Source organism: Dromaius novaehollandiae, chromosome 5, assembly GCF_036370855.1.
Source record: "Dromaius novaehollandiae isolate bDroNov1 chromosome 5, bDroNov1.hap1, whole genome shotgun sequence".
Lineage (NCBI taxonomy): Eukaryota > Metazoa > Chordata > Aves > Casuariiformes > Dromaiidae > Dromaius > Dromaius novaehollandiae.
Genome location: NC_088102.1, coordinates 64,864,296 through 65,309,807, shown reverse-complemented (window position 1 = coordinate 65,309,807; position 445,512 = coordinate 64,864,296). Strand labels below are relative to the sequence as shown.

The 445,512-nt window shown below is 42.5% G+C and overlaps 9 protein-coding genes and 5 long non-coding RNA genes across 32 annotated transcripts; 8 read left to right on the top strand and 6 right to left on the bottom strand.

The window, feature by feature from the left end:
- Nucleotides 1-11,162: 11,162 nt before the first annotated feature.
- LOC135328527 (uncharacterized) lies at nt 11,163-18,669 on the bottom strand. Its single transcript, XR_010389526.1, has 2 exons — nt 18,170-18,669; nt 11,163-12,897 (listed from the first exon to the last, which is right to left on the bottom strand). It is a non-coding gene; the product is annotated as an uncharacterized LOC135328527 (long non-coding RNA).
- A 7,031-nt stretch (nt 18,670-25,700) lies between these two features.
- Nucleotides 25,701-49,323, bottom strand: GTF2H1 (general transcription factor IIH subunit 1). Of its 2 annotated transcripts, none has more exons than XM_064513115.1 (15): nt 49,171-49,323; nt 45,685-45,853; nt 43,668-43,860; nt 41,016-41,178; nt 39,214-39,307; nt 38,370-38,519; nt 37,317-37,396; nt 35,871-36,001; nt 34,621-34,708; nt 33,377-33,465; nt 32,414-32,531; nt 31,414-31,504; nt 30,085-30,200; nt 29,094-29,186; nt 25,701-28,450 (listed from the first exon to the last, which is right to left on the bottom strand). In XM_064513115.1, the coding sequence occupies exons 2-15, from the start codon at nt 45,836-45,838 to the stop codon at nt 28,364-28,366; spliced, it is 1,647 nt and encodes a 548-aa protein (XP_064369185.1). In that variant the 5' UTR covers nt 45,839-45,853; nt 49,171-49,323; the 3' UTR covers nt 25,701-28,363. The 2 variants fall into 2 exon arrangements, with proteins under 2 accessions (XP_064369185.1, XP_064369184.1); XM_064513114.1 differs by lacking the exon at nt 49,171-49,323 and adding an exon at nt 48,639-48,731.
- Nucleotides 49,324-49,377: 54 nt separating this feature from the next.
- HPS5 (HPS5 biogenesis of lysosomal organelles complex 2 subunit 2) lies at nt 49,378-72,826 on the top strand. 5 transcript variants are annotated; one of them, XM_064513113.1, is made up of 24 exons: nt 49,605-49,754; nt 51,244-51,414; nt 51,826-51,936; nt 52,787-52,851; nt 52,980-53,172; nt 54,994-55,127; nt 55,913-56,128; nt 56,483-56,554; nt 56,819-56,907; nt 57,914-58,092; nt 58,326-58,484; nt 59,555-59,714; nt 61,426-61,549; nt 63,335-63,481; nt 64,254-64,328; nt 64,819-65,426; nt 66,813-66,936; nt 67,228-67,383; nt 67,885-68,004; nt 68,321-68,434; nt 68,797-68,903; nt 69,610-69,895; nt 70,701-70,799; nt 72,201-72,826. In XM_064513113.1, exons 2-23 carry the CDS (start codon nt 51,307-51,309, stop codon nt 70,759-70,761), a joined length of 3,408 nt encoding a protein of 1,135 aa, XP_064369183.1. In that variant the 5' UTR covers nt 49,605-49,754; nt 51,244-51,306; the 3' UTR covers nt 70,762-70,799; nt 72,201-72,826. The 5 variants fall into 5 exon arrangements, with proteins under 5 accessions (XP_064369182.1, XP_064369183.1, XP_025948516.2 ...); XM_064513112.1 differs by lacking the exon at nt 49,605-49,754 and adding an exon at nt 49,378-49,433 and having other exon boundaries at nt 70,701-72,826; XM_026092731.2 differs by having other exon boundaries at nt 70,701-72,826.
- Nucleotides 72,827-74,982: 2,156 nt separating this feature from the next.
- On the top strand, nt 74,983-77,705 carry LOC112978930 (serum amyloid A protein). 2 transcript variants are annotated; one of them, XM_026092720.2, is made up of 4 exons: nt 74,983-75,746; nt 76,078-76,219; nt 76,933-77,071; nt 77,507-77,705. In XM_026092720.2, exons 2-4 carry the CDS (start codon nt 76,117-76,119, stop codon nt 77,646-77,648), a joined length of 384 nt encoding a protein of 127 aa, XP_025948505.1. In that variant the 5' UTR covers nt 74,983-75,746; nt 76,078-76,116; the 3' UTR covers nt 77,649-77,705. The 2 variants fall into 2 exon arrangements, with proteins under 2 accessions (XP_025948505.1, XP_025948506.1); XM_026092721.2 differs by having other exon boundaries at nt 74,984-75,746; nt 76,090-76,219.
- A 175-nt stretch (nt 77,706-77,880) lies between these two features.
- Nucleotides 77,881-87,858, top strand: SAAL1 (serum amyloid A like 1). Its single transcript, XM_026092795.2, has 12 exons — nt 77,881-78,073; nt 78,198-78,311; nt 79,656-79,739; nt 81,168-81,247; nt 81,782-81,841; nt 82,085-82,200; nt 83,327-83,510; nt 83,794-83,876; nt 84,028-84,216; nt 84,968-85,164; nt 85,716-85,808; nt 86,345-87,858. Exons 1-12 carry the CDS (start codon nt 77,957-77,959, stop codon nt 86,435-86,437), a joined length of 1,410 nt encoding a protein of 469 aa, XP_025948580.1. The 5' UTR covers nt 77,881-77,956; the 3' UTR covers nt 86,438-87,858.
- A 2,168-nt stretch (nt 87,859-90,026) lies between these two features.
- On the top strand, nt 90,027-119,175 carry TPH1 (tryptophan hydroxylase 1). Of its 2 annotated transcripts, XM_026092714.2 has the most exons (12): nt 90,027-90,267; nt 91,192-91,242; nt 108,416-108,553; nt 109,952-110,135; nt 111,633-111,733; nt 112,401-112,468; nt 113,932-114,128; nt 114,605-114,740; nt 115,248-115,374; nt 116,526-116,621; nt 117,214-117,347; nt 117,661-119,175. In XM_026092714.2, exons 2-12 carry the CDS (start codon nt 91,198-91,200, stop codon nt 117,833-117,835), a joined length of 1,401 nt encoding a protein of 466 aa, XP_025948499.1. In that variant the 5' UTR covers nt 90,027-90,267; nt 91,192-91,197; the 3' UTR covers nt 117,836-119,175. The 2 variants fall into 2 exon arrangements, with proteins under 2 accessions (XP_025948499.1, XP_025948500.2); XM_026092715.2 differs by lacking the exons at nt 90,027-90,267; nt 91,192-91,242 and adding an exon at nt 106,121-106,201.
- A 481-nt stretch (nt 119,176-119,656) lies between these two features.
- SERGEF (secretion regulating guanine nucleotide exchange factor) lies at nt 119,657-273,391 on the top strand. Of its 3 annotated transcripts, none has more exons than XM_026092770.2 (11): nt 119,657-119,744; nt 120,681-120,819; nt 121,543-121,698; nt 122,065-122,159; nt 124,492-124,552; nt 125,973-126,086; nt 126,428-126,490; nt 128,863-129,021; nt 159,577-159,737; nt 211,845-211,881; nt 271,229-273,391. In XM_026092770.2, the coding sequence occupies exons 1-11, from the start codon at nt 119,721-119,723 to the stop codon at nt 271,393-271,395; spliced, it is 1,176 nt and encodes a 391-aa protein (XP_025948555.2). In that variant the 5' UTR covers nt 119,657-119,720; the 3' UTR covers nt 271,396-273,391. The 3 variants fall into 3 exon arrangements, with proteins under 3 accessions (XP_025948555.2, XP_064369181.1, XP_064369180.1); XM_064513111.1 differs by lacking the exon at nt 271,229-273,391 and adding an exon at nt 225,028-225,086; XM_064513110.1 differs by lacking the exon at nt 211,845-211,881.
- LOC135328663 (uncharacterized) lies at nt 218,040-222,909 on the bottom strand. Its single transcript, XR_010389623.1, has 3 exons — nt 222,633-222,909; nt 218,368-218,517; nt 218,040-218,282 (listed from the first exon to the last, which is right to left on the bottom strand). It is a non-coding gene; the product is annotated as an uncharacterized LOC135328663 (long non-coding RNA).
- Nucleotides 273,392-281,286: 7,895 nt separating the features above from the next.
- KCNC1 (potassium voltage-gated channel subfamily C member 1) lies at nt 281,287-389,196 on the bottom strand. 7 transcript variants are annotated; one of them, XR_003258062.2, is made up of 4 exons: nt 388,216-389,196; nt 300,211-301,144; nt 289,405-289,500; nt 281,287-282,283 (listed from the first exon to the last, which is right to left on the bottom strand). XR_003258062.2 is itself a non-coding variant. In XM_026092793.2 (4 exons), exons 1-4 carry the CDS (start codon nt 388,783-388,785, stop codon nt 282,965-282,967), a joined length of 1,830 nt encoding a protein of 609 aa, XP_025948578.1. In that variant the 5' UTR covers nt 388,786-389,196; the 3' UTR covers nt 281,287-282,964. The 7 variants fall into 7 exon arrangements, 4 of the variants coding, with proteins under 4 accessions (XP_025948578.1, XP_025948575.1, XP_064369179.1 ...); XM_026092793.2 differs by lacking the exon at nt 289,405-289,500 and adding an exon at nt 285,095-285,283 and having other exon boundaries at nt 281,287-283,101; XM_026092790.2 differs by lacking the exon at nt 289,405-289,500 and adding an exon at nt 285,095-285,283.
- On the top strand, nt 304,543-360,458 carry LOC112978971 (uncharacterized). The gene is made up of 5 exons (XR_003258064.2): nt 304,543-304,624; nt 306,312-306,449; nt 313,452-313,701; nt 359,539-359,634; nt 360,262-360,458. It is a non-coding gene; the product is annotated as an uncharacterized LOC112978971 (long non-coding RNA).
- On the top strand, nt 388,375-404,993 carry LOC112978970 (uncharacterized). The gene is made up of 7 exons (XR_010389525.1): nt 388,375-388,458; nt 389,393-389,587; nt 390,129-395,565; nt 395,689-395,818; nt 397,280-397,610; nt 402,193-402,333; nt 403,157-404,993. It is a non-coding gene; the product is annotated as an uncharacterized LOC112978970 (long non-coding RNA).
- MYOD1 (myogenic differentiation 1) lies at nt 404,598-408,090 on the bottom strand. Its single transcript, XM_026092794.2, has 3 exons — nt 407,383-408,090; nt 406,006-406,084; nt 404,598-405,408 (listed from the first exon to the last, which is right to left on the bottom strand). The coding sequence occupies exons 1-3, from the start codon at nt 407,941-407,943 to the stop codon at nt 405,149-405,151; spliced, it is 900 nt and encodes a 299-aa protein (XP_025948579.2). The 5' UTR covers nt 407,944-408,090; the 3' UTR covers nt 404,598-405,148.
- On the top strand, nt 407,803-434,425 carry LOC135328526 (uncharacterized). 4 transcript variants are annotated; one of them, XR_010389524.1, is made up of 11 exons: nt 407,803-407,933; nt 408,424-408,566; nt 410,530-410,632; nt 411,439-411,572; nt 414,259-416,323; nt 421,633-421,778; nt 423,124-423,272; nt 424,827-424,961; nt 431,156-431,330; nt 432,301-432,472; nt 433,009-434,425. It is a non-coding gene; the product is annotated as an uncharacterized LOC135328526 (long non-coding RNA). The 4 variants fall into 4 exon arrangements; XR_010389523.1 differs by having other exon boundaries at nt 432,301-434,425; XR_010389521.1 differs by lacking the exons at nt 432,301-432,472; nt 433,009-434,425 and having other exon boundaries at nt 431,156-431,361.
- LOC112978933 (ferritin light chain-like) lies at nt 411,821-417,387 on the bottom strand. The gene is made up of 3 exons (XM_026092725.2): nt 417,009-417,387; nt 414,613-414,759; nt 411,821-413,629 (listed from the first exon to the last, which is right to left on the bottom strand). The coding sequence occupies exons 1-3, from the start codon at nt 417,222-417,224 to the stop codon at nt 413,126-413,128; spliced, it is 867 nt and encodes a 288-aa protein (XP_025948510.2). The 5' UTR covers nt 417,225-417,387; the 3' UTR covers nt 411,821-413,125.
- Nucleotides 434,426-445,512: the final 11,087 nt, after the last annotated feature.

The window sequence follows — 445,512 nt, the reverse complement described above, 5'->3', positions numbered from 1 at the left end:
AATATAAATGGAGACCTGCGTAAATAATCAACAATTTCTGAAGATCCCATACTTCCCCAATTCCCTTTCGTTAGATGTATTTTTCGATTGCAAACCATTTTCTAGCTGACATGTTTCAGTACTCGAGTCAGTTTTCCTTTTTCCCTTAAAAGATTTTGCATGTTTCCAAGTATGACAGCAATGGATTATGCATTCAGTATAAAGCTAAAGCTTCTGTATGAAGCTAAAGAAAACTGTATTTCTTGTAATAGCTTTCTAAATGACCACTGTGGATGGCTGCAGTTTAACATGCTACGAGCTGGGCTGAGCAGAGTGCGTGACATGGTCTGGCTTCACTGAGGGAAGGAGTTTACTCATGGAAGCATGAGTCATCGTGCAGGACTCTTCAAGCCAAACCCATTCCTTTTATGCTGCTCTGAATATTTACTCGTTTACTTAGGAACTGCAGGAAATAGGATTCTCTGATAAAAAACACGGCCAGAGAAAGATGGAGAGGCAGCCTGGCAGACGAGAGCCGCTGTTCAGTCTTTGCCTAACAAAGTGGCAGACAGAGCTCACCCGTTCAGCACCTGTCTCCCATCGACTGTCGGGGAGTGTGATCATCACTGTATCCTCTCTGCCGAGTTCTACGCTGGCAGCGGCAGAACCAACTGTTACTCTTATCTGACTTGTTCTTGAGTGCCTGGCAGGTTGCAGTAAGTGGAGACTTTCTATAAATTACAGTAAGGAGGCTGAAGGGATATGAGAGGAGGGCTGCGGACCGCTGCCACTTGCCAATTCAAGAGGGCAGGCAGGTTCAGCAGCGAAAGGTCAGAGGCATGTCCCTGGAGTCCAACTGGAGCAGAGACCCCCTTGCTCTTATTTTAATATTCATATTTGTTCTGCAGCTGTCAGTTTTGATTTTTCCAGGATCCCTTCTGGGACTTCCAAGTTGGTTAGCTCAGGGTAAAGTGCTACACAGAGTCCTGCAAAGACAGGTTGTGACTGATTCAGTCCATTTGAGACACAGTGCATTTAATAGCACAGTATTGTCTCCCCTGCAAAGAAAAACGTAAGTCATCTGGAAACCCCCCTGTAAGAGAGGAGACAGCAAAGAAGATGGACCTATCAAGGAATGTGGAAGCACGCTTGTATGTTGGGCAGACCTAGCATGTTCCAAAAAATAAGAGGGAGATGTGTTCCTAGGACACTAGAACAATTGTACCAAACATACTATCTGACCAAAGCAGTCTCTTTCTCAAAGATGCTTTTCTAGCATCTCAGACCTTGCATATCTGGTTGAACCTCAGCATATTCAAAATGACAGCAGGTTACAAATTCTCCCCCATCAGAAAATAGCCATGGCTAAACTGTCTCATTTCTGTCAACCAGAATTCCAGGATAGATTGATTGAACCCCAGGGATACCTGTTGGAAAGTCAGCATCCCATGGCTGAGAAGTTACCTGGCCATGCATCTCCTGTAGAAAGCTGAAAGCGTATCTCAGCATTACAGACAGGCTTGGCGGAGGAATCCCCTACCCTGCCCACTCTACGGGAAGTGGTGCACAAGCAAGATGTGAACTCATCCCTTTGTCTCTTTAATAGGTTTAGGAGACAGTTCAGGGCTCTGCAAGAGGAAGCTCTTAGTTTGGCAATAGAAAGTTGCGGGGTCAAGGAAGTCCTAGGCAGTGAAAATAGTGTGGTCTGGGTTTTCATCAAGGGTGCTTCAGCATGCAGGTTACCTCTCCTCAAAGCTTTCACTGCAGGCATCGGTGCTATAAAGAACAACTTCTACCGCTTCTGACACATTCTGGAGCTTGATATAACATTTGGCTGGTTCCTCTAGGTCTGCATGGGTCTTGGAGAATGGAACCCAATTCTGTATCCGGAGTGGAGCGGGAAGACCAGAGATCACGAAATGATCACTGTCTGTGTTTGTGGTCTCCTTTCTAGGGCCTGGATTCTCCATCAGCCTCACAGTCTTTCCCACATGTTGGCGTTCCCACATTTTCATCCCAGTAAAACTCCTAATGTATATAGATAGTGTCTATGTTTATAGAAGGCTTTGAATAATAAATGCTTATCTTTTCCTTAGGGAAGGCAGCGGGGGAAGGAAGATGAAGCTGAACATGTAGCTTGACAAGTTCAGCAACAGACTGGAAGTAGGTACCAGAGTCACTTTCACTTCCATCCACGCACTTGGGCCACACCTGAGGCTCTTTAAAAGCGCTGCAGCTGGGCTGGCTCAGCCCTAAGACAGCAGTCCTGCCGGTGACTTTGGCTTGCGTTACAGAGTGGAACTCCTCTGCTGTCCTCGGACGGGAGAAATAACTTGATGGTCTCTGCACAAGGTACTCTCTTAGATCTTTGTTTCTGTGGTGGTTTGCTCTGTGTGTGAATGCAGAGCCCAGTGGTGGGGACTGTGAAAGGCCGGTGGTGTCCTGAGGTGTGACCAGGTGTAGTTCTTGTATGCCAACTATATTGTTTGTACTGCCAGGAGAATGAACTCCTGGAGTGGAAACCAGGCTGTCCCGCAGGGAAAAGTTGTTGCCTTGTCTTTTCAAAAGTTCTGCTCCCTGGGCTTTTAAATTTTATTTTGTTTAATTTTATTTTTAAAAGCAAAAAGTGGCTAAGGGAAAGAAAGCACAAACAATTTCCTTAGTGACTAAGTTCTCCTGGCTTGTGCTATTCGTTAGGGATGCATTTTACACCATCATCTAGATGTGCTGTAGCATTATGTTAGTTGGCTACTCGGGGCATGCAGAGGCCTGCCCTTTTTCCAGGGATGTCACGTCGGTGCCGGAGGCCTCGTTCTACTCACAGCAAAGCTAGATGTGAGCCCTGAGTTCAGCTGCAGGCTCACAGCAGGAGGAAGGGGTTGATTTCTGGTCTGCCTCAAGAAAGTGTTTTTGCTGGCATGAATTTTCTTTGATTCCTTTTTTGTTTTAAGACCATGTGTTCTTTAATTGAAATAAGATACAGAAGTCTCTATGCCATGACTCAATACTGAAGGTCTAAGGCTGGGCAGAGCAAGGTGCAGCCCTCATTGCTAACATACATAATAGTCTTTTGTCTCTGCTTCGTTATGCAACCATAGTGAAATCATTAATGTACTACAGGTAGGTACCAAGCCGAACATTTCTGCTGGGGGCACAGCTTCACTGTATGGGCATTGTACAGGCACACGGTAGTTGCCCTCCGTGAAGGGCTCGCTGACTAAAAAGAGAAAACAGGAAGTAGAAACACAGAAATGCAAAGTTATTGCCAAATACCATGCTTGCATTACTATACCGTGTTCTTCAAGAACATCGCACAAATACCAGCAGGCTCTTATCTCTCCCAAGTAATCCAGTCTTTTTATTTACCCTCAAATTTTAAATAACAGAAAATGAAAGTTTGCTGCTTGCCTATGGACTGCCAATGAGTCCTTTTCACAGTACTATGTTAAGTCTGGAGTTGCTGGTTTGTGGGTGCTTGTTCCTGCATTTAGATGAAACTGCCCAAATGTGTAGCAAACACTAGTGAGGCATAGCCTTGTTGTTTCGCAAGCTATGGCGAATCTTGCTTAAGGAGGTGGCTGTTACCAAAGGGAACAAGCACCTGACTTTGGGATCCCACAGGGGGAATCCTGATACTTGCAGAACTTGTTGTTTCTTTAGCTTGGGCCTAATCGTAAAAGGAATAACATGCCTGTGTCCTGGGTTGTAAATGCAGGGCACACCAATTCCCACCAGTTCTGTTCAACCTCACATTGTTGTTCTTGTAATTTTATACAGGTTCTGTTGTATCCTTAGGCCCAATACAGCTGGCCTCAAGAGGCAATATCTCAGTGCAGGTGCCCTTTTAAAAGATGCCAATATGATGAAAAAGAAAGTGTAAAGCTCTATGGGGAGATGCAGTCTAACTGATTTTTGCAAAAGGGCTGGGTTTCTGGAGGTTGGGTCTGTTGAACATTTCTGCTAGCTGTATGTCACTTCTGTTTTGTAAATTCTGTGGTTCACTGTGCATTTGTGGGAGGTCTTTGATATTTAATGCTAATGTCAGAAGATACCAGCACGTTTTACCTTCTGCTTGCTATGTGAGGGTGGACAATTTTTTGAATGGCAGCAGGGATGTGCGGTCCCCTGGGTCTGTGTTAGTTCCCTGCCATGTGACAAGCCCCCAGGCTGGTAGCTGGGGCAATGGGGCTCATCCATCTCCTAGCGCTCAGGCCGGGACAGGGCAGTGCCAGGCCGGTAGGGGAATATCGACGCTGCAATTTGTCAGGCATGAGACAGATCAGAGCCCAGGTCTGTAGGATGTGGCATAGTGTATTTACATCCTCAGAGAGAAGGGACTACGTCTGTTGCTTTTTCTTATGGAATATCATTCTTTGTGTGTTCGGCTGCTCCTAGCCCAGTGTTTCTTTTTTAATCTCATCAAATGTTTGTGCCCTCAGAGTGACAATGAGGAAAATAAATCTATTTCACTTTGAAGCTTGCAGAGCTAAACGGTGTTTGCATCTCCAGGTTTGGTCTCGGAAGTGAAGGCTGTTGAAAGCTGAGCGTACTCAATAGCTTTTGGAAAGTCCTAGATAAAGGATATGTCCTTTATTCTTGTTCCTTCTCTGTCTTTTCAGCTGTAATTGTACTTTGTGAAAGATATGCTGTGTTTGTGTGTGTATATCTAGCCATAATGTTCAATGTACATGCCTTAGCTAAAAATCTCAGTTTCGCATCCCCTTTTTAAAATATATTTCCTTGCAACGGTGGCATCTGGGGTTTTGGAGTCAGAAAGATGTTGTGTTAACCAGAGAATGAAAATCATTAAAAGGAATTTTTTTTGTAGCATTTCAGGTCTCTTAAGCAAAGGTTACTGAGGGTCAGTTAATTCAGTGCTTGACTCCTGTAAGAGATCTTAGGCATATAAGAGCAGCCAAAAATAGCCCCTGGGAAGGTCAGAGAAGGCACCTTTTCTGCATGTGGATAGCTTTGCATTTCTGACCCGAGACATCTATATGTTTTATGTTAAGCAAGCATGGCTACAAAGAAAAGAGGCTACTAAAATGGACTTGGAGTGCAGCTAGAGCCTGTGTAACATGTTCCTTATTCATATGAACCTTTTGAAACTGCTGTTTGCCTTGGAGATTTTTCCATACATGAAATGGAGAGAACCTGTGTTAACTTCTAAAGAACACTTTAAACTGAGCCTAGCCAAATAAAGGCTGGATTCAAACCGTAAATAGATGAAGAGCAGCAAAAGGGGCCCTTATGTTCTAAAATGGAGTCGCAGGCTCACATCCAAGTGATTTTAAGCTTCTGAATGACCCTGGAGTCAGGAAGGAATTTCAGCTTGTCAGACTGAATGTTCTCTCTCTCTTGATATCCACATGCTGAGACAGAGTTTGCAAGAAGCTTTTATAGCAAATACCAAAGTCAGAGCCACCGCAGAACACTTTAAATATTGAATAGGCAAGAGCTCATGCAAGAGGGAAAGGCTTTGCATTTTCCTGCATATTAATCTCCCCCCCCCCCCCCCGCCTCCTCCTGCCCAAATCCCCTCAGTTAATCAGGTTATGTTTGCCCTATTTCACCCAGGGAGTAAGCAGAATGCAGTGTTGGTAGAAATGGAGGAAAGGAAGGAGGAGAAGGGCATGCCGAAAGCAAAAGTGGGTCGAGGATGCTCCAGAGATGAAAGGTGCCCTTTGGCAGGGTTCCTGTAATCGCTCTGGGATGCTTCAGGCTGCGTGATGTCTCTGCAGCCCGTCACACTTGCTGACACGCATGATCTTGCCTCGCAAGCTATGTGCAAAACGACAGAGAAGGGATCTTGTCTGTCTGGGCTCAGACTGGAGGCACTGGCGGTCTCCGTGACCAACAGCTTCGTCCACAAACGCTCACTCGACCAGTGCATTTCAGCTAGGAGTCCATAGCAGGAGGTATCTGATGCCCGTGGGGGAGTCCTGCCTAATGTTTGCCTGAAGCGCTGTGATTAATTTGAGGCGGGGGGGAACAGAGAAGCCATTTGTGCCGCATGTATCAGCGCAGTGATGCAGCCTTTAATTCTTGCTGTGCTCGTCCTCTTGGATGCATGGCTGCAAGCTACAGAAATACAGCACAGATGGACCCGCCAGAGTGAAGCGTAGCTATGAGGAGCACGCTGCCGGCATTGCTGACCTGCTGTGCTTTTGCGCCAGGTTGTGTTGGTGAATCTAAGTTTCCTTTAGGTCTGGTGATCCTAGACTTCAGCTCTGAGAGTGCTGAGATTTGGGGGTTCTTTATGTGGATGCATGCTTTGGAAATGCTTTTGTCTCCCATTATAATGGACAATACCAAGTGGGGAGACTGAAGTGCAAAGCTCTTCTGTGGCCTGTGTGTAGACCCAAAATTTGCACCTGAAACCCTTCCTGAAACGTGAAGAACTGTGTGCTCTCAGGTCTGACTTTGGGGGACCTTAATAGGAGAGGGTAAACGTTGATGGGAGAATTGGGTGCAGTGACTTGGGTTTTGGGAGAGTGGCGAGTACTTTAGAAGGGTGTAGATCTGCAGGTCTGCATCTGCATTCTGTATTTTGAGGTTAAATTTATCCACAAGCTCAAAACCAAACCTTGCTAGATCACATCATGGAGCTTGTGGAGTTTACACTTAACTTTGCTTCTCTAAGACTGATCCTGGCTGAGGATCAGTTGAATGTCGGCCTACGCTTGCATTTCAGTTTCGCCAGGAAGTGCCAAGCCACACAAGCCTTGCCTGACTCAGTCCTGGGTGGCAGCAGCTTTGCTCAGACCTCGTCGTGTGTTTTTCCATTGAGACCCATGTATTAATTAGAAGGGATTTTTAGTGCCCCTCCTTGCTAACAGTGGGGATCAGAGATGTTTTTGTAGCTCAAAGCCAGGCAAATGCTAAGGCGTTATTCTTCCAGAAGCGTAAGCATTGGCAGATGCAGACCTGAGCTAGTAAATCCTGGAGCCGCGGCATGATTTTACACGTTCCTTGGCGCACAGCAGTGCTAACTGGATGGCCACAAGCTCCTGTTCCTACACGAATGAAGGCAGGCAGGAAACGAATACCCGGCAGCTGGCGCAGCAGTTCTTGTGCATGCGAGGCTGCGGAGAAAGCGAGGTGGAGCAAGCCCCAGCTGCGGGAGAGCCAGGCCTAAGCTGTGTGGGGATCTCGGGCACCCCGTTCCTGCTGGGCAGAGCTTGCTGGTGAGGCTGTGTTCATGGCCCGTGTCCAGGACTTGCTGATGCTGCGAGATAGTGCGCTGCCAGGGCCTGGCTGCTTGTCGCTGAGAGATGCTGGATGTTGCAGAGGGCTTGCTGTGCTTGGGCCTCCTGCCTGCGCTCCCGTTTTGCGATAGCGAAAGCAGGAAGGCTGAGTTGCTCTGCAGGGCTGCCGTTTGGTTTAACTGCAGTAGGTGGGAGGCGGCGATCGCGGCATCCCCAGGCAAGAGCGACAGTTGGCTGCACGTACGTGAGGAAGCGAGGGGCTGGAGGCGAGCTGTGCAGGAGAGGCTTTGCGCCGGCGCTAGGCGCGCTCTGTGCGTGGGAGCAGCCTCGGGAGCAGATGGTTAGCGGCCCCCTCGCTGCAGGCTTAGCCTGCTCCCGCCGCAAGTTTTGTGCAGGGAGAAGGGCACTGTGCCCTTTGCGGGAGGACAGCAGGGCGCGATGTGACAGCCTGGAGGCTCACCCGAACGCGGGGGAGGCTGCGGCTGGCTCGCAGGATGAGCGACTGTGCGAGCCAGACACACCTCCCGCTTTCCTCTGCGGTTTGACCTGAAGAGCAGATCTCATGAACTGTTTACAGGTTAACAGGAGGCCTTTTCTGCACCTCTCCAATACTGCGAGGTGCAAAGCCCTGTCAGTTGCATAAATAAATGTGTCGTTTCCTCCCCCTCCCTCCCCCAAGTAGGGCCCAAAATTACATGAATGGCTTAAAAGTGTGAAGTTGCCACCTAGTGCACTACTTTTTACAAGATCCCAGGGCTCCAGGAGGTGGAGCTTGAAAGAAAGCCACAGCAGTTGCTCAGCTCTGGTAGCCCTGGCAGGAAGCCGAGAGGCGATAACCTTAGCTGAGAAGCTGGGGAGGAGGAAAGGCTGTCGCAGCGGCTCTGCTGTCTGCCTCGGTGCCCTAGCCCGTGGGCACGGCTGCTGGCGTGTCCCAGGGAGCTGCGTGTTGCAAACACACAGCTCCTGCTGTGCACAGCACTCAAATCGCGTGGGGTGATTACCGGACCGCTGAGAGAAGCATGCAAGCACTATATGTGTTAAATCATACACACTACCACCCCCCAAAAAGCCCACCATTCACATGAAAAATCAATACTCAAAGTAGGTTCAGAATCTGGCTCCCCTGTTTTGCTTTTAGATGAGAAAGAAATGGGAAGTTTAGATGTGAGGAATCTTGAGAATATCTGACTCTTGGAAAAAATGAAAGTGGAATGTGATAGACATATCAAGCAAGCACTGACTAACACTTTTTATGAGTATTAATTGCAGTAATAACTGTATGAAGGGGGTGGTTTGCACCTCCAGTAGGGTTATGTGGAAGAAGTGGGTTCTTGCTTGTTCAGAAACAGGTTTAATTTGATAGGGTCAGTGGCTGGACTGACCTCTGAATAAAGGACAGTTATGTTTTTAACCATTTAAGACATTAGGCATCTAATACATTGAAGGTGTGATTCTGCAGAAAGTACTGGTACAAAACACTGATTAAAGTCAGGGCTTTAAGTAAATTTTTAGGATAGGTGATGACTAAGTGGGATGAATCTGGCCCACGTAGAGTTCAGTGCAAATCTGTTGGGCTGGAGCATCTTGACTAATATGAATAGGATAACTCTAATGTAAAATCTCTCATCCTTTCCTGTACTGTTCTGCTGAACGTATCATGTGCAATTTGGGGAGTGAGGGACAAAATAGTGGGATTTAAAATGTAACTCATGATATTAACATCTCAGTTCTTGATGTCCAGTTTGAGGTACCTTACAGTGATCAGGTTCTTGGAAGTTGGACGTTTCATGTCTCAACAGCCCATACTTCCTCTAAATATAGCCTTTTTAAGGTGATTTGTGTTGTTTCCTTGAAAATTAATATCCCCCGTTAGACTTACCCTTTTTGGGAACTTGCACAGAGCAGGAAGCTCCCCCTTCCATATGGAATTGCGAATGTAGGTGTGTGGTACCATCGGTAGATGCTTAGTGGTGGCTCATACGTGAAATGGTTTGGTGCATTTTTAGCACTTAGGATTCAAGTGACTTGCCTTTGAGAAAGTAGCTTTGAGAAATTCTGAGTTGTGTGCCAAATGAAGAGAAATTGCCTTTGGGTATGATTTTTATCCTTTCGAGGCTATAACACTTTCAAGTTCCTGTGAGATGAGATTAATCACTGATATCTCCATTGGTAAAGAAGTAGCAGGAAGAAATTTTTTCCCCCCAAAGTATCAGTGTTCTGTCAAAGCTACCTGCAAATGCCTGTAACCACAGCCCTGTAGCTGGACTAAAGATGCCATTAAAGGCCTGCTATATGGACTATTGCTCAAGACCTTTAATAAGGAAACTAGTCTGATAGGGAAATTAGTTTGAACTTTGTGCTGATGCCATTTCCTGGCTGTGTGTAACTTGTTATTATCACAGGCAAATAAATATAGGGGGGAAAAAAAACATACTCTACAGTAAGATCAGTCATTGGACTCTGTGCTGCTTGACAGAGTGGTTGCAAGTGTGCAACCAATATTTCAAGGTTAAAAAAGATTTCCCTTAGGAATTCTTCTATAAACTGTATAAATCTAATGAGCATTAGGGCTGCTTTGGGAGGTACTCACACAGGTTACCTTCCATCTAGTGAAGGCAGTTGCGCTAGGGCTCCTTCTTTGGCTAACCAAGAGAGGCTGTTACGCTGAATCACACTGAAGAGCTGAGACTAATCTCTTGTCGCCTTGGCTGGGTTTTCAACCATTTTGGTTTGGGAGGCCCTTGGAGAGTCCCCTGTGTGTGTGTGAATGCTTACATTGCAAATAGAAGATGGGCTTGATTTTTCTTGAGACTTCTCATGAATCTCTTGGAAGTAGCCTGTGGACCTTCAGGGGTCACAAATATAAAACTATAGCTTCAAAGGAGCCATCTTCCATGAGCCTGAAAAGGAGCCCAGCCTCAACGAGCTAAAGTTAGCCTTTGTGAACATTTCTCTGGCCTTTCTTCTCTTTCACTCCATCCCCTACTAGGGAGCCTTAAGTAGCCTTAAGTAGAGGTCTGAAGTCAGGAACTGCTTTTAAAAAAATTAGTCAATCCTTCTGGGGCGTCTTGCAGAAAAACTAACCTCTGTCACTAGCCTTGATCCAGGAAGCTTTGAATTATTTAGATCACATCTTGCAGATAATGCAGAAAGTTTGTGTTTGGGAGAGTGCCCTCAATTTTGGGTTGCATTAGGTAATCCTTTTCTTTAAAAAGTTGAATGCTGATTAAGGGCAGCTGAAGGGCTCTCTTTGACCACTGATACCATCTTTTGATTGCATAAATATTCTTAACAATTGATGGTGGTCAGTTGATGGGAAATGGCATATCTAAAATGTTGACCCTGTTTGTTTTTTTATTCTTCATGCCATTATTTTTGTATTCCAAAGCAGCTGTACAAGTTGGGTGTTCAGCTAACAAGGTTTGGACCTGTGCTGCCCAGTTAGGCCTCAGCTCTTGGCAAGTGAAGTCAGTAGCAGGATGGCCCTGGGGTCGAATTTTTAAAGAACTAATAAGTATTTAATCCTTCTAAGTGTCGTGGGAGTTAGATGCCCAAATACTTGGTTATGAACCTGGCTGGATAGCGGGGAACTGCGTACACAGCCTGTGACTCCAGCTCGCGCACCAGCACAGCCATCTGGACGTGTCGCAGGGCTTTCGTAGCTGCCTATGTCTGCGGGCCTCATGCAGAGCACGTGTTGCTTTAGCGTGGCACTTCCTAACGCGTGGCCTTTTCTAAAGGAAGGAGGAGTTGTTACACTAATGAGCTGGAAGATCTGAAAATGAGAGTAATATGAAATATTTGCCCAGTCTATTCATGTGAAAGAATGAGTTACTGCAGCTACCCCGATACCGCCTGGTGCTGCTGGAGGAACAAATTCAGGCAGGAACTTGCCCCATTGCTGCTGGGAAGAGAAAGCAGAAGTGGGCATTGCTGCGGCCCGAAGAGTGAAGGGAGAGAAACATCACACCAATATGATGTGGAATCAAGCTCCGTTTATTCAATTTTCCGGCTAAGCTTTATGCATACATTTTTTCCTTAGTCATGCTGCATGCGCAAAAGCAGTGTTCTTCATTGGCCGATAGCAAACTTCATGCCTTGTCCACTCGCCTTTCTGCTGGCTCTGATTCGTTGGAGTGCTTCTTTCTCAACATCCTCTTGACATTTCATACTTCCTGCTAACTTCTTTATTTCCGAACACTTCCTCTTTCCTTATGGTCGGCAAGGACGTTTCGTCCTTGTTAGCAATCCTTAAATTCTCTCATATACATTCAGCATACCTAAAGCCCCAGCATCTCCCCCTCTTTTTTCAAAAACAGCATGGCTCATGGCTTGCAAGCGGCTAACAATACAGCGCAAGATACAAGGTCCTATCAATAAAGTAATCAAGATCAGAACACAGGGTCCCATAAACATCATCACCAGACTGCGAAGCTATCCTCCGATTCCCAGGCCCCTCAGCCACCCCTTTATTCCTGTGTCTTCTGTTAATGCGTGCAAACCCTTTCGCATCTGTTCAATTCTTGAGTGAATCGATTCAGAATGATCAGAAAGATTCATACAACACATACCTTCAAACTCATCACACCCATGTCCCTGGGCTAATAACAGGAAGTCTATAGCTGCTCGATTCTGTAGTACCGCGTGATTCACACTCTGTACATCCTGCGATAACATATCCAGAATAGCTGAAGTTATATTTAATTCATTTCTCGTCCAGCATGCTATTTGTTTGGCAAGCGCTAGTGACTTCGCTGCTGCCAGCCCGGGGATAAAAAGGGATGACAAAAAATTTTTAGTTTTAGACCAAAATTGAGGGTCACCAACTTCTTCACACTTTAACTCATGCACAGATCTTTCTTGTCTAGTCTTCTCGATTTTATTTGCCCAACGCATGAGGAGGGAAATATTAGGATGAAAAAGTGACAATTTACCTAAATAACAAGGTCCACCTTGAGGAGAAGCTGGAATGCCATTCCAGGCACGATCCCCACAAATCAGAAAGATTCCTGGTGGGAGGGCTTTAGGCGTCGTTATATTGCTCCCATCACAGCTACTATATAAATCTTCAAATATTTCTGAGGGGTTTAAAACTGAATTCAAATTGGCCCACTTACTACTAGGTGTATTTATTAAACTGCTGTTGCCCGGGAGGAAGGACAACCAGCCACCGCCAATAGTAGCATTACTAGCGTTCACACTTCCAAACAGGTCTAGCTCTTCTGGGGGAGATGTTAAACTTTCGTTTAAGGCTGATATAAGGCAACATTGTACACTGCCATCAGACAGTTTTTGGTTTGTATTTACTCCAGTACCCTGTTGCCCACATGTCTGATTGACGTGGGTATAATTGTCATATACTATTTTCAGGTATCCTTTAAATTCGTTTATATTCCATACCGGCACTCCGATCAAACAGGTGCGAAAGGGGCTTCTTACACTACTTAAGCTTAGGCAAAAGGCTGGTTGTTTGGTTACATTTGCGATGGTTACCCAAATATTACCAGGATCATTACTGAGCTTTGGCAAAAGTGTTGGGTTCCCCTGGACCCCTAGGATAAAAGTGCTGATTAATAATACAAAGTTCATTCTGCTTAGTCTTGGTTATTTTCCGTTGCTTGATGTTCTGCCTCCCCTTCCTCCGTCCGTTCTTTGGTTTTCTGCAGTTTCGGCTTCACCCACTTGGCTGGAACCCACCGTGGCTCTGCATCTGAAACGACACAAGCATATCCTCGACCCCAAGTAAGCAACTTATACGAGTCATCCCAATTCCTTTTTACAGGGTCCCAGACACTCACTGGGATAAAAAATTTCGAAAAGTCAGCTACGTTATCTCCTAAGTGATGTCTCATGGGCACCTCTTCGGCCCCATGTTCCCCTACTACATTTTTCCAATTTAGGACATGACATACTTTCATAAGAACATTCTGGGGGGAAAATTCCCCCTCTTTTTTCAAAATGGCAACTAAGCGTTTTACATCTTGATGTCGGCGTTCAATTATGGCTTGTCCTGTACTATTATAGGGGATGCCTGTTTTATGTTCAATTCTCCATTCAGTCAGGAATTGCTTGCATGCCTTACTTGTATAGGAAGGGCCGTTGTCTGTCTTAATGACTTGAGGTCGACCTAACACAGCGAAGGCTGCTAACCAATGTTGTTTTACATATTTAAATGATGTAGAGGGGGCCGCCGTGGCCCAAACTGCTTTACTACAGGTATCTACGGAAACGTGCACTTGCTTCAGGCGACCAAAGGATGATAATTCCGTTATATCTGTTTGCCAGACTTGCCGTGGCTGCAGTCCACGCGGATTCGCTCCTCCTGCCTGCAGGGGGGCTGCCCGAGCACAATCTGGACATGATGCTACTATGGTTCGTGCTTGATCTTTTGAGATGTCAAATTTCCTTTTTAATGCACGGGCTGACTGGTGGAAGAAGGCATGCGACTTTTCAGCCTGACTGAGGGGTTATTTTCTCTATAGGGGATGAAACCAGCTTATCAATTTGATAATTGCCCTCTGTCAGCACTCCTGGAACATTCGTATGACTTCTAAGGTGAGTGCTCCAGAGAGGGTGTTGCCTTTCCGCTAACAGGCCTTGTAGCTGAATCAACAGGACCATTATATTCTCGTTACTTATTCGCCCTTAATACGGCATGTTCTAACCTGGGTAGAATTCCTGCAACATACATAGAATTGGTAACCAAGTTTAGGGGTTCATTATGAAACAGGCTAACAGCCATAACCACAGCATTGAGTTCTAAAACCTGAACAGAAACTCCCTTTCTGACTGCTGTCTTAGATTTCCATTGCCTTTTGTTCAACCAGGCACACCTGAATTTACCCGTTTTTCCGCTAGCATCAGTAAACACAGTTCTGGCCTGAGTTAATGGCGTTGAAACTACTATCGGACGTTCTTGTAACGTTAACAATGTTTTAAACAATGGGTGTGCTGGATAGTGTACACTAAGCTGGATTCCTATAGTAGCTATTGCGAATGTTATGTCTTGTAATGTCCACATTTCCAAGATTTCCTGAGTCTTCCAAGGGACATAAATTAGAGACGGCTCTTTGCCAAAAACCAGCCGCGTTCGTTTCCTGGCCTTTAATAATAATGATGCTACCGCTTCCACAGGGGATTGCACTGATTGAGGTGGCTTGGATGCCGGAAAAACCCACTCTAGTATGCACATTTCCTTCTGATCCTTTTGTAAAATTATGGCCGATAGATCTTTTGGTTGCTGATAGATGGCAATGTGGAGCGGTAAGCAAGGTTGATATCTATAAGTCTGACTCTGTGCGATTTTCTTTTCTATTTGTTCCAGAGATTTAAGCGCTTTTGCGTTTAATGTCCTAGGGTCTGTAGGGCTAGATGAGTTCTGTAAGAGTTCCACCAAGGGGGCCAATTCCTGATTTGAAATACCACACCACGGTCGTATCCATTGAATGTCCCCTACAAGTTTCTGCACGTTATTAACATTCTGCACCTCTGGATGAAGCTGTAATTTGTTTGGCCGAATCCGCGTTTCGGTGACTGTCATCCTAAGGTAGAGCCAAGGTGAAGTGCGCTGGACCTTCTCTTCTGCTATCTTAAGTCCATATTTCTCTAATTCCCGCTGAAGTTTCTCCTCGGCTTGCTTAGGGAGCGGCTCCTTTGTGGCTATTAAAATATCGTCCATGTAATGGTACACAATCGCCCTTGGGAAACCTTTTCGCCATTGTCTTAAAGCTAGATCCACATACCATTGACAGATTGTGGGGCTATTCTTCATGCCTTGTGGTAAGACAGTCCACTCATATCGCTGTGTTGGGCCACTGTTATTTACCTTTGGAACACTAAACGCGAATCTTTCCGCATCGTCTGGGTGTAGTGGGATGGAAAAGAAACAATCTTTCAAATCTATGACCAACAGGTGCCAATCTTGTGGCAACGCTGCTGGAGATGGTAAACTAGGTTGCAATGCTCCCATGTCTTTCATTACTGCGTTCACCGCGCGAAGATCGTGTAGTAGTCTCCATTTCCCTGACTTCTTTTTTATAACAAATACTGGGGTATTCCAATTGCTGGTAGAGGGACGAAGATGACCCAGCCTTAGCTGTTCTTCCACCAGTTCTTGCAAGGGCTCAAGTTTGTCGTTGGTGGGCGGCCACTGGGCTACCCAAACAGGCTCATCAGTAAGCCATTGTATTTTCAATGTGGGTAGGCCCTTTTCCCCAGTGGCCGCCCCACAAAAGGATCACTAGTTAGCTGGACGCCCCATTGAGAAAGTACGTCACGTCCAAGGATCCAGAGGGGCATATCCATAACATAAGGCTTCACCCAGGCTACATTTCCTTCCTCATCTAGTATTTGACACCAGTCTTCGCTTTGTTTAGTAGCCTGGTTTCCGCCTATACCTGATACGGTATCCACGGTATTAGTGAGCCGCCATGAAGGTGGCCAAAATTTCAAGGGGCAAATAGTAATGTCCGAGCCCGTGTCCATCATCATTGTAATTTGTGACAGGCTCATCTCCTCCTGTAGAGAAGCCTGCCGCTGTCGTATAACCACTTTCCTTTCGGGTCGAGTCGGTCCGATCCTTTCGGTAAATAATACTAAATTGTTTCCAGTGCTGCCAAACTCCTTTTCCCCACGGTCAGTAGAAGCCCTTACTGGCGCTTGTCCCTTAAATGGAATAAGCTGAGCAATCTTGCTCCCTTGAGGAATGGTCACAGGGGGAGTAAATACCTTGATCATAACCTTTATGATCCCGTGATAATCTGCATCAATCAGTCCTGGCAACACAAATATTCCCTGATGACTAATTGAAGATCTTCCTATAAGCAATGTTGATAATTCGTGGCCCAAAGGGTCCTTTGCGGTGGTCTCAACCACCTGCACTTCGCCGTTCGTTATGCTTATTGTTCTTGCCAGGGCCACATCGACCCCGGCGCTTCCTGAGGTGGCGGTTGCCAATTGATTGAGGCACCCTGATGTTTACTGAGGCAGGGTGCGCTGAGTACTTGTTCGCCGCGCTCGGTCCGTGGCCCCGGCCGTTTCCCGGTTCCATCAATGGAGTTCCGTCCTTTTTGTATCGTGATCGGCAGTCCCTAGCCTTGTGTCCAAATTTATCACATCTCATACAACTCCCCGCGAAACCCGAGGCAGGGCCTGGACGCTGCGGCTGGGTATTTCGCCGGGGGCAATCCTTTTTCCAATGCCCCGGCTGCCCACAATTGTAACAGTTGGGTGTGGAACCACGGTGCCCTCTTCCCTGATTCCCCTGCTTTAAAGCCACCGCTAGCGCTTCGGCGTGGATTTTTGCCCTTTGCTTTTCATCCTCCCATGGTGTCCGCGAACAGGCTTCCACAATTTGCACGATCGTGGATGCCGGAGGTAGAGTGGCTATTATTCTCTTACAACTGTCATTTGCATTCTGCACTATTATTTCCTTGACCATAATGGTCTTCATATCTGCTGGTACATTTGGTGCTGCTTCTACTGCTTCTCGCACTCTATCAACAAAGTTCAAAAACGGCTCGCCTGGTTTTTGTAAGATTTTTAAATAAGGGAGCGTTGGCTTTCCCACTTGGGGTAGAGCTGCAAAAGCCTCCAAGGCGGCAGCTTTCGCTTGTCCTAACACTCGTGAGTGTAAAGCAGCCTGTCTCTGTGGGTCCCGGTATTCCCCGGAGCCCATCAATTGCTGTAGAGTTGCCAGACGTAAAGGATCACCTTGGGGGAGATCAATGTTATCTAATTGATAATTCTCTAAAATTTCTTGCCATTTAGTCAAAAAGAAATTATAAGAGGTTGGACCGAGCAACGTTTCCATCAAGGCCCGAATATCCGTGGGGACTAACTCCTGATACTTGAACAGAGCTTGTATTTGGCGCTGAACTAAAGGGTTGTCTATGCCATAACTCATAACCGCATTTTGCAGTTTCTGTACCAAATTCCAGTTCAACGCCCGCCACTCACGTCTGTTCTCTGTCACAGTCACTGGGGCAGATAACAACAGTGTAAGCATAAATTCTCCTTCTAAATTAGCATTAGTTACTATTCCCCTCCATCGGGAACCATGATCGAAATTCGGGTCCTTTGGGGGGCTAGAAAAACTCGACGGCTTGGGAGGTGCTGCACCACCGGGATTTTTATCAATCCACCCTTCCAGGGCTTGCAGGCTGTCCTTGATAGCTTTAGAAGCGCATTCATATAGCTCCGTCCGCCTGGACTTAGACGCCCCCCCACCTATTCGTTTCATCTCCTCCAGGACTTCTAGCATCAACTGTTCATGCTTCCTGAGGTCCTCCGCTCGTCTATCATTTTCCGGGGGCAGTGGTATCTGTGAGGGGTCAATGTCCATTACCTCTGCAGTAGGTGGAGCACTGGGCTGGCCAGGCACATAAGGGGGTATTAAATCATCAAACATTCTCCCATGCCAGACAGGTGCAGCCACGGGAGGCCGAGAAGATTTAGGGGGAAGGGGTGGTCCGTCACTCAACACCTCCCAGCTAGTTGAACCCCCCGATTTTGTAGATTTGACGTCTAATTCCTCTTCAGGCTCCGAGTCGCCTGCTACGAGATCATAGGGATTTTTGTCCGAGTCTCCTTTCGCTGGTGAATCCGCTTGTTCTATTACTTGAACGGCTAAAATGGCATTTCGCATAGCACCTGCTACTGCGGCATCAGCCTTAAGAGTTTGTAACATTAATCGCACGGTCCGGTATGTTTGAGCTAGCTGTTTTGACCCGCTTGTACCTGACTGGACGCTTTCCCAAAGTTCTTCCCCTACTCCTCTCCAGTGAGTATTATCAAAGAGCTGTGAGGTATCTGTAATCAAGCCTCTTCGTCTACACCAGAATAATAAATCAGTAAGTTCTGGTCGTGGTAGCTTATGCTGCGTTTTTTCTGCTAATTTCATCAGCCCATCTATGGCTGCCTTTTCAGTCGCTGATACAGCGTTCCCCATCCCGCACTCCGGATCACTTATCCGCCTGACTCACCGGTCAGCTGAGGCCTCCCAGCGCCGTGCGCTGCCCGTCTCTCTCGGACGGCCGGGATCATCCACTCTTCGTCTCTCGTCCGCTTTTCGTCCTCACAGAGGCGGTATCACGTCGGGGTCACCAGATGCTGCGGCCCGAAGAGTGAAGGGAGAGAAACATCACACCAATATGATGTGGAATCAAACTCCGTTTATTCAATTTTCCGGCTAAGCTTTATGCATACATTTTTTCCTTAGTCATGCTGCATGCGCAAAAGCAGTGTTCTTCATTGGCCGATAGCAAACTTCATGCCTTGTCCACGCGCCTTTCTGCTGGCTCTGATTCGTTGGAGTGCTTCTTTCTCAACATCCTCTTGACATTTCATACTTCCTGCTAACTTCTTTATTTCCGAACACTTCCTTTTTCCTTATGGTCGGCAAGGACGTTCCTTAAATTCTCTCATATACATTCAGCATACCTAAAGCCCCAGCAGGGCATGAGCAGTGAAGCTTGCAGTTTAGATCCTGGCTTTGTTTTGAGCTGATCTTTTTAAGGAGTCAAAGATGTGTCCTGTTTTGGCAGTGTCGCCTGGCATTCGGAGTTGTACAAGGCAGTGGCCGGCTGTGTCCATGTTATCAGACCTTGTGTAGTAAATAGGGGGCAGATCCATAGATGAAAACAGTTGATGCTGAGGACCTGACATGTGTGCTGCAGGTTTAACTTCTGTCTAGCTCTAGTCCAGTCCTGTGGACGGACACCCACCAGGGGCTGGAGTTCATTGCTGGTTTAGTTTCAGATGAGGGAAATCTGTTTGCATGCTCCGAGACTGCCTCATGATGTGAACCAAAGCTCGGTAACCATGAACAGCGGGGAGATTTGCTTCGAAAGTGTGTTCCTGGTGGGAATAAAATCCTAGCGTAGGTTCACCCCGTACCCAGGAGCTCAGAGCTGTGTTGTGTAACGCAGCAATGAGCGCTTTTGAGATATCTAATTACAGTATCAGATTCTGCTCTCAAATAGATTGATATTTAGTGTTTCAAAGGGAGGTGTGTTTGGGGGAGAGAAATAGCGAAATAACTTAACTGCAGGTTAGGCGGTAGTGTGGCTGCTATAGAAGCCAAGCTGCCTTTCTCGCGAGCTGTGCAGCCTGTGCCCTGACGTGGTGGAGCAGCCGCTGGCCTGCAGAAGTGGAGCAGTGTTACATAACGGGAGGAGACGGCTCAGCCAGGGCTGGAGGGGAGAGATGTTCTTGCCGGGGCAGAGCGCGCACAGCCAGCGCTTTAATGTAGCATCTCCGGGCACGGCAGTGCTGCGTCCTTTGGAATTAAATAGCAGCCTGACTAGGACAGAAACAAGGCTGAGTGGTGGGGTTTTGGCTCATTTCTGTGAGCCTTCCTTGCTTGTTTCCGTGAGCTTTCTTGTGGCCAGGAAAGCATTGGGTAGTCCTACTTAGAGGTCTGAAGCATGATGCTCTGTCCCGTGAACCTCAGTTTAACTGTGGAGTGAAACAAATTGTTAGGAAATTAGCCACTGTATTGTAACGAGGAGCTTTTCTATCAAATGCTTGTTCCAGTGCAGGCTTCCCTGTCTCAGCCAGCTTTCCTGCTACTGCGGCTGTCACTTTGAATGCTCGTGTGGGCAAAGGTTTCTTTGAGCAATGGGGCAAGTCGGAGCCCTCCTGCCTGCTGGCAGGACCTGGTTCTGCCTGCCTGGCGCCAGCTGCAGCCTGTGTCCTCAGGAGAGCACCAGGCCTCCGAAGCCACCTTTGCCAGAGCCAAATTCGGACTGGTGAGAGGCAGTGAGAGGTGCTGTTACGTGCTGTGGTGTCTCGTGTGCTGCAGATCCAGAAGCGGGGGCTGCGTAGGTGAGTGCCCATGTCGCAGAGCTGCCGCGGCACCTGCGGAGATGCCGGCAGGGGACTACGTGTCAGGGCAGCGTCGCTCACCCTTCCTGCTTGCGTGCCTGCCTGCCTCCCTAGGAATATGCTATTCCTGAAATGTAGGCCAGTGCTTCATAAGCATGTCTCATCCTTTGCTTGAGTACAGCAAACAGCTGCAGGGTGGCAGGGCCAGGTTTTGCTCCCAGATGGCGTGATGTGGTAAATTTGCTGAGAAATAGTGCTGTGCAGCAAGAGAGGTTTTTCTGGCTGGCCTCCAGGCACAGTCCAATACAATCACTGAGCCCCATTGTGGCTGGACCATGCCTTTAGGCCACCTTCGCTTCCATCCCAGGTGGCAGGGGAATTAGCTGCTTCCTCTGTGTCTTTCCCCCAGGTTTTGCACGTTGAAAGAGTCCTAGATGTGGGGCTTGGGGGTCAGCAGCACTGCGTTGTGGCTCCCGCCCAGCCTGGGCACCGCAGGGAGCTCCCAGGGAGTGGGTGCACCTTGCAAGGCTGTGGGGAGAAGCGGCCTTGGGAATCAGGCTGTCTGCGCTTAGCAGGGTGCAGGGATCAAGGATGGGCTCTGCTGGCCATGCTGCCGAGGCACGCATCTCGTCTCACGCTTCCTCCAGAGCCAGCAGCCCTGAGGCTGCGTTCCCATCTCAGTCCCACAAAAGGCAATCGCTTCCCCAGGAAAACTGGGGGAGCAGAGAGGTGACGGAGCGGCTCTTTCCCTTCATCTTCTGGTGGAGCAAAGCAAGAGATGTGCTACTGAGATCACTGTCACGGTACTCCTCTAAGATGGGGCTGGGGATTGCCAGCCCCACAGGTAGGGGAATGGGCACTCTTTCCATGTGCCATAGTATGAAGGGTGCTTGGCAGTGAGCCAGGCTGCCTGTGGTGCGGCTGGGGCGGGAGGTTTGAACCTGCGGTTGGAGGTGTCCCTTCCCTCGAGGGAGAGGTCAGCACCACGGAAGCTGCCAGCAGTCTCTGCTGGCTCTCCAGCCTGGAAGCAGTCCAGCTGGCCATGATCTGGGATCATCCTCCTTTGTAGGGCTAAGTGGGAGCTGTCTATCTTCTGTGACGAAATCTAGAAATTGCAACCAGTAAGTTTGAATGACATTAGGTGCTTGGTAGGGGGGAAACAGGGAAAAGTGGGCCTTAAGACATCAGATAAAGATCTCTATGGCTTTAGCTGAATAGGACCTTACCTAAGGACCCCAGCTCTCTGACAGCTTGTTCTTACTCTGTTTTATCACGTTAGCCTCTTGGAGCTTACTCAGTCTAAAGTACTGGTTATCACCTGAGCACAGTCATCCCAAAATCCAGCAGTAACTTCTTTGTTCATCTTTGGACTGTTGTATATACATTTGCTTGTGTTGTGGTGTTGAGGGCCTGTGCTCAAGGGAGTGGCAAGCCAGAAAGAGACTGCCGATCCATTTCTGCAGCCTCCAAGATCCCCGTCCGAGGTTGAGGCCCCTGGACAAACACTGCACTGTCTGCTCGAAACAGCACAGACCAGTTCGAGACCTGGTGGTAGAATTTGGCATAGGGAAAGTGGCATTTCGGTGAATTAACGTTGACCAAAGAGTTGGAGAGGAGAATACTGATCTCTCCTGAGTTTTCAATAGTTCCCAGTGTGATTTTTGATGAAGATCAATTCTGGATTAAGGCAGGACCCCTAGTGAAATTGCATTTTCAGTCCAGCTGAGCTCTTTCCTGCCCATCCTCTTCTTGAGGGATGGCTCTTGTCTCCATAACTGCCCCCTTACTCTCCACATCCCTCCCACGTTCAGCAGTGGCAGAGTTGCAGCCATGCCCAGCCACTTGGCGCACACAAGCTAGCAATCTCCTCTTTCACTTTAGGTGGAAGAAGTGCCAGACAGATAAGCCTTGGAAGACTGAGAGAAATCATTTCCTGTGAATGGTCTTTATCAGGCACTCTTTTAGTTTGGCAGTTGGCCTTTGCCACTATTCTTCAAGTTATTTAATGAGATCTCTATAGTCTTAATTGCACCATCTTTAACCAGTCATCCAGCTCCTTGTTATCCCAGCTTATGATACTAATGCTTGGTGTGTTTGGTACTGTGCTCATCTTAACAGCATGAACAGCCACATTCCCGAAATTCTTGGTTTTGGCATTGTGCCAGGGCGTGCATAAGTACGAGCCTGGTTTAACAGAGTGATTTGTTCCCTTGAAGGGCTAGGAAGGCAGAAGGGCTTTAAGGATGTGATTTCCTGAGCTCGTCGGGGCTGCAGGGCAGAAGGAAGCAGTCTGTGTTGGGTGACATAACACCACCGTACAGAGCACGTTGAGAGCACCCAGCCACCGGTGCCACACTGCTGCGAAGCATTTTCACAGTGACGTGGTTTGTGTGGCTTATTCTTGCAAAACAGGATGCTGGGTGCCTGCGAGCTGGGATATCTGCACGCGTGGAGAAAACAAGCAGCCTGGTCTCCCTGCTGGTCCCTCGTTGCTGCTGTTTCTCTGATGATCAGCTCGTGGCTGGGAGGGGAGCTGGTGCATGCTGCCTGCGCAGCCAGCAGGCAGGGATCCACGGCTCAGCCATGCTCAGGCTTGGGGTTATCAGTTAGGAAGCGCGTGACTTTACAACTGATCACTCACTTCCTTGACATACTGTATCTGCAGAAGTAGGGAAAAGGTAGAAACGGGGGGAGTACTCACAGGGAAGTGGGTGCTGTGGGGCTGTTGCCTTGGAGCTGTCAATTCTGATCACGGGACACACCATAAGTCAGATAAAGTTATTATCAACACTCTTATTGGATCCGCCAGTCAGCTGGAGGCAGAGAGGCTGCAGGTTAAGTGGGGAGGTTGTGAACACGCTGCTGTGATTCATGCTACTGTACGGCCAGGAGTCCTGCCTGAGGTCAGCACCTGCTGTGCTGTGTGCAAGAGGCAGCGCCTGCCCCTGGAAGTCTGGTGATCTCTGGCCAGTTCCCAAAGTAAAAAAAAGTGTGTTTGGGTCCTCTCTTCTTAGCAGAAGCTTATGCTTGGGTATGCTCAAGTTCTTCTTTCTTTTTCTGAAACTTGCAGTCAGGGTGCTGCTGAGCTGACGCAGGCTGGCAGTTACAGGGCAGAAGAGGCAGGATCCGGGCATTGCCAAGAGCAGACAACACTCCCGCCTCTGCGGGTTAGGGCCTGCCACGCATGGTTGTGGGGGCCCGCAGGTTGTGCTGGCAGCTGAGTCGTACACAAGGGAGCTGGGCTTCCCGGGCTACGAGGCACTTGGGCGTGGGTGAAGACTTGGGCACCCAGTCAATGTCTGGTGAAGACAGTGCTGCGGTGAAGTGGTGATGGGCAGCCATGTGGGCGAGCGCGAGGGGAAGGACAGGAGCGTGTTCAAGGAGGGCAGTGCATGGAAGTGGGGTAATGCAGCGGTGCACTGAGGGCGCTTCCGCTGCGCGGGGTAATTGTAATGAGGTGCTGTTTGGTCATGTTGTGCCTGTAAATGAACTTGAAAGGGAACGAATAGATGTGTGCAGACATGGACACTCTAGAAAATGAAACCATATGTGGGTTTGGCTGGGGTTTGGGAGATTGCCTTTGAGAGCTTCAGATCTAATTTGTGGGTACTTGAGGGCCGTGGGTGAGACAGTTACAGAGTGCCTTCTCTAGAGGGGATGTTAGCAGGCCAGGAGGACAGGGCCTGCCTATCTCCAGGGTAGTGTTTTCCTTAGGGAAATGCAGATGCCTGAGCTCGTGGAGTAGTTTGGCCTTACCAGGATGAAGGAACACCAGGGTGGGTAGTCCCTGGTGGTGAGAGGACAACCAGTGGGCTGCCAGGGTTTTGATGAGGACGGGAACGTCCATTGTGTGGGAAATACAGCAGCTGAGGGCATACAGACAGGGAAAACGCTAGCAAAGAGCCCCAGCCTTGCCTATGCTTTCTGAGTCATCTTTCATGTTGCTCTTGAAGCCACTGTGGTGCTCTGCAGCCTGGCAATGATCCTAAACCTGGCTCGAGGGCTGGATGGAGGTGAGCTGGCACCAGGTCACCGGTGGGGAGCAGGGGTGCAAACGTAGCAGCCTGCCTGAGCGCGCTCTGACTGCACGCGGCCGCTCGCTGCCTGCAGGGCCTGCTCGCTCTGCTTGCTCCCTGTGCTCCCTCCAGACTGCACAGCTCGCACGGAGGCTGTCCGGCTCCGATCCGGGCCCTCTAGCGGGCACGGCTGGATTTCTGTGGCCCTATTGCTCCTTCGGTCTAACCAGCCTCTCTGGCTGCATCTTCCTGCCTTTGGCTCTTCTCTTCTGCAGCAGACAAAGGAGCCCATCGGGACTTCATACATGATTCTCTATTTATGGTGTTACTAAGGAAAGGGGTGAATTGGCCAGCTCTCAGTATTTCAGACAAGGACTGGATACCTTTTGGGGAGATAATGTGTTCAGAGGTAGCTGAGGTAAATGCAGTGCCCTGAAAAAGAGAGGGGAAGTTGGTAATCCAGTGGCCACAGCCCTTAAACTCTACTGCAGGAGTACATTTGCCAGTAGTTGTCGGAGTTGATTGTGGAGCAATGTTAAATCACCGGTGAGGTCTGATTGCTCTTCAATTTGAAGTTACTGTGTTCTGTTTGGACTGAGCTCCAGCTCTTCCTGTGTGGTAAGAGAGAGCTTGGAAACAGGTTCAGAATATGGTGGCGCACACTGAAATCGTGTTGCAGTATGTAGGCTCCAAAGCCCTGGGTGCAGGCAGCAGGGATGCTCGAGGATATTCCTCTCTTAAGGGAGGGAAGCAGGTTCGATAATGGAAAACCATCTTAAGCTTTATTGCCATCACACCGCCTGCTTACACCAGTGACTTTCTTGATAAAGTGCCTCTTTCATAGGACTGCTGGTAAAGGATAAGGTGAGCTTTCTAGCTCATGGGAAGGCTTCATGATAGAAGTCTGGTATACATATGGGAAAATACTTGCAGCTGTTTAAAAAACAAAACAAAACAAAAAAACCTTAAATGATTGTGTGTGGGGAAAGCCATACACCTGGGGAAGCACAGGGCCTGTGCAGTGCTGCTTTGTCACATTGAGAAGCTGGAGATCACAGTCTAGAGAGCTATCCTGGCTGTGAGCGTGCAGGCAACTACTTCTAGGGATGGCTGCAGTGGCAAAATGTAGTTTCCTTTCCTTGACTGTGGTAGAGCTCCTTTGAGACTGGAACAGCCCCTTTTCTGGGGTACATCTAAGTGTACTTTAATCTACTGAAATTCACAGGCTATAAATAAATCGAGCCAGGCTGGTTTTAATATGTGCTTTACATTAGCCTTTCTTCATTACTAGATAGCGTGGCTTTGAATGGCTGACAAAGCAGCCTGTACAGTTCTCCTGGAGCAACAGCTGCTGTATGGATATACGTAACGAGCAGAGCGCTAATCCTTGGAGATTTAAACCAGCTTTTGTATGATCGGGAGAGAGGTACAGCACTACTCAAAATGGTGTAGACTCTATGTAGCAGAAAAAAATAACTTCTTAATCCCTAAGAAAGAAATAGTTTAGTTTAATAGTAACTGTTATGCTCCTGCTATGTGCTCCAGGAGCATAAGGGGACAGCTAAGGTAGTGCTATACACAGCTCTCTTTCAATTTAGATGTGAATGGAGCCTGTTTTGGATTTAATTGAACATCAGAAAATACACAGCCTAAGCACTAGAGAAGACTTCACTTCAGGATTCAGTAGGGTTTATTCTACAAATCTTAGATCGATGCCAATGATACAAGTTGTATGAATTCTCATTAAAAATACAAGTCAGTATAAAGATTCCAATAGTAATATAATGCATGATGATTCAGTTTCAAAACTTAAGGAATGAATCTGTGTTTTGGACCATGCTACAGAAAAGGGGAATACAATGTAGAAGGAAGAATATTTAGTTTACCTCCATTATTTTAGGAGGGGCCTGTGCCTTATTGCAACGATACCTGAAAAAGCAACATGAAGTGCATAGCAGCCTTGCCTGTACAGTCTCTAGGCAAAACTATTGAATTTAGTATCCACCTCCTCTCCCCCCAGTTCTGTAAATTAAGATACATTTTGATAGCCTGATATCACTACAATAACTTAAAGCTATAGCAACATCATCCCCCACAATGATTGCAACATAAGTCCTTTGGACAGTAAAACGTTCATATAATGCACTGAAATTTTTCCACTATACTAAGTGTTTTGCCAGACATTTCCAGGAATGCTAAATACTGATTCAAATCAAATGTGAATTAGTTCCATGCTCAAAATTCCTGTCCATGATTTTAAAATGAAACAATTATTGCTAAGTCTCAGTGCAGTCTAATACTCAAGTGGGTTGTCATAGCTTCAGGAACAATTAGAATATAATGAAATATCTCCTTGAACCAAGCCCTCTGCTATAATGAAAGCTGTAAGAGCTTTCACAGAATAGCTGGAATTTGGCCACACAATTGCTAGATCCAATGCTTTGGAATGGGGGAGACAAAACTACCTTTCCTTGGAGCTGCCTGCACTTAGAGAGGATTGGGCTTTATAAAGCCATACCCTAAGCCTAAATTTCAAAGAAACAGTTTATCACAAGAGGTAACTTTTGACAAGACGTGCGCCTCTTTCCCCACATGCTGTACATACATCTGTTTATTCCTAGTGACACTTTCACCCTGTCAAAAGTAAGCAGTGTCCCTCTTGTTGAGCCCAGTCATTTCTTCTAGCAGAACTACATTAACATTACAGAGCAGGTATCATGCATCTATCTGCAAAAGCAGACAGGGAAACTAGGCTTAACAACAATGCATACATTTCCAAACAGAATTTTGGTGCAGACAGTTACATTTAACTGAAACTCAGCTTTTACCAAAATATTAGCATAATACAAAAATCCAAAAACACTGGCTATAAAGAAGCTGCTGACTTCCACGCAGCAGTTAAAGAAAAACACCTCTTGCATAAATGGAACAGCAGCCCAGAACAAGCACAGACTTGGCTGTACAAATACATCTTTTCTTCTGCAGGAATTTGCAAGAATTCTCCAACCACCATCCTATTGTAAGGTTCTAACATCATACCAATGGTGGCAAAATCTAGCATAAAGCCATCATGCAGGCTAATGGGAATTTCTTCTTCCCTACTGAACACTGCTGTGCTTGCTTTGAATACATATTGTCACTGATTCGTCTTTGTAGTAAATGCATCTTATACTCTAACAGTCACGTTTAGTCAGAAGTAAAAAAGTTCAGTAACCCACATGGGGCTTTAGTACTGGTCAAGATGACGACAAAATACAAGGATGTCATTAAACTGCATATATAATAGAAAACAGGTTTACTTTGCATTTAAGTCACATTTAATACAAGACAAGTTGATCAGAAACAGTGAACTGATTCTGTTTGGAACAAAGTATGGCACAGACTCCCAATATCTATGGACGTTGTGTAAATAACACCTTTTTCACTCTTTGCAATGATTATCAATTCGCCAAAAATAGTATAACAGTCAAAAGGGAAGAGTGAAGGAAAACAGATTTAGGAGAAGAAAAAAAAATGTCTAAGAAGTGAAAATAAGTGACTTTTTACTTCTTTTGTAAGAAACTTTATTTTTAAACTTCATTTTTAAAAATGCATTCTCTCCTCAGAACAAATGCCACCTTAAAAAAAAAACTGCAGTAGCACACACTTGCACTCAAAGGAAAACATGCAAAACTGATGGCTGAAAAAAATTCTGCATAAAAATCCAAGACTTCAGGCAAAGTTTGCCCCCATGTGCCTCTAGGGACCCCAGACCATAACAGCTCTCAGTGCAATGTCTCTTGCTTCCAATTGGTGGGGAAACATGGCAGAAGCTTGTCTTCTGACAGCTAGACTCTCCAGATGTTTGAAGCAAAAACAGTCTCAGCTATATTTTAAAATATCCTTGTTAAACTGTTGCAGGAAGTACAAACAGAATTCAATAAAATGTCAGAATCCAGTGAAGAAAAACTTTAGAATTCTACCCTGTGCCATACACTTCTTAAAAAAAATTAGACAGAAAAACAGATTTTATTAATACACCCTCTTTAAAGTTTTTATTTCTGAAAGCAGCTCTTTATGCAAATCAAAAGCAGTTCCTGAGTAACTGCAGTAAACAGTGTCTTTTAAATATTTTTGCGCCTCAGCTCTTCTGTTTTGGTTCTCCTTGTTTTTCTCCCTAGTTTTCAAGTTTAAACTCTGTTCTTTTTCAAAAAATGTGCAAGTTCAGTTAGCATCATTTCCAGAAGTCCACAGCTTGCAGGTCTTCCTGCAACAACTATAAGATCTGCAGATGTGCTAGGTTGTATTCCTATACCTACTGCAGATTTTGTTCTCAAACCTGTACAGCATGCATTTTCACGTCTTCTTCAGCATACGCCGGGACTGCCATGTATGGAACTTGTTGTAGGCTGTCTGCAGCATCTCTTCTATATGACTTATCAACTGAAAGATTAAAGGGAAAAAAATTGTGTGAACTACTGGAAAATAGATCTCCTCTCCTCCCTTTGATCAAAGAGATACTTAATTGGACTCTTCCTTTTACTCACTAAAAGAGTAATCTCACTAAAATCAAGGAGGTATGCCAAATTGAGAGGGAAAACTTCATGGCTCTATTATAAAATAGCTGTAGAGGTAGCAGTTAAGAGAGCTACCAAGGTGACAAGGTCACAGGGAAGTGATACTTCATTATGCAAACCCTCTGTTCTAGTATTTAGTCTGGGACAGCCTCAAAACTATTTCCCACCAAATCAGATTTGAAGTAGCAAAAGTTCTAGTTCATGGTAGAAGTGAAAAATGAAACAGGACTTCCCATTTCTGTTGTGTAGATTTCTGTTGTGTAGTTTGGGTAATTTAAAGTCATAGTTCTGGACAGGTTTTTGTTATTGTTTAGCAAGGTTTATGGGGAGAAACAAGGGCAGAAAAGGTATACATAATTGTGTACTTAATTCCCCTCTCACAATTTCCTATTTAAGAAAAAACTTAGTCCCCTAGGTAAGAGGAAACAAACCTACCATCTTGTGATAAACGTGATTCAAATTTTAATTACATGGGTGCATATTAATACTTAAAGGGTATTTCCCCTTACGTTTGTGCTTAAATACTGTCTCCGAATCTTTTCTTGGAATGGGCAGAGCTTTGTAACCTGAAATCTTTCCAAGTTACTCCTCATTTTCACAACCTGAAAGAGACACAGGAACCAATATACTGATCATTTGCACAAAAGGTTTATTTCCTTCAACAAATAGTTCCCCAACAAAACACTTTGTAACTAATTTGGGGGGCTATTTTAAAAACATATAGCTCAAGGAAGAAGAGTTACTAAACTATCAGTCTCTAGCTTAATTCTTGAGTGGCTGTGTATTGTCATGGTGAGTGTAACATGCCTGAAAATGTAGGGTGGCAATGCAATTAGTAAGTGTTAGCAACACTCTAGATTAAGTATTTATAAAATAAGTCTTCCTTGCTTCAAGCAAAGACTGTACTATAGATTTTTCAGGCCACATTTTGCAGCAGAAAACCAACGTGTCTGAAAGTAAATTTTAATCCTCAGGGTCCATTTAAAGTAAAAGAGGAGAACAGCAACATAAAAATGGTGAAAATCATATTCCTGGTATCAGACAGCATCTCTCCTTAAGGCAGATTTGTTCTTTGTTCTAAAAAGCAGTATGTGTTTTGAAGCTATGACTGAGTGATTTTACAATGGATGAAGGGATGATATGGAAAAGTTTCTTGTAACTATCACTGCACAGGTTGCCTTGGAGTTGGGGAAGGGGGGCTTTGGTTTGCTTGTAAACTGGGAATGAGAAATGTGCAGTTGGAATATACCTGATTGTTTCGTCTGAAATTAGCTTACAGCAACTGCTACTGAAGGGTGCTAACACGCATGCAGGGATAAGGGTGTTTTTAGCCAATAGCACCTGTAGAACTGCTAGAAAATTAATGTTTTGTGACTTTCAATCCTAAGTGCTGCATTTAAAACATGCGTCTTAGTTCTGTACTTCAAGTTAATGACAGTTGTTTTAAAACATAATCTAGCCCCATCACAACCAGGGCTACCCTAGGAAGTTCCACCTTACCTTTTCTTCTAGGAATGGCGTGTTAACGGGAAAGCAGGACCAGAAGTGTCGTAGCAGTTCCCCTACTGCCACATACAAGTGTTTGAGTTCAGACTGAACATCATTTGGCACCATCTCTGCAACAGGAAAAAGGCTCTGTCACATCACTCAAAACCACCATATGTAAAATGAGAAAGAGTTTAGCAATATACAGCTCTCTAACAGAATCAGAGAAAGGCTGGCTGAAAGGGAACTCTGGAGGTCATCTACTTCAGCCTTGCTCTTAAGGTAGGACTATCAGCAGCATTAGATCAGGTCAGCCACTGATTTATAGCTATATACTTGGAAGCTTGTGTATTATAAAGGCAGATGTATGCTAAGCAAAGAATGGACACCATGCTTACTCTGTGATTAGAAGCAGCATATTTGTATTCTGTACCAAAGCTAACAGTGTGGCAGTACTGCTTTGGGACCACTGTTTTGTTGTCTTGCTTAGCTAAGAGGTTAAAGGGAAAAGGAACTCTGCTAGCAAAATGGGGCATTAGGGAAAGGAGTGATTGGATGGAGATGTAAGAAGGATGAGTTGTCTGTTTTGCCTTTCCAGTCCACAAGAAAGTGGGTTTTTCTCCCCCTCCCTCCCCCCAACTGTGGACCCTAAATGCAAACTGCAAAAAAAACGAGTTCTAAACAATTACCTAGAGCTCTCCCAAAGCAGAGATTTATTTTCTAAAAATCAGAAAGAAATCAGGAAGTAAAAATTCTGGATTGGAAACATTGGCAAAGTTCATAGGGCTCAGTTTCGGCATGTTTAGCGCAGGGTTCTAAGTTTTTATCTGTCTTTGGTGTAAGGATACACTCTTACTGTCTCTTCCTTACTGTTTGCACAGTCAGGCTAGGAAGAGGTAAAGTCTCAGAGAACACAGCAAGCACATAGAGATATGAAAAGCACAACCAATACTATTACAGAAGTGGTAGGGAACAGAGCAGGCTACCAAGGAACAAAAATCAGAAAGCACACAAGTTGCATGAAAAGCAGCTTTTTCTTTAGCTGAACAAGCAAAACCCATCATCTGTAAGAGAATTTAGTACTGAATGCCCCCTTCGGCACTTGCTCTGTAAAGTTCTCTTTCACTTGCCTCAGCACAGGTAGCCACTGCTACCACCCTCATGGCAAGGCTGGATTGTTGCTTTGCTTTTGTTGTCAAAACCCACTTTTATTCCAGATACGTGTTTCCATATTTTCCTTTATCATTATAAACATGTTCTAAGAGGGAGATAAAACAGCTAGACAGGTACTGCTGTATAATGTAGGAATATATTATTCAAGTTTTATAAATGCTAAATCCTTACGGTTTATGGCTTGCTGTGTTCCACCCTGCATAAGTGCTCCTCCAGGTGACAGGACTGCAATAGTGCTAGTAGCATCACCACTTGAAAGAACCTGAAGGGAGAGAGGGAAGAACTTTTCTAACGACTCCTTTTAAAACAGGTCATATCTGAACTCTGGTAAAGATACAGCTTTTGTTGTATCCACCCAGCTCTGATTATGAGTTTGCAGAAGACACTTTCCTGCTGTACAGCAGAATTGGGCACAGTTCCTCTAAGTGCTAGCTCATGGTTTTGGTAAAAGCTCTCCAGTTAATTATGGACAAACAACCCTTTCTATAATATGTGAACTGGCTATGCAGCTATTTTGAAATGAGACAGAGATCATCATTACATTAGAGATGTGGCATGCTCAGAGTTGTGACTGCTTTATTCAGGGCTAAACCTAGATTTACTAAGAGGGGAAATTCAGAAACCAGCTGGGGAAATTCAGAAACCAGCTGGGGAAATTGACTACATGGTTTACTGACATCAAGTTGCCAGGGCAGAGCTGCTCTGCAGCACAGAGTGTAAGAAGATCTACATCCTCCCATATCACGCTTCTGGGCAAGAGACCCATTCAGTTACAGACCTGCTCATTATAACCTCTTAACACCATTACATCCTAAGTTTCATAGGGTGGGGCCCAATATTGGCCTCCACTTCCCGTTGGATGACTTTCCTGCTTAACAACTTTGTTAACTTTAAATACTTCCATTTCCTCGTAAGAACATGGTAACAGTAGAGTTTAATTCTGAGTATCAGCAGCGTACCAAGTATTTTTCAGTGCTTTAGATTTCTTAAACACCATAGCTGAAAACGTATCTGTAAAGTTGTAAAATGGATTTAATAACACAAAACTATTGGAGATAATTGCTAAGTTTTATCAGAAAAATTAAAGTTCCAGTAGCCAAGAGACAGACAATTATACAGAAAGCAAGATGCTAACATCAAGAGAAAGACTTTTTCCAATATTTTTCCATACCTGAGTTAGTTTGGGTACATATGCTTCCATTTCTTGCCTAATACTATGAAAAGAATTAATTATATCCTGACTGGTTGCATATTGCTGTGACTGAATTGGAGTTGGACCATGATAATACCTGTGAGATGAGACAAGGAGAGAAAAAAAATACAGCAATAAGAGTGTTGGTAAAATGGAAACCAAACTAAGTGGACAGCTGTTAAAATTTTTCTCATTTTAGATGCTTTGCAACTTTTGATACTATCATTTAAACCTTAGTTACTGACCAAAAAAAAAAACCAGCCTGCCAAATGGGATGAGGATGGGTTACAGATGGTACGGCAGCAAAATAAGAAAGTCCTTGTTTCTATGGTGGAATCTGCAAGTCTCATCTTGCTATGAAAAGCTATCTGTGCTGCCTATTTTGCTCAGCTCTGGGAATACCATTAGAATAGCAACATTCAAGCTATTTTTGTTTGAACCTCAGCTAAATGTAGTTACATGCACGTTTGGAAGTGTCCTCTTTCCTGTATTATCACTCCTTTCCTAAAGTCACCTCTGTGGCTCTCAAATTCAAAAGTCTATAAAACAAGATTACAACTACCAGAAAAATACTAGATAATATACAGTCTCAGATGTCCCAGTTGTACTTTTTTGCCCAGGAGTGGATTTTGCTTGGGATTGTATATTTCCATATGCAGCATGTATATTTTACACTATGAGTGGCAACAAAGTGATGCCACTCATTGGTTTATCAAAACTTCTAATTAGCTGAAAAGCAAGATAAAAATCAAAATACAAATTTAAATAGCAATTACTTGCAAGCTGGTTTATGCAGGAGTTCATACTATGTTTCTAAACTTAACCTAAACACACTTGAATGCGGCACAATGCAAACTGAATCAGCTGATTCTGTGCTGGTTGTGAAGAGAGATCTGCTAGACTGAACGTGCTGAAACATCCATGCATATTTTAGTAACTTACCGATCAGATTTCTTTAAGTTTAGTGCAATAGTTTTAATGCTATTATTCTTTGCTAAATCTTCATATTCAATGGACTCCTGCAGTTTCACCTGAAATAAGTCAAAGAATTAAACACATTACTACTGAGGATACAATTTGATACATCTAGTGCTGTTTGTCCAGATTCACTGAGTTTGAATAAAAGGGTTACTAAAACCTCAGAGAAAATGAAGATAGCTGGAATGGCTTGCTTCTACACTCCTGAGGGAGCAGTGCCCGTTACTGCTTAAAGAGTGCAATTTGGAAGCCTTCACACTACCACTTTTCCTGTAGATTCTGGCCAAAATTTACAGTCCGTGCCACTTCCAGGAAGCATTCTGATATATATGCATAGATCATTCTGTGAGCTCCCTATTTACGTACATCTGCTGCCAGATTAACAGAAGCAGTAATGAATTAATGGCTGGAGTACAAGAGCATAAGACTAAAACTACAATAGTGACCAACGCTATTAGGTGGCAGTACAGCTGGAGCATTAGTGGTGAGCGATGACAGCACAGTGATGACAGACTTTATACAATGAGAAAACTACCTCTGAAGTCGCCCCTCTCATGCTACTTTCTTGTTCCTCCTTTTATCAGGCAGATTCTAGTCCTGCTATATTGTTTGGTACCCAATAAAAGTTGCAGCTTTCAGGAAAGTCAAAGCTGCTGACTATCTCAACGTTCAACAACACACACGTTCTAGAGCCTTTTTTCACAATATACAGAGCTTTTCCGTCACCTTGATGTTTTCTCTTTTAGCTATCAACCACAGCAAGGACTATTCAATTCAGTTTTGTAGCAATAACAGTATCTCCTTCCCCACTCTGAGCTGTTATGGTTGGTTAGTCTAAAACAGGCTTGCCCTATTTCAGTGCACCAGCAATCATTACTTAACCTTACTTCAGCTTCTGATCTTAAGATGAGGGCTGATATGTGCCAGTTTAATCATCCCCTCTACAAACAATTCACTCCATAGATTAATACTGGTTGTACTGAAGAGATCAACAGGACCTTCAAAGTATAATTTATTTGTATTTAGTAACAGATGTATTCTAGACACAAGGCTTCTTTACTGGCTTTCAGGTGATTCTTCTTTATACTCCTAAAAAAAGGTAACTGCCACTTTAGATGCTTCATAAATCAAGTAATGAATCTTCAGCAATCTCGTAAGACAGAGCTTCTGATTCTTTTCAAGTAGAATTGCATCAGCTAACTTCGTACCTTTTTCATTGGTGGTTGAAAGAAATCTGAATCCCTGGAGTTTCCATCCGTACTGCTGGTCTCGCTGTAATGGTCATTTTGTGCTTCTCTTAAAATAGAGAAACAGCATTAAGAAGAATTCACCTCACAGGAAACTTAAGATACAAACTAGAGACAAAGTAAATACATCTGTTTCAAATTTTATATTCATGTTGACATATATATCAATTTTTTTCCCCCTTACATCTTCATTTGCAGAAACTGACCTAGACAGAAGGAACCAATACCTGTTTGTCAAGGGGGAAATTCAGCAGCAGGGAAGGGTGCTTCTTCCTCTCACCAGAAATACCAGCAGGCCCACAATGCAAGTGGAATGCAGCAAAGTCAAGCCTAAATTACAAACACTTTGCATACACACTTACTCCAATCAGGTATTAATAGAGGTACTCAGAGCACTGAGGAGACTCTTAGAATGACAGCTACTGTTTTCTCTCACTCTGAACTGGGGAATAGAACATCCTATCCAGAGATTATTTAAGGTTCATGCAAGACAGAAGTACAACATGAGGGAGCACAGCTACACAAAGAAAAGTATTTAAACCAGATTTCTCATGGGTAAGGCCTGTAGGATTTGGGTACAGAAATAATCCTTTGGTGGATGTCAATAAGCTAGTTGTACAACAGACCTCAAGAGAAGCCTCTTTTGTTCCTCTTTTTGGAAATTTCACTTGTGGAGTTACTGTAAATATATGTAACCAGCTGATGTGTTTTTGGCAGGGGCAGGATACTGCATTAGATGAACCTTTCTTCTGATCCACATGTGTCACACTGGTGTTCTTTTCCTTCCCCATTTACCTGTTTCCATGCATCCAGCCACAGGGAGCCTCAGCCCACCTCTTCCAGGAAGGCAGGCAAACTCCCTGCACCGGACCCCTGCCTCTGCACAGCAACAGCACCACTTCCTCTGCACAAAGGCCCTTGCGCAGCCTTCACCTGGGCTACAGAACTGAGGCAGAAACAGCCTTTCCTTTTTTACATACAATTTGTAGGATTAAAAACTCAACTAAAAATAGTATTTGTCATCTCATACAGCTCTAAAGAGATTGTATAGAAGTAAAATAGAACCTACAGATATTTTCACTTCTAGATCATAACACACATTAATATACGTTAAAAGAAAAAATTGGACGAGTAATTGCAGATGCATTTTCCTTTTGGAAATTCCTTAGAATTAGTTACAAAAAAAGCTTTTAAAATACACTGAAACTTACTGTTTTCTGAGGCCAGCTGCAAGGACCATGGCACTATGATGATTAAAGCGTTTTATAATGGCAGCATTGCTACTTTCTCTAGCAGATTTTGAGGCATTTGATGTAGAGGCCACAGAAGCAACACCATAGCCCTATAAGGAAAAGAACATTAGTTACTACCTGCCCCAAAAATCAAAAGGACCATTTTCTGTTTTCCATTGAGGCAGGAAACCTGCTTGCCTTAGTCTCCGAACATCACTGAGTGATGTTGTAACATCATCTAAAGTAGTATCTTCCTAATCCTTCACCCCATCATCTATGTGATTTGAGGAAAAAAAAAACTCCAGTTTTTTTCTGCTATCACTTGACAGTTTAGAGGTGTTTGGGAGAGGGAGAGAAAAATTTCTTGAAGACTGAGTTTTAGAAGATCATGATCTGTTAAGTAGTAGTTTTTAAGCTAATCTTGTTTCTTTTTCAAGGATCTCTGACACTGTTGAACAGGCAGGCAGTGATGGCAAGTAAGAGCTATCAATTGTTTTACTGACCACTCTTTAACATCTTGTGGAACACCAGCAGCCCACAGGCAAAACACCACCTGTCAGGAGGACGTGCTAGCACTGAGAACCAAAAAAACCTCAAGCCTTAATGCTGGCAGTGTTTCCCAGTTACCAGGTGGCTGAAGCAACTCACACTATCTCTCTGCTCAGTTTTATACTTGCAATTGACCAGGCTCAAAAGCAAACTAGGGCTGTTTGCATAGCACTTCAGACATACCAATCCTTAACTTCTAGTTCAGCTTCAGACTGTTAGCTTTACATAGTGCTTATAAAAAAAATTAAAAATGCAGCATCATTATTATTAACAACTCCTGAAGTTTCAGTTAAGTCAGCTATGAAAAAGTGCATGTGAGTTATTTCTCATTTTGGTACACCACTTAGGACCATTGTTTTATTTTATACTTGGAAGCAAATAATAATTCGTTATGCGTATTTTTGACACAAACACTGATATTTAAAGGTAAGTAAGAAAACTATAGAGTGTCCCTAATTAAGCTCAATCAAACACTAGCAATGTCCAAGGTGAGAATAAATGCAAAAACTTTTCCTGTCTTGTGCAACTCTTCTGTACATTGCCACAGTTTCTGAAAGGTAGAAAGAAACCAGAGAATCTACTTGAGATTAAAAACAAACAAAAAACATAAAAATGAAATAATTCCTTTTAAAAACTGGGAGGTCATGCTTTATACCTGGCATGCTAAGGCAGGCATCTAAGGCAATACAAGTCCATTGGGCACAGGCTCCAATTCTTTACACATGTACAACTATGTAAATTATGAGTACTCTATAAAATTGCAGCAGCATAGTAAGTGATGTGTTTTAGAAGTAGTATCTGTGGTACTTAACCTGAAGAAGGACCCACATCCTCCTTAAATGAAACTAAAGCTTTTTTTTTGTGCTAAGTACTTACTTCATCTAATGTTTTATCTTCCAAAGCTGTTAAATCTATCAGAGGGTTTTTTACTCCTTGAGACACCATTGTTTTTAACCCTGTATGAAAGGAGTAGAAAGAAAAGACCATGAAAAGCTGTATCTAAAGAAATATAAATAATTGTGAGATTATTAGGTTACATCTAACCTTTAAAAGGAGAAGCCAGTGGTTCTGCAGATCTCAATTTATCACTATGACTAGTAACTTTCAACCCTTTTCAAAGTCTCCTTTAAAATAAGAAGCTTGAAAAGCTATTGTAAAAGATCTTACTAATTACAGAAACTCCATCAGTTTCTACAAATAGATGAATACTGTTCTGGGAAAAAAAACCTGAAGATGTGTATGGCATACTCAAGTACAATATTAGTTACAGTGGAAACTGGAGACCTTAACTTTGTGTTTCTTCTATTTTTGCCACTGTTTTGATAGATTACATAACCATTCTACACAAGATACTATCTTCCTCTTCACCTCTGATGATAGTTTTTGCTTGAAGTGTTGTGGGATTCCTAATATAATACTTTTGTTAGGCAGAACACATGCTGTGATGTTACCTCTCCACATTTCTGTATGATCACAAACCTACCTCAAAAAAAGTTTCATGTGAAATCTTAAAAAATATCATCTGACTTAAGTCTTTCTAATAAAGGCTAACAGAGAACAGGGATGGTGACTCCTTCTACGAATAGAATTCACATTTAAATAGGATTCACATTTGTCTATCGCTAAAAACTGATCAAGTACAAAAGCTGTACCTGTGGTAAGTCTTAGACGTACCACAAAAGGAAGGCCTGCGTTAACGAAATTACTCCCTAGTAACAGATTGTGGAGCATAATCAAGGCAGCATGATAAGATATTAGGGGAACTTGTCACCGAGTTGTTATTGCATGAGTTATGAAAAGAATATTTCTAGTGCTAGCACTTTCCAAGGGCTAATTTGTTTCAAGGAATGTATCAGATGTAATAATTCTTCTCTATCAGACACACTAAGAATAGAAAAGCCATGGTCAACTTTTAGTCAAAATTCTTACCTTTTTCATCCAGTTTGGCACACTCTGAAAAGAGGTCTTTTGAGCCCGTATTGAGCCTGTCCCGATGGAAGTAATGAGATTGAAAAAATCGTGTCCAGAATTCCCTCTCTGTCATGTTATGTGGAACGTTTTCTGCATATTTCATTTTTACTGCAAGCAAAGAACTGATTATTACAAAGTGTTCTGCAAATCTTAATACTATGTTTTACGTTAACCATTCCTTGCTTTCTGTCTAATGCTATCTTCATTTGTGCCAGTTAAGAGAATGAGAATGCAGTAGTTTAGCACCAGCAAACAGGTGCTGTTTTATCCCCTGCAATCTCCTAAAGCTTTGAGAGAGAGAGAGGAAAAGAAAGCACATTACAGAAGTCTGAATACTCTATTTTATTTGCACAACAAAATGTTATTTGCCAGAGTTCTAGTTTTTTAGGAAGCCTTGCACACTCTTCTCAAGGTAGACCTAATCCCTTTAACATGGGGCCAAAATGAATCAGCATCAGCAATATAGTACAGGGGAGGGATGGAAATGAACTTTTCCTCCTAAACATGATTTCTTGAAAAAGTAACAAATAATTAAAACCTTTAAAATTTTAAGTAGATATTTGGCTCCCATGATCCTCCTGTATTAAACAGTTAAAGTTTAAAACAAGTTTTTATTTCAAAAGTGTGTCTTAACACATACTTCTTCCCATCTCTCCTCAAGTTACAGAAAGGGAGGGAAAGTCATCTGAAAGACAGGGAAGAAACAGTCCTTTATACTTCTAGGCTCAAACTAACACTCTAGCCTTCCTGCAATAACCCATTCTTAAACGAATGTCTTTGTTATGCAAAGCACTATTCTTACCTGCAGGATATGTTCGAAATATGGATTCAATGATATCTGAAGTTAAATTGTACCTCAGACCATTGCAGCCATCTGTTTGAGGCCGTACATCAGCCTAGAAAAAAACATACAGGGAGAGAAAAGTCTGAATTCCTTCTGTAAATAAAGAAGGAAAGGCCAGGCATCTTGCAATCAAATGCTGTTACAAATAAAGTAATCATCTTCCTCCAATAATCCATAGCATATTTGATCATAAACCAAGTATTTTTAGAAGGAGAAATAAAAGAGCATGTATTAATTACACTATTATATTTGTCACTTAGGGGACGACTCAGAAAGTAGACCGTGTCAGCGAAATAGCTTTTAAAGCTAAGATGGAAAGTAAAGACCCATCAAAAGAAGATATACTGAGTTTAAAACGAGGATGTATTAAAGTAAATATAGGCATGTTTACTGTATATGCCTCATCTTCTGTTGTTCATTCAACAATTCAGTTACTGAATAATCAATGATGATAATGTGACAAAAGCGACCTATGGCTCTTATACCTCATTTTTTTTTTTTTACATATTAAGACCATCTCAGTATAACTGATAAGTAACATTGAATTTAAAAATTGAGGGTAAGCCTTAGTCAGAACTTGCAAGTTAGAATTCAGTGATCTCTTTGGGAAGTTCTGGAGCAAGTACTCAGTTCAATTCTCAATAACAGGGGGAAGTAGGTGATTGCATGTGCTGCCTTCTTTTCATCTCTTTTTTCCTGTACATCTACATTCTTGTTTTTGTGCCACATTATTTCTAGAGAAGCACTCATTCCCAGCGTAGCCATATAGATGTTTTAACTTGAACTGGGTCACAAGTATCTCAAGTTTGTTTGTTTTTTGTTTGTTTGGGTTTTTTTTTTTTTTACAAATGCAGAGTACACAAACACAACTGGTTATTTTAACAAAATTTCAGTTTTGTTGGCTTTTTTTTGTTAATGTCTAAGAACTAGTATATACTTGTACATTTGCAAGAATAGTGGGAGAAGGGAAATGAGAGGAATTAAGTTCCTTTGGTAACCGATTCAGGTATTTCTAGGCAGAAAAACAAATGCTTCTGCAGCAGTTAAGTTAGAAAACAAAAACTGCCCACTTCCTCTTCCCTTCCCAAGCCCCTGATGTAGTCATGCAGTCATTACAGAGGTGGAAATGGATTCCAGCTAGACTGTCTAAGCTCTACAAATTCTGTTGAAGGAGTAAAAACATGCCTCTATGGGAGGAATCTGAAGATTGTACTTAGATTACATCTAGATTGCATTTAGACTACTGAGGCATGGTTTCTACAAATGGGTAACATAACAGACCTGGGGAAAGAGGGAGATAAAACAAGCTTTCAGATACACAGTTGTTTCTCAAGTAGCTGAAAGCATGTACTGCTTAAAAAAAATTGGGAGGGAGTAAAATCTTTTGCATGGGAAGACTTTGCAGCTTCGTTTGTGCATATGGATGCTGCAACAGATACCCTTTTAATTTACTGCATTAATACTGGGTTGCCTAGTCTTAAGTTCACCGTTATTCTTGTTCTATGGAAGGCAGAGCAGCAGTATCTGCCCACTGCCACTTTAAAGTAAGTTCAAATTAAGCATCTTAAATTATCAGAATTTTGAGGTTGGAGTGTCAGATTAAAACCTTTACTTTTTTTCCTCCCCTACCTTTGCAACAGTTTAACACATGAAGAAGTGTTAGTTAAACCAGGAAGAACCTCGAAGTATACAGGAATAAAGTCTCTCACTTTCCCCAAGTTGTTTGCTCCAAAATCCTTTAAATTAGAGGCTCAACATACCAGAAATGCTGCAGAGATGCCCACATCCTGCTTACTAGGTGCTGCAGAATTATCCGCTGCATTCAGGCTCAAACGGTTGGCCCAGAATTCTTCAGCAGTGATTACTTGGCTCACAACAAGGTCTTTATAAAGCTGAAACAAAACAGGATCTTCTTGCAGCATTCTGGTAAAAGAATGTATTGAATATAATTGATATGCTGCAGAATAAATTACTAGGATTTCCAAAACTAACATGAGTTCACAAAAGGAACAGAAACTAGTTTTCTTTCAAAATGCTGTGCATTTCTTAAAACTGTGCAAATGACCAGCCTCAATAGCCGTATTTGTCTCAAAAGAACAAAGCACTAAAAATCTTTGAGGAAACAGCATTGAATGCTAGAAGATAGTAACTCTTAGGATGGAGTTAGTGGGATTAATGTCTTGCCTTTAAATATTCTGTGATGCTCATGTGTCTTTGCATGCTGAAGACTGTCTTTTGAATTGCAGAAGTACAACAAATTTTCTTGCACTTCTGTAACAAAGGTCTAATGGGGGGGGGATTTCAGTGCTATCCAGTTCTTCTTCAGATCTCAAAATTCAGTGGTTACAGGACTCCGTCCTAGCACAAGAGGATAGACTGGGATGTGCAGGGATTAAGACACCCTGAAACACACATTACCTTGAGCTGTTTGTTCATTTACATTCCTGTTAGTGACAGCCCACTGTAGGGCTGTCCAGGGAGGATCACTTAGCTATCACATGCAGCACAACCGCTGCAGATGCACTCAGTTTCAATGCTTTCACCAGGGAATAACGTCCATGAAAGTTATCATCCAATTAACAATTACCACCTTTACAGGTATCCAAAATGCAAAAAATGTATGCGCTTGAAACTTTACTTAGTTCGTGTTTAAGCTGCTTTTCGTACTGCTATATGCACAATTAGACACCTACTAGTTATTTTCTGGGAAAGTTGCGCATGTGTGGAGAATCAGCCAACAACCTCAACAATTTTAAGCATGTGACTCAGACTTGATTGTTTACAAATCAAAAAACAGGAGTCTTATGAACATACAGAACATAGTAAGTGGTCTACGGAAGAACACAACACTGATACATTGCAATTTGGTCTGAGTGAAAGTCTAACTGCTGAGGACTATGTTGGATGAGGTGGAAGTGGTAACTTTCTGTGGCAGGACACCTCCAGTGTGTTTTCCCAACAAGGTTTTTTTTCTTATCTGGTTTTTCTTGCTGATACAAATACATGTTAGTGGCAATTTCAACAAATTAGTGCAGCAGGAAGCAGTCTGTTAACTTGAAATATATCACTAAAACTTGGATTTTGGTATGTGCCTCACCTCCATGTATCAATAAATGGAGGAAGAGCCACAGAGACTCTGGATGTAGTATCCTTCCACAACAGATTTTAAAAGAGGCTTTTTGGCCTCATCTGTTGCAAATTAAGCCAATGAAACTACATCACTGGACTCTGACTTCTAATAGTCAGAAGAACAGGCTGTGACTCTGTGTGGAGATGCTGGCTTTTCTAAAACGGGAAGTGTCTTAATGTCACATGGCATAATACCTTAAAACTCCATTTAAGGGTACAAAGATTCAGAGCTAAGACTGCCCATATATTCAGTATTGATACCGTTAGAAATAAGGCAGGTAGCATAAAGAAACTAGTACAATAACAGTACCAAAGCACTACACTGCTGTAGACTCCAGTGGTCACTGTAGTACTGGAACCAGTTAGTTTTGGATGTGTTTTGGAAGAGCTCTTGCAGAGACACAGTTCCATTCTCCTGGGAAATCCTCTTGTTAAAAAAACCACACTGCTCATCTGCCCAACGAAGCAATGCTCCAATATTTTGAAAAAGCTAACATTTCTAAGTTCAAAGCTAGAATAGTCTTTGAAAATACTGCCTGAGAGCTAACAGATGCAGGATTCACAAGGGATACTAAGAGTGAAGTGAAACCCATCTGGGGAGACACAGAAGTACTCTCTGTGGCCATAAGGACTGGTTTAACAAACTTTTTAAGGCGAGAGAGGCATACCTTCAAAGCCCTTTAGGGAAAAGCGCTTAGGCCCTGAACATCTCCAAAAGCGCCTCAAAATCAGTATCCCTGCATGCCAAATAGCTACAACTACTGCATCTCAAGTGAGATGAATGCAAAAGCCTAGCAATTTAGTAGAGGATACCAAATATCAGGAAAGAAGATTCCAGTAAGGGGGGAATAATGAGGGAGGGGAAAACGGAAACTTTTTCCCCCCATGGAGGGGAAAGTCACAAATCAAGGAAAGTGAGAATTTCTGGAAAAATTATCTTTCAGGCAGCTTTTCTAACAGCATACATATGTACTCATGAAAACTAGAGACAAACTGCCAGTTGGGTGCTTTTATCTCACAGTAATGGGTAACAAAGAGCGAGTGGAAGCTGGGCTGGCTGCCTTTACACCTGGAGAACGTGTTACTAGGAACACAAGTACAGTCTCAACACGTACCACAGTTACATAAGGGCCTCAGGAACTCCACTGAAAGTGGAGATCTTTAGTATGGAAACAAATGCAACATCACTAACAATGTTGCAATACAACACAAGAACTGTTAGCAAATTCACTACAGCTAGATAAGAAATGAAAAATATCTATTTTTGAAGGCTTCCCCTTTACCTGTTCTTCTCCTCAAGTTCTTTATTAGCTTTCCTTTTGAATTTGGGCAACAGCTGTTGAAGAAGATCCTTTACTGCATCTCGCTCCTTCACTGCTGTGCTTTCATTGGAGAAGTGAAAGTTGGTTGTGTCCCCTGCATGCAATACTAGCTGAAGCTGAATTTTAGCTTTACCTTCAGGACTGATTTTCTGGCCTAGATTACACAGAGAGTATTAATTAGCAACAGACAGTAAGCTTATGTAACAAACTGTCTCCCCTAGAGCATTTGCTTATAAGCAGTTATCCACATCATCCAATTAAATATCATTACCCCGTGTGTGAATTCCAGCCACGAAAGTGGAACATACAGTCTTCTTAAATTAATTTGGAAGCTCCACCTTGTTCTCCAAAACACGGGTCACCGGCCTCAGCTGCGTATTACTCAGTATCCTTCAGCCGCAGCTCAGAAGCCTGGGTCCATCTTTGCATTCCCCACATGCTTTATTAGAAAGCCATGGCAAATTAGACTGTCATCACCTAGATACTCTAACGTAGTACAAGTTTAGGCTGCTGCTGAAAGGCAACAACCTCATTCTCCCTTTCTGCTTCTTCCTGATGCCTTTCTTGTACTGGTGTTAGCATCTGTGTAGCAAGCCAAAGCAAGGAACTGATCTACTCAAAAGTACCCACCCCCCTTTTTTTTTCCAAGCTGGATCAGTTCCTGCAAAAGAGAAGTGGTAAGAAAGCAGATGCAGGTGGAGTAACAGCAAGTCTGTTGACAGCAAAAGGCATGTTGGTTTCAAGTGGCACAGTAAGCCCACACACCCACTGGCCCTCCTGAAGGGGATCACCAGTGCCTCCAAGGTGCTATTACACCCTAATGACTCATGAAAAAAACATGAAAATTTTAACTCCTGCTTCCTTTCTCATAACCAGAGGGAAGAGAGGCCAAAACAACTATGTTGGTGGACTGTTCTACTGTATTGACTCCAGCAAAGTACTGCAAATGGCAGCAACATAACTTAAGACTCTTGGCCCCCTTCTCCAATGCAACTAGGAGACAGGAACCAAATGTCACCAGTAAATCATGGTGTCCATTACAAATTTACAACTACCCCATTTTTTTCAATTCTGTATGAGAAAAAAAAGGACATCTAAGTTAGACTTCTGTCTTTAAACATTTAACATATAAACTGCTCAAGTCTCAGGCTAAACAGCTAGACGAAACCTCTACAAAATTGGACAAAACTCATCACATTTATGTTCCAGAAAATAGCATTTTAGTTTTGAATGTTCACACACCCTTTTGGTCATGCTGCAGTACTTGTAGGTGACTTTAGACAGCAATATGCACTGAACCTTCTCCAAGAGAGCAACGCATACAACTTTTTTTCCCTTTTCCTTCCTTTTTTGGCATTAGAACGCATGGAACATTAACACTAATTGAAGCCAGACAGGCAGCATACTATAGACATTTACTGTTCACTTTTGACTTGCAAGTATCCTGCTATTGCAGCAGCAGATATTTTATTCAGTAAATTACCATTCAGGCCCAACTACAGAAGCTAGTGCTTCTGAAGCTGTGGTCTGTTGGCTGAAAATAAAACAGTGAGGTTCATTTTATATGAAAATTGAAGCAGCTTTAGATGCATAGTTTAACAGATGACGTGCCAGATAGTTTCTATCTTAGGCCCTGAAAATCCTGTACTATTCCTCAACCCTCCTCCCACCCTTTCCTCCACAAGCATATGGCATAGATTATTTCTCTGTTCAGTTTACTGCAGAAGTTGACCAAAAGTTAATGGCAAATGCAGTATAACTTAAATATTTGAAGACTACAGAAGTTCTGCAGCAACACCCTTACGCTCGTAATCATTCACCTTGGTCTTGATCACTGCCACTACATAAAATAGCCAGTATAACCTCTAGACCCTTGCAAATTGCCCAAATATTTCATGGCAAATAAGCTTTGAGCTGTATTTAAACATCTACTGAAATACTGCACACTGAAGGTGGAATAGAAAAAGTCTTCACTTACATTTGATGTCTGCATACATATGGCTGACTGTGAATCGGTCCTTGCCTTCAGGTGCCCATGCTATCCTTTCAGCCATAAGGTAGAGAGCCCCATCCTGCTTCTTTTGACGTACCTTCTTTACGATCAGTAACACTTCTTCAGATGACGTTGCCATGGTAGCTCTAAGGAGCTATTAAAAACATAGGTAGAGCTGATTACTATCATTATTTTTTCTGTAACTTTCTCACTATTTCTACCTATTTTAAGGAATTACAACCTGCATTTCCATGTTAATGCTGTCATCATTTTTGGACCATCCCAGATAGATGCGCTTCCCTCTGTCAACGCAATCAGCAAATTTATTTAAACAAAACACTGCCACCAACCTAAATAATTTATCTAATTATATTGCTGATATTGCTTGTGCTCCAATGAAAAGACCCACAAATCTTACATTTAAACTAATAACCAAATTTTCCTTTTTTGATGCTCTTCTACTGGTTTCTCCACTTCAGAAGAAAACCAAACCTAACCAAGAACCTATATTCCAAGTGTCTTCCGGCATTTGGCAGTGATTTCCTTCTTCAGTATGAATGGTAGATGTTAAAACATTTCAGAAAAGGGAGGGATACAAGGCACAGGAAAAAAAAAGTCAGCTTTCAGTTTTCCTCTGTGTGTAACGTAACCTAGCCCAGTTACAGTTCTTTTCTTATTGTAGTGACTTCTGCCCAGGGCTTGAACAGTATTTCACACACTTGATTCTAGCTAGCCAGTTTCTTACCTCCCTCCCCCAAATACTGAGGGATTAATGTTATATATGCTTCAAAACAATGGGAATTTTGTTACCAGTTTCACATCAACAAGCCTTTTGATATTTGCTGTGCCTTCTTCCCAGCAGCCACTATCCTTCCTCCTTACACATTCACTCAACAGCCTTAAGTTTCTCAAGAAAATAAGAACAGTATGTGTGTGTGTATATATATCTTAAAAAAATCAAAACATCATACACCTATCATAAAATTACATATTCAGCGCTTTCTGCTCTAAATAGTCCCATCTGTCCAACTGCTGTATTATATGTACATCATATACTTTTCTATACATAAAATGGTTTTAGAAACATTTTGAAAATCTGCTACACACGTTTCATGTGCTTTAGAGTATCTGTAGTATTTGCTGTTGCCTGCATCAAAATTCAAAAAGAAATTTGCATCAGTTATCACTGCACACTCCTAATAGGTATCAGAAAATGATATTCCTAAGTATTTAAATTCACATCTGTATTCCACAGAATGGACTATTTTACTCTGACAATCTGAAAAGTAACATAGCATTCTCTTCTCATTCTCAGAGCAGAAGTCTTACGAGCCAGGAACCAAAATGCATTAAGTAATATACTAAATGGAAAGATATTTAATGGCAAAAGGGCTCTGCACTTAAGCTTTGCTCCTTCATCACTTCAGTCAGCCAAAGCTTTGCCAAAGACTTCAGCGACACTGAGCTGAGCGCAGGGTTTCCCATCAGCACCACTGCAGCAATCGCTGGAACGCGACGGGCAACATTCGGAGCAGCCCTGCTGATACTTTGCTCTCAAGGAAAACCGTGGGGCGTAGTTTCAGGCCAGGTACCTAGCATAATCTTCTACAGCCTCCCCAACAGCATTATTCTCTTTTAGCGGCACTTGGACTACCACTTTATTTAGAATTTCCTGTTTTAGGTCTGTGGTCTCTCATCAGCACCTTATCCTGGCTAGAAAAAGGCAGCTGGCCATAGACTCCAACAGACCAGAAACCTCGCTCTTCTAGGTGAGACTGAGGATTTTGACTTTGCTCCCCCTTTGTTAATTTAAAATCCTTTAGTCCTAGGTCACTATAATCAAATGCAGTAGCGCTGAAGGCACAGAATACACTGGAGAGAAGCCTGCGCTGAAGAGGAAGAAAGGAAAGCGTTTCCACAGCCAGGCTCATTCTGATGCAAGCTGCTTTGCTTTTCTGCCGTGCTGTTTCACCCACCTACAACCAGCCTTTCAACTAAGGGAGAAAACGACCAGCGGCTCGCAGCTTCTCTCTTTACAGATGCGGTGCTTCTAGCACAGTGCCCTGCAGCGTGCAACCGGTGACTGCACAATTATTCCACAAGCGGCTCACGCTACCTTCTGGGAAAGCAAATGCACTAGCTCGCTGTTGCCCTTATTTATGTCATTGCCGTTTCCTTTTTCATGCAGCAATTTACAGTGGCCATAGGATGATATAAATCACAAGCAGCATAAGCATTATCCAAAATAGGGAATATGGAGTTGTCTTCAAAACAGTACAGCTGGGAAGGGATGGGAGCGGGGGGAAGATTACTAATCAGGGTTTACAAAAGTTGGCATCTTTTACTAATGAAAACAAGATGGCTTCTTCAGTTAAGGACAAGGAACAAAAAAAAACCCCCTAAAACAGAAATGCAGCCTATTTGCTAGAGAAGTATGAGGGTGGTCTCCTGACCGCAGAGGGGAAGGCTGCGCTCCGTCAGCCTGCTGCTCACTCGGCGCACAGAGGTCTTCCCCTCCTCTCTTGACACTTAAGGCACACTATGGAAGAGGGCGAGTCGTTAATAGTCTATTCACTCCCACTGCAATATCATAACCTCTGTATTTAATGACTTTCCTGAAGTTTCAGGAACTGTTACTGTGGATGATGACAGGCCTCCTGACAGTCATGGCTGCTCAGGAGGGCAAGAGCCGCAACGTTCATATGGAAAAATGCTATTATTTTATAGCTCTGGCTGATGATTTTAACCTGCTGCTAACAGAAGTAGTGCTGGAGTTGTCCAGCTGCAAGTTTAGGAAGACAAGAGCTTTCTGTGGTTCAAGTGTCTCCATGAATAGGGAAGGCAAAACAGTTTATTTTTAAATACCCAAGCAATAACGCTTCTAAAGTGACAGAAAAAGGTACAGTTAACAACTAATGGTTAACAGTTCTGAAAAGCACCTGGATAAACCAGCAGCCCTGACCTAGGGGACGTGCCCCGTCATCAAATCGGTCTCGGGGACGGCAATTTCGGCCCATTTTATGATTGACGTGATGTATCGGGAAGCTTCAGCGTGGGGATAAAATGGAACAAAAGGTCCTCGCGGCGTTTCGGGGTCATCCTGCCTCTCCCGGGCGGGGGGAACAACCGCAGCACCTGGAGCCGCCACCAGGCTCTAACCGATGACCCCAGAGGAAGGGGGGGTTCGATACCCGCTTCTAACGCGGCCGTTTCTCCCCTCCCCCAACCGCGTTAAACCCGCGTACGTGCCGCCCCGCTGCCCCCCGCAGTCACCGACCGACCCCGCGGCGGCCTCGGGGCACAAGCGGAGGCGCCTTCGCGCTCCCAACACCCGGCCGCGGGGGTGGCAGCGAGCGCGGCCGCAGCCGAGGGGACACGCCGCGCCCGTTAAGCGCCGCCACGGAGCCCCGGGGCCGCCCCCCCGCACCCCTCCCCCCCCCCCCTTTGCCCGGCGGCGCGAGCAGATCCTACCGTGCGGGCGGGCTGGGGCCGGTGCTAGGGAGGCCCGGCCGCCTCCGGGGCCATGGGGCGGCGGGGGCACGTGACCGGAACAAGCCGCGGCGGGCGGGCGGGCGCGGGAGCCGTGTCACGTGACGGCGACGCCGCCATGTCGCGCTCCCCCCCCCCCCCCCGGGTCGTCGCCGCCATCGCGGCCGCCTCCCCGGTCACGTGGCGGCCTCGCCTCGCCTCACCTCCCCCCCCCCAACCCCCTCCGCCCCTGCCGCCGCGCCGAGGTAACAGCCGCTGCCGCCGCGCCGCGCCGCGCCGCGCCGCGCCCGCTGTCACCCAGGCCCGCGCCGCGCCGCGCCCCGCCGGCGGCTCCGCTGCGAGGAGAGCGCCGCCGCGGGGGAGGGGCCGCCCCTCGCCAACGGCCTGAGGGGGGAGGGGGCGCGCGCGCGTCGGTGTCACGCGGCCGGGGCGCGTGACGCAGCTTCCTGCGGCGCCCGGCGCGACGCCACATGGAGGGGAGGGTTTCCCGTCCCCCCCTTTCCTCTCGTCAGCTGCGTCTGCGGAGCGGGGTGGGGCGCGCGCGGCGGCCGTTGGCGACGGTTGGGGTGAGCGGGCGCCGCGAGCGCGGGCTGAGGGGGCTGCGGCGGCGAGCGCGTCCCCCGCGTGGAGCACGGCAGCGGCGGCGGCTCGCCCCGGTCGTGGCGGGGGAGGGCCGTGGTGGAGGGGGGTTTCTGGCGCAGAAACTGGAAGTTCCGGCTGCGCCTCCTGTGTTTTATATCCCGGTTTAAATCCGCCGTTTAAATACGGCTTTTACTCTTGCGGCTGACGTCCTCCGGCTGCCCATAGACCAAAACCTGCCGTGCATGAGCGGTGTTGTTCTATAATCCGTTGTTAAAGCCGGGGAACGGCCAGCAGAGAACGCGTGTTTAAAGCTGAGGCAGCTGCTGGTTGCTGATCGCAGAGTTTCCGGGGAGGGTTTCAGACCTCTACTGGCTTTGCTTTATTAGAGTTATCTGTGACCTTCCTTCTGCCAGAGCGTGTAAAGGAGACGTTAGGATATTTTTCTGGACCGAATATTCTGTAATCAGCGACAAAATCATCAGTCTTTAATCATCAAAGATGTTCTAGTCTTAATCTCTTAAACAGAACATCTCTTGTAAGTAAGCGTAGTCAAGAAATAATTTCAAGTTTCTCTGGCTAAACACATCCTTCCTTTTCTCCTGCCTGATGAGAATCAGCTTTCACATTTCTAGCAATGTGTGTTTTTACAGGGTGGAGTTTCTGGGGGACTTCTCATTTAATTTACAGCATTACATGTTAGATGCTTGTAAGTTCAAAGACTTGAGTAAGATGTATAATATCTTTTTCTTTCAAGCATCTTTTTCTTTCTATAAAAGTCTAAATAAAAAAAAATTCTCTGCAGTGTGTTGTATTTTGTTTTGGTTTTTTACAGTGTGTGCTGTTTAAAGGTGTAACCCCATATGCATTTCCTAACTACTTAACTCTTGTATTTCATTCAGCGCTGTCTGTACACTGAACAGGAGGTACTACTGTGTAGCTTATACAGAAATATGTATAGCTATACTAAAAATGCGCAAAGACAGGGAACTCTAAATTTGCTATCAGTTAAAGTTACAACCCTAATACTTTGTAATTGTAGTTTTGAGGAGGAAGAAGACGCAGGTGTAAAATGCCAATGATAAATGTTTCTCTACAGAACTTTGGCCAGGTAGTTTAAAATCAGGGGTGCATCTGAGTTTGGGGGAGGGGGAATGCATTTTAACATCAAACAGTGCATTTTCTATAGGAAGACAGAGTCTTGTTTCACAGGTAGATGTAAATACTTCTAATACCTACAACTTAAATATTTCCAAATTTGGCTCTGATAGGTCATCTTCTCAAGTGAACTTAAATGAAAGCTTATTGTAAACAAAGCAGGGCTCTAATTTTGCAGCCCTCCGGGAAAGAGGACCCTCTTAGCATAGTGAAATCTGATCCTGTTTGAGTGTCTTCCTTGTAATAGTTTCCTTAAATACAGGAGAATGGGTAGTATGAGAAAGTAAACTAATAAAGAACTTACCATATTTTTGACAGGTAGAGCTAAAGGCATAAGCAGTAATGTGCCAATGACTGAGTACTCCTAGTCTTTACACATCAATGGCCTCTGCACAAGTGATTCCAGACTCTTACAACCATGTGTTGGCAGAGTTTGAATGTTTGGATCCATTGCTTTCTGCACTCAGGCTCAATTCTAGTCGTCTGAAGGTGAGGTGGTGATGTTTGTTAAAAAAAAAATCATTTAATTATGTTACTTGGTTTATTATTCTGATTAACCCAGAAAATTAATCTAGTTCTCTTTGGGTGTGTGCATGCTAGCTTATGGGGGAAGGAGAAGTAAAGACAGAAAACCTTATTACTCTGTATGTGTTTTCCTAATGAAACTATGGGGTTAAAAAAATTTTTAGAGGATTCCTAGCTTCTCCTGCTTGCTCCAGTCTTGGAGAATTTTATTCTAATATCTTCGACAACAACTGTGCTGCCACTGTTTCAGGAGTGGTGCAAAGCTTGCAAACACTGAACTCATTTTAACAACAACAAAGTGTTATTGTGAGAAAAGATACCATTATTAGTACTTGTGAGCTGCTGTGTTCCCTGTCACAATCGTTCTTCCTTCAGTGCACGTGCATAGCTGTGTCCAGGAGATGGCTAGCTCTAGGCACCTCAGGAGGAGGACTGAACCTTATACAGAAAGAAGGTTGGAAGCAGAGACTCTTCCTGACCCATAAGGTAAGGGTTAAAGAACTGTGCGCAAAAGCATTTGGGGAAGTGGGAGTGGAATTGTTCCAACTGAATGTTTATTAAGAGAGTTGACAGGTGTTTTCTGCTTGCTGAACTCTCCAAAGAAGGTGAAATTTTAGACTTCACTTAAAAGTGATAGTAGTGGAGTATATCCCCAGAGTATTCGGTACAATAGATTTCATGAGGTGTGGAATAAATTATTTGAGAGGGACAGGCCTCACTGTTTTTCAAATCCTTACTTTTAGCAAGGGCAAAAAAATCACCTGGATACTTAAGAGTCAGAAGAAAACCTTGAATATGAAACCAGAGCAACTAGCTTGCAGATAACTATCAATGGTTGGGTGTCCAAACTATGAACTACTTGGATAAACAAAGAAAAGATAAGCTTGCTTGCTTTTACTGAGAGGAGACAAGAAACATTTATTGAGACAGTGAATGCTGTTTCTGTGAATACTGTTTCTACAAGCAGATGCTGCTTTGTGGGAGCCATTGCTACTCACACCATAACGTGAATGCAACCACCTTTTAAGGTTGGGAACATCTAGCTTAATTCTTGGAAAACAACTTCTATAAACACAAGGGCAAGAGACTGATCTGTTTCCAAAGCAGAGAATGAACTGCTGTTGTTTCTCTTGATGCTTTCATGTTGTTGTCAGGTGAATCTTTTTAGAGTAAATTCACTGTTGCAAATAAAACCCAAATAAAAACACCACAACAACCTGGTAGCAGCTGCTGACTTTACTATGTTTTATTTCATACATAGGGATAAAAATTGCATGTTGGTAAAGGTAGTACAGGAACTGCTTTTACCTGCACTTAAACCCTTCCTTGCTTTCAGGAAGGTGCCATTTCCCGCGTTGCCTGTTGTTTACATGATGAAGACTATGTTGCTGTAGCCACCAGGTGAGTGGTGTACTTAAAATATTTATCTAGCTTTCAGGTTTGTAAAGTATGCATCTTTATCACTGATAAAGCACTGAACAACTTTAAAAGGTGTATTCTTAAGTTTCATTTCCTTTTAACTGTTGCAGCCAAGGTCTTGTAGTAGTCTGGGAGTTGAATCAGGAACGTCGTGGGAAGCCAGAAAGGATTTATGTTTCCTCTGAGCATAAGGGCAGAAAAGTCACAGCTCTGTGTTGGGATACAGCTGCCCTTCGGGTTTTTGTAGGAGATCATGTGGGAAAAGTATCAGCCATCAAGATTAACACATCAAAACAAGGCAAGGTAAAATGTTTTGTGCTTTCTCTGGGATGAATAAGTTCCCAAGGGATGAGATAGGGAATCTTTCTGTTTATTTTAGTGAAGTAGAACAGAAGAAAACTTGCTGGTTGATGAAGATCTGGCAGCTTTGGTGACTGCTGGGATGAAGAACTAGTCTTTTAAGGAGAAATCTTTACTTTTGATTTTTCACCCTCCTTTTAGTTAATTTAGTAATGCAACATAAAAATACTTTGAAATGTACAGAATTAAGAATTAAATATTTTGAGGCATGATTTGGCACTACAAAGAGAAATTGAAATCAGATTAACTGGGTGTTCAAGTACTGATGGAAATTTGCCCAGACTTCAAAAACGTGAGCAAATCCACAAGTTGTCTTAAAAATGTTTGCCATAATCAAGATAGAGCCTGGTCTTTTAGAATTCCCTTTAGTTTAGGATAGGTAATATTAAAAATGTTTGTTAGTCCTGGCTCAGCTTCTACCTCCTGGAATTTACAAGTTCCAAGCACAGGGTCTTAGTGTTTCTGAGCCTGTTGGACTCCTTAGACTCCAGCTACAGGTTCAGTTGTGTTTTTTAGTCCTCAATTCAGATGTCAGCTGGAAAAGGGCAACCCCAGGCTCTGTTTTTCTTGGCTCCCTGGATCAGCAGGGAAACTCCACATGTTTATTGGGCTTCTGAAATGTCTTTCCCGGGTTCTGTCTGGATACATCTGTTCTTAGTGATGTGAGTTAGTTGAAGGTGGCCCTCAAGCTTAAATGTATTCTGTTCTGTGCAGAAGGAACACAAGTTAATGAATGGCAGTCTGATTTCTTGCCCTTCTTGAGTGTTCTTTAGGTTTTACTGTTACTAGATCCTTTCCTCCTCCTCTTAATCTGTAAAATGCAGCACAACCTGGAACTGGTTGTGCTCTTTCAGGTCCTCTTTAGCCTTCCTGAAATACTTTGGAGGAAAGTTGACTTAGCAATAGCAAGAATATTGCATTTAAAGTAAGAGGGAGGAAAAAAGAAACTGGGGGAGGGAAAAGGAGAGGAGAGTAGGGCAATGTTCATGGAATGTGTACCTGCTTGTTCCTGTTAAAGGGATTGGCCTGTTGATTCTCTAATGTAATACAGTTGTTCAAAATAAGGACTTGACAGATTCCTAACAAAGAAAATGGCTTTAAGTTGTCAAAGACAGTGACTGCTAGAAAATTTGAGCTTAGCTCCCTGTAGCTTTATTTTTCTTGTAAGTAAGAAATCTCTCTGTGGCTTGCTTTGTTTTGTCACCCATGCAAATTGAGAGAATTCTATAATAAATAGTATTTGGGTAACTTACTGCAGAGTGATAGAGCAAGTGTGTAAATTTTATGTAAGCCACCTAAATCTGAGGGAAGTTTTTTATATTAAGTAATCCCTCAGATCTGTCTCCATGAGACTGTTTGGTTGAAAGTACCAATATTGGGGGAGGAGGGTTGAGAGAATCAGCAGAACAAAGTTTGCAGAAACAACAATAAAAAAACTCTTATGTTACAGAAAGTATATTCTTCATTAAAAACTGAGGCTGCTATGTGAATAAGATTTTTTTTCTTCAAAAATGGTTTTGGGAAGAGGAGGATTTAGTTTTACGTCTCTAAGCATAAGAGCCTTGTTTTGTAAGGGAGCGAGAAGAAAAGAATTGCACTGTCTTGCTTTCTCTTATTCCATATAATCGTGGTAGACACTTTAAATTTTCCAGTTTTAACTTTATTAAATATTCTTTACATTGAACTGAGGCCCAATATGTTATTCCCACTCTCTCTTGTTTTCTCTCTTTTTTCTTTTTTTCTTCCCCTCCTCTTTAACCTTAGGCTGCTGCCACTTTTGTGATGTTTCCTGTTCAGATTATAACCACCGTAGACTCTCGGGTAGTTCAGCTTGATTATTTGGATGGAAGACTGCTCATATCTTCGCTTACACGTACTTACTTGTGTGATACTGAGAGGCAAGTAATATTTTACTTCTAAAATACTGGACTCTACAGAATCGCCAAGAGTAGCCGCAGTTGGAAGGCACCTCTGAAGATCACCCAGTCCAATTTTCCTGCTCAAAGCAAGGTCATCTAGAACAAATTGCTCAAAACTGTGTCCAGTCAGGTTTTGAATATCTCCAAGTGTGGAGACTCCACAACCTCTCTTGGCATCCTGTTCCGGCCACACTCATAATAAAAATGTTTTCTTATGTTTAAGTGGAATTTGCCGCATCTCAGTTTGTGCCCATTTCCCCTTGTGCTTTCATGGGGCAGCACTAAGAAGAGTTTGGTTCTGTGACCTTGTTGTTCCCTCCCTCACCCCCCCCCCCCCAATCAACTATTTTTATGTGGTGATAAGATCCCCTCAATGCTGAACAATCCCAGCTCTCGGCCTCTCCTGGTATGTGTCAGATGTACCAGTCCCATAATCCTCTTTTGGGCCCTTTGCTGGCCTCACTCCAGTGTCTCCGTGCCCATTTCCTTACATTTTCCAAAGTCTTCCTTTTGCTGCTGATACTCTTGTAGAAGCCCTTCTCGTTGCCCTTCGTGTTCCTTGCCAGATTCAACTCCTGCTGACACTTGTAAATATTGTTTCATCCTGTCTTTTATAATAATCATTACAGACTTGTAAACAAAACCAAAAAAACCCTCAAAAGCAGTTTTGCATTAGGATTTATCATTTTGACTCATTGAGGAGAATATAAAACTAAATAGATACTTTATTAATGCTGTCTAAATAAATACATTTTGCCCACCAGAGAGAAGTTCTGGAAAATTGGTAACAAAGAAAGAGATGGAGAATTTGGAGCCTGTTTCTTCCCAGCTGGAAAGAACAGTGGGAATCAGCAGCCATTAATATATTGTGCCCGGCCTGGCTCAAGGATGTGGGAGGTGAACTTTGAAGGGGAAGTGCAAAGCACGCATCAGTTCAAGCAGCTGCTGTCATTACCGCCTCTCCCTGTTGTTACTTTCAGGTACTAGTGTGAATTTTATCAGTGATAAATTAGCTTGTGACTTCTATCTAACTGAGACAAACAGCATTAATACTGAGAAGTTGAAATGAGCTCTTAGTGCACTCAGACATAATCCTAGTTGTAATCTTAATACATTCTACTCTAGTAGTTGAAGCTAGTAGTTGAGTTATCAAAAATAATAAGGCCTTGGTTCTGCATGTATATCTACTGCAATGAATGTGTCTGTTGTAAGACTATACACATTTCAGCCAGCCTTGTGTTTATAGATTTAAGAATATTACACTATTTTTAACACTACATTAATATTGTAGTTATGCCTAGTAACAGATAATAATTTTACTTGTTGCTTCCTAGCCTGGAGCCTCGTTATACTGGTTCCAGCTGTTCTCCACAGTCTTTGTCTTTCCCCAAGCTCCTATATTTGACGTAAGTATTTGTCAGCATGGTGTCCTATTGATAAAGCAGATCTAAAAAAAAAAAAAAACAAGTTGTGTAGCCTTCTTTGTTTTTTGTCTTAATCTAATTTGTCTTATCAACTTAGTCTTTTTGCATAAGACTTTTCTAAGTATTGTGCTAAAGGACAGTCTCATTTCTCACTTGCTGTTCTGAACATATGCAGGGATGACATTGGCTTACAGTGACCGCCTGTGGCTGTATGAATTTTTGAATACTTATCTGTTTTGTTTACAGTGAGCACTGTGTAATGACCTGGACAGAAAGAGGTATTTATATCTTTGTTCCCCAAAGTGTTCAAGTCTTACTCTGGAGTGAAGTAAAAGGTAAACTTCAAGATTCTTATTTTGTGATATTATCTGTCACTTCTGAAGTCCTTGACTAACACAGAGCTTTTTCAAGCTCGGTTTCCACAGTTGGATTGCAGAACGTTTATCAGAAGACTCATTTTCCTTATTGGTCAGGTACATCTCTGAGTAGTAAGAAACCAACTGCTGTCCCCCCACCAACCCCTCCCTCCATACTTCTAAAAGCCTCTGTACAGATGCTTGAGAAACCAAACATAGCATATAGTGAATCTTAAAGTTATCAAGTACAGTAGGGGAATGACCACGTCTGCAGTATCCTTTTCTCGCTTCTATTTATTCAGGTTTACTCTCAGGTATCCTCTGAAGGATGGTCTGGTTGCTGAAAGCTTAACACCTTTTAAAGACCAGTCTAAATCAAAACCAGGGAAGGTACTTCAGAGAACTGGCACATAAGTGAAGCCTCATAAATAGTTACACCTGTATGGTTATTACCATAGTCCTAGAACTGCTAGGGTCATTCTCTCTCAAACCCTCCTTCCTCCTTTTTTTGGTGTTAAATTTCCAGAGCCTGTGTCATGGAGCGTTTGCATATAACGTGACTATCTCATTTGAACACTGCTGAAAGGTCAAAGTGTTTTTCTGCTAGCAAATGTTTTCCTTCTGTTTCGAAGCTGACAATTGCATGTTTCTCTCTTGTCTTTATCAGTCTTAATTTAGTTTCTCATTCCTCTTCAAAGGAAAAAGAAATTTTCAGTAACTTACGTGTGTGTTTGTTTTCTTTCCAATGCTTTCTAGAAATGCAAGTCTAGAAGTTCTGGTATTTTAATTGCACCTTATAGTTTAGATGCTAGCTTAGTGCTGTTTGGTGCTTGTTCGTCATACTACAGTTGTACTACAAAGTATTAGGCTTTTGCACTCATTGGAAGTCAGATGTGAAATATGTTTTCACCTATCTTAAGGAGAAGAGAGGAATGCTGATTAGTGATTTCCATTCTTAAATGTTTTTATGCATCTGATTTTGCAGATATTCAGGATATTGCAGTTTACAAAAATGAACTGTTCTGTCTGCATACAAATGGAAAAGTCATACACCTTTCCCTTCTGCTGGTAGACCGTTGCATAGAGCGTCTGATGAGAAGAGGGTTCTGGACCCTTGCTGCCAGGGTCTGTTGTCTCTTCCAGAACTCCATTATTTCTTGCAGAGTAAGTAAATATCTCTTCGTAAGTGTGCAATGCAGCTGTAGTTTCCTGTTCCCCTCTTACAGTAAGTTCCATGGATTTCTCAAGTTTGTGTTTTTGTACTTTTTAAAAAAATGTTACGCGTTACGCATGTCGTATGAAACTTAGCCTGCATATATGGTATCTTTAAAAACAGCCTTTTGCTTTTCACCTCTGCGTTAGAATAATAACGCTTCTGTTTCACTGTCTACTTTTAGGCAAGGAAAAATTTGCCTCTGGACAAGCTGGAGCACTTGAAGTCCCAGCTGGATATCTCAGCACAACAGGATCTTGTTGCCCGACTGGAAGAACTGATTTCAAAGTTGGAACCTCCAGATTCTGCATGCAGCAGTAGGAGGAGCAGTATTTCATCTCATGTAGGTGTATTGATAGTGCCAATAATTTTACCCTCTGTTTTTTATCTTTAAGGCTTAAGATCTTGTTCCTTGCTCTGCAGGTGAGGCTTTCATATTCATTGTGTCTATTATAGCTGATAATGCTACTTTCTAATGTTAATAGAGGTAGAGGTATAAATGCTAGTACTTACATTCTTTAGACTCTTATACCTCTGCCTTCATTCCGTCTTATTTTGTGGCTAATGGTTGAGGTGTGGACCAAGATAGATCCAAAGAGGGCTTTCTCTGCAACTGAATTTCGTTTCTTAGTGTGCTTCCCTAAAGGTCATCTTGATTGTAACCATAGTATTATCTGGTGAAAGCCAGATGTCCACATGTTCAGAACTACCCTAGCTCTATTTAAAATATTGTCTCACTTAATGAAGCTTAAGCAGAAGACTGAAAAAAAACAGTTAAAGCATATTTCTGGCATTCTTTTGGTTGGTGTTGATTTGGCTTCCTACTAGCTTTTCAAGGAAGGGGAACTCTCTCATAATTAATATCAGGTCAGTTGCTGCTTTCATTCTTAACAGTGTTTAAAAAGTGAAGTTAAAAAAAGTGAAGTAAATTCCATCTTAATGGGGTAGACAAGTTTTTTCCGTTAACAGGTGAGAAAGTAAACTATATAGACTGACCATGAGCAAAAGGATGTACGTATTGTGCTGGCTGGGTATTGTTAACTGGCAAAAAGCATACAAGTACAATGGACTCTTGAGTACACAGGTGAAAAGGGGTGAAGTGACTGACTCCAGGTATATAGTCTGATGCACGACTAAAGCAGAGATGTTTCTGTCTCATGGTCTTGTACCAAGTCCAACGGTTGTTCCATAGGTACCTTCCTGAAAGCAGTTGCAGCGTATGCATCTTTATAAAGTCATTGGGCTACAAACTTACCAGCATGTGTGTACTCTTGCATTCTGGGCACTCTTCCAGGTGGTAAATTATAAACTACTCGGAGGTTATTTGTGCAGGAACAGTTGTTTCATTTCCTTCTGGGAAGTTTAACAAAGTGCAGCTTTCAAAATATCCAACTTTTTTCCCTTGTTTGACAGGAAAGCTTCAGTGTCTTAGACTCTGGAATATATCGTGTTATTAGTCGAAGAGGCAGTCAGTCAGATGAAGATTCATGTTCTCTCCACAGTCAAACATTTTCAGAAGATGAGAGACTTAAAGAATTTCCTGCACACCATGAAGATGAGCAGGTGGAACCTGGTAATGGTTCTTAATGAAAATACATTTTTCAGATGCAGTTGTTCTTTTACTCTACAAAAATTTGATTGGGTTGCTCCTTGCTCTCATTTTCCACTCTCACGTTATCCATGATTAAATCTTCTAATTGGGTCAGTGGGGCACAGGCACCTGACCTTCCAGCAGCTTCCTGTGATCTGTAACAGTCACATTCTTTTTTGAACCATTAGGGTGAAATGCTGGCTTCATAGAAATTCAGGTGTTAAAAACAAATAACTTCTATCCTCTCCCCAGGGGAAAAAAAAATAAAAAAGTGGTCCAGAAGGTTTTTTCTGAGGCAAGATTTGACGCAATTGTTTTTTCCCCTTTGTGTAATTCAGCATTGATGCTGAGAGTATCCTGAGAGTATCTACACCAGTGTTAATGTGTCTCAAATGAGATTTGCTTGTGGTCAGTACCCTACCAGTAATTTCAGTCCCAGGAAAGAATTTGTTAATCTTGGCTCTGGTTTTATATTACTTCAGGGAAAATAGTAGATTTAGGATAAGAGTTTTTAACTTTCTTGCAGGATTTTGTTTGTAGAGGGGAGCATCTCTTAGACATGTATACATTAGTATAGGGATTGTGTAGTTGTGGTTAACTAACACTTAGACCATCCAGTGAACTGCTTTTTTCCCCTCTTCCCCCTGGAATATCTGTCTCTGGACAAAAGCTAGAGTAGAATGTAATAGGTCTTGTTCTTTGCTCTGCTTGGGTTTGTGGGGGATGCAGAAACTTGGGGCAATGAGGAACATGCTTAATTCTAGGTATTAGAAAGTCTGCTCTTGGGCTTTTGCAGAGAGTATATGCCATTTGAGGAGGGAGATAATTTGATTGCTTTGCCAGGGAAACTGTAGTGGGAGAGTATAGGAATTCATATTTACTCCTTTGTCAGTAGTGGTGTCCTACTGACTAAAGCAAGTGGTGTTTGTAGCCCATTCTCTTGCACTTGCCTCTTCCTGCTCACTTGCTATTTTTATGCTAATGCATATATTGCATCATGCACATATTGCATCATTCCAAACATTAAAATCTGTTAAATGAAAAATCATAATTTTTGAATGTTAGGAGTTAAATTTTTCTATTTCACTCGACAAGTGATAAATTGGCTGATTGTTTCAAAGTAGAGCAGTTCTAGATGCTTTTTTGTGCATGTGTATTTCCTGTGGTATTTAAGATAAATATACTTAGTGAATGACTTTTTATTCACTGAACTGGAACTGGTTTCCCTGTTTGTATTTACGTAAGTTGTCATAAGTTCTTAGGTTGCTAAGATCTATATGATGAACAAAAGCAGCCTTATTTACAAGAATTTTAGAATCAATTGTGACTTTTAAGCACTATCTACACAGAGAGATTGTGGTTTCTGATAGTAGAATTTTTGTAATAGCATAGCATCTTTTTCTCTCAAAAATGCAGATGGTTCTGACTGTGGCAAAATGCAGTGTCATCATTAGTTAAAAGTATCCTTTTTCCATAGTCACATCACTTAAAGATACAGTGTCTGTATGTGTGTTTGTACTAGAAAATGATTAATCAAAACATGCTGTAGATATTTGTACCCTCTTCAAGATAAAGCACGAAAATATCTCGTGCAAGTTATCCAGTAATGAATTGATGACTTGTGTTTTGTTTCAGTGTTTCATTTTTGACAAGCCACTGTTTCATGAATCTTTATTTCACTTCCATTTGTTAGACAACGTATCTCATGCATCTGTGACGGTCGAGGCTGATCGGAATGAGACATTTCTCCCATTCAGTATTCCTTTGTCATTTCGTTCCCCATCTCCTCTCGTCTCTCTCCAAGCTGTTAAGGAAAGGTAAAACTTGCAGGAGATTCATTCATCCCTTACATCCTGCCACTTTCCCATTCTCTGAATTTGTAGCATTGTCTGGTTTAGTTCACGTTCTGCTCTGCAAGAACATGTATGTAACATGTTCATATGTAATATGTGAAATAAGATGCAGTCAAGTTTCTGTTCAGCAATTTAAAGCTTTCATCTTGACTCTAAAGAAGATACGAAGAGTTGATGTTAACTTCAGTGGAGCCAAGATTTCAGCCTCAATTTTTGAACGTCTACTAAGAATGTTTGACTTTATCCCGTAAACTGGGGTTGTACTTTGTACTTGGAACAAACTTACTGAATGTTGTTTTGGAATTAAGCTCTTTTGCTACTTAAATTACAGAAGGAATGTGAGAAGAATTCCTGTATTGCTTGGGGACAAACATTAAAACTTTTAAAAGATGCTAGAAACTGCCAAAACATGCTCCCAAAGTATACCGCGTTGTCTGCCTTCTTCCTCCCTTTCAGTGAATCTAATCAGTTCCCTAAATGTTTATGGAATAATGGTAGTTTATACTTAGTGCAAGTAAATATGATGATGTCTGTTTCATGCAAAAGTGAAATTGTCTTTAAAAAAATCACTTAAAAAAGGGGGACAAATATAAAGCAGATGCTATTAAGTATGTAACTTGCATAATTTTTTTCAAATTTGTATGTTTGTTATTTAAAACTTTGTTGGTTTGTAGAGATGGCCTGAAAAATTGCTTAGCTCTCCTCTTGATTACTTAGGTATATGGATGACTCTCATATCCTGAAACAAAAAAGTTGTAGCTGATGTCAGTAGTGTGAGGGCCTCAGAATAAGCTTCAGAAGTACTTGCCCGATTTTGAATTCTTTCTACTCTCTAAGCAATATTTAGGAGTTTATTAGTAGCAAATCCTTATTACTAGTAATCAATACTAAATTTTCAAGTGCCTGCTATATTCTGTTTTTCTATTTGTGATTAAAGTACTATCATATGTTGCAGCTAGCTTTTTCTAGTTTCCCTTTAAACCTGCCTGTACATAAGGTCCAATTACTGTATTACGTTTGAATCCTTTCCCTCTTCTCCAGCAACCTTTAACTTTTACTATACGTCAGTATATTAACAATGCCACATTCTCTGGTGAGAGAATCAAAGGATTGGCGTTCTGGTTTTTGATGCTCTTAAGCTAGTTCTTAGCTAGAAAGCAGAATTTTGAGTTTTTCTTTAATTCTTGATGTCCTGGTTCTCTTCATGGTGGCTGAAATAATTGACTTTTGGTATGTACACTGGCCTTTCTCTTGGTATAGTATATTAAGGAGTAGATACTGATGACATAAGCTTTCTTTTCTGTTTCTGTAAGCTTTGTAATCTGAAGCATCCATGTGGAGTACTGTAAAAATTTCTTGCCATCTAGAAGGCTGTAATTTCCTAATGATGCTTACTGCTTATAAGCTATAAAATGCAGGTAGCCAATCTGCATTTATTGTTATATAAGTGCAGATATCAAAATCTGAGCACTAATGTTGATACGTGATCCTGTTTCTGAAGTAGCAAAAAATCACGTCGTAAATACTTGGTGATCCTCTGTGCTGAAAGAATAGACTATGTCTGAAATATGGGTTTTGAGCTTTTTCTTACTGATTTTTGTTCTTGTCTGTCATCACCAATGTGATCCTTTTTCAAGAGTCCTTAAGCTTATAAAGATTTTTGGAGTGATAGTTCGGATAGAAAGAAAGCACTTGATTCTTTCACTTGTTAACTTAGTACAATTTAAAATGTTTTAACTTGACTCCTAGTGTTTCCAGCTTTGTACGCAAAACTACTGAAAAGATTGGCACCCTTCATGTGAGCCCTGACATTAGAGGGAGGCAAGAAGCAAAGGATGACGAGCAGCTGCAGGAGGTGACTGTTAATGTAGTAGCATTTCCTCAGGAAGAGAAAGAGTGAGTGCAAAATCATGTCGTCTTAACAGCTGCATTTGCTGGATGTTCTGAGGAGAGCAATCTAAAGGAAATCTGCCTTTTCGAGTAGAATGGAGAGTTGAATGAGGCTTTTGTAAAGCTTTCCAGACATCTTTGTTACTTCGGTGGTTTCATGGGTGTTCTCCTTGACTCCTTGCCTAGAAGTTGTTTCAGGCAATGAACCCTTCTGGATGTTGGAAAAGCAATCTCTAGTGCCATAATAACTGGGAAGCAAGAATGTAGAGTATTCGGAAACTTCAATGTAACGTCGCCGTGATGCCTGTTGCAGTTACGGACATGAGTCTGGACAGGCCATTTCCTGCCCTTACTGAATGCAGAGTAAACACTGCCTCCCTCAAAACATCCTTTTTTTTTTTTTTTAATGATAATTATAAAACACTGAACACTCTTAATGATTTTTCTAGTGAATACAGAGCTAAACTGTTAAATTAGCAAATCATAAGAATATGAAACATTTTAGACTAACTTTTGTATAGTGGCACGACACTGATTTTTATTTAGTATTTTCTGAAATCTGCTGTAATTGGAATAGAAGCCATTACAGAAAGCCCCTAATATATTAATAGTTGTTCTTCATCCATAATTACTGCTGCTGCTTTAGAAATAAGAGCTTTATTTTTTTAATAATGGTATTAATGTTGCTTCCTCACAATTTGGAGGAAAAGTCTCACTTAAATTATTAGATTAAATACAGTATCTAAGATGAGACTGAAATCAGTATGTTATGTTCCAGATCAGAACCACAGAGCTGCCCGCTTCCAGAAGAGGACGATCTAAGAGATCTCAAGGCTGCCACAGCAGAAGCTATGTAAGCAGGGAAACTTACTTGTGCATGGACATATTAGGCTTTGGTAGAGAAATGATAGATTTTATTCATCACATAAGAGTAATGCTGTAAATATCTATTAACATAATGTATAATGTAAACTGTACAATGCTCATTTGGATAATATTTTTTCCCCACATTAAAACGAAGCAGAACTTACTATAAGCTTATAGAGGACTAAGGAATAACATTAGAGCAGCTCTCTGCTAACTATAAACATACTTTAAAACAATACAAACCAAAAACCTTAACAAACAAAATAAACTCAGTTCTGAAATAATGTTTGAGGAAATCAGAATGTAGTAAACATAGTAACATCAAATGTAAAGAGTATATGTGGTCTAAATTCTCTTTGAAGCACTCGGAGTAATTCAAGTTTAACAGTATACTTTCAGTTATGCAGTACATACGTATCACTTGTGGCATCTTAAAACCGTCAAACAACTGAGTAGGCTTCTCTTCTATGCTGCAGAGCCAAACTCCAGGATCCACTGGTTTTGTTAGAACCGCAGCGTATGAGAAGAGTTTTACAGGAATGGCTTTTCTATCTGGAAGAAAAGTTTGGCAGCAAAGAGTGTTCTGCTTCATCTGTTAAGAAAAGCAAGATCGTGCATGCTGAAGAACAGCAGGAAGTCCTGGAGGAAAACCTGCAACTGAATCCGAATGGTGAAGACTGTGTAGACAAAGAACAGAGTGGTGTCTTGGAAGCCTGCACTGTAAAAGAAAATACTGCTGAAACCGGTGTAGGCAAAACTGTGTGTGAAAATAACACTAACTCAGTGGGAGCTCAGGACTGCTGCTTTCGAGTGTCTCCTCCATGTGTCATAGACCAGGATGTTCAGAAAGATCTCACCGAGTTGACAACACTGTGCTTTGAGCTACGTGTATTTTCTTGTGGAAATGGTAATGCCGAGGAAAGTTCTGATCAAACTCAGATGCTAGCAGCTTCATGCACCTTGGCTTGTAGGTTTATACGAAGCTACTTCTTTCTTCTGGATTTGAAAAGACTAAAGCAGTGTGTTATAACCAGTTACACAAACAGTCCTAACGTGTGGGAAACATACATTGCAGGATTGAAAGGTAACTAATGAGATTTTAGTGTGAGTAAAACTAGTAAATTAGTAAAAACAAAATTTTATTTTGGGAGGGGGAAAAAAAGAAGAAAGCTTGAAAATGCATACCGGTTCATGTTTGCAAATTTTCCTTCAGATGGAAGGAAATAATGTGATAGTTCGGGTGCAAGGGGGAAGTTGATTGGTGTGGTTTTTTTGGTGGGTTGTTTCTGAGTTTTTGCTTAGTTTTGTTTTTAACCAAAAAGCTTCTTTATAAAGGACTGCTGGTTTCTATGAGACAAAGCCTCCCCCTGCACCTTGTTCAGCGATTCTGCAGAAACTACTTCTGAACCTTTTGCTTTATGTGCAGTTTGTTGCTTGAGCACTGTAGCAATTACAAACCAGATGTGTGTGCTTCAAAGAACAGTTTTGGAGCATCTTAATTAAAATCAAATGTATATAGTAACAAGTATAGTATCAAGGCTAATGGGAAAGGCTTCAGCATTTGCACTGGAAAGGGAAGGTTCAGCTTGGAGAAACACGATTAATGCAAAATGAAACTGAACAGGGAAGTAATTCTGAAAAACAGATGGCTTGTGATCACTTCAGTTTTTTTTCCGTAGCAATCCTTTCTGCTCTTTTTGCTGTTCCTTTAGCCTTATTGAAACAAAGCTTCCTGATTATATTGGCAAACAGAACTTGGTCTGTTCTGTGCATTCAGCTTCTGCTTTATGCATTTTCTTTTAAGACCGAAATAAAGTCTTGATGTCAATTCTCTACTGGCAGAGAGTAGCTAAACAACAGAATCTTGTTTTGATGGCTGGTGTCTGATATTTGGGTATTGGGAATCTGTTGGCTATCTAGATTCTTAGGAGAGCTTTAGAAATGAAAATAATGTATGCAATTCCCAGTTTGTCCTCAGTGGGCTATACCTCTTCCTGTAGATAAAAACCCGTTTTTTGCAGGATTGGGGGTTGTGGTGAATTCTGCTTCCTGTGAGGTCAGTGACCAAATTGAAGTGTTTATTTATGAACAGAAGTAAACTGTATTTTGTTGAAAACTAATGCACAGTTGCATTATATTCAGCAAGTCATGTGTTCTGCAGTGGGCTATCTTAGTTTGTATGAGAAATTGCTTCCTCTGAAGTCTAAAGAAAAGGAAAATATGTTGAGAATATTATTCCATGTCCTAACTGTATCATTCTAACTATGACTTGTAAGCACAGCTTAGTAATGTCGACTCTATTAAATGAACAAGTAGAATCTGTTCATCATTATCACTGTTGGCCAAAAAGAACATTCCATGAAAGTAATGGAAATTTGTGTTCCTTGTGCTTAACAACAGCTGTGTGTGTGTTAGGAAAAAAAAAAAAATCTTGGCTTTATCTTGTAATGTGTACACCAATTTATTTCAGAATTAACTTGCCACAGTCCAGTGGTTTTGGCAATGGAAAATGAAGATATGTTGAAAATACTGAAACAGTTGCATGATTTGGGGCCTTGGGATGATAGCCCTCTGTTACTAGTACATGCTCAAAGGTTTGTAGCTAACCTTTTTTTGTTTTTCTTGCTTAGTTGTTTGGCTCTTTTTTCTTTTTTTTGCTGTGTATTATTAACTTGCTATCAGGAATGGGTTTTTGAGAGCTTTTCACTTAACATTTCATGAAGCTTTCTGTATATGTAGGTAGGGAATCTTTTTAAGAGGTCATCTTTCAATAGTATCTTGAACTTGCAAGAGAGCTTTGAAGTTGAAATAGTTATTCTGTCTTGGTAAAATGGTAATTTTGCTGCTGTTTGGCACTGAAAATAGTTTTTATCCTTTCTCTTCAGGCTTTATGAAAAGTTTGGGGAAACAGCTCTTCGGCCCTTGATCAAGTTCCACCCGTCTATTTTGCCTTCGGATATCAGGCAACTTTGCAGGAATGACCCAGCTCACTTTTTAGCTTATTTAGATAGTCTTGTGAAATCAAAGCCAGAGGATAAAAGGTAAAGGGAATGTATAATCTTTTTCTTCTGTATGTGGAATATGCATAATGTAGCTGTTCACATGTTTACTGTTCCTGTATCTATTTGGTGCTCTTTAGCATTGGGTTCTAATTCATTCTGCCAGTTTCAGCTGGTCTCAGCCTGGGTTATCCATTAGTTCCTATTTTTAAGGGGGGTTTTCTATATGATACTTTAAAAGGAATTGACTATTTGTGTTCCTGTGCCTGCAGTTCAGTATGCCAGGGTTAGACAACATTAAAAAAACCTGTCAACCTGATCGTTTTCTGTTGTTCCCATCAGTCCCTAGAAACATAAATCATTCTAGGCTTTTCTACATGCTCAGAATTGCTTTTATTTTTCCAGGCATTGCAACGTGATAGTTAATCTACATCCATGCTTTGACTTTGTGTGTGCGCGTACGCGCACGCGCCTACAATTTTTACTGTTCCATATTTGGTATACTTAAAACTAATAGTTTTTTCCATGTACTTTGTTTTCTAGGTCATATCTCCTTAGATCTCTTCTGCAGCCTGAATCATTACGACTAGATTGGCTGTGCTTGGCGGTTTCTTATGATGCACCACAAAGAGCAAATACTGTGGATGCAGAAGGAAATCCCAGGTAAAGTAGGGCTCACCTGAGTTCCTGAGTGAAGCAAAAATCTTCAACTAGTTTATACACTTTTGTTTGGGTCTTATGTAACAGTTTGAATGTCACCGAATTACTGGAGCATTTCTTGTATTCCAGCAGAAGCAGCCAAAGGATTAAATAACTTCCTTATCTGAAATCTTTTTTCAGAAAGACTGCTCTACTGAGACTGCATACACAGTTTCATTCATTTTTTTTTCCTCATTTCATATAGCTGACTTTCTTGTAGAGAGAATGTTAAATTTCTGAAGAAAACTATTAATGCTTTAAAAGTGAATTTCTCTTCCAGACCACGATCACATCTGTTTACTTGGGGCTACGGTCAGCTAATTCTGCTTTTGATTAAACTTCCATCTGACTTTGTAACAAAAGAGAAGATGGCTGACATCTGTAAAACATACGGGTAAGATGAAAGCTTGATTATTTTTGATACTTGGTTGGTTTTCTGACACATACAAACATGGATGAAAGACCCAAATGAAAACCACCCATCTGCACCTTACTTGAATTGATTTCTTTTAATCTTCAAAAGAGGAGATGGTGTTTAGTTCTAAGAGTCTGTTTTAATGCATGCAGTACCCTGCTGTTCCTTTTGGCTTGGGGGTATTCCCTGTGTCCCCGTTCTGCAATGAGCAGTATTGTTCCTGGTATTCAAGAAATTCAGTTGCTTCTGTCTTCACTGTATATAAAAAAGCACTTAATTATTGTTGGCTTTAGTTTAGACTGAATATTTGATTCCTGGAAATCTTTACTCTCTTATTTAAGATTCTGGCCTGGATATCTTTTTCTCTGTCTGGAGCTGGATAGAAGAATAGAAGCCTTTACTAATATTGCTCATTTGGATGATTTGAGCCTGTTGAATGGAGAAGATGGTTAGTGAATCTTAAGCTGTGTAAACATACCTCTGTAATACAGGAACTTCCCTTATTATGTACCGATTAGGTTTGTCCAAAGTTGAATGAGATTCAACGAACAAACAAAAAAAGTCCTGCTTTGGTAGAGGTTCAGCTAAGTATGTAGCGCAGCCTATTTGAAACCTGTAAATGGGTGTTGTACTTTGCTACTGTGCTTCTTCAAATCAGCCTTGATAGAAAATGTGTAAAACCTCAAGAATTTTGAGTTGTTTATCAGGTAGAAGTGAAAGTCAAACCCGGTGGTGTACATGGAGGAATAGCTAGCCCAATGGCCTGATTCAAGGCTCTTCCCAGCCCCCCACACACATACAAGATATGGGCAAAGCATTGTATGTTACGTGGCAGAACTTTAGAAGAAAATTCCCAGTAGCCTGTAGATGAAGAAAACAATTCTTTGGCTTTTGACTTAATCCGGAGTCTTAAGCACTGAATTATTATAAAAGTTCGTGAGTGTTTCAGTGCTGGATCTTTATACTGAGTCAGTCAAGGCAGCACGCCTTTCTGGTATGCAGTTTGCTTGTTGCTGGCACTTGAGGGTTTCTTAAATCTTCAAAGAGGAAAACAGAATGCTAGGTTCCTTTCTAAGTGCAGATGTATTTAAAATAATAGGCTTGGAAAAATCTCTTTTGCAAATGAAGTGGTAACGATCTCATTTTGAATCTAGGTTTGATTCCAGAGACCACAGAAGAATGGAAGTTTCTTCTGCATCTTGCAGAAAATCACAGCGCTGCTCTCCACCATCACAGCACACATAATGGGAATGCTGCCAGCAGTGGTAGCCCTAGCTGGGCAAACTGCATCACCGTGGAGAATGTCTCTCTCTTACTGGCAAAGGCAATTGGCCCAAATCGTGCCTTGCCCCTATTGCAGGAGTGTGGCTTCTCCCTAGAGTTGTCTGAGAGATTTACTAATGTCTGTGAGATACTGAGAATTGCTGAGAAAAGGCAAAGGTAAGATGGCACATCAATGTAAGAGCTGTCTGTGCACACTGTTCATTCTGGGTCTTGCTGTTGCTTCAAGTTTTCTTGTCAGTTAACAAAAAAAATAATACTTCACGTTTTGTCTCTGGAACTTTAAACTCAGTTGCAAGCTTTTCTCTTACTTAGCAGCTATGTTTATGCAATATAGGCACCCTAAAAATGCAAAATGAGCAAACAGGAAATAATACGTTAAAGGTGGCTTCCTTTGAAAAAAATGTGTTCATCATTGACTGGAATCTGTTCAAAACTAAAGAACTGATGAAGAAGGGGAGACCGCTTTGCTCTCCTGCAACAGTTATCTGTACAGCTTCTTCCTTGGCTAAAGAATAGATTTTTAAACATCTGCCATAAACCACTATGAATAAGTTGAAAAAGCAAAACCTGCTCTGCTACTGTAACAGTTGAGGAACAGTTACTTCAGAGACCCTATTCTAATTCTGAAAAAGATCATGGAAACAGATGGTACTGTATTCTGAAAAGACTGGTGGCAATTTAAAGGCTTTTTGAAGCCTCTGTCACATCAAGCCCAGGCCCTCTGGGACTGAGAGGGTCTGAGTGTGGGTCCCGTGAAGGAGATGTCCGATTGGCTTAGTCCTCCAAGTACTTTCAGATCTGACCTATTCCCTTCCGAAGAGGGAATGTGTGGCGATGTCATGCTACCTCTGAAATAGAATCGTGCTTTTGATGAACTTAGCTTTAGCAAACAAAATCAAACCCAGTTGTTTCTGTTGCATTTTTTTAGTGTTTATTTTTTTTTCCTTTGCTTTTATTGCAGAGCCCTGATTCAGTCCATGTTGGAAAGGTGTGACCGGTTCTTGTGGTCTCAGCAAGCGTAGAAAACAATTCTGAAAACTTCGGGAAGATATTTTTTACTGTAACTATTGTAAATTAAAGTTCCTCTTAAACTTCATAGGCTTTTAGAGAAATGAATTCCTGTCTAATAATTCCACTGTCTTCAGTCTCCATCTGGGAGATATCTGACCAGGAATTCCTGACAGTTTCTAATTCCTTTGGAAATGAATTTTGAACTTCAGAGCTTAAAATGAAACAATCCAGTATTTATCTTGAAATAATGCTCAGACTTGAGATGAAAAATCCTGATTTTTTTTTTCTCTGAGCCTGCATGATTGAAGTGTTAAAATAGGAGCCCCTAAATATTAAATTACTCAGTATAAAATTGTTTTTGTTTGTTGCAAACATGAGCAGCCATTCTTGGGAAACGGCAAAGCACATATTTGTTTCATTTTTTTGTAGATGATATTCACTTTATCAAGTAGCTGTAGGAATGCTTGTGACAGTATCTGTTTTTTTCCTCTCAAATTATATGGACTGTTCATGTCAATTCAAAAATGCATTAGATGAGCTAAGTCTTAACATAGGGGGGGAGTATTTTTTCAGGAGTGCAGTAATGGATAAAAACAATGATTAATAGAAGATTTTAAGTGAACTAAATGTTAAACTTTATAAGCACAGTATTCCTAAATTGCTGGTATCTGTTGATGAAATATGACTGCAGATGTCATCTGCTATATTTCAACCAGGACGCTAGGAGAGGGGTATTCCCCGGTGAGTTTTGACCATTTTGGAAACCGAGAGGACCACATGCCTTATTTTAATGACCTTTTTAAAAAGCTGGAAGTTTAGAGAAGTATTTTTAGATGGATGCTGTCAAGCAAAAACTCTTTTAAAATATCTGTTAAAATATAAATATTTATTAAAGCATTTAGATTTATTTTTTCATTTACAGAACTATGCTTTATACCAGCACTGTTTATGCATTTAGTACATATTTGAGCAGGTTTCTTCATAGGCTTCTGATTTTGACCCTTCTCACTGTCAGACTCTCACTTTTTTAGCACAAGGCTGTGGTGCCCAGTCAGTAGTTGATCTCCGCAGAGGTCCTTTAAAAAAAAAAAAAAAAAAAGAAGTTAACACATGCTTTACTCATAAATTGTATTCCCCCCAAAACTTGTGAATTTTCTCATGAAACGACTTGAAAGTATTTCTTTTTAAAGATCTAGAAAGCATCTTACTATGTAGTTTTGTAACATCTATGCTGCTGCAAAGCAATGTTTTCATTTTCATCAAAAATATGGCATAGTAATGCAGCTTTCGAACTTAGTGAGGTGCAGTGTGACTTTTTCATCTCAGTTGCTGGAAAGACTTTATGGTGTATGATTGATTACTTTACTAGAGGAAATTATGTCAACATAATGTTGTTGCTTGTGGAAAAGCAGTAAGTATTTAAACATTTTAAGTTTTTTTATGGTTTTAGAGTTTTGGAATTTGGAAACAGCACAAATCCTACTATCAGAAACACACCCCACGCTCTTACAGTAAGACTGCTGGAATAGGAGCCAGGCACCCTCAGTTGTTACTCTGCATCGTGTGTGATGAGATCCAAACAAATCAGGTGACAGTGATGCCTGTTTTCTGAACTGCCAAATGAGCATGTTGCTACCTCAGTTGGTCTTACTCTTTACTAACTGTGTTTAATACAGTACTTTGAAGTAGTACAGCTTTGTCTGAGTACCAAGCCTTCCCATCTTAGAGGGAGTAAAGCTTCGTACATTCTCAGAAAGCTGGTTTTCTCTTTACTTAACTGTTCCACGTTATTTCCTTCCTTAGGAAGCTTGTATACATAGCAGTCTTTCTCACTTGCGTGGGTTTTTTTGTATGCTGCTTTAACTTATGGTGAGGGTTGGGCTTTTTTTTTTTTTTTACAGTTAAACCATTAATTTTCAGCTCAAAGCTTTTTCATTTTGTATAGGAATGGGCATACACCTAACAATAGCAAGTGTAAAATCTAACAGTATCTAAAGTAAGCTTGTGTTGATAATTTCAGCTAACTCAGGTATCAATAAAGAGGAGGAGTTTACTCTTTGAAGAAGAGTAAGAAAATCGTTGTTTCCTATTCTTTTGATGCATGTATTTTCATATATTGGTAAGATGAAGGATATGTGAAATGAAATGGGCTCATCTTTAGAGCATCACAGTTGTTACAGGGCAGTACCATCATCTTAAAGCTTCCTCAGGGGTCACACTGGAGACGTGACACAGCACCTCTGAGCTGCCGTCAGCCCCCCAGGTGTGCGCCAGTGATGGTTCAGAGAGACCTGCGCTGAAGCAGAGGAGTGCGCTCATCTTTGGTTTTGCTGGCTGACCCTGGGTGGTAGGGGCCCTGAAGAAGCAGAGACTAATCAAGTCTGGAGAGACTCTAAACAGAGGCTGCTCTTAAAAATGCCCCACATGTGCCTCAAAACCTTATTTTACTGTTAAAATCATTACCAGAACATACTGGGATATCAATTTTATTTAAGATAAACATCTATAAATGCAAGAGAGACCAAGTTTACAGTCATTCTGCAAGCCAAGTTAGTAAGGCTGAGGCTGAGGGCTATGGGGTTTGGGAAATATTCCATACAGCAGTATGACAAAATTCCCTGAAGTCAGTTGTTGCTTGCATAAACTTAGCTAAGGTAGTGTTACTTCCCAGAATCCATAATAATTGCATGGATAATTGTGCTTGAGCTGGTAATTCAGCTCATCCTATTTCTCAATCAGGTTTATCGATTTGGATTGCAAAATAACTAGATTGCAGAATGTACGTTGCGTTTATAGATGTTTAGAATTAAGGAACAAACAGTTTGAGGGGTAGGTTTTCCAAATGGCTTTTATCTTAAACATGAATGTATACACTTAAGTGTGTAAGAATGTACACACTTGGAAGAAAGTCCTGGGGAAGAAAGTCCTGGGGGGCCCCTAGTTGTGCTGTGTTGGCCGAGTGTGTAAACACTGCGGTATGCTCACAGCGTGTGCTTTGGTGCTAGGCCAGAAAGGACTCTTCCATTCACACCCTTCTGCATGTTCACGGTTATGCTACTTACAGGAAAATTTTGGTTTGGAGCACATGTGGAACAAATGAGCTCAGAGCAGAAGACTTGGAAATATCCACTGTGGTCCAAAAACATCTGAGCTCTTGCAAGGAAATGTTCCTTAAGCTGGTTTTGTTCTAGGTCCCTGGTCACAATGGCATGTGCGTTATTGAGCCTCTACTCCAACCTAAAGGAAACATTTTCCAGTCTTGTGTTGTGGTTTTGTTTTGTTTTTTTGTTTGTTTGTTTTTGGGGTTTTTTTTGTTGTTTTGTGGTTTTTTGTGTTTTTTTTGTGTTTTTTGTGGTGTTTGTGTTTTTTTTGTGTGGTGTGTGTGGTGTGTTTTTTTGTTTTTTAATTAGGACTAAAGAGAGACAGGCAGGGCCACTTGCAGCCACAGAGAAGGAATGTGAAGTGATGTGTACCTTAAAGGCATGAGTTGTCACCAAGATGTGAACAGTGCAGCAAAATAAAGCAGTCCAGGCCTTAGAATAACTGAGTTGTTACCCCATTAGGCATGAGGTTAGTGGGGGACAAAACTATGTCTGGCCTGCTGCTTTTTGCAAATTTTCCTTTTCCAGTGGGTTACAATTCAAATTTTCCTTGTCTCAAGTTATTCCTCTGAGATGTGGTGTACTAGAGAATATACCTTTCCACTTCAGGCCTGTTTCGAGAAAGTGTCTCCTCCTCCCTTAAGCTCTTGTTTCAAGTCCAAGGGTGCCCCAGGGAAGTTGGTTGCTGTTCTCTGTTGTTATCATGCCTCTTTTACCTCACGTGGTGCGCTTCAGCTCCAGTTGCTAATTGTTTAAGTGACAGTGATGAATGGGACAACCACACATATGTCTTCTGCAGAGAATTCAAAGAAACATGTTAAATCATGTATGAGACCACACAATGGGGAGACATTATATGCATTGAACCTAAAGTGAAACTACAAAACCCAGGCCAAACCCAGAGCCTTCAGCAGGGAAAGCAGTTGTTACACAAGAGAAGCAAGCACCAAGCAGACTTTCTGAGACACCTCTCAAAGACCTGGCTCCTAATACAAGAGAGCAGTGAGTACTCAAACTATGAACCATACCAGAAGGGCCTGGTGGTTAATACACTTGGTTTAAAATCCATCAGAGATGTGGCTGTATGGATTTCCTTTTGCTAAAATGCTTTTTCTATACCATTGCATCAAAAACATCCCTTTTTTAGACCATCTGAGCCCCACTGAGCTGATGTCGCAGCAGAATGGCTTAAAGTCCATTGAGAGGGATCCATGAGAGCAAACAGTAGAAGGACAAACCGTACAAGCCTTCCTCCCGACGGCTTGAGGACATGCTACCTTAAAGCATTACCAGCAGGGACGTAGGTGTACGCAGTTTGTTTTGCAATGGAGCCCAAGAGCAACGCTTCATGTTTGCCTGTCCGTGACCTCCGTCACCTCGGCACGCGTGGAACTTTGGTTTAGCGGTTCCTGCACCAGGCCTGGTAAGGTGCTTGATCTTTTCTTCTGCATAGAAAGAGACCTGACCTGGTGTTTCATGGTAAATGCAGATGATCAGGCAACTTCTCTGAATTCTCTCCAGGACAAGATCTGAACAGAAATGTTACACTTAAGCCAACTATAATGCTTCAAGCCTACTTTGGTCTTCAAGGCAGCTTCCCAATCTGCTTGTTATGGGGAGTAAATAGGGCTGAGGACATTTGAAGAAGTGCCATATACGTTTTTTGTTGTTTTAATTGTGCAACAGGAGCTATGGACTTTCAGTAAGGACAAGGACAGGCTTCCTGTAATGTTTTCTGTGTTGAAATTGGAGTGCTGGTGGGAAATTCCCAGCCTTGAGAATCCATTCCAATTTCCTTTTTTTTTTCCTTGTTTGAATCGCTTATAAATACCCTTTCCGACTCTGAGGACACAAGACAACACTTCGTCTCCTCGTGGCTTTGCCTTTCTGCAGTGGTGAGTGATTCTGTGCATCTGAGATAGCAGCAGTGTTTTTAGTCTGGTATTCAGGAACAGGACTAATGCTTTAGCATACGGGACTGCTTTGTGCTGAGGCAAAAGGAGCAGCAGGGAATGCTAAATTTGCAAGTTTCTCATGCCTGTCTGAGAGGAGTCCCGAGTTTAGCTCTGCTCCCGCAGTCCTTGCAGGGGAAGAAGGGGGTTCTGGGGCTAGCCATCAGTGCTGGGGGTGGTATCAGCTGCCGGTGCAGCTGCCCTGGAACAGTTGTGTGACAACTGTTATGTCAGAAATTTCTAGAAAATGCTTCAAACGCTGCTAATCTCTCAGGTTTTCTCACAGCTCCGTGACAGCCTTGGGAAGGGAACCATGAAGCTCTGCGTCTGCCTCGTGCTGCTCTCCATTATTGTATGTGCAAGCGCTGACAACCCATTATACAGGGGTGGAAAATTCGTCTGGGATGCCGTGGGAGGTAAGCTGGTCTGTTACCACAAGCCTTTCTCTCAGGAAACCCCTCCCCAAGCAAAGGCTATGTGCAGTCCGTGGGTGCAGACCCCTGGGCAGGAAGGTCCACACCTCCCCCTCAGGGCCCTGTTGGTCTCTGTCACTGGAGAGGGCAGTGATCAGCCCCTGCAGGCCCCTTCTGTGAGCACAGCCCCGGGAAAGGCCCCTGTGGAGAAGTGCTTCCCTGTGTTAGCATTCCTCAGGTTTTTTCAAGCAGAGCATAGAGGGTTTGATGGGATGGGCCACAGCTCAGGCTTGGAGGTGCCCTGCAGCCAAGACAAGGAACAGGAACAAAAGCGCGCTCATGGGGAAGGAACTTTTTGTGAATAAACTGGCTGCACAAACCCTCTGCAGCCAACATCCCAAAGTGAAGCTGGTGGCTTCCCTAGTGCATAGTGTGGAACCATAGGGCCGTTGCCCTCTGTAGAGAGAGCTTCATCTGCCCCTACAGCGCCACATCCAAGCTGTGCCAAGCCTCCGTTGGCTTCCCTTCAAGGAGCCCCCTTTCTTCTTCTTTGCAGATCGTCCCCTAGTAGAAGCAAAGGCTGGTAAAGGAGCTTTCTCGGGGGAGCCTTGGGGACACTTTTTGGCCCAGCAGTAATGCATAAGCCCCTGGCTGAAATGGTGCTTCTTGCTGGGGAAGAGTCTTTAAAATTAACATAATCTCTCTGCTTTCTTCAGGGGCATGGGATATGCTCAGAGCATACAGAGACATGCGTGAGGCGAATTATATAGGAGCGGACAAATATTTCCATGCTCGTGGGAATTATGATGCTGCCCAAAGAGGGCCTGGTGGTGCCTGGGCTGCCAAAGTGATCAGGTAAACGGTGCATACGTGGCTTGTGAAAAGCGAGTTACCGGGGAGCCAGGCATTTCAGTTAGCGTGTACTCTGCTTTTGACCTAGCAGAGTGGAGGCGGGGAAGCACTTGATGTCTGGACAGCCTGTCTGCTTATGGAAAGGTGCCTCTCCTCTTGCATGGGAATGACGTTTTTCTCCTTGTCCTCCGAAGCAGGCAGATTTCTTAGCTCTGTGTTTCTGGTGATACGGGACTTTTTCCTTGCTGATTCATTTCCTAACATGGCAGTTAGGTTGGGCCCCAGATAAAGACTTAGTATGTGTTTGCATCTCACGGTGAGAAGTCCTGCGGAAAAGCTAACCTGAGCTGAGTGAGGCAACCACCACAAAGCAACACGGTTACACGGAGTTGAAATGCTGGTTTGCTTCAAGTGGCCCTTTTTCCCCCCTCTTGCTAGCGACGCCCGGGAGAACTGGCAGACCGACACGAGCGGCCGCGGCGCTGAAGACACGCGGGCCGACCAAGAGGCCAACGAGTGGGGCAGGAGCGGCGGTGACCCCAACCGCTACCGGCCCCCTGGCCTCCCCTCGAAATACTAGCGCAGCCCCCTTTCGCGCCCCCTCTGTGCAGCCCCAATAAAGACACCTTGCCGTTTCGCCCCGGCTCCCGTCCGTCGCACTTGCGCCTGCGCTTTAACGGGCGGCGCGGACCGGTTCAGACCGGCTGAGGGTGGGGGCGGCGCGGACCGGTTCAGACCGGCCTGGGCGGGAGGGGGGGGAGGAATGGTGCGCGGCGGCCGCCCCGCGCCGCCAGGGGCCGCTGCGGTGCGCGGTGCCGCCGCCGCCGCTCTCGCCGCTCTGGGCGCCTCGTTGGCGGCGGCGTGGCCTGGGCCTGGTGGCGGGGCGGCATGGACCGCAACCCCTCGCCGCCCTCCAGCGAGGCGGAGGGGGAGGAGGGCGACGCGGTGGGCGGCACGGTCTACAGCAAGCACTGGCTCTTTAGCATCCTCACCCGCCTCATCGAGGTGCGGCGGGGGTGGGGGGGCGCCCCCGGGGCGGGGCCGGCGCGCGCTCGCTGTAACGGTCGCAACGGTCGTAACGGTCGCGGGGGTCTCGCGGCGCAGCTGACAGCCGCCCCTTTCCGCGCAGGTCATTAGCCCCGAGCAGGGCGAGCCCGGCGTGAGCCGCGAGGGCGAGCAGACGGAGCTGGACGAGGAGATGGAGAACGACATCTGCAAAGTGTGGGACATGTCCATGGACGAGGTAGGGGGCAGCGCTGGGGGCGAGCGCTGCCGTGGCCGGGCGCCTCCGTTCAGCCCGCTGCTGGAGGAAGGCCGGCGGCCGCGCTGGGGAGCGGGCGCGGCGGTAGGTGCTCGCCGGCAGCCCTCTGGTTTGGCCGGCATCGCTTCTCTGCTCTGCTGACGGCGTCCTCTGAGTCGTTAAGCGGAGCAGGTCTGGGGAGCAGAGCGGCTTTTCCAGATGGAGCAAGTGCCTCGTGAGCACTCTTCAGCCAGGCACTCCTTTGCAAAAAGTCTTCTCCTGTATCCTGGCTGCTGGGCACTGTACTGATGTTTGAGCATGCAAAGCAGAATTGTATGTGTAAATGTAAAACTGTAAAAAAAACAACAAAAAAAGGTCTGCCAGACACTCCCCCTAGCTGTCTCAGGGATTGTGCAGTGCTAGTGCTTAGGATCATCTGGCCTAAGTGGGACCTTAGTCTGAACTCTTGGTTTCTTCTGTCATGCCCAGGAGCTGAAAAGGAGCCTTCAGTCATTAGGACACAGTACCACAGCTGTGGCTGAAGTTACCTCAGGTGCATAGCTTTTATCTTCAGGAGTTGGACTATAGAGATAATCTTGGTTCTGTGTCTAAAATGGCATATTTCTCCCTAGCCATGATAATGCATCATGTTAGTAAATGTAGTTGTCTCTGATGGATGAACAACTTTTAAACTTTAGCTTTTTAAACTTTAGATTCATAATGGCAATTTAATACAATCTTTTGGATTTTTTCTGAACATTCTCAAATACTAAAACAAAGTAATAGAAAGATCTTTTTTCTCAAGATTCTCTTCTCAAGTAAGAGAAATTATTTTCTTGTTCTTTGTTTAGATATTTTAAACGTGGAAGATATGTTCTTCATTCTTAAATAGAGAACTAATCTTGTGGTTTACTGAGGTGAAATGAGGAGGAGATTTCTAAGACGTTCCTCCTTTGTGTGCTCTGAGCAAGTGCTAATGGTAATCCCTTCCCTGTTTCTTTTTATGTGCCTGGATTATGTCATGGTCCAAGAAGATGGCATTTCCTGAATTCTGTGTCTGACCCTCTGTGAGACAGAAAGCAAGAGAAACTGAATATGACTGTTTGGTTTGGCTCAGTGCACAGCATACCACCAGCATCTTTAATCATAGGGGCATGCTGAACTTCTCTCATTGAACAGTGAGGATGGTGGTATAACATATTATTGCTATTAATAGTGGGTGAATACTTGACGTTTTGTAATGAGTTTGACTTCTATTTGATCCAGTCCTTGTTCTGTGAGAAGAGGTTTGACCTGTGTTCAGAAGTTATCGAAGGCAATTTACTTTTCCATTTGCTTTTTCCACAGGATGTTGCTTTATTTCTTCAAGAGTTCAATGCCCCCGATATATTCATGGGAGTTTTTGCCAAGTCAAAATGTCCTCGCCTTACTGTAAGTAGGGGCTGTCATAAAGCTGTCCCATGTTAATAGCAACAGTAGGTAGCTCTGTAGATGCTTTGACAAAATATCTCCCTCCGCCTCCCATTCCATATTTGAATGAGTAAGGAGAGGAAACCAAACACACAAAATCCAAACTTAAATTGCTTTTTTTGCACAGTGTCTCTAACATGATCTGATGAATAATTGTTTCAGTAAAGCTGAAGTTGATATATGTTGCTATTGATAAAGGATTAAGTGTTCCAAACCTCATAACAAGGCTTGCTATAAAAATCAGTAATGATTGGACTTCCTTTTTATCTCATTATTTGTTTCATGATTACTGAATAGAAGAGATCATGAATTTGTTAAATCAGATCTGTGAAAATAATCTTAGGTATTGGGAACTGTTAGACATGAGTACTTAAAGCTTTTTTTCTTCCCGCTTTGTTTTGATATAATTGTTTTGCAGATTATATGTCACAGTTCACTAGTGTTTAGAAATTTAAGGTAGAGTTCTCAAAGGTACTCAGTATAGGTATAACTCCCGCTTCCTTTGAAGTTACCAGAAGCTTTGCTTCAGGAGGAGATGAGTTAGAGATGCATACATTTTGAAAGTTCAGGACTTTGTCATATGAAAGTACAACAGAGAATTGGAAACCAATGCAATTTGGCTGTGCTGCTAATAGTAGTAATAGTGGCAGCTAGAAAGTATGGTGAAATTTAGTGGAGATAGCAAAACTTTCATAAAGATGATGTCTTTGACTGGTCAGGGTTGATTGCCAACTTTACTTTTCTGAAAACAAGAGATTCGCAGGATATTCTATGTTAGCACCAATTGCTTGCAGGTTTTTCAGGTTAGTACCAATTGCTTGCAGGTTTTTCTCTCACTTCTGTTTGTAGAAATGTGCACTTTTTTTGATGATTGTCTGGGGTTGAACATCCTAATGGGATGCACCACATTTGTTTTAAAAAATCTCTACACTCAGAAGATGGGTTTTGCTGGAAGTTTATATTGAGACCCCTTTCTTTTAGGAGGAAGTGAGTATCTGTGAGTGTTGCATTTATATGTTGATGTTTTTGTTCTTAGGACTCTGTATGGCTTTAGGAGTAGGGGTGCCAAATTAGCTTCAAAACAGTGTGTGTGTGTATATACATATAGAGAAAGAAAGAATGCGAGCAAAGTTGGTTTTAAGGTATGTTCTCTTTTATGGAACACCTTAACTATGATAAATATCTGAATAGTATCTCTCATGTTTTCAGCCAGTCTGGCAACATCCTTTAGAAGATCTGCATCTCTGCCTTGAAATTGATGGATTGTATGAGCTCAGAAATCAAACTGGAAAACGTCTTTAAACTTTTCTTACTTTGTATGATGGCCACAGAAACAAAATTGTGAACTATGTTGCAGCAGTTTAATAACAGTGCGTTTTAACTTTTCAGGAAATCTGTGTGGGAATACTGGGAAATATGGCTTGTTTTCAAGACATATGCATGTCCATTAGCAAAGATGAGAATCTTGGGTAAGTGTGTATGTGCTTTATACATGCATGTGTGATAGTTGGTCTTAGTAATGGATTTTGGACGGAATAGGTGAATTTTAATTATTAGTTTTTTTTAACTAATAATTTGACTTGAGAAAAATGAATGCGATGATTTCTTCTGTCCTGTTAAATGCAAGGAAGATGATTTAAATTAAATTTACTTATTTGCTGGACTCTCACAGTCATGCAAAATATATTATAAAAGGAACTAAGTTTGCTTTCCTTGCCTCATCTTCATTCAAGCCTTTTTGGCTCGCCATAACTGATTGAGAAGTGTTCAGTGAAGATGAAAGAAGGGATACAGACCATCATTTTTTTTGCCATCATGAATCAAGCTGTTGAATCATTAACTTCTAAGTGTGGCAATGTTGAAAAACTGGAGGTGCGTGCACGAGCTGGAAAGGCTGGCTGTAATCTTAGAATATGGCTGCAGCTATAAAATTAATCTTTTTACTGTCTTTTTTCACAAAGATGTTATTTATTAAAACTCTGTCTTGAATTTTTTGCTTACAGCCAAGTGTTATTGCAACGTTTGTGTGATTCAGACTCTCCAACTCTTCTGGAAACAAGCAGGTGGGACTTCTTAGTAATTAATATATCACTAATTAATACAGTTCTATGAAGAAAATTGACAGATGGACTGATTATTTTTTTCCCATCCTATCCCTTTGTCATTTCCACATTGTTCTTGAAATGATTTGCTGTGGGCTGTATTTCTCTTTCTGTCACATCACTGTAATTATTCTGGATTTACAGTGGTACAGTTAAAACCAATCTTTTGGTTTCTAATCTGTTAAATGGGCAATTCTTGTCTAGGTTGCTGTTAACTTGCCTCTCCCAACCTGAGGTGGCCAATGTCTGGGTTGAGAGGATTCGAGAAAGCCCTTCTGTCTATGACTGTCTTTGCTTTATCATGTCAAGCTCTACAAATGGTAAGTTGCCATAGCAAGCTGTAAATCAGTGGATGTTTGCAGAAAAAGTAGTCACTGAAGTATTCACTAAAGACAGGTATTTCCAATTGGGAGTGCAGAATTTCTTTATAATAAAGTGGACCTCATGAATTTAAAGGACACCAAAATAAACTTGGGCTGCTTTTGCAGGGTTTATAGATGTATATAAACGCAACAAAAAAACCCCCACCCACATATGAGTAAAAGAGCTTTGTGGGAGATTAAAACAAAGTCTAATGGAGAAATTTTAATTTGGCGCAGTAAGGGAAAAAACATAGTCCTTATTAAGAGACATACACTTATCACTCTTGATCCTTGAAATAAGACCTAATTTAAAATTTGTTTGAATCAGAGATGTAGTTTCCATTTTTAAAACTACTGGATTTGAGGAATGCTAAGTGTTAGAATGGTTCAGTTACTTTGGCAGCAGAATACTACATAAGCTTTGTTACACAGTCAGTGGTACTTAAGTGTCATCTTTTTCTTGATAGCACTAATCTAGCAAAATCCTAATTAGACAACAAATAATGGAAACATTTTGAACAGCAATTATTTTGCAAGTTCAATTGAATTGTAACAGCAATAATCACTTGCCTAGAAATCCTGATAATTAAGCTTTTAGAATTTGAAGAATGCCAACTCTGCTGTTCTTTTTAAAAGATGCAATGCACAGAAATCACACTCAGTCCAATTGAAATCACAGATCTATTTAAGTAATATGTTGATTGACAGGTGAAAGGTTAGCAGAAAACTGTGTATATTTAGGGACAAATCGTGGGGGTTATGATTTCAGAAGCTGAAGTTACGACTTTTCAGGAGCCTCAAGCTCAAAGTCTCTTTGCAGAATGAAGTTCTTACTTTGTAAATGGCATGATAAACTAGAAGCTGTCAGTGGGCTTTCCAACAATCCCTGTTTATCAAACTCTTCACCTCATTTTTGCCACAGAAAGGAATTAGGCATAGTAATTGTCAGTAGATCATGAGTGAAACTATAATATGTTTCAGCACTATATTTACTCTGATTACTTTCTTATGTTAGCATTTTGTGAACTCATTTTTGCTCTTAATTTTTTCTGTTCTTGAATTTGATGTATTCTTTCTTGTGCAGTTGAATTGCTGGTAAAAGTGGGTGAAGTGGTGGACAAACTCTTTGATCTAGATGAAGAGCTAATGTTAAACTGGATTAAAAATGGCACTTGTCAGTCCATGGGACCATCTATAGATGATTCCCCTGAAGAACTTCCAGATTTTAAGATTGTGCCTTGTATACTTGAAGCAGCCAAACAAGTCCGGTATGTGAGTTTTCCTTTCAGTTTTGTGGCTGGGGAGACTCCTCATAACCTTGTTAAGACCCATATCTTGAAAATCTCTTTTCAGTGGGAGCTACATTGTTTGCCGTATTGGTGGAATACATATGCCTCTACTTACCATTTAAAATTAGCCAACTAGCTTATAATCAAAGAACACTGCAGTGATTGCTCATGGTCTGTTGAGGATCTGAAACGGATTGAAAGTATGAACTTCTTGGTAATCAGGTCTTTAATTTGGCTTTGGTTTTTGTTGTGTTCTGTGCAGCTCTGATAATCCAGAAGGACTTGATGTCTATATGCATATCTTGCAGCTCCTAACCACGGTGGATGAGGGCATTCAGGCTATTGGTAAGACACTTGAATTGCTACACGTGATGGGACCAAGAATGGCAGTAACTTTTAGGTCATCGGATATTTAATGGGAAAAAAATGTTCCTAGATTAAATTTGTTGGGTTTGTGTGTTTTGGTTTTTTTTTTTTTTTTTCTTCCCTTCTCAAGTGCAGGCTCCTGATGGAGGAAAAGAGACTTGGAGTTTGCTTTATGACCTAGTTTGTCATGAACTCTGCCAACCAGACGATCCAGCGATCATTGTTCAGGAGCAGAAAACTGTATTGGCCTCTATTTTGTCTGTATTGTCTGCTATGTTTGCTTCACAGACGGAACAAGAATACATCAAGATGAGGAAAAGCAAGTGATGCTTTTTTCTTGATTTTCTTTTTTTCCTTTTGTTAACTATTTTTACAATTGACTTTATGTATATGGGGTGAAAGATGGTTAATTTATTACTATTTACTAGCTGCCAGTTCAGAACCCAAAAATCAGATGCATGTTTGAACACTGTAAGGTTCTTTACTCATGACCCTAAAAATCACAGCTGGTTCAAAGTCCAGGCATGAAGAGTTTTGATGATAGAATCTGCAGATTGTGTTCAGTCCGCTCTGCACTGAGCAAAGTTTGATGCACGAAAATTGCATAATTCGTCTTTGCTAAGATATGAGGTCTTGATAGTGGTTATTCTAAGAGAAGGAGATAAGGCACTTACTTAAATGCATCTTTATCATTTGTTTGATCCATTGAGCAGTCTTTAGAATTAAAAGGCTATCTTGGGAATCTGAGTCTGTTATTGCCCACAGGCCTCTGGAAAGAATTGTGCTTGCTCTAAGCCACTGCTGGAGACATTCTCCTCTTATTTCTTACCACTGGCATGTAGTTTTTATAGATACAGGTTAGCTTGCATTAAAGAATATATATATATATATAGTTATGTTTCCACTTGCCTTTTTAAAACAGTCTTTGATATAAACACAACAGTGTCAGTATATACATTCCTATATCTTTTGTATAAAACCTTCCTATAAGTTTCAAAATTCTTATCTGTTCAGAAAGGGTGGGGAAAAAATTTCGGTGTTAAACTTAGTTTCTTATTACTGTATATTAGATATGCCTCTGATTGGGAGCTTGATTCGTATCTTACAATACATGGAAGGCTGTGGGAAGAGATCTGTGGATGACTCAAAGAAATCCAAACAAGATGAAACTGGAAAGGCAGAACTGCATGAGGAAGATTTCCATTTGAAAATTTTGAAGGATATCTGTTGTGAACTACTTTCTAATATGCTTCAAGAGCTGACCAAGGTAAAAATAAAATTTTAAGAACACTTTTAAAGGATAAGTGAGAAAAAAAGATGTTAATATTAAGGGGGCATTTTTCTGTGATCTTTTCCCATTATGCAATCAAAAATTCCATACAGGAAATCGACCAGAGAATTGAGGAGCAGGTCCCTGTGTTAAATGAGAGGGACACAGGTGTTCTGAGGTGTGTGCCTTCAGGGCTGAGTTTCTAGATGGTAAATTCTTGAGGTGTATGTCACCAATTTCTCCTGAATGGAAATCAATTTACTTAAGGAAAGGAAAGAATGTCAGCCCCTCTATTATATTATCACCTTCTTAGCTGGACTTTATTGTGGGTGTATTAAGACTAAGACACTGTTTTCATACCTTTTTGACATTTTTGTATTAGTTAGGTTTGGTATTGTCATAGAACTGTTGAGTTCTGTTCCATGGTTGTTTTACCTGTTGTGAGAGCAAAGCGCATACTGTACACACTGCCTGCACAGCTGAGAGTTTGTTCCTTTGACAGCTGTTCATGACATGATAGTTGTATTTCTCATCTTTTAATTTTCCAGGAAAATATATTAGAAGGACTAAACCAGGGACATTTAAATGAACAGACATGTTCCTGTGCATTTCAGAACCTCTTGCCTCTGTATTTCACATCGGTGAGTATGTCTTTAACATAGCTGAAAAAAATACTACTCTGTTGGCATGGCAGATACGGACATACGACAAAATTGCTTATAAACAGGTAACATGTGAAATTAGGCAGTCTTGCCCTCTCCCTCTTCTGGCTTACTTCAGCCATAACTTTGCCTAGATCATTGGCTTATACAAGGGCCAAACTGTGCTGAAATGAATGAAGGTGGGCAAACTTACACTAGCTGAAAATCTGTCCCTTACAGTCTTATAGAATGATTATAGTCATATTTCATAGGGAGCTTTTCTTTATGTATTTTTAAACAATAAGAGTTTTGGGAAGGCAATAAATCCTTATATGTTTTGGACTTAGGGCTGACTGAAATTACAGGGTTTAGGAGGGAAGTATCTACCATGGAGCATTTTCCACTATCTGTGCAATGGCTATTCCTGGCTGCTGTTTGGTGGGAAGATACAGAAGTGGAAAAGCCCTTAGTCTAAGTTCAGTATAAGAATTGTGTTCCATGGAAGTGTGTTTTCTATATTTGCAATTTTTTTCCAGGTGGAGAGCTTCCTTGAAGTATTGCGTGAAGCTGATCAGACACTTGCTGACAATCTAGAAAAGCGTTTCCCAAGCCTGAAGGTCCACACCTAAGAGTGTACATGGAATATTTTTCCGTCTTTGGAATGAAGATTTTTGACTGTTTCTTTACAGTGTTTTAGAAGTCAAATTTTCAGTAAGTGCAGAAGAATAAGGCAATGTCCTTACCAGCAGATGGCTTTTAAGATATATTCCAGGTAGCCCAGATTAATCTAGGGTTAATCTGGACTGCGTGGGGAAGGAAGTTATTGTAAGTTTAGTTCTGCCTCTTCCATCTTGTTTGCTGTGGTGATGAGAGACTGTTGATTGGTAGTTGCTCTTCTGCAGAGTAGCATTCTTTGAATAACTCTTGATCCTGTGCTTTCCAGCTTAGGTTGGAACAGTGAAATGAATGAAATGCACTGAGTATAGTGTTTTAACATGATACTGGCCTTTTCCAAGTTGTTGGCAGAAGGAGGGTTGATCAGTGGGAAGTCTCAGATGTCCTCTGGTTAACAGGACATTGTCTTCAAGCGCCTGATTAAAAACAGAGTTAAATTACACAGGGAAGAGACTTAAAGTTGTAGGGCAGGTTTAGATTTAATCCCTGGCATACTTGCAAACTCTCTGCTTTATCTAAGCAGTCTGTGCTTTGGTTTGGGAATAAAACATGTATCTGACAGTTGTTTCCTCATTCATGTGTTCTAAGAATTATCTGTGAATGACATTAGGAATGTCATTTTAGCCTGCGATTTTCAGGGGAGTTTAAGGTATTGGCTCGCTTGTGGTCAGTGAATTCGATGTACAGTCTTCTCAAAATCCCACTATTAACTGTGTTACATTTGAACTACATTTTAGCTACATTACATTTTTACATCACTTCCCTGCATGCAATGGAGCTAACATTCTTTTCTATGTCTAAAAAGATGCTTTAACCATACAGCAGCTCCAGCTGCTTCTATAAATTAGTGTGGAAAACAGTTGGTCTTTATTATGTTTGAGAAGTGAAGGAAAATGGGAGCCAGAGCACAGAGAATAACTTAATAACATACAGACACATTCCCCTGCTATCCAGGATTTTATAGGCTTTAAATATTGTGCTGGGCCATGTTTTGTTTGCCCTGAGTTACATGTACATGTGGTAAGATACAGTATCTGTATATGTATATAGCCTTTTCATCCAAACTTCTGGTTTTCAAGTTAATCTTCCCCTTGGTCTGCCAATGACCTCTTAGTTGTTGGCAGGGGATTTAGAATTAGAAATATCTGACTTGTGTCATCAAAAAGAATTGCAATGGTTTCTATCAATTTTTGTATGCTATGTTTATTGGAGAAAACTGGTAACTGTGAATAGGATGACAGCATTTTCATACTACTTTGACAGTTTTTGGATATTTTCTTAAACCTACAGATTTGTAATAAAGTTTCTTTAAAAAAAACTGTATGTTTTTCTTCATTTTAAGTGTCAATTAAATTTATGTTTTGAGCCACTGGAATTGTCTGTTAGTCTCTTGACTATGTCCTTTGTAAGAGCAAAGAGCAAAATTGAATCTCTTCCTAATGTAAATGTCCTGTAGAATGTGTTGTCCTTTATTGGATATGCATTTTAACTATCTTTTGCTTTCTTTGCTTAGTCATTTTTTATGGCTTGGAAGTTAATGTCTCTGTCATCCAGTTGTTAAATTTTTCTGAACGTAGCTTGTCCCAGGGTGAACCATAAATATCTTTATAGTAGTCCACCGAAGTTAAGAATTATTTCTGGTTTGCACCTCTTCAAATTTGGTGGCTTCCAGTGCTTGTTTAATGTAACATACAAAAAAGCTGAGACAAGATCTGTTTTATTTGCTTCCTTCTCCTTGTCAATACACAGTTATCTGGTATTGGCTGATTAATTGTTAAATGTGGTCTTACTAATTACAAGGAATGGGCGAGATGCAGCATTTCTCCGAAGTGATTATTGCCTTAAGTTGGATGGTACCTAACACCTGCCATGCGGCAGAAAAAAAGACAGATTTCAATCAATGGGAAAACAACTCAGTCCCATCTTCCCACTTTTCTGCAACAGAAGCAGTAAAAATGGGTCTGTCAGCCTTGTTTCAGCAGACTAATAGTTCAGGTATGTCAGGATCTTTTATCCTTCACAAACATAGTGGAATGGAGGCTGAATTCCCCTTTCGCCCCAGCGAACAGCTGTTGGTGTGTGGTCTCTGCTGCATGAGTGGGACAGCACTGGCTTTAGCAGTGAGAGCCTGGGGCTGAATTGAACATAAGGGAAATGTGGAGCATTTGGGGCATTCAGAAGTGGAAGAAACTTTCTTCAAGGTAGCCCATGATTGATGTATTCGGCAGTGGTGCCCGTGTATTACATAGTCTTGCCAGCAGGGATCTCCCTTAGCTTGTGTTTGATGAACGTTGTGTGTCTGTTTAGACTATAAAGGCTATTTCCACCCCCCCACTTTTTTTTTTTGTTCCGTCTCCTAGCCGCACTTTATCCCGCTGCCTGCTAAACCAGATTTGTCTGAGCTAGTTGTTTCAGACTGCCTCTTTCTCTCTATAAGCAGGTGAGCAGCTTAATTACTCCCATAACATCCTCCTTTGGGGAGAAAAGAAAAGTATTTCTTACTGCCTTGTGCAAAGTTCTGAACAAAAAGCAAGCGTCCAAAGCACTGGACTAAACTAGCAAATGAACTTAGTCTTACTTGGACAGAGCTGGATGTGAATTGTGACGTAGCACCTAGATAATAGGAATTGAATAGGAATAATTGAACAGCAATTGAATAGAATAGAAATTGGATTCTAATTGAATAGGAACAGCAATTCTACCTAGAGGTAGAAATTGGCCCAAAAGGGCTTGTTTTAATTTAGGCTTAATAGCTCTGCATAATAATTTAATTCAAAGATATGATTACAACATTATTTTGGTTCATGTTTATGCAAGATTGGCATTTTCATCACACATAGTAGCTTTTTCCTGATGAGGCAAAGCACTAGAAAACCAAATAAATTTGTGATGTAGGGGAAAAACAATGATATTAGAATGCTTAATCTGTTCTCTGACAATGTGAGGAGATGCTTGTTGTTAGTATCGTAACGCTTTGCTCAGTATTTATGCCACAGACTTGTCATTTCAGGTAAACTAAACCTTGAAACTTAGTGTGCATATTCAGGTCATTTCTGCTTTCTTCATTTTCTGCATTACATTTTTCATTCATATTTTCTTACAACTGCTATAGTGATTCCTTTTTCTCTGAGATTGCATGTCGTATGTATTGACCTATTACAACCACATTCACACTAACCACAACACACAAGATATTTTAAATCTTTATGTGCAAGTCAACCATCTTCATAGTTTGTGACATTGGGATGAAAAGATACAGATGCCTTTCTAGTGTTTTTTTGGGTTTTTTTTTTGTTTTTTTTTGGGGGGGGGAAATCCATGCCCTTTTCCTCTAGCCTTGGACTACTAGGGCTATTACTGAGTTAGAGTTATGAAAGCAGCAGCATCTCTATTAGATTTTTACTTAAAAGTTTATGTCTAGAGCAAAATGTCTTAGTCATAGTATTTCCTCAGCATATCCTTTACCGTCCCCAAAAATGTAAATATTGTTGCTTTTTTTCTTTTTAATGCTCTCTGTTTACTTATTTTTTGTTCTAGATATGATAAAATCAACATGCTCTGCCAAACTCAATGAGAGAGGAGGAACCTGCAAAACCTTGGGCATGGACCAGTCTGCTGTAATATTATACAATCTCTCAAAAATCCTTCAGGTGAAGGCAAACAAGAGCAGCGAGCAGCTGTGTGCTGCCTGCCATGCCAGGGCCGTATGCGTCAGTCGTACTGGTTGGTGTGCCCTCGGTTCGCAGCTGACAAGGCGTGTGCTAAGTGAACCTGACATCACAAGGTTGGTAAAATAAACCAGGCTATTTCAAACAGCTATCGACGGAGGTTTTGCAATGGGAAATACGGTTGTTATTCCTCATTTTTTTTCCCCTCCCTAATTATATGATTTACCTCTACTCTTTACAAGAATACATTTCAGTGCCGTGCATTATAAAAAGCTAAAAGTGGTAAAACAAAAGATTTCCTTTAGAGTTATTATGAAGTGAAGTAAGCTGAAGTAACTCAAGAAACCCTGGGGAAAACCCATTGACCTTCTTTCTCTGTCATGCTCTCTTTCTTGCTCTTGTTTGCTCTTTTGTTCTCTTTTGCTCTCTTTCTGTCCTGCACTCTTGCTCTCTTGCTTTCTCACTCTTGCTCTTTCTCGTGCTCTCTCGTTCTGGCTCGCTCTTGCTCTCTTGCTTGCTTTGTTGTGCTCTTTCTCGCTCACTTTTTCTCACTCTGAGTTAGCTGGAGGTCTTAATGATGGGCAACAGAAAAGTCTGAGAGCTTAATTTTATACATGGATTAATGCGAATAAAATTGCTTGAAAAGGTGATGGAAGTAAGATGTGGTGAAGAGCTTATCGAATTAAGGCAGTGATACCAGAGAAAGAAAAGAGATGCAGAAGGGATACCTGAGAAAGAAATAGAAAAGGAAAAAAACTAGAAGAATTATGGCAAAGGAGAAAAATACTGAGTAGTTGTAATGTTGAAGGAAAAAAAACATTAAATATCAGTGAGAATGTCAGAGTATTAATTTTGTCCATATAGAATATCTAATGTGCAGTCACATACTGATTAGGTCCAAAGTTGATTATAATTTATATTTTCAAAGCTGAATGTTCTTTGTAGTTTTTCCTGATCACACGGAAATGAGACAAGTTCGTTTAAAGTGAAGTCTAAACACCATGGCGAGTAACTGAACTAGTGCTGCTTAATTTCCTCAGGTTTGGATGGCTGGCAGAGGCATGAAGGAGCAGAGCTGTTTTGTGACGGAGGTAAGGCAGTTTCAGGTTTTTGCATGCTCCTGCCTTGCACCTGGCCAGAGGTGAGATCTGAAAGCAGAGCCCTGAAGGGCTGATGCTCGTGTTGTGCACTGCTCTGAGAGGAGCCCAGCAGAATGCAGCGTACTCCCCGTTTTGCTAACTAGTCAGGTATCCAGGGGAAGGGGCCCACATGATGCCCCTCTCTTTTTACTTGACGAGGACAAAGTCTTGCTCAGTCTGCAATACCAGTCACTACAACTACAAATCTGCAATTCTGCATCACTTCAGCAATTTTATATGAAAGCATATCTACCCAAGATTAAAAATTCTGTATGGTTAATACATTCTGTTAGGATTAAAATCCAAGCCTGGGTATAACACCCTCTTACATCCATGTCACAGAGTGTGCAGTGGGCATGGTGACTGACTGACTGCAGGTTTATGCATGTAATAACTGAAGTCCCATGTTGTTGGCACTCCAAAAATTGATGTCCCTCCATCCAATTTCCAGGGAAACCTCAGAAAAGCAAATGCACCTAGACACTCTTCTGTGTAGCAGTGATGGTAGCATTGTGCTTTAGATTATATAAGCTCTGTTTTAATTTTGCAGTGAGCTTGTATCAATATTTTTTTTGCTGTCATGGACATCACTTTTGGTGACAGCCCTATTTAAAGAAGTTGTAACATTAACAAGCCATCTGTTAACCTTCCATAGAAAGGAAACGCTTTTGTCAATTACTCTAATGAAATCACAAAAATCATTTCCTGGTCTCCAGTCGTAGCCCAGTCATCCTATCTTCTGTCAATAGGAGGATATTGAAGCACACAGGAAGATACGTGCACACTTTTATCCTGCTCTATAATATAGCCACAGTGTTGTATTTTAGTGCAGCAAATTACAATTAGCCAGTGATGTCAAAGGTTTCTTTTTTTCTCCCATTAAAAATCCTCTGTATTGCACAAACTCTCATATTCAACATCTGAGTGTTTCCTCATCAGTCAACAGGAAGGCTGGGCACAAGGGCTGTGAGAAGATATTTTGAGTTCGTCCCAGCCTGATTAGTCGAGATTTTGATTTCATGATGTAAAAGCATAGAGAGGAAGGAGCAACACTTCTGCTTAGGTGGGAATAAACAAAATTGCTGAATGACTCCATTTTGTCATTTGGGATGAGGCTGCTAGAATGGCGGAATGGGAGGAAGAAAAGCAGTGGGTAGAAGAGGCTGAAGTAGTGGGAAAGGGAAAAATGAGTGGTGAAAACATGCAAGAAGAAGGAAGGACTCAAGCTTTGTGGGCTCTGTAGATGGGACACTTAGGAAGGGCAAAAAAAGAAACGTGGGAAATTGCCTATGAAGTATAAAATGATGTAGGTCCAACAAAAATCTTTCAGGGACCATGGACATATCAGCTCTGAGCAACATGAGCTGTTTGTGTGGGAAAGTTCCAAGTACAAATGAAGGGACGATTTATCTTTTTCCTCCTGTTGGTGAGGATTTGACAACTCCTGACGGGAGGGAAGAGATGGATGTGGGAGATGTTGGCATGGAGTTGCCACCTGAGTGGGGCTGGAGTTGCACGAGTCAATTCCTGCGTACTGCTTATGTTTACGAGAACGAGGGACAAACAACGAGAGCAGCCAGGTGTAGCCCGGAGAGGCAAATTTCTTGCAGCCTTTCAGCTTCTGCAGCCTCCACCGACTCTGGAGCAGGTCGGTAAGGACAGCGTCCGGCACAGCGTTTGTAAAGCGTTGGTACGGGGTGACTTTTGGGGCCCACACAGCTTGCTTCTCTGTGAACAGTGCTCTCCAGGGAGGAACTTAGGGATCAGAATCAGGTCTTTTATTGGAACATTATTCCCTAACTTTCACCAGTGGATCTGGAGCTGACCCTCAAATATATGTGCAATTTGTGGGAGGAGAGTGAGAAGAGATTCCTTGTTTGTTTTACCTGGAGGGAGGACTGGGTCTGGCTGCTTTCTGATACATCCCTGTCAGGTTCAATGGGCTTTGGTTAGACCTCAGTGTGAACCAATTGCTCTTTTGTATGTCACCGCCGTCCCCCAGGGCCATGTACATGTTTACTGCAAGATAAGATGGTTGCAGTTAATGAAACACAAGTCTCCATGGAAATGTTGACATTCCCACCAAAAGCAATGGACTGGGTGACTGTGTTGAAAATAATCATGGGGCTGCTCTACAGCTGTCGGCTTCTGTATTAGGAGATCGCCTCCGAGTACAGTGGCATCCTCGGTGTGGTGGACTTCTTTCGTATTTACGGCGTTAAAATTTGAGAGAATTTCAATGGAAGAACACGTCGCATATGGCACAGTGTGATGTAGTTGCCCTTACAGGGAAAGGAACTGCTTTTGTGATTTAATTAACCAGTAGTTCTGCCGAATCCAGAGTTTATTTAGACTTGAAAGAAGTAAACTTAATTAAATTAAACAAAGCTTTTTCCTTCCCAGACATGCCCTGGTCCCTTTTTCTTCTTCTGAGAGATAACCAAAAGCCTATAAATAACAGGAATAGTCTTTTTTGTTGACCTGTCACAGAAGGCTAGTGGAGAAACATTATGCACAGGTGCAGCATGTTCATAGGATCAGAGGAAGAGGACACATGGGTGTTTGAAATTAGTTTTTTGAATTTAAATCCCTGTGATAGGTTGGCAAAAGGATAAAACTGTTATGGTTTCAGTGTTGCCTGTTACAGGTCAAGATCATTTTGACGAAAAGTGGTAGTGATTGAGTGGAAGCCTTATCAAAGCACAAGAAAGCTAAAAAGAGATTTGAATTCAGTTCTCGGCTACTCCAGAGGCTTCGTATTTAACCACCGTAAGTCAGTTAACCTCTCTGTGCCTTGCGGTGTGGTTCTGCCATCCTGTGTGCCCAGCAGCAGACCTGACTTAAGTCTTTCCCCACCCAGAAGTTACTGCCCATTCGGTTGTACTGTCCAACTATTTGTCCGGCTGAATTCAAGTGTGTGTTTTTGAGAGTAATGCAATTCAAGTACTTTCTGTGATACTGATGAAAGCTGTTCTCAGGCCACAAACTCTCACCGGCTGACCTCTCCCTTCAGCTGGCAGTCGAGCAGGACGATCGCTGGCCCTCAGCTCAGGATTTTGTGGCTAGAAAATTTCCCGAAGTCTGAGTATGGCCACAAAAGAAGTGTTGCGTAAAAGCATGTTTTTGCCCAAACTTGGACTTTCTCCCTTCTCTCAAATGAAGTGTTCCAATCAGCAAATTAGGCCTTCACTCTGCTAACAAGGTGTCCTCACTTCTAGTCTTGTATATGTGCTGAGGAGACTTATAGAGGAAAATTTAATCACAGGAAAGATATCTCCCTTATTCTGCTACCTGCACTTACATTATATGTTTTTCATTTGCAGGAAGTATGGGCGAATGATATTGAAAATGTCTATACAGATGTCATTTATGATGTGCTTTGCCCAAGTGATCAGAAAATCTCTGATAATTACTTTTAGCATGTGATTTTTCAGGCAGATTGGCACCTTCCTACCAGCAAATTCATTCTAAACTATATTTTTTTATTTGCTTACATTCATAGAGTGAGAGAAAGGGGACAGTGTGAAAAAGCTTAGTAAAGTCAAGAAATACCAAATCTATTTAATGCCCATTGTTCCCTGCAGCCATTCTTCTATCAAATTAAAACCAAAATTGATTATGGTTCTCAACCATAAAAATCAAATTTAAAAATAAACTAATAATTTGTCCCAGGTCGTTTGCCAAGTATTAAAAATTAGTTTGACTGACCTAAAATGAACCTTTATTCCATCTTTCATTTCTAAAAATTAGTACTCTGTCCTTCCTCAACCCTCTTCCATTTAATTCCAAAAGATGATGTGGGTAGATGCGAGGTTTAGTGATGGGCAGCTCTCTGAATATACTGCTGTGCGTTGCACCGAGCTCTGTTGGCGCACACGCATCTTTGTTGCATCTTTGTTCACCTGTTTTGGTCTGCACTTGCAGCCTCTTGTCAGTATTCACAGCTATGCATCTGCTCACAGTTTACCAGCCTAATCTTTTGTCCATTATCCTGGTTATTGTTCAGCTAATGCTTTTAGCCTTGAATATTCTTATAATATTATATAATATTTCTCGGAAACAAAATTTTGCTCCAAGTGTTACTAAAAGCAAAGCTCTCTAATCAGGCAGATGAAGCTCATTAGTGTTACGTTTCAAGGAGCCTTTCTTTGATGCAAACCAATTAATTTTGCCCCATTGCAAAATTGTCCCAACTGTAATGGGAGCTAAAATCTAATCAGATAACAGAGACTCAGACAGAAAAAAACGGCTGTCATGAGAATACAGCAAGATGAACGGTCTTTGCTAATGTTGGCAATGATGATGTGTTTTACAGCTCTAAGGTTGAACATTTTGCAATTGCCAGTGTTTAAAGTCTCTGCTGTGAATTAATCATTTTACACTGCATGCCGTTTTTCTTTTCTTATAGCAGAAGATAACTGTGATTTCATTTGCTTTGTTCATGCTGACCAGGGGTTGGTGTTAGTGTTTAGATCAGTATTTGACCTTCGTAGTGTGAATACCAGGATTTTTTGGGGAGTGAGGGACAGGCAGTGAGAAGTTCCCACACTGAGAACAGTTCTCCAAGCTCATTTCACTCTGAAACACCAATGCAACATAAAAGACTGGTTAAAAAAGAAAAATCCTGCCATATCTTCTGTTTCAGAAAGGCTGATTATTTATAGCAAGGAGAGGAAGGGAATGCAAAAACTGTTTTAATAGGCAGACCCAAAGTCTTCTGTGATTGTTTGGACCTTAAAGAGTCAGTTCTTGATTTCTCTTGACCTTGCTGTTTTTAAGATGTGCAAAATATATCGATTGCAGTCTTTCTGTTTTTTACATTAAACAATTTTAATGTCAGATAAGCTTCCTAAATGAATATGAACATGGTAGAGGCTGAATACTGGCATATGTTCATGGTAAGCCTGTTTTGTCAGAAGTGCCTAAAGAGCTCTCTTTCGCGCTTCTGAGTGGATCAAAGTCTGCGGAATTGCTTTCTGAGCTGTGCTTACTCATATCATTAACAAGTACAAAGCTTTCCCCTTTGTAAGCTTTTTCTACCTCACCGTGGATGCAAAACATGCTGCTGTTATACTAATTAGGCCAACAGGCTGAGGTTAGCAAACACTCAGTAGCTTCTCTTATCAGCAGGCTTATTTACGCATTTCACTATTTTGCTTTGTGTTTGCCTGTGATGTGAAAGAACTGGATAATTCCTGAGGTTATTAAGTAGAAATGATAATATAGTAGAAATAGTGGTAATGGGGTGGTTCTTCAATGAATGGGGTGTACTTCTACTACACTTTGTGTTTAAAGGATGGAAAAGTATTGGGAAATAGAAGTAATCCCTGGCTGTGGGTGCCACGTTACTCTGACTGCTAAGAGTAGGTGTTTTCCGTGCTGGTAACTAGGTTTGCCTATGACACTCAGACACTGTTCTCTTCTTTTTGGGTGCTTTACCTTTCATATTCATGTTAGCATTTTGCATTTATGTGGATCAATTTGTCAAGTTTTCCACGTGCTTTCTCCAGTCCTGGATTCACAGTTGCTGCCAGACTGAATTCTGTTTGCTGTAGTAACAAGGGGAATTTTTGCTGACTTCCATGGGACCACAACTCTGTCACTCCCTGCAGCTCTGCTGTCCCTTTACCTGGTCTTGTGTTTTCCATTTGTGTTTTGAGAGTGAAATGTTGCTTTCTGGGGCTGTGAGTATGAGCATCCTTCCTCAGATCAGGGGTGGGATTTTGAAGTGACTCTGCCAGTCATTCCCTCTCGCTGTGCTCTGGTTCGCGTTGTAAGGTCATCTTTGAGCACCTGAACCGGATGGCTTTTGGGTGACAGTAAACCAAGAGCTGCCTTCCCGAAATGCACCATAACTGTTCAAGGGCGTTGAGTCCAGAGCACCTCGCTGCTGATGAGCTTGACGAAAGCCCCCGGCACGGGTCTCGCGCAGAGGTCTGCTCGTCAGCACGGCTCCTGCGCTCTCAATCTGCTCGTAGCGCACTGCACTCCTTGTTAAGAAAGACGTAGCCAGGGTCACTTTCCTCAGGCATTGCCTATTTTATTTGCCACCTTTACCCAGATTGGAAAGACATCAGTTTAATCTAATTTCATGAGCATTTTCATGAGCCATTTCTGGAGCTTTCTGCGGCCTAAGGCTAATTCGATTTAACTTGAGGCGACTAGGTCAACACTGAGCAGATTAAAAAAAATATATATGGAGGCTTGTTACTAGCACTTCTATACCCACTAATTCCAGAGCAGTTAGAGCAAAGAGCTGTAGCACAGACAGCCCTTTGGGGATTTTGGTTCCCAATCTGACAGCAGTTTTAATTGGAGTGTAGCTATTATTAAGTTTGTGATAACATATTCAGTGGTGAAAACAAATCAGAACAAGGTTTCTCTTGCCCCAACAGCATCTTAACAAACCTTTCATAAAAAGCTTGCAAAGGTGTTGTTAGGAAAAACTACGCCCTGTTTGCTCAGAGCAGCACCTAACTCATATCACTTGTGATTTTATTTAGCTTTGATCAAAAGAAAAAATATTACCTGTCTGAAATGAAAGGGCTAATACTATTTCCTTAAACAGTCCAAAGCAAATACACAAACAGTGAATGGTCTGTCGGCCACATGTGCTCCAGTGGATTTACACAGCATCTCTGGCTTTTCAAAATAAGCGTGCTTAAAGGTTATTGATACTGCAGCTGGCTGACTCATTCAGAGTAGGTAATTTGCCTGACTGATTCTTGCACTTTTAATTGGAAAAAACTATTTGTGAACATTTTCAATGAATCTGTGACTTACATTGTTTGCTGGATATTTTTCCCCTTTTTCTCTTGTTGTTTATTCAATGTTTATGAATGAAATGTTTTCATTGTTCAGCAACTTCTCAGTAATACTAAGAAGATCAAAACCCAGTGACGCAGTAGAGTTAACTGAATGCTAAATCCTCATGGAGACAGGGTCCCCTGTCCAGTAACTAAATTATTGCACCAAGACTTCTAGATGCATCTTGGAGATCATTCTGAGCATAGCACAGGATGGTGTCCAGCCTTAATCTGACGAAAGGTGGATAAACGGCCCTGGTTCATAGAAGTTGGCAAATGAAAGGATTCATTCACTGAAAGCTGCGGTTTTCAGATGCATACATTTTCAGAAGTTTTGGGGATTCTGAGCTGTTTACCTTCCAGCACTTAGGCAAATGACCTAAAACATAGTGATAGGTTATCTCCTTCTTTAAGTGAGAAAAGGCATAGGATGGGAAAATGAGGAGCAGAAAGTGAATGGAAGAGAGTGCTGCTGTTTAGATTCCCTCATGATTAATGTTCTATAAATATTAAAAATAAAGAGAAGAAAATCAGTCAGAAGCATTTTCAGACCAGTAGTTTTTTAGGCATTAATATATGAGGGGGATCCATAATGTGTAAGCAGAATATGGGAAGATCTGTAAAACCTATCTGGGAAAACAAATCGTTATGCTGTCTGATTTGACATATGGTAAAGAAGATGACTGTGCATCGAGTAAAATGAGGTTAGCACGGCAAGCAGATGTGGGTTAAATGACAGTCACATCAGAAAATCTTTTGGGGTGCTATATCATAAATTGTAATAATCTGAGTGCTAAATGTGGGCACCACTTTAGTTGCTAGTAGAAGGGGAGAAAAGGGAGATGGTGATCAATTCCTTATCCATAAAAGATGGCAGAGTCTCACTCTAGTTGTATCCTCTTTGCATATAGTGCCCATGGGAAGTGCATTAAGTGGTTCTAAAAGCATGGTTGTGGCGAGAGGAGAACTTCTCCAGTCCAGGAACAGGAAAAGACAGCCGTGAACCTGCTGTCTAAGGACCGCTTCAAAGTCCAGGCACACCAAACTGGGAATGATCTGCTCTTACTGCTCCCTGGAGAGCGCTAAGGAGACTCTTGTTGGTGTTGGGGCTTGTAGGGCTGAAGAGGGTAAGAAGATTAAGACTGGCTCAATGTCTTACAAACATTGTGCATGGCTTTTGGGTCACAGCTAGCTCAAGTCCTGCTAGCTCACATGTGAGCCTGAGCTCAATGCGTCTGTCTGTGGTAGACAATATGGATATATACAGGGTTATACCTAGGAAAAGTGATGCAGAAGGAAACGTGGTTTTTGACCTTTAGTAGGTCCCACTCTCTCTGTATGTTAGTTCTTCACTTCACCAAGGCAGAGGATGCAACTTCACTAGAAAAAAGGACAAGCAGACCTTGAGGTCATCTCCAGGATGTGACCTGGAGATGTCCACCATAACTGTCTCTGTTCAGTACTACTTCTGGCAAAAATTAGACCTTTTCAGTAGTTTTAAAGAACTGCACGATGTTCATCTTCGCTCTTCCCTGCAACTTCTGTAGTGTCTGGCTAAATGCCATACAATTCTTAAAGATGTAACTTGTCTGCAGCAGTTAATTAACAGAAAGGCAGAGGGTTGCGATTAGGATTTGCAGCAGTCAATTCTGAAGAAAGTAATTATGATTAAGGCAGGCTTAGTATTAAATCGTATTAAACCTGTTTTGTTCAGAGATTTAACACTTTATGCCTTTTTTGAAAAAGCTTTGAGTGGCTGTATTCTGGCCTTGGGCAAACGCTTCTGGTTGGAAAGGGGGATGGCTGCGCCTAGCGAAGCCCAGAGGATGGCCAAGGAGGTTTATATCCCAGTAGTGATGTTGGGAAATGACTTTCTCAGAGATTAGAGCATTTTCTCCTACCACACTGGGAGAAGGGGTCATTGACACTGAGGACCTTGATGGGATTGAGAAGACTTTAGGGCTGACTGATTCTCTCTCCTTCACTCCTGCAGTGTTCAGGTAGTTAATCTTATCTTTCAATAGACGATTAATAACTCTGCAGATCGTTCTTGTCCTGCCTTTCTTTGGCTCTTACTTTATCCATTGTGGCCAGCTGAACAAAATCACCCTCTGATGCTGTCTCTCCCCAAGCTTTGGAGCACTTAGCCCTTGTACTGCATTATTTTTTTTTTTTTTTTCAAACTGGCCTCCTCACAGGAATGGTGGACAGGACTTCTGCTGTCTCTGAAAAGATGTGATAGGTTAATTGAATCCTTACATATTTTACCTGTCTCCCATGGAGACCCAGTTTTCTGGAGGCGGGGGAAAGAGGAGACATAAGGCAGAAAGTTTATGTTGATTCTGTTTCACAGATAGCAAAAAAGAGAGTCTCTTTTCTGTGGATCTCCAGGGAAGGGAAGATCTGGAGGTGTGACAGTTTGTTTTTAATGCTTGTCAGCCTAAAAATTTCCAGTGCATTTATCTACAAACATGTATGCACAGCATCAGCACCCCCTGTCTGATTCAAACTCTGCTGCCAAGCTATTGCTTTTAAAAAACAATTTTTTTAAAAAAAAAAAAACTACCCCACCACCCAGACAGAAGAAGAAGAGTTACCCCTGAACTAGCAGCCTGGCAGCAGGAACAGACTTGTGGCGTCTTCTGGAGGCACTTGATGTTCCCGGGGCTTCTCCGGTGAAGGGACCTACTCCAGAAGACACGTGACTTCTCATTCTGACACCACCCTTTCCCTTGGAGCATGAGACGGCTGAGAAGAGAAGGATTCATTTAGCAAGAGTAATTATGAGGGGATAATGTAATTGAAAAACAGTTCTTGTAGCCTTCATGGTGAGTGTTACCACAGTTGCTCTGTGTCAATGCAACAGGTTTCTCAGCAGCTGCACATGGCAGAGCGCTGCCTTGCAAAACGCGTGATCAGCTTGACCCAGTTTTGAGCAGGGTCAGTCGTGTGCTCGATCCTCAGGTGCTGATTATCTGTCTAGAAGGTTTTGTCTGTAAGAGAGGGGACATACGAGAAAAATCCTGTGGAGTTTTAAAAATTCGCTGTATTTGTAGAATATTTTCCTAAATGTGTATTCTGGGTAAGTATCACTAATGCTCTGTGTCTCTTTTCCATTTGATAACTTTCTATATGGCTTATTTGAGGGAACAAACTTGTCTCTGCTCAGAAAGTATATTGACTCCTGGTCTTGTCTCAGATTATGCTGATGTTTAACACATCACTTTGGGATAAGTCCCTTTGATTTCAGAGGAGAAGAAAAACATTTATCATAGCTGCAGGTTTTTGCAACACTGACGATAGTCTCTGAGTGCAAAATGTGTTTATACCTCACTGACCTGTTCATACCAGCTTTTTCTAGGAGGGCCTCTCTGAGACAGGCCCAGCACGGGAGAGACTGCCCACAAAAAGTACACGCTCATGTCTTACTTTGTTCATTCGCAAGGCCTTCCTACCACAGTGTCCTTCTAGGCCTCTGAAGTCCCCCTGAAATCTTTTGGCTTGCCTCTGCCTCAGTGTTCCTGCAGACCAATTCTGTGCCAATCCAAGTGTTTTCTGGGCAGCCCTCTGTGTGCTGCCCCGTCCAAGAGAGAGGAGTAGGACCTGGACCAGTCGTAATCCTGTCTGCGTTGTGCTCCATACCTGACTGCTGGTAGCCTTGCTGTGCCGTGTTCCCCTTCTCTGCGGTGAGGGGCCAAAGCTACTGCTCTGAAATGATGTGCTACTCTGCCAGCTTTTCAAAGAAGGTAGAAGTGGCCTGCAGCTTGCGAAAGCCCAAAAGAGTAGTTCTGATCAGGACAGGGTCCCGGTGCTGTTTTTCTTTTTAAAAAAACCACTGTCATAAAGCAAAGGATGTTGTTGCTTAGTAGTACATGAATCCAGAATGGTTAAGCAATAACAGTGCCTGGAGTTGAAAGCAAACTTCTGCCTTGTTAAGATGATGCTACCAACTTCTTTTAGTCACGACTTTCCCTTTGGTGTCTGAACAAAACTTGAAAGGTCATTTGATGCTAGATCTAGATACCTTTGGCTGCAGAGACAGGCAAGGCTGCTGACCTACTAAGTGCCCTCTTTGCCCAGACACCGTAAAGATCCAGCTTTCAGGTGAAACCTTGTGAACAGTTCTCTTTTAACCATCGGTAGATTCACGGGAGCTAGGAACCTTGGGTGGGGGACAGCAGAGCAGGCTTCAGTAGTCATCTAGTAAAAACAGACCCTGACTGAGTCAGTTCATGCTTTGTGGTTCTGCTCTTTCAGACTACGGGGCATTGGCTGTGGTGAACAGCACATCTTATTAAACCAGTGAACTAGGTTTAATCAGTTCCAAAAAATCTTGGGCATCCAGGTTATCCCTTTATGTAATTCATTAATTATTTTCATATTAGCTTAAATATCTGTTGCTGCTGCTGTACTGCTTGCATTGTATTAGCCCTTAGAGGCCAAGCTGACAGCAGGGTCCCCAGTGTTAGGTGTGAGATAAGGGAGGGCTGGTGTCCCAGAAAGTTTTCACTCAAATCAGAAATGACAGGGCAAGGATGGGAGGCAGCAACTATTCTGTCTGTTTATCAGATTGGGGCCTAAGAGGTAGGAAGTGCCCTTAAAGCCTGGCAGAGCTGGAAGCTAAGGTTATATCCCCTCCGTTTCTCTTGCGTGCCCTGAGGTTTGTGTGCTTCTGCGGAGTTCAGTTTCACCGTCTCATTTCTCAGTGTGTCCCCTTGCACTGTTCTTTGCCTTTCTCAGTGCTAATATCTTCAGATACTCATAGCCATTAACCATCCCTCTACTTCTACTGTCTCTTTAGGAGAAATATTCAGAAGTGTTTGGGCAGCTGCAGATGGAGAGAGGCGTCAGAGCAGGTTTTCAAAAGTGCTTGGGTAACTGACTTTTCACTGAGCATCTCTACAAGTCTGGGCTGCAGTGAAGGGCTGCCGTGTCCCTTAATATCAGAATAATCCATATGTATAGACCAAGGATAAACTGGCTTTTCCACCATATCTTGTGATAGCCTTGCAGTCAGTTTGAAGGGGAGGGAAAAGCAGATCGGAGTAAAAGAGTACGCAAACTAAATCTTCATTCACAGTGTAAAATGATTGGAACTCAAATGTCTTCTGAAGCCTGAGAAAATCTGGCAGAGAATTGCTTTTTGTGTTTTCTTTCAATTTTTGTCAAGGATCAGAGCAGAAGATTTTGATCAAAAAGAAAGCTTGGGAGGTCCAACCTGGCTGCCGTCAGGAAGTGCTAGAAACCTAGCATGCCAACCTGATCCCAGGAGTTTTCCAAATAAAAGATATTTATTTGCATTTGAAGAAGCTTTGTTTTTATCATATAATCTATCCAGTTCCTCTCAAAGCTTTTAGAGAGCTACCTATTGTGTAATTCCAAAAATCATACGCAGAGTGACGTATTAGTTATTGTTACTGCATATGATGAACTAGGGAAAACTGACAGTCATACTCTATCACAAATATCTTACTGTGCCAATGTTTACAGATTCATTATTAATATCAGGATCTTGTATGCTAAAGAGTCTTTGTAAAGATAATATGAATTGTTTGCTTTTTGAGTCAGCTTATTTGTTGAAGAGAGCTGTTCTGGAAGAAGGAAGTGATATGTCTGCTGTAGAGCTAAGGCGTATAGTGAATAAATATTGCATTTTCTTTATTAAGAGAAAATTGAAACACCTGATAATGAAATATATCCCATTAGCAGACTGGAATAAAGTGGCTTTTCTAGCTATATCATGACTTGTACACATGCTCTTTCAGTGCTGTGCTGTGTTTAAAGGGCAGAGCTAGTCACCTTTGCCCCACAGAGGTCCTCTTGGAAACAGGATTGTTTGAAGTGCAGTGTCTTCTAGGACAAAGGATGAGCTAAAATCACGCTGTCTTTCCCCAATAACTGGGAGTTCCTCAGGCTCAGATATGGACCTGGGAGATGAAAGTGCAACTGTGACTCCTATCATATGGTTTGGATCGTGTAATCTGCCCAAGTAATGCTAAAACCACCTTAGCTGATTAGAAAATTCATGCCTGGATTTTCTGATGAGTCCTTTTTCTACCAAAAGCTAGAAAATAGCCTTTTCAATCACGTTTTTCCTTACATGTAATCTCAACTTGGCTTCCTGACCCTTTTGTTAGCCTAACAAAATTGATGCCTCATCTTGCAGCTCCACCCCTTCCCTGTGAAACCCCCCCAAAGAAGAGAGGGTGCCCGACATTTTTTGGATGGTGTCTGAGACACAGGCCGCAGAGTGAGCAAAGGAAAATTTGCCCTGAGGAGCTTGTAAAGCTCTGCTTGTCCAGCCTTTCCTCCTCCCTTAGCTCTCTGCAGCCTTTTTCTTCAGAGTAGTCTCATCTCGCAGGTCTTGGTGAACCTACTTTGGGTGGACACGAGTGGGAATTTTGCCTCCCAGTTTGGATCTGTATCAGTATGGCAATGTGAGTTTATTATCCTTTGCTTGTTTCAGATCAGAACTATTAGAACAACATATGGTCTAGGAACGGTGGGACCATGTCTATCAGTCCCTATCAGTTAGACAAAAATCTTTTCTTACTCAGTTAGACATTGGCCTGATTATTAGCTATGTCATTATCATTTACCAGTTGCATTATACCACTGTCTTAAAGAACCAGCTAGAATCAAGGTTTCAGTGTTTTAGGCACTGAAGAGAAAAAAAAATTGAAGAGATTTTTCAGACACGTGTAAATTAGGATAAAACTGGCTTTCAATGTTAATTAAAAACCTACCTTTCAAAGAAAACCTAGCAAAATACCAGAATCCCTTTGTTTTTGGACAGCCCCATGCCCAACGCAAAAACAACCACCCCCCAACCCCTGAAACCTCCAGGAGATTATGTTCCTGGGTGATGTTTCTGCTCCTCTTTTTCTGTCACAGCAAATCCTCTCATCTTAAAGTTGTTGCCAAGTCCAACCTCAGAGAAGAATATGAGGACTGGGCTTATTGGAGTCTAAAACCAGTGACAGTTTCTAAAATATAAATAAATATATATGTATATATTTGTAATATAAGCGATTCAAGATATGCATATATAAAATATATAGAATGAGTGATTCATGTCAGTTGAAAGGTACAGCTGTTCTTGCTGTATGCACAAGAATGCTTTCCAAAAGAGAGTAAGTAAGGTGCTGCTGTTTATTTTCATAGCTACAAATGCACTGTTATTTTTAGCCAAGTGCTTCATGCATCTAGCCCCTGTGTGCTTTTTTCTCTTTGAGACTGAAACCTGCAATATTCGCTTTTACAGCAGCTTTGCAGGACACCGAGGGCAGCTCTTTCTCTGGGCTACTGATTTTGCGTAGCTCAGCCGCAGTCTTTCGAGCAACTTTGCTGATCTACCTCAGTTGCGGATCCAGCCCTCACAGCCTCTTCTTTATTAGGCAGTGTGCGCTTGCCATTTCTGAGGGGCTACTTACGTATTCGTTTCTGACGGAGAGATGCAGGTTGTTGGGAAGCTGTGTGAGGTCGCAGCGGCGGGCAGGTGGCCCCGCTGCCCCCGGCCCCTCGCAGCGCCGCGGCTCGTGAGGCACCAATTCCTGTTCCTCGCAACACCCACGGGGAAAATAAGTCTCCTCTGCTCCCCGCACCCAAATCGTCTCAGCCTTAATCTCCTTTATTTAGATGGGCAGGGAGAACTAGTTCAAAAGGGAAAACACCTCCTTTTGTCTTTTTTTTTCTTCTTTTCCTGTGGGTAAGAAACTATAGGTGGCTGGTAGGTGCTGCTGGGTGTTTTTCTTCTGCTGGGAAACAAGCTTTCAGTGGGAATTATTAAGAAGAAAGCAAACCTTGGTTCCCCTAAAAATCAGTTTCCTGCTGGGCTCCCCGATCCGCAGTGCCCCAGCTCGCCCCGTCCGGGCCGGGGGTGCCACGGCCCCGCCGGCAGCCGCCCCCGCGGGCTCTCCCCGCCCCCCTTCCTCCCCCTCCTCCTCCTCCTCCTCCTCCCTGCATAGGAGATTAGGGGCGGCTCCTGCCCCCTGCATAAAGCCCCGGCGCGGCGGCCGCCGGCCGCGCTCCCCGCCGCGATGCAGCCCGCGAGGGCTGAGGGGCCCCGGCGCGGCGGCTCCTTCGACTCGGCGCCCGGCGCCCAGGTGAGACGGGGCGGGGCGGCGTTAGCCCGGGCAGCAGGTGTAGGAGGCCCCCTGGGTCGCGCCGGGAAGGGGGAGCCGCTCCGGCGAGGCGGGTTTCGCGGGGCTCCTCGGTCCCTCCCTGGGCGCAGAGCCCCGGTAGGGAGTTCTTGAGCCTGGCTGTCGGTTGTTTGCACAAGCTTCCCGCTGATGTCTTGCGCCTAGCGGGGTTAGAGCGGGTGCCCCGGGGGGACTTGGTAGCTCCTCGCTTAATCTTAGCCGCTGCTGTCTGCGCGCTCGGGGGAGCTACCGCGGCTGCTCCCCGAGGAGCCCCTGGGGCACAAACCGGGGCGAGAAACCGGTGGGAGCAAGTGCTGTCTCGCAGGAAAAGCTGCTTTTCTGAAGTTAAAACCGTTGGCTGCGTTGGGCCCGTGGCGACGGCTGGCCTCTCCGCCGCGGTTCCCGGAGCATCCCTTCTGGGGAGAGAAGGGCGCTTTTCTGGCGCCGGTCACGGGGAGAACGGTACGAAGCCCGGGACGCTTCCCCAGCGCCGGTGGAAATGCCCGGTGCGGTTGGGATTTGGGTGCGAGCAATGTTGAGCGGTGCTGGCGTTTCTGGAAAGCAGGGGAAAACTAGATAACTTGGTAAAATCCACTTGCAAGCAGAGGAAAACTAAGGTATCACAAAAATAACTTCTGTTGCGTTGTTGCTTAGCAGGTAGAGGTGTGACATCCCAGAGAAACCCCAAACTGCGTTATTTTGTGTTACAATGTGACTATACCCAGCAGGTCAGACAAGACTAGAGAAAATCAACACTTGTCTGTTGGCCGCTGTTACGGATGCTGCCCTGTCCAGCTCTGTGAAAACGGGAGAACTGATTATAATAAATGAAGTTCAGCATGCGATAGTTTTTCCATATCTTCCAGGTCTTTGCAAGCCAAATAAAATTTTGTTCACAGCACAGCTTTAGGTTTGGTATCTTGCAATGAAATGCCAGGAAGAATTTTTAGTGTGGTTGGAAAATTTCACTTGTAATGTGACATCTAGTAGCAGTCACCCGTAAGATCATATCTTCATAGATAGCTAGAACTATTTAACTTTCTTCTTATTATTATTAGCTTTAAAATTTGGAGAGACTATAGAAGGAAATCAACAGAACTGTTGCATTTTGATTGTACTTTTATGGTTGTTGCTCTTGTTCTTTCCATTCCCAGATAAGTTGTCAACCAGATAACTGTCTTAACTGCTAACTATATCAAATCAGTTCCAAATAGCAACCGTGTCCTCACGCAATCTCTGCCCTTCCTCACTGGCTCTTTCAGAAACCTCACCTTTTTTGGTTTATTTTCACAAGATTTGAACAAAGGAGAGTTAGAAGCAGAGGCTCTGTCTCAAGTACTTTTTCTTTTACTTTGCATTTTCCAGACTCTTAATAGTTTCTGTATTACTTTTATTTATGGCCTGATTAGATTTAGCTAAGAACATGATCTCTGTATCCGCTGATTTCAACGCAGTCAGGAACATAGTAACGTATAAAACCATGTGGTCCTGCACTGTTGCCTGTCTGAGAATTTTCAGAGTGAGATTTGGGATTTATTGTAAGGATTTGGCATGTGAATTAGGAGAACCGACAGAATCTCTCTGTTGTGGTTGAATAGAGTAGGGCTGTGGTGACGGTCAGCAAGAGTCTGGTCAGTACAGCGCTTTAGCTCTTTTAAGTTTTGTCTGCTTTCTCTGTAAAAAGCAATGGTTTAAAATTAAGTAGTAAGAGAATAGCAATGATTTTTCATTTCATATCTATTAAAGCCTGATTTGTCTTTTTGTAGCTTTGTCCAATGGGTTTTGGATTAATCTCTTTGTCACAGTTAATCAAATTTGGTAACAAGTAACTTACTCAACTCATTATTTCTGCTGACTTTTAAAGCCTTGTAGAAGTACCAACATGAATTATATGCTACACTTAGAAAACAGGTTCTGCATCTTAGAGAACTACCAAAGGTTTTTTCAAAATGGTCTAAATAGAAGAAAAAAATAAAATTGTATTTCATTCCCAGCCCACACAGATCCTCTGTGCACCTGAGTTTATGCCTGTTAATGTGTACAGTGATTTGACTGGTACCTTTTCTCTTGTGATTGATCAATCAAAGCTCTGTGTTATACCAAGATAAACTGAAATATAAGCTTTACACTTTTTGCACTACTACTCATTCAAAAAAATGTTTTTTTACTTGTGTTTAGTTAAATAAGTCTAATTACATGATGATTGAAGATAATAAAGAGAACAAAGACCATTCATCTGAAAGAGGTAGAACGGCCATAATTTTTTCCTTGAAGAATGAAGTTGGAGGACTTGTAAAAGCCCTAAAACTCTTTCAGGTATGTAACAATTGCATTTCTACAGCAGCTCTCTGTTTTTGAATCATAAAAGTAATTTCAGAACATGCTACAATTAATTACATGCACTTATTAAGGATATGATTCTTAAACATAGCTCCCGTAATTACCTGTGAAGGCAAATTTATGCCTCAAATTAGATGCTGGCTAAAATTCTTCAAAAGCATCTTATCTGTCTGCACCTATTAAGGACTGGGAGAGTTTTGCTTGTGGCCTTAACGGCAGAGAAGTGGCACTCACTGTTTTTATTGCTTAAAGATTGATTCTATTGATTAAATGGCTCTGAAACAGAGTCACGTACTCAAATACTTCCAACCAGAGCTTTTGCCCAAGTGCTGGGTGGGGTGAATCTGGCTGCCCCAAGTGCCAGTGAGCTCAGGTGTGACCCTGGCACCTCTGTGTGTCCCCGTTAGTCTGCTTTCCCCTCGCAGGAGCCTTCCTCGCTGTGATGAGTGCCTGGCATACGAACTCTTTTTCCATGTTTTCAGATTAGCTCTTTTTTAGGTCTACTAATGTTAATGCTTTTCTGCAAAATAGATGGGGTGACTGCCAAGTGCCTGGAAGGAGCCGAATCCTTTCTTGGGCCTGGGCGCATGGGGAATAACGGTGGCCCTGGCTCACGGGCAGGCACAGCTTTTCTACCTTGAGCCTGACTGTTTTCGCTAACTGTAGAGAAGACACAGATTTTTGGTACTGGTACCGAGCCGCACTGCACACCCTTGGTGCCTTGTTACCCTGCCTAGCCGGACTGAGGGTGACAGAGGTGCCTGTGCTGCAATTGCATGGCTGCCCTCCCGCAACGGCTGGGCAGAAATTGTGCGGGGTATATGAGCAGTGCTACTGTGCTCTGTCGTCTGGCCCTGCATGACCTAACCTAGTGGTCCTGTGTTTTCCTGATGTAAGGCATGTGATTAAAGAATTTTTCAAATAAAAGAAAGGAGTTTATGCCTGGAAAACTACTGCTTTTAAATCTCTTGCTTGGCTGTGAGATAATTACATGGTGAGTTGATTGGCAGGTTGGTGACTTTTCCTACACCCAGTTGCTAATCAACTTCCTATGGGAGGGCATAAAAGAAAAAGGCCTATGAATTTAATCCTCTTTACTGTGTCTTTTTGTGTTTCTTGAATGTAAACAAAATTGAAAGAACAGAGCTCCTCTTTCATGTTCTACTGATTGGTTGGCTTTCTAAAAGCCAAACTATTCTTTTTTTTCTTTTCTTTCTTTTTTCTTTTCTGATAAGCAAAGTGCTATTGGGAGATCCAGTTAATTAAAAATAAACTTCACAAAGATGGTGAATATTCTATGGCAGCAAAATATTTGTTCAGAAAACAGCTCATATTTAGTCAGTCTGTTTGAAAACACTGCTTCTTACAAAACAGGAGAAGCATGTGAATCTGGTGCATATTGAATCGCGGAAGTCCAAGAGAAGAAATTCGGAGTTTGAGATCTTTGTGGACTGTGACAGTAACAGGGAACAACTGAATGAGATCTTCCAGCTCCTGAAGTCCCACGTAAATGTTGTCTCTATGAACTCAACAGAGCACTTCATTGTGCAGGAAAATGGTAAGTATGAATGGCGGTTTTGGCAAAAATCATGCAGAGAGGAAAAAATATTATGCCTCTGTGTTGGTTTGAAATCTTTTTATAGATCCACTTTATACATCTCCTTTTGTATAGTGCTTTCCATTGGTAGCTACCAGGTTAGATGCTTTTGTGTCGTGAGTGTAGTTTAATTGACGCGAGTGGGGCTGCGTTGGCTGGCAATCCTCTTTGTCTAGGAAGACGGGCTGTTTCAGACTGGTGCAAATTACCCCTTCCTGGTCCGTGCTCCTGTCCCATCCTCTTGGCAGAGACCCTTTGCGCAGAGCGGAACGGATACAACTGTGCCAGCAGCTGGCACAGCAGAGACCAGCGCAGACCAGCCTTGGGAAAGGATTCAGGGAAGAGTCTGAACGCGTGGCTCGGCTAGTGCCAGCAGACCATGATGAGAAAGGTGTAATAATGGCAAATACCAATTCAGGCTGAGAACTAGAAAGAGACGGAAACAAGTTTTGCAATTTCTTCATGCAGCTCTTGATTTATTTAACACTTTTCATCATAGGAGGCTACTTACATCAGTGTGGAAGAGGGACATTTTAACTTTAGGTTGTTTCACACTCTGCCTCTTCTCCTAGTTCAAGGGATGCTCAAAGTTCAGGGCAGCAGCAAGTCAGTGCCATGGTATTTCTCAGCCGCTGTGCTTGGCACAGGATGGTAGGCAGCGGCAGGTAACTTCTGGTTCTCCTGGATAAAAATTGCTTATTCTAGCTTTGTGTAAAGAAAATTTCAATCTAAACATTCCCTCTGTCCTTTTTTTAAGAAAATTGAACAGCGTCAGGGCAGAAAACAATCCTTTGGTTGTCACAGTTTATTAACAGCACTGCCAAGACCTTGGTGAAACCTCTCTTGGGCTAAGAAAACAAAGTCAGCGATAAAACTGTAATGATGAATCTCTTTAAGGTGGCAATGCCGAACTTGTCTCCTTTTCTTCTTGCCCCAAACCCCTCAGCAAAGCCTGATGGCTTTTGTGGGGTACATAACCACAGAGCACTTTCCTTGTTTCTCGGGGTCAGTAAAGCAGTATAGGTGAGTGAAACCTACTCCCATGCTGCCCAGGGCTACAGGCAAATCCCTTCCCCTGCCTGTTGCCTTGTCTCTTTGTACCCTAGAAGATTTGTCCAGCACTGAGTACAAGGAGGTCTTGTCTTGGTGGGAGCCTCTAGATGCTACTCTAACATCAATAATAATGATAGTAGGGGCCACAGAAAATGCATATTAACTGCTTCCTCCCCTGGGCCTTTTGAAGCAGGCTGTACTCTGTGGGCAGAAATGTGGCAGTGACAGAGGAAGTGTGAGCTGTAGGCTGGTGCCAGATAGGCAGTGGACTCCCTTGTCCTATTCATGACCCCTTTAATTTATAGATTTCGCTTGTAACTGCCATAACCATACTTGAAAGTAGCATTTCCTCCCTCAGCAAGCCTCACACTATTAATAACTTTGTGGATTCCATGCGTTCCCTAGACATGGAGAATGTTCCCTGGTTTCCGAAGAAGATCTCAGATTTGGATAAGTGTGCAAACCGAGTGCTGATGTACGGGTCTGATTTGGATGCTGACCATCCAGTAAGTATCTTTCCCCTTATGGCCAATCATTAGCCAAAATGTACTTTGGGAAGCTTACTTTAAAACTGCGACTTTTCCTCCTCTCTCTCCACAATGCTGCGTCTGTGGTTCTGAGCGCTTTCTCTTGGGGGTTTCATCTATCTTCCTAGTTCAGGCAAGGTCCTCACTGAATTCAGCTCCCTTGCCTTTGTGTGAGGCTTGTTCACGTAAGGACTCTAGGACTGGGCCTTGAGTGGTCGCATACAAGAAGAAAGCTGTTGCGAGGCAGGCTTGGTTTCTCCTCTTTCTTTCTTCCCTACCATAAATGGAGCAAACGGACAGTGCAAATAGACAGTTTGTTCTGTAATTTAGAACAGTCAAGCAGGTAACAAAATTTGTGTAAATAGTGGTTATAATAAAAAGAAATCCTTGCCTTCTGAATATGTAATTGCATGCATAAAACTGCTGATATTTGCTTTAAGCTGGGGTATATGCTTAGCTCAGTTAACAAACATTTCAGATTACAGCTACCAGGTTCCTGTCCTTTCATTCTTACACAGCACACTTTTATATTTCTCACTGAAGAAATTTCAAGTGTGTCTTGCATTACAGGTTGCAAATACATATAACTCTTCTTTTTTTTCTTTTTTTCTTTTTCTTTTTTTTTTTTTTCTCTCCTTCCCCTCAGGGTTTCAAAGACAATGTCTATCGCAAGAGACGAAAGTATTTTGCAGACCTGGCTATGAACTACAAACAGTAAGCTTGACTTCTTCAAGAATAAGTCCTCCTTGTGCTTTGAAATAATAGGCAGGGTAAACTGGCAGGAGCTCATGTTCCCTGGGCTCAGGTATAGCTGAGATGTGTTTGGTTTGGGAATCTGGAGGGGTAAATCTAAGGTAGCCAGCTGTAAGGCAAGATTAAAAGATCAGTCTAAGCCATCTTATGGCTCCCTGGGCCTCTGATGAGTCTGAGGATCAGATCACAGCTGCTTGGTAACTGCAGTACCCACAGCAGCACTCTGTGTTAGAGGGGCAGTGGAGACTTGGGCACTGTGGTTGCTCCCTGCTGCTCTGGAAAGGTGGGTGACAAGCGAGGGGGTGGGCAGCACATACTGGTGTAACTCCACCAGAGCGGGTTGGCCCCCTTTGCGAGGGAAAGGGAGGAGAGGCAGGTGCAGGTATATAGCCTGTAGAGTGCTGACTATAAATTCTCTGGGCAAACTTAAATACTCGAGTTCTATCTGCTGGTTCAAAACAGTGCATGTGATGCTCAGATAAGAAGTTTTGTGTGAAATGAAACTCAGAGGGCCTTTGTGTTTAGAGATGCTGCTGGGGGGCATGGGGGGTTGGCTCTTAAAACAGTTAGTTGCATAACCCAGTGTTTTAATTTCATTTTGAACATGATTTTCATGCTGGTGTTGCCTGGATTTAGATGCCAAGTTTCTCCCCTAGGAGTGACCTAGAAATGTTGGGTATCTAGAGCCCCTTTGCACTGTGCATTAATGCAATTGGACCTGACAGCACACTGCCAGTTACTGTTGAAGTGTAATTAACACAGTTTCCCCTGGGAAGTTAACATACTGGTTATCTGGGCAGCAGTGAAAGCATGATATAACACTTCCATTGCTTTCAGTGGGCTTTAGATCGCACCCTTGCAATAATCCACTTTCTTCAAGATCTGAAGGGCTAATTAGGAAAGATAGACTAGAATGAGTATGCTCAGACAGATGCTTGTCTCTTCTGCGCAGAAGTGTGATTTTTTTTTTTTGAACCTAACATGTACATTTAGCTACTTCCATTTATTGTGTTGTTAATTTAGGAAGTTACCTTTTCCTTAAAGAAATCAAAAAGACAATGCAAAGTAATCATATAAGGACAGGGAAGTCCTACAGGGAAAAGAACATGTTTTCAGCTCCTGAAGCTGTAAAGGTTTTGCAAGTATTTTGAACTTTATTCTCAGTTTTAAACACCTAAGAAACTCTCTGCAGGACTGGAGCCTTCACACTCCTTAGGTGGAAGACAGAGCAAACCCTTAGACTTCAAGCTCTCCAGGACATAGACCGTATCTTGCTGTGTATTTGACAGTGCCTAATGCAATGGGGTCTTACATGGCTGTGACACCCAGTCAGGTTTAAGTGTTAAATAATAATAGTAGGTAAATGAGTCATTCATAGTAAGCCATTTACCAAGGAATATCCTTTCTTCCTCTCCTACTTGCAGTGGTGACCCAATTCCCAAGATTGAATTTACTGAGGAGGAGATCAAGACTTGGGGGACTGTATATCGAGAGCTTAACAAGCTTTACCCTACTCATGCCTGCAGAGAGTACCTAAAAAACTTACCCTTGCTCACCAAATACTGTGGGTACCGGGAAGACAACATCCCCCAGCTGGAAGATGTGTCCCGCTTCCTGAAAGGTAATGTACTAATTTCCTTACACCAAAGGAAATTAAGGTCTATTGGATAGCATGCTGCCTGTATGTAGGCACAAACAGCCTTAGTCGCTTGGCCTGTATTCATTCTGGTCCTTTAACAGGCCTTTTAGTTATCCCTGCTTTAAGATGTTGTGTCTCGGGTATATCCAAACAGTGATGTTTGAGGGGCAGTGCTAACTATAAAGAGTGCTAGGACTGGCCAAAGAGGAATCTAGTGGTATTGTGTTGGTTGTAGGCCCAAAAGGGTAGAAAATCCACTTACACAGAGGCCAAGACAGTTTTACTAAGCGCTGGCCAACTATCAAGCTTAGACTTAATTTTTCAAATCATGCCTACTCTTCCCATGTCCTCTTGAGCCCAAGCAGTGCTGTGTCATTAACCCCAGTTATAGCAGAAAAGAGGAGAAGCTTATACAATTAGACATCAAACTAATGCATGATTTCTCCGTTGCTTTTCAGAGCGCACAGGTTTCACCATTCGCCCAGTTGCTGGATACCTGTCTCCGAGAGACTTCCTGGCAGGCTTAGCATTCAGAGTTTTTCACTGCACTCAATATGTTAGACATAGCTCGGACCCTCTCTATACACCAGAGCCGTAAGTCATTTAATTTTGGGGTAGAAGTTGACACAAACATTTTTGAATCTTGCTGCTCAAAGCCAAGCTACTAAAGAGCTATTCAAGAACACCATCAAGACACCTTATTTTTAAAGATGCTGAACCACCTGCCCTTCACACTGAATGTAATGATGTTTTAGCATGCTTATGTACCACCTTCATAGGTGCAGGATTTTTGAAAGTGTAGCATGCTAATGGAAAGCTCTGACTTCACTGAGAGCGGAGTTAGTTTAGCATACATTTGCCTCTTAAATGTGGAGGTCAGATCTTAATTTTAGACATCCTAACTTGGAAATTGGAGTTTATGTATTTTTGTAGAGCTAGTATGACCTACTCAGTTACTTTCAGCTAAACATGATTTATGCTCTTCTGTCTCTTGAATGTTAAATAATTTCACACAAGGCTTTTTATCTGTTCAGTGGTGTTGCTTTTTCTCTCCACCAAAAATAAGGATCATCAGATTTCTTGTTTTGTCTCTCTTTCCAGTGATACCTGCCATGAACTTCTAGGCCATGTCCCTCTTTTGGCTGAACCCAGTTTTGCTCAGTTCTCCCAGGAAATTGGTCTTGCATCACTTGGGGCATCAGATGAGGCTGTCCAAAAACTGGCAACAGTGAGTGTTTCAGTTCCTGATGATCCCACTGAGTTACAGCTTAGCACTTCTCTAGGCTGATACCACTCTTCTCAATTAATCTGGAGCTTCACATCAACTGCTAGACCTGCCTATCTCACTGGTTCTCACTTGCACCAATATAGAGCACATAGCAATATTCTATGCTAGAAAAAAATACTTTTTTTAAGGACTGTATGATGACTGGTGTTTTTCTTCCCTTGGCTGTCAAGTAAGGGTGCAATCCCTGGGTGCAGATAACGTCCTCCAGAATGAAGTTCTATGGCTTGTTTCTTCCAAACAACACGATTTTTCTTTTTACTTCTGGGAATGTAGATCAGTGATTCTAGAAGTCATTTATTTCTTTACTGTGTCAAATGAATTGAAAGGCTTAATGAGTGGAATTGAAATGACTTGAATGTCACTGAATGTGGCTAGCATTAGATGCTTTTCAGTCAAAGCAGTTCAAGTAATTTACTTTTTGGATAACAGCTTCTGGATGCTTTGGCAAAAATATTGTAAGAAGAAAATGAAATTCACATGAGAAGTAATTGATTGCAATTATGTAAGAACTGGTTTGCTTTTTTTTGGGGGGGGGGGGCAGAGGGGTTTCCTCCCTTTCCCATCGTAGCTAATGGTAAAATTTCTGCTAGAGCAGAATTAAGGTATCTGTGACAATACCTTCCTTCCTCTTACACCTGCCCAAATCCTCCAATCCAGCAAACTAAACGTCTTTATAATTTTTTAGCCCACTAAGCAAAGGAGGAACAAACTGAGGCCATCTGATGTTTTCACTCACTCATAGAGCCCCTATCTATCAAATGTTTCTGTTAAGTTGAGGCTGTCCTATCATGACAGGATGTTTCATAGAACTAAGGCAGATTGACATCTCCATGGTCCTACTGTGATTAACAGTTCTGGCCTAGCTAGATGTGGAATAATAATATCAGACTTGCTTATTAGAAACATCTAATCCTGTGGTTCTTCACCCTTCCATTCTGGACTCTCTGCTCTTTAAATATATGATTATGACAGGCAAGTGATGACTCTGACATTAACTGTTTGACACTACCTACAAATAGAAATGCCCCCATCTAATCTGCTGCAGCATCTTTGTCAAAGGCTGAATTATGTTACTCCCTTCTCTGTTTCAGTGTTACTTCTTCACTGTGGAGTTTGGTTTGTGCAAGCAAGAGGGACAGCTAAGAGTTTATGGTGCTGGCTTGCTCTCCTCAATTAGTGAGCTCAAGGTAAGCATATCTACTGCATATTTCCCTCTTTTCTTTGTTCTTGTTTGATTATTATCACTGTTCTGCCTCATTTTTATGAACTATAATTCTGAAAATACTTGTTTTGAAAACTCCTAGATACTTACTGTAGAGATAACTTTGTTTATGTGAATTCACTGTGGCACTAATCAGCAGGTAGCCTGCTTCTGGATATATGCTGAGCAGCTTCCCTGTCTTTCAGATGGAGTATTAGATGACCAGTATTTCTTAGCATTAGATTCCGAGTAACTCTATTTTCAGAATGAAGCTCTAGTGTTTTAACCAGATTTTTGGAAATACTGCTCTTATTCACAGAATATCCTCTGTCTGAGGAATCTCTTTTTGAACCCATGTTGGTAGAATATGACCCTTTCCTGTTACCTAGTTCTTTAAGCTTTAGCCACTGTTCAGTTGCGGATACAACTCTTAAGAGATGATACACTGAATGTGGTCTCACTTCATCTTTTTTTTTTTTTTTTTTTTTTAATTCACTCTTTACCTCATGTCATCATCTTCATGGATTCTTTTGATGGTGGTGATGTTCCTCAACACATGGTAATACTACATTACCCAGCACGCCCTCTCTGGCAGTGCCAAAGTCAAGTCCTTTGATCCAAAGGTCACCTGCAAGCAAGAATGCCTCATTACAACTTTCCAGGAGGTTTACTTTGTTTCTGAAAGTTTTGAAGAAGCAAAGGAAAAGATGAGGTACTGTTTGTTTTTTTCGTGTTTCATAAAAGCAGATTCAATTGCATGCATCTCCCAGCAGCAACCAAACACGTTCATTCTTATGAAGTTTTATAGTTACCTTATGTGGGGTTGGAAAGATGAATTTAATATTTACTTGGTCTCCCATCTGCTGGGTGGGAGAGATGACAAACTATATAATTATTATTGTCATTAAGAAAGTAAGTGCTTTAGATAAGTGGATATTTATACTGACTGCACACAGAGGATGCATTTGTTTTTTGTTTATAACTCTCCTTCCTTCCCCCCCTTTTTTTTTCCCTCACTTGAACAGAGAGTTTGCAAAAACCATCAAGCGCCCATTCGGTGTGAAGTACAATCCATATACGCAAAGTGTGCAGATCCTAAAAGACACCAAGAGCATTGCCAGCGTGGTGAATGAGCTCCGTCACGAGCTGGACATTGTCAGCGATGCCCTCAGCAAGATGGGCAAGCAGCTGGAAGTTTAACACCCCAAGTGGCAGTGTGGTGCAATTGGTCAACTTTTTTCTTTTGCTCATTGGTTTCATTCTAGGCATGAAATGTGTTTGTATACACAACTCTTACCTTTACAAATGGACAAATTAATGGCTCATAAGGTTAATCATTTTATCCTGTTTTTCTGTTTTAAAGTCCCTTACAAAATGTATTTCTCCCCCCTCCCTGCCCCTGTAATCATTCTTGGATTAAAAAAAGGCCTGGAGTTGCCCACGAGAAGCTACTAAGAGAATATAGAAATTACTAGTCTGGAGCAAAACTGTGGTCTGTGTATCAGGAATGGGATCAGATGCTTCAGAGGGTGGCTTATGAAGCAGTAAGCAGTGCTGTCTCTGCCAGCCACATATATGAAATGAATATATGGAAAGGATATAATACATCTGAGTGGGAGATCTCTGATGGGTAGGGTATATTTAATAGCATGCTAGGAACTGTATCTTTGTATGTAGAACTTATCAAAAAATCCATGGTTTGCAGCTATGAAGGTCACTGGTAAAATGGGCTGAAAACTTAAAGGTAGCACAAGGTACCCTCATCCAACACTTTGAGAAGCTGGAAGGACTTTGAAGAAGGTGCTTGAAGTTCAGTTTGTGTTTCATATGCCTTTGCGTAGGCGATACCTGCTCCATGTGCAAGCACTGGTCCGGTGTCTCCGAAATGCATTCACTGTTTAAATCAAAGCTTCGTCTCTTTTCTGTGACTTTATCAACCCAGCATTGCTCTTTCTATGGATGTACTTTTACCTTTAGGACATACAGAAATAGTCTACAATGTTTATGGCTTGCATCTCACTTTTAAATAGATTTTACAAGTTTTCCCCTTTTTAAAGAAGGAACCTACTTCTAAGCAGGTGATAAGGGAGGATCTATTTTGCTTGCTTCTGTGAAAATAGTGTTAAACTGCATTTTTAACAGAGATTGGATTATGTTGTTGAAAGATGCATAATATCTGTTACCACACATCTTTAAATTATGTGTGTTTTAAGTAGGAAACCTTATATCTGCTAAATTAGCACCGATTTCAAATATATTGGAAAAACAGCAATTGTATCTTTATTCGCACTAGTTGAACAAAAAATTTAAGAAGGAAACTACTGAAACAGATGAATGTATTTTCTTGGTATTAACAATGTGTGTTTAGCTTCATTGCATCCAAACCTCTGGCTATGTAGAGCAGTAATAATTTAAATATTTCAAAACTATTGTGGAGGCTTAAAGTGTCAATGAAATAAACACTGATGACTTGCTGGTTATTGTTGTAGAAGCACCAGAGCTTTTAATTCAACACTGTAGCAATAAACACGAACCGTTCACTTCTGCCTGACAGTTTATGTGTTTCGGGCTGTGCTTCAGCTACTCTGCACACGACTGCAATCCGTTGGGAATTGTGTACCTGTCTCTGAGAAGGGACTTGTTTTGCCTCGTTTTTAACGGCTCAATCAGTCGTGAAAAGAGGCCGGGGGCGGGGGGGGGGAAGCGGGGACGGCAGTGGTGCCCCTGAGAGAATTCGTTAGGCGAAACCCGCGCGCCCAACGGCCGCCGCGCGCCCAACGGCCGCCGCGCGCCCAACGGCCGCCGCGCGCCCAACGGCCGCCGCGCGCCCAACGGCCGCCGCGCGCCCAACGGCCGCCGCGCGCCCAACGGCCGCCGCGCGCCCAACGGCCGCCGCGCGCCCAACGGCCGCCGCGCGCCCAACGGCCGCCGCGCGCCCAACGGCCGCCGCGCGCCCAACGGCCGCCGCGCGCCCAACGGCCGCCGCGCGCCCAACGGCCGGGGAGGGGCGCCACCGGAGCCCGCCCCCGTCCCGCCTCTTCCTGCGGGGCGGCGGGAAGGGCGCGGGGCCGCCGCCGCTGGCCCTATGGAGCGGGCGCTTTTCGCCTGGGTAGGTGGTGGCCCGCCGCGGCGGGGTCTCGCCTGTCGCCGCGAGATGGCGGCGGCGGCGGCGGCAGCGCCGGGTCGGGGTGGGGGTGGGGGTTGCCCCTCCAGGGGGAAGCGGGGGCCGGCGGGAGCCGCGGGCCGCGCTGCAGTTTGTCCTGGGGCGCAAGCCTGAGCTGCTCTGAGGGAGCAAGGCTCCTCGCGGTTCCTCGGAGCCGGGGCTTTACCTGAGGGCAAAGGGGGGCTGAGAGCCGGTGTGTGCATATCTGCCCCCCCCCCCCCTTTGCTCTGCAATAGCCATGCTCGGTAATAGCCCCTACTCTTGGAAGAGTAAATAAAGATAGGCACTTTAGTGTTAAGGTAGAGATGTGTGTCTCTCAGTTCCTCAGATGCTAGTTGTCTTTGTACATCTTATCTCAGTTTTCCTGTTTTTGAGGTCTTGAGAATTTATTGTATTTTACAAATGAAAGTGAGGTCTTGTGACTAGCTTTCTAAAAAACATGGTGTGCCTGTTAAATACTAGCACACCTGAAAGCTGCCTGCCTTTAATAGGGTCTATCAGGCACCCACCTGGTCTGCCTGTTGAGCTCGAGTCCTGCAATCACATCCACCTGTTAACAGCAGCGGTGAGCAGCCCAGTGCTCTTGCTGTTTTTGTAGGTATGGAGCGTTTATTGCTAAATGTGCCCTTTTAAGATGCACCAGGTGCTGTATCTCAGGGTTGGTGGGGGAAAAAAGAGAGCAGGTGGACAGGAAGAGCACAGGTGAAATGGAGGGCCCATGTGATGACTGTAGGAATGAAGATTTTCCCCTTTGGGATTTTGAGGAGCAAATGTTGGCAGGTTAACCTGTGACATGCCCCAGATAAGCTTGTTCCTTTTTAGGAGCAGACTTGTGTCTCTTCTTTCATTTTTTTTTCAACATTTTTTTGTATGTATTTGAAGGGTGCGAACAGCTATGGACAACTTGGTCTTGGTCATAAAGAGGATGTGCTGGTACCTCAGTCACTGAAAGATGTTTCCTGCAAATATCAAGGTTTTAAAAGCATTACTGGAGGAGGAGGACACTCTGCGGTTATCACTGGTAAAAGCATTGCACTTGCAAGGGTGTATGACTTCTAGATGCTTTTTTTTTTTTTTTTTTCCCCTGGCTGTGTCTTTCTATTGATTTTGTGCTGCCATCTATCTGTGGCTTCTGTTTCTGAGTAAGTACTAATTCTTTGTTGCAGAACAGGTCCTTTCTACCTGTTAACTGAATATTTTGGGGAAATTCATCTGTTTTGTTTATCTTCTGTGGTTACTTTATGGCTGTGAGGACTATTTCTTAACCTGATTCAGACCACAGCTTTTCATACAAAGTCGCTATTTTTCTGTACTTGGGGGGGTGGGGGGTAGGGGAGTCAAGTGGGAGGTTATTCAATTCTGTGAAATTTTAAGTTAAGGAGCAGAAAATAACATCTGGTCTCTGAATGGTTCTGCAGTATATCATAGTTCACTAGGGAAAAGAAGGGTTATGGAGAGGGCTGTGAATGGGATGAAAAACTTTATCACAGGTCTTGCTGAGAGATGCCTGTCTTACAGTACAGATTGTCTCCCTTGACAATCCAGCTCTCTCTAGCTGTGTTCACTCAGGAGGGAGATATATTTCTGATGCATCAGAAATAAGTGTTTTATTTCTCTTTGTTTGACTGCAGTACCTACAATGATATATAATCACAGTCCTTATTTGTCATAGGATCTCATGGCATATGCTTTTTTCTTTTTAGTTTGTTGTGAACTGGAACTTGATTTTTCTTTTTTTTTCCAGATGCTGGAGAGCTCTTTGTATGTGGCCATAACAGAGAAGGACAGTTGGGATTGAATCACTCAGAGGATGCACTGCATTTCACTTTGTGCACTGCCCTGTCTGGCTTTTGCGTGACACAAATTGCTTGTGGTTGGGACTTTACAATCATATTAATAGGTAAATATGTCTCCCTAATACCTGAAGAAGTACTACAATGTAGAGAAGCAGCTGAAGGCTCTGCATTGCTAGTGCTTGTGCAGCGCATAAATGCTCATAGGTTTGAAGATACACACACTGCAGATTAAATTGTTCAGTTCCTTATATCCCAGTGAGCTTCAGGCCTTTACTGAATATGGCTTGTAAGACCAGAAGCCTATGACCTCAGGAGCTTTGGAAGGGGAGATGTTAGGGTATTTTTTTCCTGAGCTATTTGGCAGTGCTGTTTTGCCTGTTCTTTTGCTGGAATGTTATAGTGCTTTGCTCGTGCTCACAAATACACTGTCGTGCTCCAAGCTGAACAGGCTCTAACGTTTCATTTTGCAGGAACTGGCCTAGTTCTCTCCTGTGGGTCTAACTCTTTTGGACAATTAGGAGTTCCTCAAATTTCATGTCCATGCTTGATTCCACAAAAGATTGAGGTAAAGATTCAAAAGAAATTGTGCTTTATAGCTCTGTACTTTTATATTGCTTCCAGCAACTTAAAAAAGTCTGGTGATCTTAGCAGGCTTTAAGTCATACTCTTCAACTACTGTTAATGGAGTCTATCTGATGAAGCAGACTTACAAAATAAAGTACCAAAGATAGTTATTGCCCCAGAAATGAGAAGCTAGGGCTGTTCCCCCCGCCATGTAAAGGAGTTGCCTTCTTTTTTTTTTTTTTTTTTTTTTTTTTTTTTTTTTTTTTTAATAGTTGTGTGTTTCTCTAGGGCTTGTAAGCATAATGGATTTTGATAGCATCTGCAGAATAGGTCTGATGCTCAGGTGATGTAAAGTGATACTAAAGCTATGAAAACTGTGCAGGTTTACTCGAACCGAAACTTTGCATCAGGTGTGTAAGATACTGGATATGCTTTGCTATTTGAAGGTTTTCCATGACTTTGCTGTAGCTTGTTGGAGATTCATGTTTAAGGGTACCTTGTAAAACAAAACAAACAAACAATAGTTTCCCCCCCCGCCGCCACCTCCCCGGAAGGGAGAAAAACAGATTTCCTGCTGGAGTCCAACAAAATGAGCTATGCCCCTTCTTTTGATCTATTGCTCTTGCGCTTTGTGTGCAGCAGTTCTGTTTTTTGATAGGTGCTGTTCTTCAGGTATATTTATAACTGTAGGAGTTTCTTCCCTACAATGAGGACTGTAGTCTTATTTCCTGATTTTTAAGAACAGTCAGAAAAAGCAAGCTTGATCATCCCCAAAATAACAGTAGTGTAAGAAATCATGTAGCTGTAGGAAAACTAGACCTGCAAAAATAAACTTTAGTTATATCACCTTTGAGGTTAAAATGATTTTTCCTGTTGTGTGTAAAGGAACTGAGAAGTTCATTCATTCACTCTTTACCTAAGCTTCAGTATTTACCAAACAATATCAGTTTCCAAGGAAATAGGCTGGAAAATTAGATACTGCTTTCTCTATTGTCCAGTACTCTCATATATTGTAAATACTAAAGGCTGGACTCCAATAGAGTGTCTAATATTGCTCCCCTAAGTCACATGGAGATATTTGTAGGTGAGGCACTGCTGAGTGTGAGTACGGAGCTCAGAATATAGCCCCAAATTAATTGCTTTAAAATGTTATGAGAAGTAGGTACCGAGACTTCGGTAACATCAGAAAATTTTTCCTGTTGTTGGCTATAAGCGTAGCAATGTAAATAAACTTCTCACAGGAATGATGTTCTCTCCCTCTAATTAATCTCTAATTTACGCTGTAGTTTCCTTTTTGAAGAACCCTAGTAAAACTCTCTCCCATCCAGATCAACTCTGATGTTTGTTCTGTGCAAAGACGGGAACAGCAATAACTGCAGAACTGGAAGGGTTCTCTGACAAATTTAGCCCCATAGCTCGTGCCAGGCACCACTCTTGCTTTTTTGAATTTTGTGATGATCTGGTGATGTAGGGAAGAAGGACAGGTAAGTAGTCTGTTACTGAATGGCTGTTATAGCACCTGATGTTTGTGCAGCCTTGAGGTTTCCTGGGAACATCCTTCCAAAATGGTCCTTGGAAATGGTGGTATTGGCAGTGCTAATTTGAATCTGTCTCCTCCCTGACTACATGACCTGTTTGTTCATCTGAATATTTTCTCTTTTGGTTTGTGTCTGTTAAATGCTTGGGCTTGATGCCATTTATTTTACATAGTGTTACATCTGTGAGAAGAGTAGTAAATTCTCAGTACTCAGAAGTGGGGAAAAAGCCAGAACTGAGGTACTCTGTGCAAACTTAATTTACTCATTTTATGCATGTGCGCCTACGTATAGTCTTCTGCTGTGTGATGGTATTGAGAACCCTTCAGTATAGGTGGTACTGTCAGCTGTACTGTCTGTGATCACAGGATCTGGTAAACTGAACAGCCTGATGGAACTTGTTGCTGCTTGTCACTGGTATTTGCTGTGGAGTTTCTGCTGTAATTCTTGAGGAATACTGAGCTGAAATTGGGAAATAAACGTTTGTGTTGTCAGGATTCCTTTATTCATGTGATGATTTTGACCATAGCTTTTCATTTATTGCTGTAGTGTTGTACAACCAGTTTTTTTGCTTGATTTTTTTTTTTTTTTCTGAAGGCTTTCTCACTAATTTTTATGTTGGCCAGATTTATTTCCTTTATAACACAAAATGTTGATATGTGCTGTGACGTGCAGCCTTGAATTGTCAGAACAATTTTCATAATGTTCCGCTTTTGTGTTTGAGTTGATGTGTCTTGTTTTGAGAGGCGAAAAAAAAAAAAAAGCAAAGAGTAGCTAAAGTATTTTCTTTGTGCTTAGTCCCTGAAAGAGAAGGTGGTGGATATTGCTGCAGGACTGAGGCATGCCCTTGCTGCTACAGGTGAATATGTCATCTTGCTTTATCATTTCAGTGATAAATGGGTAGTACTTTAATGTTTGGAGTTTTTAATGGCTTAGAAAACAAAGTGGGTGAGTTTTACTTTAGTTTTTAATTGATTTTAAACATTGGAAAACACCACTGAAAAACACCAGGGAAAACACTGCTGAAAACCTTGTAAGATTTTGATACAAATTGATGTGATGATAAACAGCCTAGAAATGTCTTTCCAGAAATCTCTGGTGAAGAAGCGTTCCCAAGATTTCAGAGTGACAGCTGGTTAACAAGTTAATTTTCTGATGGATGGAAAACATACTGATTTCTTTTTTTCCTTTTCTGAAACAAAAAAAAAAAAGATTCTTTTCCCAGAAAATTTTTCGTCAATCAGTATCTTTTTACTATTTTGAATTCATTAGTTTTTTTAATAGAAGAGTGAATTTTGTTTTGTAGAAGATGTTTCAAAATGGAGCTGTGCATAAAATGTTTTTAACAATGTATTTGAAGTTGACATCTGGAAAAATCACAAGAATGACTTTTTCCTTTTATTGGGAGGGGAAGGACATACTTGGAGTAAAATTTTAGAAGATATTTGTTTAGTTGCATACCTTTGAAAATCTGGTCCTCTGTGACTTTATCCCACTGTCTGCTGTATGTATGTGGGAGGCTCATAACTTCTAAATATTTCTCCTACTGTTTTTATAGACTTCCAGTTTGTTTGTGGAATAACTGTAGAAATCAAAACCTTCCAGGCATAGTTGATTTGCAATTGAGAAACCACAACTTTTTTTTTTTTTTTTTTTTTTTTCCAAATGAACTTCAGTATAGGTTTCAGGTGCTAGACTCTTCCTGAATAGGAGAATGGGATTTCTGATGTTTGAATATTGGCAATTAAGCTTCCCTGACCTCTGGTCTGATGGAGATCTTGATTCAGGGCTAGGTCAAGTCTGTCTGTTCCTGAGCGGAAGACAAGTGACTTCACTCCGTAACTGTGGTAGACTGCACAACCAAATTAGCTTAAAAAGAGGGAGAGAAAGGTCATTTCTTTGCTGGCAGCTCAACTGGGGAACATGCTTTTAGTAATAAATAAAAGTTATATCTGTTCCTGAAGGACTACAACTATGAAACTTCTGTTACTGAGTCCTTAATAACTCTAGTATAAGAATTAGAAAGCTGACAGAGGTTGCTTAGTATTTTCTTCATTTTCTTACCTGTGCAATGAGGCTACAACTGTTTGTTGCCTGAGGACTTCACCAGGATTCTCCATGTGTGTCTGATGTACGCTTCTGGCATAAAGGGCTGCTGAAGTATATCTCCAACTGGTGAAAGTGAAGTGAATGTGCTTTTAAAACTAATTACTGAGTTAAGTGTTTTTGTTAGTAGTTGATGGGTTTTAATCTCTTCTGTCTGTGTTTTCTCTGGAAAGAGAGTGGTTCAGTGTTTCAGTGGGGAACTGGCATGGCATCTCGGGCAAAGCGTGCAAGCCAAGGAAAAACTCTCCCCCTGTTCTTGACAGCCAAGGAACCCTGTGGAGTAACAGGTAATCCAAGAATCTGATTCTTTGTAAGGGCAGTAGTGTAGAGGTATAATTTGGAGTGATGTACAGCATCCTTTTATTAAAAAGTCACTTGGTATTAAAAACATGTAAGCTTATTCTGTGCTTCAGCTACTCCAATACAAGTTCATAATCAAAAGGAAAAATAGTATTGAGTCTTGCAGTGTCTGTGATCCAAAAGCAAAGCTTTTGTTAAAAAAACTCTATATCATAATGATATACTTGATTTAATATAGGTTGGGTGGTTCATTTGGTACAACTCAGTGTTTTATGTCTACGCATAAAATATCTGCTATACAAATTTTATAAGACTAATTTTTCTCTAGGCCTGGAAGATGTAAAGGTGAAGAGAGTTGCTGCAAGCTCCTACCATTCGGTGTCACTCACAGGTAGGCCTCAGGTATAGAAGTAAAATTCCTTATCTCTGCCTATAGAGACTTTTGTACTTCAAAAACTCTTGTGAGTTTTGGTAAAACTTGGTCTGGCTTAGTGCAGTTAGTTGTTGAAGTTTGAGAATTAATTCAAAAGTGAAACTTATTAAAAATATGAACCATTTTGCATTCCTGCATCTTGTAGACATTTTGTGCTGTATTTTGAAAAATTTTCCTTTTTTAACAGTTGGATTCATGGTTATTCATGGGGCAGGTATGAGTAAGTAATGGTCTGGGCTCTCTGGCTTGATGGTTCGAGACTCTGAAAGGATTTGGACAAGCGTGGTTGCAGATGTCTCTGCTGTTGCAGCATGACGCTGTATTGGGTAACTCTTGACTGGACTAGCATTTTTAACCAGTGCAATTCTGTGTCCACGGAGAAAGGCTACTTTAGGTGGTTGCCCCAAGAAAGGCCACTGTGGTTATCCTGCTTCTGCTGCCTAAGCTAATGCCTCTGCCTGGGGCTGTGCTGGGCATAGACATGATGAGATAGTCTGGGGCTACGTTAGGTGGCTCTAATACAATGCTGTGTTGCACAGTGTGCAGATCTACATGAGATGATGTAAGAGCACACAGATCGTTTAAAACAGTAAGAAATTGCTTAAATCGTTTCCATAACTTCTACCATTTGTCTTTTGATCCCTAGGCAGTGCTCCTGTGTTGCTTATTTAGTTTCCAGTAATTGATAATGAAAGGCTGATAAAGTATTTTTTTTTTTTGGCAGACTGGGAGAAGGAAAAACAACTGCTTTTCATGCTGTAATCTTAAGTTTTTGAAGTGTGGAAAATGTATTGAACCTTATGAATACAAGTCCTTACCTAACTGTATAGAAACAACTTCTTAACAAATATGTAGCCATCTGGTACCTCTGTCATCATTAAATGGAGCACTGGAGTATTTGCTTATGCAGATCCACAAAGAGGTTTAGTTGTATGGGGAGATGCTACAAGATGCAAGTTATTGAATTCTGAGATGCAAAGTCTGTATGCCATTAGTAAAGAAGAACTGTGAGGACAAACAGAATCTGTCTTAGCTAATTAACACATTCTGTCTGTTTAGATAGTGAACAGATTATTCTTTCATGCTTTTGCTTTTTACTTAAGAGAACAGTCTATTTGGCAATAGGGAGATCAAACTTACTAAAGCAGGTGCCAAAGCTTTTAATAATGTAATGCCATTGTTGCCCTTCATCCTGCATTAGCCTTTAAAGGTACTTGTTTGTTTCGGTTTACCCTGTGTAGTATTTAATAAGTGAGCTCTGCTCTGTGGGGATTTTTTCAGCAATCTTGCACACTCTGTGATGCAGTTTTCTTTGGCTCTGTCTCATGAGCCACCTGCTGGTAGAATATGAAATACATGTAATGAGGCAGGTTTTTGACACAACTGCTAAAGTGGGTTGTGGCAAACATGAATGGCAGTTCATTGAGGAGAAAAGAGGGGAAAAAAAAAAAAGCAAAAAAAAAAAGCAGCAGCTGAGTTGCTGCTTTGTCTGTATCCAAACTGGCCTGAACTCTCCACTTACGTGAATATGCTACTAAGCATTAGGATCTAGGTTTTAACAAAAACCTGCTCAAGAAATGAGATGAGGGTTTAGCATGTGACATTTCTGAGGATAAAGTAAAAACCTATTCTGGAGAGGAAAAGGAAATGGCAGAAACAATGCATTGTTAGTTGTGGAAATGTTGTGTTCTATATGGCTGTAGGAGAGTATAACTTTTTTCATTGTTTGAAACAAGCTTTGTCACCTCCTTTTTCTCTCCAGAATATGTTTTTACTTTTTCCTGGGAAAATATGTATCAATTTTAGTTGAGAGTTCTGACGAAATAGTTGCTTGGTTTGTTTTTCCTTTTCATTTCTCTTATCTGAGAAATTTGTGAAGTTCTGCAGATTCCTGTCAAAGATGTATAACTTGGCACTTAGTGTTTTTTTTCCCCTTTCCTCTCCTTGTCTCTAGTCCTTTCCTGTGTGTGCCCTGTGTGTAGTTAGTTTTCTAACAAAACTTGCCTTTTGCTCTGAAAGCCTTTCAGTCATCTTTGAGAAGCTTGCAGTAGAACTGAGGTCTAGGCAGTTGAACCTCAAAGCTCAGGGAACCAATGCAGCCCTCAGAAAACAAGTATGTTGTTAAGGCCCTTGCAGATGCTTCTGATGATCTAGGTACAATGTGTGTGCATATGTTAAAGAGATGCTGGAAGAAAAACATACAGCAAAAAAACAGGCTGAATTAAACATTGTTCGTTCTTCAGCATGTTGTGCTGTGTTGAGACAGAGCATGCATCTGGTGGTATTCTATATATGTCACTTTCCGCTAATTTTATTTCTGTCTTTTGTAGATGAAGGATGCCTCTATGTCTGGGGTAGCAACAAACATGGGCAGCTAGTGAGCAAAGAGATCTTTCTCGTTGAGCCCAAGAAGATAGAGGCTCATTTTTTCTCATATGAAAAAATTGGAGCCGTTTGGAGTGGATGGACACACTTGGTGGCACAAACAGGTAGGTTACCTAAGCAGCCGCCAGATCTCGCACCTGTGCAGTAAATTATCTTTATTACAGGCAAAATGACTTTTAAATCGATTTTTTTTTTTTTCTCACTGCTGTTGGTTAGATACAGAGAGTTTTGCAGTTTCACCTGAGCTGTGGTAGTTTTTTGAAAATAATGAGGACAGACATCCTTTGGTTTCTGTCCCTCAAGTATTATTGTGCTTACGTATCATGAATGTTTGCAAATACAGTAGCACATGCATGCACACACCGGACAGACACATCCTCTCTGTGCCATCAGGTTACTAGTTTTCTGGAATATATGAGAACTTCTAAAGATCGTACTGTTTGAGTTATGCCTCTTTGGAAAGAAGAGAGAGGTAGGAAAACGTGACTGCAGCTTCCAAGATACATGACTATATTCCACAGGAAGATCCAGGCGGAACTTTAATCTAGGGCATGGGTATTACGGAGGGGGAAAATAATCATGATGCAAGTCTGTGTACTAAAGGCATGGAGGCATAGGTATAAACCATTCCCAGATTACCTGAGTCTTAGCTGAGATCTTAAAAACAGGCATAGCCTATCTCCCTCTGCTGCTACTACCTACCTTGTGAAGATGTGAGTAGGTGAAACAAATTGTATGGCTTTGCACAGACGCATTAGCCTTTCTGTACTTCAAGAGTGAGCCTAGGTTTCAGTGCTGTTCTTTGGCTCTTCTTTATTAAAGTGTTTAAGGACAAATAAAATTGTGCATTCAGAAGAAAGTCAGATAAACTGAAATAACCTGTCATGTGTGTGTTTGTGTGTTTGACCATGGAATAAAATGTTGAGAAAAGGTAGGCAAAAAGAGGCATCCTTAGACTTGAAGTGCATCCTCTGAAGATGAACTGAAATGGAATTGGTGTGGAAGCTGTGCAACCTTACCTTCCTGGGAACCTTTCTACTGAGGACAGTGTGAGAGCTTGTCACCTGTAGAGGGTTGTAGGTTTAGATTCTTTTCTGGGAAGAGAGAAAAGGAAGGTTGTATGATAATGGTGTTCACGTGTAAAGGGATGGTTGATCTAGCGAAGGTAATTTGAATGCATTTGTGCTGTTGCTCTGTTTGGTAGCGCAAAGGCAGGAGGAAAATATAGATGGAGAAAAAGGTAAGATATTTAAAACTACTTTGTTGTGTTCACGTGCGAATGGTCTGTGCAACTTGCTGCTACTGTTGCATGCTGCGTGTGAGCCAGTTAAGTAAGAGCAACAAGAGGATGAAATTATTCCATTACAGACAGACAGAGCAGCCAGAGTTATTAGCTGGAGCAGCGTTACATGTACCATCACTCTTCCCTTGTGCATGGTGCCAGGTGAGGGAAGGAAGAGCAGATGGAAACATTTTTCCTAGAATCGTGTTGTGATTGGAAGAGCCTATTGATCTCTCCTGATATAACCTGTTTGTAAAGATAAAACTACAAAAGGAGCCACAGATCTGTTACCGTTATTGTTTATTGAAATCTGTAATTATGACACTGGTTCCAGGGGTGCTTAGCCCTTAGCATGCAGGTATTTTGATTTAAGTGAGAGTCCTTGCATGCTCAAAGGTCAGCACGTGCTTCAGTATTTTATTAAACTGGTGCTACAAATCCTGCAACAGTCACACAGTAATGCCCTTGCTCTGTGAGAAAAGTGTTCGTTTTAATTACGGTGTATTTTGAAAACTTGGTGCTAGAATTCAGAGGGATATGATGCATAATTGGAAAAACAAATTGATTAAGCGTTCTGTTTCATAGCATTCATTGTTTGGCATCAAAGTATGAGAGAGATGTCATGTAAAAAAAAACAAACAAAACCTGCCTCACTCTGGCTGTTCTCTTAGCTATTTAAAAACTGTGTTTGAATCCTGTGATTTTTAGAGGATGCTGTCTTGAGAATTTGAGCAGGAATTAATGCTATGTACTGCTTGGAAACTTTTCAGGTAGAATAAAAGAGTTGGTCTCAGAATGTATGATTCTTGAGAAAAGTGCTTCTGTCGTTCTTACTCAAACAGGAATTGTAGAGAAAAGGTGTTAGGATAACCTAATTTTTAAAGAGAGGGTATCATCAATATGATTCGCCTTACTTCACTCTGTCTTAATGAATATTCTTTAAGTCAAACTTCTCCACAGTGTTAGAAATTTTAATGTGTAGTTGATACTTATCCATGGCCATCACAGGAATAAAGCAAACATTTTAGTATCTGATTTTAAGAGAAAAAAGTATGTTGAATGACTAACAGGAAAGCTTTTTTTCATGAATGCTTGAAATGAATTTAAATAAAGATAGGCTGACTTTTGTGTCTGCATGAGAAGACTGGCCAAGTGGCGTAAGTTATTGCTGAAACTGAATTTTATGCATTTAGAATTTTAAATCTCATTGAAAGTCGGTGGACCTGAACCTAAATCATTCGGAGTAAGATTGTGAATGGCCTTTGGCAGCCTGCAGATACCAATCAGAATCTCATGGGATTTTCAAGGGTTGCTTAATTGCTAGACAGTTTGTGAGCTGAGCACTTAGCTGTTTCTGAAATACCACTCCATGCCTGTGCTTGAATTTTCAGTTGTCTAGGTAACTGAAAATGCAGCCCTCCTGAAAAGTTTTCCCTGGGTGTAGTAGATCTTCCATTATTTTACCGACTTGTAGCAAGTGAGGAAATGCAGCTTCATTTTCTCATGCTTAGGTCGCGCAAACGCTTCCTGCTCTCTTTACTCTAGAGTTCTACAATTAGTGGAAAGGAAGCAAATTGGGGTTTGTTTTTTTTTTGGGGGGGGGCAGCAGAAGATGGAAGGAAGGTTGTAGTATGATGTTTCTATCTGTTTGCTGTGAAAGGTAGGAACATACTTTGGAAGAACATTGTGGAGTATATGGATTTTCTTGTATGAAAGAACAGAAGTTTTACCTAATTAATGGTCTGTCACGATACAAAAATTTAATAGTGAAAATATAGGTTACTATGTTTGAAGTCTAGTGTTCTGTTACTCACTGAAGGTAGAGGAATTCTGATAGGCCATTACAAATATTTAAGTTCTGTTTAATTTTTTTCTGAATATTCATCCTGGTCAAAGTAGTAATAATAAAACATTCATAATTGCGGCTAGCTTGACAGTAAATTAAAACTTGTTGGAAAGAGATAGGAAGAAATTGAATGGATAAAAGCTGAATACTCTGTTCATGCATAAATTTACAAATTCTACTGTTTCAAAGTGACATTTTGATCTTTATCTGCCAGATGAGTAGTACTTGATTAGAGACCAAATGGAACACTAAAAAGTAAATGGGACAGTGATGTTGATAAAAGCAAACTATCTGGAGGAATAGTGGATAGTTTCATGGATGCTGTGATTTGACACTGTTAAGTAAATCCAAGGATGTTACAAACGTAAAGTGTTAAACCTGATACCTTTGTTATCAGGGGAAGGAACATAGATCTCTGGCATAGATCTCTTCCTCTGTTTTCTTAAGTTTTCCTGTGTATGAAAACTGGCCTATTTTAAGACTTGTTTTTGTTTTTCCTTTACACTGTGGGCAAAATTTTGCTTTGTGATCTAAAGCAAAATAGATGACTCTTCTCATTTCTTCCCCACTCTGTCCTTACAAGTGATTTTAATTGCTTCTGCAGTCAGTGTGATACCCATACCTCTTTTCATATATTATATTCTGCCCTGTTCAGGGACTGCTGAAAGTCACGTTTCCTGTCACTTTTGTTCAGAGTTTGATCACCTGTTTTTTCATTTGCTATGATTTCTATCATAAACAGTTCAGATGCAAGAATTTCATTCTTGAGGAGTATGAATTGCTTGACTTAAGGAAGTTAACGTTTTCACAGGATGTTGTGGTGTTCATCCTTGCTCACCCTTAACTGATTCTCTTCGGCACTGATTCTCTTCGGCTCCGATTCCTTATTCTTCTTAAGGGTAGAACTCTCTCTTTTGGACTATTCCTGTTTCTGGATTTTTAGATTATCAACTGTATGCAATCTTACTTAAAAAAACAAAAAAACACACAAAAAAACCCCCAAAAACCTCACAAAAACCTTCAAGACAGCTGCTACTTTTTCTGCCTTGATTCCCAGTTCCTACAGAAGTTGGAGGATTAGGCTGTTGGAACCCCTTCAAAATAAGTTGTATTATTCTGCTACCAGTGGTGGTGCTAGTCAAAGATAGTTGGCCAAAAGGGCTAAAGTCAAGACTTGTTGTGTGTGGCTGCTTTTTTTTATATGAATTGGTTAGTGTCTTTGGTTTGTTCATTGTTTTCTGTATTGGCATTTATGTCAAGTGACTTTCTAGGCATGCATTTCAATTAGGACAAAACAGTACTGATATTGCTCTTTATATGAAGGACAGATCAGATGTGTCCTTTTGGCCACAGACTCCGTGTGAAAGCATTATTCTCGTCAGGCAACTGCTCTGTGAAGTGCCTTGCTCCCATTCCAGCGCACTGTGCAATGGCACAAGGAGCACCACTGCAGTGTAGATGATATTATTTTGAATAATAATGAACAGCTCTCTTTCATTGTTCTGCTTAACAATGTCAGCTTTAATTTGTGGACCTTTTCCAATTGATAAAAACTCTGAGTGGAACTGCTCAAAGATGAACATCAATCCAGGGGTTATTACTTGAATCATATAAGTGCACTGAGTTGTGGCCTATAATGCTAAAGATGTAAATTAGACTACTTTGGGAAAGGATAGAACTGATACGACTTGAAGGCAAACCTAAATATAGCAAGAGAGAAGTCTTTTAAAGACTTAGAGGTGAATCATCAACTTCAATTCAAAACAAGTTGTTTCCTTATTAACTGGGATGCCTAATAAATAAGCTTTCTTAATCTGACCTGTTCTATTAAGTATTCTCCTGAATACATTTGCTAATTTATTTTTCATGTGAGTTTCATGTGAAATTATGCTTTGGTTGAGCTCAGATAAAGAATTTTGAGCTCCTTCACCCAGAAGAAGTTACCTTAACAATGCAGTTACGATGCTATTTCTGCTTACGCGACTCTGCATTACAGCTAAAAAGTTTCAGAGGAACAAAACAAGATCAGATCCCATGAAATGGTCTTAATATTGAGTCTTCATTCCAAACGTGTCTGAGTCAGAGCTGCTTTGGACCTCCCTTGGCATCACATCAGCATTAATCCACATAAAGACTTGGAGGTGGTCCAGCATGTTAGTAACCTGTATGATAAAACTGAACGCATCTCTTGCTTTTCTGAAGCAAATCAGAATGTGTCCCTACAAAGACTGGGTGTGGACTGAAGGAATACTTCCAATCAGCTGGAATGAAAAGGAAGCTTCCTTCTGTAATTGCATTTGTATCTTCTTTTTCCAATGCCAGTCACTAAGTAAATCTGTCAGGCTTTGCTGGAAAGTGCTGTAAGCGGGCCGGTGAAGTGAAAGGACATTGCTCTGACACCTGAGCAGTGCAGTTTCAGCCCACTAGAGGTCCTTTCCAGTTTTGTGTTGAATTAGGTCAGCAGCCTTGCTGATGCTGGAAGCAATACCTCCTTCGTCTTGAAATTCTCAGCAGCTCCCTAGAAGTGCAAATCCTGCTGCTGCTTTTTTTGGTGCCTTGTGTATGGTACCAGTGAGGCACGTACTTGATGAGGACTCTTTATCATCTCCTTAGCGGTTACAGTGTCATCTAGTAAAAGGAACTCTATTTGGGAAATGGCATTTTGAATAGTGAATAGCTTAAAGAGATCTTGGTGAAGGTGATCTGGGTTTACTGAGTGCTGTTGTTCTAGAGCCTGCCTTTATTTAAAACAAAGGCCAAAAACTTAATGTTGCCATTATCGCTGTTAAAAATTCCCTTTTATTTTCCCTCTACTTTTTTTTTTTTTTTTAAGGAGATGTCTTAGAAAATGATCATATCCAAGGGACAGTATTAATTCTATATTACTCTGGTTTCAGTAGCTAATGTTAATGAAGCAAAAGCTACCATTAACGAGCATCTTGTTCCTGGAGCAATTGCTTTTACTTCTGCCTATTCTTGCTGTGTATGTTGTTGAGCTTACTATTGGGCTTGAAGAAATTGAATGCCAAAATGTGTTTCATGTGCTGCATGTAAGTGTGTGCTGAATTTTGCCTTGCTAATATGGGCAAGCAGAATATGTGGCTGTTTCCTGCTATACAAATTTTTGCCAACTCAGTAGGATGCCATAGGACACAATCTGCTAGGGGAAACTGCTGGTTTTCTGAGCAGGGCAAGTATGTTGTGTGTGTAAACTTTTATGCATATATGTATGTACATATATGTGTATTTATATATTGCATATCTTAAAAACAAAACAAAAAAACAACTAGTCGAGGACAAGTGCTGGTCCACACATTTGAGGGTTGGTGCATTTCCAATTCTGAGAAATATATGTACCCATTTGTGATTCACAAAGGTCTTGAGGGTTAATGTCAGCTGTCTTTTTCCTGTAGGATGATGGAAGAATACCTTGACAGTCTGGTTTGGTTTTTGTAGGGTGGGTGGGGTAAGGGCACAGAGAATGCTGTGCAATCTTTTCATTGCTTTATGATCTGTTTTGGTGCTGTGACTGAGCTGTTTTTCCCATTTGCATGAGATAGGAAGGTATTTGATAATTTGCTGTATGAAAGAAGGTAGAAAGGATTCTGCATTCATCTTCAGTGTGAGGAGATTTTGTCTTTTCTATTTACATGCTTTGTCTTATATCAAAACTCATTCATTCTAGCTAAGAGACAACAACTTTGTCTTTCTGGTGAGGCACTGCAGCAGTTTACAGATGCTTTTGGGGATATGCTTATTCTTAGCTCAAAGATGCTTCTAAAGAGTAAAATTCTGTCTTTGCAATGTACCAGTGCTACTGCAATTCTTGCACGTTGCTTGCATGTTCTACCTCGCAGAAAGACCTCAGAGCAATTCACAGCTCCACTGTGAAGTTAATAAGGGCTGTTAAATTCATTTTTCAATTGTGCAGAAGAGCCTTGTAGAGATCAGATGACTTCCACAAGGCATAAAAAAAGGGTCCTCTCAACTTTGTCTTTGGCTTTAGTAGAAAGCTTCTCTGTGCTGATGTAAAAGATACTGAATAAACTCCAGTGCCAAAGAGATTAACCCATCTCCTTATATCAATGTCCCTCGTACAGAAAAATGTGGGAGGATGATCTGCCCTGGTTCCATGATCATCCTTCCCACAGTCATCTTCCACTACTGTGCTAAAGGACGTGGCTGACAGTTTTCATGTATGCTTTGTTGGTTTCTGTCATTATTCCTGTGGAGAGGAAACTGCATGCTCAGTGACCTCTTTCTTATTGATAGCGTGGGGGTGTCCGTCTTTTAAATAACATTTTTTTTCCTTTTTGAGATCCACAGCTATGACTATGTCCCTTGTGCCTTTATGAATCAATAAAATCTGTAAAGAAAGGTATCGAAATCAGGTGGAGTGTTCATAATTCACCCTTTCCAAAAGGTGGTTCATCCCATGTACCTGCATTGTCCTCTTACGCGCCTGTCTTGCATGGTTGACTGAAAAAGCTTGTTCCCACTCCCTTCCTTTCTCTACCAAGACGATGCATTTTGCTGGTGCTTCCCTTGAGCCAGGCAGGATTTAACATTGAGCTCTTCAAAAATGTCCTTCAGACAGCTACACATCTGGCCTTGCAGTGAAGTGCTATTCTCTTTTGTGTTAATTGTGGTGATGTTATCCTGTAAAACAATGAAAAAGGGTTAGTGGAGTCTGAGTTAAATGATTCTGTTGCAGTAGCAAGCTGTTTCCACTTGATGCTTTCTCAGCTGTGTGTTCAGTGCACAGTGTGGCGGTTGGTTGGAAGGATGTCTCAGTTGCTTAGGGCAATAGGTGACAGTCAAACACTTTGAAACTGGAGCCCCCAACGTTCTTTTTAATGTGAAATACAGGTATTTCACGTGTTTGGGTTTTGGGAAAATATGTAAAATGTTAGAAATTAGCTAATTCAAAAACTTCAAGTTGATAGGAACCCCACCTTTGCAGAACCTGCAAAGCAAGTGTTTAAGGAAGAAAAGTCTTTGATCTGTCTTGGGCTAAGTGAATTCTAAGTAAAATGTGGTAAATTCACTTGCTTTTCTGTTGTCTTCTAGTAAGTGCTTGTTCTTACCACTTCTTTGTGATACAACACTCAACTCTGCGAAGCAATGGAAGCGTATGCTCCATAGTCTGTTACGTTCCTTGCTGTCATAATAAATATTGTTATGCGCTGTAAGGCAACGCAACAAAGCATGTCAGTTGAAGGTATGTGGACTTTAAAGCCAGAAATCACTGCTGCAGAGGAGGTCCTACTAGTTGATCCAAAATATGCTGTTTAATTTTGCTGAGATGCCCCAGTGATTTGTGCTTTGCAGAAATGTAGCTTCCAGAAAGACATTCACCTGCAGGTAGGATGTGGTATTTTTTGTGTTTGACGGTGTGTTTCAGGTCCAGTGACTGAATTAGAGTGCCGCTGGAACCACTAGTTGCCTGGGTGCTGTTTCACTGGGAGGGATGGGCTGCTATTCTCTTGATGTGGGTCCAGGCTGGTCTGGCAGCTCTGCTGGGATGCTTTGAGAAAGTGGAAGATCCACCTCTGCTCTTGATAGCTTGTTGCAGTGCTGAGACACCAGCTGTAAGACAAATCAGAAAAAGGACAGAGTGAAAAAGAGCCAAGGCGAAGGTGAGAGTGTGGATGGAATTTAACAGGAAAATGGTTGTTAGCAGCAAACCCTTGTGGTGTTTTGTGTTTGCTCTAGGGCTTTTTAGGAGTCCTTATGGGACCTAAGTAGGAAGGTCTGTTGCAAGTACAGTCACTCATGTTAGAATGCATAGAATAAACTTTGGCTACTGAAGAGTATTCAGAAAAGCATGAAATCAGCAGGCAGGACTGTTGCAATTTATAGAAAACTTTGTTGCCCCCAAAAGCACATACATTTCCTCTTTGCTAGTGTCTTCCACCTTCTGTACATGTTACGGAGAGGATAATGAATGCGTGATAGAGATGTCTCTATGATGTATGTTATAGATTTTCATTGGCTAGGTCTCATGATCTGAAATTATTCACAATCATCACTCTGAAATGATTTCTAATAAAAATTAAAACAATTGCACATTGTTTTGCATTGATCTGTTTGCTAAGTCTGCGATATTTTGGAGAGTTATGACTGCAATTGATGCTGTTTTTCATTGACTTGTAAATTCCATAAAATACGTTTCAATATTATTGAAACTCTTGAACTGAAAAAGTGTATCTGTTCAATGTGTACTCAAAAATGAGTATGATACTGAGAACTGTGAAGCTTGAGAAAGAATAACTAGATGGTGAAATAAGCTTTTAGTGTTTTGCATATTTTTGGCTGTCATCATTTTCTGTCTGAGTTGACATGGGTGATATGGTTAATTTACAACATACAGATCTTATGATGCAACTGATGATGGAATTTTTGGTTACATTATGAAAAATAATGATTTTAGGTGCATCTGTTTGTGGCTGAGAAATTTGAGAACTCATACAAGCTTATCTTGAGGGTCTCCTATTATGAGTATATAGGAGAGAGCATGGAAGGAGGGAGAGAAAAAGAAGCCCATGAGCATGAGTTTGGGGACTAAAACAATAAGATTAGATAATCTGCTCAGGATTACATAAGGAGTTCGTGTGACGCAGCTAGAAATGAACCTTAGTTTTAACCAAATACTATTTCATCTATCTGCGGAAAAAATTCCCATTCTGGTCTTTTGGCTTTATCTGTGTAGTTTGCTTTGTTGTTGGCTGCATATAGTTAAACTGCTTTGTCAAATGTGGCCCTCTGGACTAGTGATTTTGTGTTTTAAACTTTTAAGTGGGAGGACCTTGGTATTGTAAGTTATTATCCTGAAAATTCAGAGATTAAAGGTTTGCAGAAGTTCCTATGGGATCCATGGGTAACTTATAATATGTAGCCACAGGAGTGACGGTTTTAGGTGCATATGGTAATTGGCTTATATTTTATGCATTAAGTCTTCATATCTAGCTTCTCGTTTGATCACATAATCACATCAATCTTACTGGTTTTTCAGCTTTCATGATAATTATCTTAAAGTTTATGAAAGTTGCTGAAGCAGGGGTTGATGGGAACTGTGTAGTATGTTACTCAGGAATTCTCTTCCTGGCTGGCGGCCACCTGAGGGACAGGGAACATGCTTGCTCTTCAAGGATTTGGAGGCAAATTTATGGCAAGTTTGCACCTAGGGAATGCTCTGAAAATTAAAGGATGTCTGGGAGGATAAATACATAGATTAAAAATGCACATTTTTCACTTGACTCTGTATGGATACATGTAAGACTTATAGATGTGGAGAAACTGTTTAAGTCAGTACAAGCTGTTTAATGCACCTTTATGTGCATTGAGTTCACCACTTGAGTTGGATTCATTTTCTCTTTTTCTATAGAGACAGGAAGGCAAGTTTTTTAGACTCTGCAAAATACATATGTAAAATATATTTTACAATATTCTGGAAATTTGTGACAACTTACGATTTATTTCTGTGAATAAATCAATACCAAGTTCATTTTTGAAAGTAATTTATGTGAGAAGAATCCTTTCTTTTGGCAAGAAGTCCTTTTTCAGTCATGGATCATCCCATTAATGCAAAAACTTTGAAGAAGATGCAAAGTTTGATGAATTGGTGTGCACACACTTTCTTTCCTCAAGCACGAAAGTCTGTGCAGCCCTGTGATACCTTTCTCCTGTTTGAGGAGAAATATCCTCACCAGCAGGAGCTGCCCTTTAGGTTAATCCTGTCCTTTTGACAGTTTTGAAGGCAGATCTCCAGGCTCGTTGTATCAGAAGTCTTCTACCTCTTCCAGAAATCCAGAATTCTGCTAAAACTGTTGGGTTTCTGTTGTTGCTATTTGATCATCAAGCCTGCTTTGCACATAGGAACAACTGTTTTGAGTCCTTTTTTTCCCTTTGGGAACAGGCTTTGATTTCCACCCCCTGACCCTTCCTGAGTTGAGGAAATTCCTTAGTGTCAGTCTTTTCTAGGTGCTTAGGAAAAGTGACCAAGAGTGAAAAGCGTAGGTGACTTACGGAAGCTCTGTTCTCCTTTTCCTGGAATCACTTTTCCTGTTTCTTCTTCAAGCATGGCACAGTCTTTTCTCTATAGCCCTGACTTCATGAGTCTTGTGAGGGCTGGAGTGTACAGATTCAGCCACTCCTCAAGAAGGGCGCGGGAAGGGAAGAGTATTGCCAAGATCAGCTTTGGATATTTGCAGCTGTGGCGTTGGGTATTACCCACGCACAATATTTATCAAAGTACAAGCTTCTTGCCTACAGTGAAGTACAGTAAAATACTTTGTCTCCTCTGTGATTTTTGTGGTATTGGGCTGCCTTCCTTAAACACCTTTATTTTATTGGAACGACCTTGTAGAAAATGTTGTGCTTCACTTTGCTTTAGCAGTTGAGGCAGAGGTTAACCATGTGTCCATGCTTAGAAAAAACATCAGCACTACCTTTGTGCTCTGGAAGGAGAAGTTCCTGAGTGTTTTCATGTCCAGAGGTCTGCCTGCTTTGTTAGTTTTGGACCTTACTTTGTTCGTGGGATCAAGCAGTTGGTCAATCTGGTAGCCTAGATCGAGGATTGAATGAAGTAGAATATGTTGGAGAGGGGAAACCTCCTCCCTCTGCCCCCCCCCCCCAACCCTTCAGTTAGTGACCTGAAGAGACCATATCCTTCAGTAATTTCTGAAGTTTATCATGCTGTTATCTCTTCCCAGGGTTTTGGGAATTTTTTCAGCAGTGAGGAATTCACATTTACAGACAGCTTATGGAGATTTCTGCAGATGAGTTTTGTCAGCCAAATCCTACAAGAACTTGTCTTTGGGGGGTGGGGGGAGTGGGGAATCTTGCCAGGGCTGCTATACTGCCGTGTTGTCAGTGAATCTCTGGGCAGTTTTGCTGCCAGAAGATCTCGATAATCACGGGATCTGCTGTGTTTGCACTCTGAGGCACAGTGGATTTTGTTTCCAGCAATTACCGCTCACCAGCACAATGAGAGCCTTCTGTAGCATCCCACTTGGTGTTTCAGCCCCTCCTCTGGACTTCTGTTTTATGGCAGGGACGTGTTTCTTATTTTTGCTCTTCCTTGAGTAAGAACTGAATAAACAAAACCTGTGGGTTGACTCTAATGTGTGTGGTATGTTGTTCTTTTTTGCTTTTCAGTATCAGCTGTTGTTACCAAATGAATGAATTTTTAGTTTACTGAATGTTAAAGCATCCTGGATTTTATTTTCAAAATTGTATGGATTTGAGTTCCAGATAACTGTAACATCTGTAAATAGCTAGAATGGTTGTCCATTTTCTTTGGCTTCATAGGTTGGCATCATTCCTTGGCTTTATTTTTATGTTTACAAGGTTAGTGTGTGTGTGTGTGTGGTGGTGGTGGTGGTGGTGGGGTGGGTGTATTATGTGTGTATGTATGTGTATACACACACATTTATAAAAAAAAAAAAAAAAAAAAGAAACAAAAAAACCAAAAAAAGCCTTAGTGCCCAGGCCCTTGAGAAATCTTGTTTTCTTACTGCATTTGTTTTTTCTATTTCTTGCTGTGCTACAGCTGTGGCTAGTTCTTCCGTACATAGTTTTATCATTACAGACTCCTATTTCTGCTGTTGCTCTCTGGGAGTTACTTTTACGTGATTCTGGTAAAAGTCTTGAAGAAATTCTTTCTATGGTTTAGGTGCCAGTGAGCAGATATGGTTCAACATGAACTGAAGGTATGTTCTAAAAGGTTAGTAGCATGTATTCAGAGTTGTTCATATGGGTTTTCTTTGTGCTTTTTTTTTTTTTACTAATTTTTTTAGCAGAAGCTTACTAACAACATCTTTTGTATATTTTGTGTTAATTCTGGAATTACTGTCCCTCGTCTGTCCTTTCTTGTTCTTAACTTTTCAGTTGATGCAGTAAATAATATTTGTTGTGAATGCCATGTAATATCTTTTGGTATGTAAGTAGGAAAGGGTCAGGAAGATGCTAATGCCACACAAATTTTGATTGAGGTTATTTGTCGTAAAATAGAGATGTTTGGCATTAAGGACAAGGAAATTTATTGCTATATATTTGAATTTTCCACTGTAAGCTCAAGTGTGAATATATTGGCAAGTTGAAATTGAGATGGTCTGTGGAGGGTAGGATTTAAATGGATTTTTGTTGAATTTAGCTCATGCTAAATTCTGAGTGCTTTTTTATCGAGAAGTATAAAACAGAAGAAAATAACTGTGAATTTTGCAGATCTGTTCTGCTTGTCTTACATGTGCGTGGCAGCCTGTAGAATGTGTCTACTGCAGCAGATGGGGAAGACATAGTGCATAATGCTGGTCTCTCCAGTTTTTCTTGGCCGTGACCTCCATTGTGTGCTCAGTTGTGTTCAGACGTATTTTGGTGAGTACTCCGCGACTGGGAGAATTTGGAGGATGGCTCAATCATCATTCAACATTGCGCTCCAGGGCTTTTCTAATGTAGACCTCAGGTGTGGGAAGGGGACTGTGCTATACTGAATTTCTCTCTCTTTCCAACAGCAGAAGAGAGGATATTGTAAGGAGGGAGAGAGAGGAAAAAAAAAAGGCTGCTTTGAACCTAACTGATGTCTGTCCTAGCCTGAAGGACCTGTGATCTTTAAAAAGCTTTCAGAAAAATGAACCTGTAAAATGTGGATGTGCTATACGTTTTGTTAGGCCATTAGTGTACGAAATAAAGGATTCATTTTTTTTTCCTTTCTGTTTTGTTTGGTTTCTGTGGCTGATTTGCTGCAGTTCATGGGTAGCCATATATTTAGCAAATGTGATGAGCAAGGTCAGATGTGTTAGCAAGTACGCAGAAGATTACCTGTAACAATGTTGTAATGGGGTCTCAGTGGCAGCATGTGTACTGTACTAAGCAGTGAAGAACATAAAGAATGGCCGGGAACTGTAGATTAGGCTGAACTGCTGAAAGAGTTCAAAAGCAAGAAGGCAATCGTGTGATCCTCAGCCACTTGAAGGCAGGCTCAGCTGTTCGCACGAAGGTAATTACTTGGGCGGCAGTGACTTTGCTTGTCTGCATACCCTACCTGTTCTATTTAAAAACAAAGCAAAATCTCTTTGTGATCGTGACATACTGGCTATGGTCTGTGTTCCCTTTCTGTTGAGGGTTTTTTATACCTGGACTCCCAGTAGTGGCAGCTTCCTTTGTGTTAGGAAATAATACCTTACTATGGCGCTTATGTACAGGAAACTATAGATGTGGTGTTTATGCTGTTTCCAATATTCTATGCCACTAAAGCCAATTTGGGAGAACAGTTGTAGTTTTGGGGGGCTGAGAAGGGCAGCCTGTTGGCTGTGACCCATTTTGGGGGGGGATTTTGTTTTCTTTTATTCTCTTTTTCTTAGTGCAAATTCAGTTGTTGAAATTGTAGATGTTAATGCTTCTCTTAAACAGCTTCCCTCTTGCAGTTATTGTGTAATCATGGTACAAGGCCAGTAGAAAGTTTCCTTTCAAGAGGAGGAATTTGACCATAAATGTGTGTCTTTCTAATTCTTCTATGTGCTTGTAACTGGGACAGTTGTCACTGGTACAAAAAATATTTTAACTGCCATCCAAGCCATTTGCGTTTTGTTAAAACCATTTTTGTTTTTTTGTGTTAAACCATTTATTTTGGATCACATTGAAGTGGATTTGTTCATGTTATACTAACCTCTTTGTCACTTCACCTGTTTGAAGCTGAAAAGGAAGGGTAAGGGAAAATCTGCTGCTCTATTAATTTCCCTTATAGCTTGCCTTTAAGTTCCATATTCATAGGTAATACTAGAGAAAGATCCAAATTTGGAAAACATAACTGGAGAGACTGCTATTGTCTGGTTGTTGTTCCAACAGGCTGGGCCAGAGACAGTATAACTGAGTTGCTTTCTTCTCGACTCCCAGCTCATAATTCAACTTCTGGACCCCTCCGTGTTGTGGGTCCCCAGCTGAGCCTTAGCCATTGCCTGAGGTGGCAGCCATCCACAGTGACACTTCATTATCGGGCTCTGCCGTTCGGGAGCGAGCATGGGCAGGAAGGCTGGCTTCGGGGTTCCCTCCCTGCACCCCTTCCTGCGGGGAGACCTGGGACACCGCTGTCTCGTCCGTATTCCTAGCTGTAACACGGAGATGGCTTCGTCTTTCCTTGTACCTTGAGACTTGCTTGCTACTTCTCACTGCTGCTCAAGCCTGGTCTGCGTTTGGGAAAACATGGAATGGTATAATAGCGATCCAGTAGTAGATGCTTGGTATAAGCACACTCTGTGGAAATCAAACTGGGGCAGCTTGGTTTGACTGAATACTGTTTTAGTGTTAACGCCGTGTAGGTACACACCTGTTTTCTTTCGTGGGTTGTCCTGCTCTGGCTATATCCTGGATAGTCCTGTTGTGCAAACTGCTTCTGGGAAGGTATGGGGAAGGAAACTGTACAAGTTTTGTTTAAAATTTGCCTTTACCTTGCTGCATAGGTGTTTAGTTCAGATTAAGCCTGACTTCTTTTTTTTCCTTCCTGAGTTACTTTCATTTTGTTTAAACCAATTCATAGCTAGGCAGCTATAAAATGAATGTAAAGATTCATACAGAGGTGGGGATAAAATTTCATATGGACATTTCCATTGGTTAGTATGATTTAGTTAAGGAACAATCTAGAGTACGTGAGCTGCTGTGAGAGAGAAGGGCCTGAGCATACTGATACCACAGGAATCATAGGCATGGCCGGTAGCGAGGTGAGAATTTTTGTTGCTAGAGGCTGTAACATTGCAGTTCAGTACAGGCTCCAGAGCAACTTCAAAAAAAAAAAAAAAAAAAAAGAAAAAAAAAAAAAAAAGAAAAAGAAGAAACTGGACAATGTATGAGCTCGTGTGGTAAGATGGTTTTAACAGTCTCAGGGCTGTGGTAAATATAGACCAAAGAAACCTCACTAATATATGGAAAATTTTGATAGATAAATTACGTAATGCAAACAAATGGATCTTGTCAACCCTCATCACGTTTAACTAGAAATACACAATGATTTATTTACCCTGACTGCTGCTGTGATCTTTTTCAGCAAAAAAAAAAGAAGACAGTTTCTCTGAGCGTTAAACGTTGTCATGTCACATGCTGTAGTGGCATGGAGCTGAATGATGATGAGACTGATTGAAATGATGGCCATTCAAAGCCTTTAGTCATGTGAGGGATTGATGTGAAACAGGCAAATGATGAAAACGTGCACTTCATAAATTTTGCAGCTGTGCAAAGGGGATATAACATGGTCCCAGACAAACTGTTTGACCGCTTAACTAAGGTGGTAGTGCTTTGCACCTGCTTTGCATAGAATAAAAAAGCTGGAAGTGAAACCAACCATTACATAATAGTTGAACTAATCCATTTGGCGAGCGACTGCCAAACACAAAGTATATTTACTCAGCACTCTTTTACTTTTTGTGGTCTTTGGGCATGCCTACAAGAATGACTATTGCATTTTCAAATGACAACTTCATTTAAACCTGAATCACATCCTTTATTAAAGCATTTCATAATGGTCTTGTTACTAAACTCACCTTTTGAGAGGACCTGCCTATGTGTACGTGATCTGTGTATGTATGCGCATTGATCTAAAGATCTAGTTTAATCTTAGCAGCATTTTAAGACTATTAAATACCTTTCCATAACTTTTAAATGACACTTCCTGATTTTTATTTTAGTAATTATTCAGGCTTAATGCTCCCTAATGAATCTTATTATTTGAACAGAGATAATGTGTTTTTTTAGGAGCATGTTGGGTGAGCCGCCATAATGCAGCTTAATGGGAGCTTCGTGCTTCTGAAAAACAGTACTGTTCAGGACTTCTGTCTGTCTTTCTACAACAGAAGAAACAACCAACCCCCTAACCAGCTTGTTCTTATGTTCAGGTACTTGCGAATTGTGAATTTGAGGTAAGATGCTGTTGGGTACAGGAGATGTCAACAGCTGTGAATACTGAGTACCAGATTTGTAGGCTTACAGAAGGGCTTTGTCGTCTTTTTAATGAGATCTGCCAGGAGGATGTAGGTACTTGTTTTATTTGGTTGTTAGACTGGTGGCTTTTCTTGCTCAAAAGATTTGAGGTGTGAGGAGCCATATAACAGTCTAACAAAGTCCAGGAGGAAAGCTTTCAGTCAGGCTTGTTACATTGCCCGTGTCTGTTCAGGTGCTAGGAAGGACTCCACGCCACTATAACCTGAAGTTGTATCTTTGTGTCTTGATGTAAGTATGAACAGTGAGCTTCCAGCACATGGGGTTTTAATTTATGTATCCATATGTGTTCAGCTGACTTAGCTGGATTTTTTGAGTGCTCTGAAAATACCACGACTGACCTCTAAATAAGCACTTGAGTCCAATATATACAAGTGTGGTTAGCAGCTGGTGTCTTTTAACATTGCCTGTGTTTGTTAAGAAAAATTGTAAGTTGAATCAGTTTTCTGTTTCTTTCTGTGCTGCTCTGTGGCTCAATTTCCTTAAATAAAAGATTAATCATTTTTTTAATATAGCCTATAAAAATATTTCTTTGCTTAAAAAGATTGCTGAAATCCAAACCTGGTGATGAATTTCTACTATATAGTAGGGATGTATATTAGTTTTGCATTTAACTTTGAATTATGTTGGTGTGGATCTCCAGATCAGTTTTCATTTCAGCAATTTATTTTTTGAATAGTGAATAGTGTAGCTGCTAAGAGAGAAATGACCCAGGGCTGGCCTCCAGCAACTCTGCGGCACAGCAGCAAGCTCTCGTTGGTAAGCGAGGCTCAGTCTCAATGCAGAATGGCACTGGAGAACAAATAGATCATTTCTACCCTAAAAAAAAAAAAAAAACTTTGAAGGTGACTTTGCAGTCTCTGTTGCGTGCTTGTGTTGTTTTTGAAGACCTCATTTGTACAGGAGGAGAAGGAACTATTCCAAGCCCCAATAGAGACTGGGCAAGATTCGCAAGGGCTGCTGTAGGACAGGGCATGGGAGCTGCAACTCAAGTGTAACTCCTTCCCTTTCCTGTAGTTCTTATTTAAACTTTGGTGCAAAGACTCTTAGTAAGTGCATACATGGTGCGTGGCCCCCAAACAGTTGAGAGTCAGGTCTGCAGATCGAGAGGAACTGCATTTACCTGTCTCTTAGGATGCGCTTCAAGTTTTGGGGGATGTTTTGCTGCTTTTAAGGGCTCAGTTGCTTCAGGTTTGCTTTCTTTGTTTCAAGTCTAGACTTTGGCTTCTCAGTGTCAGCTGCTGGAAATGGTTTTATTTTTGCAAAGCTCTTTTACAATCCTTTCCATGGTTGTTGAGCACTTCTGCCACAAGTTGTCTCTTCTTGTGGCATTCAGGGAGGATCCCTAGGATGCTATAGGAAGATGCATGTTTTCAATAATGAAGTTGTGCTTTAATCTTTGTAGCTGAGGAGATACCTGGAATAGGAGGTTAAAACAAAATTGGGTGCCATGGACAACTCTATGGTGGAAAAAATGGCCTGACTGCACAACAGCAATATAAAGGAACTCCCAAACGAACTAAAATGCTTTAGATAGAGTGGAATAGAAAGTAGGAATAGAAAGTAGTACTGAAAGTGCTATATTGCTCGTCTGTAAGTCAGTGGTTCCTGTGACCTGCTATGTGAAAAAAGTTACTCTTTGGGGAACGTTTCCATGCATAATGTTTATCGGCATTGCTGTGGTGTATAGCAGTATCACTTACATCTCAATTCCTCCAAGTAGACTAGCTCATAATTATATGACAGGCTTTTGAAATTCTCATTTTATTCATCTATTTCTCTATTGTAAAGTAATTTTAAGATATTGACAGCTGTATTCCTATCACCATGATATTCCTGAAACAGCCTTATAAAGGCTACTCTGTCTCATTAAATTCATTATTTTCCTTTTATTGTTAATGACAGGATGCTTTCTAGTACCAGAACTCATGTGCTACAATTTGAGGTGCTTACGAAGTGTGGGAGCACTTTGCTTCACAGTGAGTTTAGGTTTTTGTTTTCAAAATTGAGCATGTAAATCCACGTTCCAAAATTCAAGATTTAAGTATATTGTTTTAAAAATTGTTGTCAACTTGTCTTCTAAATCAGCTGCTAATACAGTCTCCATGGTGTGGAGGGTGAAGGCAACCCTTTTAAGAAGAAAAAACACTTTATTGCTGGATGCCCTTTTCAGACCTTGTTCCTCTGTCTGATATTATAAGGAACACAGTATGTAATAAGAATAAAGTAATTAATAAATTTTTCCTTTTGTGGGACAAAGACCGTTGTATTAAGAAAGTCTCAGCATCTGATTCATGCAGAATAAAACCTGGGAGGAGTTTCTTCAAGTAACTCATTTTCACTTGTGCGCTGTCATTTTATTAAAAAGACAAATTGGGCAAAACTTTTGAAGAAGACGGTGATCTATTCAGGGACATTGCTTTATCAGTTTTGTTAAGATCTTTTGATTATGAATCTAGGAAATCTTATTGTTCTAGAATTTTTTTTAATTTACCTTTTTCAAAGCTACGCTGTTGTTCTCTCTCTATACATGTGTGCATGTACACGCGTTCCTGAAGTAGCGTGTTTTTATATATTTTCACATATATATACACACACATATATTCATTCCTTTAGCATTATATTTTCCTACTTGTCTCTTCCACCCCAAATAATTAGCAAACTAAAAATCAGTTTGGCAGTTGTCATTTTATTTTTCCATTTTGATTTTTGGACCTGATGATAGCCATCCTGCGTTTTGTATGAATTTGCCTGTAGATAATTTTTTTTCATTCAGGCTTGTGCCTGCTAGAGTTATAGCTGATCAAACTGAAGCAGTCCGTTTGCCAGAAGAGAAGGTCAGGCTATGGTGACGATGTAGGGGTGCCTGTGTGAATTGCCAGAAGTCCATCTGTCTTGACGAATCACTTTGACAAGTCACTCAGGACAAAGTATCCTTTTGTGATCATCTGTTCTTGCTTGTTCACTTAACTGGAGATTAAAAAAGCAAAAACAAAAAAATGCACAAAGAAAAACCCCAGAACACTGTAGGCATGCACAGGCAGAAAATAATTGTTGAAATGTATGGTGGCTGTGCCCGATTTCAGAATCTAGAGTAGTTATTTAAAAGTTTCTCTGATTCTAGAGCTGGATTGTAGAGCAGTGTTCATCATGTGGCCTTGGGATTTGAGTCCCCGAAATGAACTGATCCTCGGTAGATGCAGACTTGATATATAAAATTGTTTTTTTCAGTGTCTGATTCTTAAGCTTTTCACTTCAGAACAAGCGGATGGCTCTTCCCCACCTGGCCACCTGCTTTAGGGCAAGAGAAAACTTGTGATGCCTGTCCGAGCTGTCCTATCCCATTGTATTCTGTGAAGCATGAATTTGATGGCACTGCTTCATTCAATTAGCATCCTTTTTAATGCCAGAGCAAAGAAGGCCACGAAGCACCAGGAGCTTTTTGTTCTTGTTCTTTTCATTTTTGTTGTTCTCTCTCTCTCTCTCTCTCTCTCTCTCTTTTTTTTTTTTTTTTAAACTCCTAAGGGAAAAAGTTCTCTTATTTCTTTCCTCTCTTACTTTTGAACTTAAAACTGTCTTACGAACAGGCAGCATGGCGCACGTACATACACAATGACCCTGTTTACACATATGCGTGGGTAACCTGTAACCATAGACATCCTGGCACTTCAACCAAATATGGATGCTGTAGCTATGCAGAGGAGGCTGTGGAGAGCTGTAGCTTTGTTTGGGAAACATCAGAAGTAAGCTACACTAATACAATGTCCTCTGTGCAGGGTGGTGCAAATTTCTCTACAGGAGAGATTTGCATTGCATTCATACAAGAGTATTTACATAAGCAGAAACATTTCCATCGCTAAACTTCCACACTAAATTGTGGCTCTGAAGTGCTGGCGCTACCTCACAGTCTCTTAAGATGTGAATTCCTGCGAGTTGGAGGGGTGAGCTGGAACAAGAAGCAAGGAAACTGGTAGCTGGGTAACAAGTTCTACTAGGTGATGGAAATTTTTAGGGGCATAAATGGCATTTAGATACTTCGACTATTATGCAGCTGGTTACATGTGTTCCTTCTCTCCTGGCAGTCTCCTTGGTATTAACTATCTTTCCCATACACAGTTTGAGGTGGAATCACATGTTTTTTTCCATACTCTTAAACTCTTAGCTTCTCTCAGGGGCAGGGAAAAAAGTGGGGATATTCCAGAGGGAATCCATCACATTATTGCTTATTATTCATCTCTTGGCTTCAAAGGATGCGAGTTCGCCTTCCCACCCTCTTAACTGTTTTGTTCCTCGGGTCAGTGAGAATGCCACAGTTGTGGCTGCTCCTTCTCTGAGGTGAACAGCTCACTCTTGGTGGCAGGTAGTTGCTGTCCTTATGGTTCTGGCCCCATCTGAACAAGCAGGGCAATCTCCTGGGAGGCCCTGAAGGTGCTATTTCTGTTTTTGTGACATTGTCCTTTTCCTGGTACTTTACTTTTTAAGAATGAACTGTAGTTAGGGTTCAATTCCATGGGATGTAGAACTCCCTTAGCTGCTTCTGGGAACTGCTGAGAAAATTAAAGCTGCTCAGCAAGTCCCAGGACTGGACATCTAATGTACTCTTTCTTTATGCTATTTGTTGCTCTTTAGATATCATGTCTGAGGCTTATTCTTCAGAATTATGCATGTCTGAGGCTTGTTACCTAGTGAAATCTCTGTCCAAAAGGTCTCTGAATATGTTTGCTCTTAAGGGTGCATCTTGTGGACAAGAGGAAATAAGCTCAGTTCTTCTGTAGATTCTCATTTCACAGAGTATTCCTCCTGCTATTTCTCTCTGTCTATCCCCAGCATGCCCTCAAGTCCTTTGACAAGGTAAATATTAGCTCTGGGAGCTTAATTACTTTCACTTTGTTTCTCTCTTGTAGACAGGTGCCTGTTCCTTCTCAGATAGTCTCAGAAGGCAGTGGGATATTGAGACAAACAGGATCACTTGCTTTCTCTGTGGTTAGAGAATGCAAGTGCACGTTTGGAGACTCACAGATGCTTGCAGGGTTGGAGTCATAGGTAATGCTTCTTATAAGTTGATGTAGAAAACATGGATATACTTAACACCACTTTCTGTAATATACAATCTCTGAATAAGATTATTTCTGTAGCGCTATACTGTGGTAAGCCAAATAAAATAAGACCTGGACCTTGCCTCTGAGGAAATGGTCTGAGCAGTCCATTTACTGACAAGAAGTAGGAAATAAGATGCAATAAAATCACTGTAAACAAATAAAAGCATTTACTTTATGTCACAATAGTTCAAGGGTGTGGCTTTTGCAAAATGGTGTTTAATAGTCATTCCGTAAGTCTTTAGAAAGAAATTTCAATTAATATTAATTTTCTGGGGAAGGTTAGAGGGAGAGATGCTGGACTGCAGCAGGAAGGGAGGCATGTATTGAAGCAAGCATGTAACAGAGCAGAAGAAGGGCATGGAGGTATAAATATAGAATGTCAGTGAAAGTGCATGACTCATACTGCTGTAGTAGCGTAGTGCTGAATTTATTTGCAGAAGTATAGAACAAAAACCCTATAGTATACTATGATGCATTTGCAGATAGTTTTCCATAGCTGGTTAATGTTTTATGCATCCTTGCTTTTCTAGAGGCATTGCCGAATTGTGCTTTGATTTTTTTTTTTCTTTTTCTTCTATACTTTTTTGTTAGGACTTTGTTTTTAGATGAAGAGTTAAGCCCTCTTTTGAAACTTGAATGCAGCAGTTCTGTTTGCTGGGTAGAGATGAGTTGGATTTGTTTTTAATCATGTAACTAAATTTAGGCAGTGATCTGCATTTTAAGACATTGCTATTAAAAGTCTAAAAGTGAGATATGTACTGTAGTTTGAAATTAAAATGAGCCAGAGGCACAGCTGGTGAGGCAGTCATGACTCTGTAATCATGAGTGGAGAGAAATGAGAAGGGAATTTTCTCATCTTGCAGGATGAATACAAAGTGTGATAGGTGGTTTAGCTGCCCCCCCTCCCCCTGCTTTGTTTCATGATTGCATGGACTTGATGTGGTAAGAGCTGGTAGAAATCCTATTTTTCTGAGCCAAGATCATACTGCTGACAACAAACAGATACATGAACACAATTGTACAAACATTTAATTTCTCAGACTTTAATTTTCTTCCAGTTTATTCAGAGCTTCATGTGACACTGCAGATTTCCAGTTGTCCTCTCAGATAAATCAGCCTTCATCCCCTCTAAAAACCAAACACATAGACAGGACTTCCAGAGTATCTGGAGAGGCTTTGAATTTGTCTTCCTCCCAAGATATTTTTGCCCAGTCTTTCAAAGTAGTGAAGCATACAACTAAGTGTTTGAATAACCTCATTAACTAAACATTGCCCATCTTGAGGCATAACTTGATGTAACTACGGAAGCGAAAAAAGAAGCTTCACTGATCTATATTTTAATGAATGAAAGTCAAAGCTGTTTAAATGTTAAATGATGTCGACAGTCCTGATGGATATATTGGTAAAGTGTGTGATAAACTTAGCATGTCATGTGAAGCTGCAAGTTATCTCTATCCTATCATATAGAATATTAAACTGACTTAATACAGCGCTGCCTTCTGCACTTCTTGCTGCTGCCATAACCCATTCCTGGGTTATTTTTCAGCCAGATTAGTTCCCTAACGTGGTTTACCTTCCTCCTCATAAATAGGTGTTTGTGCACAGTGCAGCGGGGTGGCCTAGGGGTGAGAACAGCCAACTTTGTGCCCAAAGTTTCTCAGGTGGTCTTGGTGTGAACTGTTGCCTATGGAGTTCTCAGTCTGTGCCCAGAAAAATTTTATCTGTGGTAAAAGCTGTTACAGCCCAAAAGTCTTTTCTTAGAGAGGGTCCTTCATCCTAATTGCTTTACCAGTCTTACTAAGTATTTTCCATTACACTGCGTTGTCATCTGAGTCCTTGGATATATCTGGTATTTTTTATCTTTGGGAATCTCTGAAAGGAGACTGGATAATATTCCCTTATAGCATATCTGTTTACATTAATGGTGTGCAACAAAGTTCCTCCTGGCTGGCTGAAATTTTCTTTCACAATGTGTAATTGGCTCCCGGGCTGATTTTTTTTTTTTCTTCCTTTTTTCCTTTTCTCACTCTGTTTTTGTTGTCTTTTGAAACAACAGAGATGGGTCATGGTGGGAAGCCAGTTGCTTGCAGCATGAGGCGCCGATACTAGTGGTGTGAAATCCTTTAGGTGCCTGATTGGCGTGTCCTGTCCATAAACTTCTTGTCACCAGATTTGTGGGCTTCCAGTGTAGCTCAGAATAGCAGAAATTTTTGGCCTGCTTGAAGCATGTAGGAGTCCCAGCTGACAAATCCATAGCTACTGCGGGAGTGTTGGTGACACTCATAAGGCTCCTGTAACACTTGGGACTTTTGGCCTTTTGTTGCAGATTTGAACCTGTTTATGGGGTGTTTGGGGCCTTTAGTGAGCTGCCGCATGTTGAGTGGGTGCTGTGTGGACTCTCCTGAACTAGGTGTGTAATGTGTGACTGCAGAAGGCTGGAAATGACAATTGAAACGATCTCTAGGGTTACTGTTGCCTTTCCTGAGGTACTTTTGCTGTTTTGTCTGAATTTTCATGAAGAGGCATGACTACAAGGTTGTGCATAGGTTTATGTTCTAGTGATGCACTTCTAGTGGGCAATACAGATGAACAGGGTAAAAATTTGAGCGATGTATCATATATGAAGATGCAGAAGTCTGTAACAAAGTCGTAGAAAGAGCACAGATTACGAGCCGTGAGCAGCTCTGCTACACTGGATTCTTGTGTGAAAGGGTGAAGGGCCATTTAAAGCTCTGTCAGAGCAGCTGGTCCCACTTTGTGAGGAAGCCATGCACAGGTAGCAGTGTTGTGCTGTAGGTGTTAAAGTGATGTGTGGTTTCCAGCAGCTGATTAAAACTGTCTTCTGCTGACAAGGGCTAGGGAGGGTTGGGTGGATGTTTTTCTATAAGGGTGTCCTGATGCTGCTGTTCTAGTGGGAAAGGGGCTGGTTTGCCCTATGCTGGGCAGGTAGAAGGCAAAAGCGGCCCATACATACCAATTTTTAATGTGTGCACCTGTGAATTTTCATGTGAAAGGAGGCATTAGGAATTTTATATAGAACTTCCTATTTCAGGTTTGAATAAGATTAAGCATTCAGCGTGAATATCCAGAGTTCATTTGCAAAGTAATTGTTAATGCAGCCATGAATTGAGATAACCTGGATGAACTCTTTCATCTAGTATTTATGAAAGGGTAGTTCAAAGCATGTCTGGATACTGAATAGATGCTTCAAGAAGATAAAACTAGTGCATTTATGATATTATCTTAGAACAGGAAAATTCATATAAAGATGAAGCTGAATCTATGTGAAAATAGGTAAATTCCAGTGTCCCTATTTCACCGTTGTTTAACAGTGGAACAGACCAATTTTTAAGAGCAAAATGGATATTTTATTGATATTTGTCTCCAAATATTTATATGGCTGAGCAGATGGATTGGGAAAGTGCTAAAAGGGAAAAATAACATACTCTCATCCTCAGCAGCGGCATAAAGAAGCACAGTAAGAGCTGCAGTGTCAGGCAGGAAGCAAACTGGAAGTGCTTTATGCAGTGTTGCTAGATTTACAAAATCTGAAGGTTCACAGCTCTGAAGGTTGTGAAACTTGTAATTTTCAGGCCATTCTCAACTGACTATGCTTTGTGGTAGCATAAGGACAGGAGGAAGGTTTGAAGAAAATGCAGAGGAGCCTTTCTAATGGTGGATTGCTAGTGTAGTGCCACAAGCACTTGAATATGCGCATACCTTCATCCACATTCTGTGAAGACTGATGCTGTGGGTTAGATGATTTGCTGCTGTCTGTATGCTGACGTAGACTGCTCTCCTTGCAGTTCAAAGAGCAGGAGAAAACTGTAACCAGGTCTGTGTGACCTTGTAGAATCTGGAGTGATGTAGAGTATTGTTATGTACTTATTTATTTAGGGGGCAGTTGGACAGTTTTTCTATTTTAATCTTGTGACCTCTGTCCTGTTCTCCTAGCTCTCTGAGCTGCTGTATGTTTGTTCCATTCAAGATGTACGCTGCAGGGGCAGAGCACGTGTGAGTTGTACCTGTTGCGCCTTGATTCCAAATGGTAGCGAGCGCCATGGCCCTTATCTGAGGTAGCGTTTGCCTGGCGGAGAAGTGAACAACTGCAGTGAAGTCGGCTCGGACGATGTGGATGCTCAGCTGAAGTGCCTTTCCGAATTGGGGCATTCCTGCTCAGAACATGGCAAGACCAAAGTCTTACTAAGCATCATTAGTATCTTCAGAGACCTGGAAAAGCTTTCCAGCATTTTATGCTTCTTTCTTTCCTACAAGCTGTAGAAATAGCTCCTGCCTTTTATGCCCTTTTGCTATATAGTGTCTGGTATAAAATACCTCATTTTCTGGTCCCTCTGCCACTTCAGTGGTTGATGTATTCTCTGTCCAGTTGACTCATCACTGTATATGTTTTCTTGACTTCTAATTAAAAACTGTTCTCTTCTAATATTAGACCGACACTCCTTGTTATATCACCCTTCATTCTTAAGTAATTCATCCTGCAACCTCCTTACTCCATATGACTAACGTCTTTTTCTCAAATATTTTTAGAACATTTTAAAATACCATCTATATTATAAGCAGCACAGTAGCAATACATTTCATTACAATTGCTTAGCACTTTCTGTCATAATTCAGTGCTTTCTTTTGCTTAGGTTTTTGACAAGACTTTAACCTTTTTGGTTGGAATTTTCCATGCATTGGTGTTGCCTCAGCCTGAAATTTCCACTTCAGACTGAGATTTTGTTTGATTGATTGCTGAAAATATAATCAGTGTTTCATAAAGAAGACTCTTCTAAATCATCTCCTGTTAGGATTTCTCACAGAAAAGAAAACTTTCTTTAATTTTTTTCCAGGATCCCATGGCAGATGTATTTTGCTGAAAAGAAGGAATGGGGGCCCACTAGCAGGAGGCTGAGTGTGGGAGGGGGGATGCTCACCGAACAGGAGTGGCTCTGGGGAACGAATTCTCATTGATTAGAGTAGCTGTTCTGAGAACTGAGAAAGTTGGCTGCTTACCTAATCTTTGTGCTTTAACAAATTTCTTCTTGAAAGCAAAAAATTAGCTTATCTGATTTTTATTTTCTTAGTGGTTGTTCTCGATGTTTGTCTACCAATTGCTACCCTAAACTTGTTTCCCCTTGTAGTGGCAACAAAAAAGTGAATTTGTCACAATTCATTTCTGTTTGTAAGCAGTCCTGTGGGTTACGCTCTCCTGAAGGCTCTGTGTTTGTGTGCATGTAGGTAGTTGTGTGTTTGTCCAGTTAGAGAACAGAATGTGGATGGAACGCGTTTTGTTGTAGCTAAACATCATTGCTGTCTATTTTAATGTCAACACTACTGCAAGGTATTTAATCCTGGAAATATGCTTACATTATTTCCGCTGTATTTATTGGAATAACTTACAGTAGTGGATATGAGTACTTCAAAGTGTTTAGGACTTGGGGAGGAATAAAACCACTGAATTATCTGGTTTCCAGTTCTATTGCTTATGTTTCAACTTGGTGCTACCGCTGAAAGTTCAATGTGGAGCTACAAAAATCAAAAAACTGGTAACAGAGTTGCTCAGGGTGCCTTAAGGAGTCCAGTACATCCCATGCAATGGAAAAAAGAGAAACAGCACGTGGAAAAGGTTGCAGGTAGTGGGGAAGAGGGACTTTTTTCATCATTGCTCATCAAGACTAAGTAGGCGGTTGATGGCAACTGTAATTAGATAAGTAAGACCTGACAAGAGAGAGAGAGGTGTGTGGATGGTGGTGGGTTTTTTTAATGTACGGAGCAGTTAAATATGGAGGCAACATCTTGGGGTGAATGATGGACTTGCTAGCCCTAAATTCATAAGGGAGTTTAGTTTGACTTCAGAGTAGGTGGTGGTGGTGTTTTGCTCTGATCTTGCAACCTGGGGAGCTACAGACCCCTGTGCTTCTCTCTGCTCAGGCTCCAGTCTTGCTTGCTTTGCCCTGAGCTCCCTCTAGCAGCTTGTGGTCATGGCACTGACCGTGATCAGGTCTGCTTTCTGGTTGCTGCTGGTCACCTGCAGCGCAGGAAGACCATTTTCCCAGCTGATACCTGGTTAGGCATATCCTGGGATTTTAGGTTGCCTTCATTTGAATCCACGGACACCAGCAGCAGGAAAGACAGGAGATGAGATGGAGCAGTGCTCTGATGTGACGGTGCAAAGGATCATCTTTGTTAGATGCATGGCTGGTGTTTTTGTGTCTGGGCCCAAATGGAGCACTTGAGTGGGGTTTGGGAAAGAGCTTTTCCTTTAAGTTGGACTGACGTGAACCTCTTATAGATAGTGAACAAGGATTTGGGTGTGTAGCATCAAACACACTACCTACTTGTCCAGAGGCCTTCTGGGTTGCTGATGTTTTTGCGTGTTGCAGTCAATGCCTTTGGCTTCTGAAAGTTGAAATGCTTTATTTAAACTACAGTCCTTGGGATTAATACAGCAATGCCTGGGTAGAATTTGAGAGCCTATGATATATTAATGATGTAACTAGATGATGCAGATGTTCTTTCTGACTTTAAATTCCGTAAAATTCAGTGTCTATTCCTGTAGTTGATGCAAAATAGAGTCGTCTGCCTCTCCTTTTTTAGTCCACTGATAAGCTACTGAATAGGTGCAGTAAGTTGGTCTGATAAATCCTGAGGCCAAGCCTTCATTTAAATTTGTTACTGCGTACTGATGCAGGAGCTTTTTTTGCAACACCTATGCAATGGTGGATGTTTTTTAGCAGAGGTCTATATATAGAGTAAGCTAAATATGCTACTTTTTTTTTTAAATGCAAACTTTTCTTAACCTCTAAAAGATATACTCGCAATCTGCTTAATAAAACTTGTTTTAATGATTTTAACCTAACAAAGTGAAGCTACTGCACTGAAAGGCATCTTTTGTATCAAAAGTGGTTTGTGACTGGTCTCTTCTTTTCCCTGAAGTGTTAGGAAGCTCCAAAGGAGGAAAATCTCTGTGTCCTTGAAAGGAAAGGGCAACTAATTTTATCACTTAATTATTTCAGGGAAGCATTATCAGTGAACTGAGAGAATGAAACTGAAGAAATGTTGTAAAGATCTGAATAAAAGCCACTGTTAGCAGATTTCCGAGGAAGATGCGTATGCTTTTTGTGTATATAAATATATTTAAGTTGGAGATTTCCAGTTTATTTGTAAGATATGTGATCATCTTAAAGTCCACAGACCAGCAATGCCCACCTCTGCCCCTTGCAGGACAGCTAAACAGCACCAAAGGAAAAGGGAAGCGTTCAGGTTTCCAAAGGTCTGTGTTAGGGCGTATGTTAATAAAACCACCAGCTGCCTTCCCGGGGCAGGCAGTGGGGTATGTCTGTGCTGACTGACGAGGGGAGAAGTGTGCGTGTGCGTTTAAGCTAGTTGCTTGACTTGAAATAGAATTGAGAAAAAATGATCATTTGGCTTATGGTTGACTTGATGACTTGCTTGAGCTCAAGTCTAGAGAGGAGTTTGAGGCTAAGCTTAAGTACGTACATAATTCAAGGTCACTTCACGTTTTCTGGGCTGGAATGCGAGTTGCTGCTTCCAGTTAAAACCAAATTGAGAACATACTGTTTATGCTGTGTCTAGGTAACCTTTTGAATCGGAAGTTCAGTAGGGACACTTTTTCATGACTTTATCTGCAGAGGTCTAGTGGCTCCATTAACAACATAAAGCTGGCACTTAGTGTTTTATTTGCTTGTTTTCTTTCTTAAGAACAGAAAGTAAAAAAACATTGCTCTGTGGATTTTATCCAGACCTGAGGATGGACTTTTGCATGTCAGTCCTGCAGCACTGACCCCAGTGTGTTCTGTGGAGCAAGGGATGATTTAAATACAGCTGACTTCACTTGAAGTAACCTTTTCTTGGCCAATGTGTGATTCCTGTGAAAACAAATCAGTGCATTTCCAATGCTTGATGACAGCTGTGGTGATGTTCCTAATGAACCAGTTGCTGTCCTGAGAGCTGTTTCTCTGCTAACAGAAGTTGTGACAGAAGGTATCTTCTATGAGGAAAACACAAACCTTATGTTAACTACAGGACACAGGATGGATGTCTCTATGGCAAATATTTGGAAGCAAGAAGAATTTTTTAGGGTTCAGAGTAAAATGTTTTGTGTCTGCTTTTGTTAGGCTAAAAATGTCTTTTGTATAACTGAAGTGTATGTATTGTGTGCAAAACATGGCTTATGCAGCTTTACTGAGGTGGTTTCACTTATAGCCCAAGCCACTGCAAAGATGGCATTCTGTTGGAAAGCGAGTTACTGAAGTTTGATTAAGTGAGTAGAAGTATATCATAATGTTTCTAGTTGGTTTTAATAGTTTTTTATTATGGCCCTGGAAGTAAATACATTAAGGTTTGTTCTAGTTTTGAATTGGTGTCCAGATGTTCCATGGCCCTGGTGAATAAATAACTTTGAAATATGTTTTGTGTTTAGAAACTGGCAAGGTATTCACCTGGGGCAGAGCAGACTATGGGCAACTTGGAAGGCGTGCAGTGGTTCCCAATGGACAGGAGGCGTGCGGAGGATCGGAACAATGCTTGGAGCAGTTATGTAACATCCCTATTTCAGTGCCTTGTCTAGATGGAGCGTCTCAGGTAAGGAGGAAAATTACCATTTTTTTTCCCCCAGCTTTTTTTTTTTTTTTTTTTTTTTTTTTTTCCCTCGAGTGCATTAAGATAATCAGAACAGTTTCCTAATAGTACTCTTCCAAATGCTGTAGTAAAAGCCCTCCATGCCTTTCCTGTAAGCTCTGGAGTTGATAAGATTCAATTATTTCAAATTTGTAGAAGGCTTTTGCATTCAGAAACTTGATAGAAACAGAGTTACCATCGGCTAAAGATGCTGAATTCTCTTGGATAATGCTGTGTTTGGGAGATAGGTGCAGGTGTCATGAACTGTAGCAAATGAGGCGGGACCCTGCCTGGCTGCTGTGCTACTTTTGTCTGCAGCCCTCTAACTGTTTAACCAGTGGCCTCTCTCTAGCAGGCAAATAATAAATATGTAGCAACTTCTATCTCCGGCTGTCTAAGCATATCATGAATATTTATTTACCTTGTAGCATTCTTGAGCAGTATTGTGGGTTTTCTTTTCATATGGCTATTTTGAGACAAAGCGACCTATGTGAAACCACAAAGATGATCAGAGAGAAAACATTACTCAAAGGCTCAGGGTGTTGACTGTAGTCTGGCACAACATACAGCTTGTACTACTTGCAGACTTCTTTTGGGTGGCTGAGATGCAGCCTGTTGGGACGTGGAGGTCCTATATAGGCAGATGTCCAGCCAAAATGCATGCACCTCCCTGCAGGGAAGCTGATGGTCAAAAGGCAAGGGGGTGCAGGTTGACCACTTCAGCTGTGAGGTATGTATTGCATCTAGCCCCTGGTAGTGTTTCATGACAGGTCTTTAGTTAGACGAGCCAGCCTCTGCCCTTTCTGATTGTGAGCCTTGTTCTGTGCATGCGTGCTCTCTCAGACGTGCACTGGAGCCTCAGAGTCCAGGCTACTGCAGGAGTGAATAATTCCTCCAGTCCAGTGTTGACTCCAATGAGTCTCAAACTGCTCTTGCCCATTTTTAGTTTGGTGTCCCGATTTTTGTGATTAGATATCTACAAAGAACACCACTGTTGCATCCATTTCATGCTGTTACTCATTTGTGCTTTGCGTAATGCCTTGAGTATGAAGTTCTCTCGTTTCTGGTACAACACAAAGCCAAGGCAGCCATAGCGTTTGCCTGGAGGAACTTGCACTTGGCAGGACAAGTGATTCATGAAGGCGAATGGAAGGGATGCAAGCAGATATATTCCTTGAAAAGGAAGAGTAAAAACAATGTCATCTTCTTTCTGCTGCCCTCGGTGCTGTTCCTCCTTACAGACCTATGAGAGACATGATTTCTGTGATTAGCAATGGCAATGTTCTGGAGCAAGCATCATTCTTTGCAGAGCTAGCAGTGTGAAAATGATTTAAGAAGAGCATGATCAAGAGTAAGCATCGTTTGTACCCTGAGAGGTGCTGTATTGATGAGAAAAGGAAAAAACAGATAAGAGCCTGAATTACTTCAAGGTTATGAAATAATGTTTGAGTTAAATTTTTTTACTTAAAATTGCTTTTAAATTGCAGTATGTAGGCCTTGTGGAATAGGTGCAAGTCTTAGCTGCTTTTTCTCTACCACAAACTATTCCTTTTCGTTTTGTTTTCATTTGGAGAAAAGTCCAATTTGAGAGCCAGGTTAAAATGAATGCAGAGAGGACGAATTCTTTTCCATATTTACCATGGATTAACAACTTTGGTTTGTATTTTAATACAGAGAGCTGACTTAACAAATAAGGCTTAAAATTCATATAATCCTTATCCACAGCCTATCTTTATATGTCATTTTAAATGATCGAACTGAACTTTTGGCCAAGTTGTGGTCTGCTGATTTCCTCTGCACTTGAGTTAGTATTGTCAAAAACTAAAATGGAGAAACTGATCTCAAGAATTAGAGGACAGAGTACAAAAGGCTCAAAGCACTGAATTGAAGTTAAAATCTAGTTCAATTCTATTGTGCTGTCCCTACAATAATCTGTGCTGCCTGTTGTCTCTGTGCCTATGGCTTATCTGCTTTCTCCCCCAAAGAGTGGGGATTCTCCCTTCTGTGTGTTGAAATTGATATGACATCCTGTGTAATTACCACTCAAAAGCTATTTTGGAAGTGTTGGGTTACCTATTCCATTCGGAGTTTCACTTCATCTCATGCATTCGTTTGGAGACACTGACCTTGAGAAATGTGAGCATATCCTTTTTTTTTTTTTTTTCATGTTTGTTTTTGTTTGTTGAAGAAATAGTAAAACAAAAGCATAAGATTATTTTATAATAGTGTGAGTTTGCTTCCATGGCAGCTTTAAAAGACTTCCTGCATTAGCTCTACCTCTTCAAGAGTGTGTGGACATAAGGCTCCTGGAGTCTCATGTGTTTAAACTTTGTGAATTTATGAGACTGCAGGTCTATTTATTATTTTCCTTTCGGTGCTTTGGTGCATGACTGCCATGGGATAGGATGAGGCAGGGAAAAGAAACTTCAGGCTGTAGCAGAAGTGAGTTGTGCAGGACATTATGCATGCAGGGCTTTGGTATTGTGGGGCGTCCTTGATTGCAGCTCTTGAGAACATCTGACTCATCTGCTGCCTGATGTGCATTCATATCCACTGCTCTTCAGATGAAAGGACAATTAAATACAAATGGTCTGAAATGTGATGAGCCTCTGTATTTAGCAAATGTTACGAAGACTTGGTTTAATGTTTCCTCCTTGTCAAAACGCGTTCCCGGTCTGTTTGATATTTTTGGTTTTAATAGCTATCACTTTACTGTTGCTGGTATGTTCAGCATGTCATTCATATTGCAGCACGCATTTGCTGCAGCGATAAACAAGTGAGAAGAAGTCATTGTGCAGGGCTGAACCCTTCTCTCTGAGTTGGATGGAAGGAAGGGCAATGTTCATTTTGGTATGTGGCACTGTTCATATGAAGCCATGTTTATTCATATCCCTAATTAGAGAAAGCTTTACTAGATTATACTTTATGAGGAGGGAGATGGGGAATTTCAGCTGAGAAATGAAAAAATGATTTTCTTTGTTACACTGTCATTTTTGGGTACATGGTTTCTCAGGCTTAATTCCCTCCTCTGTTCCTCTGTCGTCCCACTTGAATCTTTATGGTGTGTAGGGGTCAGTTCTGCAAGGGAATGAAAATAGCCACCAGGCTAGTGTGGGAGCCTGGACCACCTGCTGTGGTCCACAGTTCCAGTGTGTTCTTTCATCCTGCCTGTGGCTTCCCCCCACCCTGGGGAATATCATCATGAGCACATGCATTCCCATGGCCCTTCACAGTTGATGTTTATCACTACTCTTTTTTTCTTTTTTTTTTTTTTCCCCACTCCTTGTTGCAATAATGTGCTTTTGTTTAGTTGCAAGTCTTTGAAACATACCAGTGTGTTTTTACTATATTTTCCATTTTTTCTTTTCCCCTCATTTGTGTTGCAAACTATTAAGCATCTACGTACAAGGTAAGCAAATTTAAGGGATCTGCTCTAATAACAATAATTGGTTGTTTGTTATGACTGTTTAAGCATCATTTTACATGATTTAAAATACCGAACATGAAGATGATACAATATTGAGAAATGGAAGTTTGGTTTAGAAAAAAATGACAACTATTTTTGTGCTTTGACTTCTCAGGGGCGATTGTTAGGAGGCTCTTTGTAAGTAAAGATTGAAGTTGAACATTTTAAGGAACGTATTGAGAAATAACCTGACAGTATTAAATTTCATCTCTGTGGTGTAAGTGTGTGTGGCTCTTTTATGCTCACTGGTTTGGTTTGGTATTGTAAATATCTGTGGCTATGTTATTTATTTTGAATGGTCAGACCAGAAGAGGTTTGTGTTTCTGTTGGAGAGGAGAAAAAAGCAGATAGAACTTTCCTAAACTGGATCTTTACTGCTTGGTGTTTGAGAACATATGCATGTTAACTGAGTCTCTAAGCTGATTGAAAATCTTTGGGTGTTTGGGAAGGAGATAAAGTGCGAAAAAAGGCTCTTTAATTTTCCTTTCCTTCCAAGCTCAATAACTCTTAGATAAGTCAAAAATACAGTTCAGTAAAAGTATTCTTTGAAAAATAACATTTCAGTTAAGCCATTCCTGGTGCCTATGATTTCTCAGCTTGCCTTAAAACTTCTATCTGAATGACAAATACAGGCCCTGGAAAAGTTAGTGGTTAAAGGTGGTTCTTAATCTGCAATGCTTGTAGCCAATCAGGAAGATGAGTAGCGGATGGGAGCAGAAATAGAGAAGTGAAGTGGTTCCAGGTGAGACAGCAAGTCAGCTGCAAAGCAAAGACCCCAGGTCCCATGTTCCGCTCCAGCCCTCGGTTCATTAAACTTTCTCATTTGTGATATGCCTGAAGGGAGAGCTGGCTGATGTCCGCACGCTCCAGGTGGGTGACGTTAATCTGCTCTGCGTTGTGTTTCAGTTACTATGTGTGACTTTCACTGAATGCATACGTAAGCTATCTGATCTCTCCAGCTGGGGATCCTGCAGTAGGAGAGGTCCCTATGGAATGAGAGGCAACAGCCTGCTCTTGTGCAAAGGCTGGTGTTTGGGGGCTTGTGAGGTCCTTCTGGCAAGGACAAGTAGAGGTCACCTTCAGCAACTTTAGAGAATTAATAGGCTCTTGACACTGTAGGCCAGTGTGCAATGGTTTGTAGTAGTGTTGCAGCTTCTTGGCTGCTGATCGTGCTTGATGCTCTGGAGCAGCAAGTTGCTTCTCTTGTTACAGACAGTGAATGTGATTCTTGGACTTACTGGTCAATGGCAGGCTGTCAGGAGACCCATCAATGATCCTGTAGCTCTGTCTTACGTACCTCAGAGAAGGTCAGGAAAACTGGACTTGGACTGTGTGCATTTAGGGGGAAAGCAAAACCAGGGCTTGTAGTCACAGTTCTGCTACTGATGTATTTAGCAGCTTTGGCCAATTTTACATTTCATCTAATATTTTAGATGTGTCTCATAGTAACATGCAAGGCAGATGCGCTATGACCCTTTTTGTCTCCGTACTGCATTTGGACTGTAAGTGGTATTTAAAAGAAGGTCTTATACTTTTCTTAAAGATGTCTTTCTGAATTTGGACTTCATTTCTTGGTTGACACTTCAGAATGCTTATGGGGGGAGGGGGGAGCAGAATTTGAAACCCTCTGGGGTCTTTTCAACTACTTGTTTCCCCCAGGGCTCTGAGAACTTTCCTTGGGCTGTGAATTGTTTGTAGGATATTTTTCCGAGGTCTCTTGCAAGGAACTAGTCAATAGAGCAGCCTGGAACCTGCGTTCTCTAGTCAGGGCCTCTGAACTTCCTAGGCTCCATGAGAGCTCCCCAAACAACCAAAACCTGTTGCATAAAAGCTGTGTTAGAAAGAAACATTGGAATCCTGCTGGCTTGTTAGTTTAGTTCAGAGTTGTTGCAGAAAGGAAAAGATTTGTTAAAAAACCTTGGTCTAAAGAAAACAAAAGGGAAAAATCCTCCATATGCTGAGAAGCCTTACTCTGAGACTTCATTTCAAATGAGAGCAATATACAGCATTTATTTTTGTGCTTATTTGGACAAGAGGAGGTGCTACAGTGGTTTGAAAGGCAAGATCGTGTTTTTGTTGCCGTGCTTTAGAATTAATTTATCCTTGTTCTTCAGTGGAAATGATGCATCAACAGTTAGTGCAGTGTTTTTTTGTATTTTGTTTGGTTGTTTTGCCATGAACCAGTATTTTCTACAGGTGGTTCTTGGTCCATTTCCTGTGGGAAATGCTGTTGTTGAATCTCCTGGTTGGTGTGGGGTCAGGGGTGTGCGTGTTCCCTGAGGAGTACTTTTTTTTTAATGTGTGTGTGAGTGATACGCAATAATGAAATGGCAACATAAGGATTCTTGCAAGAGTGGAAATGAGTGTCTTGGTTTGTCAGTTGATCCTAAGTGACAGTAAAGGAAAAAAGATCATGGAGAAGTGGGTTCTGAGAAGGATTCACTGTTTGTACGAAGGAGAAGTTGCAATTAAAGACTAAGGCAAAGAGCAAACTGTTGAAATTAACACGGGGGCTGGGGAGCAGCAGGATTTATCAAGAGAAGGAGACTGCTGCTTGTGCAGGAACCGAAGAAAGGGCCTGTGTTGGGTTAGGGGTGTGTGTGTGCGTGTGAGCTGAGCGCCCTGTAGGAGAATAGCACTAATCCTGGCAGCACAATAGCAGCAGAATTGAGAGAGGGGTTTACAGTTGTATCGCAGGAACTGAGGAAAATGAGGTACTTTGTAGGTTGGTTGGTTCTCCTTTCTCCTTTCAGGGAAATGAGAGTGGTAACAAACTGCTGCAGCTCAAACGCAACCTTTTGGCTAGGTAGCAATCTCGTTTATTCTGTACTTTTCTTATCCCATTAAGACATGACCCCATTTAACAAAGAATACCTTATGGCCTGAAAGAGAGACATTTAAAGCAACACAGGAAACTGTCATTTCTGAAAGTCAGGAGTACAAATGTGTTAAGCAACAGCAGTTACTCTGGAACTGTTAAGGTCTGCTCCATGAAAACTGCTTGTAACCTGGTCACGATTGCATTGTGAATAATAAATTGGTGAAATCAAGCTCAGCTGTCTAGCACTAGCTGAGAGGATGGAGTGCTTTGCTTTATTCTTCTCGCTGTGTCTATAAGGAGAACCTGGGTCACCAACTTGGCCTAGATGTGTAATTTTTGGTTAGCTAAGAGGAGATGATGGTGGTTCCCAGCACAGTGCTTCCCCTTATGTCACCATACCAATTTCTCTGCAGCTGGCATTGCAGAAAGGGAGAAGGGAAACAAAATTCACAGCACTAGTGGATGGCAAAGGAGAATTTCCTGCACTGCCACTGCAGGCCAGTTTTCCTATGCTGTGCCTGTAGGGGCTGGAGTTGTTGGCTGCTTCTCCAGTTGCTGCTTTTGCAGACTAGAGTGGGTTTAAAAAGATTGAAACTGCTCTGCTGGGGTGATACTGTACCAGGGAGGTGGCAGCCAAGGACCAGGCTGGGTGTAGCGTGTATGGGAGACCACGAAGGGTTGATTTGCCTAGGATGTGCATGAAACAGAGGAGTGAAATGGGATGAGGCCAGGAGTTGGAGACCCAGCATGGGTTGACTGAGGTGTTAGAAATGTGAGTGTGGGAGAAGGTTCAGCCTTCATAATTGGTAAACGTTTTTCCATTTGATTGTTTGTTGCAGTTGGCCCAAATTAATAACCCACATGCAGGTCTCTTAAAGTATCGGGGAAACGGAAAGAGACCACAACTGCTTCCTGCTGTGGCTTGTGCAGACACGTGTGAGCTGCTGGTAGCGTAGCCGTAACAGTGAGGTGTATTTAAGGAGCTTTTTTCATCCTGTGCTAAGGCCACTCTGAGCTCACGGACAAGTTGTGACCTAGCTCATTGCTCCTTTAAAGTATTTCTTTGCGCCAACAAATGCCGTGAATGTTCACTAGCATCATTCACATGGATGATGCAGTTAATACCTATTAATGTGTAGTGCTGTAAAATTGCTTGAAAGATCTGCTCAGTATTATGACAAAGCCTGTTTGAGCATCAACTTTGGAAGGTGGCTTCTCTAAGGCCAGAAATCCTGTCCTACTTCACTAAGGCTCTCCCAGCTGCCTTGTTGATCCATGAAGAGCCTAAACAAAGATTTCCCTGTGAAGTGTGTCCTAGTGAGTCAGGGTTAACCCAGGGTATATGTATGGACGGGTTCCAAATCTAAGTGGAATTACGGTTTGAAGCAAGAGTTTGGAGGAAAGGCCTTAACGCGTGTAGTTTTTCATTCTCAGTTTGCCATTAGAACTGTTATGGAGAAGGGATTTAGCAAATCAATGCAGGCTAAAATGAGAGAAAATCAATAAGAAACTGTAGTGCACTGGAACAAAGCTATCAATTTACAGCATTCTCGGCAAAGGACTCTTGTCCATACCTCCTTTCATGGATGGAAAAATAATGCACAAATGATGATTTGGGGTCAGATTAATCATCTGTTTTACTTGGCTGACCAGCCTGACCCTGGAACCTTAGGTCAAGAAATTTACTGCTATGAAAATGCTGTTGGTGTTTCCTTCTACTTCTGCCGCACTGATGATTTCGTTGGCAGGTTTTATAACAGGAATGGTTTAAAAAAAAAAAAAAAACCCTAGTCAAGGCAAAATACTGTGCAAGTTACTCTCCTAGGAATTTGATGGAACATTGTCTTTAATTGCTTACTATTTTGCATTAATAGAAGTGGTTTCATTAGTTTTTTGTTGTCCCCCCCTGCCCTTTTAAAAACAGGTGAGAAAATGTTACTTTTGAAGAGTTACTCCTTAATCGATAATGTGTGCTGCAGCTGGGAATAGCCGGGTTATCCTGGGGTGCTGGGTGGTACGCGAGGGATGGCTGAGGTGGGACAGACCTGAGTGGTTCCAGCACTGCTCCAGTGTTTGAGCAGGCACATTGGTCTTCTCAAAATCGTTTGTCACTATGGGGCTGTAACCTTACCGAGGCAGTGCTGTTTTGGCCAGCACTGGCTGTTTCTCCTCACTTTTAACTTAAGGCTTTTGGATTTGATTTGAACTTGGATTGTGCTCGTTTTGTTACGCTGGCAGTGGCTTTGGTGTTCCTGGCTCGCGCTTACCATTAAGTCATTTAAACTGTGAGCCCTGCCAGACTTTCTGGCCTTTGCGCTTATGTTGTAAATGACTGTGAAGCTTCTGTTTAAAGAAAGATTCAGAAGAGAGTCAAACTTCTGTTTCTGTTGTGATGCTTAAGCTTATTGCTACTCCCTGTCCCCATCTTGGCACGCAGCAAGTTTCAAGGGCTGGTGTGCTCGGTAGCCTGCTAAAATGGCAGGGTCCTGTCGGTCTTCCCCTCTGGTCCCTGAGCTCCTTTACCTGTTGGCTGTCTTGCCTCTAATCTAGGCTGTGAGATTGAAGGCAGAGGCTACCTCTGAACTCTGCGCGTGGTTTATACGTCGTCTACCATAGCCTGTGGATGCTGTCTCCAAACGTTTGCCCAGCAAACAGTCAATAAAAATGTTTGTGGAAGGAGAAGGAGGGAGAAAAGACAGTAAAAATGATGCCCCTAATCCTGTAAGGATAAAAGTGCTAAACTGTCTCCTATTTTAAAACCTGCCTAAGGGTTTATTCTTAGTCGCCTGGCAGCTGATTGCAGAGGGCTCACTAAATTCAGTGTATATGGCATGTAATCAGATATCTGCAAAGATAGCCAAGCCTTGTGATTCTGTTGCTGATGCTTTGCAGGATTATTTATCGTAGAAAAGGCAAATAAAAATGTTCTAAGGAAAAAAATGTATTTCATTATCAAGGAGAAAAGAATTGTTAGTTTACTTGGAGATAGGGTTCTGAAAATGCCAACTCTGAAGTCTTGCCATTTTCTCTCTAGCTCCCTGTAGTTTTTCCCATTCCTCTTCTCAGGTATATAGCTAGTATAGATGATCCTATTCTTGGTAACAAGTGTTTAGGGAGAGTGGGAGGAATCCCTGTGATGTGCTTTTTTTTTTTTTTTTCCCAGAACATTATTTAACATAATGTTTGTGCACTTATGTATTAATAAGTATTAAATAGCCACTCTTCTTACTGGTAGTTTTTTAGTGGAAATCCCTTCTGTCCAGCTTCTTTAAGTTGCAAAGGTTTACCAGCAGCCTCCACTGTTAGTTTCATGCTTTATGACTCAAAGCCCTGAAGATCTGAGACCTTGGCTTATTTCTATTAAAATTGTCAGGCTCTGCTGGACCTGACAAGAAAACATGAGGAGAAGGGAATGACCGTGTATGTCTGTCTAGCAGGTTTCAGTCACTTTGTCAGGGACAGATGCTAAGGTGTCCAATGTTCACTTAAGTGTTGTGACAAGATACATTGTGAATGTACCTAAGCGTGTAATTCCGCCATTGCTTTTATGCATGCCAAGGTGTGGTATTTTGTCTTTGTGTTTATGAAGTCTTTATTCTTTGCACAGATGCATGCATATGATATATTTGTAATTCTTGAAACCTGTCATCCCTTTCTCATGTCTTCTCCATTCCCCTGTTTTGATTTCTCATGGTTTTCTTTGTTTTGTTTTTCTCTCTGGGTAGAAGAAAGACCTTTTCCTTTGGTAATTTCAGGGAAAGTTTTTGATGTAAACACACAAAGGTAGAATTGTTCTGTTGTACTCTTGTGAGGTTTTGAGCATAGATTCCAGAAGCAGCAAATAGTGAATTGATCTTTCCTTGCTTTTTTACTACCCTCACTCCCTTTTTAAGATTTAACCACTACAAATAGAAGATGAAGGCATCCTGATTTTCCTTAAAGATGCATTACTCACACTTATAAAGCAGTTAAAATCAAAAAGGAGCAACTACTTTTGGAGAAAATATCTATGTATTTAGAAACAATTACACAATTTGCTTATTATCTAAAAAGCTTCATGACTTTGGGGAATGCAGTTTCAAGTATTTTTCAAAATGTGAGCAAGTAAGAACAGGAAGTGAAATGGAAACCACTGCATTGTTTTTAATTATCATGTAGCTATTCCTGCCATGAAAACCCTCTAGGTACATGGCTCTCCGCCTCCCCCCCCCAAACGTAAAATCACTGAATAATCTTTTCGTTTTGCTCAGTGGATTGGACCATTGAGGCTAATCGCTACTACAATACAGGAGTACCTCATCTGGCTGCATATGAGCCAAGCTGAGAATATGTTTGTGGCACTATGTGAGCCTATAAGCCTTGACAATAGCCCTTTCCTAGGAGGAAGATAATAGCTTGGGCTCAACAGAAGCAGCTCTAGTGCTGTTGGACCTGCAGTGGTGAGTTCAGCAGTTTAGACTTGGAGGACAATGTCCTCCAGCTGGTTTCAGACTATCAGAGCTCCTTAAAAATTCAATGCATGAGAAGTGCAATTGAAATAAATGTTTCCTGGAGAACAGTCATGATATCTGGATCCTTTTGTTCTGGTTTTGTCAAAAATATTAGCTCTGCAAAATGACTTCCTTAAAAATCTGGCCCAGATGTGGTTTAGCGTGCAGCTGAAGCTAGTGATGTTTTGGGGCTTGAGCTGACTTATGAAGTCAGTGGCATGGCTTTCATTGGTGTTAGACTTCAACACCCTATATTTGAGCAACAGAAGTATTTCTGAATTGAATGTTAACTTTGCGTGTTGGTTGCTGACAGCTTGGTCACCAATTCACCGATTTCGTGCACTGTGTCATCAGTAGCCACTGAAGAAGGTTGTTCTGATACTGTATTGCTTTATATAATACACCATGTACAGGGGATTCTGCCGTGGATTCATGGGACAAATCCGTTTCTGCAGTTCTTTATATTTAGAGAAATTGGCACAAGGCGATCTTTTCAACTTAAATAATCTGTCTTGAATACTGATATGAAGAGCTGATTCAGGTCAGAAGTCTTTAATTGATTATACCCTTTGTTTCATGCTCTTGAATGCATCATTGGACAAGGAGAAAGTTTTTTAAAACAATTCCTACTTCCCACAGTGATGTGGGTATCTAGGAGCATAAATCTTATTATTAGTGATTTGATCTTGAGCTGGAAAGTACCAACCTGTCTTCTGAAAATTCAGTTTTTATGGTGTTTGGAAAGTTTACTTAGAAACTACATGCCAGTTTCTTAAGAACAAATTGTCTTCTGCTTCTCAGTGGATCTTGTGTTTTCATTGGGAATGCAAGTCATGTGGGTTATGGTGGGAGCAGATGTCCTTAGTCTTTTCATAAAGTGGAAAAAAAAATATTTTCTTCTATTGTTTTTATCGCACCTGTTATGATTTGATTCTTCTGTTTTGAAATAATATAAAATTGATGCTTATCGTTGTATCATGTGGAAATAGAAATTATGTTAAGCAAAGAGAAAATGGAAATCTGATAAAACAGTTTAAGTTTCATCGCATCTGTAAGACTTTTGCTTCTGTACTGCTGATGCTAACACAGCATTTGTATCTGGGACCTCCATTTTACAGAATGGAGGTTAATAAAAATTTAGGGACTTGGAGAAATGCATTTACAGTACATACAGCGCTGTAAAACTTTGCTTGTAGTTTTGTATGTGCAATTTAGATGTTGGACTGGAATCTTCCTAAGCAGAACATAATATTGAGACTTGCAGCCTTGGAAAACGAGGGAGTACTTGAAATGGTGAAATAGAAGGTGCTGTATTGGTTCAGCAGTTTGCATTAAGTCTTGCAGGATTAATTTGCTGTCTTCAGTTTTCCTTGCTGCAGCAATCCTGAAATGCAGACTGCTCAGAGGGGAGTGAAAACAGCAGCAAAATGCACTTCTGTTAACCAGAAAAAGATTAAGATGGTATTTATGAATTATGGTGATGCTATTTAATCATCTTCAGATAGGATTATTTTAGTTTAGCTGAAAAGCTGTCCAGAAATTGGAAACAAGATATGATGTAGATTTAATGTGCATCTTTGAGATCTGCATCCCACTCCCATCTCCTCCCCAACAAACAAGGGCAGCATAGCATCCTCCTTCACTCTTCTGTGTGGTTCGTGGAGATATTTATAATATCTTGTGGTCATATGGGTTAGGAGTGCACTAAGACTGACAGTATTCAGGTTCTTCAGGGATGACTATGAGTTAGGCTGGATTTTGCAGCCAGGCTGGCAGAAAGCCAATGAGGAAAGAGCTTTTATTCACTTATGTTGAGTTCATGCTTAGCTTGCCATGCAAGAGATAATCATAATAAAATGATTTTATCTGAAGACTTCAAATTTAGTAATGCTAAATACTTGAGGGACCTCTGATGTACCACTGCTGAATTCAGACATAGAGTTCAGGTTGCTCTTCCACCTTTTTTGCCTGCACTCCCTTCCCCCCCCCCCCCCCCCCCTTTACTTACTGACAACTTCTTGTAGATATCCTTATTACTAAAGGGATTTCAAATTATATTGCTGCTTATTACACTTTTGGCAACAGGAAACATAGCTTAGAAACACCTCTTCCCATGCAGCGAGCCTGCATGTGCTTTCCCTTTCAGTCTGAAGACAGAAAGAGAAACACTTTGTTTTTCTTTTGAAGTTACTGCGCTGAACATTCAGTAATTTTGATGCTCTTGGAGAAATTGGGACCAAACTCTAAAAATCCATTTATTCATATCTGATAAATGTGATTCACTGTGATGCACTTGTATTGTGTGCTTATACGTAAAATATGTAATTCACCAAATAACTCATGCTTGGATTCCATCTACCTTTCTTGGCTTATTTTCTTTTTTTGTGTTCAATACTATATGTTGGCTGATATTCAGGGGGGAAAAAAAGATGAATCGGAAACATTGAGACAATTGGAACCGTGCTGCTAGATTAATTTTGTTTGAGCTAGCAAAAATAAATCTTATGAACTCTACATTTGTTCTTTAATGAGACTATTTTAATGTCCTTCACTGAGGAATTCTTAATTCATGGCAAAGGAAAGATGTCAAAAGTCGTGTTTTTGGTTTTTTTGTTTTTAATGGTGCTATACATTTGTTACATGCAATTTGTGTATAGCTAGGTATAACTGAAGGGGATTTTAGAGAACCTGTATTAGAATCCCCATCACTGTCCTATATTAGCCTGAGTTGCACCTCTGGACAGCTCAGGCCACTTGCTCTCACTTGTAATTTACATAATGAAGATCTCTGCAGGACCGTAATCATTACACAAGCCTTAGCTGAAGCTTGCTCGGGAGGTGCTTTGCTTCTGTGGTTTTCCCCTGTTTCTTTCTCTTGCTCTCTCTTGCCCAAGAGACTTGTTCTTCTTTGGACCTACTGAGAGCCATCTGGAGCGGCTGCTGGGAAGCCAGCGCTGCGTGCCGAAACCAGCCTGCCGTGCTGTCCGCGTTTGGCAGAGTGCCCACGAGAGGTGGACAATGGACATAGCTTTGTTACCTGTTTAAAAGAGGGGAAAAAAATGTGTTTGGTCATAAACATTTGGTATCTAAGTATTTTACAGAGAAAAGACTTTGAACAAACTTTAGGGAAAAGAGAGTTGAAGTGGCTGTAAGCAGGTATCTTTAGCACTTGAAACCTTTAAGGTCTACAGTTAGTGTGGACCTTTGGGGGGGATAGAGTTCAGGCCCATCAGTCACTGTCTCAAGGATATGTTTTCCATACGCTATACATCCTCTGGCTTTTGCACTGCATTTGGGATGAAAAGAAGAATCTTCCATGCTGCAGAAACTTGAAGGGCCTTTTTGTTCATTTTTTTTTTCTTTGTATTCACCCTTTTTCTCAGCTAAGGATAACACCTCAAGGTGAGATGTGATAGGGCTTTATTTCCCCTGGATCTATGTCAAACTTTTCAGCTGAGTTTTGCAGCAGAGCTGCCTGATCTTTAAATAAGCTTTTCCCTCCTCTGGCAATGCAGCATGTTCCCCTCCTCCCCGCAGGCAGATCCTGCTGTGAGAGGCACTGAAGTGATTAGAAGGCTTAAAGTGGTCAGTAAGTGCATTCGGCACCTCTTCCTCCTAGCATAAGCTCTGCTGAAGGTAGGAAAATCTCCAGATGTTCTCCTTTCGTTCTCTCTTTGTAAATCGCTTCAAGCCCGGCATTACCGGATGGGGATGTGTGAAGAACTGAAGACCAACACACTGAGCGTATTGCCAATCATTGCAAGGTAAACCGCGTGAACCCAGGAGAGCAGAAGGGATGCACCAGCAGTTTTGGATGACTATACAAAAGCAATTTATTAGCCAAGTCTGCAGTAAGCACAAATGCATCTTACCATCTAGAAGCTGCAAAGAACGTGTTGTCCATACTGGCCTTTGTGTTTCATTGCCACACTAAAATCTGAAAGCGTTTTGCAGCTGCCTCCTGCCCTGAGTCATGTCCCAGTGGGTAGTGCGTTCAAGGGATCTTTGTGGTTGAGCTGTCTTGGAGCAACGGTCTGGTTCCAAGTGTGCCTTAAAAAACACACACACTGGCAAAAAAAAAAAAAAAAAAAAAAGGTAAAAACACAAGCGGCAAGACTTAGGTCCCTGATGGACAGAGCAGAACGAAAGAGATGCAAAAAAAAACCTTAGCGAGCATCCCTGTCTGTAGTAAAACTTTGTAGTGAACCTCTCGTATATGGAATTCTTTAATATCTGTTTGAAGGCAATGCAAATGTATAGAGGTCTTAACTGGAGACTTGAGATGCAGCAGGAGCAGCTGGGTCAGCTTTAATGTTGATGTGAAGAGGCACATTCAGGTCACAGGAGTGCCATCGTATCCAGTCAGCGGAGTAGTGCACCATGTTGTAAAGCCAGGCAATCATTTAGTTTCTGGTGGCTGTCACAGGCTGGTGATACCAAAGTTATCTAACTGAAATTCATTTAAGGTAATAATCGTAGTGATCGCTTGTGAGAGGTTGGGTGCATGTGCCAAGACAAGCTTTTCTTGAAAGTCTTATTTTTTTAAATATTCAGACCCATGATTCTTATGGATATTTGAGATCTCTGCCTTCTACTGATAATAAAATAAAAGAAACCAACCTCAAAAGTATGTCTCTAACAAAGAAGAAGAAAACCCTTGAAAAACTGAAACTTCAGGTTTCAATACCCAAGTCAAAGAGCAAGGTTGCAGTCTTATGTTGGCTCTTAAAAATCTCATGGCTTTTTAAGCCAACTTCTGTTGTAGCTTCAGATGATTTTTTTTAAAAATGCTTTTGGATAACAGTGTTCTAGTTGTCATTTGACCAAACCTCCAGTTTTACATTCAGCTATGCAGAGTATGCTTGATTAGTATTGATTTGAGAAGAAAGGTAAAGCTCAAGATGATTAAATGTAATAGATTTTGGCTCAGCGCAAATGTTTTAATGGAACTAAATATTTACTTATGAGCAAGAATAAGCATGCTAGTTTTGTTTGTTAAGGACAAGTGAATGAATTGGCTAATAACTTGTTCAGTGGAATAGTTGGTGAGAGGAGTTGAGATTTGTTGCCAGTTCTCTTAGTTTTTTTTTTGATGTAATTGAAGAACACAAGAAGAATGGGGACAGTTTTAAAATGTGCTGCTGCATTGCTCTGTCTTATTGCAGCTTGTAATTCATGGGGTATGGTGTAGGATATTATTAGTCACTGCTCAGGCTGATGTGAAATTTTCTGTATTGGACTTGAGAAATTTTCTGGAATTGTGCCAGAGGATTATGCATTCCAGTAAATGACTAAAAGTGAAATTGTGTCTAAATGACTTTCAGTGATATCTAAGCCACTACAATATATGTTATCATAGTGCCTGAAAAATTATTTAATCATTTCAGAGACCTTTATTTTAGTCAATGTAACCTTCTTCCAATACTGATTTGGTCTCTGTTATCTATTGGATTCAGTAAGTACTTGAAGTTTGAATTTCTCATGGCCTATGTCTTGTTAATGTATCTTTAATGCTTGGAAAGTGTAATATATTCTTGTGAAGGTTTGGGGCGTAATAGCACATAGCCTATTAGAGAAAAGCGAACTTTAACTGCAGTATTATGAACCTTAACTAGTATATCTTAATGTTGCTGTAGCTGCTGCTGTGCGTGTGCAGGCAGCATAACATTTTCCATTCTAGCTTTCTGTTTTTGGCTGCTGAAATTTAGTAAAGCAATTTGCCACTCAGGTGGGAAACTTTCATGCTAGTCCTGCGTTCTGAATTGGCTTCATTTCGAAATGGTGATCAGACCCAACCCACTCATCCTCAAATTGTAGGAGACGTTTTCTATCACTGAGTAGTGTTGATGATGTTGGAATGGAAACATACGGTGTGGGCTGTTCTGAGTAAATACTTGCAGAAAAGGGAACTTGCCTTGTAAAAGTCAGAGTTAAAAAGTCCTTTCTTGTGAGATCATTACAGCAGGACTCAAAAAGGAAAAATAAAAACTTGCTATGTTTATGTTTAAGGCTGCCTAAAAATCCTATAAGTTGCTTGATCCTCTGGACAAAGTATAATAATTAAGGTCTCGCTATTGTAGGTACTGGGCAAGTTTAAAAGTTAATATTAAGGTGTTTGGATATTGGTATTGGATATGCAAACATATTTAAAAAAAAAAAAAAGAAAAAAGCTGGTGGGTTAATCCACTTTCACATATGCCCCTTTTTTATGACGTAAAAAGGCCACAGCATGGATAGAAACATAATTTTTTAAGAGGAGTGTGTGAGGGCTGACTATAAATGAGAATCCACTATCTTAATGTGTATGATAAAATTACATAAACAGCTTTAACTGTTCACTCTTTATGCAGGATACATGTGTACTCGGTGCACTTGATGTATGTGGATAATAGTTCTGTATAGTGTTTTCTTTGAATATCGTGTATTTGTTTTAATAGCTGAAAGCTTTTTTCTTTTTTTGACAGAGTTACTGTCTCAGTAACTTGTTTAACTAATAAATGAAAAATGTCATGATTAATATCTTATTGGGCTTATTCAGTCTGGGGGAGAAAAGGCTTCAGGGGGGTGTAATATCTCTGGAGATATTCAAAACCTGCCTGGACACAGTCCTGTGCAATGTGCTCTAGGTGACCCTCCTTGAGCAGAGTGTTGGGCTAGATGATCTCCAAAGGTCCCTTCCAACCTCAACCGTTCTGTGGTTCTGTGGTAACTGCAGCCTGCCTGCACCTCCCCTACAGGGAGGTTCATGAAGAAGATGGAGGTAGACTCTTTACGGTGGCAGGAGGATGAGAGACAAAGGGCATAAATTGAAATAAGAGTTCAGAATTGATATAAGGAAAACCCTTTTTCATGATGAGGACAATCAAGCTGTGGACCAGGCTGCCCAGAGAGGTCGTGCGGTCTCTGTCCTTGGAGGTTTTCAAGACCTGCGTGGAGAAAGCCCTGAGCAACCTGGCCTGATCTCATAGCTGACCCTGCTGTGAGCATGAGGTTGGACTAGAGACCTCCCGAGGTCCCACCCAATTTGAATTATCCTGTGATTGTAAGATCTTGTTTCTATCCTCAGTGCTCTTTCCACACATGGTCAAAATTCAAATTTATGAAGCTTCAATCCAGTGCAGTAATACAGCAAACTGACAGGGGAGCAAGTTTTCAGGTTTATTGAAATGTGAGGGACTAAGCTCAAGTCAAGTTCAGTTTGTAGATGAGATGCTTCTTACTAGGAAGGCAACCAATGAGAGAAAAGGAAATTAAAGAAACCATGCTCTTTTTTCCTGTCAGCTGTAATATGCATTTTCTGTGCAGCAAAATGCATGGCAAAATTGCGTAAGCAGCCAGAGCCTCAAAGTACCTATCTGGATAAAATAAAATAATTGTATTAGTCAGTGACAGGTAGAAGCTTTGCAGTACTGGCTTGTGGATGGGATGACTATAACTGAAATAACTTGCAAAAAAACTCTGCTTCATGGTTCAGTGGTTCTGTGTGTTATTCTTTTGCTTTAACAAAAAAAGCACTAACATTAGTTGTCCTCTTTTCTTTGTTCTTACTCTCGTCATACTTCAAAGTTTGCAAAGGAGAAAATCTATTGAGATGCTACACTGAGGTTAAGGTATCAGTACACTGAAAATTGGAGCCCTTGGTCTCAGTGCTTAAAATGATCATTTGCTTTTGAAAGTTCGTTCTGCTCTTTCTCTAGTTATACGCTGTTCTTGAGCATAAATTGCTCTTTGGTTGTATAAAATTGTCATGCTGGTGTATGCTGCAATTTACTCAATTTGTAAGAACTTATAAGAATTGTTGCAGGCTCTTCTCCCTGTCCTCTGTTTATCTTTGAGTAGTAATAGATGCACAGTCTGCATGACAGAGCTGTTGCTGAAATTAGTTTACTAAAAATGCAGTGTCTGCTCTTTGAAGAACTGCAAAACTGAAAAACCCAATGTCTGCAATGCTGAATTAAAAAAAATTATTTTCCTGCAAGGGTAATCAGAAAGCCAAAAGGAGATGAGGTTGTTTAGAGGTGATACCGATATGACTTTATCATCATTAAAGTGTTTCTTGGAAAAGACTGTCCTGATTTATGAGAATCATTTTTATTTGAGTGTTTTTTCAGAGTTACAGCATTAGTCATCTAGAATCATGTATGCTGTCTGCAGTTCTTTTTAAGGATCTTTGCTTGTCTGAAGAAGTTCCCTTCACTTTTATTCTTTCTGAGACTTATGTATATGAACCTTTAAACTCAAAGCTAGGGTTTTTTTTACCTGAATTACTTTTGACACATTCAGTCGGCTTGATCCAGAAATAACTGTGCTAAAAGTACTGCTTTTGTTTCTCATGTATTTCTTTCTATTCTCTTAATGCCTGTACTTTTTACTTTGGGTTTGAATTAAAGGCCTTACAATGAATTTTGTGGGAAAACAGCATTATACATGCCCAAGATTCTGATTTTTCTTTGAAGTCTGCAAGACGGCTGCAAGGGATCTTTTGCAGTGTCTGTAAAACCAGTGCTGTTGCCATGTTGTGTGTGGTTCCGTTTTTGGCATGAAATCACTTGGCATCTGAAGAGTTGTTTCTCAAACCACCCAACGCATCAGTCTTCTGCTGCTCATTACCTTTGCTTTTGCAGCCCTATTGCACGGTGCACACGCGATGTCTGCTTCCGTTGCAGTTTCCACCTGGAGAAGAGGATAAGGAACAGAACTACACTAGATGAAGGTTCTTTGTGGCAGGTAAAGCATTGCAGTGGGGCTCTAGGGTATCTCCTGCAGAGGGTTGTATGAAAATCTGACTGGAATAGAATTAGTGCTGTGGAAGGTTATAAAATAAAGTGTAAGGAGTCCAAATCTGATAAACAATACAGATTGGGGTTGAACATAAGAATTCCATTTTCCCTGAGTTTTCTGTTCATAACAATTCAAAATAACTCTTCCTACATTTATTAGTGTTCTCACAGTGGCTTGCATGATCTATGCAGGACCCTCTCATGCTAGGTACTGCACAAATGCAAACAAAAATACTGTTTTTTCAGGGGTGTATACGGCCTAAGTATAATACAAGAGATGCTTGCCAGCAGGACACAGGAGAATAGAAAGAAACCAATAGCAGTGTCATTTAGTGTGGTTTGTAGTTGATTTGAAGTGTCAGTTATTGCCATTCCCCTTCCCCCCCATTTGTAGGTATCATAATAGTGGCAAAACTTCAGGAAAGACTTTTGATGTTTAAGTGCATCTAGGATGTTTATAAGGAGGAAGATCAAGCGTTTTAGTTCAAACATGGATGAGTAGAAGAAGGGACTAACTACTGTGTGTCTGGAACAAGTGGCAAAGTGTTGAGGTGGCTGGCTCGCTGCCAGTTGAAGACACCATCCTGTGGTCTTGACTAGGAGTCTGCTTTATTGAAGACTTCTGGGGAGTGATGGAGCAGCGTCAGCACAACTTCCAGATACAGAAAGCCCCAGTTGCTGATTGTTTCAGTGCTGACAGCACAGATGGTGACTGTGTGTTGGATGCTCTGAAGCCAATTAGAAATCTGAGCAGCTCTAAGCACACAGGCAATGCAACACATGCGGCTGTAGAGGAATCTCATCAATTTAGTGGCAGGCAGCGTAAGGGTGCCACAGTGGAGTAAGATTGTTTGAAATACTTGAAAACATTTTAGGTTTATGTTTAAGGCTGCCCAAAACAGAAAAACAGGTTCTTAAAAGACAAAGGTGATGTAAAAGGACCTTTCTGAATGCGCTTGCTGTGGGACCTGTAATTTCCCATGATACATATTAATTTGAATTGCTGCACCAGAAACCAGCGGAGTGAGAAAGCACAAAATTGCCAGCTTTTCATCCGTGAGGAAGTCTAGCACTAGGAAGGAAGCTGTTTGCAGGCTTTCCAACCTTCTCTGGAGCCTCTGGGGAACTTTGTTACCAGAGAGTTAGTGCACTTTGTAACATCAGTGAAAAGTATCCATAACAAATTAAGGTGTGTGTAAGAACTGTGGAGATGGGCAAACGAGAAACGAGTACCTGAGAAATTACACTAGTTATTGAAAAGATTTTAAATGGATGGCTACTCATCTAGAAATGATGAATCTTGGTGGCTGCAGTTGTGACTTTATTTCACATTGAGTCAAAGTTGACACAAGTGCTGTGATGCTAGATGAGTTTTGCAGAGAGCTCTGGATATCTCTGCAGTCTGTGTAAGGTAGCCTGTGAAAGGCTTAACACTGATATGTTTGGCAGGATTTATAAACTTTTCTTGTGCTGACAAAACAGGCATTCATTCCTGTTCCAAGGTGAAGTCCAAAAATAAGCACCTAAATTTATGATAAATAGCCTATGCATTAGATGTTGTCAAGGACTCGAGTTAAACATGCTTGAAGTTGCTAGGCCACTCTGCTTTTTGAGACGTGATATGCCGAAACAGAGTTGGAAGATATTGAAAACAGAGTTGCACGTATTTGTTCTTTCAGTCACAAAGCTGAGCAGATCTACACAACTGTCTCCTTTCACCCCCAGCCCCTCTTTGAATCTACTCCCTGATAAGTGTTAGATACAGAAGGGGAAAAAATGGTTGGAGAACTGTTTCATTTCATGTCCCCCAAATGCTTGCATGTCTGGGTTAATTTTCCTTGTGGCATGGTGGTAATACTGTAGCTGTGCAGAAGCAGCTGTGGTTGGGAGCTTCTGTGGCAGCTTGCTTTCGTGTCTGTAGCTCAGCTTGCTTAATGCATGTAAAATTCTGCGGAGAATGGTCTGGGCACAAGGCCGTGGGCATCTGTGTTCCAGAAAGGGAATCACAACTTGGGGAAGGAGCAAGTTTTCCAGTGGTAGCATTATTAGAAGCTATGGTTATAAAAAGCCTTCTCTAGAGGATTTTTTTTTTTTTTTTTTTTTTTTTTTGAAACCTGCCAGACTTTTCTGCTGAGTTGCATGTTAAGTATGTGTTTTTATCAGTGAGTATCAGATGGCAGACTTTGGCTCATATGGTTGGATTACCAGTAGGTCCTGCTCACCTTTGTATGGGGCTGACAAGATAATAAAATTAGATGCTGTTTCACTACACTGTCCTCAGCCAGAAATTGGGAAATGGCAATAAAGTTTTAAGATTAAGGCACCTTGAATTCTCTCTAAGTGATTTCATATCCAAAGTCAGTGTTCAGAAATCGGATGCCCCTGACCAGGGGTAGGTCCGTGTGTTGCGTGAATATGCTATGAGGTGCTGCTGGGTGGCAGGAAACTTGCTCCCTGGTGGGAAGGCTGATCTATAGCTCTGCTCCTTGAGGAAGCAATTTTGAAATCAAAGCATAACTTGCCTCTCGGAGAACTTGGAGTCATAGCCTTTCAAAGACAAATGCTCCTTATTCAAACAGGGCTTTTTTACATCAGCCGCTGGATGGTCTCAAGTTTGTCACTTTTTGGGCAGACATTAATGCTAACCTGGATATTGAGTAACCGTTGTGGTTTGTATTGTGTGGCTTGCTAGATGCTACATTATACAAGGAACGCTTCCAGTGCCTTCCCTGGATGAAAGAAAGGTGAAGTTTCTGAATAGGTGAGCTTCCCTGTCTCACTACCAGCTTCCCTTGTTTCCTAAAAGCGAGGATGACTTAGCAAGCTACAAAGTCCCTTGTTAGGGACTTGGGTTTTTGCGCTGTGTTCTTCTAAAGATACTGTCACCTGTCCTCTGGAGTTTGAGGCTAGCGTGTGCTGCTCAAAATGGTAGTTAAACCAGGCGATATCCCCAGCTGTGCTGCAGTCCCCTTCGGCTGCCTCGGGAGCCGGAGGGCAGTGCTGCTGCCATGGGGGAGGCCTCTGCTGTGCGAAGCTGCGGGGCTCGGAGCCTGCCCTGGGGCATGCCCGCCTGCCTTGCCCTCCCGGGAGAGGAGGGTGTGAGAAGCAGCGTAAACCAGCTTGTGCCGAGCTCTGGGCTGCCTGAGCTGGGGTGTGCTGAGGTGAGCTAGCTGGAGGCGAGCCAGGTCCAGCGTGGAAACCGTGGGGCTCTGAGGGCTCCCACGCACCGGCCCGGAGCTGTGCTAACGCAGTGCGGGTTTCCAGGCTGGGTCTGCCCTGTGTCCGTTCCCCCGGCGCACGGCTCAGCCTGCATCTCTCTGCGCAAGCCTGCTGCGTGACTGCTGCTAGCACCCAAACTAGCTAGTTTAAAGATAGCTTGGATATTCTGCTCTATGCAGTCACCGCGGTGTCTGCATTGCAGATATTCCCAGGGTTATGCTGGGGCGTTTGGCCTTTGCATCCCGGGATTTGGAGGGTGCAGAAGTGGCATAAAGTTGTGCTGAAGTGGCAGTTTTTGCTCTGCACCTCTGAGAGAGCCAAGATAGAAGCTCTTCTTATCCCCCCAAAGCTGTGGAGAACCAAAACCGGATGAGAAACATAACAACTGAGTGCATCCTGAGCATGAGATATTAGGACAAATGTTAGAACTAGTGTTTTATGTTGCTAAACTATTTATAGCATAGTCAAGATGTCTCCAAAGAGAGCAATACTGTATCCCCAACGTTTGATAGTGGTGCTCTGAGTAGGGAACAGCATGCAAGACAGTACAGATGGCTGACAGACTGCAGCAAATTCCAGCTAATGAAGAAATGCAGTATGTTTGTTTACATGCAAGTTGAAACAGTTGGCTGTTAAAATTGGTTTTAAATTCAGCTCTGAGCTGTGTAAACATAGATCACCCATATGCAACTAATAATACTGAAATACGTTTTACATTTTAAAAAAAAAAAAAAGAAAGCTTCCCCTTCAACTGTATTGCTGCAGTTTGATAACTTGGCTGTTATGTATTCAGTGAGCTTCAGTGCCCATACAAATTAGTGCTGCAAGAAACAAGGATAGTTTACCAAGTAAATTTATGAATGGCCTCAAACCATGAATGTGTATCCATGAGATATAGATTTTATGACTAGTTTTAGGAAAAGAGATAATGTTTTGGTAAATTTGCAATACCCTGGATGTATTTCAAAAAGGAAAAACAGGGAAAAGTCAGGCATTCTGCTGAACTGCATCCCATAGATCAGGTTATCCTTTTGGATCAGCAAATCTCTGTTGTTACTTTAATATTAGCACAGTGGTGCTGTATAGTAAGAATACTGCAATCTCTTGTGTATCAGAGAGAGAGAGAGATGGACACAATAAAATGAGGAATTATTAGTATATGCTTTCCTGTAATGTATTTCCAAAGTGCATGACTTGCTTGCCAGAGTATTTCTGAGAATAAGTCCATTTTACTAGGGCAGCATTCACCTGGTTTGCTACTGTGTTTAGAAATGTTATGCATATTATAGAGAACTGTTAAAATTCTGCAGCATGTTTCAAGAAGATGTTGTGCATGTAACTTGTTCTGCCGCCCCCCGTTCGCTGGTGGGGGTTTAAAATGCATTTGCTGCTGAGCCTTATCAGCAAATGCAAATACTGCTTGCTTTGTAGCAGTGGGCAGCCCTTCAGTTATTCTGCAGTTGACCTCAGTGGGTTCGGTACCTGGAGTTGTCCATTGGTGTCCGGGAGGGGGGGAGTGCTAAACAAATGGATTGATGTTTTTGTTCTTTACCATAACTTTTAAAAATCTTACAGTGCAAATAATGCACTGTGTTATCAGTGTTGTATGAGTGCAGAAAATGAGGAGTCACTTAATTGTGTGGTGTTCACTTTAAGGAGTACGTACATGCCTGCCTGTGCGAACAGCAATACTTGCATGTGGGCTGTATATGTAGACTAAGAAGTCCTCTGTCTGATGTATATATCTGATGTATATACACACCCTTACATGCATGCACTTTATGCTGATGAGGTGGGTTTTTCTCTTCACAGACTGTAGTATGATGGACAGTTGCTGATTCATGGAGGAAAACAACCCTCCTGCCAAGAACTGGAAATTTGCCATGATGCTAAATGATCTGAGATCCCACTCCCAGGGGCATGTGTGGATTTGCAAATGAACCAATAGAGTCAGCCTGCTAAACACAGTAATATTGAAAGTAACCATTGAAACCAATGTTTCTTTTTGTGGTTTTTCTCTCACTCTGACTTCATACTCTAGGACTAAGAAGCAATTTAATGAATGCATCTTACATTACATCCCCTAAAGTGCTTTCTTGATTTGCCAGGTATCTATTAGTTATGTAGTTTTCTGTGTAAATCGGAATCCATTCTACTTTTACTGCCAGATGTTCAGGCAGGAATAATTCAGATTAGTGTGCTGGATTCCTAGAGAGCTTTTTATTTCTTTTTTTATTTTGAAGAGCAGCAAAAAATGCTTTTAAGAGGAAAACAGAACATAGCAAGACTCGGTGAGTGTTTGGATGCTATTATTGAGAATATTCAAGTTCATATAGAAAAAGCAAATAAAAGTCTCTCTCATCTCCTGAAAAGATGTAAACTTTTATGGTCCAGGACATAAAATAGTGGGTCATAAAAGCAGACTTTATAGGTTATTCTGTAATTGTGTAGTGAAGGCTTTTGTTATGTGCTTGTGAAACACTTGTCATTGGAATGGACTGGTCCCATATGGTAAGTTCCTCCTCCTTCGTATGCTCCCAGGCTTCACTGTGTGTTCTGTTACTTGAATTAAGTAGAGATGAAGTTAGAGAAGTTACCTACTGAGACCTAGATCTAGTTTTGTGCTCCATGGCTTCTCATGATAAGCTGAAGTCAAAGATGATGTTAAATTTAATCCCAAGGAAAAAACTGTCTAGTGGATTTTTGCCTTGCCAAGCTCAACCTATCTGTGTGCTGGGATTGTCCCAAACATGTTCCTGCCATGTCCTTTTTCAACAACAAGGCAGCACTATAATCTCTTAGTTTTGTCGTTGAGGCTCGTGCATAGGTAGCAATGAAGAGGCTTTGTAGCCTGGGATTTCACTTCTAAATACCTTCTTTGTTTGTCAGGTATCTGAGTTACGATAGATCTTTCACAAACAGCTGTCCTAGCTGCGTTCTCCCTGAAGAGTCCCGTTCACATCTTGTCTGCTTGTGTCGGGCTTAACTGTGAAATACTCAGTGTGAGCAAAGAGTGCGTTATCTAGCCTGCGGTTGAGGACTGTAGTGTAAGAGGTAGGTTGGTTATTCTTGGTGTCATCATTGGCCTCTGAAGGATAAAAGGTAAAGTCTATAGTAGGTTTAAAGTGTTGATTTTCTTGTGTGTCTACACAGCTGCTAGTTTAAGGACTCTGCTTTATGTAAGCTATGCTCCTTGCAGAGATTCTCAGCCCTAAAGATGTAAGTCTGGATTGCGTCTTCCATCTGATGATGAGGTCGTCCTCGGGTCAAGGTAATGAGTGATGAAATGTAATTACCTTGTACGTTATTATAATGACTCATACATTTATAGGTGCCTATGGTATGAAATTTGGCTGAATTGCACATTCTGATGGATGTTTAATTTTGTTTTCTCTTGCTGTTGGCTGGCGTTGCCTCACTTAATGGATAATCAGTCTAGTTGTTGCAGAGACTTTACATAAGCACTTTGGGGTCCATTTTTGGGAATCTTTAGTTGATTCAGTAAATTAGAGTGATTATGATGGTACAAATAAAAACCACTGTCAGTTTGCATGACATGTGCCAAGCTCCAGGAAATTTTTGGTGATATTTCTTGCTCCCTCGCCAGACTGGCCATATTGCATGTGAATAAAAAAACTTCTGCAAAAGATCTAGTTTCTGCTTGGTTGTCCATAGTGTACACCATGATTGCTGTGCGAATAACTGCTCCTCAGGCTTGCTCCCTCTCATAAAATCCTCTATAAAAGAACCATGCCTCTAATTTGTTCCTTGCCCCAAGGTGTCTGTCTCTTATGAACCATTTGATGTTGCCATACTTCTGCTTTTTTTTGTCTTTTAATTATTGTCAATGCTAAACATAAGTTTGTGTTGGATTTAGGGTTGTCTTTTTTTTTTTTTTTTTTTTTTTTTTTTTTAAATCAGTGTTTCTGATCATGACATGAGCAATTTGGAGTGTTTTGGTGTACCTACTGTGTTTAGCTCCTGAATCTTCCTTTTCTTAAGGACCTCAGCTTTGCAAGCAAAGGAAAATTCCACTAACTAGGAACAGTGATTTGCCAAAGAGAGAGTAAGACCCTTACATGTGTCATATTTGAGTTTCTTCAATAATAAACATGCTAGCAGCCCACTTGATGTGCATGTGACGTGCCTGTGTTGGCCATCTTCACTGCAGAAGCCTGCAGTGAACTAGGGTGTCCAGGAAGGAAGTGCGCATACGTGGTATGCTACATTACAATCATAAAAAGTATGGGCTTGGAAACTGTTTTTTTTTTAACTGAGGTCCAGATTATGGCCATTTGTTAAATTATTCCTCTGTGAAGGGAGGGAGATGGCTGGCTGATTTTTGTTTGTTTACAGATAAATGGGCTCTGATCAACCTCTGATTACTTGGTCACAGCATAATCCAAAAAATTAGATCTTAACCTTGGAGCCAGAACAGTCTTTGCTGTCTGGCATAAAGGTGAATGTCCTGGAGCAAATTTTGTCCTCCTGCTTGTATGTGCAAGGAAAAGCTGAAGTTAATGGCAGGTGGTGGTTGTCTGAGGGAGGAATTTTGTTCCAGTGCATGTAGGAAAATAATTTTAACAGCTGTAGTGAGATTAAGTTCACAGTTTTACTGGCCATTAAGATGTGGAGCCCTTCTCTAGTGAGAAATAAATGAAAGTGGGAGGAATTGTGACAGATTTTAAGTGGCACAGGTTATAAGATTCATTAGGTAATCTGGGGAAAAGGTACTAGCTCTGATAGCTTTTTCCTTTCACAGACCTTGAGCAGAAAAGATTGTTTGGATTACTTTATGCCTAGCAGATTTACTAGATTAAAAAAAAAGGCATCTTTAGTCTCCTGGGAACACTTTTTTGTTGTTGTTGCGTTTGACTTAAGTTTATGAAAATGACTTCAGTTTAATTAGGCTTGGTGGATACAGTACTTTTCCACTGAATTTACTAGGAGCTTGTGAATGTGTTGTAACGAGCTGCACTGCAGGCTGCAGTATCTGATTGTCATGCCAGGAGCATCACTAGCGTAGAGCTAAATAGAGATTGGTGAGGAAAGTGGGTCAGGAGCAGGCCTACTGTACCTGCAGAGACTGCAGCGCGCGGCGGCAGGGACCAGAGCGCCCACGGCATGGCACTGTCTTACAAAACATGGAGCCGGAGACCTGAGGAGGATGTGGTTAGGCACTAGGCATGCCTGGGAGCTGACGACGCTGCTGCTGCTGTTCTCTTTGTCTCCCCCTCAAGCCCACTCCCATGACACGCGTTTGTGTTGCCAGGTGATTTTAGCAGTGCCAGTTTTACTCTGTTGCTTTCCCTGCGCTTCCGGGTGTCCACAAAATGTTCGTTCACTGCCTGAAGTCAAAACCTTGCTGCCCTTTAAAGCAGGGTGCTAGAGACGTGCTAGCTGTTTTGTGTGAGACGGTGTTGGTACTGAATGTTGCTGAGGAGTCTGAGGCCTTTCACACAGTTTTTGCATTTCAGATGTAGGAGAGAAGGTGGCATTTAAACTGCTACATGCACCTTGGTGCAGTTGTTTAGAAAGGCCTTTTTGAGCATATCTTGCTTCGCTTGCAAACACTGTCTTGCTGGAGGTGACATTGAGAATAAAATTACAGTACAAACAAAAAAAAGGGGGAGCAATAAAAAACAAAGCATCTCCCAGCAACCAGTGGCACCTGCCAAAACTGCTTGAAAAATGAAAACTACACAGATTTAGTGATGAATACCAAAGAAATAAAGAATCCCAAAAGAGCAGTTATAAGAAGTTTTCCCTGATTGTAAGAGGAAATGTTGAAATGAACCATAAAAGATCATTTTAAAGTTCCGTTTCTTCTACCTTCTGTCTTCGTCTCTGTGCAACTCAATTACTGTGGGTCTATATAGTCCATTTTGTGTCTTTTGGTGTACTATGTGGTTATCTGTGTCCTGACCCTAGGTGGAGATCTAAAGCAGGGGACATTAGTAGAAGAACCAAATGCGTATTTCATCCTTAAGCATGGTTGTTTTCATTATCACCGGTTTATGTGAAAAGGTGGCAAAAAAACCCAAGTTGTATTTGGTTTATGTGGAACTTGTGTTTTGTTTTACTCTTGAGATTTGCTTTGGTCCCAAACCAAAGAGTGAAAAGGAAAGCAGAAAAGGAGTCATTTGTCTTTTTGTTTGTTTGTTTGTTGTTTTTGTTTGGGAAGAGTCTGCTCTGACAGGGAAAATGTTTCAGGAAGCTTTCTGAGTATGGCTCCATTACTAATATGGAACAAGGAAGCTGGGTTGGTTTGAGGCCTTCAGAGTTTAGGTGCCAAAGCCTGCAAGGTTCTTCCATCCTCACGTCCCACTGGTGTCAGAAGCGGCGTAGATGGAGGGTTCCAAATCCAAAACCTTGTTGACTTAAGTGCAAGGATTGCCGTTGATGAGGCTGTTAGCTGGTGACCTGCCTACCATTGGTTGATTAGCTGGTGACCTGCCACCTGCCCGGGCTTTGAGTCTATGAGGTGTGATGAAAGAGGGCGATGGGACACCCGCAGCAATTCTGTGCTAAGGAAAGCACGCCGGTGTTAAGAGGGAAAAGTATGGGATGTCAGAGTGCTGAGAAGAGGATGCGTCTCCCACCTGAGCCTCATGCCACAACAGAAGATAGTGTTGATATTTGAGTTGCCTTGTTGAAGTAAAATACAGCACTGAAATGTTGCTGATTCATTGATCAGTTCTGTTTCTTTTGCTGGGTGGTGGCAAAAGCAAAATGTGCTAAACGAGGGATAGGTTTTTCACTGCAACACTGGACTGGACCGCATGTATGGCAACTGGCAGTCATTTGACAAGGCAGTGATCGTGACTGTATCTTGAATCTACTTCGGTAAATCTTGAATTGCTATGCAGGAGTAATATATCCACTTCAGAACAGCATGAGGACAGGACAGTGATTATGATGCTAGTGTGGAACTCGTACAACTGTTTCCCTTGTCTGCCACTAACTCTGTCTCATTGTGATTGTAGGCAAATCAGGTAGTTAAGTGGAGCATGTGGACCACTGAAGAGTCTGTATCTTATTTTGAGATGCGTGGAGAAGACTTATTTCCCACTGAAAAACGCCTTTGAAAAAGACTAAAAAAAAGCCTCAATTTCCAATTTGTATAATATGCAAATGAGGATACTAATGGCATTTCAAGGGCAGGTTAAGAGAATAAATAAATGCCTCAGACTGAGACACCTTCAGTTACTGCCATGTCATAGACAAGTTTAGGGAGCTGAATATATCAAAAAGTCAGGGACTCTAGCAGCATTAGTTTTATGTCTAAACCTCAGAGCAGTTCTACTGTGATAATTCATCACAGTAATCCAAATAAAAAAAGAACTTCCTTCCCAACCATGGTCATTGCAAATAAATCCTGTGAACTTCCCAGTGCCGATTTCTGAAACGCACAATGTTGTATATCATTGCTGCTTTTCAGAATCAGATGCTCAGAGAACTGGTGAAATGTCTCATGGTTAACATTCTGCCCTGTTCTTACATATTGCATTAAACAGATTTTTCTAACCTGTCCAATTCTGCATTTATACAGTGCTGGAAACTTTTCCAGCTCACAGGCTTTGAAACAGGGTGAGCATAAACACTCAGCAGAGAGGTAAGGAAGCGCTTGCTGACTGGGGCGATGACAGCATTCCCTGGCTTCCACTCCAAAATGAAATGACTTCACCTTCAGAAGACAATTTACAACCTGTTCCACAGGCCTTGGACAAGATCATGCAGTGCCTTACATGCTATTTATGTTTAAATGATAAGTGAAGATGTTGCTAAGTCGTCCACTCTTGTTCTCTTAGTTCTGGTTTTGTTTTACTTCTAATCATAGATATAGAGCTAATGTGGTAACTGAAGGAGCAGGTGAGACTGCGTGCTGTCTTTTGCCTACTTTCTGAAGTTTGGCTGTTTGTCCTACCTTGTTCCTGAGGCCTGCAGTCATGTTACGCATTAGGTAGAGTCCCTCCAGAGAAGCATTTTGCTATACCAGTTATCAAATTCTGGCTTAGTCAAGCTCTTTTGAACAGATCTTTTGTTTAAAATAGCAATGCTATAATGAAAGGCTCCCAAACCCAATTGCCTTTGTGCAGTGCATTGCAGTGCATTGACAGTCTGGATGGGAATGAAACAGGTAGTAGTCCAGACTTCTAAAACTCTGGCTTTAATCATCCTCCTTTGCATGTTTTAGACACCTAGGGAAGCTGATTTTTAACGACGCTGCTTATCTTGCGATTTCCACTTACCGTTGTTCTTAGAAATAGGCTATATAAGCTCCTAAATATGTTGTTTAACTGTGTTGTTTTGATTGGACCTCAAAAAAAAAAAAAGTCTTACGTTTTGGCCCTTCCTCACTCTGGAGAAATGTCCCTTGCCAATACTGCAGACCTGTAGAGAGGTTCTTCATGAACCTGCTTTTTGGCCTCTCAAGAAGGTGTGTTCACGGAGGTCAATGGCATGCTCGTCCTGTGCGGTCCGGACAGCTGGTGAATGTTGCAGGCTAGATCTGCTCCCCGACGAAGAAAGACTTTTGTAGAAATCTCCTTTCCTTCCTATGTCAGACAGGAGCTCTTCCTGTTCAACACTGCTCTCTTAGGCTGTACTGGCAGTACTTGATCTTCATTTGGGTTTGGATGCTGTTTTCATACATAGATTGTTTTCACAGGTAGTGAGTAGCTGCAAGGTGATTTGTTCTGTATTGTCAGACTATGTTTTCCCTTGTGCCCACTATGCCACCACTTCTGAAGACTTGACTTCCAATTCCTTAATATCCTTATCATTATTCTCTCTTTTAAACTCTACTACATTTATGCTCAGCCCTGGTGCTATAAATATATGAGTAGGAGTGGCAGACTTCTGTTATAAACTGTAATTTCTCTTCCTTATATTTTGCTTTTAGGCTATGTATTTGAATAATGAGTAACACTGTCTTACATAGACTGGAGGCGAAAGACTTCTAAATGTCCCAAAACTTTGGTCAGAATTTCAGTGAGGAGGAGGAGGAGATCAGGAGCTACCTGTTTTTTTCACTCAGAAAACTTCTAATATACCCAGATTAAAATGCTGTTGTTAGCTTAACATGTGAATCCTTGGTTTTGAAGTTTTGCATTTACTGTTAATATTCTACAGTATTTGAAATAAGGTAGAGTTATTCCTGTTCTTCTAATTGGAAAACACAACAGGCATCCTTTCAGATTGAGTTTCTTCTACAGAGGTGTTGATTATAAAGTGAGATTTTTTTTGTGTGTTTTTCCACATACTGTATTTAGATTTTTCTCAAACTTGCTGTGGCAAGACATAAATGTGTATACTAAAAGCAGTAAAAGGCTACTTTATTCCCCTTCTCCCACCCCTGCCAAAAACTAGCTTCTGCCTCTATTTGATTTTTACCTTGTCTCCTTCCAGTCTTAATAAAGATGTTTTCCATTATAAGAGATATTTTATTGTCTCTATACTAAACCATAACTCAAAATCTAGGTCAGTATCAGTGATCTTTTAAAAAAACCAAAAACAATAGCAATAACAAATGGAAGTTAATACTTAGCTGTATTTTGCTTCTTTAACATAATTTTCTTCTGGGGCCCTTTGCTATCCTTAGATTTGCTGAATTTTGTTTTATACTCAGCTCACTTTTGAGGATGCACAAAAACTTTCAGTGGGACAAAACTAGAAACATAAAAAAGGTCTTTTAAAGAAGACTTGTTGATGACTATTTTTCAATTTTTGATTTTTGCAAATAACTCATTAAAATGCACTAAACAACTTATGTTTTTCTCAGAGGTGGAACATCAGTTGGGAGTAGCTTAGGAGTAGGTGGAGGTGGGGGATCATGGGAAGGCACTTGGGACAGAGGGGCCCAGGAGGTTGCTGCCCTTGATGCAGACTGGAGCTGCGAGTCATTTGCAAGGCCATGATCAAAACAGTTGGCGAGCTTTGAAAAGGGGCATTTGTTTTGGTTATGTTTATTTTGTAGATGGCTGATGAAAGAGCCTTACGCTTAATCACTTCCATCTCTCTTGTAAATGAGTTGTTGAAAAGGTTTAAAATATTTCATTCTTCAAATAAAGAAAAATATTAAGCAATTAATTATGTCCTTCTGAATGGACATTGAGTGAATTGCTCCTGACCTGTTGAGGTTTTCCTTTGGTGAGAGACCCACGCTGCCCAAGTGCCTCAAACTGAGTTGTCTGAGGAGCAGTACTGCTGGCGTCTTACAGCTGCGGAGCGGAGGTGCCAGCCCTGATGGTTTGCCTGAGCTGCCCTGGGCTCTGGCTGATCTGGGACAAAAACCAGGTTCTCCGACTGCCAGTCCCAGGCGCTTTTTGTTGGATCATCCTTCCCTGCTTCATGAAGCTCAGCTTCTTCAATGCTGGAGGGAATTTGGTCTCACTAGAGCAATCCAAGAAAGAAGCTCTTTTGAAGTGAAGTTATCTTTGTAGCGTGTGAACACCAGTCCAATTTACCCCAGGAGAGGGGAGGTATAGTCTTGTTATGCAGCTCTGAGGGCTGAAAATCCCTTGCAAAGCCTAGTTGGAAAGGCAGACAGAGAAGCACAAACTTGCATCTCTTGATTTGGTTATGCTACTGTGTATGTAAAGTGTTTTCATGAGCACAGGAAAAATGTGATTAGTCATGTTCTCTTAATTCAAACTGGAGACCTCTACCCAAATTAATCATGTAACAGGAGCAGTTGTTTAGGTGGTAGCATCTCCCTTAGAGAGTGAATGGTGACTTTGCATGGCAGAGGATCCGGCACAGCCTCAATTAAATTGTTGCAGGAGTTGCTTGTTCTGTGCTTGACTGCTACGCCGGATGGGATGGCGAGATCCATTTTGCAATATCCTTTATCAACAGAGGTCAAGAAATATGAAGGTTTTCTACAAGTCATCAGAGCTAACTATTTCCCCCCCCCCCCCCGCCCCAAACCGTCAAGGAGATTGGGATGCCTAATTGAGTCTCTGCAACCCTCTGCAGCAGGAAATTTCCGAGCTGTCTGTCTTCTAGTGAGGACTGAAGTATTGTCTTTCCTAATGCAACTACCTGGTGTGGTGTGACAACCATTCGCTTAGGAACTTGTATTTACATAATTGATGTTGAAATTATCTATAGTTTGTCATAACTAAACTTTCCTGAAAAATATTTTTATCTCTAATATGGCAAGGCATAAATTTAGAAACATGCCTGTTTATTTCTCCCTTTTGGATGCTGTAGCATGAAAATAGTTTTCATGACATGGAAGAAATTAAAACTTCTGACATTTTTCTGTTAGTCTTTTCTGTGTCCTGTTAGCAATTTGCAAAGCAGTTCTGTCTTGCATATGACCATGCAGGGAGTTACTTCTGCAGTTCTCCAGTCAGAAGAGATTACATACCAAAAACTTGAAAAGGCCAAAGTTTAATACTTCTTCCTTATTTAAGTAGAAAGAAGTGATGAAGAAATTTTTTTCTTTGTGGCTGGTGTTTGTGTTACGGTTTTAATAGAAGTCTTTATTTTACATATTTTTTTTAAATTCTTCATGGAGGGACAATTGATCACAACTTTAACATTTGTGAGAAAAAAAAATTCTTGCATCTCGGGGGGGGGGGGGGAAGTGAGTGTTTCTTTACCTGAAAAATTCAGGAACCCAAAGGCTCTGCAAATTCTTTAGATGATTTTATAACCAAGATCTTTAAGGCATGTGATGCACTACATACTTTCCTATCTTTCAGTTATGTTCATCAAAGAGTAAGTGTCTGTTTAAAAATCTTTTTTTTTTTCCTCTTTGGTATATTCTTCTGAAGTGATGGGTAGTATTAGAAGCTTAAGTCTCTTGTTGCAGAGGAAGAGACTAGCAGAAACCTGCTGTATGTCTTTATTTAAAGCTAGCAATTTTCACAAAAAGAACCCAAAGATTAAAGAACGTTTGACTACAAATATCACTTTTTTTTTTTGTATTGTGAGATGGCCGTACGCTTGCTTGCAAGCTGTTCCTGTCAGATGGTGTGCTGGATGCTTTAGGAGCCAATTTCCCTGGTAAACTCGTGGAGTGTCTGTTGTCTTCCCTGCGTCGTGGTCATTGCATCATTTCATGCAGGCGTGTTCGAGACGGACACAAGATGATGCCTGAGCCGTGCAGTTCTCTGTGCTAGGTGTAATCTGAAAGTAACCTTGGCAGAAAGTGAGACGCTTTCCTGAGAAATGTTGCTGTGATGCTGTTGCTAGGGAGATGGTGTCTGGTGCGTGCGCGCTGTGCGCGCCTAGCCCGCTCTGCCTGGCGGTACTGCAGTGGCAATCGGCATCGCCTTCGAAAGGCCCTTCCGCCTTTCTGGCAGGTTGGCGGACACGCAGGCTAATGAGGCCTGCCTCGTCAAACCCATCTCCCCTCTTTTGTTTAGTTTGCTACCGGTTTAGGCCTCCCTCCTGCTTAGTGAGACGGAGCCATGCTGCAGATGGGAGGGAAGCTCGAGGTCCCGGGGCAGGGAGGCGCCTCTGCAGTGGTGATGCAGGACGGGCGGCAGGTGGCAAATGTCAGGGCAGATCCTGCTGCCCGCTCTGTGGAGGGAGAGCTGCCTGTTAGCTTGTGGCACCGGGGGAGCGGTGATGAGCAGTGGAGGAAGGCTACACAGCCCCAAATCCTCTCCTGCAACTCGACCTGGAAAAGGTCGTCTTGTCTTTGCTCACCTCTGATCTGTGAAGCAGGCCGTGATGTGCGCTCTCGTGCCCTGGGCTGGCTGGGCTGCAGGAGCAGATGGCTGAGGGGGTACCACTAGTGTGGCATTGAATGGGCCTGAGGGGCAAAAAATGTAATTGGTGTGAAAGTGGGAAAGCGTTTTCTGTAGCTAATTATAACGTATTAGGCTGATGAAATGAATTTCAGGTTTGGCATACCCTTTCTGCCTTTGCACCGTCTTACAGTGGAGACCTGCAGACGTGGTAGCTTGCAGGCCCCTCTCGCCAACTAATGGATACGTCCTTCTTTGTAAGCAAGCTGGAAAGAGCCGTGCGCCTCGATCAGAGGTGAGCGTTCACCCTCCCTGCTCTCTGGAGTTCACCGGGGCTTTAAAAATTCTCTGTGAATCAAGAAAGCCCCGGCCTTTGCTGCTGGCTAGTGGGTTAATACTGCTGAGTCCTCGAATAAGGCTGGGTGTATTTTTATCTATAGGTTAGCCGAGTGAGGCACGAAGGTGACGTGAGGCGATGCAAGTGACGTGCCAAACAATGAAGCTGTGCTTGGACAGCAGCTGAAGGGGAGCCAGGGAAATAATTTTAATGCACTGCCTAGCTCCTCTGTTTTTCCCCTCCGAAAGAATCTTTTGTTATCCAAGTATATTTTTAGTCTCTCTTTTTTTTTTTTTTTTTTTTAATCTGGTCGACATTTCATTCATGTTTCTGTTGAATGCATTGTTCCTTTGGTTTTCAAGAGACTGGCTGTAGAGATGGAAACAATTTGCTTAATTGCTGAGGCTGAGGTGAATGTTATTACCCTTCACGCTGACCTGAAAAAACCTCTTCTCTTCAGACAGCCTCGTGAACACTTTAGCCTCTGATGTTTCTTATCCTCCTTTTTAGTCAAGAAGGAGCCTGTGTTGAAAAGCATGTGGAAAATTTCCTTTAAAAATGATTTTAAGAAGCATAGTTTGTACACTCTATAGATGACAGTTGTATACTGAATTTATGCTTTTTAAAGGTGCAGTGTAATTCAGTGCTTGTTTTTATTTCTATTTGCTTTAAAATCAGCAGTGCCTTCTCTATTCAGGAAGCTCCAGAATAGATTCTGAACTTCTAAGTATGGGCTTATGTATGCTCCTAATGATAAATTTAGGGATATGCTAACTGATCCCCTCTGTATGGGTAAGTTAGCAGTTGTAATCTGCTTTCTCCTGCATACGAGATTGTTGGCCTTTAGTAAGGGATTGACAAAGAGAAAAATGGAGGGAAAAAATAGAGCTTTAAAAAGGCATCATAGTTTTCCAAAGTAGGAGGGGAAGAGAGATGCTTAGCACTCCCCTTTACTTTCAGTCCCAGACCCTTTTCAGTTACAGAGGATCTCCTCCCCCTTACAGACTATAAAGTAATATTGGCCAGGAAAACTTGCAGGATATTTTACTGCCTTGCTTTCACTTACAAGTGATCTCAGATACATGCACACGTTCCTTGTCCCTATCTTTTTTCCCCCCATTACAGCTTAGCTTAATGCTGCTTCTGCTTGTAGCCTGCAGCCCTCACCAAGGTATGCTGCGTTTGTCCTTCATGTCCAAATGCCTGGGGCACACACTGAAAGAAAAGGAAGTAGGAAACGAGATGAAAGAATGAATGGAAAAATCGAAAGTAGTTCAGAAAAAGAAGAAAATATATGAATGTGCATTAAGTAAGTTAAAGATTATTTTGTCTTTGTGGCATTTGCAGTTGCTTTGGGCACAAGTAATGTGAAGAATTCAGTAATGAATGTACATCCAGAGCCTGCCTGCATATATGCTGAGTGGTAGTTAGAAGTTACAGAATGTCTTAGTCCTCTGAGCTAGAAAAGGCATTATTTCTATCTCAGGCAGTAAGCTTAAAAAAAAAAGGGGGGGGGGGAGGGGGGTTTCAGGCTTTTCTATAATTACAGTATATGCATGCTATATGCAAAGATGACAAAGGTGCAGTGTTAGAAATCAGATTTGATGCAAATAAAAATGGATGTATTAAAATGTAATAGGAATTTATTCACAGGTAAAATGCCTTTTCTTGGATAATGCAGCATTCAGGAATAAGGTTTCATCCAAATATTTTTTCAGGGTGTGTGGTTCTAAAGATACAGTGACTAACCCAGATCTTTCTTATCTAGTAAGTACTACAGTATTTTAGTACTAGGTTGAAAAGGCAGGTTGTTCACAGCTGCCATTCCAAGGTTCATTTGGGCAAGTAGTTGGGAGTGAAGTGATGCTGTGCGTTTTGAAAGACTTCAGATATTTTTATGATGAAATCCACCGTAGAGGATATCATTCCAATATATCGAAATAGCTGCTGGAAAATTAGATTTTATTCTTTTTTCACTCCCAAAGTGCAGTGGTCACATGCTTTTGCAGTCATCGGGAGGGACATGCTTTGGTTCCCAGTGTCATTTGAAAGTGTAACAGCAGGGCAGCGGCACCACACAGATGTCACCTCTGAAGGAGAAATGGCTTGTGTGTAGAGCGGACAGCAGAGAGGCCGGACAATGCAGTAGAGTTTGAGCCCGTGTGGGTGGTGGAGGTTGAGGAGAAGATGCCCTCGAGCTAGTGCTCTGCATCCAGGAAGGGGATGTTGACCAGAGAGAGTGCTCTTGCAAGTCGGGCTGGCAAAACGGCTTCTTTTGACTGCTGGCAAAACCCTGGCACGCATGGTGTCTGCCAGCATTTAAACAGCATGTGGGTAGGTGTGAGTAGGGACACTGCACCTTGTTCACAGGTTACTTGAGTGGTACTTTTCAGTCTTTCCCATGTGATGGCCCATCTAACGAGAGTAAAGCACTCTTGGCGTCCCTGGTCTGAGAATTCAAGGCAGATGAGGCAGTTTTAGCTGTCATGCAGAGACACCTCAGTTTTACTGTGTCTGAGAATACCTGGAAAGAGGTTTCCTTATTGTTATTTTTGCTCTGAGCTATGCTGTTTGTGTAGTATTAAACTTAAATGAGTTCAACGGATTTCTAAAAGGTACTGAAATGGGGAGAAACACTGCCTCTCCACTTGCATCTAAAGAGCGGCACCATTTTGAATTCCAAATGCATGAGAGGTGTGTGTGTTTAGTAACTAGCGGTGAAGTCTGGGGGGCTGCTGACTTTATCCTGCAATATTGTTCATCTGTTGCAGAAATGCAGCTACTTTAATAATAGATGTTAAATCTCCATACTTCAGAGTTCCTATGATTTCATATTTCATCGAGTGGCATAGACTATGGGATCAAGTTATGCTGGAATTTTAAAACCACATATTATTTAAGGAACACTTCATAAATTAAAAAGGAAAACAGGTTTTGTAAAGGGATTTCCGATCAGTGCATTTTGCAGTGGCTTTCTGGATGTATTAAGTAAAGAATGTGCTCTTGTCTTTAGGGGTCACTTTCAAGTGCTGACTTTTTTTTTAGTGAGCGTATAGCACTGCTCATAAAATGTTGTTTGAGAGATTGTTTTGTTTGTCTTGATTCCTCCATGCTGCTATATCGCAGGGAGACCCTGTGAGAATTAAAGCAAAGATGTGATTCAGCAGGGGTAGGATGGGAGTTAATGCAGGAAGTCACCAGTAGTGCGTCTGCCCTCCCTGCCTCCGGCTGAGTTTAGCTGCCTTGCTTGCAGGCTGAGGTGTGCATCAAGAGTAAAGTCCTCTCCTTTAGGCCACAATGCAAGAAGACATTTCAGCATGAAACCTTAGGGGGAAAAGTTGCATGACTGGAGCATCAACATCTCTGGCTACAGTTTCTGTAGGAAGAATGAAGTGGACACACAGGAGTGGAAAGGGCATTTTATATTAAAAACTGCATTGCCTGTTTCTTGGCCATTAACAGGGTGGAAATAAGTCTTTTATCCTTAAGGGGTGTCCACTGGGAGGAGGGGGAAAACCTAAACCAAAATATAAAGTAAGGCACTGACTGCAGCCTGTCATGAACCACCATACTGTAGGATGACCAGCTCCATCTAATAAGGGTAGGAAGAGACCCACAGTATTGTGGATGAGTTTGCTCTGATGACAGATACAGGAGACTGTGCGCTGTCAGTACTAAAACATCTTGCATATATGCACTGGCAAAACACCAAACCCTGGCAAGGCAAGTTTTACAGTAGTAATAATTTCTATTCTGTATTTGGGGAAAAGGTGGAAATACCATACAATGGTATGATTTACTCCTCTGCACCAGCATTTACTCACCCTCTAAAGGGAGGATTTGACAATTCTCAAGGCTGGAACGTGTCCATCTGAGAGTTTTAGCAGAGTTGGCCAAAGCGCTCTCTAGGTCGTTCATGTTTCAGAACATCAGGGCGGTTTCAGAAGACTGGATGAAAGACAGTGCCCTGCCAGTATTTTAAAAGGTTGAATAAGATGGCTCAAGTAATTATAGGCCTGTCAGCCTGATATTTGCCTTGGCCAAAATAATGGCATAGCTGACATGGGTTTTGTTCAGTGAAGATTTAAAGGATGATAATGTAGTTGCTTGCAGTCAGTACGTATGGAAAATAGATCTTGTCAAACTAATGTGATACCTATTGTTTTTTGAGACGAAAGTTTGATTGATAAATGTGTCAATGTCAAATGCTGATTTAACATACTTAGATTTGTCAGACATTTGACTAGACTGTGTATGACATTTTGATTAGGAAATATTGTAAGGATACGAAATAAAGATGGCGTATGGAAAAAGAATTAAAGCTATTACTGCATGGCTTTGAAAGGTTCCTGAAATATCACTGTAAGTAGAAGTCTCGATAAAGCATGCGTTTCTAGTGGAGTCACTGGTATAAATTAATCTGGACTGGTTACTTCAGGAGGGCAGACATTAGCCAGGTTGATGTTGGCACGTGTCAGGTCATACGTGGAAGAGCAAGAATGCAGGTCACCGTAACCGGAGGAGGGAGTCTCCTCCGCGCAGGAGCAGCACTGAAGTGGGGGGTCTGGGGTGGGCGTCAGCTGAGTGTGAGCTTGTGGTGGTGAGCTGTGGCCCAAAGGGGTTAATTATTTCCTTTCCTGGGTGTCTCAAGGGAAGTGTGCTTGGAAGAGAGGTGTGCTGGGCACTAGCCTTCGCCGTTGTTGTATTGTGCCCAGTACAGGATTGATTTGAACAATTCAAGAATAGCATGAAGAAATAGCTTGAAACCTGTGAAAAATATGAAAATGTTGGAAAAAAAACTTGCACTGGAATATGAAAGTGATGTCATCTAGACTCAGAGACAAGGACTACCTTAATTTCTATTCATAAGTGGCAAAAGGAGGAACAGATATGAAGGGCTGTTCTTTTAAGGTAGAACAACAGGACTAAATGAGAAGTAGAAGACTAATAAAGGGAGCTTATGCTTATAATGAGGATAATTAGCCCCTGCAGCAAGTCGTTTAAAGTCTTTTTTTTTAATAGCTGGAAATAGCTAAATCAAAATATCCAATATAAAAACCGTCTGTTTTCTAGGTGAACAGGTTTTCTTCATATTAGAAAACCAAAAGATCTGCAACTCTCCTCTCTACTGGCTGATGTTATGGTAGATTTTCAGTTCATCAGCGTTCCCTGTGCATTACAGTAAGACCCTTAATAATGTCTAGTGTGCACGGCAGACCAGCTGTTGCCCTTGCTTTGGCAATGGAGATTGCCTTAGCATGTATTTAGCTCTGCTAAAAAATGTAAAACAGCCATGTAGGGCATGACCGGTAACAACGTATTGGTTGCTTCTTCCAGTCCAAGCTGTTCCCCTCTCAGGAGCAGCGCCAGCGTAGCCTGTCCTAGTGCTGCAGCACCCGCTGAGCGCAATCTCTTCAGGCCTCGCGGGGTGGAACCAGCATAAGCACAGCAGCACAGGGTGCTGGGTAGAGCTGTGGTGAGTTGAACCGAGGTCTTGTTCCTGGAACGATGAAGAGTTCTTTTGCTTATATTAGATAACTAGGACTTTCTGTAAGGCATGATTTTTTTTTTTTTTTTTTTTTTTTTTTTTTTTTTTTTTTTTTTGAGATATCAGTGTGCTGTTACTAATGTCTCCACTGTTTCTAGGGATAAATAATCTGGTCGTCATCAGGATGAAGGCTCTTTGTAACACTTTTCTTTTTTTCTTGTTAGACCAAGACATTTAGTCTCTCTTTTTATGGATGCTCCTCCTTTTTTCTCTTTTACCGCTGACAGGATGCATCAGGATGGCACTGTATCAGGATGGAGCTGTAAAACATAATTGGCCTGCATGAAAAGATGACAATATCACCTTTATCTCTAAACCATCCTATTGTCTTTTTGAGTTGCTCTTGTACGTTGAACAGATATCTCTAGTCAGCGGTCCACAGTGATATGAAATACTTCTCCTGAGAGGTTCCAGCTAATTTAGAGTCTATCTGTGTATGTGAACAGTTTAAATGATCTTTTTGGTATCCAGAAAGATCTATTATGCTGTACCTGCCCACACTAAATTTTATCTGTCTTGGTCTTGCCCATTTGTTGAGTTTTATTAGCTCCTTCTGGAGTTCTGATTCACTCTTGGCACTCCTTAATTTCAAGCTCTCTAAATGAGTTCATGTTGCAGAACCTCCACTATCCATCCTGCTTTCTTCATAGGCTGTTTTTTAATATCTGTAATGTCCTTTACACAGATAGTACAAGGGGCTCCACTAGACTGAAAGTATGACCCCTCCTCAAAAAGAAACAAATGAGGATTTTAAATTACGCATATTTGCAGACAATGTGCAAGTGGTTGTATTAAATGAAAACTAAAAAAAATTAATCCTGTAGAAGCTATTTTTTATTCTAGAATATGTAGGGCTGTGTGGCAGTATTTGGAAATTAAAGGGAGAGATAATTATTAGGCATAATTTTTTTGCCATGCAATGCAGCCCATCCACAACTGTAATGGAGAGACCAGAATAAGATTGTGGCAAGCAGGAGTTCACAGATGATAGGGTTCATGCATATCTGGTATTGTCATACGGTTGTGCTCTAATAGGATTAATTGCTTAGTTCTGAAAAAACGTGAAGATGTTGGATTTTATGTGGACTTAGACTCTGCTCAAATTTTAAGAACTTGTTGCCTTGTGAATTTTGTTAGCATTCTATGAAGAAGAAAAATATTTTCTGTACTTTGACTTTGCCAAAATGCTACTTTTGGCTTTGAATTCTGCTGTCATTACACAGTGCTTGGGAAACTTGGGGTTTGTGTTTCTCAGACTGCTGGTGTGCTGTTCAATTTAGTTTTGGAACAGGTTACCTCCCAGTTTCTTATGCTGTAGTTGAAATCCCCTGCTTGCAGGAGTGGGCTCCCTGCAGCAAGTGCGTTCTCAGTTTCTTATGGGTCCCAGGCTGAAGTCTGTTAAGGCTCTGACCAGTTACAGTATTTATACTCATAGCTGTTGAATTGTTGACTGTATCTCATCTGCTGCCGCCTTAATCAAACAAGCATTTACTCCCGAGGAATAAAGACCTGTTTTTTGGCATATGTGAGCATCAAAAGATTGAGCTGTGAGTGCTTGATCCTTCTTTGGCAACAGCTGCAGATGATGGCTGTTGGATGGTATCTGCTCTCAGCAATGGAGGTTACTGAATTATTGCATGAGGTTTGGAGGAGAAAATGTTTTATTTTTTTTTTCCCCCTGTAGGCATTGATCACAGCATGTATAAGCAAATTCTGTGGATAAATTATGAATGTAGTTGGTCTTGTTAAATCCCTCTTTCCACAATTAGCCTTGAATGGTATCATAAAGATTATACTGTTTATCCTGTTCTTTCAAACTGCCAAAATCTTATTGTTATGTTTAGAAACAGGTCATAAGAAAAATCGTCCACTAACATCAATTAAAAGACCAGCCACTGCCTCCTTTGGTCTGTGAGGTGGGACATACCTCTGGACTTACTCTGCCCCAGCAGCGTTTTGGTTGCCGGGCAGGACTGGGAAGGGTTGAAGCTGGGGGGGCTGCCACGTTCCTAGAGAAAGCGAGAGAAGAAATGGCCATTTGAAACTGGCGCACGAGTACAGGCGTGAAACGATCGTGCCTCAAAGACGGCAAAGACTGAAAGAGTAAGGGGTGAATATTGAGCGAGAGAGTTGGTTAGTGCATATGGAAATGTCTTGTAATTAGGCAGCTGCAAGATCAGACTGAACAGTGGCATGGATGGGTGTGTGTTACAGAGCAGCCCAGCAGATGCAATGAACGTGAGCAGCTGGGGGGCTGCTGGTGGGCTGCCTGGGCGGACTGGGGTCGGCCAGGTGCCCTCCTTTTTCCGGGGCTGGAAAACGTGCGTGTGTCCTGACCTGCCTCCAGTGGAGCAACAGCAAGGGTTTGCGACTTTTTTGCTTAAGGCTACAGTCAGAATATACTCTATCAGAAAGTTGTCCATTAGCTTGAAAAAACAGCTTTAGGAGAAAAGCAGACAGAGAAAGAAAACATGTTCAAGTTGAAACTTTGCAGACTTTATGATAATTCAGCTTTTCAATAAATATGCCTATCAGCTGTGTAGTCACTTCAGATATGTTTTTTCCTAATTCTCCCTTTGTGACTTGCATTAGGGTTCAGTCTTTATTATCTGAATCGTTACAAACAATATCCTTATTTACCCAGAAGACTTTCTCTATTTGTCTTTGCGCTGGAGTCTTAGCAAGGTTACATTTTATTTATTTCCAGTAAGTTTGCTGCAGGGAGCTAGTCTGTTAAGTGCTGCAGAAACACAGAATCCAACATTCAAGAGTAGACAGTTACATGACACCCTGAAGGCATAAGCACCATTTATTTGGAGAGGTAAAGGACTGGACAGTCAGGAGGATTCATGGCTTGATGGACTTATACAAGGCTAACCCTGGAGGAAGCTGCATGCCTGCAGCTTTGCTGGAACATAGATGAACCAAGAAAACTGCCTCCTCCAGTTGAGTCAGCCGGTGTATGAAACTTTTCATGCTTTCCCCTAGATGTTTATTTGGACATATTTTAGGAGGAGTTCCTAATTTGCTTTTTTTGACTTACAAATTAAGCCAGTGATAACATTTTCCAATTGTTTTGAAGTGTGTCTGTGTTTGGGGTTCTGGGGGAGAGAAGGAGACAGGAGAGACGGTGAGGGTTGTAATGCAAATGAGGCAAAGACTTGAGTTCTTGAACATCTTAGGGTTGTCTTAAATGTGTTTCTGAAAAGGGCTGGGTCCAGTGAAGTGCATCAGTGGTTCTGTACTTGCAGCGACCTGCTCATTTCTTTCCAAGGACGTTAGATGTTTTGGAGATTTTGTTCTTTTTGTTCTCTTCAGTGACTGTGCATTTGTGTATGGCCAGTTTATGCAAACAGCAAGGCTCACTGAGGTCAGCAGGGCTAGTAGTACAGGAAAGGTCAGTCCAGTTGTGCAGGAAAGCTTTCTTGAGCGTTTAGCAACTTCCCTGGGTATTAGTCCCCCCACATCCTAGTGTTGGGTGCTGGAAAAACTGAGGCATTCCACATTCTCAAAGAAGCTGCGATTTACTGCTGGAAGAAGCAAAAAACCTCAACACTTTAAGAGCAGGATTCCTTAATGACACTATAATAATATCATCTTGAAAATACTGCTTGGCATTTTGGATGCAATTTCTAATGAAGGACACTGTAGGTGAAAAGCTTATAAGGAAGAAAATAATGTAAGGAGGTTCCAAAAACCATATGCTAGGCAACAGAGTTACAAAGCCAGACCTCACCCTGGTGGGGATAGTTCTCTCTGGGGGGTGTGGTTAGGCAGGGCTAATCAAGGGACAGCTGCTGTCATGACTTGTATTCTGAGCATTTAATATTTTGGATAATGATGTGTACTTTGACAGAAAGCTTGCCTGCAATCATTGTTTAACTGAACCGTTCATTTCATTAAACTCACAGTATTAGAAATTAGATAGGTAGTGATGACGTTTATATAGTATAATGAAGGGTTTTTTTACGTTTTACATGTAATAGCATAGGAAGAAAAGGCAGACTTGCTACTCTGGGGAGTGGGGCATACCATAAGCTACAATTCTTGACCCTGAAAATATCAGAATAATCTGATGGTAAAGACATGTTTATAAATGGTACAGTCAGGCCAGAAGAGTACAAAGTAGTTCTGAAATTTTTTCTTTCTGTGTTCTTGGCTTCTTTCTTCCATTTGTTCTGTTAAAGTAGCATTTGCAGGCTTTAAATAAGAAGTGAAGTAGTTTTAGGTCTCAAAGCAGGCTCAAATAGATTGTAAAGAATGTGTCAGTCTCCCTCATCTGAATTGAGAGAGAGGAGTGCAGAGACTGTAAAGAGCTGGGAAGCAATTGCCTGGATTGAGTCCATCTGAATGAAAATCATTTTGAAAAAAATGGTGAAGAAGTTCCCTTATGTAGTGCTGTGTGTCTGCTGGAGGCCCTATTCCCCTAGTTTGTATTTGGATGTGGATAGAGATGTCTGTAGTGTTAGTGAGGATTGTGCCCTTGTGGGGATATGTGCTGCCCAGAGATAAGTCTGGGAGTATGGATGTGTTAGCAGTCAAGGCTGATATGATTGACGATTTCTTTACCAATCAGAAGTGATGTTTTAGACTTGGTTTACGCAAGGAGATGAAGACTGTGTGGAGAACTTGTTATAGGAAGTAAATTGGGATTGAGTGACCTTGACTTAATTTTGGTTTATCCTTTCATCAATTTGAAAATATATCAATTTGTCACTCAGATCTTGATTGCAAAATGGGAAAATTTTGGCAAACTAGAGGAAGCTTATTGAGGCTGAAGGATATGAAAGCTTGAGATTTTCCCTGAATGAAAGATGCGAACACTTTCCGGACCCCATAAAGGGACTGGGACCCCATAAAGGGATTGGAGACTCTTCAGGGAAGGGAGAAGAGCCAGCTGACCCTGCTGACTTGGGAAGAGTTTTATCACACTTGTCTTGGCTACGTTCTTGGCATTCCATTTGACCCTTATTCTGCTGGTGTGCATCCCAGGAACTCAACGTCTGTATGATCCTACAGCCTGCAAATGATCGCATTTTTCTGTTGGTGGATATGGATCTTACTTTTTCTTGACATCTCAATTCATCCCTCCTCAGTTTGAAACAAACAACGCATCTCTTTTTTCAAGTTTTTCAGGAAGATCATGCTTGCCTTGAAAGCAGACTTTGCAGGTACACTTGGGTTGGTGTGATGTGAACCTCCTGTGGGAATGCTGACTGCTTTATCAATAACTAGAAGTTTTTTCCTCCTTTTCTTTTCATCCACCGTGTCTGATCTCTTTACTGATAACTATACTGTGCTTCCTACCTGATATTAAAAGCAAGCGTTATTTTGCTTTAGAATTACAACTGTTTGCATCTCTGGCCAGCACTTGAGACCCAAACTGCGTCCAGACTAAATCGGAGAAGTGCAGCCACAACCTACTATCCACCAAGGGTATGTTCCCTCAAGTGTGATGCTTAGCGAGCCAGTGGATAGCATAGCAGTTTTTCCCATATGATTTAGCGTCATAGAGAGGGGATGTGTGCAGGGACTTAAACTTATGTAACTTACAGGGTGGAAGATGTAGAGGCAGGACCTTGGGGAAGGTCACTTGGAAGAAATGCTGGTCTTCTGGTGGCTCTGAGACGTTTGGGAGAGCAGGTATGGAACGGTTGGAAGTGGGACTTGAGCAGCGGATAGAGAAGGAATGGAAATGCTGCGCTAGGGAATGTGTTTTGTGTTTTCAGCACATGTGAGCCAGTGTTGTGATTAGTTTTGGGCAGGGAGGGTGCAGGTCTGAAAGCTATAAAGAGCTATGGATCAAAACCTCTGTTGGGAAAGCTTATTGCATCCTGCTGCTGTCAAAGCTGGGGGAGAGGAATTGATGCTTCCCCTCTTCCTTCCCACTTGAAGAGGTCTAGCAGTTAGCTTTTCCTCAGGTTTGCCAGGGAGAGGAATGTTTTCTTGCAGACCTCAGTTTAAATTCTGTTGCAAATTCTTTCCTTGCAGTGGAAAATATAAGGGGGGAACCAAAAATAGAAAATTAGATTGGCAGAAAATGAAAAATGTCTTGCGAACTATAAGATATTGGGCCTCTCGCTTTTCCACTGATAGAGCTAACAGCTAGGAACAGATTTAATGTGCTGCTCTTGGTGAGGTTGTACTGGTTTGCTGCTAAAGTGTTGCATTAAACTGCACTTAGTCTTGTGCAATCCAAGGAATGTGACTAGGTTAGCAAGCTGCTTCCTTATCAATCAGGAGTCAAATGATCCAGAAGAGGAACACAGAGTTCCTAGTGAAGGATCATTGGAAGCAAGACAGCTTTGCTAATTAGATTCCTTTTTATTTTATTTTATTTTTTTCCAGATCAGTAGAATTCTGCATACAAATGTAGCTGGGCAATGTATGTCAAGCAGTACAAATCATTGTTACAACACATTCATCAAGGGCATGAAAGAACAGCGCGGGGAGAGAAAGATGCCAGTGTATTACGTAAGCTTTGATCTGCAGCCTCTCGGTCACCTCATCTCCTTCCCTTATGACTTCCGATCCCAGAAGTGTTTGCCAGCTTCTGGCCTTGACAGTTTTCTGTGGAAATTATCAAAAGGCATGGAATGCCGTGGCCAAAGGCAAATATAAAACCCTGGATAAAAGGGCTTGTGTGTGGACCCTTTTAATGTTTTTCTTCTCTTGTGTCCCCCCTGTTCCCTCAAAGAGCTATGCTTTTATGCAATTACAAGCTAGAAACGGTAGGTTGGCAAAAGGTATTTTGACTGTTAATTACCTGTTGAAATCAATGGGAGATTGTATGTCTAAACATACATGTAAATATTATCCCTTAAATGTTTCGGTTTCCTATCTATGCGGAGAAGGGAACAATTCCTGCTCACTTTGTAGGGCTGTTGTGAAGAGAAATGCACTTACAGGCTGTGGGGTATTCTGATTCTGGGGTGGCTGGGGGAGCAAAAGGAGGGCTGTATTTTTAGGGAAGATCTCTCTGTCCCAGACATAAGAAGAAAGAGCTCTCTATTTATCCTAACTTTGCCCTGAGCCTTCTTCCCTGATAGCATCTCCTTGAATTGATAGCGCTCTCTTCCTAATAAACATACATATTTTTATATATGTACATGTTGTCGTATATATGTATAACGAAGATGCATAAGATGCCTATATATTTATATTTGCAAGCATATTCTAATCTTAAAAATGAAATACCTACTCTATATTTTGTATTACCCACTGCTTTTACGTTCCATCATTTAATTTTGGTTAGGGGTAGGTCATAAGTATATCTACATGCTGCAGAAAGTGATGTTGGTATTTTGCCCGGTGTTGGTTTTCACTGTATTAAGGTCTCCTTACCGGCCATGTAACTTATGCTCTGACTGTTTATGATCGATAAAATGCTGGGCATTTGGTTGACTCAAAGCATTTGTTAATCTAGATGGATAGATTTGAACCGCAACCGTTGCTACGTAGAAAACAGCCTGCTAACCCTCCATTTCAGGCAAGAAACAAACAATTCGTTTATGGTTGAAAGGATGTGGGTAATGAGGTAAGCTGTGAGTAAAGTGGTCCTGAAGCTTTCGTTTACAGGCATTTGTAAAGTGCTTTGAGATCCTTGATAGGCACAGCACAATATCCTCGCACAACTTTTTTTTCTCAAATAGCCCTCTAAACAGCAGAGAAATGTTGGTATAAATCATGTGTGTTAGGGGGTTGTTGCTTAGGGGGTTGTTGCTTCACTTCGTGGAATGCCTCACTCGCTAGCAGTGCTTCTGATTTGCCGTAAGATTAGGGATTTTTTTCAATTAAAATAGAATATAAAAATACTGCCCAATTAGAAAGCATTATTTTATGTTTGTAACTGTAAGTATCCTTGAATGTTTTTCTCTCTCCACTCGGAGCATGCAGATGTCTGCTGGAATTTAATTCCTCTGCAGCACAGTGGGGGTGGGGACAGAAGCAAAGTAGCCAGAAAATTATGGTTGCTGCAGTAAATACCGGGCTTCTATTAGTGACCTGTGCTGACTGCAGAGCTTATTACATCTAATGTAAGTATAAAACATCTGTTCAGCAATGCCTTTCTCTGGCTGGCCCCTATTTGTACTGACAAACTATGCATTTTGGGGTGATTGTTTCCTATTGCAGGTAGTCACGAAACATTTTAAAGGGGGGGGGGGGGGGAAGAGAGAGGAGTGCACTCATTAAGCAGCAGTGACCCTGACCGAACTCTGTGTTGTGGTATCTTCTGAGCTCTGCAGGAAGCCTGCAGGTGGACAGATAGCCTGCACTGAGGGGCATGGATGGAGACTAAGACCAATGTTTTGACAGCTAACCTCGGAGCCCTTTGGGGTTTTTTGGGGGGAGAATGGGGGGATGTTCCTAGGAAGTCCAGTCTATGTTGTCCGGAGGGGACATCCTGCGATAAGGCAGAAGCTGTGAACACCATTTTCTCTCCATGCGAATCCTGGCAAAGTCCTCTTTGGGCACAGCACTGCTGCTGGCGCATGGCTTGTGTTGTCCCTGTGCTGGGCTGTCAAAGGTGAATCCAGGGCGCTGCCTTCAGCTGCTTGGGATTTAGCTTGATTTCAGTTACTGCTGGCTAAGCTGGCATTTCCACTGAGGTGGCTTTCGCCAGCTGAAAGGGATGCAAGTAGCACTCATCAATTAGGGTTGGCTGTGGGTTACCCCATCAGGCTATGGAGTTGCAGCCAGCTCATCTGCCCAACATGTTGGCCACGAGTGGCTGTTCAGGTGCAAGTCCCCAGAGCCAGTGAGTATGTGTGACGCAGCTGACTGGGGTCTGCCTCTGCCCGGTGCTCTTTGGGGCAGACTCGCTCCCAATCTGGAAAGACGGCTTGTGGGAAGCTGGGCATGGTAAGCAGAAGCAGCTGTAGGAGCTGAGTGCAAAGCCCTTGGTGGTCACCAGCTCTCTTTATCTGGCTTTCAGGCTCTGTAGCTGCTGCTGTTAGGTATAGGAAGAAAACAGTTCTTTTTCAAGAAATTTTACATTCTGAACAGTGCTTTTTTTTTTTTTTTTTTTTTTTTTTTGTTTTTTTGTTTTAAAGCAGTGTTTCTGAAGGGGATCCTGGCTGTAAGTACGAGCCAGCTTGAGCAGTTCTTTTGTACTGATGCTTTTGAAGCTTTGCCTGTGTTTGGCATGTTTCCTAGGGGAGCAGCCGAGATAGGATTATTCACATCTCAGATAAAACTTATTATTTATTTTATTAGCAGCAGCTTCCATATTGCCAATTTTCAGCACATGGTGAAGATGCAGAATTTGCTTTTTGCTGAAAGACCTTCCCTCACGTGTGTTTCCATGTGTGGATCTTGTTTCCATGGCATCAACCTTTAAGCTCGAGAAGCATTGGTGGGGAGCATTAGCCAGTGAAAAGGCACTGGGAGGCAGCCCCGCTCCTGCATAGGGCTCTGACGTGTGATGAGGATAATGATATGAGATGTGGTGATGACTTATGCGTTTTTATCAGTCAGGACTTAGAGCTTTGCCTGGCTGCAGTACTGCAGAACAGATGACTTGCTGCTGCCCCACTAGTGCTCTTGGAAAGGCACTGCTTTCTCTGCTGCTTTGTCTTGATTTTTCTGAGGATGAGGCCACTCCAGCACGTGCTGTGGCTTGAATTGTTGTTCTTACCCCATTTTCCCAAATGCTTTAATTTCTTGCCTAAGCACCTCCACTCCAAAGAGAGTCTGTTTCATCTTCCTTGTTGTTGTATTAGGATGGCATTGACCAAATGTGCAGTTACATGTTGAGTAGTGTTGATCGTAGCATTTACTCACAACTAAATGCTAGTCTTGCGTTTCAGTCTTGGGTATCTTTCTCCAGTAGATGCTCCAGCACAACGAGCTGAGTGCAGGGACTGATTTTCTAACTTCTAGGTTATCCAGACACTGAGGCGATCGTAATAGCTTTTTTGGCCTTAAAAGGTATGAAGTTATGCACACACAAAAGTATATATAATTTTGAAGGTATAGTCTTCTATTTTATATCTTATCACTGAACATATACTCCTAAGAAGTATGAAGAACATGTCACTAATGAGGCTGCAGGAAAATACTCACTTTTTTCTTTCTTTCCAGCTTTTATGAACTAAAACAACCTGCTGCTAGTAAAAGAGTTCAGGGCTGTGGTATTCTTCCTGCCTGCTAGACAAGTAGTCTGAATAGGGGTAGTATCGCTTCACATTTGTCACACTGTTGAGCCTGTATACATCAGTGCAGCTCTAGAAGGATGACCTGGAGGAACAGGATAGATGAAAGAAATGGAGATCTTTACAGCCCGTTTGACTCCCAGGTGTGTCTGTGTGGCCCTGGTCTGGTAAAGGCTTGGCCTGGGTTTCCTCTCTGCACGTGGACAGTCTTGCTGGTTCCAGTGAGTGTTGCCAAGGGTGCGAAATTTCTGCAGAGCTGTTGCCTGCTTTGCTACTAAGGATTGCAATGTCAGTGGTGACTGGGTTTTGAAAATAAAATGCCTGTTTGTTGGTAAAACAAACAGTTATTCCTCCGCCCCCACCCCCAAGTGCCTAAGTGAGACTGCTAATAACTTCCTTTAAAAGCGAGAGGACATCAAGCTTGATTTTCTACATCCTACAAACTGTAGTTGTTTGTTTCAGGTTAAATTTTTAATTTCCTGTCATAACTGTGGTTACCTTCCCACTGGTAAGAAGATTCTCTCTTATTCATTCATACTTCTTTTTCAGATTGCATGTGGCTCAGAGCATAATCTGGCAGTAATTGGTAAGTAGCTTAATTTTTACGTCAGAACTTGTCATGACTTTTGTCTTGTTTGTTTCCCCCCCCCTATTCGTAAGTAGCTCAAGATGAAAGGGAAACGTGCACCATAAACGTACCATGTGATTAAGGGTGTTGTGTACGGCAGCTGCAAGGAAGAATATAATATATAGGTGTTCAGGAAGGAACCACCAAAATCTATAATATAAGTGATGATGATGATGATGAAAACAAATGCCCTTGCTGACCAGCACCTGCAGAGGGAGGGGGGCTGATGGATGTGAGAGCCAAACTTGTTTAGGAAGTGCTACAGCATGTTTTACAACAGAGCCATCACAACAATTCAGGTTGCAGATTCAGAGTAACATCTGAGTTTGAAGCTGGTCAAAAGTGTCTTTGTTTTACATGGAAACGTTCAGTGAAAAAATCCTGGGTTTCTTGGTTGAAGTTTGGAAAAATCTTCAAAATATCAATCAATGCTAGTTAGGTTCTTTAGGATAATGCAGCTGTTGCAATGACCAAAACTGGTGGGAAGCTGATGCCAGGGCACTGAAGTTGGTGTGCCTGCTCCAGGAGCAGTCAGGGGCTTGCTCTCTGTTAGCACTGTGACACGTGCTGGTAGCTGAAGTTGCTGATACATGATTGCTATTGCTTATAATTACATGCTTAAGAATATTTTTAACTGTAGATTTTCAGGTGCTTTATAAAGGTCATCATAATTATCCCCATTAACAGGGTAAGAGACAGAGAAAGATCTGTCTGTTAGCAGTTAGTCGATGAGTTGGTAGCAGAGCTGGAAATGAAACCAAGCTATTCTACGTTCAGTCCAGCACTCCATCCACACTGGCATTGTGGATTTGCCTTGACTGATGTTTTGAGATGTTAAGTGATTTCCTTCATTTTTCTTGAGTGCAGTACGACAGGTCTGGGGAAACCAGATGCTTGGTATGCAAGCTGCATTTCATGTCCTAACTTTTGAAGACATTTATTTTACCTTAGTGTCTAATTAGTTGCATTACCTGTCCTCAGAGGTGCTTTTCATATATATTGTATGTGATTTTCTAATTATCCTTGTAGAATTAAACCTTGTAGTGAACTTGTCAAACTTCAGCTTAATTTATATGACTGGCTCCAAGAAGAGATTTTTCCTCTTTCTCCCGGCTTGTTCAGTGTCACATGCCTGTATTATTGGCAGGCTGGTGCTTCTGAATGTCGGCTGAAGAGCAATTTGGAGAATTACATTGCGTTTCTTGCTGAATTGATAAAGTAAAAGTGTACTGCTTGCAGATTCCTCCAGTGTGATGGAAGCAAAGCATTGAGTTAAACCTTCCCTCTTTCTCCTCATGTCCCTCTAAGGCTTCTGCCTTCTAGACTGAAATCGCAGGGAAAAGTAGGAGAGAGAGATTCTCTAACTTGTAGTAAACCGAGAACCTGGAATATGTAAAGAACTGCATACACCTGTCTAAGCCTTGTGCTACTCATTGAGTTCAATGGGAAGATTATCAGTGCTGAAAGCTAGTTGTTTTTATTTTGAAGTGCAAGGGAGATGTGATGTTACTATTTTTTTTGACTCTAAGGACCTATGATATGTTTTATTGCTGAACTGAATTTTTACCTGTACTTTTTAAAAGTTTGCCTTCTCAGAACATTTTCTGGAAAGACTTCTCCGATTACTTGTCACTCTTAGTTCAAGGCTGCCAACTGCTATTTTCATTAAAGATATCACACTGCTTTCAGTAAATATGTCGACTTGATTGTACAATTTTCTAATAACTTATCATTCAAGCAGTGTTTATTTAGGGCAACTATATAATCAGTTTCTTACTTAATTGGTAAATGCTTGAGTGGTTGATTTTTAGATGGAAATAACTGAAGTTTGATGTGAAAGGTAAACGGAAAAGCAAGCCTTTGCCATTAGAATATTCAAGTAACTATTTCTGGTTGTGTATACAGATGTGTGCTTTTTTGCATCATCTCTTAAATAGAAGCTATATTTATAATTCATTTCACAAATGAAGAAGTTTGTTCCGATCATCTTGCTGATGAGGTGAAGTGTCTGATTTATAGGACTTGCTAGCAGCTAATTTTTTTCATGGTATACTTTATATAGTCTGCATCCATTTGTATGGTTCAGTTTTTTGGTTCCGTTTTCTAATGTTTTATGCGCTATTCTGGTGTTTTCCGCTTCCCTGCACATATAAGGTGTGTTCTTTTCTAGGCTGTCATCCTATAATGGTTCATATACATGTAGATTGTGCTTTCAGTAGAAAATTTTGCTGAATTAGTCTTCGTTTCTACTGAAGTCAGTGCAAAAATTTGTTTTTGTCTTCAGTGTGGATGAACTGGAAGAAATTCAGTTTTCATTTGATCACAGGGTTACTGTTATAAAGGAAAAGGTATGGGGTGTCTCCAAATATACATGCATTTCTAAACTTAATGAGTTAAAAGAAATAGTATATGAAAAAGTATAAGTATCTTCATTTCTTACCTGTAATGTGTGTGTTTGCTGTACTGTAATGGCTGATACCAAGTCTAATCAGTGATTTTCAGCTAACATGTGGTAGTAGAGAGGGCACCATGTAATAATACATGTTAATTTTAAAAAAAGGAAGCCCCAAACCTGGCCACCTCACCAAAAGCACATTTTGCACACAGAAGTGGCATACGCAGAAACGGTTCCCTGTCGGATCCCATCCGGCCCCATTTCAGTGTGTTCAATGCAACTGCGTTTTCATACAACGCTTTTAAAATCAGTTTCCGACTTTCCAATAGGTGGTAGGGCCCTTTGGGGAAGGAGTGGGTTTGTCTCCCCGATCCTTTTTGTTTGCTGTATTTTAGGATGAGCCTGTGATTTGTTTCAAGATTGGGTACTTATCTGCGGATTAGAGTCAAATGCTGCTGTAAATACCGTGACACAGGCGTTCCCGTCCCTCTGATGCTGCAAATCATCCAGCTGTAGAGGAAACTGTAATACTAAATTTAATGCAAGAACAGTCTTTCAAGGAAACTAGGAAAAACATCTCTCTGCTCGAAGGGCAAGTGGTGCTTCAAATTCTCTGGAGTTACCTGTGCAGTGACTTTACAGGGATGATACAGAAGTAATTAAGGCATGATCTGGTAGACTTGCTCATTAGGTTTTTACACTAGAAGAACTTAGCAATTATGTGCTGGAACATAAAGGTGATCAAAATGGTAAGTGCAGACGTAAGCAGCTGGTGACAGGCACCCTGAAGCGGCGGCGTTGATAGCGGTGGGCAGAGCCCCGCGGCTCCGCTGCCTGGGCAGGCAGCTGAGGGGTCGCTGCCCCGCGGGTCAGTGAGGTGGGCGCCTGCTGGGGCAGGGCCGTGCTTCCCACCCAATTGCTGCAAAACGCATCGGTGGCCGATTTCTGTGGCACCAATCGGGGAAGAGACGGTGCTGCCTGACGGGCAGATCTCCGCGTTGTGCTGACAGCGTTACTTAGGCGCTCGCGGCCGCCCTGCGAAGCGGCAGATGTAGTCGTGTCTGACATCCAGCCCTGGGGGACTCGGCAGTCTGTCGGCAAGAGAAAATCAGAAATTCTCTCTTGCTTTCCATGTGGCGGCAGCGCTGGGAGGGCTCTCCCGCGTGCGGCGGAGGGCACTGCTGTTCAGCACGCAGCCCCAGCCTGCTGGCCCGCTGCTTTATTTCTTATGCATGAGAAATCCTGGTGCAGCCAGGGTCCCTATTGTAGAGGCTTCCTGGCAGCGCAGCAAGGAGCTGTGTTACAGCACACTGTCTCTTTGCCTCGGGCGCTAATCACATTTGCTGCTTATTAAAGGGCACCTGGCAGGACTTCGAGCAACCATCGCTGCTGTTGTTTCCGCAGGGGTTATACGTCGGCCTTCTGAACCTGCTCTCTGGCAAAGCCATTTGTATGTTGTTTAGCTCTTATTGTAGCTTTGACTGTTAAAATAGCTCTTCAAAATATAAACTGCTTTGGTTATGTTCATTGCAAAAAGCAACCTTTCTCACATCATTACCTGAGCACCTGCCTGTGTCCTTAGGAGCGCTTTCTGCGTATCTAGATACAAACTTGACGTCACAGTTTTGCTCAAAACGAATTTGAAATATTTGATTTCTGTGTTCAGCAAGTTATGCTCACAAAGCCTGATCCTCCGATCTCCTTGAGCCTCTTTTCCAAGGGTTTATGGAAAGCTGAGCTGCCAACTCTTTGGTCAGTTTGTGGGTGTGTGGAGATGAGGAGAGAAAAGCGGAAATACTGACCTCAGCATTTGGAAAAGGCCTCTGATGGAGCTAAAAAAATTTCTGTATCAACTAAATTGTCTGAAGTCAGTAGATACAGCCACTGCATATAGGGAAGGGAGGATATTTCCCTGTGAAAAGTGAAATAGATATTCAGGATAAAAATGGGATCATACTGAGCGCACTGGAAAGAAACTCCCGGAGTTGAGGGTAAGATCAGACTGCTGCATCCTCTGACAGAAATGAAGTCTGGATTTTACAGCCCCCTTGTATTCCAGGCTTTGTCACGGTATTTTGCTGTATGATCCTGGATGAGCTGATTCTGCAGGATGCTTTGTTCATCTCCCTCTTTTCTGAGTATGGCTTGTCAGTTTAGATTGTGAAATCTTTGGAATAAAAGCTGCCTCTTACTGTGTTTTAGCATTGCCTAGCATAATGAGACCTGAATTTTTTTAATACTGCAATGTAACTGATAATAGTTGCAGTTATTTTCCTTCCCCTCATAGAGGCAATTTTAAAGTATAATTGAACTTGGTGTGCGTGTGTCTCTGTCTTAATTTATATAATTTAGCATATAAACAGGTAATGTTTGTAATGAGATGTGGTGCTCATCATACTGTTTATAGTGTAGCATCCTGTAGTAAGATATAGAACTGCTTGGGCTCTGAAACCAGTATATTTTTCTGTATGAGAAGGTGTATATTTTTCTGTATAAACATTTTATTTGTACTTGATGTATCACCATGTTGCTAGCCTTGTAGTTTGTCTTGAGTTGAGCTCTTGTGTACTATTGTCGCTATGATTCCTGTGAGACATCCACATCACATCCACAGGGATAATTCTGCGGTGCCACAAACCCTACAAAAGATTGGTAAGAGGCAAGCGTGCGATATTAACCTCTGGTGGCAGTTAAAGCCATCAACTACGAATAGCAATTAGAGGAGATAATTATCATGGGAGGCTAGGAGACAACTGGGAAATGCTGCCAGGCAAGAGCTTGATGGAAGCAGAGTGAGTAGAGAGATCTTTCTTGCAGGTGTTGGTGAAAAGGAAGAGATGTTCCACCTGGTTTGTGGAAAACTATGGAGGATCTAAAGACTCTTGAGAGTAGGAGCTGCAGTACAGATGTGTGCAATGCTTTGTCAGTCAGAGGGATCAGAGGATGGATACTGAGTATTTAGAGAGCAATTTAGATTTTATTATGTTTGTTTACTCATAGGCTTTAAGTGGAACAATTACTTTAAAGTAGAAGAAAAATACATCCAATATATCTAAGGTATATTTGTCTTAATTTTCAAGAAAGCAAACAAGAGTAACAAAAATACCCTTGCTCACCAAAGAAAGATTAAAAGTTTTTTTTAGCTATAAAATGGAATAAAGGAAGGAGAAACGACTAGCTTCAGGGAGTTATCCGGAGCATGTGGGAGAGGCTCAGTGAAGTAAAAGCACAAGGACAGCTGAAAGCACTGGAAAGTGCCACCAGTTAAGGCTTCAGTACTGTGCTACTGGGCAACACAGAAGTAAGCTCAACTGATATTTCTGCATTCTGTACACGTGACAACATCAACACTTAAACCTAGGAGTGTATCCTTAAGTAGAAATGTCATACCTTAAGTCATGGGTTGACAGGAGGCAGGGAGTATATTCAGAAAGCTAGAGTGAGGAGAGTCCTTACTGTGCTGTGGGATTTGTGACCCCTCAGGAGTGAGTATGTTGCTGTGCAATACATTGGGTTGTGTATACCCGCTACGCGGCTTCTGTATGGAGCAATAAGAATTTTATCCCTCGGTGCACAAATGAGCATACCTGCCCTGGCTCAGTTAGTCGTCTGCTACAGGTGAATAATATCTGAAGCTTTTTTCCTTCGGACTGTTTTTGTGGCTTGTTAACCGCACTCATCTCAAATACTTTAGGTAGATTTTGGTTTATTTAATAAAAACAGCAGAAATAATGATTTATTATTTTACTTTTTAGATTGGCTTGCCTGTGACTTGAGGTTTTCCACAAATGCACATTTTGAATTCATATTTGCTGCCCAGTTTTAGGATTTTACAGTGTTCTTTGGTCATGTTCTCAAGTTGTTCTTTTTCATCATTAAGGTCAGAAAGATCCTTTAAAAACTAAAGCTGAAGTCTGGGATGCTAACACTGACATAGGTCTGAGAGATGATGCTGTAAGGATGCCTGTGAAATAATGTGAAGCTGGTGGTGAAATAGGGAACGGTAATGGTACTACTGGGACAATACACATAACCCTTGCATGGCTTACCAGGCAGACTGTAGTTGCACAGCCAGAGCAGACTTTTCGAAGCTTTTGTAAGCTGAGGTGGATGGGGAATTGTTCTTCTAACCTTCCAAGGCAAGGACAGATCCTTCTTCTTTCCACACTTCAGGAGTTAGGACTTTAAACTTGAAAGTACTGGAAATTACAGTAGAGAAAATCCATCGGAATTAGCTGGCAAGCAGGATTGTTTTAGTTAAAGCAGCTATTCAAGCTTGCAAGCCTAGAGCAAGCTTTCAGGGAAAAACAAAGCATTTCTGTTAAAACTCATTGGCTTTAGAGAGGCAAGTATCTCAAAAATGATTAAGATGGGAAAGGTCAAACCAGAGATGAGAAGTTGGCCTATTTGTTTAAAAAACAAACAAACAAAAAACCGCCAACCAACTAAACCCTTTATCTGTCTTTGTTTTTTGAGCTTGTTTCACTGAAACACTTTTTTACTTTGTTACCTCCCTTCCATAATTAAAACTAAAAATGCTTTCGAGACTAGTTTCACTATTCTGCTCTTTTTCCTATGCTTTTTGCAGAGTCTCTGAGGAGCAACCAGGCTGAAGAGGGACTTCTTATATTTCTGAAAAGTGTTTGCCCTATTTTATTTATAGGTTGTTGGGCTGTATGAGCAGCGATAAAGTCAGAAGGATTGAAAGCTGTGCTGAATGGGGCTTTCAGGGACATTTACCACAACATGTTTAACATTTCTTGTGGAGCAATGAGAAGGGTTGATATATTCATGCTAATCAAGTAAATCAAACAGGAATCAGGTCAAGTGTGTTAGAGTTGTTTATAGCACAGCTTCAAACATAACTGCGGTTAGCAGGAAGCTGAATGAAGTGAGAGACTACTGCTACACATGAAGTTCTTGGTGCCCATCACTCTTTGAGGAGCAAAATGCATGTATTGCATACGGATTTGATTGTGGTAGATCTAAAGTTGTTAAAGCTGGTAGCAGATGATCTAAAACCGGTTGGTGTTCTTACTTTTTTTTTTTCTTTTTTTTTTTAATAATGACTTAATAGTACGTTGAGTCCTTTTTGACAGATTTCCAGAAGAGAGAGTGACTTTTTCCCTAGCTTAGTGACTTTTTCCCTAGCTTAGTGACTTTTTCCCTAGCTTAGTGACTTTTTCCCTAGCTTAGTGACTTTTTCCCTAGCTTAGTGACTTTTTCCCTAGCTTAGTGACTTTTTCCCTAGCTTAGTGACTTTTTCCCTAGCTTAGTGACTTTTTCCCTAGCTTAGTGACTTTTTCCCTAGCTTAGTGACTTTTTCCCTAGCTTAGGGAGTGTTTTGGCCTGGATGCTGCTCCTCTCTACAAATCTAATGGAATAATTACATTGAGAAGATAATCTATAAGGTATTGATTCTGGCTTAGATATTGCTTGTATATGTTATAGCACTGATATGCTAAATTAAATGTTTTCTAGGAGAACCTTCATTTGATGCCAGGAATTCATGCTATACTATTAGTTTGCTTCTCTTTCCCCTTAGCACAGATTTAACATTTTACTTATCTCTGCTCTGTAGCCCTGTTTTGGAAAAAATTACTACATTACTGTAAGGTGATTATGATGAGAAACACTAGCCCAAGGCAGTACGTGGAAGAGGTAAAGCTGCCAAATCAGCTGATAAAGACGACGTAAAAGCAGACATTAAATTGTGCTGTTATACATGGGTAACACATGCTGTTTGGTTTTTATTTGTGCTGCTCCTTGAGTGTGAGGTTGTGCCGGGGGAGCCTGGGAATCATATTTGCTCCTTTGTACATCATTTTTTGAACTTTTTTGAAATTTCAGCTGGCTCATGTGATGCTGTTCCACAGTGAAATTTCCAGTGCTTACATCAGCTGAGGGTGACCTCCGATGTGCTTTATGGCCCTCCCTTTGGGCCTTCCAGGCTGGGTTCCTCTGGGGAACTTTGCAAAATATAGCAGGTTCTCAAGCTTTTGGTGTTATGTGACCTGCAGTGCTAGTGACTTAAAAATCTATAAGCTGTCCTCAAATCTCCTATTCACCTTGTAAAAGAGAATCAGGCTGTTCTATATCCCCCAGAGAGCACCAATGCCAGTGAGACTGTCTGTAATGCAAGACGCAGTCCTTTGGTGAAGGAAGGACGTGCATGGATAGAAGGTTTCAGTTTCTAAGATAGTGGTTTTTGTTGGTGAGGGGGAATTTCTGTCATTCAAGAATTTTGAATCAGAAAGATTTTCTGAATCTGATGGGCTTCCCACTTTGGATTTGTTCTTTTTTCATTGAGGCCGGTGCTCTGAACTGTAACTTAACTAACCATGGGGGGAAAGCTTCTAGTAACATGTACCACTTGTCATTTTCCTTTCCCTTTCTTTAGGCATTTTGCTATTAATTTTTAAAATATTTGCGCCATCATGACCTTGGTGACAAATCTGGTTGCCAAGAAATTGAACAACTAGGCAGATGCTTTGCTGTAGACGAGGTTGTCTTTGCTATGCCTTTGATTTTCTTTGAGACCATCTGCCCTCTTGCTGAGCAGAGGCATCTCGGACAATGACAAGGTGACAACACAAATCCCTGTTGTAGCTTAATTCTGAGGTAGAGAGTTCAACTGATTTGAAAGGTAGGTTCGGGTTGGTCTGGCTTACAGAATCCCTTCTTGCTCATTGGGGTTTTTTTTGCCCTGAATGAACGGTTTCCCCCTGCCTGCTTTCTCTTGTACTGTTTTTCTCAGTTCTGAACATTTCAAGGTCTTTTTAAATTGAATGAGATCAAAGGCATATCTCTTAAAGCCCTCCATATGTTGTACTGTTAAATGAATGCACAGGACTCTGGGTATGCGATGCATCAATGGTAAAAGCTGTATGTATACTCAAGAGGTAAGGACTGTTTTGCCATGTAGCCTGTTGAATTTTGTTGTATTAAAAGAATGTTGGTAGCTGTTACCTTTGCCAAAATGTATTTTTTTTTTCAATGTTAATAAATGCTTACTTGCAACTCCTGGGAAATTTTTTCCCTTTTTCTGGTAGCAATAATTCATAGTTTGTTACTGGCCTGTTCTGTTTCCTGCTGATATGCGTAGTAGATCAAATACTTTAAAACCACCAACCCTCCTAGATGGAACTCTTTCAAAATTGCGGTTGTATATAAATTCATCATGTTAATGGCTGCTTTACAGTGACCTAGCAGGGTGATGTATTACGGACGGCAAATATACAGTATTTGCTCGTTCTGTATGATGCAGATGGAGGCAATGAGTATTTCTGGCCATTTCCTAGATGTGGATGTATACATTTAGGATAAAAAATGAGCACTTTGGTTATATTATTTTTGTCCGTTATATTTGTGGCAGGTACGGGAAGAAATCGCTTGGACCTCGCTGGTCTCTATGCCTACCATGAGTAAAACCAGGTGGGAGGAGGGCAGCTGCAAGCCTGTCTGTATCCCTGTGCTACAGTGGAGATATCAGGGTTGCCAGTTTATCTTTTTTGGATGAATCTGGCCAGTTATAACCTTACTGTTGATGTGAACTTTTGGTGCAAATGAGAAGAAAAAAAAAGTTAAAGAAATAGGGATTTCCTATCTTTACTGTCCTGTGGTCACTCCCACCCCATTTGCAAGCTTTTTTGGCCCTGCCGCTCGTTTTACCACATACTAATAAAGGGAGGCAGCAATCTGGTGCATTCTGCTTTCATCCAAGCCTTGTGATGCCTGCCACTTATAGCAGGAGTGGCATGATGGTTTGCTGTCACTCAGATGTCACTCAGATCCCTTCAGTCCAGACAGTACACTGCTGATGGAGTTGACTGCAAAGCAAGACTTCTCCTAGCTAAAATCTGGATAGCTTGAACTAAAGAGTTAAATGTTATTGCGTGTCCCTGCTACATTCTTTGAATAAAGAAGAAACCACTTATTTTTTTTTCTAAGCACTATAGTAAAGAAATCTTGTTCTGTTGACAAGTTCGGCACGAGTTGTATATAGTGCTTCTCTGTCTGCACTGGGTCCTCCTCCTTCTCCCATCTGCTGCCTTCTCACTCTAAGGAAAGGAAACTCCATTCTGGCAGAGCAAAATGCCAGTGGAAAATGGGGAAGACTGACTTCCAAGAGCAGCTTTCGGATGAGACCATTCACTGAGATCAAAACAAATTTGTGTAATCATAGCTCACTATCATAGTGCCCTGAATAACCAGCAAAAGTTTAAGGCTAACATGTAGTAGGATTTAGTCCCTCCAGTGAAGGACATACAGTTGAAAACAAGAAAAGGGGAAGCAGAAAGGCAAAATCACTTACCAAGGCCACGCTGGCTCTTGATTCCCGTGATCAGGACTCTGTGATGGCATGTTCCTTGCAAGGAAAATAGCATAAACACCAATTAAGCAAAAGGATTCCCCAGCAATATTGAATGCCAGAAATTGAACAAGAGCTTTTTCTCTAGACATGCAGGAAATCTATCATTAAAGTTTGTGATGCAGATGTGTTACAACTCCTCTGGAAAGGGAGGTGGACCTCATTTTAAAGTATCCTGCTTCAGATGTGTTTCTTTATGCTTATGAACTTTCTTACGCTTTGTGAAGCTGTTGCCTTCTAACTTGGAGGATTGGTGGGGCTGTTTTTGTAAAAATCTTTTGTTTATCATTAATGCTGGCTTGCAAATTTAATATGAGCAGTTAAAGCCTAAGAGAGGTGAAGTGGTAATTATTATAGAGACTTTGTGCATTTGTTTAAGCTTCCAGGGCTGGAGCTCAGATTTGGCAATTGGCTCAAGTAGAAATGAATGTGATGAGTTTCATCCTAATCCCAGGAAGCACATGTCCACAATTGGTAATCTGTGCGTGTAAAAGTTTGATTAGAGAGCTTCAGGACTGTTTTTGGTAGTTCAGTTTGAGATAGCAAAGCATGTCAGCAGAGTCACCTGCAAAATAATCATAGTATCTGCTCTTGCTTTGTGCCTGGAGTCCAGCTGAGATGTGCTCAGGAGGATACGTGGGGCAAGAGCAGCAGAAATCAACAGGACTGTGTCATCTACGGCTGCTGAGCCCACGGGCTCTACGAGTGAGAGGGCTGAAGGGGCTGGATGACGGGGCCAGGGCAGCTGAACCTCGAGGCCCTTCCTGAGTCTCTGAGCCTTGCTCCCATCTGCTGTGGGCACTGTATCATGTTACTCTGATCATGTTTGTCAAGGTTCATGTGGAAACAAATTAGATTGCTTTTGCATTCGCCCTGTTGGCACAATGTTCAAGATCCTCACTCCTTGCCTGGCTGAAGGCTTGCTTTGCTATCCAGCCTAAATTCATGAAACTTGCTCCCCTGAAAAAGACTTTCAAATTCTAGTTTTGTAAACTCCTTACAAAATTTATTCTAATTCCCGGACTGGTATAGGAAGAGTGATGTAGGCGAGATCTCTGTACATGCAACTTGTGTGAAGTCCAGCGGCTGTGTTTTGTCCAATGAGATTTGTCGTCTTTTGCACTGACACCTAAGAAGAAAAGCCAGACAGAAACCAAGTATTTTATCCTGTGACAAAGAGGTGGTTTCAGTCTGTTAAATATCAGTGTAAAATAGTCTACTGAGCTGCGAGAAGTGAGAAGGATCAAACCTGAGGTCAACTTTGAGTAACTTTTTAAGATGCTAAATACTGGACCAAGACAGTAAAATGTTAACAGTGCCGTAGCACTGTAAAACTGTAACTTGATGAAGTAAATATCTTCTGTAGTATAATATGCCCCCATTTGCTATTCGGTGCCTGATGTGCAAAAATGAAAAGCATTTCTAGATACAGAAGTTCAATCAAATGTTTTGTACTCTTAACTTAAGCAAATGTTAACCAGAAATTGCTTCCATCAGATCACTTTTTTCCCTCAGCCTGGGGGAGATCTTAATGGGTACATTCTGTATCCCTAAATAGAAGAAATCATATTGAGGGAAATTGCTGACAAAACAGTGCAAAAAGCATGTGCTATATTAGGATACAGTGGGAAAGCTAAACCTGTTTTGAATGGTGAAATAATCTGTCTGTCTCTGTATTTTCTTTTTAAGCAGTCCCACGGCTCAGAAGAGTTGGAGTCAAGCTATTAGGCAGTCCCCAGCAAGTACAATAGCTGAAAAGCCCTGTGGGACTGCACCAGATTAAAGTGTCTCTTGAAATGAAGTTCACTCGTTCCTAATCTAGTCAGCAGCCATCAACAATTCATAACTCTTAAATATAATTTAAAGGGCTGACTCCATTCAGAGTTGGTGAATCTCTCGTCGCTGACAACTTTAAAACAGGAATAGTTGTGTTACTTTTCTGGAACGTTTTTGGTATAAACTTTGCTGGGAAATTACATGCATGACACTTGCATGGAATCCTAGGGATTTCAGCCAAGATTTTTAGAGATATCTTTAGATTATTGTTTATTTTTTGGATGCACTTGTCTTTAGAGGCCCAGCTTCTTGAATGTTGTAAAGCAGCCTGAATTTCATCACAGGAAATGATAGTAAGGGTTTTTTTTTTTTTTTTTTTTTTTTTTTTATGATGCATCAGATTGACTGCAGGGTTTGGGTATTTCTCTTTAAACTTCTACTGTGCTCATGTTCTGAGGGTAATTATGTGGTAATATTTTTTCAATTGCTGCTTTGCTTTAAGACCAGTTTGTGGCCCATTCACTTCATAATTATGCACAATTTATGTTAATTTTAATGACAGAACAAAGTGCTCTGAAGAAAATAACCCTTGAAGGAAGCACTTGAGTTGTTCTGTGGATTGGCATTGTGTGGTGACCCAGCTCTGCGGACCACATACACGTGTACTGGTATGTTACAGAAATGTGGAACAAATGCACAGGGGATGACTTTTGGATGTTATTTGAGCTCTTTTTTTCATATCTCTGAATTGCAGTCGAATATTATTTTTCTCTTTTCATATTACAATAGTTTAAAATATTAATACTTAAAATAATGTTCATTCTCCTTTTAATAGGAGGAGGCCAAGCACTGGCTGATAGTCTAGAATATAATAGAATACATTTTAAAGTATTTCTGGTTCTAAGCTTCCACTTTTTTGTAGCTGTTTCAAGGAGGAGGTAAAACAGCTTTTCACGGACTTGCTCCCTATTGTGTTTTGTCAGAGGGCCTGAGGGGTCATCAAAGTAAGAGAGGTTCCCAAAGCCTCTCTTAATGTTGTGTTCCAAGGAAACTGCCAGAATTACACTTTCCACCTCCCTGCGCGGCGTTGTTATCCCTGCACCCTTGTCAAGTAAGTCTTGTGTGTAACTATAGTTGATGATCTTCCAAGTTGTGTCAGTTGTGATTCACTATGGGAAAGCTGAGGTGTATTATTCTGTATTTTGGACAGTCAAAATGACAAAGAAGTGACAGTGAAGTCCATACCGGTGTTTTAAGGAGCTACTCAGTGACAAGTGAGTTGCAGTAAGAGGGGTTGCCTCTTGCCAAGTGGACCAGGTTTGTGTGCGGGGCCCTATGGCACCGTGTGAGGTACTGGTTGAAGCCGATGATTGCATTTTAATGAAGGGCATGAGATGGCCTATTTCAATGGTTCAGTAAAAGCACTGCTGAGCTTTTGCACTGGATGTTAAGCAATTAAAGCTTCTGTGATATTTTTATGATGGCAGTAGTAATTGGACAGTCCTTTAAAACTCATCTGGTCTGGCCTTTGTGAATTTGCTGGCTGTCTTTTGGTGTCCTTTTTTGTGTTTTCCCAAAACTGTTTTAGGTTTAAATTAGTATTGCCTGGTTTCCTTGTCAATACTGTGCATCTCTTGCTTTTCAGCATCTTTTGTGGTTTCTCTTCCAGACTTAGATTGGCATTTTACGTGGAATGTTTAGCTGTGTTATCATTTTGATAGAATAAAGCCATCTTAAGGATTGCCTCAGCTTCACTGTCAAGTGTTGGTGCTGCTGTCCTTCACAGTAATCGAACTGGAATGACCAGCTGTCTTGTGCTAGTCAGGCCAAACAGCAAGAGGGACAGGGTCAGTAATCGTTTGGGGTAGTGGATGTTTCTTCAGAATAGTGCAAGCTGCGTTGCACAAAAGGAGCAGTGGTCTGTAGATAAATAAGAGACATCATCCTCCAGCGTGTTCAAATCCTCAGTCTCATCAGCGGGTTGGGCTGGAACAGCAGCAACACAGGAAAAGGGGGAAAAGGGATTTATGAAAAGCACAAAACGTTCTTTCCTGATAAACCAGGAGGGCAGTTCTCCTCTGATAATCATTCTACCGTATTTGCTCTGCCTTCTCTCTCCTAATCACGTGAGGTTGAAGTAGCCTTCGTGAAGATGACCGGGGGAGGTATACCTGCTTCATGTTTGAAACACGTACGGACTTTGTGTGTGTGTGATGGTTGAAAATGCATAGTTTTCTATTGGGTAGAGAGACGGACTATGTAATTTCCAAGAGGCAGACACTTTGCACATCTTTACCAGGCTCGAGATGAATAGCTGAAGAGACGTAGTGAGGCTTCCAGCATGCATCTTATAATCCTGAGGACACTAAACAGTTGCATGAGGACTTAAACAGTATATGCAAGTCTTAGTTCTTCATAAAGCTCTTAAAAATCATCCTTACAACTCTTGGTTATGTGGCAGTCATACACAAATGTTACTAATAAGCCAGTGACACAAAGAGAGTTGTATCTTAAAGGACTTCTCATCTTAAATCAAGCTTTTTCTTTTTACTCTCTGAATGCAAAGCCAGTGAATCTCAGTGATTGATCCTGTTTATTTCTGACCTTGCTGTTTGGAAGTGTTTCTGCTCTTCAAATAAAATATTTAGAAGTGTAATGAGGTGAAATATGCTATAATGATGGAAATGTCCTCTCATAAGTGCCTGTGAAAAACAGCTTCCCTTGCAGTTTTTTATTTAATTATCTGTATTATCCTGTGGTCCAAATCCCAGCTCCTGTGTTAGCTTGGGTTGTACCAGTGTGAGAAAGGCAGCGTAGTGCCCCACGAGGCCAGTGCAGGGCCCAGCCGTGGGGGCTAGCCCAGCCTGGGGGCGACTGCAGGTGAGTGGGGGCTGCGGGAGCAGCGTTTTCCTCTCGCAACCCACAACCGACTGTGCCCTGTGGGGACAGTACCTTGCCAGGGTAGTTAAATGTACCTGTGAACGTGTAAATTGGCTTAAACTGTGACTGTCTGATGCTTTTCTGTTTAGCTGAATTCTGTATAGCTGCGTTATGTTTCGCTGCATGAGTTCTGTGTATTTTAGGAGGACGTTTATCCAGAGGTCTCCAGAGGTGCCTTTCACGGTTGGATGCGGATGACTCGAAGGTTGCAGTTTCCCTGTTTGTGGGTGTCAGGTGGCCTTGCAGTGAGCCTGGCCCTTCCGGAGGTGTCTGTCCTCTGCGGTACGGTGGTGGGAAACGGCAGCTCAGACGAGACCAGGAGTGCAAGTTACGCTGACGGCTCTTTGCCCTGCCCGTGGTTTGAGAAACTTGGCTTGCAGCCCCGAGAGGCAGAGCTGGCCTGGGGTTAACCAAGGCTTGACTAGCTGGCTAATTAGTAACGGAGGGAATCTATGACAAATGCATGACTAACGCACAGGGATTCACCTGATAAAAATAGCGCCTTCTCCCTCACGATCAGCTCCCTTGCAGTATTCAGCTGTACGTGCCGATACTGCTGGTTTATGAAGGAAGCTGGTGGACTCTGTGCTGGCCTTCGTGCACGCCCCCCGTCCCGTGCTTGGCTCACAAAATCCGCGTTGTATTGATGTAGGTTTATAGGCAATGCTCCAGGAAAAATACAAAGGTGCCTGCGTGATCCTGCTCCTTTGCTAGGTACAATGCAACTTTTCATCCTTGCGGAAGGCTCTTTTTCTGTGGACTCCAAGTAGCTTGCGGATTTCAGAATCTGATGGGTTGTTACTAAAAGCAGGAAAGTAAATTATACAATACTATTTCATTCATTATTAATCGTGCCTTTTTGAAGCCCTGAAGAGGGAATGATGGCACATGATTTCGATATGTGATAAAATAGTCTCATTTGGTTGGGGTGAAAGATAATGTTCGTAAGAGCTGCAAAAGCTACTTTAAATGATTGCTCTGCTTGTATTTAACAAGTAATTCAGCCTGAAGAGCCAAATAAGCATGTTATTTTGTCATGGCTAGTCAGATTTTCCATGTAAACTTGAAGGGAGGGTAATTTTTCCATTCCCATTTTAGAACGTTCTTTATTCTGCCTTTATAATTTTGTCCGTTTCCTCATTAGTGCTCTTTTCAGAGCCCAAACATGTCAACAGTGACACCATCATCAGCCTGAAATAAATGAACAAACGTTCTCATCTTCAGCCGTGTTTTGCTTATGACAGCTATTTTTAATTTTGCAGCTGCCGCAGACTAAGGAAATGGGTATATGTGCAGGCAGATCAGATGGTTTTGGCATCGGTATTGTGCAGCTACTTTACAAGCGTCCTCGTAGGTGTTAGGAAACATGGGGGTTTCCAAGGGGGCTCCTCACTGAAGCGGAGCTCCTGGAGCAAGAGCCCAAAGCAAAGCACTGAGAGCGGGAGGAGGTACCCTGCTGCCTTAGCATTTGTTTGCAGGTGTTCAAAATGGAGTGTGAGATGTCAGCTAATTATTTTTTCACCAAGTGTGAATACGAGATGACAGCTTTGCACATGCTGCAGTGCCAGCTCCAGAGGCCCTCGAGCTGGGGGGATTTGTCGTTCCTGGAAAAAAAGGTGTCACTTTTTTTGGCCACGAGGAGCAACTTATGTTCTTTCCAGCCTTGGCCCCATTTTAAAGCCAGCTTCACAACTTGGAATTGAAGGTCAAACTCTGCAGAGCGTTGCAGTGGCCTCGCCTGGCTTCACAGAAGCGGTCGGGGGGATCCTTCGGTGCCTGCCGATCGCACAAGTGGGCTGCGGGGGCAGAAACGTTGGCTCGAGTTGGGCGCCCCTTGCTATCCTGTCTAATGGGGGTGCTTGGTCAAGTCCCAGGAAGTGCCTCTTTAGTCTTTGTGCCAGGATTTCTCTAATTTATAACTTGCTGTGATAGAAGTTAAGATATGGCAGTTCTTTTGATTAGTACCTCGCAGTGGTGTGGGCTTAACAGATGGAAAGTGACGGTCCTAAATTTTTTTAGAAGCACAAGAGCCTCCTGATTCTGGACCTCCCCCCAGTCGTAAGAAAGTGATGTTCAGAGTCTGGCCTCAATGATGAACTGTCTGAAGTTTTAGATGGTAAATTGCAGGGGTGTGGACTCAATTATATTATTGGGGAAAAAAAATTCTTTCATGTTTTCTTTGACCTTTAACTCAGAATAGATTACATATTTCCCAGTCTTCCCCCCAAACTCCAGTGGGGGTGATGCACATCCATTTCCAGAGCATTTTTAAATCCATTTCAGTGATGCAGCCGCTTGGAAAGCCACACAGATTTCTATCTTAACGATCTGTAAAGAGCAGCTTAGCTAGGTCTTGGAAGACGGAAGAACTTCATAAGCCATGTGATCTCTTTGTTTTTTGTTTTGACAAGTACTCAGTTGGTTTACAAATTTATACTAAATTTTGGCTTGGAAAAGTACGGTATTAACTATGATCAAGGAGGTTTGGATGCTTCTGCTGCGCGCTAGGAAATTGCCAGCAGAATTTGCCCAGGCCTTAGCAGCGCTGGCAGGTAATAGGGTCCCTGGGCCAAGCTGCCCCCAGCGTGTTTTGGGAGGATGGCACGTGGTATCTAATGGTCGAGGCACAGGATGGGGAGTCCTGTTATTAGCTGCTTTTGCTGCCAGTTGGCCTTGGTCTTGTGGAGGAAATTGTTGTCTTCAACTGGGAACGTTTTGACTTGTCTCATGTCTTCCTAGACTTGCCCCGGTGAAGGGGCCTGCTGTGAAAGTCTTAGCCCTTGTTCCTGTCGGCTGTTCTGCAAGTAGAGGGTTTTAGGGCTACCAGTCCATCACTCTTAACATTAAATTTCTTTGAAAACATACTTTGTAAGAAAAATATTGAAAACTGTATTGTAAATACAGCAAATGGGATGCCAAGCGTTCAGGTGATGGCAATAATTTATATTCTCAGCCCAATGTAAATAATTGGGTCTGGGCTTAATCTGTGCTGCAGAAAACATCTCATTAACAAAGCATTTTGCTTAAAATCCCTTTCTTTTTATCTGTGTGAGACCAGCTGCATCCTTGGCAGTGAATAAGTTAACCTACTTAGTGTTTTGTGTGTAGGCAGCACGCAGTTTCGTGAGATTGCAGTGGGCACTGAAGCAGCAGAATTCAATTTGCAGCAGTGACCTAAGAGGAACTATTTTTAGTAATAAAATAGGTCAGGGGATGTGGTAGCGCAGACTGATAAATGTACAGCCTTCCCTTTCACTCATGGGGCTTGTTTTGTCGTACAGTATAGTGGAGAAAAGGAGATTAAATATTGTCACGTGATCAGTCGTAGAGCTTTTCCTGCAATTGCTTCACAGTTTAAAAAAAAAAAAAAAAAAAAAAAATTCTAAGTTTTATTTTAGTGAAGAAAGAATATAAGAAAATACGTTGATTAGGGATTCATGGAAGGCAAACCCGTCTGGGGAGATGGCTGTTGTGAAGTCGTTGCTCAAAGGTGTTTTCAGCAGTGCTGGAGGTCTCCTGTTGTGGTGGCATACATGTGACGAGCTGTTCTCTCCCTTTTCCTTTCTATCCATTAGCTGTTCTTACACATTCATATACTTGTCTCTGGTTTGTTGCTTGCAGTGATTTATGCAGAGAAGAGTGTAAGCCTTCCTCTCAGGGTGTCAGAGACGGAGCACTGCTTTGTTCTGCTGCTTTGCATCCGTGGGCTTTCGGGGGCTGTTTGAAAGGATCGGCTTGGCAATTCTTGTGACTCGGAGCAGCCCGTCTGAATCTGTTCAGTGTTACGTTGCACTTCGCTCCTTTTGTTTCTCTGAAATAACATTTTGGAGTGAACTTGGAAAGCGCCTCTTGTCAGTTTATCGGTGTTGATATAAACTCTCCTATTCATTAGCAGCGTGGTAGTAATCCCTAGGAAGCTCCAGTCACGGAGTGGTGCGTGTTGGTGCCATATAGACAGCAGAAAAACAGGCAGTGTTGGTCCTTGAGCATGTTTTTCCTTGGAAAAGAATGCTTAAGAGGAAACGAGGGACCTCTGCTCCGGGCCGCAGCTGAATCAGTGTCAGGGTGTCTGCCCCACATAACAACGTACCTTGGGAGTGCTTAGGTGGTTGCAGGGCTGAAGCTTTCTGGAGGAGTTAATGAGCCTGAATTTCATATTACTGTATTTTCCTACTAACAAGACCTGTTTCTGTACTGCAAATAAGCACTGCATGCTTCAAATAACCAATAATGAGCCATGTTGCTTGATAGCTGAAATTAATTTTAAAAGCACTACTTCCAGTGAGATCAATACAGCAGAGAGATTCTCAGCAACACTAAGAAACTGGAGGGGACGTTGGATTACATTCCATAATCAGTGTAGTTTAACGTCCTTTTAAGGGATGTCTTCAAATAAGAATATGCTATCCTGAATTTTCTTTTGTACTGAAATGGAAGATGATGTTTTTTTACCTTGTTAACCTGGTTTTGTGAAAGGAAACTCAGCAATATGATTGACTATGAACTCAATCATTCAGCCTCTGTCCACTCTACTCCTCACGGGAGCTGGGATTTCGTGACAAGTCATGATCCAGTCACTGCACACGTGTGAGCCGACTCTCTGGTAAGCTCAGTGACATCGAGTTTGTTCGTCAGGCATGCAAGGGGGGACTCCACTAATACTCTCAGCCTCTGCTCTTAAGAGGTTATAGCGCTACAATCTGCACTCCCACATCCTTTACCACGCGGCATGTTACTGCTCTGTCTAGTATCGGTGCTGTGCTACATTCCTTAAAGCAAAGAAAAAGGGAAAAGTTCCACTCAAAAGTGGCTGGATCCATCTCTGTCATTAGTACTTAATGGTGGCTTTAAGTTTAGAGGATGTGTTCAACTTTCCCTTTCCATCAGGAACTAATTTATTTTAATTAATTTTTGAGAACTCTTGTTTTTCTGCTTCCTTGTATTTTCTCAGCATGACTGAATCAGAAGCAATTGTGTTGAAATAATAAGCTGGGAAGGCAGCTTTCTTCCTCCAGCGAGGAATCGAGTTTAGCGTATGTGTCTATATTCTGTTCCTGCGGAGTTTGTTACAGTGCCTGGCGCTGGGATTTATTTTCTACTTGTGTGTGAGTGGGGGGGAGATGCAGAGGCTTGGGGAGTGGGGTAAGCAACGGCAGTATCTGTCAATATGACACCAGGAGGCCTGGTGGGAAAAGCAGTGGTTTTGTGATAATGCTTATGGTCTCTCCTTTATGAGCCTAATTTGAGTTTCACTCTGCTTTATAGACAGGTATAAGTAGAGTTTTAAATTGAAGATCATCTCCTTGGCCTAGAAGTTTCCATACACAAGAGACAAACCTGGCCATGGAATGGGCTTTTTGTGCCCTTTTAAGGCTAAATATAAGAGAGACTGCCTTTGAAGGAGATCTGTCTTTGTAAGCAGCTAACATGCGAGCCTGCAAACCGGGCTGGCTCAGCAACTCTGATAAGCTATGAGCCACCAGCAACGAAGAGGTAAGAGAAAGTCGGTGTCTGAGGCGGCAGTGGAGTTACTGTTCGTCATTGTGGATCATTGTTACGGTAGCTTTAAAGAAAAAAATCAGTTTGAATAAACACTAGACTGAGAGATGGGAGTAGTTCCTGTTCCTGGTGCTGCATTGCTGTGTTAAATGACATGAGACAAGGGACCTCTGTCATGTGTTTCTCATCTGTAAAATAGAGAGAATGATACATAATGTCCTCTGTTGGAGGCTTTGGGGGGAAAGACTGGATGCCTTTCATCAATATTGTTTTAATCTAGACTTTCTAAGCTAAGTTTTTTGCAGGAAATTTCTGGACTGGCCTGTGCCCTGGCTACGTGCAGAAGGAGCCATCTGTTTTGGTCTGACTGTGTGCTGTTCAAAAGGAAAATCCTGGCTCCCTCTGTGTTCTAGATGTCTTTCCAGCCAAAAAGCTAAGAGTGATGAAATAGGACTTTTGTAAGTGCCCTGAAAATTTGTAGCCATCTTTCATGTCAAAGACCTCCCAGAGCAGGTAGGTCCAAAGTTTATTAGAACAATATGACTGTATTCCAGAGCTGGAAGCAAGACGTGGGATTTTCACACCACGTCCAAAGCTAAGATTTTTTAGCTGCTTTTTGTCTTGCTTTATGGGCATGCATGCACATTTGAGCAATCAGAAAACTGAGGCACAGAAAGAGGATGAGATCTGCTCGTGCTCCCAGGAGGTCAGCGGGAATGCCAGGAATAGAAACGGCATCTCTGAGTCTCAGGTCAAGTCATAGGTAAAATCATCTCTGTACCTCTCTTCCCATTGCTGTTTTTTCAGCTCTTTCCCGTAGTGACCGCCTGTTGGTGTTTCCAAAATGCCTGTGTGCCATCCCTCTCTGTCGTAGTATGCTTGCAGGGAGGTGAGTCATCAGAAGAGGGTGGAAGTGGAGACCACGAAGTGGCATGAGCAATGGCTTCTGCGCATCGCTAGTAGCGTGACAGGGCCTGCAAAATTAATACGCTGGCTGGAAAGTGTAAAATGTATTGCTGGGTTCTTCCTCTAGGCTGATGCTTCTCAGGGCAAAACAGCACCAACAAATTAGAGTTTCTGTTGTTGCATGTCACTCGTAGGTGTATTGCCTAAAGGAAGCAGCTTGTCTGAGTGCGTGGAGAAGCAGTGGAGTGTGGCTGCAAGGGGCAGCAGACAGTGTCCTCGCAACAAAGTTGAGCTGTCCTGAAGAGATCCTTAGAACTGATTTTTTTTTTTTTTAATTTTTTTTTTTTTTTTTTTTGGCTGTGCCTAAGTTGAGAAGTGCTGTGGTGAGCGCCAAGGCAGGTTTAGGTAGATTTGCTTATACGTCGGTCACTTGGAGAGCAGCTGTACTGAGGCTGTGGACAGGTGGTTGTCTCCACTCCCTACATGGGGAGCAGGCTGCCTGCAACTGTGTCGTCATTGCTAGGGTCCAAACGCACCCAGCAAGTCCTACCGCAGCAGCAGCCTTAGTGGCTTGCTTAACGTAATGAAGCCTTTCACAAAATAGTCACTGGTGGGAGTATCCCCCATGCTTCCTTTCCCCAATTATGTTTCATCACTTTTAACTCCTGCAATTCTGGTTCAGAATGGGGTAAATTGAGGATGTCACAGCAAAAGCTGTGTTTTGCCCTTTCGGGGAATGTGCCTGGTGTCCTGCCTTCCAGCTGGCTGATCTGCGGGGCTGTGCAGAGCCGGCAGCGGCCGGGCTCGGCCCTCAGGGCTGCCGTTCACCCTCCTCCCTGTGGAATATGCAATTAAAAAAGGGAAAGGCTGCTTTTACTCTTCATCTTAATTGATGACTGTCAGGGCTTTGTCCAGTGTATGAGAAGTTGTCTGGCTGCTATTTAATGCGTGTCATTAACTTTTGGTTTTCACTGTGGGTCTATGGACTTACCTGTTCTAAGATACCTGAAAAAGTTTGTCTCAAGATCTGTAAGTATGTCTTCAAGGCAAAATCCATGTCAGTAATATCACGGGCAAAATTCTTCAAGAAGCAGTAGGGTGCTGGGTTTGCACTTTGGCTTGTTTTTGCTCTGTTGGTGCTCAGATTCACCCCCCCCCCCCCAAGTGCACATGCTACACAGACTGTGTTATGCTCAGGTGCAGATATGTCCCCTCTTCCTAGCTGACTTCTGATTTGTGGACTTGTAGGGGCAGAGGGCAGACCTTTATCTTTGTCTTTTATGGTGCCTAATGTGGTGCGGTCCCGATTCTTGATTGGATTTGTAGGGGCTGGTATGCAATATTGATAAATGTGGAAGAGTGTGGAGTAAAAGCTTGAATGCAGCAGTGTATGCGTGCAGGTGGAAACTGCCTTTTGAAAAATTGGCCCAGGAAATGATATGGCAATTATGAATGAGAGGGCACGTGCATTTTGTTGGATGCAGGGAAGGTTTTGGCTACTATTGAAACTGGGAGAAGGAAAATTGGTTTTATTCCTACGTTTGAAAGTGACTTGAAAGGATTTATGTCAGATTAAAGATCTTGCTGTGCAGAGCCTTTGATTAATAGGTTCACTCAGGAATCATAACTGCAATAACTGTAATTGGAGTCAGGTTTCTTGGTCCTGAGTCACCTTGTAGGGGCTCTCCCCATTGCCCTCCTTGAGAGAATGAAAATCTGGAAGAAAGGAATTAGTGTGACCTTTCATTACTGAGCTGGCACTAAATGTTGGCACTAAGTAAACCCTGCTGTTGGAAAAAGCCTGGAGTATCAGCACAATCCTTTGTGCTCAGTTGGTGCTAGTTTAGGTCACGGGTGTGTAGAAGTCACATCCAAAAGAAAAAAAAGCACAGCAATAAACGTGATTTCAGCGTAAAGGAGTTCGGCCGTCAGAAGGTCAGGGAGTGCCAGGCAGCTTTGTCCTTCACCGCCTCTATTTTCCAAGAGCAGGAGGTGGAAATGTTGTTCGGAGCTTGCAGAGAATGGCCCGAATCCAGTCGTACCCAAGAATCGCCTTGGCTCCTGCCTCTTCTACCCAGCGTCGGTGTTGGGCTCCTACCAGGAGCATGAGCAGCTCCTGCATTGAAGCCTGGTGTTCAAAGCTCAACAGAGGAAGCATCAGGATGTTTCAATGTTCCTTTCTCTTTTTGTGTGAAAACCAAAGGAAGATGAGGGAACCACTGGGGGACACAAGATGATCTATAGCAGGGAAAAAGGCATTTGTAACTCAAAGGATTGGGAAGTTTGGTTCTGTTTTTCAGTCTTGAATCAAGCTGCTGTTTTGTTTCTTAATAGTCTCTTGCTTTGAGCTTTTCCAGAGGTACAATTTCTCTTATTTTAGTTTGTTGTTACGTATAAATAAAATAGTTGATAGTAAATGAACCTTTTCAAAATATTTTTGACAAATTCTTAAGATGTTATCCTTGGATCTCCTGCCCAAAGGCCCCATGGATCCCTCGTAGAAGGAAAATGCATGATCTTCAGGCAGCAATAGGCTTTCTGAATGACTGAAGCCTGTTTACACGGTGTGCTGACCCCACAAACGGAAGAGCTAGGACCCTTTCTGGAAAGCTGAAGTTAATTGTGCAATAGTAACTTGTCCTGAATTGCTGGATACTCACAGGCTTTGACCCAGAAAATACATCTGTGGATACTAATTTCCTTCAGAATTAGAAACCTGAAAAGAACAATATGTTCTTAAACAGTATCCTTGAGTGACACTTAAATTTTAAATAACTTTAAAACTATATTGTAAATAGTTAAGCATTAAAGAAATAACCAATTGGTGATGTAGACCTTAAGCAAAATACAATATAAGAAGCACTGAGAAATGTTTCTCTGTGTGACTAAGAGTCTGGTTTGCTGTTTTGATTTAGTGGCTGGCTGAATGAATTCATTAATTGTGTATAGTGACTATTGCTTCTGGGTGGTCATTTCTCACTATAGATTTCATTACTGGATGAGCTTTTCCTAGGGATGTTCTTATTGTCCAAAATTAAGTACGTGAAAATGTTAGGGAGGCTCAGCCCTCCCTTTTCATGTCGGTATTTTTCATAGTATGGCTTTACAAACTGCAGAAAAATTCACTTTGGCTGTGAGAACCTAGGTTTTGTCTGCTTGTGCTTATCAGTTGGACAAAAACGTTTCTTCTTATAGAAATACACACCATGGTCTATGTTAGGGTTTTCAAAATAGCGGTGTGAAACTAGAAATCCTCGTGTTTATTGGATGGTGAGGCAGAGACTGTTGCTGAAACACTTCAGCTGTAGATGAAACACTTGGCATTGAAACACCATTGTAACTATGTCTGTAGGATGGGAGGCCAAGACCTGCAAATCAGTGGGAGGTAAGGACACGTCGCGTTTGTAGGAAGTCACAGGATTTAATGGAGATCCTGAACATTTTGGCCTGTAGTTTGAGCACTTTTTTTATAGGAAAGATTCATTTCTTAGCTTGCAAACAGTACAGTCTGCAAACCTTCTTCAAGGGTCTTAATACCTAAAGCGGCCTGGAGTAGAAGCACTGTCTACTCCTGTCGTCTCCAGGTAAGCTGCAGCTTGTGGTGTGCCCTGTGTCCGGCCGGCCGTGGAGCCAGGCTGCTGCAACCCACCGCCCCTTCTAGCGGGAGGTCAGCAGTCCCTGCGCGGTCTCTGGCTCTGTGAACGGTGTTGTGGAAATAACTATTGCATATTTTCTGTATTCTAACTTACACTGCTGAAATTGAGAGGAGAAACGGGCGTAGAGAAATTCTCTTGCGCTTCCATTTCTTTTCTTAGCCCGCACCTTCGGGTGCATGTGCCTGCCAGTCCTGGGAAGAGCTGCTGGAGACCGCAGAGTGAGGAGTGTGTCATCCCCTCGCTCCCACTCAGTTTTGGCATATGCTGACTGACCCCTGTTTGTGTAACGGTGTAGCAGATGGGCAGGGCGAATCCCTAAGGCAGCTTTGTGGCAGGGGAGACTACTGGGATATTTTCATAAATCTGGTTTTTGCCTGTGGGCTCTGACACTTTTAATATGACTTCACGTGTTTTCTCTAAGAACAGTCTCTGCCTGTTTAATATTCCCCCCCCCCCCAAAAAAAAAAAAGCAAAGAAAAAAGAAAAAGTAGTCTTGTGAGGAAAGGAAGTGACAGAGTTTACTCTTTTACTCTCCTGTAAACGTATGGATGCGGCGGGCAGGAGCAGGGGTAGGAAGCCTGGGTCCTGGCTGGGATGGGAGGCAGGTCCTGGTCCTGCTCCATGGCAACCGGTCGTAACTTCTCATCTCTCATGATCCCTCTTACATGGTTTTATTTTCCCTGCTTTCCACCCTACTGATGTGCATCTGCAACGTTAAACTTTCACTTACCTCTGCTGTGCTGAATGGGAATAACGGTCCCTGCTGTCCTCTGCCAGTCACTGTGGGGAGGCTGAATGGAGAGCAGCTCTCTGGTGAAATATGGTTATTGCTGTCTGCATGTGCGGCTCTGTGGAGAGTTTATTGGGCAGATGCAGAAGGATGAATCCCCCAGCAGAAATGATAACATTTGTATATCGTTTGGTTTCTAAAGCCTTCGTTTTGGAGGCTTTACTTATCCGTTGTAGTATTTATAAACTGTTTCAGGTAGATTAAACAAGCTTTATCTTTGTAACAGTGTGCTTAGGTGGCAAAATTTAGGAAAGAAGTAAAAGCTGCAAGTGACTGGAACCTAGCTGATAAACAGAGCGCGAGGGCCGTCCTGTTGTTCGCGATCTCATAAATGACCTGCACGCTGTAATGCTAAGAGGCAAATGAATCTGGAGAAAGGCAGGGAGTCAGTCTCACTGGTGTAGGGCTAATTGTAGCGAATTTGAGTCAAACCAGTATCTTCTTCCCAGCAAATAGATTTTGAAAAGTTAGTTTATCAGATGAATCTAGCAGTTGTCCTTGAAGGTCGATAAACTTCCTGAGTTCTGGATGAGGGGATTAATGTTGAAGGTGTAAAAGCCTCTTTGGAGAACATATTTAGCGTATGTGTGAATGTGTGTGTGTGCATGTATGTATATGACTTACAAATACAGACACATATGTACACATAGTCTGAAGAAGTTCATGAATCTTATAAATGAGCTTTAGGAGTGGCAAGGGGCTGATATCCTTGCTGTTCCCTTATCCCGCTACCTCAGTTACCCAGGACTCTGGCTGCTTGTCTGCCGAGGAGTATTTGATTGCTCTTTTGGGGAGAAGGAGAAGGATACTAGTGGGAGAACATGGCCTTCAGTGCAGGAGAGACAGAAGATGAGAAAGTTGGACAAATTCATCATTTTCTGCAGCTCGATCTTGATTTGACCTCACTGGCCTTCAGCAACAAAAAGCCCTGTTTAATGCCAGTTATTTTCCACTCCTGCCCTAATAGCTGCATGACCCTTGAGGGATATGGGCCATCTTTTTAAGGATTCAAAAACACAGAGGTTTCATCTCAGTTCTAGACAAAATACACACCCACCCACACCTTAGAGATATTTTTGGAGCCCTGAGCATCTTTAAGAATATCAGATCCTTCAGCCACACTGTGGTCAGTGAGCACTAAGGAGAGCAGAAGCTGAGTGAAGTCAGTATTTCCTCCTCTTCACTGGAACTGCGATATGTTAGTACATACATTTCCCTCCTGCTGAGTAGCTTTTGATGTCAGTTGCTTTTTTAATATTTATTCCCTTCGGAGCCATCTGTAATTTTGGGCTGCTTATGAGGCTTTTTTTTTTTTTTTCCTTAATGTCGTCATACTAGGGGAACTACAGGAACGGTGAAGATGTAGGCCTTGGCATAATGCCTCAACTTCCAGGGCATGTAATGATGTCAGGAGAATTGCACCCCCTCAAAGTTGGCATACTGTGAGGAAAGAGATGATGGGGAAAAAATGGGACAGATTCTCTTCACAACTGCCAAAGTCAGTGGCAGAATGGAGCCTTCAAATGTATCTGCCATATAAGGAATAATTTTGGAGCTCCTTTGGATTGTTTCTGGCTAACTTATCACCTAATCCTGTGTGAGAAAAGGAGAGAGACTGGGCTCAACTTCAATTCCTATGCATAGAGGGGTAACTTAATGACAGTTTGCTTGGCGTCTGTGGGAGGTAAGCCAGATTTATCATGTTATTTTTTAATTGAGGTTTCTGCTGTAGTCTCTCTCTCTCTTTTTTTTTCTCCTCCAAAATAAGTTATTACCCATTAAAAAAAAAAGTTGAAAATGTTTTAAGAAGAGAACTCTCTTCCTACTCCCCTTTCTGTTCCTTTCTTCAAATATTCCATTTAGTCAGATAAAGAAGTTCCTGCATAAGCCACCCGTTGTCCGGTCTTGCAGGCTTTGTCCTGTTGTTACTGGATCTCTGTCCAGGAGAACTGCTAACACAAGGAAGTGGCCCTTCTGGAGGCAGGTTAGAGCACACAACCAGTATGCTGCAGGAGGACTGGGTTATGGCGAGGCAGCTCTTGCCACTCAGCGGTGAGTATGGGATGCTGACAGCCTCCAGGACAAGACCGAATGTTCCTAGAGGCCTGCGCAGAACTTGCTTTATTTCAGGAATTGTGCAGAGTGACAGGAGGAGCAAAGGGAGGAGGAAAAAGGAGAAGATGAGACCACTAACCAAAATTATCTTAATTTTAAGTTTTAAACTTGTAGGGTGGTGAGAGTAGTGTGTACCATGGGAAAAGCCAATATACTATTTAATAGTCTTTGTTGTGACCACTTGTGGGACCCTCCACATCTGTACAAAGCCAGGTTTGAGGCCTATGGGAAATTTGCTTGCAGCCTTTTAAGTAAAGCTTACAGACAGTATGTCCCCAGTCTGAGGGCCTGCTCTTTCTATGCTCATTTTGTATTTCAGATATTCATTATTGTCTGGCATCTCCAATATGTAGCAGTAAAAACTCTGTCCTCCCACATCTGATTTTTAAATTGGGGCAGCAGCATGCTTTCAAATGTCTAGCTGATAGGTTGCTGTGCAATTTTCATGAAGACTCCTGTCAGGATTCAAAGACCTCTTCAGGATGCTGTGGATGGTAAGTTAGCAGCAACCAGCTAGTACTGACACAGGTTCTTCTGGGAGCACGATGATCCAACATCTGCAGATGGTAAAGCAGTAACTGATACCACTCAGGAGTCGGAACAGTCAAATAGCTCACTTAAGAGCAGGAGCTGATCCCTCCACTAATGCAATCAGCTTGATCAAATGGAATAGTTGCTGCCAAAAGTGATTAAAAATGGATGATGAAGATTTAACACAGCATGGCCTTCCGTTCTGTTCTGCAAGTCTACTCGGGGGAAAGGATGGGGAGAAGAGAATTGCCTTCAATTCAGCTGAAATAAGCAACATATCTTTGAACTGATAAAAGCTCAACATCTGAGACACAGAATGGAACGGTAATAATGCAATTTCACAAGTTAACACTTGCCGGGCATTAACAATAATGTCTGCTCAGTAATTGCGCTCAGTCTCACAATTGACTTTCTTTATATGTGAACCTAAATATTTTAACTGTATCACTTCATTTTCCTGCCCATCTTGAATCTGAAACTTAGAGCATTTCCTACTCTTTTACACAGCCTCCCGGGAGCTTAACAGCCACACCATGCTGACCATCACCACTTTGTCTGGACTCGCTGCTTCTCTTGTGCTGTCTTGCTCCTTCTTGGGCAGCTTCCATCTTGTTCATCTAGCAAGTTTATGGTCCAAGAACCCAATGCAAACTTCTAGAGAGATATGTCCTAGGTTTTTACAGATCTCCAGCCCTTATCTAATATGACTGAATGCTGCTGTATCTCAAAGACTAAATATACCTTCTTAATTGAAGATAATGGCTTTGACTGGATGAGAATAACAAGAAAGCAAAATAATAATAATGACTCACACTAACATTACAAGTAGCTCCCTGTTTACAAGCTGCATTTGGTTTGCTTCATTCTTTTATCAGGTCGGTATTCCCAGAAATGACTAACGGTTTTTGGAATCCTTTAGTTTTTGGATGCCCAAGTTACTAAGGGGCAATGAAAGTGCCTGATTTCAGAGGGCAGGAGGGACCAGTCCTAAAGCTGTAGTCCTTTAGTGAGTCTCCGATTGAGCACCAGGAACAGCTAGCTAATTTTGAAAATGCTGACTTGAATCTGGCTGTATCTAAATTCTGAATTCAAATTCGGCATTTACTTTTGTCCTCTTTCATGCACACATGAATCTACACTTACATATTGTATGTATACAGTACAACACATTTGTATACCGTTTGTATACCATATTGGTGCATGCACATCAGACCACTGCACCATCATATTTCCTCCTAGAGAAGAACTCTTTTCATTAAGCCTCTCTTGTATTCTAATTCCCTTTCCTGTGTTGTTTACTCAGGGTATGTCTGTTTTTAAAGACATTGAAGATAGCAGTGTTTGTTCTTTTGTTCTTAAGGTTGCATGGTTTCCAAAGTTGCATGGCTTCCACTCTCAATGTGGCTTTGCTTATTAACCTAAAATACTTATAGGACAGCAGCTTTTCTTCTTTTTAGTTTCTGTTAGTCTCATATACTTACTTCATTCATGTATTAATGGATAACATGTGGCTTTTCAGGATATGAATCTCCCTTCCCTGGCTTTCATTTTGGAATGGTGTTTGTGTTTGCAAACCTTTTAGCTACCCAGTCTGGTCGCAGGATTTGTAGGACGTTAAGTGCACTTGTTGGGTTACTTCAGTGTGGAGTCTCACGTTTTCTAGCTTGGATTCCAGAGAGTTTATCCAAGGGGGAGAAAAAAAATCACATTCCTTGTTATCTTTTCCACTGTTTGCTGACCTAATCAGTTTTGTGTGTACATAGCATCTATGAGTTGATAAGAGGTTACTCAGTGACTATTTTGCCGAAGGATGTGGAATATCACTGGATGTTTATTGTCTGGACTCAAGGAATGAATTTCCTACTTGAAAATAATCTGGGTATGCAGGGAAATATTTTTTCTAAAACCCACAGGCAAAAATCAAACCTATCTGAAATGAAAACAAGGAAGCCGGAAAACAAGATTAACAAAAGGCTCAGAGAGAATATGGAGGCTGCAGAAGCCAGACCAATTGTAGTGCCAAGATCTCTGTATACCACCAGAAGGAAGAAAGCAGGAGCATGGCTGTTCTTATTAAATCTTTTATTTTATTAAATCTCTTTTTCAGAGATTTCTTTTTTGGTAACTGCTGCTGACACAGATTGAAATTACAGCTTGGTATCTCAAGATTATCACAGAACAAAGGCCAAAAGCAGTAATTATGAAATTATTGAGATTCAAGTCTTGTAGAAATTGCCAAAGTTAGCAAGGGCAGGAGATGTAATTGCTTGTGAAAGCTGTGAGCACATTTCCTCCTTTGATTGCAATGCTGGATTGCAGTGCAGGATGTTGCCTTGGAAAACTCTCTGCGCAGATTACTGCTGGGCATGGGTGAAGATGGGGGCCTGCCTAGACATGCGCAGGCAGAAGGGAGCCCAGAAACAGCCGCTTGCCTGTGTGTGGGGAAGCAGGGTTCAGTCTGTTTGCTTTCGACCTGAGCACCTACCTGCTGCAGCAGCCTATGAAGAAGAGGGCAGCATGTCTGTATTTTATCTCATATTATGACAACATTTGGTCATTGCTGCAGCCAAAACCTTCAGATATAAAAGACAAAAGATCCCTCAGTTTTAAAGGACTGAAGCAGGAAACAGATGGGAATGGCAATGGAGGAGTATTGCTTACTGCTCCGGGCCATGCCGGCTGGCTCTGGGATATCCACAAAGGCTTTGGGCCTTCTCGCTGCTGCCCATCGGTGCTTGGAGGGCAGCGGGAGGGTCTTTCAGTGTAGGGGTAAGGGTAGGTGACCAGCTTTTGTCACCTTTCCAGCCAGCCCTGGTTGCATGCTGTCTCCAGAGCGGTGCTGTGTACCCATCGGGCACTTGAGTGCAACTCTGGCTCTCGTTGCCAGGAAGCTGCAGTTGTGCTCCCACGCCGGCTTTGTGAACCGCCGTCTAGTGTGGCGGAGAGCATAAGGGGACAGGGCAGAGCCCGTGTGCCTGGTGCCATCTGACGAACAGGCAGGGGCGGAGAGCTGTCTCGCCTACTGCCACTGTGGGATCTTGTGCCATATACTGGGGTTTTCAGGGACGAAAGATGGAATAACAAATGAGATGTCCAACAACACAAAACACTGTCTCGTCTTCCTGTTGGTTTTTCTTTTCCAGAGGTCCCAGTAGGTCTGATTTGTTCCCCAGATGGTGGGGTCAGGGAAAGTGGAAGAGCTAGAACTAGGAAGTATCTAGTGAGTAGATCTAGCATCTCCATGCTTTCATGCTGAGATGAGAGGACTCCACTAAATGTGATTACCATCTATTCAGTTTCAGCTGGAACTGAAATTCCTGGTTTTCCTTTTCTGGGGACTGTCCATGTTAAATTTCTCTTGCCCTTGAAGAAATAAATGCCTCTGTAAATGGATAGCCAAATTCTTCTTCCTCCTCTGAAAGGGCTGCTATTCCCCGTTAATTCTCTTGAGCTGGCTGACTTGTGTGTGTGGCACCTCGCTAGATTGCTGTGAATTTGGTTTTACAAGACCACCACTGTTTTCTGTGAGCCAGAAGAATGTAAATAACAAAGCACGCAGCAGGACTCTGCAAAGCCTCTGCTAACCTCTGTCTTGGCAAGTTATATTTTTTCTCTTGCAGTCAGTTTTACTTTTTATGATTCACTTATCTGCTTTCAAGGGAAGAAGTTTTGTTTCGAGTCCACGTCCCCCCCCCCCCTTAGACATCTGATTCGCCTAGGCTATCCTAAATAGGGAAACACCTGAGATATAACAGCCCGCATTTAGAAATAGTTATATTTATGAAGTTCATCTAGCCCTACTTTCTCTGGTAGTTTTCCTTTCCTTCCTCTGTCTCTTTAGTAGATTTGCTATCATCAAGAGATTTTAAAATATGTTCACATTTCAGACTTAGATATGAACGTAGATGAACTGCCATTTAATTAAGAAGAGATCATTGGGATAATTAAACTTCCTAAGATGGAACAACTGAGCCCTTGTGATTTACGGGCTGTGCCATGTGACTTTGTGCAGCGTGCTGGGTGCGTGTGTTGGAGCGCTTCCCAAATCCCTGGCAAGCCCTTGGGCAGCACCATTTTGAGTTCAGTAAAATAACCCAGTTAGGGGAAAACAGAACAACTTTGAATGGGTTCCACTGGTTTGCTCCTGGCAACCTTTGAAAACACTTATTAGAAGAGGTATTTCTACATTTGCAACTAACTGTATAGGAGACAGACCTCAATTAGCAAATCTTTTTATGAGAATGAGCTGATTCATACTTTTCTTTCTTTCCACCTAATCTATGCAGACAAAATCATTCTCATCCTTTCTGTAAAACTCTTTTAGAAATCAGTTCTAGTCAGATAAAATTCTTGTGTTTTTCAAAAATAAAGTAAATTTAGTCAGTAATTTAATATTTTGTACTTAAATAAAACATTACGTAAGGCCCTGAAAGGCCAGGATCCATAAAGCATCTTCTGCTAGTAAATAAGGCTTGACTGATTGAAAATTTCTGTATTTTAAATCCAAAATACTGATTCAAATGCACTAGCCGTAGAAATGGTGAGACAGATGGATTTTCAGTGTGTGAGGATCAGATTTTTCTGGAGTTCTCAATTTAGCAGATGTACAGATGAAGTCTGTAATAGTGCTGAGCCATGGCAAAGTTGCTGAGCACAGTGCATTTTTTTCAACTTATGACTCACTAAGATGAGGGGGAATCTAAGTTAGAACTAGGATATTAATATGAAACCTTCAGAAGATGACTTCCATGGCAGGCACTGGAAATATGCCTTTGGCTAACCTTAAAGCAGGCGCTTTTTTTTTCGTGGTTATCTGAGCATTCAAACGTGATGTTTTACGGTGGCAGGGAAACCTTAAAACAAACCGAATTGGCACAGCATACCTTTTTGGGCACGTTTGCATGTAATCAACAATTCTGAGTTTGCTCTGTCTGCCTTCTTGTACTTGGTTCCCACCAGATCTTCAGTGCTCAGGGCCAGTGAAGTGGTTTAGCTCCCATTTCACAGCCTTCAGCATTTTATTATTACTTTTTCTTTTTCCACTGAATGGAAGCGTCCCTGCTTAGGCGCCGTGTAAACGCTCTGCATCTCTGCACCGTCTGTCATCAGGGGACCGCGGTGTTGTGGCCCGCGAGACGCTGAGCGCGTGGTGGCTGCCTCGTCCGACTTGCCCGTGCGGTCGCTGCGCTACCCCGGTCTGTCCGGCTACTTGTAAAGCTCCGCGGTGAGTCCCGGCAGCGCTTCCTGCGTGATGCCCGGCCAGGCTGCGTTTCTCCCGGGCAGTTTTAGTACTGCCCCACTTGCGCTGGAGCTTTGCCCGAAAGAGAGAGACTGTTCCCGTGGGCTGATCTCCCGGTTTCGCTGAGGGGTCCCTGCAACGGGTAGGAGTTACTCTGTGGGAGCTTCTCTGCTCCAGCACTTCTCCATCCACCGCTGTGGGAGTAAAACAGGAGCGGATAAAGGGAGGGTCACTGGTTCGTTAAGGTGGTGGTTTGGAGCTGGCCTGTAAAGAGGCTGTTTTAGTCAATGGGAATAATTACTGAAACATAGCTGTGATATTTGTGGTTAAGGAATTGTGACTCGATAGCTCTTGCTTTCTCTCTTGCTTTTCCTTTTTCCCCCCTCTACGAGGAAGCTAATCTCAGTAGCTAAGCTGAACCAAGGCCAGGACTGAAATTCAGCCGTGCCGCTCTGCAGCTTTTTCAGTACGGTGTATTCCCCCTCAAACTTGATGAGCTTTTAAATGATCCGGGTGTGCTGTGGAATTTGCCATGCCAGCTCCAGCAGCGCCTTCGAGGAGGAGAGGGGCTTTGCAGCGTTTCCAGGGCTCTGCCGCCGTCATCGGCGTAGCGGCTGCCTGTTGAGGGCGGGCAGGTACCCGGCAGTGCTGCCGCCAAGCAGGCGTGAGCAGGCTTCGAGGACAGGAGGTAGGAGCCAGGGCCTGAGCCTTGTAAGCAGTGACTTGAGTTGGTAACTTCTGAGCTGCAAGTTAAACTCTTTTTTTTGGCCCTTACAGTCTTGATTCAGGGAAAAGAGGGAGAGGAGGGGAGGGCAGGGAAAGGCTGCGAGTCTCTGCCCCCGCCGAGTGCTGGGGAGGAGCGGGCAGGTACTGGCACCTCCCTGGCATCCCGTGCCCAAGGCGGCAAGCGGGGGCCTTCGGCACGAGCAGTGGCAGAAGCCGTCAGCCCCTCGGGCTGCCGCGAGGCGTCTTTGCGCTCCGGGCGCTTGGCGTTAGGTAAAACTACAGAGCACGTGCAAGTGCCGCGGTTCGGTTCACAGGAACGGTTGGTTTGGAGATGGTGCGATGTGACTGAGAGGAGAAGGGAGCTTTGTGTGAAGATGCTTCCTCAAGCCAAACAAATGCTATCCTGTGTACTTCACAGCTGAGCCTTAAAATAGAGATAATAAATCGATACATGTGTTGTGTTTTTAAACTGGTCTGCAGTCTCCAGATCGGCTTTTAAGTATCTTGTTGCTATGGAGAAAGCACAGCTCTGTCTGCGCAGTGGGTGCAGAGAGCAGCACTCCTTGCAGCTTGGTGCTCCGCTGCCTCTCCATCCTGCAGCTCCTTTTCCCAAGGAAATACGGCTGTTGCTGCTATGCTGGCGTTTGATCTCGCCTGTATTTGTGGCTGTTTGATTTCTCTCCCTCCTCCCTTTCCCTCTTGCCCTTTACGAATGCTTTCCTGCCATCTCTGATCTTATCTTTATCTCCTCTGCCTTTTTTTCTCAATGAGGGCTCCCATCACTTCCAAATGGAAATGAGACTGTTAGCAAAGCCTTATCTTCTCTCTCCCAGATACTTTCTTTTCTGTATTTCTGGTCAGTGAGAGATACCAGGTTTGCAGGACGCAATATTTTGCTACCAATACATTCTATTTTTTTTCCTCTCTCCTTTCTTTATTATTTGGTTAAAGTAAGAGAGCCCAGCTCTTCGATGCTACGTATGCAGCAGAGACAAAGGGTGTTTTCGGAGATGGCAGGAACATTGCGTGTGTGCTGGTGAGTCCTTACTGCAGCAGGGAAGCTCCGCACATGCCAAGGGCTGTACACGTCTGTTACTCATGGAGCTGTTACATGTCGCTTCTCACTTCAGGTTCAGTTCCCCACCAGTGCAGCCTGCAACGCAGTTTGCTCACAGAGCATCTCTCCGGGGATGAGGTGAGATGAGGTCCGCTTGGGGAGCGAGGAGGAAGGCCAGGACAGTGCCATGGCTGAGGTACTGTGCTGCCCTTGAGCGTCAAGGGAAGCAGCAGGCTGCTTCAGTGCTGCAGCATCAGAGCTCTGCAGCCTCAGATGCATTTCTGGTGCTGAATTACTGAATGCTTTTGTTTGTACTCTTTGCTGCCGCTGCTATCTGCAAGACCACTTAGGAAAAGGAAGTGTTATTTTAATTGATGACACAAATGAGCAGGGAAAACTTGGAACGAACAGAGCAAATGCTGTGAAAGCAAATTCACCTCTTTCTGTTGCTGGTTGTTGCTTGATGGTTAAGGACTGTTCCAGTTATTTTGAAGGGTTCAGCTCCCACTAGGGCTCCAAAGTGAACAGGCCGTTTTTTCAAGGCCATCTGCTGCGCTTCTGGTTGCTGCTCATTTCTGGAGACCTCTGAAGTGTAGAGCTCTTGTGGTCTACTTGTTCATCAGTGAGAACGCCATGTGCATACAGCATTGACCCCAGTTTTTCTCTTGGTTTCCCTTTGATTTTCTGTATTAAATTGAATCTGTCTCTGTTTCCGAATTATCTCTGATCTCCTGCAGTGCGAAGAAAGCTTGCTCAATCTCCTGCTGCTTCTCTTAGCTGCTATTCTGTTGTTAAACTTCCCTTTGCTCATTGTCAGGGCTGTGTGTGTCTGTCTCCCGCCAAGGAGGTCTAACTGGGAAGCTGCTGTGGCTGCCCCAATCCTTCAGTGCCTGTATTTGCTCTGCTTGGGTCGCCTTACCTGTTTTGGATTTGGCCATCTCAGGTTATGTTTCCTTGTGCCCTCTATGTAGCCACAAACGCCATTTTGAGATCAAGGCTAGGATTTAGCTTAGAAAGGCAAGTTAGGAGAACAGCACCCAACACAGCTCAAGCCTGTCCTGATGGGCTCAGCTGGGTCTGGGCACCCTACCAAACCAGCCTGTGTGTCAGTCTGAAGCACTGTGGTTTTCCAGCTGTATCAATTTGAAAATGGATGCTGATTTCCTAATGATCAACTCTTTTTTTTTTTTTTTCTGTCATTTTTCAGCTATGCTCTACCAATGGGCCTTAGGAATGCAGGGCAGGACAGGGTCTAGTGCTCCTGGCAGGAGTCCTTTTGACACTACCACAAGAGGAATTATATTAGTACTGTTCTGGTATGACCTGTAGGTCACAGTAAATTCAGACTGCAGGAGCTGTCTGCTAAAGTGGTCTGCTCCGGAACTGAGAGCTCAGTGAGCAAAATGTAAAACTTAGCAGAAAAATCTTTGAGGCTTTTCCAGGATTATCTTATTGTGTCGCCATGCTGACACTTCTGCAAGTGGCTGGGCTACTTTGGGGGGGATCAAAGTTCTCATTACTGAAGCCTTCATCCTCAGTGAAGCCCCAAAGCGTGGAGTCTGCCACACGGGGCTTTTGCAAGGCTGGAAAGGGAGGGGGGAAGAGGAAGGCCTCTCAGTTCAGCTGGCAAATAGGAGCTGTGAGAAGAGGAATTGTATGCCTAGGAAAATTTTCATTCTATATTTATAAGCAGATTTAAGTGCTCCAGAACTAGCATTAGAATAAAGGTGTGTGTATATGTAGTGCAAAAATAATTGGTGTATTTCTGTAAAAACAGAAATGTGCTTGTCTGCTGAAGGGAGTTATGCAATGCAAATGCTGCATTCTCTGCTGGCAAGACGAGCCCAAGCGTGAGGCTGAAGGTTGTCAGGTCCTCTTATTCCTGGGAAACAAATCGGCATGGTAAGATTTCCAAGTAAAAGCCTAAAATGTCACAAATATGCAGATGTGAAGATTTTATAGCTTCTTGTAAGGTGAATAAGATGCTACATCAAGGAATTATGATTTGACAAATCCATAATTTCATTTAAAGCTATAAATATTTATGCATACTTGTGTGCCTGTGCATATGGAGGAGTGAGTAGGGTGTGTGTCTTTTGAGCTTGTTCCTTTTCCTGTCTGAGATGACAGAAACTTCTGTTGCAGCATTTGTCGTGTGCAGCCCCAGGTGCTTTGCTGTGGCCACTCATCTACGTGGCCGTATGCTGGCGGGTTAGTCGCCAGAGAATATTTTTCTCTCGGGGTCAGACTGGATCACAGCTGGAGCATCATGGTCCTACAGGGTCCCCTGTGTTAGTCGAATGCTTCGGGGTGGACAGGGGGTGCTAAAGCCAGAGCTTTTCCACATGCTACTCCAGTGGGCAATTATGCAGAAGAAAGCAAACTGCGTCCTCCCATGTGGCACAGCACTTGGTGCTTGGTTTAGTCCTCTGTAAGGGCCCTAGAGAAGATCCATCCTGCCATTTAAAGTGGTTTCTGAGTCCCTTTTGGCTGACTTAACAATTAATCACAGCTTTGAAGGGCAAACGGCATATTTTGACAGGGAGTGTAGCCTTGTTTTCCCCATGTTTTCCCTCTCTCCACATACATGTGTTTGTAAGAGTAAGTTTATGTGTGGTAATAAGACATTTGTGGACTTGCGTGTTTGTAAAAACGGATATATATTCACTAAACTGCATAACAGGGAAATGGTTCGTTGCACTATGTTGGATGCTCGGTCGTTGTGCTGGAGAATGAGCCTCCGGCACGGCGTGGGCTGGCGAGTAGCTGCTGGGGGCAGCAGCTGATTTTTCCGCAGTCGGTGTATTTGGCGGCCAGGATGCCGACCCGCTCTGCGAGGACAGCTGGAGAGCCTTGGGAGCGGGTTTGGTACTACCCTTTGAAACTGCCAGTATAAACGAGCACTTGAGGAAAAACATTGCCACGTTGGCAAGTAGGATGGCATCTTTCTGCCCGCTGAATAGGGCCGGCGTGAGTAGCAGCAGTTTCATCATCAGCTGGGAGAAGCAGGGGAAGGGCGATTTAAGGACGATTTATTTATTTATTTATTTATTTATTGCTGGTAACATGCTGAGGCTGTAACCTGCTGACTCGGCACCTAGCGGTCCTGGTCTCTCAGTCCTTGGTCTCTGTGTCAGCAGGGTGTTTAATGTGACAGTGCTTTTCGCAGTACGAGCTGCCGACTTCAGGGACTGCCGAGCAGATGGTGGCTACGTGAGAACACGTGTAAGTGGCTGACACTGTAGATCTCGTTTTTCCCAGTTGTAGCACTGTTCAGGCTAGAGCTAATGCAGTTCTTAGGGCCGGGGTCAGCGTGAAGGCTTCTTCCCTTATGAAAGAAAGAAGAGGAGAAGGGGGGTTGGGGAAGAAAACCAGCAAACCAAGACCCAAGCACCTTGAGGCCTCCCAGTTCTGCTGCCCTGAGCTATAGAGTAGCGTCTAGGCTTTCTTGCGTTGCATGTACCAGATTCTTATTATTGTTTCTCTTTCTGCCCAGTTTGACCCTTCAGTCTCTCTGTTTTGTTCGCTTCCTGCCCGCTGGCCAGATCTCCCGGTGTGCCAGGTCTGCCAGGTTCAGTGCCGGCATTAGGGAAGGCAGAATAGCACAGCAGAATAACTTTCTCAGTGGAACTAGGTGGTATGGCACCATTGCAAATTTCTAGCAATAAAAATAGATGTATATGGGTATAAAAACAAAACTTTGGAAGTAAAAGCGACACAAGTAATCAGAATACTTGGCTGAGGATGCTGACTCTATATAAATGAAGGGATTTGCTGTTTCTTATGCTTTCCACCAAGGGCAAAGGAAATGACAGTACAGCGTCTCTTCATGATCATTTGGAAGCTGCTCTCTGCAGTTGGGTTCCTCTTTGGCAATTTTGTCTTACTCAAGTGGCTGAGATCTGTCAGATTCCAATAGGCAGAAGCAGAAGCTGATTTCAAAGTGGGTCGTCTGCCTTCTTCCGAGATGGATCTCGGAATACATTAACCTTCTGACGTTTGTTCTTATATCGGTATATCTCTAGCTTGTGGGAATTTAAATATTAAAGCATAATGTCTGAATCATAGCAACCCTTCAGTGTCCAATGAGAAAGCTAATCTGCCTGGTTCATGCAGTACATTTTACTCTCTGCAGAAATTAGCTTCGTGTGTGCTTAAAAAAACCCCTGAAAATCCAACGCTGTTGGGAAATGATAGTTTAGGAACTGGCTAGTGCACAGGATTTTTTTTTTCCCCCTCCAGAGTCACACTGGGGTTCTCAGCAAAGGAGGAGGATTTATGGTTGCCGAGAAGTGCTAGAGGAAGGAAAGCAAGATCCTAAGCTTGGAATAATGGGAAATTTTGTTGAGAGCAGCAAACAGTATGCTGCTTCAGATCGCCAGTTTTACCCTGGAGTTTGTATCCAGTGCCTGGCGCAAAGTGTATCCAGGTGGGACGTAGTGCGTAATGTGAAGGCAAAGGGATAGTAGTAGGCACTTGGGCAGAGGGTTGGACCAGGTGATCTCCAGAGGTCCAGCCTAAGTTATTCTGTGTCCTGAGGATGTTCCTGGCTGGGAACCATGAAAGTTCTGAACAAAAACTTGGATTTAAAATATAGACACTGAGAAAAGGAGAACAGTGAAGCCACCGGCTGGCTTTTAGGCAGTAAGAGCCATAGGAAATAGCTGAAGTATCATGACTCAAGGGAAGCCTTCCTGAGGAGGCACTGTGCTCCAAGTGTGCCTGTGTCATTGGCTGTTTTCCATAAGAAATGAGCTGTTTGTCTCCCAGATTTTCTGGTGAAAGCTAGAGCTAGCTCTGCATCTGAAACATCTATTTTATGATTCATAACTGTGACTGACACTGAGGAGAGAGATGCCTGCATGGAAGGACATTTGAAAATAGTTAGTACCCAGCGCAGATGCCCGGGGAACAGCCAGGCCCTTCAGAACTAGGGGAGCGAAAGGCTGTCCTGTTAACCTCTGAGCCAAGGGGATCTGTAACACCGAGAACCTCTTTTAAATGGCCAAAGGTGTAAATTAGTTGTACTTCTTTAGCAAAATGCGTGGAGATTTGCTTGCGGTTTCCCCTGCCGATAGAACTGGATAATGATAGCTTTCAGGCTGTTTGCGTGCTTGAAGAAGGAGCGACGTGTGTGCTGTGTGTGAGCCTTTCCAGACAGCTCGTGACTGTCCTGACCGGTTGTCCCCAGTACAAGATGTCTCCTAAGAGAAGGTGGATAAATAATGCCGGTGTTGTATGACAGGAGTTTTGTGATGTGAGTAAATATCATCTGTTTAGCTGTGAGCAAATAAATCCTTTTAAATATCACAGTGATGGGTACCTTGAGGGAAGAAACATGCATTGAAAATGGAAGCAATTGGAAAATACTGTAGCCTTTCAAGAAATCAAGATTTTTTTTTTGCCTTTTTGTCATTTTTGTCCTCTGCTAGAAAAATGCTGACTTTTCAGTGACACATCAAAAATAGCACTATTTAGGATGAAAAATCAAAACAATTTTAGCTCCTTTAAGTTTTTGGATGAAAATATTCCATCAAGAACCAAATGTTTCTTCCAAAGAATTTTGATGGAATGCATTTTTATAAGCCCCAGTTAAATAACACTTATAAATCATCCGAAATCAGTGTTCATCTGATACTGTATGTTCTGTTCTAAAACAAAATAGAACTTCAAAACTGATTTCTGAATGTGCTGAGCATTCCCAAGGTAGGCAGAGTGCAGTTACTTATCTTTGGAAATGCAGGGCCTAGAAGGTTTGGGATTTTCCAAGTATGTTAATGATCTCTTAAAAAGTGGAAATATCCACATCTCCTTAGCCATTTTTGGATTCAGGTTCAAACTGAAGATTCGTGGGGGATTGGTACGGGAGTTCACTTTCTTCCTGCTACAATAAGCCGCTGAAGTCCTTCTGCCAGGAATACTGAAGCAGAGAGAAATATTGCATACATTAATGGAAACTAATTGAAATTTAAGAAAGAATCATTTATGATGTATGACTACACAGCAAATGCATTATGTATCTCTTGTTCACAGTATGGATTTCTTGTCTTTCAGCTTCGTTGTGCAGTTTTGTGATCTAGAATACAGAGCTTTTTAACTGTTTACTAGCATATGAAATATTCTCCACGTTGTTATTTATTTATAAAGAATAAGTTTATTAATAGATTAGTAAACAGGGTTAAAGTCTAGCTTACTGATTTCCCAATAGAATAACAAATAAATGTACTGACAGAGTTTAACTGTTCACATAATTAATGGCTGCACATTTGGGGCCAAATTCTCTGCTATTATAATGATGGAACATGTGGAGTTTTACCAGCAATTAAGTTGTCCTGTTTTCTCTTTTGCTGTCTGGAAATCCATTTTTACTTCAGAAGCCTTAGGATTTTGGAAGATCTGTCTGTAGGCAAATGGAAACAGCAGATGTTTAGAGGGGTTGGTGGCTAATGACTCCAGTACTGGTGTAACTGTCACATCCTAAAGGGGCATATCCCTGGCTGCTGGCCTTAGGCTGGTAACCACTAAAGAGTTGATTTGTTTGGGTTTGTTTGTTTGTTTTTTGAGGGACAACGCATCAATTAAACTAAAAAGCACATTGCTACATGCACAAGATTTTTCAGTTGGGAAGCTGGTATCTATTGCTGGGCGGAATAATCATGTTAAGTAGCTGAACTAGATTAGTGCATGGTGATGGTTTTTGTGCATAAATTCATTCTTGGTGTTGCAGGGCATGGCTGGATGTAGCGAACACTAGCAGAGCTGGACAGAGTCTGAACCAAAATTCAGGTGACAAACAGGGTGGAAATTCGCTTTATTCTAACCATTGATTAAAATTTTATTAGCAGGCTTTAGAGATACTGGTGGGGCAGCTCTTCAGGGATGAGCAACCTAAACATTTGCCTTCCTGCTTCCATAGCAACGCAGCATTTCCATCCTTTCAAGGCAGCCTAGCTTGCATTACGTACTGCAAGGGTATTAGATTCAGAAGAGCTATATTAACAGTTCAGCAGCTCTCCCTAAACCTTGCTGTGAAATATTACTGTTTTGGATGATCATGAGAATAAAAAAGTGGCTGGGATTGCTGTGCTTTTTTAGAAACATAAAGAATGGCAGCACTGCTGAAAATGGGAAATCATTCACAACCAGGGTGAGGTGTTTTGGGCTGATTCATCAACTGCAAAACTAGCTATGAGTGCCTTAACCCTCCTCATCAATAAGGTCAAGATTATAGCAGGACTAGTTCTCAGTCCAGTGACTATAGTTAAAATCTTTCTGAATGCTTTTAGTTTATATTGTTTGTGGAGATGTGGGAGAGAACTGCAGTGAATGTAATAAAGGGTAAGGCTATAAACGGTGACCGTCAGCAAGGACCAATTTTCCAGTATTCTGGATCTTGGCCTTGGAAATGCATTTAGTGGCATTTTCAAGCTCCACACAAGCAATTTGGTAGTTTTCCAGCATACCTGAGGCCATCCCAAACTGCGGCATATTCAGATTTTGCTGTTAGCTCAACGCTGTGTTTTATGAGATTTGGGATGCCAAAGCTGTCTGTCAATCCATTGCTATCTAAGGCTGGGGCAGAGCATCTCAGCCTTTTCTTCACATAGGTCTCAACTGCTGTGGACAAAGGAAACTCCATTTATAAGCATAACTTGGATGAAGAGAATATCTTTTAGAAAGGCCTGTCTTTGTCTTGCCCACAAGAGATGAATAATTCAGTAAATCACCGCGCAAATGTTTATTACTTTATGGGAAGAAATGTGCACCTTATTTTTTCTCTCCATTTGTGTAGTTTCAGTTTCCAAGTGCTGAATCTCTGTCAAATACAGCAACGTGTTAAAGTGTCATCCAAGCTGATTGCATGCGTATCTTCTGTTTTGGCATTGTGGAGGCTTAAATTGCTGTTTAAACTGTGAATTTTAAAATGCTATTTTAATGTTACCACTATACTGTAAGAGAAGCAAATTACCACGGGGGAAGTATTTAAGCAGTGCGTAAAGATGCAGATCTCCACAATATTTTCCTCTGGCCTTCAGACTGTTTAATTTTCTGCTCCTCCGTTTGTGTAAATTTTTCCACGAGGGTACGTCAGGCATGTCGAGGACCATCAATAAAAACAGTTTTCTCCGGAGTTGTTGCTATAGCTACCTGGTGCAGCTCTGGGCCTCCTGCGCAGAAAGTAAACCACCTGCAGTTCCGTAAAATCCCTCACTGGCAGAACGGCATTGAGAGACCACGCGGGCGTGCGGATCCGGAGCAAGTGCGAGGTTGCTCCGATCTCCTTGCAGATGATCCTCCGTCTTCCTGCAGAGGACTGCAGAAACGATGGGGAGGGAAAGGAAAGGGGACGAAGGAAACGCGTGGGAAAAAAGGTGCTGGCTGCAGGAACTGGAGATAAGAAATAAGCACCAAAGAGAACTAAAAAGAGTATCTGCTTGTAGCGTGTCTCAGCTCTGGGAAAAGGGCAGTCAGCTGCGCGGTAGAGCCCGCAGCTCCGTACCCCGGTGCAGGCAGGGAGGTGGCACTCGCGGGGTGCCGCAGCGCTCAGCCCGGTGCTTCGGACCGCCTAGCACGACTGCCACCCCGACCACCGCTAGCCCTTCGGTACCGCTCGCTCTCGATAGATCTGCTATGCGTTCAGGGATCCTAAAATGGTTTTCAACGTGGCTTGCTGTACTGAGCTTACTTAGCTGAATGCTGCTTTTATGAAGGTGTTTTTTTCTCTACTCTTTCCTATGTGGCCATTCATCTGAGGGTTTAGCGTGAGTTACTGTTACAAACCATAGACTTTAAATCTTCCCTGGGATGGACAAACAACCCTGTTTTATAGATGGGGAAATGAAAGCAGGGATGAGCATTTTCCTATGGAAGCACTCTGTAAGGCAGCCCTACAAAAGGCAGCTTTACCTTCATGATTCTCTTCCTTGAGGGTTTTTTATGGCTGAATAAAGTAGGATGGGTTTATTTCGTATCAGTCACCATGTGAGAAAGGACAGCTAAGTAAGTGCGTGATGTCTCATCTTTAAATTTGAATGTTCATTTTTCAAGTAGGTTCTAAACATACAGCCGAGCCAAGCTTCCAGGACCCAGTAACGCCTTCACCGCGGGGTTTTTAGAGATTTTTTTTTCCTTAAGTTCCAGACTTGTAGAGCCACATGAATCCTGTCCCATGGATGGTGAAATATAAAACAACCCCAAAGATTTCTATTTTATTTGTTTTTGTTAGAGTAATGTCTAAGGGCTCGAGGTGAGATTAGAGCATGTTGTGCAGGAGGCAGTGAGAGACGTTGCCTGGCCTAAGGAGACAGCGATGTTGATAGCTGCTGCGGTCCAGCCTGGGTGGGGAAGCGCAGCAGCAGCAGAGCAGGTGAGTGGCCCAGGGTCTGCACAGCTTTGCCTGGCCAGCGGTGCGGGCAGCGCTTGGATCTGGTTCCCTGCGTCCGCTCCCTGTTGTGCCACTTCGTGCTGTTCCTCCGGAGGTGAAGGACTGACTGCAGTTGCCCCGGAGCACAGGAAAGAGGATTATGTTTGTGCTTTCTGAGGGGTAATTCTCCCTCCATAATGAGAGGATTTAGAGTCACGGTGTGAAGAGGAGCAAAGCCTTAGAAAAGGAAAACGATAGCTGAAAATGAAGGAATTAGTTGAGTCAGGTTTTTGCACTCAAGTACTGGCAAACCCTTTTCTCATGGCTGCTTTGCTCATTTTAAGGAGAAGCAGTTGGTCTCCTTGCCATTTCCATTAAGGCTTGTCCTCACTACAAAGTTAAATCCTGTTAAGACCTTTGATTACCATTTGGAGAAGCAGCTTTGAACCTCTCTTCGCAGTTGGCCTGAATGAGGACTGGCTACATCATAACGCTGTCAGCTAACTCGTTTTTACTCTCTCCTGGGGCCTGGGTTTAGCCAGCGCTTGCTGACGTGAGGCTGCACTTGACTTACTCTTGCAAATTGGCTGAAAAGTTGCGGTCAGGATGGTGTTATAAAAATGAAATCCTCAAAAGTAGAATTATGCTTGGAAACGAATATAAAGCTGTTGTCGTCTAATTGGTCTCTGGAGACCCCTAAAATTTCTCAGTAGCAAAAGCATCCAGCTGCAGAGAGCAAGACCTATTTCTGTCCTTAAGAGCATTGGAAGTTTTCTAAAACTTAAAAAACAAACAAACAAACAAACAACCCCCCCAAAACCCTTTAAAAAACAATTAAGTGGTGTGGGAGCTGTGGGGTACTTAATTAGAGGGATCTCTCGCACAAGCTGTGAACAGGTCGTCTTCCCTGTTGGAAGGTGAGCACTTAGCTCGAGCAGCCCTTTCAGCCAGACCCACTGGCAAGGAGAAGAGGTGCTGAAAATTGGATCTGAGGAGATTAACGGAACCGTTGTTCAACACAGTGATTTAAAGGCAGTTCTAAACAGTGAAGAACTACTTGGTAGGCATAAAAAAAAAAAATCATTCCTGTTTCCTAAGAAACTATTGAAGTGTAATGCTTTTTCTCTATATTAATAGGCATGCTTATGCGGAAATCAGGAACAAACTCAATCCATCAGGCAGTTGAATAAAATGGTGAAGTCCTTTTTAAATTTAATTGCACACAACTTACTGCATTTTGAACCAAGCCATTCCTCCTTTTCTTTCCCAATTGTGTATATTTGAACCAAATGGCTACCAAAGATGCAGTAAAACTCTGAAGCCTGGTGTTTAACGAAGTGACGCCTAATGCAGCTCTGGTTGTCATACTAGGTGTGGTTGGTTGGACAGTGTTTTTATTTGTATACGTGATGTTTTGGAAGATCAGTTGGATTTTGGGAGTCTTGGTGTCTTTGGAAAAGGACAGTTTGTAAAGCATCTCAGGTTGGGTAGTTAGGATAAGATTTGTCTGCTTTAACTTTAGTTATGCCTGAGCCAGTCAGATGTCTATGGGCAATGGAGAGATGGGTAAAAGTGTGTTATAATGATTTTTCTTACTTCAAGTTATTTGCCATAGATGAGATGAATCCCACTCTAGAAGTGCCCACTTCTCTTGAGTGTGAAATGACTTACCTTCCTAGGAATAGGGTTTGCGTGTATATGTGCGCGCATGTGTTATACACCGTAGTCATTTTGGAGTTAGGTGAGTTGAATCCCACTTCCAGAAACTTAGATACTCCACATCAGTAGTGATCATTTGCAGAGAGATGTGTGCAGAAAAATAAATCATTGTTGTATGTGTTGCTGCTAACACGAGGTCCAAAAGCCTTGAGTCTGTCAAGCACAGCGTTCTGCAGCAGGTAGCCAGAGTGATGGGCTGAGACACGAGCGGGTAACGAAGCAGTGGCAAATGGGCAGCACAGCCTTCAATCTCTGTTTCAAACTTGGTTATCTCACTTGACTCTTGAAAGCAGGTTTTTACAATTTGAGCTTAACTCTCCGTGGCAACAGCCAAGATGCTGGCTGCTACGCACGTATACCTACATAGGTGCTAGGTACGTCTCCTCTATTTACTTATGCAATATCTGTAATTATATGTGTATATTCTGTATAATACCGTGTGTGTGTATGTGCACACAAATATTTTGGGTATGAATCCAGAGAGAAGACAAATTTAAGTACAGTATTACAAATTGTGTCATAACTTTTTACTCTTTTTTACAGTAAATTGATAAAGACAATAGGTAGCTATGGTCATCCTAGAATGCCTTGGCCTAGTTAATTCTCATATGGTTTGCACTATTTTTCCAATTAAGATTGTGGTCTTTTGTTTTGAGATCTTTTTGTATCAAATTTATTTGGAGAGCTCTAAAATGCAGATATTCACCAAAAAAAAAAAAAAAGACGCTCATTTGGAGTGTCATTAGTACTTAAATGATTTGGGAACATGAGACACTTTTGTTAAGACCTATTCTATTAAGTCACTTGGATACTTGAAAAATTGTAGTTTGTTTTTCATATCCCTGTGTAGTTTAAAGAAGCCTGCAAAGTCAAGAGAAGTGGCATTTTGTTTCCCCCATAAATAGAGACAGACCTGTAGTAAGTGATCTTGAAGAGTACAGATCTCTTGGCTCTACTGCACAAGAAATGTTTTTGTTACGAGTATTCAGGAAGCTTTAAGTTACAAGAGCTCTGACACTGCAGAGTCAAGAGAAAAACAGCTTTAATGAGACATCCAACATTGTCCGACTTCATTATCTTTATATTTGGTTGTTCTGTTTTCCAGCAGTTTAAAGAATAAATTCAGCTTCTGTCTAGTTCAAACTGCAGGTTAGTCAGAACTGCTTTGTTGAATCATTTATATTTATAGCCCTGTGTACATGCATGTATATCATATGTAGCTTTTCTTATTGCAAGCTGAAGCTTGCTGTTTCACCAGTTTTGGCTGATTTGATATTAGCCTTTTACACTATTTTCTCTAATATTAACTAACTTAAAAGCCTTTCATCCTATTACTATTTTCTTGTGAGTATTTGTCATAGTGCTAAATGTAACCTGAAATTTTAACTAATTTCTTCTGCCTAGTTTGCTATCTGTAGCTGGTCCTGCTCTCTTATTAGCCTTGTGCTAACTCTAACACAAGAGGGATGAAACTGCCTTTCTGTATGGACATGGGAAAGAACAGACGGACCAACACGTGGAGGAGACTCCGTATTTCCAGTGTCTCTGCTTCCTTCAAAGGAAGGAGAACAAAGCTCCTGAATCATTAGTTTGGTCAAATGTTCTCTTAGCAGAAGGAGTTAACGTTTTATTCTAAAGAATATCTTGGCATTGCAATCTCTGGCTGATATATTCCTTCCAAAAGGGTGCCAGCTACGCCTGTCTTCGTTCCAGCTCGTTTCCTCTCCTCCCTGAGGTTATGCAGAGGATCAGATGGGACAGGGCCAAGTGGCATCTCAGGGACCCAGCTTGCCTTCTCCGTTCTGGTCCTCCGACCTTCTGGAGCTGGCACCGAGTCTCTGAATCCCTCTGCCCATCAGCTGTCCTTCCTGTCACTGCGCCAAAGACAGATTTTACTTTCCAATCTCCAGTCCATACACCTGATGCACGAATGCTGTTTCACTATGGCGCTTACGCAGAGTCCAGAAAAATCTGCTGGAGCAGAAACTTTTCTCTCTAGTATTAACTGTAGGAGGTTTCTAATCTCATGACACTCTTTTGTGCTTTACTTCTTTCAAAGACTGACTCGGTGCATTCAGAAATGCACAGAAATTCAGAATTTAGGAGCAATTTACACTGGTGGAGCCAAGCTATTGAGATATTCCCAATGCTGTAGAGGAGATGTTGCTTCCTTTTGCTACTCACATCAACTCGAATAGTGCCCAAGCGACCACCTGTGCATGGCATCCCAGTTCTGCTGGTGTTTCTTCCCCTGTCTCCCTCACCTCTGGGGAAGGCCAGGCAGGAGTGGTGGGAAGAAGCCTGAGGACGTCTGACCTGCAGAGGAGACTGAAGGCAGTGCCCCGAGGAGAGCTGCAGAGAGAGAAGCCTTGCTGCAGCTCGAGTCCTTGCAAGTCGCTTCCTGCCCAAATGGCTCAGGAGTCGGAAAAGGTGTGTTTACACACTCAGACGTACTCCGCTGCAGGCTGAGGCGCTCTTCTGCCCTATGTGTTGCTTGAAATGATCATTTTTTGCCAGCTCAGTATTGAGACTGAACATCCTTTTTACAACAGGAATTACAGGATTGAAATTAAATAGTTTAGTGGATAAAAGTAAATGGGGATACAGTAAAATTTACCTGTACAGAATATAAAAAGATAAAAGTAAGCAGTGCCTTACCTTTTACCTGGAATCTCTATTCTGCACCAGAAATATAAGTCTGTCAAAATCAGTGTTGTTTTATGCTTGTACCAGATATCAATGGCAAACTCTCCCTTTGCTTAATATCAAGAAGCAATTCCTCTACACTTCACTCAACAGTCATATGTGATTTTTGAACTGATGTTCAGAAAAACAGATCCAGTCCTGCCTTCTGGGTCTTTTGTTTTGAAGCTGTCTGCTTTGATTTTCTTCCTGAACGTTTTTAATTCCTATGGAACAATGCTTTTTTTTTAACTGCATCTGACATTCTTTATTCTCCCATCACTACTTTTATATCCAGTGTTGACCATCTGCCTACTTTTTCCAGAACACTTACTAAAATATGATATAATACTTTACAAGTACAGCTGAAAAAAACCAGAGATTATATTCCAGAGGTCCTGGTCTACCTGGCTACTGGTTATCTGGGAAAAGGAGTTTGCTTGTCTCCTTTGACAAACCTTCTCTGGTTCATTACTTTGCATAATCTGCTTGACTGAATGATATGGCTAAAGTCTCCAATCTTTTTGTAACCCATAAGAAATGGGAAGAGACCAAAACATTTTGGTTCTTCCCTGCCGTAGACCCTGAAAACGCTCCCTGAAATCAGAGAAATGGCTGAGCTGTGTGGATGAGATTGAGACTGGGCAGGCTGTGGTGGTCTTATTGCGGTGTGTTGGGTGTGGATTTTTTTTTTTTTTTTTTTTTTTTTTGCTGTTAGTTTGCAGAACAATGATAGCTGATGTAGAGGGGAATGCTGGTTTTAGGAGGCAGCAATGTTAGTGTGGGAAGTTTAAATCATTTACTTTTTGCTCTTTCTCTAGATGCCCACATGACCAAAAAGTTGCACCTGAGTAGATCCTGAATTATCCCATTTAGCCCCCACCACAGTGGCGAGTACGAGGATCTTTATTTTAAAGGTGCAGAAACCGAGGCAGGCGCGTGATCCAGAGGAGCTTATTAGAGATGGGCGCTTGCGCTGCAGTACAGCGTGGTGCAGGCACACTTGGACCAGATACAGGTAGGCTAACACAAGTACAACAGCTGCAGCACAGAGGAAATTTAAGCAGTAAATCCTGCCCCAAATTGGAGTAAGTTCATCCTGAACTTCTTTTTACCATAGTTGTGCTGTGGCTTGTATCAAGCTAGCTAGTTCAAAGCTGTCAGCAGTATGCAGCTACTATTGCACAGTCACTGTTACAACTGCGCTGTGACTTGCATGGGAGCCGTAATCTAATCCTTTGCCTTATGCTAACATTGCAACTTGAAATTTTGTTGGACTGTGGCTCCCTAATGACTTCACTGCCGAGTTGCAGCTCTTTGCGTTCTGAGGCGGCGGTGGCATAGCTGTAAGAAAGTCTGCTGGGGTGAGTGGGAAGAAGAGTACCGAGAAACTCGGGGACCACTTATTTCCTCTGCTTTTCTCTTTGTATTTCCAGCTCTTTAGCTAGTGACACCCTTGGGAGTTCTCCCAAGACTACTTTGTTAGGCATGGAAAACCTCCTTGTTTGTTTAATATCAACAAGCAGATTTTTTAGCCTTCACTCAACAGTCACATATAATCATATCATGTCTCAAAGCTTGACCAAAATGCAGCGTTGCAACTGGTGATAGAAAAGGGAAGGGAGACAATCTGAACTAAAGCTCATTTAAGCCCAAAGCTATTTTACAGGAGTTTTCCATTTGGAAGGCTTGCACATCTCACTTCTCAGTTCTGAGTTATGCTGAATTATATGTTCCCCTGCAGAAAAGGACATCCTCAAAAATAAGCCCTAGAATAAAACAGAGAACAGGTTTTTGTTCATTGCAAACAGTCATTCGGGGAAGAGAATAGCCTTCAGATAAGAAGAAATTGTAAGCAAATGTGGCCATGTGAAGTATCTTTTTACCTTTTGTTGTATCATGAGTATTTCTTATAAACTGCCAAGGGCTGACAGCCATATATAGCCTGGATTACATGATCACCTTTAAAACTATGTCCATATAAATAGACCAATGTGTGATAGAAAGAATTGCTTTATAAAACCTGTTGGTTGCCAAAGTATTTCCAAAATATTCTTTTCCTAGCTCTTCCTCCTTGAGAAGAGGATCACTGAGAGGTGCCACTAGGCTCTCGTTTGCTGCTGCTTGTCTTGCCGCGTGTACCCTGGCTTGCCCTGCGCTTCGCATGGTGCTGGCTGAAAGCTGCGGGTAGCTGTGGTGCAGCTGGAGGAGTCTGTCAGATTCTTGATCTGCGTTCGTCACTGAACTTGTTATCATCCGGTACCTTTCCTGCGTGTGTGCTGAAGACGGCCTTCAGTTCTAGGCCTTGGAGGTAACGTTCTGAGTCGTAATGAATCATACCTCTCCCCTCCTTTTCTTTGTATGATCATTTACATCAGTTTGAAGTGTCTATAAACCTGACACGGTGGTACTTTGTACCAAATACATGGGTGCAGATTGCCATGGGACAATATGGAAAAACACTTCAATGACTCAGATGCCTCGTAGATGTTGCTTTGTCTATTTTATTTCCCATGGACGACCTCTTCCTAAGCCCTTAATGAGAAGTGTTTTCTGTATGTTCTGTTTCACGTCCTACAGAAATGGCCTGAGGCTGCAGTCTCTGTCTCCATCTCTGTGAAGAGATCATGATGCTCTAGCCCTGGTCACGCAAAGGAAAGCACTGACACATTGAATCCGTGTCATTTTGAGAGGCAGGGATGAGAGCTGGGTGAATGAAAGTCACTTTCTGCTGTGCCCGACATTCTGGTGGAGCATACAGTAGTGGCACATGGAAAGCCCTGAGACAAATCTCTCTTAATAGCTAGTTTCTGTCAGGCGTTTTTGTCTGTGCTTCAGATAGCAAGAATTTAAACATTTCTTGTCTTTTGCAGGTGCAAAAAACAAGCCTTTTTTAATACTTAACCCTCTCTGCAGTGCAGCTGCTTCACGTATGATATAACCATCACGTGCTGTCAGGGGACTGTGCTACATGTTCTCTCTTGCACGAAGTCGTGAGCTCAGGTTTTGTTCTGTGTTGAGTTAGAGGTATTTTCCTGTTGGGAAGGAGCTGAAACGTTTGAGTCATACCTAAAGGAGAACCCTGTGCAGCACCCGTGAGCTTACTCATAGTGAGTGCAATTTGAGTTTTCTTTTGAAAACAGCAAAATGAAACAGTTAATCCCTGGAGTAGCTGTTCTCTTCTTGCCACCTACACAAAGCAAAGCAAACATCTTGCTCCTTGAGACCTGCAGTTTCACTGCAGAAACCGTAAGGGTGCAGCAGTCCAAGGAATCTGTAGTTGCAAGTGTGTTGTTTTTGATCTTGGAATATAGTTCTGCGAACTTCATGTTTTTGACAGTTTCCAAAATGGCAATACATAACTAAGAAAGAAAATAAAATTCATCGGAAACTAGCCTGAATAATAACCTAAACCCTGGCCTGTTTGATGTAATGTGGAGTGACTCTTTGAGATAGATGCATGGCAATTTGTGCGGTGACCCGTTCAGCTCCTGCCTTGAGGTGCCCTGTGAGAACGGTACAAAATTTCCATTGTTACTGTATATTAGCAAAGACACTACTACCGCTGATGAATGGGTTCAATTATTTGCCCGATGCTTAAAAACAATGTCTTAAAAACTAGTGCCTTGTATGAGACTGCAAAATGCATTTTTTCAGTTAGTCTTACTGTGACTTTCCCTATTTACCTGAACTAACGCCCTCTTCTCCCTCTCCATTGCTGTATGTTGGGCTCCATCCCCAAATTTAGTTTACGGGCCATACCAGATGTGGCATGCTGCCCTTCGTTGTTCTCTGGGAAATTGTTATAAACATAATGCTTCTTTCTCCTTCCCCTTTGGTAGCTCTCAGCTATTTGTATGCTACAATAATAAGGATAGAAAAGATCAGCTGTACCCTGTACTGCTCTTGTTTCTGTTTGACAGTCGTGGGATAGGTACTGATATTGAAGGAGAAATTAGAAATTAGGTTTTCACAAATGAAATGAATTTGAAAGTAGATTTGCAGCCTTATTGCTCCACTTTACAGTACTCCAGATACCAGTTCATAGGTCATACTGGTCATTTTGTACACTCCAGTTGGTTTTCTGTTAGGGTAGCTGTTAATTAGGTATTTCTGACAGTTGGCCTAGAGGCCCTGATCCAGGTTGAAGACTCTGCTGTATTACACAAATATGAATAGAGAGAAGGTCTTATCAACAAGACATTGCTTCTGCTGTGAAAAAATGATTCACGTAAGGTTTTAGGTTAGAGAACCAAGCTGGAGAGGTCCGTGCTCTGCAGGCTCTGTGCCTCTGTTATGAGGAGCTGTTTGAAGGCTGTTGGCAGCCATCAACTGGGATCGGGATAAAGCACAGGCGCGTGAGCTGAAGTCAGCTGGTTTTCACTTGGGTAAAACTGCTGCTGGGGGGATGGAAATTAGTGCTCCAGGTCCCTTGTATGGGGAGAGCTGTTAATGACTTAAAGATGGAGCAAGGACAGGCTATGCCTGCAGGGTGACTCTGAAACCAGCTTATCTTTAGCACTGTGCCTTTGTATTTAATATCCAAAAACGTATGTTTTTCCTTATCTGTATTTTGTATGTTAGCACTGCAATGCCTGTGCTTTTTATCCAGCTCAAAGACTGTTACATTCCCTGAAAAATCAGGTCCAGGTTTCTGAAGCTGATGGACCTGAGCTGCTTCAGCAGCGATTGGAAGGGCTGCCTGGAGTGCAGAACAGCTTGTTCCTTGAAAATGTGGGTATAATCATAGCTCCATAATAAACTTAGTATTCTGCAAGTCTCTTAGTTGCTTTCTACTTCTAGAGATAGTATATACTGTTTTGAGATCATGCCTTCCTATATACCATTTACCAAACTTTGCCTTTAATAAGACCTTACAGAATGCTGAGACTCCGCCGTTAGCTGTTAATACCCATTTCCATGCTCTTCTGCAGAATGAATTGATATTCACTGTGTCTTACTTTCTAATAACATGAATCTTTTCCACTAGTGACAGAATAGTTGCTAGCAAAAATATTAGAGGGATATTTTTTTTCTTTCCTTTTGTTTTATGTGATATCCTGGAAAGCCAAATGTCCTGAAAAGGTAGGAGAACCTATTTAGTTGTGTTTTACATCAGCTTAGAAGAGGTGTGGTTGAAATCTCCTTGTGTGTGATGCTGCATTGTTCCTTGTGAAGTTTTAAGTGCTTTCAAACAGTCCAACGGGGATCTTTGAGACACCTCAGTTCTGTTCTTGGGTCTATCCCCATTCCATTTTAAGCCATTTGACTTGCTATAAGTTGCTGATCTTTTGCCTACTGTAACTTTATGCATAACCATCTGTACAGTAGAGCTAATTTAAGGTTAAGCGAATATTATCTGAGGTATCCGAGAGTATTGCTAAGAGCGCAGAGCCTGCAAAACAGAGCTGTGCCAAAATGTTTCAACAGATCCTTAAAATGCAAAGCTATCTGCTGAACAGTTTGGCTTTGATAAACTTGGATTGTCTTTAAAGCAAACCTCTGGTTTTGCATGTGTGGTTGGAAGAGTGGGAGGAGAGAAATGGAGAAGGGACAAGCTTTTTAAGCTTGCAGTGTTAAGCTCCCAGGGTGTGATGACTTAGAAGCAAACTGTTTCTAGCCTGAAACCGGGCTGCAGTGATGTTTGAAGCTTCCTTGAGTTAGTGAGCTTTCTTTGCTCTACCTTGAGATTGGTTGTAAGGATGTGATTTATTCTGCCTATCTTCAGCTATCTAAAGATCATCTGGTCTTCTTCTAGAGTTGGGGGAGTGAGAGAGACTTGGTTCTGACACTGGTGCGTAGATGAGATGAATTGCTGATAGGAGAGGTGTAGATACCTCCGTTGACTGTTGAGGAAATCCAGAGGATAATCACCTTAGCTAATCTGCCTGATTTCTAGGTGGCTCAAGTTAAATGCGGTGAATCCCACCCAGAGTGTCTTAGTTGCTCATATTCACTTGTCTTGTCTGAAGAGCAGAGTGCTCGATGACGAGGAGTGGCTCCGAAACCTCCAGTTTTCCCTGAAGCCTGCCCTCGGAAGGCAACACAATACAGCTTAAAATAGAGGTGCTTTTTTCCAGCTTAATCAACCTGTGGATTTCGGTTGTCACTTGAGTGCCCCTCAAGACAAGCCTAGGTAATTATTGCTGGTGAAAGGAAGGCAGTAGCCCCTTCTTGCTTTGCGTGACCAAAGCAGACAGGTTTGTCAGTGTTTTTTTTCATATGAGGCTCGTTATGTTTCAGACACCAGCGACTAGTCAGGGATGTTTTTATGTTCACTTGTTTTGTACATTTAATTTTGGGAGTGGAGGAGTTTGGGGAAAAAACCTGGATAGTCTTACTCTAGACGGAAATTACTGTGCTAAGTGAAGTTCCCTTGGGTTTTTGCTGGGTTGCCATGCTCATTCTGTGGTTTTATTTGAGTATTTAGGCTTTAAAAGGGAAAAGGTGGATGCAGTGTGTTATGCCTTTGTAAAAAGGTTGCTTCATTTAACCCACTGACTCAGAGCAACTTTCTCCTTCCTTCTCTACCCCATACACAAATCATTAGATTTTACAGCATGCTGCAATGCTTGTTTTAAATTCAATTAGAAGCAATTTGTAGCTGTATTAATACACATCATTCTAATGGTCTTTCATCCTAGGAAGGTTGTCTGGCACAGACATAAAAATTGGATTTTCTCCTGCAAGCAGGTAGGCTTTTTGGGGCTGTTGAAATTTTTACCAGCAATAAACTATGAATAGGAGCAATCAAAAAGAAAACAAACAAACAAAAAAAAAGAGGGAGGGAGGGGTCAAAACGAAAGGGCTTCCTTTGTCCAGAGACTAGCCATTAATTCACCTTAGCGAAGGCCCTTCCTTTCCTTCTGTGTCCTTCCTTTTATAGGTACTTCATCATCTCATGGGACTTCTGTTCATATATCTGTTTGTCCCCTCCTGGCCGGTGTCTCCGCAGTCATTTTGCCCAGCCATCCTGCAAATTTCTTTAATACAATGTTGCAAAAGAGGAGTCCTATGGTTTTTCTGCAAACACTATTTTCTCCAAAACATCTCTGGGATCTGGTCTTTTCTTTGAACAGACCTTTCTCAGGGTGTTCTTCAGGCAGATGTGATATGGCATACTTTTTATTTTCGCAACAGTAATTCTCTCCTTTTTAGCTTTCCTGACATCTGACTTAACATGCCTGAGATGGTTATTGTGGCCTGTCATTTCGTATCTGTCAGCTGCCCTTCCTTCCCTTCGCATTTCTGCCTGGCTCTCCAATGGTGTACATGGCCTTTTGTATAAGACCATTCACAAACCATAGTTACTTTTTCTTTTTTTGTGGCCAGATATCACTCAGCCTGTTTCAGGAAATTTAGAGCTCACTGGAGTCATGTACAAAGATCTGTCTGTTGGCCCTTCTACATGCTGGCACAAATAAAAGCTGTAAAAGACCCAGTGAGTCTTGCCTTGAGAGATGCTCTTGTCTGTGGTTTTCCTAGCTTGTAAATTTTTCTGTGATCTTTTCTCAAAAGTCACTCAACTAGATATATTATCAGCCTGAGAGGCTAATATCCTACTGTTCTGTTTCTTTAAATATTTATTATACCATTAATACTCCATCTAGCTGTCTGTAATTCAAGGTGACCAAAAACCTGCTGATTTCCTCTCTTGTTCTCATGGGGCAGGATTAAAAAAAAAAAAAAATCCTTCAGGCAGATGAAGTAGCAAGTCCCCATACAAACAAATGAGCCCGCTGCATTTACTTGTACTAATTGCTAATGGTCTAGTAACCAAAAGCTTGCCATAGTCATCTCACTATTGTAAAAGCATGTTATATTCCCTTTTCCTTGGATTTGGAGGTTTTCCTGCTCTGAGTAGGCTCGCTAGGTGGGTTCTGCACGTTCACAGCTGTGCAAAAGGAGACTCTTCTGGGGCGGATGGGGCTTTTGTCTTTGCGTGTTTTTCCTGAGTAGCTGTTCTCTAATGGTGTCTTCTACTTTGTGATCTCTTTTTCCTGGTTGTTAACATTTACACTAATAGTTGTACCCAGAACCTTACAGAAAACTTTCCACGGACGTCTTATTTGTTCCAAAGGGTGATCTTTAAATATTATGTTTAAATGTTATGTATTGCAGATTTACTAAGAGTTTTGTTATTTTTTTTCTGCAGCGTAAGTATGTGCGCTTGTGCTAGAGCTTGGGCTGTTAGTATTGCGCATACACAGCCGTGAGACACTCTGGTGCCTTGGAAGGGGATAAGCATGCCAGAACTGCCCTCTTATCAGGTGCATCTAGCTTACTGTGACCTTCTAGTGGTATTGCGTTGTTCTTCATTTCCATAAAGGTTTTAAGAAAACTAATTTTCATGAAGTTTGTTTAATTACATCTGATTTTAGTAACATTTACACTTACTCTTAGAAGAAGAGAACTTCAAAATAGTAATATGTAAAGAAAACAGATGAGAATGAAACATGCTTTGGTCACATGAGAGAAGGATGGTCCTGCTAACTTTGGAATAAGCTGTTTCCAAATTTTGAGAAATAACATGATTTTAGAGCTATGAGTGGGATTAAATTTTTGAATTTTAGCTTTTTTCTTCTCATTATTTGGACTTCAGAATGGTGCTTCATGCTGTTATTACCTGCTGCTACTCAAAAATACCAATGGCATCAGAAACATGATTATGTTGCAGATGGGTTTCTTTTCCATTACAGAAATTCACAGGCACAGTCTGACAATCAAATAAAGAAAGAAAACAAGGAAGAAGCATCTCTTGTTGTTCAGAGTAAAAGAGATTTTTCTGTGTGTATTTTCTCTTGCATGCCAGCCATTTATAGAACAAAATTTACATAGCGTGCTTTGAGAAAGAGTACTATGGGGTAATAATACGTGGATCATGATTTGGGATATAAAAGAGTAGATGTTACAAAAATAAATAAATAATGAGGGAAAACATGAGTAATAAAAGTGGTGAAATAACGTCAAAGCATGTAGGAGAGATATGATGAATAAGAGTAAGGCAAGTTGTCAGCTATCTGTATTTAAAGAAAAAAGGTGAGATGTGAACTTGAAAGCAAGAATGAACTGTAATTGTGCTGCTCTGCGACTCTTACGTTCCCCAGTCCTACGGATCATGCTGTGTGAATTGATTAAAGTTGCTGGGCTTGGTGCATGATAGTAAGTTTTGCTTACTAATGGGAACTTGAAAGAGAGGCATCCCAGATCATTTCGGGGAAAGTCTTTAAAATGCTGAGAGATTTCTGTGGGCATTGTATAAATAATGAACAGTATTTTTTACTAAGTGATTTTCAAGCTTCTCCATTACTTTAATCTCTCTTATACTTTGTTAACAATATGGAACAAGTTGGAGGAGATGTATTATAACTCATTCTATTTCGTTAAAGCTTTCGAGAGAACCAGCACGTTTTTCTCCATCTTAGCAGAATTTATTAGACCCCAGTTAGAAAATGACTGAACACATCTGCTTCCCAAAATTAATCAAAACTGTTGTGTCCCTCTTGTCTCTATTCAGACTTTCACATCCTCTCTTTCAGGTGGCTGCTGCTTCTCCTGGGGATGGAACGAACATGGGATGTGCGGTGACGGCACTGAAGCGAACGTCCATGTCCCGAAGCTGGTCGAAGCTCTTGGTTGCGCAGAGCAGATGATAGTCGGGTGCGGGGCAGGGCACTCCATGGCTTTCTGTCAAACTCCGCGTTAGACTCGCCGCTCCAGGAACCACAGCATCACGGATGGGGACGTCTTTGCAAAGGGTGGCTCAGGAGGGCTGCGAGAGGATTACCTATAATTGACACAATAGTCTGAAGATGCAGAGGAACTTTGTTCCAAAGCCAAAAGGAATGATGCTTAGAAAGCTATTACATAAAGACAAACTGAAAAAAAAAAATATATATATGTATATATATAAAAAAAATTATTTCATGGGTTCTTTTCACAGGAATTGTACTCACAGGTAGAATGACAAACATTTTGCTTTGATGCAATACCAGTGAAGAAGGAATGACTCTTCCTTGTTCTTCTGAGATGTTTTTGGAAGAGGAAACTGACTGCCTAATCACTGATCATCAGAGTCTAAATTCTGTCTGAGGAACTAGTGTGAGGAGGTGAACACCCAGGGCTACTTCTGCTCTTTTATTTTTGTATCTTTGTCATGATGAATATATGTAGCACCTGCCAACTTCTGCCAGAGTAGTGAGCTCCCAGAATCTCTGAAAACCTCATTTGCATCACAGAGAAGTGTCAGTGGACGTAAATATATGCATGCACATTTCTTTAAACAGAAGGATCAGGATTTAAAAGAACGAAGGAGGTGTAATTTAGAAAGCTGACAAAAGGGAGAAAGCAAGGGCCTTCTGAAACTATCTTGATTAAACTGTGAAAGGAGCAGCAATTACGAAGAATTATTTTCTGTACCAGGCACCAGTTGATTGCAGATTTTCAGGGATGCAGATCCACCACAATTTTCATTAAGTTGCAAACCAGACCTAAAGTTTTTGAAGCTAATACTTTGGGAAGAAAAGCCTTTAAGAGTTTTTGGAAATGATAGAAAACTTGTTGAAGGGCGTAAGTCAGCTGTAGCAGTTGAGGACAGCTGGATCCAACATAGCTCCAGTGGTTCTAGCTGCCTTTGAAAAGGAAGACCTCCCAGTCTAAAAGGAAAGTTTCTACCAGTTCTCCAGCCTACCAGCCTAAAATGCATCTCACAGTGGTCCTGATAATTTCAGGCTGGTTCTCGCATCTGTTTCTCAGCCGAGCTGAGTTACTGTTCAGAGCATGCCCACAATGCTTGCTCCAGGTGAGTGCTTGGCAGAGGGAAGGTAGGCCTAACACCTGTTTTGGTGGGAGAAATGGAAAAGTGTAAGTTACTTTCAGATATTACTGACTGCTTATACTAAGGAGAATTTTGGAAGCTAGTTATAAAACTTTTGCACACACATACAGTGGATGCCATTAGACTGGATGCTTACCACCCACGATAGTTAAATTTGCTGTGGTGTTTGATGTATTCAAAGCTCTAAATATAGAGAATACTACTGTGTTCTAAGTGCACCTTTTAATGAGCCCCACTGTTGCTAAACAGTGGTTTATTTTTAAAGCAAGCTTGCCAGGGAAGGAGCCTTACAAAATGCTAGGAGAAGGACTCTTAGAAAATAGGACAGGAAAACTTTCTAATGATGTATCAGTTCAGTCATGAGGAGGAGGAATTATGGTAGTAATATGCTCTGTGAGGATATCTTTTCCGCTTAGTTTTACAGTAGTCATAGTTCATGGCCTTATTTTCAGATGCAATATCTTTTCTGTTGAATGGAGAAGAAACTCAAGCTGACTATGAAGCTGATTATAACTGCATTAAAGACATTGAAAGAAACATGAAAATAATAACAAAATGGGTGCTCTGCAAAAAATGCAGAATGAAGCCTTCTGTTGTGATTTTTCTTTTTTTAAATCCCTGTGTTGGTTGTGGCTGTTCATGGTAATATATTGCTCCAGGCTGCTACCTCTTGCACTTTTTCTTACCTGAGGAGGTTGCTGTTTATTGATTCTCCCCCTTGCTGCTTTCCAGATGCAGCAGTCTCTCTGATATATGCACTGAACAGTTTTGCATACTTTTCTGGCTGTTGTCTTTGTCAAGGCTTTTACCTTCCTTTCCCTCCAAAATCCATGTACTGAATAAACATGCTATCCTGTTTCAGTAATCCTGGCCTCTGAATAATTTTGTTCCTTGTTTTGACAGCAAGTACATGTCCCCTCGAACCTAAGAGCTACTGTATTGAACATGTTTTGGTTGTGTATGCTGTTGTTGCAGTGCAGTTCAGAGAAACCGAACCAATTATGTAACAAAGAAATGCGACTTGGTTGTATGAAATGTTTTTCACTTTTTCAGATCAATAAAATGAAAATGCTTTTGAAAGGTAAAGAATTACTTGGAGTGATGAGGAAGTAAAGGAGTCCTTTAATTTTATTTCCTGATCCTTTCCTGGTCCTTTTTTGGGGTTTCATGTCTGCAACTGTTCTTAATCTTTGAAAGGGGGAGAACTGCACTTTCTCCCCTTTTTTGTCTTGCCTATATAGCCTGAAAACTTTGGGGAGGAATGGCTTTTGTCTCAAGAGCTTTGCAGCTGGTCAAGACCTCTAGATGCTGCTGTAGTACAAAATGTGAATAGTAATTCATTGTAGATAGTACATGGATGAATGTCAAAAACAAGTTGTTGCTCATTCATTCAGAAATTAATACCCTGTTTTGTATGTCAGTATGCTTTGTTTGCAGAATAAAACCTTGTACAAAATCAGCTAAGACTTTCTACTGAGACTTCACCCGTAAGGAAGGGAGCAGACAGCGTAAAGCTGCCAGGCAAGTGAGTAGACCCCCTTCCTTGCTGACGTCCAGAGAGGTGAGGGACTGTTTCTTGTTGGTGTCCTGATGAAAAAGGTCAGTCTCTGCGAAGCAAAACGCAGAGCCAGTGTGCTGTGCTAATGCCTCTGGAACAGCAGTGCATGCAAAGACAGACCTATTTATGCAGATCTTCAGCGCTAAACAGAGCAAGCCTGTTCGTAAAGCTGCCAGGCAAGTGAGTAGACCCCCTTCCTTGCTGACGTCCAGAGAGGTGAGGGACTGTTTCTTGTTGGTGTCCTGATGAAAAAGGTCAGTCTCTGCGAAGCAAAACGCAGAGCCAGTGTGCTGTGCTAATGCCTCTGGAACAGCAGTGCATGCAAAGACAGACCTATTTATGCAGATCTTCAGCGCTAAACAGAGCAAGCCTGTTACGTAAGCATCCCGCATCCACATTCAGATGCAAATAAACGGACAAGGTTGGTAAAACACACAAACACTGGAAAAAGGTAAGCAAGTGTCTATACAGCCTTCCCCCTCACGCCCCGGCCCATTTTCTGAAAATGAGCAAACCTGCCAAGATGGTGACATTCATGAGAGGAAAAAGATGAGCTGTAATGTAAGAGCTTTTCTGGAAAGCAGGTTGTGGGTTACTGACCTTCAGAGGGCCTTCAGGCTCTTGGGTGGGGGAGAAGGAAGCTGTTGTATACACTTCTGTTGTTTGAAAGTCATAGCTGCAGTTATCACTCATACAAGCTCTCTGTGTACCTGTGCAAGACCCTCCCATTCCATTTTAAGGAATGTTGGAAGGAAGGAAGATATTTGTATTGTTTCAGAAGTTCCTCTTTCTTGAAGGATTTGTTTAAGCTGTTTGTGTTACTGATGTTATTTGTGTAGCATTCCTGATTGCCTTAATACTTTTCTGCTTGGAATGCTGGACCCTATACTGGAGTATCTGAAGGAATTAGTGTCTTTGTTTGAAAGAAAAGTTCAGTCCTACCTTTCTTCCCTTTTGCCCCCTCACTCTTTCTTTTCTGCCACTGGCTTCCCTCCCCTACCTGCATATCTTCAGTCCTGTTGGTGTCTCTAGTTCTTGCCATCTGCAACTGCCATGAAGGTTGTTTCCTGCATGAGTGACGACGGTTTGATTGACTACATGGCTGAGCACTGGGAAATTGGGAGGTGGGAGGAAGAATGTGATTTGATTTTTTTTTTTTTTTTTTTAATTTTGCATTTTGTTTTGGGAATCATGAGACTTAAGGATGAGGATGGAAAACAGACAAAGGAGATCAGTCAGAGTGCACAGAAGAGAGATGACTATGGGATAACATTTAAAGGAGTCACAGTCAAAAGCCTGAAATAGTTGGTGAGCTAAAACACAGGGAAAAAGGAGGGCAGAGGGGAGGGGGTAGCCTGAAAATACAGATGCCAAAGACTGGGTAATCACAAAGGAATAGCAGCATTCCAGCCCTCCAGTGCAACAGAAGTGTGATGAGGGGCAAGCTATTGTATTTCGAGGGCAATGTTGTTGTAGTTTATTCCTCCATGCATTTACCTGACTTTTTAAAATTAATAATATGGGTCATTGGCCTGCACTGGGTTTCCTTTCTTATTCGTAGGACATCTTGAAATTTCCAGTTCTCTTCGGTAGGGACAGCAGCGTCTCTGTTCTCACCTTCCCATCTTGAAAATCTTTAGCTCACACCTGGGACCTAATGCAGCACCTAATCACGTCCTTATGAGTCTTGTCATCAAATCCATGCACTCTGGATCAGGGTCTTACCTGACTTAAGCAAGACTTAAGTCATTTGGGGATTTTCACCTCTTTCACCCTTGTGTTAGAAATCAAGATGATGGCAGATCTTTGTTGCTAGAGTTGTAATGTTTTGTTGTTTTTACCAAGTCCCCTCTTCCATTAGAGATTTAGATATCTTTAAAGCAGGTGGTAAGCCTTGTGCTTTTTATTTTAGCTGAATTTTTTAAAAGGTTCCAGAATTTTCTGTGAGCATTTGGGTAGCATTTGTGGTGTTTACTACCAACTTATAGTTCAGAGCAGCTGAAAATTCTGAGAAGGGAAGAAAAATACTTAAGAAAACAGAAGACTTGCTTCCCAAAGACTGAAAATGGATTGCAGTGTTTGGCAGATAATCATCTTGTGTGGTTTTGATTGCACTTAAAAATGTGCACAGTAGAAAACTGGGGCTTACACGAATGTTGCTGAAAACTGTAGCTGACACAAAAAGAATTGGAGATTTGAACCTTTAACATACCAATCTTTTGATTTATTTTCTTTAAAAAATTAGTAGTGTTTTTTGCCTGTTTTTAACTTGTGCTATTTTTACTTCCCTGATAAGTACTGGTCGTAGACACCTTGCTCCATGATGGAAAGAATGAAGAAATAGCCCTGAATTAAATACTTGGGCTGTTTGGAAATGGCCATCTGTTAAAGAAATGTCACAAAAAACCTACTGCATGCGCCTTCGAAGTTCATTGGGAGAAACTGCGTGTGTGAAGCCACTGTTATTTTATAAGCTATGTAGAGCCAGATACCTGAAGGAACAGTAAGGGACGTTCTCTTGTTGGTGGTGCATTTCATTCGAAGATTCATCCTCGTCTCTGCTCTTGGTTGGTTTTGATGCAGAGGCAGTTTTTACCCATTCCTGCCTCTGTGGAACATGGAAGGGGAAAATGCGGCTGAGAATACCAAGCAGTGGAGATGGTCTCTGCATGTGTGAATTGTGACCTGCCTGAAACTGTGTGTCACATTGTGGGAGAGTGAGGAAGCCTAAATTTACAGAGTACCAGGAGAACACATTTTTCAGCTTGATTGGAAACAACAGCTGCAGCAAAGTAATTATTCCTGAATTAAAACTGGCCTTGGGGGTGAGTAAGCTCACAGCTGACATTTATTTTCGCAGAATTCCCACAGGCATTTTTACCTTTTGACAGAACCAGGAGCAGGTCAGATTTGGGTTCCTTTTCAGGTGAACCTTTGCAGTTAGAGGGTTAACATCAGTCTAAGCTGAGTTCCTCTTTTAGCTAGCCTCTCAGCTTGTTTTCATGCTCCTCTATTTTCAGATTGCTTTGCTATGGGCCATCTTGATATTCAGATGCAATGCCATCTTGGGGAAGTTTTGTCTACAGGGTTTGGGATCACTGACTTTGTCAGTGGAAGTTGCAGAATTTCAGTCCGGTATGACTCCAGGACTCCCTGATTATCGTCATCTTTTAAGTACGTTTGAGCACTTTGCTGTAACACTATGCATTTTTTTAATTTTTCATTTCAAAAGTGGGTCCAGGGATCAGAAGACTTTTCATGTTCTGTCACAATTTTAGTTTTCTGCTGTAAATGACAAATGCATTTAGCTTTTGTTTTGTTTTTTTTTAATGATTTGAATGCACAAAGTCCTGGTGCCTACAGCTGAGGAGTTGCCAATCAGTACCCAAGAGACACTATCAGTTTTACTGTGTGGGTGCTTATTCAGTCTCCATAGTAATCCTCTGCTTTAAAGTAGAAAAGAGAAGGGATTTCTGTAGGGGCATTGGGCTCTCCTGCAGACAAGGAGGAGACACTGTATGTGCTGCGTAATGGAGAGAAGTATTTCTCTGTGAGTAGTTAGTTTATAGTAACTATTCCTATGTAAATACTGCTTTTCATCACTTTACCTCAGAACACTTTAAAAAGAGGACGATGTCGCAGATGCTGAGGCACAAAAAATGGAAATGTCCCAACTGAGCTGTAACCCAGCATGTCTATAGCAGCCAAGAATGAAATTCCAGGTCTCCTGGGTCCCACAGAAGGCTTTGCCTTTTAGGCCAGTGGTCCTTGATGTTTCCTATAGCCAGGCCTCACTGCTCTTGCTTCCCTCTGCCCTTGCTCTCCTTCCCCCATCCACGTGGACAGCTCTTTCTTCACGCACTCCTGCCTCCTGCTTTCAGGAGCCACTTTCCAGAGCCATCCCATGTCCTCCTGCCCATCTCCTGTTTCTTGTGCTGCTGCCACCCCTTCTCCAGCCCCCCACCGGCACCAACAGCACAGCTGCAGAGTAGGTCTCCTGTGCAGCAGCTGAGCCTGAGCTCCAGCTGTTTGTCCAAACACTGGGGCCACCCACTGTCGGCATCTGTGTGCTGGCTATGCTGTCCCTCTAAAGCCGCGCTGGTGCCGAGGCAGTAGAGGTACTTATGGGTGATGCCTATGCTAATACACTTGCAAGACTTGGTTTGTTGCTAATTCAGGAATCCTTGAACTAGGCTCCATGGACAGCAGAGATGCTCATGAAAACCCTGGAGCATGTGCTCTTAGTATCTGGCACCTGGAAATGTTTGGACCTGAATAATTACAGTTTTTGAAATGCTCAAGTGAATGCTGAGCATTGAAAACCTGGCCTTGGCAGCCTGAGCCAAAGAACAGATCTTTCCTTGTGGGTAGATGAATGTATTTGGTTTTAAGATATTTGCTTTATCAGATAAGAAATTTGAGAGGTGCAGTGTTCTGATGTATCTTCTAATTTGAAGTTCATTTTGAATTCAGATTTCACACTCGAGCATGATTAAGCATTTATGTTCCCAGGAGAGAGAAATGTTGCTCCTACAGTCCTAGATGAATGCAGAGGCTTTGGGACCTCTGAACAGACAGGTACTTTACGCCCAAACTCAAATAAATGAGTGACTTAAAAGTAACCTGCATAAATTAAGCACATTTTCATGAAGTACCGTTGGTTTGTGTTTGAGTTTAGAGACAAAGTTGCTTCCAGGATATATATGGAAAGCAGAGCAGTGGGCTGCCTTGTTTTGAAACTATGAAGAAGATACGTGAAGTGGCAGGGTAATAACTGCCCTTGTTTTTGCTTCAGGTTATCTTTTATAAGCGTCCCTTTCTGAAGGTCCTTGCCTTAGCCCGGCTTGCTCTCTTCTGTATTTCAGTCTGCTCATTTGTTTCAATGATGTATTTTCTTTTCGGCCCTGAAACTTTAAGGAGAGAGAAGGCAATTTATGTGAAAAATCACGTTATCCAGATTAATGACTGCTGCACTTGAATGTTATCAGAGCGGTATTAGCTAGATTCTTTGCTGGAGTGAGAGAACAGAAACCACTTTTCAGGTCCTTGCTGTCTGAAATAGCTGTTGTGGAGACAGTTTCATGTGTTGTGTTGGTCCAGAAAAAAACTGATACCTTCATGCAGTCAGAGGATAAAGCTGCATGCGTGTATGAAGTATGGATGAGGTTTTTTCTTTTTCTTTTCTTTTTTTTTTTTTTTTTTTTTTTGATGTTAGCAAGTACTAAACCACTGTAATCGATGGTGGATTTCAGATGAAGGTTAAATACCCAGTGTCGGGGTCCAGTAGCTGAGAATCCATCTCTGAAAGCTGAGTTGTCAAAGAAAGGAACATGGATGTTCATTACTGAATGTGTTTCTGCTCTTATTTATGATGATGTGAATTCAGAAGTAGTGGGTGACGTTACTGGAAGCATGAGCTTAGGATCTAGCCACGTGTATACTTCCAGCTCTTCTATCAAAATAAAGCCTTTCCAATCCCATCACAGGAGGTTGAAAGAATCAGTGTTTTGATGATAACACTATGGCACAACCCTCTTTTGATATAAAAGAGCCAGGATGATGTGGTAACTTTCTCTTGGGGTTCAGTGCCAGGCTTCAGTGGCGACTCAGGTCTTTCTGAAATGTTGCAGGCGTCTCCCTCTTTCCCCGAGTGGTCAGGGCTGCCTCTACCGCTGCTTGTCATACAAAGGGCGCCTGTGGGTCACTGATGGGCCTTAAACTTCAGAGCATCTCCCGGGGTGGTGGATGGGAAGTGTGCTTGTGTTTTGGAAGGTTTTATCGAAATCTTCTGAAAGACATGGTGACCTCAAATCAAATTAAGGCAAGAAGTGTACCCAGACAGAAGTGGAGCTGGTAGATGTGGCAGTGTGAAAATGACAGTAGCCTCAGGGCATACATACCTGACCTGCTGGTTGCAGTGAAGGCTCGTATATGTGCAGAGGGCTTCAGGAGGGAAAGACCCATGTGGGATTTATGGGGCTGAATAGTTAGTGTTGCTTGTGGTAATAAGGAATGTGAGCAGCCTTCACACCAGGCCCTTGAGTAATAGTGTTAGATAGAAAGTCTGTTCTGGGTTCCCAATATGCTGTAAGAGGCAAAGTTGTTCATCAGGCAGTTTTGGAGCCTGGATTAGCTTGCATTCTGGAGGTAAAAAATTGCCCATTTATCAGCTGAGACTAACAGCATAGAAATGGGGAGGAAAAATGCTTCTCAGGAGTGAGTCAGTGGAAGTAGGAATCAAGCATGCTAGATCAAAGACTGCAAAGGAGCTGCTTTTTTTTTTTTTTTTTTTTTTGTACAATGTTCAAATTCGTATCAGCGTTTCTCTTATTCGTAAAACATAGCTTGAGATCTTCCTTTCTTGATTTTTCTTTTGGAGTAGAGTTTGCAAAGACAAGGTCCAGCTGCAGTCCTTTTTTGTTTATAATTTAGCACTTACTGGAGCCATGAGTCTCTTCCATTTTCTGTTTTAATTTCTACTTCCTTCAGACCTTAGAGATGGTTGTACTATTCCTTTACACTTCTGTTCCCCTCAGCAGTCCCAGATGCTGTAGCTTCTGGCTGGAAGGTTGCCAATTCATTAAACAATCTCACATGAGGATAACGATGCATCTTTCTTTACAGAAGTACTTTACCAAAAATGCTCAAGCAACCAGAATGCTCTTGACGCACAGTTCATAATTGTCATTTCTAGGATCTAAAATGATGTTCAATACCATTTTGTTTCTCAGTTCCTACTGCTGCATGTTTTGTGTGGCAAATATAAAATGTGACTCAGACACCTGGATTTCTTTCAGGGTTTCAGATCAGATGTGCTGCCGAGGCTCAGTGAAGAACACACAAAGGATGGGGCCCAAAGAAGTAAGAAAAACTGAATTCATTTCATCAGCTAAAAAGACAAACTTTTATTATTGGTGGGGAGGGAAAGGGAAGATACCTAGATAATTATAGGCTTTTTTACCTTCCCTTATAAAATTACTAATGGTGTGAATTCTTCAGACATTGGTTGTATCAAGTGTTTGCAGGCTTCATTTATTATCTACTAACCAAAATTAGCATTGTAGAACCACAGCAATACCAAGCTTTTCTCCTACATTTCTGTTGAGAACACTGTATTTATTCAAGATTTTAGAAGCAAGTCTCTGGAAACCCCTGATCGCTTCAGAAAAGGATTCCCCTTTACACTATACAGCAGGCACTGAAACCATGATACAAAATTTATTTCATGCTAGAATTGTTTTGCATAACATTGTGCATGCATTTTACTCAGAAGTACTAAATTGCATACAGTGCTGTTGTCTTGTTTCTTAAACTTTGAGACAATTTTATACTTGAGTATTTTCCTGATTTTTGCACTATAAGTCCCAGTTTTAAAATAACACTTTTTTGTTAAAATTCATACTGATTACTTAATATGAACAATTTATGAAGGGTCTTTACGTTGGATCTATACATCAATAAAATACAACATAACCAGAGCTGGAAAATTAAATCTAGACCAGCTGTTACTGTCAGGTCCGAAGGAAGGTCCCATGTGTCACAAGCATGCCAACAAAAACAGACAGGAAAAAGTTTCTTATTTTTATACACTTCTAGTTGGATTAAAAGTTCTTGATTTCCATGTCGGTGTGATGAACTGTGAAGGCGTGGTCAATATGACCGATGACTGCCTGATTGCACTTTTTTAAAACCATTACTCTGTATCTTGTATACAAAAAGAAGCGATCCATAGCAAAGAAATGTACAGTTTTATCATGTTTTACATTTTGGCTACAACAACGTATGTAAAAGTAAAGAGCTTTGAAAGAAAATATATAACTTTGCTTTTTTTTTCTCCTTAAGGTTAATCATACATTTGCAGTGTTTCTTGTTTTTTGTTTTTTAATTTTTGTCTTCATGCAATTCATGCTATGGAACAAAAAATAGATTAAAAAAAAAAAGATCTTCTACAGTTTTGTTACATTTTGGCCGTAGAAAAAGCCTGCATCTCTAGTACAACTCCAAAACCACGAGCAATCATCCATAAAACCTGCATGGAGCGAGTTTACTTTGTCCAAATGAGAAGGTCTTCTATGCCTGCACAGTTCCACACAGATGTTTATTAGCCATCAATGTTCATCTCCATCTCGCCTTGTCAGGTCACTCTGACTGCCTCTGTTGGCATATATTTAGCAATGACTGGACTTTCTTTGCAAAGATCTGCATGTAAAGAATACAATCAGTACTTGAGCTTCTTCCCTGTGCTTTTCACATCAAGCTTGGCATCTTAGTTTTAAAGGAAGGAGGAAAAGGTGAAATAGCTACATGCAGAGGCAGCCATATTCTTCTTCAACAGGATTTTTTTTCCATGCAGTCAGCCAGACTGAGACCTCTCTACAGTGTGTCTGAGTATTGCTTTCAGCTTAAAATAGGCGCCCATGCAAAGTTTCATCCTACTGTGCTTCTTTGCTCAAACTCCTGCAGGGTTCCTATGGCTCAAAAATATCCTGAGAAAAGCAAAATCTTCCATCGTTGGCATGTTTCAGCATTGACTAAATGCCTAACCCATTCCATACAGAGCCAGTAGATCCACCATTAGCCAAAATAAGCATATACTAGCATGTTGCACCAGGAGAGAAACTATCTGGTGCATCTACCCTTCGTCCTATGTACTGATACCATGCAGCACGTATAGCCCACCAGTGCTATGGAAATGCCTGCCTGTTGTCATCTGGATGCTATTTAGGAGTGTTGTCACCTAGTGTCAATAGTAACACCGTTCCCAGCAGGTGCTACCGTGAGACATTGCATCTTCAGACTTAGTCACCTGGATTATATGCAACATAGCATAGGCTAATTGAAAATAAAGCTTTTTAGACCATTCTCTGCTACTGATCCATGCTACAAAATAGATGGGATGGGAGACCAAGAACGTCTCACTGGACTAGGAGAGCTGTAGGGCGCAGACACTGAGGATAATCCTATCGCTTTTCCACTTATGCCAGCTATGCTGTTAAGGCTCCGTGACATTTCGTAACCTTCATTTAAAAGAAAAATGCAAAGTACAGCATTGGATCAATGACAGAATGGACTAAGAATGAGGTCAACATTGTAGCCAGTTCGATAGCATTTGCATGCACAGACATGCTGAGAGTAGTATCGCTTGCAACATGGTTTAGAAGGCCATTGAAGTAAAGAAGTTTAAAACAACAAAAAAATCATTATTGTTTCTCAAGGATGGTCAGGCTGTATAACTGATCCTACAGGCAGCAACATGGTAGTATCCTAGAAAAAAAAAGTCAGTGGGAGGGATTTTCCATGTCTCTATCATACGCTCACTTATACCTCTGCCCTGTCACTTCATGCATTTTGACCTCAGGCAAAATTAAGGTTTCTGGTAGCTTTAAAAAGAAAAAAGGAGGAGGAGGAAAAAAAAAGAGGAACAAAAAAGGCAGCAACATCCATGGAATTTATTCTGTTGCTACAGAGATACTACTCCTTTGTACTCAGCTTAAAAAAAAAAAAAAAAGAGAGAAAAACAAAACTGCATGCATTCAGTTTCCCTCCCCCTCCCCTTCTTTTTCAGACATGCACATAAACAGCTCAGCAAGTGTACAGAGAGTTGCACAAACTATGGATGAAATTCTGTTGGAACAACAATTAAGATGCTCTCAACGTGTTTCAAACAGGCCAACAATATGCTGACGTATATTACTCTTTAGCCAACCAGCCTCTGTTTCATCCAGTAACGAGAGGCAGTTGCAGTGCATCGTGAAAACCATACATTCCTCATCCCCAAGGATGTGCCATTTGGAGTGTTCACCTGATCCACTGGAACCACCCACACTCGCCCGGGCTGAATGAACGTGGCCAATGCTTATCCGATACAGAATCAAGTAAAACACTTTGCTACAAAGGTAAATTTTAGAAGATATACTTTCATATGAAAGTGTTGTGGTCCAACTATATTTTTGTTGATGATAAGCTTTAAACTTATAAATACATACACTATCTGAAACTGGCATTTACTATAACTATTGCCCATCATACAATGGCAAATGGGAATTCTATTCTCCATACTCAGCGTATGGTTACATCATACAATTTTTGAGTTTTAAAATATTGACTATATCGTATACTATATACAGTGCACCAGTGATAAACACTGATTTGAAGATATATATTTCTTTTCTAATTTCCCCATTCTTTATCAATTTTTATGTGCATATATATAGTTCTAATTTTGTACGGTTTCCTCATGTTAAATTATTTAAACAAAGCTTAGCCTGTCTTAAGGGAAGGGGTTCTTAATTTCATTTGATTTCTGTTTGCAAGATAGATGATTCTGATCATTATCAAAGTAAAAGGCAGTTGTTTCTGACAGATCTGTAGCTGTCAGAAGTCTGAAAAACCAACTAGTAATGATTCATTTATGAAAGGAAACTGATTTTAGATGGGTTGTTTTCTAATTGTAAGACACCTGTGCTAACAGATGTTCTTGTGTGCTTCTCTTCCTCTGATGAACTAAACAGCTATGAATATCCAAATGTTTTGTTTTAGAGCTCTGTTAGGGTGGTCGAATAATCGTTCTGTATTTCTCGAGGATATTTCCCTTTTGCGTTTCTATTTTGTTGTCTGCCATCTCCAACTCTCTGCTCTTCAGTGTGGTGAAGTCTGTGAGCTTTCCAAGAGGGAAGCCTTCATTGCTATCAAATATTAATTGGCCTCTCCTTGGAGGACAGACTAGTTTAAGGACATTGTAGAGCGTTTTTTGCTGAAGCTCACTGCACTAGCTGGGGTGGAAGACTCAACTGCCTAGCATAGCTGTATGGGGTAGTTACAGCTCCTCAGGCTTTTTTTTCTGAAAGAAATAGGTTAGAAACTCCAAATGCAGACATCAGGTGGTGGTTTCCAGCCCAAACGTGCATCTCTACAACAAGCGCACTATTGCGTGCTACAGCTACAGCTGACTTTCTCTCATTTCTTTAAAAAGGTTGCTAACTATGTGGTTAGAGGACCCCAGCTACATACCCTTTCTTATTCCTCCATCAGGCGGGCAGGGATATTCCCCGGTTGATAAGAGGAAGCAGGGTCCATATCTCTCCCGAGTGCCAGAGCGGGTAAAGGGCAGGCCCTCATCAGGCGTAATAGCCTGGTCTATGTGGGGACAGTCTTCGTTTGCCAGCGCCGCCTTGGCCACCTCACCATTCAGTTTCGAATCTTCAAACATATAAGCAGAAGGCTATTGAAACACTATGCACTGTTTATTAGCGTTCCCGCTGCAAATTAAGGGTTCACAGCTAACGACTTCTACCGCGACTCTACAAAAGGTAGTACGTCTGTCCTAGACACTGCGTTCATGGGCACTGCACTAAAATAAAATAAAGGCTGTTAAGTGGGAGGAGAAACAAAATGCGATCGCGTTAGGTGTAACAGCAGCCGCCTGTACTTCCACACTGAGGGGCAGTTTCGGAAACGGGTGTGCATTGGTTCCTAGTCCTGCGAGCAGAAGACCGCGGTTAGAAGTCGGATCATGTTTTTGCATGACGTCAGATGGAGTATGAATGACCTGTTTGCCATGAAGCCTACTGTCGCTCAGAGCTTTGGAGAGGCAGTTGACTGTGAGTTGTGGTTTAGTATTTGAGTATATTCTATTTGTGCTGATTTATATCTTTGTGGGAGGTTACCGAGGGGAAAATTCCTGCTCTTCCCCTCCCCAAATTTACCCAGGTTGTTTTATATTGTTTCTGGTACCAGTTGTGCAGAATGGCTGTACGTGTTTTAGACACACAGAGTACGTTATGTATGGAAATACGACAGCAGAATATGGATTTGAAAGCAAGAAATCCATTTTCTGATGTTCTCCTTGGAAACACATACAGTATTTGCAATGCCAGCACAGGACACTACATATGGAAAACAATACAACAGGCCATGAATTTGGAAAATGAACAGAGTAAAATTTACTCTTGACTGTAAATAATGAAAACAAGTTGTCAGATTTGCCCTTTTACTCCACGCATTCCCATGAGGATAGACTGCGAATAGTATGTTTTCTCTGTGTGACTTGCTTCACGTTTATAAAACAACTTAAATGCTAATTATTTTTAATGTTTTAAAGTGCAAATTAGTATATTGAGAATATACTCGAAATATGGCACAGCTCAATATGAGTATTTTGGCTGAAGAGAGAAAAAACAGTCAAAGTGTGCTTCCTGAATTTTCATTAATACTAAGATATGTTAATTGAGTGCTATTGGCAGCATCCTGCTCCTCGGTTGCACAATGCTTATTACCTAGACACCGCAAGGCAAAATCTGTGGGTGATCCTACAGGCCTTTTAGGAAAGACAGAGTCAGTGGATAAACTTAATTCAGTGCCTCTTCCAGATTTGCATACTAGCTTAATCTGAACTCTACACGATGCTGTCATTTAGTTGTCAATAGATTTGAAGCCAAGTAATAAAACAAGCCCAAAAGAGAAAATACAACAGGGACAGTTCAGAGAGATAGTTTTGGTCCTCTGGTTTCAGATGGATATGATGAATGAATAGGAGGCTGAAGACTTTTCAAATTACATTTTTTGTTTTGCGCATGCGTGCACGCATGCATACAGATGTATATGACACACACCATGCATCTTCTCGTGCACCAGCAATTGCACTCTGTGCCCTGTTTCCTCTTTGATTTAGATGGTACTGGCTTGTCACTACATAAACAGCCTTTTTTGCAAATATCTCACCTCTGGCTCCTTTCTTCTCTATGCAGTATTAGTCAATTTATTTCCCCCAAAAGGAAGGTAGTGATGTTTTGTTTTGCAAGCAATGGACTAATTAGGTCTCTCAGTACGTTTAAACTGGCAAAAGCGATAGGTGCATTTTAATGTTTGTAGACACTAATTTGAACTGGATTCTAAAGTTTTAAGGTTGCAGTAAGTTGCAATTCCTTTCTGTTCAGAATACCCCTGTAGTGCTATTTAATATTACTCTTTGCACAAAACCTGACCTGGCTGCCATAGTAACCATGACATTGCAGGTACTGAGCTGTTGATTTCAAAATCACATAACTACGTTCAGGGGGAGCTGCTGTCCTTACAGGGATAAGCAAAGAACTGTGCTTCTTCCTAAGCTTCTGCTTCTACAAGTTGGCAGCTCTGATCCTGAAATGAGGGAGACAGCTGTGTTAGCACAGCTCTGCACCAAAATCTGAGCAACTCCCACTGCTGCACCTCAGCTTGGGTTTGCAAAACAGCGCTTGCAAAGGAAGCAGCCCTGGTCCACCCATGGGGCTCCAAGCACCTTTGAGCAGAGTGGTCCGGGTCCAGCTGCTCACTAATAAGAGTGGTCCGTCCTTTTGGGAGCAGCTCGCGGCCTCCCCTGTGCATGAACAGCAAGAAGGTTGACCACCTTAGAGCTGATTTCTAAAATTGTATTCTACATCCCTAGTAATTTCAGCGGAAGCTTGCTCTAGTAGCCTCCTCAGGGTCCCTTAGCACTACTGAGTTTCTCTGTGCTTGTTGTTGGAAATCTGCAACTTCATTATTTTATTTTTGTTCAGAAGAAACAGAAGAGAGTAAATAGGGATGGGGAATTACAGATGAATCGCTGAAGTGTGCTGCCAGTATCTGTTGCATATTCTTCTCTGCATATACCCTCCAAGATATGAACAGCAGGGCATTATATTGTAGGCATGGGCCATGCCCTAGGGATCACACTGGGGACAGTAACGCCTTTCAGCGATGACAATTTTGCCAGATATTTAAGAATTGCTGTCTGCAGCACCTAGTTCTGTGACGATGGAACTCAGCAATCGCATCACATTTAACATGTGATTAGTCTGTTTAGGGGGAAAAAAAAAATCTGGTGTCATCAGTTAACAGTGAGAAGTTCCCGTTACTTTCATTAGCAAGTGTGCGTGTTGAACAATTTCAGGAATGCAAGTCTAAAGATGGAGTGAACTGGTGTTATTTATGTTGGTTTCTTAAGTTGCAATTTGCATGTTTGCTTTTTCTGAGATTTGCCTTGGTTTTGGAAGAACCCCAGATAAAGCAAAACAGCTGAAAGCGTTACTCTCTGATGACTACTAGTCTAGCCACACTGACTACTTCTTCTAGGTCCTTAACTCTTCTAAGCCTCAGTTCTGGCCTACTGAACTTACAGGAGTTTTTTCCTCCCTGTTCCCAGCATCTGAATTAGGCTTATGCAGTATTTTTCTTCTTTAGATGGCAAACTGATTCACACAGAAAACGCAATGTTATCATTTCTGTTTTACAGATAGATAAAACTACCATGCAGTGAAGTGACTTGCCCACCGCTATGTAAGAGGTTATTTACAAGAGCAATCTTCTGACTCCCAGCAGGGCATCTTATCTCCATAATCATTGTATCTGTGAATACCTAGTTAACTGCACCAGCTTTAAACATTCACCTGCAGAGATTTGGCTGAGAGGCTGAAAAAAGTATTCAGCAGGTCTCCTAGGTGAGTAGTTTGTTTCACAACTACCTCACTTGCATTATTTCCATTTTTTTCTTCCTCCTCCCTGTTTCCTCCACCTCCTTTTCCAGAAAAGTGCTATTAAACGCCCCAAGTGTTTTGAAGCAAACACGGAATTTCAGAATGGGGGGATTCTGATAAAACCTCAGGAGAACTACTAGATTTTGCATTGACATACTCTGCATGTTGTAGAGAAGCACAGGGGAGACTGTCCATGCCCATGCATCTCTTTTATCATAGCACAAATTAGAAACAAGTTATTGCAGACTGTCATAGTGACTTTACCAGTGCTGCTGGTTTTGACTTTAGCTAGAGCCATGTAAACATCAGTACTGAATCTCCACCTATTTGAACTGGATCTGAAGTTCAGACTACTGATGGACTTCCACGTATGATATATTCATGGACCTCAATCTATGCTTGCAAGTGTGGCACATGTACAGAGGTGATTCCTGCAGTGGGAAAGCCACCCCAGTCCCCTTTACCTTAGCATACAGCACCATTCTCCAAAGCTGCCAAAAGATGTGTTCTTGGTCTACCCTTCTTACCTTAGATGTCTTCAGAAATTGTGTGGGGGCCAGGGGACTCCCCACTCACACTGCTTCCCCTTGTGCTTGTTGCTCCCCTCCTTTGACTCCCACATATCTACAGAGCTACAAGGTGGCCACTTGCCCAAAGAATGGATGAGTAGAAAGGCACTCAGGGTGAGCTTTTTCCAGTCCTTATAAGATTGGAAATCCAATGCCTTTTCTAGTCCTTATAGGAACTTTTGTAGGTCATGACCACTTTGACTGAAACAGGGCTGAGAGAAACCCCCTAAGTCACAGCTTGGTATCCATGCAGATTTACCTGTGGGATTTGCAGGTTCTCTTTCTCAGTGCCTGGTTGCATGAACAAAGCCAAATTCCTTGGTATTGTGCTAAAGAGCATAGAGTCTTCTCAGCCCTAGATCAGAAACACAGCAATTGGGAGACATCAGGCTGATTCCTTTAATCCCTTTAGGTCATTGGAAATCTCTTCCAGGAGGAAACAGACTGTTTCCCTCCTAGAAGCCCTTGTTTAAGGATTGAGAGAGGCAAGGACTCTTGGCCTTGGATTCTGTAGGACTCAAGGCTGAGCACCTACAACTTCCCTGAGCAGCCATTTGCCATCCCATAAAGACTCAGGAGACTTGAAGGGTCTCTACTGCCATCCCAAGGGAAGGGGTTGAGGAGCAGGAAGGAGGTAGGAGCAGCCAAGTGCAGAACAGGGCCAGAACTGAGAGAGAAAGTTGTTTGGAGGATGAAGACCTTTCTACTGGGGGGCCTTTTTTGACCAAAATTACATTCCAAGCTACTAGCCCTTGTACACCTAAAGATGGACCCACACCTTGACTAGGCTGCAGCTGTGCTCTTACAGCCATAATCCCAGTCCTGGGACTGCTGTTACTACAGTTTGCGAATAGTCCTGCTCCCAACAGTAAGAGAGTGCTGTTGGATTTCATTTCATGGCTTGGGGAGGTGTTTGCCCATTTTCAGCCCTGTCACGCTGCATGGCTCCTAGGATTTAGTAGCTGCCCAAAGTGTCTCCTGAAGAAGGATCTGGTCTCAGCAGAGACCTTTAATCCAGCTGGAGTCCCTGAAGAAAGTAATGCTACATTGTCCACTTAGTGAGTTAATAACTCTTCTGTTTTGTGGACCTTTTGCACTTTTCTGGTGATATAAAAGAACTACTAACGTGGCAGACATTAACTGTGTTCTGCGATGCTTGCGACAAGAAACTGTCTTGGTATGACAGTTTTCCCTGTCTCTCAGGCTAGTGATAGCATGACACAGGGACAAGGATGGCATGGCCAAGATGAGGGTGGAGGACTGCTGTGCTCTAGCCTTTTTCAGCTATGAGGTTATAGTCTGGAGAGTGGGAGGTGGAGCAGCCCTGAGGCTGACGTAGTTTCTCATGGAGGACAGAGAATTTCCTAGCCATCTTTACTGTAGGGAAAATGAAAGATTGTGCATTCCCATTTGCCTCCTGCTTTTGCAGCATCATGTTTGCCTGCTACTTCCTGTGCTGAGCAAATGACCATAATGTAGGTAAAAGGTATGAGTCCAAGGACGTTTACCTGAGTCTGTGGAAGTGTTAAGAGCTGCTCAGCATCTGAAAATCCCCAATGACTTTATATCCCCCAATTTCTCTCCAAGATCATGTGTGGAAATGCAGTATTTAGAACTCAATTCCCCATTCTTTTGAGTCTCTTGAATTCAAATTTCATTCCTATTATCAGGTTATTTCTGTTTTGGTTTCCTGGATAGTGTTTGCTGCCCGTTGATATTCATTGGCCAGTCATCAACTGCATCAGTATAAATCGCTTTTTATACTGGGCTCCATCTGCGCTCTGCTGTGCTTCTCCACTGGGTTATGGGAGGCTCAGAGTATAACAGAGAATTGGGAGGCATAGGAACTGCAGACTGAGAAAAATAAGCTTTTCTTGAGTTTGCCTGTGGTAGTAGCGATTTCTGAATTAACATAGAATTCACTAGTGATTAAGAATAAGATTAGAAACAATAAACTTCGTACTGTCCCTGTAGAAAATTAACAAAGAAAATCTATAAGCTGGTTTTTTTATCATTCTTTCAGAGTAGTGTTTAGGTAATTGGGGGAGATTGTAACAAAATACTTCAATCAAGACCCGATTCTGCAAAATAATGATTATGCTTCCGTGCCAGATCATCTTAGGCTACAGAAATCAATTTTTATGGGCTCCAGAGCCTCATGCAGCATTAAGAAATGCGGATCCCATGGGCAAGGGCTCATTTTTGTTGTTCTTAAATCAGGTCCTTAGAGTGAAAGGGATATAACTATATTAAATTAGGAAGAGAATTGTGGAGAAGATGTATTAAACCACAGACAAAGGATGATGAAATGATGAAATTATGGTTTGGAGAGTATGGAAGGAAATATAGCTTAGAGAAATGCAACATAGAGAATATGGGCTTAAGCCTTTGAAAATGAGTTATGATATGTCAACATGGGTATCACTGGTGTTCAAAATGGTAGTGGAAAAAAAATCCTAAATTGGTAGGCTTGGGAATTTTTCTGCTGGCGAGCAATGAAAATTAATTTTTCCCATGCAGACTATCTGGAAAAAAAAAAAGTAGTAATTTAACTAAGTAGTTCTGTTGTCATACCAGGTACTTACTCTTTGCATTAATACCTTGCATCAGGTTTTGTGTCACAACCTCAATGAAGTTACCTATAGTCTGTGACATTCCTTGTTCTTTTGCATTAAAGAACTGTATTGTAATCTCCTCGGCTGCCCAATATGGAGCTCAGGTTGATGGGAATTGGAGAAAAACTTCACAGAATAAAATATGACAGTCTGTAACATACACAAGCTGCAAGCAACGTACAGTAAAAACAAGTAAATGTTAACAAACAGAGTGAAAGAGAGAGAGAGAAAAAGAGAGAAAATGTGAAGAACATGTAAAAGAATTAATAGATTCCTATATAACAACTCAGTTAATTTTAGTTACCCCAATATTCTAAGGCCATTAGAATAAAAAAATCTGTTAGTTCTAGGTATCTTTATTAAAGTTCCCTAATTTTCATAATTACTGCATATTTTGAAAGCTGTTATGAAGCTCTTTTGAGTAGATATCACACTGACGGACTTTACAGTGGCACAAACGAGAGCAGAGCTTAGTACGCTACAGGAATACGCAGAGGCCTTCCGACCCAACCTACCTCTTCAACATGTACTCACCACCATGTTGACCTGGTCCCTCCAGGAAGCCGTGTCCCCCAGGAGAGGCACTCCGGTGGCGCGGGGACCACCTCTCAGTGCTAACCGGCCAACATTGTGGCGTCACTCCCAGAGAATATCACCTTGTGAGGCACTACTCCTTGAAGTGAGGTGACGGTATGTTGGCTGCCTAGCTACTGGCACGACCGGAGCAGACACAGGAGCTCTAGGTAAGCAGATCCAGTGTACCCTGCCGTGCACAGGTATTATTGGATATATGCTTAATGCAGTGCTGAGAAATGGTGCTCCTGGAAGTGGTGCATTGCAAAGAGCTATGGAAGATCCTTCCTAGTTGTGTCCTGACAATTCGGGGATTTCACTTGCACCAGTCCTGTACTTCTGAGGGTCTCCTTAACATCAGACTCTGTAGAGTGCAGTGGGTCACTGACAGGTCAGGTAGAGGTTGCAGAGAAGTGCAGTCAGGTGAGTTTTAGGCTGCCTTATAGTACCAAGCTGACTGAAGAATACGATATGATGATCTGTACAGTATGAAATGTGTCTGAGATATGGAGCATGGATGAATACAAACAGCAGAGAGAGCAGGAATGGTGGATTGCTGGTTATTTCAGCTTTGTGCTTATAAGTTGACAAGCAAATAGACAAAAAGCTTGAAGAAAATTTCCATCAAGTACAGAGTGAGAGGGATACAAGCTATTGGACTGGGCACAGGACTGGGACTTCACATCCCAGAACCATCTTTTGTCCCTGTTTTTTTGTGGTAAGGAGTAAATAGTCCTGTCTCTCTAGTGTGATTGTAGCAGAGCTGTACTTCTTACACAGAGCTGCCTTCTGTTGTTTCTGTTCTGCAAAGACCAGTCATACTCTCTCCTGCGGAAGGGAGTGAATCACATGGAGGGGTGCCAAGACTACCTCTTTTATATCCCGGGAATGCGTTCTGCACTGGATAGCACTGGAACTGCAGTGGCAAGCACATACCTGCAAAAGGGTGCTTGAGAAAGAGGATTTACTGTATTTACATCTGTCTTGTATTGAAGGATTAGCACAACCTGGGCTTATTTGGCAGGAAATGCGTTAGTATCTGTGTTTTCCCATCGCTAAAAGTGCTATAATCCTCTTGTGCTCATTGAGTTATTAAGGCTCTTAGAGTTATTAAAGTTCTAAGATTTATTATTTAGTCCTGTGATTGTTTTTCAGCTCAGTATGGTTCTGTCTCTCCATATGAACATCCCTGGCAGTGGCCAGACCACAGGCAGCTGTGTAGGGAGATCCTTTTTGATGTCCCCTATAGTGCCAGGGAGCAGTGCCTAGGTGTCTTCTGTGAGACCAACAGAAGAAGAGCAATAATGCTAAAGTAACTTCCCCACACTCCTCTGCTAATAGACAGGCAGAAGCCAGTCCAGAGCTAAAAGGGGCTCTTTTTACTTCCTCGTTCAATGCTTGATCATACTGCTGCACTTCTCTGGGGCTTTTTCTAGATCTTCCTCATTACAGACTCGGCTATGGTTACTGCACCTTTTAATTTCAGTCACTGGGTGGCAAAACTCTTCAGCCAGTGTGGACCTGGCATGGATGTGGACCAACAAGCAGGAAACCCAAAGCTCCGTGCTTGAACACATAGCTCCTCCTTTTTGCTTTCAGATGACTTGGAATAGAGGATGTTATTTATACTCAAATTCTAAATTAAATAAGCACCGTAGTACAAGTGACACCCACTGATTAGTATCTCTGCAGGAAATCACAGATGAATAATTGTACAACAAAATATTGCATTGTGTAAGTTATAAATTTTGCTTTGTGTGTGATCCACAGTTATGAGATTGTAGAAATGCCGCATGGGGAGAACAGATCCAGATTCCTCCCACCTAACTGCAGGCACTTAACTGAGCACCTGAAGTTAGAGCTGCAGCCACCTTAGGTCAGTTATGGAGATAGCCACCTCTAGAGGGCAGTTCAGATCATAGATGTGTAAATTATTCTCTGAGACTGCCTAACTCTTCTTTCAATACAAAGGGGACCTCAGGCAAATGCATCTTAAGTCAGAGGAAAAACTGAGCCTTAATCCTTTTATTTTGAATTTTTACAGTCTCTGCATTAGATCCAGAGGACCCAGCCTCCATCTTCTGTGACATCGGGATGTAGTCCTTACCTCATTTCTCTATAAAAGCTAACATTTGCTATTAGCAGTAGTGAATTCTGGAGTTTTAAAGGCTAGGAAGGCTAAGTATAGGGAGGAAAGAAAAAACATCTCCCTGTTACGTTTTACACTGCCTTTTTAATGTTTTATGTCCAATGTATACAAACATCAGAGTCTTCTGAGCTCAACCAGAATTAAGCCCTTTGCAGTTGCTTCGCTGTCTGCTGCCCATCTTACAGAAGGGGTCAAAGCTGTTATGACACTGAAGATAGCTTTTTTTAAAAAATGTTCAAAGGCATTTGATCAGAGAGTTCTCTTCCCTGTGGATTGAAGGATTACCACAGTGACTACATATAGATGGCTTTAATGCTGCTTTGCTCTCCATAAAAGCCATGGAAGTTTCCACAGTAGAGCTATATGTCAGACAGCAGAATAGGCCTGTGGCAAGAACTGCCAAGAGTCCCCAGTTCCCACTGAGCATTGGCACTGGAATTAGAGTGCTCAGCACACTTCTGATGTTAGAAACGGTGTGTTGCACAAGGAACACAGGTTATTTAGCTTACTGTGGCGGAAGGGAAGAAAAATATAGTCTCAAGAAAAGATCAGCTCCTTCAGAAAGCATTAGTGATAAAGCTGAAATAGGCAATTCTACATTATATTTTTAAATAGAAATCAGTAAATTGCATTGAAATAATAAGTTGCTAATAGTACAGCTTGCTCCAGTTCATGTGACCATAGAGTACGCGGGAGTCATTAAAGCCATATAGTTCCCCTCTGTCAGTGATAGACTTGGGTGGCTCTGTCTGTTCAGACATTGGGCTTGTCAAGGAGTGGGTACTGGAAAACCCTTTTTTGGGCAGGGAGGTGAAACAACCACAGAAGTTATTCCAAAGCTAAAATGGAATTAGCAATGACATGGGTATTTTTCCTCCCCTCTTAGGCCCTTGGAATCTAATAATGTTTCTTCCATATTTCTCAGCTATGCAATGAGTAGAGAATTTTGCCATCAGCATACTGTGAAAAAGTTGCCCAACCTGGTTGCACAGTAAATTTATATGAAGATGCTCTATCCTCAGAGAATAGCTTAAGTGAAACTGCATGCAGAGGGAATCAAAGAGATGTGAGCAATTATTATTTTGGCCATATTAAAGTCAACATAAACATTGTGTGCCCTGGTTCTGTAAATATTTGTACAGAAACAATGAAAGTTTGGGGTAGATCTCTTAACAAGAAATAAAAATAACCTATCTCTCATATTGTATATTATATGTATATTCTTAAGACCATTGCTCTGTGGCACCAGAGGGTGCTATAGACATCAAATGAAGTTATGAATTCCATTCTTATTCTAAATTTCTTTTACAGCACTGGAAAATGACATTGATTACTTCATCCTGTGGCTGCTTTAAGGTATAACCATGCAATCAACCTGTTTTGAGGTAAGTTCACAGCTCACCGAAGACAGGGCCTAAAGAGCTGAGTAACACTTTTATAACAAAGCCCAAAGCTGGGTGCTTTCAAGATTTGTTTTGCATGTTATGAGGTTTCCTTAAAAGGTTGCCCCTTAAAATTTGTTGCCACATGCACTGAGATAAATTATTTGTACTTGCAGGGCAGAGTGTGGTTTGGGGCAGAATGAGCTAAGTTTAAGTGGTTTAGGCTAACTTTTTGTTTTGCTTCTTTTTGATTTTCATACAGCATGATGAATTATGCTACTGACTGAAATACTCAGAAACCTTTAGATGAAAGACACTACAATACAGGGATCTGTGGTTATGATTGGTGCTTATTTAGTTATGTTCAATTAATAGCTTTGCCACCTATCTTTCAAGCGATCTTGGTCAATTATTGATTTAAGCCATGTGTCAAATGGAAATACTGGAGATTACGTCTATTTTCTCTTTGTTGTCTACGTAGGCTGCCAGATATTTGGTTGTAAGGTGGGGGTTGTCTCATATGACGATGGCAAAATGAAGCCCTTGTCTTGAATGGGGCCTTCTGGCAACACTGCAGCATAATGAACTTCATAGTTCAATGTGGTGATGTGAGGACTTAGCATGCATATGTTAAGTGAGGAGACAACTGGTCCTCTCTAGTCTGTGAAATAGCTCAGGTCAAGGAGTTTTAGTCAAATTGGTCAGGTGGGATCTGCTCTTTTGTATCATTGCGGGCCCAGTTCCTCCAGGCACTGTATAAGCAGTATCCTGAGAATTTATGGTCACCAGAATTGTCCTTAGAGAACATTTTTAGTATAGGGCAGATCTCTGCTTTCTTAGTGCTGGTGGGGGAGGCCTGCCTGGAGGAGTAGCTTCACCATCCTCTCTCTGGAATGACGCCCGTCCCCTTGTGTCACTCTCCCACCCACCTGCTGACGGCAACGGATGGGGTGGAGAGCAGGAAGAGTTGCTGCAGTGAGGGGAGGTGTGCTAGAGTCAAACTCTGACATCCTTAATGCTTTATCAAATCAAAATCAGGTGCTGTTATTTAAAGATACCCTCCTGCCAGATGAAAATTGTACCAGGACTATGCTGCTGAGAGTGTTGTGGCTAATTTAAAAATTCAATTCAAACGTAGCAGAATTTCAATTCAAAACATCTTTGCTTCTCCTCCAAATGACTACAGCATCACTGGCAGCAGCTGTGCAGCCTGTGGGCAAAGTTCTGCTGCTGGCAGGTCCGTGCGAGCAAAGCGCTGCTTAGCCTGCAAGGAGGCGCTGGGATGGGGCTGTGCAGAGCTCTCTGTAGAGCCGCGTTGACCCTGTTTGTGGCTGGGACCTAGAAGAGCTGTGAACTGCTGATTCAGTAAATAAGGGGGCACAGTGCTACAGCGAGGTAGGCATATGTGGAACTATTTCATACTCATCACTCTTTTTTTAGGCATTTAATGATTCCACCCCATGTAATATGTGGAATAAGTAACTTCATGTGACATTCTTTACTCATGAGCCTAGACAGGCTGTTTTTTATATTAGATGTACATCATATGACCTTATATCACCTACCACACTGAAGCTTTACAATTAAAAGTTACAGGATATACCTTGAACAACTTGGGCATCATTTTAGAAACACATTAGGTCTGAGGAACCTGCTCTGAGTTCCTAGTACAACGTCAGCTGGTTGTCTGCAATTGGTTGGTGTTAACTAATCCAAATATTTTACTATACAGAGAGCATTCACTACTTGCAAATCTCTGTTTTCATATAATGTGGAGGTTATAGTTTCAGGAACAAGTCAGTGCCTATGAGTGCTTCATATTGCATAAGTGAACCTCAATATCCAAGGCAATGAAGATCTAGTTTTAACAGTTCAAGTTCTGACCTTATTTACTATCTTCTGCTTTTCTCTTGCGCACATATAGATCTTTCCCTGTTAGGAAGCTAAGAGCTACAGGTAATATTTTTTGCTGCTAGTGGTGCATAATAATTATCAGAAACAGATCTCCAGTAACAGTGTTACTGAGTCCATTTCATTAGCCGAAGTACAAGTGTCTTTGCTACTTTTGAAAATATATATGCTTCTATATGTATATAAAAATAGTCTCTTTTAATTAATTATTGCAGAAATAGATAAGTTGCTGTTACTATCAATACTTCATGGATATTGTAATAACAGCTGGTTTTAGAGCACTGATGGTGGCAAAACAGTTCCACATTGAACCAAAATTACACGTATTCTCAGGATACCAGTGTGGAATCGCATTGAACTCGTAGAGTTCTTAGTCCTCTAGTTCCTTGAGAGGACCAGGGTATGTAATGGAAGGAAATTTATAAAACAAGGGAGTTTTGAGAAGAAAGTCACTCTGTAGCTGACTGCTAAAGTACTCAAGAAGTCTTGCATTTCTTGCACATTACAGTTGGGTAGTTGGCATATTGCTCCCAGTAGGAGACATGCAGTCTTGTTAGCGCCCTCTTTCCCACTTGATATGTAATGCCACAGAGACATCTACTTATGAGGAAGATTGCTGCTTGCACGTGACTTGTGATTAGCATTTGCAACCTGAGGGGAATGGATGATAAAACCATGCGCTTATGCGCAGAAGATACAGACAGTCTATCAGTCATGTGAATTGTGGTTGGCCTGTTGCAATGGAGTAATCTTTAACAAAAAAATGAAAGCTCTTTACCTTCTAAATGGATTTTACATAGTTGCACAGGAGGGAAAAGAAAGAAGAAGAGTAAGGAAGTGAAGAGGAAAGAAGAGAGAAGGTCCCACCAGTTCTTCCCCTCCAAAATTAGCACGGGCATTGGTGAAGTCGCACACAAAGGAAAGTCTCACTTTCTTTGTGCCTCTCACAATGACATCGACATGCATGGCTATGAGATGAAGAGAGAATACTTCACTTGTGATGAGTAACAAATTAGAATTTTCTTCAAAGTAAAAAAATGATAACACAAGACCATCATAGGTATATGCTAGCTCTTTCAAAACACCTCTTGTTGACTAGATGTCAGTCTAAATCACTTGATTGGCAATCTGTTCTATCTAATACAATATGTGGGAATATTTTGAATAGGCTGAAGGATGTCTGCTATGCAACTTGGCTGGAACATCTGCCAAAAACGGAGTTGGCTTTGTTTTCAACATGGTTATCTACTTCGAAAGTACTGACTCCACAGAATAAATAGTGATATTCCATAGGTAGAGGTAGATTATGGGGTTGAAATAATCAAACTGGAGCCCCGTAATTTTATGTGCTATATGAGGATTCTCATAAAACTGAGATATTCCCATAATTAACCACTAGCCATGGAATATTATAATATATTCCATGGTGACTAGTATTTCCCTCCCCCCCAGTAGAATTAGTATGATTAATTTTGCTCTGGTTTCGCCTATTGCTGACATGAATCAGTATAATTAAAAAAATAAGAATACCATATTATGAGGCAATCACTGTGTAGGCCAAACCTGCCAGTAATGACCGTCAGACCCTTTCCAGTCAGCCTTTACTGCCAGAAGGTTGAAAGAGCTATAACTCACCAACCCATAGTTGCAAAAGGAGCATATTTTAGAAATTGTAGTTCAAAACTCTTCATAGCTCTAAATGCTAAATTCTAGTGGAATATAGAATAGATTGGTTTGCATGCCATGGTATAAACATCCTTACATCTAGTCTTGTCTCAGAGTGAGTCATTTTGTATTAGTGTCAAGAATTTGAGCTGTTGTTCTACTTTGCAGTTAATCATCAGAAAGAGACGGGATCGTCTCATGAATATGCATGATGGTATAGTTGTCCCTTCTACTTACTAGGCACCTAGTTTCTTTTATGAGATGTACAATATCTGCCATTTAAAACAGCTGAAAGGTCCCAATTGGGAACAAATGAGCAAGTATCTGGCTGGTTCAAATTCCAGCCCTGTTTTGTCAAAAAACTCTGTAATTGCTGAGTACTTGGCTCCTACTCTGCTCTGTGAAGCGTTCAGATCTCAGGAGCCTCTGAGATGCATTACGCAGTCCAGCAACATAGCTGTAGAACTCTCCCAATTCTTCCACTAGATGTAACAGCTCTTAAAAATATCTTGAGACTTGTATGCCCTTACCAGGACCAAAGTTTGGGCTCCTAGAGCATGCTCTCTACCTTACTTTTGCTGATCAGCCTCCACTGTACCATTTGTCCCTGCAACCTAGACTTCACACATATTATTCACTGTGTGATGGTGGGACTAGAATGGATAAATGTGCTACCCATTGCTCTAAGAAAGCAGTCTGGCTGTATCTGAAATCACTACGCGGGATGGAGATTAAAGGTCAGATGGACATTCCTCTAAGAGGTTTCCTACCTGCTCTGTTAATTTCTAAAATTTCTTCTTGGGCCAGTGGGCAAGTGTCGCTCTGAGTACTGTGGTGTGGAGAGTTTACGACAGATTTACAATAATTGGGGGATCCCAGCTGGGGTGGCCTCGGGATATGCTTCTTTTTTTTCTTTGGTAGCTTCTGCTTAGCCATAGCTAAGGAGTAATACATTCCGAAATTGTTCACAATGACAGGGACAGGCATGGCAATGGTCAGCACACCAGCAAGAGCACAGAGGGCCCCCACCAGCATGCCTGACCAAGTCTGAGGATACATGTCTCCGTAGCCCAGGGTCGTCATGGTGACAACAGCCCACCAGAAGCCGATGGGGATATTTTTAAAGTGTGTGTGTTCACTGGCACTAGGGTCATTTGGTTTAGCACCTATTCTCTCGGCATAATAGATCATCGTGGCAAAGATTAAGACGCCCAATGCCAAAAATATGATGAGCAGCAAGAATTCGTTTGTGCTGGCACGGAGAGTGTGTCCCAAGACCCGCAACCCAACAAAGTGGCGGGTCAGCTTGAAAATTCGCAGGATTCGCACGAAACGGACTACGCGGAGGAAGCCCAGGACATCCTTAGCAGCTTTGGAAGACAGGCCACTGAGTCCAACCTCTAGATAGAAAGGCAGTATGGCCACAAAGTCAATGATGTTCAAAGAGTTTTTGATAAATTCCACCTTGTTTGGGCAGAAAGTGACTCTCATCAAGAACTCAAATGTAAACCAGACCACACAGACACCTTCGATGTAGGTGAGAAAGGCCTCAGTCTCTGCTTCCCTGTAGTGCCGCACCTGGGTGTCATTCCCGATGAATTCAGTTTCTGTCTTGTTCACAATGGGGTTAAATCTCTCGTGGGTCTCAAGGCAGAAGGTCGTGATGGAGACCAGAATGAAGAAGAGGGAGGCAAATGCCACATACTGTGGAAAGAAAGATACAAGAGAAGTGTTAAACAGTAGGTTAAGTACAGGGGCTTCAAATCTGGAACGCTCAGGGAAGGACAAGTGCTTTATTAAAACCGAAGGTAATGCCAAGTCTTCTTCCTGTGCCCTTACCTGCAAAGACAGCCTGACATTCAAACTTGGAGGGAGAAGAGTACGTAAGCACATGCTTCAGTCCCTTCCTGCACGGATAGCACTTCAGCACGAGTGTAAATTTAAGTAAGCATTTAAATCTCAGAGCTTTCTGTGGGCTTAAAGATAAGGACATACTTAAATTTCACCTTCCTGAACTGGGCCCTCTGTTACTTGCTGATCTTAAAGATAGACTTTAGGTACTAAAAGGTACTAGAGACTTTAGGCTAAAGATAGACTAGCAGGCCTTCTAGAAAAACCACTGTGCAAAAGTCAGCCTCTGCCCAAAGTTATCACAATGTCATCAGCGGCGTAACGGCTATCTCATGTTCTCTGTTTAGGGAGAGTGGTGGTATTTTGGATCTCAGTGAGGTGCTGGTGAATACTAGTGGGCACCTCTGCAGGTGAATGCAGCAAGGAGCAGAGCTCCGTTTGGCACGGTTAGACCTTCTTACCAAATCCAAGGGACAGGTCGAGGAATGGTCACAAGTCACGCTGAGCTCTCCTAGGGTGAACGGCTTCTCTGTTAGAGATTTCAATCCCCCTTTTCAGATATTTCTCAGGGAGGCGGGGAAAGGTTTGGGGTATGCCTGTCAGTTGATACAAAAGGAGACAGGTCTGTTGGGTTTTACCAGACAAGGTTTTCTTGAAGAGATTCTCATTAAAATGTAAGACTTGTACCAGGACTAGATTAATCTTTTTTTAAGGTTGCTGCATTACCTTGTGGTTAATTGAGTTACAGTGAAGCTGGTAGCAGCCCCCAAAATCAATGAGCTTTTGTCTTAAGAATATTTGTCTCTTCTGCTTCAGTTCCTGCTTCCCTCAGCCTGAAGGAGATCTCTGGGTTGTATTCCAGGGTAACTGAGGGAGACAGTCAAGCCAAAATTCACAACTGTCACAGCTGTAGTTTCTCTGCTCAATCCTCCATTACTCAACCAAGTAGTTTGTATCTACCTAAGAAGGCTCTTGGTGTGGTAGAGCTGTACAGTAATGGAACTGCCCCTTTCCGTTTCCCTCCCTACATCTGTCATCTTCCTGTTTAAACGTCTTGTGTGTCACAACACCTTGACCAGACAAGTCATGTATGATATTATTTCAGGATCTAAATGAGCATGTGCAACTGTGCTAATTAAAATTAGTTATTTTTTGATTAGCTATGTTAATTAAAATATTATTCAAGGAAACCATATTGTCCCTTTTTTTCTGCAGCGTAGCCAAAATAGGGGTTAAAAAGAACTGATTTCTTCTAATTATCTGTCACCAGTAAATACAGTGCAATAATCTGAAAAAAATTGCTGCCAAAGGAATAGACCAGTTAAAAATAGCCTCTGCTTCAAGCTAGCAACGCTCTTCTGCAGTAAAGAAGTTCCCCTTGTCTGCTTTCCGAGGTATAACTGGTACAAAATTATGCTCGACCTTCACTCTTAGCAAACAAAGTCAAAAGCAAGTATTTGTGATGTTTTGAGGCCAACCATTTAATAGAGAGAATCCAGAGAAATTGGCAGAAAATTAAATCACAGAATCATTTAGGTTGGAAGGGCCCTCTGGAGGTCACCCAGTACAACTTCAAAGTCAGACTAGGTTGCTCAGGGCCTTGCTGGGTCGAGTTCTCTGGGCAGCCTGTGTCAGGATTTGATCAGTAGGGGCAAATAAACATATAAAGATGCAGAAGCAAGCAGGCTCTTGTGCATTGCAAAAATCTGTCTTTGCTGCCAGTGATATCAGAAGCTTACCCATTGTCACAGATGTAAAAAAAAAAATTAGTACCTTCCCCTGAATGCCTCTGGCTATCATATTATTCTGTTAGTCTTATGTAACAGATCTAATGTACATGTTAATATGTGCTAAAATTGATATCTAGTATAGATAGTTGTATGGAAGACTAATACAGAGGAAGAATGAATGTTGTATAGAAAACGAATGAATGAAGATGAATGATGATGGCTAGAGAAATTGAGGAGCAAGACCCCTGGAATCTTCCTATCAGATTCTGCTGTTACCAAGGGAGATTTCTCCAGGCAGTTTCTCCGTCTGTATAATAGGTAACAGTACTAACTGGTGTTATACGCTTTGTGACCGTAGATAAATGTGTACAATATGCTCTGGTCTTAATTTTACTGTCTTTAGTTATTGTCAACACTCTCCCTGAAAAGGTCTTTTAAGTGCTCAAAGTCAGCTTATGTGTGACGTTAAGAACACTGAGAAGTATAAATGCAGTTTAATGCCACAATTGTCTGAGCGTGAGTAAAACAAGAAATAAAAAAGCATCTTTCACCGAGAACTCGGGAAAAATGTTCCCCAGCAGCCTCAGATCATGTCTGCTAAACTTCTGCCTAGAGCAGATTTTTACCTTGAAGTTGTGGAGCCCGGAGAGTTCAAGCTGCAGAAGGAAATGCTGATACTTCGTTAAGTCAGGTAGCACACACAGACTAGAAGCAGAAAGGGGAATAAAACCATTTTGCGTTTGAAGGGGCTGTTAGGAATGCCCCTTTATGCAGACTCAAAATCCAATTCTCCTCTTGATGTATAGGAATCTCTCTCCTGAGTGAGTTTTTCCTGCTTAGGACAACCTTAAGGCTGACCTTACTTAGAAGTGATGTTTTGCCATATTAAAGGGAGAAAATAACCAATTGTGACAGGGCATTTAAGTTTTCCGCAATGGTACATGCGAACAGTGTTACTGGCAGAGAACGTCACACCCGCAGGCTCCCTGTTGGCACCTGTATGTGCACACCTTGGCTTCAGAGGGCAGTTAAGAATATTTAGTCCCCAACTCAGTGGAGAAGAGGAGTACATACTGAACATGAAGCATTTGCTTCTTTCCATCCTTATTTAACAAAATGCAAAGCCCTTTTGCAGGGAAAGGCAGGTTCTTGAATGCTTTACTGCTTTGGAGGTGCGGATCTGCTTTCAAGATTTCAGAAAACTGTGTAGGAGTAATGGTATTGATGGGAAGAATCCCAGCCTTTTTTCCTAATCTAGTTTCTGTTTTCTCTCTGGAACTACCGTCTAATCCTAAAACCCAATTTATGTTTGGAAAGAAAAAATACCCTTTATAGATTCCATATTTCAATATTGAAAGGTCCTGTTGTTTGTTCTTTTTTTTTAAAGAAGATCTCCATGGAGTGGAAGGTCCTAACAACAGAGAACAGCTTTTTAATGACATTCCCTAATTTTAATTACAATTCCCTAGTCCTTTGGCAGTTCCAAAGAAGTGCAGAAATAAATGAGAATCAGGCCTGAAAATTGGTTTGCTGGCACCATGTCTGATGGATTCTGTCACTGGCAGCTGCTTGGAAGCAGAGGTTCAGGAGCTCCCTGCAAATGGTATTTAGTGGTGGTTCTTTCCTTTCTCCTTGCATTTTACATCAGAATGTCTCTTATTCCTAGGAACTGAATGGGCTGGGGGAAGGAGCGAAGATTTTATCAAATGATGTCAGGTGCTGTTGAGTTACATAATGGCAGCTTAAATTTTCTACAATTAAAGAAAGCACCTAGTTAAAGTGTCTGAAGTGATCTAAACTGTTTTATATGCTTTGACACTAGGTACATGTGAATGATGCTTACTTACCCTAGGCATGCTGCTGTCATTGCTCCTTTCTGGCTCTAACACTAACAAAGAAAAATCTCAGGTTATCCAAAACTGCAGGGTCCATAAGAGAAGGTAGAGAGGAGACTTTAAAGGGGAAATTTTGCTTAAAATATAGATAACATAAAAGTGCCTTCATTCTGGAGCGAGGAAAAATTACACTCCTGCGTAATTTCTGTTAATAGCAGCTCTAGAATGGCAAAGGATATTTTTTAATCAGGCTATTTTGAAAGAGGCTGAAATGCATCATCCGCATAAGGGGAGGGTTTCACCATCTAATTTATATTCCCTCTGATCAAAACAAAAAAAAAAGTTTCAAAGGCTTGCTTCTCCACTGCCCTGTGTCTAGCCTAGCCTGTTTCTCTAGTGCAGTGTGAATGAGAAGTGCCAATTAATTCAAAATACTGGTGTTTCACATCAGCTTTGCGTAGCTGAAAGGACAAATAAAAGGCACAAGGTAACAGAGAATCGAACATATCTTCTCATGAATAATGAGCACAGTATCTTTCCACTAAGTGTGGAAAGAAAACAGAAGTCAGTAGCCTTAAAACGCAAATCAACCTTCTAACACATGAGGGTTAGGAGACTAGGCTCATTCAGGAAAAGGTCTGAGGATTAGATGGTGCAGTATTAAATAGCCAGGTGTGACTGCCTGCTTCTGGGAATGAGTTTTTAAAAAGTATTCTACTCTGGCAGATAAGAAACCTTTTTCTGTTCTGTTTTAAACCAGTAAATCCAGTAACTCGCTAGAATTCCTCTACACAGCAGCTGGAATTGCCAAGCTTTAAGGCAGACAGCCAGTGAAGACTGCTGATTTAAAAACTGAGACAGAAATCAGATGGCAGAGGCTCTTTTCCAGCCTCCTCCACTGACCCATCCTTAGTCTTCCAGAATATTATTTGTTGTTCTCGGTGTGCCTGTATCTTCCATAACATCCTTTATCTGCCTTGTTTATTGAGACAGTAAACTTTGGAGCTGGAGACTATGAGTATATGTGTGCCCAGTGCCCAGCACGATGCATGTCTGGAGTGGGGACCTGGAAAGGGAGGCCTTGGTTGAGACTATGGTGAGAGAGACACCACTCTTGGACTGTAGGCAAGAAAAGGTGGTGGCAGAAACAGAAGCAGCACGGCTTTTGCCAGGGAAGTTTAATAACTTCAGAGTTAGTTTTGTAAGAAGTAACGATCTACACGACATAGCATTCGTAATTTATTCCAGATCACATGTTTGGAGTGAGTTAGTAGAAGCTGAGTGCCGCAGATGGGTGTTCTTCTCTTCTGATACTACCCAGAATCATTTAGCAATCCTGACTCAAGCTAGAGGGGAGAAAAGAGATGTCAGGCTGAGAGATTTGTCTGCCTCTCCCTTTCCTAGTGCCAACAGATGATTTTTTTAAAGTGATATTTCATCCCTATCCTCTTGCAGGGTAATCCAGAAAATTCCACTCTTCCCTGAACCCCTGGATGAAAGGCAGAAGATGGCATTTTGTGTGAAATACATCTGTTGAAGCATCAAGAAACTTACTATAGAAGTGGCACCACCTCTTTCTGCTGATGGACTCCTGTGAGTTATTGTTTTGATGGCAAAAAATGTTTACTTCACTAGATCATAACCTTCCTGCTCCTGTAGACCCAACACTGCACTGGAGCTAAGCGTTGTCTTAGTCTGTGTGAGCAGGGCCTCTAGGCAGGCTGGAGTTTGCTCCCTTTCCCCTAGGAGAACATAGGGCTTACCAAGACTGAAATGAGAGATGGAAACACTATATATATTTGCCTCTGAAGGAGCAATGATGGAGCTATTAGTGCTCTGGTGCTTCTAGAAAGGTAAGTTATGACTCTAGTGCAATCCAATGTGCTCTAATTTTGAAATAAAAACCCCAGGTCTAGTAATTTTTCAGTAAGCTCATGAATGTTAAATGTTATATATCTTGCAGGAACAAGCTAGTCTCAGAAGAATTCCAGATCAGTGCTAGTAACCCATGAGTCTGAGTTCTCTGCTGTGTACCAATATTTCATGTATACCTATAGCCTTGTGCTTTGATTGTCCCTGCTCAAACCAAAAAGATCATGGGATTTACGTCATGTTGTCACTGACATAAATGTCACTTGGGTCTTTTTGCTAGACCTGTGTAAAACCTTGTGATTTCCATTCACCAGGCATCTCTTCAAGTACTTTTAGCAGCTCTGTTTTACAGTAGTTCATCTGTTTCAGGTTTATCTTTGATTTATGTAATGAAATAACTGTGAAAATTCGTATTACACCTGCATGAAATTGCTAGTTTCTGACTTAACTCACTGAACTTTACCTGGGTTTTATTTTAATCAGAAAACTTTACTTTGGCCACTCTTCTCTTAAAACTTAGCACATGTATCACCAGAAGGTTTAACAATAGCAACGAATATTTTTGCTAAATCTCAGCCAAAATTTGGGCTAAATGAAAGCTGCTTTAGAATACTTAGTTTTACAACAATTTTATTATCTATCAAGACTTTTTTTTTCCAGGTTTCTTAGAGGTTCAGACCCTGATTCAAACACATGACTCATTTCAAATGTGCAAGTAATTCTGCTGCATTTTTGAAAGAAACATTGAATGTGTATGACTGATCAAATGATTAAATGTAGGCACATGATACTGACCGACTAACGCTGTAAGAGCGAGCAAAAGCAAGGGCTTTGTCTAAACACAACCTCTGCAGCATTTCAGTAAGAATCTTAATGTAAGTAGTTCGGAGATTTTTTGAGTGATCGTTTTGAAACTGGAATTGTTTGCAAGGGGAAAAATCCAGTTCTGCTTTTGTAGATGTGAAGCAAGTATACAAGGGCAGGATTGCATGTTACTGCCAAGCCCTTTTCTATGAAGGGAGGGATGACCAGCTTGGCTGGCTGTCTTGTTCCAATGAACTGACAATAAGCCAATCTATACAGCAGCTCACTTCATTGAACACAGTGGTTCAGTCACAAGATTGTTCAAATTTATGTTGCTTGGCTGAGATAAAACAAAGAAGTAGGCCTACAGATAAACAAAGCTTGCTCCAGAGCCAGATAAGAAGTCCACGAGCAGCAAATGGATGAAATGGTTATGTAATGCCAAAAAACTGTATGACAGCTTGCAAAAAAATCTTGGAATGCTTGGTGGCACGCAGACATGAAACAGCGTGTTAAAAAAAATGTGCAGTCATCTGTGGAAAATATGCTTAAGTTATTCGGTGTTGACATAGCAATAAATATCAGAAGCAGATCCCTCAAATGTTAGTCCTAGCAGGCAACAATGTGCTTTGACAAGGTAGTTGCTGGGATAAGCAAGACTGCATGAGAACTGGTGGTGTGGTGTATAGACGGTATTAGCTTGTGTCCACATGGCCAGCCGGCTGGTCACGAGGCAAAGGTTGGAGTGGTTCTTTATAGGTCATGGGCAAGTTTTCCAGTTTCAGATAGGATAGATTAAATCTTGTGATTTAATAGGAACACCATGCCTTGCCACAGAAGGGATGTGAATTTATCTTGCAAGCTTCCTTGCTAGCTCTCTGGCCTGGCTGGTAGTGAGAACTGTATGGAAACACTATGGTGCAAGTAAGAAGCATTTCGTATTTTTTGACAGCATCTTCAATGAGAAGATCTCATTGTAACAGTCACAGATTCCTGACAGCAAAGTGCCTAGCTAGGTATATGAGACCTTGGAGATGGAACTGTGAGTGTTCAAAGGAAATTTTCCTTCTCTTTGAAGTATTGCAGAAACATGTTTGGTAGGGATCTCCAAAGGTCATCTAGTCAGTCCTCTGTCCCAAGGCACAGTCTTTCGTCATTCTTGAAAGATGGCCAATATAGGCTATTTCTAAAGACCTCCAGTGGTGAATACTCTACAAATTCTTCAGGAAATTTATTCCAGTGCTTATTTGTATTTTTTTTTCCTAATGCCTGACCTCAATTTCCTTTGTTACATTTTAAGCCTGTTCACTTTTGTCCTGACTATTAAAGATAGCTATGCATTTAGAGATTTGCAGATGTTTCCCCTATTTTCTGGCCTGACAACCATCAAACATTCAAATGTTCCATGAGTCCTAAACTCATGTTCTCATATTCTCATGCTTTAGCTGCATAAAATCAATATAATTATTAATCTCATTTTCAGATGATGCCACAAACAGTTATGCTGTCAGTTCTGTCAAATGCTCTGGAATTAAGGAAACTGAGAAAGCCATAGAACGTCTCATATGCTGGAACATAAACTAATGCCCGACGAGGAACGGAACCAGGGAACTTCTTCCATAACTGCCCTTGATTACATTTTTTTTTCAATTTTCTTCTAGGCATAGGAATATTTTCTTAATTACCTTTTGTGGGCTCTGCAGGAGTCCCAGGCGTTGAGGGACCATGGTTTTGGCCCTGCGGTCTTGTATTACCCCCTCTTTCTGGAAGGATACCAGACTATAAACTAATAGACTGATCCAGTCAGACGTTCCTTGCATACTTTTTTCTCTCTTTTTTTTTTTCTTTTTCCTATTTTAAATTGAGTGAGTTCTGTAGCAGTGACTGGTGGTAATGTCATGAGTTATGATTTTCAGGATCTCAACTTTCCACCTTCATGCTGGATGCTATTTTATCTCTTGAGAAAATCACACTTTCTCCCTCTCTGACTTGCTGCCAGTCCTTCACTGTGGGAGGAGAAAAGCCATTTCTTGCACATTTCCCTAACACGAGAGGGGAATTCCTGACTAGAGCTAGGCAGAATCTGACTGGGGTAACCCAAAGACTGGCAAAATTTGCTTAGTCCTGAAGCTTTCTATGGTTTAGAAGTCATTTTTATTTTTTTGCTTCTGAACAAAAGTCATACTCACTCATGGTTGTTATCAAGTGCAGCCAGATGAAGCTATGTATGCCTCTTTGACGAAGCCTCATCTTTTGATTTTGGAAATGTTGAACTCCAAAGATGACTGGTTGACAGGTTATACCCTCTTGCATGCACCCATGCCCACACACACTCATAAAGTCACTCACTTAGGGATTTCTGCCACTCAAGTTTAGCTATAGGCTACATGAGTCCTGGGAGACTCTGTGCAGAAGCAAGCACCTATTCTTCCCTCTCTGGTGCAGGGGAGGAGCAAAAGTGTGATGAACTGGCAGACTGTTTTCTGTATTCATGCTTTTAAGCTCCCTGGTGATAAATGTGCAGCAACAGGGCTATAGCAATTCACTCTCGGTTTAAACCTGGAGCAAGAGATGAGACCTGACAGGGACATGAGATGGTGCAATACAGCTTCTGCTCTGTGACTTGCCCAAGGGTGGTAAATTCACATGCTCATGTGCAATAAGTAGTGCAGCCTCTCTCGCCCCTATCTCTTATTAGGCTGATGCCTTTCCAAGGGGGAACAGGGGACATCATTTTGTAGCCTTTCAGGGCTGAGTACGGTTTAATTCCCCAACCTCAGCTGCCACCAGCACCTGAGGAATGGAGTTGTTAGATGTGCAGGACAGGTGGAGGCTGCCCTGGGGTCTCTGGCACTGTTAGGAAGAGCACGTCCTGCTCTCTTATTTTTTGTAAGAGGAAACATGTGTGGGAAAGTGTTGAATGTAAAACTTGACAAGGAAATACTCAAAATGCACAGTGAGGCTTTGTCCTCAATACAGAACTCTCTAACCTAATAAACACGGCTGACTTTTCTCCCCGTGGTTTTTAAGCCAAGAGGTGTGGAGCGTGTGCCAGATCTTGCTCGTATTCGGACAGTAACGCTTCTGCCTTGAGACAAATTATAATAAAAGCAGCTGTCAAATCTTTAATAGTGTAAAACGTGGTCAGGCTGGCCATGTAACCAGCTCCTGGCAGGGTGTGAGATCTACCTGTGCCTCTTCCATGCACAGTCGCCTGTAGCTGCTCAGGTGCGTCAGTGCAGAGGGTGCTGGTGGCTCCTGCGCGGGACCAAGGCAGAAGATGCAGGCGGCATCAGCCCGCCGAGGTGGGCAGTTTGGGTTGGCCACTGTCAGCTCTGTGCTGCCTCGAACAGTGGGGTCCTGACTCCCATTTCTCTTCCAAAGCGTTGCTGTAGCAAAAGTAATCCTGATAGGATTCCTCTCTGGGGACACAAACCAACCTTTTTCATGTTTAGGCAGGAATTTTTGAAACCTCAGTTTCTGAGTGCTCAGCAAGAGGTGCTCCAAAGAGCTTTAAATTCCAGGAGCGGCGGGGTGTTTACCATTGGGAAGTCAAGCCAAGCACCTGAGCACTGGGGCACTCCAGGTAACTCCTCGCTTTGAAAAACTGGAAGCCCTGAGATATCCCCCTGGTGCCACTAAACATTGAGCTCGGGGTGTCTTGTTTCCCCCGCAGTTTATATGGATGGCTGCCACAGATAGGGAGTCTCCAAAGAGCCAGGCTATTTAGGCAAGGTGGCTGAAAATTAGGTGTCAAAATCCAGGCATTTCAAGGACTGCTTAATTTTAGGCAGTTTCCTATCTTTCAGGGAACACATTGTTTTTTCATTATTTTTTTTTCCGAATTATGACTAGCAGTATGTCATGGATGCTCTTCCTCCCATAGTGCTCATTTAGCCGAAGCCTTAGCTACTGGCTTGTGCTTTTAAAATTTTGTGTTCCACCGTTCCTCTTGTACTGTTTTAGAGGGTAGCAGAAAAGCCCTGTTAAGCTAAATAAGTTAAAAAATATCGAGACTATGTTTCTGCTTTACAAAACCTAAATATCAAATCTAAATTATCTAGTTCCATCACTTTAATCAATTAGCAGTTAATATAAAACATTAAAAATAAACCAATAATCATACAAGCAAACGAGAAATATTTTGGAAAGCGAAGAATGTTTTCATTCCCCAGTTAGGTCAAGTCTAATGCACAGGATGGGAGCGCCCTTGCTCACACAAAATCTCCATTGACAACAGTCTTTGGCAAGGCTGGGTTTTGACTGGCTTTGAGCCATTTTAGATATCCAAAATTAGTGATAAAATAACTTAGAAAACTGTGTTGGTAGCCTTTTGGTGACAGCTTCCGAAATAGCCTTTGTCATATATTCCGCCTTGGCTCAGACCAGGACGACTGAGGGCATTGGACTCTGTTGGGAAGTGCTGGCTGTCTTTTGTCAAGAGTGAGCTCTCGGCAAGGTGCTGGGATGCTCACAGCGTTGGGGCTCTCACCCTAGGGATGGTAATCCATACGGTCCTGGCACTAAAGGGAGTCTTCCCCCTTGCTATTCCACAAGCAACCGAGGAGGAAAGTTTCACAATTCATTTGCTGTAGCAGAGTGGCTGCAAATTTCTGCCCAGTAGGAAAATCCTAAGTATATATGAATATTTGTGTCTCTGATGGAATAGAGAGACTCAATTCATCTTTTATACATAATATATATTTGCATGTGTATATGTGTATTAATTACATTGTAGTCTGTATTATAATACTATATGGCATATATTACATTTAATATCCTATATAACAGTTACAGATACAGGAATGTATGGTATACACTGTAAACATTATACTATTATAATATATATACACGCACACTATAATATGGTAATATATGCATATAAATCTGTTAAATGTGTGTTTCTATATTAGGTATGTAATACCTGTTTCAAGGGCAGCAGGGATGCATGGCTCTAGCATGCAGAACTGGTGGAGAGGCCCGTTCCCGCAGGCTCTCCAACCTTACTGGGAGGGCCCCTTGGATTACAGAGACGCCCCTGAACGGGAGGAACGTGCCAACTGCAGGAAAACCACGGCAGCCTGGGGGACAGAGGTCTTGCAGAGCAGAGTAACTTATGTGTAGAGTAACACAGGCCCTGCAGGAGAGAGATGGCATCTTCTGTCTGAGTGCAGGTTCATCTCCTGTGCAAGGGAGCTGTGCGAGAGCTGCTTGGCTGCTTCTTCCCGCACCGAACACAAGGCCTTGCAGTGCTAATTCTTGCCTCAGGTTTTACTGACAATATTTTCCTTTTACAATGTTCTGCTTCACTTGTTCCCAGGTACTCGGTGTATATTCGCTCTAACCTGTTACCTACAGATCCATATTTACCATGCCACCACTTTGCCAGCGAACAAGGGGATGTGGTGGTGATACCTGGCATTTCGTAACCCCCCTTTGTCAGTATGAGTCCTGCCGCCTGTCGCAAGAGTGGAGTTTGGGTGCCTACGTTTCTGTGGCTGGCCTCTGAAACGGCAGAAGTAAATGGCTGGAGTCGTAAGGGGATTGCCGGGTGCCTGCTTGCAGCTTTGGCATACCGGTTCCTCTGAATACTGTTTAGACTTTTGCCTTAAGAAATGATTGCCCCAGATACAAGAACAAGGAAAATATTTCTCTTCCTGTGGAGCTTGATAACGCGAGTCAGGTTTCCTATTTTCTAGGTATCGAGCTTAAGCACTGGAGGTGTATAGAGCATGGTACTATTGCACAGAAGCAATGCTATGGTATGGGAACATACGCAGGATGTCCTAGTAACTCTTCTAAACTTAGGCGACACTTTACATTTCAAAGATACCTTCCAGAATTCAAATTTTCCTGTGTAAAAAGAATCATTTGGGGCTTGGATGCAAAAGCTCTGGTTCATTTTTGTTTCATCTGCAGAGATGTTGCGACCTCTGAAATATTGTGGCAACTCATGTGTCTGCCCAGGACTTTCAGTCGTTACCAGGCATGCTGTGACCATTGGAAAACCTCAGGAAGAGACAAGACAGCTACAACCCAAGCTCACCAAAGGAATCTCTGTCCCAGGAGCACCTATCACGGCAGTCAGTGCAAGGCACATCCACACTCCCCTTGTGGACAGCAGTATCCTGGTTTAACAGAAAGGGTTGCATCATCCTTTCTTTTCCTGGTAAGAATTTTCTCCTTCTGTACGTTCAATGTACTTAATCTAGCTACACGCCTGCAGACATGCAAAAATTCTGTGCTTATGAGGAAGAAAGCTGCTAAAAACATTGTCCTCATCATTACCTTTTTAAGGCTAAATTGATGTGAGGCAAATGTAACACCTGTGGATACTAAACCAGCTATCTGAGTTCTGTGTTTCGACCTCCTCCCCCAAACGAGCATCAGTGTTAGCATCTGTGAAGTTCTTACACAGACTCTCCTGGGATGCCGCAGGGTTAATCACATGCTGTTGCTGCCCTGCTCTGAGCAGTTTAAAAGGGCTCTCAGCCATGCTTTGCTGGTAATACTGTGAGAGGTGCTGTCTTGTTGAGGAGTGCTCTCCATTAACTGCTATAGTTAAGCCTTTTTTGGATGAGGCTTCAAAATGCTCAGCCTTTCTGAGAGAAGGGGACCTTCTACCATTACTATTATGTAAGCACCAAGGAAAATGCTTCTGCCAAAGACAATCCCATGTGCAGTCAAGGTTAAATCAAGTAGCTGAAAGGATTAGAAAAGAAATGTAGGTAAGTTATAGCCTGAACCCAAGGAGAAAATTGTTTTCCACATAAAATGAAATGAATTTATGATATTTTAAGAAGTTTGTTGGTGATACTATGCAAGTGTGTTTAGCTTGAATCCTGCAGTACACTCAGCATCTTGTAGAATAACAGGGACCTCTCATATTTTATTACTTGCAGCATTCTGGCTGTATTATCTGGTGTGTCTGCATTTCTTTGCTTAATTCAAGCATACATGCAGGCATGATGTAAGCCCTGGTTAAAGAACCAACTTAGTTTCTGAATCTTATCCTCCAAGATAAAGGAAATATCCTTCACTTGAAATAGCTTTTTTTGAATGCTGTGTGTCCACCTGTGCTATAAAGAACCCAAAATATTAGGTAGCATTTAACAGCGTGGAGCAATTTATGCCTTGAAAGTGCTATTGAAATGTTAATTAATGAACCAATCTTTGCAATTGTTTTGTAAGGCAAAGCAAGTAGATAATATTTCTGTTCCATAGATGTGGTGAAAGTATGTTGTTCTCAAGTATGTTGTTCTAATCTTGGCAGCACAGCTGCCAGTATCAGGGTATCTGTCTGGGGCAAGATTAGGGGTTATCTTTTGAAGTATATGTCTTAATGTTCAGATTTCCGGATGGGTGGGTAAGACCATCAGATTCTGAGTGCCTGGATGTTGCTGGGTTGCTGTGTACCTGTTGGCCATGATACACTTCCCTGGGATGTTTGTTTACAGAGTCAATGTCATGAAATTGCAGCCCTGTCTTCAGCTGCATTCTTCTCTTTAACACTGCAGTACGGTGAGTCCCAACACACAGCACACAGGGGAAGGCAGAAAGAGTGGAGGGTTAGTACTGGAGATCTGTGTAGGCTTTACGATTTTTTGTTATTGTTGTTATTTGTGCAATTGAGTCACATCAGTACCTCTAGAAATGGCCACGCTCGATTACAGGAGGGTGACATTTTTTCCACAAAATGTGAGTAAGCCACATTTTTTATTGACTTTAATATTTTGACCTGAGTCTTTGCAACCCTCAACATGGAGGCTTCTTATTGGGTATTTTAACCAGATCAGACTGCAAGCCTATGAAAATCTGGCCCTTAAAGAGATTTCAATTTGGAGACACATTTACTGTGACTCACCAGAAATCACTAATCACTTTTGGAAATTTTCCCTAGCAGGTGTTGCCACATACTAGCACAAAACTGCCTAAAAATACTGGGAAAGCTGGTAAAATGAGCTGGTACTTGAAGCACATTGATTTCAAGAATGTAGTTTCTCCCTGAGAACATCTGGGTGATTTGTATTTTCTCTCCCTAATGCAAGATAACACTGCTGTCCTGTGTCCTTTATGCAGCATGCCGTTCTTTGCTTAAAGAAGAGCTTGAGCAAATGGTTATATACAAAAGTCTGTTTAGAAATAGCTTTAAAAATAAAGAATGGTCTGTAATGCTGACTTGCTTGAAAAAAGCAATTCATAGAATTGTGGGTAGCAAGTAAGGTAAATTCAATCAGCTGCAGGAAGCAAAGAGTTGGGGGAAGGGGAGCTAGGGATGAAGTCGAAGAAGAAAGGAGAAAGCGGAGACTCGCGTCCAAACAAAGCGTTCCATTAGCCAGCGAGGATGGAAAATAGCATGCAGTGCACAGGTTTTATTTTCACCTACTCCATTTCTAGTTCTTTAGTGATTAGTGGAAACTGTGTGCTGCCAAAGGCCTACTTAGGGCATGGACTATGTACAAGACAATGTCATATGCTGCCCAGACACACAAAATTAAGAGATGATTTAAAAAAATAGAGCTAGTTGGGTAATTAAAAGATGGCAAATGCAAAATAAAGTTGGAGGGGGGATTCCCCTTCAATCAGAACTTGAAATATTTTTATATTTAATCTGGAACGTGATCTCAGTGAGGAGGAAGAGGCAGCTTCCCACTGAAGTGTCTTCCTTGAATGCCCTATGCTTCAGATCCAGGTGCACAGAGCTTTCCAAAAAGGTGGAAGAGCCCTTCTCCCTTTTTGATGCATCGGGTGCAAGCAACTTCCCTAAATACATTATTTGCACCTTTGCAATGTAAATGCCCCTCTAACATCAGGGTAATTCAGAGGATGCTGATCTGAGTGTAGTAAACTGTCTCTTGCATAAAGCTGTCCTTTCTGGACTCTGTAGGAAGCCTGTCTGCTACAGCTGAGGCAGCTTACTCCATTGCCTGGAGTCGGGGACATGAGCGCACTCCCTGTCACCACCTCCTGAGTGTCAGAAACAAGAACCCGGGATTTCTGACTTCTGTTCCCATGTTTTATTAACCAACCCAGCAGCTGCCCCGCTGTAGGACAACGTGATGCGCAGAGGAACTGTGTCGTGGTGTGAGTGCGTTTCTGCAGCGTCCCTTGCAGAGAGCAGTACAGATGTTTCCTGATGTGAAGGACTGAGCATTGTGAGTGTTGTGTTGGGTATGTAATGATCAAGCTCTTCATGACAGAGGGTCTAAGTTAAGGATTCGCAGCAGAAAAATTAGCTTATGCTTAACATGGTCCTGTGGGCTGAGAAAATGTGCATTTTACAGACCTTTTGTCTCAATACAAGAGTTGACATAGTACTAGGATTTTTTTTTTTCCTTTTCAGAATAGTCACAAAAGTTGGGGGGGTGAGGAATTGCCAACCGTATTTTAAAAAAGCAGTAGTCATGGTAACTGAGGTACCTTCAGTTACCAAGGTAACAAATGCAGCTAAACCGCCTTGCTGTAAAGCCAGACAAATCTACTCACGATCTGTTGATTTTAAGATATTTTATAAATTGTTGATCTATTTTAGGCACTGAAATCCATACATCCAAAAAACAAATTTACTGTCTATTATGATGACCAATATACTGTGCTATTTATGTACATTCTTATCTTCAGCTGTGCTTTTCCCGCCTGTCAAGATATCTAGGCTTTTTCACTCATAGTTTTTTCTTGTTTATGGTTTGGAAAGTGATTCTTTTCTGTGGAATAGATGATTCATATTATTACTGGTGGTAGATCTTAATCCTTGAAGAAACCCTAACATTTGTTCTCCAACCCCCCTTCCAGTCCTACAGTCTTTAAATGGAGCCTTACATATTTCTGGCCTGAAACCACAGAATAAGTTTTGCTAAAAATTTGCTAATGAATTAAATCAATACAATTTGGAATGAGTTCCATCTCAAACAATCAATACAGGCCCAGTGATGTACAGCAGGCAGGCAGGTAAATTGGTCTAAATAAATTTACAATTGATTTTACTTTTAAAACCAAATTAGGACATTTATAGGCTTACCAAATAAGATCAGCTACAACTTGTGCAAACAAGCATATTCTTTGGTTTGTCTTTCCTAAAACTAATAGTGGATCTGTTACTATTTATAGCCCAATAACTTTTTATTGCTGGGATAATATGTGCAATTTCTTGGTCCTAAAGCATGGGTGGCCTATGCATCATCGCTTAGTAGGCTGTTTTTTGGTTTTTTTTTTTTTTGCTGATAACTTGTGGCAATGCCTGCTAGTTAACAAATACTTTAAGAATTTCCTAATTCAGTGTAGGTGGCTTGATTTTATTGCTGGAGGAACTACATGTTAAATGCAGTTATAGGACAGGTCTACACACTACTGTGTGCTGGTGTGGATGAGCAGTGAAGGCCAAGTGCTGCCCTGCGCCCATGCCTCAGGATGCCTAGCTGTTAGGATGGACCGCACCAGGGCTACGCGCTGCTGTGTTCCTCTCCCCCATCCACACTCCCTCTCTCAAACTGCGCCACTGTCTGAATGTGCAAAGGAGAAGACACCCTTGTACGGCAAAAACATGTTGGCAATGTGTCCTCTCAGTGGAGCACCATGCTGAGACTGAGCTGCTCGAGGCTCCAAGGAGGACGTGCTGGGACGTGGCACTCCACAGTCATCAGAGCTGCACATGCATGGAGGGAGTTGGGTCTGGCAGTAGGGTAACCATGCCGTTGTGCCCGAGCCAGCGCGATCTGCCGCACCGAATCCTCCTCTGCTAACTTGGGGGTGCCTCCCCTGCACGGGTGGCTCATTCAGGGGCATACAGAGGGCATGTCGCTGGGAGGGGAGCTGAACGCAGCTCTGCAGAAATGCATGGTGCCTGCTGCCTTCATCCTTTCTTGTGTTATAATCATGTTTTGTCAATAATTATGCAATAATCCTACAGGCTGAAACCAACTAAGATGCTGAGTTTCTGAAAAGTTGAGTTGTAAGCAAGGTCCTTCAGACCTACGTTTGCTTTGAGTGGTGGCATCAGCAGTGCTGCCAGACCATGTGAAGAAGGACTAGCAAGGGACTATTATAAGTAATGGGGATAGAGAAATCTCAACTGCAGGTGGAGAGAGAACAGAAGTTAACCCAGCTTGTTCTTTGCCTCTTTCCTCACCTTCAGCAGCATCTCGGCTGTGTCGTATACAGCTCTTTCAGGTGTGGAGGACTGGCAAGGCAGAGAAGCTCTCTTTAAAACCCTACAAATATTTAAGCAGGTGTCATGGGATTTAACACAGCCATTGGATTTTGAAAGTGCCTGGCTTATTTTCTCCAAGCAGCATATACTTGCTTGTGAGCATGAGATCAGTCCTCTTGGTGTGTAATGACCATCAGCATGAGTCACTCTGCTTGCTCAGAAACTCCCAATAAATTTTTTCTTTGTGTGCATGCACAACTTCCATTAGTATTAAAGATGAGCAAACTGGTTAGTAAAATAGAAATGTTTCTTCAAGTTTTTGACATATCAGGTGAGATATCATTCTGATAAATCTTAGAAACTAGAAATGATAGAAGACATCTTTTGTACATCCTGCTGCAACTGTGAGGCCTTTCCAGGGTTATTCAGAAGTGTATATGGGATGGGCATCTCTTCCTTTGAGGGAGAACTCCAGAGTGGAATATATCCAGCCTCATCTTTGTCTTTTGTCCCATCACTCCTATTTATGTGCCTCTCTGCTTCACTCAGCTTTTCCCTCCTTGGTCAGGATGCCCTTCAGATTGGTGCAAACTACTTTGCTACCTCTTTACTCCGTTGCTTAGCAAAGATGAATGTAGTGAGCTGTTTTATTCTGTCTTCTTAGCTGCAGTTATTCTAGCCTGCAGGTGTCTTTTGGTTTTAGTCATGATTCCCTAACGAATAACGAAGGGAACACTGGAATTTTTTAAAGCTCAGTTTAGATTGGACTATTTTTAATTTGAATATTAACTCTTTCTCTAACATTGAGTTGAAGCTTCAATGTTATCGTTTTTTTTGATGGGGATAATTTGGTATTGTGCACTGACATGTTTAAGTTCATAGCATGTTATAAGGATTTTACTTCTGAATACCACATTTTAAAAACCTAATTAGTCTGCCGGTTTGTCTGCCTTTCAAACCTACTCAACAAGCAGCTCAAGTACAAGATGTTCTTGCCTGCTGCAAGTGACAGATACACTGTACTTACCAGCCCTCCCCATCTCCTGCCAGACACAGATCTGTACTGAGATACTTGAGCTGCCTGAACATAAAGAATATCTAGCCTGGGTCAATGGCTCGTGAATGCAATAAGTGTCATGCAACGCATTTATTACGGTGTTATGCTCTGATAAGTGGGCTTGAATTCCTGACTTGCTCTCCAGGGTTAAATATTTTCAACACTAACTAGAGGATTTCTCTTCCCAGCTCTCATTTAGAGTTAAGGGAAGACGCATGGCTAAATTTTCCTCTCTAGGCTTTGAAAATACCAGCTGGTGCTGTTATTGGCAGAGGTTTGGGAAGTTGCCTGGTTTCGTTAATCCTGTGGGCCAGGGACCCTGGAAGTGAGGTAGTCGCTAAAGGCAGAGCTAGAGTAGAAGGTGTTTGGGTTGAAGATGGAGAAGGAGAGCTGGGACAGCTGTTACTAGTGTTGCTAGCACCAGTCTCGCTTTGTATTTTCCGAGAAAGCTCTTGTAGAGGAAGGCAGAAGATTAGCAATTATGAAGAAGAGGGGTTAATCGCTGACCTCCTAAGGGGAGGAAGTACTGGGGTTTCCTCCCAGCCTGACCCATGAATTTCATAACAGGTGTTTTTTCTAAGTTGTAGATGGGTGTTTGGTTGACTCTTCAGCTCATATTCTTGTAAACAGAAATTCAGATAGAGTCTCTCCCTTTCCTCGTAGCTTGTTGGCGTTTGGCAAAAGTGCTGGCGTGGAAAATGGCCCGCAGAACTTGTGCCGCTTGGCACTGTTGAGGAATAGTGGCAGCGGGAGCTGGAAAACAACCTGCCTCGTTTTGTTATGACTAGGAGGTCTTGGTCTCCAATGCAGTCTGTCACTGCTCGACACTGCCATGGCTGCCTTGTTTCGCCCTTCCTCTGTGTGTGTGTGTGGTGCTTTTTTCTTCGTGTAGTCACTGAGTTTGAGTTCCAGGATCCCTTCCTCATCTGCCCATGTGCATGTGCGAGGGGAGGGGTGTTCGACATTTGTTCTTGGGTCCTTCTGCTATTTCAAAAGCAGAAATAGGCTGGTGCCTTCTGAGAAGGCAACGAGTTCTCCTTACCATGGGAGGGCTGCGTATTGCGGGGTTAAAAACAGTGTTGGTGCAAAGCCGGTCTGTATCTTGGAAGACAAAACCCTTTTCTTCCACTCTCCCACCCAGAAAAAGACTACAGTTGTGAGAAAGCAAATACAAAACAGGGTGAAGGTGGCGTGTCTAAATTGTTTAAAGTGGGTAGATGGCTTTAAAATGAGGCATCTCTTTCATTCCAGCCAATGGATTGACAGAAGCTGTTGTTAGATGAGCTGATTGCCTTTTTTTCCTGGGTGCACTGCAGCACAAATACTAAATTCTCTAAATTGCCCTCAACAGGAGCCTCCTCAGTACTGCAGCGACTCCGGCTCCTGCGGGAATGAATACCTGAAGCAGCTCGCAGCTAGCTGCTGCTGGCAGCACGGCACAGCTGGCCAGCTGCTCAGCTGGAGATGCCGAGGTGCCATCCGTGGTCAAAGTTTAAGGGGTGATTATACTAGTAAGAGCAAGAGGTTGGAAGCAGGGGTTTATTTTGCCAGGCCGAGCATGAGAGCGTGCTTTTGTTCTCCTGTTCCACGCTGCGGTTTCCCTTTGTCTCGGTGCCGGGATCTCGGCGTGGAGAGGCCAGGTGAGGAGCAGTGCGCATGCACGCGGGCAGCAGCAAGCGCTGAAAACAAGGAAACGCGGCGCTGTGCTCAGCAGCGCTCTGCTGCTTGGCAACCAAAGAAGCCAAAATCTCTTGAACTGAGTGAGATGATTCCCTATCCTGGCATGCTCTACGCTTGACAGCACAAGACTTCTGAATTGCACATGCTCTGCAGCATACTAAGGCTTGTGCATAGAGCAAGGGCTGAGGGGATCCAGGTGAAGGTGAGATGTATTTTTTTCTTTCCAGAATGGTGGAAACATCTAGTTACAGATTACTTCATTAGCAGGATAGGTTTTTGTTTGTCTTTGGCTACCTGATGTGATCTGTTTGCTTGTTCTATTTTTATTTTTCTAGTAAAGCTTGTTGGGTAGAATGGTACCCTGATGTACCTTGCTCAGAGCTCTTTGCAAAATTTTCAGCAATCTAAAAGTAGGAAAATTTGCCATAGATACTTTCCCTCTAAATATCACCAAGGTCAGGCTAGAGATGACCAGGTGCTCTGCGATGCTGGGAAAAGAAGGGGAAACAAAATCTAATTATTATGACTATAACTCGCTCAAAAAGAGAGTATGTCAAAATAGAAACCATATTTAAATGAGGGCTTCACCTGTCTTTCACATCATTGTCCAGAACATGCATCTGGCATTGCCCAGGCTGCCTGTGGCCAGGCCTGTGCCTGAGGGTGCCCGCATCGCTCCGCGGAGCGCCCCAGCCCAGCCCGCTATGCGGTGGGGCTGCTCGCCCCTCCTGCCCCATGCCTGCCACGGCTCACATTGCCCCTCGGACCGGGAGCGAGACTAGCTTTACACCTTTACTATCTACACAGGGTCCCTCCAATTCTGAGACTGCCAAAAACCTGCTGCACAGGGTATGCTCCTGGCACTTTTTGACATCGATGCTTTGGAGAATCTCAGATGTGTGAGGCTGCTTACCAGATGTCAGAAAATACTGGCTTTTTTCATCTGTTATGATGGGCTTTAGTGCTTTAAATAAGAGTGTTTCTGTGTAAAAAGAACATCAAATGCAAGCAAACTACACTAAAATTATAGAAAAATCTGTAGTGGTTGGAAAACAATACATTAGTGATTTTCTCTACTCCTTTCCCTGCAACTTTTGTAGATCACTGTTTGGTTTTGGTTTTTGGTGATCATCTCTGAAAATCAGTTGCTAAATGGAAAGCTTGTGTGGTTGGAAAAACTCCACTGGCTTTGATGCTTCTGGCCTCTGGTCCTGCTGGCGCTGCTGCTGTTGCTCTTGCTGTTGCTTTCTCTACCTGGAGCAAGGTAACAAGGCAGCAGGATTACCGAGTAAAAGCTCAGCGCGAAACATTTTGTCTGAAAGTTTGGTGGTAGTGCATATTAATTTCAGTGATGCCTATTACTTTGGCGCTTTTCTTGTACACTGTCAGCTAGGGCCTGATCCAGCCATCAGAGCTGCTAACACAAACCTCAGTCCAGTGGGACTTATTTCCAATGTTGAGTCAAATTGCAGAACTGGCCTCTAAGATTTTCAGCTAGTAACTTTTTGCACTTGACTGCTTGCAGGTTTTTGAGCTAATATCAGGGGAGAACAAGAGGTAGCTGGGGAGGGGAGAAGACGACAGTGTTCTGCACCTTCCTTCCCAGGAGTCAGTGACAACAGTAGTAGCTGGGCATTACGTAGTTCTTCCCATGGGAGACATGAGTTACCAAAGGGATATGTTAGTGTTAATTCCCATTTTGTGGATGGTGAAGACTGAGTCACAGAGATGATTCCCCCTGCCAGTGCAACGTACATGTTTCTAGGAAATAAATAAATAAATAAACCCCAGGACATAGTGTGGAAGGCAGAAATGGCAAAAAAGTCTCTTGAGAGAAGGTATTGCTTTTAAGCTCCAAAGTCAGTGAGCATTCAGGCATTGCTAAACATGATTCGTTAAGTGTGTTTCTTTGAAAATTGTGTTAAGATAGAGGTTTTAAGTAGGGCAGGAGCCAGCCAGCCTCTGAATAGCAGAGCACTGTGGCTTATGCTTCTATTCATTTGCTGCACTAATGGTACAGCTTAATGGGACGGTAAAAGAAAATGCAAACATCAGTCTTTGGTGGCTTTAGCCTGCGAGACATCATTTGAGTCTAGGGCCATTCAGAAAACACAGGTCTGCTGCCCGTTTCATGCTAGTTTTAAACTAGAATTAGAACGCTCCTCCGTGGGCACCGCTAAGGATGTCATGTCTCCAGAAAGGACAGGGCTTACTCACTTATTTTTCCCTGACTCATTATTTAAAGAACTGGGGAGGCTGTTAAAAGATATGGGCTTCATTTCACAATTTAATTTGTGGACTTGTAATTTATTTAAAAGAACATAGTTGAGCAATGAAGCTTGCAAGACATAGCTTTGTTTGGTTTTTATCCTCATCGTGACCCTAAATCGAGCAGTTTTCAAGCAAAGCACTTTAATATTGCATTTAGGACCATATTCAGGGAATAGCTTTCAACCATGGGCTTAAAATTAAATATAGCGTGTATGTTTTATCTCCCCAATGTCCACATCAGACCAAATTATGGTGGTAAATGAGGTTGGTGAGATAATGGGAATATCACAATTAAAGGTAATTAGCCCCATGGGAAATCAATTCCCAAGTAGTTATTAGTGAGTGGTGAGACTGGTGGGAAAGCAAGGACAAACCGTACATGCCTATACTGCATTCGTGAGTCTACTCACTGGCTTTATTTGGGGTAAATTCCTAAAAGTTTTGGCCATGTGCAGCACGCAGAATAGGTCCTATGGAAATAGCTAAAGTAGGACTTTATGAACTGGATGATCACAATTTTCTTGGCAGGCTGTCCTTTTAACTTGGATATCAAGATATTCGTCATAGCCACCTTTGTCACAGAGGGTTATATTTACAAAACATTGCATGCACTTTCTTTTTTCTTTTTAAATCTGGAAAGAGAAGTAAGCCATTTCTTATCTCTGTATGTTTTTTCTTTGACTGCTTTACGGAGTTTGTCTGCTGCATGCGAATATATGGTTAGAAGCACACCTTCTAAACCACTACCCTAACCCAGCAGTCTGCTGCGTTCCCTCCCTGCTGAAGAGTGGCTGTCAAATACTTGGTTTTTATCAGGCCTGAGGACTGGAACATGGAATAAGCCCCGTTTTTTTTTTTTCTTCTCCTGCTCTCCACTGCCTTCTCTTGTCAGGCAATATGCACTCAAATTCATAGAGCCACCTGGAAATACTGGTCCTTCATGGCAGGGGAAAACCTGTCCTTTAAATTAGGTTCCTGACTCAAATGCTAGGGGTCTTCTGAGGGCAGAACACGATGTCCCGTATTTATCGGGGACTGCCAAGAAGTACCATCAGTGACGCAGGCAGTGAAATCCCGGGTGCTCTCGGGGCTGGGTAATGCCAGTGATCCTCACAGCGACTGAGGAAAGCAGCCAGTTCCCTGGGGGATTTTGGCAATTGTTGATTTTTCAGGGGAAGAGAGAGGTTGCGTTAAAGCAAAGATACACGTACCGTAAGTGCTAATCAACTCCCACTTCAGAAGTCATACAGCAAGTGGACAGTGTTGGCTTTAGCCCCAAAGTACTGGCTTCTGTGTGTTTCTAGGCCTGTGCAAGAAAGATGCCTGTATCTTATTCTCTCCTCCTCATTTCATGCTGAACTATATATATTTGTAGGAGAACAAATGCTGTAACAGCAGGGTTATAGTGTCATTCAGACAGGTTTTGGTTATGCATGCAAAGTCCAAGGCGTTTTCTTTTATTAGGTTACAGCTGGCATTAGTTTTTTACTAGCCAAAACTAGGGCATCTGACAGCAGGTAGCAAAAAGGCACAAACTTCACTGCTGGCACTTTGCCAGCACGATGATCACTTCAAGAAATTAGCAGAAGAATCCAAGCTTAATATCAGAGCCGGAGCTCACGTATCTCACTAATAAGGCATCAGAAGAACACGGCACTGATCTTCCACCAAGTCTGAGGCAGGCTGACCCTCCTACTCAGTGTCTGGAAAAGTCCCATATTTTCCCAGCATGCTGTAGCTTTGTTAATCCTTGTTAAATGGAAATAGGAGAAGTTGGGGAGAGAAGGGGTCATGGAAATGGGACAGCACTGCTGCAACTGTATGCCCCAGAGTGAGTGCTCTGCAGTGTCCCTCCAAGTCCACTGGAAGCTGCAACCCCTCAACAGCCCTCAAACCTCCCAGACCCCCTGTCTTCAACACAGACATTCAGCCACCTGCCCCCATCTCCATCCTCTCATTTCTGATGCCTTCTGCCTGACACCATCCACCTTCTCCTGACGCCCTACACAGGGCAGTTACAGGCACTGACATGGCAAATCGATGTAGTGCAACGATGTGAGAAGTTCTGCATTTGGTAAACCGCTGTATGACTCTGAGTGATGCACAGATTCCCTCTCCTTAATTTTCCTTGAAGCCTCAGCGTAATTTCTAGCAGCGTAGAGTGGAGCATGGGAATGCCAAAGAGCCAGGGAGAGGCTCAGCGCAGGGTTTAGCGGTGATGTACTGCCGGGCGCGTGGTAGCAGGGCCGGGACAGCAGAGGAGGGTGGGCTATCTGCGAGTGTGCTCCAGAGCACTGGGTGTACACAAGTGAATTGGATTGTAAATAAGCAGTGGGGCATATCCTGCTTGTTTAATTATAACTAGAAAAATTGCATTATCTTTCTCTGGGAGTCTCATGTTTGCTCTCTGTTCAGCTCCTGTCAAGAAAATAAACACAGCGGCTGGACTGTTTTTTCCTCAGGGCTGCGTGGCTCTGCACAGTGACACCCGCATCTGAGCACCACGGTACATACACCTGGCGGCCCGTGTAGCACGCTCGCTTCGCGTGCTGCAAGGCTGTTCTCTGCTGCTGAGCTGCAGGGTGTGCAGCACGACAGAAACCTTCACTTGTAATAGAGCAGTGAGCAAGCCAGATAAAATGGGAGGTAAGCTCAGCAAATAATGTCATAGTACAAAATAATCCAGCTTGCTAGAGGGATCTACAGTAAAGAAATTGTCACCTGGTAGCCCTGGAGAGAGGTCTTCCATGGATGGACCAATTTTCTCTTCCTCCTCATTTTTCTTTGTTTAATTGTGATGGGGAGCACCCACAGCAAACCGTTTATGTAACACACTGCTAGTATGGAGCAGTTAGTTTTATTTGGGGGTGTTTAGCCATAGAGATTTCATTTTTTCAAGAGTCTGCGTGCTACATCTTTGGCGTAAACAGTTCTTATGCGGCCCATTAAAAAAGAAAAGCAACCCTCAGAGCTTTCATCCTTTCCGCATCTTTGTAAATTGCCAAGACATTTAAAGGGTACCACTGGGCACCGCAGCAGAGAAGCTGCTCGGCGTTTTAGTGCTTCCTATGCTCAAAGCAATTTACATGGATTTAAGTTGGTATTGACAACCTCATCCTTACAATTTATTTCTGAGATAGCTGGATAAGAGCTGTTACCTTGTGTGAAAGAGCAGGGAACAAAACAGGTGAGGGGTGATGCTGAATCCAGCTGTTTTTCTGTTACTTCAGACAGCTTTGCCTTTCATTCCAGTTCCTGGTTTAACGCCACAGAGCTGCACTTAGAGTCTAAGCATAGCCAACCAGATAACTCAAGAGCAAAACATGTTTGGACCAGCTAGAATCACAGGAAAATTGCAAAACGGACTATCCCCAAAAGTAAGCGTATCCCCAAAAGCCGTAATCACAAAAATCACAAAGTGAAGAATCTGTGTACCCAACAGGGTCAGTAGTTACCCTAGGATAGCAGATGATGTTGCAGTGAAAACCACCCTGAGCTTTGTGTTAATGCCATGTCCTGTAAATCTAGAACAAGCTCTGAAAGATCTATGATGGGCATTTTGTGGAACCTTGCCTGCACAATTTACACCTGCTCTATAATTACATTGTTTCTCCCTCAGACTGGACACTGCAAAAACATAGTGTGCTGCAGAAGTGCAAACCGTGAACTGTTTGCAGGTTATTTTCTGGCTTGCTAAAGGAGTCATCTTAGCAGGAGGCTGTAAGCATTGCTGATCCTGTTGAGTTTCCATTTCCTGGACCCTCAGAGGTGGAATTGCTTTTACAAGCCAGCCATTTTCCCCAGCTAGCACTGCTGCATTATTAATACCTGGCTCTGCTTGCCTTGCTCCAGGAAGATTTTTTTCCAGGGTATGATGAAGTTTAGGTGACAGGCTTTCATGATTTTTTTTGCACCATCAGCTGCTGCTACTATCTAGCATTTTAAGCTTTTATTTTTCATCATTAAATTTATATCATCTGCTAGAACATAAAGTCTTGATGAATGGTCTGCTGCAAGTACTCTCTTGGTCAGACTGTTCAAGCATGTTATCGACTACATATGTGCTGCTGGGTGCTGCACTCCACATGCGCCTCTGTGGATTTAAATTAAACTTGCCCTCCAGTTATTAGTATTCCAGAGAAGAAATGAAGACAAGTATATTATGATTGTGGCTAAAATCAACAAGAGATTTCCGTTGTTATTGGCAAAATAAGTTCTACTACTTAGCATGTGCACGTGGTGGCAAACCCTGACATGAAGAACACATTTAGAGAGGTGGGTTCAAAGAGAAACAAAAGGCCAGAGAAGTAAAAGGATGTGCTGTGTTCACGCAGAAGGAGGTTAGTGGCAAACCTGCTGGTCTCCTGACCTTCTAAGACGAGAAATTTAATGTCTGGGGTGAATTCAGTTAACAAATTATACTGTTTTTATAAAGTTGCTGTCATGGAACTTTTTTACTGTGAGGGTGTTTGAACACTGGAAAAATATGCCCAGAGAGGTTGTGGTGTCTCTTTGCTTGGAGATATTCAAAACCCAACTGGACACAGTCCTGGGCAACCAGCTCTAGGTGACCCTGCTTTGAGCAGGGAGGTTGGGCTAGACGGTCTCCAGAGACGTCTCCCAGCCTCCGTCTGTGTGATTCTCAAGTAGCATTTAATCTAAGGTAATGTAGCATCTTGTGCACAAAAGAGTGAATTATAACAACTCCTTGCATTATACTGTACTTTCTCTCCATGGATATTGAAGCACTCGACAGAATAATTTAGACACGCAGCTCTCATAAGAGATCTACCAAGCATCACAGGCTGTTGAGTTACCATACCCTCTTGAGTTTTGCTTGTCATTTGAGCACCTCTAGGTGACTGGGAGTGCCGTTAACCCATTGCAAATGCAGAGGAGGATGCATTGGTATAAACCATCTTGAGCATATTTACATCGTAAGGTGGTTAGCAATGACTGCTGGCGAGGGGTAACGCTACGCTGTGGTAACGGGACTGTTTGGAGGCATGTTCAGATAAGCAGACTGCAATGGGGGTCCTTATCCAGAAGGAGAAGACAGATGCCAGGTAAGTAAAGGGCATATTCTAAAATGAGAGCTTGTCCCTCCAGTTGGAGAGCCTGGCCAAATTTCAAGGCTGAGCACCCGAACACTAGGGGTACTCTTTCACCTTGCTGCTGGAACAGGAGCTGAGCTTCGTGTTGCTCCCAGTTGTTAGGGATGAGTCACTCAGAAAATTCTGGCTTTGTCCGAACTTACACAGGTGGTGACAGCCCCAGAAATAGCATGCAGATTTGAGGGTATTAGCTACTGGGGCTGGGGTTTTCATAAATGAACCAAAGTGGGTTAGGAACCCGGCACCATGCAAGGAAACGCCATGGGGCCTACAAATGCCAAAGGTTCCTTGCAAAATCTGAATGTGTGTCACCTTGCAAGATGCAAATCGGTGCATTTGAGTCTTTTGAAGTAGTGATGGGAATCTAATCTGCAAAGCCAGTCATGTATTTTATTCCTTTGTGCTTGCCTTCTGCGGCTGACTACAAGCAGCTACTTCTTGGATGTCGTTTTCTGAAGCTTCTGTGAGTAAACAGGGCTGGCAATAGCACTAGCACACAAACGTTAGCCATCCTCTCCAGCGCGTAGTGAAAGACTGAGGGACTAGTCTGCGTGAAATTACTGTTTCCCATGAAGGGATAGCTGCTGTGGACCAAAAAAAAGCTCTTCCTTGATTTGCCCGGGTAATTGTGGTGAACAGCATTACTAGGAGTTATGTATGCGCATTAGCAGGAGAGCGTGTCCCGCGGTCCCCAGCGCTGTCACCAAGGAGGCATCAGAGTGCCCAGGCAAGCAGAACGTGCAGAGGGGGATCGGCGGGGCTTGCTGGCCTGCCGTAACGCTTGGCTAGAGTTGTCAGCTTGGGGTAATGTAACACATGAATTAGCCCCCCCCCCCCCAAAAAAAAAAGAAAAGCTTCCCACAAAACCACCATCAGGAGCACACACTAATCTTTAAGCCCTGTATGTAGTATGTGACAGAACTACTATTTTTTTAATGCCGTCCTCTCTTCTCCCCTTCCCGGCCCCTCTTTTCCCGGCCCCTGTGACGCCCCTGTGGAGGGGAGCTCTCCTAGCTGGCTTGCATCTCTCAGATGATCCTGTCCCGGACTGGCCCTTCCCTTGGTGCCGCTTGCCCGAGCTGTGAGCCAGGGCAGCTGGAGCCCTGCCTGGCGTGCCGTTGCGAAATGCCAGGACACGAGGTGTGCTACAGGCCCCGGGTACGATCCAAAGCCGTCTGGGTGTTTGGATCAAGTTTTTCTGTTTCGAAAGCTGGCAGCAAGGCTGTGAAGTCTGTGCTGAGCAAGTGTGGCCTTGGGTCACTGATTTATTTGTTTTTATGTAGTACTAGTCCTTGTAGCTGTGATGGCAGTAGTGTCTCAGGCATGTTGGCTTTGCTCAAGGAGATGCAGGCAGAAAGCTTTTTCAAATACGTTCTGCCCTTTCCTCCTTTTTCTTAACAAATACTGCAAGGGGTGGGGGGGAATTAGCCTCTTGAGTTACAGCCAGGCCAACGTGGCTGCTCTAGAAGGATGAAGAAAAAAGTGGCAAGTGTGGGAGCTTGGGGAAGGGACTTGTGAGAGCCCTTCCGTGGGAGCACGTCTTCCCCCTGCGCCCTCCTCATCGCCCTGCCCTTTTGCTCTTTAGGAGACGGTTCTTGTTTTGATTATTTTGAAATCTGCCCGGTGACCTTGCTCAGTGCTTCCCGCCGAGGAGAGGTCTCGCCGCCCTGGCGTGGGAAGCCGAAGCCCAGAGCTGTAATTTGGGGCGGCCTCGGTGTCCTTGTGGCTGCCGGGCTGGACTGAGCCGCCCCTGGGGCAGGCAGCAGAGCTGGCTCATGACCCGGGCGGGCGAGAGGCTTATGTCAAGCTCAGCGGGGCTCCTGGGGATTGCCAGCCTCCCCAGTAGCCCTCACTGGAGCAGCACCAAGGCTGCTGCCGGAGGTCGGCCACAGTCTTGAAACTGCGAGCAGCCTGGCTGCCGTAGCAGCAGCAGCAGGGGTCTGTGGTGCCTTTTCCCCCTTGCCCCCAAATCCAGCAGCTGCTGCTGTTTGTACTGCATCTTGGGGACAGACAGAAGGGCCTTTTCATTATCTTTAATCAACACAAGAAAAAACGAAGTAGATGGGATCCCTCTGTTTTGGTGCAGGAGCTCTGCAGCCCGGCTCTCTGCTGCAGTTCTCCTGTACCTTTCCACAAATCTATCTTAATTATGATACACAGTAATTTGCCCTTCTGCTCAGATTTTTGCAGAGATTGTCTATGGTAGCAGATTCTGCAGTGCTTTGCAAAAAGACCTTCCCTCCATCTTCCTTCTCACCCTCTAGGTTTTTTCTTTTTCACTCCAACAACTAGTATAATAAAGACCGCCAATGCTGGGGCTCTGGAAGGGGTACTGAAGGGAACCAGCTGTGTTTTTCCTTTTGTAGTAAGACTGTTTCCTTTTCCTTACTTTCCCATTAGCTGAAGTACAAAAATAGATTAAATAGTTAAAAATCCTTGCGCAAACCACAGCATAGAAACATCACTGAGATATTTGGCTTAGGCTATCCACATCAAACAAAGATAATGAATCAAATAAAGAGGAGAAAGTAATTGCTTTCATTTGTCTGTGCTATTCATATAAATGTTGCAGATTAATACATTTTATAGGATTTGGAGAGCTTTCAAAAGCCAGTATTGCAGTGGGATCATCCCTATAGATATCTCTTAAAACAGCTGTTACTAGAGAGTGGATGAATAACATGAAGCACGTTTTCTAATTAAGTTCAAGTTTATCTCCGTTCTGTCTTACTACCTCTGATATTCCATCTCGGCATTAAATGCTTTCTCAGATTGATAAGGGCAGCAGAAGAACTGAGCAATTGCTTATCTACTGAACACATTTTGGACTTTAAGTATAGGGGAGAAGAAGACTTTAAGTAACCCATGTCACATGATTAGCAGATCCATTTCACTTTAGGAGATTTTCATGTTCAGTTGCCCAAAGCTATTGCACGGAACTATGAACATGCAGTTGGTCTCCCCAAACCAACATTTGCACAAGTAATGCCAGGAATTGAATGTTCAACTATCCATTTGCACTCTCAGTTCCTGAGCAAGCACAGATATTATGTTTATGTGTAGAGATGAGTCTGCTGCATTAAAACAGTAAGACATGTTAAAATTAAGGACCATGGATTAAATTCCTCTCTTCTAAAGGTGCTGTTGCTGAGCAGAAGGACATTATCGACCAGTAATGTGACATGACAGTCTCTCCCACTTCTAGTAAAATGATCATGAAGTAGAAACGCATGTATAGAACTGCAGTAGTAGTCCTGAAGTGCCAAGACCTGTGCACTGGATTTTACATACAGCAGGATGAGACACCCAGCTGACAGAAGGAATATGTATGGCCCTTTTCCCGGATTGTCATGCCGGCACACACAAGGAATGATGACTTTTGCATCTTCTAGCCAAAACATTTCTACCATGAATAAAGCAGAAACAGCACACCTCAGACTCCCAATATGCAAATTAGAGACCAGTGCAAGTCATACATGTGTGTGTGTGTATATATATATGCATGTGTATATATATACATATGTGGTTTTAATATACTGACCCACTGCATGGGGTGTCTCCAGGTGACACCAGTGTGCCTTCACAGAGAACTTGCTTGGTGAGCAAAGATTACAAAATGGATTTAAGAAGACCATAGTCCAAGCTATTAGGTTGTGGGGGTAGTTTGTTTTTATGAGCAGAGCTCCACTGGGCTGACTTATCTTGGCTGAGGGTCTGATTCAAGACATTTAAAGAAGACTTATTTCCAGTCTAATTTCATCCTCAGTCAAGCTCCCCTATTTTTGCCCTGTCCATTGAGTAGGGTGGTAATGATTGTTCCCCCTGCTGCTTCTCTTTATTCTAAACCATAGGCTGTTTCTTTCAGGCTAAACATATAGGGGGTCAATGTATCTTACCCTGTATTTGTTATCCTCTTTCCTTTCTTACATTTTCTTGGGGCTCCCTCTGGTCTTTTGTGGCAGTCCCCTGCATGTGCTAATCACAGTGTTGCTTTCCTGTGGTGCTCCAGCTCAGACTTGCCTTTGCTTTGAGAGAGCACTGCAGCAAAAGCTGTCCCTGCTGCTTAATGCAAGGTTCAGTTGTGCTGTGATTTCACCTGGCTTCGAACACCTAGTTATGTCTGCTAAACGTTTCAGATATGTAATAGAAAGCTGGTGCTGACAATATCTAAATGCCTTTCTAATCAAGGGCCCAGTGCCACTTTGGGCAGTCTAGGTGACAATAGAGAATGAGTTTGAAAGTAAATATGTAATCTTCAAATATTAGATGTGTTGTATGCTACAGGAATTTAAACAGTCTGAATGAGCATTGCTAGATTTCCACTTAACTGGCAGGTTTAATTCTTAGAGTTCAGAATAGATTTTGTCCCTACATGGATGTCATCGCTAGTATAGCTAGAGGAGGGCTGTTTTTGAGAAGCTGTTGACGTGAAGCCATTTTGCCAGGCTGAGAAAGCCAATACAATGACTTGCTTTTCTCCAGAATGTCTGCAACGACCTCGGTAAGGAACCTCCCCTGAAGAGCAGAAAGGAGCTCTTTAAACTTGAATTAAGTTGTCCCCTCTCCTCTTCCACTTGAGTACTTATCTATTCAGGTTAAGAAACCAAGGCATGAGGAAGGTAGCGTTTTCAAAAGTTGCTGTTTAAAAGTTGGAGGTCTAAAGACGGCAGTGAGTAAATGAGCTGAAGAGAATGGTAGCCCGAAAGGTGTGTTCAGTCACTCTGGAAGATGGATCTGTTTGTTTAGAGCTGCCTAAGTGTAAGATTAGATACTTAACTGTGAAAAGGTAAATTATGAAAATATTTACTGATACATTCTGCATCACTAAGCCCATGGCACAAGTAAAATAGATTTTCTGATTCCTGGTCTTGTGGTTTAATGACAAGATTTTGATTTCTTGAAGTATATAGAGATTTTTATATATCTATGTCTGCACATCTATGTACCTTAGAAATAAAGATATGTTCCGAACACAACCACCTGTTGATACTTCTGCAATGTGAACATGCATTTGTGTTGAGGTCATCTTGGATCTGAAGATACAGGAAATGCCTGAATCACTGCCTTGTCTTTTTAAAGAGCACTCCATCCATTCTCATGCATGAAAAGGATGATTTTACAAAGAAAACAACCCAGTCTGTTACTGCACAGTCCTGTTCAAAGGACTGCTTGGGCTTCTAGCTGCTAACAAAGAGGCAAGGGTGTAGTACAAGCTGACTTACAGTGTATTTTCTGTCAATGCAAGATACTGATGCAATCAGTTCAGTGAAACGAGGTTTTTTAGTTCACTTTTCATGTACTTAGCAACATCGTGCTGGCAGTCCTGCCCTGAGTGGCGAGGTGAGGCAGCACGCGGTGCTGTGTGCTCTGATGTCTCGTTCTGCTCCCCGGGAGTGTCCGTGCCTCCCGTCCAGGCGCTGCAGGCTTGCGGCGCCAGGGCAGGACTCAGAAAGGTGATAATGACTTTTACCCAAAGATCTGTGTATCTTTGAGTCTCCTTGAGTATTTTCCCAGTTGTGGGAAAATGTCAGCAGATGTGACACCACCAGATGCGCACGTATGAGAACTTGTGTTTGCAGACCAACCTGGCCTGGCCACTATAATGCCGTCATAAATGACCTTAGCTTAGAGCTCGAGAAGCAATGCATCGTGTCTGCCTCCATGCAGCCCTCCTCAGTTCAAGATCCTCCTCTCCCTAAGGCCTCTGATGAAGTAAGTACACGCAGTTTGCCTGTCAAAGTGCTGGGCCAGGACTCAAATGAGGTAAAGCTTTGTTTCATAGCTCTGCAGCAAACTTTCTTCTGGCTGTGTCTCACTTAGTGTCTTTAGTACTTATTGGTAAAATGTGGTTTGCGCTACCTCCTGTTTTCTTATCTTTTGGCAATCCTAACCAGACTGTAAACTCTAGATATAGTCCACATCTCGCTAGGTCTTGCTGTATTTATAATTGCATCTATCATCTAAGGGAACTAGAAGAAGCTGTCATCAATAATAAATCCTGAAGCTAAGGCAATATCTGGAAAATCCTGAAGCCAGTGCAATAAATTCCTCAGTATCATATTGATGGAGGGACAGGTTCATGTCATAAGCAGTGTTGATGGTGCAGGAGGAAGCAGTAGGCTAATAGCAAGGGAAAGGCTGCACTACCAGAAGCTGGAAGTGAATTATGTGCTGGCAAGTTGTTTACATCTGAAGCTTTCGTTATCCTTTCACGATACCTAAGTTACCGTCAGCCCTCAAAAATACAATCCAGACCTTTCTAGCTTTCAGTGCTTCGAGCTTTTAGGACGTATGTTCCAGCAAATTAAAACCAGTTGAAGAGAAAAGCTTGGGTCTGCTCTTGGCAACAGGACTAAGAAAAGAACTCAAGCACTCCTTCTAGCAAAAGGGGAGCCACAGCCAAGACTTGCAAATAGGCTGTCATCAGCTTTTATATCCAGACAGTTTCTATGATACTGCCTGGAGTGTGGCTTCCTTCCCATTCACTGTAGGGGAGAATCAATAATAATCAATATGTGTTAGTGTTTGCAAGCATCTTAGGTTTTTTTGCATGTGGAATGACTAGGAGAGAAGGCTCTTATAATAAAGAATAACACACATCACCATAAGACTGCCCACGCTTCTTGTGCTGCTTCTAGGAGTTCTGCATAAAAAAGCTAGCGTACCACGGGTCCACCAGCCACCTGTGGTTTTCCATCAGTGTAGCACCTATTTCTGTGAAATTACTCATACGTTATTGAGAAGTAGATCCAACAATACAGCCACAAAGGGGCGATTGTTCTCGTGAAGAGCAGCGACATTATTCTTCAGTATAGGTTTTGTGGACTCTTACTTTCTTCCTGTCCTTTCTCTTTCCTGTTGTGCTTGTGATCTCAGTGTGAAACTGTGCCCTACCATGTGTCTGTATCATACAGTTTTGAATAGAAGTTGTGTTTTCTTCAGAAGATGAGATAAATGGGTGGAATTTTTGTTGAATATCTATAGACTGCAGTAAAGGCAGGAGAAGAACAGCTTTCTGTATGTTATGAATCAACCTAACTCTTTCTTCAGTAGAGTCATAATAATTTAAACCAGGACAAGTGGCTTTTTGTCTTTAGTTCTCAGTCATGATTGCTGTTGAGCACCCAGAAGTGCTGCTGACCTGAAGACTAAGCTCCATATTTGTTTCTTAAAGTAAAGCTAATGGTGTCAAGGATGGGGAAATGTATCCTGCATATTGTATCCTTTTAGTCTTCTCCCCCTCATTATTGTACACAGATCATCCTTTGCTCCTAATTAAATCACGATTTTATAAGCTATACTAGGAAAATGTTGAAAAGATAGTCATAAACTATCAATTTAATTAATGAAAGGCATACGAATGTAGATTTTGTGAACAGCAACAACCAAGAAGCTGTCCTGATGTTGATGAGTTCCTGCAAACTGCTGATTTAAACTATGAGTTCAGTCTATCTGCTTAGAAAAACCATCTGTCTGTGGAAACTTCTCTGAGTCTGCGGAGTGCCACCTCCCCTACGAATAGGAGGCAGTAAGAAATTGCACCTCCTTGGAATACTTTGTCTCTAAGAAACGTTGAAAACACAGGAGGTCAAAGCTGCAGCTGTATTAATAATATGCATAGCTACATCTTATGTTGAGATGACCCATTGCAGAGAGACATGAGGTCTGTCTGGTATTTATGCACAAAGGAGTCTATTTGCTGCAGCGAGACACATTTTTTGGAAATGTCTGTGCTCAGATTTCATGGGAACTCAGCTTCTTCCAAAGAGATTGTGGCATTATTAAATTCAAAACGTGTAGGATTTCTGGAGGAAAGCTCAGGAAGGGCTCCTGAGAGGATTTTAAAGAGCAGTTTCAAAGAAAAAAATGTACTTCTTGGCTAAGGAAATAGAAGATGTTCTAGTTGAAAAGGAGAGGTGGAAAGCAGAGAAAAAGTTAAAAGGGAAGTCAGGAGGAAGATGAGGAGCTTGGGAGAAACTGAGGCTGGGAAGCATCTGTTGAGTGTGAGCAAGCTTAAGAGCAGGGTCATGATCAGGGGCTTTGGATATAAAGGTGAGGAGCTTGAAGTTAGTATTGATAGTTGCCAGTGCAAAACAAAGGCAGCCTAAGGTGTAGGGCAGAAGTAAAAGGATTGAAGCAGTAGGAGAGGGCTCCTGATGATTATGTTTTTTGTGTTTTAGAGAAGGAGAAAGAGATAAGAATAAAAAACTGAAGAGTACAGCAGCAGTGACAGCAACAGAGAGGAAGAGAGGTTAGTGGGAGACTGGGGAGGTGGAGGGTAGGAGAGATGAGCTGGTATCCATCTTGGGGCACATTCAGAGCAGGAGCAGCAGAGGGAAAATAAAATACAGTGTTTGGAATAAAATAGGGATGGAGAAGTCAGCAAACGCATAACAAGATACTTGTCTTGGGCATGGCTGGCGAGATAATACTGGATAGATTGGGAATGCTGGTACACAGATATGGGGAACATTTTCCAGAATGCCTGATGGGTTTGCTCTGTTGATTTTCGGTGAGGTTTATGCTGCTTAAGATTCTTGAAAAATATGTACTGATTATTGTAATTATCTGCCTAAAGGTATAGATGCATATAGAACAGAGGAGAGTACAGAGAGAGGAGAAAAAGGCAAGAATAAAACTCTACAAGTTTAAACAGAGTGGGAGAGGGGAGAATGAGGATACAGAAGGAGCAAAAATCAAAATACATAACATGGCATAGCTATTGAAATAGAGGTAGAAGCCTTTAAAGTTGCAGATTTTTTCCATATAGATGTGAGCTTGCAAGGTACAAAATTATTGTAAGTGATTCTAAATTATGATTAACTTGACAGATTGATTATATTTGATTGTGTTGATTATGGCTATTAAGATAATTTTTCTCTGATGAAAAAAATATATCCTCATACTTTAATTGCAAGTATCCAAAATGCAGATTTAACAAATTGCATATGTCTTTTGCTGAAGAGTTCTCGTCTCAGCGTGTTGGTGGGGGGAAACAAACAGATTCCAAACCTAGTTATTTGTTACAGGGTGCTTTGAATGAACTCTTTTCTGGAGAACTGTAAGGACTCGCGTATGATCAGAAGATGGTAGGAGCCCTTAGTCTGACAACATCTTACTTGTTTGCTGCTCCCTGGGGTAGTATAGGCTACAGACAGATCCGTCAGAGGAAACCGTCTGCTGCCGTTTAGAATGAAATGCCTAGCCAGGTCAGATGGGTCTTTTAACTAGTTTTGCTGGAGAAACTGAGAAATGTGTATGTTGTGTTGGGGAATGTCTCATCCGAAAAGTGGAAGGCCCCAGTCTGTCCCTGGGGTGTTCAAAGACAGAAACCAGTTTGTTAGGTCCTGACGAAGGAAGCTTTGAATTCCTTCTTTGACCGGCTCATTCTGTGTTGAGGGAAAATCTCCCTGTATCTTCAAGCCTGGAGCCTTGTTTTGCTAGGAACCATCCAAGCGCTATATTTGGATGTAATCCCCACCCTCAAAAAGTTTCAGTCAAAATAGAGAATTGAGACAATGTGTGGGAGAGGAAGCAGAGGATGACCTGGAGATGGTCAAAAAAATAAGATAGCTGCTAAGATTAGCGCTGAGATTTACTTTAAAAAGAAAAAACACAATTTTGTACTCAAATCTCCCCACTCCTCCTCTGCAGCCTTTTTCCAAGTATTGCTACATATGCTGGTGCTGCACCCTGACTCCTGAAGTGCACGTTTGGTCAGAGAGACCACAGGAGGTTCTTACTTGTTAAGCATTTAGCATAATTAAGTGTAAATTATTTTTTTACTAAAATAAAATATTAATTGTAAAATTTAATGCAAATGGGTAATTATCAACGAAGTAGCAATTAACTACCATCCTGTACCAGGTCTGGAGCTTTGCCATGCCTGGGACTGTGTTCATGAAAGCACTGCACTTATTTATTTTTTAATTTAAAACACACAGGCCTCCATTCAGAGATTTGCAGAGTCAAAATTCTTAAACCAGTCCAAACTATATGGTACAGCAATTATTTCTCTCAGAAAAGTACACAGTAGACTTCTCATTCACAGATAGAAATTTCACACAAGTCACTACAATTTTCCTGTATGAAACAGAGCTTTGGTTTTATGAAGGTAATCCTTGATGGAAGCTACTACCTGGTAACTTTTTTGCTAAGGCTTTTTATTTTCTAACAACGAATGGGCACCTTTTGTCTAAAAGCATCTTTTATAGTTGAGGCTCTCTGTGTTACTGTATCCTGGATTAAAGAAGCATCAAGTTCTGAGATTTTTCATGTGACTGGGATTTGTGTTGCATATGTCTTGAGCTCTTCCACCGCCTGGGAATGAAATCTGTTCAAAGAGTTTGCAAATAAATGCTGTGTTGCAGTGGTATCCAACACATTCATGCAGACCAAGCTCCAAATCTGTCATTTTGAAAGACCAGGAACATCCCTATTGAAAAAATGATCAAAAATAAATCCCCAGAGTTGTCATATAGCTCTACTATGATACTAATTTTTTTAGCAGTCAGATTTTATGTTACCTTGGGATATGCTAACATTTGCTGGTCACCTTCTAAGCCACTTGTATAACATGAAGGATCCTTGTGCTACCTGTAGCAGTGCCGTACATATTGCTGGAAATTGTGCTGGCAACTCAGTAGGTGGCACTTTCTTCTAAAATCTGTATCCTGTATCTTGCTTCAGTGGCCCTCTTTCAAATCCACTGTGACTGCAGGTATTAAAGATCTCACCTAAATTTTACAGTGGATGAAATGTTGGGAAAGGCAGAAGGAAGGGAAGGAAGCTAAAGTTGAGTGTCTAAAATCAAGAACCAAGCCTCAAGAAGATAGTAGTGCTTCCAGCTGTCTTGACTGTGACTCATTGCTGAATTCAGTGCTTGCCCCTAGCAGCTGTGCAAATCACCTGTGCTACAGATGGTCTGACTCTGTCCCTCAGCATGGGAAGTCTTTTTCTTTTGATAGTAGCTAAAAGGAGAGAAAGGAAAAAGAGGAGGAAATGGAAAAGAAGAGAAGGCAAGAGGAAGAAATGACTTTAAAAGATGAATAGTTGGAACAGGTATTTCTTCGGGAAGAAAATAAGTTGCCTGTGGACTAAAGAATGCAGAATATTTTTGTGGATTAGATGAACAGCAAATATACTACATGATAACGCTGATAGGAGGTGGGACAGAGCAGATAAAATTCATGTATGTTTCTAGAATTCTTCTTAATTCATGAATGTTTTCCCCTGTGATTTTTGAAAATCTGGAGTATCTTGTATGTGTGTGTATGTATAAAATGTTGAAATAGTACACGTGCCCAAGTGACTTAGGAGACTAAGAGCAATTTCAGCAAGGCTTTGGCTATATTTCTCTGAATGTCTGTGGGATTAGATATCTGTCACTTTTTGATATTTGGACTTTGACTCTTCTGTTATTGAATATGCTTCTGGAAAACAGGTTCTAAATCTTTGTAGAACTATCTGCTTTTCTATGTGTTTACTAAATTGCCATAATTTTCCACAAATTTCTCTAAGGAAATGAGATAAAGGTTTTCTACAAATATGTTTGTAATTTTCTAGGATATGTAAATGACTTGATGATGTAGAAGGCATGTTTTGTTTGGATGTTTTTGTTTTCATTGAGAAATGATCCTGGGCAGCAGGCATTGAGTGGTTTTCTATCCACTCAATTACTGCCTTGGCAATTAGCTCCATTGAGACTTCTGGAGTGTGAGAGCTTAATGAAGAAGTACCTCAGTGATTTCTTTAACCATTTCTTTCCCTCTCCTGCATTCATGATCTTTGATTTTAAATTTTTGTTTTAAGTGATACATCTAGCTTGAGGAACTCCTTTGAGCTGTAGGTCATAACTTGGTATATATAGGGGATTATCTAAAGCCATAAACTATCTGGATTTGTGTTTTCCTGGAGGTTTGTGTTCCACTCTTTCCTTTCATGTGAGTTTTGACCTGTTGTATTTGATTCGTGTAATTGCACTTTCAAGGCCGTAAGCCAAGTATTCTCATTAAACTTCTATCCAGAATATGCTTCTGAAAAAGTTCTGTTTGACTTCATGACAACAGTTAAACTTGTCATACATTTCCCTTAGGCCACTGCATGACAAGGGATCCATTCGTGCAGAAGGTTCTGTAGTTACCTTCAACATTTTAAGATTGTTGATATCTGAAGAGATGCTTGCATAACCATCGTTTTTTAGGAAACACTGATGATCCATGGCTCTGCTGAAACCAACAGGAGTGAAGAATGTGTGGATCCTCTACTACTCGGGCTATTTTGGTTCAGGCACCTTAAATATACCTTCATTTGAAGATGATGTCAAGGTCTTTCCTTCACAGCATACAATTATTTTTGCTCAGCTGTTAAATTGTGCAGGATGAGAGGGTGAAGGGCAGCACAGATATGTTTAGATCTATGTTAGTTTGCATGGTGTCCATTTACTGAGGATAATTAATATAATACTCTGAATTTCTGAAAATAATTAAGGCATTCACAGCAAGGGGTGCAGGCTGCAAGGGAAATTGTCCAAGCTAAACAATTAGGACTTCCATGGACAGCTAACTCCCTCCCACAAATTCAGCAGACCCAAAGATGAATACTAATTAGGAGAAAGTATGTGCCAGACACTCAGCTGGTGGAAATGGAAATCATTCTCTTCCCTACAGTGCTGCCAGGTTCATTTACATTGGATGAGGGTCTGACCGAATGTCCCAGAAGATGGTGCAATTCATATGGAAGATGAGTGTAGGAGGACCTGGACCCTGGGACTGTAAGTGGATGCTGACTCTGGCAGGAGAGCTGCCTTCAGAACTTCATCAGAAATGACTTCCTCACCGCAATTACACCTTTGAACTGTCCTGGACACATCACAGCATACAATAAATGACTATAGTCAGCGGTAGCAGACTAGGGAGAAAGTAATTAATGGTGCTGAGTATATGGTTAAATAGCACCTTCTTTTCTCCTCTACCCGCTGGTTCAACTTAATATACTATACAGGTATCTTTTAAGATAAAATTACCTGAACTAATAGGTAACATTTTTCCTGATAAGCATTCATGAGCAGACTGTTGCTCATGTTTTCTAAGGCAGAACTGAGACTGTCAAATGTTTGCTAATAGAGAAGTTAATTTTGGAACGAAGCGTAGGTGTTTGTAACATCTGTGCAGTCCCCTGACTAATGTCTTGTCAGCTGATTCTCCATAGACTTTGCCAGTCATATTTGTACCCTAAAGAACTGGCTGAGCAGACATACCCTGACAGAAAACAAAACTCAGCTGCATATTTCTCAATTCCTCTTTCATGGTTTTGAAGTACCTTCAGGAGGAAGTCATTTTTTTTGTGTATTCCCATTCTTTTTACACTGACAATTCTGTACGAGCAGTGTGAGGAAGGAGGACTGTCACTTCAGTCACGTAGACCTTAATCCTCTGGTAGTTTTGCCTGAGAGAGGAACTTTCCTTTAATTTGCGGATTCAGTCTAAAACACTGTGACTTAGTAAATCATTTTGAACACCATAAACTACCCCTTCCCAGTGCTAATCTAGAGAGCGTTAGGCTCTACGGCTTGTTACCAGCTGTGGAGAGGTGATAGCTTTTTATCTATAAATCATGCCAATACTCTTTCTGTACTGAGATTTGTGATGAGCTCAAGCTCAGAAGTCCATTTGGAAACAGTTGAGTTGTAATATGAAGGGCAACTACAGGCGCTCAAAAACCTAGATCGCTATTATTTCACTGGGTTTGTTAACAGCCAACTTTTCTACTAAATCACTGCTTTCCGTTGCCTGAAAGCTATAGCACTGGAAATATCACACTCTGAACGGCTAGACAAATGCAAGAGGATTGTGCTGTCCAGTCAGTGCATGTGACTGGGTATATCATCTGCCCTAGAGTCAGTCTTTTTGCTCTAGCTCTCCATGGTCACTGAACAACTGATTTTATCAACTAACTGGTCCTTGAATATCACGACTATGTATTTTTTCTTGTGCTATTTTAAGGGGAAAATGTTGGCTAAAGTGAAAGATTCTTAATTAAGAAATTGTTTTTGAAAGTCATCTGTTTTACACGCATGTTTTATGAGCTATAAATCTAATATAGGCTCAGGTTTGGCAATTTTGTTATTACTCTAAATACTCATTGTACAATTAAGAATTGGCCCAGGGTTAGAAAGAAACGCTGGCCTAAGCTCTTGGAGGGGTTGCAGGGGCCTTAGGTCCTGTGCCTTCCACTGGAAACAACGTGAGTGATTATATTCCTTGCAGTGCTTTGAAAATCTTGCCTGAAATTCTGCCCCAGAGTGATAGAAAAGCTTCTTTCAGAGAGCAGAGAGCCTGAATTCACACCCATATGCCACTGAATTATCGAAGAGTGTGGAAAATTGGTTGCTTGGGTACAGTGGCAGTCCTCTGTCAATAGGGAATTTGGAATCAGGTGATAAGACTTCAAAAGCAGGCTTTGATGTGGAAAAATGAGTTTTGTTTCTTTGTTTTTGGTAGTGTTGAAAGAAAGGGGTTCTTTGGTTGTTTTTTTTTTCTTTTCAGTTTCAGACAATTCAGAATGAACACAGTACAATGTTTGGTGGTTAAATGGGGGCCAGTAGAAGTTGCTGGTGTTGCAGGAGGGGTGTCTTGGGAGGCTTGTTGAGTCCCTCACTGGTCTGATCTGATGGCTCACCTCTGTTTTCTGCTCCCTTCTTGTCTTTTGTCTGTTAAATTACAAACTTTACTTCTAAAGACTTCTGGTAATGACCACCTCTCGCTGGTGTTTGCTCAGTGCCTGGCAGAACAGCTTGCCAGCGTTGTTTGGGGCCTCTAGGCATTTCTACACCAGAAATAATAGCCTTGACATTTCCTTTGTTCTGGATAGTTGCATTTCTGCATCAAGAAAAGTAAGACTCATATTGTCTTTTTTTAATGAGCTTTGCTTCATGACTGCTGATAGTGGTGTCCTGTGTATATGAGTATTTCATATTATGAAGAGTACACAGCAAAAATTACCTTTGCAGAAAGGTGCCTGATTTAAAGTGTTTGCTTTCTAAAAAGTGGCTTCAATGTACCAATCATTTATGAGGCAGGCCTATGAGATTTGCAGACCCCAATGCTTCCATGAAGAGCTTGCAGAGGGGACTATATTTAGATTTTCCTGGTGGAATTCCATCGGAATCTTAATTGACTTATAATTAATACTAAAACTTTGTGAAATATTCACTGTGAAACAAAAATAAGAATGCAATAAAAATACACCTTTTTCTCTTCCAAGCTTCAGAACTTCTGAAGAAAGGCAGTAACACTTAAAAGTTGTTTGCATTTGCAAAGGTTGTGTGGAATGAACTCTGGGGTTTTCATACGATCATGCCTTTACTGGAAATAGTAAAGCAGGAATTCACGATGTACCCGTGTATTTTTGGATGGGTTGGTTAGGCTATAGGTTTATACAGTCTTTTTTTCAAATAGGTTTATAGAGTCTTGTGGACTTGTGAGAATAACAGGAAGATTCTGAAAGGAAGATAGACGGCTACTGGTGCCTTTCCGAGACAGCGAGCAGAGCTATACCAAAAAAAAAAAGAGAGAGAGAGAGAATCTGCTGAGGTAAGGCCATTTGGGGGGAAACAGAGACCTCCAGCACTTATTTAATCAGTAGAACTCTTCTTTTTCCCTTACGTGAGATATTACAGCTTTACCTTTTATGAAACGTGAATGTTCCCAAATGTGGTTTACTGCTAGCTTTCATATGGCATGGCTATGCGGAGACTGGCTTATTTTATCCGGGTTTCTAACTAGCACTGCAGCAAAGTGGGTCTGTTTCCACCGTGTTAAATATCCTTATTTAATGGTAGCAATAGAGTCTGAAAGGTTTATAAAGATTCACACACTGTGTAATTCTAGCAGCACAATATTTAAAGGGAGAACTGAGACGTTACGCTAGGATGATGAATTCCAAAAGTGCAAGTCTTGACTTAGATTTGCAGGCCCACAGTTGGGAAATGCGGTTAAACTTTGATTTCCCTCTCTTCCTCCAAAGCTCTTGAATCTAGCAGTTCCCGCAGAAGCCTCTTAAAATGGTTCCACTCATTCACTGGGTGCTCAACACTTCAGAAAATCAGGTCAGTTCCTTAGGTTTCCAAATACAGATTTAGGATCCTAAATATAAGCATGTTATTCAGAAAAAAATGGCTTCTCTTTATATAGATTGTGAAGCTATAATCAGATCCACTTGACTTATTCTATTTCCAGCTCTTATGGAGGTCAACAACAATTGTATTTAGTTCCTGCTTTATATGTGAAACTGTCCTTCCTTGTAGGCGAGTAGGTGTGATTCTGTAAGTCAGTCCCTCTGGTGACTTGCTTTTTCCGTGTTAACGTAATGGGCTATTTTTCTTCGCTCCCAGCAGTCCAGGAAGAACTTCCTCAGCTCTGCCTAAGTGTGGAAAGCTGTGCCTTCCTTCCAAATTAAACCTTCTCAAGGTCCTTTCTCCAGATTTGTTCTTCCTGAGATGTCCTAAGTGGGAGTATATATTTCTTACCCTCCCACTCAAGTTATCTTAACCCAAACCAAAGTTTAATAGCAGGGTTGCCAGCCCCTTTCCAGACCACTCCAACTGCCATTCTAGGCTTTGTCCTCTCTCAACTCACATATTAATCCTAACCCTAAACCTTGGCATAGGCTGAGGCCGGGACCCCCATCCATGGCCAAGAGGAAAAACCTCTCAAGGGACAACCATTATGGCAGCCTGCCCCTTCCCTGGTCTGTCCCTCTCCAGCCCCACTCCTACTGCAGCCCTTGGCCTTGTGTCTCTGGTTTGTACCTGAGAGGAGAATTGCAAAGCCCGTAAAGCATGACGTCGGGTGAGGTCCCTGGGGAGAGCTTTGTTCCAGATAGACAGAGTGACTGTGTCTAGCCCTGTAGGAATTGGGCATCAGTACAGACACAGCTCAGGTAACTGGGTGCTGATGGCCATTGGGAATTCACCGGGGAAAGAGGAGTACTTTGCTGGCCCAGAGCTACTGAAGCTTTTTACATGCAATGAAGTCTTCTGTCACCATTGCGAAGCATGCCGGAGCTCTCGCTTCACTCTGCAGAGCTGCTTCTGAGATTGACCAGCCCTCAGAATCAGAGGGGCAGAACCCGCTCTCCCCATGGCTGCAGGAGGTCTGACACAACTACAGTAAAAAAAAGCTACAGTGATCTTTCTTGGTGGCAAACGACTGCTCCTTCAGCAGTTCCAAAAAAGAGCACCTTGCAAAGAGGCAAGCTCCAGGCTGGTGAGCTGGAGCTCAAGGTTGGGTATGAAGCAGAGTCTCGGGAAGACAGAGTGCACTGGCAAAGCAATGCAGGGAAACCTACCCCTGTGCCAAACTTGGGATAATTGGAATTTCATTGTAATGTACTGTCAAATCCATCTCTTAATCTTCCAGATAGGAAGTTTCTCCAAAAGAGCAGAATTTCTCTGCTTGCTGTCTGTTGCATGAGTGGGTCCAGATGATTCAAAACAAAAATTAATCATTTTCAAATTGTCAAACCCACCGAGTGCAAGTCAGCAGCTTCCTTTAAACTGTTTTATAGAGATACATGCCTCTTGGGATCACTTAGCAAGAATTTTTTTTTGAAGTTTGCTCAAGGCCAATTCATCCCCAGCACTGAACCTATTAATTTGTAACTGCAAAAATAACTGATTTCCTGGCTGCCAACTTACAGTACTTCAACCAATGCTTGTAAAGAAGACTGGATCAGTACCTACCAAAGCTAGCAGTCCATTTCTTCTGTTGTGTGCACACATCTCTGTTGCGTTCATAAGACTTCTGGCTTTCCATTAGTGTCAGTAAAAGAAGAATTGGAACCAACAGGTCAGATCCTTAAACAGTATAAATTGGCATGGTTTCATAGCTGTTCTCTCTGAATTCTCACCTGACTGTGGTGTATTGACCTCAGCCCTAGATATCTTAACTATCAGGTACAGCAGTGATTTGTGAAGTTCAAAAAATATCTCAACCCCTGTTTGCCCCCCGCCAGTAACGGCAAGTGAGGCATGGTTTCTGAAGGGAATGTCGATGTTTCATTTTAGTTAGCTTAAAACAAACTCAAACCAGTTTCTCAGAGTGTGGGAACCTGCTGCATAAGAGTGAAATTAAAACATTTGTCATGGCTTTCTCGAAAAGAGAATGCGCTTGGCTGTTGACTCACGTTATTCCTACTAATGGAAGAATAAAAACAGGTTTTTTTTGGTAGGGATAATATGGATGAGCACTCTCAGCAGCAGGGATTTGCTGCTGCTCAGGCCTGTCAGCTGAGAGTTAGCTGTTTGTTTCCTTTCATTTTTTATTCTGCAGTGCTGTCCTGAGGTACGCTATGGGCGAGGAGAAGAAAGGTTTGGCTGCCTCCGAACCTCGGGAACAGCCCAGGCGGGGGGAAGGCAGAGCGTGACAAAAGTTTAGCTGTCGAAAGCTGGACAGGGGCCGTGGTGGAGGGTTTGTGGCTGTCCTTGCAGACTAGGCGGTAACGCTCAGGAATTTTCCACTGAAATAGATTTCAGTTAAATAAATTTGCATGTTTGGGAAAATCTGATTTTTATTCCCCTTCCTATTACCCTAAGAAAGGTTCAATTTGGTTGAAATACTTTGATCTTCTCTCAGAGAAACAGCAATTGAAGTATAGCCCTTCTGATCCGTTTGAAATGAGTTAGAAAGGGCTCAGCTTTATCAAGCTGAAATCAAGCATCTAAGTTTGGAGCTGGTTTGATTTTATGGGGCAGAAGGTCGGTGCTTGGAGGGGGTCGTCCTGTGCCTTCCTCTGGCTCTTGCTTGCTTTTACAGTCTAGGTAGAGAGCTGGCGCTGTATCTCCCATGATGCGGAGCTGTCTCTCTTTAACCAAGCTCTGCCACGGGCTGATGTAATCGATACCAGCGCTCGCTCTCAATTTGGGGCAGAGAAGAAATGCTATGTTCCAGCTGTGCCCAGCTGCTCTTCTCTGCTGGCTGGGAGAGGAGGAGGAGGAAATGCCTCAAATTCTCCCGCATTTTTCAGTGGTACCATCACTTAGGTCTTTGGAAGAGGGCTGAGACTTGCCTCCCCCTCGCAGGGAGGGAGCAGACGTGACCTGAGCGCTCCTTTCTGCTCTTGCCTTGCCCCGCGTCGCGCTGGGCTCATTGCTGCCGCCGTTGGGCACAGCAGCCCTCTGCCGCAGGCGGAGAGCTGAGTGCCGATGGCAAGGGGGGAGCAGGAAGGAGCGCTGAGAGCAGGAGCCTTTTCCCGCGGCAGTTATTTCCTTCCTCTCGCTTCTCATTCAGCCCTGACAGCCCTTTCGTATCTTGTGGTACAACATGCCCTTTGTCCCGGCACCAGCGGGTTCACTGGTGGCGGCAGCGGAGGGACTGGTGGTGGCAGCACGCAGGCTGCGGCTGCTGGTGTGGGGCAGGCAGCGTTGTTGGCGCACGTTATCACACAGCCGGCGGCCTGACTGCAGATAGCTGGAGACACTGAGACCGGTACAGCTGTTCTGAAAAAAGGTACCGTTGAAAACTTTAGAGAAGTGGGCGATTAGTAAGTTTTATTAAAAAGATCACTAGAATTATTTCTGTAGCGTTTTTAATGTTCCTTTCAAATTGCAGTTGTCCATTATTTACTCTGTGTGGTTTTTTCCCCTTTGCTATGTTTGGCTCTGTTTCTGCTCAGCTTAAGCCATAGTGTTTTGCGCAAGGCAATGAGAATGAATTTGACCCACTCAGCTGGCACCAAGAAAATGCAGTTAAACCCAAAGTTGAACCTCAGCAGCATGTGAGATATTGCACAGCTTCCTAGTAACGGGTGTCTTCCAATATCCTCAGAAGTAGCTGCGTGTTATGGGGTTAGAAGCTCCATTACTGTCCTCCAGTCTAGCCGTTTCGTTACCATAGGGAGCTAAGCTGCTGAAGAAATATCCCTACAAATTGAAGAGTTAAACCATTTCAGAGCAATAGGAAACATACGTAATTTCCCTGGAAGCGTGTGCCTTTTTTTCCTTTGATATGTGTATACTGTATTTTCACCTTACCAACTTCACCTTCCCTCGATGCCTTTGCCTCCCTCCTTGTTTGCACATGGTACTTAGATGGGATTATACCCTGCGACTGATCAAAAGCCTTTCTTGATTGTCATGGCAGCATGTTAGTCAAAAGCAAATCCTGACAGCGCACAGACTGTGTAATTTTGGAGGGGAAGAGGAGAAAAGGGTCTTTGGAGTTCCACTCCAAAACGAAAAGAACTTTTTTGAACTTTTAGGCCAAAGACTGGTAATTCTTACAAGGGATATCTCATTACTGGAGAAAATGAGAATTGGGGATATTCTTCCCCAGGCCTTAAAGCTAAAAATTGCAGCATGACTTAGAAAATGATCTGATCTCAGCTGGTTTGAAAAGCAGAATGAGAATAGCTCTCAGACATTTCTTCTGCCCCAAAGGAAGATTAAAGCCAAATGTCATTGACAAATGATTAATTTTTACTGGCTCCCCTGTTCCAAAGAGAAGCTCTTCCTCCAGTCTCTCCTCTACCATTACTCTACCATGGAGTTTCAACCAAGTAGCATGCTCCCTTTAGGAAAATTGGGCTAATATCTCTTATTAGTCTCATAGGCTCTAATCACTAATTTAAATGTTAGAAAACAATCTAAGAATTTCAGCTGAATAATTTTGCATAAATTGAGTATTATCCCAGATTGTGTTCACACAATCAGTACTTCCCCCCCCACACACCTTTCTCTCCCTTTCTCCCTTTTTACAGTAGTAGCATCTTTAAAGGACAGGAGAACTGCAGTTAAAGTAACTAAGTGAAAGAATCACTTCAACACGGCTCAGTCAAGTTGGTTAACAAAAAAATGGAGTTGCATGCCCTGATCTTTCTTCTCCTTGCGTGGCATTTCCAGCCCAAGTTGACCTCTCTCCTGTCAGTTCCCGCTGCTGCTGTTTGAAGCTTACAGTATGGTCTTGCCCTTTGGAGTGTTAGATTTGTGGATTCCTCTCTGCATTTTAAAACTGTCCCTAATTTCAGCTTGAAGTTTATGATATTTTTAATGACAAGTGCTCTGTGCAGAGTACATCTGTAATGATTGTCTTTCAAAGGATCTTTTCCCTTGTATCAGAAACCTAGAGGGTGACATTTTAATGTTTTTTTTTTAAAGAACTGTCTCCAGTTGGAGAATGGCTCTAAATGTTAGATGAAAGGAGAAGCTGCCTGAAGGACAAATCAATCCCCCCCGCCTTCCTTCACATTAGTTAAGGAGCAATCATCAAAAGCTCCTCTCCATTAGAAATCTGCGACTTAAGAAAGTGAATTAGGATAGTAATAGTAATTGTATTAGATTCTTTGAAGCTGTGATATTCCATAGCAACTTCACAACCAGTCTAGCCGCAGTATCATCGGTCTATCAGAAATAAAGTGGCTAGCTCTAATTCAACAGGGATCTTCGCTCAGAGAGGAGCAGTGATGTTAGAACAGCATGAAACATAGCTTTCAGTGCAGGGCACAGGAAGAGCACTTCTTCTCTTAAAGATCAGTGGTATTAGTAGAGTCATTGATCAATGGTATTTGTAGAGGGAAAGTAGCTATTGATCTTTTCATCACATTAATTTTCAGCTCATTTATTATCCTGCATAAATGGCTGAAGATGTTCTCTGTATTACCATCTAGGGGTATATTAGTCTTTGCCAACAGGCCTGAGTGTGGACTGCTAGGCAGCTCTATGACACTGAGCAGAGCCAAGAAAGAAACTGCACCTTAGGAACCCATGTTTTCCACAAAGTCAGACTCTGTCCATATTCCTCCGCTACCTCCGAGTGGTCTAAACTAAAAAATTTACTTCAGGTTTCTAAAAGGCTGAACTTGGGTATGTGGCTAAGACGGAGTACATCTCCAGAATAGCAAACTGTTGAGCCAAAGCCACCTTTTCACTGCAGTGGTCTGCCCCTACCTGCAGAAGAGCTACCAGCCACTTTTTTTGACCATCAATTACAAACCCTTGTGCCAGCTCATTTCTCCTGTCCTTCTTGCTGTGTTTATAAAGGGGAGATACCCAGCACCCATCCTTGTCCTCTGCATCTGTGAATGTCAAGACGAGGGAAGCAGGCTTCAGGGAGGAACTTTGCTATTGCTCATGTGTCTGTGCCAATGTATTGGACTGGTCCATGATTTTCTGATTTTAATGAGTCTGGAACTCATCCCAGGCTCAGACAGTCACTGCTGTGAATTCAGATGATTTTCCTTTCCTGCACATATTTTATTTTCTGTAACCCAGGAAAGTAGTTTAAATCACATCCAGTCATGCGACAGAATAATTTTATTGATGTGAAAGCTTTCTCAAAGCAGTTAGAGATGGGTGTGACGACACCAAATCTGATTTGTCATTCTTTCTGTTTAGATCTTTGAGAAAGGGGATTTGGATATTGTGACCTTGGCCTGCCTTTTGCATGGGTCTTAGGCTAAAACTTCAGCTTTGAACACTAATGAAGTTCAGAAATTCAAAACTGGAACTGAGCTTTCTGACAGAAACTCACCTCCAACAATGCCCTCCTGAAGAAATATAACAGATCTTCGGCTATTCCTAAGTGCAGTGGACAATATACTACCTTAGCATGAAACAGACTCGTTCTTAAAATTTTTTGGGTTCTTAAAGGGCACCTGGACAATGCCGGTGCAGAACACTTCTCCCTTTCCATGCCTACATGGACTTCTATCATTGTGTCTCGGGCTCCTGCTGTTTCCCATGCAGGTTGCATCCTGTGAACACAGCAGAAACAAGGAATGACCTGACGATAGCAGCTTCATACCAAATAGAAATACCAGGGAATAAACTAAGAGCCTCACATAAATCCATGTGATGTTCAACTTCAATGAGATAGTACAATGTGTATGTGTGTGGGAAAGCTATTTTTTCCTAACTTAGGCTTTACAAACACTGAAAGTGTGAGGCTGAATCAAGAATCTGCAAAATATTTCTTGAAAAATGGTTTTATTTGATTGCCTTGATAGGGTTTTGAAATAAGATTTCATGTCACTTTGTCGTCTCTGCTTTTATCAGGGTATTCTTAGCTCTACTGGACTTTGTAATGAGCAGTTATTAGAAAATCCTGTGCTCGTACTGAGACCTTTCTCTCAAAGTGATAATCAATTATTTCTCACCATAAAAAGTGAAAAATAAAAGCTGAGGATGCTAGTCCGGTTTTTTTGAGCATTCACTGAGCCATGTTTTCCACCAGCAGATCTTGTTCAGGTATCGTCACCAAAAAAAGAGGTGCAGGGTTCTGGCACATGACTGCCATTAATGCAGGCGCAGGCATCCAGCAGCGCTCTGAGAGCGCTCGGCTCAAGGACTGCCCTGATTTCAGCCAGCTTCGGATCGCTTCCAGGACGCAGTTAAATGAGACCGTTCTCTCGGTGAAATCACGAGCCCAGTAATCTTGCTTCTGCTTCTCTTTTTCCTGAAAGCCACCCAGGGGGTTCAAAGGAAGGGTGCTGCTATGAGAGCCGGGGCAGAGCACGCCTCTCTCTCGGTGGCCTTCCCCGCAGTGCCGCGGAGCAGCTGCCTCCTCGCACGCGGCCACGGATGCCGCAGCGCGGCCCTGCTGAAATCCTGACGTCCGGGCTGGCTTCAGCCCTGATTCAACGGACCTCGTCATTGCCTAAATTCATGGAAAACATCTTATCTCTAACGTGCTTAAAAACCTTCGCTTACCTAATAACGTGGAAGTTATCCCCATTTTGCAGTAGGGAAATCAAAGGAGAGGAATGAAAGCGTGGCCTGTGTTTCTGCTTCTGCTTAGCCAAGCGAGCTGCTGGGGAGACCTGAAGGCAGGCACCAGCGGGATTGCAGCTGCTCCCTGCCTCCCAACAGCTAGCGACAACTGTAATTGCCAAGGGCTGAGCTTTCTCTTTTGTTTTGCCTTTTTTTTTAAGCGTTATCTGTTCTTCTTTGATAAAAATGTATAAAAGATTACTTAATCTTTGCACTTGGAATACAAGCCCTGGATCCCTGGCTGGGCTGAGCAGAAGCAGGACATGATCTGCTCGCGCTGCTCACTCTGGCGAAAGCAGGAGGAAGGCCACCTAGATGCTCTTAAGGCTGACAAGTAGCTGCCATTAAGATTAATGGAATATTTGTGTTAGTCTACCTCCACTGCTGTTTAATAATTGGAGACTTCATATATTTTAACCTAGCGAAGCTTTTTGCAAAGCTTGTATCCTTGGGAATGTACTTGCCGGTGTTGACTGGTTAGTGGTTATTCCAATTTCTAGCTGATTTATTTTATACTCAGTAGCAACACTAAGTGTGTTAATTTGCTGATTTTGTGTTTTGTACTGGACTCAGAATAAATATATTTGTATTTTAAACGGGGTTTAGAAACACCTTCTTTGCACCTGAGTTTCTAGTTCCTATATAGAATTCCTCTGGCAGTAAATGGGAATTTCATGAGGAGACTGTTCATAGGATTTGGCTTTTGGGGAACTTGGTTTCAGGACTGCAGAGAAGCTAGACTTTCAAAAATATTTTTTTTGTTTTAGGACAAGATAATATGTCTTAATTCTTTACATGGGGTATTTGATCACATGAAATTCTCAGCAGTGCCAGTGGCAGTTTTTCTTGTGAAAGGGACTGTGAGATGAGATCCACAGTATCTAGCTGTCTCATTGTGGAAAAACTGTGAAATATATATATATATTTTTTCAGAGACTTCAGAACAAACAGATATGTTTCAGTCTTTTCACTCCAAAATTTTTTTTCTGTACCTTTCTCCCTTTTATAGATTGAGAATACAAAAAGATAGGGAAATTTTACTGGAGAGGATAATCAGACTTGAGGATGCAAATATTATAATGTATTTAGCTATGAGAAAGAGGAACTATTGTTTGTTTTATTAAGTCTTTCTAGCTAAGTAATTTTCTGTTTTGTTTTTTTTTTAAGTTCTTCTCTACCAGGTCCTAAGGTCCCAGGTTCTGGTCCTCTCACTGGCCTGACTTTTTATGCATATCAGTAGCATCATTTACTCCAAAAGGACTATTTAGGCAATCAAGTTAAGCATGTGTTTAAAGGCTTTGTTGGTTTAAAATGAAAATGGTCAGCAGCTGTGAGAAACAAGGCCTTAAGCCTTTATTAGAATGAGTAATTAATCTTCAGACTTGGTGAGAAGGGAGATATTAATTGACTTCTTTTCTGCCAGGTCTTAAGTGACTTCGTTTTGTCTAAATCAAAGTAATTAAAAAAAAGACTAAAAATGTAAAGTTTATTCAGTACAGAATTTCATCCAGGCAATCCTGGTCTGCCAAGTGAATGGTTTTCAAGTAGGAACAGCATTCTCTCTGAAAGCCAAGTAAATATTATTGGTAGGATATTTTCCTCTAATCTTTTCGGAATTAAGAGTGGATTTTTTTTCTTAATTTTTGAATGGCAGGTTTTCAAGTTTCCTGACAGATGCTGCTGCTAAATTCAGAGTCCTGACTGGGTTCAAAGCAGGTCTCGGTACTGATGCCAGATCAGGCTGACAGAACTTTTTGCACATAGAGTTCAACAGAAATAAAAATCCTGCCTGCTCTATTTTGTGTGTGTTGGGGCTCTGCATAAGTGAGCATAAATCTCCTAAGACTCCTCAATAAAAGCAGATATGACCTTGCAGTTTTAGATGTGGAACCTGAAAGCAAAATTCTAACTTGGAAATAAATTTGAAACTTCTTTAAAAACAAAATGATTTGGATTTGAGTTTCTACTCTTTTTCTTTCTTTTTGATTAAACTGATAAAGTAAAAATAATTCATAGGGAAAAAATGACATTGCTCGAGCTAATCCAGTTCCTGTAGCATTGTGCCTTTAAAGTGGACAGCTTGACTTGTAGACCCCCTTGCTCACCCTCGTTCCTCCTCTGTGGATATCCAGGACATCTCCGGCCATCCTTAAGGCAGCTCTGCCTCCTCCTGAACGGCCTTGTCTTGGTCGTTAATGCTGGACAAAAAGGATTACTTTGGCTGTGCTTGGCAAGTAATTGACCAAAGATATGAAGTAACGATGGCATATTAAAGCATGTATCGTGCTTAAATAGCACTTGTATGACTCTAAAGGGAAAGGATGGAGATGTACAGTCATTCAGAGCCTATCGAGGGTTTATGATATCCTGTGCACTGTTTAAAAAGTTTTACGTCTAATGGTTTGGCAAGGTAAGAACGTTTTGCGCATAACACTTTGTGGAGTGAGGGTTGGCATCCTCCCAAAACCAACAGAGGGAGGCAATGCTTACGTTTTATTTTTATAGATGGTTAAAAGCAGTAAGTGTGCAACATTGTTATTGCGTTTGAGTGAGTTTTACTGCGTGATAATATATTGAAATCATCTCAAAAGTGCAGCCAATAGCACTGATATTTCCGTGCCTAAGAATGGGCACCTACTTGCTATACTTCTGTGCTAAAGATGAGAATGAAATCTGCGTTTGGACATTTTGTCCGAAAAAAATTGGCCAGGGCACAGCCAGACCTTTGGGTCTAACTCTGGCCTTGGGTTGTCAGAGGCTCTTAAAGGAGCCGTGCTGCCATGCAGTCCTTACGCGTGGTTAGAAATTGGTCTCAAGACAAGAGGTGAAATTCCGGTCCACCTCCAAATCCCTGAGGGCTTGTCCTTGGCTTCACCGCAGGCCTTTCAACAGGGGAGAAATAGGTGATAGGATGAAGACAGTGTGAAAGGTCCTCTCTTAGTTGCCAAATGACAAAGGAATAGAGTGAAGCACAGGGTCCTGCAGACCTGTCTTTGAGGTCAAGAGTGTCTGGATGGGATCCCACTTCAGGGAACTTTCCCCATAATTTGGCTTTTAGGGCTCTTGGGGACACAAGCTGCTTATCTGGCTAAAAATGGACCGTTCTTTGAAAACTGCTGCGTATTTTCCTATCTTATTGGGGTCAGAAAATCAGGGGTGATGGGGGGTGGTCTGATGGCTCGAAGCCATCTCAGCTCTCAGAAGGGTCGAGATGGACGCTTCATCCTTACTCCGCTCACCAACATATAATCAAAGCAGTTCCCAAAATGCAAGGGAGAGATGCATTATGTCTCCTATTTCTGGGCGCTGGTCCAGCTAAGCAAGAAATACACATTTAAAGAGTGAAACCTTTGATGCCCAGTTCGTACGCTTTAAGTTATTTGAGTTCTCTGCTAGATTGGGGTCCTAATCTTTTTTCTTCTTCTTCTTCTTTGCCCTCTAATTAGTGCAGCTGCTTAGCAAAGATATTTCCCATGACTTAGTGGTAAGTCGCCATTTTATATTTCCTTTTTAACATCCCCAAAGTGAATTCTCTTCAAAGATCAGCACCAATTAGCACTAATCTTCCTGTGGTCATTGGCAGGCTTTCAATACTTTGTCGTGCTTAAGGAATACATTAAAGTTAAGTTAGTTTTAGTACCACAGGGCAACGGACACAGAATTTTTTTTTTTTTGGTAACGTTTCAGTTTTGTATCTTTAATAATGATTCTTTAGTACTGAAGATGTTTCATAGAGTCAGAGGGCTCCACTTATTTCATTAGAATGAAATGGAGATTACACATAAGACATTAAGGAGCCTGTAAATCCCCACTCTTGTGTGCAGGCTTTTTTTCACAGTGATTTATACTAAGCTCAGAATAATCTCTTTAGAACTGTAAGTACAGTAAATAAGGCCAAATTTCACATTACAGGAGAGCATTTGGATTGAAATTAGTAGATGTATGTGAGGGCTAAATCTGACCAGCTCTGTTACGGATGCTCTGGCAGTAAGATATGAGGGGAAGGAGCAGGGAGATCAGTGGTTTGGTTTTGATCTCTTGGGACTCCCTCTAAATCAGGAAGGAAATAATCTAAAATTAATGCAGTGACAGCGGTAATAGTGGTGTAAGAACATACTCAGATCCATTATCCTCTAATTCCAGTTACTACAGGAAGGCCGAGACTGTAGTGTGTTCCCAAAACGCTGTGAAATGCCTTGTTGCCTTCGCAGTTGCGGTTCCTGGCCGGCGGTCGAGCCGCCACCGTCAGTGCTCACCCCTCCGTGCCTCCCTGCCTTGCCACCTGCCCAGAATATGCAAAGGGTTCGCGCAGCGCTGCAGAGTGACAACTGCAGGGTAAATATGGTATCCTGGTGCCAGCGAAACTGCTTTCCACTTTACCCCCAAACCATTGCTCCCTGTCTGTTAGGCTCAAACTAAGAAAAGTCCCCCTCTCACTCGTTTCTTCTCCTTTTCTATCATTGCTAATATATTTTAGGATTTCACTCCTGCACAAACCAAGCTCTGAAAAAATCTGCTCTGTGATCTGTGTGGCAAAACGGTTAGCCCTGAGCCCGCTGCCACTGCTGAGTGGTCCGATGGCCAGGTACCTGCGGGTGGGGGACCTGCCCTTGGCCAGCTGTTGCACAAGCCCCGATTTAGATGTTGCCTCATTTCTGGAGCACCAGCCCACACAGATGGTCTAAGATATTGTTTTGGTGTTGCTATTTTTTGTTAGATGACCCTAGTGAGAATTAATCTGAGTTTAGGATTCAGTTTATTCCTGTGGCTGGAAAATATAGTGCCGTGTTTTTCCATGCTGTCTCGGCAATATTGTTGTTCTGTGGAGACAGACATTTTAGAAGTGCCGCTGATGCTAGGGAAGCTGGATTGGAAGGAAAACAGCGACTTTCTTTAGTTACAGCTAATAATGCTGTTCTTACTAGCTCAGAAGCCCTCTTAGTTTTCTGCCTCATCAGTGGCATACAACCAGGGTCCTCGGTTTTTGTGCTGGGGTGAGTCAGGAGCCGTTGGGTGGCAAGCCCTGTTCGTGAGGCTGGGATGGCCACCACGAACAGGGCTTGCTGTGGGCGATCGGGGCCGACCTCCTCATCACGCGGTCCCTGAGCTGCTGGTGTCTCCTTACATTCCTGATAGATGCTGTGATGTCCCAGTGTGCATGAGGACTTCTCCTTTCCCTCCTTCCCTTCCTGTCCCCCAGCCTCAGTCCCTGGGGCTATCTGAAATGAAGCTGATGCAAATGTGGTCTTTCTGGGGAGCCTTTGTGTCTGGGGGTGTTGAGGACTTAGTGCACGAAAGCGAGCCCCAAGGCAGGAGGAATTTGTGGCTGTATTGCATGTCACTATCGGCAGTCCCTTGGAAACTGTCTGACCTAGAACGGGGCATCTTAGCAGCAGAGAGACGACGAGTCTTCCATCCTCCTCGTGTTATTCAGGCCCTGAATCGGTTCTTGAAAGCAATGTGTTTGTGCTATTTCTGTTTTTTGTTTTTTTTATAGGAAGCTGCATAATTGTTTAAAAAAAAAAAGCCTCATTAAATCAGAATGAAATTAAACTAGCCTGGTTCGTTCCAACTATATTATATTTGTTAGCTGTTCTTTGTTTTGGTTGTGTGCATTGTATTTGGCCAGCATTACTTTTGTTTGGGATATGGGTAGGCAGGAGGGAAAATGAACTCTCATTGCAAATATTTGGGAAGAAGGAAAACAGGCTGCATGAGAGAAAAATGTTTGAGCTATGTGCTCTTGAACATTGCCTTAGTATTTGGCTAGGTTTTACCTTATATATCACAACGCAAGAGAGACCTGTATTTAGGAGTCTCCTTGCAAGTAAATAAAAGGTTTCCTGCTACCCTACAGGCTACCTCATTTTCTTCCAGCAGTTCATAAAGCTGTGGCATGTCAAAAAATCCCCCAGATATATTGACTTGTTTTTCCATTAAAAATTAATTGCTTCCCATTTGATTGAAAAATGACCCTTGAATGTGCTGTGGTTTCAAGTATACTTAAAGCTCCTAGCCTTTGGTTGAATGAACAGAACAGATATTGGTAAGTCACGGCTTAATTTTTGGTTGTACAGCCCCACCTATAAGTTAACAGTCTACTTGCTAAGTCTTATCCTAACCATAAGTTTGAGAGACTTAAGCTAATCGGTTGTGTATATCAAAACACCACTGTTCTCTAACTGTAGTTGGTTTTACATACTGAGTTCTGGTATCTGCCTGTTTTATTTCCTTCCATCTGAGGAAACGATAATTCATGTTTAAATGTCTAAAAAAATGTAAGTAAAATCACATATCTAGTCTGTGGGCAAATCAAAACAGTGTCCAAGCAAATGCCTTCAGTTATTTTGGGTGTGCACACAAGTGATTTGAACAGACGACTGAAATAACTGCACATAACAACTGGGCATGTACCTCAGTGCCCACCCTGCTTGAAAGAGCAGGCTCATGATTTCCTATTACTGTTAACTGCAGGAAAATTAGCTTTATAAACAAATTCAGTTATGTGCTTTTCCGATACTCTGCTGGTTGCAAATTGTCTCATGTCTTACTCCAACCTGCCCAGCAAATTTGGTCCGTGTCTATGCCCATTCCGGTTGTCCTAAAACAGACTTAACTCTCTGCTGTTCCACATCATTAATTGCAATCAGCTCCTGCAGCTCCTGTCATTTGGATCCTCATCCATGTGTTTACTTTACTGATCTTTGATTTTGGATTGAATTTGAACTAGTAATTTTGTTTGGGTTATACCTCCTTGTATTTCTTCTCAATGTTGTGCTTTTTAACTTTTTTTTTTTAACCAGACACTACAAAGCACAAAACATCAATTAAAACATCAATTAAAGAGTCTGCACAAGATAAATTGATTTCTCTTTTCAACTGGACAATGTGCTCAAAATGCAAAATCCTCTACTTTGTTAACCAGGCCACTTTGTGTTTCTTAGTCTGTTCTCCCTCTCTGGCTCTTCTTGTAGTGCCATGGAAAGTTCTGCATGCGGATGAAGCGGAGAATACGAATGGAGAGCGTGATGTATCCCTGAGGAGACACTGATCCTTTAGGTGTCATAGTGGTAATGGCTTTTTTTTTTTCTTTCCCCTTAATTTAGTGTGTGTCTGGATGGCGTTCAAGAAAGTCAAACCTTTTCTGTCTGAAAGCAGAGTGGCATCTTTTATGTAGAGAAACGGCACTGTGGATCCCTGTAAAATTTGCAGGAAGACTGCTGGGTTGTTGTGTGTGTGTGAGGGAGGAGGGCAGACAGGAAAATCTGCATGCGGCACATCAAATTATTATTTAAACAGTTCTGGCAGAATCTGTCAAGGAAAGTAAGATAAATCAGGGTGAAGGCAAAAGCAATTGTGTAAGGTAGTTTATACAAAGCAGTTGCCATTATAAATAATAAGGCAAAAAAGGCATTCTTTGGAAACTTTCCAGTTTGTTTTTACCAGTTCTGCCTTAAATAACTGACGGTTTTGTAGTACTTTGTGTTCTCACTCATTGTTCTTCCTTTGTGATGGAAATCTCCTCAAGGACTTGGCCAAGAAGGACAAGGCTTCTTGGTTTGATCATAAATCAACTGAGTATGAAGTCCTAGAAGACTTCTACCGGGTGTATCTAGATTTTTGTTGTCCTTGTTTGTATGTTTTTTTTTACATCAGATGTCCTTGGATCTACCACTAAGGCTGTGTTCTTTTTATAGACCTCCTGGCATCCAAGGCTTGATCCTAGCCTCGAGCTAGGAACCCTCCCAGCTAAGCAGGGCTGTGAAGGCTTGGTCATTAATACAGCGTCGAACTGCACCTCTCTCTTCTCCGGGGAAGCGTTGCCAAAGCCGCCCAGCTCGCTCGGTGAAGCGTGCTGCTTTTGTCCGTGGCAGGTAACGCCGTGCAATCTTCCTTTTATCACTGCTCTTACCGCCCTGCCCCGGCAAGCGCAGGGTGTCCCGTGCACCCTAGCCCAGCTCCGGGAAGGAGGGTGGCTGGCAGCAGCCTCCTCTCCTGAGGGTGACTTCGGAGTACATGAAAGAGGAGCTGTCGGCCAGACAAATTATAATAGCTGAGGCAGCAACCTGCTCCCGGCTGCTGTCGGTCTGCAGACCTTCCCTCCTTAGAGGGCTTGGATAATAAGAAGTGAGGACAGGGACATTATCCTGACAGACTTTGAGGATTTTAGGCTGTTGACATGTTGTCGTCTTCATAAATCACAGGAAACTGTGGTGAACATCTAATTTTAAGGAAAGGGTAGACTGTTCTGAAGCTAAGTGGTCCTGAGCAAGACCGTAAGAAAACATTGGAGTCAACTTGTCCTTCAGCTTAGGAGCATGCAAATTCTTGCACATCTTGAAAATCTCAGGCAAAATACTCAAGAAAATCATTCTTCCTGTCAGGAGTAGTTACAGAAATGCTACCTCTGATGGCCCAAATTCCCTTGGCCAGAGAGAGTGCTGCCAATTGCTGTATTTAGTATCAGTGCAGCATAAAAGTCTGCTGCTGTCCCAGACATCTGCCAATACCAGATGAATTGCTTGGTTGAGTCTGGAGAACACAAACAGGTGAGGTGCTGTTCCCATTGCAGTCGATGATGAAATGCTTACTGATCTCAGTGGAGTAGGGTAATTCATATCTGGGGAAATGTTTAAACCCATGGTATCTTAAAATATTTATTAGTATCTTGAAATGCCTGATTTTTTTTTTTTCTTTTTTGCTCATACCTTGCTTCTCCTTTCTGCCTGCATTGGGGTAAAGGCCTGGTTTGTGAAATCTGAGGTATGGTATAGACATTATTACTGTGCTAATTCTAAGATAAATATTAACCAATCCTAAATTAAAAAAAATATTTCATAAACCAATGGGTAGGTGATGGTTTATGTACTCAAGCAATGAGATATATATTTCCCTTGTAACTGGAGTGTGTTTCTCTTGCTATAGTGAAATGCTGGCCAAATAATTAGTTAACCTGCAAAACATTTTTATTTGAAAAAGTTGTGTTAACTTCAGTAAAATTAGAATTAACCATTCATAAAAGCATGGATGTTCATCCTCTATCCCCTTTGTTTGGAAAATGTCTACTAGTGAAGTTGTTCTACAATTGGAAAAACTTAAACAGAGGAACATTTCTCAAAAGGACAGATCCATAATGGAATTTGTTAGTTTAGGCACCAAATCCCTTGAAATCATTCCTTATTATTTAGATCTCGGAAACTCAAGCCAGTGTTTTCAACTGGCTTGAAAATCCCATTGAGTAACCAGCAGGTGCCTTAATGAATGGAGATGATATGGTAGTATTGAGAGACAAAGGAGAAGCTACAGTGAGGACAAATGAAGGCTCTGTTGACACATGGCAGCTGTGTAATTTTAATTGTTTAAAAGGAAGCTGATCCACAGGGGACATCTAAGTGTGGCCTTTGGGACTTGGCTTTTTTCCTCATTTTTGCCTCTCTCTGGCCGTGAGCAGCCCGCAGGCCCTGCTCAGACGGCGCAAGGCTGTCCCCGGCGGAGGAGCCGTTGCCTTTCGAGGGGCACATCCCTCCTCGCAGGGCAGCGCTGGCTGCGACGCGCTTGCGGCTCTGCAGCAGCCCTGCCGGGGACAGGCGGACGTCCCCGAGAGCAGCGACAAACAGCCAGAAGGTGACAGCAACAGCACTTGCCTGTTGTGAATGGAAATGCTAAAAGCCAACGAGCGGCACTGCCTAATAAGACTCCCCTGTGAAAGCATTTTGAGGTCCACCTCCACTCTAAAATTGAAGTAATGTGATATAACAGACTGTGCTGTACCTGCTAGAAAGGCAGCGGCAGCACCTCTTAGCCCGAGTGCTGCAGGAGGAGCTGGAAACCTCCGTCACGGTGCCGGGGCTCACCAGCGCTGCAGCAGCCAGCCGAGCAAAGCCGGCTTGGCTGTGGTCAGCAATAACAGCAGAACAACTGAGATTTCCAAGCACAAAATCCTCGGGGTTTGTGCTGGGGCTCTTTGTTTCAGGCCGTGTAACCAGTGCAGCAAGGGATGTCCGTAAATAGCTCGATTTTGTTTCTACTGCAACGAATCTATTGCTGACTCCAGTAGGATTTGGGCTGCAGAGTGGTCAGCATACATTATACGAACATATTTCTGTTGGAGGTTTGGTATTGCCTATTACTCTTCAGGTAAGAAAATAATTTAAAGCGTGCTGTGACTATGGTAGCCTGGAACCACTGTGTTAAGGAGAGAAATGAATGACGGTGCCCCATTTTTAAGCAGCTAGTCCTGTCTCCTAGCCAACACAAACACATTTCACAAAACATATGTGGACTGTGAGAAGCTGGTAGGAAACTAGTTCAGGAGTTTCCATCCTTGCAAGTTGTTTGTCTTCCATTCTTCTGTTATTTTCATGACTAAACAAATTGACTTGGATGCCTTAGTTTCTACTCAATGAAACTTCAGTACTCGGCAGGGATTCAGTAAACCAGAAACTAGGCTTGGTGCTCAAGAAGTTGCTTCCATTCTGAGAACGTGTTTCTAGAGAAGTAGGGCGTGAGCAAATGTGGGTAGTGAAAGAAGAGGCACCAACCATTGCAGTCTTGATTTCTGAAGGCATTTCCTGAGTTATTTTAAAGGTTTTGCTTATGGTTACAGAAATCTTAACTTTGAATATGAACTGTCTTTTTAAATGAAGGATATTAAGCCTGGTCCTTTTCATCTCTTCATTTCAGTCACTTGCATGCTTATACTTCTTTGGTGTCCTGTCCTGAGTTTGCTCCCTGAGATTAACACACATTGACTTCTTCCGTGAAAACAGCATATACTTTTTTTTTTTTTTTAATCAGCTCTTATCCTTCATTTCACGTCATTTTCTATATGTCTTGGTTTGCTAATATGTATGGGTAACTTTTTATACAACAGATAAAGCAATTGGTAAATGAACTGTACTTTTGTATGTGATTTTTTCTAGGCTGGACTAAATGAATTTTCCCTATTTGGGTAAAACCTGTTTGATTTTTGTCCTAAATTAGAAGTTGCATTTACGTATTGGCAAAATATGGCATATAAAGTACGTCATATAGGACATTTACTCAGTGGTTACCAAAATGCAAGTAATAAATATTGTAGATATTAAAAATTATCTTCTAGAAAATGAATGCAAGCTGAGTCAAAAAGTACGTATATAAAAAAGACCCAAAGGTAGTCTTTGTTTACATGCTAGCAATTTACACCGATTTCTATGCCCCCACTTCTTTCTCTGTGCAGCCAGAGTCGTTACCACAGAAACAGCAACAACACATGGCACTGGGAGAGATAAAGCTCCTTCATTAAGAAAGACAATCCCTAGCATACAAATTCTCTCCATCTTATCACTGTTTGAAGGGTGTAAAATGCTGGCATGTCACCGTCTTCTTGCAAATTCGTTAATTCAGCCTTTGGTAGGGAAATACTTGTAGTTATACCCATCTGAACATGCTGGATAATGCAGGTTTTACTGAAATGTCGTCTTTGTGCCACTGTTGGACTGGAAACAGACCCACAGTATAGAGCTTGAATGGAGCGTGGAAGAATTGGGACAGAATTAGCTGCCACCTCCAAACATTGCTCTATGAGTTAAGGAGAACTTGTTCTGCTTTTTCCACAAGAGCTAAATAACATGCATTCAGAAGCTGTCGTCCTTGTGCAGGTCATTGCTGAATAGAGGGTTTGAAACTGTGTGGACTCAGAGTTTCCATGAGAGGATTGGTAGAAGTGAAAAGGACTTAACTCGTCCTTACCCTTTCCCTGAAGGCAGAGTAACAGGTTGTCTATGGACTAAAAATCCACTGAATTCAGGGAATTTGTGGATGCAGAGGTTGTAATCCACTTGTGTCTCCATAGCAAGACAAGAGTGGCCAGGGGCTTCCCTATCATCACTTTCCTTAGCACCAGTTGTGCTTAAAGACTGGAGAAGCAAAGTGGGCAAGAGAGGTTAACTTGACTTGCTCAAGACACTCAAGAGTGGGGAGGAGAGCAAGGACATCCCTACTGCCTAACTCCATACATCCCCTTTGCCTTTTATGAAACCCTGCCTTTGGGCTTTGACTGAAAGCACATCAGGTAAGACTGGACTTTTTACAACACTGTGTGCAGCATCCGGCAGTCCGCCTGCAATCTCCGGGCAGGAGCACTGGGCAGAGACAGGAGCAAAAGCTTTCCAGGGTGCTCATCACGAGCATCAGTGTGCAGGAGCCCCTCTCTCTGCAGGAGCCCATCTCTGTTCCCGTTCGTGCTGCTGGTGCTTAGCTCCCCTCCTCTTTCGAGCCAGTGAAGGACACACAGTCTGCCTCAGAGGCTCTGTCTGATTCCCACTCATGTGGCACAGAGGACAGAGTTTTGACACGGAGCAAGGGCAGCCCCCAGGAGTGCTGGTGTGCGTATGTGGCTGTTTGCCGGCGGCACCAGCTTTGCTGCTGAGGTGTCGGAGACTGTAGTTAAAATGCAGAGAATTAGGAAGGCCAGTACTCTTTCCTGTTACCCTGAGGTGGTAGGAAAGATTCCCGCTGTCAGCAGGGAGAAGTGACTGTTCCCACCACAGTCTCGCTGTTAATTATCCTGTGTGATGCTCTCACTCTTCAGTTTAAGAAATGGCTTTGAGGTAGCTCAACTTATTTTTAGGAAAACATTTTAGGAGATTGTATACGCCACCCTTGCACGGATACCAACAAACGTAGGCAGAGCTGTGCTCCTGAGCTGCTCTAGACCTCTGCCTGGTGGTGGTGTGCAGCTTTCAATGAAGACGTTGCTATCAATCAGCCTGTCACCTACCTCACTACCCACTTCTATTAAATGATTTCACTATCAGCTAAGATGGAGCACCCCAGTGAGTGGCATATTCTAAGTGTCGAGAGAGATTAGATACAGAAATTAGATGGATAACATCCAGGATGCTACGCTGGGTCCGCGAGCTCCTGGTATCATGGTTGCCAACGCATCCTGCTGCAGGCAGATAAAACCAAAGCTGCGCTGCTGCATTTTTGCCCTCAACAGTGGAGGCAAACTAGAGGTGAGTGAATTCAGGATCCTGAGAAATTTACAGTAACTATACGTATTGCACAAGCAATGTGGTGTCTGATTCTTGTACAGTAATACTGTAGCATATTATGCTATCCACTTTGATTTATCTTTTTTGTCTTGCTTTAGCGAGAACTCAACTGCACTCTAACCCCCTCTGTTTTCAGTTGCTTAAACCAGTAGCTTCTCAGTCTAGTTTTCCTCAGGATGGTCCTTGCCAAAAGATGATTTAAAAACTAATAATCAAAGTGTCATTAACAACTGGTCAGCTAAGAGATCTGAAATCAGAAAGCTGACAAGGACTAAGATGATAGCCATCCTTCAGGAAAATATCCTTCTCCCTGGGAAAATCAGTTTTAATTTGATGGAGTAGCACTGGATTTATAATTGGATACATACGCATTGAAGTACTGTCTTAGTTTCTGTCTTATTTTGATGGGAAAATGTTTTGTTGAGAAAGCAGCACTGTATATAGGTGATAAAAACAATTATAGCTACAGGTAAGGAGGAATATCATGTAAATGCTTGTTCCCACTGTTCGTATCCTTTGGAAACAGGCAGCAGGGGTACAGGCTTGGGAATATGCAAAGGGAAAACGGGAATAATAGTTACAGGAGGTCAATTGCCTTACCTCAGATGGCTCTGTGTTTGTGGTGTATATTATACAACTCTTTCAGAAATGTTTTAGAAATACTCAAAAATGTGTAGGATCTTTTAATTATTAATAAAAGGATATACCTATAAAAAGGAATAGCATGCTACTATCAGTTCATCTTTCTGGGGCTTAAGAGGAGTATGAAAGCATCTTAAAGTTCCCAATAAATTGTCTATATTTAGAAGTGTAATGACTTAAAGGTCCCAGAAGTTAATGCTTGGACACAGTAGAAAGCAGAGCATCTCTGCTCTATTTTCTTTAGAAAGATGTCTTTTCCAGTCTCCAGCTAGTGTAAAGTTAGGGCAGAAGAATTCCACATTTATGGGAAAAGAAGGAAATGCGTCTCAGAGTTTAGATAGATATATTTATATACCTCTCCCTCTCTCTCTCTATATATATAGGTATATAAATTAAGGCTCTTTTGCTCATATTAATTACTCTTGAAAACAACCTTAGCCTCCCTATTTAAACGAAATAGCATAGCATGGCCTTGTTCTTTACTGGAGCCTCTTGGTATTCCTCTAAGCAAATACTAAATAACATTAAGGAGACTAAAATAATAAAGGACATAGTATGCTATTTAAATTTGGCGCTTTTTTTTTTGTGGGGAGATTGTGTGAATTTCATGGGTAGAAGAGTTATTTTTGGAAATATCTATATCTATCCCTGAGCAATAGCATTTGGCAGTCTTGAAAGAGAACTTGGATTAACTAACTTTACGCTGATGGTGCCCTTAATTCATATGTTGTCTTAAAATCAATCCTGTAATTTTTGTTTTATAAAAGACTGGGAAAATTAAATATCTGTTGGGTTTTTTTTGTCTTGGGTGGAAAGTGGAAATAGTTGCAAAATAAGATTTCCAGTCCTAACAAGATCCCATCTCTGTATTTCTTTTCGTTGGGAATCCCGATTGCTCTCTGAGCGGGTCGGAATTTCAGCCGAGGTTCAGAGCGCGGCAGCCACCAGGGAGCGAGTCCTCTCTCTGCAGCGTCCTCAGGCGCCGCCGTGGCTGCTGACCAAAGCAGTGCAGCTTTTATCTTTGTCATGATAGAAAAGCATCGCCCCCTTCCCTCCTATATGGTGAGCCTTGCTGCCCCTGCCTGGGCCCTTGCTCACGAAGCCGGGGCCACGTGGGCCACCAGCTCTCTGCAGCCGGGAGCAGTTTCACCAGGTTTTCCCCATTTCACCTCCTGTTTGCTTTCTAGAGGACAAGGACCAGCGTTCAGGGAAGAGGAGCAAGGTGCTGCGGCAGGTGCCGGTCAGCCTAGGACGGATTGGGCCTTTGCTGCTGCTTCCAGGGAGAAGCAGCAACTTGGGTTTTGGAGCATCCTTCATGGGAACCAAACACTGCCCAGGTACTCCTGGATTTGGTATTGCTGCTTTTGATCCGTTTAGACCTATATGCAGCAGTGAGTCTGGTGCAATCTGTGGTTATTTAAGCACTGGAAGGCAAGGCTCCTTTCTCATCTCTGCTACTGATTTCTTTGGAATTGCCCAAGGAAATGGTGGGATCTTTCTGTGCCCCAGTTTGCACTTTTTGAGAGAAAATTGAAGGATTCCTGCATATCTTGCTAGAGATGCTGAAATGATTAAGTCATTTTTGTGAAGTATTTTGAATTTCTGGAGAAAGAGACACTATAGATGAGCAAAATATTATTATTTTTCTGTGATGCACTAAAAGTCAAAGCTGCACAGTAGTACCTAAGATAATCTAAAAGTCATCTTAAATATTTACAATCCCGCCCTTTTTGGCCATTCTTATAGAGCCTATTTCTGAAGATGCTCACTGTTGGCAATTTACAGGCAAATCACTTGGGTTTAGGGATGTTCAGCCCTGAAGCTGGATTTTTTTCTGTGAGATACCGCTTTATACAGAATATTTTCTTTGAGCTCCACGTAGAAGACCAAACTCTCAACTGGAGTAAATGCAGGTAGCTCTGTTCAGCTGAACATCTTTGTGCCTATTTGTATATTGGCTACAGGGCATGCCCATACCTCTCACTTAAAAATATCTGTTTGTCAAGTGAAACCCATTGCTTTCTGTTTTCCTAGCAGTAAAGATACTGCAGAAGAAGTAGGCTTCAAAATCCTGCTGATATCTGTGAAGTGGTTTAGAGTCCATCCTGTTCTGCTAATACATGGCAATTGCAGTGCAGAGTTTGGTGAGGGAAATATTAACGGGAGTAAACTGCACAACTTAGTTGCCAACATCAGCAGAGGTGACTGTGCTCCTGCGGGGCTCACCTGGTGCTACTGGGAATGAAATCTTTTCCTCAGGCTTTAACTGCTGCTGACTGTCTGCAATGCAGCCGCTGTGCTGTTGAGCTACCTGAAAAATCCTGTCATACTGATAATTTCAGGCTGTTGGCAATAAAAACAAAAGCAGGCAAGGAGAGACTACAAAGAATGGGTTAAATCGCAGACTTCCTACCTCTTCAGTATTCCTGGATAATAACCCACCTACAGTGACTCTACACTGTGGGTAGAAAATGCCTACCTCTTTTTAAACATAATTTATGCACTCATTTGCCTTTTGAAAAGGATAGACACCAGCCAGATAGAAGATTGCTCTGCTGCATTAGGGCTTGAAATTAGCCATCAAGACGTGTGCCTGATGTGCAGGTTAATCCGCCAAGTCATAAATGTTACAAACAGACATTTGATTACAGTGTGTATTTTTAAAATATGCTTTTTGGCTATGTACCCTTAGCAAATACCAGTTTTTCCAGTTGGTGCTAAAAGGACAAGGATGCACATGTTGTTAACCTGGCACAATGCAGAGTCTGCTATAAACCGATGGCCCAAGAGGATTTCTTTCCCTGCGGGCTGTGTGCTGTGAGGCAGTGTCCCCTGGGTGGTTCAAAGTGCCCTTGACTTGATCTGCAGCGAGCAGGGAGGAAGATGGCTGGGAGTTTCTTCTGTGATGCACTGGTGGCATCTGAGGCAGCTTAAAATGTGAAGGAGATCGAAAAGGAAACTTTTTCCTTTAATTTTTTTCTTACGAGAAAAAAGTTCCTAGGCTGGAACACAGAGGAGTTGATTAGTGAGGACTCTGTGCTTTTGGGTGCTTTCTACGTGAAATTCAGACCTAGAAAATTCTAAGATGGTTGCATAAGTATTGAAAATACAACATTACAGAAGCCTGAAAAGCACACAATTGACTGGGGAGCATATTTCTAATATAATTTCTATCTGACCTTTTTTTTGTTGCGTTTTGAGTTTTGATTAACTTCACATTAATTTTAATCAGTGAACACTGGGGAGGAAAGGTTTTTCTTTTTATTAAACTTGTAGCAGCTTTTCCTCTGTCTTCCATTTAAGAGAGGAGCAATTCCTGGTACCTTCAAGAGATGCCCCTGGAAAGAGTGGGGAGGTTGTATTTGACTCGTCTGATCCCTTGAATGGGGTACAAGCAATTTCAGGCTATCTCTGTGTGCCATAAGGAAACAACACTATGGTAGATATGAGTTAGAATTAACTCTTCAAACCCAGTATGTTTTTTTGAGGAACACAGTGCTGTCTGAGAGTTATCAAAAGCACCTAGCCATTTTCTGCTTGCCTGTGACAAAAATTACCAGACTGTTATGGTGGAGGAGGCACCTGCGAGTGGTTCTTGTGCTGTTCAGGTACCTCCAACGCACTCTGTGCTCCACATCCTAGTCAGAGGGTATTTTGTGAGATACTCTTCTTTCCAAAGCAGGTGGGCAACTCTTCGACTGCCTGCCTTGCTCCTTGAGTCTTGGGGGGCATAACGAGGTTACCCCCTGCCCCTACACGCTGCAAGTGACAGAAGAGGTCCGTGTGTCATTCCTCTGCATCTGTCCTGACTTCTTCACCTTTCAAACTGATTTATAATAGTCACTCTGCCACTTCTGCCTGAACATTTCCACAGGAAGCTATATGCTTATCTTCCATATCGGCTGGGTGCCGTTGTGTCTGAAGTCTCCTAACGTAATGATGTTGCTGGAGATAGAGCCACCCCAGCTGAGAAACAGGTGACTGATCCCAGGACACTGTGTGCCTTTCTGTGATTGCTCAGGAAGCTTCAGTGTATGTCAGCTTGAGCATACAGGTCATCTACGCTGGCAGCTTAACCTGCAGTGTTTTGGTCTTCTCAGAAGAGACCTGCTTTGCTAGATGCAGCTCTCAGATCGCACTTAGTCCCCCTGCCCTGGGAAGGTGGCATGTTTTCTGACAGCAGCCAAGGTAATAATCAAGGACTCATTCCAGTGCTGTGTCAGGGCTTTTTATAATTTGTTCTTTAAATCTGAAATCCCTGTTGAGGTTGCATAGGTTATGGAGATGATGGGTTAACTCAAAATATTTTCTAGTTTTATGAGGTTCGTGCAAACTGGGGCCAGTTTAAATGTAAAGGATATGCAAGTCTGCTTGTGCTTTTATTTTGTATGCTTTGTTGTAAAATATCCCTTTCTTTTTTACTTGGGATTATATGTATTCCATTCCTTAACTTTGTCTCTCATGACTCAAATATTATTTAGTCAATCTGTCAATAATCTGTTATGTGTGTTCTACTGAAATGGTTGTGTCTTGCTTTAGCTTTTCATCTAAAAGAGCAAAAAGAATCTTCTGAACTGTTAACTATTATTTGGAAAGGTTTTGTTGATAAAATCTTAAATGTTCCTAAGTTTCACCTCCCTGAATCATGAAGCTTTGCTTTCTCATTTCCTGTCAATCTTAGTGAAGAATGCTGAATAATCAGAATGAAGCAAAGATAAGATTGCCTTCTGATCCCTCTGGTTGATTTTGAGCAGAAGTTTAGTTCTTTCTGCTGTCAAAAAGATGTCCTTGCTTCACCTGCTTAAAGCAGCACAATACGGGAAATAAATGTTTTACTTAATAATTCATAGAACATTGTCTCCAAAGAACAGTGTGAACATTAACTAATTAGTCCCCACAATACCCAGAAGAGGTAGATAAATAATGTTCTATTATCCTAATTATACAGATTGAAAAATCAATATCAAGAGGTTGTGACTTGTCAGAGGTCACATCTGAAGTCAGATCAAGAGCTGTTGCATTCCTGTGCTTCCTACGTTAGACCGTACCGCCTTTCTGTCTGCCACCTTACCTCTTCCCTGTTATTTCAGCTCAATCAATATATCTGCTATGGAATCATAAAAATATATTCATATTACAGTCCTCAGTGAACAGAATACATTAACAATCTACAGACTAAAAACAAACTACAAACAAACTGCCTCATTTCATTAGGCAGCATATATCCTCGATCAAAGATTATCTATTTATTTGAGGCTTCCTTTTGAGGCTTCCCTCAAACAAGGGCCAAAGGGGGCTAACTGTCCCTGGATTTAGCACGCAATGAGAATCACCTCTGGAATAATACCTATGGGGACTGAGGCTGACGTTTCCATGCCATCCTTCTGTCTGTCAGGCAGAGCAAGAGCGTGTGGCACCCTCCCACTTCTGCAAGTGCCCTATATATACATATATATATATATGTATATATGTATATATATATGTATGTATATATTAGGTCAGACTTTTTCTCCTGAAATCCCATTTAGTCTTGGATCACAGCTGAAATGAGTTTTGGTGTGTGGTGAAGGCCATAATTGTTGTGCAGGGCTCCAGAGAAGAAAAGCAGTTCTGGCTAGGTTGAAATGGTGAAGTCTCTGTCCTAGAGCTCTTAAAGAGTGAAGTTGGTCTTTTTTTTTTTTTTTTTTTTTTTTTTGCCAGGCTCTCATACCAGCCATCAGAGTGTTTGACCTTCACAGGCCAGAGGAAAAACTGAGTGCATCAGAATTTGCTGCCCCAAATCCTCAAATGCCCTTAGAGCTTCTCCAGTGCAAGCACTGGTGGTAATATGTGAGGCTTTCCACTTTGGAGCCTAACCCTTTTTTTATTCACTGGCAACCTTGCAACAGCAAAATGTGCTCTTTTGGCCACAAAATCTAATACTGCGAATCCTGTCTGCCTGGGCTCTGGTGAAGGCTGCTTTCTTGCTTGCAGCATACTCAGAATATACTGGCATATTGCTAACTCAATTGAATTATTACGATTAGGTCATTCTCACCTTGCTGGAATAGGAGGGATTTGCTCTGAGCTGGCACAGTTCAAGTTTCCAGCTCTTGACAGCCTTGTTTCTCTACTGCTAGGTAGATGATTTACCCAGGAACGGCATTACCTTTTCTGTATCCCACCCCTATTCTGCCGCAGTGGACACTGTGTTGAACTTCCCTCGCCCAGCAGTGATTTTTTCTTCTCATTCTGAAGCCTCCTCCCTCTTCCTATTTATTGTTGCTAAATCCTGCTCCACTTGTTTTCTTTCTCACTGTTTACAGTGGAGTCACTAATTTCCCTAGTTCTGCTTCAAGAGCGTCCTTCTGATGATGACTGCAGTTCCTCCGCTGCACAGCGTCCCGTGCTCCGTGACAAGGAGGTCAGGTCTCAAACTGCAGTTGAAACGGCTGTTGTTGCTTAAAACACAAAATTAGTGCCGCAGCCTCTCACTGAAAGGGGAGCAATCTGAAGGACAAGGAGGTGCTGATCCTTCAAAGAGGAAGAGGTGTTTAGTGTCCAGAAAGAGCTATAGTGACACAGCGTCAGGCTGAGACTTGTGTGAAGAAAGATTCATAAGTGAGCCGTATCTTCCTCATCTACATGAAAACTTGTTTTTATTCTCACCTCATTAAAAAAAAAAAATCAAAACCAACCAACAAAACAAAAAAACTCAAGCAAGCTGCAAGCTAAAGGACTACAAGCAAGAGATGTGCAATGTTATTTGGAAATAACTCAAAGGAACATATAAAAGCAACTTGGAAAAAGGGATCTCTTTTTCCTTGAGAACATTAAATAAACGTTGTCTTATTTGTCCCGCAGATTTAAAACTGACAAGGCTTCTTCCTTGTTCAAAGACTTTAGTAAAATTTTGTGCAGAAAAATCTTTCTATCCTTCTGTCACTTTCTCTTACACTTTTCTAACTTGTTCGTTCTTTCTGCGTACCATTTTACTTTCTCATTTTTCTTCTTAAGTATGAGAAGAAAAGAAACTAATACTGAAAAAATATTGTTGGGGCTTTTTTTGAGGTTCATGGAGAAAAGGGAGAAACTTTGAATATGCCAAAAAGAGAATGTATTTGCAAGTATTTGACCAGCTCTAGATCTGAAACAGCAGAATACATGCAATGCTACTGTTGATACTCCACAACCTGTTTCGTAGCCAAAAAGTCTGCGTATTGTGAGAGGGCTCCTTAAACATCCTCTGCAGTTTCCAAAAACACAAAAACAAAAAAATGCATCAACGTTTTCCCTCCCCTGCAACCCTCCCGAAGGGCTGTACTTCATGGGCAAAGAAGGCTTGGGAACAAATGTTGAAGAGGGGCTGGTGGTTTGTGAGAGGTTACTGTCTGTGACACCCGTGAGGAGACTTTACTTTCAGGTTGTCTGTTTCTATGTCTGTCTTTTTTTTTTTTTTTTTTTTTTTTTTTTAACATTTTGCTGAAGTAGATTTTTTTAAGAAAAATGCACGTACCCTAACCTGCAAGCCATTGGTGAGTTTTGTTAACTAGAATAATTCATAATTTTGGCTAGTGAGTTGGCTTAAGAGCATCTCTGTGTCCTGCGGGCATTTTAATAGCGGGACCGCAGTGAGTACTTGCGGTGAGCCCTCGCAGGAATCGCACAGCTTCTCACCACCTTGAAAATTTTCTTCGTTACAGCTAACATCGTGTGTACGGCAGGTAATGAATGAGAAGCTCCTTTTCTCCATCTGTATCCAAATCTTTATTGATATGCCTCAAAGCACTGCCTTGGGTCTCTGAGTAAAAGTGGTGCAGGTACTGGAGGTAGCTTGAGAAGGTAGTTTTCATGTTATCAGACATAAATTGTGGCTACTCTGATTTTCTGAACGTCTCCCTGAGTCTTTTGCCTGCTGTGTACGTTATGGCTCTTTCGGAGGGATCTTTAGACCAAGCTTCTGCTGAATGTGGCACACTTGCTTACAGGCTCACAGGAGGCCTCGGGTTTCACTCTCCTACGGAGGTGGTCAGAGTCCGGAGCAAGGGATACTGCAGAAAGGGGTTTATTTTTTGCCGTAGCTTTGCAGTTCCGAGAAGTCATGATCTGTCCACAGCTACCGCAAGTGGAAATCACGTCTGCTAGACTGACGCAGCTTCAAATAAAAAAATCTGCATGGCTATTAATGTGAACAGCATGATCGCATATCCTATAGCAAAAAAAGAATCATTCCTAATGAGCCCATCTAGGATCTCTGCTTAAATTTATGCAAACACCTGTATGTTACTTCTAAAGTAGGTTGAGAACGGTTGTGATAAAGAGAGATGAGATGAAATTCCTTGCTGGTCTGTTGCTAAAGTCAAGAGCTGGAGAGGTTTGTATTTGCAAGTAATCTCGTAGTGGCTAAGAGGTTTGGTTGTTGTGTCGGTCTAAACAGACGTACAGCTGCTAGGAAATTCTCCATGAAAGAAGGAAGGATGAAACACTTCACACTGCTAAGTATAAAAATGGTGCTCAAATGATTAAAACAAAAGCCTGTGGATTCCTATTTCCCCTGTGCAGTATTCCATAATTGTGTAGACACAGGGGACAGAGTAGACGCCTGCTTTACCCAGTTCTGAAGTCCTGTCTGCCGGGGTTGTGTAATGTCAGTCACTGCAGAACGGAGCAAATGGCTGTATTTGCTCATGACAAAATGCTCTAGCTCCTAGGAGGGTGAAAGCAAGCACCGCGCTTTTTGACCTCCCTAAATTCTTACATGTGCAAAGTTACTGTCTCCTGTTCGCAAGAACCCAGCACAAGCTCTGGGGCTGTCCTCTCTGCCTTTGAATTTTCTGCCAAGGTGAGTTTCATCTTCATTATCTTGAGGATTCTGGACTTATTACTGATTAATGGTTTAAAATTCTAATAATGTTTTGTTTATATTTTGTTCTTTTTGTGGATGGCTTTTAAAATACTTTCACAAATGGCTGAGACTCTCAGACTCTTTGTGATGCAGGGAGGTGTTAGCAGAGGCCATCTCATTCTCAGATAAGAGTCAACAGATGCACAAAGTTGTCAAAACTGACGTTTCCAAAAGTTTTCAATCCCTAGTTTAAGATCCTTTGGGGAATCTTGAAGACAGCATGTACAGCTGTCATCGACTTCAAGGAGAGTTATGAAAATGTGGATCTGGTGCTGAAACTACTGTTGTGACCTTCTTTGTGAGATCACCATTGAAGTAAAGGGGAATTTCACTACTGCGAGATCTCCAAGGGCTTAGTGAGCCACTGACTTAGGAGTTAGCCTAATGTCTTAAAGCTGCTTGTGATTAGCTTGTATTCAGAGTGCTCTCAGATGTGGTAGTATGCCTTTCGGATACCAACCGCTGAGTCTTGAAAACACCATTCCACTTGTGAGAGAGGAGTTAAAAATATATATATATATTTAATTTTAAAATAGGCTGAAATGGTTTTCTTGTAGGAGATAGGGGGAATAAGTAAAGGGCCTAGCAACACGGCTCCAAACTCCCAGGCTTTTTCTCACCCTCCTTCTCTGAGCTACAAACGAGATGCTACAGTTCTCAGCAAGACTTCTCTGGCATCTACATTTGCCGTAGTTCCTCTCTTCTCCCTCTCTAATAATTTTAAGAGACAGGATGACAGAACGGGTTAGAAAAATATCTATAAATAATACCGTACGTAAAGAGGCATTTACCCAGTGAGTCTTAAAACTCATTGCCCGATTTGGTTCTATTTTTATAAACTTCGTCTTTCTTGACACTGACAATGATTCATATAAATATTAAGTATTCATTTTTAGTCCATTGCACATAAGTGAAGCTAAGCTGTAGTGTTCTTTGGAGTTTTTACCCTCCAGGTCCTTGCTCAGGCCTCCCGGTGGAAGGAGGAATAGAGGTATGGAGTTCCTGAGCACTTTGCAATGCTGCCCTGTGGTCCTATGTTAGACAGGATAGAAATGGCATTTTAAAAAGTTTAATGACATTCATACTTCAAAGTTTTGTGGGTTTTTTTCCCTTTTGCAGCATATAAAAATAAGACATGTTACCCTGAATTAAAATCTCTCGTTCTTTATCCAGATCTGAAGGCTGTGGAATATAACGTGATTTCTTACTGATACCTTTTTGTTGTGTTGTGTTTATGGAGAACATCTCTATCATTATATTTATTCTTTTGCTATATCTTGTTTTTTTAATTACATCAATCTTTAAAATGTTTTATTTATTGTCCAGATGTTACCCGCCCTGGAACATACAGCAAAGCTATTTAAACAATGAAAGAAAATATTTTTTCAGTATTTGTTGCTTCTAAATTCTAATACAATTGTATTTCTGTTATAGCAGGAGTAGATTTGATAACAGATGGTAAAACTGCAAAACTGCCTCTGTTTCATTAGAGCCCCTGGCAAGACTCCTATGGAAGGTAAATTACAGTAATGATATTTAACAATATGCTCTATACTGTATAGTTTCACTAAGTAAGATTTTGAACTAGTATTATGTGTAACATGAAGGCAGCGAATGTAATAGCTACAATGTGTATTGATCACTTCTGCGTTGTTTGCTTACACCAGAACTGAAGCATAAATGTGGTGTAAACGGCCCTACTTTTACAGACTTGTTCTAGCTTTTCCAAGCTAAGTTAGCCTGGCAATAGTTTAACTGAGATCGCTTTCCTTTAATAGCAGTAATGCAGTTTGTAATATTAAAAAGTAATAACATGCAAGTGATTGGTTGCCATTTAAATGAAAAGAATGTTTATATTAAAATATGGATGGAACGGCAGCCTTCAAAGATTTTAAGAATGCCTGTATGTGTGTCACGGTGTGTCTGAAAAGTGACAGATCGGTGACGGCCCTGGGAAGCACAGGTCTTCTTGGAACAACTGATACGACGTGTCCTTACGCTGACCTGGGAGCTCACTTTCCAGGCTGACAGAACTATTCACGTTCTAGGGATGAGAAAGGTCTTTCTCCTTCCACCAGGATGATACTTTCTGTGTGTATTGCACATTCCTTCTCCCTAGGGTCAGTACAGAGACCACTAAATCACTGCACATGGCTCACCCTGGGGTCAACCAGACGACGAGGACATTTGGTCATTTCCTAACAGGTATTTGCTTTGAACTAGTGAGTGATGGAACATAAAAATAATACGTATCCAAAATTGTAAGTTACGCTGTCTCTTCATGTTTTGGTACATACATCTGTTCTCTGATATTAATCTTGTAGAAGTCGGTAAGAATTATCACATAGGACCAGCTTTGTAGCTCCATGTTGTTGGAACACACTGCTTTGCCTCAAATTCAGTATATTGTTTTGTGAATTCCTGATGCCATGCAAACTGGATCAGCTGTACGAACTGCCTGGATTGTGCAGTTGTCTGAAGTTGAGAAGTATATTGAGTGGAGACAGATGAAAGTTTGCAGCCTTGCAGCTGGAAGATACTAAACCTGAAATGTCACATTCTAAGCAAATACTATAGCCATGGGATTATTGCACAAAGGGGACGGTTTCACACTAATATAATTTGAGCACGTTTTTGAAAACAGCTCTAACAGCGTGCAGTCAGCATACTCAAGTACATTTGAAAGCCTAGGTCTGTTAGTGAGGAAAAAGTTTGCAGGTATTACCAGGACTTTGATATAAGGCAGTGGCCAACAGTACTAAGGCAGCTCTGAGCACAAGCAGAAACAATACTGTAGGCACTGGGAAGTTTTCATATGCACTTTAAAAAATCTGCAGAGTTAGCATTTGGGGAATTGTAAGTTTGAACTCACATGGCTGCATACTGTCATGAATCTGGCTTTAAGAGATTTGTTTAAGGAACTGCATGCCAAGTTCCCATGCTGCGGGGAGTGACGGAGAGATGGTGGTTCCCGGGCAGAGCTTGTGCTCACCCTGCACCTTTCAAAGGAGCGTAGCTTTCCGTGGTCTCCTCCGCCAGTCCAGGTCAGCTTGGGCAACGCTGTAGCTAAGTATAGGGTAAATTCTTCCCACAGCTGTTTACTGCTAACTTGCTGTTTTATGCCAATAGCATCTAGAGGTCTCGCCAGATTATAACCCTATTGGGATAATTATTGCAACAAACACATAGCAAGAGAGAGCCAAAGAATGCAGAGCAAGTAAACTGAGAAAAGTTATTGCCCCCTTTTAAAAATGAGGTACTAAGATTAAACGTCTTGTATGATTCCACACAGTGTAAAATACACAAAAGAAATGAGAAGGGCTGAGGCACAGCCAAATGATGTGGCATAGTGAATTAATGTAATATACGATTTATATATTTTTACCCCACTGCAAATGTTCGTTTGCTGAGCTATGCTAATAGGGCCTTCCTTCATACTGCTGGCGTGCTCTAGATGCTAGCTAAAGCCACTGAGAGGATGCTTTAGGGCTAACACTTGCAAGCAAGTAGGACACACAAATAATTACTTTCATCAGACCTGCTAATAAATGCTCACTTGATAAGCTGCGTTAATTCAGTTAATTCAGCCTGCAATCATCTGTCCAAATCGCGTCTTTTTTTTTTTTTTTTTGATTTCTAGGAAATTCACACTGTGCAGGCCTGTGCGTATCTTTCTTTTAAGTGACAGCCTTAAAGCCCCATGTCTGGACAGTTGTGCATCAGTGCTAAACCTGATAAGAACAAAGGTTTTCCCTGTTCTCCTATCACAATATCCTCCAAGGACACTAAATATGCTGTCTTAGGTATTGCTCTAGCTGACGATAGTACAAGTGAAGATGAATTTATGCTTTGGAGTTGAAGGTGCTGTAGAATGCTACAAATTTTCAAACTTTTCTTTCGCCTTTAGTCCCTGCCACTGACACCTGCAGGTAGGATGAGCGTCTCTTTTTAGTGGAGCAGGTTTTCCAAATGATGTTTTCTCTAGAACAGGGTATGCACTTTGGCAGTATTGATTTCCTGCTGCTTAAACATAACTAACATTTCAAGTAATCTATACAGGTTTAAAATTTACATTAGGTCTTTTAATAAAATCACTAGCACCTTTGGGACTTTTTGGTGGAATAAACACTGAAGTTTAATCAGCTGAACAATGAATATCAATATCACTTAAACAAAATTCAGATAAAAGTCATTTACTAAAAAAATATTTAAAAAAATCAATTAAAACAGCATGGTACTGGTTGAGTTATCATAGTGTAGTTAGGCCGTTCTTGGTTTGTCCTGACAAGTGCTTTACCTAAAAAGCTCAAGTTAAAATCTGTTTTGCAGTATTCAGGACACATTCCCAAGAAGTGCTAAGATGCACTGTCACTAGTTTTCTTGCAGAACTGCATGCTATGAGCAATGGGGAGATCCGTGTTAAAAAAAGAAACGGGAATAGCACAAAGTGGCTGATATTCTGTTGTTTTGTTTTCAGAGTAGAGATCAGAGGCTCCGTGAAGACAAGCCCGCGTGCGTTTAGTGGTGTGGGAATTACACAATTGGCCTTGTCCTGAAAAATTTTGCCTGAAATGGGTCTGTGTGGCTCTCCGGCTAGATCCCATTAAAATCGGTGGTAGCTGTGGCAATGGCTTCAGGTGGGGTAGGATTTTACGCAAGGTCTCTTATCCCCTTGCGCGTGTCCTTTTGTGCTGTAAGACGTGACCTCCGCTGGAGGTCGATGGTGTTCAGCGTTTTTCAGAGTTTGTCCCCGAAGCCTGTTACCTAATCAGAAGCTATTCTTTTAATTTATAAATGGGTAAATCGCAAAACTGGCCTCCGCCATCTCTGCACGTCAATTGAGCTGGTGTAACAAAGTGCGAGAATCCAAAGTGAAAAAGAGAATAGGGTTAATAGAATTAATTTTCAAAGTGAAATCTGCAGCTGAATAGCTGATGCCTGTTAAATGATAAGCAACCTGCACTGACCAGGTCTTTCTGTATTTAAATAGAGGAATGCACGCAATGTTTTAAATAGGCTTTTTGGAGGACAAAGTGGGGGAGATCGAGGGCAGGAACAGGGATTCTGCTGCGGCTGAAACAAGGAGCTGTTATTCTCTTGGGGTATTTCTGTGCGCGTTTTCAGGTTTTTTGTGAATGCTGAGTGGCAGTTCGAGGAAATTAAGTAAAGAAGATGCATTTTGTTTGGTTGTACAGACGAAAATGCCCAGTCTAACTCCTGCTTGGGAAATTACAAGACTCAGTAGGACTAGGTTTTGCCTTTGTTGTTCAAAAATAAATAACCCAGCTTCCCGGTTTGTAAAAGGGACATTCTTTCCCAGTTTCTCAAAAAAAAGTCCAGCGGGATATTTTACACTGTTTCATGCCATCACAACACCACAATGGTCTTGACTGAACGTTTTCTCAGCGTAAATTTAACGGCACTAAGATTTACTGCTGCTCCCAAAGCATCACCATAATTACATAAGCGTGTGCCAGCCCCGCGTGCCTGCGCTCGGCGAACGGTGCAGCGCGCACAGGGCTGCCTGTCCGCAGTGCTCTGAAACCGGAGATTTATTGCATTTGCAAAGGGCCATTACAGTGCAATTTTAACTCACTGTCATTAAAGGGTCTTACATCATAAGCCATCAGCGTAAAAAGCCTTGGACTGAGATTTATCCTTAATTTTTATAGCGTGATTTATTAGAGCCCCCGTTCTATCTTATAAATCATATGTGAAGGAAAGGAAAATCAATTAGGACCTGGCCCTTTCACCTTTACCCATGGCGGATAGTACCTTGCTCTCAGACGGATGGGAACGGGGATATTCCTGGAGTAAGCTATCACTACAAGAGTAGGAGTGAAGACAGCAAAATCTGGATCCTTGCTGAGCACAGATGAGAGATGTAAAAATTATTCTGGAAATGACAGCATTCAATTTATATTCGGGGGGAGGGGGAGGTTCTCCACAGATTCACAGATTTCTCTGGTTTCATCCGATCCCAACACCCTGCCTCCTGGGTACCACTCGGAGTGAATCATATATTTATATAATCCAATATTCAGCAGGGAAAGCCAAGCCAGCCTTCTAATACGGTTCCTTCCCTCAGCTCAAATCCAGCATACAGTAACTGAGAAGCTAATTCTCACACGGTTGCAAAGATCTCAAAATGGCTGCTCCGTCATTGCTACCCCTCAAGAATGCACAGAAATTTCATAAAATCAAGCCTATACAAAAGAGCAGCTCAGCTTGCCGTTCGGATTTGCATGAGAAAGGATTACTTGCTCGCTTGTCAATTAGGGCCCATTTTTTTTCAGTCTGAGTGCCCCTGCTTGCCCTTTTTATTTATGAAATACAGTGCATGGATATGATTTGGTTGAACATTAATTGAAGACGCGTGGCCCGGAGGGGGATGTATTCTGTAGTCCTTTGCGGTGAAAAATGCCATTAAGATCAGGAAGAGCTCTGTCAGTACTAGAGCTCTGTGTTTTGATGCAATGTGCTAAAGCTTCTAATGTCTTTAAATGATTACGAAAATATATATTTGAATGTGTTCCTAGTAAATGGCTAAGATCTATTACACATCAGTGCTTTGGAATGGAGATAGACAATGTATCTATTCAAAAAGCAATAGACGGCAAATAATCTGTTGTCCTGAGCCATACTGCAGGAAAATTCATTTCTCCTTGAAATTGATGATAATTTTGGCACTGAATTTCAATAACGGTAAGGCCCTCTGTTGCTGCTTTGCTACCATCTCTCCTTCTGCTAAAAGAAAGGCAATCTGTATAGGCTTTGTCACTAAAGTAGTACCATAAATATACACAGCTTGGTAATGTATTTATAAAACGAAGAATGAACACCCTGGAATATCAGACTGCACAAAGGAAAGGAAAACAAGATGGAAAAATAATTTTCCTAGCTGTAGTCTAATATGCCACGTTTTTGTGAATAGTTCTAAAATAGAAATATTATAATTGATCCAGGGATCTTTTGTATCCTTTGTCTCATGATGCAGCAACACAGAATACCAGTATTTTGTTGCCTTTGTTTTTCCCTAACCAAAACCAAAATAGCAAATGTCAAGAGAAGGACAAAGAGAATAATTGATGGCACGTAAGGATGGATTATAAAGAGCAGAGACCAAATATCACACTGAAACCAGTCACCAAATTTGTATTGATATCAGTGGTGCAAAGGTTAAATTTTTAGGAGTATTTTGGGATGGCTTAATTTTGAAGTCCTTCCTCATATGGAAATCCCACTCAGCATTGTAGGAGGTGGTGGTGATAGGAAGGCATATATATGTGTATGCATATGATTGTATGATCCATACCATCACAGCCTTGGCTAAATCAAGTAAATTTTGTAACCTAGAAACATTAAAATTAAGTAAGATATAAGATACAGGAAAATGGCAACAGATGCTGTGCTTTTTTAAGGTTTTAGAATAATAGAAATAAAATTGGAAATAGGCAAATGGATTAAAAAAACCCCTTCCTTGAAGTGGAACTGCTGACTCTGTACTAGCTAACTGCACTGATTCATCAGCGTGGATAACGCCCAGCCAGCCAGCCCCTTGCAAGGTTGTGACTTTAATAATTTGTGGGATTTGCTGGGCAGATGTCATGTCTTCATATATGTTTTTGAACTACCCTACATGATTCTGCATGGCTGCTATGATCAGTTTTGTTTTGCTTTCTTAAAATTAATTGCTTTGAAGTCAGTGGGACAATTTGCATGAGTTACTTATGAGTGTGCCTGTGCCACGCTGGCTAACTCAAGCATGACTGAACATGGGATTTCATGTGAGTGGCCAAAGCTTTCTAGCTGTGGCTGGAAAGGACCCTGGACAGGATGCAGAGGAGACCATAACGTGCTCACTAATGGGTTATATAAAGATTTGCAGTACCATACCCCTCGATGGGAGAAAGAAGGAATAAGATGGGATTTTAGGGCCTATATGAACAACGAAGGACAGAATGGTGGTTAATAAAAATCTAGCAGCCATTTCCATTGTAATTCCATTATACTACAAGGGAAACTTCTTTTAATGTGGAAAGGTTCCCATTTTTCCAAAGCTGTAATGCAGCGTGCAGTTCAAATCAGGCAGTGTAGTTAATTTGACTGTGTAGTCAAAGGATATGGCAAGAATTGCTGCAACACGCCCCGGGGAGGATTAGACATGCCTCTGCAGGGGAGGCCGTGCAGAAAGGGCCAGGGGGAGAAGAGCTCAGTGAGGGCCCCTCGGTGGGCTCCCTGTGCGGCAGGAGTGGGGCAGCTGTCCTCCATCTTCGTGTCCTCCTGAAGCTCTTCTCGTCCCCCCTGAAGCTCTTGGTGTCCCCCTTCCTCTGCCCGCCCGCCCACGCGCTGGGGCAGCCTTCGGAAACTCGTGGCTGGGCTGCTGTCCCGCAGAAGCAGCTTTGTGTGTGCAGGGCAACGCGCATCTGTTCCCACTCCCCTGGACCTCCCCCGGTCCCTGGGCTTAGCTGTACTGGGCCAGGCTAAAAGGCAAAGAGAAGTCACCCCAGCCTCCAAGCCCTGGGACAGTATGGTTATTGAGGAACTGTGATCCCATAGACCACGGCATGTCGTTTATACAGAGAAAAATTAGCTTAAATGAATACAGCAAGGTTGAAATGCTCTTGAATGTACAAAGAAAGGCAGGGAGAAATCATGGGAGAATATCTCTCTCTCTCGTCTTCTGCACTATCCTTCTTACTCTCTTCTTAGCGTAGGAAACTTATCTTCCAAAAATCGCCCACTGCGGAAAGCAGATCCTTGGGCAGGATGAGGGGGATGAAGAGGTGGGAAGGGCGAGCGTGAGCTTTGCCACAAGCCTTTCCTCTCCCGGACCGGAGCTGGATAGCAGCTGCCAGCCCGGGAAGTCAAGCTGTTGAGAGCTTGCCATAGGATCCCAACCAGCTTTTGTTTAAAAGCTGTGGTAAACGTTTATTTGGAAGGAGTGCAGAAGCTTTCCTTAGGGTTTGTTAACGAAGACGAACTGCCCAGTTTGAGTGGGAGCACTCGCACAGAATCTGGGGCGAAAGCTCCAGGTTCCCAACCACTGCCCAACCTCGCAACGGAGACCTAAAACACACGCCACCGGGGAGGTGGAGGTGGAGGGCGGCAAGGATGTTGGTACCTGCCGCCTGGACACCCCGGGACGTGGCTGGGAATTTTGCTTGGGTAAGAACAGCAGGGTCAGACAGCTGGAGAACGAAAGGAGACAGGATGCCAAGAAAAGGTTTCTCACATGGTTGTCTTTTGAGTGGCCTATGATGCCCGATGAGTGCAGAAGTCAGGAACCTCACATTAACTATTACAACGTAATTCTCAGATATGCTGCTTTAGTATGTCTGAGCAGTCCTCTGTGTGTAACTCTCTTTTTCCCTTCATATCTACTTATGAAAAACAAATTTACAAAGCTGCCTAAAGATACAGAAAAGACTTCTAATGAGCTTTAGAGAAATGTCTCCCTGATTTAGGTGCATAATACTCACTGACATCTGGTGATATTTAACTGCCTGATCAGATGCTTTTGAAAATCCACCTGGATGTCTGTCTGTCTGTCTGTCCATCTGCATATGCAAACAGTGTCTCTGTAAATGTGATCTTTTTCATCACCTTATCTACCGCTCTGTTCAGGCCTCCAGGTACCAGGCTGTGCCTCTGTTACTCAACTGTGGCTTCCTCAAGTTCTGGAGAAGCGCAGCACCCGTTTATCTTACGAAGGTAGGCATCTAATGCCATCTGTGATTTCAAACAGAGTAAGCTACCTTTTCTTCTTACAGATTTAGAAGACCTTGCAATTTTTTAAAGTATTTGATCTTTTCAGAAAGAACTACCTTATTTAAGAAAACAATATCTAGAAAAATAGAATTTAATTAACTCAGCCTTTCTTAGCAAGAAACCGCTGAATGTATTGCACTTAAAGACAAACTGTTAATGACTAGGAGCTTATGCTTTACCAAACTAAGTTAAGAAATAGGCAAAATTTGCAGAGTTAGCTAATCTTGCCTGCAATACATAAATGCCTTCCCATTCTCCCTTGGCCATCTACAATGAGGTCACATATAATTTAGTATGGATTAGGTGATGATATCAAATGTTGATACAAATACTGAATTTCACAAAACATAAGAGATTACAGTCAGTTCCCAAGCTGTGAATATCTTGAAGTGAGATGCTGCTGAAGTAAGACAGTCAAATGTACCTGCATTTGTAAACAGTATTTGTCAAAATGTTCCAAAAAAGAGTAGATATGATCTTTCCATAGATAGTTCCTAAATGTTCACTGAATTATTGTACCACTTATAGTCCAGAGAAATCTTGCTTTATTTAACTATGCAGGTTTTCATTTCATCTTTACATTCATATATGTTATTTTTATTTGCCCAAGTATAACAGTATAATGATTATGTAAATCAATGCTTCTACTAAGACGTTACTTGGACGTACATGTTGGTGCCATATGTAAACACCAAACGTATATAATCACAGTTAGCAGATGTCTCAAATCCAATCAGGATGACAAATTTTTGTGATGTAATTTTTTTTGACAAATGGCAATGTGAATTTAAATTTTTGCATGACTGAAATAGAGGAAGTAATTGAAAGTTGTGCACATGATTAGAAACAAGATAACAGCGCATTTGTTGCCTGACTGTACTTTACTAATGATTGCTTTAATATACCATTCCCTTGTTAATGATGCTGTCAATTATTTTGCTTCAAATTAGCTATTGTGAGTTTGAGGTCTTTTTGCAATGTCTGTCATTAGGTTACAGAAACATAAATCAAACTCCCATCTTTTTTACATCCGTAACCGTAACATATGGCTTTTATTAGAAAATGTTAACTGTCTTAATGTCTTCTTAATGGACAGTGTGTGCATGTGTTGATGATGAAAGCCATCTTCCTTCATGCAAAATATTAATGCGTATGGCCTATGTCTCCATAGATACAAGTTAAAGAATGGTATTTTAACCCATTCAGTATACACTTCAGCTTTGCCTAGAATTCATATTTCCCTAGTTTAACAAGCCTTTAAGGAAAGAGCAAGTTAGAAGTAAATCAGGGGTTTAATTGTACCAGATAGGCGCATGTAACGGTGAATAAACTGGATAACAACATTGGAATAAATAAATCACTTTATAAAATGCCTGTTCCTAAATGGAAATGCCCATACAGAAGGGGAAAATGAAATTTAAGTGCTGCTAGAATTCCAGCTTGTACATCACAGAGACTCTTACTATTGGCTATTTGCTTTGTCCTCCAACCTAAAACACAGGAACTCTTCCAAGAAAAAGGGTGTTTTAGCCTCTTGTCTGCTTGTATCCTTTTCACGGGGACAGCATTATCCATTTGGCTTTTGGACCATTCCACAAAATCTTGGGCAAGCACACTGCTTCGACTTGATGTGTTTTACCAACAGATTCCTGGCCACCAGAGAGGTCTGCTATTCAAATCGACACCTGTTAATGTTGGGCTTGATTAGAGGAAGCTAACTAAGCCTTTTGAAGGATACCCTCCAGCCTTCCCTCTCCATTCCCACGTTCCCTTGGCAGAAATCAGGGATTTGAAAGCTGCAGTTCAACAGCATCATCCTTTCATGTTATGGTAAATATTTTATTATTCCTTTGTCCTCCATGCTGTTTAAAGGAATTCATTTAAAATATTAACTTCTTTGTTCAGGGAGGAAATCTCCAAAGGGTAGGCAAATGCGAATCTTTAGAAACGCACCAAGAAATGACTCCAGGCTCTGCTCCAGCTTTCCTCATTCATTCAGCCTGCAGCCCTGGCAGCTGCCTGCTGGAGATCTCCGCTCAGCCCGAAAGCCTCCCCTTGCCACCAGTCCACTGCCCGTTCACGCGCGGACCTGCTCCGCCAGCCCTCGCTCCCTCCATCTCCACTTTGCTTCCCTCCATCCATCCAATTTGCTCCTTAATCTGATCTCGCTCCTTTGATCCTCATCAGCAACGCGGATCATCCTCCCACACCCGAGTACCGCTCATCCCTGCCGAGGGCTGGCAGCGATTACGCCGTGACAGAGGTGCATCTGAGAGGGGGCTAACGCTTATCTAGAGCAATTGCTTTGTGAAGGCACCATCCTTCATCCAGCTTCCTGCTTATCAAAACAGATACCTCGTGGGGTTAATCCTGCTGCAGCGCCCGGAGCAAATGTTTACTTTTGACTTGAAAAGCAGAATCAGGCCCTAAATTAACACAAGCAGCTGCAATTTATCCTCATGTGTGATAGCATCAAAGGTGCCTACTCAGAGCCTGCTCAAGACCCCACTCGTACACGGCTGTGCCGTGATCTGCACCGGCGCGCGTTCCCTTCCCGAAATGACTGCAGACGCCGGGGGGAGGAGCTGTCCTTCAGGAGCCGGGCGAGTCGCCTGTCAAGCACCGTGTCCCTTCTACGTGAATGAACCCTCTCCTCTGATCAGTGCCTCGGCTTTCCCGCAGGGGAAAGAGAGACCGGGGAGGTGAGTGAGAGCAACCGCAGTACCCGTTCGCAGAGAAGCACAATCATAAATGTTTGACACGGCACACGTGAGCACAGCCAAAGGGACGGACTCCCCTTCCAGTCGCAGCGAAGAAACTCTCCAGATCCCCCGCTCCCACAGGGACTGCCTGCTCCGGCGATGAGTTTTCCCCCTCGTAAAGGGGAGAGAGCGGTTAGACCGTAAGAGGGCTGGAGAAGGTGCTCTCCTCGCTAGGGTACAGCCGACTGAAAAATGGTGCACGGAGGGACAGGGAGGTGGTCCTCCTTCCTCTGAATCACCCACCACTTGGCGGTCCCCTTCTGCCCTGGAAGTGCCTGCTCTGGGAGCGGGACCCTGCCCTGGCGGTATCGGGGCTTTCGGTAGCCCACGCGTGGCAGCCCGCAGGGGAGAAAGGCCCCCGGGACGCCCACGTAGGTGCGCGTGAGCCCGTGCCTGGGCGCTCCCCCTGGGGCCGTGCCCGAGAGCGCGGCCCCTGCTCTGGCGCCCCATCCAGCGCGGCGTGCCCAGAGCCCGCGCGCGGATCCCTGCTCTACCGCGAGCGGAGGCGAGGCCGACGACGCCGGGAGGCACGAGGGCACTGGCGGCATGGCTTACCCTTGCGTATCGGGAGGAGTAGGGGTCCTCGAAGAGCGCCCAGATGCGGGGCTGCCACCTCCTCCAGAAGCCCCCAGACCTGCCGTCGGGGGAGTCGCTGAGCGCCAGGCGTTTGGTCATCTCCAGCTCCTCTTCGCCGTCGCCGGAGTCCCCGGTGCCATCGACGTCGCCGTCCTCGGCGCTGCTGTCCAGGGGCGCCCCGCCGAAGCTGTCCAGCGCCTCCTCGGCGTCGCGGTGCTGCCGGTAGGTCATCCAGCAGCAGGGCTCCACGTCGGTCTCATCGATGCCCCAGAAGGCCAGCTCCTCCTCGTAGAGGGGGCCGCACACGTCGGCGGGGCAGTGCAGCTTGCCCGTGCGGTAGTAGTTGAGGATGTGGGCGAAGACGCCGGGGTGGCGGTCGAAGAAGAACTCGTCGGTGCGGGGGTCGTAGTCGAAGTGGCTGTGGGCGTCGGGCTCGGCGATCCAGGCGAGGCGGGTGCCGGGCAGGGTGCGCAGGGTGCTGCGGTACGTCTGGTGCCTGGTGCCTCCCACGTTGATCACGATGCGGTCGCTCTCGTCGCCCTGGCCCATCGCGTCGCTTATCGGGCATGTCGCGGCTGCATGCGGAGCGGGGTGGGGGCGCCGGCGGGGGGAGCCGGCCGCGGGGCCGCCCCGCGCTACGGCGCCGCGGCGGGCGGCATGCGGGCGGCGGGGGCCCGGCGGCGCGGGGCGCAAAGCGCGGAAAGGCCTCAAAAATCAAGGGGAAAAAAGGAAAAAAAGGGGAAGCCCCCCGCGGGCTCCCGCGGCGGGGCCGGCCCGCACCCGCGGGGGCACCGGCGGTGCTGAAGGGACAGCGCGGCCGCCGCGCCTCGGCTCGGCTCGGCTCGGCTCGGCTCGGCTCGGCTCGGCGCTCCGGCTCCCCCGCGCTGCCGCTGCCGGCGGCCGGGACCCGGCGGCGCCGCCGCTGCCGCTGCTCCTGCCGCCGCCGCCGCCGCCGCCGCCGCCGCCGCGCGGCTCCCTCCGCCCCGCGCCGCCCCGCCGCGCAGGCGCCGCCCGCCCGCGCCGCGCGGTCCTAGCGCCGCCCGCCGGCCCCGGTGCCCTGGCGCCGAGGGTCCGCTGGTGTCTGCGCCGAGGGCCGCGGGGGGCTGCGGTGCGGGTCCCTGTCCTTTATTCCTTTATTACTATTTTTAATTTGCAGAGAGTGCCGGGGGAAGGTCTCACACTGCAGGAAGAGCGGCCCCTGCCCTGTGGGAGCCCGGAGGCCAGCAGGTAGATGGGTCTGTGGAAGGGCAGTAGCAAAGCCGCCTAGAAGCATTTTGTCTTTTGCTGTGTTTGCTGCCAGCAGCTCTGTAGGAACGCGCTTACGGCGCAGCCGGACAGCTGAGGCCCTGCGGTGAGTTACGGGGGGTCGCGTTGTGGTGCGGGGATGGGGATCGCCCCATCGAAGGACGAAGGGTTGGGGAGCGGCGCTGGGGTTCGGGGCAGTCGGGGCGACGCGGTGTTCGGCGGGAGGGTGAGGCGAGGCAGGAGCCGGCCAGCCTAAGCCCATGGCAGAGTCTGCAGCGAGAGATGCCAGGGAGCCATTTGAGCGTTGGGAGTGAGTGGAGGGAGAAACGCTGACGATAGGGGAGACATCTGAGAGTCATAAGCGTGGAGATGTCATCCAAAATCCTGGGGCATTGCTGGAAAGAGGGTCCAGAGTGAGAAGAGGGCAGGCCTGTGATCCCAGCCCTGGAGCTGGGAAGGGGAAGGGAACGATGAATCATTGAAAGAGCTAATGTAAGTGCTAATTATTTTATAATCATAGTAAGTTACTACTTTCAATAATAATAGATCCAAGTATCAACAGGAGGGTCATGTAGGGCAGTTTCTGGAGGAAGGGTGCCCCGGGAAACCCCCTCTTGCTGTTTAAGCATCACTTTATCCTGCATTAGTGATTCCTCGCTGGGAATTTCGCTGTCGAGCTCCGAGGTGGCTGTGGGGCTGAAAGGGATGTTCTGCAGCTTCTGTAACTTCGTTTTCCCTTCCTGCCTGGGCGCCTGCGGGAAGGTGGCATGGGACCTTAGAAGCGACCTGAAAAGCCGTGTTGAAAAGCAGGTAATTTGTTTAAAGATAGCCTTCATACACCCCAGCAGGGGAGGCCACACTTAAGTGACCTGAGAGATCTCTTTGAAGATCCTCAGGCTGTAACTAGCGAAGGAAGGTCAGTAGCTGTGGAAGAGTCTGATATTTCAGAAGAGGCGCGAGAGAGTTTGCAACCAGCAACGCGTGGGTAAGGGCTGCCCTGCAATCCGGAGCAAGGGAGCCCGTCAAACGGGAGCTCTGGGGGAAATATGAACTCAAAAATGGTCAGGTTTGTATTTACACGTTATTTTGAGGTGGGAAATAAAAGGTATTGTCGCGTTTGAAGCTTACGTTGAAGCGGGAGAAGTGAGAACTGAAGTTCTTTATTAAATAAGAAGCATGGCACAAAATAATTGTGTACTAAGGTACAAAGACTTGGCTTTGCGCTGTAGATCATGACATGGTTTGAGCTCATTTAAGTAATGATAGTTGCTACGATCAGGTGGGTAGCTGTTGATTTATACAAAACAAATGTTTTGAGTCAGTTCAGCAGGTGCTGCGCATCAACAAAGTTCTGCTTTAAGCTTGCTCTGTAGGTGTATGAAATTCTGATTATGCATTTCTGAAAAAAAATATTTTGCGCAAATGGGAATGCTTTAATAAAACAAACCAGGTTCTTTTCAGGATTTTCTAGCTTCTGGACAAAAAATGATAATTTTCCACAGAAGTTTGGTTAATCCTGAATCGTATGGTGCACTCCTCTCCCCTACTCTAGCGAAAGATAACAATATTATACCTGTATCTTAGTTTGGTGTGTATCAGAGCTTTTTAAAGAGTCTTGCTGGCCTCAGAATACCTACTTTTACTGGGCTGGTGTCTCAACCTGCAAGTCTCCGTCTTGCGCTGCGATGATTCCGAAGTGTATCTCTTTACTCTACAAAGACTTTCAAGACTGATGGATTGCTCTAATCCACTGTGTACGTGAGCTGAACATATGAATGAATTTTTCACAGTGAGAAATACCCACATCTGGTCTTTTGGATTTCAGATGAGCTGTGTGTGTCTCCCTGTGCCGTTAGACTTGCGTCATAGACAATATAATAATTTGCAGAGGCAAGATTATGCATCTGGTGACCCGTATCGCTCCACTGACTTCAGTAGAGTTAGAGAACGAGTGAAGTGATTGATTGAGTGAAAGTCTAGGTCCTACGTGAGCAAGCTGAGAGCAGTTCACCATATCCTTCCCTGTCAGTTGTCTTCCCTATACTGGGAAGAGAAAATAGCCAGGGAGTGCTTAATGTGAAGGTAGATGTGCGTGCCCAGGAATTATCCACTATTGCTGCAATAGTTCTTGTCATTTTTACTAAGTTAAATTAGTATTTGCTAAGTTTTACTTGTTAGAAAGCGTTAAAACAACTTTAAGAGTGCTGAGGGAGGCACAGAGTTGTAGGTTGTTCAGATAGCTCACAGGCTGCTGGGAAAGGGGTTCTGGCACAGCAGCAGGTAATGCTATCAGAAAATCGCAAAGTAACTTAAAGGACATGAGCCTTGGAGCTACATTTTGTTTCCACGAGCTAATTCTCGCAACTGGTGAGGGATTTTAATAATTTGTGATGATTTTAACGATTCTGAGAACTTCAGTGCTTTCTACTCTTAACTCCAAGTCAGTTTTCCTCTCAATGTGGGGGATGATTTAGCGTATATTCCCTAATACTCCTAAGCTTGGTGAGTAATAACTTCGGAGCCAAGTTCAAGCTTTTTTGTTTCTCTTTGTGTTTGTATGAAGTCATTTTTACCACTTATGGAAGACACTGGACTGATAGATCAAAAGAGCATCGTAGAGGCGCAGAAAGCACACAGAGGGTCTTTGCTTTATGCCTCCGTGCTTTACCAGCAGAGCAAGAGTAGCTCGTTCGGCAAGCCTGTTTGGTCTCTGCATTCGCTGAGATACACGGCAAGGATACCAAGGACGGGGACAGCTAATGAAGCACCCGCTCCTTGACTTTAAGGCTACATAGTCCAAGTTCAGCAACAAGTTTATGTTCAAGGAAAGCTTTTTTATGAAAACTTTTTGACCCATTCTAACAGCAGCAACAACGTAAAGAGGGAAAAGAGACCCTAAAAAAAAAAAAACCCTGTGACTTTATGCGCAAGATAACCGTGAATATGAGTGGAGAGCAAGTCGAAAATATTTTAGACCTGGAGGAAGTTCAGAGGGAGGGAGAGATTTATTTGTGAGAGCTGTAATTTCAAAACAAAAGGCAGCCAGGGCTGGAACACCGGTTTTGCAAATGCATGTGTGCTATAATCCATGACAATACAACAGTGTTTCAGCGCAGTTCTTTATCAGTTGTAGATTACATCATGCTGTGAATTGCTCTGTCTGTTAATATTGATCCTTGTAAATCATTTGGTTTAAGGTCTTCAAATGGAAAGCTGTGATGCACTTCAGCATGTAATGTATTCGCTCTGTCCCTGAAACTCATTTAAAAACAAACAAAGCTGCACTTGCATAGATGATATTACTTTTCTGAAAGGTTAGATGTACCCCTGTAGACTGTCGATAGCTGGATGAAAGCCCTCCATGGCAAGAATGAGAATGAAGGAGAAAACTCTTGTTTGGTGCTTGATGTTGGCTGAAGGAGCCGTAGAAGTGCCGCGTGTCTGAAGAGCTGTGAAGCACAGAGCCCGATTTCAAGAAGTCCTGCTGTTTTTAACAAGAACAGCCGCAGGAGGAGAAATTGTGGCTGAATTCTAGTTCCCCTCCTCTTACCTAGCTGGGTTTTTCTTCTTAATTACTGAAGTTTTGACTGAATACATACTTCATTTTCAGTCACATTCTTGAATGTGTGTGTGGCTTTTTTGCATGCTGAGAAACACGTGCTACGGTCGACCTGCTGGGCTGCGTTTCGTCCCCAGTCCATTCGTAGGGCGCAGGGATTGTGAGGGAAGGTCCTTCTGGATCTGCACGTTGCCTTAGGAGCCGTTGAAAGACTGCTGGTGTGGACATGTTAGTGTTGCAAAGTTGTACATCAAACTGTGAGATAAACCAAAGTTGCCCTGAAAAAAATGAAGGTAATGTTGTATTATGTTAGATGCCATCGTAACTCAGGCAAATGCAAGTCATAGAGGAAGGTGCTTAAACACCAAAGGAAAAGCAAACGTGCGTGTGTTACAGGTGATATAGTGAGTTCGTTGGTCTTCGCTGGCTCCATTAACTCAGAGGAACTCCCACCTGAATCGGCCCGGTTTCACTGAGGATTTCAGGGAGCTGGAACCAGGTAAATGCTCAGACCTGGTTTGTGCCCCCGAGTGAGGCAAGGCAGAGGGAGTGATCTGCTTCGTGCTGAAGGGCTGCAAGCGTCTCCAGACCGTAAGCGCGGGGAGGGGGAGGATTGCTCCTTCCTTACTGGGGAGTGGGGCATTAAGCCCTGCAAATGACTGGTGTGCCATCTCTCCGGCACCCAGCACCTGCCCAGATCCAGCACGTGGCTGCACCAGACCAGGCACTGACCCTCTCTTGGAGCACATCTGTATGCTGGATCGGTCCAAAACTACATGATTTTCTAGACATACTGTAGTTAAGGCCTTAGTAAAAATGTCAAGATTCATCTTTGATAAGGTATTCCTCAAAACAGAAATGATCTTTCCTTGAGAAATCATGTAGCTAAATTACAGCAAAACCTACTTTAAGTAACCAAAATAGGGCATGCAGCTTGGCTAATGCTCCACTTTATTATAGAGTATAGTCATGGGAATGGTGTAGATTTGTCTCTGTTGTCTTCTTGCTGATCTAGGCCTGGTCCAGCAAAACAAGCACCTGATGACAGGAAAAAAATAAAACTGGAGGATTCATGTCAGTGTGTCATAAAAATGTACTTGTGGAAGCTGCTAAATGTGTGTTACTGGGAGCAGAGTGCCGTAATCCCAAAGGCTTTAAATCTGCGTCTTTAAAAGAGCTAACCGGGGTGCATGTTTAACTGAACTATTTAGCTCCAACCGTGTATTATAGCTGGAGTTTCAAAAATTAATAGTAATTGTTCTTTATTTTATAGACAATCTGTTTTTGAGAGACCTTGGAGGTCCTTGACTTCCTGAGCTCGGCCTGTTCAGCACTTTCTGGAAGCAAAACTCTGCTGTTGCTGCAGTAAGCTTTTTAAAGTCTCAGCCAATTTGCAGCTGTACAAACTTATCGGCAGACAGAAACGCATAGATAGAGACGCACACGTGTTACATATCCTATATACAGGATACAGAACAGGAGGCAGTGGTTGTCTCCTGAACAAGGCGTGCAGTTCTCGGTGCCTCAAGTGTTTCTTTCTCATTTAACCACAAACAAACGTAGGGTCTGTCTTTCTGACGGAAGGGGCTGCATTTTATGCAATGTGTATGCTTGCCTGTCAGCCACCTCTTTCCCTAACGTGTCCAAACGGTTGGAACATTTCTGTCCCTGTTGTTTTTAATTGAAGACAGAGCTGTATTTTTTGCTGAACGATTCACTTCCCACAACTGTTACTACTTCGCCAGCCTACCCTGAGGTTGCAGGAGCGACTGAGATGTCCTCAGAGAAGCAGGCAGGGAAACGACCTGTAAGTCATTACTGTTGTAAGCTGCATGGAGAACTTTGGATCTTGAAAGGTAAGAGCGTTTCAGATAAATCTCCACAATGTTGGCACAGATGTTTAAAGCATTGCTTAAATCCCTTGATTAACCCAGTTTCTCAATATTTGACATAAATCAATAACTGAGATTTCTTTGCTGTTCTCTAGCTTTGTAAATATTTATCCATCCAGTCCCATGAAATATGACAATATTTAATCCTGTTGAAGTAATTCTTTGTATGCTGCATATGAAGAGATATAATAGTTCCAGTGATGCTAGTTAAACAATTGGCACTAAGGATGAAATCTGCTGCCTTTCTTTTGCAAATAACTGGGATTTATACGCTGTAAATGTGAGTGAATGGAAAGTAAAATCCACCTTCTGTCACAGCACTTGGGCCAGCTGCTGGGAATGCAAATTTCCTGGTTCTGGCTTGCGCCTGAGCCTACGGCTCAGCCTTAACAGCAGCCTTTTGTACCAATTAAATGAGGTACTGAGAGCTAGATCGGGGTAAACAGCGAAAGGATGGCACTGCTGTTACTTGTCCTCAGCCTTGCGAGGAGGTACCATGTTTTACCGTACTTGCCTGTGCACCCTGGGCACGAGGAAGATGCTCTGCCCGCGGTTTCCGCGACCTGGGGAAGCCTTGGTGCTGGCCCTGCTGCCTGTGGCTGAGATTCCTCCTAACGTGCCGGTTTGCAGCAGGTTTGTGTTTAAACAGCTTGGCTTAATAAGCACAGTGATGTGCTTGTTCCTAAGACACCGCGCATTTAGTCATTATTTACTGATTCACTCTGATTCATCCCTGGCTCCTGCCCGCCTTTGCAGGTGTGCTCCTCGTCTCTAGGTACTGCAGAAGTGGAAGGGCCTGAGGATGACGAGGAAGGGGAGAAGCATTACAGTGGCACAAGATGCCTCAAGTTCATCAGCAGGACTTTGGAAGTGCATCTTCCTTCAGGTTAGCTCCACTCTCACCTGAAACCTCACCCTTCTGCACTTCCCTGGCAGATTCCTGCCCTGTCAGAGAGCCCGTAGTGATGTGCTTATTCGCTTTTCCATGAGGAAAGGGGTGCCCAGTTCTCAAATACATAACTAGGACCTTCTGTCTATGGAATTTTTTTACAGTAGTTAAAATATATTTCTCTAGGTTTTTTTAATTGTTCTCCACCTTACAAATTCCCTGCCTGTAGTTAGAAAGTGGAGAAGATTGCGTTCTGTGTATAGATTTAGAAGTATTTTAGCTCCTTATTTGCTTTATCACATTAAACCCCTTAAGAGTCCTTGGATCTCCATGCAGAAGTACTGCACTGCTACTGTGCTTCTGTAGCCCACTTCTGGCACTGCGTAATCCAAGCAGAGATGTGTCCACACAAAAGAGCAGTGTGCCACAGAAAATGTGATGTGGCAATTCAGCAGACTTTCTGTCCCTTTTCCGAAATGTATGTTTACACAGGCCTTGACAGGTGCTTTTGCCTGTCTGGATGCCAAAGTTTATACATAGATTCATACATACATACAAAAAATATATATATGTATAAAATATACATTTTATACACACACACACACACACACACACACATACATATATAATTCTGGCTGGGAATTGCATTTGGTTAGCTCAGTTTCTCTTGTAGTTTTGTCTGAAAAGTAATGGATTCTTCTTCAGCTTCGTTTCCACATTATGTTACACTGCTTGTCTTACTGACTCCCCCCCCCCCCCCCCCCGAGCTAAGACTGAGTAGGAGCTGCAGAATGTGACATGTATTTAGTGATGTACTTTGAGCTACTTTGGAAGACAAAGTGCTTGCTTATGCACAAAGGCTTGCTTTTTCAGTCACACCTGTTTGAAGGCCCGAGAGGTTCAAAGGTGTCCCAAGTCCAACTGAAAATCAGGCTAAAGATGGTATATCAGAATTCAAATCAAAAATTTCAGAGGTGAGAATATAAAACTAATTATCTTCGTTAAAAACGTAAAGTCTTTCAAATCATTCCAGCCAACTAATGTTAGCTCGCAGACAGCAAATTAGTGAATATATACGTAAGTAATGGAACAAATTTAATAGACAAGCCTAATGTGCATAGACCCCTGTGCAGGCAGCCGAAGTTTCTGCAGGTTCAGCAGTAAAGGTTAGATACGTCTGGAAATGTAATCACTGGAGTCCAAAATAGAAGACACAGAGGTTATTTTTGATTTTTTTTCACTTTCTATATTGTGTGATTTATTACAATATAAAAAAGCCGTGGCTGGTGGTGATAGTCATGAGCTACTTGAAGGGCGTACACCTTCACTCACCGCAAAGCAAAGCCATGTAGAAGATACGTTATTTCAACTGCAAAACATACATGTAGAAATCACTACAGGCCTCCAGTGTGATGATTAAACAATCTAATCAATCTTCTCTGTCTCTCTTTTTAATAGTTATTATTTGTTCTTAAAAGAGGGAATAACGTTTTGTCATCCACATCGGAGGAGCAGTTTTTCTCTCCTTTGATACGCAGCAGCACTCAGGAGTCCTCGTCGCAGGAAGCAGCCAGAGAGCAGAGGCGGCGAGAGGGCAGGTTCGGGTGGCTCGCACCAAGCCCTGCGGGCGCGTGACGACCCCCCTGCACCCCCCCGGGGACGGGGCAGGGCCGCGCAAGAAGAAGCAGCTGACAACAGCTGCTGACAGATGAGTCCTGGAGAGGGTTGAAGCCGCGGCGCTTACGGGAACTTGGGAGTTTGCGATGACCTGAGCTCACCACGGTGTCAGGTATCTGAAATTTGGCAGCAGACAGCTATCAGCCAGCTCTTACACATGAAAAACTATTACAAAACAAAAGACATGTACAGAGTGTTCCCCAGTATCTGTGTAACTACCACGTAAGAAAGGAAGGTACATCCCTAGCCTTAGAGCTGTAGAGCAAAGGTATCCAGCTTCAGGTGAGAAACCAGGAGTCTCTGTGTCGGCAGCCAGGAGAGGTCCGAGCTGCTGGGTCCACAGGGCTGAAGTTCCCCCTCCACGTGGACAATAGGTTGCATTTAACTAGCAGGAGCTTGAGGTTTTTTGAAGTCATATATCTTTCGTGCAGTAGAAGATACCAAGTGAGACGTGAAGAATTGAGCTCACACACCGTTTATCCAGATTTTGTACCAAGCAGGACCGATGGCAGAACAGAGCTTCCCTCTTCCAGGCCCACGCTGAAATCAAAGCCCGCTGCCAAAGGCTGAGGCACACAACGCTTGTGAGTGGGTTTTTTTGCCTGGACAGGAATAAGCTATCAGAGCTTATTCCTCAGAGAAGTCCCATGGCGAGGTGATTCTTTAAGCTGTGTTTGCTCATAGTACTAAAGATAAAACTGCTAATGTATCTTTCATGAATGTGCCTATCCCGTGATTCGTTCACTCAGAATGATGGTTTCTCTTGACCTTAGGCTAAGATTTAATAGATGGGGAAAAGATAAATTTAGGAAAGCTCTATAATCCAGTGACAACAATACTCATACTTTTATACTTTCTTGCATGTTTTCTAGCATGCCATGAAGAGTAATAAGTGGCAAAAGCTAAAGTGTCCTTGGCAAACAAACAAACAAACAGAATAGCACCCGGTGTGCTATTTTTACCTTTGCTTCTCCTCACCACACACCCCCTTCGCGCCCATGGAGCTTGAAATGTTAACCCAGCACGTTAATTTATTTCTTCCAGAGTTGCCCTGGCCATTGGATTTAACGTCTCTCTGGGAAGTAGTTCAAACCAAATGGCTGGCTCCATCTCTAGCTTTGTTAATTAGGCACATTACTTTGTTGCTTTTTTTCATATCGTTTAATGTAATTGGCATTTGTGCAGCTTTTGAGAGGCGTGTTTGGGCCTACATTTTGTGCAGCTGGCTCTGAACTGCAAGCTATTTCAAGGCTGTAGCTCTCTGGAGGACGGCCTTGGAGCGAGTCGAGCATCTGGGCTCCGGACATACCCTGCTGCCTTCCCCAAGCGAGTGAAGTGACCCGTGTGCCAAGTGTTCCTCCATTTACATGGGTGTCTTTCTATAGCATTGCGCTTGTAACGGGAGCATTTTGGTTGCCCCGTTTGAAACCCAGGGCTCCATCTATAAGTTGTTGCATGAATGCTTGGCTCTAAGATGGCCTTTATCCTAACCACTTCTAGGCAACCGATCGGGATGTCTTGCCAGGTGTAGGCATAAAAGCCTGTGATTTTTCACATAGAAGCGAATCTTCGCAAGCTGTGAATTTGGGCTCACTATGGTAATTCCCACAGATAAGGGTGCCAATACTGAGTCAGCTGCCGGTAAGAGTGATGAGGTTATGTTAGACGGGAATTTGGCTCACTAATTCCAGTTGTCTTAGTGTGAAATGATATTCTGTACCTGAACTGATGAAGAGAAATATATAAAAGTTTGGGAAAAAATATATACGTGCACTAAGGAAAGTGTATCTAAATCCTCTTTTTCATAGAAATGCTGCCCTCCAGTGGTCTGGAAAAAATCGTGCACGTTGCCAGTTGGTTGCAATAATGCAATTTCTACTTTTTTGTGGCAAATAGCAGTAAATATATCTCTTGGTATCACAGGCATGTGAATTGCCTATGCTCCAGGCTCAGGAAACGTGCCGTCACCGCCGGTCCCCGGGCGTGCTTGGCTGCCTTGGCGTCGGTGGGGTGGGCGACCTCTCTCCCGCAGCACTCGCAGCTCAGGCCCCACGATATCTTGAAGTGCGTCACTTTTCTCTCTGTTTTTGTCTTTTTTTTGCTTAAATGAACCCAAGACAGATAGACCATTTGCCACAAATTCCTGCAGTAGTAAAACAACATGCTGTCCCTTCCGTTTTCCTCTCCGCTGTTTTAGAAGCCTATTTGGGAGGGAAATGTTTGGGGTTTCCAATATATTTTTTTCCTCTTGTGCCTGGCACACGGGCATATTTTTGCTCTCTCCCCACCAACTGATTTTCTGTTTTGGCCGGGTGAGAAAACAGAACTTTGAATTCCCCAAAGAAGGGATTTTAGAAAGAAACGCAATTTCTGCGTTGTCCAGCAGATGCGGCTGTTGGACCAGGAGCGGCTCAAGGTCAGCTCAGAGGCTGGGGAGGACTCGGGTTTCGGGGGTCTGAGCAGCCCCCGCTTCTCCGGGGTGCTGCCTGGGAGCATGCCGGAGGGGCTTAGGGACAGACTCTGGATTTTTGGTTAACCAGTGGTTTTATCATTCTAAAAGTGCTCAAACAAGTATCCAAAGCAGCAGCAAAAGACAGTGTGAAACCTGTGAAATGTTTTGTGCAACCAGGCTTTTATCCAGCATCTCCAGATGCAGTGCCCCGCTTTTGGAAATCAGGAGAGCTGTTTTACAGCTGTGCCCTCGCGACAGTAGATGAGGCTGCCGAGACCCAGGACTCTGAATTAGACTCCAAGAAAACAAAGAAACACCAGTTTGCTGATGAAGCGAGTTACTGGCTGCTAGAGTTTTTAATACATTTTTAATGAACAGTTGCAAGCCTCACTCCAGAGAGAGGATTTGCCTCCCTGTTGGCCCTGTATATCAGCAGCACTGGGATTATTCATTAAGCCTGATATAAAATAGCACAGTTGTTAATATGATTAAGGCACCCATGTAGAAAATAAAAATGTTATTGACCTTTTAGAAAGAAAATGCAAGTTAAGTGCCATACTGACTTTATTACTGGGAAAACCCTGAGTGATGCTGTAGTTATGGGGCAGGTCAGTTCTCACTGTTAAGCTTGCAGTATTAGGGCATTTATTGAGAGGTGTCTGTGCAGCAAAGGTAGGCGCCCGGCCCCCGCGTCCTGCCCCGTAGGGCAATTTCTGGGTGTCCAGAGCCAGTCCTAATGCGCGGTGGGACCGGGGTGAGGCAGGACTGCCTGGAGGCTCTCCTGTGTCGCGCTGGGGACTGCTCCCTCCCTCGCCAGCCCCGAAATCTCCGAGGCCGGGAGGAGACCCCCTGGTCTCCTCAGTGACCTTCCCAGCTGTGCGCCTTGAGAAGGGAGGATGCTGCACAGATCTAGGAAAGAAAGTCTTGATCTTGCAGCGGGTTTATTGAAAACTAGGCGATTTGAGAGATTCAGGGAGGACTAGCTGAGAAGCATCAGCAATTACTGTTTGCCTGTTTACTTGCAAGTGTAGTTCTGGAGGCAGTAGTACCACTTCTGTGAGTAAAATGAGCAGGTTTTGCCCTTTGCACTATTTGACCCTCTTTGCAAAATGTAGCATGCTTCTTATTTCCCCCTTATAGAAATAGCACCGATTCTGTTTTTCCTTCCACCTTCAGCAACTTTCATAAGGTCTTTAGCTTGTGTTTAAAATGACAAGTAATTTTAGAAGAGCAGCATCTGGTACAAAGCAGCTGCCAAGTTTTTTCTTTAATATGTCTGGATACGGGTGATAAAATATTTAAAAAGAAAAAAAACATACTAGGTATAGTTTGCTTTTTTCTTTTACCTAAAATTTAATTTTCGGTATGTAAGAAATTTCTGTAGCAGCTTCAGTAATGATGTTGGAAATGATAATGATGATGTTGCTGGTGTACAACTTGGTTACTTTCAAAAAACAATTTTATTGCACTTTTATTTGTTGTAAAATATTGCAAAAAGAAAAAAAATCCTCTTCATTCTGATTTGTATTTGTAAATGACTTGACAAAACTTCAAAATCAAAGCATTTAACATATATAAATGAAGTAAACATATATAAATGAAGTAAAGATTTATTCCATTTCACTTTATCTGTAGCAACAGTTTGAATAAGATAAATTGATAATACTAGTTTTGTCATGCAGCTTCTATGTGGCTCTCTTAAATTACCAAATTAAATTGAACATTCCTTAGCTGCACATTTATCTTTATGTTCAAGGACAGCTACTTCCCTCTAATTATTCGTAGTTATAGGACTTTCTGTCTGGAAGTTACATTCCGTAGGAAGTATCAGGCAGTTTTAAAATCCTTTGCAAAAAGCCTCAGACATACATGGAGCGGGGGGCTCTTGCTGCCTTGCCTAAGCAGTACCTTGGGTCAGAGAGCAGGCTGATTTGCCGTGGTCCTCGGCTTCGCCCAAGCTCTGCCTGTTGGTGCAATGTGTGGGATTCACATTTTTTAAATCAGTGTTTCTTTAGGTGCCCCATCCTGCTAAGTAGTTGAATACTGAGCCTGAGGCTGTGCAGTGGGATTTGGTGATTTCGTACTGTCAGTGCGTAGAGCGCAAGCTGGAGGGTTTCACTAGACCAAGCTAGACTGCTCTTTGTCTCGTAGGATCAGCCCTGAATGCCTACATGCAGCTTTGGGAGCCCATTTTAAGGGCTGGGTTTGTAACTGTTGGGCCGGTCTTGTGTCTGTTCCTCAGCTCTGCCTGTGCTCCCTCGTTGCTGTCTGAACTGCAGCTCTGAATCCAAATGTCTCCGGCCCTGAAGCGTTTGCAATCCAGACGGAGTGGGGCATCCTTCTGTCAGTAACATGCTGTCCTCGTGGTGCACAGGGGAGTATGGTAACTTCAGGCATTTATTTTTAATAGATTACCTTAGAAATAGACGGGAAGAAATTGCACGGGCAGGGCACACATTTTCCTTATTTAAGTTTAAAAATAAGCGTAGCTGTAATCTAAACGTGTATTTATCGGCACTGATGCCCTTTGGCCTTGCTCCAGTGGACTTTCCTCACTGACCTCAATGGGCAAAAGATGGGTTCTGCATAGTAAATGTATGAATATTTTCTTCTTCTTTATCCATCCATCTATTTTGGGATGTGCTAAATGCTTGTTCTCTGTTGTAACATTAACATCAGTATGTGGAAACTTGGGTTGCTAAAATAAATCGGTGAAATGCAATATACATGACTTCAGGAGGAACTGCATGTACATTGTTGAGTGCAAACGCCCCGAGCGCCCACGGTGCTGTGCCAGCTTTGCGGCGAGGCACTGTGCTGTGTCCTGCAGAAGTGGGGTGCTCTAGTGAGACAGGCGCAAGCTTTGTGCTGCCAGTGTATATGCGAGAGAAAACGTACAGTATTTCACAAAAGCATCTTTTGCGTCAAGGCCTGATTGCGTTTTTGCTGGAGGCAATGAAAATTTTGTTGTTCGTGTGTGAGGGTGTTGACACATGCGGCCATAGCGGTGTGTATTTAGCCTTTGTAAGTTAGTGATTTGACTCGGTCAAACTACCGTGAGGCATTTTCCTGACCTTAGTAGAGATGCTCCTGATTCACGCTGGAAGAAACTGGCACACTCTTGAGTTCATTTATTTTTTGCTTTTAACAGAAAAATTAAAGGGGTAACTCAGCCTATATTGCCTGGACTGTGCTTCTGCCCACAGCGAAATCTACAGGAGGCCCCTAAGAGAATCCCTCTACTGCACCTGACTTCAGCGAAGGCGCGGAGGGGCAGCCCCTGCCCCAGAAACCCCTCCGACGCGTGGGCGCCGGCCCGCACCTCCACGCAGATTCGGTGTCAGCAGCGGTCCCAAACACCCACGACGAGGGAGGAATCCCCCCGGCTGCTGCCTTCCTGCCGCTCCGACCTCAGGGAAAGCGGCGAGCTCCGGGCACGCCGTTACCGCTGGGCTGCGGAGAAGCAGCCGTGTTGCTCTGTCCAACGCAAGGCCGCTCGCGCCTCTCCAGGGAGCGCTGATCCGAGCCCAAAGGGGTGGAAGATGATCCCATGGAATTAGCTGTTCCCTCTCTTTTTCCTGCTTGAGAGGTAAGAGCTGCACAAGTGCCTTCCTTAATAATCACCTAGGAGAGAATATAATGACTGATCTATCACCAAAGAATTTAGAGCTGATGACGATATCTTCTCCCCCCCAGCTGTGATTTTTAAACAAAAGCCATAAATCACAGGGATGTGAAAGCAATGGGTTGTTTCATACCAGGCTGTAGCTGCTGGTTATTCTTGTCCAAATGTACAGATATGCCCTGATGGTTACTTATCAATGACAGTCCGTTCAGGGCTTAACATTTTTCAGTTTCATGGCAAACCTGCAAGGTTAAACATATATATACTGAATGAAACATAGTCCATTGGTTATTTTTAGAAAGGCTCCAAACAAGAAGCAAATCCCTGGAGTAATGTTGCCAGAGATGGGGGAAGTTCAAATCCAAATTAAAGCTTCCTATCTTTGGCCCAAGTTCCAACCTGAACTTTAGGAAAAGCTGAGGTCTGTACCTTGAATTTTATGACACAAAATCCCCTTTAACTAGTTTCAGTTACCTGAGAATATAAGAACATGGTATACCCACTTGAAAATTAGCACTTGAAAGGAAAATCTGAACATACATGTAAGAGTGCAGTACCCAATCTTGTGAGATAGCGTCGTATAACTTTGACTCATGGTAGCTGCAAGGAATTTGGTGAGTGTGATTTACTATGATTTCTCATTCTTATACAGTCTTAAGAGATCAAGTCCTACAACGTAACTGTAAACTTCGGAGGGTAAGAAGAACCTGCTTATTTACCATGCAGATCTACATAATAATGGCCTCAAATATTTAACAGTCAGTTTGGAAAGCGTACCAGAATACAATATAAAGAAAGTAGACCCCTTTGCAGCAATGTACTTACGCAAAGTAGTTGAAAGTAGCACAAGTGAAGCATGGGCTTGATTCTTTGCTGAATCAGAGCCTGCATCTTCTTCCTGCCAAGGCTGCGATCTTAGCACCGCTACTAAATGCGCTAGTAATTCTAGAAGCTCTAATGAAAGTCAAGATAACTCCACGGATTTTATAAATAAGGGTCTTTATTTAGAATACTGTTGAAAACATTCTTGGCAACCACAGTGTATAAATATATAAAGTTAAAGTTTTGCACGACAAACCAAGCAACATTAAATATTTTGTTTTTATTTTTTCTTTTTTACTTTTGTTTTTTTCTTTTTTTCTGCAAAGCAACTCTTATTTACAATTATACAAAAAGTTCTATAAAAAGTGGTCCACAACCTTATTTTGGCCAGAACAGGGGTAATAGAAAGGATGTGTCATGCCATTACTCTAAAGACTTGTGGATTTCTTTTCTCCCCTGCTTTCAACAGCCAGGTTCCTATTCCCCAAAAGCCCAGATTAAACATTGGCCATTTCATGGTATACAGTTTTATCTCCAGACACATTAAATAACTGTAGTTTAACAACCAATAAATAACTAGATGTATTTTGAAGGAATACAGGTTTGAAAAGTTATATATTTGAAGGAATTTTGAAAGATTTTAGGACTGGAACAAGAAGTCTTGAGTAGTCTTTTCAGTCTTACAAGGCAGGTCTCGGAGCTTTGCTGAATGTAATGGTTTGTTTTCACTGCAGTCCAGCTGGAGCTGCTTTTATAGCACTTGGTAGATAGGGTTGCTGCTGCTGCTGCTGCTGCTATCCTGGGGAAGTGGGGTGCAGTTGGTGGGGGAAGGAATTTGGCCTCCACTCTCATTCAGGCTGGCTCCTTCTGGGGGAGAGCAGGGACTCCCTTCAGCAACACTTTCCACTGGAGGCAGGACTGGACACGTGGAGTTATCTGTGGAAATCCTCTCCACAATGCTTGAGAGGCAATCAAGGCTAGAAACAACAGAACTCTTCCCATGCTTTGGATCTAAAGACAGACAGAAAAGGCAATCAATTTATCCAGTGGGTATTTAATGTCAGTAGGATGTAGTTTTTTCAAAGCCCAACCAGTGGCTGACAGAGCGTATCTGTGAGCATATTAAGACTGAGGAAAAGAATATTGGTGAAAGACATCAGTTATCTGAAAACTGAGACTGCAATTTGCAGAATGGAAAAAAAGACCCAACTGAAGAACAATACTTTTCAGGAGGGTGGATCCAGGGCTTCACTTCACCTCAAAGATTGAATTTGATCAGCAATTTCTCCAAATTTTGGATCAGTCATACCTGGTTGGAATAATCTTTATGCAAAATGTAGTTAAACTCTGAAAGTTACTGGAATATATTCCAATATATTTTTATCTGGACCCTAGTTTGCAAAGTAGGAAATGTGGCTATAATATATCCCCATATTTGCAACTACTACTAAGAGGGAACTGCAACACTTAAACTAGCATCGACAGCTCGCTGGCTGAAAAGCCCAGCTGAAGTCTGCTGAACAACTGGGGACAGAAGGCACAGGGAAGTATGCTGCACTGAGTGTCTCTACTCCTATGTTTCACATTGCCGTAACGGCAAACACTCACCATTTGGTGATTCCGTGTAGTAGCTGTTGTCGTAGCTGTTTCTTCTGCGGGAGTTGCAAGGAGGCCCACTGTATTCCATCTGGAAAAGAAGAGAAATCTGTGTGAGATCCAGCATTTTCCTCAAATCCCCAGTAACCATTTAACTTCATACTGCAGTCCCTAGTCTGTGCCACAGCTCCAGTCCTGGCTGAAGCACCATCAAGTTTTAGGTTCTTTGAATGAGGCAGAACTTAACTTTGCTAGGAAGAAATTCCCCCCAGAACATATTATGTGGCATAGTTATTTTAAAGGAAAGTTACCATTGTTGTAACTAAGGTACTAATGCTGTAGCTTTTACATATGAAGTGAAGTCTTCCACCTTTCTAATCAGAGATTGCCCTACATGTATACCTTTAAAGTGCAATAGGGAGACCAAGAGGGGAAAAAAGTCTTTTTTGCTATAATTTCTGAAGACACTTTCAAGCATGAACTCCTTTCAAAAGCCCACTAGCCCACCTTTGTGCCTTTTTACTTCCTTTGGTTTCTCTCCCCACTACTATTTCGTATAGGGGAGGAAAAAAACACAAGCATTCTCACCAGTATGTTTGTTTCTGGTACTTTTGCCCACAGTGAAATGGCTCTTAGTGAGAGAAGAAAAATGCTGTATTTTGAGGGGGGATCAGCTGTGTAAATCTTATCTCATGATCTGCGATATTCAACTCAGCAGTGATTATCCCCACCAAAGACTATAACAAACTTAAGTCTTAAAAGCGCTTTTGTGATTCCCATCTCTGCTACTCTGTACTCGAGTCACCACATCCCGCCATCCCCAGGTCAGGCCACGGGGTCCAAAACTACAGTCCCAGCAAAGAGACTAGGTGCCGGGACACCCTCTCTGGCACTCGCCCTTCTCCTCCCCTTTCCCTGTAATGCACAACAAGGGTGAAAGCCTGGGGTCTCCTTTCTGTTGTTGGTAAGTGTCTTGAGGAGGAGATGAACTGGGGGGAGAAAAGGTGAACTTTTTTCATAAAGGTCAAGAAAAAGGGCTCCTGTTGCCGAGACCGTGCTCCTGTTACCGGGACTAATGTCAGAAAGCAAAACCTCCCTCGTGGCTGTCCTTGGAGGGCGTGGGGCTAAGGATACGGGAGATAGAAACGGAGATGCCCGGGAGCGCGGGCAGGACTGGGACCTCTCAGCGCTCCCAGGCGCCCTTCCAGAGCGGTCTGTTCCCCCGCCCCGGACACGGGCAAACGTGCCCAACTTCTGACGCCCAGGAAGGGGCGCAGGAGAGACTTTTTCCTTCTCTTCCAGAGACGCTGGCGTGGGACACCCCACCGTCCTTTGCTGCCAGAGGTGGAGGCACGGGAGGGGGCTTCATCCACCGGCGGGGGCACTCACCATGCCGTCGGAGCAGTTGGAGCGGGGGCTGGAGGCGTCCGACTCGCCGCTGTAGTGCTCCAGCACCGGGTAGTAGGCGTCCTCCTGCTCCCGCAGCAGCGCCTGCAGGCTCTCGATGTAGCGGATGGCGTTGCGGAGGATCTCCACCTTGGGCAGGCGCTGGTTGGGGTTGGTGGAGGTGCAGCGCTTGAGGGTCTCGAAGGCCTCGTTGACCTTGCTGAGCCGCCGCCGCTCCCGCATGGTGGCGGCCTTGCGGCGGTCGGCGTTGGTGGTCTTCCTCTTGCAGGCCTTGCAGGCCCAGAGCAGGCAGTGGCCGGCCTGGTGGTGCCCGCTGGGCGCCCGCACGTGCTCCTCCTCGTGCGGGTGCCCGTGGTGGTGCGCGTGGTGGTGCGGGTGCTCCTCGGGCTTCAGCAGCCCCCCGACGTGCACCAGCCGCGGGTCCAGGTCCTCGAAGAAGTGCATGTCCGACGTGTTGAAGCAGGGGTCGTCGTAGAAGTCGTCGGCGGCCGCGAAGGAGCACAGCGAGCCCTCCGTCATCTCCATGGGGCCCAGTAAGTCCATGGGGGCGGCGGGGCGGGCGGCGCGCGGGACAGCGGCCTCGGGCCGTCGGCGGCCGTTAACGGCCGTTAGCGGTGCGCGCGGAGCGCAGCCCTCGCGCCCCCTCTGCCAGGCGAGGCCACCAGCGCCGCCGCCGGCCCCTCCGCAGCCGCGCCGCTCCGGCAGCGCCGCTCGGGGCCGTATTTATGCCGGAGCCCCCCGGCGCGGCGCGGCGGGACGGGGCGGGGCGGGGCCGGGCGGGGAGGGGGCCGCGGCCACCACCACCACCACCCCCCCCCCCGGCGGGGCGCGGGGCCGGGCGGGGGCGTTTCGGCGCGCCGCCGCCCCCCTGCGCGGCCCCGGCCCCGCGGCGAGGGGGTAACTAGCCGGGCGCGGGGCGGCAGCCGCGGGGGTCGGGGCGGCGGCGGCGGCGGCGGCTCGCAGCTCTCGCTGCAGCCGATGCCTGTCTTTTTGCGACCCGTGGTGTATGAACTTGCACTGCAGGGACCTCCTTAAACTCAAGCCTCGGACTGCGTTTATTCCGAAGCCTTGGAAGAGATCGACTTCACCTCGTGAAGCGGCGTTTTGCTGAGCTTGTAATCGCGTTGTAATGGGATTGCTTGTGCAATAAGGATTTGTTATTTCAGGTAACCAGCAGTGGCAGAGTTTGGACCTTAGAGAATTTTTTCTTCCTTTTTTTTTTTTTTTTTTTTTTTGTAATGCCTCTCAAGTTTGCTGGAGTATTTACTCTGCTTTTGGAATAGCATTTGAGCTGAGAAATTTAGCTCTTTTTGTGATATGGAAGCACTTCAGCAATTCCACTGTGTGATTTCATTAATGGTTAAAATAGTTACGGGTATTTTTATCTACCGTGGGCTAAAATTAATCTCCACTCTGCAGTTGTAAATGCTGGTAAAAATCTGGCTCAGTTAAAATCAAAGGCAAAGCTCTGTCTTCAGTGGGGTAAAGCGCAGATTGAGAGAGTCTGTAAAGGTAAAATATCAGTTGATGACCTAGTCCCTCAGTTCCTGTGACTTCTCAGTGAGGTTGTTGTAACGGTGGACTCTTTGGTAGTTATATGACTTGTTTTTTGCAAAAGCTCCTAATTTGCAATCCCCATTTTCTACTTACATGTCTTCAAATACAGACAAAGATAAGAACTATTAGTCACGTTCTGTCGTTACCCCCAAAAGATCAAATTTTTATTTAAAGAAGAAAGTAGGTATTTTGGACTCCGCACAACTTTGTTCTTTCACTGTACCCAGTGCTGAAAAGTGATATGTCCCAAGGAGCTCAGCTATTGACCACCCTAACACATTTAGAAGTGTATCTCCCAGCTGTTTCTGAGAGGCAGAGCAGCAACCTTGTGGAAACACTCTGCTGTTATTGCAGAGGTTCTTTGATCCAGAAGGAATGAACAGACTTTTCTGTTTTGAAAAATGTCCACTGAACAGCTAAAACAACGTTAAGAACAATTTGCATTGAAAATAATGCAATAATGCATACTAAGTATAAAGGAGAAATAATTGTGCACTGTAACAGCTAACCGTGTAAATTGGGGTATCAAGGCTTGGTTTTGGTGCTGGCCATGTTACTTGGCTCAAGACGTTTAATCTCTTTGTAGCTTAGTTGTTTCATTTGTGGAAAAGGTAATTCTACATGATGTTTACAGTATTGTAGCATATTCTGCCACTTCAAGTGTGTTTCTAGGTTATATTTGACCCCAGAAAAAGGTATTCAGGGACTCGTGCAAATAGTGGTTACCTTGGCCGAAGCAGTAGCAAATGCTGGGACTTGGACAAGTGATACAAGAAGGCTTCAAGTAGTTGCCAGTGGAATGCAGTCTAGTGCTTGCATGCTCTAGGGAGTCTCTTCTTTCAACCTGTGGCAGCACATATGCGTCCAAGACATGAGTTGTTAGTAAAAGCAGTAACTCAGTTTGTCACCTAGGTGAAAAAGTCAAGAGAGCGCCATGATCAGATGGTAAAGTTTGCATGGAGTGGTCTTCCACTGAAGGTGCCTTGGAAGACTCATCCCCCCCGGCTGTTGCCACCAAAACTAACATTCACTTTCCAGTGTTCTTCTCAAAAATGGGCTTGTCCAGAAGGATGTTGCATTGTGTTGTGAGTCTGAGAGAGTCTTTGCAAAGAACAAAATCCTCAGATGTTCTTCTGAACTTTGGGTGGCCGTAGTGGAGAGGATGCAGAACAGCACGATCTTCACCTGAAGATTTTAATCAATTCCTCATTTTGAGATTAGGCAGCAGCAAGGGTGCCTTCTTTGCAACCTTAGGTATTGCTTGTGGCAGCATTTAGAAATATGCCACTGTTAGTGTCTGTCTAGAAGCCACCCTGCCTATTACTCATCATTTCAGTAGAGATTAGGTCTCTCCAGGTCTTTCAAATTGGATGCTGTATTTCGGTACTGATGTTTCTATGGCTCTCTTAAGCCTCCAGATTCTGGGTCTTGATGGATTGGGCATTGCTTTGGAATTACACATGCAGGGGTGTGCGTATGAGCAAGCAGTCAGCAGAGAAAGCAAATTATTTGTTATGTTAAATGGTGCCATATACCTATTACACATTTCATCCTTCATCTCCTTTTTTTCAGGGTGTAGTTGAAAGGAAGCTGTGAAGGGGGAAGCAGATTGTACTGCTGAGTACAATGATGCTGAGGAGCACAGAGGGACACTCATTCTATACACGACATACAGGTATTGTGAACAAAGTCTCAGAGACCATATTCATGGGCATGTGTACACCCTCAGCAGAAGCAGCATATAGACAAGAACAACTTCAGTTATCTATAGTAACTGATTTAATTCTCCTTTTCAGAGGATAAAGATTGGGAAAATAACTGATTATGAGTTTCTCTACCTGAAATTAACAGAATTACTTCTCTAGGCAGGGGGCCCAGAAGGTGTTTTGGAAACGCAAGAAATAAAGGACTTAAAACTCTGAGAATACACTGATGCATTTTGCTGTGAATATGAGAGGAGTGAGTCTCTGAGAAAAACATATGGCAATATTTCAGGGAGAAAGAAATGACAAGTCTTGCACTGTTAAGTTGGACTCCGTTGTGTTGGACTTCTGTTAAGGTAGAGAGAGACGGTCTAAGTGCTAGAAACTGTGCAAGAGGCTATACCTACGTTTCAGAAGGTTAAGAACTATCCAAGTAGAAGACTGTTGTAGAAACAGTAGTAGTAATTGAAGGGTTTTTAGATGGCATTAGTTTATTATTCAGCGGGTATTTTTGCTCCATTCATACTTAATGAGCTATATTTTAGTACCGAGAGGATGGATGCCATTGCTCTTATTCATGCTGAGTTAGAGTCACTGGAACTAACTGTTGAATAAGGTATGGTCAGCATGAGGATGGGTGTTGGAATCTAGCCCAGATAGAAATATCTTTAAACTCCTGTGGTCATCCCAAACATAGGCAAATCCAGTGTGTTGCTAGAAGTGCTTCAAACCATTCCTGTGGCACACTGCAGTGTTGGGTTTTTTCTTTTTTTTTTAGAAGAATATAGGGGAAGTCTCAGTGCGGTTTCCTCCCTCCACACCCACCACCATGAAGCTGAATCATTAACAGAAAGGGACTGGGAAAGCATCTGAATTGTAGTTGTCTGTCCTGTGTTACAAAAGCAACAGAAAGTAGGTGGGCTAATGCAGTTTTACAGAAATGAGTACTTAACTGCATCTGTGTGTAGAATTCAAAATTCACTTAAAGTGTTTTGTTGTGCAGTGTTTCTACCTTAATGCAGTTCTCTGACATGTTTATTTTCATTCTGTGGTTTCTATTTTATCTTGTGTAACTTTCTTGATAGCAGTTTTGCATATGTGCAAAATCTCTTGGAGAAGAATATTAGCATGCATGTACAGAAAACTAAAATATTGGAAACTACATTATATTCATGTTGAACTGAATTTATTTTCAAATTTAACAATATTGATTACAGTATTACATAAAAGTTTGAGTTAATCTTTCAATGGAGCAAACCCCAATTGCCTAAAAGCTGTGGTATATACTGACTTAAGAACCTAGTTCCAGGCAGCTGATTTAGCCAGTTGCTCTTCCTAGGTGACCTTGTTATTCAAAGTAGAGAAAGAGAGGGGGGAGAGAGAGGCACTCCTGTATGGGCTGACTGGAAGGAATTTAGACTCCTCTCAACTTTAATCCAGCTGGTTAAAGCAAAGGCTGTAACTTTAGTAGTGTGAATGCCCCCCTAATTGAAATGCAAATTAACAGGAGGCCACTTCTTGTAATGCAATTTTAGCCGAGTGTGCCACACTTCCACTAGGATGTTATTCATCTACCTGGGGCCAAGACAGGGGATACAGAAACCTGGCAGTAGTACCACAGTAATACCATACTGTATCTAGCTGAAACACAGATTTGTGTGGTAATTAAGATAACTGTCCTAGGCTACATCTGGACAAAGCCCTAGAGCTAGGGCCTCTGGGAACACATGTAAAATAGAACCTGTGAAGACCACATCTAACGAGAACCTCTAATTTATATCTCATCCTCTTTTTGATGATTAGAAAAGGCAACAAGGCAAGTAACTGCAGTGAAAAACAGCACTTTGTCTTGTTGCCACGTTGAGAAAAAGTTAGTATCCTTCATAGCAAAGGAGTATACAAGAAAATAGCTGGTTTATAGGTAAATGAATTAACTTATTTAAGTTGCTACTATGATAAAAAGAAGACAAGAAATCCATCTTGTTTTAAAAGAAGTCTTTTAAAAATTCATAATGTTACCATACTAATATAAAATATTTACTATAAAACTTAATCTTTGGATTTTCTCCCATGTAGAAGTTACCTTGTACTAAAGTATTTTTGTATAAAAAGTTTTATACACTGTTAAAAATAACTGGCATTAACTAACAGTCATTTAAGCCAGAAGAGAGGCTTAAGGGCTTTTGGTTTCTACACTGAGGCTTCCTTTATGGTAAGAATTGCATAGATAAAAATGAAAAATGTGACTGATGCAAACAATCTGGGTAACTAGTAATTTCACTATGATTTAAACAATTGTATGGGCTAGACTTTGAGCTGTGGCTCATCAGAGGATGAGGGACAGGGTGTAAAGAAGGGAGAGCGATACAGGAGTAACCCATCATGTCTCCTGAGTGCTGGTCTCAAGGCCACCCTCCATAAAGATCTGCCTTAGGAGCTGCTCCATAGCTGTAACAGCCATAGGGTTACAGTCCCTCCCTGCCCTGCTTCGCTTTTGCTCCTGTCCCATCGTTGCACTGTGGCACTGCAGCAGTGCAATATATGGTTGCATATATTGGCCCTATGCCGTTCCTGTGCTGGGAGGATTCTCTCTGGGGGCGCTTCAGACCCTCTGCAGCTCCTGGGCATTGCTGGAGAGGTGGGCAGGGGCTACCGTGCTGACTAGGCTCTGGCTCTATGCCTGTTCTTAGCTCTTTGTGGAACCGGTCCATGAAGTAATCCCCAAGACTGTTTCTGCCATCCTGGGAACAGTCAAGCCTGCGCGCATTGGTCAGAAGATCTCCCATCAGCTTGATCTTCCGGATTTTGGGCTCAATGAATTGTTTCTTAATGGTGCTTGCACTGTGAGGGTCTGCATTTTCAAGGCTCAGGGCATAAAGCTCTTCAAAATACCGTGTCATAGTTTTCCACTGGAGCATTGCTACTTCCAGGGCTTTCACCAGACTGACTGCATACTCGCAGCTTGGTTTCTAGAAAAAAAGAAAAAGATAAATATAATTATTAAGAGGAGCAGCTCATCTTGCCATATGCATTACTATTTTCCTGTAACTTAGCTGGTCTTCTAAGCAAAATGTGCTAGGACTTTGCAGCAGCTCCTTCTAGTTTGGAGCATCTGTTACTTTTTGCCGAGTTAGATGGCTTAAACATACACAAGTGCTAGAACCCACGAATCCTTGTTTCAAGAAACAAGACTTAGATAGCAGCAGCTATGCCTGATAAACATTCTTAAACCAGAAAAAACTTACCCATAGAGATGCAAACTGAATATTTAAAGAAGTAAATCAAGATGAATTTTTAATTTTTACTTTTCCCAGCTCAACAAATGCTATGATAGGCCAAGGGAACAGCAAGCTGATATATTAAACTTGCACAATACTAGTTTGCCAGAGGAGAATCAGCCCCATCATCTTCTACAGGGGAGGTTTTTCACTGATAATTGAGTTATTCCTTCATACCTGTGCAAGCCTGAGTCAAATCTCTAATTTAAATTCTGTCTTTGGCTATGTTCTAACAGATGAGCTACTGGTCCCAGCTGGATGTTTCTCCCACCTCCTTCCTTACCCCTTTCTCAGATGCCAATGACTTTATTTTGTTTCAGTGGGAAGGCAGACAAGTTGGCTGATTTAGCACTGAAACAGTTGAAGACGACTCACATAATCCATTACAGCACACTGGAAACAGCAGTCTCCAGCTGAGTGGAAGATAAAGGGGCCATTGTTCATATCCTTTTTGGCAAGAACTGCCATCATATAGAGTTAGGACTGCATGTCTGACACAGAGTTTCTAGGCATTGTAATCAAGAACAAAAGCATGTATACTAATACAACAGTGAAATTATATCTGGAAATCTAATAGTGGATGAATGCACAGATCTGAGGTACCAACAATATAATGCATGAGTTTAGCGTAATTACTGCTGGTTGCAAGAGAATGAAAGTTGCTTGCTACACACCTGGATGGTTTTAGAACAGTAGTGGCCGCCTCTTTCTTGCAGATACTTCATCAAAGCTTCTGCAGCTTTTCTCTCCTCCACAGCTTGATGCAGAAAGAACTTGGAAATATTTGGTAGGGCCACATGCGACTGATCAAAAAATTCACCCTAAAATTCAAAAATTCAAAACAAAATTCAACCAGAGTGTTAAAGCTTGCTGAAGAGGAGATTCACTTGCAGCAGAACACAGCTGTATCAGAACTCAGGAAACATTTCCAATGGAGCTTGTTCTACCAGCTTAATCACTTTGAAGATTTTCCTTCAAACTTCTGCACTAAATGAAGTCAGTCATCATTGTCCCAAATAAAAAAACCTCCATACTTCTACTACAATGCCTTCTGCCTTTTAAGACTGGACAGGTGACTGTATTACTCATGTTCTCTCTCATTAGCAGTCATTCTAGCAAGGTACTGCTTATGAGATTTGCATTTAGGAAAGAAAAATAACTACAGAGGCACATATCCAAGTCTTCCACCACCATAATCAAAGGCATCAAGATCAGCAACATTCTCCCCTTCTAGGTATTGGAACTGGTAAGGGCCAGATCCTATTATTTTTAATTAAATAAGCATAGTCCAGCTTCTTGCCGATTGAGCCAGAAGCACAGAGAACACAGAATTTATCCCTTCAGGTCAGCATTCCAGTGAAAAGTTGGCTTTTAAAGGTATGAGAAAGATGAGGCAAATACCAAAGGACAAAAGAACAATTCTGCATCAGTTTATCAGCTCCTTTATGCATAATGCTATTCCAGTAGAAAGAACATTAAAGGTATACACAGTATAGCTCAGTAGCAGTACATAGCTCATGCCTAAGAAGACTTCAGAAGTGTTAAAATCCTAAACCCACTGTAGGCCTTGTTCTATTTTTCTATATGGGAAAGTAACAACTTTCATCAGTACAAGATGAACTGTGCTAATACATCTGTCAGCTTTTCTGTTGGATGAATCTTATGCATGGTGTGGCAGGCTGATCCTAGCTCCCTGCCTGCACTATGGCAAACAGAATAAAGAGAATGTGCTAGAGAGACAGATAGCAGTGGACGGCCTCCAGGCTGCACAGAGGGGTTCAACACTGGCTCTGCACAACTTTGATATCAAAGGCAGTGAGAGGCAGCAGCTGGGAATATGCCAAGAGCAGAATTGAGGGAGCTACAATATATCAATCCACTGGTTCCCTAAACACACATAGGCAATACAGCACAGCCTTTGCCTCTTGGGCAGACTCTGGAGTACTGCATATTAAACTGCTGGCTTGTAGCCTGTCCAGGAGGAGTAGAGAACAAGTATGTGCATTTCATAGATTTTTCTGCTCCTGGCTGTCCTCCCCTTTCATTTATTATTGTGAACAAATAAAAATACTTGTGTTTCATCTATGTTGCTCATCTGTTTAGAAAGTGAGAAAAAGTTATATATACAGTATGATGTGTTTATGTTTTTCTCTTATATTTTGATGACCATTTTGGATACCCCAAACCATTTAGGAGAAAGTAAGTACTGCAGTGTTCATTGAAAATATTCAATGTAATAGCTGCATAATATTTTTCCTTGAAGTCATTAATTCATATTTCTGTTGACAGAAGAATCAAGACTGAATGTTTTATGATGAGTTCCTCAGTGCGAGTGTGCTGCAGGCCTGCTAGAACCCAAGTCACCATACCTGCATAAGTGTTAAGGTAAATCTTTTATGTAAATCCTTAACTACTTTTAAGACAGCCACAGTGCATTTCTAGTGGAACTTTTTCTGTGCAGCCCAACTACCAGTCAGTAGTAGTATTTTAATCCACATGCTTAACAGGTTGAGGTTTCACTGCATTCTTGATTTTTATTGGACTAATACCATACACTAAGCTTGATCAGAGGATCTCGGTGATTCACCTTGGCTTGCTTTGCCTCTCAACAGATGCTCGGCATCAGAAGGGATGGCACCAATAATCCTGTTTCTCCATTTTAATGTCTTTGCTAAAATATATGCTGCCTTAAGAATGCAATAGGCAGCCCAATGCAGTAAATTTCACATTATGTTACATGCTGTCTTTTTAAATCCCCGAGATGTTCCTACCAGCTGATGAAGAAAACCCCAAGCAAACAGGGATGTTGGAGGAAGCCCCTCCCACGAGCTTTTCCCACCATTTAACCCCACAAGGCTACTTTATGCATGGAGTTTGTGGGGGGGGGGGGCAGGCCCCAAGGCGGTACCCCCAAAGCCGTGGGAGGCCCCTGTCCCCGTCCCTCTCCCCGCGCCTAAGCACGCGGGCTGCCCACACCGCACCGCACCGCACCGCTCAGCCGCTGCGGCGCCGCCCGGAGGGGCGCCCGGGGCTGCCCGGCCCGAGCCCGCCACCCCCCGGGGCCGCTTACCAGCGCCTGGAGGCAGTAGGAGAGCTCGAGCAGGGCGCCGGTGACGCCGCAGAGGCCTTCCTCCACGGCGGGCGGGAAGCCCTGCCTCACGCGGCTGCCGGGCAGCGGGCGGTGCGCCGGGCAGGCGGGCAGCGTCCCGCGGGGCCGCTTGGAGCGCGGCTCGGCCATGGCGGCGGCCGCTGGAGCCGCGGAGCCCGGCTGCGGGCGGCGCCTCATATAGCGGCGGGCACCTGCGGACACACCTTGCCGCGGGCCGCGGGACGGGCCGCCCCCGCCCCCGCCCCCCCGCGGCCGCGCGCGCCGGCGGCCGCCGCCATTTCGTGCGTGCCCCGCGGCGGCGCGCGCAGCGGCCGTTAACGGGCGTCGGGGGATGAAAAACGCCCATTCCCGCCTTTCCCAGCTGCCTTGTCCTGTACGGGGGTAGCTGCAGCTCCGCGATTGCCGCCCAGCGCTTGCCTTTGATAGAGTCGGGCTAGCGAGGCGGAAGTGTGACTAATCTCAGCACCTTTCAGATTTGATAATTTTCTGTTCAGTGACTTTCTGTTCACTAAGCTCACTGTTACATGTCGTTCTGTGGAATATTTTTCTAGCAAATCACCCCACTCCCCAACAAACCCGTTCCTAAGTCTTCTAATCTTTATTCCGTTGCACGTTCTAATTGTTATTGGATTTGACTACCTCAGAGCAAAGCACGCATAATCTGAGAATGGTCACATAAAATGTGAGAAAATTGCTCATCGTACATATTTCTAGTTTAATGCCTCCATCTTTTATGGTATTCAGCCTTCTTTGTCTACTTTAATTTTCCACTTCTACTTGCCTCTGATTCTGCATGTTGTAGTTAAATGAAGAGTTTCAGCAAATCTAAAGCAGTGTGTGAAGTTCCCACTTCAAAAAAATTTAACCATCTTTAATAAAACTGCACATGGTTAAAGTATGTGTGTAAGTGTTTGCAGGGCTAAAGTAAGTACCTAAATTCATAAACTGTAATATATTTGCTAGACAGTTCAACTGTGCGTGACCTCGTTCTGAAGTTCATTTTAGTAACGGTACTAGAGACTTCTGCTGGAAAAACGTATTTCTAACAGTTATCTTTCCATTCCAACTATCTTGATTGTAGACAGTAAAGTAGTTATTAGTGTCTAGCTACAACAGGATGATTCTTTGAGTGCTTCAGAAAAAGATGAGTAAGTGTAATGTATGTGTATGTATCACTGACATCCTAATATAAACAGAATACTCAATGACCTGCGTTCGGTGTATATAGTCCAGAGAATTTGAAGTGTGAAATCACAGTTGAAAGCAAGTTAGCTAATGTCCCTGTAGAAAAGTTTACAGCTCAGTTTTGTTAGGTTGGTCTTTGTGTTCACTGCACTAATTTCTGAGTATGCACATGTATGTATTGATGGACTTCCGATCACATACAGTCCTTCAGAAATCAGTATCTAAGTTATCCCTTTCCAGTGGTGGAGAACTAAGACCCGGAGACATTTCTTAAGGCCACCTATGAAGTTTATGGCTGATCTGAAAACTTGACTCCAAATTTCCTTAATCTCAGTACATTCCTTAAAACTGTCTTTTTATGAGAAACCGTTCGATTTATTTTGCTTTGTGAATCATAGAACTAAAGGAAACTCAAGTAATTTGTACTGTAATCAAATTTATTATGGAAAAATACCATTACAGAATAATCTAGACATTCTTGCTGTATAGGGTAAGAGGGTGTCATGTGCTGTTTGTATCTGGACTGGAAAAGTATCATTTGCAGCTCTCTTCCAAAAACTTACGCTCTTAAGTCTTGGTTTTCAAGTAATGCTGTATCCTGGGAGATGGGTGCTTTGTTCAGTGTCTTAGCTTGTTACAGCATTTCTACTTGGCATGGAGTAAGTGCAGCTGCTCTCTGAGGGGCAGGGGGCTTTTAAGATAAGAGATGAATTGTTTCCCACCTGCCTCCAACTGAAGGGGAACTCTTAGGTATCTCTCCCAAACAGTATGCTTTGGAAAAGTTATGACCCACTTGGGGTAACAGTATCTGTATATGGCTTTTATGCAGCCAGTGAATCTGGATTAGATCCTTATTCTCACTAAATCTTGGAGTATGATGGTATTGTACAGATTTCCTACATGAACGGCAATTGTTGGGCTGAAGGGGATTAAAAGCAGTGGATTCTTGAATGAGGGAAGCAAGATCAGAAGCTGAGCACAAGCCCCTAAAGCCCATGTGGTCAGTTCCATACAAACTCGTTCCAAGCAAGAGGTCTGTAAATAAGATGGGGACAGGATTGGGCACATGCCTTGGTAAAAGGGGTCTTAATTCATTTTTATAATTTAGGATGATTTTGATATAAAACATTATAAAGAGTAGCTCAAGTGGTATAGCAGAGCAGGAAGCCGAACAACCACACATGGTGTACAGAACTGCAATTACAATCCCAGTGAAAGAACCTTTCTTGCAGACAAACACCCATGCATGCACCCACCCCGCACCCACACACCTTGCTTTTACTCTTTGGCAGAGTTCAGCAGGGAGGACTGGGCTTTAGCAATCATCTGAAAGTATACCTTCTGCTAAGGCTACTTTGCAAGCATTTAATTTAATAAGACCATTTTCTGTCTTGATTCTTTGTCAATTAAAGCTGGGCTCTTTAAGCTGCTCTTTGCAACCTGGAGTTTATCTTTTCTGTCCTTCAGCTGCAGGTAGCAAGAGTTGTGGCTGTTGCTTCTGTCCAGCCGCCATCTGTTAGCTTCTTTCTAGCTGTGGCAGATTTTTTGTGTGCTTTGCAAATAATATATCTAAGGCTGCCAGACTTTTTCCTTAAGTGATCGTTCAGCGCCCATCAATAGCTGCGGTGAAAACTGAGGGCTGGGTGAGGAAAAAGCAATAAATAAATAAATATATGATGCATTTTCCTATAAATCAGCCTTCCTCTCCATTCACGATTTTGTTTTGTAATTGAGTGAAACCTAAGCTCTCTGGAAGGAAATGGAAAATGATTCATACGAGCACCCGTGAATTCACAATCGGTAGTACTGGACTTCAAGTCACTTAAACTATTTATCCATATGCTTTGCCATCCTCAACAGGTGCATCATTTCACTATTTTACTCTGATCCCACTCTTTCTGCTTTCTTTTTTCCACGGAGGAAAAGCCAGCAAGACTTCCGAGCTGTTTGTCTTTTTGCACTGTATGACTCATAAAGTCAAAAAAAGCAGCCTGAAATCTGGGAGGTTACAGCTTAAGTAAACGTAGAAAAATAACTTTTTTCAACTGTGTTGCAGTAAAAGTAACCATCCGCAAAACATAAGATGGCCCTGGGATGACAAAAGCACTGTGACTAAGCTGTGTGGTGGACCTACTAGGAAATACTTTTTGTCTCTATGGCATTGAGCAAATGTAAAAAGTTTGGGGAATTTCCACTTTGTTGTAGTGCTGTGAAATCAGCATGTTTTAGCAATGTATGAGAAGGATTCTCAAAAGTAAAATTCAGAACTTAATCCCTCTGAAGTCAGTGACCTTGTTCTTGGTGGCACCAAACAGAGCAGACAGGAGCCTATCCTTTGGGCTCATTTAAACTGAAATTTATTGTGTGACTGCCTCTATCTACACACGCATATATATATATTCCATTTACTCAAGTGAAGTATCACAATAAAATCCTATATGCAAAATACTTGGATTTATTTCAGTTCTGGAAGTCACTTATGAAGTGCCTTTTCCTGGCACTTGCCTCAAATACTCCAAAGCTCAGTTTTGTATTGTCCACTTCCTTTTCTAGACAGTTTCAGATTTTCTTCTGTCATTGATATTTTTGAATATGGAAAACATACATTACTGTAGTGTTTAATACTAGTTGAGATGTATCAGGATATTCTTCAGTTGTCCTGGAAACAGTAATGCCTTTTTTCCATCATTCAGATTTCCCACTTTGCATCAGTAGCCTGAGAATGGTATGACATTGCCCCGCTGATGTAGCTTGTATTTCCAGTAGTTTAGTTCCATAGACTCCTTGGACACAAGTCTGCTGATTTCTCTTTCTTTTTTTGCAATGAAGTTCTTAGTAAGGAACTTTCCAAATGCTGGATAATACTAACCATGTGTTATATACAGAAATCTTTGAAGCTTAACCTATTGAAATCTGTCCTTCACTTCAAACAGAATATGCCCATAGCACATTGGCATGTCTATGCTGTGTCTAAAACACAGATGTAGAAGACAAGCTCATAAGAGTTTCTGAAATGCAAACAAAGCTTATCTTTAATCTCGTGCCATAGAACCGGTAGAAGGATTTCCTAATTCATGCTGTTTTCCTCTCTGTGGTGTTCAAATTAGATTACCTGTAATTCGTGCTGATTTTTACCGTGGGACTCTTCTAGTAGCAGAGAGTTTGCTTTGGGTAGTACGGTGGGGAGAAGAGGCAGTCTCAGCTCGTTCTCAGCAGGATGCTGACGGGGCCCAGGGAGGCCCAGTACCGCGCAGCACAGAAGGGTAGCCTCCGCGGCTGGCGTGGCTGACGCACAGAGCTGCGGTGTGACGTGTGGTGGCCGGGCCGCATCCTGCCTAGCGCCTGCCCCCTGCCTCCTGCCCGTCCCCAGGCACCCTTTCCCCCTCTCCTCTCTCTCCAGCTGCTGCCGCAACTGCAGAGCCCCAGCGCGCCAGCGTGCTCGTCCTCTCGGAAGTCCCTTCCACCCCTCCTTCTGTGGCCCTGCTGAGACAGCTACGTCCCATCAACCCGTTTGGGGAGCTGGGGTGTTCTTCAGTCAAAGCTAAGGTAACTACATCTCAACTAAGGGAATAGGCAGGCTCCTTACTGTGACTGTTGTCCTTCCTCAGCCTGTTCTTTGTCTTATGTTTGATACCATCAGCCGTCTATTGCATCTCAAATCAAGCTGCCTAGGGCTGTGTTTGAGTGTGTGTGACTGTGTGCGTGTGTGTAGGTTCTTAATGCTGGGGCTACAGGTAAAACTGCACTGTAGCCACTACTAACAAACTTGTGTCTAGGAGCCATATCTCTGTTTATTTTCTCTTAAGCATATACCGCTCTTTGCAATAGCAATATCAAATGTTGACAATTCACCTACACTGAGTTGTTCTCCCATAGTCTTTTCTCCTCGCATTTACAAAGTTGTTAGGTGTGCTGCCTCGTCCTTTCTCATCCTCTGTGTCTTTAAGAGCCCCGCCACTGCCAGCCCTCAGGAAGCCAGCGGTTTGGCTTGAGGAGAGAGGCTGCACAGGAGCTGGAGCCCTGTGAGCTGTCTGTGCAGCCTGCCTGTGTGCCTGCCTGGTGCCCGCAGAGGGCTAGCAGTCAGTCTGAGCAGCAATGGGACAGGACAGCACACTCAAAATAGCCAGCAGCGTGGTACTTGGCCTTTCAGTCTCCGTTTCTTCTCTTAAAAACACACTTATGCTGCAAGCGGACTATTAATTTCAAGTAGCTACTGGCCGACACTATGCATTTGATTTTTAAAGAGGCTGCTTTTAGGAGCAAGTGAGAAAAAAATTGGCAGGGTATTTCTGCCTCTGCAATTTGCAATTGTTATTTCAAGCTAAATTTAAACAAGTCTAGGCCAGCAAATTTAAGGCTCGTCCTTGCAATCTTTCCATGGCACATTGTAAGGCCAGTCCCTTACTGCAGGTTGAAGCCACTGAGTCTCAGCACTGGAGCAAGTTTTTAAGGGGATCCTGTGGAGTGTCTGAAGGCAATGCGTTGCATGAGGGAGTTGTGCAATCCCAAACTGCCTGAAGTCTCTCATAGTTTGTATACCCTGCCCTCCTGTTTTGCCTTCCTTTCCAAAGCTGAGGATAAGAATCTCTATCTGTTTTCTTGCAAATGAGAAAATCAGACTTGACGTGTTGAGAAGGGCAGTGCCTTTTTTGGTATAGTCTGAAATTGGTGACTGCAGGTAATGACTTCCAGGCAGTGTAAGCCTTGGTAGATGCGCTCTGTGCTCCATATGGCCCATGAAAGAGCTCTTCAAGGTCAGCATGAGCAGATACACTCTGCACGTATTCAGAGTTTTTTGGGGCCTAATGGTACTAAACTATAGTCGGGGGATAAAGCCTATAAACCATTTATTGTCTTGCTGCTGTATGTTAATGATAATCAATGTTGTTAGAGTCTCTGCAGGTACCCGGAGCACTTCTGACATACAGACTGTCCTGGGAGTTAAATGGTTGGATTGACACCATTTGCTACTTGGCTTGATAAAGAAGAAATTGAATCCACAGATGCCCCAGTGGTGAGCAGTGTGCAAAATATTTGCAGGTGAAAATGAAATTATTCAAAATGTTTTAGCTTTTCCATTCACCAAAAAATTATGAATGAGCCCATTTCCCAGGTTTCATTTGAAAAAGAATCCTCTCAAAGTTAAAATGAAGCTGAGTTTTGAGCAAAAAGTCATTAAAGATCCTTGCTTTGAAAATTTAATATGAATATTCATCTGCTAAATGTTTGTTTTAAATTGTGTGTTAATATGGAATCAGTGGAGGTAAATCAGAAAAAGCAGACATGGATAATTCCACTCAAACTTCATATACTTTGAAGACTGTGGTAACTTCCAATGAGTAATCCATCTTCTACCTCTGGTCACCAAATGGTCCTTTTTTTGCTGCTCTCTGCTCAAAAACACCGCTTGTATATTGTCTGCATATTAGCCTTTATACTGTAGGTGTTGTGATTCCCGAGGGTATTCCTTTCCCTATTGTTTTCTGGCCATTTCCATTTTAATGGCTTTAAATACATTATTAAAATCTTACAATTATAGATGTTAGAGTGCAATCTGTTTATGGCGGTAGGTCTCAGGCAGTCTTCTGAGTGAGTCTGCAGGTATTGAACAAAACATTTTTGAACTCAGTGTCTTAATGCAGAAAAACTGCTTTTTTGGACATTCACCTGATTTCACTGGAATTATGAGGTGTAACTTAGAGTGGAATTTGGCCCATGTCACTTAAGGCAGCCAGTAACATGAGTTGATAGTGTTGAGAGGTTACTTATTCTGGTCTTTAGGACACTGGTGTTACCCATCGTGCTGCTGCCAAGTGTTTTACTTTTTGAGTTTTAAACTACTAGCTATAGTTGCTATCTTATATAATTCAGACTGTGCTGAATATTTACAAATTTCTCAGAACGGTTTGTTCTCTGGTTTAAATCCTGCCTGCCAACCGCCTGCCCTGGGGCAAAGAGAAAAAAAAGTTAGCTTTGATACTCCAAAACTGGTCAAATAAATCCTGTGCAGCTGGTCTGCATGAAATGTGCAGTGACTGCAAGCTGTAGAGAGGATTCGGAGGGTTTGGATGAACTATGTGCCTGTCAGATGCTAGGGCTGTTTTTTACTCCTTTGTATTGTTTTCCAGATCCGAACAATGAATTTCATAGATTGCACCAGAGAATATACTCTTGTGAAAAGAGCACTGTTTTAAGCAAGGATAATATCATTTTAAAAAGTTCTTGTATAGTAGCTCCCATAATAGGATCCAATCTGCATATGCTATTGCAGTAGAAATGTTAAATAGTAATTGACTTCAGTGCCTCAGGAGTGGCCTTTCCAGGCACTGAGAGCCAGGGCTCCCCAACAGCTCAGGACTTTCTTCACAGCTCCCTTTTGCTCTGAAGGACCATAACACATAGGTAGGTATCTTTATTGCTCCGTATGGATAATTAAGTGTGCAAAGTGGTGATTGTGATGCAGTTCCCTTAGGCGTATAAGCATATATGTGGAGTGGGTAACTGGTGGTAATGGGTGTGTAACTGGACAGTACTGCTTTCTTTATATGTTTGCACATGCTTTGACATTTTCCAACTTTGGAATTCTGGTTAAAGCTTCAAAGGGAATCCATGAGACTGCAGCAGCTAAGAATATACTTCTAGCCTTGGACGTTCCTGTGCAGTTCTGCAAATGTCTCTTCACTGATAAGGAAATGGCTTTGTCTAGCCTATACCTCAGTATTTGTCAAGGTAAGTTCTCTAGGACTTAGGATGGACAAGCCAGCACAGTACAACTTACACTTGCATGTACTTGTGGATGAGGAGTCAATAGTTATTATGGATTGGATACTGTTTTTTTCTGCCTGTGCTGTTTTAGTCACCAGCACTCCTGATTCAACCATCTCTTCTTTGCTTCAGGCAAGTGTTAACCCTTGGTGCCAGAGGCTTCTGCCCGGTGGTTCCCCAGGAAGGCAGGGGCAGAGTTAGGAACAGGACCCAGCAGTCCTGCCTGCCAAGTTCCCCTGAGCCTTAAGGGACACCTAGTCAGGGCTCTTGTTGCAGCCATCAGTCCTCTCCAGCTGTCCCACCACCCCTGCCTCAGGGTTTCCATAGCTCTTTTTGTAGTTAATATTCTCTGTGACAACCTTCATGAAACAGATCCTGCAGACCGTACCATTCAGGCTGAGATTTTGCAGTGCTGGCAAGAGGCAAGGCCCCTGGCCTTTCATGAGGGGTCAGCCCTCACACTAGGTTGACTCTTCCAGCGTGAGGGTGAAGCTCCTCCTTCCACTCTCCTCTTCCTCCTCCTCCGCACTTCGCCAAACAGCCTTCCAGCACTATCCCAGTGTTTCCCTTTGTCGTATCCTTCCCACTGCAAAACAGCTCAAGAGAAGAGTGGTGGCAGGAGCACCAGCTAGCAACAGGGACTGGCCAGGCATTGCAGGCAAGTGCGGGGAGAGGGGGCTGTCACTGTGATATGGGATGTGCCACTGTGACCCCAGACCGTGTTACGGAAGGGGGCTGCAGGGCCCTGCCCCATCCATGGGGACCCTGCCTGGGTTTGCCCTAAAACGGAGAGGGGATTTTCTGAAACTACTTATAACCTAGTGGAAACATGCTAGAGGCATGGAAGAGGGAAGTGACTTCAACTAATCTAAATCTCATAAAACCATGAAGGAAAAGATGTACAGCTCAGGAAAATAGCTTTTGGAATTCAAAGTTATGAAGGCTGGAACCAATTCATTGAGCAGCTTGTAGTAAGAAAAAAAACCTGGAGGCTTTTATTAATACAAACATTTATCAGCAGTATACTAGGAATGACTTAAAGAAGAGATTTATATGTTTGGGTCATAAATCAACTTCTAGCTAAAAGAGATAAGAAAATTTTCCTTGAAGCCAGCTGAGCTTATGCCTGTGGTGTAAGCCTGTTGGCCTATGACAGTTTCTTGCACTCTTTCCAGATTATTTGGTAGTGGCCACAGATTGAAATACCACTGGCCTGAACCATTCTTAAAATGCCTAGGATGAACAGCTTCTCTTAAGAGACCTTGATTGTGCTTGCTTCTGATGTGTTGCAGAGTGAGAATCCCCTTGTTCCCGTTAATGCACGCTCGTGATCTGGACTCTGGGAGGCAAGCAGGACTGAGGGACACATCTTGTTAGACAATAGTAAAAGCGTGTTGTGTGTGTAGAGGAGGATATGGCAGTCTGGTATATGCAGCTTGTCACTTTTAGCTGTTTGCTCTGAGGCAAGAGACAGGCAAGTTGCTTTCTTTTTTAAAGGAAGATCAGTGCAAGCAAAGAGGATGGGAAAAATCCTTAGGAAAATCAAAAAGAAAAGAGAAGCAGCACTAAGAGTGGGACAAATCTTTTATTAATGTGTATGAGCATTATTCATTTAACTTCACAAGAATATATGCTTTAACTGAGCATGTACCATGTACCAGCTGAGGACCTGGCCCATAATGTCCTTTATAAAGCTCTGATTCCTCCCCAAATAGTTTTCCCCTCCCTCTTCAAAGAGCACCTGTTGTTGGTGGAGGTGGTGATGATACTGGATTAGTGCACATGCGGTCAGCCTGCTTGGCCCCAGCCCTTTGGACCCCAAATGAACTCCAGCTGCTGTTGCCCAGAGCAGGTGCTTCATCCAGGCCCAGCAGCTGTTTGAGTGCACACTGTCATGGCCAATAGGAGGGGCAGGTCCCCTGACAGGACCCATAGGAAAAGCTGGTCGGCAGAAGGGAAGAAGAAGTGTGCAGCACAGCTCAGATTTGTATACCCAGCGTTTAGCAGAGAAGAATCGCTCCAGGATCTCCTGGTGGAAATGGGGAACGGTGGCTGTCATTCTGCATGCACTGAGCCTGCGCAGCACAGTGAAGGGTGATGGTTCCCAAAATGAGGCTGAGGGATGACTAGAGACCAGCAGGGCCATGACAAATGATTGATCTCCAAGTTGCCACACCCATCTTGTCAGCTGAAGATATGTCATGCGTACGTGGTAGTGCATGAAAAATTTTGAGGACTGGCAGTGTTTGATATTAGGAACCGTTGGTTAAAAGCTCAAGTGAGTTGCCTGGCAGAGGTGAGATTAGGTGCAGAACGGTGTACAGGCTAATAGTCTCTGCTAGATATGATAGCGTGGGCTTTACACTGACAGTGCCAAAGCCGGCAAGGGAAGACGACAGAGCCGAGAGAGTCTGGGGTTATGAAGCTGGGGTTATGAATGCAGGGGACAGTGGCAGGGAACTGGAGAGTGGGGAGGCGAAGTTGGGGGCATTTGGAGGAGGGTTGAGGTACAACACCTGGAGTTTGAGGAGTGGGGCACAGGAAGCCTGTGTCAAAGGAGAGGTGGCAGCTGCCTAGGGTTAGAGGAAAGGGGCAAAGATGCAAATTGCTTGCAGTAAAGCAGTCAAGGTGTTCAAAGGGAAGAAGGTGGGGATAGAATAGGGACAGAATAAGGACAACCCAGAGCTACAGCAGGAGGTACTCTGGGAATGTCTCATAGAGCAAGGAGCCTTACACTATACCCCATTCAGAGATGTTTCTCCGATTGCTGGCCTCACAACCAGCCCCATCGTTGTCCCTTGCAGCTCGCCTTCCGCTTCATTCCCCCAGAGCTGTGCCCGTTGTCCCAGGGGAGGCCTGTGTGCTGTCCTGCGCTCTCTAACTGCTTCTTGCGTCAGCTACAGCCTTCCTCCGGCCTCCTTTTCCGTGAGTGTGTGTTCAAGTGCTCTGCCTATGATCCATGCTGTGTTCCTCCTGCTCTCTTGAGGAGTGTCTATGCTGATAGGTTTTACCATTTTTCCATGTGGTTTTCTCTCTCACAGATTCCCTTACTACCTTTTCTCTACCTTTTCTCATGACTGCTCCCTCTTTTTGCTATGCCTCCCTATGTCACTGTCAGCATTAAAACACACCAAATTTAATGTGGCTCTTTAGGCTACTGTCCCCTGATCTGTCTTCACTAATGTTCCCAGAGTTGTTCCTGCTGCTCTGGTTGAAAACCTGCACGTTCATTTTGTGCCCCTGCCTTGTGCACAGTTTCTGCCATATTCCATCAGCCAGGCTTGTCACTCGGTGTATCTCTGTCTATTGCTCCACCAAGTTCCCGCTAACCCCTCATTAGGAGGGGTAAATGCTGAGCAAGGACATTTCCCTGTGTAGCTATAAAAGGATTATTTAGGCCATGTTTCATTACACCATAGCCTTAGCCCAGGAGAAAAACATGAATATTGGAGGGCTCTCTTTGTCAGGAAATGGGATTTCCGCAGGTGCTCAGTTGCAAATGCTCTGCATGCTTCTAAGGCTTGGCACGGCATTGCTAAATCCTGAATCAGGATGCAAGAATGTCTCATGACCTCTGCCATGTAAACCAGTGTCTGGCCATGTTTGGAAATTAGCCGTCAGTGATGACAGTAGACAAGCATGGATGAAATGAGCAGCTTGGCTTCAGCACTAAGCAAGACTTGTTAAACGTCTTAAGTACAGATGGTCTGATTCATATTTTGAATAATGACTATTTTGGCATTTTCTGTAGCATGTGCTAAGAAGCTGGATGGTCTTTCTTTGTCCTCTCACTGCCCTACCAGGATTTAAAAATGTTGTAATGAAGTATTTCTTCTCTTTACAGGAATAGGTACGATTGGTAGCTATAATTCTCATATAGCATGACATGGAAAGCTCTGGACAGAAAAATATATAGATCCAAGATAATATATGTGGGGGCAGCGAAATTATTTTGATTTTGGTTTGTTTACCTGCTGGGTTAGTCAGGTTAGCCAGCTGACTTCAGTTACCAGCTTTTTGGGACTAAAACTGCTCCTCTGTTACAGGCTGTTACAATTTCTGTCCCAGTGTAGCCCTTGCACTAGGTATTCTTCCTATTTGTATTACTTCTACATTACAGTTAAAGAATTAGAGAAGCAGCATCAGAGACTCTACATGAATAAAATACTCAAGGCTGTTAAGGAAATAGATGCATTAGATACCAGCGGTTCTTGGCTCCAATTTCTTTGCTTACTGGTCTTGGTCATGTCACTATTACACACAGAAAGAAACATCACTTACAGCTGTTAAAAGTGTGTGATACACATCTGCATGAAAGGAAGGCGTCCTTTGATCTGTTCTTAATTACTGTCCCTTTTTTTTCCCCTCCACTTTCAGTAATTTACAGTTCACTTGCCCTGCTGTGGCTTTATCAGCAGTAGTTCCCCAGCAGCAGTAGTAAAAGTAAAAAGTCAAATGCCATCTTCAGAGGTGCCCGAGGCCTGTATCAGCAATTGTGTCAGTAATTCAGCCTGGGTTTCCAGAGGTTTTTAACCACCTATATACGGGTAAGATTTTTTGAAGAGCCTGTCTGTCACTTGTTCAAATGGAATTAGGTACCTAGGACCTTTGCAGATTTTATACACGACCAAAAGGTATGTGGCAATGTCTACTGTGCTGTGTGGTGAGGAACGAAGCACTTTGGCTGTAGTAAGTCATAACTTACTAATGACTGGACTGAGGTTAAGGAAATAAAGAGCTTTCTAGCAGCCGTCCATGTTTTGGGGATCTAGAGAACAGAGGGATTTACTTTGTTTGAGGCCCTTGTTATGCTATGTGGGAATTCCAATTCAAGATCAAAAATACTGAAAGTGCTGCTTTACTGTATACCCGAATATTAGCTTGCTGCCAGTAGGAAAAACAATCATTAAGTGGTGAGTGAAAGTGGCGTCAGAAATGGACCTTGACAGAGTGGTAACATACAGTTACACCGAGTGACTTTCTTCACACCTGCTGTGGTGCATAACAGTAGCTGGCTGACTTAACCCATGGCACTACAAGCAGAGCATTGTGCTGGGACACAGCCTGGACCGCGATTGAATTACACACTGATTAGGTCTTCAGCTTCTCTCTGTCAGTGTGGACAATGAAGAATCAGAGGAGTGGACATGAGAGCTTTAGCAGGCCTTGTGCTCTTGGATGGAGGAGGATTAGTTTCTAAATGGTAAATTGTGTGGGGGCCAACAGTGATAAAGCTGAGCTCTGCCCTTCTGCTGCCTCAAAGGAACAGGCTTTGCAGAAAACCCATTCTCCCCCCTGCTTCAGCCGACTGCTATGATCTGGGGAGGGGGTGGACACGTAGTGTCTACTCCCTTCCTCTGCCGAAGAAGGAATAAAGCTCTGGTACGTCGGTAGGAATTTTGCGCCTGTACTGTAGGGGCACTTACTACCTTTTATTAGAAGGGTCATGGGACCAAATTCATCAGTCTTCTGCCGTTTCTACAGGGATGCAGAAGCTGTGGGATTTGCCTCCCACATTCAGATGCTGCTGGCAGTTTCACCCTCTGCTAGAGGGCATCCCTAAGAGCTGATTTAACCCAAAGTGTACCCTTTCCTGGGAGGTCCACAACAGGGCTGAGGAATTGCAAATGTTGCATTCCTTCCCTCCCGTCGTCTTCTCCCCCAGCCTCGCACTGCCTGTGCTGTCTCTCAGCTCACCTGGCAGTGCTCCTCGTGGTGGAGGTTTGTGCAGAGCTTGTACAGAGCCAACTTTGCATTTTGTGGCTGTATCCCTTGTCACTCGCTGTTCACTGAAACGGAAAAAGATGGGTTTGTTGTCATCTTGTATGCCACTAGGACCAGCTGCGAGGATGGCACACCCTCTGCATTCTCTTTCAGTTTTCAGTTGTAGGACTATAACACATCAACTTCTTGGGTTTTTTGGAGGAGTAAAGCTATTGTTTTGAAAAGCAGGTTAAACCCAAGTAGGAAACACTATTGCATAATGTGACTGATACACTAATGGGGGTGCAGAGCATTCCCATTCTATCTGGTCTTTGCACTTCTGCTTCCTGTGCGTATTAAATACGATAGCTATTAGGCATGAATGTAGATCCAGAGATGGGCAGGACTAGTTTGCCGTACAAGCATTTGTCTGATGGCCCCATCCTATTTTTCAGAATTGAAGATTTCACTCTGTTAAAGTTGACAGCTTAAAGCATTCCAGGAGATGGGGAGATGTGACGGTACTGAACCTGAATTACAACTGGGCACGTCTCAGATTCTTTAGACATCTTGGTCTTTGCTCATAAATAACAAAGTTCATGATCAATGGAAATATGACCTTCTCAAACTGTAAGTAATAAAGGACAGACATGAAAATGTAGCCGCTTTTCAATCATCTTAAGGCGTATTGACTCTGAAACATTACACTGAAGTGCAACAGGGGTGTTCCTATTTGTGATGGTCAAAGAATATAGAAGTAGTTGTATACAATCATTTTTTTAAGTTATCTTTGTTACTCTAATAAATCACCTCTCCCTGCAGACCTTCTCTCATTTGTTTATATTCTTTGCATTATTTATTTTCATTGAGCTGGGAAGGAATACATAGATACTAGATACTGCAAGATTGTAAAAGGGGCTTTACAGTACACCATTTTTAAAAATAGCTTGTGTTCTGGTTACTAATCTGAACTGAAAAAAGATACCTGTATTTCATACTCCTAAAAGCAGAAGCAAATTTGCTATATACTGGTTCAGGGTAATTCGCACATGAACTATCAATCCCCCCAAATCTCTTGCACCTATTTGCTCTAAAAGGTGGCATATCCTCAGTACCTCTCAAAAGCCGCTCTAAAGTCTGTAGAGTATGAAACTATTTCTTTGTTTTGTTTTTTTTAAAGCTCAGTGAAAAGTTTTAAATGAGATAAATCCAGCTGTTGCTCGACATAATGTCACTACCGATTACTGGCAATTCATTTTAAAATTGGAAAAAAAAGAGCTATCCTAAGTAGCCACTGTTGTGTTTAACATTATGGAGTATTTCAGAGGTATATTTTAAAGAAAAAAACTAAAAATAGTCATTCTCCAGTGCCAATACAGGACTCACAGAGGTTAATACCACTGACATCATGTTGGAACTTTATAGCGTTTCGTTAATGGTTATTAATGTACTGTTGCTGGGAGATAGACAGTGCCAGCTGTCAGTGTGGTACCTCTCTACTGGTGGGCCTAGGCCTCTGCTTAGAAAGGCAGAAGGGACCGTGGGTGCATTAGGAGCGTTGTAGTCTGCTTGCTACCTGACCGCTGCTCCACAAAAACAGAAGGAGACGCTGCAAGAAGGTGGTCACAGCACCTTGATCCTATGTAAGCTGACTTCAGAATGAGCCACGGTGAGTGAAGCAGGAGGGCGGCCAGCAGCAGATGTCTACAGAGCCATGTCCTGAAGGCACCGAGGAGTTTTGTTCAATTCAGATCTTCAGGACTAAACTCACAGTACGTAACCTTTGGAAGGAAACAGGGCAGGAAATTCAGACAAACTTGCCTGGAAATGATGTTAGTGGGCTTGAGGAGCAAGCCTGTGTTCACACAGAGAGCTTCAGAGCTTTGGGCACCAGTGGAAGGAAATCAGAAATGGCACAGAGAGAAGGAGAAAGCCCTTGAGAGGAAGGGGAGTCAGCTTTGTAATGGCAGAACGATGATGAACATGGAGCAATTAATTAGCTTTGACTACACGATACTCATTATACATCCAGATTTGTAGGTTTAGCTGCCCCACTTGGGGCTAACTATTATTTTGCATAATATGTTTGAATTACATCCACCATAAGGGAATGAAACAGATACATAAAGGTGCCATACATCAGTGTAGCATATCAAATTGAGAAAGGCATTTTTAGCAGTCTGTATTGAACGCAGATTTAAGCCAGCATTGGATTATACATTAAGTGTATTGTTGTTATGACAAATTTGAAAGGAGCTAAAAGCATTTCAATTGGTGAAAAAATGGAATTCTGTTTCCTTTCCCACAGCCTGGAACAAAAATGAGATTGCCCAGCCAGGTTTACGTAGCCCAGCATTGTACCTTGCGAGCACCCTGTGGTGAGTTTGAATGGGACATGTTGAGAACTGTTGTGGCACTGGGGAGGAATGGGCTTATAAGATCTCTCCAAATAATTTAGGTCCTAGATCTTTTTAAATGGTGATGTATGTTAGGACTGGGAAAAGTTCTGGCTGACTCCATGACTCCATCCAGTAGAGGCCAATGGCTTTTTTATTTTACTGTTACATAATTTTCTGTAGAACGGATTTGTCACCACAAACATTAAAAGCAATGTATTTTTCCACTGCACCTTGCAGTGCTAGCTTGAAACTTGAGCTTTTTGGAAGAGTGGTTTACAGAGTGGTGTCATTTTTTTTAAAAAGAATCAGTTGCTTTAAGTGGTAAACTGGTAAGTGTCAACTGCATTGCTCATGATTTAAACCTCAAAAGAAATAGGTATTTCATATGGCTATTGATGGGCTATGAAAGAATTGATGGTGCTAGAACTGAATCAGCTGCACTGAAAAGATTGTGGCTCTGAAAAGTGGTCCTCAGGTGAGAACCCCTGGTTTTAACTTTGACTCCAGCCATGCTTTGAGAAAGAGGCTGGACTAGATAACATCTCAACCTAAACTATTCTGTATTCAATCTGAAAACAATCCTTTGGTTAGGTGGATTCTAGTTCAGATAATTTTATTAAACCTCTCTAAAATCCAGCTAACCTAGATTCTGCGTTATGATTTTCCTTAGATGTTGGTATGTGTGTGTGTATTTATTTATCATCTGTGGTTTGGCAGCATGAAAAAGATCGCAATTACATTCCTTACAGAAAGAATATCTAAAATTAAAATGTGAATAATATACCGAGATTACTGAGCAATGAAATGCCTCATGGTCCAAGGATTGTAGCATTGTTTTGATGCTAACTAGTCTGACATGCCACATACACTATTTTATTCTTTCTGGTAATAAGAAAAATTAGTATATCATTACTAATGGATGTTTTCTAATAGGGAAGGTGGGTGTCTGACTGCACGACCCTTTAGTTTGGGGATAATTTTATTTTAAAACCCTTTAATTTTGCACATACAATATGGAAATAAATTGAAAAGTGCATATAATATTCCACATGTATTCTGCAGTTATGTAGCTTAATATCCAGACACAGTAATTTGTATGGACATTTTCTCTGGCTGTTTTATAGATAGAGTTCCCCATACAAGTCGTTTTCAGTCAGCTGCCTAATCTTTAGTACAACAGCCAAATTGGCGAGATAGAAACAGGATAGCTGGACTAAAAGGTGGGTGGAAAATTAGCAGGACTACCATTCTCTCAGCCGTACAAAGTCAAAGTGGCAGCTGGTTACTAGTGGCACCCACAAGGGTCAGACCTAGGGCATATTCAGTTGAATGTCTTTTCTGACAACGTGGACCATGGGATGGAGGGCAATGTCTGCAAGTTCACAGGGGTACCAAACTAGGGAGTGTTTGATGCACTGGAGAGGAGGGCTTCTATTTAGAGAAACCTTGACAGGCTTGAGAAATACATGGCGGGGGAGCGGGGGAGAACAGGAGGTCCAGCAAAGGCAAACACAGACTCCTGCACCTGTGATGGAGAGCTCTGTGCAACAGTGCGGGCTGGGGGCCGACTGGCTACGAAGCAGCTTCAAGACAAGTTGAACATGAATCAACCGTGCGCCCTTGCCGCAAAGAAAGCCAAGCGCAAAATGGGGTGAATTAGCAGGAGTGTGGCCAGGAGGCCAAGGCGAGTGATTATTCCCCACCTGAGAGACTGCATTTGAAGCATTGTGTGCAGGTTTGGTGACCCCAGTACAAGAAAGACATTGTCATACTGGAAAGGGCCACCGTGGTGGTGAGGGGCTGGAGCACATGATACAGGAGGAGAGAGCTGGGCTTGTTCCACCTGGAGAAGAGAAGGAATGGGGAGGTCTTGTCACTGACTACAACTGCCTCTTGGGAGGTTGTGTAGAAGATGGAGTCAGACTTGGACAGGACAGGAGAGGAGGCAGTGGACTGAAGCTGGACCAAGGGAAACGTTGACTAGATGCCAGGAAGAATTTTTCCCAAGGGTGTGCTGAGGCCCAGAGCGGAGGTGCGCTTTGGAGCGGGGCCCGGGGAGGAGGTGGCATCTCCATCCTCGGCGATGTTCAGAACTTGACAAGTCCTGAGCAACCTTGTCTCTGCTGGCCGTACTCTGACCAGAGGATTGGACACAGACCACTGGAGGTCCCTTCCAACCAGCATTTGTCTATCATTCTGTGGTAATACTTTGAAAATAAAATGAGAAATGGAATTATTTGCAGAGGGTTTTTTTTCCTATGTAATTCATAATGCCTTGAATTCCATGTAAGTAGAGACCATTCTAATGCAGCTTGCTTTGTAAATAAACAATTTATCTGGCATGGAGTATAGTTGGGTTTATGCTCGCAAGAAACAACAGTAATAAAGCTTATAATGCAACTACAGGTAGGTATTTTGTTTTTTAAAGGCTATCTCAGCTACTATTCTTAAGTGTCTCCCATAGTAACTTTTCAATGCCATAACTGCAATTGTTTGTCAGATTTTAAGGGTTTTTTTTAGGAATCATTTTGAAGCTAGCCAATTAAAGTAACTCTTTGCTCTCTCCAGTATCCAAAGGTTCTGTTATAATTACTTTAAAAAATTTGTAAAGAAAAAGCTGTGTAACTCCAACATGACCCTTTCAAAGATCTTCAGAATGAAAATAACGTCGGAATTCTGTATTTCTTCAAGAAAATAGACTTTCACTCACTGAATTCTCATCTTTGACAGCTCTCTTACTCTGTTCGTAAATAGTATTGGAAGATTTCAATTGCAAGGATGCAAACCTTGCTTTACATTTGCATTTCAATCTCTAAGAATCAAACAGAAAAATTAGAATGAGCCTAGGGAAACCTTACACTCTTCCTAGGATAACCAGCATAGCACGTTTCAGTGTGGAGAAGCCTCCACAGCCTGATATATTTCTAGCTTTTGCCTCTCTTGGCCTTCTTCATCATGTGTGGGGAAGGAGGGTTTGGGCTTTAAACAGTTAATCTCTTGTTTCCAGTAGAACATTTTGGGGTAATCATCAAACTTGCTTTTTGCTTCATTTACCTTTTTCTTACTCATTATAATAAGTGCTGCTGTAATGGATCATACTAGCGTGAAAATGCGGACACAGTTCAAAGGGCACTAATAGCGAAACTGGGGGATCATTAGTCCTGAGCTCATTGCTTCAAAAGAGAGCAACTTTATGCAGATTCATATTTGTCTAATCAGACTTTTTCTTTGTGGATGGTCATTGTGCATTGAGCAAAGAAAGCACAAATGATCTCTCTCAGAAAGCTCAGGGTAGGGGATGTCTTTTGCAATTAGCTCAGGTGCAGGTGACTCTCTTTATTCTCCTCTCCTAAATGTCCCACAAATAAGATTCATCTGAACCTTCCCTGCCTGGGAAACCAGAGTCTGAGGCAATCCCCAAATGTAGTGTTTCATGTATCAATTAATTTTGCATCTGGGATTATAACAGTAGAGGAGAACAGACAGATCACGGAACAGCAATTAGCTTCAGTGCTCTTTGCAAGGAGCTCAGAGTTGCTTAAAGAGCTGGCGGTGTTGTGCTGTGCCCCAGTGCCGCACCTGAGCGCAGCCCAAGCATCCCCCCACCCCACCCCGGCAGAGCTGGCCACAGGTGGCGGCTGCCAGGTGGGATGGCTGCAGCCAAGGTAAAAGGGGGATGCTGAAGCAGGGCTGGCACAGAAGCCTTCTGGGAAGAGCAGCAGTGGATGCTGAGGGCCCTTTTGGAGGGAGACTGGCTGAAGGTGCTGCAGAGCTTTTTGTGGATGGGAAGTTTGCTTCTAAAAGGTACTTTTATCTTCAAATGGTAACTGAGGAGTATTAGGTGGTCCTTGAAGGATAAGATGGTGGTATGGCCTTTAACTTTGACTGTAAGGAAATATGGTAATGGATGCTGATGCTTTTCTTGTTTTGTTTTTTTCATTCTGGTAATGCATGTAACTAACTCTTAAGACTTGGCTTATTGTTCTGGAATTGCAGCTGGTGAAACAGAAACTAAAAACAACTTCCAAAATCCAATTTATAATACCTAAAGATACTACAGAGAAGTAGTTGGATGTCTTTCAGTGCACTTTGAGCCTTCTGAGTTTAGTCTTATGGATCTGTTAAAGTGCTTGGCCTCTCTCTGATTTTGCTCATGCTGGTATTTCCCTCTAATGCTAGGATGTTATCTGTGCAGAAGCTAATAATCCTGTATAGTGTAAATATGAATCACTTGTCTGGAGACCTTGGTGGAATGACTGAGGTGAAGTGCTACAGTCTACTGAGCTGTAACTACTATGCACAGGACTGATATAGTAAGCCATCTCTGGTTGGTTTTCTTGTTTTTAAGCTGACTCATGAGTTGCGCTGTTGATATTAGTGCAGGGGGTTTCTGCCTTAATTGAAAAAGACTGGGACTTTTAATGAAGATGTTACTGGCTTTTGCTGTCTTGACAGAATTAGGTGGTATGTTGCGGATGTGCTCACCACAGAGATGAGGAACTCTTAATCCGAATCATCTTTCCCAAGACATCCTCCTCACTAGCTCTGTGACAACAGCAGCATAAGCCTTACTTAATAATTAAGTGGAGTTTAGACATAGTGACCATGCTTACTTTCTACTTTTAGGAAACTAGGAGTATCTGAAACTTATTGCTTGAGCTGCAGACAAAAAAGACTCTGGGTGCTTTAGCATGAGAAATGCTGGGGAGAACTTGTTTTCCTGTGGCTCTACTGCCTGCCCCCCCCCTTCCTCCTTCACCAAACCAGGAAGGATTTATTTCCTATTAATTCATAGAAGACTTGTTAATTCAGCACAGGCTTTTGGATGAGAACAAGATTAGTGTTGCAGTGGCAAACTAATAATGTTGGGGAAAGGTATAATAGCATAAGAAGAAAATGAAGCCAAACACTTTGATTAAAAAGGTGCAAACTTCAGATGTGAACAAGCTGCTAATCTCCTCATGCTATAAGGGGAGCTTGTTTCCTTAGTGCCTTCTGCTCTTAGGGAAGTGCTGTACTTTAAGAAAGGATCCAACCAAGAATGGGCTGTGGGGAAGCAGATGACACTCAAAGCTTGTCCTCCATAAGGGGGGGGGAGGGGAGGGTGGCGGCACAGCAGATGAATGAATAGGCTTTGTAAACAATAAAACTTCAGTTAAATGACTGTTAAGGAACATTGCTTCCTCTTGTTCTCATAAAGTGGCTGTTGTTTGCCTCTAGTACAAATCATGCTCAGTTCAACTGTCTTGAACACCTCCTTGCAACAGCTTATTCTTTTACTTCTTTTAGAAGAACCAGTGACTCTTCAAAGACACTAGTAGATGCCTGAAAAATGAGACTGGTTACTCTTGCTCTTGGATAGACCTATATTTCTGAGCCAAGTACGCATGTGTACTTACTTAACTCAGTACATGATAGGCCAGTATCTAGTATGCCAGTATGAGGGCTGAATTTGATATGACTTTTTTGTCTTTATGGGTCTGCCATTATAAATGTAATGGAATGAAAGGGGAGTGGGGAGGTAAGTGCTTCGACACAGTTCAAGGAAATATCTGGGAGCAGTGAAGTTAATTGACTTTCTCTTTTACCAAAGAATGATGTAATAGTCAAATTTGTAGGCTAGCATAAGCATCTGTCCTTAATTGGCATACCTGCCATCATCAAATTGCAGTGTGGGGTTCATAAGAACAGTACAGGCTCTTGGTTTAAGGCTTATGGAAGAGGGCAGCTCCTCTTCTTCAGAGACTGCTTTGCATTTTAAAAATAGCGCTGAGTTTCCACTGCAGTAATGCTGTGGCAGTTGGCAGTGCTTCAGCCTGATCTATGAACTTAAAACACCTTTGATATGTATGACCGCCCTTACTGCCAGGTCTTGCCACTCCACCTGAATAACTATAACATGGCCATAAATCAGGGGAGAGCATTCCTCTGTGACACCGTCCTGCGTGTCCTACTGAGCCGAAGCCTGTGTTAGCCATCAATGCCTCTTATGTAAACATGTCATACTTTCAAGTAGGGTCTTACAAAAAGCACAAACACTATACTGGCATAGAGAGGCCACACAAATTCAGGGCTGTTAAGGGTGTGAGTGGTGGTGGGGGATTCTCCTGATAAATATCTCTAGCAGACACAAGTGGAAAGAAAATAGCTAATCTTAGGTTACATTCCTTTTAACCTGAAATAGTTAAATACAGAAGTAGATGTCTTAGTCCTTGCAAAACCTTGAAATTGGGAGTCACCAGCCAAAGAACAGTGCAGGAAATGGACTTCTGTTATATTCACTTTGGTCTAGTCAACAACTTTAATCCCTCTAATGAGGCATTGCTATTTGTAGCCTAACAGACTTGCATGTTGAATCTTTGTGCAAGAATAATTTTATTTAAAATAGTCCAGTTGAGAAACAGGAAGGCTTTCTTTATGGGACAGTTTGAAGCCCTCTGTCAGGTGCCATGAGGTTGTGTGTTTAGATCGTTAAGTAGTCTGTGTATCTGATGAGTAACAAAAGCTGGCTTGCATTGTTTGTTGTAGAAAACTGAAAAGAACTATGGCCTGGTCCTATATGCATATTCAAAACTACCGATCAAGTCTGTCTTTGCCAGTCACCTCATCCTCTGAGGCTAGCACTGAGGCTGCAACTCCAATCTGATCTTTATTATTGTATAAGATGTCAAACAACTTAGGCTTGGTGAGAGAAATGTTAAGGGCCTCTCAGGTACACCCGCACTGCGCTGCATGGCTGACTGGCTTGTAAAGCGCGTGTGTATGCGGTGGTGCAGGCCTTGCCCTGAGTCGGTGAGGAGAGTGCTCCCAACAGCAGCAGCTGGAACACGCACAGCCGGGAGCCATGCCAGGCCACGGACCCCATCTCCCACTGGCCCTTTCATGTGTCACAAATCACCAGGGCTGACAGGCGCCTGCGCTGGTGTCCAGCGCGCGGGGTGTGCTGCGGTGGCACGGAGGCGGCTAGCCTACAGAGCAGCAGGTAGGAAACCTGCATGGTGGGTGGCCAGGTTGCTGCTTCGTTACAAATACCTCCAATTTCCCGCTTGAGAGCAACCTATGGCCCAGTGCGGTACTGAAGACTTGCCTCCCCGTGGTCTGACTGCTGTTTGCGCTTTGACTTGGGAATGGGTTGGCAGCACCATGGAGCCACATTGGCAACCAAAATAAACCCCCACTTTGCAAAGCGTTTGATTCCTTGCAGGGCTGTTCAGCGTGCTGCAGACTCATCTTGGAGGCCTGCTAGTCTTCCATCTAAATTGGGTTTGGGAGCAATTTCTCCTTTTTCCAAATACATCTATACCTGGAAGAATGAGTATACTAAGTTTTGCTCTGCTGTGGAAGCCTGAACCGTAGTTGATACTAGTGACTATGATGAGCTTCTAAAACTGTGTAGGGGACACAGCTGTCTTTGTGCTGCCTCTTCATAATTACTTCTTAGTCTATGGTCTTATCCTCTGCCTCTGATGTTGGTGCTCTTACCCCCCACCCCTTCTCTATATACTCTAGGTAAGGCCTTTGGTTTGATCCAGAGCAACCAGTCTGGAATAGGTTGCTGTTTTAATGGTGTAACACCTTGGTGAGCACCTTGATGTTAACTGCAAGCAACACCTTAAGAGAAATGCAATGTAGTGCCTTGTGATGGATTTGTGGGTTTTTTTTTTTTTTTTTTTTTTTTTTTTTTTTTTTTTTGCATCCCACCTTTTAGTGAAGCAGACAAATCTTTGGTTGGATTAAATAGTTTCTGAATGGTTTTTTAGATTAGCAGAATGAAGCTGAAAGGGCAGCCCTAAACATGTGCTGCCCTCAAGAGAGACTCCTGGCTGCTGTGCAGCTGTTGCGGGAGCTAGGGAGGACTTCCCCCTCCATAGGGGAGTGACACGTGTGCTCAGGCGGCTTTTGGAAACCAACAATCCTGCCTAAAGTCAACTCCTGTCTAGGTGATATTTTTTCCAAACAGTCACTTGATAGGATGTAATCCTGTAAGATGCTGAGCGAAGAAGCTGATACAGTAAAGTATTTTTGCAGATGCTTAATTTTCAGTGCATAAGTGGACTTTTTATGTGGGTGGGAGCACTCATGTGCTTAAAGTTAAGCATGTGCTTAAGTGCTTTCTTGGATCAGGGCCAAAATGCTAATATGTTGGAGGTTCCCTTTCTTTCTCAAGTAACAGGCAGTGTTCAGGACTGTTTTGTATGGACCTCTGGGCCCGCAGGATTAGCAAAATACATCCATGACTGATAAGTATTGCACATCTTAAAACATTTTTAAACTGCTCATTTTAATAAGCTTCATGAGCTTTTTCTATATCATGACTCTTACACTTTGCATACTAGAGTAATTCTCGACTAGGCCTTTGGCGGACTTAAAGGAAAAATCTATTGTGTTTGGTGACTTCAAACTAGTTTTGCTTCATAGGATATCTTATTTTCCATTTAAGAACAAAAAGCTTCCTACAGGATCTTCTGCTCTGATCCTAGTGCATTAGTTAAAAACCTTCTGTTACTTTCCTGGAAGAAAACAAGCCTTTGACAGAAACAGTTAGGATGTTAAATCAAACTGGCAGTCTCTTGTAGGTTAATGTTGCACTTACTGATAAATAAGTTGATAACACTCCTTTGAGCAGCCAAAGGACACCTGTTGGGGATGTGACAGTAGTGTGCACCTGTTTCAGGCAGGGGAGCAAAAGGTGCCCCCCCCAGCTCTGCAACCTCCTTGATGGCTGTGCTAATCACCAAGAAGAATGACACTCCCCGTGCTTGCCTGATGGATAGAGGAGCTTGCTGTGGTGTCATGAGTCTAAACACACAGCTGGTTCTCAAATTATAATGCTAAGGTTCAGAGGTCAGTGCAGTGAAAGCAGATAAAATTATGCCTTCTACCACCTTGCCACATCAAAATGTTGTTTGTTTTATAGAGGGTCTGTCAAGCTGTTTGTGTCTACTATAGTAGACATGAGATTCTTCAGATCAGTTGTAGCATTTTAAAGATCAAATGTTCATTTTTAAAAAAACCTGTAGGGAGAAATCTCTCAACTTATCTACCTTGTTCTTTTACTGCTGCTGAAAAAAGGGACTTCTTTGACTTCATGGTGTTTGTCCTGCAGCCAGACTAGAGTGAGGCAGAGGAGTTTTGAGGGTTGGCAGCCTGGGGAGGGCATGGGGGTGGCAATGCTGCAGGGCCTGCCCACTTCAGCTGCGGTCTGCATGGGCACAACAACCCCCAGCCTTTTCCGCAGAGCTGGGGCTCGAAACTAAACCCTAGGCAGATGGTTCTACTCAGTATAAGTCATCTTGGGCAATAACTTGGACATTGTTGCCAGCCACTATCTGTACATAGCTACTGCTTTTTTTAATCCTCCCTTTCTGTCTTCATTTTGCAAATAGGGCAGGCTTTTGTCCTCTGTGTAGTGTCCTTTCCCCCTTCTCCAAGTGGATTTCCTTTGCTTCTGTTCCCAGTTCCACCTTCTGCTAATCCTTTGCCCTGGTGCTGTTATCAATGCTCTGCAAGGTAGCTGTGTAAGTGTAACGTCTTCTCTTCCAAACACCATGAACGGCAAAGCTCAGATGCATTCCCCCAGAGTGGATAGCCCTGGGGAAACTGGGTGATGCTACCTGTTGATTGGAGGTAGTGTTCTGTGCCAGGGTGCAGAACAGTTAAACAAGGTAGCCTGTAGTAACACTTTATTGCATGTCCCACCTGTATTACTGTCTTTGATTACGCTTCCTTTAAATGGCCATTAAGCAGTCTCTACTCCTGTGAGTAATGGTGTGTGTTTTAATAGCCTCTCTGCCCTGCTGCTTGAGGACTAGCTTCTGTAGTCTGGGGGGGGGGGGGGGACGGACGACTTTGTGAGTAAGAGATGCCATGAAATCCCGAAGTGAAAAAGGTGATGGTGGGCAATTGACAAAGGTGAAGCTCTCTAATGTGCCTGGTGGCACGCGCTGTTCCTGATGACAGCAGGACTCTAAGGGAGAGCAAAAGCTTTCTTGACTTAGAGCTGAAGAAATGATGGTGCTGGATAAGTGTGGCCTCTTGACCTTAAATTGTTTGTCCAAAGGGTACTTGTTGGAGTAGTCCCAGGAGCATGTGAATTAGGGGACAGTTTTCCCAAGTTGCTGTCTGGATCCTATGCTGTTCTTTGTAAGCAGCCTTAGCTCAAAATGAGCACAAACTGCCTGCAGATCCCACTTGACCTTGTGAGGAACACGTGGGGATACTTCCGACGTTCCCCTCCTGTCATCGTCGGGTGGATGGGATGGCTGGAGGCCATGTCAGGAGCTGGGGGGGCGCTTTGAAGGTGGGGAGCACTGCAACTCCCCCAGGGTGTAGTGCCCCCCTTCAGCTGGGTCACAACCTCGTTTCAGTGAGCAAACAAGACGGCTAGGACTTCCTCAAAGCTAGTTGGTGTGGCAGAGTAGCTATAGATGGAAAAACTGCTAAAATAAGCTTCGTGAATGCAACTAGAAGTGTTTGTTCAGTTGCTTAAATATTTGTATGTATTTAAATGGAGAGGAGGAGTAAGTAGAAGGGAAGAGTATCTCTGGTGTAAATTCCCCAGGGGAAGATATGTTGAACAAAGGCTGGGGGTTGTAAGAAACGTACTGAACTAAGAAAGAAAACATGCTGGAAAAACATAAGAAATCAAATACATAAGGGTATGTGATACATTCTCCAAACTCTCTGGTTTTGTGACTGAGTTCCTTTTTATTGTGAATTGCTTGTTAATTTTTGTTAAATTCTTTGTCTGACCATAACTGTGACCAAAGAAAGGAATGCACTTGACAAGTGCAATAAAGCAACTGTTCAGTGTTTATGGCAAGTGCTATACTTTTATGCTATTAATTCAAATTGCCTGGATTCTTATGAAACTGGGACAGTATAGGATTACCTACCTTGCTGGAACACAGTTGAAATGGATCATACTACAAAGTAACACACATCTCCCTATCAAATTTTAGAGGAAATAATCTTGGAATCGTAGGGTAGGAGTATGTCTCTTTCAAGCACAAATGTTATTTTACATGTATTCTACATTCAACAACAGTTGGAAGTCTCTACAGGCAAAAATAATATAAAAATGCCATTAAATGGAGAGTAGGTCAGTGCAAAAAGACAGTTGCACAACCCTTGAGGTAATACTTGCTATGATACTGCAATAGCACATGTTTGGTTTTTTTGTTTTGTTTTTGTTTTTTTGTTTTTTTTTTTGAAAGTCTTCTCTGCTTGTTTGTAATACAGATAAGTCACCTTTAGGTGACTTAGGTGGTTGGTCATCTTAAAGAGAAAAGTATAAAGGAAAGTGTGTTGGATGTTTTTACAGTAGTGAGGAAAATATTACAATTGAAGACTGAGTGGTGAAACTTCCTTTGAACAGACTTTTGCTGAAAACTAGAGCTGTGTGAATAACTTCTTTTTCCAGTTTCTTGCCTGAACAGGCAAGAAAAAATAACTTGGGGTCAGGCAAGCTTTTTAGAGAATGAAGGAAGCATCAGTACCTTCCAAAAACAAGCTTTGCTTCAGTTTTGGGGATTTCTTTCAACTTGGCATCTTTTTTTCTAAATAAAAGCAAGGAATCTGGTTCTGCAGGGTAAAGTTCAGGAGCCCCGTGCAGCTCACAGAAGCCTGGAGGTGGGAGTGTGGTGGTGTTTACCTCTGAATACGTAGCTGGTGGGGTGACCTTGTTTTCAGGAGGGTACTGATGCCAGCCCCATGAGCCTGATGGAGCAGGGAACAGATCTGAACTCATGTTTCAATATCCAGAAGGAGAGTTCTAACTGCTAAATGGAAGCTAAAGTAGAAGTGGGAGTGAAAAAGCTAGTAAGAATGACCTTCAGGAGCAGTACCTGACCTCTCATACAGTTGTAACCTCTAAATACAGAGGTTTTTCTGTAATGCTGAAACAAAACAACCACCAGACAAGATGGTAAGGCTCTTCTATTTAAACTTTGCCTGAAACTATTTGAGGTTTAGATGAGGTCAGATGACTGTTTTTGTTCCTTGAAACAAAAGCGCTAAGGTTTAGTGAAAATAGGCAGAACTCTGAATCAAATGTTCAAAGTTGGGTTTTTTGTTTTTTGACTGAAAGTCTTATTTAATTATGCAATAAGACTTGAATATTGACCTTTGTAATTGAAGTATGCCTGATCATGCTTACATGTTCCCTTTCTTTGAGGCCTAGTCCAAGTTTCTCTCTACTGAAACAGTAGTGTAGGGTGCTCTTCCATAGGTGTCAGCGTGCCAGGGAAGGAAGGGGTCCCTGCTATACAAGATGTGGTTTTGGTGTCTGTGCTCTTGGCTGTTTCAGGTTAATGACTGCAGTCATAGCTGGGGCTAAATCTTCAGCATCTTGGTCAAGTTGCCTCACATGACTTGTGGTGAGATGGCTGATACCTTTCTCTGTCATCTTAGCA

What these genes read in the sequence shown, in the direction of transcription:
- LOC112978930 (XM_026092720.2), top strand. Translation starts at nt 76,117, where the DNA reads ATGAAGCTCTGCGTCTGCCTCGTGCTGCTCTCCATTATTGTATGTGCA. An exon ending in CGTCTGGGATGCCGTGGGAG is followed by an intron (nt 76,220 to 76,932) that starts GTAAGCTGGTCT and finishes TGCTTTCTTCAG; the next exon opens with GGGCATGGGATATGCTCAGA. An exon ending in TGGGCTGCCAAAGTGATCAG is followed by an intron (nt 77,072 to 77,506) that starts GTAAACGGTGCA and finishes CCCTCTTGCTAG; the next exon opens with CGACGCCCGGGAGAACTGGC.
- MYOD1 (XM_026092794.2), bottom strand. Translation starts at nt 407,943, where the DNA reads ATGGACTTACTGGGCCCCATGGAGATGACGGAGGGCTCGCTGTGCTCC. An exon ending in CCAACTGCTCCGACGGCATG is followed by an intron (nt 406,085 to 407,382) that starts GTGAGTGCCCCC and finishes CTTCTTTTCCAG; the next exon opens with ATGGAATACAGTGGGCCTCC. An exon ending in CTACACGGAATCACCAAATG is followed by an intron (nt 405,409 to 406,005) that starts GTGAGTGTTTGC and finishes GTCTGTCTTTAG; the next exon opens with ATCCAAAGCATGGGAAGAGT.
- SERGEF (XM_026092770.2), top strand. Translation starts at nt 119,721, where the DNA reads ATGGAGCGGGCGCTTTTCGCCTGG. An exon ending in TGATTCCACAAAAGATTGAG is followed by an intron (nt 122,160 to 124,491) that starts GTAAAGATTCAA and finishes CTTTGTGCTTAG; the next exon opens with TCCCTGAAAGAGAAGGTGGT. An exon ending in ACACTTGGTGGCACAAACAG is followed by an intron (nt 129,022 to 159,576) that starts GTAGGTTACCTA and finishes TTTTGTGTTTAG; the next exon opens with AAACTGGCAAGGTATTCACC.
- KCNC1 (XM_026092793.2), bottom strand. Translation starts at nt 388,785, where the DNA reads ATGGGCCAGGGCGACGAGAGCGACCGCATCGTGATCAACGTGGGAGGC. An exon ending in TTTAGAAATTAACAGAGCAG is followed by an intron (nt 285,284 to 300,210) that starts GTAGGAAACCTC and finishes ATATGTTTGAAG; the next exon opens with ATTCGAAACTGAATGGTGAG. An exon ending in TGATGGAGGAATAAGAAAGG is followed by an intron (nt 283,102 to 285,094) that starts GTATGTAGCTGG and finishes TTTTAAATGAAG; the next exon opens with GTTACGAAATGTCACGGAGC.
- TPH1 (XM_026092715.2), top strand. Translation starts at nt 106,136, where the DNA reads ATGCAGCCCGCGAGGGCTGAGGGGCCCCGGCGCGGCGGCTCCTTCGAC. An exon ending in ACTCGGCGCCCGGCGCCCAG is followed by an intron (nt 106,202 to 108,415) that starts GTGAGACGGGGC and finishes ACTTGTGTTTAG; the next exon opens with TTAAATAAGTCTAATTACAT. An exon ending in CTGGCTATGAACTACAAACA is followed by an intron (nt 112,469 to 113,931) that starts GTAAGCTTGACT and finishes TCCTACTTGCAG; the next exon opens with TGGTGACCCAATTCCCAAGA.
- LOC112978933 (XM_026092725.2), bottom strand. Translation starts at nt 417,224, where the DNA reads ATGAGGCGCCGCCCGCAGCCGGGCTCCGCGGCTCCAGCGGCCGCCGCC. An exon ending in CCTACTGCCTCCAGGCGCTG is followed by an intron (nt 414,760 to 417,008) that starts GTAAGCGGCCCC and finishes TTTGAATTTTAG; the next exon opens with GGTGAATTTTTTGATCAGTC. An exon ending in ACTGTTCTAAAACCATCCAG is followed by an intron (nt 413,630 to 414,612) that starts GTGTGTAGCAAG and finishes CTTTTTTTCTAG; the next exon opens with AAACCAAGCTGCGAGTATGC.
- SAAL1 (XM_026092795.2), top strand. Translation starts at nt 77,957, where the DNA reads ATGGACCGCAACCCCTCGCCGCCCTCCAGCGAGGCGGAGGGGGAGGAG. An exon ending in AGCAAAGATGAGAATCTTGG is followed by an intron (nt 81,248 to 81,781) that starts GTAAGTGTGTAT and finishes TTTTGCTTACAG; the next exon opens with CCAAGTGTTATTGCAACGTT. An exon ending in TGCTTCAAGAGCTGACCAAG is followed by an intron (nt 85,165 to 85,715) that starts GTAAAAATAAAA and finishes TTAATTTTCCAG; the next exon opens with GAAAATATATTAGAAGGACT.
- HPS5 (XM_064513112.1), top strand. Translation starts at nt 51,307, where the DNA reads ATGGCCTCTGCACAAGTGATTCCAGACTCTTACAACCATGTGTTGGCA. An exon ending in TACTTGTGTGATACTGAGAG is followed by an intron (nt 55,128 to 55,912) that starts GCAAGTAATATT and finishes TTTGCCCACCAG; the next exon opens with AGAGAAGTTCTGGAAAATTG. An exon ending in TTACTAGTACATGCTCAAAG is followed by an intron (nt 66,937 to 67,227) that starts GTTTGTAGCTAA and finishes CTTTCTCTTCAG; the next exon opens with GCTTTATGAAAAGTTTGGGG.
- GTF2H1 (XM_064513114.1), bottom strand. Translation starts at nt 48,716, where the DNA reads ATGGGCCGAAATTGCCGTCCCCGAGACCGATTTGATGACGGGGCACGT. An exon ending in GAACTTGAGGAGAAGAACAG is followed by an intron (nt 41,179 to 43,667) that starts GTAAAGGGGAAG and finishes TTCTTTTACCAG; the next exon opens with AATGCTGCAAGAAGATCCTG. An exon ending in AAGATAAAACATTAGATGAA is followed by an intron (nt 36,002 to 37,316) that starts GTAAGTACTTAG and finishes TTTTCCTTATAG; the next exon opens with GGCTATGGTGTTGCTTCTGT.